The sequence below is a fragment of the Channa argus genome, chromosome 11 (genome assembly GCF_033026475.1).
Source record: "Channa argus isolate prfri chromosome 11, Channa argus male v1.0, whole genome shotgun sequence".
In the NCBI taxonomy this organism is placed as follows: Eukaryota; Metazoa; Chordata; class Actinopteri; order Anabantiformes; family Channidae; genus Channa; species Channa argus.
The window spans coordinates 27,005,564-27,443,824 of NC_090207.1; the positions used below are offsets into that span (position 1 = coordinate 27,005,564).

The window sequence follows — 438,261 nt, forward strand, 5'->3', positions numbered from 1 at the left end:
ATAAGACGAAAAGACAAAAAAAACTGTGTGGTGTGATGTGTAGTTTATTGTATATTCCATATCTTAAGCATGGTTTTTTGCAAAGGAGCCAATTTACTGAGAATTTAATTCAATTCAATTCAATTCAACTTTATTTATATAGCGCCAATTCACAACAAAGTCATCTCAGGGCACTTTACAGAATAAAGTCAAGATTATAAAGATGAAAAAAGAGAACCCAACAATTCAAGCCATAGGCAACAGTGGAGAGGAAAAACTCCCTTTTACCTTTTACTGTGATTTGATGTAAAATGCAGCCAATTACTTCCAGTAAAATAGGCTCCTGGGACAAAAAGATTTGGGACCTGGGACATTTTTGGGACAATAAAGAAAATTACCTCACACTGCATGCATTTTGTTGTAGAAAGTTAAATGAAGCATGCAAATATAAATATATGGTATAAGAAGTGTTTCAGACCTCACTGTGTGAATAAGAAAATAAACTTGCTTCTTCTCACTGAGTCTGAGCGAAGGAAGAGCTCAGCCTAGTGTCCCTGTCTGCAGCAGAGAGGGAGCTCAACTGGAGTCAGCTGGAGTCATCTTACAAAGTTCCTTTTTATTAAAGCTTATAGTTAGAGCTGCTCAGTCACTGTGAACCAGCTCTTAGTTATTGCGCTATAGACTGCTGGTGACCCCCCCAAGTCCAATGAGCTCCTCCCCTCCCCTCTCTCTTCTGTCCATGGATTTATGTATGTGTATTATATATGTTATGAGTGTATGACATTAACTTTGTTTCTTCTATCTCACATAGTTGTCTTTCTCCCTCTTTGTCTCCCTCTTTCTGTACCTTTTTACAGGTGTCACCAGCATTGGAACTCTATGTTTCCAGTGTGCAGCTACCGGTCCTACCAACCCACCCAATGTTTCATTGTTGCTTTTTGTTGCTCTTTTCTTTTCTCTCTCCACTTTCCCCTCACCCAAACCGGTCAAGGCAGATGGCTGCCCACCCTGAGCCTTGGTTCTGCTAGAGCTTTCTTCCTTTAAAGGGAGTTTTTCCCCTCCACTGTTGCCTAGGGCTTGCTCAAGGTTGATTTGTTGGGTTTTCTCTATATAGTATCTTTATAGCGATGTTGTTTGGCTTAGAGACAGTGGCACTGAAGAAAAGACAGGAGGCAGAGCTGGAGGTAGCAGAGCTTAAGATGTTGAGGTTCTCTTTGGGAGTGATGAGGATGGACAGGACCAGGAATGAGGACATCAGAGGGACAACTCATGTTAGATGTTTTGGAGATAAAGTCAGAGAGGCCAGATTGAGGTGGTTTGGACATGTTCAGAGAAGAAATTGTGAATATATCGGTAGAAGGATGCTGAGGTTGGAGGTGCCAGGCAGGAGGTCTAGAGGAAGACCAAAGAGGACATTTATGGATGTAGTGAGAGAGGACATGAAGTTAGTTGGTGTAAGAGAAGAGGATGCAGAGGACAGGGTTAGATGGAGGCACATGATTTGCTGTGGCGACCCCTGAAAAGGAACAGCTGAAAGGAAAAGAAGAAGATAGTCTTCTTTTTATGTAGTAAAGTTTATTATGTAGTAAAGCGCCTTGAGATGACTTTGTTGTAAATTGGTGCTGTATAATTAAAGTTGAATTGAATTAAATTGGAAGTTACTTTTATTGGAGCACAGCTGCTCCAAGTGTTATTCTATACAACTTGTACAAGATTTAAAAAGAGAAAAGCTTCTCTACTCTACTTCTTTTCCTTTTTTAATGTTGCATTTGGCCCTACTTACTAGGGAACAACATCTAAAACGATAATTCACCCAGAACACTGGAAAAACAAAGATTAAACTTTTCATATCACCGACCATATTTGAGCGTAAATCTTTGTCCGCTTGGTTTAACTGGTTTCCCTTAATCTAGTATTAATCATGTTTTTTTTAATCTTTCACATTTTCTAAACTCTATCAGTGGCCTAAATCCAAGCGTATCAGTATCAAGTTTCAGCCATACATCTCTGTACAGCATCTGTTCATTCTGCTTTTTTCCCATGCTTAACCATTGAATTTTCAAACATAATTTACAAAACCAGCTCAGGGTGCATAATAGCAGTCAAACTAACAGTTTGTCCTGACATACTTTTGCTGTGTCTGATGTGCTTCTATTGCCTCAAAGGGCATCTTTGATGAAAATATTCCAATTCTATGACAAAATCCTCAACCAATGACAGTCAGTTTCCAAAGTGACATTTTACATCAGCATCGTAAGAGCTAATCCTCAATAAAGTAATCTAACCTCACTTTATGATATGGATACATCTGTCCTAGCACCATCTGTTTCCTATTTGTAATATTGATCTGGCTGTTGGAGGCTGAGTGCTGGATGCTGCAGCGCCCTGACAGCTACTGAGGCCTTGATTTCAATCGAAGAGAAAATTCAACATGTATCGAGGCTGCCTGCAACGTCCTGTCTGAATCATGCATTGAAATACAATGAAATTACGATGTTACAGTCCTATAACCTGGATGTTAAATAGATCGAGCATAGAGTTGAGTTATATTGAATATTGACTTTATTGGTTCAGATTCTTACAGCGCAAATCTGCACTCTGCCAACCAAATTCTGTACAGTTAAAGTCCACTCCATCTGTTATGATGCCACAGCAATGATGGAATTATACTTAAACCTGCTAAAGACCTTTTTTTACTGGCTATACTAAAACATTCATACATCCATTTACTATGTTATTTACTATGTTACTATGTTAAGACCTGGACAGGTCTTTAGTGTGTGGGAAGAAACCGGAGTAATTGGAGAACATCTACACAAGCATGGGGAGAACATGGAAACTTCACACAGAAAGACCAGCCAGCAGGTGGATTCAAACCCAAACCCTAGCTGTGAGGCAGCAGCGCTAACCACTCCTCCACTGTGCAGCCTGACTATACCAAAACAGTCCAACTCATTCTAAACATGTCTACAGTCATGATAGCAGCATTGTAAACCTGCTGAGGCACAGCAGAAAAGTTAGCACATTGTGTAAAATGTATATAAAAGAAAATGCAATGAATGGGTGGAGTAAGGTTAATCAGTGAGTGAAACACTGTGTTCAATGCCTTATGCTTGGTCTTCTGTTACTATGCAGGTTGCACATGTGGCCTACATTGTTCCTTCGTTGTCTCTCCCTACTGAGACCTTTTTTCTTATTTTCTTATGTTTTTTCATTGTTCTGTTTCTCCTCCTCTGTCAAAAATAACCAAGATATACCCAGGACTGATCTGCACAGCTAAACTCAATCATAACCTTTAACCTCCACTACGTGTTTATCTCATGAACCCTGTAAAAAGTTGGCTGATAGGGACAACAAGGGTCTCTTCATTATTCACCCATCCATCCAAACTCAATCAAGCCCTCACATATTCCTGAGAGCTGATAACAACTCCTCCTACACCCAGTCTATCCCCCCAGCCCCATCCACTACCTTGAAGCACTTCAAAGATCATGGTTACCGCTAGAGAGGGTTGATCCCTGGCACTGACTAGTACTAACTATAACACTGAGCAGAGCTCTGACTGTTAACAGGTACAAGACACTCTCCAGGGATGTCAGCCTATCTCAGTGACAGTGATAAGATAGAAAATAAGCAAAAGTAGAAAGGGTATGGCAAATTAAGGTAATGTAAAACATTTAGTCAGGCTAAATGATATTTCCCCCTTGAATCGGTAGTAAGAAAGGTTATTATAATAAACATTCAGTTGTCTTAAAAGCTAAAAAAACGGCAGAAACCACTGACCCTGTGGTCTGTGGACGACTGCTTTACAAACTGAGCTACAGCCGTCCCCTCTAGCCCCCCTCACAGCCCTTCATATATTGATTATTATAAACGTACAGTAAATAAGAAGCTAGAAACCTAATCAAGAAGAAAACATTGATGACACAATCTGATGGAAAATCAACTATGATTAAATGATTGCATTTTAATCTTTGAATTTTATATATTTTAAATTTTGTTCAAACTTTCTCTAATATACATGTTTTGTTTTGAAGTCTTTGCTTGGAGGTTGGAGGCTTGAAACTCTGTCAATGTACTTCTCTCTTGCAAGATAATAAAACCCTAAAATAAATCCTGGATGTTGAAGCTTCTTTACTGATTAAACTTGAGGTGTATAAGACCAGATATTGTCATTTTGTCCGTGACACACAACATCCTCTGTGTTTGGCATCTGGGGACGGCAGTGCTGAAAAGGTCCATAGAGGAGAGGGGGTGTTTCTTTTTTAAAACTGCTCTTGTTCATGCTTAATTTTATTAAACCTAAAGGACATACATTTGTGCACTGCTTTTTATTTTAGAACACTGCTGAGCAAATTAAACGCTGTCATTGTCATTATCACTTGTACTCAGCTTTATGTTTGTGTTTTTGACTCTTGATTTAATTTAATCCTTAAATATTCAGGCTGCTAGGTCTCTTGCTATGCTCCTTAATACCCATCGCTCCCTCCCAATCAACGGTACAACAGTGCAGTCAGATGCTCAGCTTGTTACCATGGTAATCTTTAACAATGCCACCCCCAGCCAACCCTGCCGCTTGTCCGCCACCATTTAAACAAGCTTCAGACACTTCAGACACACATAGACAAAAAAAATGAAGGTTGCAAGAGAAATGGGCCAACAGTATTTCATAATTGGGTGGGGTCGAACCCCCTCACCCCCAACCCCCCACGACCGGTGCTGCTCCAGATGCAGATTGATCACACATGGAAGAATCATAGGAAATCAAGCTACTTAGATTCAAAATTAGATCATCAGCTGTTGTAGCATGACTGAAGGAGTGAACAAGTCAAATAACATACATATAAAAACCCAGCAACCATCAGGATTCACTACACTTCCCATCACTGATTTCAAGTTAACAATACTCACTTATACTGTGCAGCAGTCATTTTTTCCTACAGTGCTTCTTAGAAAGGAAGGGGAAAATATGTATTTGATTGTGCATTTACGATTGGGCATGTTTTTTAACTATTAGTAAATATATACAAATCTATAAATTTTAACACATTTCAGATCTCCACTGAACTAAGATTCTCTGACAATGGATCAATTAAGCAAGAATCTGTTAAATAAGGGGTCATCAAAGTATAATTTTTTTTCTGCAGTATGGACCTGTAGTGGGTCCAAACATTTGCAGAGCACAAAAAGTTGTTTGTACAAATACACTTCACATACAAGCAAACAAATGTGTCTGAAGAAGTAAATCGCTGGTTTCTCTTTTAAAAACTCTCTAAAAGTCAATACTTTGAACCTCAACATTCATGTTTATAAGGGTAACTGTACTAGTAAACTGCTGAATTTGACTTACTCAGTTTCAGCATCATCATGATGATGAGCGCTGTCCTCTGGACCAAACTCTGTGGTCAAGCAGTCGGTTTCCAGTCACAACAAGGCTGTCAGTTCAAACGTACTCCATCCAACACAGTGCAGCGCTCCACCTATGGCTGCTCCAAGTTAGCTGCTGAGAGTGAGCGCAGCACCTCCATGCTGGACCACTAGGACTCTGCTGGTGTGTGTTTGTTTGTGTGTGTGTGTTTTGTACAGTGTATTAGTCTTTGTGGGGACAAAGTTGGGCTGGAATAAAGCAGAGTAATCATCCCAGCAGAGAGTGAGGGGAGGAAAATCCGGGGTGGAGTGCTGGATTTGACTGTCTTTCTGGGTCCCTGTTCTTTATTTCTGTTTTATATTTTAGAGAATTCTCATCAAACACACACCCTGGAAAGTTAGGTTAGAATTAGGAGATTGTGGGATGGTTTGAAAGACAACATTGACTGAAGTAAAAACATTCACTAAGAGTATACAATGACTCTACTCTTCTACTTCATCTCTTTGCTCACAGACTACAGGGGTCCTGTCTCTACAAGGTCTTTTCCATTCACTTCACTCTCCTCTGGAATACCCTCCCTTCTAATGTCAGACAGTCTCACTCTGTAGAGGAGTTTCTACCTGCTACCAATTCCTGGCCAGTGGGTGGGATACAGTGTCAATTAAATAACTAATTTATTAAACACATTATGGACAGTATAGTCCATGTAGTCCTTCTGATGAAAAAAAGAATATTGTATATCTGTTGCTTCTTGTTTCACGATTTTTCTCTCTCTGCTTTCCACTCACCCCAACCAGCTGAGCCTGTTTCTGTTAGTGTCTTTTCTTGGCACTATATAAACAAAACCAAACTGAACTGAACTACATCACCAAATACCACTTTGGCATCTGTAATATTTATTGCAACCAGTACATTTGCTAATTTTCCACACGTCTTGCTCATAATAACTAAGGAAGTAGGTAGAAGATGTCTTATAACCTGAAAACTATGATAGCATGACGTTCATTGGAACGATGATGCTCTGCTGACTATACTGACTCTTAAATTGCTGATTTTTGAGAGTTGACTTGAAACTGTGTAGTTTGAAAATCTTTCTACTCTTCTTTTTTAAGAAAGAAACTTCACACAAACTAATGTTGATAATGTTGATAAGGATGTGCAGCAGGTGTTCATTAGCCTGAACTACTCCCACGAACAAACCTCACTGAGAAATTTAAGACAAGACTAGGAAATGTTCTAGATCACACGTAGAATGTGGATTTCTAAGTACCATGTTCTTTGCTTTATCTTATAATCAGTTGATGATGGGATAAAATAAAAATATCACCCTTTTCTTCATGTCTATATAATTGAATCTGTGTTCTAAAATTATGCTTATATACCACCAGATGGTTCCCTGTAGTACCTTGTAAGAAATGTATATGTTCACTAACTGAAATCTTGCAGAAGGTCGTGACCTGCAACTGTGGTGCAGGAGGGTAGAGCGGCCGTCCACCAATCCACCAGTTGCTGGTTCAATCCCCGCCTCCTCCAGTCACATGGTGAAGTGTCTTTGAGCAAAACACTGAATCACTACTTAGTTGCATCTGGTGAGTAGGCCAGCAGCATAGCAGCTCCTCCATCGGTGTGTGATTGTGAGTCTGACTAGTGAGTCTGAGAAGCAGTGTAAAGTGCTTTGAGTAGCAATAGGTGGAAAATTTCTATATAAGTGCAGATCATTTACCATCTTGTGTCAGTTATATAGTTCATAGACCTACCATGCATCTTAAATATGTTGCATAAAAATGTTGAAAATTGCAAAACATATCATCATAGTTTTCATTCAATACAGTTATTGTTAATGAAAAGCTCTAGCAAGCCCTAGGCAACAGTGGAGAGGAAACACTCCCTTTATGGAAGAAATCTCCAGCAGAACCAGGCTGAGGGTGGGCAGCCATCTGCCTTGACCGGTTGGGTTGAGTGGAAATTGAAGAGAGATAAGAAAAAGAGATACAAAAGCAACAACAAAACATCAGGCAGGTTGGCAGGACCAGAAGCTCCACACTGGAAAACACACAGCTCCAAAGCAGGGGACACCTATAGAAAGGAACAGAAAGAGGGAGACAGAAAAGGAGATAGACAGCTACGGGAGAAAACACACAGAATTAATGCCATACAGTGGTGACAATTGTGGGGTGAGAGGAGAGGAGAGAGGGACAAGAGGAGGGGGGTCCCCCAGCAGTCTAAGCCTATAGCAGCATAACTATAACTAAGTATAAGCTCTATCAAAGATGAAGGTTTTAAGCCTAGAATTAAAAGTAGAGAGGTTGTCTGCTTATCAAATCTGAACTGGGAGCTGGTTTCACAGGAGAGGAGCTTGATAGCTAAAGGCTCTGCCTCCCATTCTACCTTCTGGAAATTCTGAACAGTTTGATACGTACTATCTTAAAACAATGTCTGGTGAACTCTGTCATAAAAGCAGCACCCCCACCCCAAACCAGCTCACTCCCTCCTGCATTTGAAGGAATTTTTTTGTTTTGTTAGAGCTGCAGTGATTCAGAAGGTACAGCATTCAACTGTAGTGGATATGAAGTTTCATTCTAAAAGTCATACTCAATAAAAACTAATGTAATCATCTGAAGAAATTACCTTAATTAACATAATTATCTAGAGGTGGCATAAGGTGACACTGGGTGTAAATGTTTTCATAATTTAAACATAGGATGGCCAAGTAAACCTTTGCGTATTCTTTCAAGAGCAGTTGGACAACTTCATCCAGAGAACAGACAAACCATTAGAGGAGACTATCAATTATCTATATAAATGCTGTCCAGATTAGTATGATTATTATTCACACAGGAGTTAGTATGACGCCCGATTAAGCAAATCGGAGGTCACTAAAATTAATGTTGAATTGGTGTGTAACTTTGCCAAAACAATGTCTCTGGAACCCTGCCAAATCTGACCAGTACAGCTGCATGTCGTCATTTAACCGCTGGCTGTCTAGGTGGTGTCCAGCAAATAATGTGGGCTACATAGACAATTGGAAACAATTTGGGGGAAAACCTAGGCGGATAAGGAGAGATGGCATCCATCCTACTTTAGATGGTGCAGGTGTTTCATCAAGAAATATGGCTGGTTTTATAAGACAACCAAAAATATGACAATCCAGAGTCAGAGTCATCCTAGGATGCAGAGATCCAGTCCTACATGCCTCTCTTCAGTGTCCTTGCAACCGTCACCCCCCCACAACTCCCACATACCTATAGAGACTGTGTCTGTTCCCCGACCAACTAAATTACATAAACTAAAAACGATAACAAGAGAAGATAATCATGATAACTTAATAAAAGTTAAGACTACTCCTCTAACAGAACAAAACCCCAAAACTATTAAATGTGGATTCTTAAATATCAGATCTCTCTCTTCTAAATCTCTGTTAGTAAATGACTTGATAAATGATCATCAATTCAATTTTGTCTCACTGAAACTTGGTTGCAGCAGGAAGAATATGTCAGTTTAAATGAGTCAACCCCTCCAAGTCATATTAATTGTCATGTTCCTAGAAGCACAGGCTGAGGTAAAGGAGTAGCAGCAACAACGGGTTAACAATGACCGCCAACAGGGCTGTTGACCTACAGGGTACCGGTGGAAATTGGACTACTGTTGGTCGAAGACGAAGAAGAAGAGGAAGAAGGTGTGTTCGTAGGCAGAGAGAGAAGAGGAAAGCTAAGAATGTAGGACTGACAGTGGGGACTTTGAATGTTGGTACTATGACAGGGAAGGCTAGAGAGTTGATCGACATGATGCAGAGAAGGAAGGTGGACATACTGTGTGTCCAGGAGACCAGGTAGCAAGGCTAGAAGCTTAGGAGCAGGGTTCAAGTTGTTCTACCATGGGTCAGATAGGAAATGTTCTAGAGGTGATTAGAGTATCAGACAGGTTGATGAGTCTGAAGCTGGAAATTGAAGGGGTGATGTTCAATGTTGTGAGTGGTTATGCCCCACAGGTAGAATGTGAGTTAGAAGACAAGGAGAAATTCTGGAGTGAGTTAGATGAAGTGATGCAGAGCATCCCCAGAGGTGAGAGAGTGATCATTGGTGCAGATTTCAATGGGCATGTAGTTGAAGGGAACAGAGGTGATGACACTGTGATGGGCAGGTTTGGTCTTCAGGACAGGAACGCAGAAGGACAGATGGTCGTAGACTTTGCAAAGAGGATGGAAATGGCTGTAGTGAACACTTTCTTCCAAAAGAGGCAGGAACATAGGGTGACGTATAAGAGCGGAGGTAGAAGCACTCAGGTGGACGACATCTTGTGTAGATGTTGTAATCTGAAAGAGATCAGTGACTGTAAAGTATTGGTAGGGGAGAGTGTAGCCAGACAACACAGGATGGTGGTTAGTAAAATGATGCTGGTGGTGAGGAAGATGAAGAGGACTAAGGCAGAGCAGAGGACGAAGTGGTGGAAGTTGAAAAAAGGAAGAATGTCGCGTAGTTTTCAGGAAGGAGCTGAGACAGACTCTGGGTGGTTTGGAGGTGCTTCTAGATGACTGGACCCCTACAGCTAATTTGATCAGGGAGACAGGTAGGAGGGTAATGCAACCGCAAGGGGGCACAAGCCAGTGTCTTCTTGTGCCAGTCCCAAGTCTGGATAAATGCAGAGGGTTGTGGCAGGAAGGGCATCCGACGTAAAACACATGCCAAATCAAACATGCGAATCGTGACAAAGGCTTCCATACCGGATCGGTCGGGGCCCGGGTTAACAACGACCGCCACCGGTGCTGTTGACCTACAGGGTACCGGTGGAAATTGGACTACTGTTGGTCGAAGACGAAGAAGAAGAGGAGGAAGGTGTGTTCGTAGGCAGAGAGAGAAGAGGAAAGCTAAGAATGTAGGACTGACAGTAGGGACTTTGAATGTTGGTACTATGACAGGGAAGGCTAGAGAGTTGATTGACATGATGCAGAGAAGGAAGGTGGACATACTGTGTGTCCAGGAGACCAGGTGGAAAGGTAGCAAGGCTAGAAGCTTAGGAGCAGGGTTCAAGTTGTTTTACCATGGGTCAGATAGGAAGAGAAATGGAGTAGGAGTTATATTGAAAGAGGATTTTGTGAGGAATGTTCTAGAGGTGAAAAGAGTATCAGACAGGTTGATGAGCCTGAAGCTGGAAGTTGAAGGGGTGATGTTCAATGTTGTGAGTGGTTATGCCCCACAGGTAGGATGTGAGTTAGAAGAGAAGGAGAAATTCTGGAGTGAGTTAGATGAAGTGATGCAGAGCATCCCCAGAGGTGAGAGAGTTGTCATTGGTGCAGATTTCAATGGGCATGTAGGTGAAGGGAACAGAGGTGATGAGACTGTTATGGGCAGGTTTGGTGTTCAGGACAGGAACGCAGAAGGACAGATGGTGGTTGACTTTGCAAAGAGGATGGAAATGGCTGTAGTGAACACTTTCTTTCAGAAGAGGCAGGAACATAGGGTGACGTACAAGAGCGGAGGGAGAAGCACTCAGGTAGACTACATCTTATGTAGACGTTGTAATCTGAAAGAGATCAGTGACTGTAAAGCATTGGTAGGGGAGAGTGTAGCCAGACAACACAGGATGGTGGTGTGTAAAATGATGCTGGTGGTGAGGAAGATAAGGAGGACTAAGGCAGAGCAGAGGACGAAGTGGTGGAAGTTGAAAAAGGAAGAATGTCGTTTAGTTTTCAGGGAGGAGCTGAGACAGACTCTGGGTGGTTTGGAGGTGCTTCCAGATGACTGGACTACTACAGCTAATTTGATCAGGGAGACAGGTAGGAGGGTACTCGGTGTGTCATCTGGAAAGAGGAAAGCGGACAAGGAGACTTGGTGGTGGAACGAGGCAGTTCAGGAGTGTATACAGAGAAAGAGGTTAGCTAAGAAGAAGTGGGACACTGAGAGGACTGAAGAGAGTAGACAGGAGTACAGGGAGATACAGCGTAAGGTGAAGATAGAGGTGGCAAAGGCCAAACAAAGAGCATATCAGGACTTGTATGTTAGGTTGGACACTAAAGAGGGAGAGGTGGATTTGTACAGGTTGGCCAGACAAAGAGATAGAGATGGAAAGGATGTGCAGCAGGTTAGGGTGATTAAAGATAAGGATGGAAATGTATTGACAGGTGCCAGTAGTGTGATGGGAAGATGGAAGGAGTACTTTGAAGAGTTGATGAACGAGGAAAATGAAAGGGAACGAAGAGTAGAAGAGGTGACTGGTGTGGAGCAGGAAGTAGCAAAGATTAGTAAGAGTGAAGTGAGGAGGGCGTTGAAGAGAATGAAGAGTGGAAAGGCAGTTGGTCCTGATGACAAACCTGTGGAGGTATGGAAGTGTCTAGGAGAGGTGGCAGTAGAGTTTTTGACTAGTTTGTTTAACAAGATCTTGGAGAGTGAGAGGATGCCAGAGGACTGGAGGAAAAGTGTACTGGTACCAATTTTTAAGAACAAGGGAGATGTGCAGAGCTGTGGCAACTACAGAGGAATAAAGCTGATGAGTCACACAATGAAGTTGTGGGAAAGAGTAGTGGAAGCTCGGCTAAGGGCAGAGGTGAACATTTGTGAGCAGCAATATGGTTTCATGCCTAGAAAGAGTACAACAGATGCAGTATTTGCTTTGAGGACGCTGATGGAGAAGTACAGAGAGGGTCATAGGGAGTTGCATTGTGTCTTCGTAGATTTAGAAAAAGCGTGTGACAGGGTGCCGAGAGAGGAGCTGTGGTAATGTATGAGGACGTCTGGAGCGGCAGAGAAGTATGTTAGAGTGGTGCAGGACATGTATGAGAGCTGTAAGACAGTGGTGAGGTGCTGTAGGTGTGACAGAGGAGTTCAAGGTGGAGGTGGGTCTGCATCAAGGATCAGCTCTGAGCCCCTTCTTGTTTGCTCTGCTGATGGACAGTGACAGATGAGGTTAGACAAGAATCTCCATGGACTATGATGTTTGCAGATGATATTGTGATTTGTGGTGAGAGCAGAGAGCAGGTGGAGGAAAATCTAGAGAGGTGGAGGTCTGCTCTGGAAAACAGAGGAATGTTAGTCACAGCAAGACTATGTGTGTGAATGAGAGGGACCCGAGTGGAACGGTGAGGTTACAGGGAGCAGAGGTGAAGAAGGTGCAGGACTTTAAGTACTTAGGGTCAATGGTTCAGAGCAACGGAGAGTGTGGAAAAGAGGTGAAGAGGCGAGTGCAGGCAGGTTGGAACGAGTGGAGAAAAGTGTCAGGTGTTGTATGCCGTATGTTGTTCGGCTTAGAGACAGTGGCACTGAAGAAAAGACAGGAGGCAGAGCTGGAGGTAGCAGAGCTTTAGATGTTGAGGTTCTCTTTGGGAGTGACGAGGATGGACAGGAACAGTACATCAGAGGGACAGCTCATGTTAGATGTTTTGGAGATAAAGTCAGAGAGGCCAGATTGAGGTGGTTTGGACATGTTCAGAGGAGAAACTGTATATATCGGTAGAAGGATGCTGAGGTTGGAGCTGCCAGGCAGGAGGTCTAGAGGACGACCAAAGAGGACATTTATGGATGTAGTGAGGGAGGACATGAATTTAGTTGGTGTGAGTGAAGAGGATGCAGAGGATAGAGTTAGATGGAGGCACATGATTCGCTGTGGCGACCCCTGAAAGGGAGCAGCCCAAAGGAAAAGAAGAAGAAGACTCTTAGCCTTTCACACCCAAACTGGAAAACTCAAAAACCACTATTATTTGTTATCATGTACCGTCCTCCAGTCCCTTTACAAATAAAGTCATTATAGTGGGTGACTTTAACATTCATGTTTATGCTGACAGTAACTAACTCAACCCTGCGTTTAATTCATTATTAGATTCAATTGTTTTTTCCCAAAATGTAAATAAACCCACTCACTGTTTTAGTCACAGCTTAGACCTTGTCCTTACGTATGTATTTGAAGAGGATAATTTAACTATATTTCCTCACATCGCTTCTTTTGTCTGACCATTTTCTAATAACATTTGAATTTACATTAACGGATGCAGCAGTTAGGGAAAATTCCCACTATAGCAGATGCTTAAGTGAAAAAGCTGTAAACAAATTTAAAGAAATAATTCTTTCATCATTTGCTTCATCATATGTTAATACAATGGAAAGTAGCCACCTTAATGTTACTCCTGCACAAGTTGATTATCTTGTTGACAATTCTGCAGCCTCACTACGTTCAATAGTCGATAGTGTTGCCCCTCTGAAAAAGAAGGCAGTAAACCTGAAGAGGTGATCTCCATGGTATAGTTTGCAAACTCACAACTTCACTTAAGCACCTGCTAACTGCTGTATAGTCCGTTATTGTAAATTCAAATGTTATTAGAAAATGGTCAGACAGAAGAGAGTTTGAGGAAATATTGTTAAATTATCTGCTTCAATTCCATACCTAATGGTCTAATGTGTGACTAAAACAGTGAGTAGGTTTTTTCACATTTTGGGAAAAACTAATTGAATCTAATAATGAATTAAACGCAGGGTTGAGTTAGTTACTGTCAGCATCTACATGAATGTTAAAGTCACCCACCGACTTTATCTGTACTAAGCAATAAATCAGATAGAAAATCAGAAGATTCATCAAAAACTCTGAATAAAGAACTGAAGGACGGTACACGATAACAAATAATAGTGGTTTTTGAGTTTTCCAGTTTGGGTGTGAAAGGTTAAGTGTAAGGCTCTCAAATGAGTTATAACTATGTTTAGGTCTAAGGTTTATTGGTAAACTAGAGTTGAATATTCCTGCTACTCCTCCACCTCGGCCTGTGCTTCTAGGAACATGATAATTAATATGACTTGGGGGGGTTGACTCATTTAAACTGACATATTCTTCCTGCTGCAACCAAGTTTCAGTGAGACAGAATAAACCGAATTGATGATCGAACTGATGATGAAATAGAGGTGCTAAAGTCAGTAAACCAGTTTTGAAATGCAGAAAGGTTAGCATTAGTGTATTTATATCTGTGCCTATCAGATACAAATACTATGAAAATATAATGGATATGTATAGTTGTGTATTGAATGACGTGATTACTGTTACTCTATGCAGCAATCTATCTGATCATCAGAGTCATAAAATCACATGTTTTAATATTTTTAATTCGGTGAGGTCTGAGTGACAGTTTTCTTGGAAGACCAATGTCGATGTTTTGGTAAACAACTTGATGTTGAAATATATGTAAATGTAATATGTATATATATTACATATTACATATAATATTACGTATTCATATAATATAAATATGTAAATATGAAGTTTTTTGATTACAGCATTTTCGATGTAAGGTTAATTGGGCTGTGCGACATGTTTTCAAAGACTCGGTGATGAGTTAATGATCATAAAAGCTGCAATAATCAGGTTGACTAAACACAGATCTAGTCACTGGACATGACAATATGAGTTAAAACCCCGTGAGCTGCACAACAGCTGACGATTTTAAAAACCTGTAAAGTTCCCGTTCTGTGAGGATGCTCAGTCATCCAGGTCATGGTTATCCCAAAGTGCTGTTCAGTGGAAGCTGGACTTCTGCTTGTAGGTCTCCAAGACGTTTCCCCTCTTCTCTGAAAGGTTTGTTCAAGCACAAGTGTAGTTGCCACTGAACAGCACTTTTAGGAGTAAAGTTAGCTCACACTGTTTGTTCGCTGTTAGCTACACTAGCTGTAGCTGTTTACCTGCCTGCATTGGCTAACGTTATCCGCTGTAGCTAACAGTTAGCTCTGCTGTCAGGAACAGAAACACTGTTTGGCTGAGCAGGAGCATCAAGTTGCAAAAAAAAACACATGTAAATAACATTTGAAAAACCTTTGTAAACACCTACTGGGACATTGGACCAACAGATAAATTGTCTTGTTTCTTGTTGTGGTCTTGTTAGATAGTAAATTATAATTAAAGTTCATTTACGTTATATATAGAGAGCTATATGTATCTCCTCTATATAAAATGCCACACTCGGCCCTTTCTCTTTGGAGCGGTATTATTCCTTCCTTCGAGCTCTGGTCCTCTACCAGAGGGCCTGGGAACTTGAGCCGTATCTTGGCTGTTCCTAGAACTGCACACTTCTGGACAGAAATTTTACATGTTATTCCTGGAATATGCACCAGTATAAACAGTGGTGGCAGAATTACTCGGATCCATTGCCTAATTATATAAGGTAGAAGTGTTACTAGACCAGGCCCTGGATGGCTGAAACTGCCACTGTTAGTCCCTTTCAGCACTACAGAAAGCATCAGTGCTCCATGATTTAAAAATATACAGATGAGTGAATACACCGTTGTAAAGGTAAGGTATCCCTCTATAACTTTAAGACATCTTGCCCTGTTTTCTGATCAGATTTCTAATTTCATTTCATGGCTGCTTGTTTAACATTTATTGTCAGACTTTTTGATATTCTTTGAATTTATAACCGTACCTGAAATGTTCAACAATAGCAATAAAAATAATGTACGATATTCAGTAGGATAAAACAATAATAACCACAAGAAATATTTTATATGGAAATGTTTTCCTATAATCTGCCTCAGAGTATGGGATTGAAGAAGTAATGCTGCCATCTAATGGCTGAAATGTGCAACAGCTTTCACAGTAAACTGCAATTGTGCAGTATTTTCTCAAATTGCAAATAAAGTATTTTTTTCTATTTAGTTCTGTTTATCATTAAAATGTGTTTATTCATACGTGCAAGCTCTGATCTGATTCATAAATAAAGGTTTTCAAAGACCTGGGGATATGTTCCTCAGGTTTTTGGTTAATGTTTTCCACCTAAATTCTTCAAAATTCTATCAAATCTATCGTAAAATTCCAGTAATGGTGTAAACTTTTGCTTTGCTTCTATCAACACTTCTTAGAACGCAGATTTTCTTTCTTTCCTCCTCAAATAAATTACATTCTATTAATATGTGTTGAGCAGATTCGTGCCGATTACAGTTCATACCCAACCTATTTGATGCCTAGTCTTACATGACCAACATGCTTTTGGATTTGATAAAGCTGTCTACCTGTGTCATGAATGACTTTATGCATATGATGTCTTATGAAGTATTTAGTCTTACTTATTGAAAATTGCAAGGGTTTTCAGTGATTGCTTGGCCAGTATATCAATTTCCTAATTGCTCCTTTCATGAGCAAAATAAATAAAAAACAATATTTTTTCTCATTGAAATGCTTATTTCCACAGTCAGAGGAAATTTATCTTAATTTATTTAAGTCAGTGCCACAGATTTATGTGAAAGACATTTATGAACTTTCACATAAATCTAAGAACAGCACTAATTTAAACCTGCTAATCTCTATCTAAATTTTTCCAGATCCATGTTTACTTCAATACTTCCCCAATGGTAACGGAAAGTATTTCAGAAAGAAACTGTAAATATAAAGATGTTATTAACAGACAGCAGGCTTCATCTGTTCAACATCCCTAATTTTGATAACTGTATCCATCCTGTCTCCTATGAAGAATCAGCAGTCTTTGGACTGTGGGGGGAAACCTGAGCACCTGGAGAACACCCACATACACACGGGGAGAACATGTAAACTCCACACAGAAATGCAGCAGCCAGCAGGTAGATTCAATCTAGGGACCTAGTAGCTGTATAGTGGATGCACTAGCCATTCTTCCACTTTGCTGTCACCTGCTAATATAGTTCTCCTATAAACTAATAATAGTTTATATAGTCATATAAAGAAATATTATATCAATACTTTTTTCAAATCCCTATTTTGTCTTCATGCATAATGTAACCACAATAGTGGGAGAGCACAAAACTTCCAATGATAATAAAGGCTGAATATAAATGGTGGATTTTAGTGTAGATTATGTTTTCCCACAATGGAAACAAAATGAGCCTCAACCCCTCTGACCTGCACCAACAGCCACAACTGGTTGCATTTCTGCAGTGAAATGGGAACCACTAAAATGCAAGAGACTCTTGTAACTTCAGGATTGGTGAAACATCTGTATTGTAATGTATTTTAAATACTCCCATTGATTTCTATTCCTATAAAAGTGGTGACAATTGTGGGGTGAGCGGAGGGGAGAGAGGGACAAAAGTAGAAAAGGAGTTCAGTGCAGTGGGGGGTGGGTCCCCAGCAGTCTAAGCCTATGGCAGCATAACTATAACTAAATATATGCTTTATCAAAGAGGAAGGTTTTAAGCCTAGACTTAAAAGTAGAGAGGGTGTCTGCTTCCTGAATCTGAACTGGGAGCTGGTTCCACAGGAGAGAAGCTTGATAGCTAATGGCTCTACCTCCCATTCTACTTTTGGAAATTCTGGGAACCACAAGTAGGCCTGCATTCTGAGAGCGAAGTGGTCAACTAGGATGATATGGTGCTATGAAGTCTTCTATATATGATGGAGCCTGACCATTCAGAGCTTTATATGTAAGAAGCAGTGTTTTAAATTCTATTCTACATTTAATGGGAAGCCAATGGAGAGAAGCTAGTGAAGGTGAAATATGATCTCTCTTGCTAGTTCCAGTCAGCACTCTTGCTGCAGCATTTTGGATTAATTGCAGACTCTTTAGGGAGTTACTGGGGCATCCTGAAAGTAGGGAATTACAGTAGTCCAACCTAGAGGTAACAAATGCATGGACCAGTTTTTCGGCATCACTTTGAGACAGGATGCTCCTAATTTTGTCAATGTTCCGTAGGTGGAAGAAGGCTGTTCTAGAGATTTGTTTCATATATGAGGTAAAGGACAAATCCTCATTTAAATAGCTCCAAGGTTCCTTGCAGTAGTACTGGAGGCCAGACTTATGCCATCTAGAGTAATGATGGGGTTGGACATCATATTTCTTAGATTTTTTGGTCGAAATACTATGACCTCAGTTTTGTCTGAGTTTAGGAGTAAAAGATTGTGGGACATCCAGGCCTTTATGTCTTGTAGGCTTGAAGCTTTATTAACTGATTGTTTTCATCTGGTTCCATAGATAAATATAGCTGGGTATCATCAGCATAGCAATGGAAATTTATGGACTGTTTTCTAATAATGTTGTCACAGAGCCTTGTTAAACTCCTAACCTTCAGGTACATGGAGGATTCATCATTAACTTGAACAAATTGAAGTCTATCAGACAGATAAGATTTAAACCAACCTGGTGCAGTTCCTATATTTTTGAATGAGTTACAGTATGAGCTACTGGACATGTTAAAGGTGTCAACTGCACATAAACACTTAAAATCATCCTATTAAAGTCAAGTGTTACATCTATATCAACATACTCTTATAGAGTAGTTTGTTGTTACACTGTATGCAGCCTCTTTGGATTGCTGCATTTTTTTCATAAAAAAGAATGAAATTAGGCTCTGTATGTCCCACAAATGTGTACAATGTATTTTTATTATTAAGCTTATAATGTAATCTTATAAAGTTTTAGCTCTGCAGAATTATTTTACACTGTAGACCGTGTTTCCCTGTGAAGGGCAGATTCACAGACTGGAGTCACGGACATGAGATGCTGTTCCTGTTCTCTTTTTTTATTGTTTTAGTTTTTTTATTGTTTTTATTTTATTAGACATATGTATTGTTTTAAGTATTGTTTTGTTAGTGTTAGTGTGTAAAAGTTCGCTTGTTTGATGTCAACCAGAAGCTAATAGTTAGCTCCAATGCTGAGCTGGAAAACTAAAACATGGAGCATCAGATGCTGAAACACGTATTTTCTATTACTCCACTGCCAACCTTTATGCTATGAGCTAGAACTTGTCCTTACACATTTACAATTAAGTTTCTTTTGTAAATATACAATAATGCTTTTAAACTTCTCTCTGAATTTCCTATATTAAAATATCGCTCTTCTTCTATCTGAAAAATGCCTCCAGGTGACATCACTTGGATGAACCTTCAGTTCAGATTATTCCATCTCGTTGCTCACACGGTGGAGGTTGTGATCTGGGTCAAACTGCTTTTCCAGAGCTCCACCAGATGATATTATCTGAACTAATCATGTGCCTCCATCTAACCCTATCATCTGCATCCTCTTCTCTCACACCAAGTAACTTCATGTCCTCTCTCACTACATCCATAACTCTGTTTGGTCTTCCTAAATTCACACTCTCTCTGGACATGTCCAAACCACCTCAATCTGGCCTCTCAAACTTTATCTCCTTAACATCTAACATGAGCTGTCCCTCTGATGTCCTCATTCCTGATCCTGTCCATCCTCGTCACTCCCAAAGAGAACCTCAACATCTTAAGCTCTGCTACCTCCAGCTCTGCCTCCTGTCTTTTGTTCAGTTCCACTGACTCTAAGCTGAACAACATCACTGGTCTCACCACCGTCTTGAACACCTTTCCTTTCATTCTCGCTGATACTCTTTTATCACACAACACACCTGACACTTTTCTCCACCCGTTCCAACCTGCCTGCACTCGCCTCTTCACCTCTTTTCCACACTCTCCATTGCTCTGAACTGTTGACCCTAAGTACTTAAAGTCTTGCACCTTCTTCACCTCTGCTCCCTGTAACCTCACTGTTCCACTCGGGTCCCTCTCATTCAAACACGTCTTGCTGTGACTATCATTCCTCTTTTTTCCAGAGCAGACCTCCACCTCTCTAGATTTTCCTCCACTTGCTCCCTGCTCTCACCACAAATCACGATATCATCTGCAAATGTCATAGTCCATGGAGATTCCTGTCTAACCTCATCTGTCAGCCTGACCATCACCAGAGCAAACAAGAAGGGGCTCAGAACCGATCCTTGATGCAGACCCACCTGCACCTTAAACTCCTCTGTCACATCTACAGCACACCTGGGCGACTGTGCCGCAGGAAGGTAGAGTGGTTGTCCACCAATCTCACAGTTGTTGATTCAATCCCCAGCTCCTCCGGTCATATGTTGAAGTGTTCTTGAGCAAGACACCGAACCCCAAATAAGTTGCTCCTGGTGAGCTCCCCCACTGGTGTATGAGTGTGTGTGTGTGATATTGAGTGTGAATGGGTGAATAAGAAGCAGAGTAAAGTGCTTTGAGTGCCAATAGGTAGAAAAGCGCTATATAAGTGCAGACCATTTACCTCACCATGGTCTTACAGCTCTCATACATGTCCTGCACCACTCTAACATACTTCTCTGCCACTCCAGACGTCCTCATACAATACCACAGCTCCTCTCTCGGCACCCTGTCACACGCTTTTTCTAAATCTACGAAGACACAATGCAACTCCCTATGACCCTCTCTGTACTTCTCCATCAGCAACCTCAAAGCAAAAACTGCATCAGTTCTACTCTTTCTAGGCATGAAACCATATTGCTGCTCACAAATGCTCACCTCAGCCCTTAGCCGAGCTTCCACTACTCTTTCCCACAACTTCAAGGTAGGCCTCAGTAGTATAAGACCGACACCAAAGCGCGTGCACGTGCGTGTGCATGAGTGTGCATGTATCGTGCGTATAGTGCATGAGTGTGCATGTACATTGCGTGTAGTGCATGAGTGTGCATGATGCCTATTGACCGTTAGTTACCCCATAACCCGTCCTCCTCCTCCTCCTCCTCCCTAATCACATGAGTATGCATGTACATAGCGTGTAGTGCATGAGTGTAAATAATGCCTATTGACCGTTAGTTACCCCTCCTCCTCCTCCTCCTCCTCCTCCTTCCTAATCAGATGAGTGTGCATGTACCATCACTAGGGTTATTCGCGTGATGGTTCATAGTAAAATGACATCTGTCAGTTACAATAAAAGCTTTGGGTCCTCCAATCAACTGTTTTCAACGTTACGTGTTAAAGTGAACACCTCTTTTAAAACTTGTATATAGTTTAAGAAGTAGCCTCGTTATTATCGACCTAGCGATTGTTGCCGCTAACGCTGTTGAAGCTGTTGCTGCTACTGAATTAAAAAAAAAAAAAAACAAAGAAAAATCGCCAACGGTGACCATCCCGTGCTATTGCCGCTAAGATTTTTCTCCACACAAGATCAAAAAATGGCATACATTACGGGTAAGTTTTTTTGTTTTTGTTTTTTAATAAACCATATACAATATAGTACTTATACATATATATTTAAAACTGGAAGCTGAAGAGATACGGGCCGACCCGCCTATCACAGAAGCCCCATCACATGAATTCAGGAATGTTTTAGTTCATAGACAGGAGTGTGAAAACGGTGTGTGTATATCTTAAATAAATAATATTATTTATCAGATTATTAATACAGTGTCATTAGTAGGATATATGGTAATGTGATATTTGTTGTTGTTTTTTTGTTTTTAAATAGAAAACCTCCAACATGGCGATAGGCTACCCAGTGCTAAAAGGAGAAGAAACGATGGAGACGATCCGCTAGCACATGCTGTACCGCTGATTCCTTCAGAAATCTTCCAAAGAAACGATGGAGACGATCCTCTAGCACAGAAAGACACGGTCTACACGTATTATGAAGCTGTTAGAAAACGTCTTTTTCTCACTACTAATCCGAGCACTGCGCAGCATGGGCTGCCTACCCTCAGTTGTCTGGCTATGCCCCGAATCATCAGACACGTCGACTACTACTGAAAATTAAATGGTAATTATTGACATGTTTATACTTTAATGTATGTAATGTGTGTGTGTGTGTGTGTGTGTGTGTATGTGTGTCTATTGACCAAAATGTTATATATATATTTTTTATAGAGAGGTTGTATTATGAAGAGGAGACAGCCCGAAGTGGTTTTATGGATGACGCTGTGGTACCCACAACCCCTACGCGAACAGATCCTTCACCTGTGTATAATTTATATACTGACGACCAACCGGATGATCAACAGGAGGTCTATTTAGCATTCAGACGTGGGTGCGTGGAAGAAGAAGAACTCCCCCCAAACATTACCGAATCATCCGAGAGGCCTACGATCCCTGGCGTCGTTGAATGAATGAATGAATGAATGAATGAATGAATGAATGAATAAATAAATAAATAAATAAATAAATAAATAAATAAATAAATAAATAAATAAGAAATATTATTGTGTGTGTGTTATAGTATAGGATATAAAAACAAATGTATTAATCTTTTAGTTATAATGTTGATGATGTGAAGAAATTGTTCTCTAAGTGACAGTTGTTAAAGTATGAACGATAAATGCAATTGTTTGTGTCATCGTTGAAATAAAAGAGATGTTAAAAGAATTATTGGTTCATTTATGTTTTCTGAAGCGATCATGGAAAGCACTCTGGATAAAATATATTATGATCCATCCCACCCCGGAGGTTTAGGCAGTATACAGAAATTGTATAATGCAGCGAGAGCAACTAAGACGGGGATTCAGTCTTGCCACTCCTCATCTGAAGAAAGCAGCAACGGGGATTGTGGGTGATGTGGTGTCTAATATTGCAAGAAGTACGCAGAAGCACTAGCGGTGTATTGTAAAAGACCAATAAAAAGACCTCCTGTGGGATATAAGCGTGGCGTCACAGAGCCCAAAACCAGTAGAAAATTGTGTAAAACAGTAAGGATTGCTAAGAAGAAACCTTGTCGCAAAAGAGGCAGGACCACACACAGAGCAGACCTGACAAGCTCCGATATCTTCTGAAATAAACAATGGCTCTGATTCACAGACAGTCGCAAGAGTGTGTAAAGAGCGAACTAGACCTTTTCACCATACCCTACACACAGACCAGTATTGAGAAAGCCACATATGTTGAAATACCGCCAGTCTCCGATCACTCCCCACGGGCCTCTGGAATTTTACATTTCATCAAGTGGAGAAGACTATCTAGACCTAAATAATACATACCTGTACACCCGCGTCAAAATCACTATCCCTGACGGGTAAAATATTGCAAATGCTGCAAATGTGGGATTTGTGAATTATCCGGGAGCATCACTTTTTTCACAAGTGGACATCACGTTAGGGGATCATTTGATTACTCAGGCATCAAATACATATCCATACAGAGCCATTCTGGAACTGCTTACAAACTATGGAAGAGACACTCTACACACACAATTCAGCACGGCTCTGTTTTGCATGGAACTGCCCTGTTGAAGGAGGCCTTTAGCAAGAACGCATATAACACTTTTAAACATTTCTTAATATAGTTTTAAATATATATGTATAAGTACTATATTGTATATGGTTTATTAAAAAACAAAAACAAAAAAACTTACCCGTAATGTATGCCATTTTTTGATCTTGTGTGGAGAAAAATATTAGCGGCAATAGCACGGGATGGTCACCGATGGCGATTTTTCTTTGTTTTTTGTTTTTTTTTAATTCAGTAGCAGCAACAGCTTCAACAGCGTTAGCGGCAACAATCGATAGGTCGATAATAACGAGGTTACTTCTTAAACTATATACAAGTTTTAAAAGAGGTGTTCCCTTTAACACGTGACGTTGAAAACAGTTGATTTTATTGTAACTGACAGATGTCATTTTACTATGAACCATCACGCGAACAACCCTAGTGGTGGTACATGCACACTCATGTAATTAGGGAGGAGAAGGAGGAGGGGTAACTAACGGTCAATAGGCATCATTTACACTCATGCACTACATGCTATGTACATGCATACTCATGTGATTAGGGAGGAGGAGGAGGAGGAGGAGGAGGGGTTATGGGGTAACTAACGGTCAATAGGCATCACGCACACTCATGCACTATACGCACGATACATGCACACTCATGGACACGCACGTGCACGCGCTTTGGTGTCGGTCTTATACTACTGGCCTCATCAGCTTTATTCATCTGTAGTTGCCACAGCTCTGCACATCTCCCTTGTTCTTAAAAATGGGCACCAGTACACTTCTCCATTCCTCGGGTACCTTCTCACTCTCCAAGATCTTGTTAAACAAACTAGTCAGAAACTCTACTTGCACCTCTCCTAGACACATCCATACCTCCACAGGTTTGTCATCAGGACCAACTGCCTTTCCACTCTTCATTATCTTATAGAATATTCTTATATTAAGAACACAGTAACAGATATGGTAGAGATGAATAGTTTATTTAAATTATGTGGTGCTGAATGCAATGTGCAATATGTGTAAAAGAAATCCATGCAGACATAATTAAAATGAAATGTAAGTGATTGTGAATAGAAAACAAGAAACATGATCAACAACAAAACACTGGGTAGGTTGGTAGGACCAGTGGCTGCACTCTGGAAACACACAGTTCTAAATCCGGGGACACCTGCAAAAGGGACAGAGAGAGAGAGACAGAGAGGGAGAAAGGCAAGTATGAGAGAAAGAACACACAAAGTTAATTTAATACTGTAGTAAATGGGGGAGATTAGAGGAGGGGAGGTTATCTGAGTTATTCATGGCGGTCCCCCAGCAGTCAGCTCCAAATCACTGAGCCATCTGTAGTTCAAAACATGGCATTAAAACTGTGCAAACATTGTCTGGTTTAGGGTTATACCCAAAGACATCCGAATTGCATTATGTTAAGGAACTGAACAAACATGGTTTGCTGCTGATAAAATGTTGTGCTTTTACTTAATTCAGTTATCATCAAATAAGATATGTCACATGACTTATAACAAAACAATAAAAAGTTGCTTTAGACTGGACTTTTTGTTGTTGTTGTTCTTTCAGCTTATCCTGTAGATTCAGGGTCCACATGTTGATCTGGCAGAGTTTTTCTGCCAAATTCCCTTCCTGACACAACCCTCCCTAATTTCTACCAGGCTTGGGACCAGCACTGCACGGCTTGGGGGTGGGGATGGGCTGTTGGGGGTTCAGTGTCTTGTCCAGGGACACTTTAACATGTGGTTGAGAAGAGTGGGGTGGGAACCTCCAACCCTATGGTCGGTTGGTGGCCACTATAAGCCTGGTTTTAGCAATCAATTCAGGCATTTAACTCATAACGGCAATGTGATGACACTTCTTTCTCTTTTACATTTCTTGTATCTCTGCGAGTCTTGTATGCCACATTTGTAATTATATATCTCTTATTTCTCTCTTTTATGTTTTCCTTGTAATCAATGTTCACTGCAGCCCTATAATGACTATACAACAATCTAAGTAATGTCTGTCTCTTTAAGTATACAGTCACTCATTTTGCAGCTTTAACTTGCTCCTTCAAAGGAAAACAACACAGTTAGTTATAAATACTCCGTACTTCCTTTCTGGTTTCTACTCTATACTGCATGTTTCTCTTGCAATACACACAATAGACTCACCATTTCAGTGGAATCTAAACAGACTGAAAATCACAATACCACTAAGTGTTTATTATGTGGACATCTGAATTATTTTTAGACTTGGAGCACATACCTTGTGCAAGTAAGTACTGAGAATAAACCTGTATTTTTAAAACATTGTGAGGTTGTAAAGCTAGGTTATACACACAGAAGAATTTAGTGGTGTATGCAGGGTCACTTTTTACCTTTAAATGTATAAATATTGCTGATTAAACATTATACCTGTCAAAAGCATTGACATCAACATCAAATTGGAATCATCCTCTCTCAATAGTGGTGGCCTATAGGGCACAGCTTATCAGTGGTGTACAAGGCAGTTTTTGTCATCATGAAACTGCATCATGAAACAACTTGAAGCCTGTCTCGGAGTTTAAAGGTGCTTTCAGTTTATTGTTCCAGAGTATTACTTCCATGTTCATAATGAAATGATAGAGTAGAACCTTTCATTCTCAACCGATCATTCTCTACGGCGTATAATTATACAGGACATGAACCTTAAAGTAGTCACTTGTGAAAACAAGTTCCTTCTTTGTGTCTCATACTAAGCTGTACACATACACTTAATGGCCACTTTTTTAAGTACACCTGTACCTGCTCTGCCATGAATTCTACTTTTACGATGCTATAATTTCTCAGTTTTTAAGTTAAAACAGTCAGAAAGGTAATAATTCTACTCTCTATTTATTATTGAGTTAAGTGGAGTTGTAAAAGAGGGCATTATACAGTAAGAAGAGGTGGCTGTAATGTTTTGGCCACCCAATTAAAAATAAATGATCTAACCAAAACACTAGCAGTCTTGCAAAAATAAGAAAAGAAGCATCTGAGGGACAGAACTGCTGTATTGGATTGCCTTGGATTGTACAGGTGTACCTAATAAAACTGTGTTCAATACACTGTAACTTTTAAAGATGCTGATTTAATATAGTTTAGATGAACTGTTGAACATTCATGTGAGTCTCAGCATTGAACTGCATTTTTGCACACAACAGAGACTGTGGGTTTTTGCCCAGGTTTGTTCTATTGATGAGGTGAAATTTGATGAGTATTTCTAAAAGGGAGACAGGGGTACCAAGTAGAAATAAAATACCATCCTGTACATATTAGGACTAAAAGATTCTACTAAACTATTTGTTTAATATAGTTATGGGTTAGTAGTTTTAACTTCACCGCTCTCCCCTGATGCCATTTCTCCCCCATTCGCACTGTCAAGTCATTAATCTGATCTTTACTATATGATAGACGTCTGCAGTTCCTTGGAAATTGTCCTTGGATCTTTTGTGGTTTCCTGAGTGAGTCATTGACGTCTTCTTGGCTTGTCCTTGTTTTTGTAGGTCTCACAGTTCTGGAAAGGTTAACCATTGTTCCAAGGCCGAGTTTCAAGTGTCTATTATTGTTAATCCAGAGCCTTAAAGACAGTTTTGTTAAGGCAATTGGTCTGCATGCTTTTTTATTTAATATTAACTAATTCGAATTTACAATGAATCACATTCACACATGAAATTTGATTTAAAAAAGCATTTATTGAAAAGAGATTTTACACATATTAGAACGTCAAAAATGAAATAAGACCAGTGTAAAAAAAACATTCTTTTTCAGTAAGACTTGCAAATCCTCACACATGAACACACGTAGATAAGCTTTAAACACTTTAGTAGAAGCTTCTATGGACGTATGAATCAAAAGACAGGGCTCCAGTTACAAACAAAGGTACAGGTACTAACAAAACACTGAATTTCACAAAAGCTCTTAGGTTAAGAGTTAAACCTCTTTCCTGAAGGGGAAATGCTGGCATTTTGATAAAGCAAACTACGATTAGGCGTAATGTAATCTTTTTTTCTGAAATACTCATGACATAAATAAATTATGTGAATGCCCACTGAAGTCATCCTATTTTCTTTATGCAATTTGGAATTTGCAGATATTGACAGATAACATGTACATGTTAGCACCCTGATTCAAGCTAAGTTTATTTGAGCTAGAAGTGACTAATAAAGGCATTGAATAAACAATGAGACACAAGAAAATGCAAACAGGAGCTACATAGTTAAGCCATGTACAGACACCCCAACCTCCCACCATCTTACAGTGATTGTCTGCCGCTGCTGGTAATTTAATAAGACCTAAATTAGACCTAAATTCAACAAACAAATGAAAATTACTTAAAAAGCACATTGATCTCTTCATGTTTGTCTATGTTAACCACAAATTCAGCAAATCTCATAATCCCGTAATCGGGATAATATACTTAGCAGTCATTATAGTGAAATCAGGTGCAGCACATCACAGCACTGTGTGCTACAAAGTTGCACCATAACATTTTTACAGGAAATGAATGGGTTTCTGTCTCCTCCTACATAAAAAGAAGAGGAAGGAGAGGCTGGGCTCGTATATAAATACTGCCTTCGAGTGAAGGGAAGGAACTGTCTATTTGCAGAACATTACTCCAGATCTCAGTGGCAAAACACTCAGGTGAGTAATACCAAATATTTCATTATTTGTGGTAGCAGCTGCAATAGGCCCCAGACTGAAGTTACTCTGTACATCATCATTATCTCATTGTAAATGAGCACCAGGCTTGTTTTGTGTAATTATACGTTGGATATTTGTTCTTATTTTTCCATTTGCCAGAGTGTATTTTTTAAGCTCTGTTTTTAATTCATTTCAGCATTAAAACCACAGACACAATGACAAGTAAGTGCATTGTTTGAATTTTTGCCCACACAGCATGAATCATCTTATCAACAGTGTTTGAACATACCAGCCTCACTCATTACATGTTTTCTGCTAAGCACTGAAAGCTCATCAATCGATAATGTCCTTTTATTTATAGCTGAAAGCTTTCAGCAGGAGTTCCTGAAAACCCACAACGCCTACAGAGCGAAGCACAGTGCACCAGCACTGAAGCTCAATGCTGAGCTCAATGCTTCAGCTCAGAGTTGGGCCAATCACCTGCTGGCAACTGGAACCCTGCAACACAGTGACACAAAGGATGGGGAGAACATCTTCACTATGTTCAGTTCAGCCTCTCTGAACCTGACAGGTGCCTTACATAGCTAACCTTCCTCTAACCCAACCTCTAACCCAGATCCTCACAAGGAAGATAATCAGATGATCATCTTCCTTATGAGGAAGATGATCATCTTTCCAAACCACCTGAGTAAAATGACCTGTAGGGGGAAACACAGCATCAAGTTAGGTTAAAGTCTGGAGCCAACTTGATCATCTGATCGTCTTCCTCATAAGGAAGATGTGAGAATATGAGAATAAGATGTTTGTTTGGTATGCTGAAGTAACATTTATTCTTTTATTTGAAGCTGATTCATTTTTATCTGATAATAAAATGGGACCATCACCTTCAACAAAAAACTGGTTTTAGTAGTATGTTACGGTGGCCAATACCAGACATGGACATTTCTGATACAGGTATACAATGTAACACTATGACTGTCAATTTGGGATTTTTATTTTTACATTAGTGGAATTATTTAGCATTGCAGTTTACCAGTTAGATAAACCCACTCTGAATCCAGTCAATCCAGTCAGTCAAAAACTGATTTGACATCTTAAATGTTCCTATTGTCATTATCTGATGTGTCTAAAGTTTTTGTCTTTTACTTTCAGGGAAAGAAGCTGTGGATAAATGGTATGCAGAGATCAAAGACTACAACTGGAGCAACCCTGGGTTTAGGAACAATACTGGTAAAAAAAAAAAAAAAAAACACAAGCGAACTGCACTGAATTTTATCACATAAACAGATTTTGTGGATCATTAAGAACAATAAACCATATAAAACAGCTTGATATGGACCTTCGACCTCCGTGAAAGGTTTTATACAACAGTTCATTAGTTATTTGTCTTTGAGATGAAAAGCTGGCTGTGAAATTAAAGTTCAGGAATTCAGCTTTTATTTAATGCTATTTACGCCTCCATAAAATTTAAACACCATAAAATTTAAAATTCTGCTCCAGTACTGGAGCAGATAGTTTTAAAGTAAGTAATATTTATCTTAAGTAACTCAATATGTGGTTAAACATCACTTAAATGTTAGTTCCTTCTTTTGATAGGCTTTCCCAGCCTTTATCTGCATCCTGCATCAGTTTTTTTATTTTAATTATTTTGTTTGGTGTTGGGGTGGGGTGGGGGGTGGTGGGGGGGGGGGGGGGGGGGGGGGTCTATCTATGAAATAAATGCTGACATTCTGACCCAAGGTCTTCAGTGTACACTGAAAAAAAACCTTTTGGACGGATCTGTACATATGCACATACAATACAATTTACACTTATACATTTTACACAACATTATAAGATCAAGTTGGGTCCAGACTTTAACCTAACTTGATGCTGTGTTTCCTCCTACAGGTCATTTCACTCAGGTGGTTTGGAAGGACACCACTGAAGTGGGAGTGGGCATGGCCAGTGATGGAAAAAAAGCCTTTGTGGTTGGGCAGTACCGAAAACCTGGAAACATGGCAATGCCGGGATACTTCGAGAAAAATGTCCTGCCACTAGGTAAATTAGCACAATTTTGAATATTTGTCTGAACTTTAAATTTAGAACATGTATTCATAAGGCTACAAGTTTGTAGCTTCATACAGGAATAACTGTGAAGTCATGTCAGGCTGTGGTTTAGGTCTAGACCAGTAGTGGGAAAACAAACAGTGCATTTACTTAAGTACAATTTAAAGTCACTTTAATTTCCTGCACTTTATTCTACTACCATATTGCCTTTTCTTTATCTCATTTCATATATACTATACATTTAATATTTATATTATACACCTAACTTCCTGTGGCACCATCCAGTGGCTGCTGGGGTTTTCTCGTGCATCTATTTAATACCACAGCAGTAGAAATACTCACTGGTCACTACACAATCAAAAGGATGTTACCTTTGAGTCAGCTGGTACATTGTTTCCATATTCTTATCTGGTGCAGTCTAAAGAAGTTTCCTGTAACAACAATATGCTTCTTCTGCTTTGGCTTTATCACTTTACTTTTGCTTTTCAGTGTAAAGGCTGTGCTTCTGGTGGATAGAATACGGAAAAACCGCAGCGAGGAGACTGGAGTGAGTCCAGGGAAAACCCGCGCACTGGATGATCTCTGTAATACCAAACAGATTTTTTTACCCAACTATACCCATATCCATTGACAATTATCAGCTGAAACAGCTTATCTTATAAAATTGTCTTAATTCTAAATGCTTTTCTTTGCATTATGATCCAAAATAAAGTAAGCAAAGTTAGTTAAACAATGTGGGATTGGCCCTTTACATATTATGTTACTATAGAAATGTTTTGTCACAAAATGATTAAAAAATGATTCAGTAAATATAATTTAGCCTCATTATGGAGGTTTTTACGCACATTTTACATTATAGGAGTAGACTTAGTCCATAGAGTCAGTGTATATCAATGGAAGATTTACTTTTCACTAATAGCACTGCTTGCCCCTCCTTTATCAGTACTAATGTGGTGCCCCTTAAACATCCTAAACCCTGAAAACTTTAGTGGAGTTGCTCTGTTGCCACAGGTCAGACTGTGGTTGAGCAGTTTCCAGGAGATGAAGTGTGTAACTGTTTATGTAATTAAGGCATTTCTGAAAAAGGGAGATAGCTTCTCACTAAAACTATGCTGAATAATCCATCCATCACCTTAACTTATCCCTATCCAGCGATCACTTATTCACATGTGAGGAAGCAAACGCTAACCACTGTGGCGAAATATGCTAAATAACATTTATATTATACACCTGACTTCATCATAACTGAATGGGAATATTTTATATAAGCTTTTTTTAAATTCAGAACTCTTAGCTAAACATGCATAACTGCACAACCGCATTCACAAACTTCAGCCATTAAATGAATTCTTCACTCAAAACTATGTAATGTTAAATCCAACCCCAAGTTTACCTACTTAACTATTTAACTACTACTAATTAAGCAAAACTACTTAAGCATAATTTTTAAAACCTGGGCAAAACACAGTACACAATTCAAACAACCATGAACAAAGGCAGAATACCTGATGTCCTGATGCAAAATTAATGATTTCATTTGAAGGTATACAGTGATTTATAAAGCCCTGAATTTACCACAACAACGTTCATATATGGTTCATAGGATCTAACTCGGTTACACTTGGCTGTGTAACCGGTTGTGTGTGTGTGGTTGCGTGTGTGTGACTCAATCTAAACACTTTTAGCATGTGTACTTTTCTGATGATATACTCTAAAGAGTCTGGGTTAGATTTTATTTTCAGAAACAGAAGAAAATGCATGAATATCATGACCAACATATTTATGTTATTTTATTAATTATTGTACAGAAATGTCCATAAAACCAATGTAACACAAATGAAAGAAGCTTTTATACAAATCCACTCACAACTATACACAAAAGAAGTATTAGAATTCCTCGACTTCATTGAATCTGAAAACCGGCTCACTTCAGCACGTGGGCTGGCTGAGCAGGGCATTAAACTGCAAAAAGAAAACACAATTATTCACCCTTAGCATCCTAGTCTGACATAGAACAGAGATTCTCATCAGACTTACACACAATATTGGCCAAGCTCTTTCATGACTTACAGTATGTACCTCCTGTCCTGTGTCTTCTTCCTCGACTTTTATGTCTTTGTAGATCCATTCATGTCCTCTGAATTATAGGGTTCTTTGGGGCACTGCACTTTGCACTTTGGGGCAGCATAGTGGTGAAGGGGTTAGCACTTACATCTAATTGCACTTAAGTTACACGACTGAGTTTACTGGTTTAAATCTTAGCTGGATCTCTCTGTGCTTAAATTCCACGGTGTCCGGTTATTGATACTAAAGGGAAACCATGGAGAAAGCCAACTGGTCTAATTTTTGGCTTGGTGTTGAGTTTCTGTTCATAGACAATGTGACTGTGGACTGATAAATATTTAAGTCTTTAAAATTACTCTATTACCTTATCCAGCTACATGCAATTCAACAACTCTTGAGTATAGGTCTTTTGAGATCTCATTTTGTGAGGCATGGCTCACTTCAGCTGATGCTGATTGTGAATGGACACTGAAACTGTTGAGTCTTTTTAAGTAGGAAAGTAGCTCTAAACCACACCTCTATTTTCATTTCATTAGACTACAGATTGGAGAACACCTAGCTCCATTTAGGTTTAGTGACATAAGAAGCCTAGTTTTGTCATTACTTTTCTCAAAAGCACTTTGTATGTTAAATTGATGTGTTCAATAAAAACATAAAGTGATTATAACTGTTAGAGAAATCGAAATATTGTGTTTGTTGTGACTTTGGTAAAGATCAAATCAAATTTCATGACTAATAAATCAGAAAACCAGGAAATTACAAGCAGTCCCATTACTTTTTCTTGCAACTATATCTTTGGCTGCACCATGTGCTCATTAAGATAGGCCTGCATTCAATATTATAAACAAAGCCATCACAGCTGAAATACGAATAATACACACGTCCCTGGGTGAAAACACAAGGAGTCAAAATTGACTGGCAATTTATCCTCAGCTCCACCAGACCACATGTCCACAAAGTGTTTTTGGGAAAAATGCTGAATCCATAGATGTTTCTATTGTATAAATCACTTTTCAAAATGGTGGCTAAAACTTTAGAACCACCTCTTCTTATAATGCACTCCAGTATAATAATAATAAACACATAAATACACACAGTAAAATCATCATCTTTCTGACAGTTTCAACCTTAAAACGTAGAATGCATGGCCGAGCCATTGTATTGGATAGCATTAAATTGCACAGGTGTACTTGATGTTTTAGCTGATTGGTGTATATAAGTTATGACCAGTTTTGCAGTGCAGCTAATATTGTATACATTAAGTTAGTCTAAATGCGTCTTAAATTTGTGGGTACCAGAAAATTCTTCACCTTTCCACACTATCACTATCATCATATTACAAACATTAAGTAAAATGCCTTTCTGATTGACCTTAGAATCAAGAATCATGCATATTTTTCAGCAGTAGTTTAACAGTAGAACATTTTTAGTTACAACTAAAATTGTCAAAAGAAATTCTCTTCATTTCCTGCTTGAGCTTCTGTAACAGTTAGTACAATATCACCCCATGTGAAATTCTAAATGGTCACTAGGTGGCAGCATAGCACAACAAATCATGTTTCTTGCTCCGCAAGATTTTGAAACAGGACCTGCAAAAACACCATAGACTGTAGACTTGTATCTTATTCTGTCAAATCCGAAAGCATTCACTTACAAATCAACATATGTATGCATTAGCTATAGTTTAGTGTATAACTTGTGACGGAATTTCTAAATAACCACTTTATTAAAAGAATAAGTGCACCTGTGTGTGGGCAACCTAATATTATTGAACAATAAATTCCCTACAAGGATCGAAACCAAGTCATCACTGAGAACATTGTTGTGAATCCAGACACTGAGGAAACCTGCTTGTTTCATGCTTCCACTGTGGTTTATTCTTCCACAATTCAGTTATCTGTAGCTGAATAAAGAACTCAAAGGAATGAATGAAGTATATTCACAATATGCTGGTTTCATTGCTCTGGGTTGTGGTATTGTGTTTTGTCTCAGCACCTGCTCAGGATGTTTTATGTGTATGCATTCTTTCTGGCATTGTTATTACAGTAAAAATATTTTTCTTTGATTTTATCTATACACAGCGAAGTTGTATTCTTCAATGCTATTGACAGAAGTGATAATTTCTACCGTACATGTTACATTTTTCACAACTTGGGCTACGAAGTGCAAATGGGACATACAGAATAATGACAAAGATAAGTAGGTGCATGTTTCATATAAAGATGAGGAAAAACTGACGTCCAGAGGGAGAGTGATCTATGAGCCAATACCAGAACAACAAAAGCTCAGTCAACATTTATACCAAGAACAAAGCCGGGGTTTGAAATAAGAGCAACCTTTACGGCAATGCCCTCGAATGATATCATATATTATTTGTGTTTACTAAATAAAGGCTATGGCAATTCATTTTATACAAATGCACTGTACTGTACTGTTTTTTACGTCAAAGTAAAAACGAACACTCACATGGGGCAACTGTGGTGCAGGAAGGTAGATTGGTTGTCCACCACTCCCTCAGTTGTTGGTTCGATCCCTGGCTCTTCCGGTCACATGTTTAAGAACTTAGACCAACTAAGTTGCTCCTGGTGAGTGTAGCTCTGCATAACAGCTCACCTGTCTGTGTGTGATTGTGAGTGTGAATGGGTGAATAAGAAGCAGTGTAGAGTGCTATGAGTGCCGATAGGTAGAAAAGTGCTATGTAAGTGCAGATCATTTAGCATGATAAATACAGGAGAATATAACCCTAAAGTCTAATTAATTAATTAAAACAGCTGTGCTGTTTAAATGAATGGCAGATACTATGTTTACTGTGATAGTGGGGAAATTCTAATTTTTGCAGGTATTTGGTCATAAACAACAGAACTCCAGAACTAGACAAATGGTGACCTGATAATGGTGCTGACAAGTCAAGGGATCACCAAAATCATTTTACCGTCTGAAACACATTGCATGGAAAACAGTTAAGCCCCTGCTCACCAAAAAATAAACATGCCAACCTGCTGGTTGAACTGTGGGTGAGAGTATTATTCATAATGTGGCATCCACCAGTTCTGTGGTAGGTGGTTTGATCACCAGCCCATGTGATTGTTTATTGGTCAGCATGAGTGAACCTCCTGACACCCACTGCATTGCAGAGACTCTTTCCTTTCTCAGAATGGCCTGTCTCTAATTAAAACTACATTTCCCATAAACCCTGGTGGTTTCTAGGTCCCTGCCTTTTGCATGAATCACAGTGGAAGTGAACTTCCTGTCAGCCTCTATCCACCAAAAGCTCTGTGTGTTGGTGCTGCCTCTTATCAATAACACCTTCCAGACAAAACGTTTTACTCATGTAATGTTCCACAGACTTACGGCTTCATAGATGAGTCAATCCGAACTGCTTTTTGATGATTTATTGGCATCAGACAAAAACTGTTCATTTTTCCATCTTAATGTCCTTTAACTGAGTTTCTTTCAATTATTGACAGGGAATCCACTAATCGACTTTGTCTTTTCTTATCCTAATATACAGTCAAAACCAGTTTCGTGCCAACTCAACACCTTTTGCCGTTCTCCATTCTTTTTCCTTTCTTACAAGTCTCCTATTCTTCACTGCACATGTGCCGCCGCCCAGGCCCACATGATCAATTTACTATAAATAGATGGAACAATTACGATTTACTATAGTGAAATTATATAACACAAAATAACAATAACTGTTAGCTGTTTTGGCTCTTACACTGTGCATCCAGGTGGCCAGTTTTTTTGATGGTAACCTTTTGATGATGAAAACAATATGATTTGTAGATGTAAAGATCATTGTATGAAAAAAAAAATGAATACATTCACTTAGTACTACAGCTCACAGAATCCTGAAGCTACACACAGTAGAACTAGACCCTCCGCTGGTGCAACCAGCTGGGCCTGCACCAACGCCCTAACGTTATGACACGGCCTGGTATCATCTTTTAGTAATATGATCTCATGTGTTGGCAAGGTGGGTGTTTGCAACGTGGACTTTCCCTGGACCACGCTCACTATTATGCTCTGTATACTGTAGACTGTGGCTGCACATAGCCTTATGGTGACTGTGTCAAAAAGATACCTGATATGTAGCAAATATTGGGGACAAACTCCATGGAGCATGTATGTTTATATGCTAATATATCTGTATGATTAAGAAGGACATATTAACATGTTTTTCTATACTTCAAAAGTGTATTTATGTGGCTGAAGTGGCATTTGTTGTATCATATATACCAGTTAGGTCCACTGCAGGAATGCACTTGAATTTAACAAATTGTAAAATTTACAAATTGTTTGTTTATTATTGTTTTTTATTACCTTCGTCAAGACAGGGTTTTTCAGTAGTGGTTTAATTACAGCTACCTTATGAGCCTGTGGTACATAGCCTGTTTCTAGACAGGTTGTTGGTTTAGATGAGCTAGTAATTGAAGTTAGCTCAGCAAGATCTGTTGGTAAAAAGCAGTCTAAGAGGGACTGGGGTCTTATGGATGATTCTAGCAATGTTGTACTTGAAGATTTATCTGTAATATTTGGGAGGAGGATCTGGTGAATTCTTAGCTACAATTTTATTCATAAAGAAAGTCATGATGTCATTGCTGCTCAGAGTTAAGAGAAAACTAGGCTCAACAGAACTATGGCTCTTAGTCAGCCTGGTTACAGTGTTGAACAGAAACATGGGGTTGTTCTCTTTTTCTTCTATTAATGATGAATAATATGTTGTTTTGGCATCACAGAGTTTTTTTGTACATTTTTAAACTGTTTTTCCAGGCTAAATGAGATTTTTCTAATTTTCTGGAAGGTTACTTCCTTTCTAACCTTCATGTTGTCTGTTTTAAGTTGCAAGTTTGAACTATACCATGGAGATCGCTTCTTCTGGTTTACTGCCTTCTTTTTCAGAGGGGCTACACTATCAAGTATTGATAAGTATACGTAGTGAGGCTGCAGAAATGTCAACAAGATAATCGACTCGTGCAGGAGTAACATTAAAGTGGCTACTTTCCATTGTATGGACATATGGTGAAGCAAATGATGAAAGAATCATTTCTTAAAATTTGTTTACAGGTTTTTCAATTAAGCATCTGCTATAGTGGAATTTTTTCCGAACTGCTGTATAGTCAGTTATTGTAAATGCAAATGTCATTAGAAAATGGTCAGACAGAAGAGAGTTGTGAGGAAATATTGTTAAATTATCAGTTTCAGGTCTAAGGTGTGACTAAAACAGTGACTGGGTTTATTTTGGGAAAAACAAATAGACTCTAATAATGAATTAAACGCAGTGTTGAGGCAGTTACTGTCAGCATCTACATGAATGTTAAATTCACCTACTATAATGACTTTATCTGTACTGAGCACTAAATCAAAAACTATGAATAAAGAACTGGAGGACGGTACACGATAACAAATAATAGTGGTTTTTGAGTTTTCCAGTAAGGCTCTCAAATGAGTTATAACTATGTTTAGGTCTAGGAATTATTGATAAGCTACAATGGAAGATTGCTGCAACTCCTCCACCTCGGCCTGTGCTTCTAGGAACATCATAATTAATATGACTTGGGGGGGTTGACTCATTTAAACCGACATATTCTTCCTGCTGCAACCAAGTTTCAGTGAGACCGAATTAATCGAATTGATGATCATTTATTAAGTCATTTACTAACAGAGATTTAAAAGAGAGAGATCTGATATTTAAGAATCCACATTTAATAGTTTTGGGGTTTTGTTCTGTAAGAGGAGTAGACTAAACTTTTAATAGGTTATTATGATTAACTCCTCTTGTTGTCGTTTTGGGTTTATGTAATTTAGTTGGTCGGGGAACAGACACAGTCTCTATAGGTATGTGGGAGTTGTGGGGGGGTGACGGTTGTAAGGACACTGCAGAGAGACATGTAGGACTGGATCTCTGCATCCTAGGTTGAACTCTGGAATGCCTACGTTTTCCCCAAAACCGTTTCCAATTATCTATGTAGCCCACATTTGCTGGACAACCACCTAGACAGCCAGCGGTTGAATGACGACATGCGGCTGTACATGTCGTCACTGGTCAGATTTGGCAGGGGTCCAGAGAAAATTATGGAGTCCAACAGTTTTTTGGCAAAGTTACACATCTATTCAACATTCATTTTAGTGACTTCTGATTTGCATAACCGGTGTAATTAACTTCCATATGAATAATAATCTGACTTACGTCGCCTCAAAGCAACATGGTTTGAACCTTGTGACTGATTGTGGCCTTTCTGTATGAAGTTTACATGTTCTCCCTGTTCCTGTCTGGTTACTTCAGGTACTCCCACTGTCATGTTGTGGCCCTTTAGTTTCACTTCCTGTCCCAAATTCTATTTTGTAGCTATTTTCTCACTTCCTCTTTTAAGTTTAGTCCTATAGCTTTACCACTCATTACTCTGTTCCTCTGGCTATCTATACCCAGCCATTGTCACACTTCCCTGCCAGATCATCTTTTTGCATAATTTCAGTGAGCCTTCCAGGAATTCTTTATGTGTCATTTTGCCTGTTAATCTGCCAAACCTGCGAGCTTACTTGTCTACTTATTGCCTGCCTGCTAAGCTCCTAACCTGCTTATGGGTCTGCCTATTGCCTACCTGTTAAGCTCCAGACTCCACCCTGATTCCTTCCCCCATGTACTCTGTGTCGTCCCTAATTACTTATTCTTTCTGAAATGTGTAAATTGGATCTTGCAATGTTTGATTACTGCTAGTGGATCTTGTATTAGGAAAGCCTTGGATCTTGGAATTCTGTGTTGGACCTTGGATTGTGGACATTTACTTCGGCACTGTGATAACCTGAATGTTTACTAATTGTTACCTACCTGTTCTCCTGCAATAAAGGGAACACTTGTATCCTGAGCTCCTCTAAATGGACCTATGCAGGACGCACCTGCAGCCTGCCATTCATCCCTATTACACCATTATCCTTCTCCTCCCCACTCGCCTGGTCATCCCTCATTTAACCTCCCTCCTGGTTTCCTCTACATGTCTGGCTCCCAATTCACTCACCTGTCCCTCCAACTACACTCAGTATTCTTCATCGCCTGCTGTCTCGCCTACAAGTAAGCTCCTTTTTAGATCATCTGTATCTATTATACTCCCCTGTCTCTTGTTCTCAGAGCTTGGTCTGCTTTCCTCGACCGCTGAGAATACTGCGATCCCGAAACCAGACTCACCAGCCTTCAGATCACCATTCATCTATTCAGTTCTTTTTCACTAATAAACAATCTTAATCTTCCTCTTGTGTTCTGTGCTTCTGGGTCCTAATACTAAAACCAACGACACAAATACATTGAATCAGAAAACTGTTTATTGCTAGGCACAGTTAAGAACACTTACAGTACTAGGAATTTGTCTTGGTATCAGGTGCATACACATAATCTAAAATATAAGGTTAAAATGCAATGGTGTGACACACCACACATTTGAAGAGATAGCATAAAATACAATAAGAATGAGAAGCTATGTAAAGTATGTGAGCAATAGGAGAAAAAAAGAGAGTGACTCTCACCCTTGAAAAAGTGAGAGTGACTGTCTATGAGTTGGGGGGAATTATCTGGGGGGGGATTTGGGCGCTGTGCGAGGATCAGTGAAGAAACTGTTCTTATGACGTGAGGTGCTGGTCTTGATGGACCAGAGCCTCTTGCCATAGGGGAGGGGCTGAAACAGTTTGTGTCTGGGAGGAGAGGGGTCTGCTACAATCAGTTTTCAAGTTTAGCTCCTCTAAATTGAGAGCATGTGTGACTGTGAGTATGAATGGACTTATGATCTGTCTAAAATGTACCCACCTCTCACCCTGTGTCAGACAGTATAGTCTGCAATCTCATATTTATTCCAAAAATAAGGGATAATTATATGTTCTGGATTTTGCCCATTTTTAAGATGTAGTAGCTTTTATTTAATGTAATATTTTAAAAACTATATTTAAATGTATAACTGAAGTACATTTAAAAATCTTACATCAATCATCTTTAACTAGAATTCATGAAAATTGCTTGTATGAACATAAAAAGGCAGAAGCCTCATTTAAGATTTAAGTCGACTGTCACGCAGATAGTTTAGGACATCGAATAGCACTGTAATCCTTCTACGGACTGGTCAATCAAAAAAGATCACACCAAGAACAAAGTGTGGAATCATCCGGCAGGAGAAAAGGAACCCCAGGGAACTAAAGGCCCCTCTTGCAGTGGCCAATATCAGTGTTCATCATCAGAACATTGAACAACAATGGTGTTCATAACAGCGCGGCAAGGAGGAAGCCACTACTTTTCAAAGAGAACATTCCTGCCTGTCTACAGTTATGTCAAGTCTATGTAAATAACCAGAAGCTGTTAAATGAATTTTCTGTAGACAGAAGAGACAAGTAGAACTATTTAGTTTGAATGAAAAGTATTATGTTACCTCTTTGTTTAAACTGAGTCATGTGCTACTTGCAACAAAGTGATATTTGGAGTCCTCTTAAGGGGGTCTGCGACTGGCAGTGTCATTGCAAACTTTGCACATAGTCAGTGCTGTACATAGTTTAACTTTTGTCAGCCCTCAGGGGCCCCCTACTGAGCTGGGGCCCCAATCAGCTGTCTGCCTTCTGGGTGACTGTGGTGCAGGAAGGTAGAGCGGTTGTCCACCAATCTCGCAGTTTTTGGTTTGATCCTCGGCTCCTCCGGTCACATGTCGAAGTGTCCTTGAGCAAGACACTGAACCCCAACTTAGTTGCTCCCAGTGAGTGTTGGCCAGCTGCATAGCAGCTCCCCCATCGGTGTGTGAATGTGTGTTATTGTGAGTGTGCATGAGTGAATAAGAAGCAGTGTAAAGCGCTTTGGGTGTCAGCAGGCGAGGCAGGCAGCTGCTTGGGGGCACAGCCCAGTAGGGGTCCCCAGAGGGTTGACAAAAGTTAAACTATGTTCAGCACTGACAGTGTGAAAAGTTTGCAATGACACCAAGTCACAGACCCTCCTAAGAGGGCCCCAAATATCACTCTGTTGCAAGTAGCAAATGATTCAGTGTAAACAAACAGGTCTAATGAAACAACAAAAGAGAAGAGGAGTTATAATTCGAAAGTGAAAAAAAGGAACAGGAACAAAAAGAAAGAGAGTGGTTAATAGAGCAGTGGTGATAATAATGATTAAATATATTAAATATATTAAATATATTAAATGCTGCTAGCGTATCTGTAAGTGTAGTGAAGGGACAGTTGGATAACAGAACTTCCGCTGGTATCACATACTTTCTTTTGTTTTCTTTGATATTTAACATGAGTTAACTTAGCTAACTAAGTTAGCAGAGCAGCCTAACGTGTCCAGCTTTGCTGGAGCCACCAGAAGTCAAATTGTTAGCTTAGCTGCAGGCTGCAAATAATCAGTTAACTTGGACAATACTTTTTCTGTGGTAAACTGATGACATTTGAATCCAACTGTCAAGCTATGAATGGTAAGTTATGGAATTTAGATGCAAAACAATGTGGTCTATAAATCACTCATGTACTGTAAGTTGCTGTGCTATGTGCAGTGTGGTGTGGCTTATATTTTATTGTATTTTCCATATTTTAAGCATAAGGGTTTTATGCTGCATACATTTTTGCCTAGGGCCCCAACAGACTACGATCACCTCTGATTGCCTGAGCATTTACTGTGATTTGATTTAAAACATCCTGCATTAAATGCAGCCAATTACTTCACTTATTTCTGATTGGAAATTATTAGCCATCACCCCTCCCTGTCGCCCTTCACTCAAACTTTTATTGCCACTGGACAGAGCAGATAGAAAGGTACGCTAAGTGGCTAAGTCTGGGTCTTGTCTCGGTCTCGATACACTAAGGTGTTGCTCATGACTTGGTCTCGGTTAAGGTGGTATTGACTACAAAACTGAAGGAAGGACATGACATGTTTTGGAAGCGTTCATAAGCCAATATGGACTATGGAAAAGCTCCATTGTAAATGGTCTGCACTTATCTACCTATTGGCACTCAAAGCACTTTAAACTGCTTCTTATTCACCCATTCACACTCACAATCATACACCGATGGGGGAGCTGCTATGCAGCTGGCCAACACTCACTGGGAGCAACTAAGTTGGTGTTCAAGATCTTGCTAAAGGCCACTTTGACATGTGACTGGAGGAGGTGGGGATTAAACCAACAACTGTGAGATTGGTGGACAATCGCGCCACCTTCCTGCGACACAGTCGCCCCAAATTGTATTTGAAATACCTCATAGTATCATATTGTGTGATTCTTTGATAAACCATTTTGATCTCAGAATGCAGACCTTGTGGTTCCCAGAGTTTCCAAAATTACAGTGGGAGCTAGAGTCTTTAGCTATCTAGCACCTCTCCAGTGGAACCAACTTCTAATCCAGAAATGGCGGGTTAGACATCATCTCTACTTTTAAAACTATGCTTACAACCTTCCTTTCTGATAAAGCTTATAATTAAAGCTGCTCAGTCACTCTGAACCAGCTCTTAGTTATGCTGCTATAGACTTCAGGTGACCCCCCGGTGTCCACCAGTGTATGACATTAACTTTGTGTCTTCTATCTCACGTAGTTGTTTTTCTCCCTCTCTGTCTCCATCTGCTGAAGGTTTCTTCCGTTAATGGTTTACCCTGTTGTCTAGGGCTTGCTCAAGGTAGATTTGTTGGGTTTTCTCTATATAGTATCTTTATAGTCTTGACTTTATGATATAGCAAAGTGCCTTGAGATGACTTTGTTGTAAATTGGTGCTGTATAATTAAAGTTGAATTAAATTTAATTGGAAGTTACTTTTTTTGTTGCGCAGCTGCTGTTTTAAAATTTTTTACAATATGTAAAAAGAAATATTGAACATTTGGCCCTACTTACTAGGGAACAGCATCTAGTTTTAATAGATCTATTTTAAATCAAAAATCAAGAGATTTATTGTTGCATGCATAGCAATACAGCAAAGCAGTGAAACCAGGTTGTTAAAGTTTTGTCTTGAGAAACAAAGGAACTAAAATTGTAATTCAACCAGAACACTGGAAAAACAAGATTAAACTTTTCATATCACACACCCTATTTGAATGTAAGTCTTTGTCTCTATGATTTAACTAGGTTCCCTTTATCTAGTTTTAATCATGTTTTGGGCTCATGTTTATGAAGAAACTAAGAAACTTCTAAAGGCTTCATATAATGAAAATGCTGTGAAATTTGGGGTCAGGTAAACTGTGCATTTCTCTGACATACAATGTTTTGTGTGATGAAACAGATGTGATCTCAAGGGTTTTTGCTTTGTAGGGCAGTATTGGTTGTGATACAGTATTTCATGTAAATGCTGTCTATCAGTGGCCTAAATCTAAGAGTATCATTATCGAATTTCAGCCATACATCTCTGTACAATATCTGTTCATTCTGCTTTTTTCCCATGCTTAACCATTGTATTTTCAAACATGTTTTACAAAACCAGCTCTGGGTGCATAATAGCAGTCAAACAAACAGTTTGTCCTGACTGTGGCTGGGATGTCTTTCTATTGCCTCAAAGGGCTGTGGGTTGTAGGGGAATGTGAGACTAGCTGAAATCTGCTGCAGAGAGAAGTGTGTAACTTGATATTAGAATGAATCAGTAGTTCTCTCATACTGTAGGCTACATGAGCCCAGCTGTTCCTCTCTAACACCTGTCCCCACAAGAGAGGAACCAGACATAAACCAGAGGAACATTCCCTAAGCAAAATAGTACATTTCCAGTTCATAAGCCACACCATTAATACTACCCGATGGTGTTACTGTTGTGGTACTGTTTTGGCGGACAGCATAGGAAAATGCTGCCATGACCAACAGCTGTCAGGACACTGGGTACATACGAGCTTGATGTGTCTGAAGCTGTGTAGGAACAGACATGTGCTGACCCCTGTCCACCAACACAAAAACACCTCCAGGTGGTATTGACGTTGTGGCTGACCGGTGTAATACCAATCATTGCGCCAAGTTGGAGGCATTTTGAACTACCGCTTTTGTACATATCACACCACTTTGTGGTCATATAGTGCGTATTGGTTTATTCTCATATCATCCTTTTCTAAATAAACTTCTGTTTCATTTCATTTCATTGTAATGTATTTCATTGTACAGGTATTAACTGATGGTGGGCTGATTTTTTTTTTTTAAATAATACAAAACTCGGCTAATTTTATATTTGCTTTACTAACCTAAATGACTCATTCTTCATTTAATGCTGTTTTTATAAGTTAATACAAAATGTTCTGGCATGTTAGTTAATCACAATCCTACTTTGCTGTAGTTAAATTCCTGAAACACTGACATATATTGCATGTATATGTTTTGTCTGGAGATTTAAATTCAAAAGATTGTACATTAAATGAAAATTTGGCAGGTAAATGGGATGTTAATCAGGAATAAGCGAATACGATTTCATCTGCAATATTATTTGTAGTTTAACACTTTCTAAAAACATTTTTTACATATATTCATCTATAATTAAAATATTCCAATTCTATGACAAAACCAATGACTGTCAGTTTCCAAAGTGGACATTTTATGATCAGATCACATCAACATCATAAGAGCTAATCCTATTAAAGTATTATAACCTCTCTCTGTGATGTGGATACATCTACTCTGGCACCATCTGTTTCCTTTTTGTAATATTGATCTGGCTGTTGGAGGCTGAATGCTGCAGTGCCCTGAGAGCTGCTGAGTCATGGAAAGCATAACTGGCTTAACACACGGCTTCACCGAAAGACACTGTGTATTACTGTCCTTTGGGAAGTACTTAAACATAAGGTATTGTACACATAAAAGCCATCAAACACCAAAATCTCCTCCCACTGCGTAAGGTTCCAGATGAACTGCTAAAGCTGTAGACAAAAAGAACTCAATGCCACACTTCAACCTCTTAAAGAAAGAGGTATTGAATAATTGATCAGTTGTACAGTAGCACAAAGGCAGAGACTGCAGAGAAAGAGATCTGATTTAGTTCAAAGAGAAATTTCACTTTGTCCTGAGGCTGCCTGCAACATCCTGTCTGAATCATGCATTCAAATACTGTGGGAAGTACAATGAGGTTACGGTGATAACAGCCCTATAACCTAGATTTTAAATATATTAAGAATTGAGTTGAGTTATATTGAATATTCAGTTTCTTGGTTCAAATTCTCACAGTACAACTCTGCCAACCAATTTCTGTACAATTTAAGTCACCAATAATTCCATTTTAATTCATTTAATGTCATTTTTGTGAGGGAGCTGCTATGCAGCTGGTCAACACTCAATGGGACCAACTAAGTTGGGGTTCAGTGTCTTGCTCAAGGACACTTCGACATGTGAGTGGAGGAGCCAGGGATTGAACCAACAACTCGGGGATTAGTGGAAGACCACTCTACCTTCCTGCACCACAGTTGCTCCTGGGAAATCATTTTTTTATATTTTTATATACTGTATTTGCCCTTTTTAAATTTTGAAACATCTAGTGGAACATCTCACAATTAATGAGATTAGGTGATTAGGTACAAGAAGAGCATCACAGAGAAGCTTAGTCAATTCAGAAGTATGGATGGAGTAAGGTTCATCAGCGTATGAAAGACTGTGTTCACTGCCTCATGCTTGGTCCTGTGTTAAATCTATGCAGAGGCTAGACAAGTTGCCTACATTGTTGTGAGTCTTTACTTGTACACTACAAGTAAATGGTGACTGAAACTGACAGGGTTGGGTCTAATAGATGCTAAGCAATAGATACTTTTACTGAAATCACTGCAAGGCAGAAACAAGACAAGCTGTAGAAGAAGATGATATGTAGGCCCACCAAACCGATGAGGCAGAAGGACTGGTTGGTCACATTCATTGAGAGCCCGATCTTTATTCTCATTAATTACATATTACACAGTGTTCCAACTTTTCTGGAAATGTGGTGTGTCCATGTCTGTATCCATGACATCCATTTCCTCATCGCTCTAGTCCACTAACATCCAGGTGGATGCTCTGTGGACACAAATTAGAGTTCACAGCCTGCACGCAGTTCTAGTGCAACAACTGCCGCTTGTTCCATATGTCAAAAGTATCTAATGTTTAGTTCAAGGACCTTAATACTGTTTCACACTATTTAACACTGTTGGAATCACAAAGTAGAAATTATGAAAAAGCCTTACACTCCAACTTGTCACATGTTGCAGGATTGTCATGACACATGAAAACAAAGTGCATGATACAGCTAAACACTGTTGGTTAATTTTCCCAAATGTCTCCATGTCACTTTTCATGATTCTGCCCAACAACATTAGCAAGCATAGCTTACTACAACAAGGATATAATACTGCAGTACATTCTAGCTGGTCATATTACTGACTTACTGTGACATAGCTCTGTTATGAGCAAACAGAGGAGGCCTTTGAGAGATAGATTAATGATCACAGCTTTATGACTGTACCCTAGAGTGCTGATGTGATAAGCATAGCTGTAGTGCTGCTGTAAAAAACCCCAGGCCAAGTGAATATTATTTTTGAAATGTATTTCAAAAATATTATTCTTATTACTACTCACACACATTCAGAAAACCTTCACTAGCCTGCACTAGAAATAATCTACAGAAGGGAAGCTAAATTATAGAAATCCTTGTACATAAGCAAAGACGTCTGCAATGCAGTGGGAAAGCCCAATTGTCATGGTGGCAACCACCTGCAAAAGAGGTTTTCCCCCTCTTCAGTCCGTAGAGACATGGTTGTGGCAACTGTGCCATGCAGCAACACAGAATCACAGCCACATTCTTGCCTAGCATTCAGATTAACTATTAATAAGATCATCTGCCTCCATTCCATGACTCTGCATCACAGCAGCCATGTACATACTTAGGCCTGCTCTCCATTGGCACTGTGTGCTTTAGCCCCCATGTTTTAAACCTATACATTCAGGCTGAATTATTTATATTGACATAGAATTGAGAGGTTCTGTTTGAAAAAAAAAAGCAAAGTGTAACCAACGCCTACATACAGAATAAAGGAGAGTACAACACTGACATCACATGTTGGGTGTAGAGAGTTTCCCTATTGCTTAGGTTAAATGTAATTCATTCTCTGCCTTTCTGAATATACACTATAAGTCTTTACTGCAGCAGCACAAAAAAAATAATTGTGTGTATTTTTAGATTAGAATAGACTGTCACACACACACACACACACCCACATAGTGAAATTCTGGTGCCACAGCAACAAACATCTAGAATGTAGTACACGAATACAGAACTGCTCACTAGATGATACTAATAATACAATTATTTATACATAATCCAACAGAAATATTTAGGCAGTGTTTGTAAACATCATGTTATTGTGATTCTGTCCATCCATCCCATGAATACATCTTTTAATTCAGAACAAGCTGCAGTTTATGTTATTAGAAAATGATCTGCAGATGGGCACTAATCTGTGAAATTGGGTTTTGCTGTGATTAACTGTCAAGACAAAGTGTAGATTTCAAGGCATACAAGCCGCATGACTGAGAGTCCGTATAGTATATTACTGAGTCATGGCCAGTCATGTTGCGACAGTTTCCGTTAGCGAAAACTGGACCTTGTATTGTTACTCAGCCACGTGGGCTCTTGCTAACTAGCAGTCAACTAGGATTGCAACCATATAACGTGTCATATCAATATATTGATTTGGGTCGTCGAAATGAAACGAAAAACTGTCTTTAACGAAAACCAAAATGCGGCAGTGACATGCAAAATAAAATCAGCCATCGCCTTTCTTTTCCGCCATGAAGAAGGGAAGTAGGCCAGCGTCTACGCAGTATACTTATTTATTCATTTCAGATTAACTTGATTGACATAAGATTAGACCAATAGTAATTAGGCGTGTAGACATTTGATTGGTTTAAATGTGTGTCTTTAAGCGACCCTTACGTATATCAGCCAATGACGATTCGATTTGAGTAGGAAAGGGCGGGTCCGACTATGGTATAAAATAGAAAGTTGGTTCGCTGTACACGCACATACGGAAAGCTCAGTCATTCCCTGAAAGGTCTCGGCCACCTCCGGAAAGTACAAAAATGAGGGAAATCGTGCATCTTCAAGCCGGTCAGTGCGGAAACCAGATTGGAGCCAAGGTTTGTAAAGCTATGTCTGTCGTTTAAGTATTGAATTCAGTTATTTTATTCAGAAAAACCGTGTGTTGTGCTGTTGGAGCCGGTGCTTTGTCCTCACAGCTAACGTTCTGCGGCGCTGAAACCACACCCTTTGGAATATTGATGTGTTCTACTTAATTAAAATTAGTCACAACCTGATTCTGATTAATTTCTCGATGTCCTTTTAGGGACGTTTATTACAAGTATATACTACAAAAACATTAAAACAAATTTGTCATATTGTAAGATTTACCCGCCAAACTCAGTTTTCTATAACAATATTATAATCGAATAATTCAGAGCTTAATGTGATGTAACTCAACGTTAGACCGACGAAATATGTTAAGCTCTTTCAATAAATCCGTCGAAATGCTGGCGTTAACGCTGCCTTATTGCAGTGGGAAAAGGGAAGAGAAAAAATTCGATGGGTGTTAACGCTATGTTAGTCCTTTCAGCTTACTTGAAAAATGCAATGTTATATACGGAGATTAAACGGTCTTCCGTTTTTCTTGCAGTAAAAAAAAAAACAAAACAAAAGAATGTAGACTTTGACAAAGCAGAACATAGTTCCCGGCTTATCGAGGCCTACTTGGCAGAGCGCTTTGCGCTGCGCCGGTATTCTGTGTGCAGTAGGCGGTCTTTTCGGTTGGTGACGTAGTAATGAATTTTCAAATTCATAACCCGGGGTTGCAGCCAATAGGGGGTCCGACCGCGCGCGCGCTGATGGCAGCATGGCGGGAAAATTAAATTTGAAAATGCAGTAATTTCCTCTTTTGTATTGAATAAAATAAATCAACGTAAAATGGAGCAGACTTGGATGATTGGGGCCACGATGGTCTTGTTTTCTTTACATCAAGAAGGATTTACATGCTTTTTGTTTTGGGTTTTTTGTTTTTTTACAGTTCTGGGAGGTGATCAGTGACGAACATGGTATTGATCCAACTGGCACATATCATGGTGACAGTGACCTGCAGCTGGACAGGATCAATGTCTACTACAATGAAGCTTCAGGTAAGTTGCAAGCACCCCTAACTTTAATTAATTTGAATAGCCAAAAATGGTCAAACGTACAAAATTTTTATACTACTTCTGGTTTTTAGGTGGAAAATACGTGCCCCGTGCTGTTCTGGTTGACTTGGAGCCAGGCACTATGGATTCTGTGAGGTCTGGACCTTTTGGCCAGGTCTTCAGACCAGACAATTTTGTTTTTGGTAAGCTTGCTTTGTGTGAATTATACAGAACTAATCCTCTACAGTTATATGCACAGATTTCCGTGAGGCTAAATCTTGAATCTGTTTTATCTACAGGCCAGAGTGGTGCTGGTAACAATTGGGCTAAGGGTCACTACACAGAGGGTGCAGAGCTGGTGGACTCTGTCCTGGATGTGGTGAGGAAGGAGGCAGAGAGCTGTGATTGCCTGCAAGGCTTCCAGCTCACTCACTCTCTCGGTGGCGGTACTGGCTCTGGAATGGGCACCCTGCTCATTAGCAAGATCCGCGAAGAGTACCCTGACCGAATCATGAACACCTTCAGTGTCGTGCCCTCCCCTAAAGTATCAGACACAGTTGTTGAGCCCTATAATGCTACACTGTCAGTCCATCAGCTTGTAGAAAACACAGATGAGACCTACTGCATTGATAATGAAGCCCTGTATGACATCTGTTTCCGCACTCTCAAACTCACAACTCCCTCATATGGTGACCTCAACCATTTGGTTTCTGCTACCATGAGTGGTGTCACAACATGCCTCAGGTTCCCAGGACAGCTAAACGCTGACCTGCGCAAGTTGGCTGTAAACATGGTGCCATTCCCTCGTCTGCATTTCTTTATGCCAGGCTTTGCTCCCCTCACAAGCAGAGGAAGCCAGCAGTACAGGTCCCTCACAGTGCCAGAGCTCACACAGCAGATGTTCGATGCCAAGAACATGATGGCTGCCTGTGATCCACGACATGGCCGCTACCTGACAGTGGCTGCCATTTTCCGTGGTCGCATGTCCATGAAGGAGGTGGATGAGCAGATGCTCAATGTGCAAAATAAGAACAGCAGCTACTTCGTTGAATGGATCCCCAACAATGTCAAGACTGCTGTCTGTGACATTCCTCCCCGTGGCCTCAAGATGGCTGCCACCTTCATCGGCAACAGCACGGCCATTCAGGAGCTGTTCAAGCGCATCTCAGAGCAGTTTACAGCTATGTTCAGGCGCAAAGCTTTCCTGCACTGGTACACTGGTGAGGGTATGGATGAGATGGAGTTCACAGAGGCAGAGAGCAACATGAATGACCTGGTTTCTGAGTACCAGCAGTACCAGGATGCCACTGCTGAGGAGGAGGGAGAGTTTGAGGAGGAGGGTGAGGAGGAGCTGGCCTAATGTTAAAGAGAATTTACAAAGCTCTGCTATCATTTGCAGAAGAGTGTAACGTTCCAAGTCTTTTCCACTTTCAGTGTTCTGTCTGCTGTTCATGTAATAAATTCTAATGCATATTCCAAGTTTGACTACCTGTCTTAATGTCTTGGTATCCTTATATAATTTGTATGTGAGCAATCATAATTGCACAACACTAACCTGAAGTTACATTTTTGTTTTAACAAAGGCAACACTCAATGTAATTTCACTTATGCACCAATATTAACTTGGATGGATGATCTTTAAGCCCTTGATTTATAAACCTTATTTAACTACATAGTCCAATGTTAGGGTAAACAGCTGGAGGATCACATGCATTTAAACCTGGGGTTCAGAAGGGGGGATACACAGTTCTACAGATATGCTCAGTGCTTTGCATACTCAAGTGAAGTTTTGGGTTGTGGTCACTAGGTGGCATTGTTGGCTAAGCCATTAGTTTTCATTAGTAGTAGGTGAGAATGCTTGCGAGCAGTGTCCAGCAGCACAGCACATTCACCTGGCTTGAAGTCCTGCTTCTTTCCAAAGTGTGTAACAAACTGCCAGAAACTAGGAAATCAAAGGCTACAGGTCACTTTACTGCAGCAAGAGCCCTCTAAGAGGAGATGTCCAAAAACCGCAGTTGTGTCAGTATCTAATTCAGCCGTAGGTATGTATATATTGTTTTACAATTTCGTCCATATTTGTCCGGTGTAGAAACGAGATGCATTTTAAAAAGCACAACCAGTGTTTTAATTGCATCTTGTTTAAAAAGTGACTAATTCAGATACTTTATGAATTTGTCAATGGAATTGATATGTTCCAAAGATGGATAAGTGAACTAACCAAAATTTTAATTGCAGTGGATGGGGGTAAGTAATTAAATAATTGAAATTATACACAGGAATAATACTAGTCTTAATGCAGTATTTGGATATAAAACTGTTCAAATGTAATTTTCTAACTCCTATCACTATTTAAATGTTTAAGCTACAATGTTAAGAATTACAGTGAATTACAATAAATTACCATGTACACAACAAACCAGGGTTAAGATAAACTGGTCAAACTGACAAATACATGTGTGCTCGATATTGCACTTTGTTAACTTGCTAGGATTATGTTTAGAAATGATGTTAATTAATACAGATCATCAAGTTTTAGGGTGAGCTCAAAAAGTACTGTCGCATTTCACAAATATCTGTCTGACAACAGAGACTTTAAATACGGTGTTAATTGCGTTAAGCACAACCTGCTTCTTTTTTGGTTTTTTTGCTCATATTAACTTGTGAACACTTACCCATCGTCCCTTGTTTTGGATCTCAGGGCAGATGACCCTCTCTACATAGGTCCCCACACACTCCTTCAGCTGGGGCAGGACCATCACCGTGCCCCTCTCATTGCAATGCAGAGCCATCTGGCTGGCCAGCACATACACTGACAACACAGCGCTCCAGGCCAGCTCCCTGTGCTGCCCCCCAGGAAAAGGGGAAGTGCTCATCTAGGATGCTCATAAGCTTGGGGCAGGCTGTTTCCTCTGTTACATCCTGAAAGATGTGAGGCCATCGCCTGAAGAAGATGGGGAAACGGCTAAGGAGCTCATCTCCAGCATTGCACAGGGCTGCAGACCAGGCTGTAGGAGCAGGTTCAATGGGCCTTTCTCGCCCGCCTGTGGTTACATAGTCTATATATTCATAGGCCATCAGAAACGCTTCTCTCACCAGTGGGTCAGGACTGTTCAGGCCCAGTCTGGTGTCTGGCACCTCCAACTGACACATGGTCACCTCTAACAGCCACTTCACTAATCACCAAGCTGTATCCTCTTTAGGCTACAGATGACAGCTTCACTGTCAGCAGCAAAGACATTGTCTATTCAGTCTGTCATGCTGGTGTGGTCCAATGTAAAAAAATCACATTAGTCAAGAGAAGAGGGGAATAAACATGCATGCTGCAGTGTCATGGCTGATAAAGAAGATATTTATAACTCACCTTCTCTTCAACAAGTTAAACACACACACCACTGCTAAAGAACCAGCCAGCAGGTGAAAGGGTTTTGGGGTACAGAGAAGATCATGTGTTGCAGTCAGACTGGGTCACCCAGTCCCCTGACTAGCTAAATATAGAGCCCTTGTTGGAAACTGACACTGATCTCCAACCTCACATGTACAATCCTAGCAGTCCTGACTCCTTCCAACACAAGCAATGGGGATAAATAAAGAGCCCATACGACTATTAAAATTTCTGGTTTGAGCTCATTCATCAAACAATCGATCTCCACTGTTTATTTAGAAACTCTTAAAACACATTATTGAATCCTACTGAGTGATAGATTTGCTCTCATTAGAAAAAGAGCTCCAAAGACACCCTGTGTGGCCTCTGCCCTGTTTATTTTGATTCTTTAACTTCTCACACTACACAAAGCTCAAGAGTTTCTGTAACATTGATATGACATGTACTTTTATGATGCAACATGCATACCTAAAGGAATTTATACTCAAAGTATGATGAGGTTTTTTTTCGCAACCTTCACAATAGATTTGAATATTGTTTTGACAATTCAGCATTGTCAATATTATAAGTAAAATCTATACATGTCTATTTCACAGATTAATAGCTTTATTTTCCACTTTATTTCCCTATATTCTTAAAATGAAGTTTAAGATACTGGACCAAAACCAAATAGTTATGTGACATAACAGATTACATCTGATTTTAATTTCATTTGTGGTCCTGAAAAACAGTACTTGATATTCAGTGTGTAAATATTTAATTGCTAAAAAATAGTTCCAATTATGACTGTTCTGTGGATTAGTCACAGTAATGCAACAATGATTTTAAAGACATGTTGCCACCGCATTTTTAAGCATCATTTCTTATCATTTCAAGACTTTAATTGTATTAGTCTGCAGACATGACTCTAGAAACAGTTAGTTCCAAAAAACATAAATACAACAAAAAACTGCAAGCTCGCATATCACTACAGTCACACTTGTGTTTTACCACACGGGAGCAGTAATGTCCTAACAGAGACGCACTACCGCTTATATACCGTTTTATGTGTGTGGCAGGCTCACATGGAATTTGAAAGCTCTCTCTTAGATTTGAACTCATAACCACTTGTTTACAGGGAACTTCAAAATAAAAGCTGTTTGAGTCATATAAACAGACCAATTAACTCTCAGCACATGTTCCTCAGTAATCTTATTTCTCTATCAACTAAAAATATATGTAAATGCCAGCACGAAGAGCCATTCTAATTATATTTAAGTAAATACATTAAATTGTGGTTAGTGCCTTTGAGATCTTTCATGGCTAAATCAATATCATCCTTTCAGTTTCTCCCCCTTCTTTGCAATGGCTTTATAGTTCACATGGGGATCAATCAACTACTATGTGTATGGCATTTATGTACATTGTTAATAAACTAATTTACAGCAGAGCAAAGACATGATCAAGTGGTGCCATTAGCAGCTGTGTGTTCTCTGGCCATCTGGTGCAGCATACATTGTGAATGTGCATGGGAGGGAAGATAAGCCTAACCATCCAGAAACAGTCCTAACCCACTCTCTTCACACACATAGACACTACTTCAGATCAGGGTGACGGTGTGAAATGGCTACCTAATTGTTTTTCATTACTGAGCCAGGGAATAGGGGAAGTGACATGGTTGATAGAGGCTGCTATCAGACCTTTCATATGTTCATGTGGCAACATCTGCGAGCAGGGGAGACTTCCTGTCTCCTGTAGAGAGGATTTTCATGTGTAGGCTGTATGGTTGCATGGTTAACAAAGGTGCAAGCGTAACAGGAAGAATGTTGTAATTCACTGTTTCTACTTGACTCCAGGAGCATTTCTCTCACAGAACCATGAGCCTGTGACTACATGCTGATCTGATCGGATGGCAATACATGGTGACATTCAGTACTCTAATATGTAATATATAATCTTTAGTCACTTTAGCATGGGGACATGCTAGAATTTACTTATGAGTAATAAAAGCAAAGAGCTGTAGCAGGTGGGAGGTATATTTAGTTTTGCAGGTATTTGTTCAGAAACCAAAACATGTGCATGTGAGCATGTCTTCATATAGTGGTGTGGAAATGTTTAGGTCAGTGTCATGATTGTTGAGGACATTATCTCAGCCTTGACAACTTCAAAGAGCCGTTCAGGGTTCGGAGCTTCCCTTTAGAGTTCAGGGTAGAGTAGGGTAGAGTCAAGTTAGAGTTAGGTTAAGGGCTGGGGAAAGATGTTAAGATTAGGGTAAAGTTGCTAATATATAACCAAACGTTTGCATTCGGACCGTTAATTGTACACATCCTCTCAATAAAAGATGCACATACGAAAGGTGCAGTTCAGCACAAAATCTAAAAATCTCAGCTGTGAATCACTGGCGTGAGTTTCAAAGAGACACTTACTGAGCTTGTCTGCAATATACTGCCTCACATTATACTGATGGAAGTAGTTGAACAAGACTGGTTCAATTAAATTCAACTTTATTTATTTAGCGCCAATTCACAACAAAGTAATCTCAAGGCAATTTACTAAATAAAGTCAAGACTATAAAGATGTATAGAAAAACCCAGCAATTCCCCCCTTGAGCAATCACTAGGCAAAAGTGGAGACAAAAAACTCCCTTTAACGAAAGAAACCTCCAGCAGAACCAGGCTCAAGGTGGGCGACCACCTGCCTTGATCGGTTGGGGTCAGTGGCAAGAATGGAAAGAAAATAGCAACAAAAAGCTAAACGTCAGGCGGATTGGTGAGACCGGTAGCTGCACACTGGAAAACACACAGCTCCAAAGCCAAGGACACATGCAGAAAGCAGCATAACTATAACTAACCATAAGCTTTATCAACGAAAAAGGCTTTAAACTTAGAGTTAAAGTACAGAGGGTGTCTATTTCCCTTGAGGCCAAAGTGGTGGAGCCATTGACAACATGGTTAAAAACCAATCACAGGCCAAGATCATTAGTCAGATCAGATCAGATTAGTTTGCGGGTGACCTTAGAGCAAATAGTGGTTGTTGTGCCCCTATTACGGCATTTTCTCCACACAACAACTCAACAACAGCTTTTTGGAAATGTTATTGAAGTAACTTAGAAAATGTATCACTAATACTGATAATCATGTAAAATATTATATAAGACTCTAAGTTCAAGTTTCTCAATTGTGATTTGCTTTGTTTTTGTCTTATAACTTTTATATTTTGATATTTTAAATTCTAAATAAATACTCAGGAACAAATAATACATGTCATTATTAGCTATAGACCTATATGCTGAAGTAATACTAGCTTGTCCAGTATTTACATATAATAATTAATCAAAGCACAAAGTACTACACTGAATGACCTGGAGACTTTGTGGTACTGATTCGCCTGACATGCGTCCTAAGTATATTTGCTTGCTTTGTTTTGTTTTCAGCCTCTAATTGTCTAATCTTAAACGATATTTTATTCCTTTTTCTTTGGGTTAATTTAAATTTACCAGAGGGAAAAGAAAATAATTAGAATCTATTGTCAGAAGTAATTCAAAAGCATAGCTTTGACCTCAGATCAGGGAAAGGGTTTCTCCCAACAAAGAATAGTCTGATAAAGGCCAGACAGGTCTGTACAGGGGGATACTATCACCATAGTTCACATCCCCTGCTCCTAATGAACGCAGATTTTCATTCCTGTCATTTTGCAGAGGTGTTGTCAGTACATATCTGCTCGGGGACACCACACAACTCACACATAAAGTATCTAGAATAGAAAAGTAGCTAGAATTTAATCCAATGAATGACTAACATCCTGAGATGAGGCATCATTGCCACAGAGCAGAAACAGTACTTTCTTGTTCTGCTGAATTGAACAAAGTTGTGTGCTTGAGTAGATAGGTGGGTGGGTGTTTGTGCGTGTGCATGTGAGTGTGTTTGTGTGATAGAGAGAAAGACTGTGTATATCTGTGTTTTCCTGTTATCTTTAAGCAGCATAAGAATATCTCTCAGTCTCAGGAAGTGGCTTATCAACATCTACACAGAAGTTGAAATGCACTTTGAAGTTCCTACCCACTGCAAAAAAAGAAGGCTCCAATAAAAACTGCAAGGTGACAGAGAAAGGTTGAACAAGGCTGACAGATGAAAACCGACCTCCTCCTGCTCCTCTCCACCAACCTGCAGTCAAACAATCGCAATCTCCACGCCTCTTTGTTCAGGACTCCCATCAGCCTCGCAGTGGGAGGTGTGGTCAGAAAAAGGAGGAAATTGCTTTGAATTTGTGGGTAATTGAAAACACCAATATCCCTCTGGGTCTCCATCTCTACCTGCTTTAAAAATCTTCACACCCCACCTTCTATACCAATATACTCCTAATGGCACCCCTTCCCCATCCTGTCCTCCGTCTCCCACTGGACTGAATGATGCAAACGATTGCGGGCCCATTTGCTGTCTGGAGGTGAGGTGACCCACTTGTGTGGTTTGCTCACTGTCTGTTGCCCCACCTTCTCCCAATTGCAGATATTGATGCCCCACCATTGTTTCGCCCCTGCCCAGGGGGTGGAGTGGTTTGTGGAAAAATTGGGGGACCCCTCAGGTGTTTGATGGCTTTTATCGATCGCACCAGTCTCCAGCTCCCATTTACCCTCTGCTACACCATACAAGCTTTTTAGAAAGCCGCTGTATCTGCAGAGGCAGCTATTGTTAAGTGGTATTATTCTGTTCTACCAATACATAAGCACACGTTTTTTCTCGTGTCTGTCTGATCAATGAAGACAGAACAAAATGTGGTGTTTGTGGATCTCAAACTAAAGCTCTTCTATTTTTTAAATCTGGCTCATTAATTGCAGCATCTGTTAAGAAAGATGGAGGTTGGCTTTCTTCATTTTGGTTGTGTGCAGTGTAATCTTGAAATTGATGTTGCAAGTGCATGTGTTGTAATTATGTTTGAAAAGTCAGCTAGAAAATGTAATTTCTTTACATATATATTTTTTTTGATTTGTACAGATTTTGAGTTTTGATATACAGTAAATCAGAGCTAAAACATAATACTTGTATAGGTGTAAAGAACATGTTAATTCCAGTTATCACAAAGATGGTTGCTGTTAAATGTTAAAAAGGGACTGTTTACTAAAACTGATTGTCATTTAAATCAGCAGGACTCACAAGCTGCTCAGTACCAGGCAACTGCGTTATATCTCACTGGTATCAGGCAAGTTGTTGCATAAATTGGCAACAACCAAACATGGGTTGGAAAGAAGCTCTCTTCCAAGATTATATGTTCAGAGTTTAGAATTGTTACAAATGAGATTTTAAAGAGTAATTAACAAATGTACAAACTTAACTATCTTTTCTGTTATGCGGGATAAATGACTTGGTTAAACTATCGTAATGTCATCAAACATAATTTTTGTAAGACAGTTGATCAAAACAAGACACCTGTACCAAAAAGTTATTTTTAAGGCTAATTTCATTTTAGGGCCCAGCAATTTCCAGGCTGACCAATTATGATCATGCACTGTACACTTTCATTCTTCATTCATCCACCTCCAGCTGCTGACAGAACATTACATCTACAAATTGTCAAAGTACACACAGCTGAAATACAATAACCATTACACCTCTCACACAGTAAACTAAAAATAACTAATAACAAGGTCAAGTTATTAACTTTTTGGAGGTTTCACCCACATCTCAGGTTTTTCATGACCAAACTGAAATGGCTTAGAAATCATCAAACCTAAAATGTCACTAAGGTCTAGAATCAACTCCATGGCTGAATCTCATTTATTAATTAAATAAAACCCAAAGCCTGATGGGTAGAGTGCATCTGTATTGAGAAAATGTTTTGCAGCCATTCTGTGTGGAGTTCGGATGTTGTCCCCGTGCCTGCATAGGTTTCCTCTGGGTTCTTCTGTTTCTTCCAACAGTCCCAAGACATTCATGTTAAGTTAATTAGTGTCTCTAAATTGCCTGTAGTTGTGAATGTGGTTCTGTGAATGATTGTCTGTCTGTGTACGTCTCTGTGTTGGTCCTAAGACAGACTGGCAACCTATCCAGGGTGGACCCCGCCTCTGACCCACTGACAGCTGGGATAGGCTCCAACCCCATGAGGTCCTGTACAGGATGTAACAAGTAGTTACATTTAGATTTACATTTAGTCATTTAGCGGACACTGAGGTACAAGGCAAGCAAAAATCTAAGTCATGGAGAAAACATCAAAGCAAATTCTTATCACAAGAAGTGTTTCCATTTCATAAGATGCAATTGCAAGAAAGAGCAGAAAGGATTTTTTTAAAAATAGATTTCTTTATAGGAAGATGTGGAAGAGTTCTGTTTTCACCAGTACCCAGCAGAATACTGGGAGTGAGGTTGCTGAGCGTGCAGAGTTTGGTAGCTCGTTCCACCATCGTGGGATCACTGAGCTGAAGAGTTTTGCTTGGTGTCTTTTGTGCTGTGAAGGGAACACCAGACATCGTTCATTGGCAAAGTTCAGTGGAAGTGAGGGATTGTAGACCTGAATAAGGGAGTAGAGGTAAGCAGGAGCTGTTGGGTTGACCACCCTGTAGGCAAAACACAGAGCTTTGAACCTAAAGTAAGCAGCTACAGGAAGTGGTATGACATTAACTGATTTAAAAGGAGGCGTGCTGCCGCATTTTGGATCATCTGCAAGGGGTTGAATGTGCAAACCAGTAACCCTATTAACAGGGCATTGCAGTAATTAAGACAAGATATGACCTGTGCCTGCACAATAATGGTGCTTTTCTACCTATTGGTACTCAAAGCACTTTACACCATACTACCAATAGTGCAGACCATTTACCATTTACTTCTCATTCACCCATTCGCACTTACAGTTACAGACACACACTCACACACCGACTCACTTACTTACTAAGGATCAATGTCTTGCTCAAGGACACTTCAACATGTGACCAGAGGAGCCAGAGATCAAACCAACAAAAGTAGGATTGGTGAAGGACTGCTCTACCTTCCTATGCCACAGTCATCTTGACAATGAGTTGGGTTGTATATTCTTTGAGGGTCTGATCTTTCTGATGTCATAGAGGATAAATTTGCATGCCCTAGAAACTGAGAAGATGTGGTCTGTAAAGCTCAGTTGGTCATCGATGATGACCCCCAGATTTCTAGCTGACTGAGTGGGAACAATTACTGCACATCCAATGTTGATGCTGATGTTATGTTGTGTCAAAGGTCTGTCTTGGAAGGTTCTGAAGTTCTGGAGAGGTTGAGCTGAAGATGACTTTCTCTCTTCCAAGCAGAGATGTCAGAGAGACAGGCAGAAATGTGTGATGAGACAGTGAGAGCCAGGAACAGGACAGGAAGAGCTGTGTGTGTCAGCAAAGCAGTGGTAAGAAAAGCCATGATAGAACCCAAAGATGTAGTATTGATGGAAAAAGGAAAGGGACCAATAACGGAGTAAAGCAGCGGACTGGTTGTGAGGCTATGAGTTACAAACATGCCATGGCCAGAATACCTTGAAGGTTCATCCCAGTAAGTAAGACTGAAGCCAGGCCAGAGCTGATCCAGAGATGCATAAGTCAGAGAGTCCGGACAAGAACATCTGATGGTTCACAGTGTCAAAGGCTGCGGATAGATCGATTAGGATTAAGACAGAAGATTGGGCTGCGGCTTTTGCAACCCGCAGAGATTCCACGACCGTCAGCAGTTCGGTTTCTGTGGATGGACCATTCTTAAAGATAGGTTGGTCGACATACAGAAAGATGGAAAGTCTGAGAGTTGATTGAAAACTGCTCGGTTCATGGTCTTGGCCATAAATGGAAGAAGAGAGAAGGGTCTGTAATTCTCCACAAGGGAGGGGTCAAGATAAAGCTTCTTAAGCAGTGGGGTAATCTGGGCCTGCTTGAATGAGGTTGGGAAAGTGCCTGTTGTGAGAGATGTGTTGTATAATGGCTGGCATTAGTGTGGATGTAACTGCTTGGAAGGGATCGGATGTTAGAGAGCAGGAGGGTGGATACGTCGTCCCCAGTCATAGTTGAAAATGAGGAGAGCCATGCAGTGTTGGAAGAAGTTAGCAGTTACAAATAATGTATGGATGAAGAAAACGTTGCCCAGCAGTTGGAATTATGATTTGATGCTTCTCGCTCTGTTCCTCGCAGGAAGTCAGTCTTTCCAACTTTCCGAAACACAAATTAGTGTGAGCAGCAATAGCCACAGAGCTGAAGACACAAAAGCGTGCCAGTTACAGAAACTCAAACTTCAAAAATGCAAGGAAAGAGACGTCGAAGTACCAGACACATTGATTGATCTTTGGGATGCGCAGAGTAAGAACTGCAGTAATGAGCGCTTAGCACCAAACATGGAGACAAAGGAAAATAACAAGGAACTTGCAGATTACCACTTTAACAGCCTATTGAGATGTAGAACAATCAGCGGCAGTGTGATCCAATTGGAGCGTACAGAAATAGAGCTTTAGAGGCGGTAGTGTTCATTGTTGTGAAGGAGAGGCGAGGTGAGAATTGACTCTCTGGTGCAGAGAGCAGGCTCTCCATGCCAATAACCACCTCTTCATCGGCACCCCTTTGACACCAGCATTCACCCACTGGAATTTATATCACTTTCAAAAATGTGCTGCCTGCTCTCCAAATATTTAATTTTCAACTTTAGGTGTACCTCTTGTTTATATAACAAAAGACTCCTCTCAATTAGAGCACCTGGGGGTGGGAGAAAGCAAGAGTACATATCTGTACACCCATACCCCCTCCTCTCTCTCTCTCCCTCCCTTATCTTTCTCTTCTCTTCCTCTCAAACATGCTCATTTATGAACAGTCTCACACACACACACATATGCACACACACACACAGACACACGATCATTGGCTCAGCTCTGTTTATCACACACACTTTACTTTCTCTCCTTCTGCATAGCTGTTTTGGAGATAATGAGATTAAAAATCTATTTTTGTTAGTCACTTACCTGCAAGTGATGCATTAGTGGAAACATTCCACAACACTTCGGCTATTACCAAAATGAATGGGAATGAAATAGCTTTTCCCATTTTCCCACTTTCACACCTGACACACAGGTTTTATTTTTTAGGAGAGTTATCTCTTTCTTCTGGCCTTATTTTATATGTACATTGCTCCAGCATGAGTCTTGACCTCAGTGTTCTAAGGTTTATGTGTGTCACTCATCATCCAGATAACAGGAAGCACTACAAGACACTACAATGCTGAAATGTTCATGTCAGTACAATTGTAGACATGATGAGGGTGGACAGTGGTATACACCCATTCAGTGTTTATGGCAGATATATTTACTAATGTTACTGACCCAAACCTGAGCACTTTTGCTGGACTAAAAATCTTGAATAAAGTCTTTACACTGGAATAAAAGACAACAACAGTATATTGTAATAAAAAGTGCACTTGTTGGTTGGTGCCATGCATTTCACAAAATGAAACCTAAGAACAAGAGCAAAACATAACAGTACAATACAGAGAAATAATTTTACCTCCAGATTCACATTGTCCAAATACACTTTGCCAAAGCAGAGAAAGAATCTTTCCCGATGCAGTGCGATGGATGAGATAAAATACGATAAAATACAATGTGACACAATGTGATGTGATGCAGTGCAATGTGATACAATTGTCAGTTCACACTGATGACATATAACACAAAAAGCAACACTTCACACAATTATAGAGGGATACGTCAATGGAGCAAGCCAAGAATGCAGTTCATAGCCAAGCAGTGCACTGCAGCCAAAAATAGTGTAGCTAGGACATTTTATAAAATATCATATACTGGGGAGATAAAAGACAAAGTCACCTTTATCTTTAAGTAATCTTTAGGCCTATAAGGTAGCTGTACTTAAACCGCTACTTAAAAAACCCTGTCTTGACCCAGGTGTTTTAGCCAATTACAGACCAATATCCATTCTCCCTTTTATTTCTAAAATAATTGAAACAGTAGTTGCAAAACAATTATGTGATCACCTTCACAGGAATAATTTGTATGAAGACTTTCAGTCAGGATTTAGAGTTCATCATAGTACAGAAACAGCACTGGTAAAAGTCACCAACGATCTTCTCATCTCTATACTTGTTCTGTTAGATCTTAGTGCTGCATTTGATACCATTGATCATAACATTTTATTACAGAGACTGGAACATGAAATTGGAATTACAGGAACTGCACTAGGTTGGTTTAAATCTTATCTGTCTGATAGATTTCAATTTGTTCATGTTAATGATGAATCCTCCATGCACACAAAGGTTAGCTATGGAGTTCCACAAGGCTCTGTGTTAGGACCAATACTTTTTACTTTATATATGTCTCCTTTAGGCAACATTATTAGAAAACACTCCATAAATTTCCACTGTTATGCTGATGATACCCAGCTATATTTATCTATGGAACCAGATGAAAAAAATCAGTTAATCGGGCTTCAAGCATGTCTACAAGACATAAAGGCCTGGATGTCCCATAATTGTTTACTTCTAAACTCAGACAAAACTGAAGTCATAGTATTTGGGCCCAAAAGTCTCAGAGATATGATGTCCAACCATATTGTTACACTAGATGGCATAAGTCTGGCCTCCAGTACTACTGCAAGGAACCTTGGAGTTATTTTTGATCAGGATCTATCCTTTAACTCACATATAAAACAAATCTCTAGAACAGCCTTCTTCCACCTACAGAACATTGCCAAAATTAGGAGCATCCTGTCTCAAAGTGATGCCGAAAAACTGGTCCATGCATTTGTTACCTCTAGGTTGGACTACTGTAATTCCCTACTTTCAGGGTGTCCCACTAACTCCCTAAAGAGGCTGCAATTAATCAAAAATGCTGCAGCAAGAGTGCTGACTGGAACTAGCAAGAGAGATCTGCTTTTACCTTCACTAGCTTCTCTCCATTGGCTTCCCATAAAATCTAGAATACAATTTAAAACCCTGCTCTTTACATAAAAAGCTCTAAACAGTCAGGCTCCATGATATATAGAAGACTTCATAGCATCATATCATCCCAGTAGACCTCTTTGATCTAAGAATGCAGGCCTACTCTACTTTTAAGTCTAGGCTTAAAACCTTCCTCTTTAATAAAGCATAGAGTTAGTTATAGTTATGCTGCTATATGCACTGAGCTCCTTTCCTCCTCTTGACCCCCTTTCCTGTCCTCTCACCCAATCGTCACCACTTTATGACATTAACTCTGTGTGTTTTCTCCTGTAGTTGTCCTTCTCCTTCTCTATCTCCCTCTCTCTGTCCCTTTCTGCAGGTGTCCCCAGCCTTGGAGATGTGTGTTTAATATATAAATAAAGTTCAATTCAATTCCATTCAACTTTATTTATATAGTGCCAATTCACAACAAAGGCATCTCAAGGCACTTTACAGAATAAAATCAAGATTACAGTATAAAGATGTATAGAGAGAAACCCACAGTTCCCCCTTGAGTAAGCCATTGGCAACAGTGGAGAGGAAAAACTACCTTTAAGGGAAGAAACCTCCAGCAGAACCAGGCTCAGGGTGGGCGGCCATCTGCCTTGACTGGTTGGGGTGAGTGAAAAGTAAAAAGAGAAAAGAAAGAGAGCAACAAAAGTACCAACAAAACATCGGGCAAGTTGGTAGGACCAGTAGCTGTACACTGGAAAACACACAGACAGGGACAGAGAGCGGGAGACAGAGAAGGACAAAGACAACTACAGGAGAAAACAAACAGAGTTAATGTCATACAGTAGTGACAATTGTTGGGTGAGAGGAGAGGAGCTTGATAGTTAAAGGCTCTGCCTCCCATTCTACCTTTGGAAATTCTAAGAACCACAAGTAGGCCTGCATTCTGAGATTGAAGTGGTCTACAGGGATGAATTGGTGCTATGAGGTCTACTATACATGATGGATTCAGAGCTTTATATGTAAGAAGCAGGAACGCCACCTTTCTAACTTTCGTGTTGCCTGTCTTAAGTTGCGTGTTTACGAACTATACCATGGAGATCGCCTCTTCTGGTTTACTGCCTTCTTTTTCAGAGGGGCAACACTATCGACTATTGAACGTAGTGAGGCTGCAGAATTATCAACAAGATAATCAACTTGTGCAGGAGTAACATTAAGGTGGCTACTTTCCATTGTATTAACAAATGATGAAGCAAATGATGAAAGAATCATTTCTTTAAATTTGTTTACAGCTTTTTCACTCAAGCATCTGCTATAGTGGAATTTTTCCCTAACTGCTGTATAGTCCGTTATTGTAAATTCAAGTGTTCTAAAATGGTCAGACAGAAGAGAGTTGTGAGGAATTATTTTTAAATTATCAGCTTCAATTCCATATGTAAGGACAAGGTCTAAGGTGTGACTAAAACAGTGAGTGGGTTTATTTACATTTTGGGAATTAATTAAACAAAGTGCTGAGGTAGTTACTGTCAGCATCTACATGAATATTAAAGTCACCCACTATAATGACTTTATCTGTAGTTGAATTGAATTGAATTGAATTGAATAGAGCGGTCGTCCACCAATCCCCACGGCTCCTCCAGTCACATGTTTAAGTGTCCTTGAGCAAGACACTGAACCCCAACTTAGTTGCTCCCTGTGAGTGTTGACCAGCTTCATAGCAGCTCCCCCATTGGTATGTGTGAGTGTGAATGGGTGAATAAGAAGCAGTGTAAAGCACTTTGAGTACCAATAGGTAGAAAGGTGCTATATAAGTGCAGACCATTTACCATTTACCATTTACTTGCATTTGTTTTAGTGTGTTGTTGGATAATCAACCTCACAACTCCAAATACTGTGAGGCAGAATGGTGTAATATAGGCTCTTTCAGCCCACTACCAAGTCAATCTGGCTTAACAGGCCTTAGATCTCAATAGAATTCAAATACATTTTTTAAGTGCTGATAATGTCATGATATTGGAAACCCCTTTATACTGTAAGTGTCCTGTGTTGACCATTCAGTCAGTTTACATATCAGAGAGCTTTCAGTCAGACTTTAAAGCTGCTTCAAATCGTGTCCTGAGCATTACAGTGCCAGCAGGTTCACCTGTTTGATGATCCAGCTGCAGCCTCTTCACATTATGACAGGTTGTGATAGTCTGTTCTGCTTTGAGGTAATGTATTAGTATGAGCATTGGGCAGCAAGCTGTGCAAACAGTGCAGGCAGGATGTGCTGGGATTGATCTGAGGGTAAAGGTGGGGAAGTGGTGCCAACAGGTCTGGACCCCACAGAGTGGAACCAGTCAAATTTGTCATTATTTGAGTTTAAACTATGCAAAGGTTAATTGAGTTTGTGACTTTGGGAGAGTTACTTTATTGTTGTGATGTTAGATGGTAAAGTGAGAATTTGTTGGTGGAAAGATAATTATACTCTTTTTAAACTCAGGGCTATTTTTGTTTAGCATCTGCAAAATGTTTTCTGTCAATCTAATTCTGCATGCTAATATGTCCACTTGTTAAATCAAGTCCCTTCCACATGTCCAAGTGTGCAGCATACACAGTACCATTATCAAAAAAGTTTGGACAGGGGCAACACAAGACAGCTTCATCTTTGACATGAATGTTGTACAGAACTTCTCTGATGAAGGCCTGAAGCCAATGGGTTGTTTATAATGTAACAGTTAATAAAAGGCTTAATAATAATAAGCTGCACCTACACCTTTTTATGTGCAGGAGTAAAGAGATGCAGTTTAGGTTTCATGTTCTGAGCTTAGCTTAGGTGGTCTCTGGTGTTGGTCTGTGGGCTGAGGAGGCAAGCTAGGGGAGCTTATCTGAGAGAGAGCTGTTATCCTGCTGCCTCACTGAACAGCAAATGAAACCAGATGGGCTCATTTATGGCCAATTAGCAGTATGCTGTGAATGGAGCACTACTGACTCACCTAATATTGTTGTTAATACAGATTTTATCGAAGCTTAAGAGAAACCTGATGATGGCTAAGTTGAGGTTTTGATGCTTGTCTGACCCCAGATTTGTGAGGAAATCAGAGATCTGGTTCTGAGAATTGGAACCAAAGTGGAACAGGATGAACGAGTCTGGGACTAATATCTTTGCTGTTCTGAATGACCGAATCACAGTACAGACTAGTAGAGGGATTGAAAACTATACACACCAGTAGCAGATGTGAAAACTCAGCACTTCCAGATTTACACTAAAGAGAAAACAAAAAAAGCAACAGTAGCAGGGCTGGATCTGACTGGCCTCGATGCTCCGACTGCGGAGAGCAGAGTTGCTTAAAATGAAGAGTCCAACGCAGGAATGTTGCTATTGCCGTCAACCCCCCACCCCCTTCCCCTCTCACTCTCCTCTAATCATTCCCTCCATCACTTACTTGGCCTTTGCTTGACTCCGTCTGTGATGGTCCACTTCACTTAGATCATAAACAATGCCCCCAGCGCCTTCCACACCTTCATATTTCTGTCTGCCTGCAAGCTCCAGCCTCTCACTGCTTGCCTACCTCCGAGTCATATAACACCTTTTAACAGCAATTAGTTAAGGGACTGCAACACAGCAAGCTATTTCCCTAATTCATCCCAATCTCTAGGAAAAGACGAAAGGTAAGGTAAAGCTGTGCTGGATGGAACATGCTGAGATAATGACAGACCCATCAGACACATCCAAACAAAGCCACAAGAAGAAGCCTTTTTGTGGTCTTTATGTGTGAAACTGTTGTCAAAAGACTACATGAAACTGAACAACAAGGAATAAGAGCTTCTGCTGTACATAGTTATTGTTATTAGTACATAGTGAAGGGTAAATGCTGTTCATATTGATGCTACCATATGAAAAACTGTTGCTCTTTGGTAAGATTGTGCAACCAAATGTTGGACTGTACCTCTGAGCTGTGGCATTTTCTAAGTAAAGAGGGAGTCGTCAGTTCGCCACAACGGCATATGCCAGGGGGGTATTAACCACCAATGACAACTCAGTGTTGTTTGAAAGCCTCTCAATAAAAACTCCTACCTCTAATTTACCCTGCAATGCTTATCAACGCTGCCAATCCCAAGTAGAGCGGAAAGGCAGGGCAATTTTCCCATTACAGCGGGAGCAGAAAATGGAGGAGAGATGAGGAGACTAGGGAGCCCAGTGTCTCCAGAGAGCAGTGCAGATGGCTTCATCTCCAAGTTCAAAAACACAGACAGGAGGGATGGGGGTGAGGGACACACTGCAAACACACACTCACACAGGCACTTGTAACAATACACATGTTCATGCACACCAGCAGAGATGCGATTCATGCACTCTGACAACATGCAATCAATTAGCTTTTAACCCCTTTCTGCAGCCAGTTCTTTCAAGGCCAAGGTGGCAAAGAGCACGGCCATAGATGATTCACTTCAATGAGTGCTGAGATCATAGCTGTTTAAAGCTTACTGACCCCCTGCTACCGTGGTTAGATAAGGCTGCTCCAGCTCTGTCTGTCCTGAGCTTTGATCTCCCACAACCAGAAATGAGGCTCTGCAGACATTAATGTGTTTGGATTTCTTCTTCCAATATGTAGATTAACAAAAAACTGCAATGAAGAGCTGCATTTCCTTTTGAGTCCGAGGTTGTAAGAGCACAAGAATGCAGTGCTGAAAATTATATGATTATAACAACAAATGGATTCCTGATAACATCACATGCACCAGGATTCAACCTGAGCTTTACTCGCCATCCCAGCAGTGATGAGATTAACCTGCTTCCTCCAAGGAATGTTTATTCAGACATATGTACTGTGTATACAGTTCACAGCAGGAGCCCAGGTTAAAAAATGATACGAGTGTTTTTGTGTGTGTCTGTTTGGAGAAGAGGCTGCCTCTACTAAATCCTTCCTTTATTATCAATGCAGACATCTTAAAGTGTCTGCTGTCTGGCTCCACTAGGCTTATCAGTTCCTCATTGGCTTACGCAATTATAGAAAACACACACACAAAAGTGTGTATCCACACATACACCTAAAGCCATGCTTGTGTGCACACATACACAAAGATGCAAAGAGGCATTTAGCAGCCCACTTAAATCCAAAATAGATCAACTTAACCTCAAGGCATCAGAGTGGTTGCACAGACCAATACAGTACAAGGTTTACAGGCCAAACAGAGAGTGATGCTTATTTTATTACAAAAATCCATCAGAGCTTTTACCCACCAGCCAAGAAATGGTGCTCTGTTTCAGTTCCCCTCTATTTCTGAGGTCGCAACCAGCAGACTAAGCAAACAGAGCAAAAGATGGGGGGGGGAGATTGGTGGAGGGCTGTTGGCCTGATCTCTTATCTAACAACACCTTTGCTAACCCCTACTGTGAATGGAAAAGTTCAGTTCAACAGCAGATACAGTCAAAGTCACACTGACTTGACAAACCTCAAACTGTCAGGGCTGAGTTCTTTTGACAGAAAAGATGTGCACCTTAAAACATCTAGGAGTTTAGTGAACCAGTATGAGACCACATTGTCTATCAGACTTCCCTCTGTCTGTCCATCTGTTTGCCCCCACCCCCACAACCCCTCAACTACCACCACACAGACACGCATCCATGGCCTTCTATTGTAGTAGCTGTGCAGGTGTATGGGTGCTGATAAGGAGAATAGGTGCCCCACAGTTCAATGAGGTGAGACTGCATCGTACAAGCTGTGCCCTCAGCCCTGCGTTGGCATTTCCAGCAGGGGGGAGGTTCTACCAAGAAGGGCAGAAGTGACATTGCCATGGGGACTTGAACTCCCAGCCTGCATCCCAACATCTCGCACAGTGTTGTGTGGCAGCTGGGCCCTGCTTAAATCACGAAATCCACAGTTCAACACTCAGGGCAAGACTAAACACCCCACCCCCACCCTCTTCTGAATCAGCGCTATACACCTCTCACCCTGCTTTGCAATGATATCTCTGTCTGAAATGTCAACCCTTACACATACACACACACACACACACACCTATAAACTGCACACTGACATTTAAGCTGCACCTCTTTTGATCAGCATACTCCTCTGCTTGCACTTGGTTCTTCAGTGTTGTATAGATCACTGAGTGGTTTTGGGATGTAGGAGTGAAAGTTATCCTTGCATCAAATGTGTAATCCAAAGAATGTGGTTGTACGTATCAACAAAAGAACTTCTGAAAGTGCTGAATTTATGTTATAAAGAACAAAATTCTTGTACTACTTGAGCCTTTATCAGTGTTTGGGGATATTTGATGGAGTTCTATCTAAGGTATGTGTTGATTGTAGATAGAGTAAAATTAATAATAATTAATTAATTAATTTCAAAGACACACATTTGCTCTCAGCAACAAAGAGATGTATGTCAGTCCGTTGATAAAGTTTCAAGTTAAGTAAAAAAAAAAAGTTACCGCTTTCACACAGAAGAACTGGAAGAAAATGGTTTGTGGACACATTCATATGGTGGATTTGTTATTCCAGTAGAGTGCTTTCTGAGAGTTCTTTCAAAGAGCAAAGGCCTCTCTTTGAAATCAAGCTACGTAAAATTTGTTATAAATGGTTCATTCTTTGACACATCTCAGAGTCAACTGAAGATCTTTGCCACAACAAATAATTAGCTGTACTCTCTGTAAAAAACCTTCCTGGGATGAATTCATTACGGTGTATTTCCTTCAGTGTAAATTCACCCGAACAGTTGCTTGTTAGACATTTTCAGTGAATAGTGATGCTTCTGTTGGAAGACCTCTTTAAGCATCATTAAGATCCACACATGTTACTTTTCATCAGTTTCTTAAGTTTTTCCTCTACACAACAAATTACACCAGAGGCAGCACGGTGGTGGAGTGGGTGCTGCTGCCTCACAGCTAGTAGGGGTCTAATTCGAATCCCCAGCTGGCTGCGGACTTTCTGTGTGGAGTTTGCATGTTTGCCCCATGTTTGTGTGGGTTTCCTCTGGGTCAACAGTCCAAAGACATGCATGTTAGGTTAATTAGTGACAATAAATTGCCTGTAGGTGTAAATGTGAGTGTGAATGGCTGTCGGTCTGTATATGTCTCTATGTGTCAGCCCTAACATAGAATTGTTACTTCTTACCCAGTAACTGCTGAGATAGACTCCAGCCCCCCTTAGAACCTAAACATGATAAGTGGTTGAAGATGATGAATGAATGGATGCTTACACCAGTACACAAAAAGCGTAAACAGCCTCTTTAATGATGAAACTGTTACTGTATGTTGTCTAGATTAAGCCTGTATATGTTCGCATCAATATATCACTGCTCAACATTGTTCACTAATTGCACTTTCATTTTCAGCCCATACATACAGACTGATTCATTAACATAATGAAACACACATTTCTAGACCTAAGTGTAAACTTACGAAATGGTCCCCAGTTAACAAAATAATGTTTAGTTTTGAAACTCACTATGATTTTAAAGGCTGGGGTAATTCTTATTGTCTGAGGGCATATATGAAAATTATTGCATCAACATAACAAGAACATATAAATGGAATATCCCCAATTCCATAAAACGTTAGATTTTGTGTGAAATGCAAAAATTATGAGAATTACTTACAAATAACTTAAAATCTATCTTAGATTGTATAAAGTTCAAAGACATTTCACTAATTATGCTCCACTAATCTTGGAGCATAATTTGCTTGAGCAATAAAACTAACTTCAATTCATTTTAATGTGATTATGAAACTGTGGTCATAGTATTTGGGCTTAAAAATCTTTAAATGCACATAACATTCTGTTTAGGTTTCCATATATTACAGTGAAAGGGCACTTCTCAGGGTTTTGAATTACTTGGCTATACACGCTGATTCAGGGAAATGCTCACTATTGATACTGTTAGATACCAGTGCAGCCTTTGACCATGTTGACAATGAAATCACAAGCCCAGGTGGATGGGTACCTCTACTACACCTCTGCAGTGGTTTTCCTCCTACCTCTCTGATAGGAGTTTCTCTGTTGCTATTGAAAGTTGGGTGGTGTGCAACAAGGTTCTGTTCTAGGTCCCAGTGTCTTGTAAAGGCTTCTCCCTGGCTACATAATAATACGTTTATAATAAGACATATGTTATGACTGCTATTCAGATGACATCAACTGGCAAAACCATTTATTTCATATGAATGTATTAAAGCAATAAAAATTTGCATGGCTGTTTTTTTTTTTTTGTTTGTTTGTTTTTTTGTCCTTTTGGCTTATCCCGTGAGTTCAGGTTTGCCACAGCAGATCATTTGTCTGCATGTTGATTTGGCACAGTTTTTACACTGGATGCCCTTCCAAAGGCAACCCTTCCCAATTTCTACCGGGCTTGGGACCAGCACTGCCTGGCTGGGGATGGGCTGATGATTAATATAATGATAAACTTATTGATTATTGCTTGTTCTCAGTGCCTCTGCCAGTGTTATCCTTAAGGTGCAGGGAAGCCTTGTTCTTTAGCTATGTCTATAAGCTCCTCGGTCATAAACCTTGTTGTAATTTGTGACCAGTCACTCACTCTGGACCAACAGGTAAATTGTTTAATCTGTTCCTGCTTTTTTCAATTAAGAAACATCACTAAACTCAGACCTATGGTCTCGTGCTGAGATTGAGATGATTATTCATGTTTATTATCTCATCCCATCTAGATTATTAGAATTCCCTATTTTCTTGTTTTAGCAAACATCTCTGGATTGTTTACACATGGTCCAGGTTCCTGGTCCGGGTCTTCAAAGAGGGAACATGTAACACCCATCCTGATCTGTTAAAACTGGATCCCCATCAAATTTAGGATCCAATTTAAGATTCATGACATTGCTTTCAGAGTCCCACATGGTCAGGCATCATGTCATCAGCAGGTCCTTAAGGTCATCTGATCAGGATCTGGTGGCTGTTCCTCACTCCAGACTCAAAACTAAAGGAGACTGAGCTTTTGAACTTGTGCCTCTTAAACTCTGGAATTGTCTCCCCTGTAAACTTTCTGGACAAGACCTGCCTTTGAGTAGTAACTACTAACCCCTTATCCTATTGCTTTTATGTATGTTCTTTATCATTTGGTGTTTTATCTCTTTAATTTGATTTTGTTTTTATTGTGAAGCACCTATGAACAAAAGATGATGTCACTGCTGAGTCTGCTAATACTGGTTCTGCACACTTCATGCTGGGTCCAAGCCCGACATGGCAGTATGAACCTCACTTGCTCCCTCAGCTTAGAGGCCTCAATTAGGGAACAAGGCTGGGATGTTGTGAGTTAACTTTAATGAGCAATAATGTGTGATAATAATAGTGGCTTGAAAGCCTGGGCTTCTACTAGAAAGCAGCAAGGGTTGGAAAAGTCACATGGTGGGGAATTCTAGACAAAACAACCAATGACATTAGAAAAAAAGACATGTTTAGAAAATGCTTCTGTCTGTAACAGTATATGTCCTTGTTCCAGATGGAGGCCAGTTACAAACAAAAACAACTGTCTCATTATATTACCAGTGCTCAAGTGGTCGAAACATTTAAAAGGGTGCAGGGTACATTTTCTCTTTATTGTTTTAGTTGTAGTAAGCTAATAAAAAACACGTCCTTGTAAAAAGAACGTATGAGATTGGTTTTTTCTAGGAAAGGATCTATTTCAGTATTTCAGAAAGCAGGAATAGTAGCTTACCTGTCAACAATGTTTTGATTCTGAATTAGTAAAATGAAATATATTATGGTAAATGTTCTGCACTTATATAGCGCTTTTCTACCCATTGGCACTCAAACCGCTTTACACTGCTTCTTATTCACCCATTCACACTCACAATCACACACACATTCATACACCGATGGGGGAGCTGCTATGCAGCTGGCCAACACTCACCGGGAGCAACTAAGTTGGGGTTCAGTTTCTTGCTCAAGGACACTTTGACATGTGACCGGAGGAGCCGGGGATTGAACCAACAACTGTGAGATTGATGGACAACCGCTATTGCTATTTAAAAGTAGTTGTTTCATGCTATTCTGGAAGTTTCCTCCCTAAATAAGTAATTCTGCTTGCTGCAATAGCCCCGCCTGATATAGTTTCTGTCAGGTGATGGACACTAAAACAGAAACTCCCTCCATTTTTACATGAATGCATTTTATTTGTTTATGTTTATCATCTGATCATGTAGGCATTTTTTGCTATAAACCCAATTCAGTGTTTTTTTTTCATGAAAAGCATGAATAAGTTTTTCTTTTATATTTTGGTTACTGTAACAAAGCCAAATTTAAGACAGAAATTGGTCAAATTCAAGACACCCTTTTAGTAGCTTCTCCACCACTGTTTGTAGGTGTTTTATAAGCATGTTATCAGCATATGTCTTGGAGTGTTTGTCGCAGTACGTCACTTTGGTTCAGTAATATCAGCAACTAGATGGATTTTGTGGAATATGTTGATGATCCCTTCAGTCATCAGATGTTTTTTTAAGATCTTGTTTTGTGTGTTTTTTGTGTCCTAATTAGCAAATGTTGATAGACTAACACTAGTTAGTTGATAGACTAGGATAGTGAAATGTTTTTTATCTGCTTTACATCAGCGTGAGAACATGTCAGATAAAGTTCTATGACGGTGTAAGAATCACTCTCCCCTATGTTTAAATTTGAACAGCGAGGCTGCCCATGTCATGACTCCAGCTCTGTCTTAACACTGACTTGAAACCAATATGAACCTTCTAACTCCCAGAAAGAGAGGATTAAGTGAATTTACCTCCAGGCTTAAAGAGGTTGCTCTTCCACAAAGTAAGATGGCTAATACATATACATGTATGTAGATCTAAGCAGCTTGTGTGTGTTTCCTGAGCCCAGCTGCTTTTGTTGTTGATGAGAAGTTCAGCCTCTTGCATCAGTGAAAACTCTACACAAATGAACAGACGCTGCCTTTTCTCTGACTTCTGCAGTTCACTTACATAGACTTCCTCCTAGATAAAAATAGTCCGACATAAGGGGAATGATATATGATCTCAGTCTTTCATCTAAATTGGACAAATGAGGCCCACACGTCAGAACTGTGAAAGACCACCCTCCCATCGCCACAATAGGACTGAATGAATGGACCAACATGTGGGAGGAGGTGTGTGTGGGGAGGAACACAAACATGTTCAGTGTGTATTTTCATGTGTGAGGTTGGATTTATTTTGTAAAAATGTATTTATCTGTAAAAATCTGTTTGTATGAATTCCTCAGTGCATTAATGTGCATGAATATAATGTCTCCATACCCAGATCTCTAAATTCAGAATATGTGTGTTTTTGTCTTTGTGCACAGCTCTTTGCGTGTGAGAGCAGGAAACTGAGAGGCGGCATTGTTGCAGCTGCTCCTCATTAAAGGGCGCTAATGAACGCACGTGTGTTCCACCTGGTTTGGTGGTGTGGGGGGTTGATGAGGGCCTGGCCCTTCCTAGCTCTCATATCGTAAAAACAGTCTCAAGACAAACGGGGCGCTTGATCCCTAGACACTCATCTGACAACAGTTTGGCGGTTCCTCCTCTAATGATGAAGCTGATGCTCGGCGGGGGGACTGCCAGGAAAGGCTGTGAATTCACCTGAAAATTAAGGGATTTCTATTGCAAAGTAAACCAGGGAGATGATTGTGGAAATTACACTGTCAGGTTTCAATTAGAGTTTGAGCATTTGAACACAGATACTATGTGGATGAATGATTCAGTGTACATTGATTTCCACTTAAGTTATGTCTGTAATATCCCGTACAAAGCTGAGCAAGCATTTGTCCGTCCTTGGACACCAAGAATAAATTATATTATTTCTTCAACGGTTTTGTTCACGCACATTACAAAATAAATGTATCACTCACAGTACTTATAATGAGCATATGACCGCTCTTTAAAATCTCTGCTTTCACCAAAAAACGAAGGACAGGTGTGGGTTTTAGTTCGTTCCCACACTATAACAGATTGTTTGAAATTCCTAAATCTTTATTATCCCAAAGGAACATTTGTTAATTTTTTTTACATGACACGAATTTACAACAAAGTCATCTCAAGACACTTTACATAATAAATTGAACAATATTATAATACTATATAAAGAAAACCCAATAATTCCTCCTTGAGCAAGCTCTAGACAACAATGGAGAGGAAAAACTCACTTTAACGGAAGAAACCTCCAGCAGAACCAGGTTCAGGGTGGGCGGCCATCTGCCTTGACTGGTTGGGGTAAGTGGAAAGTGGACAGAGAAAAGAAAAGAGTAACAAAAAGCAACAACAAAACATTGGACAAGTTTATAGGACCAGTAGCTGCACATTAGTTTACTTTGTTAAAGCTGGTTTAAAGAAACATTATTAGTCATGAAATGCAGCTCTTCCACAGCTGTTGACTGAGTTTTATGCAATGCCAGCAATATTAAGGGAGATGCTGAATTTCTGGAATATGTAACTACACCCCATTACTTTTACTGTTACCAATATGAGGAGAAGTTGATAATGTAAATGAAAACATATCCCAAATTGTTTGCATACATCATATCTAGGTCTGCTAAAATAATTTGATTTTGCAGGACAATATTCAGTAAAACATTAATAAAGTTTTTTATGGTTGTGTTTGTACAGTTTGTGGAATAATAGTAGGTAATATGTCTGGCACTACATTTAATAATGCAACTTGCTTTCCATTACTAAACTTAATAAGTAACACAGGACAAAAAATTCACCCACTGATAACATACCTTCCAAAAGCATTCACAGTTTAGTTGCATAACAATGTATAAGTAATAGATTTAGTAGAAGCTTTTGTTGATTTTTAGTACTTGATGTGAAAGGGTTAGGTTTACCACAGTAAAGCAGTTTTCTGTTTTTTCCTCCAGTGTGAAACTTTTTATATAAACACGTTGCTACGCAGGAATGTGAATGCGAATATAATCTGATTTGATTATGTACATGCTGTACATTGCTGTTTCTCCCCTAATTTATGTCAGCAGCTGCTAATAAAACAGTACCATACTCCTTCACCCTTAATCCCCCCTCTCTTTTGATAAAACCACTAAAGTGGAATGGCTGCCTCAATTTTGCTACCTCACGTGGTGTCATAAAGGAGGGTCAACAAATTGGCTTAATAATCCTGCCTAATCCTGCCTTGACTGGGTAGTGTGAGGAGGGTCACAGTTACAAATATATATATGTATAAAATTCCCCACTTGCCCCTTCTTTTGGGATGGTCTTATTGAGGGACTCACACAGTATCTTAGCTGTTTCCTATATCCATATATCTCTCTATATAGAGAGAGAGAGATAGATAGATGTTTATTTATATAAATTGGGTGAAGTTAATTTTTACTTAATTGAAGGTACAATATCAATTTGGTTAATGGTAAATGTTCTGCACTTATGTAGCGCTTTTCTACCTATCGGCACTCAAAGTGCTTTACACTGCTTCTTATTTACCCATTCACACTCACAATCACACACACATTCATACACCGATGGGGGAGCTGCTATGCAGCTGGCCAACACTCACCGGGAGCAACTTAGTTGGGGTTCAGTGTCTTGCTCAAGGACACTTCGACATGTGACCGGACGAGCCGGGGATTGAACCAACGACTGTGACATTGGTGGACAGTCTCCTGCGCCACAGTCGCCCCGAAGTTAGGGAGACACGTTGAAAAGAAATTAGTAGTGACTGTAAGTGATAAAATAGGTAGTAAATAATAGTTTAATTTAGTTTCATTTATTGATTGAAGCTGTTGTTGGACTGCTGCACAGAGATGATGGAGCAACTATGGTAGTTTCAGTGTCATGTCCAAAGACACGCCAACATGTGGCCAGCAGGAACTGGGAACCAACCACTGACTCTGGGGTTCTTAGGCAATCACATACCAACTAATCCACTGACACCCTCTCTCTTTGTTGCCCCATCTGTCCACCGTTACATCTTTGCTGTGATGTTTGAACTAATAATACATGTTATCAGGCTTTTTGTTTTCTTTTGGTAAAAGGTGCTGATCCAAACCTGTCTGTCTGCTAGGCTCAGTTGATTGTCAGTGGATGCTTTGCAACTCATTGCATGTTTTCTAGATTTAATCTGGTTCTACAAAAGCTAAGTATGGGTCCAGTGTGCTGTCAGTCTGATACATCAATCTGCTTCCTGACCCCCTCATGCTGAAGAAAACTTAGTGACATATAAATGAGAATTTCAGTCCTGGATGTAATTTGTTCCCTTTTACCTTGATTGGTCTTGGCTATAAATAAAGGTCAGGCTTCTTTATTGCATCAAGTTTTCTCATTTAAATTAGTGTACTTCTTTCAGAGATCATGTAAATATAAAAAATGTTTACTATAGCTACAAACAGTAAAGGATTACAGTGAACTGTGTTCTAATTAACAGTTTCAAATAATTCCACTTGTTTTCCACCACATTATATTGAGCAATAACTTTTTATAAAAGTTCCAAAGTGCTACACAAGTAAAAGCAATAAAACAAAATGAAAAACTGATAGAACTACAATGACAAAATGAGTTACTGATAAAGAACAGTAATAAAATGAACACATAATAAAATGACAATCAGAAATATGATGACAATCAATCAAACTCAAGACCACAGCAGAGAAAAGTTTGTAGGAGTTACTGGAGTCATTTGCAGAAAGTGGCTGATGATGGTTGGCAGCTTTTTATAAAGAACTGGTCTTCTGCTGAGGAGGCCCACCCTGTTTTAAGCACTTGTTCCCATGGTAAACCAAGTTTCTTAAAACTGGCATGGCATCATAATAAAAACTAAAACATTTTTTCTTGAGATAAATTAGAGTCCTGTCAGAACAGTTCAATGTCATTGCTGTTAGATTACAGAAGAGGACAAAGCCAAACTACCATCCCCATGCTTTGGTGAGGCATTTGTCCTATCAGCAGAACATTTCTAAAACTGATGTTCCAGTCATTTTGCCTTATGATGTTGCTCTGTAGCTGTCTGTGAGTCTCTAAAGTGAGGGGGGGATATTTGATTATTGGACTTATTGCTGATCATTTTTGAATGCATTAGATGTCTTTTATCAGATTAACTACATATGGTACCTAAATCATTTCGCTTCAGCTAGAGTCTTGACCATCCATCCATTATCTAAAATGCTTATCCTATTAGGGCACTGCATTGAGCACAGGTCTGTGGTAACTTTGTAATGATACATGCCACTGAACGTGGCGACTATGGTGCAGGAAGGTTGAGCGGTCGTCCACCAATCCCCCAGTTCTTGGTTCAGTCCCTGGCTCCTCTGGTAACATGTCAAAGTGTCCTTGAGCAAGACACTGACCCCCCAACTTAGTTGCTCCTGGAGAGCATCGTCGTGAGCAGTGTAGCACTATGTAAGTGCAGACAATTTACATTTTGATGTGATAATGTCATGATTAATGAGTACTGTTAAATAATATTGCAGATCTTAAGTTTAACAATTCAATAGATGGAGATTAGTGGATGGTTAAAAAATGCAATCACGTTTCCAAAGTATCCTAAACTGATAAGCTGTCGTGTGTTATTTCAAAGGAATGGGTTAAAACATTATTAGTGCCTAGTTACACTAATAAACTATTAGGGTAACATGAAAATTTACTATGGCAGTAAAACTGATGCCAACAATTAATCAATATATGTATTGCTCCCTGCAATGCTTTTTCTTTGCAATCACTGAGATTCAACCACATGATTGCTATACTGGTAGTCTGTGCAAAATAAATATGTTCTATTAGGAAGCACATGCTTTATATAAGTATTTGCGTATGCAACATGGCACATTGCATAGCCTCAATGTTAACATCTTCGAGGGTCATCATGGCTTCTGTTAATATTTGGCAAATGCAGCTTGTCCTTACAATAGCACCAAAATTACCGACCTGAGTTAGCAACACTGGATTACAACTTTGTTTGGTTAGGGTTACACACAAAGACATTGAGGTTTGATTTAGGCACTATGTAAGCATGGTTAGGGTTAGTAAAAAAGTTGTGGTTTGCCTTTAGAATCACTACTTCTATATTGTCACATGATGAGCGTCATGTGACAGCAATAGCAGTAGTTTCCTCCTGGACTTTAAGTGCCCTGCTCTGTTAATCCAACATATTCTCATCTCATGTCATTGTTTTCTTACATCCTTCGGCATAATGACACCACAGCCACCCCATAGGGTTATATTTTTGTACGTCCAGGAGTGCTACTATTTGATGCAATGGGAACAATGGCATCTGATATTGACGATACAAGTACACTTTGACTTTAGAATTGGACCTTCCAGGATCACCACTATTTGATGCCATGGGAACAATGGCATCTGATATTGACAACATAGGTACACTTTGGCATTAGAATTGAACGTGCCATCATTTGATGCCATGGGAAGGTATTTATGTACACACAAAAACTGCATTAGGGTTAGGGAAAACGACTTCAGTTAAGAGGCAACATGGATTAGGGCTTGGCACAACCACTTAAGGTCTCACACTAGAGTCCAATCCTAGTTACCAGTGGAAAAGTCCTGTTTCTTGTCTCTTTTGTCATTTTTGTACAAAAAAACTCTATGGATAAGTCACCTTTAAACTATTTGCTCAGCAACAAACAGTGGACACACACAGAAATGAGCTTTACCAGCTGAATGTTTTCTGAGGAAAGAAGGAGAGTGAATATAAATCCCACATCTATACTATCAGATGGTTAAAAATGCCCCTTGAGGCAAGTGCTAATGTGGTTGTGTAAAAAGTAAGAAGCAACTTTATATTTTGCAAATACAATTTACTGTGCTTGCATCGAAAACAACAATGAACGCAGCTTCACAACAGCAGCATGTGTCTTATTGTTTACATACTGTAGTTCCTAGAATACTTTGTGTATGCCTGGTGAATGCAGAAGGTTACCTCCAAATAATCATACCTGGACATTTGCAAAATATGAACAGAAGCCATGATGACACTCAAAGATGTTAACATTGAAGCTATGCAAAGCTGCCATGTTGCATACGCAAATACTTATATAAAGCATGTGTATGTGCTTCCTAATAGAACATATTTATTTTGCACAGACTACCAGTACAGCAATCATGTGGTTGAATCTCAGTGATTGCAAAGAAAAAGCATTTCTTGTCAACTGAATGCATCATTCAAACCCAGTTGGGCCCAAAGCAGTGCAGGGGGCAATACATATATTGATTTTGTCACATTTGTCTGTCTCTGTGCATCTCTCTATCTCAGAACATAACCTTCCTCAACCATGTCCAACAGTGACAACCATGGGTAATGACAGTGGAATGCTCACTCATTCCTCATTTACTCAGAGCTGGGAGTGTAACAGCTCGCTCAGAACTCTTAAATGCTTGTTAATTTAATATGCAAATAAGTCTCTTGTCAATCTGAATGCATTTTAATGAAAAAGCTCTTGCTCATAGGGCGGGGGCTCCTGCAGGTTGACTGTGTCTTTGTGTCAAGAGGAGAACGTAAAAGGCCAGGGGCAGCACAGAAGCATAGAAGAGGTGTGATGGACGGCCACTGTACTGTAGTATGTTGTCTTACGGACAGAGAATGGAAGCCCAGATAGCACGTAACTACATTTTGCATGACTGCCCTCTGAATATATGCCACATATGATGGTGATGCTTCTGTCATCTCTACTGTTTCCACATATGATCTGCATCAGCCAGTGTTCCCAGCAGGCAGAGCTTCAAAACAGAATCTGGGGTTATAAAAGAGAAAACACATCAGGCTACACAAGCATGATAAAGTGAAACACACACACAAAGTCATCTATCCACATCTCTCTGTTAATGACAGACTTTAGCACAACCTTTGCCTACATATGGGTGGCACAATGTGCTGAGAGTAAGGTGAGCGTGTGATTCAGAAGGTGGGGGGTGGATTACAGGCGGTGTTAAGTCAAGCAGGAACCCTCAATGTTGCTAATTTATTTACAGATTTAATTAGATGGATAGAGCCCTCACAGATATAAGAAAGAGAGGAGAGATGTTGCCAGCGTTACAGCACTTTAATTATGGTAGCAGGCTCCTGATCCCTGCGCTCTGCTGTCTGGGGAGCCAGTTAATTAAAATCCTCATTATTTTACTTTTAATTAGTTCCCCCCTCTTTTGTTTCCTTTCACCATATGGCCATGTTCCGTGGTCAAATTAACGTAATTGAGCTAATTAAGCCGATCACTTTAATTATTCAAAGAGTTCCGATTGGCCAGGAGAACTTTTCTCCCTCTCCCCTCCCTGACATTCCTATATGAGGCTCAGAGTTGTAAAGTCACTCTCTTTGTCATTGTGTTGCTCTACTCCCATGCTGAAAGCAGTGAGTTATGGCTGCAACATGCCTCATTTCCTACACGTTTCAGCAGTGTCTCATGTTTCAGTCCCACAGTGCAGGCTCCACAGCATAGCACTGGAGACCTGAGTGAGTTCAAAGAGGATTCCAAAATCACTGGAAGGTTTAACACAATATGGTTTTGAGAAATTAGGTGTGTGTTGGTAGCTGTAGTAGCTACTCCTCAACAATCATCTGATGCCCAGGGATTGGAAGCTTCCATAAATAGCTCTGGCAGCAGCTTCCACAAGAATTATCAGAACAGTTTAATGCCACAGACTTCAAGAGTACTACCACTTCATTTACCTTCTCAGATTTTGAAACGTGTGGCATCCAGATGGTGGTTTTACAGCAAATGTACTTACGTTGAACTCAGTGCCTAAGGGTGGACAAGACCTGTCGATCAGCATTCATCTGTGCACACTCTACCTCACCTTTTATTCTCAGCACTTTCTATTTCACTAATGTAGTATCATTTGTATTCATAATCATGTTCAACACTAGGTTTTAAAGTAGCGATTCATTGCATTTTCATATACAATTAAAACATATATTTTATATACCTTTTTGAAGAAGGATGTAAAAAATGTCCAGTTCAAGAAAGCTTTGCCACTGCTTTCCTAACCACCCAGTATGCATTAGTATGCAAATTCTTTATTCAGGGTTTGTGGTTTGTTTGGAATTTAGAGCATGAGTTAAAGCAGGCATCCTAGCTAAACAGACTGAAATTCAAACTTCATAAACGTAATACAAGACAAATTTAGTCCATAGAGATGATGATGATGATGGTCACAAAGCCCTGCATATAGCCCAACTCAACAGGTGAAAACTTCAGTGTCCGAGTGTACTCAATTTATCCAATTGTCAAAGAAACATATTGTCTCACTTACTGGAATTAGTATTTATGCATGCTGATGGTTTTTATTTGGACTGACTGGCTTTATTTTGACACTCAATCCTAATACATTACTTATTTTAAATTTTACATTATGAAATCTCCAAAAGCAATGAGAGCTAACATCCCACTTATTCACTATTCTACAGACATTTACAGACCTCGTTTTCACTTGAACAATGTTCAAAAATAGGAACTTTGTAAAAAAAATATTATGACCACTATGAGTGATTGTGCTGTCATAAACTGCCACAAACTGAGAACATCACATGCTTCTCGCGTCCAATGTACCTTTCATGAGAAAACCTCTATTGTATTCTTTATATACCACAACAATATGAATAAAAGGTACGAATTTTTCTCACCACTGTGATGAGGCAAGGCAGCAAATCTCCATTTTGTGGTTGACTGTACTCTAAAACAGTTTCATATGATAATATCGATGCCCATTTAATGTTGTTTCACGTCTGTGGGAATATTGAAATGTAGAATAACCAAGAGAAGCTGAAAGGTCATTTTCTGCAACTTAAACAATTAAGCTTAACAATAACACTGATATGAGAACATTCCTAACAACAGAAGTCTAGAAGTCAACCCTTATCATCAGCATCTACCCAGACTTCAGTTCACATTTGGCAACACAGAGCAGACTGGACTGTCAGGGATGTGTTGGCTAATACCAGAATATTGTCCGGGTCCAGTCCTGCTGTGGCCTCCACACACATAGAGTTCTTGTCATTAGAAAGAGCATCTGGCTGGCAGAAGTGAAAAGGCTAAAGGAAGGCAGCCATCTTGGATCTATATCACAGGAGTGTCTAGGCAAGAAGGAGGCATCACCAGTCCTTTTCTCCTCATCATGAGCATGTAAAAATATCCTGGCATCATCATGTGTCTTCACACAGTGTGAGGTGGAGGAGCTCAGGCAATTACACTCATCTGCATGTGTTAATATGATTAATTATCAGGAATAAACACTTTCCTATGACACAGGCTACATGGTGAGGCACACACCTGCAGAAGCTCTGATAAAAGACAACGCCTCATGGCAAAGAGCCTTTTCATGAGACCTGCTAATTGGCATCTGAAAATGTTCCGGCTAATTAGGAAAAGGCAGATGAGGCTTGATTAGTTCGAATGCAAAGTGTAACTTGTGGTGCAGTGGGACTCGGGAATGTGCCGAGGTTTTATTTCTTCACCATCACGATAGAAAGATAATTGTAATTGTGATCATTTGCATACGTTAATGAATTTGCGTGACGCTTCTTGATCAGACGTGGAATAAATAATTGATGCAGTATCAGCACCTACCATGACAAGTGGGACATTTTGAAATAGCATTAAGCGCATTAAGGAGCAAGTTTGATGGCTGCCATGCTCCCAGGCAAGGTGTGAAAGTAGAGCAGATGCTATCTTCTGCTTCCTGCACACTGCATACTCCACCGCAGCTATCATATTAAGATTAACTCTCAACCACCAATGGTATGCAGAGACTTTTTACATAGCTTTTAAAAGTTAGAGTGAATTAGATTCAGCCTAGGAAAATAATTTTTCAGAAGCCATGCAGATTGGCAGAGAACAAAGAGCTGTGATGGGAAACAAACCAGGCTGTGTGGGAGCTTTAATTGGAACATGGTAAACAGTAAATACATCAGATTGTTTCAAATGCCCTGGATGTAGAGGAGGCCACTCCCCTTTAATTAGCGTGCTTTCAGATTAGACTTCATTAGAGAGAGGCAGAAAGGCAGCCACTGAGCCAGTCAGCCACGGGATATGCCCCAAGTTCAGCCTCTTAGGAGCTTGAGCAGTACAGATACAGGGCTCATGTTTAATTGCTTCTGTAAATGGTCAGAGCTCAGGCATCCTAATTCCATTCCTCGGGGTAATCAGGCATGTTTTCACCATAAAGGGCTAAAGAGAGTAAGTGAGCCAGTCAAGTCCACCATACTAGGTACCAGGCAATTCGGTGCCACTCCAATGACACTAAGGGGCTTCAAAATGACCTTCAAAGTGACATGTTACAGGAAAATCATTTTAATAGGGTTTTTGTTTTTAACGCTATTGTTCAGTGTGACGAAAAACTGTAATCTGATAAAGAAACTCCACAAAGAAAAACAAAAACAAACCCCTTCACCAGATCATTTCAACTGCTTTTGGTGCGAGGCATTATTGGAGAGATCAGTATTCACAGCTAACAGCAACATTCTGTTCTTCGAGTGCTTAAAAAAAGTTTCCGTTGGGGGTTTGAAAATCCCTTCTGACAAGCAGTTTTTAAAAGGCTGACCATTTTCAGACACACTGGACACGCACCATTTTTACATTAAACTCTCAGTGCGTAGTATTTCTGATTAGCATACACAGGAGAGACATTGAGAGTTCATTAAAAACATGGATGCTCAGGGGAAATAATGCCACATGGCATAAGCAAAGCTTTGACAGTCATTTTTACAGCAGTCCATCAAGCGTTCATTCAGGCAGCTTTTGTTCCCTTTTCCAGTGAGCGCTGGCTTTCGTCACTGTTTTCATCCTGCTTTTTTCTGAGTCCTAAAAAGCCTTTAGCCAGTGCAGTCCACACATCCTGTTAGTCTTTGCATGACGCACAGACCACCTTAACATTGAACACAACATAAATTGGAGTTTGTATGCAGTATACAGAGTCTCTGATATGGCAACAGACAGGAAATCTTTGTGGGAAAGTACGTCCTCTCTAGGGGAAGAGAGACAGGGCAGTGATGAGAATCCACAACAACAGCGACAGAAGCAGGAGAGGAAGAGTGCACCGACGAGAAGCGAGGCTCGGGAGAAATGAAGAGGGTAATACCCAGCACTGATGCTACTCAGCATACCTATAGACCAGCAAAAAAATAAATAAAAAGGAAATAAAGAGTTAGGGTCATTGCCATCAACATCCATATGGTCTATTGAAAGTGAATATAAAGCCACAAATCAATTTGTTTTTCTTTCATTTTTAAATACAATACTTTCTCATTCTCCCTTTGAGTCTTTTCTACCTATTGTTGCCAGAATTATTATATTTATTTTTTTATTATTATTTTTCTACTTCTACACTGACGCATTGCAGTATAAACACTGATTATATTGTAATAAAAGGAAAATATAAACTTCCGATTCTCTGGGTTCACATTTGATCATCTGACGCAATTTTGTTGTACACCTTGTATGTATGATGACAAAGCATGTAACCTTTAACTTACTATAGCTTTACTTTACCTTTATTCACTTACTGCATCGTTATCTTCATATTAATAACATGACATGCTGTAGCGGCCATTTTCCCAGTGGACAATCAACTGAGCTTATTATTTATTATACATTACATAAATATCATTAAATGCTGTAAAGAGAGTTTACACTCTATGGTGTCACATTAGCAAGCCCTTTATTTACCTTCTGGTCTGTCAGCACAGAGCTGCTCTGAAGTGGCAGGTGGCTGCTGAGCAAGGCAGCACCAGGCCGGTCCTGCTCACAGAAGATGGTACCGTTGATATAATGGAAGCGATCACCAGGCATCAATCTGTTTCTACAGGTGGCACAGCTGAAACACTGCAGGAGCAAAAGATGAAAAAATGGGTTGAAATGGATGAAAATCCAGTTTTGATATTCGCTTAAATTAGCGTTTGCATGTGTGTGTGTGTGTGTGTATATATATATATATATATATATGAGATCTTAAAGCACTTAATTAACTACAGTCAGACCAACATGACAGTACAGACACGTCTTACAGAAGACGCTGCACAGACATGTCTCTCAGTCACCAAATCCCAGATGTTTGTCAAACAAGCAGCGGGAGACAAATTGCACCGATGTAAGAGCTTGGGATTTACCTTTAGGTGGTAAACATTTCCCTGTGCCCTCATCACCATTTCACTGGCTGGGATCGACTGGCCACAGGCACTGCACGCCCCGCTGTGTCCAAACAGTCTGCAAACACAAAAACACAGATTGCTCAGCCTGTACAGCCTTCACATCTAAAACATGCAGCTCACCCTTCTTCCTTTCTCTCACCTGATGTAGTCACTCCGACACAGAATCATGCCTCCTTTGCTGTAGCAGGTGGTGCCAATGTCTCCCAACTGGGCTTGGCAGCAAGAGCATTTGAGGCAGCGAGTGTGCCAGTAGCGCTCCATGGAAAAGAGCAGGAAGCGGTCAGCGATCTTTCCTCCGCATCCTGCACATGACCTGGAGGTCGGGGGTCCACCTGATGTTTGGCTGTTCACCATGCTGATTTGGGTTCTCACAGGATCCTAGACATCCGGGAAACAAAGTTCTGAGCTAAACGGCATAAATGTGTTGATTGCCATTAGACTGGCGGACATATTTATCTTAAAAGATTAATTTCTGTGTAATATATATTTACTTCTTAATACACTAGTAGATTGAAATAGTTTAACGTAGTTTGCAATAAATGAAAGTTTCTAATACAGTTGATATAAGTGTGGCTCTAAATGCAAGGAACCCCTTTTGGGATTTACGGCCACACATACAGCAGCCTTTTCCACTTGCTCTGACCAACACTGGGCTTCAGTGTGACTGCAACACATTTCAAAAATGGTCACTTACAGACACCAGTAACAGGGTCGGTTTTTCTAACTATTAACTGACTGATCTAACTGAAATATTTCCACTGATTCAACTTAAAATGCATGGAACAGTTCTATATAATAAGTAAATGTGTTGATTTGACTGGTATACTGGGGCAAATTGATTTACATGCATTATAATGCTGGTATTTTGATGGGGGGGGAGGGGGGAGTCACCAAATGGGACTTTTGGAAGAGTGCCAGAAATGACATCAAATGCAGCCGAATACTAAGAGCGTTGTTAAAGTATGTTCTTGCAGTGCATTGAAATGTTCTAACTTTACACGGCATCGCCATTACCATAGCTGTTGTTAACAAGCACGAGACGCTAGCTAAGAGGAAAGCTTCAGAAAGGCGCGTGAAGAGAAAAAAAAAAACAAAAAAAAAAAAAAAAGAGGAAAAAGGAAGAGATTTCTTACCTTGTCGAGACAAATGTTTCCTTCTCCGTTGAAGTTGAAACCCGATAAGATAATTTGAAGAACCTCGACACGCTTAAGAGTTTTAGCTTAGACTTGACATGTTGTCTCCAGAAAAACGGCAAAGAAACGGAAGATTAACGCCGGGACGGCACAGAACGGTAACAGTTGAGCAAACTCTCCACCGACATCCAGCTCCAACTAACTACATGGAGCCGTGAGGGGGAGACATGACACAGCTTCTCTTCCTCTCCTCTCTGTTACAGCTGTGTGACTATCAACAAGCCTTGATTTGTTCCTAATCCTTCTGACAGCGACACTATTCATCAAATTGCGCAAGGAGCTATTTAACTAACCGAGAGGAGACGCAGCCGACATGAAGCGCGCAGCAGCCAATAGGAAAACAGGAGGCGTGTCCACGGTCAAAATGATTTATGAGTTTAGAGTGGCTTATTAATATGCACATTCACGTTTCCTAAGCTCCCATAGCTGATTGTTTTTCTGCGATATTGACATGAGAAACATATTTAAACTCAATTCCAGCTTAGGTATTTTTCATAGTTTGGATCGATTTGGATTATGACTCATCTTTGACAGAGCCACAAAAAGCACTGATCAAGGAAAAGGACCCGCTCAAAGCGTTTCTTTGTCAAATATGAGCACAGGGAGGAACTGCACAGACGTTCCTTCTTCTTCAGTGTGCTCACTCAATCAAATTAGCACACTGAATTAGTCCTAGGTGAAAAGCCAATATCGCAAAAGTGACTTTAAAAGGTCATGAAATGTAGACATTTGCCGCGCAGTTCCTGTCCCAAGCCTGGTAAAAATTGGGGAGGGTTGCGTCAGGAAGGGGATCCGGCGTAAAAACTGTGCCAAATCAACATGCGGACAAATGATCCGCTGTGGCGACCCTGAAGTCACACGATAAGCCGAAAGAACAAAAAATAAATAAAATGTAGTAATTTACACTTTACAGATTCTGGGCGTATTGTAAATAAATATGCAGTATGTAACATATACACCACATACTGGCTCATAGAAACTGCACTGACAACAGTGATTGTTTTTTTTTCAATACCATTGTTTCTACCACGTGGAATCATTTTGGCCGTCATCACATGTTCTGAGGAGTGTGATGGAGGAATGAAGGTCTTTCCTTCCATTCATTCCATTTTTCTTCAGTTAACTGCATTGTTTTACACTTTACTTGTTATAACATAACATAACTATGGTTATTACATGGACAAATAAATATACATAAAAAACACACTTCTTTACACTCATTAAAGATGCAATGGGCAGAACAAGATGTGGATACATTTGATCTTTTTGATCCTCTCCACCCACACAAGAAGGTCAAAGTAGTACAGAAATGGATAAGTTGCGGATTCATTGTTGGTCAAGGACCCTTAAACACCTGGGGCAGATCAAGTCTCCGTAGGCTTTTACTGAGTAGACTCCAGTAATCTACCACCTGCTGTACTTTCAGCTGAGTTCCAGTAGAGGACAGCATCCTAACATTCTGTGAGGAAACACTGGCAGATTCGTTCAATATACAAATAAAACCCAAATTTGATGGTGATATTCCACCTACACTCAATGTGTTTTTTGTCCTGCTATAAAACTGTGGTCATGTAGTGTAAAATCAGTCCAATCAGCTACAGTGTCTAAAATAATTTTTTACTCTACTGTTTGTGACCTTTATGGACATTTAGGTTGGAGGACATGCTTGGCCAAAAATATTATCACAATAGATTTTTACAGGCTTTTCAATATCAGTAATCTTTAATGTCATAGATGGTTATTGTGACATTTATTAAACCTTAAGGATGCGTTTTCAGTTACTACTAAATAGAAATTTCCCTAATGTTGACTATTACTGTTCATTAATTATGTATCAAACACATAAAACAACAATAAAGTGACATAAAAGAAAAGCTGTACTCTTTTTAATCTGAAATACTATAGTTTATCCAAATACTAGGGGTCCTGGTTCAAAACGGTGTTTACACACATAACTGATATGAAGAAAAAAGTAACTTGAAATGTTTGTTCTGAAACCAACGTGATGTGATCCTATAAAAACCTGTTACTCTACTGGATCTGGAAAATTCCTTATCGGTTCATTGTTGTATTATTGCTTTTTGAAAATACTTTTTTTTCAGCCTGACCCACTACTACATCCTTTTCCACTGATGTCTAAACCAGACAGCTTTCCCAATCCACATGTGAAAATTACGTCATGCTCCCTGAACCACTTTTTAACAAATTGAGCCCAGTGAATCCTGACATTGTCGTCTTGAAATATGTCTTTGCCACCAGCGAAGAAAAAACATCAGCTGATGGAAAAACCTGATCATTTAGAATGTTGCCCCATTAGGATTTAAGAACGTGTTGCTAGCTGGGACATATTAATCACTGCAGTAATTACCCAGTGCAAGGCTCTTACCTATTGGCTTAGGTTACACCTACAAGCCTTTCCAACTCTCCATCAGCATATTTGCTTGACCTTGAAAAAGGTGAATGCACAGAAAACTTTATAGGATGATAGAATCCTTGGCTATGTGCTGTGGATTTGCTGGTTGGGGTCTTCACAGACATGTGTTAACCAGTTTTTTAGCCCGAACAATTGTGGACACACAAGTCAAGAGAGCAACCATCATGCTTGTCATCTAAAATGTCTTTTAAATGTCCTTAGAATGGCAGACACAGAGAGTTAGTCATTTACACTCACATCCACACTCACATCCACAAGTTAAGGGTCTGCAGTTACACAGAAGAACATCCAAACTTTATACAGAAAGACTCCAGCCAACCAACAGGTTACAACCTAGAGACTTCTTCCTGTGAGACAACAGTGTTAACCAAATGCAGTGTTAACCAAAAGTACTGCTATTTTGGCAGAGGCAAGTTTCTAGCTCTTATTGTGCACAGGTGAAACACAGGGCTCTGTGATTGACCTGTTCTCTTCTTGATCTAACACGTCCCTCAGTTCCATCATCTTCTCATACAACTTTGGTGTCATTGCTACACTGATAGCATCCAGCTCTTTCTGTCCCTTTTACCAGATGACTCTATTGTCTCATCACACAGATTTCTGTCTGACATCTGTTTGGGTAGAAGAGAGACGTCCTTGACTCCATTACTTCAAAAAAGAAATTCTATTCTTACCAGCCATACCTTCCATACAACACAGCATTACCAACTACTTAGGTGACTGTCCCCACAACCTGCTAAGTTTTACTGACCATTTAACGGAATTTGCCCTCTACATCAGAAAGAATCTACTTTTCTACCCAACTCCTCATGGAAGTCTCAGCTGCTGACAGGGCTACTAGCATGTGCAATGAAAGTTCATCTAAAATGCAGCAACACATTTTAATCAGCCAAAAAAGACATGTCACACCACTGTTCATGTTTCTATATTGGCTTCCAGTGGCTGCCCACATCAGGTTCAAAGCTCTAACATTTGGGTCATTTTGGGTACATGCATCTGCCATATAACTGAATGTAAAGCTAAGTTTGGCCTGTTAGATCCAGAGGTTTTAATCAGAAATAGAAATCAGAATAGAATAATCACAAATGTGCAAGAAAGAATCTGTAGACTTTGTGTTAATATCAAAAGAGACAGCGGTAGTGTTTCGGTGTCCCTCTGTTATATCTGTGGCGACACCATCCTGTTAATAGAATTAACCCTATTCTGAGGGTTCACTGCTCTCCAGTGGTCATTTTGAGTAACTGCATCACCACTTTCAATATCATTTGTGTTGACAAGTTGTTTAAAATTATTTCTGTCTGGAGGCCAGTGTAACCTCTCAGTTTAACTCTGTGTCAATGCAGACATGTTGGCAAACACATTCTGTAGTTCCACAAGGCTCTGTGTTAGGACCAATACTTGTTAATTTATATATATCTCCTTTAGGCAACATTAGTAGAAAACACTCCATAAATGTCCATTGCTATGCTAATGATAGCCAGCTATATTTATCTATGCAACCAGATGGAAAAGTCAGTTAATCAATCTTCAAGCCTACAAGGCATAAAGGCCTGGATGTACCACAATCTTTTACATCTAAAATCAGACAAAACTGAAGTCATAGTATTTGGGCCCAAAAATCTCAGAAATATGATGTCCAACTATATCATTACTATAGATGGCATAAGTCTGGTCTCCAGTACTACTGCAAGGAACCTTGGAGTTGGACCAGGATTTGTCCTTTACCTCACATATAAAACAAATCTCTGGAACAGCCTCCTTCCACCTACGGAACATTGCCAAAATTAGGAGCATCCTGTCTCAAAGTGATGCCGAAAAACTATTCCGTGCATTTGTTACTTCTAGGTTGGACTACTGTAATTCCCTACTTTCAGGATGCCCCAGTAACTCCCTACAGAGCCTTAATGCATGATACTGCAGCAAGAGTGCTGACTGGAACTGGCAAGAGAGATGATATTTCATCGTATATCTTTCCTCCATTGGCTTCCCATAAAATCTAGAAATCCTGCTTCTTACATATAAAGCTCTGAATGGTCAGGCTCCATCATATATAGAAGACGTCATAGCACCATATCAAGGTCATCTCCAGTGGAACCAGCTCCCAGTTCAGATTAGGAAGGCAGACCCCTCTCTATTTTTAAATCTAGGCTTAAAACCTACCTCTTTGATAAAGCTTATAGTTAGTTATAGTTATGCTGCTATAGGCTTAGACTGCTGGGGGACCAACCCCCCGGATGCTCTGAGCTCTTTTCCTCCTCTTGTCCCTCTGTCCTCTCCTCTCACCCCACAATTGTGACATTAACTCTGTATTTTTTCTCCCGTAGTTGTCTTTCTCCTTCTCTGTCTCCCTTTCTCTGTCCCTTTTTGCAGGTGTCCCCGGCTTTGAAGCCACGTGTTTTGCAGTGTGCAGCTACTGGTCCTACAAACCTGCCCGATGTTTTGTTCATGCTTTTTTTGCTCTTTTGTTTTCTCTCTTCACTTTCCACTCACCACAACCAATCAGGGCAGATGGCTGCCCACCCTGAGCCTGGTTCTGCTGGAGGTTTAAACCATTAAAGGGAATTTTTCCTCTCCACTGTTGCCTAGGGTTTGCTCTAGGGGGAATTATTGGTTTCTCTCTATACATCTTTATAGTCTTGACTTTATTCTGTAAAGTGCCTTGAGATGAGTTTTTTGTGAAATGGCACTATATAAATAAAGCTGAATTGGAAAGACTGAGGCACTGGGTGGTTATATCGGGCACAGCGTTAAACTGGTTTGCTTCATATTTGTTTAATAGGAAATCTTGTGTCTCCATTGAGAATTATATGTCATCCCCCTCCCCCTCTGAGTATGGTGTTCCCCAACGATCGATACTTGGCCCAATTATTTTCTCAATCTACATGCTTCCACTGGGTGATGTTATACGTAGACATAATATTTCATTTAACTTTTATGCTAATGACACTCAGCTGTATCTCCCTATTAATCCTATGGACCATAGTAGGCTGAGTTCTCTACAAGATTGTATGTCCGATATTAGAAACTGGATGTCCTTAAATTTTCTTCAATTAAATTCAAATAAATCAGAAATACTAGTACTAGTACTTTGATTTTTATATTTATCCTGATTTTATTTCATCTTTATTTTCCTTTTTAATCTACAGCACTTTGTACTTTGTTTGATGTTTGAAGTGCTTTATAAATAAAGTTATTTATTATTATTATTATTATTATTATTATTATTATTATTATTATTATTATTATTATTGTTGTTGTTGTTGTTGTTGTTGTTATTATGTTAGCGGCACTAGTGTTGGTATTAGTGGTGTTGAAATTATAGCGTTTACTTGACTGTGAAGCCTCGGTCTTCAGGATCTTTATGGGGAATGTTGACTTTACTACCACAGAAATATGTCGGGTGTGACTGGGTCAGTAGACGATGACTCAGATTCCAACCAAGCAACAACAACTCAAACGCAGAAACCACTTGAACACATCCTTTCTCAGAGTTCAGGAAGGAATGGTGGTGGGTAGTTCCTCTGCTGTGCTCTACGTGGCAGCCTGGGCCTGTTGATATCTGACATATTTCCTTTTTCTCTGTCAAGGTACTGTTGAAAGTCACAGCTCACTGTGAGGCTGCACAACACCTGTAACTTCCAGTCTGGATTCTCAGCCATTACAAACACCTGTGGAGCATCACAGCATCACAGGTCCCATTCATGAAATACCCTCAATGTGATATGGAGATTCTTCCAGCTGAAGCTCAGTTTTCTTTCTGCTGGGGTGCTGTCCCCTGCAGTGGCCTGTACAACATAACAATAACCCGGGACACTAGAAAACTTTTTTGGCTCATGTGGAAGGTGAGCAGTTCTCTGTAAATTGACTGGGCTTCATCCATCTACCTGTACTGTGGCAGATATGACCCCTGCTGTATACACAGTTAGGGTTCCATAAAACTGTAAAACAGCCTGACATTGTTTTTTTTTCTCCTAACATTCCTGCCTGTCATTTAAAAAAAAAAATCATTCACCAACACAAAGATATCTAACATATCCATTTACAGACGTATCTTTACTCGTCAAACATTAGCAGTGATAATGTTGAATGAACAACGTCAGTGTGGCACTTGGTAGCTGTCTGTCCTGGTTGCCATTTGTCATGATCCAAAATGTCTTGTTGATAAACAGAGCCAGGCTAACTATCTCCCTATTTCCAGTCTTTACGTTGGCATGGGACAAGAACGTAAATCAACATATATTAAATAAGCATATACATTTTAAAATGCAGATTTTTTTTACTTTATGAAACATCTGTTGAAATCAAAACATGTGCCACTTCTCTACAGTTCATCACTGCTTTTTTAGTAATGTGTATGTATATTTATGTATATCTCAGCCACTTCTTGTAAACACCCCCAGCTGTATACTGTTAGACAGTTGCTTGTGTACTTAGCACAGCCAACCAAGATGTGTTGAAAGTGATAGAAATGACTCAAACATAGTTTGGCATACACCATAATGAGAAACCACTCTTTGCATGCTTTCTATTAACTGTCAGCCTCTGATTCTCATCCTGTCAAAAATTTCACCTAAATTACAGGAATGCGCACTCAAACGTTGTCATGGGGCTTTAGTGTACAACAACCTTGTCAGAGGGGTAATTTCCCTTAATTTATACTAACTAAACACCCCAAGCAGACAAACATTGTCATCGAGGATAATGCTAAAGGGCCTCAGTCAAATAGGAACCATTAGCGCCACCAGTGATGACAGCAAATGCAAAGAAAGTGTCCATGGTAAAATCATATACTGTGTATGCTTTTTAGTTCCAGCATGTCGGTTGGGTGGAAAAAGCATTTAGCTTTTTCTGAAGGAGGCTGCAGAGAGGGACACCAATATTTGACCAAGCTGAATTACAATAGATAGCCTCAGTAAGAAGATTTCTTCCAGCCTGTGTCCACACTCATGATGAAAAATCTAAACACTGGTAAAATGTAGATGATGGTTCTGAGAAACATTTTAGCAGCAACTAAATGTGAAAAATGTTTTCCTAACACATGGGAATTTCACAATTGCCAGACAACACACAGAAGAAAACAGTATTAGAGAATAGTATGGCTATGGACAAACCAAGTGTTGTGGGTAGTAGAAATTTTTATAAAGCCCAATTGAGGGTTATGAAGCATTAACCAACTGAACATTTGTAGAGATGACATATGGTGGCAAACAAAATGACAACAAAATAGCTTCCATATTGTCACCTTATTCTATCATTCTATCTATTATTATTAACAATGACAGATTCAATGCATCTGAGTTTTTATTTGGTTTATTTCTTTTTAGTGTAATACCTGATCATCAAGAGAGTATTTTTTTAATGTATTTAAATAATGCCTGAAATATGTTTAGACAGCAACAATCTGTGCAGCCCCCAGCTCAATAGCTCAGAGTAATGTTTTTGACGATAATCAGATTAACTGTAGTTATTGGTGGTGCCCTGAAGAAGAAAAAACTAGTCGTGGTGGCACATAAATATGGATCTTTGAAGATGGCTCAAAATGTAATGGGCACAATAACATAAAATATACTTTAAGCGTTCACACTCTCCAACAATGAGTTATTTCAACCTATGATGTGTCAAGAGATATCTTCTCAGGTAAGTACCCACCAAGTAGTTTCTGGATTTCCTCAACTATAATCCCACAAGCTATGTTTTGTCTAGCTGTTAAGCAGAGACTGGAGAGAGGGTAAAGATAAGGGCCACAGTCAGACTGGGTCAGTCATGGGCTCATGGCCTCCTCTAACAGAAACGCAGAGGCCATAATGAGGAATTTAGTAGACCACTGTAATGTTTGTACTCCAGTGCCAGTCCATGCATTGTCTAAGGCCATGTGTCGGTATAAATGCACAGCTCTTTCTGACAATGTGAAAAAAAACGTTCTGTAGCTAGAGTAACACACTGATGGTGGGGGTGTAAGGGTTCTATTGTTTTAACAATGACCTCAAAAAGGTGTGAAGGTGATGATCACCACTGTGTACACAGCCTAAATTGTATTACTGACTGAGCCGCAATTTCAACATTTTCTACAAAACCCTGAGTAGCTCAGCAGGACAAGAATTAGCACTGTCACAGCTGTAATGCTGCATCTCCGTTGTTGGTACTTATAGCTGAACATGGACTTTTAGCACCATAGGATCCACCCTGAAGTACCGTATCTTCACAGCTATAGGACAGATTACGGTAAAGGTCTGTACAGATGTTAGTGGACCCCAGGGGATGAAATCAACTGACTTTGGTGCAAACCAGAAGTTGACATTTTGGTTAGAGTTGAATGTTTGGTTATCTGAAAAGCTGAGGCTTGGGAGTGCTGGGAAGCTGGAAAAGCTGACAGCTTTGCTGAGCATACGTCTTACTTGGGACAGCCCCTTTATACCTCCCAGGACAGGGAAGGTGAGTCCCTACAAAGTGAGTTCAGGAGACTGAACAAAGTGAGTTCAGGAGACTGAACTCACTTTGTAGGGACTCGTGAAAAGTTAGTATTTTTTCATTAAACTCACTAAAAAGTTATTAATTCATATTTTGGCTTGTTCAGCTGGGTGCAGTGCATGGTTATTGGAACATTTGAACTATGACACTTCTTGATACACTTTATTCAAAGATTAAACAAAAAATAAGACAAAAGGTTGTAAAAAAGATTTAGGTAAAGGGTAAAAGGGTTTCACAGGCAAGCACAACCAATAAACGCAAATACTTTGTCTTAAATATATAGCATTTCAAAATAAACACACACACACACACACACACACACACACACACACACATACACATGGCGCCTTTATCCAAAACGATTTACAAGTGAGAAAAACATACCAGGGGCAAGTTGGGATTCAGTGTCTTGCCCTAGGACACTTCTGGCCAGGAGAAACCAGGAGTCAAACCCCTGATCCTGTGGTTCATAAAGATCTGCTTTACTAACTGAGCCACGGCCACTCATACACATATAGAATAAAATAAAATCACACCCCGAAGAATGAGGCGATCACAACAGTCACCACTCCACAGTTAAGAGTGAAGTCTATGTACATGTGTTATTATACTTTCATCTATATACTGTAATAACATAATGAATCATCTTTAAAACAGACCAATACAGTTTCCTCTGCACACACACACACACACACACACACACAAATCATTCAGAATTCAGACACACTGTGCAACAAAGTGCAGGCCATGTGAATATGCCTTATGTCATCTTCATTAAAACTGCGTGTTAATAAGTCTATCTATTATTTCTTAAAATATTTCTCTTTATCTGGTCCAAAAAAACTTTTTTTTCCTGATTGACAGATCGTCATATGTCCTTTATGTAAAAGATACATAGTTACAAATAAATTAAAATACATTTCAGTAAAACTTTCTGCCAGTTATCTAACATAGTTACACACATTACAACGTGTGCTGTCTTAAGTGCTCTTATTCTACTAGTGAAGTAACACACCTCTGATGTGGGCAAACTGATGTCAGCATGACAAGAAGCTTAAAGTGCAAGCACATGTTTCGCCTGTTTAGGCAGGGAGTTGTAGGAGCACAGAGGCTCCCACCCAGGTAACAGACCAGAGATAGTGACTTTAGGGAAAGGAAGTGCTGAGTCATTGCCTGTTTTGCCACATGAAGGCTGATCATGATGAGTCAGCCTCAGTGACTGAAGGTATGGGTATCGTTATGGAGACTGACTGAAGGACTGGAGGGCATGGTGTATTTATGACAACTTGTATGACAGCTGCAGCGCTTGATCCACATGATGTTTTTATAGAAGCCCTCTCCATCAGGGCAATGGAAGTGGAGCTGTATCGTGCAGGTGGTGGAGGGGGTGCAGCAGCGGCCGTCAGTGCACGTCCCACAGGTGCGAGGACGATACCGTTGTGCTGTTGAGCATCCAGCAAAGGTGATTCTGACTGGTTCCTGGGGTTGCACAGTTCGCTGACACTTTTTCCCCTTCTGGATGTCAGAGAGTGATTTGATTAAAATGACATGAAGGCCAATAAAATATTCACAAAGTACCATTCAGTGGGTATTGATTTATTTATTCATATTTCACAGGAACGCTGACTAAAGTAATTACCTTACCCACTGAGATGAGCTTGTTATATCATTTCTGCTTATGTTCTACTAATGTTTTTTTTTATTTATCTCTGAAAGCCCTTACTCTTGAAATGGTCGTGTTTCTCTTACCTTAGCTACAATAGGCCCGAGCTCACATTCCCGAACCTGGCAGAGTCTGGTTTCTTTGACTAGCTGACAGGCTGCGTTGTTATTGGTAACTCGACTTGAAATGCCCATACCACATGTGGTGGAACACTTGGCCCACTCCGTGGTTTGTGGGAAACAGCTGGATTCAAGTGACAACTCAGACATGGGGAGAGACACCATCTCTGTGTAAGAAACAAAGAAACATGTTGCAACGCCCCTAATTAGGAATTAATTTGTTATTTACATATTGCTAAATACTGCCAGGACCTAGATAGCAGTCAGTTGGTTGTTTGGCTTTTAACACCTTCAAGAGTCCTGGGTCCTAAATACAAATCTGGGAAAAATTTTCATGCAATCAAATATGATAGTTTATTAAGACTTGAACAACCCTATGACTTTAGAATAAGGTAATGCTAAATCAGAATTTCTTTTGTATGGTTTTTGTATTATATTTACAGAGCACATTCTGTGGGTTTGAACCCTTTAATTACAATAAGAAAAAAAATAGTTTGTTTGTTAAATAATCCCATGATCTTTGCAATAGCATTGCTTAAGGCATAGTTTGTCCTTCTCTGTCCCCCCCTCTCTGTCCCTTTCTGCAGGTGTCCCCGGCTTTGAAGCTGTGTGTCTTCCAGCGTGCAGCTACTCGTCCTACCAACCTGCCCGATGTTTTGTTGTTGCTTTTTGTTGCTCTGTTCATTTCTCTTTTCACTTTCCACTCACCCCAACCGGTCAAGGCAGATGGCCGTCCACCCTGAGCCTGGTTCTGCTGGGGGATTCTTCCGTTAAAGGGAGTTTTTCCTCTCCACTGTTGCCTATAGCTTGCTCCAGGGGGAATTGTTGGGTTCTCTCTATACATGTTTATAATCTTGACTTTATTCTGTAAAGTGCCCAGAGATGGCTTTGTTGTGAAATGGCGCTATATAAAGTTGAATTGAAAATTGAATTGAAAACATTTTTCAAATAAGAAAGCAAAAGAAAGAGAGCTCATAAATTTAATCTGACATGTATGAAGTAATGACCTGGATCAGTGGGGATAAATATTGTTAAATTATACTTAACAATCCTTTTTTAAAAATGCTCCTTCAGATGATATTTAGTATTGGTGGTTGGTATCAGAAAAAGCATGCCTGTAATACACTGCCATGTTTACCTCTGATTGTGGCTCCTCTGGTGAGAGCTGGCTGCCATGGCTGCTGCTGAGCCTGCAGCAAGGCACTGATTTGGTTGGGAAGGGGCTGGTTGTCTAGCGGGGAAGTGAGCTCATCTGGCTCCTCACTGATGTAGTTGTCATCATCACACACCCATTCCTCACAGCAGCCACCCTTAGGACGGGCCAACCGTGGCCGCAAGCAGTGCCAGTTTGGCAGAGGCACTTGGAGAGGACACAGAGGCATGCAGCCCACTACCCCATCCATACAGGTGCACTGATGCAGGCAGTTGGGCTGAAAGTTCTCACTGTGCTGGTACACCTGCCCACTGAACTCACAGGGCAAACCCTGGGCCTCAGCTGTCAACATTCACACACAAAACAGGAAACAGAACTATGAAGAGAGACCAGGAACTTTGTGGCAGGACATGGGACAGTAAACTGCATTTGTAGATGTGATAGACTGCAACAGAGACACAAGCATGATGTTTTTTAGCTCCTGCTGTCACTCTCCAAAACCAGTGGATTCTACACTCCCTGTAAGGCTACACCCTAGCATCTTTTTATTACCCTCACATCTTGTAAAGCACCTACATCTTAAAGACTTCACACCTCCAACCCTGTTTACCTAATTTTCTCTCCTCTAGACATCCCAGAAACCTTATATAAATTTTCCACAGACTGGGCAATACAAACTGACTGTAAAGTCATTCAAGTGCTCCCTAAAAATGCACACTTTTCTTTAAACTGCTCATTGGTTTTATGATTTATAATAGCACTATTTCCTCCATGCAGGATTTAGATTTCAAAATATCCATTGCAACTAATGCTTTTTGTAACCAACAATTGATTCAGAGATATGCTTTTGCTCAGCCTTGTTGTTTTTCTCACCTCTACACAGTCCTTTCTCTGGGTCTCCTCCAGTCCCCAGATGGCAGCGTAACCCTTTAATGTGATCGCAAGGTTCAGTAGCACTACAGTCTTCATTAAACTGCTTAGCACAAACTTTACAGCAGCCACAGTAGTCGGTCACCCAACTGACGCCTGGCAGGCACATAGGGGGTAAGGAAGCACAGGAGCACTCACCCGGGCACTCACCATCTGCCGTCTGAATAAAGATCAAATGTCAGGTCAGGATGTTTTACAGTGGTTGGTGTGAATAAGATAACAGTTCAGCCATAATTAGGTATAATGACTAAACATTATCAAACTCCAAAAACAGAAATGTATTAAAAGGCAAGTGGCCAGAGGTCACAGCAACTCACCATGACTGTGGCCCTGCTGAGCGCAAAGAGGGTAACAATGATGTGCTGCAATGTAACCGTCCTATGCATCCTGGTTGCAGCAGAAAAAGCAAAAAAGCAGAAAAAAATTCTAAATGTTTAAAAATCAGTGTAATATGTATATGTAAGAAGCTGTTGTAATCAGCTGTCCAGAGTCTGAAGAGCAGAGTTTTTTAGGATAAAAGCGTATCCACAGTTCAGAATCCGTGCACTGAGAGGTACAACCGTCTGTTCTTGTTTGCTCTCTTGTATCAAGGTGTAGGCACAGGTCAGGACAGCTCAGCTCTGTGTCACAGAAGTTTCCCTGTCCGGGGCCTGTACTTATAGACACACAAGCCTCCGCCCCGCTGTGATATCATCAACTTTCCTCTCAAGATGCCTGAAGAGTGTCCAAGGGGAGGGGTGATGGGTTTGTTGGTGTGAAATACTGACAGACAAATCACAGTGAATCACATGTGGAAATGTGAGTGCGGAAAGAAATGTCAAGGTGTCAAAATATACGCAGTATAGGTGTTACAGTAACTAGTTTCTTCAGGCCGCCTAATGATTAAAACACGACGCACTTAAAGCTTTCTCTCTCAGGAAACTGGGGGTCTTAGACATATCACGTCTACTTGATGAATTCAAACAAGAAAGCAATGGTTAGACAGATGTAATGAACACCAGAGTGGGGGATCCCTTTCCATCATGGCAGCATCTTTAACAGAGGAAGTGATGATGTCCAGAAAATCCCACATCAACACCAAAACATCCACCAGCTCTGGCTCTGCCCTCTGCTGTGTACTGTAGGACACTATGCTCAGGACATCCTGTGTTCTCTCCATTTCTTTCCTAATGGGCTGCATTCCAGGAAATACAGGCCTCTTCTCAGGGTCCCATGTTTGGTAGGAAGAACTCTACATTCTTATTTTCATCACAGGGGCATGTAAAAAGTGTTTTGTTGGAGAGCAGGAAAGTCCTGATATTACATGTTGGCTCATGCCGTCACAAAAGTTGGAAAAAATAATTTGCTGAACTTGATGAGGCCCCTGAAGTTCCCCCTAGAAACTACCCTTACCCTTATTTTCTATTAATTACTGCATATGTTTTGCCATACTACAATCAATACAGTTAAAATACAGTTTTCTAAGTGAAGTACTTCATTTTGTGTTTTAAGTAAAATGCACAGTACATAATCTGCTTGGTACTTTTTCTTAAGTAAAAAACTTCACGCAATGTTCTTCTACCACCTGTCTACACACTGTCACATGTTGCTGCATAGGGGCTGTGTAGCTGCAGGCTGCTCAAAGGGGCCACACTGACCCTGGTCCTGCACGACCTGATTAAGACTGATTATTTAATTAAATTCAATTAAAATGTATTTATATAGCTGGATTTCACAACAAAGTCATCTCGAGGCACTTTGCAGAATAAATTCAAGACTATAAAGATGTATAGAGAAAACCCAACAATTCCCCCTTGAGCAATCCCTAGGCAACAGTGCAGAGGAAAAACTCCCTTTAACATAAGAAACCTCCAGCACAACAAGGCTTGGGGTGGGCGGCTATCTGCCCTGAGCAGTTGGAGTGATTGCATCGAGGGGGCAGTCGAAGCCTATAGCAGCATAACTATAACTAACTATATGCTTTATTAAAGAGGAAGGTTTTAAGCCTAGACTTAAAAGTAGACAGGGTGTGTCTGCATCCCGAATCTGAACTGGGAGCTGGTTCCACAGGAGAGGAGCTTGATAGCTAAAGGCTCTGCCTCCCATTCTACCTTTGGAAATTCTGGGAACCACAAGTAGGCCTGCATTCTGAGAACGAAGTGGTCTACTAGGATTATATGGAACTATGAGGTCTTTTATATATGATGGGTCCAGACCGTTCAGAGCTTTATATGTAAGAAGCAGGGTTTTTAATTCTATTCTAGATTTACGCAGTTGGTCGCGGAATTGGTCGTCGATGATGACCCCTAGATTTCTGGCAGGAAGGTAGAGCGGTTGGCCACCAAACTCAGAGTTGTTCGGCTTCTCCAGACACATGTCAAAGTGTCTTTGACAGCAAGACACTGAACCCCAACTTAGTTGCTCCTGGTGAGTGTTGGCCAGCTGCATAGCAGCTCCCCCATCGGTGTATGAGTGTGTGTGTGGTTGTGAGTGTGAATGGGTGAATAAGAAGCAGTGTAAAGCGCTTTGAGTGCCAATAGGTAGAAAAGCGCTATATAAGTGCAAACCATTTACCATCTCGGCTACTCAGACCACATCTCGGTTATGCTAATTCCACCATACAGACCGCTCGTCAGACGCTCAAAACCGGTTCTGAAACAGGTGAAAACCTGGCCAGCAGGAGCTACTTCTGCTATTCAACACTGTTTTGAGTGCACTGACTGGGACATGTTTAAGGAGGCCGCAACCAACGGCGATTCCATCAACTTGGAGGAACACACGTCAACAGTAACCAGCTACATCAGCAAGTGCGTTGATGACGTGACCATCTCCAAGACCATCACTACACGCTCCAACAGGAAGCCGTGGATAAATGCTAACCTGTCTGCGCTGCTAAAACAAAGAGCAGGCCTTCTGAACAGGGGACAAGACGGCCTTAAGAATAGCAAGGGCCAAACTGTCCCGCGCCATTAGAGATGCAAAGCGCGCACACACAAAGAAAATCCACGACCACTTCGAAGACAGCGGAGACACCCGGTGCATGTGGCAGGGCATCCAGGCGATCACGAACTACAAGACAACTTCACCTGCTTGTGACCGCGACGCCTCCCTCCCAGATGCGCTGAATCACTTCTACGGCCGGTTTGAGGCACAGAACAACGTGAAGGCGAGGAAGTCCACTCCTCCTCCCAGTGACCAGGTGCTCTGTCTAACCACAGCTGAAGTGAGGAAAACACTATGCAGAGTTAACCCACGGAAGTCTGCTGGATCAGACAACATTCCTGGCAGAGTGCTCAAGGAGTGCGCAGAACAGCTAGCTGATGTCTTCACAGACATCTTCAACATCTCCCTGAGCAGCAACGTTGTTCCTACGTGCCTCAAGGCAACGACCATCGTGCCCGTGCCTAAGAAGTCTACTGTCTCCTGCCTCAATGACTATCGTCCCGTCGCGCTCACACCCATTGTGATAAAGTGCTTCGAGAGGCTCGTCATGAGGCACATTAAGACCCAACTCCCAACCTCCCTGGACCCCATGCAGTTTGCGAATTGTCCAAATCGTTCCACGGACGATGCCATCTCCACGACCCTCCATCTGGCCCTCACCCACCTGGACAATAAGGACTCATACGTACGAATGCTGTTCATTGACTTCAGCTCAGCATTCAACACAATCATCCCTCAGCACCTGATCGAGAAATTGAGCATACTGGGCCTGAACACCTCCCTCTGCAACTGGATTCTGGACTTCCTGACTGGGAGACCCCAGTCAGTCCGGATCGGGAACAACATCTCCAGCACCACCACACTGAGCACTGGAGCCCTTCAGGGCTGTGTGCTCAGCCCTCTGCTGTTCACTCTGCTGACGCACGACTGTGTAGCAATGCAAGGCTCAAACCACATAGTCAAGTTTGCCGATGACACGACCGTGGTGGGTCCAATCAGCAAGAACGACGAGTCAGCTTACAGAGAGGAGGTGCAACGATTAACAGCCTGGTGTGGAGCAAACAACCTGTCTCTGAACGTTGACAAAACTAAAGAGATGGTTGTGGACTTCAGGAGAGCACAGGGCGACCATTCTCCATTGATCATCGATGGATCCTCAGTGGAGATAGTCAAGAGCACCAAATTCCTTGGTGTTCATCTGGCGGACAACCTCACCTGGTCAGTCAACACCAGCTCCATTACCAAGAAGTCCCAGCAGTGTCTCTACTTCCTGAGAAGGCTGAGGAAAGCCCATCTCCCTCCCCCCATCCTCACCATGTTCTACAGGGGACCATTGAGAGCATCCTGAGCAGCTGCATCACTGCCTGGTTTGGGAACTGCACCGTCGCGGATCGCAAGACCCTACAGAGGATAGTGAGGACAGCTGAGATGATCACTGGAGTCTCTCTGCCCTCTATTATGTACATTTACACAACACGATGCATCCACAAAGCCAACAGCATTGTGGACGACCCCACACACCCATCACACACACTCTTCACACTCCTGCCATCAGGAAAGAGGTTCCGAAGCATTCGGGCCACCACATCCAGAATATGCAACAGTTTTTTCCCGCAAGCCATCAGGCTCCTAAACACAGAACTTAAATAGAACTTACACACACTACAAACCGAACTCAGCACATTCTCATCACTCACTACTCATCTCATTCCACCACCACTTATTTATTATTTATTTACTTTTATCATTCTACATTTACCGCACTACACTGTTTACCTGCTGTTTTTTGCACATTCCAATGCAATTGCACTGTTTACATGCTGGATATTTAAATGCGCTATACCGTTTACATGCTGCTCTTTTTTTACACCCCTAGCACACTTGACTGTACTGTACTGTACTGTAAAATAGTATACAGTAGGTTTACTGGTCGGCACTGTCTTGGGTTTTGTGTCCTGTCCTGTGTTACTTGTGTTGTCTGTCTACACTGTCTGTCTGTACTGTTTTTCGTCTGCACTGTTTGCACTTGGTTGCACTCGATGCACTTTACTATAGCTTGTGTTGTTTGTAGCACCTTGGTTCTTGGAAGAACGCTATCTCGTTTCTACTGTGTACTGTGTACCACTGTGTATAGTAGAAATGACAATAAAAGCCACTTGACTTGACTTGACTTCATACAAATTATTCCTTGCAACTACCTTTTCAAGCATTTTAGAAATAAAGGGGAGATTGGACATTGGTCTGTAATTTGCTAGGCCACACAGGATTTTTTAAGTATTGGTTTAATTACAGCTAACGTATAGGCCTGTGGTGCAAAGCCTATTTCTAAAGATAAATTAATGATATCTAATATAAACATATCGGTAAAGCTTCCTTGAGCAGTCTAGTTGGAAAAGGGTCTAGCAGACAGGTTGTTAGTTTAGATGAGGTAATAGTTGTTCCTGTTGTACATGAAGCTCTATCTGTAATATTTGGGTGGAGAATCTGGTGAATTCTTTCTCTAATAGCTACAATTTTATTCATAAAGAAAGTCATGAAGTCATTGTAGCTCAGAGTTAAGGGAAAACTAGGCTCAACAGAACTATGGCTCTTAGTCAGCCTGGCTACAGTGTTGAAAAGAAAGCGGGGGTTGTTCTTGTTTTCTTCTATTAATGATGAATAATATGCTGTTCCGGCATCACAGAGGTGTTTTTTGTACATTTTTAACAGTTTTTACAGGCTAAATGAGATTTTTCAAAATTTCGGGAATTTGTGAAATTTCTTCCTAACTGCTGTATAGTCCATTATTGTAAATTCAAATGTTATTAGAAAATGGACAGATAGAAGAGAATTGTGAGGAAATATTGTTAAATTATCCGTTTCAATGCCACCTAAAAGTTTACAACACTGGTTTCCAATCCAAAAAAATAATTGGCCTTTTGCCCAGCAAGCCTGCTGAGTAATTCCTCCATGGGTTTAGGTTAGATGTGTTGGAGCATTCCATTTGTACTCAGAAGTCAAATTTTCCAAGCTCCTGATCAGACTTCTACCTTATGGGGTAAATGTAATGCACCATTTGATAGACCACTCTAGAAGCTTTAATTCATTTACTCTAAACCCTTTAGTAGTGGACTTACATGCAACTTGGATCATTGTGGATTTCAATCTTGTTGAAGTTGACTTTGAGCTTCAAACCACAGAGCGATGAGCAGACATTCTCTCAGAAATTCCTGGTAGAGAATTCATGCTTCTTTTATTTCTGACATTTTGGCCAGGGCTGGAAAAAATCAAAGCATCACCACCACCACTGTGCTTGTCCACAGGTGTAATGTTTAGATTTAATATTAGTGGAATGCTCTCTTTGGTTTCTGCCTAATGTAACAGGACACCTGTGATCCAAACAGTTTGACTCATTTTTCCATTAAACAGGTCCCAAAAGCTTTGAGGGTGATTTGGTGAAATTGAGGCAAAGCTTTTTGAGCATTGTCTTTACAAAAGCAGTCATAATCCCTGTCCACAAATAAAGTAAAACAGCCTTCAGATTTTGTTTTTTGGTTTTGTATGACTTCTTGAGGGTAAGTTGTTGCTTTGCGGTTGGTTCGGTGGGTTGGTAACTACTGTATTTGTTCTTGCTGAGGTGGCAGTCTCAGCCTCTAATTGCACTATGTTCATTTCCAGTGATGTGCTGCATGTTGAGACCTTCTAACCAACTTCTGATTGCTGAAAATGTTATTTTTAAGAGATGTACAGAATAAATATCGCCTGAGTTTTCGAGTGCAACTGATCTATTTTTCACTTAAGTTTGGTAAATTTGTGGCATGATGTGTTTAATAATGTGTTTGTTTTATTCGTTTATAAGACATTCACATCACTAAGCCCAATGCTATGCTGTGATTGCTGCAGCATTTCTCGATCTGGAAGGGACAAGCATCAATAAGCACAACATCAACTCCTATTTGTATCAACAAACATCAACTATGGTAATGAGACTGACAAAAAACCCTATTTTTATCACAAGTAGAACCAGCTAAGAAATTTAATGTCATACTCTTTCAGAAGAATTCCCAACCCTTCATAATGAAAGGGCCTTTAAAGACAACAGAGACCTCGGCCCGCTTACAGCCCTCTCTAAAAACTTCAGCAAACGTTCAGTGCAGATCTGTGAAAGTTGAGCCCACTACACTCAGCTCTCTTCCTACGAGCAGGTTTTGTAGCTCCAGATGGAAGCAGCAATGTTCCTGTGTGAAGATAGACGACGACCTTAAACTAAATCGCACAGACCTATTCACGCAGCCACACAGGTTGCAGACACAGTCGGCTGCACTGTAAAACCCCTGGGAAGCTGGAGTGGTGGGGTCAACAGGTGAGATAGGGCATGAGAGGGAGACATGGTGAGAGCACCTTGTTGGGGAGCAGTCTGGATTCTTGGCATTCCTGGCCCACAAAGGCAGGATGTGTGCACTGGCTATGCTGTGTCAGACACTGATGGAGGAGTGGGAGAAGCAAGAGCGAGGCTGGAGGGGTTGCCAGTTTGGCAGCCTCCTGCTTGGCCATGTGACAACCATTGTTTGTCAGCCAGACAAACATTTCCAAAACACTTTGAGGTCAGGAGTCGTGCGTAATTCATCGCACTCTTGCCAGCACTAGTTTTCTCAGCCACCAGTCTGAAGAGTCCATCCTCCAGAGTGATAGTAAAAACTAATTTATTACAAACATTTAACAATGTGACAGCGAGCCCTTGCATCTTTAAATTCCTTTAGTCTATGCTATGACTGTGGGCTCTTAGAGACTTTCAGTGAAGTTTCCTTCAAATGTGGTTACAAAAGGCAAATCCTGAACAGCTCTGAATCCAACTTTCATAGCAATCCAAAGGATAAATGGGAAGTGTGTGCAGCATGCAGGAAGAGTCGCTGTGATGCCTGAGTCAGCCACTGAGGACTAAGACGACACAACAGGAAGCTGGACAGTACCCGCACCAGTGAGTTTATATTGGGCTCAAATAAAAGCTTATGAATAGCAAAACAGGAGTTTGGCCAAACAAAAAGGAGCCAATAGTGGGCTTACTGGTTTATAGGAGAAAAAGACCTTACAGAGCCCTGTTTAGTTTGGTTTGGCCAACATTAACAAATAAACACAGTGAGATTTGAAGTCATGTGTCTACATATTCAGCCACTTCAAACAAGATTAAGTTTTTGTTGTTCACTAGGAATTAATCATGTCATTACCTTTGGGTAAGATGAGAACAAATTACTTGATGACTAATATTTTCTGATTATGATGCCAAGTGGATGGTGTTTAAATATTTTCCTGATTTCCTGACACTTCACTATTCTATTACTGCTAATTAGAATTGAGCATATACATCTGTCCTGGATGGCTTTGTTATTCAGTAGCCACAATAAATGGAATGTATCTGCCTCACGTTAACTCTCTGATTGAACAAATATTAAAAAACATTTTGGCGAGTGGATCACTTTATAAAGCAGACACAGTGGGCTGCTAGTCAAAGAGCTGCAATTCTTTTTACTGCCTCTGGCCGTTGCGTGGACATCTACTTTCTCCAGGTGCAGCATGAATTCAAATCACGCTGGATCATAAAAGATGTTAATTTCATTTCGTATTAAAACCATATTTATTTGCTTGACTGCACAGTGGACAGGCACCACTGCACAGTGGACAGGCACCACTTCCTGCCCAAGTCCTGAGCAGGAAGTGGAAACGAGGTCCAGATCCTGTTTCCATCGTAACCAATGACACATGTGCAGCCAGAGGACAAAAAACAGTGTAAGTGCTATTGGATTTGCTAAATGTATTCACACTCTCAAAAAGAAACCTTATACATTTGTAACACCACTAATGTAAAAAATAACAAAATCATTATTACATGTGTATCTGTGTATGTTTTCCAGTGTCAAGTACAAAGAGCACTGCAGCATCTACAGGCTTCAGTACAAAGTACTTTTATCAGTATACAGTAAATGCAAGAAAAACAACACACTTGCACATCTGCTTGTATCAAATATCTAATGAGTTAAATTTGTGTTCTTCTGGTCCCCTGCAGTTATCACTCATCCCACTGTTACCTTGAATAGGCTCAATCTTCCCTCCACTTTACAGAATAAAGTCAGGACTAATAAGATGTATAGAGAGAACCCAACAATTCCCCTTTGACCAAGCCCTAGGCAAAAGTGGAGAGGAAAGACTCCCTTTAACAGAAGAAACCTCAAACAGAAACAGGTTCAGGGTGGGCAGCCATCTGCCTTGACCGGTTGGGGTTAGTGGAAAGTGGAGAGAGAAAAGAGCAACAAAAGCAACAACAAAACATTGGGCAGGTTTGTAGGACCAGTAGCTGCACACTGGAAAACACACAGCTCCAAAGCTGGGGACACCTGCAGAAAGGGACAGAGAGAGGGAGACAGATATAGAGAAAGACAGTTACTTCTCTAGGGTTTTCACTGCAATATCATGACCAAGTAAAAACCTTGAACGTCAGAAAGGCCGACTGTTAAAATGTAATAGTTTTATAGATTTCAGGGAGTCTGTTATTGAAATAATAAAAATTAGCATTAAATATGCACAACAGATTATGATAGTAAATAACTTCCTAAACATCCTCATATATGTATTCTGAACAAAAGGTATTGCCATTGTCTTGGACTTATGTTTTATATATATACAACAATCCTGATAACAATCCTTTCATAATAAATATTAATATGTTCACCGTATTATCAGTGGAATGTTAAGGCTTGCAAAGGATGAACACAGTTTATTTGAATAATACAAATGCGTAAATGTGTAAATAAAAATTAAAGGTTTTTGTGTAAGAACTGTCTGCCACAAAAGTTAGTAAACCCCCCATTGACGAGAGATATTTTGTATTTTCTACTTCCTATGTCAGATCTTCCTGGACCAATGATTCCAGTCTCGTAATACTCTGTGGAGAGATGTTCCTGACAATCATTCTTTTTAGCTATTCTTTGCTTTGGTGTTGCAGGTTTTTGCACTACCTGCAGTTTTAATATCTCCAAAGTTGTTTAAGCTAGGTTCAAGACAGGCCACATATTTGTTTATGGGTTACATGTCACATGTTCCTTAAAACTGTTTTCTTGTGTTTTTGGAGTCATTGTGAAAATGTCTCTGATTCCAGGTGTTTTGATACAGGAAGTCTTCATTCAAATATGTTTTTGGGTTGTAACCCATAAACATATGGCAGCCATATCTGAATGCAAGTTTTACGCAGTTGCAGTTGCACTGTGGGAGAACTTCCAGTGTCCTTCACACTGTCTGAGAAGTCAATATAAAAACCAATATCCACAAATAATTCTTGTGCCATTCAGAGTCACTTAAGGCTGCGTAAATATAGTAAATTGTGTGTGGCATAATATTTAAAGAATCACGGTTCATGGTAAATGATGGTAAATGGTCTGCATTTATATAGCACTTTTCTACCTTATTGCTACCCAAAGAGCTTTACACTGCTTGTCATTCACTCACAGTCATACACACTCATACACTGATGGTGCAGCTCCTATGCAGCTGGCCTGCACTCACCAGGGGCACCTAAGATGGGGTACAGTGTCTTGCTTAAGGACACTTCAACATGGGATTGATGGACAACTGCTTTATCTCCTGTGTTAAAGTGATCTTTCAGCTACCTGCTCAGGATGTCTCCTGGGCGCCTGCCAGTCTACAGACATGCCCAACTGGTGGCTCTTATTTGGCTTTAGGACATCTGAAGTACCTTGCTACTTTGTAGTTCAAGATGTATACAGTTTGTTGAGGTTCAACTGTCAGTTTAGTCAAGTTTAATCAAGTACTCTGCACATCGATGTGACACAGTTAATGTGAGTTAATAACATTTGGAATGAATATGCAGGAGTGAAAATAATTTGCATAAAATGTACATTTAGAGGCTGTTGGACCTGCTTGACATGTCATCTTATCATCAAAAGCACAAATTTTCTTTTTGTTTTTAGGTTTTCTTTAGCATTATGAGAAAGTTTCACAAAGACACTGGGATAAATAAAAGTTAATGAAAAAGTGGGCTAATCTTGCACATCGTGGATGCAGGTGTAGCTGTCTTGCAGCCACATACAAAGGGGAGACATGACTTGAGCTGGCAGCTGCCCACGCACAGGGCAGGGGGAAGCTATGGCCTGCACATTCCTCCACAGCGTCTAATAGGAGTGATGACAGCAGGGAGCACAGAGCAGCAATAACCAGCCACAGTGCTAGCAATACTGGCAATAACCTGTCCATTGTGTGTCTGGCATGAGCAGGTGTGTTGCAGGTACTGACAGACAATCCTTCACAGTGAAGCTGAGGTATGCAACAATAACTTTTACTGCTGCTGAAGTGACTGGGCAGCTTGTCTGTGTGCATTATATTCTCCTTCTAATTTCTGGGTTTAGAATTAACATGGTTATTAATTAAGGTGCTTAAAAATATGTCATTTATAAATGTAAATGTGTCAAAGCCAAACAATAAAAATTATAAACAAATATTAAAAAAACAATATAAAATGGCTTAGACAATATTAAAAGCCAACGTTATTCTAAATTGCCACTCATACAGCGCTTTTATCCAACAATGTTTATTTCCATTTAAACAAATTTATGGCAGCAATGGCTGCCATACAAAGTGCTCACCTAACCCACCAGTAGAAACTTGGGCTTCAGTCTCTTGCCCAAGGACACTTACTTGGCTGGGACTGGGGATTGAACCACTGACACTGTGCTCTGTGGACCACTGCCTTACCAATGGAGCTAAAGTCAGCCACCCTGTGTTGGAAATCATTGCATGGGCCCCAAGGAAACCTTCAAAAACCAACACAGTTTGTTGACATAAATGTAAGTTAAAACTCCACTATGCAAACAAACAAGACCTAGAAGTGACATGTTATTACTGCACAATTCAAAAGCCAGCAGCTGTGATGGTTTAATGGACATAGCACGTGTACCTTACACATATGTGAAGGTATGAACAATGCTGAACTTTATATCAACATTTTGCATATTTTAGCAGCATGATGTCAAACAACATTTAGCAAAGAAAAACAATGAAAATGGCCCCAAATGTTTGAGCAGTTCAAATTCTATAACAAGCAATAATGGGGAGCATGTTTGCTTTTGGAATTAAAGCAAAGGGTCTCCTCATTTAAGTTCAGTTACTTCTTCTTCTGCAAAACAGTGGTAAATGTGCCTCTACTTCTATGATAGCTTTGTAGGGTAAAATTTTGCATTCATCTCTTTGTATTGCACAGTGGATAACCTCAGAGCCCAGATTACTTTCTCTTTGCTGATTCCACGTTCACATGTGAATGAATAATGTATGATGACTAATTAGCCATGACACTGGATGGTTTAGTTGGCAGTTCCTCCAATTCACACGTCAAAGTCTTGCTGCGCAAGACACAGAACCCCAAGTTTCCCCTCGAGTCTTTTCCTCACTCACTCAGGTCACTTTGGATAAAAGCAGTTGCCAAATGACAAATGTAAAGGTTTCCCCGATGGCACCTTCCAGGTATACTGTAAACTGTATCAATGTACAGTATACAGTGAGTTTATTTTTAAAAACTGTCACCTAAAAGATTTTGACTTTTTGGAATCAAAAGGTGGGCGATGGATGGATTAAAATTACAAAGAAAAAGAGACTCCTGGCAGTAAAAGACTCCTGCCATGAAAACACAGAGTACAATTGAAGAAATACTATGATGTCAAGAAAGCCTTCACCATACTGGACATGCTGTCTTTCCTCTCAGTGAATCTGGGGATGTCTAACTCCACTCTGCACATTCAGCGCACTAGAATAAACAAAATGGTCTTTCAAAGGGCTTTTGGCGTGGGAGCTGGCATTGCAGCCGACAGACAGAGGGTGCCCTGTTAGTAGGCAGGGAGAAGGTGGAACCACCACAGGGCGCTGCCTGTGATTCAAGAGGCGACACATCACAGTAAGGCTGTAAACAGACATTTTTTCAGGGGCTACCATATCAGAACTGGGAGACACACACACTGGACTGTGCGTGAGGACACTTGAAAACAAATATAGAGACGTTCAATCCAGAAATGACAACAGAGAAGGAATTGGAATATAAATTTAGGTAGTTTGTGCTGCTTTTCAGCTGAAATGTGCTTGGGACCATGTAAAATCATTTTTAAGTAAAATAAATTGAGCAAGAAGATGCTGAAATCCTGACTTCTGCAGCATAAAAATGCCACATGTCCTGTATGTTAGTATAAAGTTTCTCTCTATAGTGCGATACACAATATTTATTGCAGTATAGCAATATGATCTGATGAACCTGATTCATCCATTCATGCTAAGAAAAAACATTTGTTCTTTCATCAAAGAATCAACCGGTTTGCAAACTTCATCTCCAAAGAACATTAATAATGGGGGTCTATGCAGTCAGACCTAAGCTGCTGTCTGTAAATGAGTCCTGGTCCCCAACCATGGTTCTGACGTTTGTTCAACTAACAATAACACTTATATTCAGCACTTTCTTTTTTCTGTTTAAAATGTCAAATCACTCAAAACATTGTCCGTTGAATGATTATGGTCACAGAGTCATGGCTGTGACTCTGATCTGTGTTGCCCTGGTGATTTTCTGGTCTCTCTCTCTCTCTCTGCAGCTCTACATAATCAGTCTCAACTAACTTCACCTGTTGCCTCCTCTTTATATGCCTCGCTAACCTTTGCCCCTTTGCCAGAACGTCTTCCTGTCTCCTGTTAGTCTATAACTTTTTTTTTTTTTCCTCTCATCCTCCTGATCTTCAGATTTTACCGGTGATCTGTTGTCTCCTTTTGTCTGGCCTCTGGATCCAAGTTTTCCACAGAACCTTCTGCTTCATCTCTCTAGATTTACAAGTAGTAAGTGACTTTGCACTGAGCGCAGCTCCGTTCTGTTTTTTTGTAATTGAACTGTGTTACTGAATTGGATTTGCGCAAGATTGAGGACTGTGGTGTTTTCCTGTTTTCTTTCTTGGGACACTGAATTGCAATTTCCCTGTTTTGTTACTTTGTAATTAGGTTGCTACTTCTTCCCTAATATTTCAGCCACTCTCAGTTCTCCTTTTTTGCCCTCATCTCCTGACCTGAACTGGCTCTCCCTCTGATCCACTGCAAGAGTGTCTCCACTTCTTCACTCCACCATAGGATCTCTGCCACTTTATATTGTCTCCTGTAAGACTGATAAAAACCTTCGGCTTCGAGCAGAACTGTGTATGATGACAAGATAAAGGGGAAACGAAAGGATTCTTAAGGGGAGCGTCTGTGCACAGACATTTTCAGATCTCTCTAGAGATGTTAAATCGGGTACAAGTCTAGGCTTTGGTTTGGCCACTCAAGGATATTCACAGAGTTGTCCCGTAGTCACTCCACTTATGTTTCCTCCAGAAATGACACTTTGCAGCCAAATACTAAAATATTTGTTTCATCAGACCAGAGAATTTAGTTTCTCATGGTCTGAGAGTCGCTCTTTCAGAGTGTCCATTGGGTTCTTGGTCACCTCCCAGACTTAGACCCTTCTCTCTCTCCATTGCCCAGTTTGGCCAGCCTGCCTGCTCTAGGAAGAGTCCTGGTAGTTTCAAATGTCTTCCATTTACAGATGAAGGCCACTGTGCTCATTCGTACCTTCAATGCAGAACTGTTAGATGGCCCCCCCTCCTCCGCGAGCGTTGCTCGCGTGACATAGTTGTATGACACCTAGCAGTCACGCCGATGCATTTAGCCGATGCATCTATGAGATGATAGAGGCATCCAAAAGAACAACGTGCTATGCATGTATGGCTGAAGATGAACAAAGTGGTCGCCAAACATGCCACGATGATTCTACCAACCGTAAATATGACAGGGCTCGCGGGGAAATCTACAGGCGTGTCTTCACAGACCCGGTGTTAGGACATGTTTATTTTGAAGTAATTGATGAGTATATGAATAAAATGACTATGCTTCAAGGGGTAGCAGATGCTGTTCTCTCTAAAATTATTATAAATTATGATTTGTATGAGTATGTAGCGGTAGAAGCCAGGGCTAATAGAAGATCCACACACGATCGAATCATCTGAGAGGCATATGATCTCTGCCGTCGATAAAAAACACAGCAATGCATGATGGCCGTATTTGTTGAAATAAAAAAATAGATATTAGGGTGTGTGTGTTTTTTTTTTAATAGTAATGGATACAATGAGTGAGACAGACTAGGTAAAAATGCTATGTAATTTATTTTATTTTTTGTTATGTTGTTTGTTAAAGCGAACAAGGAAAGATTCCTCAAACTCTGATGACATATTCTGGTAAAGAATTCTATAATAAAACCGGAGAATGTTAGGCTTTTAATATTTGGCATTTTTCAACTAAAAATGTGACCAAAGCATGTGTTGCAGAATGATTTAATAGAACTTTACGCTCCAGAATGTGGCACTATTTCTCTTCTGTGAATTCACAGCGATATATAGAAATCATAGGGGATCTTGTGGGTTCCTATAATTCTCACCACAGATCGATAAAGATGGCTTTCATAAATGTTAATAAGCGTAATCTGTGGTCTTTAAAACTCTTGACAAAACAAAGCCCAGGAGTATTGTCAGTTTCAATTACAATCTTGGAGACACTGTAAGGATATCGAAACTACGCAGTGTTTTTAGGAAAGGATATGAACAGACATTCAGCGTTGAATATTTCACTATATCCAAGTGTGTAGCGTGAGAGCAACCAGTGTACACAGTGAAATATTCCAGGGGACATTTTATGAACAAGTTACAGTGGGTGATAAAGATAAGGTTTTCAAAATTGAAAAAATTTTGGATAGAAAAAAGTAGGACTTGAAAATTATGTTTTGGTAAAGTGGTTAGGATGGCCTGAAAATTTTAACTCTTTAATACCTGAAAAGAATATAATTGATATGCATTGAAGTGCTTAACAGCAGGACCCGCTAGTTTACCCAAGCATTACATAGTGCAGCTGTGAGGAGCAGATCTTGTTTAACCATTATGGATAAAAATGTATTTTACATCACGCTCCCAAGCAACTCATTATCACATATATACCCAAACAATAAAATATGGAATTACAGAACAAAACTCACTACACCCATAGTTCTTAAGGAACCCCATGAGGTGGAGCTTATCGAGGTGCAGTTTGCTAGAGTCTGGAACACTTTTTCACACACGGATGCAGTTATAAATATTTATAACACCAAAACAAGAGAGGTGTACAACATTACACTGTCTGTGGAATTTTACGAGACCGTCACTAAAATAGTGAAAGAATTTAACGCCTGCGTTATTGAGAATCCGTCTACAGCGAGGGTGTCCACGCAGTATAACAATATTACAAATCATGTCTACTTCATGGGGAAAAACGGTCTAACGTTCATATTCAAAGGAAAACTAGCACAGATATTGGGATTCAAACTGGGAGTCGCTTTTATCATCGCCACAGATAAGAAAAAGATGAATATAGCTCCCTTCCCTGCAGACATCCACAGTGGTGAATATAATATATTTATTTACAGCGACATTGCGTATTATCAGCTAGTGGGGGACAGCCATGTCCCACTCCTAAGGACAACTCCACAGTTTCTTAAGAATGGCTATGCCTTTACTCAGACGGGGATCAGTGGTGTCTAATACTGGGAGAAGCACGCAGAAGCAGGAGGGAAACGGACTAGCTGTAATCGTTAAACTCCACAAAAAAAAAAAAACAATAAAAAGACCTCCTGTGGGATATAGGCTTGATGTCACAGAGCCCAAACCAGTAGAAAATTGTGTAAAACAGTGAGGATTGCTAAGAAGAAACCTGGCAGGTCCCCGTGTGGAGCAGGCCTGACAAGCAATAAACAATGGCTCTGATTCACAGCCAGTCATAAGGGTGTGTAAAGAACGAACTAGTACTGAGAAAGCCACATATGTTGAAATTCCACCACTCTCAGCGATCACTTCCCGTGGACCTCTGGAATTCTACATTTCGTCAAGTGGAGAAGATTATCTAGACCTAAATAATCCATACCTGTACACCCGTGTCAAAATCACTAACCCTGACGGGTCAAATATTGCAAACGCTGCAAATGTGGGATTTGTGAATTATCCGGGAGCATCACTTTTTTCACAGGTTGATATAACACTGGGGGACAGGCTTATAACACAATGCTCCAACACATATCCATACAGAGGCAACTGCTTAGAAACTATGGAAGAGAAACACACGCAGTAAAGCTCTGTTTTGCATGGATACAGCTAATAACATGGACGATTCGTCAACAGATTGTGACAATGAAGGCTTTGAACCAAGGGCTGTTTACACCCAAGAGATTGATTACACCCAAATCCCTACATTTTTCATAAAAGTATTTGTTGACAACGAGGCTTTCACGGGGAGTTATGCTCACAATCCTTTTAATTTCCAACATTATGATGTTGAATTTATGAGTCTTTATGCCGACAGGATGCCATACCCAGCCAAACCTTTTTAGCCGTTGTTTAATAGGGACCAGTGCGTTCGCGAATACTACCACCTGATACAGACAACGGAGAGACACTTAAAAGACCGTTCGCTGGCAATATCACGTCAGGCTTTTGCTAGAGGATACACAATCTTTTGTTTTAACGTGGATTCAGACGAGGGATGCGCCGGTCCCGTGTCTCTGGTTAAAAGCGGAAACGTCAGACTAGAACCTCGCTTTAGACAGCCAATGCCTCGCACAGTTACCATTTTGGCGTGTTCCGTGTACGACTCGATTCTGGAAGTGTCAAAGCAGTGTACAAAGCAGGTGCAGGATAGTGATTCAGTGGCTTGTGGTCAACACACCGTGTTTTTTCTGTATCATACGCAGCAAGGGGTGTCTTATGAGGACTTTATCGACAAATATGGCTCAAATCTGAATTGTAATGATGTTATGATTTATACATTTCTCAACAAAATTCGACCTGGTATTTGTCAGAAATATCACTTTACCTGTGTTAAATGTGCAAAACCACACCTGTGAATGATTGTTTTATAATTGTCATAGTATGTATCTATATTCAGGCTTGTTTACTGCTACGTTAGTTTATTAATAACGTTGTATTTCTTGATGATAATAAAGTATACAAAACAAAACAAAAATTTAAAGTGTAAATAAAGACTCTTTATTCAACAAGGTGTTATAACACAAGTCACACAGTTTTAAAATGCATTTATTAGATAAAATAAGTAATATCAAAAGCTGTATATAAACATTATTAGATGCGAGATAACAAATCACATTAGAAATAGGTTACAATAAACAAAATGTGAAAAAAAAAATAAATAAAATGACCCATTGTAATGCAACATACAAATAAATAAATAATATCTAATAAATAAAAAATTAATCCATACATTTGACTTACTTTTACGCCCTGGGGTATGACTTAATTAGACCAAACCCTGAGGTTGTGTAATGCTTTTTAGCAGATCCTATATGTGCGACCCCTTCAAAACCTCCCCCTGACTAGTCCATGAGACACAGTTTTTAGCCACGGTGTGTAAATGTGCTGTGCATGGCTTTCTTGTTTGCCACTAATCTAATACCGGCTTTGTTCCTCTTGGGTATTGTTTGTCTGACAGTGGTATTTTCCCCCGTAACACTTTCACGGCAATTTCACACAGAGCTTTTATAAAGTCAGTCCCTGCATTGTTCACTATGGCTAATCAGACCCTAGGAGGTGCTTTATATAAAGCCTCCATGTCAGGATCTCTCTGCACTTCCTGTCCGTGCACTATATTCTTAGGTGGATTGGCTGCTCGTGCGGTAAGCGTATCGCGTCACTTCCTGTTTCTGCACACTCTTGGGTTTCTACCGAAGGATTGTTTACTGATTATTTGTAGCTGTTATTTTTACTTAAATAAGTGGTTTCTTCGCACAAGAATTAATACTTAGTCGTAACATACGCTTGTATTACACAAGCACCTGCTTTTGCAAAACATAACCAGCTAAAGTTTACAAATTCCACATTTATCTTATATTAGCTTCGTTAGCTTAGCGGTTATCCATTAGCAATGGCTTCTCTGTCTCCCTCTGTTTCTCCTTCTCTCACTTGCTCGGTGTGTCTCATGTTCAGTTTTTCCTCTGCCTCCTTTAGTGATAATGGTTTATGTAATAAGTGTAAGGTTTTTGCAGCTTTGGAGGCGAGGCTCACGGAATTGGAAGCACGGCTCCGCACCATGGAAAACAACTCAGCTAGTCAGGCCCCGGTAGCTGGTGCGGGCCGACCTAGCGTAGCCCCTGCTAGCTGTCCCCCGGCAGTTCCCGAGCAGCCGGGAAGCCAGTCCGGCTGGGTGACGGTTCGTAAGAGATCTAATGCTAAACAGACGCCCGAGGTTCACCACCAGTCAGTTCACGTTTCTAACCGATTTTCCCCACTCAGCGACACACCCGCTGAGAAACCAACTCTGGTAATTGGCAGCTCCATAGTCAGAAACGTGAAGTTAGAGACTCCAGCGGCCGTAGTCAAATGTCTTCCTGGGGCCAGAGCGGGCGACGTTGAATCATATTTGAAACTCCTGGCTAAGGATAAACGTAAATACAGTAATATTATTATTCACGTGGGAGTTAATGACGCCCGATTACGCAAATCGGAGGTCACTAAAATGAATGTTGAATCGGTGTGTAACTTTGCCAAAACAATGTCGGACTCCGTAATTTTCGCTGGCCCCCTGCCAAATCTGACCAGTGACGACATGTACACCCGCATGTCGTCATTCAACCGCTGGCTGTCTAGGTGGTGTCCAGCAAACGATGTGGGCAACATAGACAATTAGAAACGTTTTTGGGGAAAACCTAGGCTGATTAGGAGAGATGGCATCCATCCTACTTTAGATGGTGCAGCTTTCTTATCCAGAAATATGGCTGGTTTTATTAAACAACCAAAAGTATGACAATCCAGAGTTGAGCCTAGGATGCAGAGATCCAGTCCTACACGCCTCTCTGCAGTGTCCTTACAACCGTCACCCCCCCACAACTCCAACATACCTATAGAGACTGTGTCTGTTCCCCGACCTAAATTACATAAAGTAAATATGACAACAAGAGGAGTTAATCATAATAACCTAATAAAAGTTAAGACTACTCCTCTTACAGAACAAAACCCCAAAACTATTAAATGTGGATTATTAAATATCAGATCTCTCTCTTCTAAATCTCTGTTAGTAAATGACTTAATAAGTGATCATCAATTCGATTTATTCTGTCTCACTGAAACTTGGTTGCAGCAGGAAGAATATGTCAGTTTAAATGAGTCAACCCCCCCAAGTCATATTAATTATCATGTTCCTAGAAGCACAGGCCGAGGTGGAGGAGTAGCAGCAATCTTCCATTGTAGCTTATCAATAATTCCTAGACCTAAACATAGTTATAACTCATTTGAGAGTCTTACTCTTAGCCTTTCACACCCAAACTGGAAAACTCAAAAACCACTATTATTTGTTATCATGTACCGTCCTCCAGTCCCTTATTCAGAGTTTTTGATTGAATTTTCTGATTTTCTAGCTGATTTAGTGCTTAGTACAGATAAAGTCATTATAGTGGGTGACTTTAACATCCATGTAGATGCTGACAGTAACTGCCTGAGCACTGCGTTTAATTCATTATTAGATTCAATTGGTTTTTCCCAAAATGTAAATAAACCCACTCACTGTTTTAGTCACACGTTAGACCTCGTCCTTACATATGGAATTGAAACGGATAATTTAACAATATTTCCTCACAACTCTCTTCTGTCTGACCATTTTTTAATAACATTTGAATTTACAATAACGGACTATATAGCAGTTAGGGAAAAATTCCACTATAGCAGATGCTTAAGTGAAAAAGCTGTCAACAAATTTAAAGAAATTATTTCTTCATCATTTGCTTCACCATATGTTAATACAATGGGAAGTAGTCTCCTTAATGTTACTCCTGCACAAGTAGATTATCTTGTTGACAATTCTGCAGCCTCACTACGTACAATACTCGATAGTGTTGCCCCTCTAAAAAAGAAGGCAGTAAATCAGCAGAGGCGATCTCCATGGTATAGTTCACAAACACGCAACTTAAAACAGGAAACACGAAAGTTAGAAAGGAAGTGGCGTTCCAGAAAGTTAGAAGAATCTCATTTAGCCTGGAAAAATTGTTTAAAAACGTACAAAAAAGCTCTCAGTGATGCCAGAACAGCATATTATTCATCATTAATAGAAGACAACAAGAACGACCCCCGGTTTCTGTTCAGCGCTGTAGCCAGGCTGACTAAGAGCCATAGTTCTGTTGAGCCTACTATTCCCTTAACTTTGAGCAGCAATGACTTCATGAGCTTCTTTATGAATAAAATTGTAGCTATTAGAGAACGAATTCACCAGATCCTCCCCCCAAAAATTACAGATAGATCTTCATGTTCAACAGTGCTAGAGTCATCGATAAGGCCCCACTCCCTGTTAGACTGCTTTTTACCCATAGATCTCTCTGAGCTAACTTCAATTATTACCTCATCTAAACCAACAACCTGTCTGCTAGACCCTATTCCAACTAAGCTGCTCAAGGAAGCTTTACCCTTAATAGATACATTCATATTAGATATCATAAATCTATCTTTAGAAACAGGCTATGTACCCCAGGCCTATAAGGTAGCTGTAATTAAACCATTACTTAAAAAACCCTGTCTTGACCCAGGTGTTTTAGCCAATTACAGACCAATATCTAATCTCCCCTTTATTTCTAAAATAATTGAAAAAGTAGTCGCAAAACAATTATGTGATCACCTTTATAGGAATAATTTGTATGAAGACTTTCAGTCAGGATTTAGAGTTCATCATAGTACAGAAACAGCACTGGTAAAAGTCACCAACGATCTTCTCATGGCCTCAGATACTGGACTCATCTCTATACTTGTTCTGTTAGATCTTAGTGCTGCATTTGATACCATTGATCATAACATTTTATTACAGAGACTGGAACATGAAATTGGAATTACAGGAACTGCACTAGGTTGGTTTAAATCTTATCTATCTGATAGATTTCAATTTGTTCATGTTAATGATGAATACTCCATGCACACAAGGGTTAGCTATGGAGTTCCACAAGGCTCTGTGTTAGGACCAATACTTTTTACTTTATATATGTCTCCTTTAGGCAACATTATTAGAAAACACTCCATAAATTTCCACTGTTATGCTGATGATACCCAGCTATATTTATCTATGGAACCAGATGAAAATAATCAGTTAATAAAGCTTCAAGCCTACAAGACATCAAGGCCTGGATGTCCCACAATTTTTTACTTTTAAACTCAGACAAAACTGAAGTCATAGTATTTGGGCCCAAAAATCTCAGAGATATGATGTCCAACCATATTGTCACACTAGATGGCATAAGTCTGGCCTCCAGTACTACTGCAAGGAACCTTGGAGTTATTTTTGATCAGGATCTATCCTTTAACTCACATATAAAACAAATCTCTAGAACAGCCTTCTTCCACCTACGGAACATTGCCAAAATTAGGAGCATCCTGTCTCAAAGTGATGCCGAAAAACTGGTCCATGCATTTGTTACCTCTAGGTTGGACTACTGTAATTCCCTACTTTCAAGATGCCCCAGTTACTCCCTAAAGAGCCTGCAATTAATCCAAAATGCTGCAGCAAGAGTGCTGACTGGAACTAGCAAGAGAGATCATATTTCACCTTCACTAGCTTCTCTCCATTGGCTTCCCATTAAATGTAGAATAGAATTTAAAACCCTGCTTCTTACATATAAAGCTCTGAATGGTCAGGCTCCATCATATTTAGAAGACCTCATAGCACCATATCATCCCAGTAGACCACTTCGCTCTCAGAATGCAGGCCTACTTGTGGTTCCCAGAATTTCCAAAAGTAGAATGGGAGGTAGAGCCTTTAGCTATCAAGCTCCTCTCCTGTGGAACCAGCTCCCAGTTCAGATTCGGGAAGCAGACACCCTCTCTACTTTTAAGTCTAGGCTTAAAACCTTCCTTTTTAATAAAGCATATAGTTAGTTATAGTTATGCTGCCATAGGCTTAGACTGCTGGGGGACCCACCCCCCAATGCACTGAGCTCCTTTCCTCCTCTTGACCATCTCTCCTCTCATCCAGCAATTGTCACCACTGTATGTCCTTAACTCTGTGTGTTCTCTCCCGTAGTTGTCTTTGTCCTCCTCTGTCCCCCTCTCTCTGTCCCTTTCTGCAGGTGTCCCCCGGCTTTGAAGCTGTGTGTCTTCCAACGTGAAGCTACTGATCCTACCAATCTGCCAGATGTTTTGTTGTTGCTTTTGTTGCTCTGTTCTTTTCTCTCTCCCCTTTCCACTCACCACAACCGGTCGAGGCAGATGGCCGTCCACCCTGAGCCTGGTTCTGCTGGAGGTTTCTTCCTTTAAAGGGAGTTTTTCCTCTCCACTGTTGCCTAGGGCTTGCTCCAGGGGGAATTGTTGGGTTCTCTTTATATATTTTTATAATCTTGACTTTATTCTGTAAAGTGCCCTGAGATGACTTTGTTGTGAATTGGCGCTATATAAATAAAGTTGAATTGAATTGAATTTTATTTTGTGGCCCTTCTCCCTACTTCCTTGGTTGCCTTGGTTCTTTTCCCCAGCTTTGCCCTCGTTGTCCCTCATTGTTTGCACCTGTTCCACCCTCTATTTAAGTTCAGTCTTCCTTTCACCCCCCTGCCAGATCCTCGTCATTGTTAACATGGTCACTGCCATCGTGGTTCCTGCCTTCAGTGTCGTCGTTGTTATCGCTGTAATTGTCATCGTTATTACTCTCACCAACCCCACATCTGTATGTATGTTTCATGGACTCTTGCTTTCGGGACTCTTGTTGCTTGGACATTTTCTCTGCCTGTTGCTCCCAGGTTTTGTGTTTTAGTTTTGCCTTTGTATTCTTTATTTGCTAACGCTTTTGTTCAGTTTGTTTATGTCTGCCTCCCCTGAGTTCCCGTGTTAGTTTTTTTGTGCTCCCCCCTTCTCTTACCTTAGTCTGCGTGTTCATTTATTCCGTAGAGTGTGTGTGTTTGTCTTGATTTCCCAAACCTGTTTAGTTTCCTGTACCCTTAGCCTGTCCTCGTGGGTATCGTTAGTTAAACTGGTAGGTTTCTTATATATCTGTCAAATAAAGCCCCTTTCCATTCATCCCTCGCACTGTCTCCTCTCTTGGGTCCATCCCTAACAAAAACCGTGACACTCCAAAAGAATTAGATTTCTACGCATGCGCGCAGACATTATCAGGTTCTCCGGTTTTTAGACACGTATACGACTTGACGGTCAGAAAGCAAGTCTTTTCTAAGTCATAGATGATCAGGTGTCTTAGCTTTAAAGTGTATGAACAGATACCCGTACGCAGGACTTGTAGCATCATTAAAAGCATCCAGGAAAAATCTGCTATTACCAGGGAACATCTGTCTAGCCTATAATGTGATTTGGTATTTGTCACACAGGTTTTTAAATAACACTAAATAGTTTGTGTTTAAACTGATGGTCCTACTTGATTTGCCCATAATAAAAAGATTCTGAACCAGGTGAGACTGAACAGCTAAGACTTCTATGATGAACATATTTAGTGAAAACATTTTGTAGTTCTACATTGTTGCTGGCATCCTTCATCGCAGCACATCCCATAAAGAGCCTGTCAGTCCGTTAACAAAACGAATTTCTCTTATTTTTAACAACTGGTCATTAAGAGGTTGCCAGCACGAATATATGTACACAATATTATTATATATATCCTCTGAAATGAGGTGTGAAGCATTTTCAATAACACTCTTGATAAAAAAAAGTCTTTTGAAGACAGTTTGAAGGGCCGCTTACGACCATGCTTAACGGCTGTTCCAACATAGGGTCGAATGTTTCTAGCTGATCAGTAGCCATAAGGGGGGGTTGAATAATAAAGCATCACTCTCCGCTTAGTGTAAACCACCTGCACGTGCCTGGAAAGTGTAGAATTTTTTAGAGTAAATGCCTTTTTATTCCAAACAATTGTTTCAGATTCAGTGGTCAGGTGATCACCATCTGAAACCCCATTGGTCACATATGATTTAACAAAACTTTGCAGTGACTGGTTTGTGACGATAGAGGCATTTTTGGCATTTAGAATGACTCCTTTGCATTTCACCTGCGTCTTCCCACATTTGGTGACATATGTGTAACACTTAGGACCCCCGAAATAAACTCTGTGATAAAGTCTTCCTCAGGCAGTCTACACACATCACCATCATCATTATCATTAATCTAATCGGTTAGGTCACCCAGGTAAGGACCAAGTGGTGGGATAGAGTTACCGTCTTTAGATGTAAAAACTACGCTGTCAGTGTCACAATACAACACACGCTCCTGCAATTTGTCGATAAGGTCATATTACATGAGCTCGCGTGTGCCGTTGTCATAGCTCCTATGAAGACATTGACAACATCACAATTGGACATATCAGTAAGGAACAGTTAAGGAGCAATTTATTACAGCTTCAAACAGCTTTGTTCACTTTGATATTCATCGGGTCAAGTCTTATGCCCTCTTTTTCAATATAGTAATCAATGTATTTTTGTCTCACAGCATCATCATTCACATGCCCTGGGTAGCCCGAGGCCTCTTGTTTACACTTCAGAAAAGTCTTGAAATATTCCCTGAACATCTGTCTGTCTGCCGAGGAAAGTACCAAACCTCATCAATGCTTATCACTATGAAGCCTTTTTCAACAGCCTTTTGAAGCTCAAATGACACCCACACATGACAACTGTCTCTCACTGTCTCCGTGATAATGATGATGATTCAAGGCATCTGCAGACGTCCTACAAAGAGCAAACATCAGCTTCTCGTGGGCTCTGTAGCGAAGGACCAGGTGGTACAAGCCACGTGGTGGGAGAACAGTGCATTTCACAAATCCGAAATAATTATCATGGAATCAAAATCCCTTAAGATAACCTGAGGGTGTCCTAGAGGATATGGCTTTCGGGCCTGCACAGTCAGGTAAAGACTTATAAAGTCGTAATACCTGATTTTTTTCACCCTCTTCAGCTTTGTGATAAAGCTTCATGGCATTCATACCATACAGTACCATTAATTCTTGCACTGTTTATTCTTTTTAAGCCGCTCGCACTCACATTCCCACATCACAACAACATGCACCCCGCGCCGTCTCCTCAAGACCATAAAATTCTCATTAAATTGATGGTTGCTGAGCATGCTATCTGGGATCTTACTGAGAGGGTTCAACTCTGCCTGATTTGTGTATTTTGTGCACCCGTGAAACCGAGAACCTGCAAACTCATTACGGGTGTTGGAGCGGGGCTCATAACCATCTACGTAACACCCAAACTGTTGTTCACCATGGTTTACAGACCTCTGACCTCTAGTTTTTCACATGCAACACATACTCTAACCACTGTATGGAGACACTCAAATATGTTTTATGCTGATTTGTGTAGGCACCATATGTCAGAGCCATGGTGTCTTTGGGGAGACAGTGTGTCTTGAACACCACCATGTATCTGGTTGCCAGCCCAGTGAAGTTAAATGGATCCATTTCTGTACACTTGATACAAGTGTCATGATAGATCAGACATGCCTGACTCAACACTTCCACATCGTTCACAGCATAAAGTCTCATAAAGACTGACAGAACCGTATCACTCCATGAAGCTTTTGTTTTCACTCTCATTCATCCTATCATAACCATATGAGCCCACATACTGTTTGTTTTCCCTGGTGTTAAATTTATGAGGGAAATTACCTTTTGCTAGTTTATGACCCTAAACCCTAGTGATTCAGGTGTTTTGGATAAACGCATTGGCAGAAAACTGAAACTGTCGATCCACTGCTGTTTTTAAGCAACATGCAAAACATCGGCCAGCAAATCTTGATAAACTGCTCTGATTGCTATCAAACCCCGAATCAGTGTATCTTTTTTGCAATTGCCAATCTTTCTTTGAAAAGGCACTGTAAAAAGCACAAGTTGTTTTCAACGGTAGGATCTCTAGGTGTGAAGAGAAAACATGTTTTCTTCCTAATTATATCATCATATGGGATGTTTCTGAACTTTACACGCCCAGCACCGCTTTTATTAGGAGCTACATTAACAACGAATTCCAACTCATCGTCAGTCAGGGTAGTGTCATTACTCTGCATCACCTGGGCAATATGTTTCAGAAACAAGTCTGCATTATACTGATCGCTGGCACGTAAAACAGTTTGAACATCATTCGCCAGTGAAGGTCCTGTCAACACCACATTTAGACAATCTGCTGGTGAATTTTACACACTTTTCATCACATCTGTTAACATGTTTCCAATCCTATTTGGTACATCCTGCAAGTCCACACGCTGACACAACCCGACAGAATTAAAGGTTGGTATCTCTCTAATGTTTATCTGATTACCTGTCTGCTTGTTAGGACGCCTGAAGCCATTGTCCCCCCCCAGACCCTCCTGACTGGGGGTTTGCTCTCTCTCATACTGCTCGTACTCTATCATCTGACTGTCTGACACATCGACACTAGCATAACACATCGGCCAGAGCAGTCAGAGCAGAGCATCTTCAAACTCTGGTTTACACGGAACCCCCCCCACACACACTAGATTCCCTGTGTGTCTGAAGACATGCCTCGTGAGTATCAATAGGTGTCAATACATCGAGTATCTATCCAGCAGGTACTCACAGACAGGTGTCCAGTTTTGGAGATAGATGTTGTTGAAGAGGTCCGGTCCTAGATCCTCGAAGTACGGGGTCAGAAAACAACGGTACAGCATCGCTTGTCTTCTCCCTCGTTTCTACTCCTTTTAGCACTGGGGAGTACTCCGCTATGTTGAAGGTTTTATGTTTAAAAAAACAAGCCAGTGTCTTCTTGTGCCAGTCCCAAGTCTGGATAAATGCAGAGGGTTCTGGCAGGAAGGGCATCCGATGTAAAACACATGCCAAATTAAACATGCAAATTGTGACAATAACTTCCATACCGGATCGGTCGGGGCCGGGTTAAATACGACCGCCACCGGTGCTGTTGACCTACAGGGTACTAGTGGAAATTGGACTACTGTTGGTCAAAGATGAAGAATAAGAGGAGGAAGGTGTGTTCGTAGGCAGAGAGAGAAGAGGAAAGCTAAGAATGTAGGACTGACAGTGGGGACTTTGAATGTTGGTACTATGACAGGGAAGGCTAGAGAGTTGATCGACATGATGCAGAGAAGGAAGGTGGACATACTGTGTGTCCAGGAGACCAGGTAGCAAGGCTAGAAGCTTAGGAGCAGGGTTCAAGTTGTTCTACCATGGGTCAGATAGGAACAGAAATGGAGCAGGAGTTATCCTGAATAAGGAGTTTGTGAGGAATGTTCTAGAGGTGAAAAGAGTATCAGACAGGTTGATGACTCTGAAGCTGGAAGTTGAAGGGGTGATGTTCAATGTTGTTAGTGGTTATGCCCCACAGGTAGGATGTGAGTTAGAAGAGAAGGAGAAATTCTGGAGTGAGTTAGATGAAGTGATGCAGAGCATCCCCAGAGGTGAGAGAGTGGTGATTGGTGCAGATTTCAATGGGCATGTAGGTGAAGGGAACAGAGGTGATGAAAATGTGATGGGCAGATTTGGTCTTCAGGACAGGAACGCAGAAGGTCAGATGGTGGTTGACTTTGCAATGAGGATGGAAATGGCTGTAGTGAACACTTTCTTTAAGAATAGGCAGGAACATAGGGTAACGTACAAGAGCGGAGGGAGAAGCACTCAGGTGGACAACATCTTGTGTAGATGTGTAATCTGAAAGAGACAAGTGACTGTAAAGTATTGGTACGGGAGAGTGTAGCCAAACAACACAGGATGGTGATGTGTAAAATAATGCTGGTGGTGAGGAAGATGAAGAGGACTAAGGCAGAGCAGAGGACGAAGTGGTGGAAGTTGAAAAAGGAAGAATGTTGTGTAGTTTTCAGGGAGGAGCTGAGACAGACTCTGGGTGGTTTGGAGGTGCTTCCAGATGACTGGACCACTACAGCTAATTTGATCAGGGAGACAGGTAGGAGGGTACTCGGTGTGTCATCTGGAAGGAAAAAAGTGGACAAGGAGACTTGGTGCTGGAACGAGGAAGTTCAGGAGTGTATACAGAGAAAGAGGTTAGCTAAGAAGAAGTGGGACACTGAGAGGACTGAAGAAAGTAGACAGGAGTACAGGGAGATACAGCGTAAGGTGAAAGTAGAGGTGGCAAAGGGCAAACAAAGAGCATATGAGGACTTGTATGTTAGGTTGGACACTAAAGACGGAGAGGTGGATTTGTACAGGTTGGCCAGAAAAAGAGATAGAGATGGGAAGGATGTGCAGCAGGTTAGTGTGATTAAAGATAAGGATGGAAATGTATTGACAGGTGCCAGTAGTGTGATGGGAAGATGGAAGGAGAACTTTTAAGAGTTGATGAACGAGGAAAATGAAAGAGAATGATGAGTAGAAGAGGTGACTGGTGTGGAGCAGGAAGTAGCAAAGATTAGTAAGAGTGAAGTGAGGAGGACGTTGAAGGGGATGAAGAGTGGAAAGGCAGTTGTTCCTGATGACAAACCTGTGGAGGTATGAAAGTGTCTAGAAGAGGTGGCAGTAGAGTTTCTGACTAGTTTGTTTAACAAGATCTTGGAGAGTGAGAGGATGCTGAGGACTGGAGGAAAAGTGTACTGGTACCAATTTTGTAAGAACAAGGGAGATGTACAGAGCTGTGACAACTACAGAGGAATAAAGCTGATGAGCCAAACAATGAAGTTGTGGGAAAGAGTAGTGGAAGCTCGGCTAAGGGCAGAGGTGAACATTTGTGATCAGCAATATGGTTTCATGCCTAGAAAGAGTCCAACAGATGCAGTATTTGCTTTGAGGATGCTGATGGAGAAGTACAGAGAAGGTCATAGGGAGTTGCATTGTGTCTTCGTAGATTTAGAGAAAGTATATGACAGGGTGCAGAGAGAGGAGCTGTGGTAATGTATGAGGACGTCTGGAGCAGCAGAGAAGTTAGAGTAAATGGTAAATGGTAAATGGTCTGCACTTATATAGCGCTTTTTCTACCTATTGGCACTCAAAGCGCTTTACACTGCTTCTTATTTACCCATTCACACTCACAATCACACACATTCATACACCGATGGGGGAGCTGCTATGCAGCTGGCCAACACTCACCGGGAGCAACTAAGTTGGGGTTCAGTGTCTTGCTCAAGGACACTTCGACATGTGACTGGAGGAGCCGGGGATTGAACCAACAACTGTGAGATTGGTGGACAACCGCTCTACCTTCCTGCGCCACAGTCGCAGAGTGGTGCAGGACATGTATGAGAGCTGCAAGACCGTGGTGAGGTGCTGTAGGTGTGACAGAGGAGTTCAAGGTGGAGGTGGGTCTGCATCAAGGATCGGTTCTGAGCCTTCTTGTTTGCTTTGGTGATGGACAGGCTGCCAGATGAGGTTAGACAGGAATCTCCATGGACTATGATGTTTGCAGATGACATTGATGACAGCAGGTGGAGGAAAATCTAGAGAGGTGGAGGTCTGCTCTGGAAAACAGAGGAATGAAGCTTAGACGCAGCAAGACAGAATACATGTGTGTGAATGAGAGGGACCCAGGTGGAACGGTGAGGTTACAGGGAGCAGAGGTGAAGAAGGTGCAGGACTTTCAGTACTTAGGGTCAACGGTTCAGAGCAACGGTGAGTGTGGAAAAGAGGTGAAGAGGCGAGTGCAGGCAGGTTGGAACGGGTGGAGAAAAGTGTCAGGTGTGTTGTGTGATAAAAGAGTATCAGCGAGAATGAAAGGAAAGATGTTCAAGACGGTGGTGAGACCAGCGATGTTGTTCGACTTAGAGACAGTGGCACTGAAGAAAAGACAGGAGGCAGAGCTGGAGGTAGCAGAGCTTAAGATGTTGAGGTTCTCTTTGGGAGTGACGAGGATGGACAGGATCAGGAATGAGGACATCAGAGGGACGGCTCATGTTAGATGTGTTGGAGATAAAGTTCAGAGAGGCCAGATTGAGGTGGTTTGGACATGTTCAGAGAAGACATTGTGAATATATCGGTAGAAGGATTCTGGGGTTGGAGCTGCCAGGCAGGAGGTCTAGAGGAAGACCAAAGAGGAGATTTATGGATGTAGTGAAAGAGGACATGAAGTTAGTTGGTGTGAGAGAAGAGGATGCAGAGGACAGAGTTAGATGGAGGCACATGATTCGCTGTGGCGACTCCTGAACAGCCGAAAGGAAAAGAAGACACACTATAACTGAAAAATGGTGCTCTATATTTGATGTAATTCCACAATCAATCGTCTTACACAAAACAAGAAAAAATTTAAAATGAATTGAATTGTGTTGTTAGGTCCATAGCTAAATAAAAATGGTAATCTACTATTCAGTCTCAGTCAGTAAAGAGCTAAATGTTCTGCACTTATATAGTATCTACCTATTGGCACTCAAAGCACTTTCCACTGCTTCTTATTCACCCATTTGCACTCACAATCACAAACACACTCATACATGCTGCTATGCAGCTGACTAACGTTCACCAGGAGCAACTAAGTTGGGGTTCAGTGGCTCAAGGACACATGTGACCACAGGAGCTGGGGATTGAACCAACAACTGTGAGAATGATGGACACCCACTCTACCTTCCTGCGCCACAGTCAACCCAAGCTGAGAAAGTAATCTGTGAAAACCATACCTCCTTCCAACTGTCCTCTCCCCTCACCCAGCAATTGAGGAAGAAATGAATATACTAAAAAAGAAGCTGGACATAAGCTTAGCCTACCACGAAACAGAGGCTGACAAGACAAAAAGTTGTCCTTTAACCAAAGAAGAGACTTTAAAGATGAGGACTCACTTAGTAGTAACACATTACTTTATGTTCAGGACTGTCTCTTAGAGCACACATCTCATGATACCCATGGAAAAGTGTTTTCAGTACCTTTTGGCGATCATGCGATTAGGGTTCTTTTAAAGCTAACTACATTCATATTTAGATTTATTTATTTGGCAGATACTTTTATGCAAAGTGACTAACAAGTGAGGTACAAGGGCACAAAAATCTAAGTCAAGGTGTGCGTAAGAAGTTGGATTAGATTTCTGTCTTCAACAGTTTTTTGAATATTGTGAGTGAGGTTGCAAGTTTGGAAGGTTGTTCCACCATCGTTGGATCACTGAGCGAAAGAGTTTTGGTCTAATAAATAAATTGACTTACAATGTAAATACGTTAATCTATCTTCACCTTGGTGAGGTTGACACATGGCTGACGTGTTGCTTGGCAACAGTGTAACTTTAGTAGAGTCTAGGGCAACCCCTGGTGGCCACTGACAGTCATCAGCGAGACTGAAAAATATAGACACTCGCAGGCCACTTTATTAGGTTCACCAACTAACTTGCACCTTAAGGCAAGTATCTAAACAGCGAATCACAAAGCAGAAAATAAATGTATTTAAGCATGTAGACAGGCACAGAGTATTTCAGAAACTGCTGATGTCCATGGATTTTAACAAAAAACAATCTCTATTATTCACAGAGAATGGCCTGAAAAAGAGGAAATATCCAGTAAGCAGCAGTTTTCTAGATGAAAATGCCTTGTTGCTGCAAAAGTTTAGAGGACAAAGACCCGACAGGTTCGATAAAAAGGTGTAACTCAAATAACCACTCGTTACATGAGGTTTGCATGAGAGCACCTTCAAAAGCCCAACACATCAAACAGTATAGCCAAAGAACACACCAGGTGTCGGATCTGCCAGGTAAGGGGGCTCAAATAAATGACAAAATAGAAGACTGGGAAACTGTTACCTGGTCTGATGAGTCTCAGTTTCTGTTGTGATAGTTGGGTAAGAATGTGATATAAACAACATGAAAGCATTGATAGATCCTGGATTTTATTATATCTGCATGCAAACGTATATGGCCAGAAGGAATCCATAAAGTCTGGCCAACCATACAGCTGCAGCAGCTCCTTACAGCATTTACATGAACTAATCTATTTTTAAAAATTGTGAATAATTCAATTCCTGTATTCTGTCCAACATTGGAATAAAGCACAACACCCACACAATAATAAAAATGTAATAAATGTAAGTTTCTAAAATATATATTTAAAAGGCCAAATCATAGCCTGGTGGTGCTGACTTTAGAAACATATTTTCAGTGTATAGTTACTTTTTGTAGTTATAGTAGCTGGTTTATTATTCTTCAAATTATATAAATATAATAAGGTCCAGTTAGCTTTGCACAGACACAGCTTGTAGAAACGTCCTATTTACTTTTATACTTTAGTTACTTTTCAGAGCCTGTGCTTGAGTAAAGAAACTGAATAACTTCCAACTCATCGTCAGTCAACCAGTTTTTTTTTTTTTTTTTACAACAATATCTGTACTTCTACTTGTAGTAAGAGTGTGTGTACATTTGGCACTTCTGAGAGAACGATATCCACATGCTTACTGGTTTCAAAATCCCTGAGATGTAGCACTATGATCTGCACAATTATTAGCCTTAAATGTTAAAATCGATTTGAGTAGGTTTTCTTCAAGGACCCATCTATACTGTATTTGACTGCACTTATCCTTGTTATGGACAGAACTTCAACAGTGCTGTTAGTAGCTTCTGTCTAACCACTCTATCAAAAAGTTCTGATTTATGTAGTCATACAGAGATGTTCAGGTTCTACTGTCTCTGCAGAGAATTTCATTTATTTGGACAAAGAAGAGTCCTGGTGGTTTTAAACTTTAATTTCCTAATTACCAGTGTGTTCCTACATTCTGAGCTTTCGAAATTATTTTTGTGGCATTTCACTACAAAATGGTATTGTGGAGGTCTATAATTATATTACCTTATATTATTAAATTATGTTCAGTAAGTTCAGTTTTCCATAGGTAGACAGACCTGAACATCTTCTGAAGCCACTGTAATAAAACTAAATGCTGACCTTGAAAAAAAATTAACTACTGCAGACAAAAACTGACTTGACACGCATTTGTTTTTTTGTTTATTTTCTGGAATGAATTTCAGGTTAGCAAAATTGTGTAAAAGGTCTATTGTCAAAGCAGCAATCTAACAATTAAAACCCATCTAGAGGTATAGTTTGAAACATATGACAACAGGGTTACAGCTGATTAAACAAATCTGATACAGTCATGTAAAGATTTGTTATTAAACCACATCATCAACAGAAATCATGTCATTAATTAACCATCTGTTTTTATTCACCAATGAACTGAGGGTTTTCTGTCTCAACACAAATCAGAGCCTGAGATTGTAGCTGTGAGTGGAGGCAGCTGTCAGTCAGCAGGACAAAACATAACTAAAGAGCCAGGCTTGGCTGACTGCTCCATCCAACAGGGCAATCAGCAGTGGTTTCACTGTTCCACAGAGCAGAGGCAGCTGGTAAAGCACTTCACTTGTGTTTTTAGAGTTGGAAACTAGGGACACAGACTTATTATTCTGGTTCTATCTCAGTTCAGCCAGTCCAGGTCATCATCATCCTCATCATCACCAAACAGAGGGGTAGGTGGTGGACGCCCCTTCAAGCTCTGGGCATAAAAGGAGAGAAAAACATGAATTAAGTCCAACAATTCTTTATTATGAATATAACCTTTAACAAACAGCACAATCTACCAATAAAACATGTCTGACTTAAAGGACATCACTGATTTTGAACTTGCTTCTTTTGGTTCTAGTTTGGGTAGTACATCTACATAAACGCCAAAAGACTTTATTACTCTGCTTCCTAGAGCAGACCTTCACCTCTTTAGATTTTCCTCCACCTGCTTCCTGCTCTGGCTATAGATAACAATGTCATCTGCAACTATCATAATCCCTGGAGATTCCTGTCTAACCTCATTTGCCAGCCTGTCCATCACCAAAGCAAACAAGAAGGGGCTCAGAACCGATCCTTGATGCAGACCCACCTCCACCTTGAACTCCTCTGTCACACCTACAGCACCTCACCACGGTCTTACAGCTCTCATACATGTCCTGCACCACTCTAACATACTTCTCTGCCGCTCCAGACGTCCTCATACAATACCACAGCTCCTCTCTCTGCACCCTGTCATACACTTTCTCTACATCTACGAAGACACAATGCAACTCCCTATGACCTTCTCTGTACTTCTCCATCAGCATCCTCAAAGCAAATACTGCATCTGTTGGACTCTTTCTAGGCATGAAACCATATTGCTGCTCACAAATGCTCACCTCTGCCCTTAGCCGAGCTTCCACTACTCTTTCCTACAACTTCATTGTTTGGCTCATCAGCTTTATTCCTCTGTAGTTGCCACAGCTCTGCACATCTCCCTTGTTCTTAAAAACAGCACCAGTACACTTCTCTTTCAGTCCTCAGCATCCTCTCACTCTCCAAGATCTTGTTAAACAAACTAGTCAGAAACTCTACTGCCACCTCTCCTAGACACTTCCATACCTCCACAGGTATGTCATCAGGACCAACTGCCTTTCCACTATTTCCTGCTCCAAACCAATCACCTTCTCTATTTTTGTCCAACCTAACATACAAGTCCTCATATGCTCTTTGTTTGGCCTTTCTCACCTCTACCTTACGCTGTATCTCCCTGTACTCCTGTCTACTCTCTTCAGTCCTCTCGGTGTCCCACTTCTTCTTAGCTAACCTCTTTCTCTGTATACACTCCTGAACTTCCTCGTTCCACCACCAAGTCTCCTTGTCCACTTTTTTCCTTCCAGATGACACACCGAGTACCCTCCCACCTGTCTCCCTGATCAAATTAACTGTAGTGGTCCAGTCATCTTGAAGCACCTCCAGAACCTTTGTCATCTCCTCCCTGAAAACTACACAACATTCTTCCTTTTTCAACTTACCCCACTTTGTACTTTGCTCTGCCTTTGTCTTCATCTTCCTCACCACCAGCATCATTTTACTAACCACCATCCTGTGTTGTCTGGCTACACTCTCCCCTACCAATACTTTGCAGTCACTGACATCTTTTAGATTACAACAACAACAACACAAGATGTCGTCCACCTGAGCTCTTCTACCTCCGCTCTTATAAGTCACCCTATGTTCCTGCCTCTTCTGGAAGAAAGTGTTCACTACAGCCATTTCCATCCTCTTTGCAAAGTCTACCACCATCTGTCCTCCTTGTTCCAGTCCTGAAGATCAAACCTGCCCATCACATTCTCATCACTTCTGTTCCCTTCACCATTATGTCCATTAAAATCTGTACCAATCCCCACTCTCTCACTCCAGAATTTCTCCTTCTCTTCTAAATCACATCCTACCTGTGCATCCTACCTCAACATCACACCTTGAATTTCGAGCTTCAGATTTATCAACCTGTCTGATACTCTTTTGACTTCTAGAACATTCCTCGTGAACCTTGCTCCTCAGCTTTGAGCCTTGCTACCATTGGACCTGGTCTCCTAGACACACAGTATATTCACATTCCTTCTCTGCATCATGTCATCCAACTCTCTAGCCTTCCCTGTCATAGTCCCAACATTTAAAGTCCCTACTGTTAGTCCTACACTGTTGGCTTTCCTCTTCTCTCTCTGCCTACGAACACACCTTCTTCCTCTCCTTCGACCAACAGTAGCTCAATTTCCACCAGCACCCTGCAGGTCAACAGGACCGGTGGCGGTCGTATTTAACCGGGGCCCTGACTGATCAGGTATGGAAGTCAGATTCGGTGTGGAATGTGTTTTACATTGGATGCCCTTCCTGACACAACCCTCTGAATTTATCCAGACTTGGGACTGGCACAAAAAGACACTGATTTGTGCTCATTGTGGTTGCATATTAAAAAATAAAAAAAATAAAACGTCCCTCTGACTTCCCTATATAAAAATATTTCTCTACTTCTAGCTGAAAACACCTTCAGGTGACATCTTTTGGAGGCCCTTCATTTGAGATTATGTCATCTCATCATTCTTACTATGGAGATGTAATCATGGTCAATCTGCTTTTCCAGAGCTCCTCCAGATGACATCATCTGAACACCTAATGATGAAAAACTCATTAGTTTTTCCAGCTAGAAGCAAATAAATATTTTAATACAGGGAAGCCAGAGGGAAGTTTAAAACCATTACTGTACATTTACAATCTAAACCAAAACCATAGAAAGCAAGTTGAAAATTGGTGAAGTTGCTCTTTAACACTCAGACAAAACACAAGTGGCAGGGAGGAGTCGGACAGCTACTGAATAAAATCCGAAAGCTGAGCTCCACAGATAATTCCTTACCATCTCGTCCTCCTCTTCTTCCTCACTGGGTGCTGCAGGAGGTTTGCAAGGAGTTGTGATCTGGAAAAATGTCTCCTCTCCATTTTCCTCACCAATTCCCCCAGTCAGGCTGAGAGAATAGCAGCAAAAAGAAAGAAGGGTTGGGAGGGTGGTTGTGTACAAACAGTAAAAGAAAGAGAGAGAAGTGAGAGAAAATTAACATGGGGATGAATCAAGGAAGTTAGTTTGCAGGAACTTATGGACCAATATTTTCCAACTATAGTCAGAATAAATCTAGAAATGTGGTTAATAAACAATGAAATAGGTTTGAGCAGTAATAACAGTACATTATATTACTAATCATGTTCTACAACACAGCAAATGTTTGAAGGTTTGTACATTTCTCTCCTTAGTTGTCACCAGCAGTTGAGTTCAACTCATCATGCTTATTACACAATGTATGACCACTGCTGCAAATGTGCACCATTTGTACACCATAAAATAATTTCTTTCTTGGTTTCAAATGCAAGTTAAACGCTGCACAATAAAAGCTACACAATAAAAAGAATTGAAGGGCTTGGGACCGTTGCTAAGTTGCATTTTATGTCTTAGGTGAGTTTCAGACTTTTATAAGATTTTGTACTGTGCATAAATTTGCAATTTTAATTTGAAACAAATTTTGGACAATTAATTTTTTTTGCAAATGATTCAATAATCTGTTCATAGTGGAACAACCTTTTAGTCTTTCAGTATCATCTCCTTTAGGTCAGTTTCCATTTTTCATTTAGAAATGTGTTACATTATCATTACTGCTCTTCAAGGAGCAATTCACCTACATATGATGTGCATTTAACTAAACTGCTCCACTGATATACTGCTATATTGATGTGAGAGGAAACAGAATTAATCACATTGTTTTGTTTTCCCAGTTGACCATCAAATGCTTTATATCAGTTTTGTTGCCAGTGTTTTTATGCTGCTGTATGTTGAGAGACACACCTTCACTGACATTTCAAAGAGTTCTTAAAAAGTCTGGGTCTTTAATTTGTTTGACATCTGGTTTAATTAGTAAATGTTTGGCAGGAATGTTGAAACAAGAGATCAGTTTATCAGTTTATGTGAGGTTAGGATTCATATGAAACTTCTATCTAACACCAAGAACAATCTTAATTGTCTACTAAATATTAGTTGTTTCATGCCATCACTCACCTTGTATCTTCTCCTGAGCAGTTCTGAAGTGCACTCGGGGGTGGAGGTGGGTTGGCTGGAGGTCCAAAGGCTTTCTGAGCACCTGCCTTCATTTCTCCTTCATGCTCGCCATCGTCCACACTTTGTTTGTCTGTCTCTCTGCTCTCTGCAGCATTCGGTTCCAACACTGTTTCCTGTCCATCCTCAGGTAAAGAAGTCTCATCAAGACTGGGGTCTGAATCTGCAGACCTGTTCGTGACTTTTTGTTCTGCAGAGGTTTCAGGAACAGAGACTTCTCCCTCCTCCTGCTGCACGTCACACTCTGCTGTCTCCTGTGGTTTCAGTCCAGTTGGTGACACTGGATGAAGATCAGTGGCTTGGCTCAGTGTCTTTGACTCAGCCTGATTCTCTGCTTCCATTTCTTCATTTATCTGGGTCTCACTGACAGGGGGAAAAGCTGGTTCAGCCACAATTTCTACCTCTACCCTTTCTCTCTCTTTGAGTTCTTTTTCTCCATTTTGATGCACATTCTGATCAAGTTTCTCCTCACTTGGTTTCACATCATCACTTTCATATTCCTCATCTTCAGTTTCTTTTTCTTCTTCCTCCTCCTCCTCCTCCTCCTCTTCTTCTTTCTTAGTCAGTCTAGGTACAGATCTATCTGTGCCACTGAGCACCTGCAGAGTTACTTTCTGAGGAAAAAATATTATGAAACATAAGCATGTTGTTTGTGTTTCTGCATAGGCAATTATGTATATAAACTACTTACCTTAATGGTAGTGACAATTACGGCCAACACAGCCTGGCCACTGTAGGACTCACTGAAGTCAAACTCCCCTCGCAGAGAATGAAACACTCCATTCATAATGCGCTTCACCTATACATACACACACAAAGTCGTGCTGAAAGTTGCTGAAAAGTTAATTCTCATGCATGCAGTGGCCTTAAATACTTAACAGACGGACAAACAGGCTTGGCCTAAAAAAAAAAACTGCTGCTAATTAGAACTTTAGATTAACATCTTTAAGGAAATAGGATATTCTAAGGAAAATCAGATCTAAATAGGAATGAGCATAAGCAGAATTCTGGAGGGATGAGTGTAAAATTACTATACAGTTAAGAAAGAAGTCATATTTATTAATAAAGTACATTAAAAACAATGGAAGCTGATAAGTATTTCAAAGGAAAAATCAACAGACATACATGGACAAGTATACCTGAGAATTAAAACACTCTCCACAAAGAAGAAAACATGGAAAATATTAGCTCATTTTGAATTTGATGGCAGCAACACATCTCAAAAAAGTTAGAAGAGGGGCAACAAAAGGCTGGTAAAGTAGTTACCACAAATCAAAAACAAATGGAGGAGCATTTGACAACTAATTAGGTTAATTGGAAACAGGTCAGTAACATGACTGGATATAAAAGCAGCATTTCACAGAGGCTGAGCCTCTTCAAAATAAAGATGGGTAGAGGTTCACCAATCTGTGACAAAATGCATCAAGCAATTTCAGAAAAATGTTCCTCAACTAAAAAAATATATCATCAAAAAAGTTAGAGAATCAGGAGGAATCTTTGTGTGCAAGGGACAATGACAAAGGCCAAAACTGATCTTTGTGATCTTTGGGGCCTCAGGCAGCACTGCATTAAAAATAGGCATGATTCTCTACTGTACATCAAAGCATGGCCTCAGGTCCAGAACTTTCACCAAGAGAAAACATTTGGTGCATTATAAAATGAAAAATCCGTCAACAAAGGCCCAGGACTGTTGAGCAACTAAAATCCTGCATCACACAAGAATGGGCCAACATTCCTCTCCTAAAAGTCTAGAAAGTAGACTCTGGACTCCTCACTTCCCAGACAGTTGTCAAAAAAGAAAAAGAGGGGATGCTACACAATGGTAAACTTCACCCTGTTTTTTTTTTTGAGACATGTTGCTGCCATCAAATTTAAAATGTGCTTATATTTTCCATGAAATATTAAAATGTCTCAGTTTCAACATTTGATGTGATACTGTATGTTCTATTGTGAATAAAATATTGGTTGATAAGCTTTGCAAATCATTGCATTGTGTTTTTATTTACGTTTTAGACGTCATCCCAACTTCTGTTGAATTTTGGCTGTATAATAATTGCGGTGACAACCACGAGAGTCACCTAGTTAGCATGGAGACTGGAAACTCTGTGTTAGATTTAGCCCAGTTGAACAGGCTACCAGGCAGCCCTAAGTTACTAGTTTGGCATTTTTGACAATCTGAGCTGCATGGCCAAGGTCATTTACATAAAGCCCACATGTTCATTCAATGATTCAAGTGAAAATCTTAAAGCTGTCTCATGAATGATGGATTTACACATGCTCATGTACTGTAAGATTACTCACTTCCACTTCGGTGTCTCCTAAACTATGCTGCTGAGCCAGTTTCTTCTCCAGTTCAGCCACTTTTCTTTCCAGGTTCTCTCTTACAGCTACTTCCTGCTGCTTTTGTATCAAACTCTGTTCTTCTGAATCTCCCGACTGCTTCAGAAGCGCAAACTGTGGAGAATAAAAGAGGCCAAAAAAGAAAAAAAGTCACAAGTCATATATTTACACTTTGATCACACTACATAACCAACTTTGTTTGATTGTAATTATGGCAACTTTTAGTTTTTTATTTTTTTATTTTATCTAACTGAAGTCTTTTTCTGATCAAATATAGCTCATGACCATATGGGGAAAAAGTAGAACCAAGTAGAAATCTCAAAAAATTTCTTCCATTCTATCTGCAATGTATCTGTGAGCCTCATCATGACTGGCTCGACTACCTTCGCCTGTAGCTGGTTTACTTTGTCCTGCAGAGTATCTCTCTGCTCTGTGACTTCAGCCAACTCTCTGCTGTGCTGCTCTTTAGCAGAGGCCAACATCTGCTCACACTTCCCTTTCCACACATCCTCCAGCTCTGCCCGCAGCTGAAACAAATGCAAAAATAAACAGAAAACATATCATTAGTGGACCTATGTAAAATAATCTTAACAATGTAGCCTATTGAAATATACACTTCTTTTAAAGAATTTCTCTCGCCATTTCACTGGTTGCAACCTGCTCAGATGCAGCATTGTTGCTGCTGCTCCTGGATTTGCAAAGTAGATCTCGGAGATTGTCAAGCTCCTGCTGGCTGCTCTTACGAACCTCCTCCACCTCCTTATCCCATTGTTGACGCTCAGCCTGCCACTTCTTTTTTCTCTCCAAAAGTGTCTTAAAGGGGAGGGGGGATACAATTGTCAACATTTACAACACAACTACACATTTCAAAAAAAATCTTCCTGACAGAAACATTAAGTATACTTACTCGTTCAAGACCTTCTTTATCAGTCTTTAAGTCCTGCAGCTCCTCCTCTATGTTGTTCACTTTCAGCTCCATCTCTTTGCGCCTTTGCTTCTCTGAGCGGTACTGAGCCTGAGTCTTCTCTGCCACGTCCTTCAGCTCTGAAACACACAATGCATTATTATGTACCACCACACCATTTATAAAATTAATAATGTAATCAATATTGATTATTGATAATTAACAAGCATTAATTATGGTTGGACTATATTATTTATGCTAATAAAAGGTTATAATATAATTACTACATTTATATAAAAATATACTTATAAATCATTTTAACTAGGGTCCTGTTTGTTTTTTTCATGTGAATTCTTTAATGTGTGATATTAAATGATGATGATGAATTAAAGTATGTATATGGCAATTGACACACATATTTTTAAGGATCTACTTTGTCCAGATCTTTGCAAAAAATATAATTGTTTCCCTTCATGTTTTTAATATAAAAGGAAAGAATGACGGAGAATGTGACTGAACATTATGTTAGCCTCTAAAGTTTAGATATATCACTCTTTTGTGATTCTCTGTATATGTCATAAACTAAATACAAATTTCAACATCATTTCAATACTAAGTGCTTTTCCAAAAGCTAGCTCTGCAGTTAAAATAAAATGAGACCGCTGTAAATGAAAATGGAAAATATAACTAATATTGTGCCATAATATTTTTGCCCTTATCTGCTGTCGATCCAGAAGGCCATAGTATGCTCCTTAACTGTTCTGTGCTACATATACATTTCTAGAGTCTGTAATGTTTATCTTCTTAACACTTTTTATTGTATTTAGGAGCGACTGTGGAGCAGGAAGGTAGAGCGGTCCTGCATCAACCTTGCAGTTGTTGGTTTGATCTCCGGCTCCTCCGGTCACATGTCGAAGTGTCCTTGAGCAAGACACTAAAACCCAACTTGCTCACGATGAGCGTTGGCCAGCTGCATAGCAGCTCCCCCATCAGTGTATGAGTGTGTGTGTGATTGTGAGTGTGAATGGGTGAATAAGCAGCAGTATAAAGTGCTTTGAGTGCCAATAGGTAGAAAAGCGGTATAAAAGTGAAGACCATTTACCATCTTTTGCAGTTTTTGGAGCTACAGTATTATTCAGTCCACTTGTGTTTGTGCAACAGTGGTACAAAGTTTTCTCATCAACCTTTCAGTACTAACAGACACCACACCATGTTCATGTTCATTAGTGGAGCTTAAATAAAACTGGTCATTTTAATCAGTAAACACAGTGTCAGCACTGATAAAATATGAGAAGCTTCTGTTAACCATTTGCTGACAGTCCGCTCCTTTATTCAGGCCCTTGTAGCCAAAACCTGCTTGATAGGAGGGCAAGTTGGGAGGGATGGTGTATTCCATCTCCTATATTCCACTATTGTGTTTCTTTCCCTCTTCGATTTCCGGGGGACATAGACTCTTTGAAGGGGACTTACCCTGGGGTTAAACCAGAAACAAAAAAAGTTTCTGGAGTTTCTTTGATTTTAACTTGAGCTACAATAAATATTTTGCTCCAGGGCCCTGATCTTTACACAATGATTGGTAAGACATTTTTTGACATGTCCAATTTTAAGACAGAATTAAACATTTTGTAAAATTTACACAAACACAAACCTTCCACCTGTGTCTCTAGGACAGTGATGCGTTGGCATTGGTTCTCACTGTCCTGCAGCACTGAGTTCAATTTACTCTGCAGCTCTATGGCCTTTTGCTGGTGAGATGAAGCTTCGAGCTGCAGCTGAGACAGCCGGGCCGTGGACGAAGCAAGATCATCTGTCAGACGTACCTGATGGAGACGCAGGAGGACATATAGGAAAGGATGAAAAAAAAAGAGCTGGTGGCTGTCTACAGTAAAGTGATGCCACAATCACACAGTGATAGCCTGGATGAGTGGCTGTCCATGCAGCGTGACCCTGCTGTAGAAAAAGATTAATCGATGGCTGATGGGAAAGGAAATAGAAAGGAAAAGAAAAGTTAGTTAAAATCGTGTATGATATAAATAAAAATGCTTACAATGACAGTGGATCGATCTAGATCAAATGGTAGTTTGAAAGCAGTAAACATGACAAGCTAGATCAGGTAGAAGAAGAAGCCAAGAAGCACATCTAAAGTGATCTGGAACGTATTCCAGTCGGACAAGAGTCCTGTGACCATTTAGGGCCTCAGTGACTTATGTTGTACTCCCTCTAAACAGACACCACTACATAGGTATTTTAGGTACGAAGATCTTTTTCCCCCCTTAGTTTCAGTATTCAGTGAAAAATTTGCTGCACCCATTGATGACTGCCCTTTCATTTCTTTGCTCAAAAATGAGCATTTACACAATTTTACACTATATTCTTTTCTAAATACTGTTTGACCCAAGTCTGGTAGTAGTATTCAGAAAAAGCAGGCTCACCTGGCCAGAGCCCAGGTCCTGAGGAAGTGCATACTGAGAAGAGAGAGAAGGAAATGCTAGATTTTCCTCAATGCAATAAACCAGAGAGAGAGCAGTTGGTAAAGAGTGAAGCACTCAGAATAAGTATCAGATTTTAGGAGTATCAGGAAACACATAGTGCATAATCATATAAATAGCATTCAAATCTACACTGACAGAGGTAAACATGAAGTCTATTGAAGTGAAAATCTCAATCTGAAATTCTGGTTGCATGGAGCAGAAGTGTGCAGGTACACTACTCTTTACTTACTAATCACATTTTAACTTGTCTCTAATACGGACCCAGTTTTTTCAGTACCAGTTGTTGTTGCAATGTGCCTTTACTAATGTTCACTGTTGTGTCAAACCTGTGGATCTCTAAAACTTCATTAGGCTGAAGCAAACCTGAATCCTTCACCTTATGTGAAAACCTTAATGGTGATATTTGTACCACCATTAACATTGTTTAAAATGTATTATTGATTTAGGTTAAAAAAAAAAACATCACTATTACTTGTCTGCTTTTCTTGTTTTAGACTTATAAGTCATATGTAAACTTTTTTAAATTAAACTATTGTAAAGGTAAACTTGAGTTTGTTTAAATAGAAAATAAACATCTTAAGGTTGAACCATAATCTGCAAACACACTTTTAGCTTTTACTACAGGCTGAGCAATAATCATGTCCATATCATTTCCCATAAATGTATTACTTTTCTTTATTACTTTTCTTTCGAATGTGTTTGTTTCAGATCATCCACATTTTACAGTGTATTAAAAGAATCAGTGCTCCCCAGAGGACAGATTTTTCTGTACTACTTCTACTAACATCTGACTAATAATCCAATAGGGCAGATCTCTGTGTGACACCAAAATTAGCCTTCAATCTTGGTTCCACCAATATATAATTTGGCCTTAACTTTGGACCAGATGCTAAAATAATGTCAAAAATAATGGCATGCTTGTTACAACATGAATGCACATTCAATCCTACTTAATTGAGAGTTACACTCACTTTGTCCTGCTCAGCCTGCAGTAGTCTGGCCTGGCTGTGTTCACTGGATGACTTGAGGGAGTCGTTCCTCTGTTCCAGCAGCAGATTACTCTGCTCCATGTACCTGGACAACCATAGTGCAGACACATAACATCCACCTCAAAGTTATTTATACTGAAACCTTTCTTTATATTGCCATTATGCAAAACTAGTCAGTTTGTACTGTATGTGGGCAGTGTCAAGTCCAAATTAAAACATGACAGTGTGAAGTGTGACAATGACATAGGACATGCTTTCTGCCTCAGAATGTTGCTTTAAAAGTTTGTGAATCCTTTTTTCCTGTATCTCTGCATAAATATGACCTATGACATATGAGACCTAATATGATCAGATTTTCACATAATTCCTGAAGTCATCAAAAAAAGTATACTCTTTCATTTATTTTGTAGGGAAATTATTAAATATTACATATTTGCCTGTGAACCTTTAGGATAATCATTTCATATGAAGGGGAAGTTAGTGTTTCAGTTACTAGGATGACAACCAGGTGTGGTTGCCTTATTTAAAAAGAAAAATGGGTCTTCAAAAGCTTGTAGAAGTGTCATAGCTGGAACAAGAGAGATTTCCAAAAAGTTAAAAGAAGAGTTAATAATGCTCACTAGGTTGTTACGCGTTACAAAAGAATTTCTAAGCAGTTTGGACTCAACCAGTCGACTGTCAGCCAAGATCTCACCACAACCAAGGTATGTAATGATCCAGGGAGCTACAAAGAACCCCAGGGTAACATCTATGAAACTAGAGGCCCACCTTTCCAATTGCTAATATCAGAGTTAATGAGTCCACCATTAGGACAACACAGAGCAAAAATCTTTTGCTTGAGTTACAAGAGGCCATTGTTCTCTTAAAAAGACACAGCTGCCCGTCTACGGTTTGTTCAACACCATGTAGATATATCAGAACGCTGGTGGAAGAATGTCCTGTAGACCGATGAGACCAAAGTAGGTGAATAAACTAGCATTCAAGAATAAAACCATAACCTATATGGAAATATGGTGGTGGCAGTATCAGGATTTGGGCCACTTTTACTGCCTCTCGACCTGCATGACTTGCCATCATTGACAGAGCAATGAATTCTGAGTTTTTACAATTAAATTCTACAGCAAAATGTCAAGTTATCGATCCATGGAAGTACTGACCCAACTTCAGACCCTTATCCTACAGAAATGCCTTGGAAGGACATGAAGCAGACAAAATTTGATTATACTTGTGGTGATAGCTGTCCCACCAGCAGCAGGGGATGGGGAGCGAGGAAAGGTGATTGTATGCTATTTGTTTGCATTTACATATTGACTGCTTATTGACTTTGACACACCTTATCATCCAACAGCTACATGCTTCAAATAGGCGGCTGACTCAGAGCTACAATTTGTTCTTTTACATTTCTTTACATGATATGAACATTTAAACTGGGAGATGCTGTACAGAGAACAGATCTTACTCAATATTGAGAGTTATTGGACTACAGAGTAGGTAAGTGGGTAATTTTCATCTCTCTCTTTGTTTGTGTCACATTAAATGCAATTTAATAATAAAAAATGACAGAAAAGTCATTTAAAGTAATTTAAAATAGAACAAGTAGCATTGAGTAAACTGTATTAATTCAAACCCTAAAAAGTATTCATTTCTATTTTAGAAATTATTTCTAGAGCAGCAACAAGAATACTAAATAAAACAACTTAACACTGTTGCAAACAATTATAAACCATAAACCAATCATAGACCTCTGGTTAACTGATAGATGTTGTTCTCCTCGACAGATTTTTAAAAATGTATTTTTATTTTTTTTTTAAAAAGTGTTTTTACAGAAACATTCTAAACATTTGCCACCGTACCTTCTAAAATATAACAGCATAGCATATAACATATAATGTTCAATAGTAGCATATAACGTTCAATCCAAACCAAAGCCTTTTTTATGTGCAAAAATAAGCAAGTTTAATTGTTTCTGTTCTCACTAATTTCACATTTATAGTGCAGCAGGATACAGCTACATCACATATTTATATCAAATATATATATATATATTGATATATATATCAAAGGAGAGTGTCTGAGGTGGTCTCACAGACAGAATAAAAGATCCCCATTTTATCTTTTTAATAATTTTAAACGAAACACAAACATAGCTTTAAATATAAAAACTCTGCATCATCACAGATAAGGGATCATGGAAGACATGATGGCCGGCTATCTGCCGTTTTAGGACTCACCTCTGGTTCTGGTTAATGAGCTCCCCGATCTTACGGTTTTGCTCCTCGATGCGAGAGCTCTTCTCAAAGATTTCCTTTTTCAAACATTCATTTTCCTTAAAATAAAACAGGAGTTTTTACAATTCTGTTTAAGTTACAATAAAACAAGTCCCAGCAAAGTCAAAAATGCCATTAGATAAATTAATATCTCTGTTATACAAGAGCTAGTAAAAAGCACATGTGGGAGAGTCTTCAAAAACATTATTTGTGTGTGTACCTGGACAATTCTTTGTACGTTATGCACAATCATAGAAGTTTCCACTGACATACTAGACACACCCATGCAGAGGCTTCCCTGTCTTTGGAGGTTATCTACCTGTTAAAAGGCAGGTAGAACAAGAATCAGGTGTATCCCATTTCTATTAAAAGGTGCCTAATAACCAAACCATATCCTTGAACACAGAATATATACCTTTGAGGCCAGCTGATCCACTTTATCTGCTACCTTTCCGACAGCTAATCGGATCTCTGTGTTGTGTTGTCGGGCCTCGGTCATCATGAAAGAGGTCACGTCATTTGAACCTGGAAAATATCACAGATACATACTGCAGACATGTAAAATTATTACTTAGGCTGCTGCTGTTACTGCATCATGAAAAGATTAAATAGAAACTTGTAAGCTGTATTAGTGTTGGTGCCAGGAGCTCATGATACAAATTACTACCAACTCTATATAATTCCGCTCTGGCTCATTGTAACTTAACTCAACTCAACTGAACTGATCACTCTTACCCATGTATGGGACAGTTTGTGCAGGAAAGACCTGGCCAACAGGCTGCAGCTGAGATGGAGCCACAGAGGTCTGTGTGTAGGAGTAAGGCTATAAAATAACATAACACACTGTTATAAAGAGAAATCAAAATTTTCTTAGTTCTTTGATAATAATTTGTAAATAATTTGGGCGCAGTATTACCTGAAAAGGATGGCTGTTGCCTGGCATCCCTGGCTGTGGGCCAATAGTGGAAAGAACAGGAATTAAGGCCGAAGGTGCAGCTGTATGAGGATGTACTGCAGGAAAAATAATAGCATTTAACATTTAGGGAATTAACTATGTAATACATAGCAAACATTATCATAGGAAACCATATCCCTGCTAGGCTGCAAGAAGAATGCATGTATAAAGAGGTTTGAGAAAGGTCACCATTTGCTGAAGCTGGAGCAGTAGTGGAAAACAACACTGGAGATGGATCTGCAGGAAGATCCTTCAATCTGCTGCCACTGGTGTCCTAGATATCAACACATAGTGAATAGTAACACATATACTGAAATTTAGCCATGTAATTAAGGGTCAAGCTCCAAAAATACAGGATCTTACATATACTATGATGCAGCTAATCATAATAAAAAACTTCACTAGAATTTTCTTGCCATCTCCTGTTAAAAATACAACAACCCCAAAAAGCAACCCCAAGCACATACTATTTAACAGGTGTCACTTAAGTTATCTTGTGAGACTGAACTCCTCTACAGATACAAAAGACATTAAATAACTGTCTATCTTTGATACATTTTTTTTATTAACTATCACACAAAATCTACATTTTTGCCTCCATTTCTAATATATTATCTGCATACTGGAGATAGTATGGAAATTTGCCAGAAGCTCCTGGTAGCAGTTTGGCAGTTGTAGCGCTGTTGTATGTTAATTTTAAGTAGTAAAAAAGTTTTTAATGCTGGTTAAAAAAAAAAAAAAAAGATCCCTTTCTCAAGATTCCTACCTCAAGCTCAGAGTCACTGGATTCAAGCTGGCTGGCCACTCCTGTTAGAAAGGGCAACATGGGCTGGCCCATTTTTGCCATGCGAGAAATAAGCTTGGCTTTTGTGGCATCGGGATTCTGAAGTTTGAAATTAGAAAGACAACCAAGGTGAAACCAAAAACTATTCGTAACAAAACGCTTCTTTAAAGAAAAAAAAAAAGAAAAAGGAGAGTAGGTGCTTACTGCCAGTTGTTCACTGAGAGAGTTTGACTTTGAACGAAGAGGAGGGTCCCTAAAAAAGAATCAAAGAAAATGAGCCAAATCAGCCCAGGTAATAAATAATGGTAAATGGCCTGCACTTATATAGCGCTTTTTTACCATAGTGATACCCAAAGCAATTTACACTGCTTCTCATTCACCCTCACGTCGATGGACGAGCTGCTATGCAGCTGACCAAAGCTCACAGGGAGCAACTAAGTTGGGGTTCAGTGTCTTGCTCAAGGACACTTAGACACGTGACTGGAAGAGCCAGGGATTGAACCAACAAACCTTTGATGGTGGACAACTGCTCTATCTCCTGCGCCACAGTAATGCTGTTAACTATTTTTTGAGCTTTAAAACTCACCCTGGTCTGCCTGGGCCTGAGGCAGATGTCTGCACTGCAGGCTCTGTGACCAGATTCTCCACAATGGGGGCTGGGGAAGGAGCAGGAGAGGAACCTGCAGAGTCCCTGGAAGTGGCACTGGCCCGATCAGAACCACTGTCTTTTAAGAACTTCACCTAAAGTGTGAACCAAGCAGAAAAAGCTTTGATTTATACCTCACTAATCACAAGAGATTTAAGAGTAATGAACTCATGTCTAAAGTTGAACACAGAGAATAGAATCATGATATGTTAGAAAGGTAAATGAGAGAAACGAGAGCCAGAGACAGAAGTAAAACTATGTTACCCGTCGTAGCTCAGCTTCAAATATAAGAGTGCTGTTAGCCGGGATGCAGTTGGGGACACCCTTTGATCCATAAGCTAGGCTGGGTGGAATGACAATGAGGCGACTGCCAGCTTTCTTCATCCCCAGCATACCTTTCTCCCAGCCCTAAACATACACAGAAGTACAGGAGGAGGCAATGACATTATAATACCGTGATGCAATCCCTGTTTAAGATGGTCATAGGGTAGTTAGTTAGTTCATTAAAAAAAACCTAGTGTTAACCTTATCGTTAGAAAATAAAACACAGAGACACAGAAATGTTAAGTTATTTTATTTTTGTCCATCAATTTTAAGTTTCTGTCATTGGTCTTGAGGATTTTCTTTATGGTAATTACTGATTGAATAATCAAGCTTTTATAAAGAGAACTTACATGTGACATCAGAACCAAGAGAGAAGCATTTACTGACATAAGGTGAACATGATTATGGTAATTATGATAAAATATGTATAGTAATTAATAAAAAAACAATAGTCAAACATCCCTGTTGGTAAGGTTTGTGCCGAATTCAACCACTTTATGTTCTGACAGGTGGTTAACCCATAATGAAACATCAGCATTTATTACTTATACTTAAAAAAATAAAATCTAAAAATCCTGTAAGCATCCAGTAAGAAGGTGTCTCAATTTTCTGAGTGATTGTGAACAGTAGTTGCACTGTTGACAAGTTCTAATCTTATGTGGTGAAATTAAAATAGTCTGCAGCTAATTAGCTGAGCAGCACCGATAACCCTGAGATTGATACAGTTAAACGTCAGCTAGCTTTGTGATGCAAAATCAAACCTGAACTACAAAAGGCAATTTCCAAAGGAAATTACGTGGGAGAGCAGTTTAAGCTGCAGAGGGGGGAGGCGTTTGTACGTTAAGAGCCATAAACGCTGAAGAGAGAGAAATACGAACGAAGGAGAAAGAAAGAAGATGACAATAAAAGAAAAAAAGAAAAAACAGAAGGAAAAGTTTAATTCAGAGAAGGAAAAAAAAGTAGAAAGTAACAACGGAGGAAGTAAATAGGTAAAATGTTGCTATTAAAAGTGTAAAGAAAAAAGGACGAAGAGAATAATTACAAATGAAAGGAATATTTTAATGATGAAAAACTGAAGAAAAGTTGAAAAGGGCTTTTAATTTGAAAGTGTGTTTCCTGTCTGGTGTCTGGTTGTGTGTGTTTGTGTGTGTTTCCACTGTCGGGAGACTTTACCACAAACTCATTTTGTCATTTAAATGCTAAAAATAGTAAAAAGTATGATGAAAGGCTTTTATTCTGAAATTGTGTGTCTCCACTGTGTATGTTGAGGTTGAAAAACTCAGGTAAAGTGTGTGGACACAGCTCTGAAGCTGAATCTGATGCAGCTGTGTCCGTTACCATGACAATGACTGCTGCCTGCCTGCTGCAGAAGACAGACTAAAAGTGCTGAGACTTTGCCTCGCAAAATGTTCAAAATATGAAAAAGTATTAATTCTATCTGGAAAAATTCCAAAACTGTGAGCGGTTTGATTTTGAAAGTTTGTTTCTTGTCTGTGGTTATGTGTGTGTAGGGAGACTACACCAAAAAGTCATTTTAGCATTTAAATGCTAAAAAGTGGATAAACTATGATGAAAGGCTTTTATTTTGAAATGATGTTTCCTGTCTGTCAGAGGTGTTAGACAGTTTTCTATCTGATGTATGGTTAACACAATATCACAACATCATCTGAATTAAATGTATATTATAATTAAAAGCTGATATGCCAAAGTTACTGGTAAATTCAGTGCCTTCTTGAAGAATGTACTACCACTGTTTAGATAAATGACCTTCGGCACTTTCCTGTTTCCATATGTCACTGTTTTGTTTATATATATATATATATATATATATATATATTATATTTCATACCATGAATTAATGGTCTTGAGTAAACATGTGATGTCACTTGTGACAAAATAACAATGGAGCACTTAAATTTGTAAATAAAAAAAAATTATATGATTGAGTTTTAATGGGACCTGAAGTATTTTCTGAGATGCTTTTATTAATCAGCATGTTTCAACTCACTTTGATCACTTTTTCAGCTCCAAGTTTCAGTCGTAGTAACTTTTCTTTGTTCTGGTTGGAGTCAAACATCTGAAATGACATTTACAATTTACAGACCATGTGTAGAATAGTCACAGGAAAAAAGACTGAACCAGTTAAATACAGTCAGAAGTGTGACCTGTCCAGTGGTGTGGTTCTGCAGGAGCCAGCCGGTGTACACCACCTCCAGAGAGTCTCCATTCTCTACTCCAGGGCCCTCACCAAGAGTCAGATCCTGGGTCACCACAACATCTAGGGAGGCTGTGCTATTAGCTTTCGCCAAACACACCTGATACATGTAAAATAATACAAGTCATCAACAAGCATTTTTGTGGAAACCTGAATCAAGCCTACGAGGGACAGTCACACTGATAAAGAGGTTTTCAAAATAAATCCTGATGCTTGTGTAGCCAACTGTATAATCACTCACTCTGTAAGCAAAACAATAATCATAGTTTTAGTTGTACATCTCTTCCTGTTACACTTACCTCTTTGCAGAAGTTTGATGAATTTTTCTCTGATTCAAACATGAGAGACCAGTTCTGCCTCTGGTCATCATAAAAAGTACAGTAGTTGTTTGGCTGTACCTGCAGGAGAGAGAGATAGCATTTCAAATCACAGAGTTCATAGTGCATCAGATGGCCACAACTTAGCTCTGAAGGCAACATTTTACATTTTAAACTTTTTTACAATCTAACAAACAGAACTTTTCACTGACAACAAAGAACACATTACAGTATGAACACAGCTGATTCTAGTGAATATGCCTTTTGTTTACTGCCAGCTGGAGTTATACAGAATGAGAAGCAACATTGTAAAGTGCTTTGGATAAAAGCGCTATATAAGCAGCCATTTACCATTTACCATGTTTGTAAGTATGTATTCAACATCCTTTATGTCTCTACTCACCGTGAAAACAAAGCCTACATGAATCTTGGCAGCAGTCACTTGTTTTTGTTGGCTCAAGTACAGAAGCAGCTTGTACTGCAAAAAAGAAAAAGTGCCTTATTCATAAAAATCAAAAGTCAAACCAGTAATCTGAAACAAGTGACCAATTTGCAAAGCTCCAACCTCTTTTGTTGTATGATTGCCCAGTACAGCCGCTCCCAGCTTTCCTTGCTTCACATACTGTCCATTGATGCTGCACATGACACAACAATAGCAGAGAACCGTTTTTATTTGAAAAAAACTTTAAAGAAAACCTGCGTAATGATGACTTTAAAGAACTAACAAGTTCCCTCACTATCTGAAAGCTTGGACTGCTGTAGCGAATAACACTGTGGGAGCACCAGGTGGTGGACCATGTTTCTGGGTGGCTGCTGAGGCTAAACACACAAAAGACATATTCAGGTCAGTCTCCATATCATGACCAAATCTATTTGTTTTAATCTCCGTCATGATGGACGTACCTGGGTTGGAGCTTTTCCTGGGTTGTTTGGGAGCCGTGTACTGGAAGGACTCGTTTCCATGACTGGTTTCTTGGTCTAGACCAAAAAGGGAGGCCAACTTAGCCCTGCAAGAAAAACAAAATGTAAGGATCAGCTACATTTAAGTATGTCTCTCCTGAAATGAATGATCTATTGTATAAATCACCGGACATAGTTCCATTCTATGATTCTACTCACAGAATCAAGAAAACCTTAAAAAGAAAAAAAGCACACTAATTTTTATTTAGTGGAATTTTTAAAAATAACTATTTATTTTAACTCTTATAATTACTTTATCATTATGTGCATTCTGCAACACTATAGGTACTTGTTAGTGTTCTTTTAGGGTTTTTTTTTTTTTTTGTTGAATTGTTTTTGTATCAGTGCGGTGACCGATACAAAAAAAAAAAAAAAAAAAAAAATCACATTGGACAATAACTGAAACTGCTACACTTCTTGTACGTTTTCACCTTTTATTTCTTTACAGCATTGAATAAAAAAAGTGATTGCATAAACATCCATCCCCTTTAAAGTTACTCCCCTAAATTAATCAATCACTCTTCTTTCTAACGTTAAACAATATGGATATCACCTAAATGGATTGAGTGTGTTTCAAAGGACTGCAGTATATATACAGCTGTATATGGAAGGTCTAATTACTAGTTAATTAGCATCCTGGCAAGAATTTACACCATGAAGACAAAAGAACACATTTTGTGAATAGCTTATTAAATATAGGGGTAAAATGAACACAGCAAAATTCAGGAGGAATCCTAGAGAAAAACATGATGCAATTTGAAAGGAAGCTATGACTTAGGATAAGATTTGTTTTCCAGCCACATCTACGCAGAAATGGTATCAAGACAACAAGGTTTAAGTTCCAGTGATCACTAGTAGACTAACATGATGGCACGTCACTAGTTATGTAGCAATGATTGGCTGAAGCTGTTTAGGCTTTTGTAACGCAATGCTGGTTTTGTTTTATTTCTCCACTAATTCCAGTTCTGGAACATCCTTCCATTAACAATGCAACAATATGATTCTCACTGTGCTATTCATTTAACCTTGTAACTAAGCTAAGCTATGAACAGTCCTACTATGCCACATACACTACCATCTTAGATGAGCGTGGAGTGGGGGAAGACAAAGCAAGCAAACAAACTTCTGACTGAAAGAACACAATACTGATTAATGTAATCAGTAGTAGGTAGGCAGAAACTGTACGAAACAAGTAGAGCAGGGGTCTACAAAAATTTAATTAACAATGTAAAAGAACTGGTCATCACAATTGTTCAAATTAATGTATTTGAATTGCTTTCTCAATTTGTCTTAAAGACTTAAACGGAAAGATTTAGAGATGGCAAAAACTCTATGTCAACTGAGAAACTAAGATTTACACAACATTCCAAAACTGACTAATAAGCAAAAATTTCAGTGTGGAAACAACTAGACCAATAGTACATCATGACATACAATTCAGCTACATTTTCACAGCTATTCTCTTGGTCACAGGCACAAATAATATTATTTTAAAAGACAGAATCAAAGCTGCAAGACTCCACTAACATTTCTGAAATGTTTCTATGCTTTCGAAACAAATAAAGCCATAGAAAACTAACCCCTGAAACTCCTTCCAATGGTAGCCACCGGTATCTTCCAGGAAAGACATATTGAAAGCTTTGAGGCTGTCATTTGCCAGGGTGAGGATCAGGGATGAAGAGAAGCATTCCCTCTGCATGTACAAGTCTAAATCCTTCAAATGTATATCCCAACTATTTTGTGCTGGGCTACCAGTAATGTCTCATCCCTCGGTGCGATCACACCACTGATGGAGATTCAACAGAATAGCAGAAGAAGAAACTAAAAAGCTCCAACCTAGTGCTGTGGCACAAGCCTTAGAAACTTAGTTCTCTAACAAGCAGCATGTGAGAGGAATTAGGCCATGACTGGGCTGAAAGGGGGAGCTCTATGGTGACTGATTCCACATAATCTAAAGGCCAGATATTAATGGTAAGTAACTCTTAAAATGGCAAATCGTCTGCACCTATTTAGCACTTTTCTACCTATTGGTTCTCAAAGCACTTTACAATGCTTCTTATTCACCCATTCACACTCACGATCACACACATACGCAGACACACACACACACACACACCGATTGGGGAGCTGCTACGCAGCTGGCCAACACTTACCTGGAGCAACTAACAACCAACGAACCAACAACTGCAGGATTAGTGGACGACCGTTCTACCTCCTGTGCCACTGTCACCTGAGTCACAGTCTAGATTCTTATAAAATCTGATCTGTCAAAATGCTTCATTGTATTTTCTGACCATATTCTAGCACATGGAGCCTTTTATGCATATTCTGATATCAGGGATTTGGGTTGTTATCAAAGGAGTTCACAAGTATTTCCATACCATGCCCCCCAAATAGCACTGGCTTCTGGCTGTGCAAAAACCCTACTGACAATAGGACGGCAAGTGTAGAAAAAACAACTTGTTATATAGCAGGTGCTGGTGAAGCAACCAACCAGGTCAACACTGACATGTGATGAATTATGTTTGGTATAACATATAATCAGAAAGATGGGTGCAAAATTACAATTTCAAAATATTAAAAATGATATCTACTTTTCTTAGTGCCTCCTGGAGGCCCCCACAGTGCTGTCAGAGCTGGCAAATTATATTCAAACCTCACTGTCTATACTGCAGGAGCCTGTTAGCTAAGTGGCTAAAAATATAAATGTGAAGTTTTATTTTATAGAGATACTTGATATACTAGAGAGTGAGCAAAGCTTCATTCATGAAAAAAAAAAGACTTGACAAATGACCAAACCAGCGCCGTTAAGACGATAGTTGTTACAGTCCACAAGTAACGTTAACGACTTTCTGTAACGAGCTAATGAACACGCTTGGATGAAACACTAATAGACAAACCAAAAGTGTTAAAAAATACACTGAAAGCGGTAAAAAGAGAACAACTTAACATAGGTTCTCCGAATCAACGAGGTAACGAGGTGTTTCCCAAAAACAAAGTCCAAATAATTTGCCAGATTTGAAATGGAGCTAACCTTGGCTACATTTAGTTACCTAGTTGAGATAATCTAGTTAGCTCGCAGGCTAAGAGCTTTGGTTTGCTGCACAAAAGCAAACTCACCCTCCTGTCGGAGACAGGAAATCTCCATCTTCATCGTCTCCGCCAAACATATTTAAGAGTCTGAAGCCTCTTCTTTTTAAATTAAAGAAATGCACAAATGACTAATCTTCCATGAGTAGTTTGTTGGACTGTGACTTCCCCTTCCTGATGTGGTGAAATCAGCTGACTTGCCACATGATGCAAATTCTACTGGTGCCAGCCACCACTGGGGGGCAACAAAGACTATTATCTGATCAGACTTTGAAGCTCCTTTCCCAATTCCAGAATTAGTCCGGAGGAAGAAGGCAGGACAAGGTCCTCGTGAGTTGACAGTATAGCTCAGTTATAAAGTTTCAACACTGATACAATATAATGCCTTTCATCCAACTCTGACCTTTGACCTTTCGTAATATTATAATATGTTATTTAAATATTGCCATACTCACTTACAAATGACATGCACAGAAATTCATTCAATTCATTTTCAATTTTTTTAAAATATTAATATATATTTGATTAAATCTGAAGTAGGCAGCTTGGTAGTAAAGTTGTAAGCACTGCTGCCTCACAGCTAAAAGATCCCTGGTTCAAATCCACCTGCCGGCTGCAGCCTTTCTGTGTGGAGTTTGCGTGTTGTCATAATGCTTGTGTGGGTCTCCTCCAGGTACTCCAGTTTCCTTCCTCAGTCCCAAGATATGCATGTTAGGTTAATTAGTGACTTTAAACTGCCCGTAGGTGTGAATGGTTGTCTGCCTGTTTTGGCCCCTGAGATACACTACCTGTCCAGTGTGGACCCCTCCTCTTACCCAGTGCCAGCTGGGATAGTCTCCAGCCCCTTGCAACCCTGTGGTTCACAGATAATGGATTGAAATGCTAATTTGTTTGCTTTTCTGTTTTAAATTTACTTTTACATTCAAATGCCATTTTGTGCCTGATGTTTCATTTGTGTACTTGTGTACTGTATGTTACCACATAGGTAGTAAAGAAATAATATAGAAGAATGGGAATAAAATAATAGATTACAAACCTGCTGAGTATATAAGGAATTAATAAAATAGGCATTCTCAATGTAGAATATTAATACAAATAAAAAGTCAATAAGATTTAATGCTGATGAAAATCCTTTGTTAACATGACTCATTAAGAAAACGCAGAGGGGCCCTTTAAAACTCATAATCAAGTCACAAATGGGAAGATATGAGATGGAACAGAATTGGTTGTGGTGTGCTCCCAACAACCTGTTATCAAATGTTTTCCTGTCATTGTGGTAAAAATAGATTCACATGATCACAGACACACTTCCTGCAATCACTGGTAATTCAATCTAAGACTCGGGCTCTCTATCTTTGCCAAGTTTATTAAAACAGCTACAACGTTTGGCTGAATTCCAAATAGTGTTTTGATCTGTCAAAACACTCTATTAGTCCTGGAAACACAAAGATCAAATGCAATCTATGTGATTTGTGGCATGAGGATTGGTGTTTGAATGAAGTCTACAGTTGCTGTACAGTTTGTTAATATGCTTTGAACTTGTTAAGTTAATCATTTGGTGGGTTATAGCCTCAAGTTAATCCTGAGCAAAAATCTACTATTTTGTTCTAATATTGTCTCATCCTTGATTCTGAAAAACGGCTTGGCTTCATGGCTTCATGGCTTCATTCTAATTTGTTATCTGCTCTTATTTAGTACAGCATAGTACAGTACAATGTAACACATCTACCACTTAACAGGATCTACTATTGGACATTGAAACTGTTAGATATTATCCATGATGTTTACATTTTTTGTGTGACCCATGCAACAACAACAGAAAATAATAGAGGCTGATTGAATAAAGATACGTCTGTATACTATATGATACAAAAGAGATCTGAATCTACTGTGGTTTTATTGTAGATTTGAAACAACAAACTCATTCCCACTTCCTATGCATGTGAATCCATAAAAAAAAAAACTTCATGAACTCTCATGAAATGTAAAGACTTTTCTGATAGTACTTTGCTTTGATGTTTTTAGATTTTTGCTTGCCTTGTACCTAACTTGTAAGTCGCTTTGGATAAAAGCTAAAGTAAAGCTAAGTAAATGTAAATGTAAGTGTGTTAGTATGAATCGGTTTAATGTTAATGCAAAAATTCAAATTCTTGGAGCTCTAGTTTTCCATTTTTTTTTTATCTCAAAAGTATACAATATTTACCCCAAATCACAAAATCACACAATCATCTGATTTAAAAGGTGGTAATAACAATAAATAACAAAAACATTTTAAGCACTTTAGTAATAAAGTTTAACTTTAGTCATTATTTCTCTTCATCCCCCTCCATCATCCCATACACAGGATAATTAAATATAAGCCATCTGCTTTGCTCTCTTTAAATATATACATATGATCATATTTGACATTTTAACCACATTTTACCTCTCAAAAATATACAAAAATAAAATTGTATCTGGTTCACTCTATATCACAGCTGGCATCAGTCCATTTCTTTGGCTGGGTGATTTACGTGATTTCCTGTTACGCTTTGCTCTATGTGTGGCTGGAAATCGGATGAACTCAAAGTGTTTGCTTTGGTCCATGTTGGGGAAAGGAGGCGGGCTGTTGTGTAGCCTCTTGATGAAATGGACCTCTCTCTGGTTCTCTCTCGTCCTTGAAGCTTTGATGGGCCTTCCTTTCCTGGTGAAAGCCACATACCAGCCTTCATACTTGGCATTCTGGAAGGCTGTGTAATTGTTCTCTAGTACTATCTCTGTGAAGATACAATCCCTGCTCCCGCCGTTGGGCTGCAGGAGGAGACAGAAAGTGTGCTTGTTTTAAATGTGGACATACACAGACTGCATTACATACAGCATGTAGTGTGATTTGTTCATATACACTACAACCAAAATTATCCTTGGATTTCAGGGTCGAACTGTTTGACTGTCGTGGATTTTTTTTTACACTACAAGTGACAAAATAGGGAAATCGGTTTAGTTAACTTTAGACACAGCCAGGCTCAGGATTTCCACCTGTCTCCCGACTGGCTATTCTAAGCTTATATTTACTGTAAAGAACTTATTAGTATTACTTATACTTAGTATTGATCTTCCCATCTAACTTTTGGCAAGTAAATATATAAGGCTAAGTTTCAATAACAAAATGATTAATTTCTTCAGTAAATTCTGTTTTTCCATGTAAACCAAGAGCTAATTGCAACCTGTAAATCTGTACTATAGTTCTTTAATGGTATGGAATCATCAGGTTTTGTTTTAAATATAGAGTGTGGGAGCTACCCAGCAGTTTTGAGTTCAGAACTTCATCCTGTGTCATGTTAATTTGGCAGTGTGAGTCTTTCTTGTAGTGAAGTCTTTTTTTTACTCCCTCTTAACAGCTGTTACAGCAGCCACACCTTCAGCTCATCTAAACCGTGGTGAGAAATGGATTTATGGCTTATTATGTCAGTGAGATATGTGGACCCATGTTTTCCATTTCCATGAAGGAAGTGGCAAATTGACTTATGACTGAATGCACAGGCACTGTATTATGGGATGTTACTTTCCTCTCATCATTGTTAGTTGCAGCCGAAAAATCTTAGTATCACTCAGACCTCTGATGGTTCCTTTTTTCCAGTACATCATGTCATGGGGTCACTGACATGTTATTAGACTGACAACAGGCTAAAGTTTTAGTGTAGCTGCAGTGTGTATTTTAGTGGACGTGAGGCCAGAAACACACTGATCATTTACATTTTATAGATTTAGTGCTTTGTTCCTACAAGTTTCTTTTTTTATATTATATATATTATATTTATTATACTTTTCTACGTTCATTATATTATAGTTCATTATGTTCATCTATTGGCCATAGTAGAAGCATGAGTGACTGTGACTATGACATTGTACAAAGACAGAGAAAGTCTCCACAGGGTGGAGGAAAGGATAGATGGATGGACATCACAATAGAAGACTCTCCCAAATCCTTGTATCGATTTTAACACCCTTTTTAATAACATGGTGACTTGACAGCTTTTGAGTCAACATGCTGCGTGCAAAGATATTTCATATTATTTTCCCTGAATTTCCAATAATTATTTGATACCTACTTTAAACTGCTTATTATTACCATAACAATATAATTTGGTTTTAACTTAATGTTGTTACAGGACTAAATGATAACTGTTTCTACACTTTTGATAAGTGAAGTCCATATAAGCAAACATGTCCAGAAATATACTGTACCTTTCCAACAAGTTTTCCCTTCCGGTTCATGCAGAGATAGCAGCCACTTTCAGCACCTCTTATCCTCACTCGACTGCCAAATGTATCTGTCTCAACAAACAGGCGAGCTGACAGAAAATGAGAGAATTGTTATATTGTTATATTGTTATGAGATTGGTCTTGTTTTTTTTTACTATTCATAATTGAATAGGTGAAGTGTCTCTTTTGCAATACTTCTGATGAGCTGAAGCTACAGACACTGCTGACAATAAGACGCTAAAGACAAGATAAGCTTTTTCAAATTACCTTATAAAAACAAATGATTACAACAAATGATGACAAATGTTTTCACTGAACATTAAAGAGCTGCATAGTCAGCCGAATATGCATCATTTTTACCTGCAGTTAACTTTGGCCATTGGCATTACAATAGCATTGTGTATTAGGGTATAGAGATAAAGGTCTTGTCCTAATCAGCTGTTAATTCGCCAGACGATGTCATCATAGATGCAGCAGGGAGGCTCGATTAACATATAAGCCTAAATACACCTCACAGAGGGAGGGACAAGCAGGATGGAGGTGAAACTGCTGTTGTGCCTGAAGTCATCAGTCCCCAACAAGAATAGTGTCAGGGACTAAACATTTTTCATTCCAAATTTTTCATTATACTCTGAATCTCTAAATGTTTTGTGTAATTTATTCCTAAACGGAGCAGAGCACTGTCTAAGATAATTTCCCAATACGTGAAAGGACACGAATGTGAGCAAATTATCTGTTTACCAAGAGCTAGTAAAACGCAAATATCCATCTAAAAAGTAGCTCTATGCTGAGCCTCTCCTGCTATAGCATTAAACATAACTACTCAGCAACTTGCTTCATTATAAAAGCTCATCATATAACATCGACTGCTTTAGAAAAAGTTAAGACTGTATTTTCAAATCCGCATTACAGGAGAAATAAATTCTGATTTTGTTGGATAACCAACCAAAAAGGTTTCGTACTCCGACTATAATCCAGTTAAAACTAAAAAAAAAACAACCGTTTTTTATATTTTTCACTGCGTAGAATTAAACCCTTCAGCCATAGAGATTGTTTATTCTCTAGCTATGTTACAGCAGGGTGACATATTACGCTTTAGTTCCATAACCAGATGCTTACCGTACATATTACCATCCTCAGCTGTGGCGGTCACCCTTTTGCCCTGGATCTGGACGTGTTTCCCGCTGGTGCGGCTGTAGAGCTGGTAGATCCGAACCTGTTTGCGGCTGAGCTGGTCCGTTACTGCGCCCTGCGTCCTCACATACTGGTTAAAATTAGGAGACGGGTGATTCTCCCCCTTTTTTAAAGGGAAAAATAAAATACGTAATTTTTTTCTTTCTAATCTGGGATAAATTAAAGTATAGCCCATTCTCTGAGTAAAACTAATACTACTCCAGATATGAATGTATGAAATAAATACGATATTCAGAAAGTGAGTGCTTTGATGCAATTTCATTATTCCCACTTTTAAAGAACTTTGTTTTAAATAGGCCTATTAAAAAACAAAAACAAAAAACAATAAATGCGCTTACCTGGGCATGGAACCACAGCACGAAAAAATGAAATGATCTGCAGAGGCAACAAGACATACTTGTTATTAAAACAAGACTGCTTAAAATCGAGAAGTCATGTAGATGCACCATATAGTGAGTGTACACCTCTGTACGTCTCCTTACATATAGATACAGCGCTGGTTCATTCCATACATCCTTCTCTTTATTTCACGAGCAAAAACAAGGGCTTCTGGAGGCAGATAAATCCAGAAAGGCTCCGGTAAATAAATCCAACTGAGATCCCACAGTGTTGCATATGCAGTCCTAACTTGTCCATTCACATAGGCAAAGTGTGTGCTTCAACGTCCCAACATTGATCAAAAACCTGACATAGCAGCCAGAGGGATGAAGAGCTCCTCACAAGCTCCGCGAAGCGCATCAGAAGCAGATACATCCATTATTAAACCCCAATGAAAAGTGAGAAAAGTGTAGCTCTGCATAGATTCTTTCCAGTTTTGAAAAGCCCTCTGTCTCACTGTCTTCAAGCTGCTCACTGGTTAAATGTTGAAAGGCAAAGTCCCTCCCTGAAAGCTTCCTATAGTGGGTGGGCACAACAACGGGACACTAACGATGATTATTAAACACACATATGTAGATAAAAATAAAAAATAACTTAAATTCTTTGATAAAGCTGAAAAAAGTTTAATTTCACATTTAAATTATAAAGTTCAATAGAAAAAAAAAAGTAAATAAAGGAGTCTGATGGTTGTAGTAAAAATGTCCTTAAGGACCAGCTCTCTGATTGCCTTTAATGCAGATTATTACAGTTGGATTATAGTTAGAGGCAGCAACCTAATGACATTTTATGGGTGTGTTGATTAGGTGTTAAGGAAAACATTGCCTCCTAACCCTCACCACTCCCTTTTATCTTATGTCACACTCTCAGCTCATACAAAAAGAATCTCAAAGCAAATCATGTGGACAAAAGGCCTGTTTTACTTTACGTGATGAGCAGGAAACCATATTTCCTCTTCCTCCTCAGAACCATTCACATACAGAGGAAATGATATGAGTTAGAATTGCATGTACTGTCTGTAGTTTGTAGCTTCTGATTTCAGATGAGGCTGATTTTGTGACCACTAACAACAGTGTAACATGAAGCTTCAAGTGCCTTTACATCTTGCCCTTCTTTCATTCTCTTGACCCCACCACACAATCTGTGCAGGCAGTTAGGCCTCTATGACTGGAAGCGCCAGCAGCTATTGACTACACTTAGTGGTCACTTGTCATTTTTAACTGTAAAATACCATCCAGCCATTAATCTGTCAGTCACTACTCCTCCAGTCAGTGTTTTTTCAGAAAGGTAAATACTGCATTTAGTGATGTGACTGATGTGTAGTGAGAGGGCCGGGTCAGGATTTGACAGCTGGGTGCCTGCTCCAGGAAATGTGTGTGTGTTTATGTGGGTGAAAGAGAGGGTTCATATTATAATGCAGACTAGTGGGGGCCTGGTGGATCAGTGGTAGAGCATTGTGTAGTGATATACAAGGCCACAGGATGGAATCCCACCCTGCCAGGTGTGGCCCCGCCCAACCCCCATGGGCCACCTTGGTGCCAGTCCCAATATAAGCTTTGCTTTGTTTTTTTTTTTTTGAGTAAAAACTCGTGCCAAATCAGCTTGTGGAACACGCTCCAATGTGGCAACCGCTGAAGGGACGAGCCGAAAGCTACCGATCGTGTGATAATGCAGTCTTGTCACCATCTGGAAATCTAAGTTTATGTGTACAAAAGATGTGAGGAGCATGTTCATACTATATGTGAAGCATTATAACCAGTTAAGTATGATTATGAATAAACTGACAACAGTGATACAGTAAACTGGCCAACTTAATAATTGATTGTTCAATGATAGTTCAATTAGTGTCTTAGTTAATAGTAGTAATAACTAAGGATAAAAAAATCCATCCATGAACTATCTGTAACCACTTATCCTGTATAGGCTTGCAGATGCCTATCCCAGCTGTCAAAGGGTGAGTGGCAGGGTCCACCATGGATAGGTCACCAGTCTATGTCAAGGCAGAGAGACACACAACCATTCAACCATGTACAATTCAAAGTCACCAATTAACCTAACATGCATGTCTTTGGACTGTGGTAGGAAACTAGAGTACTCAGAGGAAACCCACATAAGCACACGGAGGAAATGCAAACTACACACGGTCCACAGTTGGCAACACAACCTTCTAGCTGTGATGCAGCAGCCCCGACCACTCCACCAAAGGTGGGATAAAACTGCAAAGGTGGTTATATTTATGTTACTTTCAAAAGCCTTGTACTAATAATAAAAATTATAAATAGGGAGAAGAGATACAGTAGATAAGTGTGTGTGTGTGTGAGAGTAAACTGACACTAAATTGGCAGGTGCAATACAAATGATCGGATCAGTCGGCAGAATCCTGTCCTAGAAGAACCCAGTTAAATGACCAGACCTCCAGACAGCTTAAAGAGTTCATTTTCACAAAAAAAAAGAAAAAAAAGGGAAGTGCAAGGGGTGTGGGTGATCATCAGGTGGTGAGGTGATGGTCAACCGGGATCTGAAAAGAGAAGACAGAAGAGGTCGGTTAGAAGCAGGTCGGTGCAATGCAGATTAGGAATATAAGAAGGTAGATGATAAATATACTGCACAATATACTGCTGTAGGCACCAGGTGATGGGAGGTGGAAGGAGAAGGCAGTAGTTGGCATCCGCCGCTTGGTCCGGTAAAGAGGGGAGGGGGAGAGCTGCTGAGTCAGGAGCGGGAACAGAGGGAGAACAAACAATGCAGTCCAATAATTCGAGATCCAGTTCACAATGCAATAGCGAAAAACAGAGTACAAATCGAGAGAACCAGAGACAGAGAAACACAGAGTGGAGATATCCAAGGGATAGAGAAGAAGAGAAGTAATAGAACAATACAAGGTTTAATGCACAAAGTCAAACACCAATTATGACAGTACCTTCGCACTAGCTTCTGTCTTCACAGATCTGTGACTCTGCTGTTAACACGTAAAGAAGAGAAGAGAAGAAAAAATGCCACAGCTCAATAGAAGCACCAGCAGAATCTATTTACAAGTTACACTAAAACACATCTCTTTTTATTTAAGATGTGAATGTTGGCTGCATGATCATTCATATTTATGACATGTCAGACACAAAATGCTAACACAACATAGCTGACAGAGCTCCCTGTCTAAAATCTGTGTCCGGTACTAATGCTACACATACTCCCATCTAGACAAGTGCAGTTTGGAGATGCAGGCAAGATGGACAGAGCCCAGCTGTGGAGATGGCTGAGGAGAACAGGGTTTCAGCACAGACCAGGAGTCCTGTGTTTCAGCCAAAGCCAACAGGAGAAAAATTAGGGGGTCACTAAGGTTTGTTTGCTGAGGGATTTCTCTCAGTGCTCCCATTTCTCCCACACACCAAATGGTGAACATTGGTCATCTATTCTTTTGCATCCATTTCCATCAATTAGCTTATTGACAGTTGCATCAGGCTAAATAAGGTTGCCTAGATGTCCTCCAGCTCTTCCAGAGGGATCCCAACAACTTACCCTGTGAGATGAAATATATAACCTCAGCTGGTAATATTCCCAGGGAGCTACTTCAAGCTGCATGCGCCTGGAAAAACTCCACATCTGCACATCCATTTGATGTTTTCACAACGCAAGATAGGAAAATAACTCACGTCAGCCACTTTCATTCATTCCATCCAAAGACAAGGAGCATACTGTAGTTCTCCTTCTCCCCTTATGATAGAATCACTGCACACCAAATGAATTCACCTGTTTCTCTCAGGTTACATCTAACTCTCTCCTATGAAAACCCAGAGATAATTCCTTCATTTGGTACAGCAAGTTACTTTTTTGTCCTTTGATCACTTCTTCAAGTTGCTGGAATGTATTTGCTCAAAATCCTCTTTGTTTTGTTAGTAACAAGACCTCAGAATCAGTGTTTAAAGTACTTTCCAGAATTCCATTACATGTAGTATACAGTACACTTCAGTTTGTTATATGCTTTATTGGGTTGCATATTTTACCGGGCTTTTTAAATGGCTCCTTCAGGTCGTAAATTTCCTAGATGTCTTTCATCTTATCCAGAAGGACCCCAATAACTTCACCCTGTGAATTCTCGGGGCTAACTTCTAACTTACTCGGTTGCATTTTTATTTTATCAGTCAGCTTGACAAGCAAAGTCAAGCTGAATAAAAAATAATAAAAAATATCACAATTTTTGCCATATTACTCTGCACTCAGCCCACAAAGTCAAAACATGTGTTTAGATTTTTTTGTTTGTTTATTTCCACTTCCCCATTGACTTGTGTGTTTTGCTTCAGGTTACTGTCACCACTTTCTGCAGGTATAGATAGTTTTTTCCTCTCACTCATACACAAAACATATCTGCTTGGCCCTTGGCTCTAATCTTTGCTGCATTTTCAAGTGTCTTTTATATTGGCCCAGTTAAGGGCAACAGTCAGCCCTCCGTGTTCTCTGATGTTAGGTTGGTGTGTTTCTGCCTTTAGTGATCTGTCTCTATTTATCCTTCCCTTAGTTCTTAACAGTCATATAATTCCATTTTTCATAGTACATGTTTGCAACATTTCAAAAGAATTAAAGACATTTCCCATACAGCCAGGGTCTTTCTTGGGGCCATTGTAACTCCAGTGGCAAGTGAATGTAGAACTGGTGGTCTCCAAACAGCTCTGACCACATCGTAAAAATAAAGAGCAACTGGTCACTCTTTCTGACCCTGCAAAAATAGAGGCAAGGGTTCAGAAAGTGGGTGGTCTTCTTTATGAATCATCAAACGTAGAGAAAAGAAAAAAGAAAAAAAAAAGGGCTGTAGGATTCACTTGGACAAGCAGCCTGCACCTCATCAGCAGCAGAGCTCTTCTTGTTCTTCACACCACCCAAGCCCACAATCAGGTCAGTCTTTACTGCTTTCAGTTTACTGATTCAGCAGCCAAGGAATGTTAGGCTAAAAATATGAACATAAAAGTCATCTGTTCATTTACTTTGAGCATTTTTTAGATGAGCACTTTAGTTTTACAGAGGTGAAAATGTACAACTCTATGCTTATTACTAAGGCTGCTGACCCTAAGGTATTCCCCTGCCATTTGCAAGCTGACCATTTGAGCTTGCCAAATTTGACACAGCTGACACAGGCAATAAATTTGTACTAGTTTCCCCACCCCCTTTATCCATAATGAGTGTTGCCCTGCAAACCCTTTGAACACAGCCACACACAAACACTATTGTGCACACATACCAGGCACCCTAATGTGATCAGCACCCAATACATTTGTATTATATAAGGACAAACGCAGTCAATTTGCAAAACTGTAAATCTGCAGTAAGTGTTATAATTTGTAAAGATTATTGATATTTCAATACCTATGCCAGTATCTGGTATCAGGTCCAGGTGAAAGCTGGAACAAAGTCTGTGGTTTGGTGGTGTTTTAAGATATAAGAGACAATGACAAAAGTAAATCCAAGCTTTGCTCTGCTAAATCTTAAGATCTATTTGCTAACAGTCATTCTCATTTTTTTCAAGATTATTTTAAATTAAAAAATATTTACCACTGACATTGTACAATAACTAGAACTTCACTTTTAGTTCACTTTGATTTTATTTTCTCTATAGAACCCACAGTCATTGCTATCTACAACTCTCCATCCAGGATTTCACCTCAAATTGCTTTTACTGTTTTTTTTTCTTTGTGTACTTTTCAGCAAAAGTTACTCAATTTCACAAAAAGAAGATGCTGCATATTTGTTTTAGAAGAACACACGTGCATTTTTATTGTTTACATATCTTCCAGTTGTCAGGCATGTGATCCTTTGATACAGTCAAAGAATAAGAATCAGTGACAGTATTTAAGTTCAGTCTTTGAAGGTCTTCATAAGCAGCACAACAGCTGAACTTGTATCAGTACTCAGTGTCAGCAAGTACTCAAATGTAAATACTTGTACTCAGTCTGGGAAAAAATGGTATCTGGTCATCCCTAGTACAGATGCCTAAAATGCATTGCAAGTCAGACTGATATGTGTAAATAACTTGAGGATATGTGGGAGCTAATAGGTGACAGACAACATTGTAGGGGGGATCAGACTCTGCAAATCCCTCTGAGTGCCTGAGCTCTGGGGTTTCCGACAGGTGAAACCCAATTTGCTAATCCATGATTAACATTCACCAGTTGCAGACAGGCTCTGAGAGCTTCATCTACAGGCCAGGAAGCTGAAACATGTCAGACTTCAAAACTAATAAAGTGACTCACACAACTGCCCTTCTCAGAGCAGCAGACACTGACATAGAGGAAGGGTTAGGTGAAGTTGGGAGTAATGAAAATAGTGAAGCACTCTGTACTTACTTGGGGACTACAGAGTCAGACAGGGCCCTGCATCTGCGTTATTTTTAATGAGCAAAATGTCAATGAGCAATGAACATGCTGTAGGCTCATATCTGACAGGGTTAAATGCAAGGTCAGGACAAAGCGAGATCCCTTTGTGAAAACAGAGGCTGTTGTAAAGAGCATTGATTTCTTCTCCTGATTTCTTCTCTTTCCATGCATATATACCATGATATACTATCAACAAAAAGGCAAAATGCAATTTATCGAAATGAAATGGAACCACCCTATGAGCTTACACTCTACAACTACATTCTGAGGTCAACTTATTCTTACACTTGGTGTCACCATCTTGCTGCATTATCCAGTTGTAGTTAAGTTTTAACTCACAGACTAATAAGCTAACATTATCCTTGTGGAGTCTCTGATAGAGAGTGCAATTCATTACAAATGAACAAAAGTTGCTGTGGCCCTGATGCAGAAGAGCGTATCGACACCAGTTTTGGTCGTTTTTGGTTGCAGTAACTAAGGTGTTGAATGCTGTTACTAAATGGTAAATGGTCTGCATTTACTTGAAGCGCTTTACACTGCTTCTCATTCACACAACAATGCGGAAGCTTCTTTGTAGCTGGCCAAAACTCTGGGAGCAACTAAGTTGGGGTTCAGTGTCTTGCTCAAGATCTTCGACATCTGACCAGAGAAGCTGGGGATCGAACCAACAACTGTGGGATTGGTGGATGACCACTGTACCCTATCTGGGCCACAGTCCCCCTGTCTACAGCTTTAAAGAAAAAACATTAGACTGGATTGGTCAGAGAGAAATGTCACTACAACCGTATCCATAGTCCTTTTTTTACTTAACAGACAGAGAATTTAAAGCCCTAAAAAACTGTAATCATTGTCATTGTAGCAAGTTTGAATTAAAACCATAGCAGCAAATGGTTGTTATACAAGTTTGTTAATAACCTTATCACATACATAATATGTCATATTTGAACTGATTTTTCTAAGGTGATTTTAAGAGTTGGCGGCTGTAGCTCAGTTGGTAAAGGCAGTCGTCCGTGGACCACAGGGTCAGTGGCTTGATCCCTGCTCCTGGCTACATGTTGAAGTGTCCTTGGGCAAAACACTGAACCCCAAGTTGCTCCCCGTGGGTCAGTTGAGCACCTTGCATGGCAGCCACTGCAATTGGTGTGTGTGTGTGTGTGTGTGTGAATGGGAATCAACTTTGTAAAGCTCTTTGGATAAAAGCACTATGTAAGCGACTATTTACCATTTAAGAGTTTTGAAGGTTTATGTACCAATGATAGCTGTGCATGTAATTTTCCTAAAAAAAATAAATGCAATTAAATAAAATAAAAAAATAATACCAAAGTAACAGTAAAACAGTAAAAGGTCACATCATTCCATAATATTTATAACATATTAGCAAGCTTCAACATTCACACAAAAGCCTAAATGTAATCTTGGGATGTGGGGCAATAGAAAAAGCATGCAAACAATTTGACCTTTGAACACTATGATTGGGAAACTGGTCATTTATTAGAAATTAGTTATGGATAGAAAAACGTGACCTCCTGCTCCCAGAGGACACATCAGGCGATTATATTTGACTGGTTTGGGATTTCAAGGACTCATTGATAGCCATTTTGGAGATTTATTCTGTCATCAGTTGACGGCGTGACTATAGACAAACGTCACACATGTCACTGGGCCCTGCAGTCAAAACATGTCTCAGACCCCAAACAATTCGTGAAAGAAGTTTGTTTGAAATCTTTGCAAATTTATTACAAATAAAAAAATGAAACAATCTGCATTTACACTCAAAACTGGTCTCTGGTGTATCCTGTTTCCACTGATCATCATTGAGACGTTTCTGCGCCTGTCCACCTGTGGGAAATTCATTTGATTGGACAGGATTTGGAAAAGTATACACCTTTCTATATAAGGTCCTACATCTAAAAGTGCATGTCCAACCACAAACCAAGCCATGATGTCCAAGGAATTGTCTGTAGACCTCTGAGACATGGTTGTATTGAGGCAGAGATCTGTGGAAGGGTACAGAACATTTTCTGCAGCATTGAAGGTTCCAATGAGCACAGTGGCCTTTAGAATGGGACACGAGAAGAGAAGAGAGACAGAGAAGGACCTTAGTCAGGGAGATGACCGAAACGGAACGGCCAGACGGAAACCACTCCTCAGTAAAAGACACATGACAGCCCGCCTGAAGGACTTTCAGACCAAAACAAACAAAATTCTCTGTTCTGATGAAAAAAAGATTGAACTCTTTGGTCTAAATGCCAATTGTCATGTCTGGAGGAAACCAGGCTCTGCTCACCACCTGGCCAATTCCATCCGTAATACAGTAATGCATGGTGGTAGACCATGTCGAGATGTTTTTCAGTGGCAGGAATTTGAAGACTAGTCAGGATTGAAGGAAAGGTGAATGCAGCAATGTACAGAGACATCCTTGATGAAAACCTGTTCCAGAGCGCTCTGGACCTCAGACTGGGGTGAGTGTTCATCAACAGGACAATGACCCTAAGCACACACCCAAGATAACACAGTAATGGCTACAGGACAACTCTGTGAAAGTCCTTGAGCTGCGCAGCCAGAGCCCAGACTTGAACCCCAAGAGATCTGATAATGGCTGTGCACCAACGCTCCCAATCCAACCTGGTGGAGCTTGAGATGTGCTGCAAAGAGGAATGGGAAAAGCCCCCCCCCAAAAAAGCGTGCCAAGCTTGTAGCATCGAACTCAAAAAGACGTGAAGCTGTAATTGGTGCTAAAGGTGCTTCAACAAAGTATTAAGCAAAGGCGGTGATTACTTATGTACATGTATTTTTTTATTTTTTATTTTTTCATTTTTAATAAATGAAAAAGATTTCAAACAAAGTTTCAAAGTTTGTTTGTAAAAGATTTCAAAAATAGTTTTTTAATGTTGTCATTATGGGGTATGTTTGTAGAACAATCAATTTAATCAATTTTGAAATAAGGCTGTAACATAGCAAAATGTGGAAAAAGCGCTGGGAATACTTTCTGGATGTACTGTAATTTTAAATTTTTTACATTTTCTGTTAACAAAATGAATGTGTTGCAATTCAATGTAATTGGAATTTGGGAAAAAAGTAAATACTGAACATATCAATAAGAAGTTCCTAGACAATTAATTTTACATGGAAATATTCAAACTTATAGAACAATACAGTGTTATTAAACTGTTTAACGACTGGCTTTAGATTCTCATAGAACCAGTGTTAATTTGGGCAATTTGATTTAGTTTTAGTTTTAGTCTTGTGACAAAAATGTAAATTAGTTTTAGTCAACATAGTCTAAAAACATTTAAATTTAGTGTTAAGTCAAATTTTTGTCCTTAGCTTTTAATATTTGGCAATCTCTATTCAATCTTAATATATTTTAATATATAAGTTTTGAGGCAACACCTGTTGTGTTCTCATCTACATAAAGAGATGCCTATTTGTTCACATGGACCCCATCTCTATTCTGTAATGATTCGGAAGCTAGTTTACTTTAATTTAATTTACTTATTTTACTGAGGAGCTACAGTTTGATTCCACATGTTACAGGTTGGTAAATAAGACTACAATGCTAAAAAATCCTAATGGATGTTTCTTCATGTCCATTTGTCCAGCCTTCACATATCTTCAAAGTTTTTGTTTTCATTGGGTACTTTTTATTAAATTTTAGCCTCATCTTCATCATAAAAAGTTGGTTGTGAATATTTTCATAGTTTGCGTTAATGAAATTAACACTGCATAGCACTTATTTAAGGCTGGAAAAAGATCGAGGTCTGACTTAATAAAGAGTCATTTTAAACAAATCTACAGACTTTCAGTAATTGTATTCAAAGTGCTTTTCTTCTCTAAACCCAAGCATGTGCAGGACTGTTTCTAAAACACGGATTACCTACAATCTGTACACTCCCTAAATGCCTCCTGCTGACAGTATTTTTCTGGAAGACACAAGCACAGTCCAACCGGTTTTATTTCTCAATGTAAAATGCATTCACAAAGAGAAATGATTGAAAATATTCACAAAGAAATCAAGCAGCTATTGCGAACATTGATTGTGTCAAACTCCAACACAGACAAGATAGACAGTGGAGCTCAGTGGGACCCGTTTGTACTCAAGTGCTTGTTTCAACTTTGGACAGACATTTTCTCAGATTCAGGTCAAGTTTAGTCACGTAGGATAAGATAAATGTTTAAAACTAAGCAGACTACATAAATCCATGTAGAATGATGAGCCTATAATGACTTTCTTTGTTCTAGACAAGTGCTTCTACATTAAAAAAACAGCACAAACTCAACTGTGTGAGACTTGGGTCAGGCTTGACCAGGTTTTACCATACCCTTGGTGCACGACAGGTTGGGACAGAAAAATGCGACCCAATCCATCCACCAAGACAGAGAACAGAAGAGAGTTCCCATTATCAAAACATAGTGGAGACTCATGTTATAACATAACTGTAAGTCTAGAATCATTTATCTGCCACTGTGGTCAATAATATTCTCAGATGTAGGCTACTCACCATTTGGAAAATCTACCTGCTTTTAATGTATAGCAGGGATGAAAATCTAAATGCATAGCATGCAAACACAGGGTTTGACACAGCTAGGCCTATTATACAGTATAACAATCAGCAACGTCTACCTTCCATTCAATTCAATTCAATTCAATAAAGTCAAGACCATAAAGATGAAAACCCAAAAATTCCTCCTTGAGCAACAATGGAGGGGAACAACTCCTTTTAACGGAAGAGACCTCCTGCAAAACTAGGCTCAGAGTGGGCAGCCATCTGCCTTGACAAGTTGGGGTGACTGGAAAGTGGAGAAAGAAAAGAAAAGACCAACAAAACACAACAAAACACAAAACACAAAACACAAAACTCCAAAGCTGAGGACACCTGCAGAAAGGGACAGAGAGAGGAAGAAAGAGAATTAGACCGACAACTACGGGAAAAAGAACACACACAGATACTGAAATGCATTGGTGACAAATGTGAGGTAAGAGGAGAGGAGAAAAGGATGAGAGGAGGAAAGGAGCTCAGTGCTTCGGGGGTTGCTCCCCCAGCAGTCTAACCCATGACTGTAAATTACTATAAGCTTTATCAAAGAGGACGGTTTCCAAATGCTTCCCAAATATGAACTCGGAGCTGGTTCCACAGGAGAGGAGCTTGATAGCTAAAGGCTCTGCCTCCCATTCTACCTTTGTAAATTCTGGGAACCAAAGTAGGCCTGCATTCTGAGATCGAAGTGGCCTACTGGTATGATATGGTACTATGAGGTCTTCTATATATGATGGAGCCTGACTGTTTAGAGCTTTATATGTAAGAAGCAGGGTTTTAAATTCTATTCTAAATTTAATGGGAAGCCAATGAAAAGAAGCTATTGAAGGTGATATATGATCTCTCTTGCTAATTCCAGTCAGCACTCTTGCTGCAGCATTTTGGATTAATTGCAGGCTCTTTAGGGAGTTACTGGGGCATCCTGAAAGTAGGGAATTACAGTAGTCCAACCTAGAAATAACAAATGCATAGACTACCTTTTTGGCATCACAGGATGCTACTAATTTTGTTGCTTGTTTTATATGGGAGGTAAAGGACAAATCCTGGTCAAAATACCTCAAAAATAACAAAGGTTCTTTGCAGTAGTACTGGAGTAAGGTTATCTAGAGTAACAATTGTAACAAATTGTGGGACATCCAAGTCTTGTACGTGTGGTAGAAGCTTGATTAACAGATTTTTCTCATCTGGTTCCAAAGATAGATATAGCTAGGTGTCATCAGCATAGCAACGAAAACTTATGGAGTGTTTTTTTAATAATGTTTCCTAAAGGAGACAAATATAAAATAAAAAGTATTGGTCCTAACACAGAGGCTTCTGGAACTCCATAACTAACTATTGTGTACGTAGAGGATTTATCATTAGTAATAAATTGTTGCGAGACTAGCCCATTATCTGAAGCCAAGAGTTGGTGACTTTTACCAGTGCTGTTTCTGTACTATGATGAACTCTAAATCCTGACTGAAAGCCTTAGAATAAATTATTCCTCTACAGGTGGTCACATAATTGCTTTGCAACTACTTTTTCAAGAAGATTGGATATTGCTCTGTAATTGGCTAATACACCTGGGTCAAGACAGCATTTTTTAATTAGTGATTGGCTTACAGCTACTTAGCCAGGCATGTTGTAGATGGCCTGTTTCTAAAGATAGACACTTCATTTAGTAAATGAACATTAGCTAGTTACAGCTGATTGAACTTGCAGACAAAAATTTGCAACAGTTTTCATAGGTACCGGTTTTAGCGTATAACAAGCGTAATAGAGGAAATCTACTCAAAAAAGTCTGGAAAAAAAAGAAAAATAAATATCTATACCTACTTATCCTGTTAAAGGTTGAGGGACAGGCTGCCAAGTTTAGCTCTGTAAATTTATCTTTAAGGAAATTGGAGTGCCCTGAGCCTAGACTTAAAAGTGGAGAGGGTGTCTGTTTCCCAAATCTGAACTGGGAACTGGTTCCACAGGAGGGGAGTTTGATAGCCAAAGGCTCTACCTCCCATTCTAGCTTTAGAGGTTCTGGGAACCACAAGAAGGCCTGCATTCTTAGATCAAAGTGGTTTACTGGGATGACATACCACTATGAGTTTTTTAGATATGATGGAGCTTGACAGTTTAGAGCTTTATATGTATTTTATGGGAAAGCAATGGAGAGACATTAGTGAAGCTGAAATATGATCTCTCTTGCTAGTTCCAGTCAGCAGTCTTGTTGCAGCATTTTTGAATTATTATTTTTGAATAGACTTATTAGGAACTCAGTGGGATATCCCGAAAGGAAGGAATTACAGTAGTCCAACCTAGAAGTAAGAAATGCATGGACTACCTTTTTGGCATCACTTTGAAAAAGGATGCTACTAATTTGTTCCATAGGTAAAAAAAGGCTTTTCTAGAGATTTGTTTTATATCTGAGTTAAAAGACAAATCCTGGTCAAAAATAACTCCATGGTTCCTTGCAGTAGTACTGGAGGCCAGAGTTAGGATATCTAGAGTAACAATATGATTGGACAGCATATTTGTGAGATTTTTAGCCCCCAATTCTATGACAAGTCTAGCTCTGTGAATTTATATTTAATGAAACTGGAGTCCGCTAAGGAAAACCCGGGAGAACATGCAAGCTCCACACAGAAAGGACACGGTCAGCTAGGGACACAAACCTGCAACCTTCTAGCTGTGAGGCTGCAGTGCTAGCCATTCTCAAATAACCATAAGACTAAACCTATGGTAACTATAGTTATTTCTGGAAATTATAAGAACATAACCTTTTATGTCATTCATTCTTATCAGCGTCCCCTCATTCTTGGCAACATGTGAATAAAAAGACACAACATACATATCAGTTGGAATAGTGGCAAGATACCTGGATGGGGTACTAATTGTCTACTGTATCCTTTTGTCTCAGCTCATCAACCTCACTTACCACCCAGGAGGCAGAGGAGCATTTCCTGTTTTCTCTGCGACCCAGCAGAATGCATGGACCTGATGGAAGTCTTCAATTAAATATCCACCATCTTCCTCCATATCGTCCATTGCCCAATGTAGTAGTGTGCTTTCTTGAAATCCTTGAAAAGTGTCAAGTTGATTTCAGGGCAACTCTTCAATTTAAAGTGTGTCTCTCACCAGACTTAACATGGGTGGAGGACCAGTAATGCTCCATTCCCTCTACAGTAACTGAGTCATAGAAGTGGATTTGAAATACCAGGCATGCTATTGTGCACGTGTGTGAGTGTGTGTTTGTGAGTGTGTCGCTGTCGCCAGCCACATAACTGTAGGGCACCACTTGTCTTGCCATTGGTCTGAGGTCTGTTGTATGGTGGGGTGGGCTAAGGAGACTGACAGAAAATAGTAAATGGAAAATTCCTGTGTGAAGTGCAGTCGTTGTTGATCAGGTGTGAACTGCAGACCAAAGATCAAGAGAGCATGAAAGGTCGGAGGGAGCGGACAGCTGCTGCAGCCCACATGTAACCATTCCACCATAGCATACCACCTGGGACTGGAGGCTGCGCTTGCCTGTGGGGAAAGATGCAAGTTAGCTACTAAATAATAACTTATTTCATACTTAAAGTTAAGTGGTACTGTCATAACATTTATGTCAACTTGATCAATTCAGTGTAAAGCAATTAGAAAGTATTAGATCCATGGAATAATGTTAGCTAAATTTTGACTTTAGGTTTAGAATATTAAATTAGTTAGTAAATGCTAAATGGTCTGCACTTATATTGTGCTTTTCTACCGACTGGTACTCAAAGCGATTTACACTGCTTCTCATTCACCTATTCACACTCAGCTGCTATGCAGCTGACCAACACTCCGTGGGAGCAAATAAGTTGGGATTCAATGTCTTGCTTAAGGACGCTTCGACACGTTACTGGACGAACCAGCAATTGGGGGATTGGTGGACAACCGCTCTACCTCCTGCACTGCAGACCCTGCCTCGCACCTCGAAGGTCCCTGCTTTGAATCCACCTGCCAGTTGCGGCCTTTCAGTGGTTGCAGTTCACCTAGTGCTTGCATAGGTATTCTCTGGGTACTCCTGTTTCCTCCCACAGTCCAAACATATGTGTGTTAGATTAATTGGTGAATCCAAATTAATTCGTCACTTGGGCGACTGTGGCACAGGAAGGTAGAACGGTTGTCCACCAATCTCACAGTTGTTGGTTCAATACCCACCTCCTCCAATCACATGTCGAAGTGTCCTTGAGCAAGACACTGAACCCCAACTTAGTTGCTCCCAGTGAGTGTTGGCCAGCTGCATAGCAGCTCCCCCATTGGTGTATGAGTGTGTGTGTGATTGTTAGTGTGAATGGGTGAATAAGAAGCAGTGTAAAGTGTTTTGAGTGCCAATAGGTAGAAAAGCGCTATATAAGTGCAGAACATTTACCATTTACCAAAACAAAATAGGTGTGAATTTGAGTGTGAATCATTGTATGTCTGTGTCTGTCTCTCTATGTTTGCCCTGAGATAGACTGGATACTTGTCCATGGTGGATCCCGCCTCTTGCCCAATAACTGCAGCTTCCCGCAACCTTAAATGGGATAATGGGTTAGAGCGTATGCATGGATATATGGTTTTTTGATGAAGAAGGTAGTTATAGAAGGCACAGTAATAATTGCAGTGGTAAAAAGGAGAAAATATAGCTATTTGGCCAACTCAGCGTCAATGAATTCAGTATCACCTCCTTAATCAATAAAAAACAAGAAAATAAACAAAAAGACACAGGAATTTTCCACAGGAGACCAGTGGTTGACTCCAGCGTGAGATGTTGTGAGCTGTAATGATGATTTTTGTAATGATGATTGTAACACAATGTGGCACATGAGGTTACTTTTCTTTAACTTTAGCAATTTGTTGTGTGTATATAAAGCTATCGTCATCATCAGGTGATGCTTCTGGATCGTCCAATACCAACCTAAAAATTGTACTTGTAGCATCAACAACAGACACCGTTGCTCTCAGGGTGTCAAATAGTGGTGCTCCTGCCATTAATGCCAGTAATGCCAAAGGGTAACTGTGGCATCATTATGATATGCCAAACAATGTACAACGCTGCACTATTCAAAGCCTTAGGAAGCATCAATATCTGACACTGTGGGATGAGAACGTGTTGGAATGATTAAGCAGAGCTCTCACATCTCCTGCTTAGGCCAACCTTTTAATAAGCAGGACCTCACAATATGTCCTGGTTTTCAACAGAACTGTCATAACAAGGGAACAACACTGCGTATGGGCACATTAAACATAAAGAAAGGGCATTGTGTCAGGGGTTTAGAAATTAGGTGACATTATTCTGTGTAAAGATCTCTTCTTCTATTCATTCAGCCAGCAGAAATATACATAGGGACATATTTCTTGAGCAAGTATTTCATAAGCAATTTAGTATGAGATGAAGGTAATACAGTTGTTTCTGAGAGATTGAATCAAGTCTTGTGGATATGCTGTCCACAGAACCAGAGTTACCCTGGGCCAATAATGTTTGGATGTGAGTAGAGATTGGCGGGGTCAATGGCAGCCCTTCTGGAGGTCACAGCCAGGTAAGAGGACAGCACTTTGTTCAGAGCTACTCCCAAAGCCATCAGTCACATGTTCCAACAACATAATGACATAAATAAACAAGGCTTGATGTTACTTCAGCCAATGGGAGGAAAAAACACCATCACTTTGTGGTAGATGTTTGATTGTATTGGACAATACAGCAGTGAACACACGAACCACTGGTGTTTTTACAGGGTAAAAAAACTGTAAAAGCCAGTCCATTAAAGGTCCTTTTTGCTGAAATACTGCAAAGCCAACCAGAAATTTCCCGCTAAACTAATTGGAATCAGTGATATACCTGTGGAGGGGTTGGAGTCAGGTGGTCATGGAAGGAGCAGTGTAATAGGAAACTTTCAGAGACAGCACTTAAACACTTAAAAGACTCATAAGTGCGTCTCTTGTTTCTGTTCACCTGCAAAGCTCCGGCATCAAGCCCTGAGCAAGTTGATACAAGACCCATCACTGTGGTTGCAAGCGCAGAAGTTGTTGGTTAGTGTCTGAGCTCCCCTCAAAGAGTATTTTCTGGCAAAGGCAATTCCAAAGTATAGCCTTTTTCACATATAAACCCCAGAGAATATCTGGAGAATCCGGTCAGAACATTCTCAGAAATTGCTCTTTCAAACTTGCAGTGCACATCGGAAGATGTGTCACTGTGAGATGCAACGCACTGTACTGTGAAACACACAGTGTTTTGTTTACCGCACGTCGAAGAATTTGTTTCACAATTTCAGTGTCTGCCCTTACTGACAGAAGATCACAACTTTTGTCTGCAGTTAGTCCTTGTTGTTCGCAGACATTGTTTGGAGTTGTGATGGCACACATGTAGCACACAGCAGGAGATTGTCAAAGTCAGACCCGTTCTTACATGGGAAGAAATTCCACTTGATTTAAATGAGAGGTGCTGTCCGGTGAAAGCATGCAAAATAAATGACATGAAATAAAAATGTGAACACTGTGTTTTAATAATAACACGATGAAGCAGAGCTAGTCACAGTGAATCCTTCATACAATTCACTGCTCAATTCACACACAGGATCACTACATCTATATCGGACAATAGCCAGACTTTGTACTAGGGGGTTCCCAGGATCAAGTCCAAGTGATTTCCAGGCCAGCTGACTTGGACATTTGTGTTTAAAATGCAGCTCCTCCGGACAAGTTCAGAGCTGCAGTACATGTAAGAAAGTAGCTCATCGTGCTGGTCTGTGCTGGTCTATGCCACTGTGTGCGGCGTAAATGCACCACCCTGTTAAAATAATTCAATGCATGGACTTTAAAATCTTACAGATTTCTTAACTGTTATGCAAATGGTAAAGCTGGTTTCCCAAATTGAGGAAGAGGATTAGGGAAACCTGATTTCCCCAGGTAGATGTCTCCTGGAGAATGCTGATTTCTCTGCCATGTATACACATAATTAGGTTTCTAATCAGCTTTCTCCAACAGCACAATATGCATAACAAAAGGCACCAGATGGGAACAAGCAGCTGAGTAAAAGGAGAGATCATTAACAGAATGATGCTGTCTTGTTTTTAAACAAAGCCAATGACAGAAAATGCCTCATAAAGGTCTAAATAAGTAACTTTCCCATGCAGATTTTTTTTCATCGAGACAATTCGCTCTGTGGATCAGCTGTGTGTCTTTTCTGTCTTTTCTGTCTCTCTCCCCCTGTGTTGTCACTCTGCAGCAGCATGAATGCAGCCAGAAAATTGGAAATACAATATAGAAAGCAGCATTTTCTCAAACTAGACAGGTAAAATCTGTGAGCCATGCTCCAAAGTAGGTCAGAGATGGAGGAGTAACCAAGTTATTCATCAGCTATATAAACTGATTTCTAGTAACGTGGTTATTTAAGTGCATGAAAACACAGTAATTGAAAACACAATAATAACAATAATAATAATCGAATCCAAATAATCCAAATCCAAGTAATAAACCAAATTCATTGGTTTATTACCAATGCTGTGATGGTGTATATGCTGCACACACCCAAACATATATAAATGTATATGTTTGGGTGTGTGTGTGTGTATATATATATGTGTGTGTGTGTATATATATATATATATATATATATATATATATATATATATATATATATATATATATATATATATATATATATATACACACACACACACACACACATATATATATATATATATATATATATATATATATATATATATACACACACACACACATATATATATATATATATATATATATATATATATATATATATATAGTAGAGTATAGGGTGATGTCCATGAGATATAGTTTATTGTGAAGTAAGCAGGACTGTGATCTGGGTTAATTACTTTGTGGTGTTTTTTGGTTTAAAAACAAAAGGCAAAAGTCCTGATAAATTTGCATTTGATTCTTTCATGAATCCAAAAAGGGTGCTACTGGTCCATAGCCACAGTGTTAACTGGACAAGCTGCCAGTGTTGCCTCCGGTTCCAGTTTAATCGCTTGTCCTATAGTGGTTAATGCTCCCTCAATTCATGCATCCTAGTACCCTTCACATTGATAAGAAATCCAGCTTTAGGCTTAAACACAACAGCATTAAAGCTCTAAGAAGGTTGGCTCTCACTTCTTGAGTTGCTGGTGGTCAAGTGGCCTATATCTGATAGTGCTCTGATAACAGCATTTGATCTTCTTTGTGTGGAAAGCAAACACTGGTGGGGGTCAGATATGTTTTCAGTAATGCCATTAGCCCATTCATTTGGTTCTCAAGTGTATGAACTAATGGGGTGATGGAACTGGAGCTTCAAACAGGCATTACAACTCTATTATTTAGCAAATTATTGCTTCGTAATTACACTATCATTGACCTCATCACCTACTGAGTGGATAGAAGGGGGAGGTTTCCTACCATCTGCATAGAGGAAATAGATAGTTTAAATATGACAGGTTTTGTGATTAAGATTGCACCTTTGCAGAAACATGTCTGACATAATTATATTCAGCAAGAATAAGATTTAAATTGTGAAGTAGGACAAGACTAAAAAATAACAAAGCCATATCTAACTATTGCAAAATAAGTATGAGGATCACCAAAAAAGGAAGTGCTCCATCTTTGTGATTTTTTTTGGTTTCTTTCCATATTAAGACAAATTCCCAATTACTACACCAGTGACCTTTAAGCTAAACCCATTTGACAAAGCATCTAAAAAACTACAGCTACCATGAAACTACTAGCACAGCAGTGTGGGTACTTGGATGAGCATAATGTGGTTTTATCCTACAGCCATAGAATTACTGTGCACACATTAGCTGCACCAGCACTGTTGTGATGTATGTTTATGGATGCAATGCTGGTGAGCAGAGTCACCAGAAACTTTGACACAGTTTCTGTTGAATGACATCATACTCACCTTAGTTTCAGCTTTATCACGGCCAGAAGTAGACAAATCTATTTCTTAAAAGGTTTCGTGGACAACAACTTGAACCTACAACTGTGGGATTGGTGGACGATCACTATGCCTCCTTCGCCACAGTCGCCATAGTGCTAATCTACTGTACCTTCCTCTGATTGCTTTTGAAAAATCTAAATGTAGACACAATCTTAGACACATTACTAAAGTTTAAACTCTCTCCAGCAGCAGACATTTCTCCAGGTAAAGATGTGGCATTTGATCATTAGCATCATTCATTTATTAGTGTTTTAATTACAATCACAATAGGTCCTCAAAAGTAATGCCAATGATAAGAAAACTAATTGGAGGTTGTGGGTTGTTGGAGAAGACGGGAATGCTCAGACACTGACAGAAAGAAAATCAACTAACTTGGATTTCAAGTAACTGTTTGTATTTCATCAGAGTCTACAACCATGGTATTAGCATTTTAATGCTAAAATGCTGACGATTATGTTTGAATGATTACCATGACTCATCTTAATGTAGTGTATCATCATTTGGTTAATGATAAAGATAAGTTGGACGTGTTGAGAATGTTTCCAGGTACCCCGGAATATCCCCAAACCCAGTTTCTTATTTAACCACAGGGATTTTAAAAATGTTTATTCACTGAAATTTTCTGATCTAAATGGGATTCGGGTGGAAGCCTGATCCCACCAGGGCTCTCAGGTTCAGACAGGAGGCATCAGCAGACTGAAGGAACACTCAACAGTGAAGCAAAGATAAAGCATGAGATTTGACAGCGGATATGGTTACATGTCACTTCTGATAGATCTCGGCATTCCTGAGAAAATGTCTGCCTATACCTCACTTCAGCACTCCAGCCCCCTCTCCCTCTTTCAGTCTCAGGTTGACAGGCTGAGCAGCAGACACAGGGGTCCACAGCAGGGTGTGTGTGTGTGTGTGTGTGTGTTTATGCGTGGGGGCAGTGAGAGACAAGCATCACCCCTCTCCCCATAACTCCCAGTATAGCTCTAGTCACACTCCAATTAAAACAGAAGCAGCTCCTTGCTCTCATGGCTGGCTGGGAGCAGACAGCAGCTCAGTCACAGATAAAAAGAATCGAACAGACACTTCTGACAGTGTTTATTTTTTACACCCAAGAAGAAGATGTATGAGGATAATGTCACTGTTTGGGGTGGTTGAGAGGGAGTTGTTTCAAAATACAGCAGTATTAAGTTTTAAAATTTGTTATAGTTTTGCTGTCTTATCTTGAATTAATGAAAGATTTTGCCCAGTTAATTGTATAATAGCAGTAAAAAGGCAATAAATAAATCATTATCATGATGTGTTTCATAAACACAACAATTATGATGTTAGCAGAAGCTTGTTCACAGTAGGGAATCCCTGGGAAATAACTGACATATATCAAACACCTATATACTGAAATACACCAAGTATAAATATGAGAGACAGTTCACCAAAAGTGTGGTTTATCTTGTAGAGCAGCATGGGCTTATGGCTGAATGGCATCACAGTGGGGGTTTTGATTATTTTAATGTTTATGCCCTGCCCTGTCTTACAATTTCACACATATAAAACGGGCAACGCTGCACTTATTGTTCATTCTCCAATAAACTTCTGATGAAACATGTCCATAGTTAAAAAACTTTTCAAGGAAAAAGAGAGACAGAACCATCTTTCACACAGATAACAGCACAAAAGCTAAAACTACAACCTTCACTACAGTGTCCGCACAGCGTGTCGTCCTGCTGAACATAAAAAGGTGGTCGTATCAGACACTGTATAAGTCAATAACTCAGAACTTCTTGTATTGGCCAATCAAACACTTGCTTTGCATTCCAGTAGAACCCATTGTAGCAGGTGTTAACAGAAAACAGATAACAACAAAGCATGTTGAAGTTTTGTTTCATGGAACCGCTCATGTAGTAACTCAAGGAAGGGATTTACATAGCTACAATAAACACCTTATGATAAAATGCTGGCTTAATAAACTAAATCAATTACTCACGCTCCATGCCATAGTCCTTTCCACAAAATTACAATAAATAGAAAGCTCCAAAACTTACTAAACAAGCAAAAATAACAGAAATGATCTCATTGGTCAGAGAGGGGAACCTTGCTCAAAAAGATGATGTACACAATGTACTGCTACTAGTGCCGTTCTGTGAGTCTGGGCATCGGAGCTTTTGGCAGAAACTCTACACCTTAAGATATTTCATAAGTATATTTCTACTAACTTTAAGTTGGTGTATCTTGTAAGAAAACATTATATATGGGAATATAACCAAAAACAGCATCAATCAATAATAATGCACAATCCATTGACTATATAAGTGTCCTCTAGACACTTGGGGGGAGGTCTAACTCTGCAGTTTCTCTTGTTGGTTACTGGTTTGGTTTTGTTGCAGAGAAATCCTCTGTTTTGATCTGGTCTCTCAACAGCAGCCAGCAGTTGTTTTCCTAGAAAAGGCTTTCATATATATATATATATATATATATATATATATATATATATATATATATATATATAGAGAGAGAGAGAGAGAGAGAGAGAGAGATAGCTATATATATATATATATATATATATATATATATATATATATATATATATATATATATATATATATATATATGTGTGTGTGTGTGTGTGTGTTTGTGTGTGTGTGTGTGTGTGTGTGTATATACAATCACTACCTGTCCAGCACCAAACAAACAACTAGATATTAGCAGTTGGTGGAGGCAGACAACAGAAATAAATGATAAATTTTGGTCAGAATTGTTGCTATTTGACAAAAAAACTACACCAATTAATAGCCGGCCATATCAGTACACGGCACCATTCTAGCCGCAGACCAGAAGACCGCAGAACAAAAACAAACTGAATGTTGCCACTCCATCGTATCTTTACAAAAGTCATGCATTTCATGTCTTGACAGTTTGTTAACCCCCACCCCCAAAAAAATGCAAGACAGCGGTGAAATCCCCACTCCTACACACACACCTATTTTAGAACATTCCGGAAGCCACCGATGAATGACATCCTGTGAGGCACAGTATCCGTCAGCCCAACCCACCCACTGCAAAGTCTGACGGCCTTAATACACTAGTGCACCTGAACTGTGAAAGGAAGGTGAAAATTAAGTCTACTTTGGAGCATTAAAAAAAAGCCTGTGGCTTATCTCCCGGCTGGAATGATGCCCTCCCCTATCTGACACACAAGGAGGCAGGGAAACTGCCTCAATGGGAAACAACATGGCCCTTTACAAAAGCCTGTTATAACAATTAGTACTGAGTGCCAGGGTTTGATTTGACCATCTAATTGCTGCTTCAGGGATGAGAGAGTGTGTGAGGTAGCTGGGAAGGCTGGTTAGCTGTGAGGTGCCCTGGGGGAGAGCCGCTGTTACACAATAGCAGCGTTCTTTTCACATTCAGCTTCTACAAAATGGGTGCACTCAAAAGACTTTATCCCACAGTCAGACCTGGCAAGAAAAGTCATTTACATTGAAAAGTTGGGTGCAACATCATTTCAGGTGTCCCCTATTTACATGCTACACTTCGCCCACCCTTAAAAAAATACACTGTTATATTATTATTTTCTGGAGATGAACAAAGGGATAACCTGATTGTTATCAGTTTCTCACAATGGTTTGGCCTTTCCACAGAGGCCAAATTGACCAGGATACCATTCCTGAATGCAGTTATCTTCTAGTGATGAGTGGCTGACACAAATAACTGTAGGCCATGCATGTAAAGGGATGGCACTGTGCTACAGGATTACAGGAGCCTCATCCACGGTGGTTTGAGCTGAGTTTCATACTTTCACCTCCTAATGCGACTGGGATTTCACTCCTCTGCCCCGCCACCCCCCTGCCGCCCAGTCTGTTTCCAGGAGTCCGTCCTCACATACCAAATCCCCCATGCTCTTAAATATCACCTGCTTTCTGCTCCTTTAATCACCGCAGTAAGCATTCCTTCATGCAGTTTACAGCACAGGTAAAAGGGAAAAAAGCTCTCAAAACAAAGCTGAAGCATTCTATGCAAGTTGTAACTGCAACCATGTCTTAGACAAGAAGAGTACTTGAAATACATGTATAGGTGGTTCATCAGAATCCAGTAATAACTTTACAGTATAAAATGTCTGTCAAATGCTTCTTTTTGTAACTAAAATAATTAAACGTAGTTAATGAAAATTTCAGTTATTTCTTTCTAATTAGTACATTTTGAAGTATTCTGGTTTTTAATAATTTAAGTTTTTAATATAACAATTGTGAAACTGTTGGCAGAGCCGGAAGATGGGGTGCTCATGCTAGTGCTAAATTAGGTTATTGTTATTAAGAATGGAGACCAAACTCTGTAGATTTGACATAAAATGCCTTCATGTGCCCCAGCTACTGTTCTTTCATACATACCTACATTTGGGGGCTTAGTTTTATAGTTTTATCAAAACATATTGCACTAAGAGTGTGTTTATATGGACTTAAGTAACGGGTTATAGTCTTTCTCAGGAAAGCTAATTTCTTAACTGTCTTGTAAATGGGAAAGAAATTGGAGTAGGGGATTAGTGAAACCTGGTTTCCTCAGGTAGATTTCAGTTGGACAATGCCGATTTTTGTTCCATGTATACTTAACCAGGTTTCTAAACATCGTTCTCCAATTGAAGTCTAAATAAGTCACTTTCCCAGATTGACTTTGATTGATTTTTTAAGATTCAGACAGCTCCTGTTCATTAACTGTGTGTCTTTGTTTTATTACAATCTGTACCTCTGTGCTGTCACTCAGCTGTAACACACACAAAAAATAAAAGTCAGAAAGCAGCAATTTTCTCTTAGCTGGCAGGTCAATTTCAACCAGGAACTTTATCAAAGTTGTGGCAATTCACAACAAAAATGAAACCTAGGCTGATTAGGAGAGATGGCGTCCATCCTACTTTAGATGGTGCAGTTCTCTTATCCAGAAATATACCTGCTTTCATTAGACATCCACAAATCTAACAATCCATAGTTGAGCCTAGGATGCAGAGATCCAGTCCTACACACCTCTCTGCAGTGTCCTTACAGCCTTAACCCGCACAACTCCCAAATACTTAGAGTGACTGTGTCTGTTCACCGATAGAGGACAATAAGAACAGCCCCTGGTTTCTGTTCAGCACTGTAGCCAGGCTGGCTAATTGCCATAGTTATGTTGAGCCTAGTATTCCCTTAACTCTAAACAGCAATGACTTCATTACTTTCTTTACAAATAAAATTGTAGCTATTAGAGATATAATTCACCAGATCCTCCCCTTAAATATTACAGATAGATCTTCATGTACGACAGTGCTAGAATCATCAGTAAGGCTTTTTACCCATAGATCTCACTGAGCTAACTTTAACTATTACATCATCTAAACTAAAAACCTGTCTGCTAAACCCTATTCCAACTAGACTGTCCAAGGAAGCTTTACCTTTGATAGACGCATTAGATATATATTTCATAGGATTTTGAATTCGTCATAGTAAAGAAACAGCATTAGTAAAAGTCACCAACGATCTTCTCTTGGCTTTAGATAATGTTCTTGTCTCTGTATTTGTTGTTTTAGATCTTAGTGCTGCATTCGATACCACTGATCATAAAAGTTTAATACAGAAACTAGAACATGACATTGGGATTAAAGGAACTGCGCTAGGTTGGTGTAAATATTATCTATGAGATAGATTACAGTTTTTTCATGTTAATCTTCCCTGCACAGCCTCTGTAATAGGACCAATATTTTTTACTTTATACATGTCTACTTAAGGAAACATTATTAGAAAACGCTCCAAAAATGTCCATTGCTATGCTGATGATATCCAGCTATATCTATCTATTGAACCAGAAAAAAAAATACAATTAATCAAACTTCAAGCATGCCTTCAAGACATAAAGGCCTGAATGTCCCACAGTTTCCTACATCTAAACTCATAATACTATGACTCAACTGCAGTCATAGTATTTAGGCCTAAAATATTCTGTCCAACAATATTGTTACTCTAGATGGGATACAATGTCCCCCATGTATTACACTGAGTTATGTTTGACCAGGACATATAAAACAAATCTCTAGAACAGCATTCCTCTATCTACGGAAGTTTGCCAACAAAGTAATACAGAAAAGTAAGTAATACAGAAAAACCAGTCCATGCATTTGTTAGCTCTAGGTTGGACTACTGTGATTCCCTCTTTTCAGGATGCCCCAGTAACTCCCTAAATAGGTTACATGCTGCATAAATGCTGCAGCAGGCGTGCTGACTAGAATTAGCAAGAGAGTTCTGGCCATTGGCTGCCCATCTCAGTAGACCACTTTGATCTCAGAATGCAGGCCTACTTCTGGTTCCCAGATTTTCCAAAGTTAGAATGGGAGGCAGAGCCTTTCATCATCAAGCTCTTCTCTTGTGGAACCTGCTCCCTGTTCAGTTTCTGGAAGCAGACACCCTCTATACTTTTAGGTCTAGGCTAAAACCTTCCTCTATGATAAAGCTTATACTTAGTTATAGTCATGCTGCTATAGGCTTAGACTGCTAGGCTTAGATGCACCCTCTCCTCTCACCCCACATTTATTTGTCCCCACTGTATGACACTAACTTTGTGTCTTCCCTCACCTGTAGTTTCCCTTCTCCTCTTCTATCTCCCTCTCTCTGTCCCTTTCTGAAGGTGTCACCTGCTTTGGAACTATGTGTGTTTCAGTGCACAGCTACTGGTCAGACTAACCTGCTGAATATTTTGTTGCTTTTTGTTGCTCTTTTCTTTTTGCTCTCCACTTTCCACTGAGCCCAACTGGTAAATGAAGATGGCTGCCCACCCTGAGCCTGATTCTTCTGTAGGTTAAAGGGAGTTTTCGGCACTGTTGCCTAAGGCTTTCTCAAGAGGGATTTGTTGGGTTTTCTATATCTGTATAGTCTTGACTTTTTATGTAAAGTGTTGTGAATTGGTGCCATATAAAGTTGAACTGAACTGAATTTAAATGAATTGAAAATGTGAGGTAAAGTACATATCCTACATATTCCTCACAGTGGTACTGGAGGCCCAAGCTATGCCATATAGACTAACTATATTGTTAGACAGCATATTTCTAAGATTTTTAGATAAACACAATGACTTCAATTTAGTCTGAATTTAGAATTCAAACCTTTAAGGCATGTTTGAAGTTTGACTAATTGATTTGTTTTACCTGGTTTCATAGATAGATATATAACTGGGTGTTGTCAGAGTAACAATGGGAATTTGTCATAACAATATCTAAAGGATGTTTAGAGTCAAAAGTATCAGTACTAGCATAGATTTCTGAGGAATATTGTATTAGACTATTAAGTATATGGAAGATTTATCACTAATATAACCAATAAATGCAGCACTAACATCTATTAAGACATTTAGAAGTTAGTTGTCGGTTGCAACCTCCACAGGTTGACAGAGTGGTACACATCTGTCTTTGACTCAATCATTCTATTGTGTTTTGGCATCTAAAAACCTTTTAAACTTATTTAAATAATCACAACTTTATTGTATCACCTGTTCATGAATTTGTCCTAACCCAACCTACTTTCACACTGGAAAAAGTCTGATAACAGCCTTAATGTAGTATGAAAGCTAATAGATTTATTCCTCTCCTGTTGAATAAAAATCAAACATGTTCTATTTATATGTATAAAACAAACAATGACCTAATTGTCTCCAAACAACTTAAATGATCATGTTAGCCAACTTGTGATCCAGGTTTTAGCGGTTAGCTTGGAGTTTTTAAGTGGGGACAGGAAATTTGATCATTGTTCATGCTCATATTTTGTGTCCTATGGCTTATCCCAGCATCACATCTGTGTGAGCTGGCTTTGAAACTGAAGCAAAACATGGAAAGAAATCACTTGATTATGACATCACATCTTCAGAATGCATTCTCCCCAGCTGTGCAGTGCCGGTCCAAGCCCGGTAGATATTGGGGAGGGTTGCGTCAGGAAGGGCATCCGGCGTAAAAACTGTGCCAAATCAACATGCGGACAATGATCTGCTGTGGCGACCCTGAACTCACGGGATAAAAGCCGAAAGGACAAAAAAAAATAAAAAATAAAAAAATCTTCAGAACGCATTCGACACTCCAGCCCAACTGTATACACAGTCTCACAGTCCCACATCCCATCAGAAATGTTTCCATTTTTATCCTAAGAATGTACATGGGTATTAGTTGGCTGTAATTACATTAATGTGATTTGTTTCTTTATGGAATAATCTCCTCAAGGCTTAAACTCCTTTCCAGCAGATCATATATAATTCAAGGTGTGCTACATTCACATTCTTGAGAAACCCTAAATTTCTCCCTCACCTCAGTCGACAGAGAAGGCCACTTCAAAGCAGGGGCTGAGTCACATGGGCAATAGAAGCCTGGGACCAACAAATGCACCAGTTGTAAAACTTAACAAGGTGTGAATGCCCTCCGTGTGCCCTGGCTCTCCAGTATGCAGAAACAGCCTGTAGAAGTTCTTGGGGCCTATGGTACACTGCAAAAATGCGGATTGTGATGAAAAAAGAAATTAGAAGGTGCGTTCAGCCAAGTGAGACAAAGAAGTCAGAGAGAGATTGTCCAATGTACATTTCCACATTCGCAATTTGCATCCATTAAGACAAGCTTTGGTCTACCTGCTGAAGCTTAGCTAAATACATGTGTGTGTGTTTTTCAGCACATTGATATAAACATATGAGAGATTAGCATGTGTTTCTAAAAAAAGGTTTAACAAGATATCAATACTGTAAAGTTGCATTTTTATGTTATGTTGTTTTGATTCTATTACATTTTATATCTCATAACAAATAATAATGTAACAGTCAAGTAAGAGAACTGACACACTAAATATTACTTATCCAGAATGTGTCTCTTTGTTTGCGTTAACCACCCACACAAGCCATGGGTCATACCAGGCTAACTGAGGCTGTACCAGCAAACCACTGTGTCCATAGCTCGAAAAATTCTGTATTTTACAATAGGAAGTGTGCTTTCTTTTTTCTTTCACTGTTTTTTTTTTTTTTACAGTGTATAAACTCTTGGGGGAGGAACGAGTGTTTGCAGAGGAAACATCAGGTGGCTGGTTGGACCACTGGGGCTGGACACTTCTGATTTATATGTGCATTTCAGAATTATGTTGTCGACCTCTTCACCTTACTGCCATTTGTGTTGCTCCCCCCCCCCCCCAAGTTCTGTTCAGACAATCACCCACCACCACCCCAACCCCCTAAATGCCACCAACCACAGAATACCCCCCACTACAAGCTGCAGTGTCATCTACAGTTCGGTACACACACATAGACACTCTGTCAAAGAGAAAGGGTGGTTGCAGAGAACATCAAGCTTAGATTCACCTGGATTTAGACCATAACTCAATTTTAAAGTTTTTCCTTTAATAAGTAATTTTGTATAACATGGAACTGTGTTGTTTTGTGTATTACAACATTGTTTATTTTTTTAAAAATGAACACGCAAACAAGCTTGGTAAATACAAACATTGTCAAAGTCTACTAAATGTTTACATATTACATTACTCCACATTTACATGTGTGTTTATTGTATGTGGGCTAATAATTAAAGCCTACAGTATTAGGATGTCTAGCGTTTCCTTCTTACTGTGTTTATTAAATGATGTGTATTAAACAAAAATCCTGTAAAAGTCAGTCCTGTCAATTTGTCTCTGTGAAAGGGTCAAAAAAAAGCTTCTAGCACACTTCTTCTAAATGGTAAGACATGTCATTTGTTCTTCCTTATCTGTTGTCGACATGTTAAATGAAGGACAGGTTTTTTACTTTGTTATATGTACTTGGAGGAAAATGTGTTTGTCATAGAAAACTAACTAAATTCTGTTGGTGTTAGTCAAAAACAGTTGACAATGTGTTGTGATGAACTGCCTTTCAGGTATGAGAGTATACCTCCCTCTACTGGATGTAAAGCCTTAAAGCCACAAAGGAATCACTTATAAACATTCACCAATAATGAAGGTTTTTTTTTGTTCTTGAGCTTTTGACAAGTAGCAGTATACCTGCAAAGGTTTAAATAATTTCAATAAAAATGAAAACATTGTCAGTATCCTTTCTTTTATTATAACTAATTTGTTAAGTAGTTCCAAGTTAAAGATGATTTCCAAATCAAGAAGCCCCAGTTTAGGCTTAAAAACAGAAACCCCTTTGTCCACTACCTTTACTTAGTATTTACAGGGGTGTACTTACGGTGAAATAAGTGATTTAATTTAACATGCTATCCTGGGAAAATAAAATCATCATATAATACACTGTAAATAGCTTTTTAAACTCCAAAGATCCTACTCTATCTAGACTTCCTTTTCCATGTCCAATTTACTTAACAAGTGAAAAACTTTTCCAAATTCAAACAAGTTTTGAACTTTGGTCAATACACCTTAAACTTTGTTCTTGAACTTTTGACAAGTAGCAGTATACCTGCAAAGGTTTAAATATTTTCAATAAAAATGAAAACATTGTCAGTATCCTTTCATCAACTCCAAAGCAGTTAAGCAGTTCAGACACTGCAGAAGCTGTTTTTAAATTCACGTCTGTATTTTTATGAAATTCATTCACTTTGATATTTTAGAATTTATATTTGAACATGACTGTAGCATTGCCCCACAAATCCTTGCTTCTTTGATCCATGACAATAATTGGAGTGTCTAAGAAGAGACATACACTGTCATCAGTACATGCTGCAGTAAGATCATTGTTTTGTCTTTAGACAGATGCTCATCTGTATGCAAAGTGCAACCCTATTGTTTGTATGCGTTTCTGTTGTACCTGTACAATAGATGTAAAGTGTCCACAGGGGGCAGTATAACATTTAGCAAATCACAGTTCACTGAACTAAAGAAGAATAAAGTAAAGAGTAAAGAATTTACTCTTTCCAAGAATTGTGACTTTGTTATGTTTGTAATGTGAGTTAGAGGGCAGCTGCCAAGGCTAAAATTTTGCACACATTGTTTTCTATGAAAGTTTCTTCAGGGTGCATAGTCCCCAGAAATACCCTCTGAGTCTTTCTTGCATTTTTGGGCTCACAGAGCACTTTTTATAGTTGCTCCTTTTGGAATGATTCTCATTAGTAAAAAAAAAAAAACTTTGGGGGACTTTTGGGGGATTAATGAAGAAGTTGCAGTACAGCAGTTTGAGAAAAATGCTAATTCCTCTGAGGATGGTCTGTCACTGTGGGTCAGGAGTCAGTTGTTGGGTAGATTCCCATCTACTCCTGTTACATGTTTAAGTGTCCTCCCTGGGAGTGTAAGGCCAGCTCCCCAATGGTGTGTGTGTGATTGTAATTTTGAATGGGTGAATGAGAAGCAAAGTGCTTCGTGCACTGATAAGGTAGAAAAGTGCTAAATCGCTGCAGTGCAAACTATTTGCATAAGACTTTCTACTAGTCTTTTAAGTTACTTTGTATTAAAGTCAGCATAAGTCATTGTGCATACATATCATTTTAAGTAGTTAGGTCAAAGTTAATTAAAAACATAATTAATAAATTATTACAATTATTAAAAACAGACCAGATAGACACACCACTGCAATGGGTTACATGCACATGTGTAGCTGGCTCACTTCACACCACTGTATAATCACCATTCAGAGCACTGACTAACATGTCAGCCAGTGCAGCACTGTGTCTGGCTGGTGTTTAATTGGATCTGGACAGAAAATGAGGTGTCCAGCACAGACAAATTAGTCTGCAGACAAACACAAGCAAGTTTTGCTGTTCTTCTTTAACACAGTGCATGTGACCACAGAAAGATGAGCTGTGGTACCATCAACCACAGCTGAAGTCCGTTTCCTGGTGATGGTAGGTAAAAGCACTATAGACTTAGAGGAACTGACTTGTCTCACTTCGTGGTTATTCTTGCGAATTAACAACAACAATTATCAGAAACTCTCAAACTTACCGTAACTGGCAGCTGGTTGGTTTCCGACATGTTTGTGCTCATGCTGCGCAGCATCTGGAGGAGGATCATGTAGAGGAGTTGACCAGGAATTTGTATTCCGACTAGATGTACACCAAAACTAGTTGTACTATTCTTAATTAGTTGAATTCTTAGAAGAAAGTTCTTTGTCTGCTGCTCTTGTGGATAAGCCCGGTAACACTGTGTGTATGGGTATGTGTGTGCGCGTGTCAGTGTTGGAAAAAAGCGCGTGCAGCCGAGAGAGGAAGCTCGTTATCTTACCATGAAAGTGATGGGCGTATGTCAAAGGCCCAGACCGAACCCACAGCCACTGGTTATTAATGCTCGCTGCTCATTGTCTTTTCATACAGTCCACCTAAGACTGGCGCCCTTCAGAGCCGACAGAGAGTAACTATCCAGTATGGGTCGTTGCGCCAAGATCATCCCTGCAGTCTTGGTGCTAATACTCGTAGTAATCGGGATCTTGCTGCTGGTGGTTCCAGCTAGAGACTTGGAGATGCCTCCACAACACATGGTATCAGAAGAAAAAATCTATTATTATTGTTGTTATTATTTAGTAGTAAATTGAGTAGTAATAGTGTTTTTTATATTTTACTAATACTTGTCTCATACTTTCATTACCAAGAAGTCTTTGTGGTATTGTGTATACGGTTTTTGTGGTATGGTTTGAGCTGATCCTACTGTATTACAATAATTAGTGGAGGGGTCATAATAGGGAGTATTTTTTCTTTTCTCGGCAGATGGTGGAGCAGGAGGAAGGGGATTCTATTTTACTTACTTTACTAAGTAATCAATTGCAGGGGCGACTGTAGCACAGTTGGTAGTGGTTCAATATATGTCGAGGTGTCTGTGGGCAAGGCACTGAACACCTAACAGCCCATTCCAATCCCCATCTGTGCAGTGCAAGTCCAAGCCCGGTGGAAATTGGGGATCCGGCGTAAAAACTGATCCGCTGTGGCGACCCTGTTCTTACGGGATAAGCCAAAAGGAATTTAAAAAATTTCAAACAATGTAAGCTATTTTAAACAATATAGAATTAGATGCTGTTTATAACATTTGTGCAAGTCCACATTTGGCTAAAAAAGGTGTAAAATATGGCAATGATTTAAAATGTCAAAGATTAGTTTTACTACGATTTTAACCACTTTGTGTACTAACAGCTGCTACATATGTACATGAAAATACATCTAAACATCAATACATCAAAAACTTTAAAATTATATTATATTTGTATTACGAATCTGCTAAAAGTAATTTGGAACTAAAGGTGTCTGATGAATGTAGTGGTGTAAAAGTAAAACTAACATTCAATTGAAAAACTTAATTGGTGCACAAATATCTGTGCATCAATCTGTCCTTGGCTGAACGTTTGCTAAAAGCTCAAAATGAAACTTGTGGCTCTGCCTGATGATGCCTGATGATGCCTGAAGAGTTGTTGACCTAGTAATTACAGGGTGATTAACAGGAGGAAGTGATGCAAAGAAAAGACAGAAAAACGAGATAGAATGAAACAAAGAACAATGAGTATAAATGATAAAGGTAAAAGGATGGGTTCTAGATTTTATATGGAGAATCATTGTGAGAACATAATCCATGTCATCTTTCTTTGGTTTCTCACAAAAACCCTTTGAAAATGGAACATTCATCTTATACTACATTATACTGCCTCTGCCCTTTCCCTATGGATTAAACCTTGAATAGAGTCTGGTGTTTTGAACTTGTCATTGCAAAAGAGCACACAAAGCGAGACAAAGTCAACATTTCTGAATGAATTAAATAGTCACCACAGTGCATAATAACATAGCCCTTGTTGTTATAGCAAATCACTGAATCTGTACTTGCTTGTTTAAAAATACAGAAAAGAGGTGCAGTTGTACTATAAAAGGAAATAATGAACGTGTACAGCAGATGCAGCATTGCATCAAAAAAGTGTGAAAGCACAAAAGCTATATGCTGCTGCCACATCCTGTTATTACCGCAGCAATCGGAACAAGTGTACTTACAAGTGTCAAATACAGCCACATACTTAGAGCTGGGGTCAGATATATGACATGTGCACAAAGAATAAATTTTCACCCCAGTTTGTTTTTCAGGTGTAGTGAGTAAACATATCTTATTGCAAATGTCATATATCAAACATTGTACATCAGAAAAACAATCTAGTGCCAGCTAAACTGAGGTATTAGATGTGTGCTGTATGTTGTGGGGTCATGTGTCTAATGTGTAATGCTTTGTTTTAGTATGGAATCATTCTGGATGCGGGCTCATCCCACACCTCAGTATACATCTACAAATGGCCAGCTGACAAGCAAAATGGCACTGGTATTGTTACCCAGCACAGTGAGTGTCAAGCTAAAGGTGAGCAGGACATGGTTGGGAAACAACACACTCCATTGCCGTCATAAAATAAAATGTGACTGCTATAAGTTTTAAAGGCAGATACTGACAGAGATCCAGACAGTCATGTCACACACCAGAGAAAAGCTACAGTAACTGTGGTTAGCAGCTTGCATGGAGATTCTGCACAAGAGGCATTGTTTAGGACGAACATGGCTTTTGAATCAATTATTCAACATTATTTTACAACTTAATGTTAACCAAAACATCATCATATCATCCAATCATCATAAATAACTCTCCACTCAAATTTTTGAGATTTTTCGTCATGACTGCAACAAAATCTCAGGTTTGAGTTGGTCTGTAAAACTCACATGTAATATAGAAAAATAACCAAATACAAAATATATCACTGATCTGCCTTATACATACATACAGATCTATCCACAGCCGATAAAGAGCAGAGTTGCACATGTACCTATTATCCAATATAAATTATAATTGTTCTTTTTGTTATTTTATATGCATTTCCCATGGTTCATGACCTGCTTGTTTGTGTTATCGTGTTCTTAGTAGAGAGGTTACTATGTAACAGAGGTCAGTGGTAAAGCTGGCTATTTGAAGAGTGTGGTGTTTTTTGCAATTTGCCTGAAATGATCTTTTTGACCCCAGTTTGTCAAGGACACTCACTTTAACTTCCATGTCATTCCATAAAAATATAGCATTAAATGCTCTGTGTTGTGCAATTGATGTGCCCACTTCCTCACCACACCATTACTGCCATCCTAGTCAGTGTCGGTTCCTCTTTTTGCTTTGGTTTGTTGCTAGAGTTCCCTTAGAAACACCAACCAGAGCTTGTATCTCTGAAAAGCACTCATCCTTTTAGATATGGAAGTCCAGTTTTCGAGAAGTGCATGCTGAGTTCCTGTAAGCAGAAGTACTTTCTCTGTCTGTCAAGGTGGAGGAATATCTAGTTATGCAGGAGCCCATGGTGCTGCGGCAGAAAGTCTGAAGGACTGTCTGGACCAAGCTGTGAAGGTTATCCCAAAATCCAGACACCGCCAAACTCCACTTCATCTGGGAGCTACTGCAGGCATGAGGCTCCTGAAGTGAGTGAAACTCACAGGCTCTAATATTAGAGGCACCTCTTCATTACACTTCTCATAATGAAATTATTTAATACTGCCTCATTCCTCATCCATCTCTCACTATTTAACAGAAAAGTCAATGCCACAGAGTCAGATCGGGTACTGAAGGAAGTGGAAAACAAACTGCGGTCTTACCCTTTTATGTTTAAAGAGGCAGCCATCCTGAGTGGTCAGCAGGAGGGGGCCTATGGCTGGGTTACAGTCAACTACTTACTTGAAAACTTTGTAAAGGTGGGCATTGACTTTGCCTTCATTTAATCACACGAAGTTAGCCTAAAGTACATTAACACATTACAAACTTCCCTGACTTTGGTGTGTTGACTATATGAAAACGGTCTGAAAGATACTGAAACAGACTAAAATTCAATACGCGCACAAATTGAATTAACAGTTATTTTGAACAGGTGTGGTATCTAGAGCACAGATGCATGTCAGTGTTGGGAACTGTTTGTGGTCAGAGGTTTATTCTGATAACCACACATCAACCCATCCCACATATGAAGATGACACCATTGTCAGAGTCTCACAGGAAACAGTAGATTCAACTGTTGACTACACTCCGTGATGTTTGGATATGTACCTTTATCCAGCATGTTACAAACTTCTTGATTCCTGTCAATTATTCTTCATTCTATAAACAACTTAGACATAAATTGCCACCTACACGTTAAAGTGTGGGATAACTGAGCTCTAAATATTTGAAAGTCTGAGGTAGGAGTTCAGATTCCATGTGAATGAGATCTACATTTGCATTCCTGATAAAATTATCACCACACATTTTAGGGTAAAATATTAAGTAGTCAAATGTAAATGCAATGCTCATGTAAGATTTTCGCAATCAATATATGGCAGTGGTGAATACTTGCAAATGATGTCACAATCCTTCAAGTATGTGTTACTTAATACAGTGAAAAAAAATAAGTGACACATAAGTGAGTTACAAATTAAGTTTAAGTAGAAGACAGTGAAAGTAAAAGAAGATCGAAGAGTAAATATTGGACTTTGTACAGAAAAAGTTGCAAAAGAGTTTTGTTTTCAACTTTTGAAAGAAAATTCAAATGATCATCGTCATCTTTAGGATTCACTCTCTGTAAACAAGCCTACTCTGATCACTGTGAACTAGACATACTAACATACTATCTTTGATAAACAGGGTCTTTGAGTTTTTCTGGCTGAATGTTTCTCCTTTGACAAAACTCTTTTCTGTGTTTGAATATTCATTGCTCTAAATAATTTTTAATTCTCATGTCTTGATGTGTCCTTTTTCACACTCAGTATGGTTTTGTCGGGCGTTGGCTGAATCCAGGAAGACAGACAATTGGAGCTTTGGATTTAGGTGGAGCTTCCACTCAGATTACTTTTGAGACCTTGGAGAAGGTGGAGAATGACAAAAATTCAATGAACCTGACGCTTTACGGACGAACCTACAGGCTTTACACACAGAGCTTCCTGTGTTATGGCCAAGACCAGTTCTTGAAAAAACTGCTGGCTCATCTTATCACGGTAATGGTAAAAAAAACTAAAGTAAAGACATTTTATTTTATAATTTATCCGTTTGTTGAGGTTCACAATTTCCGAAGTCTTAACTAAAACATTACTCAAAGATCCAAATGAACATTACAAAAGGATTTGCTTGTTGTAATCATTCCTCCCACTCAACTTAAAGATTGCTTTCTAATGCATTTCACTGTGGTTACAGTTATAGTTGCACTCAAAATTAATCATGCCCAACTGAAAATAAAGTGTTTTGGGTGCTTTTACTGAACAAATCAAACAACAACAATTAAAATAACTCAATACAACTAATGTCACAAGTGGTTTCTCAAAAGTCAACATAAAATGTAACTTTTATTAACTACTTCAGTCTCAAAATGTGGGCTGACAGCTGATGTACAATAATTGTTATGAATATTTGTTTCAATGGATTTTTGCATTGCCGTCTTTGAGAGCAATCTTCAAAGAGTTTTATCTCTGATATCTTTAGATATCAATATCTCAAAAAACTACACATGGTAACACATGATGAAACTTTGTGGACAGCTGCCGCATGATGAAATGCTTCACATATTACAGTATTGCCTCTATTGCTCTGCTGGATGTACTGCAAATGATTTTTAATGTTTTGTTCAAGTGCTGTTGCTTCTGCAATGTTCAGAGCTACAGATTTGGCGATGGTTGCAGTAACTGCAGCGGCTGGCTTTCAGCAACCACACACATTTTCTCTAGGAAATGCCCATTCTAGTTTTAAATAATATTTGTGTACATGTAAAAAATGTGCAAATGTATTCACCCAAAAAACATCCGTTTTGTCTAATGTCTGATTATTTGAGAAAACTTAGTTTTTTGCTAAAAGTGCTGGAAAGCCTCACAATGGGCTGTGTTTTTACATGTGATTTTTGGACGGCCACTCCATAAATTCCTGAATTTCTTCTTTAACCAAGTCTTGGTGGACTTTGAGGTAAGCTTAGAATCATTGTCCTGTTACAAGGTCCAATGAAGCCCAAGCTTCAGTTTCCTCACAGACAACCTAGGTCATGATACTTAAATGAATCCATCTTGCCTTCCACACGCTTCCAATATCAGAGGAAGCAAAGATGGTCCAGAGCATCACTGAGCCACCACCATACTTCACTGTAGACAGAGTGTTCTTTTCAGCATTTGCTTCATTCTTCTTTCTTCAGACAAATCACTAATCCATAGCCCTGGAAACTTCCAGTTTAGTTTTATCACTCCACAGAAAAGGATCTCAAAACTACTGTGGCTTATTTATATAAGTAGTTTTGTATGTGTTGGAGTTCTGACATGGAAACAAAACCTTCAGTGTAGTATGCGTGTTACTGTTCAAACTGAAATCTCAGTGCCTGTGGCCACCCAGTCTTGATACAGGCAGTCACTTGAGGGTTTTTCTCCACCTGCATCCTCACAAATCTTGGTGCACCTCTTGATAGCTTTGTTTTTCTGCCACATTTAGGTAGTGTAGCCACTGTTCTATTAACTTTGCACTTGTGTTTTTGTATCTTTTTCCTTGTTTTTGAAAGGCAATTATCTCTTTTACCTTTTTTGATAATTGTTTTGACTTTTTCATATTTCTAACATGTTATCAAACACGACACTTAGCAAACAATGATCCAGTTCAGATGATGATGTTTTAGTTGATTTGTTTCATCAAATGTGTTTGAGACAATACCTAATTTACCAATGTTAGTTCTTTTTGAATTGTGAGATTACAATACTCTTTAAAAGATGAATATTGTGTTTGTAAGAACAACTTGTAACATTAGTTGTGTTGAGCTATTTAATTCTATTTATTGTTGAGCTCTTCTTGTTTCTTTTGTTCACTGGATAGAGCAGTTTGTAAATTTTCAATGGGGGGGTTAAATAATCATGTATAACTCAATAGCTCCGTATGAAAAGGAAGTTTGATAAGAAGATGACAAATCTGCTGCAGTGTCCACCTGCCCTTTTTTAAAGTTTTTAACAGAGTTATACAGATTCTTATTATTTTTGACCACCTGAGAGGCCAAAGGTCAGGATTAGCTTACTAACAGCTTATCTCACAGAATTTGCTGCAGTAGACTTTCCCCCTATGTACCCAGGGTGTATTTCCTTAACTCTTATAGTTTTCGCCTTTTTCAGACTCAAGGTATAAAGACCCACATTTACCACCCCTGCTATCCAAAGCATTTCAACACATCTATCAAACTGGGGAAGGATGTTTTTGATTCTCCATGTACGAAGGACAACAGACCACTCCAGTTTTCCCGTGAGATGTCAGTAACATTGGTGGGCACAGGTGATTACCAGGGCTGTTTGGACAATGTAAAGAAGATATTCTTCTTCAACAACTGCTCTTACTCTAAGTGCTCCTTTAATGGAGTCTTCCAGCCCACTGTAAAAGGAAGCTTCATGGTGAGTAAGAATTTAAGACACAGCTTTTTAGCAATTTACATGGTTGTATTTAGGGTAAATGCTACAAAAAAAAAAAAAAAAAAATGTTATGCTCATAGTGCTATAATCTTTTTTTTAAGTTTTATTGAGAAATGCCAGTATGTCTTCTATTCAATTCAATTTTAATTCAACTTTATTTACAGAGCACCAATTCACAACAAAGTAAACTCAAGGCACTTAATATAATAAAGTCAAGCCTATATAGACAAAACCCAACAATTTCCCATGAATGCATGACTATAACTAACTATAATCTTTAACAAAGAGGAAGGTTTTAAGCCTTTCAAAGTAGAGAGGGTGTTTGCTTTCCGAATCTGAACTGGGAGCAGGTTCCACAGGAGAGGAGCTTGATAGCTAAAAGCCTCCCATTCTACCTTTGGAAAATCGGGCAACCACAAATACGCCTGCAATCTGAGATCAAAGTGGTCCACTGGGATGATATGGTACTATGAGTTCTTTTAGAGATGATGGAACTTGAGCATTTAGAGCTTTATATGTAAGAAGCAGGGTTTCAAATTCTATTCTAGATTTTATGGGAAGCCAATGGAGAGAAGCTAGTGAAGGTGAAATATGATCTCTCTTGCTAATTCCAGTCAACACTCTTGCTGCAGCATTTTGGATTAATTGCACTCTTTTGTGGTCGTTGTATTAGTAGTGATGAATATTTTTAGACCAATACTTGCACTTTATGGTGAGTGTTGAGGTTGGTTATATCTACCACCTCTGCACACAGTGTATCATATTTTGCCGTGATTGTGTATTTAGAGTGTTTTTCTCTAAGTTGTTCAGGCACATCAACATCAGTGTCTTAACCAGATGCATTTAATTACCTCATATAATGCAATGAGCAATGAGTGAGACTAGCAGAGTTATTTCAATATTTGTCGTTCTTTTTAAAGTTTACCCAGTGATTAATATCAGGATGTTTTTAAATTTAATATAGAGTGTGTTTAATTCAAGGGAACTTTTTAATCTATGTACTCACATTTTTACTAATTTCTTAGTTTATTACTTGTAGTTGACTTGAGAATTTTAGTTTACTACAGCTACAGTTACGTTTACTACAGTTTAGATAGAAACATTGTCCTTTTTAACCCTCTACATTTATTTGGAAGAAAATCTGTAGGTAACAAAGATCTTAGACCCTTATTTGCATCTGTGAGAATTTGTTAAACAAATCTGAACTAGATTAAACGTTTAACGTCAAATTCAATACTGTCGAAAATACGTAGTTTCCTTAGTAGAGTACTTGTTTTTCTTTAATAAAATCTTGAGTATGTAGAGTACGTTTTATTTTTACTTAGGTGTTGCATGGGTGTCAATATACAAAAATATTGTTGCATGTCATGGCTACAGTTTGCTCTTGTGTTTGTGCTCTCTTTTGGAAAAATATAGCTCAAAGTCATTTTGAAATAAAGAGTTGGCCAATTGAGTGTCGTGTATTGTGAAAAATGCAATTGGCAAATGTGTCACACTGTAATAACTCAGTGTCCCCTCCTCTCTTCAGGCATTTTCTGCCTTCTACTTCTTTCACAGGTACGTCAAAACACTCGCCAACATGCCCATCACATCCCCCAGTCAAATGGAGGTGGCAATCCAACTCACCTGCAACATGACGATCTCTGAGGTACTCTCGAGAACACCTCTCTGAGCCCAAGCCTCCATTAGCTATAACCACTATTTTAGTTTGTCATGGAGTCTCTGAGCCTAGCCCCAATGAATAAGGATTCTTAAATACAGTATGTTAATGTTTAAATTTACTGAAGAGGCTAGCAGGACCTCACCTTGATCCAAAAACATGTGTATTATCTACTATTGAATTGGCAAACATAATTAGAAGTATCCGTCAATGTCAATATAAAAACTGTAAGCCGCTATATTTACATTCGCAGATGACTAAGAAGACAAACCAGCCAGAGAAGTACATAAAGAATGTCTGTGCCGTTTCTAATTTCATCAAGGTCCTTCTAACAGAGGGCTATCATTTCGACAATTTCTCCTTTCCTTCCATCTCATTTGAGAAAACGGTGAGGAAATAAGTTGAACATTTTTGTTCATCAATGTGTAGGATTTTGATTGGTGTAAAAAAGAATGACGACCTCCATGTACTAGACTGTCTGCTTAACTGAAATCAGGTTTGTGTGTGATGGGTTGTGCTTTGGCCTCTCTCTGCTTTTACAGGCAGGAGGAGCATCTGTAGGCTGGGCTTTGGGATACATACTAATTCTGAGTAATATGGTACCAGCAGAAAGCCCTGGAGTGATAAAATCTCTGCCGTATGGGCCCTGGTTTGGCATCCTGTTCCTCTTTCTCATCCTCCTTGTCATTGCACTGGGATATCTACTGATGGTCTACAGAAGCACAACTAATGAAGGCGTGGTGTAAGAGCAACAGCCATTCAGTCCGGCTCATATTTCTCTTTGTGAAACTTTGAGCAAAAAAAAAGTTATGAGAACAGTTTCAGTTTCTTGATGTCATGTGTTGTGTGCTTGCCTAGCTATGTAAGTGTGAAATGTGCACAGGCCTTTCTGCATGTTTGCGAAGATTCGTGTGTCACTGTGTTCAAAATAAATCTGAACAATAAACACATTTTTTTGTAGGTATTCTTGTGGAATTCTGTTTAATTGATACATAAATAATTACCGTTGATAAACAGAAATTCCACATCAGGAATTTAACCAGAAGAGCAAACTGTGTTAATATTAACCTCTAAAATAAGCCAGCAAATCGTCCTGATTATATGTACGCAGTATGGAACCTTTTAGTAGAACATACATTTTAATAGAACTACAAGTACTATATAGAAAACAATTTAAGGGATTATCTACAGTATCTTTATGGGTACTGCTTCCTCACAGCTAGAAGATTTTGGGTTTGTGTCCTAGACTGACTGTGGCCTTTCTGTGTGGAGTTTGCATGTTCTCCACCTGCTTGCATGGATTCTCCCCTGTGACATCTATGATAGGCTCCAGACCACCACCTACTTTTCAAATTGAGAGAAACATAACACGTTTTTTTCTTGTCATTTAATTTATCTCGTGTGTTTAGGGTCGCTAGTTTTTATGCCAGATGCCCTTCCTGACGCAGCCATCCCCAATTTTTACTGGCCTTGACTGGCACTGCACAGCTGTGGATGGGAATGGGCTGTTAGGGGTTCAGTGACAGCCGAGACCGGTGATACTACTGTCTACTGATACACTGTCAGGAAAATGAAAATAAAGAAGTTATTTAATCGTAAACCTCGGGAAAATACATTTCAGTGTCTTAGATGAAAAAGAAGAAGACGAAGGCGGAACCTTTTTGCAACTGGTGTTTCCGACGGACTATTTACAAAGATGAAACACAGCAGGTTTGCTTTGGCAGCGGAAATAGTATTGTGTTGATGTGCTGACGATCAAGCGATTATCTTTGTGTCTACGATCTCACATGTTAGTACATTATTTGTACGTAATAGTCCAGGTTGATGATTAAAACCATAGCACAATGTTTGCGGGGCTGCCTGAGCTGGGAATATCCAACGGCGAGGATCTTAAAGAAACTCTCACCAACTGCACAGAGCCTCTGAAAGCCATTGACCAGTTTCAGGTAACGCTGCGTTTACGTTACATAATGGTTTTTTTTGCTAATGTTAAGCAGCATCACCTAAGCTGCTAAATTTGTTCTTAAAGTGTTAAATTCCATCTGCAGTCCGTGGTCGTTACAGTGGCCCAAATGATGTAAACGACATAACGTTAACATTACTGTAATGTTGCCATACCTTAGTTAACTTAGCTGTATTTTCTGACTCTTGCAAAGATAAGTGTTAAATAAAAATATGGATTTGACGTTAAACAAATTTCGCATAGTATAAATTATCTTTAATTGTGCAGCGGTTCTAGCAGATTCGATGATTCACCTCCGCAAGTCAGGAAGTCTCTTTGTGGATGTAACGTTAGTTTATTGCTACAGCTTCTCGGGCACACGGAGAATATGATGCTAGTAGCTTTGCAGCTGTCAGTGATGCTTAGTTTGATTAGAGATGGTGAGAATTTTCAAAATGTACATCTGTACATCCACACCAAAATGCAGTTCCAGCTATTTTCCTAAATCAGAACAACAATAAAGTTAGCTTCCGATTGAATAGATAATAAATTGTTAAATGGTAAATGTAAAATAAAATCAGTCTGTGTTGTTCTGTGTACTCTCCAGAAATGAATAGATTTTTTTACTAATTTCTTAGTTTATTAGGTCAAAGTAAGTTTAATAGAAGTCCTACAATAAATCCTCATGGCATGATACAAATGTGGACAAATATTTTATTAACTCGTGTTAGTAAAAGACAACACAAAAGCTTCGAATGCGTTAGCATCCAAGATGAACATATAGGTAAATCAGCAGATATAAAAATGTAAAAAAAAATAAAAAAATAAACTCAAGCCCAACTTAGTTGCTCCTTGTGAGTGTTGACCAACTGCATAGCAGCTCCCCCATCAATGTGTGAGTACAGATGGGGGATTACCATTAGGGAGTTTGAGAAAAGCGCTATACACTTTAAGTACAGACCATTTATCATTTGTGCCCAACTAGATGTGTTTTGTGTTATGATTTAAAAACAGGAAAGTGGTTTTAAAAATAGAAATCAATTTTAATATATATTAGTATGCTCAAATAAAATATTCAATGTTTATCAAATGTTCATTCAAGTTGAGGGTATTTGTCATCATTAAAATTTATTTGATGTAATGAACAGCGTCCGCGAAAAGGAAATATCAGTCTCCCTTATCAGCATTGGCATTAGCCATTGACAAAGCTATATAGTTTGACCACTCTGTAGTCTCTATAGTTCCTCTTTTGTCTTTAGAATGTTTGAGTTTGGAAGTTTTATCATGCCAAGAAATAAATAAATTAAATTCTAGAATCAGGACATTCTGTCGCCATCACTGTACATAAACAGTGGAACATTTTTGCTGCTGTCTTAACACGAGTGTTTTATGTGTGTTACATTACTATAGATAGAAAATGGCATCCTGCTGCCAACTCTCCAGTCAGCTCTACCTTTCCTCGACCTCCACGGAACACCTCGGCTTGAGTTCCACCAGTCTGTCTTTCATGAGCTTCGAGAAAAGCTGATGGAGCGAGTCGCCATCATTGCAGAGGGCAAGGATGAGGACAGGTGTGTCACCAGTTGTTTTTTGATTTAGAGTAATATTTCCTGAAGCAACTGACTTGGATGCTATTGTGCTTTTTTCAAAATCTGTTTACAGATATGGTAAGCTTGAAGAGCTGCTGGAGAAGAGCTTTCCACTTGTCAAAATGCCATCCATTCAACCAGTCGTAATGCAGGTGCTGAAACATCTGCCCAAGGCAAGTGGTGCCTCTTTTTTCCTGTAACAATAGGAATTAGAAGATAACAATTAAACTAAATAGTCCTGGGGCCACAGTGTTTATTTAGTGTTGCATGTTAGCATGTGCATCAGTCATTTATCTCAATAGGGCAACAAGGTTGAGCTGATCTTACCTAGTGGCTCTCAATCAATAAATCAAACTTTATTTATATAGCACTTTTCTTACAAGTTGACTTAATTCAAACTGCTTTACAGATGACTGAATAAATAAAAATCAATAAAACATGACAGTGTATTCAAAAAATAGGAATATAATCAGTGAAACATGATAGAGACCAATAAAACAAATTAAAAAAAAAAAACAGACAGACAATGGAAAAATAACAAATGAGAGAAAATAAGACGATAGGTAATATAAAAATCAAAAAACGCAGTAATCAAATGGTCAAAAGCCAGGTGAAAAGGAGAGATCCTCAGGCAGACTGTTTCAGCAACTGGGAGCGTAAAGGTTAAAACCTGCCTCGTCAAAGGTTTTTGTCCTGGACATCAACTAAAAGTTCACAGGTGGGTTTGTACACTAAAAGCATGTCAGACAAGTCTGCTGGTGCAAGACCATGTAGTGCTTTAAAAATAAGCATTTTTATAATTATACCGAAGCTGTTAACTAACCAGTCTGGGGACTTCAAAATAAGTAATGTGTTCTCTCCTTCTGGTCCTCTCAGAACTTTGGCAGCAGGGCTAAACAGGGCTAGACAGACATTGTCTAGCCTTGGTGATCAGTGTCCTTAATAAAGTTTAAATTTGAGACTGACATGCTGTAAATTTTTACACGCTCCTAACAGCTAGGCCCTGCTTTTACACACTAAATAAGAACATGTAACATGAACATCTGTTTTTAAATACACAATTTTTACCTTATACTTCTTTGACAGGCCTCCAAATGGTACATGGTGGAGAAACAGCAATCTTTTACTCTAGCTTACCAACAAACCCTAGACCTAATCATTGTTATAACTAATTTGAGAGCCTTACTCTTAGCCTTTCGCACCAAACTGGAAAATTCAAAAAACACTATTATTTATCGAGTTTTTGATTGAATTTTTTGATTTTCTATCTGATTTATTGCTTAGTACAGATAAAGTCATCATAGTGGGTGACTTTAACATTCATGTAGATGCTGACAGTAACTGCCTAACACTGCGTTTAATTCATTATTAGATTCAATTGTTTTTTTCACCAAAATGTAATTACCCACTCACTGTTTTAGTCACACGTTACACCTTGTCTTTACATATGGCATTGAAACGGATAATTTAACAATATTTCCTCACAACTCTCTTTTGTCCGACCATTTTCTAATAACATTTGAATTTACAATAACAGACTAATAAAATAGTTAGGAAAAAAAATCCACTATAGCAGGTGCTTCAGTGAAAAGCTATAAACAAATTTAAAGAAACAATACTTACATCATTTGCTTCACCATATGTCAATACAATGGAAAGTAGCCACCTTAATGTTACTCCTGCACAAATTGATTAACTTGTTGACAATTGTGCAGCCTCACTATGTACAATAATTGATAGTGTTGCCCCTCTGAAAAGAAGGCAGCAAACTATAAGAGGCGAACTCCATGGTATAGTTTGCAAAATTTAAAACACGAAAGTTAGAAAGGAAGTGGCGTTCCAGAAATTTAGAAGAGTCTCATTTAGCCTGGAAAAACAGTTTAAACATGTACAAAAAAGCTCTCCGTGATGCCAGAACAACATATTATTCATCATTAATAGAAGAAAACAAGAACAACCCCCGGTTTCTGTTCAGCACTGTAGCCAGGCTGACTAAGAGCCATAGTTCTGTTGAGCCTACTATTCCCTTAACTTTGAGCAGCAATGACTTAAAATAAAAATTCCACTCTCCCTAGCCAGTCAAGGCAGATGGCTGGCCACCCTGAGCCTAGTTCTGCTGGAGGTTTCTTTTGTTAAAGGGAGTTTTCCCTCTTCACTGCTGCTTAGGGCTTTCTCAAGGGGGAATTGTTGGGATCTCTCTATACATCTTCATAGTCTTGTCTTTTTTCTGTAAAGTGCCTTGAGATGACTTTATTGTGAATTGGCGCTATACAAATAAAGTTGAATTGAAAAATTGAATTGCTCATCAGGTGCCGGAAAAAAAACTAAAGTTCATCATGGCTGACAAGGAGCTCTACAAGGTATGTGCTGTGGAAGTGAAGAGACAGATCTGGCAGGACAATCAGGCTCTATTTGGAGATGAAGTCTCGCCCCTCCTGAAGCAGTACATCGTGGAAAAGGAAGCAGCTTTGTTCAGTAGTGACGTCTCCATTCTGCACAATTTCTTCAGCCCCTCGCCCAAAACACGACGACAAGGGGAGGTAAGTGCCAGTCATCAGAAACCCCAACAGCTCCAGTTCACAGTGTTGCCGTTGTTAACCGTTAGCTGAACCCTGCAGGTAGTCCTAAAACTGACCCAGATGATTGGGAAGAATGTGAAGCTCTATGACATGGTGCTGCAGTTCTTACGAACACTCTTCCTGCGAACGCGAAATGTCCACTACTGCACGCTGAGAGCAGAGCTGCTCATGTCGCTTCATGACTTGGACATAAGTGAAATTTGCTCTGTGGATCCCTGCCACAAGGTGAAAGCACAAACTGTGATGGCCGATCACTCTGATAAGGCCATCTTTTATTTTATCACATTTTTCACTTCTGTGTTTCTACCGGTCACTGTGACAGTTCACATGGTGTTTAGACGCCTGCATCCGTGAGAAGTTTGTGGACGGAAAGCGAGCCAGAGAGCTACAAGGGTTCCTTGATGGAGTGAAGAAAGGACAAGAGCAAGTCCTTGGGTAACATGAGCAGATAGTTTAAGTGTACAAACAGAGCTGATCATCTCTAAGCAATAAGTTCATGAATCTCTCTGCATTCCAGGGACCTGTCCATGATCCTGTGTGACCCATTTGCATGTAACACCCTGGTCCTAAGTATTATGAGGAACCTGCAAGAGCTGCTAAGTCAGGACGCATTACCAAGGGTGAGCAGACTTATATCGTTCACAAGAATTATCTTATTAATGTATCATATACATTTTGTTGCCCTCAGCTCTACCTTAATCTCTGGATGGTAGTTGGAGTCGACATTTTCTCCCTTCTTCTTGTAATTGGACTGTAACACTGCACTGTGCCTGGATCTGTAAAAACCTTTAGGTTTGCAAAACTAGAGTTCCAGAGTAAAATAGAAATGTAAAATTATGCATAATCTGGCTCCATCAGCTGCTAGAAATAAAACAGTCTTTCTGTAAAATGTTTGTATCACGTAAACAAATAAAATCCAATGGATAAAGAAAAAGAGTCAGTAACAGTTAACGCATCAGGATTGGATTGGCTTATCATTAAATCAGTACTTATCCATGGTTGCATTAAGTACAACCTTAACCACCTATCTAGTTACACTACTCTAGATTTTTTGTCTCCGCTGTTTGTATAGTATTTGTATTGGCTTTTCTGAAAATAAAATCAAGCTCATTCTAGTGTTGTCAGTAGTGTGTTACTAGATGTTTCAAATGACACCAACTTCAACACAATCTCAGATCATGTATGTTGTTTGTATAGTGTTGTATACTGTTTGTATAGTGTTGAGTGTTCTAATAATAAAATCAAGATAATAAAATTACAAAATAAAATAATTTCAAGTCTGTGTGATTGAACAGGACAGTCCAGACTTGATGCTGCTGCTGAGGATGCTGTCACTGGGTCAAGGAGCATGGGACATGATTGACAGCCAGGTCTTCAAGGAGCCCCGTTTGGTACGAACAGCATTCCACCTCACGCGTATGAGCATCAGGTCATGGAGTCACTGCTAAAAATAATCTATCTGACTTCAGATTTGAGAAATTTTTTTAGCCTACTCAGGTTAGAAACCAGTTAAAGATTATGTCAATTTTCACTTGTCTTCTTCTGCCTCCACCCTTTAGGATTTGGAAGTAGTAACCCGCTTCCTGCCTGCTGTGATGTCAGTGGTTGTTGATGATCACACATTTATTGTAGAACAGAAACTTCCCAATGAGGAGAAGAGCTCGCTAACATACCCCTCCACCCCGCCCAGCGCCTTCAAAAGGTAAAGCATTTAGAGAAATGGGCTTTCACTAGTGCCAACATCTCAGAGTTTCCTTTGTGAGGCCCTGTGTCAGGAGGTTGGATGAAAGGTTTGGTCATCGCATTGTCAACTGGAAAAACTTCAGTAAGATGGTACAGTAATGGAAAAATTTACATGTGATTTGTTATTTTGTATATTTACTCTTGGTAGCTGTTGTTACACTTGTATCCAGTATCATGTACGGTACAGTATGTATTGAGTAGCAGAGAATATCAACTGAGACAACAACTCATTCAATCTTCCATGCTCACTTTTGAAATCTAGGTTAATACACAAGTCAAAAGTATAAATTAAAGCCTGTAAAGATTTCACTAAGATTTTTGGTTTTATTTGTTTGGCCCTACAGTACTTAAAAAATAAAAATGAATACATATTTTTTTTATTTTTTTTATTCTTTCAAGGAAAAATACAAATTAAATGTGTGGATTTATGAATTTTTAAAATTTTATATCTTTTATATGTGTTGTAAATGTGAGTGTTGATCTGACAAAACACACATCTTACAATTTAGAAGACACTAGCTATGGGCATTTTCATATTATTTTTACATTTCATACTTAAAACAATTAATGGCCTTGTCCAGAAAAATACCAGCAGATTAACCCTTAAAGCTCAAAAATGTATCTGCTCCTTTTAAAATTGAGTAAAGTTGCTTCAAAAAAGTACAGTCACCAATGCATTGGATTTTATTAAAATGTATTTGTTTATTTATCCAAATGTTTATTCATGACTTCATTCACTTATTTATTTATTCTTCATTCAGTTAGGTGTGGTGGGCCACTTCACTAAAATGTAAACGATAGAAACACTGCATAGAAAGTATATTTCTCTGTTTGTATAACAGACTTCACATCTTTAACTTGCTGATATTCATCCATCCACCCATTTATTCTGCTTATTTAGAGTTGGGTAGCGGGGGCAGCAGGTTTAGTAAGGCTTTCCAGAGTCCTTCTCACCAGTAATGAGGTTCAGCCTTCTAACCATCCCTCCATCCATCCCTTATCCTCTTCAGGGTCACAGGGGGCTGGAGTCTATCCCAGCTGTCAGGGGGCGAGAGGCATGGTACACTCTGGACAGGTCGTTGGTCTGTCTATCTAGGACCAACACAGAGAGACATACACAGACAGTTTTCATACCTAACCACTGTGCTGCCAACACATTTAACCAATCAGTGAATTTTAATTCTTTTTCCCTGATTAGTAAGTTTAGTTTTGCAGCTTCTTATTTATTGTAGTTTCATAACAACTTATACTTTAAGGTCTTTGGAGCATAGTGGATACAGCAGAGGAGGGAGGGAGGAGACTGGATTGATTTTTTGGCTCACGCTAGTGCTAGTTTAAGATGTACTTTTAGTTTAGCTACAAAATGTTAATGGTAAATTATTTGTACTTTTTTACCATATTGCTACCAAAAGCACTTTACTCTGCTTCTCATTAATCCATTTGCACGCACACACACTCGCACACTGATAGGGGAGCTGCTTTGCAACTGGACTACACACTGCAGGAGCAACTAAATTGGGGTCTCACTCAGGGACACTTCTACATGTCATAGGATGAGCCAGGAATCAAACTAGCAATGCCAGGACTGGTGCACAACTGCTCTACCTCCTGATCCACAGTCGTTCTCTCAATTGTAAGTTATTGTAACTGCTATTGTCAACATCCCCTCCACCCTTCCCAGATACCTGCAGGAGAACAGAGTGGCATGTGAAATGGGTCTCTACTACGTGCTCCACATCGCCAAACTGAGGAACAAGAATGCTTTACAGAGATTACTACCTGCCCTGGGTAAGTGTCACTCTTCCTTCAAATCTGGTGCTAAATACAACAGTTGTTAAGAAATGTGAAACAATATTATTTTTATTAGTTCCAAGGGCCCAGGTCAAATACGTCATAAAAAAGTGACATTTTTAGTATTCAATTCAATTCAATTCAATTCAACTTTATTTATATAGCGCCAATTCACAACAAAGTCATCTCAGGGCACTTTACAGAATAAAGTCAAGATTATAAAGATATATAAAGAGAACCCAACAATTCCCCCTGGAGCAAGCCATAGGCAACAGTGGAGAGGAAAAACTCCTTTTAACGGAAGAAACCTCCAGCAGAACCAGGCTCAGGGTAGAGGGCCATCTGCCTCGACCGGTTGGGGTGAGTGGAAAGGGGAGAGAGAAAAGAACAGAGCAACAAAAGCAACAACAAAACATCGGGCAGATTGGTAGGATCAGTAGCTTCACACTGGAAGACACACAGCTTCAAAGCCGGGGGACACCTGCAGAAAGGGACAGAGAGAGGGGGACAGAGGAGGACAAAGACAACTACGGGAGAGAACACACAGAGTTAATGACATACAGTGGTGACAATTGCTGGATGAGAGGAGAGGAGAGATGGTCAAGAGGAGGAAAGGAGCTCAGTGCATTGGGGGGTGGGTCCCCCAGCAGTCTAAGCCTATGGCAGCATAACTATAACTAACTATATGCTTTATTAAAAAGGAAGGTTTTAAGCCTAGACTTAAAAGTAGAGAGGGTGTCTGCTTCCCGAATCTGAACTGGGAGCTGGTTCCACAAGAGAGGAGCTTGATAGCTAAAGGCTCTACCTCCCATTCTACTTTTGGAAATTCTGGGAACCACAAGTAGGCCTGCATTCTGAGAGCGAAGTGGTCTACTGGGATGATATGGTGCTATGAGGTCTTCTAAATATGATGGAGCCTGACCATTCAGAGCTTTATATGTAAGAAGCAGGGTTTTAAATTCTATTCTAAATTTAATGGGAAGCCAATGGAGAGAAGCTAGTGAAGGTGAAATATGATCTCTCTTGCTAGTTCCAGTCAGCACTCTTGCTGCAGCATTTTGGATTAATTGCAGGCTCTTTAGGGAGTAACTGGGGCATCCTGAAAGTAGGGAATTACAGTAGTCCAACCTAGAGGTAACAAATGCATGGACCAGTTTTTCGGCATCACTTTGAGACAGGATGCTTCTAATTTTGGCAATGTTCCGTAGGTGGCAGAAGGCTGTTCTAGAGATTTGTTTTATATGTGAGTTAAAGGATAGATCCTGATCAAAAATAACTCCAAGGTTCCTTGCAGTAGTACTGGAGGCCAGACTTATGCCATCTAGTGTGACAATATGGTTGGACATCATATCTCTGAGATTTTTGGGCCCAAATACTATGACTTCAGTTTTGTCTGAGTTTAAAAGTAAAAAATTGTGGGACATCCAGGCCTTTATGTCTTGTAGGCATGCTTGAAGCTTTATTAACTGATTATTTTCATCTGGTTCCATAGATAAATATAGCTGGGTATCATCAGCATAACAGTGGAAATTTATGGAGTGTTTTCTAATAATGTTGCCTAAAGGAGACATATATAAAGTAAAAAGTATTGGTCCTAACACAGAGCCTTGTTGAACTCCATAGCTAACCTTTGTGTGCATGGAGTATTCATCATTAACATGAACAAATTGAAATCTATCAGATAGATAAGATTTAAACCAACCTAGTGCAGTTCCTGTAATTCCAATTTCATGTTCCAGTCTCTGTAATAAAATGTTATGATCAGTGGTATCAAATGCAGCACTAAGATCTAACAGAACAAGTATAGAGATGAGTCCAGTATCTGAGGCCATGAGAAGATCGTTGGTGACTTTTACCAGTGCTGTTTCTGTACTATGATGAACTCTAAATCCTGACTGAAAGTCTTCATACAAATTATTCCTATGAAGATGATCACATAATTGTTTTGCGACTAATTTTTCAATTATTTTAGAAATAAAGGGGAGATTAGATATTGGTCTGTAATTGGCTAAATCACCTGGGTCAAGACAGGGTTTTTTAAGTAATGGTTTAATTACAGCTACCTTATAGGCCTGGGGTACATAGCCTGTTTCTAAAGATAGATTTATGATATCTAACATGAATGTATCTATTAAGGGTAAAGCTTCCTTGAGCAGCTTAGTTGGAATAGGGTCTAGCAGACAGGTTGTTGGTTTAGATGAGGTAATAATTGAAGTTAGCTCAGAGAGATCTATGGGTAAAAAGCAGTCTAACAGGGAGTGGGGCCTTATCCATGATTCTAGCACTGCTGTACATGAAGATCTATCTGTAATTTTTGGGGGGAGGATCTGGTGAATTCGTTCTCTAATAGCTACAATTTTATTCATAAAGAAGCTCATGAAGTCATTGCTGCTCAAAGTTAAGGGAAAACTAGGCTCAACAGAACTATGGCTCTTAGTCAGCCTGGCTACAGCGCTGAACAGAAACCGGGGGTTGTTCTTGTTTTCTTCTATTAATGATTAATAATATGCTGTTCTGGCATCACAGAGAGCTTTTTTGTGCATTTTTAAACTGTTTTTCCAGGCTAAATGAGATTCTTCTAACTTTCTGAAACGCCACTTCCTTTCTAACTTTCGTGTTGCTTGTTTTAAGTTGTGTGTTTGCAAACTATACCATGGAGATCGCCTCTTAGGGTTTACTGCCTTCTTTTTCAGAGGGGCAACACTATCGACTATTGAACGTAGTGAGGCTGCAGAATTGTCAACAAGATAATCTACTTGTGCAGGAGTAACATTAAGGAGACTACTTTCCATTGTATTAACATATGGTGAAGCAAATGATGAAGAAATAATTTCTTTAAATTTGTTGACAGCTTTTTCACTTAAGCATCTGCTATAGTGGAATTTTTCCCTAACTGCTATATAGTCGGTTATTGTAAATTCAAATGTTATTAAAAAATGGTCAGACAGAAGAGAGTTGTGAGGAAATGTGGTTAAATTATCCGCTTCAATTCCATATGTAAGGACGAGGTCTAACGTGTGACTAAAACAGTGAGTGGGTTTATTTACATTTTGGGAAAAACCAATTGAATCTAATAATGAATTAAACGCAGTGCTCAGGCAGTTACTGTCAGCATCTACATGGATGTTAAAGTCACCCACTATAATGACTTTATCTGTACTAAGCACTAAAAAAGATAGAAAATCAGAAAATTCAATCAAAAACTCTGAATAAGGGACTGGAGGACGGTTCACGATAACAAATAATAGTGGTTTTTGAGTTTTCCAGTTTGGGTGTGAAAGGCTAAGAGTAAGGCTCTCAAATGAGTTATAACTATGTTTAGGTCTATGGTTTATTGATAAGCTAGAATGGAAGATTGCTGCAACTCCTCCACCTCGGCCTGTGCTTCTAGGAACATGATAATTAATATGACTTGGGGGGGTTGACTCATTTAAACTGACATATTCTTCCTGATGCAACCAAGTTTCAGTGAGACAGAATAAATCGAATTGATGATCACTTATTAAGTCATTTACTAACAGAGATTTAGAAGAGAGAGATCTGATATTTAATAATCCGCATTTAATAGTTTTGGGGTTTTGTTCTGTAAGAGGAGTAGACTAAACTTTTATTAGGTTATTATGATTAACTCCTCTTGTTGTCATATTTACTTTATGTAATTTAGGTCGGGGAACAGACACAGTCTCTATAGGTATGTGGGAGTTGTGGGGGGGTGACGGTTGTAAGGACACTGCAGAGAGGCGTGTAGGACTGGATCTCTGCATCCTCGGCTCAACTCTGGATTGTCATACTTTTGGTTGTTTAATAAAACCAGCCATATTTCTGGATAAGAAAGCTGCACCATCTAAAGTAGGATGGATGACATCTCTTCTAATCAGCCTACGTTTTCCCCAAAAACGTTTCCAATTGTCTATGTAGCCCACATTGTTTGCTGGACACCACCTAGACAGCCAGCGGTTGAATGACGACATGCGGGTGTACATGTCGTCACTGGTCAGATTTGGCAGATTTCTAAAAAAGTTTTAAAAAATTAAATAGAAAGCATATTAGGATTCAGTGAAGTAGAGTCAGTGTTGTTGCTGCACGTGATTGTGACGTAAATACAACTTTTAGTCGACTTCATTTGCATTTACATTTAGTCATTTAGCAGACGCTTAAAATCAATGCGACTTACAAGTGATCAAAGCAAAGTCCTATCAGAAAAGTGTTTACATTATATGAGATGCAAGTACAAGAAAGCACAAAAAGGACATTTTTTGTTGTTTTTTTTAATGGTAGAATAGATTTAAGTACATAGTAAGGAGCGTAAGAGTTCTGTTTTAAGCAGTTTTTGGAATATAGGGAGTGAGTTTGCTGAGCGTGCAGAGTTTGGTAGCTCGTTCCATCATCGTGGGATCATTGCGCTGAAGACTTTTCTTTGGTGTCTTCTGTGCGGTGCTGGGACTACCAGATGTCGTTCGTTGGCAGAGTGACAGGAAGGATTGTAGACCTGAATGAGGGAGTTGAGGTAAGCAGGAGCTGTTACCACCCTGAGGGCGACAGACAGAGTTTTGCACCTGATGCGAGAAGCTACGGGAAGCCGGTGTCGAGATATGAAGAGTGGTGTGACACTAGTCATTTTTGGCTGATTTAAAAATGAGGCGTGCTGCCGTATTTTGGAAGGTTTGCAAGGGTTTGATTGTGGATACCGGTAACCCCACATAACAAAGCCAAATAAAAGACGAGATAAGACCAACTCCTGTACAATGAGTTGGGTTTTATATTCCGTGAGGTAGGGTCTGATCTTTCTGATGTTTTAGAGGGCAAATCTGCATGTCCTAGAGACTGAGGAGATGTGGTCCTTAAAGCTTAGTTGATCCTCGATGATGACCCCCAGAGTTCTGGCCGACTTAGTGGGGACAATCGCTATAGATCCAATGTTGATTCTGATGTTGTGTTGAATCGAAGGTCTGGGTGGGAGGACAAAGACTTCGGTCTTGGAGGTCCCTATTATTAGGATGCCCCAGTAACTCCCTAAAAAACATCTAATTGATCCAAAATGCTGTAGCAAGAGTGCTGACTAGAATTAGCAAGAGAGATCGTATTTCAACATCAGTAGCTTCTCTATATTGCCTTCCCATAAAATCTAGAATAGAATTTAAAGCACTGCTTCTTACATAAACCTAATAATAAAATGGCCAGCATGTCCTAAATACCTCATGGTAGGTAATACAGAAAATACAGATCTCCGAATGCAGTAGTTCTTTTGGTTCCCAGAATTTCCAAAAGTCAAATGGGAGGTAGAGCCTTTAGCTATCAGGCTCCTCTCCTGTGGAACCAGCTCCTAGTGTAGATTTGGGATTCAGACACCCTCTGTACTTTAAATTAGGCCCTCGTTTTTGATAAACCTGAAAGTTAGAGGCGCTTGGTGACTCTAAACCAGCTCTCAGTTATTCTGCTTTAATATCTGCTTAATCTGCTTGGGACCCCCCCCCCCCGCCATGATGCACTGAGATCCTCCCCTCTCTCTTCTCTTAATGCATTTATATTTCACCAGTGCATGACAAGAACTTTGTATCTTTTTTTCCTGTAGTTGTATGTCTGTCCGTCGTCCTCTTTTTCTCCCGCTCTCTGTAGCTTTCTGCAGGTTTCCGCTTCCCAGCTTTGGAACTGTATGTTTCCAGTGTGCAGCTTCTGTCCTACAAACTTACTAAATGTGTTTTTTTTTTTAACTGCTATTTGTTGTTCTTTTCTCTCTTTACTTTCCACTCACCCCAGCCAGTCAACGCAGATGGCCGCCCAACCTGAGCTGGGTTCTCCTGGAGGTTTTTTCTGTTAAAGGCCTTAGTTGTGACACTAATAAAAAATACTTAAATTAGTATAAAAACATAATAGAATAAAGGTTAGTTCTCTGCTCTTCTCCCCACAGTGGAGACCTACAATGACATGGCCTTTGGCGATATCTTCCTGCACCTGCTGACTGGACACCTCACCCTGCTCTCTGATGAGTTTGGTTCAGAAGACTTTTGCTCTGTTGTCTTTGATGGCTTCCTCCTTACTTCTTTTGCCAGGTGGGTTGATTCCTGCAGCTTCAATAGTGAGTGTGGCTTCTATAGTGAGTGTGAGTTATAACATAGCTATTTCCAGGGAAGTGAACTCACTATCTGAATATTTTGCAGTAAAGAGAATGTCCACAGACACACGCTCCGCATGTTGCTGCATCTCCACAACAAAGTGCTGCCGTCATACATGGAATCCTTGGTGAAAACTCTTGAACCTCCAAAACAGGTTGGCTTTATTTCTCCACTTAGCCTTGTGCTTCAATAAGCAGTTGCAGTGACTGAAAGAATTAAGACAAGGTCTCTCTATTATGTAGTTTCACAGTGACATTTAGGGAGATGACATATATTTAGGGAGATGACATATCACAACCTTTTGACATGTCAAAAAGTTGTGCATTTTACATTTAAACATCTAAATCAATGGTATATCCTACTGGATAGTCCTAATATGTATTTAGGCTTTTTAGGATTTGTTAACTTCCCATTGGGATGAATAAAGTATATATCTATCTAACTAATCATCCCTGGCCTTGTTGAAAACTGCAGCTCCATTCACTTTCTGAATTTGTAAAACTTCAGAAAGTGACTTAGCCAGTCCAGTCTGGCTCCAATTATTGTTAAAATATTAAATTTTGAAATTAATTCTTACCAAATGTTGCTTGTTCAACAGCCCCTATAATTTACCAGCAGCTAATATGCCATTCAGAACAACAAGGGAGGAGGCTGTGTATGGATCATTATCAGAAATCTTTCTTTGGTGCGTTTCTGTCATAAAACATGATATTGCCTCATGAATTGTCCTTGTAATTTTTAAACCCCTCAAAATTAGCAAAATTAGCTCTTTAAAGTCAATTGGGTTCCATAAGTGCATTTAATTGCAACATGCTGAGAAGAAGTAATACTTGTGTTATAGGCATTACCACACAGCCTCTTCAGTTGAAAAGTATTTATCATTTAGGTATGAACTTAAGGTTTACATTTTAAAACAGAACACATAGTCCAAGTGCTACTTTTCTCTAGCATTTGAAGTGTTTTGTATATTGTTTGTGCTAATACCGTGTGACGCTGTGCCTGATTACCACAGTGCAGTGAACCAGTAAAGGATCTGTACACTCAGTTGATGGAGAAGCTGGAGGCACAGAAGAAGAGCCCTCCACCACCCGACGAAACTCCATCCTTGGACCTGGGGCTGCACCCGGTGACTGTCCCCACCTCAGCCTCCACACCCACCTCTCCTCTATGAGACACAGCACAAATGAAGATGAAAACAGGCTCATAGTAAAAATGACCACTGCATAGTGGACATTTTTATAATATTGTTTGTATACATTTTTTTAAAATTGAGGTCTAGTTCATTTAGATGTTTGTCTCTGGGGGGGTCTTCCAACTTTTACAGTGTGATAGTGTTTCTCAAAGGTTGCCAATGATTTTGATTGATGATTTTTTGAAATGTGTCCTCTTGCATTATTGCCCAAATATACATTATTTTCATATATAATATGACTATCAGTGTGTTACAGTACATTTGAAGCATGTCAGTAGTGCATAAATAAAGCCATAAATAAATAGTTAACAGTACAAAGTGGTGTTACAGTTTGTTCCAGACAAAATAAAAAGATGCAGTACCACACTGCAGCTCCTCTCAATTCCTTCACTAGATGAGAAGAACTGAGCTAAAACAGAAGTGCGGTGTCTTTAGGCCTCACTGGGTAACTCCCTTGGCAGTGTGAAAGAGAAACAAGGTGTTTTACTGGTCTCAATGCAAGGAACACAACAAGTCTGGTAAGATCTCTGGGCATTTTCTTTCCTTAAACAATTTTCCTATTTTCTGGATGTTATTTTGCACACGTTTCTAAAGTATATGTACAGGACATATGTCTATGTTTGCATGCCTAATACTTTGACTTTGATAATACTTAAAAGTATATAATATTTGTTAAATATTGTAAGTAAAGAATGGTGTAGAAACATTCAGTACATGTTTAGTACATTACTATAATTGAACATGACAGGTTTTTTTTCCCTGAGCGTAATGTCTATATAATTTCCATATAATGAATAGACAGTGTATAGATGAGATACCAGTCCTCCATCCCCTATTGGCTATTCCGGTCACAAGTCCAAGTGTCCTTGAGCAAGACACTGAACCCCAACTTAGTTGCGCCTGGTGTGCGTTGGCCAGCTGCATAGCAGCTCCCCCATCGGCGTATGTGTGTGTGTATGATTGTGAGTATGAATGGGTGAATAAGAAGCAGTGTAAAGCGCGTTGATGGGTAGAAAAGTGCTATAAAAGTGCAGACCATTTATCATTAATTTCTCAGTTCCTTAACACTGTTAGAAGTGAAAGTGTTGGTGCAGGAAGTTTTCCTGCAAAGTGGGACCAAACACTGAATGATCAGGGGTGTACTGAAAGACTAATCCAGAGCAACAATAGGTACAACAACACATTGGGCAGGTTAGTAGGACAAGTTGCTGCACACTGGAAAACACAGGGGACACCTGCAGAAAGGGACAGAGAGAGGGAGAAAGACAACTACGGGAGAAAGAACACACAAAGTTAATGTCATACAGTGGTGATGTATAAATGTGGGGTGAGATAAGAGAGTGACGAGAGGAGGAAAGGAGCTCAAACACATTCAAATGCACAATCCATTCAAATAAAACAAGTAACCTACCCTTTAATTTCAATTTAATTCAACTTTATTTATATAGTGCCAATTCACAACAAAGTCATCTCAAGACATTTTACATAATAAAGTCAAGACTATACAAGTATGTAGAGGAAACCCACCAAATCGCTCTTCAGGAAGAACTCCCTTTACAAAAGAAACCTCCAGCAGAACCAGGGTCAGGCTGGGTGGCCATCCGCCTTGATCGGTTGGGGTGAGTGGAGAGAGAAAAGAGCAAGGACAAAACATTGGGTAGGTTGGTAGGACCAGTAGCTGCACGCTGGAAAACACACAACTCCAAAGCATTGGGACACTTGCAGAAATGGACAGAGAGGGAGAAGCACATATACATGAGAGAGAAGTCACAAAGTTAACTAGAAAAGGCAATTTCCAAGGAAATTACGTGGGAGAGCTGTTAAGTCGCCCAGTAGAGGCCGACCGCTCAGAAGCTGCTGAGAGCAGAGGCGTTTGTACGTTCAAAGCCGCAAACGCTGAAGAGAGATAATACAAACAAAAAGAGAAAGAAGAAGATGACAAGAAAAGGAAAAAATCCAAAATCCCAGGAAAAGTTGAATTCAGAAAAGAAAAAAAGTAGAAAGTAACAATGGAGGAAGTAAATAAGTAAAAAGTTGATATTTAAAGTGTAAAGAAACAGAAAAAGAAGCAAAGTAAAAAGTTCCTATTGAAAGTGTAAAGAAAAAAGTAAGAAGTGAAAAAGCAACAACTTGATTAACAAAAGTGGAAAGAAGTAGTAATAAACAAAGGAAAAGGTAAATATTCCCAAAGTTAAAAGAAACAAAAAAAGAAGCAAAGTAAAAAAGTTGCTATTAAAGTGTAAAGAAAAAAGCTAGAAGTAACTACTTAGAAATGAAGGAACCATTTTAATGCTGAAAAACTGTTGAAAAAAAAAAAGTTGAAAAGAGCTTTTAATTTGACAGTGTGTTTCCTGTCTGTGTCTGTGTGGTAGTTTGTGTGTCCACTGTAGGGAGACTTCAAAACAAACTTATTTTAGCATTTAAATGCTAAATAATTAAAATAAGAATGATAAAAGGCTTTTATTTTGAAAGTGTGTTTCCTGTATGTGAGGGTGTGTGTGTAGGGAAACTTCACCACAAAGTCATTTTAGCATTTAAATGCTAAAAAGTGGATAAAATATTCTGAAAGGCTTTTATTTTGAAAGGGTATTTCCTGTCTGTGAGGGTGTGTGTCTGTGTGTGTCTCCACTGTGTATGTTGAGGGAGAAAAACTCAGGTAAAGTGTGTGGACACAGCTCTGAGGCTGATTACATGACGTCATGCAGCTGTGTCCGTTACCATGACAATGACTGCTGCCCGCTGCCTGCCTGCTGAGTCATGTGAGCCAAATGCAAAGGCAGGCTGGGAAAGTACTGAGACTATGCCTCGCAAAATGCTCAAAATATGAAAAAGTATTAGTCCTATCGAAACAATTCAAAAACTGTGAGTGACAAAAGGCTTCAATGAACACACTGATGTACTTTATTTGAAGATACTCCATAAAATGAAGGCGTGGTGGCGATTTTAAAACAGCCCCCGTTTGTGATTTGATTAGAATTTAAGAACCTCTGTTATAATGGGCTCCAATGGGAGTTTCAGCCGGCACTCTCTCTGCTTCTGGACACTTGGAGAAAGAACCATCAGTCCTGTCACTATGAGAGTTACATTTACTGAAAGAAGACAAAAATACCTACATTCTGATGTATAGTTTGTTTATGTAAGATTAAAGTTGACTGAAGGAAAGAAGGAAAAGAAGGAAAAAAGTTGCTACAAGTGGAAGCTGAAAAGTTAGAGTGCGTGTGATGTCACCCACTCTAGCTGCTCCAACATTCCGCAATACACACTAATGGAAAAGTTGAAAAAGCTCCAAAAGTTGCCTAAAACTAAAACTGCGATTATTCAAAAAGTATAAAAGATAGAAAGAAGCTGATCCACCCAGAAAAAGTTGAAAGGGACTAGACCCGTATAAACTTTAAATGAAGTTTCTACTCCAAAGTATGACGACACAAGAGGCAGATGAAAAGTGGCAAGTTGAAGGGAAATTTTAAGTGCCTTCCATTCATTTTCTATGGGAAAAAAAGTTCATAAAAAGTGAAATATAATAAAAAGTATAAAAGTTATTAATGAGAAAAGTAATACGACCCCTGTCCTAAAAGGGACCTACGTTTAGGAAGTGGAACGAAGTTTCTACGACAAACCGTCTAGGACTAGATAGCGACCGAAAAACGAGCTATAATAATAATAATAATAATAATAATAACTAGAATGGGCATTTCCTGCAGAAAATGCGTGTGATTGCTGAAAGCCAGCCGCTGCACCTGCTGCAGCCATCGCCGAATCTGCAGCTTTGAAAGTTGTAGAAGCGACAGGCAACACTGTAGCATGTGTAGTTTTTTAAAATATTGAACAACTAGTGAGTTGCAGTACCGCGAACGACCGCCAGGTGGCGCACGTGGTAGTACTAAAGGCCCTGTACAATATAGAAGTGAAATCAGAAAGAAAAAAAAAATTTTTTTGAGTTAAAAAACGAGTTAAATAACTGACCACACGGTGGCGCTAGAGAGCCCACACTGTAACATGTGAAGCATTTCATCATGGGGCAGCTTTCCTGAAAGTTTCATAACAATATCACGTGTAGTTTCCGAGATACAGCCATGTGAAGATTGCTCTCATAGACGGCAACAAACAAATCATACAAATATTCATACTAATTATTGTACATCAGCTGTCAGCCCACAGAGTAATACATCAACTCTCCTATCTGTACTTAACATATTACAGTTGGAACCATGTTTCTAGCTGTAAGCGTGTAGGACTAGTTGCATGTCAAAACAACTAACATAAACATGCTGATATCTGACCACACGGTGGCGCTATAGAGCCCACGCTGTAACATGTGAAGCACTTCATCATGGGACAGTAGTAATCAAGGTTTCATAACAATATCACGTGTAGTTTCCGAGATACAGCCGTGTGAAGATTGCTCTCATAGACGGCAATGCAAAAAAAAAATCATACAAATATTCACAACAATTATTGTACATCAGCTGTCAGCCCACAGAGTAATGCGTCAACTCTCCTAACTGTACTTAACATATTACAGTTGGAACCATGTTTCTAGCTGTAAGCGTGTAGGACTAGTAGCATGTCAAAAAACGCACATAAACAGGCTGATATCTGACCACACGGTGGCGCTATAGAGCCCACGCTGTAACATGTGAAGCACTTCATCATGAGACAGCATCCCACAAAGCTGCATCATGCTACCATGTGTAGTTTTTGAGATATTGCAGTTTAAAGATCACTCCCATAGACTTTCCATTCAAAAAAAATATCATATTAATATCCATAATAATTACAGTACATTAGCTGACAGCACATAGGGTAGTGAGCACACCTCTCCCAACCATGCTTAACATATTACAGTTGGAACCATGTTTGCAGCTTTTAGCATTCAGGACTTACAGCACGCCGAAAAACGGGCGGAAGAATACGGAATAATAATAACTAGAATGGGCATTTCCTACAGAAAATGCGTGTGATTGCTGAAAGCCAGCCGCCGCACCTGCTGCAGCCATCGCCGAATCTGCAGCTCTGAACGTTGTAGAAGCGACAGGCAACACTGTAGCATGTGTAGTTTTTTAAAATATTGAACAACTAGTGAAAGCACATGAAACAATGAAGAAGTTTTCAATTGCTATTCACCAACTCTCCAGCAGATGGCAGCCTGTCCAAAGGAATCACCTGTTGCCATCTTGCCCTCTCAACACTCATGAAGTTCTGAGGATAAAATACAAAAAAAAAAAACACCTACAATAGCGCCCCCCAGTGGATAAACGTTTAACACGCGTGTTCAGGGCAGTGTCCTGCACATATTTGTAAAGTTTCATTCAAGTCAGTCATTGCATTAGCTTAAAAAAAAAAGATCAAAACAGTTGCAGTACCGCGAACGGCCGCCAGTGGTAGTACTAAAGGCCCTGTACAATATAGAAGTGAAATCAGAAAGAAAAAAAAAATGTTTTTGAATTAAAAAACGAGTTAAATAACTGACCACACGGTGGCGCTAGAGAGCCCACGCTGTAACATGTGAAGCATTTCATCATGGGGCAGCATGGGGCAAAGTTTCATAACAATATCACGTGTAGTTTCCGAGATACAGCCATGTGAAGATTGCTCTCATAGACGGCAAAAAACTAATCATACAAATATTCATAATAATTATTGTACATCAGCTGTCAGCCCACAGAGTAATACATCAACTCTCCTAACTGTACTTAACATGTTACAGTTGGAACCATGTTTCTAGCTGTAAGCGTGTAGGACTAGTAGCATGTCAAAACAACTAACATAAACATGCTGATAACTGACCACACGGTGGCGCTAGAGAGCCCACGCTGTAACATGTGAAGCACTTTATCATGGGACAGTAGTAAACAAGGTTTCATAACAATATCACGTGTAGTTTAGGAGATATAGCTATGTGAAGATTGCTCCCATAGACGGCAATGCAAAGTAAAAATCATACAAATATTCATAACAATTATTGTACATCAGCTGTCAGCCCACAGAGTAATACATCATCTCTCCTAACTGTACTTAACATATTACAGTTGGAACCATGTTTCTAGCTGTAAGCGTGTAGGAGTAGTAGCGTGTCAAAAAACGCACAAAAACATGCTGATAGCTGACCACACGGTGGCGCTATGGAGCTCACGCTGTAACATGTGAAGCACTTCATCATGGGACAGCATCCCACAAAGCTGCATCATGCTACCATGTGTAGTTTTTGAGATATTGCAGTTTAAACATCACTCCCATAGACTTTCCATTCAAAAAAAAATTCATATTAATATTCATAATAATTACAGTACATTAGCTATCAGCACACAGGGTAATAGCACACCTCTCCCAACCATGCTGAACATATTACAGTTGGAACCATGTTTACAGCTTTTAGCACTTAGGACTTTTAGCATGCCGAAAAACGGACGGAAGAATCCGGAATAATAATAATAATAATAAAATTAAATACTGGAAACAACAATAGTGTGATTGCTTTCAGCAATCACACTAATGATATGTAGTAGTGGCATATACATATATAGAGAGAGAAGAGCTCATTTTACAGTAATACAACAGTCTAAACTTATATCCTCTTAACTGAGAGCTAGTTCAGGTTGACTGAGCATCTTTAAGCTTTATCAAAAAGGAAGGTTTTAAACCTAGTCTTAAAAGTAGACAGGGCGTCTGCCTCCCGAATCAAAACTAGGAGCTGGTTCCACAGTAGAGGAGCCTGATATCTAAAGTCTCCGCCTCTTATTCAACTTTTGGAAACTCGGGGAACCACAAGTACGTCTGCATTTAGAGACCCAGTGGTTTAATCGGACAATATAGTACTATGAGGTCTTTTAAATATGATGGAGCTTGACCATTAAGACCAAGGTATGTAAGAAGCAGGGTTTTATGGGAAGCCAGTGGAGAGAAGCTAACGAAGGAGAAATGCTGTAGCTAATTCCAGTCTCTTGCTGCAGCATTTTGAATTAATTGAAGGCTTTTTAGGGAGTTATTAGGACACCCTAAAAGTAGAGAAGTACAGCAAAGAAGGTGGTCTGATGGACTGTTCCAGCACGATGGACAGGTTGACTTTTTAAAATGGGAATTGGATAGAGGCAGCTCAAATATTTAAGTGATAATATTCATCAAACATAAAATGTTTCGACGTTCACTAGAATTGGACATAAGTCATAAAACAGAAGTAAAACAAAAAGGCAGTGTTTAGTTACTGATGAAAACAGCACAAAAAAATAATACATCTATACAATGAGTCAATAATACTGAACAGTGTATGACTGCAATTATAATACAAAATGGCTTGTTATAAAAGCTTTAACTCACGACAAATTCTCTTTTACCACTTACAGCTAATAGTCATGACGTAGTTACTGACACACTATCACACGAGACACTGCTGCAGCCACACGTGTGTAAACTTTATGGATGACATTTTTACTCCCCAAAGACATAAGATGTGCTAACTGTGTACTTTGTAATAATTACCTACTAAGTTTAATGGAGATCACCTGTGTGTTGTGAATGTGTTGAAAGGATTTTATTATAAATACACTTGTATCTAGGGGGTCCAGTTATGGGTAAATCAGAATCTTGTCTAATTTACACCTGGAACCCAACTTTTTTTTTTTTTTTAAATCCTTTCAGCAAAATTCAGTTGGGTTCTTAATTTTAAAAAATGCCCTAATACTTACGTGTGTTCTTCACAGGACATTTAATATTAGCATATTTTCACAAACATAATCAGACATATACTCACAGTTGGATTAAATGAAATTTAAAGATGAAAACTGTTTAAGTAGATTAACAGCTTTGAACAACAGGTTTTTATCTCTTAAGAAAATGGTTCTAACATCAGCTAGCTCCATTGTTTTTTTTTTAAATTGGATATTACATATAAAAATATTTTTGTGATCTGGATCATATAATATTTAATTATAAATAGACACCATTTTAAATTAACCGGTTACTGTACCTGAGTAGAGATGCTGCCATGCAGGTCAAGAAGGCTCAAAGATTGGTTTGATTAAATAAATAATGTGATTAAATAAAGTAAATATAATTTTAATTGTTAATCAGATATCCATGTAGTCTCACCACAACAGATTTAAAATGTCAGAAAACCTCACTTTGGGGAACTGTTGTGATGTAGTGTGCAATCTCTGTGTTTATGGGCTAGATTTCTCAGTTCCTTAACCATACCAACAACAGTTGTTTTTTTAAAGGTTAAGATGATCTTTTGTGTGTGTGAAAGTTTTATTTATTTTATGGATATTGTATTGGAAGGGTCTTTGTTGTTCATCACACTGCACAACTGGAAGTGAGCTGTCTGTTCTTTTCCCACAGCTGTAAGAAACAAGACCATCTTTAAGAAGATGCAGCCTCTGGTGGTTTCCTCACAGACTGGGAACAGCAGCAATGACACTGGGTCTTGCCTGGGGGAGAACCAGCATGTGTGCATCACTGTTTTGCTGTGCCTGGTCTTCTTGTTGGGCTTCCTTCTCAACACCTTTAGTCTCTATGTCTTCTGCTGCCGGTTACCCTGCTGGACATCTGGAACCACACTACAGTTCCACCTGGCTCTCAGCGATGCCATCGCAACTCCAGTCACTCCCATGATGGCAGTGTACTTTGCAATGGGCAATGACTGGCCCTTTGGTCGGTTCCTTTGCCAAGTTAAGATCACCCTGCTCAGTTCACATTTCTATGGAAGCACCATATTTCTCACTCTCATCAGCATCCATCGGTACACAGCCGTTGTACACTTCAACAGAAGCTCCTGCATGAAACGGAAGGATTTTGTCAGGAAGCTATGTGCAGGAGTTTGGTGTCTGCTACTGATACAGTCTCTGATCTATGCGTTTACACTTCCTCCTAGTAAAGAGGGTAGAAACAGCCAATGCCTCTCCATTCATCAGAAGAACCTGACAAATGCTTACTTTGTCATTAACTTCATTCTGTTCATCTTTGGCTTTTTACTTCCTTTTTTTGTGTCTGCTGTCTGCTATGGCCGCCTTGCAAACACCTTAACTCGTCTCAACATAAGTACAGCTAAAGGTCTGAGGGTCAAGCTGAGGTCTCAGAGGATGATCGGCTTGTGTCTGATGATATTCGCGCTGTGTTTCCTCCCTCTCAATGTGATTCGCACTTTGGGAGTAGTATTAAAGAAGTACTACCCTCAACAATGCCAGGTTCTTCTGCAGATCGAGACCGCGTATTATGCATCCTGGATTTTAGCAGGAGTCAACAGCTGCCTGGATCCACTGTTGTATTGTTTTGGTTCACAAAATTTTCGAGATGCATTCCAGTCTCTCAGGATTGGACATGGAGACAATTCAAACAGAAGCGATTCGGAAATGACGGCCAATCAGTAACATGTCATCATGCATGATAGTTGAGGGCACAGTTTAAGAAAAAGAATAAGTTTAGATCAGTTAGCTGAATTTAGGAACAGGGAACTCTCCTTTAAAGCTAAATTCTTCTTGTTGGCAGTGCAGGTCTAGTAAACAATATGTCTGTTATGCACTGACACACAAAATGTTGAGGTCCAGCATTTGTATTTCATCTTGTCCCTTGCTTCTTAATCTTTCACTGGCTATTGCCTATGCGTCTTCCAGAACATGACAGGTGTAAATGCCCATTAGTGGTACAATTCAAGAAAATCAGAGACATATTAAAACAAAATAGATTATGCAAAAAACATGTCTGTGTTGTTGCATAATACTAAACTGAACGAGACTGAAAACCCAGTACTTTCCATTAGAACCTTTCAACTTGGGCTTGTGTTACAGAATTCTAAGTCCTCATCATTGCTTAAAAACTTTAGGCTTTGCTGAACTTCTTAAAATGTTAATTACATATAATAAACTTTGAGAATTCTAATTGTCTCTGTTTCTTTTTGCGAGGATGTATCGCCTTTTTGGATATACACTTACTGGCCACTTCATTTGCACACCTGCACAATATGATACAGTCCAAATGCAGCAGCTCTAGCATGAATAAATGAATGATGAATTCTACTTTGACAAGGTTATAATTTCTCAGGTTTTAAGTTGAAACTTTTTAAGCAGAAAGGTCCTAGTGGTTGGTGGAGTCATACTGGGGTGCATTATATTAAGAGCTAGTTCTAATGCCCCCTCATTTATTTTAAATAGGGTGGGGCACTGTGAAATTACCACGACACTGGAAAGAACAATAGTATGTAAATGTAATATTTTGTCTTATCATGTATACAGTTACAATACACTTGTAAATTTGTGATGTGTCACAAATCCTGCAGGTCTGTCGCATGACATCTCAGGAATAATAGTTTGGTTATAGAGTAAAAATATAAAAAAAATTTGTGCGCCATGTTGTGAGACTCTTTTGCTTTTCTGTTGATGAGTGTGTGTTTTGAACTTCTGTCATGATTCTGAAAAACAACAGTGCTGCTTTAGCTTTGCACAGTCCCCATCAAATATAAAAGAGTTAAACTACTTTGTAACCGCCCGAGCAGAGTGAGCGCATATCTCGTAAGGTGGCGAACACATCCCATAAAGTTAACACGGCGTGACGTAACTTCCTTCTACATGAGTTTTTATTTTGGAGAGGCATGTGATGTCACGTGACGAGGCGGGGATAGCTTCATAATATGCGTACTGTCGCGTCCAGGTGATCTTTAGTGTCACTGCTTGTTTTGGGAAGATGGGGAAGCTTCAGCAGTTTAAAATTACATTTGACAAAGACAAGGAGATGTATAGTCCGGGCGAATCCATCTCAGGGACCGTGACGGTCCACGTGAACGTGCCGCTGCCGTGTAAAGGTAAGAGTCAATAAATTCTGAGCTCGTTCCAACAACTTCTGCTCACCTGGTGGGAACGTAGCTTTCGTCAAACAAGGAAGTGAAGTTCTTGGTGTAAATGAGGCCTTCCACTGTGATTTTGTTAAAGAAGCAGTTTTTCTTTTTTAAGATCCACTTTAATGTCGGTATGATTGTGTGTCGGTAACTTTAATGGGATAAAAATCTGCCTTTCTTGGCAGTACCACTGCTTTTTAATGAAAAACACCCGATGGAAAACAAATTTTTCCTTCTGTTATCAAGTGTCCAACCCTCTTCTCCAGCAACATTTGACCAGTCTAAATGATTTTAATATGAAATCAAATATAAATATAAAATATAAAAGTATTTTATTTTGCTGCATGAATGTCTTTGGAGTGGGTAGCACTGCCACCTCATAGCTCTGCTTCGAGTCAATGCTGGCTACATGTTTTCTGTGTGGGGTTCTCCCTGTCTTTGCGTCTGTCATTCAGTTTCCTCCTACAGTCCCAACAGATGGCTGTTAAGTTCATTTGTGACTGGTAAAATTGCCAGTGTGAATGGTTGTCTGTCTGTCTATGTCTCTGTCTTGGCCCTGAGTTAGACTGTAGACATGTCCAGGATGTAGAGTCCACCTGGAAAAACATGACCTAACTTTTTCAATAGGGGTTTAAGCTTTGCTATTGGCATGCACTCTGTAATTCTATTCAAATATACTTTTATGCCATGTAACATATGAATCTACTGTAATGGTGTGAGGAAGGACTCTAGGGGTCTGATAGGTTGTGGTTTTATTTCATATAGGCTTCACCCTCTAAGAGCTGTCGCAATTTGGTTCATCCACAAACCCAATAGCAAAAGGTCTTAGAGGACGAAACCCTATACTCATAGAATTTGGGATACTAATACGTAACCAATGTTCTGCAGTGTGCTGCTCATTGTGAGTAAGAACTTCCAGCTTCTCTACTGGAGCAATGAATAGTAGAAATAGTTGAAATTTTATTCTCAATGTCTAATTGTATTCAGTAAAATTTTCACCACCACTGAATGTCTGTTTTGAGATGTACCTAGAACTGAATATGCAGCAGTGAAATAATTTACTGTCAGTTTCTCTAGTTAAATTCCAAATCTGAGATTTACTCAGCTAAACTCATCTTTGTTGAATCACATGGTGGACAGAAGGAGACCTGAAACACCAGAAGTCTGTTCATGTGGGCTTGATTGTTTTCTCAGTCACCAGAATTGAATTTCGTTATATGGTCAGTAACCAGATTTTGAACTGAACGTGAGATGCCAATAAGAGGTGTGTTAGTGTTCAATCGACTTGCTCTTTTGTTATTAAATCATGGTAAATGAAATATCTTTGAGTTTTTGGCTGCTGGAGCCTATATGCCCATTGCTCTCTCTCTCTCTGTCTCTCTCTCTCTGTCTCTCTCTCTCTGTCTCTCTCTCTCTGTCTCTCTCTCTCTCTCTCTGTCTCTCTCTCTCTGTCTCTCTCTCTCTGTCTCTCTCTCTCTGTCTCTCTCTCTCTGTCTCTCTCTCTCTCTGTCTCTCTCTCTCTCTGTCTCTCTCTGTGTCTCTGTCTCTCTCTCTCTCTGTCTCTCTCTGTGTCTCTGTCTCTCTCTCTCTCTCTGTCTCTGTCTCTCTCTCTCTCTCTCTGTGTGTGTCCATCAACATGCTGAGAGCAGCTTTTGTGAGTTTCTATTTAAATGGTTCTGGGGCCTCCAGTCTGTGTACATTCCTCTTCAGGTAGAGCTGGTTAGACTGTCAGCTTGTCATTGCTCTCTGATACGCCCAGGAAGCAAAGTCTCACTGTGCAACAGTTTGAATCACTGTTGGATTATGCAGTAGGTTGGTAGCTGACATGAAAGACACATTGTTGGGCAAATATTAACATTATTAATCATCAAAAGTGTTCCATGTGTCACAGTTCAACTTGGATAGACTAAGTATAATGACGATAACCAAGAACAGTTGCACAGATTGAGAAAACAAAACTAAATGTGAAAAATGAAGTTATGCAGTTGTAAATGGAAACAGTTTAATAAAAGTAAACAAGTTTAGAAGTTGGTCTCTTAGTGATGGAAAGTAACTAAGTACATTTACTTAAGGATTGATTTCTATTTTACATGGGTATTTATTTTTTTAAACTATCTATTTTATAACTATAGTTACTTCTCAGATTTAGTTGTATAAAACAAAATACAGTATAATTATTTACCATTATTTTACCCATTGATGTTGTGAAATTTAGCAGCTTCCCAGCAGTATGTAAGGTAAATTGCAGTATTTAATAACTGCAACATTAACAACATGGACACATAATAAATATTAATAGGGGTAAATTTCTACTGTTCACTTAAAAAATATATTTATTTATGTATTTTATTTAGGACAGTTTGTTTGTTTGTTGTTTTTTTTATGGGAAGCTTTATTAAAAAATTAAAGAACACCAAACAGAAGAGAGTGTTGACACAATTTTTCTATGACACAATTACCAACTTTATGCTCCAATGGATAACTAAAATGTTCCCACACACTGTTGGTGTCTGACATGAATATCAATGTTCCATCCTCTGTTATTATGATAAAATATAATCGACTTCAGCATCATGGATTTGTTACACCCCTAGGCCAATATTATTTTTTTCATTTTTTACATGACACAATGGCATCAAATAGCTACATTTCTTCCTTATTTAATTGTAATTACTGCTGTGTCTTATGACGTTCATTTGCTTATAACCATAGACAGTTGAACAAAGTTTTTTTTATTATGTAGGTGGGTGAAGGTTCTCAGTTATCCAGGATTGGAAATCCAAAGATTGAATCATGTCAGCTGGACTTCTCTCTTTCTTCAGCATAGCTTCTGCAGCATTAGAAGTGGCTAGGGAACCAATTAGCGTACCAGGGAATGTAGGCTTATTAAACATAAGTCATATTCCTAAGATAATTGATGGGAAATTCATAGGCCCACACCTTTTTTAGAGAAAAATCGAAAACCAATACAAAGGTATAGAGGTATTAAAATGCTGAGCTATTAAAGCCATTTAATCTTCTAAAGTCTGACTGCTGTATGGTGTATTGAGTCAGGCTCACAATGCTGTCCTTTGTTCCTGCTATCAGGACAAAAACATTGACTTAAGCATTAGCATATGGCTGGAACAGGTTTGAAGCTCAGCGACTGGATCCTTCATTCTGCCGTGCTGTATTTTGCACTTTTGCACTTTTTCCTCCCATATTGTCCCACATGTGACCTGGTGGTGATTTGGCCACAACCGTTCCAAAACCACGTAACGGTTGATCACTTAAATTAAAAAATTATTGCATCCTTGTTTTTAATTAGCTTACTTTCATATTCTGTAGTAAGGGTAGTGAAAGGTTTGCTCAGAACAAGCTTACCTGGGTAAACCTCGACATTTGGATGCTACATTCTTTAGTCACAACTACTAGATTTGATAGTGCAAGTGGACATCACTTGCATTAACTGAACTTTTGTGAAACACCAGTGATGCCCTCGAGAGGAATTACATAATAACGGTCTAAGTGATGTTTTGTGCTGCAGTGGCCCCTGTGTCTAAAACTTGCATTTTCTGTTTATTTTCATCTACAGCCATCAAAGTAAACTGCAATGGTTTCTGTGGCATCACCAGTAAGCTAAACGACACAGCCTGGACATCGGAGGAACAGTACTTCAACAGCACAATCTCTGTTGCAGACAAAGGTAAACAGTAAGACTATTCAAATACTAACTTCAACCAAATGCAACAGGATTAATCTGTAATGCAGCTGGTATCAAATAGGTGCAGATTACCTCAACAGGATTGTTCAGGTGTCCAATCACATTAGACAGCTTATCTGGCCTGGACAAGTCTCGTGTCAGGAAATGACTTGGAAATAAGTAGCAACATTCTTAAATATGTGTATATTTTTATAAAGGTGAAACGTTTACATTGTGGAAATGAAAGTGGGTTAGTGTAAATAATTGAAGGCCAGAGACTGTAATATTTAATGTTCCTCTTTCTACTTTGAGTAAAGCGTGCAGCCCTGAGGCATATCTGCCAGTTGGGTAAAAGTGGGGTGATTGTTACGGTTTCCGCTGATGAATGTTATCTTTGCTTTCTATGTCACTCACAGGAACCCTGAAAGAGGGACAACACACTTTTCCCTTCAAGTTTCTCATACCAGGTAGGTGTGTGTGTGAGAGAGAGAGAGATGTCCCTGCCTGACAGATATGACGCGTGTCCTTGCATGTGGATAATTACCCTAATTCAGCTCTGGCTCAGCAGCATGGACAACTCAACTTTTTTATGAGTAATATAAGTTTTATGTGAGGCATGTTCTGATTTTATGCAAATGCAGATTTTTTTCATTATGACTATTAGATTCACATTTAAATCAGAAGAATTTAAAGCAGCTCAAAGCTAAATGTAAATATTACCAATGGACCCAATGACTATTTGTAATCTAAAATGTTTCCACTACATTGTGGGTTAATAAAGTGGTTTAGATCATCTGTGTAAACTATAGGCTTTTTTAAAACATGCTGACTGCTTGTGCTTGTGTTTAGTAACATCAGCATGTCCCCAGATCTGTGCAGATACTTCAGTGTTTATGGCACTGTCAGACCAGGGGTGTTGAGATCAGTATCATAATGCAATTACCCATAAAAATAATAAACCACACATTTAATGTTTTTTTTTTTTAAAGTAATCTCACTGAAATCAGTTTTTTTAAAAGAGATGTAAAACCTTGTCATATAATCCCCGCCAGCAAGTTAATCATAAAACATCACAAAGTGAAACTTTCAATCCTGTCAGAGATTAAGCAGTTCCTCTTTATTTAAAAGGTGCATAGTACCTAAAAGTGTATCCACATATCTATAAATATATTTATATTGGATCATGTGTTAGCAACTATGTTTATATGAATAAAGTGATTTGAGGCAGTTCTGGGCTTGTAACATTCATACTTTAGAAAAATATCGATCAAGCGATAATTGGTCCTTTGTTTTGTTTTGTTTTATTAAGTTGACGATGTATACAATCTACATTTTCAGAAAAAAATATTTATTTTATTCAGGAATTTATTTGTTTTTCTTAAGTTGTTCAACTATTTGCCCACATGCTTTTTCCCAGAGTGATGCACTTCATCTCATCCTTACTTGTGATAAACGGCTTCTCTAGGATGCTTCCCTTTTAAAAAAAACAAACAAACAAACAAAAAACAATGACCACAATTTATTTTGACTTATGAAATAAGTGATTTAAGATATATTCAGTTGGGAATTTTTAGACACAATGTTGTTTGTAAGTAGTAACAGCTGCTGTGTGTTGATGGCAGCTCATGGTAACAAGATTACAGACTGGATCTTTATATTATATTTATATATTTTAGAGTTAGAACAGAAATAAAGAAATAATTGTGAAGAAAGGCATAAGAATGAAAGAAGAGTCTTCCTCCTATGCTTCAATATTTCCATTTGCTACCACCACTACCTGTCATCTGGTGTCCAATGTTGGTGTTTTAACATACATAAAGAAATGAAGAAAAACCCTGGTCACTTTAAGGTCTTTAATGTAAATAAAACATTTTTTTTAGTTTTGTTATACTATCACATCACTGCCTGCTTGTTTGTTTGGCCTTTGTTCAACTACTTCACTGCTGTAGTCTATTTTTCCCGGTAAAGCTTGTCTGCTGTGTGATGAGAAGTGCCACAGAAACTCTTGACCAACCCAACCGGTCTTTTGTTGTTGAAAATCTGTCATTTGAAACGTGTGCATGCCTTCACCCGTAGAGGTTTCTTGTTTTCATGTTTATAGCAAAAGTCAGGAAAGTAACTGCTCACTTGGAGAAGTTATAGAATAAATCTGGATAAAGTGAGCATGATCAATGGTTATATACACAGGCCAGAAAAGGTTTAGAGACCCCTACAAACTTTCTTCTGAATTTTTTGGGTTTTGTTTAATGTTTATAAATGGATTTCAATACACACAAAAATGAAACATAATTTTGAAGCATATTTGAGCACAGAATAATAATAAAATCAAATTTCTTGAACTTCACTTTCAGCACTAACTGACTGGCACTGATGTGTCATTCTACTAATTGGATTTTCCAGAAATTCAAGTAGGGATGTTCTTAAATTGATCATGTATGAACCTTCATGATGTTAAAACATCTTAAAATAAGTTCTAGTAAACCAATAATATAAATTTATATTTGGCTCTCCCTCCACAAGTGACCAGTCATTTTCAGTATAAATTAAAACTAAAAATGACCAAAGAAAAACAGCTCTCCTTTAGAAATAAATTAGTCTATACTTGTCCTAAGAACAGAAGGTTATTCTCGACAAGGAAATAGCCCAGAAATTAAAGATTTCCTTAAAAGGTGTACAATATATTCCCTAGAGATGTGCTGCAACTGGATCCCATCAGGACAGAAGCCAGATTGGGTGCACATCTGGCTAAGAAGACAAGTACTTACAAGTATCCTCTTTGAGAAACACACCTCTTACTGCTCCTGAATTGGCTGCATCTTTGAATAAAACAAGAGGAAAAACCAGTGTGCACAGACACTGAGTAGTAGACTTGGATTAGCTGGCCTCATGGGCAGAGTTGCCAAGAAAAACCCTACTGAGGTTGGCAAATCATGAGGAAATGTGGCAATGGCCCAAGCTGCACAGTAGACTACAGATGTCTAAAACAAAGTCTTGTGGAATTAAACTTTTGAGGTGTTTGGATCCAAACGAGAGAACATACTTCAGATCCAGAGTTAATGGACAAAAATGATGAAGCCTGCTTAACACCATCAGTGAAACACAGAGGTGGAAACATGATGTTGTGAGGATGCTTTGACTATAAAAGAGTGAGCGATGAGCATCATGTGAAAGGCATCCTCAATCAGTTGTCATTAAGGTGTTTCCAAGCTTGTGTGTGAGAGAGAGAGACAGACACACACACACACACACGCTAATATGTATTTGACTTTTTTCCCACAGCCTCTGCTCCGACATCTTTTGAAGGCAACTATGGCAGAATCATCTACAGAGTGAGGGCTTTTATTGACACCCCACGATTTGCCAAAGACTACAACACAGAAAAAGCTTTCTACCTGCTAAGGCTTCTCAACCTGAATGAAGTGCCAGACATATGGGTGAGGGGTGTGAGTGTGTGTGTAGGAGAGACATTAGCTCTAAGGTTGAATGTGATTGTAACCCACATAAAACCTGAAGATAATGATACAGTGAGTAAAACTGACACATTACAATAAAAGCTATTAACTTGTTACAGTACTTCGGAACCATTATGCTAAGCACCTCATTACACTTGTTAATAATGACTGTTAGCATATAGATATATTTTAATACCCACATGAGACATGTTGGTTTTCGTCAGTGTCAGCCCTGGTAAGTACATGTCACTGTCCTTCTATATGTAGGGACCCTGTTCATCTGCAGTGACTCAGCAGTTCAACTACATGCTAGTGAAAACAGGCACAGTTGTCCTGAAGGCCCAGACCAACATGAAGGGCTACACAGCAGGCCAGGTTATCCAGATAACGGCCAGCATCCACAACCAATCTGGAAAAACCACAGGCAACATGGCAGCAAGCCTGATGCAGGTAAATACATTTTACACCCCAAACAATCTGACGAAACACATTGTTTCTGCTAGTTTTTTTGTATAGATGGATAGATGGTGACAATGATGTAACAATGTAAACAAATGTAAACAAATGACAGATTCTGGCCATTTAATTTTTGTTGTATAAATAAATAAATAAATAAATAAATAAAATAAAATAAAATAAAATAAAATAAAATAAAATAAAAACCAGTGTAAAAAGACAACTGAAATGATTGATTAATTTATTGTAAGAACCAGCTGTAGCAAAAAGTCAGTACACCCTTCATTGGTCATATTCTGTTCTTAAATTTGGTATTTCCACCTTTTTATAGTAATATGCAGTCACTTGGGCAGACCTACACCAAAACATGCTGGATGTCATCTGATCCAAATGGATTTACTTTGGTTTCATCTGACTTAATGCTTTCTTTTATAATTTTCTTTGGCAAACCTGAATCCAAACTGAACTGAGAGAACTTCTACAAACCTAATTGAGCATGTTTGGAATTCACTATATGACCAATCATGTCCATGTGTATTTTCAGAGGGTGACCTATGAGACAAAAAGGCCTACCCACGATCTGAGGACGATAGCGGAGGTGGAGGGAGGTGTGGTGAAGGCTGGCAAGCAGGTGGAGTGGAAGGATCAGATCATTGTTCCCCCTCTTCCTCAGTCCTGTCTCGCTGGCTGTGATCTTATAAAGATTGAATATTATATTAAAGTAAGATACGCCCGTCGTTACACTGTCAACATTTTCTTGTAAACTGATCATGCATGTGGTGCTTCTGATTTAAGTCATCATTCATAGACGACCTAAGCTTAATGTGAGCATTTGGTTTAAAAAGTTGGTTTAAGTCACTTTTTAACAGAATGTTATCACATAAATGTAAAACCTGCAACAACACAAGAGCAAAGAATTGTAGCTCTCAGCAACAGTTAATTGTCAAATAAGCCGTTGTTACAACCTTGCTCATAAGGCCACGACAGAGCGGGAGACACCATGAATTGTTCGAAGTAACTAATGAATGAAACAAAGATGCATAAGTTAAAACCACCAAGAGCATGTGACCACATAAACTTTGTAAACCCATCCTGATGCACCCCTTACTTGGACATTACAGTAACACACATTTATACAGGATGTAGTGGTGGTATTGGTGAAAGAAATGAAAGGGGGGGAAAAAAGCTTTGCTAAACATCTTGGAGATGCATATACTGTATAGATGGGTGTGGACAATGAGGAGTCTCATCTGTCCACTTGTGTTCAGATCACCTACATGCATTTTAAAAACCAAGTGTAGACGGGTGCAATCCATAGGTACATCCACTAATGAACACCAAAACATGAGATTTGTCAAAGCAGCACCCAGTAGCTGACAGCAGAGGGAGCCACACTATAAGAAAACTTTCTGTCATTGCTAGAAAAGCATAGCTTTCACAGACAGAGTTGTTCTAGATTCCATTCCTACCTTGAATGAATAGGCCTAATATTTAGATCATTGATCCAGGATGAAGTGATTATCTACATTAAACCTTTAGAAGAACTGTTTATCTGAAGGGTACTCTACTTGAAGCATCAATTACAAAAGTTGGATGTGGGTTAACATTTAGTATTACATCTCGAAGGAAAGGATTAACATTCTTCTTTCCCCTGTTTCATCAGGTCAGTCTAAAGGTGCCAGACGTCATGTTGACATTACCCATCCATATTGGAAATGTCTTGCTAGATGAAAAACTGCACCCGTCCAAAGCAGCAGCTCCTCCTCCCTCTGCTACAGCTGAAGGCCCAGAAGTCTCTGCCTCTGCCCCTGATATGGGCACCTCTGCCACAAACCCCACACTGCCTCCTCAAACAGCCCGTCCCATCCCTCGCCCCAGGTTCTCATCCCATAATTCCCCCAGTGCTCCTCCAGCTGACTACCATGAAGGAGCAGAGGGTGGGAGCCTGACGAGTAACGGCTTCTCCCACAAGCGCCAGTCTCAACTTGTCTCACCCAACGCTTTCAGCTATGCTCCTGGCCTTTTTTTCTCTCAAAACCAGCAAAACAAAGAGCCTGCTACAGCGGCCACAGCACCCCACATCCCACAACCAGACTACGGCATCGCAGCCTATCCACAAGGTCAGCTTTCACACATTTCTTTTTTGCCAACTAGGCACCTGCAGTGAGTATTAAAGGCTTTCAGCTTGTTCCTTTTAGGTCCTCTCAGCGGAATTTGTTCTGCATATTTATTTGGTATGTGTTTTTAAGCCATACCAAGATACCGGCTGCATCCCAGCCCGATGCTCTGCATCCAGGTTCAAATCCAAATTACAATAAACCTCTGGAAAAAAAGATCTATTATTTCTATAAGATTCTAATACATTTTAAGTAAAGTGATGGGTAATAATAAATACAAAGACACATTTAACAGATAACTCAGCTTCCCAGGCATTGGCTCACAAATTATCTGAGCGACCTAGTTATAAAAATCTTAATATACAGTCTAATTTAACCTAATACACAAGTAGACTTGTAGATGCTGCTGTAATGATACTTATGATGTTTCTGTTCACACTTAGTCAGGTAAGAGTTACATTCCGGATCTGTACATGCAGTGGACAAAACAAACATTGTTAAGTATACTGCACTCATCTACACATTAGTACACAACAACTTTACCCAACACTTATAAAAATTGGTAAGAGGTTACAGTAAATAGTAGGGTTCCCGTATGGCACTAAACCCTCCCAGAAAATAATAAACTTGCCCTACAATCCAATTCACTATTTATCTCGGTGTGGTTATTAGAACCATACTAAGTAATCCAGGCTGGTACAGCTTTGAGAAATTGCCTAAAATGAATGCTGTTGGGTTTAGCCTGAATAATCATCAGAACTCTTGTCTACAGTAGAATGTAATGTAGAGAGTGTTTGTATATTAACTAGCTGGTCTTATGGTTTCTGTTGGTTACAGATGCCCCTCCTTCCTATGATGAGAGCTGCAACACATGAAGTTGAGCCAAGAACCAGGAATCTTCGAGCAAGATGTCGATAAATGCAGAGAAAATGATTGACACAGACGGCTGATGTTGTAACCTGTTTTTTTTTCTCTTCCACGTTATTTTACATCTTAACTATCAGATTTTGTCATAAGTTCCTTTTTTTTTGTAAATGAGAAGAGCAGCATTTTGAATTCAAAAATGGATTGACTGGGTTGTACTCTCACTAATCTAATGTGGTAAACCAGCCACAGGCAATCTAGGCTATTTTTAAAGTGACTATTTTTAAAAAGATTGTTTTTATGTTTGTCTTTAGCACTTTAAATTAAAGAAAAGACAAGGGGGGTAATAGAATTGTATTTGCCATTTGTTTTACAGGAACAGGAGATGTTTTGATTTGATGGCATCTGTGATGTCAAGTCTGAAGTTCATGTATAAAAATCAAGTGAAACAAGCCTGAAATCCTATCTAGTCTAATCCTTTTTATTTTACACATTGATGTAAATTTTACACTTATTGGAAACCGGTGGGATGATCTTTATCTATTGAATATTTAAGACTATCAAACAGGAGTTTTCTATTGACAAACACAATCCAGATTATGCTTTTGCAAGTTGTCTCCATACACTACATCTTTGTAAGGACATGATGATTCGGTGTAGCCTATTACAATTTTTCATGTTTGGCTTCCTTCTATGAAAGTTGTAGTAAAATTCTTTTTAGGTTCTTCTGTGTTTATGGCACACCTTCCTTCTGTCTGATTTAATAAGTGAGGAATAACGAAACATCACTGTGATTTGAGGTTTTATTTAACTTTCCTGATTTAGTTCACATCTGTTTCAGTTACAGTTTTTAATATTTTAATAATGGTTAAAGTTGCAAATCTACAGTAAGAAAACACTTTATTTATTGTTGTCAGTGTTTTCTAACTGCTTTCTGGATTCCAATAAATCTTTGAAAACTGCTTTTGTCAAACAGTTTCATATTTTGGTAGTGGGAGGTTGTTTCTGTTGCAGCAGAAGGCTTTTTAAAGGAGTGCAGGTTTAACAGTTTCCTAATTAATGTTCAGAACATTCTTGCATGTTAATACTTTTTGCAATAATAGTTGCCAAGAACATCTTTTCATGGAATAGTTTATTACTGTTGTGTCATACCTTTTTAAAATTCCCAACCCCAACGAGCTTACTAGCTATTGCTATATATAAATGATCAGATCTTTTACCCTACAAAATTTACAACCATAATGAAACAACATGTCTGGTCATCTTTTCCAGGCTTTGGTCAATTGTGAAAGTTAGCACCCCCTTATTTTGAAATGGCAAAAAGAGAAAAATTTTTTTTTTTAATCAACATAATATAGTGCACTTGTAATTAGGTATTTCAGATGTTTCTTCATCAGATGGTACATTTTTAACTTATTGGGGGGGTGGAAACTTTTGCACAAATTTATTTTCATTATTTTACCATAACCAGTTTTGTTACTTCTGATGGAAAAAAAAAAAAAAAATTACATTTGTACTGGCCAAATGTGTTATAACATACAGGTACAATTTAAGAGCATGTAAACTTAACTCTAAACTAAGTACAATAATGGTATATTACTATTAGAAACGTAAACTGAACCCTACAGGGTATACAGTGTACTTCCATAGGTCAGTAAATGTACTTTAAGATACAAATATACAACTACCGAAGGCAACAATGCTGATCAAAGACGTGCACAAAAAATAGCAAATATGTTGAATCAAAAACACAAAAATCTACAGTACACACAATTTAGACACATAGCTACCACCACCTGGTGGTAGTAATGTTGTTGTTGATGGGGGGAAAACTTCAAAATTTAAATATGTTATGTAATTAAAACTTATATCATCCACGTACAAAATGAGTTGATGGTGATTGTTTCTTAGGCAGGTGTATAATTTATCGTTGCACATATTTGATACATATTGTTTTTTTTTATCACCTGGAAAAGTGCCTGGAATTGGCGTTTCTTATTGCTGGTGTGTTAAAAATACTCTAAGGTAATATTTGTATTTTTATATAATTTACAAATGTAAAAATATTTTAAAATTTTAGGTTTTATTCCTGGTGGAATTCATGAGGCATAATATAAATTCACGTTTCAGCAAAACCTGGAATATTAAATTAAGATCTTAAAAACATATTTTTTAAAGTTACGCGTTTCTGTTTATTATATTGCTAGTAATCTTAGCATATCTATATTTATCTGTTTAGTTAAAGCAAATCATTTTTTAATCATTATCTGATGGCAAGAGGATTCCCTGTGACCTACTTCCGTTTTGTTTTTAATCTCAATACTTAAAGTGCGAAAATACTCTGGACAGTCTTCGTAGATTAAGCTACTGTAAAAAGTGAAGTGGGGCAGCACAGCAGCTACAACCAGCAGCTCACAAACAAGAAGTATTTCTGGGTCCATCAGGATGTAAAAGCAGCGCACAAAGCCGGTCACGTGCTGTGCGGGTGGGGGCGGAAGTAGATACTCTTGTCTTTCTTTCCCCATCTTCGCTCATATAGGACTACGCCGTCTGGAGCTGGCAAAAAGACACTCTGCAGCTTCAACTTTTCCTAACTTTAAGTTCGGGTGAAGGTTAGAACTTATTTACTTCCTGTTTGTCTTGTAGCAGCTACCGCTCGTTCAGATTAATAAGCTTTGCTTTGCTTTTCTGTCTTTACTTCTCTTTGTATAACGTGAGAACTTTGTAGCGCTATTCATTGTATTGCATTGAACGCTATAATTTGCATAGTGCTACACTTTCTATAGTAATGTCAGTCTCCTTATGGTTATTTACTTCGTTTAAGTGTTTGTATTATGTTTTATAAAGTGGACTAAAACTTGTTTCAACTCAGGTGTTACTGAGGCCAGTCTGGTGGGCTTTAACCCTTCAAATGGATGACAGTGGAGGTAGTGATGGGCCTGGGCCAGACAAAACGCACTCCAGTCCCTCTTCCTGGACAACCATAGTTGCTAAGGGACAAGCACAGAGTGGTCAAACACTCAAAGTTAAAATAACTCCCTTCCACAGCTCACCTATAGTCTGTAGTGATTTATCTGTTCACCGCGAACGACTAGGAGCAGCGTTTGGGAAAGTTCAGGTGTCTCCTGGCAGCCTGTTTCTAGACACACCTGGATGTCTGACAGCTTCACCTGTCAGAGAAAGACTCGCTGCTGCTGCTGCTGCTGCTCGTCCTGCTGCTGCTGCTGTTGCCACTGCTGCAAGTATTGCTCAGGGCTCAGTGGAACGAACTTTAAGTTCAGGCACTGTCCCAGCTATGAAGGGAGAAAATTCACAGGAAGGTCTTCCTGTTGGCAAGGTAAACAGATACTGATGATCATCTAAATTAGTTATTCAGCGTTTTTTGGTTTAATGCTTAAGATCTTTTAAAAAACCTTACATGCAAGTTCATTTTCTTAAGTTGTTGATCAGTGTTATGTGTCCTAGTACAACCATGGCTCAGTGGAACACATAACATAAAAGATACCACAATGCTGATGAAATTCTGAGATCTTTTATATTGTCAATGACTTAACAGTATTTTAGAAGTTGTTGGAGGATGTGCGGTGTTGCCTCTGGGTTGTTTGGGACTGTCTTGGAGATGATGTTAGAAAAAATATTTGGATCTTTCATATATTTTAAAAAAACTGTCTCTCATATACAGACAAATGACACAAATTTCTGGCATTAAGCCATGGCTCAGCTTCGATTTTAGGTTTTGTTGCTTTGTATGGGTCAATTGAGTCAAGGATTTTAGAGACAGTAGGGATAGTATTTGCATATACACCCCCCTCCAAAAGTTTTGGAACAGATAAAAAGTATTTTATCTGTAGGCTGTAAAAATTGGGTTTGACGTCAAAAGATAAATATTAGAAAAGAGATCGACATTTCAGCTTTAATTTCAGCTTTACGTATGGATCTGATACACAACTTAATAGGTAGCAAATTTTGTTTGAACCTACCCATTTTTCATGTAAGCAAAAGTATTGGAACACTGCTGTCTCCTCTTTTGCAGCTATTATTCATTATATTTTAATATTTGTTAAAGTTGAATTCTTCAAATCTACAGTAAGAAAACACTTTATTTATTGTTGTCAGTGTTTTCTAACTGCTTTCTGGATTCCAATAAATCTTTGAAAACTGCTTTTGTCAAACAGTTTCATATTTTGGTAGTGGGAGGTTGTTTCTGTTGCAGCAGAAGGCTTTTTAAAGGAGTGCAGGTTTAACAGTTTCCTAATTAATGTTCAGAACATTTTTGCATGTTAATACTTTTTGCAACAATAGTTGCCAAGAACATCTTTTCATGGAATAGTTTATTACTGTTGTGTCATACCTTTTCAAATTCCCAACCCCAACGAGCTTACTAGCTATTGCTATATATAAATGATCAGATCTTTTACCCTACAAAATCTACAACCATAATGAAACAACATGTCTGTCTTAAAATGCAGGCTCTTTATGGTTTATGTCTGAAGATGAAACTTGGCCAGTCTCAAACCTTCCACTTCTTGCCCCTGATGAATTCCTTTGTTGTTTTGGAAGTGTCTTTTGTGTCATTATCTTGCCACATGATGAATGATGCAGTTTGTTTGCATCTTTCTCCCTCCAAACGTTAGCCTTTGCATCACTTTGGTAAAGGTTATTCTTTGTCTTATCGGTCCATAAAACTTTGTCTCAGACTTTTAAAGGCTCATCTCTTTGACTTTTTGAAAATATTCGAGCTTGACCTTCCTATCATTCTTGCTAATGAGTGGTTTGCATCTTCTGGTGTAGCCTCTGTACTTTTGTTCATGAAGTCTTATGCGAACATTGGATTGTTATACTTTCACTCCTGCCCCCTGGAGGTTTTTGCTGATGTAACTAACAGTGGTTTTAGGGTCTTTCTTTACAGCTCACAATGTTTCTTTTGTCAAGTGCTGTTGTTTTCTTTGGTCCACCCATTTCACATCTGTTTCTTACTACATTAGTCGTTTCTTTCGTTGTGACATTCCAAATGGTTGTAGTGGCTATAGCCAGTGTTTTTGTAATGGCTCTGATGATTTTTACTTTCTCACAGCTTCACAATTGCTTGTATTTCACCATTAGACAACTCTCTGGTTTTCATGGTGGTTACACTTCTTTATTATAAATGCAGTCTGAACAGGCAAAACCCAAATCTGAAGCTAAGTGTAGACATTCAGTACTATTCATTGTTTGAATTATCAGTGTCATAGGACACATCTGGGCAACAAAACACACCTGTCGGTCACATGTTCTAGTACTTTTGGTCACATAAAAAATATCTTCTAAGTTGTGAATCAGATCCAGATGTAAATACCTGGAAATAAAAGATGAAATGTTGATCTCTTGTCAGAATCTTTGTTTCTACGATCCCAGAGTCCTTTCAGTGTTTGACAAATTCCAAACAGGCTAAGGGTCTGGTTGAAATGTTCATCCTTCTGCCAGGTTGTCCCATCTCTGCAGTGCACATTTGAAGTGTTAAGGTGATTAGTGGTCTCCTGGTCTCTTGGTCAAGGTCCCTATTGTCTTGTTACCCAGTTTGACCTATTTGATTAAATATTTGTAAATGGATCAAAAACACACAAAAAATGCAATAAATTTTAAGCATATTCTTGTCAAACTTAATTTAAAAAAAAGCGTCCCTTTGTAGCTATAACTGCCTGACAAATCTGAGGCATTCTGCTGTGCTGGTTGGGCAGTGTTCCTGAACTCTTTAGTCCAGCTGCTCTTGCACTAGCTCAATGAGGGTTAGATCTGGCGATCAAGCTGGCCAAGCCATCACAGTATATTACAACAGATACTTTCTTCTCCGGGTAATTCTTACACAACCCAATAGAATTATAGGGTTCAATGTCTAAAAAAATGAGACTTCCCTTAGCAGTTGTTACACAGAGGAAATGGTATGTATTGTTAACATGGAGCGGTGTCTATGCTGTTTTAGGGTGACTTTCTAAAGTCTACTTTGCATCTTGGCCCATCTTCCGATTTGCCAACCTTTAGTATTTTTTTATTTTTATTTTTTTAACCAATGGTCTGTTTCTCAAGGAGGAAAATCATTACCACTTTTCTTTTTGGGCAGAATTGAATAGATCTGGTTACAGCATGTCTCTAGAGACTGCAGTGTATATGCAGTCTTTAATTTCTTGGCTATATTTTGTAGGGCTGAACGATATTGGGGAAATACATTTTTCTTTCTGCAATAGGTTTATGTTTGCAGTTGAAACACACATGACCTATGCTCTGCATGGTCTTTGAAGGCCTCACTAAAGAAGTAGAATGAGGGAGAGCTGGTGGCTGCCTAGAGAGTGCAGGGACACACATTGAGTAAAAAAGTATTTGCTGCTCATGTTCACTCTCTTTAGTTGGAAATGGATTCGTTCACTTGACAGTAAACTGAAAAAGTTTAACGAAAAGCGTTTTTTGGAGGGCATTTATGCAATAACACTTGTTATGCAACTGATTTCAGCACCAGTCATATGAGCAGATGAGAGCTGTGACTGCTCTCAAGTAATTTTGGAGGGGGTAGTTTAATACATTTGTAAACTCATCCTGAAAGTATTGTTGACAAATGAACTGTTTTCGGATGTCGTTTTTTCATAAATACCTGATATCTTTTAGAGAAGAACCTTCCTTACTAAGTATAGGCAGATTATTGAAAGCTGTTTTTTGTTTCCACTGAAAATGACAGATAAATCTCCCTATGGAGGAAGATTCAAATAATAATTTAAATAAATAATTTGGTTAAGTGAACATAAACTTATTTTAAGAGGTTTTATCCACTTGGGAGCGAACCCATGGCCAGTTAAGGAGCATCCATACTTTTTTGGAATTTTTCAATTTCTGGAATAACAGATGCAAAGCCTTCAGGTTACACACACACTGATTAAGTAGCAAATGAAAATTGTTTTGTAAAGGTAATGTTTGAAATTTTAGGTGGTTTACCTGCTGATTAAATTGTTGCAGCTGAATGTTAAACATATTTTCTGTGTTTCTATATTTTTTTAATTTACATTTGATTTGCCATTGTACTTCACCACAAAATGTTGTGTTGGAGTTTTGCAGCTTAATTTAATGAAAACACAGAGGACACTATCAGAGAGAACACAAAGAATTTGAAAAGGAGAGAACAAGATCATAAAAAAACATGGTATTTTAGAGAACGGTTCTTAGCAGCATCATTACTTCCACTTCCCCCAGATCATTTGTGGGTTGTGGGTTGAGTTTCAAAAATACTGCATAGCAGATGCTGGGATGTTTCACTGACATTTTTATTCTCTATCATTAAAGAAAAACATTGATTGATTCACAGGACAATTATTTTTCATTTTCACTGGACGAATTTTATATTTATGACAGTGATTGTTGGCTCCACATATTCACATTACCTTTCAAATACATATGCTGTACATCTACTACTAATATGAATTTCATTTTTATTTCATTTCATGTCTCATGGATTAAATAATAAAATATTTTGTCTTCTCTTTGCCTTCCTAGCCTGTAAGTAAGAGGGCAGCAAAGTCACGATTGACGCAATCACTGAAGTCTGGACCAGCCTCTAATATGGACCTTTGTCACAGCCAGAAAGGCAAAGGTAAAGAGAGGAGAGCTGTCTCCACCTGCCTCAAACCTCAGTCGGTTTAGCTGATCCAGTCTTTTGAAGGCATTATTATTTTGAATCAAACTTTAAATGATCCCAGTTAGGACACAGGATGCAGCACAGACAACAACATATATATTTAATAGCAAACGGTTGTTGTGTATGGCTACAGAATGGAGGTATAGTTGTTGAAGTGCTTTTAATGTGAGTTGTTTACGAGATAAAGGTGTAAGAAATGATATAAATCTGTAATGATTGAGGCCTCACATTATTAGAATTATCACTGGATTCAATGTCTGTAAAAATAGGTTTCTCCCATAATTCTGCATATCCTGCAATTTATATCTGCATATTGTGTTAATTTAGTCTTTGGCCCATACACCTTGTTTTTGCATTCAACATATAAGGCTGAGACAGAATATGTTTAATTACAGAATATTGTATTTTATTTTATTACAGAATATTTACAATTTATTTCTTTTATCTTTTTAATAGTAATTGTTTTAATAAGTTAATTGATAAGTAATTTTTACACTTTATTTTTGTTGGCAATTTTTTATTTTTAGATAGGAGTGGGTTGAATTGGGGCCTGGTGGCTCAAGGGGTAGAGCATGGGGTTGGGATGCAGGAGGCTGCAGTAACAATCCCACCCCAACAGGTATGGTCCTGCCCAGCCACCAACCTTGGTACCAGTCCTGAGCCTGGAAAAAATAGGAGGATGCATCAGGAAGAGTATCTGGCGTAAAAATGCATGCCAAGTCAACATGCAGAACACTTTGCGCTGTGGTGACCCCAAAAGGAACAAGCCAAAAGCCCCTGATCTACATAGGAGCAGGTTGAGAGCAGATAGGAAACATGAGGGGAGAGATGGGGTATGACATCCAAGTCCCCAGCTGGCCTCAAACCTGGGAGTTATATGCCATGCATCTATTTAGCCTATAATGCTCTCCATAATATGTTTTTAATGTGTTACTAAAAATAATCATTTCTGAAGTACAGAACTGACTAGACATGTCCTCAGGAGCCATTATTTCTTGTTGATCAATTCTGGCCTCTGTTTTCCCAGTTGTGAAGAGAAGGAAGAGGAAAATGGGAATGTACAACCTGGTCCCCAAAAAGAAGGCCAAGGTGCTTAAACAGCAGGGGAAGGCAGGTGTATTTACTAATTAATGTATGCTAGACATTCATGTTCCCTTTTGTACAGTGCTCATTTTACTGATTGTAGCCTTTATCGAACAATAGGAAACTTAGAAAGTTAGTGGAGGATTATCATCAGCCTTGAGTCGGAATTCAGTAACAGTACTTCTGTTCGTAGCAGCTGTACATACTGTACATAACTGTTTCTACAAGCTGAGGTGATCCTTAGTATATAAAATGTCTGCTTTCAGGAATGGAAAAATAATATGACAAAACAGGAAAATTAGTAATACACGTCTACATTCCTAGTTTATTTTGTAAATGACACTTTGTAAATCTTGGAAAATTAGGATGATAATAACGCAAATTTTATTTGAGGGTGGAATTCTAATACATACTAATGTCAGTCCTTTTCCCAATCAGAAAGTTGAGCCAGGAGCCAGTTCGGGGAAGAGCCATACTGCAACAGGTGAGACAACAGTGGTTGTACCAGAGATTTCGAAGGCTAAAGAAAAGACTGTCAGGTGTGTGACACAACTGGAAACAGCACCAGGAGACAACTACCATGCTGAATACACAGAGCTTGCTTTAGACTGTCTGGACTTGAAAGCTCAGCAAGAGCTCTTGCCACCCCCCAAGTCAGGTAATTACAACATCTCTCCCAATAAGGTTTAGCATCACAACAATCCAACATCTAAAATGTATTATGCCACCTTTCTACAGAATGAATTGTTTGTTGACACAGGCGTCTGTGTGTGATGTGTGATAAAATCATAAGATTCTTGTATCTAGGTGTAGCAGCAGATGCAGAGGTGACAGAAAGTGACCTAGCTGAGGAGTTACCCCTGTGCTGCTGTCGTATGGAGACTCCTCATAGTGGACGCAGTTTGTCCACACTAGATCAGACCTGCATGGCTATGGAGAGCGAGGACGGAGTGGTAAACATAATCTGAATAACTTAAAACACAGTGTATCACTTTGATAAATGTGTCTCATTAGAAATCTAATTTGAAATATCAGAGAGCTGTTCAATGAGGAAAGAATGTGAATGAAATTAGTGCAGTTTCAAGTAAGGAAAGGCAATAATATACAGTAAAACAAATCCTCCCAAATAGAAAATTGGTGATATTGGAGCAGATTTTTTCACATTGTGTTTTTTTTAAAGCCTGTTTGATTTCCTCTGCACAGCTGATTCGTTGTCCAAGGCGAGTGATGAAGCAGGAAATGATGCGACCTTCCAACACGGTCCATCTACTGGTTCTGTGTGAGGACCACCGCGCTGGCATGGTCAAGCACCAATGCTGCCCTGGCTGTGGGCTCTTCTGCAGGGCGGTGAGGCGAAATAAAGCATACTGAAAGTGTAGAAACCTCTATATTGTACTTTTTTTAGATTATAAATATTGTCAGTAGAATGTATCAGCTTTTTTATGGATATTCAAAGTAGAGTTCATTAATAATTATTGAAAGTACAAGCACCAGGCCCCAGCTTCCAGTTCTGCTGGTAATTATTACAATGGGTAGAGGACCCAGCTTAGACACACTAACATGCCAGTATTCCATCAGGCTGACACCAGCTGTTGGATGCAGTGTGGAGGAATGTGGCCTGGCTGCTAGATAAATTGTTAAGTATGAGTTTATAGTGTTGAATCCACCACCTTTATGAATAATCGTGTAGTTTTATTTTTGGACAGTTTTGGTAAAGTTAATTGTATTGATGAGAATGTTGTGGTAATCCAGGGTAATTTTACCCCTTTGTTTTCACTGACTAATCACACAAAGAAAGTGATCTTTCCCAAAGCACCACCATTTATTCAGAATGAAATGCTGGCACAATATTTGTTAAGGCAGTTGATATCACCCATAAAGCTCTTTCCCTTTGGCTATAAATCTCCTTAGCTGAAACATGTAATATCTAATAATGGTATTTGTTCATTTAAATAAATAAGTTCCTGCAGGATACTAAAGGACAGAGGGTCAAGGTGGAGGATCATTTTCTCCAGCTTTTACTGGATTCTGCCCAAATTTGTTTTTTAAAATATTGATCAAGAGGACTTTAGAATAAGGAAAAACAGCTCTTAAAGTGAAAAACCAACATGGTACTGATGAATAGTAGTACATAGTACATTCTAAATAGCAGCTCTTTATTTCTTAATGGAGCCAGGGACAGTGTAAAGCAAGATTCTCTGTTTAGTTGAGCTGAACAATCTGAAGGTAATTTTTGTTCAGGAAACCCATAGCACCAAGTGCTGCATGAGTGGAGTAGTTGCGGCAGTTTAGAGGTGTTGTTTGGATTAAACCTCTGGGAAAACAACACAGTTGTTGAAGAAATTATGGCAGGGCAATTTTTTAAAGTAAGGGCTGTCTTTATAGCTCTTTATTAACATTTATGCTCCAGCTGTAGGTGTAAAATGTGTGTTTTTTTTGTTTTTTTTTTAATCTTCTAAAGAGAGAGTGTGCAGTACACATTTGGAAAAATTGTTGGTACTCTGCCGTTAAGAGTACCAACCAACGTGACAAAATAATTTTGAAAATTAACTAATGAAAACCATTGCATTTAAATTGTGGTTCACCAGATGCATTTTAAAAAACAAACTAATGATACTGACCTGGACAAAAATGATGGTACCCCTAGAAACAAAAATGTAAAATAATTTGACCATAGGGACATGTATGTTGTGTATTAGCCTCACATGTGTCTTCAAACTTGTAATCAGTCAGTCTGCCTATTTATAGGGTGACAAGTTGTCACTGTACTGTTTGATATCATGGTGTGTACCACACTGAACACAGACCACAGAAAGCTAAGGAGAGAGTTGTCTGTAGAGATTAGAAAAAAATTATAGAATTATTAACCCAAGTTAAAGGTAAAGGTTATAATATAATCTCCAAGCAGCTTGATGTTTCTGTGACCACAGTTGCACATATTATTCAGAAGTTTAAGGTCCACAGGTCTGTAGTCAACCTCCCTGGATGTGACCGCAAGAGAAAAATTTATGACAAATTGAAGACACGGATAATACAAATGGTAATTGTCAAGTCACATGAGCTCTATGTTCACAGACTCAAAAATTAAACATAAAAAGGCAAGAACACTGTAACTTCTGTTTAACAAGATTGAGGCTTGGTTATGTTCTGGAGCTGCTTTGCTGTATCTGGCACAGGGTGTCTTGAATCTGTGCAATGTACAATGAAATCTCATGATAATAAAGACATTCTGGAGCAAAATGCACATTTACATTTAGCTTTTAGCCAAAGTGACTTACAAGTGAAGTACAAGGCAAGCAAAAATCTAAGTCAAGGAGAAAACAAAGCAAAGTCCTATCAGAAGAAGTGTTTACATTTCATGAGATGCAAGTGTGAGAAAGAGCAGAAAGGAAGTTGTTTTTATTTTATTTGTTTTTTTTATAAAATTGGGTGCACAGTGTAAGGAAGCTTAGTCTCAGTCGCAGCTTATGGCTCCTCCAACAGGATAATGTCTAAAACACACAGCTAAAAACAAATGGCTAAGAACAAAACATTGGAATATTCTCAAGTGCCCTTCTATGAGCTCTGCTCTAAATCCTATTTAACATCTGCGGAATGAGCTAAAACATGCAGTCATTGTTGTTATTTTAATTGTTAAGCACTTTGGTCAGTTATTACTATTTGTGCTTCATAAAGTGCTTTATAAATAAAGTTAGCTTGGGTGTCTTAGCTGTCTAAAGAGACAGTTGAGACAGCTGGACGAGTTTGCTCAAGAGAAATGGGCCAAAATAGGTGCAGATGGACAAGTCTCCTTAAGAGTTACAGAAATTGCTTTAAAAAAGGTTGTGCAACAAAATATTAAGTTAAGCGCACCATTATGGTTTCATTAGTTTGGTATTTTAAAATGCTTCCGTTAAACTACTTCAAAATTCAAAAGCAATGTCGGATTTTCAGTAGATAATTTCAGTAAATAGTTTGTTTTTTTTATTAATTTTGTCGGTTTAAAGTTATTTCAGTGACCATTGACATTTTTTCTTTCTAACTGAAGGGTACCAGTAATTTAGTCCACATGTGTAGATGCTGGTCTGAGTTCAGTAGACTAGCCAAAGACTTTTATTCTGGTTGAACACCAGTAGAAATAACAGACTTCAACTGGCTTTAGTTTCAGCATATGCTTCATAGTCAAGATCCAGGTTCTGTATACTTTACTCCAAACTCTTACACACTGCACCTTTAAACAGTTATAGTAATAGTTATCTGGCTATAGAGAATTAAGCTTAAGGGCAAAAGGAATAAAATACTCTGGTACAAGTTTAAAATTAGCTAAAAGGTTAAAGATGAATAATCTGGTACAAATAAGGCATAAATGGTTGAAAAGCCTGCCCTCTAGATGGTTGGAATGCACTAAAATACTGATGTCCAATACAAAATGCAACATTACAGTTACACTATCTACCAGTATATAATGTATAGTGTTCAGGTTTAAAATCAATTGAAATGAACACATTTACAATACAGTGCATCCGCAAAGTATTTAACAGACAGGCGTATGCTTTTCCAAATAATGTCAAATCTACTGAAAAGGTGGACTCAAATAAAGTAGTAGAAATATCTCAAGGATTATCAGTGGAAATAGGATGCACCAGAGCTGAATTTTGAGTGTCATGGCAAAGGCAGTGAATACTTCCTTTTTTATCTTTACAAAATTGGCAAAGATTTCAAACAAAATTCTTTCACGTTGTCATTATGGGTTATTGTTTGTAGAATTTTGAGGAAAATAATACATTTTATTCGATTTGGGAATAAGGCTGTAACAAAACAAAATGTGGAAAAAGTTAAGTCCTGTGAATACTTTCGGGGTGCACTGTATGAGAATAGTGTCCATGGAGGGTTATTTGAGTTTGTCTCAGTGTGGGAGACACCGCTCTGAGTGTCTTGTATTAAAAGAGGATGCCTCTTGGAATGACAATTTTAAACATTGTGTCCCGCAGGGCACCTTCATGGAGTGCAGGCCATATGGTAGCATGTCCCATCGCTTTCACGGTGACTGTGCCTCCATCTTGAAGGATCGCAGGTTTTGCCCCCACTGTGGAGAAGAGGCCAGCCGGGCAAAGGAGGTCACGGTGTTAAAAGCCAAGCCGTTGCCCTCTGTACCCAGGTCCAACCCCGAGTTGTCAATTCCAGTTGTGCCCACTGTGGCCAGACTGCCATCGATACCAAACACACCTGCTGTTCAACAGGCACTCAGAGCTAAGAAGACTATCGAGCCCCAGAGGAGCAGGGATGAGAGCACAAGCAGGTAGTGACACTGATCATCGTCATTTTTTTTTCTTATTCATTGAAGATAAAAATACAGTTACACTTCCTTTCTCGAAATCACTGAACTATTAAATAGACAACTATAGAATACTACTATAGGATAGTTACAGTTTATGGCATTTCAGGACAAGTAGTAATCTTACTGCTTGCTCTCTTTCTTCAGGGTGAAGGGCAAGAGTTTGTGTGCTGCCGACAGACTACCTAAAGAGTCACTAGAAAGCATTCTGATGGCACTGGATGATGAAAAGTAAGATTGACTATACAATCTGTTGTTCTTGTGTTCATGCATAAATGAATCATCGTCTCTTTTCAGCCTAAAACCAAAGAAGGTGAAGTACCCCACCAGCCAGTTGTACATTTCTGCAAAACAAGGAGAGCTCCAGAAAGTCATTCATCTCTTAGGTACCTCACATTGTTTGGCATAAAGATGCTTTAGCTTCAAAAACAATACTTGATGCTTTTTAAAAACCTGTATTATCACAATTAAACTCTTTACTTTACAGTTGAAGGGAAGGACCCTAACTTTTTAATGGAGGGCCAAAATAAATGTACCCCTCTTCATGCAGCAGCTGCTGAGGGTCACCATGAGATCTGTCATATGCTGGTTCAGGTAAGGATCCTGGTCACTACAGGTCGGACCTCAGGACCTGTATTTCTCGGTTCTTTCTGAAGAAAGGATCAGCTGTCACTGACACATTAGCCCTGTGACTAGCTGCCCTGAAATTCCAGCACACAAAAATCAATCTTCAGTCTTAGATGACTCACTATCCCTTCTTTCCCTACTTGCACTTTCAGACCTGAGTGCAAATTAATTAATTTAGATTCACCAATCTTTAGCAAAATATGGATAGTTATGGCAGGGCCAGACTCTGAAACTGCTACAAAACCATCCATATTCTCTTTTACATATAAACTTACACATGTAACATACATGGTCAGAAACATTCTTACGGGAGAAAAAGTTGGTTTTCCTGTGAGGGGTCAGAGTTTACAGGAGACACAAAATGATAGAAAATTTGTGTTGCAGGAAATAGGTTTTTTTAAACAGCACATCCAAGTAGTGTATCTAAAAAAAAAAGGTGGAGGTGTGTCACTCTGATGTTTGCATTTTCATGTACACCCCCTCCGGAGAAAGTCAGGAGAATTTCAGGATTCCAATGAATTTGTGAAAGAGGTTTATGATAAAGACTCATTTGAGCAGCAAGTTCAATTCAATTAAACTTTATTTATATAGCGCCAATTTACAAAAAAGCCATCTCAAGGCACTTTGCAAAATAAAGTCAAGACTATAAAGACGTATAGAGAAAAACCAACGATACCTCCTTGAGCAAGCCCAAGGCAGCCAGCAGTGGAGAGGAAAAATTCCCTTTAATGGTAGAAACCTCCAGCAGAACCAGGCTCAGGATGGGCGGCCATCTGTCTTGACCAGCTGGGGTGAGTGGATAGTGGAGAGAGTAGAGAAAAGAGCAACTAAAAGCAACAAAACATTGGGTAGGTTGGTAGGACCAGCAGCTGTGCACTGGAAAACACACAGCTCCAAAGCTGAGGACACCTGCAGAAAGGGACAGAAAGAGGGAGATAAGAGAGTGAGAGAGAAAGACAACTCTGAAAGAAAGAAGACACAAAGTTAATGACATACAGTGGTGACAAACAAATATGGGGTGAGAGGGGAGGAGAGTGGGAAAAGAGGAGAAAAGGAGCTAGTGCATCGGGGGTGGGTCCTCCAGCAGACTAAGACTAAAGTAACATGACTATAACTATAAGCTTTAACAAAGAGCAAGGTTTTAAGCCTAGACTTAAAAGTAGAGAGGGTGTCTGTTTCCCTAGTCTGAACTGGGAGCTGGTTCCACAGGAGAGGAGCATGATACCTAAACGCTCTTTAAAAATTCTGGGAACCACAAGTAGGCCTAAATTCTGAGATGATATGGTACTATGAGGTCTTTTAGATATGATGGAGCTTGACAGTTTAGAGCTTTACATGTAAGAAGCAGGGTTTTAAATTCTATGCTAGATTTTATGGGAAGCCAATGGAGGGAAGTTAGTGAAGGCGAAATATGATCTCTCTTGCTAATTCCAGTCTGCAGTCTTGCTTCAATTCAATTCAATTCAATTCAATTCAATTCACCTTTATTTATATAGCACCAATTCACAACAGTCATCTCAAGGCACTTTACAGAATAAAGTCAAGATTATAAAGATGTATTAAGAGAACCCAACAATTTCCCTTTTAGCAAGCCGTAGATTAGAAACCGTATTCATTTTGGTCATTTTGGTCTGCTACATTAATGAATCAAGCTGCTTTCACTATAAAAGAAAAACATTTGTCATTTTCTAACAGAATGATACAGTATTTACCACAATCCTTATACAGACAGTAAAGCCAACAATGATTGCTTTTAGTCATGTTTGGTGTCTGCCAGTCTGCATCCTAGATTAATTAGTTTTTCTGTCCCATAGACATGTTACTTGCTGTTTATTTCAAAATGCATGGTCTAGACATATAAAATCCCCTAGATGTTCTGAATTATCATAATGGGGAAACTTAGCTGTAATATTATTAAATTTTCTGCACATATTTGTGTTACCACCTTTGGAATTTGTGCTTCTTTAAACTCCTTTCTTTAAAGGTACTGCACTACCTCCACACACTGTGATGCAGTGTAATTATGTCTGTGCACACAGGCTGGAGCCAACCTGGACATGTTTGATGAGGAGCAAAGAACACCATTGCTGGCAGCCTGTGAAAACAACCATTTGGACACATTAAAGTACCTTCTCCGAGCTGGAGCAGCTATTGGCCACAAGGTAGGTCAGCACACAGTCCTATCAACGTGTCCTATTAGCCTGATCTGTCCTCAGTTTAGTTCACTCATTACTTCATCCAGTCTAACTCTGTCAATTGTCACTTCTGAGGCTTTACTGTTTATGCCAGCTAACGTGGAAAAGACGTTATCGCCTACATTTGCCAGTTGAGAGGCATTTTCTTTCACCTGGGCTAATGCAGTAGTTGGTAACACTTTGTTGTTTTTGTTTTTTTCTTTTTATAGGTCTTGAATGACATTTTTCTCTTCTTCTGCCTCTCTTGTTGATGAATTATCTACATTGTTGATTGTCAAATAAAAACACCAAAATATTCCACAATGAAATGCCAGTATACTATAATAAGACAAAGAGTTGTTCCCATATGCACACTTCTGAATTATATAAAAAAGGAAAACTGTCATGGTAGAAGGACAGAGATTAACAATTCCTAATATAAGAATATGATTGCTCTGGTGGACTCTTAAATAATTAACTGTTATAAAAAGTAACAAGTATTTATTATTCTTTTATCTATCAGCTTAAGCAAGAATCTAGAGGATGGAGGATTATAGAGGATTATTTGACACTTTTAAACTATTAGTTATATATTTTCTGTCTGTTCCACTGTCCTGTTTGATCAGTTCAAACAAGACCGTGATAGTTCAGAAGCTATTGAAACATCCTTTCTTTTGGACATTTGTTCAATGTCAATCATGTTGTCATCTCAGGATATCATGGGTTTCACCTGTCTCCATCTGGCAGCTAAACTGGGGCATTATGATATAGCCAATCATCTCCTCTCCAAGGCATCCAAATACATTAACTGTCAGGTAAAAACACTGAACAATTGCTGCTAAAAGCTAGTGCTGTGTCAATGACCATCATTTTTGTATGAATGTTTCCATGAGTTTCACAGCTTGTGTCTGTGCAGGACAATGGTGGATGGACTCCCATCACCTGGGCCATTGAGTATAAACACAAGGAGCTGGTCCACTTGCTGCTGGCCAAAGGGGCTGATGTTAACATCAGGGACAAGGTCAGTAACACAGTCTTTACAACTGTGACACATCTTATCACACACAATAATACTTCTTAAGGTCATGTCTGTTTTTGGTTGTAAAATATGATTACCACTAATCCAAATGAAATTAATGTTCAGTGGAGAACCAGGTGGGTGCTTTGTCACCTTGACTAAGGGAAGAAGTAATGCCTAACATAGACATTGAGAATATTACTTCTTTTCATAACTGAACCACTGTGCTGTATGTACAGAATACAATGGTGAAAGCAGTAAAGGAACCTCCTTCAATTGTCTGCTTTTACATTGGCTTAAGAAAGTATTCAAAAACACCTTTGGGCTGTTGCAGCATCCTTCTACATTTACATTTAGTCATTTAGCAGACACTTTTATCCAAAGCGACTTACAAGTGAGGTACAAGGCAAGCAAGAATCTAAGTCAAGGAGAAAACATCAAAGCAAAGTCCCATCAGAAAAGTGTTCACATTTCACGAGATGCAAGTGCGAGAAAGAGCAGAAAGGATGTTTTTTTTTTAATAGATTTAACTCCGTAAGAAGATGCGGAAGAGTTCTGTTTTCAGCAGTTTTTTGTGCATCGATAGTAAGTAATAATCAGCCAGCAAGTTTGCATGACGGCGTAGAAGTTATCCAAGCAGCTTCTTCAGTCTGAATAAAAGTGGCTAGGGAACCCATTTATAGCCTCCAGACTTTGACCAGTGTGAGATGGATACAGTTCAATCTTTGTATGTGCAGGAGAGACAAGTAGGGGAAATGAGTGTGTAGGGAAGTGAGAGGTCAGCGGGTGGCAAAGTTTAGTTATGTAACAGCTTTAGGAAAGAAGCTGTTCCTGAGTCAACTATACTATACTACAACTATACTATACTATACTACAACTATACTATACTATACTATACTATACTATATAAATATACTATACATGATAATCTTTGCAGTTTATCGCACAGAAATATCAGAGAGATTAGACTATATTGTCATACATCTGGTCTGGCAAATTTACCAGTGCAGTGCAGGGTTCTTTGTGAAAATCACTTTCCAGTATCATCCTCTGTGTATCATATTACTTAATATTTTCTCTCACTTATCCCCCTGACTAACTCGTCCCCTAGACTTTCGTCCTGTCTAAATCACTGACAACATTGTTTAGCAAAATGTTTTTAGCAGTAAACTTCAGGTCACTTCATTGACATTTACAGCCTGCTGAAGGGAGTTTTAAATGTGTAAGATTTGAATATTACACTTGGATTCTCTCTCCATTCTTCAGGATGTTCAGCACACACCCAAGGGAAACCCTTTCTCAACCAGAATGATTCATGGACATATAAAAGTTAGTCAGTTATTGGCAAATATGTGCCAATCTGAGATGCTCTTGGAAACATACATTGCCTGGCCACTTACCACCTGGATGTAATTAAGCAAACGGGTAAAAGCCTTCTACTGGATAATTAGTGAAATGATTAATCAGTCTCTCAGCTGGCAAAACTTAATGGATGGATTGGCCACCGCATTGAGTATCTTTGGGATGTGCTGTGGAAGATTTTATATAGTGGCTGACTCTCTAATTATGAATACAGGATCCTGGTGAATAATTATTTTTAACTCTGGATGGAAATAAATAGTGTTACATTGCATAAGCTAATGGAAACCAGGCCATGGAAAATGCATGCTGTTTATTAAACCTAAAGCTGGTCTAATGAAATATTAGTTTTTGTGATATTTTTTTTTTTGGCCAGGTAGTGTATTTGAGTTTGAGGAGTGTGCCAAGGAAGTACAAGCGTAGCAAAAGTATTTGTTTGCATGTAAAAGTGAATATGTTATTTGTAGTTAAACACACACAAACTGTATTCAATAATAACCTAATTACATGATCTGTAACTGCTGTTACTGCATGTGGGGGTGGGTGTGGTTGGGTGTCATGGTTATGTGGATTCACATATGTGTGCATCTTCTGTGTGTTTATTTTTTCCATAAATTTTATGATTTCTGATTTCACATGGAATTTTTACAGATTCAATAAACTACTGTAGGTCTTTTGTACAAAAAAATAAAGAATAAAGCTTATAAATGCTGTTTAAATCAGAGTCAAAATCAAATGAGTTTGTCAATTTGAACTTAAACCAGTTGTTGGTTCAATCCCCAGCTCCTCCGGTCACATGTCGAAGTGTCCTGGAGCAAGACACTTAGTTGCTCCCGGTGAGTGATGGCCAGCTAGCAGCTCCCCCATCGGTGTATGAATGTGTGTGAGTGTGAATGGGTGAATAAGACGCGGTGTAAAGTGCTTTGAGTGCCAATAGGTAGAAAAGCGCTATATAAGTGCAGAACATTACCATTTACCTTAACATTTCAATATATGATTATGTTTGTCAGAATCACCTTTATTGGCTAAGGTGCAATTACATTGTCTGGCTTCTCTCATTATAGTTAAAACATATAAATTATATACCAAAATACTGCTAAGTATCAAGTATAAAGTATCAAGTTGGTACCTCTCTTCTGTAGGAATTTGCCTGTTCTCGTTCTGAACCCTATAGCATTACTGTACCCCTGCCTCCATCAGAACATGATATCATTGCTGACCTCTGATCTGCATCTTGTTCAGGAAGAGAATGTCTGCCTGCACTGGGCTGCTCTGTCGGGCTGTGATGATGTTGCCCAGGCTCTGCTGGAGGCTCAATGTGATCTTAACGCTGTCAATGTTCATGGTGACTCACCACTTCACATTGGAGCCAGAGAGAACCATCTGGATTGTGTGATGTGAGTCTTGGTTAGTCCATTAATAATAGGATCATCAATGGGTAAAAGTAAAGTACAATATACGCAGCACATTACTGTCCATATTGCTCAACATGTTCAGGAATTATGCATAGTTACACTGTTACCAAACTTTATCCATATAACTATGACTATAGTCATTTACTGATAGACTATGTACAGAAGTACCTGCAGGATAAGAGTTTTAGCTTCAAATAATTGTGGACCCTTTAATATTAAGTTAATTGTGTTATTCAGTTAATTAACAATTAACTGTTAATTGATTTATTGTGTCAGCTGTGCCATCTTTGTTCTATTTTACATTATTTGCGTATCAAGAAACTTTATCTAAACTGCTTCTAGTCAGACTTTAAATTTAAACATATTCCATCAACAGGTTGTTTCTGTCTCGTGGAGCTGACATCACTCAGAGAAACAGGGAAGGGGAGACTGCCCTGGACTGCTGTGTCTACGGCTCCAAGGTGTGGATGGCCCTCAATACCAACAAGAAGCTCACTGAGGCCAGGAGAGGCAGAGACTGTCAGGGAGAACGAATGCTCACCAGGTGGACATCAACACTACTCTGTGTGTGTGTTAGCTGGATTACATAAACATATTGTTTAGTTTTAATATTACATATATAGTATCATTGTTTGTACCACATAATGTGTCCTCCCAACAGTTTTTTTTGTGATTTTCTTTTGTAATTTTCCTGTTTGTATTAGGACACTGTCTTGCATATAAAATACTATAGAGCAGAAAAACATAGAGTAGAACAATCTAAAAAAATTAACCAAAGCATATCAAAGAGTATTTTATACTGTATGTTTATAATGTACTGCATTATTAAGTGTAGATTTATGCAAGATGTGTTTAATTTTAGTAATTCTTTGAAGAAGTCAGAAAATCATTGCTCTACATAAAAATATTGGACCATTCGGAGGTGCTCTTGGCAACATATCTGACTATATTGGGGACTATTCCAAGAAGGAGTAACAAAAGTATGTTTTGTTGCATATCAAAGTGAATAGTTTAAGTTATTTATAGTAAAACAATGCAGCGTTAAGTATTTTTAAGTTTATGCACAAATCAAACCTCTGTACAAAAATATTTCATCTGGATTTCACAAGTTATTACCCAAAAGGTGTACTTCTGTGTATCTCACCAGTCAGTGACAATACCAGTCTCAGGCTTCAGTACATTTAGCACATGGCCAGGGGAAATATCTGCACAAGAATTAGTACAAATTCAAATTTATGGTGACTTGCAAGATGGTGTCACTGTCTCTAGTATGCTTCATTATTCTAAGGAGAGACTCGGGAAACCATTGTACAAGAAATGTTTAAACCCTAATATCATTTAGGACTTTTTAACTGGCCAGATGGTGGAGCTGTTGAGGTAGTATTTCAAAAATTAAATTACATGAAAATGGGTTATCATTTCCCACATGGTGGTGTTCTTTGCGACGTAATTAGGCTCCAGGCTTTGGATATTGTGTTGGCCATAGCTGAATTTTCACATCTAGTTTTTGAGCTATTCAAGCTCATTATTACTCTACTGTAAAATTCAAATTCATAACCAAAAGAACCTTTTCAGATACTTAACATCAAGCTGGATACAAGCAATAATCTATTCATTATGCAGAGTAAAGGTTATAAGTACTGAAACCCTAATAGTAGAGGCATGCCATGACCCAAAGGATAATATTGAGCTTATGTTAAAATACTTTTACATAGCTATTAAGACACTACGTACTGTATATACAATGATTCTTTTATCTGAACTCTTAAGAAGTTATAATTTGTTCCTTTATGCAGATATACACAGTGTATGCCATTCTCTTTTCAACAATGATGTTTGAGTACATTTTTACAACATAGTGTTCCTTCTCCCAGGGACATCTCTCGAGGGTACGAGTCACTTCCTATCACCTGTGTGAATGGTGTGGATGGCGAGTCCAGCCCTGACAACTTTAAATACATCCCAGACAACTGTGTCACCTCCCCACTGAACATAGACAAGGACATCACTCACTTACAGGTGAGATATCAGCTGTGTGAAAACTATTACAACATTTTGAAGAAGATTGAAACTTAAATATATCTGTGTATTTAAAGAATAAGTCTGGTGATTGTATTTTATATATCTAGCATTGCTATAGACAGTACATCCCCAGACCCACAAGTGTACCCAAATAGGAAATACAGTAATGTGTTTGTTTGCAAAGCCTTATAAATCTGAAATGTTTGTCCCATAGAGCTTGTGCCATAGAGCCTTAAAAATGATTACAAATAGCCAGATTGTTGCACAGGCTGTAGGGATAGGGTTTAAAAGCAGTTTTCGAACACTAATGTCTTTGAATAAGGTAAAGTATTTTGTTTAAAAAGTATAACTTTTGTTTTTTTTTATCAGTACAGCAACAAAACCAACATGTTTGGTGGAATAACAGATAGGACAGATAGGCTAAATTAAAAGGAATTGTCCAGCTGCACCATCTGCTTTATAAATGTCCTTCCTGCTCCCTTTCCACTAGCAACTGCAAGGCCTGCTTTTATAAATACTAATATAACACCTTTTGTTCATCACAGGTCCTTTCTAAATATTGCTTGTAGTAACAGCTGAATATAGTTTTAAAAACTAATAAACTTCAAACGTCAATTTTTCTCACAGATGAGAACGCGAGTATATGGGTTTGGCATTAGCATTATCCTCTGTATCTACAATGAGTGAACATAGAGGAGAAGCTCAAGGCTGCTGTTTTATATTTCCGTAGTTGCACAACCTGCTTTGACAAGCTTTTTTCTTTTTGTTTTATTAGCAAAGGTAACCAAGACCCAACACAACACAACAAATTTTATAATACTTATATAATTATAATTACTGGGAAAGGCCATTTGACAAAGATGTGTTTTAAGACGAGACTTAAAAGATAACACTGAGTCAGACAGCCTTATTTCCTCAGGTAGGTCATTCCACAGTTTTGGAGCCATGATGGAAAATGCTTTCTACCTTGGTTTCTAACGGGGAAGTTGGAAGATACAACAATCCACTGTCTGATGATCTTACATATGGAGCTATAAGATCCGAAATGTAGGATGGAGGAAAACTATGCAGTGCTTTATAAGTAATCAATAAAATCTTAAAATATATCCTAAAATAAATAGGAAGCCAACTTAGAGACGCAAGACAAGGAGTAAAGTGGTTGAACTTCCCGGGTTCTAGTCAGGAGCCTAGCTGCTGAGTTCTGAACAATTTGTAGGCGTTTCAAGTCCTTTTGACGAAGTGAGTAAAATAGGCTGTTGCAATAATCCAGACATATGGATAAAAACATGAATAATAGTCTCAGCATCATTAAAGGTTAACATAGATCTGATCTTTGCAATATTTCTAAGATGATAAAAGCAGGACTGAACTAGTTTAGTGACGTGATGCTCAAAACTCAAGTTGTAGTCACATAAAACAAGATTTCTAGCAAGTGGCTTAACAAATTATAATGAAGGCCCTAAGGATGGCAGTATATTGATGGGAATATTTTGTGGAGTTTTCTGATTTATTTGAATTTAATTGAAGAACATTTAAGGACATCAAGTTTCTAATATCGGACATACAATCTTGTAGAGAAAGTAGTTATAGGGAGATACAGTGTCATCAGCATAGCAGTCAATTTAAATATTATGTCTGCGTATAAAATCACCCAGTGGGAGCACGTAGAGTGAGAAAAGAATTGTTTGTTTCATTGTTGGGGATCACCATACTCGGAGGAGGAGAGGGATGACATATAATTGTCAATGCAAACACAAGATTTCCTATTTGAAAAATATGAAGCAAACCAGTTTAACACTGTGCCCGATATACCCACCCAGTGCCTCATTCTATCTAACAGAATATTATGAGCAACTGTGTCAAATGCAGCCCTTAAGTCCACCAACATTTGAACAGAGCATAAGCCAGAGTTAGCATTAATTAGAAAGTCATTTATGCAAGTAGAATAGCTATTTCTGTGCTGTAGTTTTTGCAAAAACCTTATTGGAACTTTTCAAAAATGTTATTTGTTTCCAAAAATGTCAGCAACTGCTGCAAGACCAATTTTTCTAGAATTTTAGAGACAAGTGGCAATTTGGAAATGGGGCGGTAGCTGTCCAGGATAGAAAAATTAGACCAGGTGTACAGGCTGTAAGAAGGCATCTTTGAAATAATTAGGGACACAACCAGTGCTCAGTGATTTGTTCAATATGATAAGCAAGTGGTACGCAGTCTAAGACTTCCAGTAAAAACTTTGTTGCATCAATGTCAAGTGGACGGCTTTCATATGCGATATGGTGTCAAGTAGCTTAGATAGTATAATGGGAGAGAAGTGGTTCAGGGAGTTCCGATAAGAACAGACCACATCCAGAAATAAAGGATTTTGAGTGATACCACCTGTAATTAACCATTTCATTAGTGCAGGTGGATTCAAGGAATGCAACGTGTGCAGAATTAAAAGGGTACAAAACTTATTAGCACAATGCTCATCAAAAACATGTGAACGCTTGGGACGTGGACAGTCCCGAATAATCTGTAATTTACAGCTAAAAACAATAGGCACAACTCTGGCCTCCTGTACTACTGCAAGGAACCTTGGAGTTATTTTTGACCAGGATTTGTCCTTTACCTCACATATAATTACCAAGAGAGATCATATGTCACCTTTACTAGCTTCTCTCCATTGGCTTTCCATAAAATCTAGAATAAAATGTAAAATCGTGCGCAGCTAGTGGTCCTACCATCCTGCCCAAAGTTTTGTTGCTTTTAGTTGCTATCCACTCACCCCAACCGGTCAAGGCAGATGGCCGTCCACCCTGAGCCTGGTTCTGCTGAAGGTTTTTTCCATTAAAGGGAGTTTTTCCTCTCCACTGTTGCCTAGGACTTAAAGGGGAATTGTTGGGGTTTTCTCTATACATCTTTATAGACTTTAATTTGTAAAGTGCCTTCAAAATTACTTTATTGTGAATTGGCGCTATATAAATAAGCTTGAATTGAATTGAACTTGTTGCCCAATGAGTCTATCATAAACCTCACACATGCACTGGAATCCTTAAATTCTCCTGACTTTGTCCGGAGTGGGGTGAACGTGAAAATGCAAACGTCAGAGTGAGACACCTCCATCATTATCGAAATTATTCTTTATAATGTTTATATTTATATTATGGTTAATGTGTGTACACGGAGTACGCTGCTCTGTCCCGAACTGTCGACTGAGACAGCACGGTTTTCTTTTTATTTATTTATTTATTTAGATTCACTGCTTGGATGTGCTGTTTTTTAAAAAACAATTTCCTGCAGCACAAACTTTCTATGAATTTGTGTTTTTTTTTTTTTTATTGAATTGTTGCTATATAAATAATGTTAAATTGAACTGACACCAGGAATGTTACTCTAATATGAACTAAAAATGTATTAATAATTCCTGACTTGTAAGAACTCATAGATTGTGTTCTGCAGTGCTGCAGCTGTACAGACGACTGCTCGTCCAGTTCCTGCATGTGTGGCCAGCTCAGTCTGCGATGTTGGTATGACAGTGTAAGTACACGCGCACACACACACACACACCTGTTTGCCACTTGTTTGGTCCTTAAAATTGTCAACAGCAACTTAAATCACCTGTTTGTGACATAATTCTATGATTTAAATTCATGACAGGACAAATTAAATATATCCCACGCTGTGAGAACTTTTCTAGTAAGATCACCAGCTGATCTTGCATCAGTTTCAGAATGTCCCTGTTGAAATCTGCTTATCATGTCAATAGTTCAGTAAATCAAGATTAAATCTGGAATGGGGACCTCCAGCAGACTATTTGAAGCAAGCAGCTTTTGGGAAATATGATGTCAAAGTCAGTAGGCTGTAAATATTACCAAAACTTAATAAACTCTCACTAAAAAGCAAATTCATTGTAGTCTTGCACGAGATATCAGGCATCATGTGCACCAGGTATATCCATGTAATCGCCCTCAGACCCTGCAACCACCCCATCCTTTTGGCCACTCTCAACATAGAATGTGTGCTAATATCCCTGATAGCTGAAATGTGTCTCATGGTGTGTGTACAGGAGGGGAGATTACCACTGGACTTCTGTCAGCGGGAGCCCCCAGTGCTGTTTGAGTGTAACCATGCCTGCTCCTGCTGGAGGACTTGCAGGAACCGAGTAGTTCAGAATGGACTGAGGTGATACAATCCACTTTGTTTGGCTCTCTGTGACTGTACTATTCCTCCCTTATTACACAATTTTCTCTAAATACCAGGGCGATGTTTTTTTTGATAAAGTTTTTCTGAGGGGAAGATGTTTTTAAATAAAGCAAACATGACCCAAGCCAGCAAATACTACTCAAACATGGCTGTGCTGCAGGTGAGTGGATAAGAAAATGGACGCTGCTCTCTGATGGATGAAAATTAGTGCAAGAACATAAAGTGTAATAAAACACCAAACCAAAAATTATTTTAAGTCCTGTTGGAAGTGCAGAAAACTAAATATAAAAAACCTAAAAAAAAAGGTGTCTACAGCTCTTTATTTGCCTGCATGAACATCCAGTGTCACATCTTGTTTAAAAATTAAACCAAAACACCAGATACTAGTTTGGTTGCCAACGCAGTGAGTGTCTCTTAATACACCACAGTTACTAACATTTGAACATCCAAGAATACAACAAAGAACACAGGGCATTGGCCTGACAAAGTCCCATTTACATTTGTGACTAAATAAAATCCTGACCTCATTAGGGATCAGTTATATGCATCAAGGGGTGGTTCCCCCAGCAGTCTAAGCCTATAGCAGCATAACTATAATTAAGTATAAGCTTTATTAAAAAGGAAGGTTTTGAGTCTAGACTTAAAAGTAGAGAGGGTGTCTGCTTCCCGAATCTGAACTGGTAGCTGGTTCCACAGGAGAGGAGCTTGATAGCTAAAGGCTCTACCTCCCATTCTTCTTCTTTTCCTTTCAGCTGCTCCCTTTCAGGGGTCGCCACAGCGAATCATGTGCCTCCATCTAACTCTATCCTCTGCATCCTCTTCACTCACACCAACTAACTTCATGTCCTCCCTCACTACATCCATAAATCTCCTCTTTGGTCTTCCTCTAGACCTCCTGCCTGGCAGCTCCAACCTCAGCATCCTTCTACCGATATATTCACAGTTTCTCCTCTGAACATGTTCAAACCACCTCAATCTGGCCTCTCTGACTTTATCTCCAAAACATCTAACATGAGCTGTCCCTCTGATGTACTCATTCCTGATCCTGTCCATCCTCGTCACTCCCAAAGAGAACCTCAACATCTTAAGCTCTGCTACCTCCAGCTCTGCCTCCTGTCTTTTCTTCAGTGCAACAGTCTCTAAGCCGAACAACATTGCTGGTCTCACCACCGTCTTGAACACCTTTCCTTTCATTCTCGCTGATACTCTTTTATCACACAACACACCTGACACTTTTCTCCACCCGTTCCAACCTGCCTGCACTCGCCTCTTCACACCGTTGCTCTGAACCGTTGACCCTAAGTACTTAAAGTCCTGCACCTTCTTCACCTCTGCTCCCTGTAACCTCACCATTCCACCTGGGTCCCTCTCATTGACACACATGTATTCTGTCTTGCTGCGGCTTAGCTTCATTCCTCTGTTTTCCAGAGCAGACCTCCACCTCTCTAGATTTTCCTCCACCTGCTCCCTGCTCTCACTACAAATAACAATGTCATCTGCAAACATCATAGTCCATGGAGATTCCTGTCTAACCTCATTTGTCAGCCTGTCCATCACCAGAGCAAACAAGAAGGGGCTCAGAGCTGATCCTTGATGCAGATCCACCTCCACCTTGAACTCCTCTGTCACACCTACAGCACCTCACCACAGTCTTGCAGCTCTCATACATGTCCTGCACCACCAACATACTTATCTGCTGCTCCAGACGTCCTCATACAATACCACAGCTCCTCTCTCGGCACCCTGTCATACGCTTTTTCTAAATCTACGAAGACACAATGCAACTCCCTATGACCCTCTCTGTACTTCTCCATCAGCGTCCTCAAAGCAAATACTGCATCTGTTGTACTCTTTCTAGGCATGAAACCATATTGCTGCTCACAAATGTTCACCTCTGCCCTTAGCCGAGCTTCCACTACTCTTTCCCACAACTTCATTGTGTGACTCATCAGCTTTATTCCTCTGTAGTTGCCACAGCTCTGCACATCTCCCTTGTTCTTAAAAATTGGTACCAGTACACTTTTCCTCCAGTCCTCTGGCATCCTCTCACTCTCCAAGATCTTGTTAAACAAACTAGTCAAAAACTCTACTGCCACCTCTCCTAGACACTTCCATACCTCCACAGGTATGTCATCAGGACCAACTGCCTTTCCGCTCTTCATCCTCTTCAATGTCCTCCTCACTTCACTCTTACTAATCTTTGCTACTTCCTGCTCCACACCAGTCACCTCTTCTACTCTTCGTTCCCTTTCATTTTCCTCGTTCATCAACTCTTCAAAGTACTCCTTCCATCTTCCCATCACACTCCTGGCACCTGTCAATACATTTCCATCCTTATCTTTAATCACCCTAACCTGCTGCACATCCTTTCCATCTCTATCTCTTTGTCTGGCCAACCTGTACAAATCCACCTCTCCCTCTTTAGTGTCCAACCTAACATACAAGTCCTCATATGCTCTTTGTTTGGCCTTTGCCACCTCTATCTTCACCTTACGCTGTATCTCCCTGTACTCCTGTCTACTCTCTTCAGTCCTCTCAGTGTCCCACTTCTTCTTAGCTAACCTCTTTCTCTGTATACACTCCTGAACTTCCTCGTTCCACCCTCAAGTCTCCTTGTCCGCTTTCCTCTTTCCAGATGACACACCGAGTACCCTCCTACCTGTCTCCCTGATCAAATTAGCTGTAGTAGTCCAGTCATCTGGAAGCACCTCCAAACCACCCAGAGTCTGTCTCAGCTCCTCCCTGAAAACTAAACGACATTCTTCCTTTTTCAACTTCCACCACTTCGTCCTCTGCTCTGCCTTAGTCCTCCTTATCTTCCTCACCACCAGCATCATTTTGCACACCACCATCCTGTGTTGTCTGGCTACACTCTCCCCTACCAATGCTTTACAGTCACTGATCTCTTTCAGATTACAACGTCTACATAAGATGTAGTCTACCTGAGTGCTTCTCCCTCCGCTCTTGTACGTCACCCTATGTTCCTGCCTCTTCTGAAAGAAAGTGTTTACTACAGCCATTTCCATCCTCTTTGCAAAGTCAACCACCATCTGACCTTCTGCGTTCCTTTCCTGAACACCAAACCTGCCCATCACATTTTCATCACCTCTGTTCCCTTCACCTACATGCCCATTGAAATCTGCACCGATGACAACTCTCTCACCTCTGGGGATGCTCTGCATCATTTCATCTAACTCACTCCAGAATTTCTCCTTCTCTTCTAACTCACATCCTACCTGTGGGGCATAACCACTCACAACATTGAACATCACCCCTTCAACTTCCAGCTTCAGACTCATCAACCTGTCTGATACTCTTTTCACCTCTAGAACATTCCTCACAAAATCCTCTTTCAATATAACTCCTACTCCATTTCTCTTCCTATCTGACCCATGGTAAAACAACTTGAACCCTGCTCCTAAGCTTCTAGCCTTGCTACCTTTCCACCTGGTCTCCTGGACACACAATATGTCCACCTTCCTTCTCTGCATCATGTCAATCAACTCTCTAGCCTTCCCTGTCATAGTACCAACATTCAAAGTCCCTACTGTCAGTCCTACATTCTTAGCTTTCCTCTTCTCTCTCTGCCTACGAACACACCTTCCTCCTCTTCTTCTTCGTCTTCGACCAACAGTAGTCCAATTTCCACCGGTACCCTGTAGGTCAACAGCACCGGTGGCGGTCGTTGTTAACCCGGGCCCCGACCGATCCGGTATGGAAGTCTTTGTCACGATTCGCATGTTTGATTTGGCATGTGTTTTACGTCGGATGCCCTTCCTGCCACAACCCTCTGCATTTATCCAGACTTGGGACTGGCACAAGAAGACACTGGCTTGTGCCCCCTTGCGGTTGCATTGCTCTACCTCCCATTCTACCTTTGGAAATTCTGGGAACCAAAAGTAGGCCTGCATTCTGAGATTGAAGTGGTCTACTGGGATGATATGGTACTATGAAGTCTACTATACATGATGGATTCAGAGCTGTATGTTAGAAGCAGGGTTTTAAATTCTATTCTAGATTTAATGGGAAGCCAATGGAGAGAAGCTAGTGAAGGTGAAATATGATCTCTCTTGCTAATTCCAGTCAGCACTCTTGCTGCAGCATTTTGGATTAATTGCAGGCTCTTTAGGGAGTTACTGGGGCATCCTGAAAGTAGGGAATTACAGTAGTCGAACCTAGTGGTACGAGTGCATGGACCAGTTTTTCGGCATCACTTTGAGACAGGATGCTCCTAATTGTGGCAATGATCCGTAGGTGGAAGAAGGCTGTTCTAAAAAAGCAACAGCAATATTATTTGAGAGTATAAAACAGACTCACAGTACACTTTCAACCTGGGCCATGCTACTGCTTCAGCACAGGAACATCCACTATACTTTAGGGTTAGGGGATTGACAGTGTCCATACACAGGAAAAGGCAAATTTTCTTGAAAAAAATCTGAGTCACTTTTGTTTTCTGTTTTGTCTGAAACCTTCTTCTAATATGTCAGCTATTAAATAAGAAAACTGCCCTGTTGTTGATTTGTTTTAGAGTCCGACTGCAGCTGTTCAGGACACAGAAGATGGGCTGGGGAGTGAGGGCCATGCAGGATATCCCTCAAGGAACATTCATTTGCGAGTAAGGATACATTCTTACAGTATAAGAGAAAATTAACTTATTGAAAGATCTACAGCATTAAATGCCGAACAGAACCTCTTAGCTCCCCAAAATGATTCCACAGGTATGTTGGAGAGATCATCACTGATGCAGAAGCCGACAAAAGGGAGAACGACTTCTTCCTCTTTACCCTTGACAATAAGGTGATTGTTTAAAGTTGTACAAGGCAGTTGTGCATGTTGGTGGTGAGACAGGGCACAGACACAAACACACACACATTTAGTGACTTGACCATTTTGGCTTCTATTTATAACCTTATTAGAATCTGGCATTTCACTGGAAGTTAACTGTAGTTAAGAAGAAGATTAGAGATCTTCTTCTTCTTCTTCGTCTTCTTGTTGTTGTTGTTGTTGTTGTTGTTGTTGTTGTTATGAATTTATTATGTACAGTTGGATGCTTTTTCAACATAATGTATATTGAGATGGTACAATTTTTTATTAGAAATAAATGAAAGTTATTTTGTATTAATTTATCGAGGGAATAGCAATTTTTTCAACGTTTTAACAACTATTCTAATAATTTTCATTACTGTAATATAACTTTCATTTTTATAAACTTTATAAACCAATTGTTACTTCTAAAGCTAAAGGAACGTAGTACTTGCTGGATCTGCATACACTGAAAATTTACTTTAATTTCTGATTAAAACGTACTATGATGATGTAAAACATTCTTTTTGTTTTACTCGTTTTGCCTTTTCAGAATAAGGATGCAAACTTTTCCACCCGAATGTATTTTTTCACAGCCACATTTTATAGAATTACTGTAGAAGTATAAAACTCTAAATTGCTAATATTGTAACTTTTTATAGATTTACATAACTAAGGCAACTAGTTTTAAAAGATGTATATGACACTGAAATTATGTAAATATTAAATTCAGGTTGATTAATCATGTGACCAAACATGAGTAAGCTACTTGTGTCTTAAAAATCAAGGGAAGTCCTACACAGGATGGCATCTGAATAAGTCATTGCACTTTGGCTTATTCTCTTTAAATCAGGTCATTTTTCTAATTTTTTTTTTATTCAAAATGTCCAATGGATTACAGCACTACACACATTACCTTCACAGGTAAGGCTTCACAATATTTAAAAAAAAACTAACTTTGCAATATTGTTTCACTATATGAATTGAATAGTGTAATTTCGAAACAACTGATGGTTCTAGAATGATTAGGACGATTGAAATGTTGAAACACAAATGACCTATACTCTGCACAGTCCTTGAAGGCCTCACTAAGGAAGTAGGATGAGGAGACATACATAAAGTAAACAAAGTATTTCCCGCTTATATTCACTATGTGTTAACAACACTCAGGTTCAGTCTTTAGTTCCAAATAGATCCTTTCTGAGCGGACTATTCAAACATGATGTAAAATATGTGAAAACCTGCGGTACTGTCATTGAGGTTAAGAAAAACTGAGCTTTTTCCTGTCCCCTCATGATCGTTTATATTTTATTTTATTTCGTTTATTTGAATATTTTCCTTTATTCACCATATCTCAAAATACCTTTGTTTTAATCATATATCAAGCCTTATCGGTTTCAGTTAGAATACCAATTTAATTTACTTATCATTATTGAATATTTCTTAATTTACATTTTTTTTTTATACAGTGGCAAGCAAATGATCTTCACCAAAGTCACAAATATCAATAAACATAATATTTCGTTGATAAAGTTGATAAAACACAGTTATGATTTTTAAATATACAAAGTGTTGCTGGACTAACAAACTGAATTAACACACTGATTACCTTGTTAGTGTTTTTATAAGTCAAAGTAGCTCTTAACAACAGCTCCATTCTCATTTTATTGATTAAATTCCAGGTTTGCTAACATCAAACTCCAATTGATGTTTAGTGCTGCCATTACTTTTTCTGCCATCACTTTATTTGCTTATTAGTTTTGCTTAGTAAATTGATAAAAGATGTTGACTGTATTTTCTCTGTTATAAATAATGTGTTTGATTGTTGTGGTTTTGGTGAAGATCACATCACATTTTAAGAGTAATTTATGCAGAAAACTAGGAAATTGTAAATAGTTCTCCAGATTTTATTTGTTTTATGCCACTCTATGTTATAAGTATAGTGAACAGTAAACTTATGGAGACCATGTAGCTGACTGTTTTTGAACATTACCTTGTCACAGGTAGGAGATGTACACTGTATTGATGCGAGACTCTTTGGCAACATTGGTCGCTTCATCAACCATCTGTGTGAGCCCAACTTGCTGGCTGTGAGGGTGTTTACCATGCACCAGGATCTACGCTTCCCCAGGATTGCTTTCTTCTCCAGTAGACCTATCAAAGCTGGAGACCAGATAGGGTGAGTGGTGGGGAAAAATAACCTCAGCTTGATCTTCTGTCTTCCTGTTCAGTCGATAACTTTAAAATGAAAAAAGAAAAACATATAATCACTGGGTCCTCTTTCTCAACAGGTTTGACTATGGCGATCATTACTGGAGGGTGAAGAGCAAGTACTTCAGCTGCCAGTGTGGTTCTTTAAAGTGTCGTTACTCAGCTACTAGATAAAACCTCACTGGTGACCATTGATCAGTCTTTTCTGCTTGGACACATCAGTGCCCTCTTTGTCAGAAACAACAAATTCAGAACCAAATGCCATGTAAGAATGATTCGTTGATACCTGAACACCAATGGGACTTTCTAGTATTCACTCATATTCTCAGTTTTAAAGCTGCAATTGAAAATAACCATTGTTTAAATCTGTCATCCCCGCAAACAGGATGTAACTTTTTTATACAGTTAACTATTCTATAAGAAGCACAGTGTATTATGCCAGCGGCCATACATACTGTATGAGATTTTAGTTTAACAAGCCAAAACCTTTTAAACCTTTAATACTACAGAGTCTTATATGTGTGAGCAATTGAAGTGAGTTAATCCTTTTGAGAGTCTAATTTTTTCTCTGAATGTGCTTTCTACTCTAATTATCAATTAAAAATGTTTATAGCATCTCTTTGTCTCAATTTGTTTTTGGGTAAAGTTCACTAGTCAAGAAAAAGTAGTTTCCTTGTTTGCTTACTATAGGACATGCAGGTAAAGTTGCCGGTTGTTACCTCTTCTCTGTTTTCTTCCACAGTTTGTGCACAAGGTCAATGTCATGTTGAAACAGGAAAGAGATGCTGAAGAACTGGCAGGATTACTTATTTATATTGGATATATAATATGCCTAAATCAGGAATAACTGACCCAAACCAATAATTATGTGCCCACACACTGGCCATAAAACATAATAAAATTAAATCTTTTCAATCTAAAAACATATATTCTTCTTAAAAACAATTGTTATTTTTTCTTGACAAAATCTATTCAAGACCAAGCCCTACAATTTAAATCTTGAAACTATCTTAAAATGTGTGCATGTTCACATCATTTAGAAGCATATTTTTATATATATATATATATATATATATATATATATATATATATATAAAGGTTCAAATTGAACACATTTCCCACTACATTTTCTTTAATAGATGTTCATTTGTTCCAACTAGCTGTAGTGTTTTTATCCTGGCCACATACTCAATATACGAGATAATATTACAGTTGCAGTTTAGTGTTTTGTCAGTATTCAATATGTTTGATGGAGAAAATGTATTATTTGTATTTTGTTCGTTAAAATGCTCTTATTTTGATAGACAAGTTAGGAAGTATTCCGCCCTGTCTGTCTACCTCTCCTCCCTGTTGCCATGGGAACAGGGCCGGTCCAGGTGGGGCAACTGACTGGCGTCTTGTCGGTCACGTGTGGGTCTGACGCTGAGGAGCGGTGGAGAAAGTCTTCGTGCGCAATAACGAAACTAGCTGCTCAGTCGTGATTTCTCATCGATTACCGATTAAAGTCACAGCGGCGTGTGTCTCACCGAGCTCGGGCTGCAAGGCGGTTCGAAGAAGAGTCACTCAGTTACTCGCAATGGAAATCTGTCTCAAGGGGACAGAGAATATAATTGCTGTCGTTTACTGATGAAAAATCTATTGAGTGCTGACAGGGACGGTTCGTGGGTTTTACGGTGTCGTAGCCTTTGTGTTTGTGTTAAACAGTTTTTCGCAGTGATTTTGGGGAAAGGCGCAGCCTGTAGCATGGGCTACAGGAGCTGGGACAGTGAGCCGAACGGGGACTACTTCATGAAAAACAATGCATCATGGAACGTGGTATTGTAAAGTTTGAGAGAGACAGCATGGACATCAGCAGAGAAGAGGAGAACAGAGACTGACGTTGATGAGAGCAGCCTCTCGGTTCTTGCCTCGCTGTGAATGTTTGACTCTTTTGCTAGTGGACGGTATGCGCACCTAAAGAACCTGCAGGACGGGACGACAGTGTGTGTTGTGATGCTTCTTCTCCATTTCTTTTCTGGCTTCAGTTTTGGTTTCTCCAGCTCGATCTGCGCTCTCTCACAATGGCTCGCTTTGAAGACGAACTGCCCAGCCGCTATGGAGGCAGCTGTCCTGCGGGCCCCGCCAGAGGGGCGAGCCGGCAGCCGGGGCCTCCGGGGGGCCAAAGGGTGTACAAGCAGACGATGGCCCAGAGAGCTAGAACTATGGCAATTTACAACCCCATTCCAGTCAAACAGAACTGCCTCACTGTCAACCGCTCTCTGTTCATCTTCAGTGAGGATAATATCATACGGAAATATGCCAAAAAGATTACGGAGTGGCCATATCCTTACTGTCCACTCATCTTCATACATTCATACATACATACTCTCACCACGCCGAGCTCCGCCGAAAAATATGTCAATTTAAGGTTCTGCGCTTACCACCAGGATATACACGATTCTGTGATAGAATATCTAAATAAAACGAAACGATCCACCCTTTAATTCAGCATGAAAAGATTAGTTTCTATCATTTAAACTTTATACTTCCTGTGATAGTTTTCTCGTTGTAAGCACAGTTTCCAGTATAGAGGGAAGGGCGGCCACCTGTGTCACACTGGGAGCTCCTCACTCGATTTTCTCTAAAAAATAAAATCCCAGGTCTTGAAACCACCTGCTCGGTTTTATCTCCGATAAAGACGTAAAACATTTCCTTCCATGTGTGTCAGCTACAGCTGTGTAAAAGCATGGTAACCTTAAAGAGACACATTTCCGAGGTGTTTGGCGAAAAACACAAATTCAGGCACTTACTACCACAGTGTGCACCCTGTGGCTGGGGTCATACCGTGTTGCTTAGTGGTTTTACTTGTGTTTCACTAAAGTTCTTACCTTTGTTTTAAGTAAAGGCTTGTGATAAAAGGATTCTTGTCAAGTGCATCTAAACTTCTTAGACTCTTCTTTAAATAAATAATGTGTTAGAGATCTGAATCCAGGGAGGATTCTGCTGTTACTGTTATGGCCAGATGGCTTAAAATCGTTGGACAAAGCAGGTCTTGTTCACCTAATGCTGAATTCATTCAGGTTTAAAGTTACATGGGAGGCCATTGTCTCACTGGCAGCTCACTGTTAAGGCTGGAGTCTGCAGATGGAGCTGTCCAGAGTGCTGAAGACCCAGCAAACAGCAGCCCGGCCTCACCATCAAGGCGGTGGCAGGCTGCATGGGTGTGACACTAAACAAACAAGCTGTGGCGATAAAACAACGCAGGATGCAGGTCTCCAATTAGCTGCTGGTGCATTTTGAATTGTTTTAGTTTGCAGTAAAAGATGATATGAGCTTTGAAGCCACCTGTGGAGTTTTGTGTGTTGACTGACATATTTTCTCAATGGAGCAGATAAAGATTTAAACATACCCGGAATTTTAATAAGGGTTGTAGGTCTTGCAGGCGCATTAAGTTGTGTAACAGCTTACAGAGGTTGGTCAGTTATCCTGAGGCTGAGCAAACATTTATAATTCTTTGATGTTGCAGTACATAAAGAGCACTTTATCTTGATGCATATCGTGGCAAAGCTGAACAATAATCTGTTGTGGCTTTGAGCAGCTAGAGCCCCAGTGGCTGACGTCCGTTGGCCTTCATATTCATCTGAGGAGGTTCCCCTCAGGGAATATTGGAGTGTAGTGCTAATGACACACCAGTATTGCACTGCAGCGAGGAGAGGTTCTCAGTGTTCTGTACAAATCTGCGTAGAATTTCTTGAAGCCAGCAGAAACTCTCTTGCAGCATTGTGCAAGTGTTGCATAATTGTCCCCCCAGATGTTTGGCTGCTGAAAAGTGATTAGGGTATTTTTATATGAAAGAATCATTGAGTGATGCATATGAATACAATTCCAAGTAGCTAAACTAGTTTGTGGACATTGGAGTTAAAGGGACACTATATCATATATAGATCAAGTTTACCTTTTATATGTAGAACTACAGGGCCCGTGAATACAGGTTTAGTACTACTTTTGTGGGTAAGAAGGAAGCATTGCATGGTCTGAATAAATTACCCTGTTAACTGAAAAAGAATGACAGGAAGTCTGCATTATAAATTAGGGCTGTGGGTTTCAGAAAAGCTAGGTTTGATGAGGCCGGATGAGGGCTGATGGGGTGGATGTTCTATTGGAAGCATTATGGGAAGTCAGTCCCTACAGGAATTTGTCATGTGGTGATAGCAACAATTAACTGAACCCAAAATTCTGCGCCAAAATTGCAATGGGCATCAGAGGTATTCTAGAAAAGCTGTCACGAAATCAGGCATTTTAATCTTTTCTAACATTGTTTTACCACCATCCAGCATGTTTTCATTTTTAGTAGTAAGCTGCTGACCCTGTGAGTTTTGTGCAATGCGCATTAAGGGAGATCAGTTTAGTTCATCAACGGTACCCAGGAAACAAGCTTTGTAAGTAAGCAGTATGTAATATGGGTTTGACATGTAGGTTATATCTTGTTGCTGCCCTTTTAACTAGTTTTCCTTAATACTTTTACTCCATTTGAGTACATGATCCTGGCCACCATTATAGCAAACTGCATTGTGCTGGCTTTGGAGCAACATCTACCAGCCCTGGACAAAACACCGATGTCAGAGCGTTTGGTAAGTTGCCACATTGCTGCTTTCTGTTCTACTCTACCTTATGTCTCATAGAATAGACACAACAACTGGGATCACTGTGACACTTTGCTCTCTTATTTTTGTGAGCACATTAACAAAACATGCAGAGATGTTGTAATGTATTTGTAAGTGAAATACTTCCATTTGGCTCCATTTGCAAAGCAGCTCAAACAAACACGGTTGTTTTCAGCTGTAGACTGACTGCTGCAGTTTAATCATCTGCTCTGCATAATCCAATATTCTCTCCTTTTTCATTTTACATGTTGATGGAATGAAACATTTTGGTGCCAAAATTCTTTGAGTGAAATATTAATAATATATTTTGAGCTGAAGATGTACAGTAATAAGGATGCTGTGTGTGTGAATCAGCATCTTTAATAGAAAGTATGATTCCATTTCATCAGACAGGGTCTGCCCACAGTTCTATAGATTCAGCAGAACTCTGCAGAGCTGCCTTTTATTTGCATTGTGTAACAATACCTTACATTACCTCTGCTGTCCACACACTCACCTTCCCCATCCGTCTTATTAAATCTTTCCATTATAAAACTGAGTGCTGTGAGTCTTTCTATCCAATCAAAGAGCTGCTGGTGGCTGTTTTAAGAATAAAACACCCCTCCCTGAGGCGAGGAGCCTCCCAGCTGCCTGCTTTCATTGATCCACTCTGAGATGGGTTTAAACCCTTTCTGAGAGACATACCCCAGAGTTAATGATGTTATGAAGTGATCAGATGTGTCATCAGGAATGTCCACTGCATTATAAAATCACTTTTACATCTTGTCTGTCTTTACCCAGCTATTATCCAGCCCCATTAAAGATTCTTGAAAAAAATATGTCTTGACCCTTGTGAGGGAGCTGTGGTTAGGTGTATGAGAACTGCAAATAATTATTATTTTTATTATTGACTAAACCACAAACAATTTTATCTATTCGTACATATGGCTTTTCAAACACTTCTTTACTTCAGCAGGACTTAATCCATATCCATGTCTGGTAAAACAGTAAATCTGTTTATGTTTTGTCTTAAAAGGAATTAATAATAATAATAATTATTCTTGTAGTAATTGTACACATGTACAGACGAATGCCCTGATGGTGTAGAGAAATCATACAGATACAGATCACTCATTTTATGAATCTTTTTCTTCTTCTATTGTTTCTTTTTTTAACAGGATGACACAGAGCCCTACTTTATTGGAATATTTTGTTTTGAAGCTGGCATTAAGATCATCGCTCTGGGCTTTGCCTTTCACAAAGGCTCCTACCTGCGTAATGGCTGGAATGTAATGGACTTTGTGGTGGTCCTAACAGGGTGAGTAGCACTGGCCTAATGGCTCATACAGCTGCTAAGTGACAGAGCTGATGGGCAGCAGCGATTACTGATGGGTGGGGAGAGCTCTGCTTTGTGTGTATGTGTGTGTGTGTTTTGGGTTTGTTATGATCAGTAGAGCAGAGCCATTCCAGATGGTAGGGTGTTTTCTTCCTGTCTGAACATAGTATTTATAAGGTGGAATTGTCTGCATTAGGGATTCAGATAACCAGAAGGAAATCAGTGCCCCCACAGTGCGTACATTAGTGCAACACCGGATGCCAGGGAAATAGATTTTAGTGGTGCAGAAATAGAAATAATGAAAACCTAAGAAATTTACAAGCTTTGCCTTCTTGGTGCCTTCTTGGTTACAATATTTTAGAGCTTTCAGTACTGCTGAGCATTCTGTTATTACTGACACACACACATGTAGTACAACTTATATATAATATGTTAATTATAATTAATGTATAATATTATATTATACAATAACTCTTATATGTCATTTCTAACCACTACAACAACAACAACAAAATCTCATCATTCCGAAACACCGCACTGTCAAAAGTCAATCTGAACTTTGTAGTCAAATGTAGTCCTACAATCTTACCAGATGAGTTTTCATACAATCTGGTCATTTTCATACAATCCCATTTAGGTTGGTTTTCTGGTTTGAATTTATCTTTTATTAGCTTGTCTAAAAGAGCTTTCTAGGAGTCTAATATTTATACACTAACAGGTTTGGTATTCATGCTCATAATGTTGTAGCTTTAACTTTGACAGTTTTTAACTGTTTTACAGATTTTTGAACTATTATATTTATTTAATTATTATTAGCTTTTCACCAATATTACATAACCCAACATTACATTTACATATTAAACATTACTATTACAATCATTCTTAGCTCCGTCTAAGCTATTTATCAGTGTCTTTAGGTTTCTGTTTCAGCTTTTAAATTAACTTTCTCAATAGTTTATTTACACTTTTTAGTCTAGTAGCCCAATCTAAATTGTTATATATATTTGTCTTATCAAAGTAGAAATTCTGATTAGTCATGTTACATTAACTGTAAATGGAATATAAAAATACCACAGCCTTCCCTACAACACTTTGCACAGGAATATTAGAACTAAACACCTCATATACTATAGCCTTCTTGAACTTTCACTAACCATTCATGGCATTGAAACTACATCAGTTAGTTTAACTTTAATCCTCTCAGCAAGCGATTGTACTCTTTCTATTGCTCACGTCCTACATGATATCGACTTTCCTTATTTGCTAATGCTATCAAAATCCTTCATTAGCTTAAAAGAATGTTGCTGGTTTAGTGGCAAGCTCTTATTTTTCTCTGTCGTCACTGATTGTAATAGGGTAAACAGAGAGGATCCCTTTGGTATTAGCTGAGAAAACTAGTATGGGAATAGCACTGTTGATGCTGGGGGATGGAGAGGCAGAGAGCAGAATTAGCTTGAGTGTTGGGCAATGGTGAAGCACAGTGGGGGTAGTGACAGAGGATGCTGTTATACTGCAGCAAGTCCCTAGCTACTTGCTGGATCCAACAGGGGATGGCCCAGCCTCTTTTACATAATCACACATAGATTTTTTTGGTCTGTCTACTGGGGCTTGTGTCAGGAACCCCACTGCAATAAACAAAGTCTGCATTTATTACCAGATTCTCATCTATGACCTCATCCCTCCCAGTAGAGGTGGAGGTACATTATCATGAGAACAGCCTTTGCGTCTGTTCCCTGAGAAGAAGAGGAAGCTTTTAGTGGAAAATATAATAAATCACCGGATTCACTGGAATGGGTCTGGTTTAGATGGAAAGATGCAAAGATCTGTGTGTGTACGTGTGTGTGTTACATGGTAAGGTCTACAATTTAGTTATACACTCACCTGTAGGAACATGCGTGTTCTTAGCATCTGGTCCCCACAAGTCCAGAACTGAATTTTAGAGTAACGATGGGGTAAGGGTTAGGGTTAGTTCAGCAGAACTCTGCAGAGCTGCCTTTTATTTGCATTGTGTAACAATACCTTACATTACCTCTGCTGTCCATCCACTCACCTTCCCCATCTGTCTTATTAAATCTTTCCATTATAAAACTGAATCAGTTATGATTAAGGTTGGGGGAAGACTCTAAAAACGAATGCAAGTCAGTGGAAAAGTGGAAAGTCTCCACAGGGAAATATAAACAAGTTTGTGTGTGTGTATGTCCGCGCGTGCATACTTGTGTGAATGTGGGAGTGGTCCAAGCAGATCTGATTGAATTGTAGCTGAGCAGACCGATAACTATATTGGAAGAATTGAATAGTGAGTATAGGCCATTACAACAGTGTTCTGGATATCATCATGTGCCACTGTAGAGTGCACGAACTCCACATTCAAACACCTTAAACATGCATGTACACACATGCACACATAACAGCGTAACACATCTCCATCATGATATTCATTTCAGGGAGAATGTGCTGAGTACAGACCCATTGGTATAAGCATTAGCTCACTAATTATTAAGACTGAGCCCGTTTGGATATGGCCTGCCTGTGCTTGTGTTCTGTACATAGCCATGTACAGTACTATATGTTACGTCTTAACTCAATGTGGTACATTTTATAGATTGGCTGGCCTATTAACCTACGGAATTGGTGGTACTCCTCAGCAGTGAGCATTAAATTAAGGCAAAAATATTTTTTATACAAGATACATAGTGGAAGTTTTTAATGTAATTGTACACAATGTAATCATTTAATCAAAGACAACATCTTGAGTCATGTGTATTTACTTCAATGCCCATGTATTCTGTTTTTAAAACAAAACTTTAAAATAACACATGTTAACACAAAGATTCCATTAGAAATCAAGATGGGAGGTTGCCAGGAATTTTAATATCCTTAACCCTACTGATTTATTCATTTTTTTACAAATGGAATGTTTTAAGATTCATTATCTGAATACTTTGATGCATTTTGGTTTAAGCACGAAACTTGTATTGTCTTTATTTTTTGTAATATTTCTACAAGGAAATTTGTTTTGTTTACGTGACAGATTTGTATAATTTCTGTTTATATTAGAAACTTTGACCTGTTTTATGTTATGGGATAATACACAAGATGCAGGACTATGAATAAGAGACAGATCTCTCTTTGATTTGACATGTAAGCTTCCTCTAAAGTGTTTCAGAGTTGCTCTGGATTGTGCTGTATAGATCACCTGTGTGATACTGAGTTACTTATACTTTGGGTATAAGCCCAAAATGTTTGTGCTTTGTACAAAATACATATTCCACAGCAGTGATGCCTTTATTCTTCACTCATTACAAGTATTACAGATTAACATTTTCACGTTACACGTGTAAATTAACTGTGAGCCGTTCATTTTTTAAGTTTATAACCCTGCATAAAATTAAACTATAGCTGTTATTTCAGAAATCCTGCCTCCAGTCTTTTCTACTTGTCAAATGGCTTACAACTCTAGAACTATTACAAAAAGCAGCTGAATTTTCATATGTATGGTGTCATTATTCTCTTTACAACATGATGAGAATATGAGTAATATTGATAGCGGTGGTTTCTGATTATTATTTTGACTAAGTAGTAGTACACTCACGAAAAAACTTCATTAAATAAAAAAGTTTATAAAACCTTACTTAAATAGTTTCAAAATTGAAAACACTTTATGAAATGTTTATGTAGTTATAGTGTATACAGAAAATATTCCCAGCGCTTAACTTTTTTCACATTTTCTTAAAATGGATTAGATTCATTACTCTTCTCAAATTTTTTCAAAAATAAAAAATGAAAAAAAAGCACATGTACCACTGCCTTTATTTATACTTTTTTGATGAACCTTTAGCAGCAATTACAGCCAAAAGTCTTTTTGAGTATGATTCTACAAGCTTGGCTCACCAATTTTTGGGCAGTTTCTCCCATTCTTACTTACAGTACATCTCACACTAAATCAGGTTTGAGTGGGAGTGTTGGAGCATAGAGCATTCAGATTTCTCCAGAAATGTTTAGTTGGGTTCAAGACAGAGTTGTGATGTAACCACTCCTTTGTTATCGTACTTGTGTGCTTACGGTGACTGTTCTGTTGAAAGATAATCCGTCACCTCAGTCTGAGATCCAGAGTGGTCTGGAACAGGTTTTCATCGAGAATGTCTCTGTACATGGATGGTATTGGCCAGGTGGTTTCCTGGTTTCCTCCAGACATGGCACTGGGCATTCAGATCAAAGAGTTTAATATTTGTTTTATCAGACCAGAGATGTTCAGGTGGGCTATCATGTGCCTTTTACTGAGGGGTGATTTTCATCTGGCTACTCTACCATAGAGACCAGATTGGTGGAGTGCTGCAGAGATGGTTGTTTCGCGGTTTCTCTGGCCAGCCCGCTCTAGGAAGAGTCCCGGTGGTTCCATACTTCTTCCATTAACGCATGCTGTGCTCATTGGGACCTTCAATGCTGCAGAGACAATCCTGTCTTGGAGGTCTACAGACAATTCCTTGGACTTCATGGCTTAGTTTGTGCTCTGACATGCACTGTTAACTGTGGGACCTTATGTAAACAGGTGTATGATTTTCCAAATCATGTCCAATCAACTGAACTACACCATGTTCATAATTAAACTTTAAATTTATAATTTGATTTAACCCAGTTAGGTACTGCCTTTGGGGTTTGGAGGATATACAACTGTGCACATAATAGCTCACAAGTCGCAGGGCTTGTCAGGTCAAAAACCAAGCTATGAAATATATGATTTTGTAGACATCTGCATATGCAGAGATATACAAAAAACACTCCACCAAGCACTCCTCAGATTGGTCAGCTTTTGGGATGACCATTACTTAAAACAACTGTTGAAACAACATGAGTGGCTTAGGGGCGGATCCTGTCTTGTAAAGTTAAGGGGGTGATGGATGCTCATGAGAAGAGGAAGAAGGAGAATGAGGAAAGGGACTTTTATTAGACAAATTAGATGAACTAGATGGGGGAAGGAGAGCAGTGAGGCTGCACTGGAGAGAAGCCTGAATTAATGGTTGTAATTAGAGCAAAAGAAATAATGCTGTCTTTATCTTCACTCGGACGTCATTATGTAATATATAATTAAAATTGCAGCTCTTGTGATTTTTGAACAGACTTTAGGAAAATAGGAAACAAAGAGCAAATGTTAATGTTAAAATTAGATAATAGTATTAACAAGTGGTGATTAATCGGACTGCTTGTTGAGAAAAATGTCTGCAAACACATGTGCAGCTTACACTCTTGCATATGTAACTGAAAATTAGATGCATTTCAACCAGATGCATTTCATTGGCACACAAAGTGAAGAGTGACTGAAGTTAACGCATCTAAAAATACAGCTGTGGTGTTGCTGCAGTCTGTCCTCTGTGTCTGCTCTCTGTGACCACAGGTGGAGCTCAGCCGCTCCTCACGTTACAGAGTACTTTTCTGTAAAGGTAGTATGGAAGTAAAAAGAGTAGAGGGAGACCAGGTGAGGTGAGATTTCACTAGTTTATGACCGTATTTTGCTAATAAATATTGTAATAGCAATAAAAATAAATAAGCTAATAAAAAAAGTTCATCAACAAACATGTTGAACAAGTAAAACTTAAAATTATAATTTTAATTTATACTTATAATTTTAGTGTTGCTTGTGGTCTCTCATCCACCAGCATGTTAATCACAGTGAGCTTGTTGGCCGATTGTTAATTACTGTAAAACTATTGTACTCCAACTATTTAGCTGACTTTGTTAAAAATCTTGAAGTTCAGATAATTGTGGTGGACTTTTTGATAGCAGCCCACACTCCCAAACCTGTCCCTTCGTATTCCAGGAGAACAGAGGATTAGTGAGTGATAGTGATCCTCTGTATTCAGCTATAATAATTCAGCTTCAATATACAATGCTGATAATTTGTTTTTGTATCAGATAAAACACAATTTATTAAAAACAAATATATGACAAATATATATTTATATATTATATATATACATTATTATAATTTTTATATACTTTGTCTTATATATTTGTATATATATGTGTGTATGTATATATATGTGTAAACAGAATTAGTTTTACAGATAAACGTGTTGTTGTGTACAAATGAAATTGAGCCAATTTGTCTTATATTTGTTTTTAATAAATTGTGTTTTATCTGATACAAAAAGAAATTATCAGCATCCTTGGTCAGACCAACAGCATCCTTGGTCTCAAAAGATTTGGTATTTGCCATTGAAAAACCCATTTTAATCAATCACTGGTGAGAAACAATGGCACCTATAAAGCGGTGGCATATATTAGTCAGCTAGTGCTTATTTAAGCTGATGTGTTGGAAGCAGGAAAAATGGGTGACCATAAAAATCTGAGCAACATTTACAAGAGTTCAAACTGTGATGGGTACATGGTTGGGTGAGATCAACTTTAAAGCAGCAGGTCTTGTAGGTTGTTCCCAGATCAGTTGTTCTGATCTCAGAAAATCTAAAGCACAAACTAGTAAAAATTTTAATGCTGACTGTAATTGACAGGTATGGCCCAATCTCTACAAAGTTCCAATAAGATGTAGCAAATTGCTAAGAAGATCATATATCTGCCTCTCTGTGTTCCCACCCAGATCAATAGTGTATTGAGCTGAATGCAGAGGGAATAGATTCACTTCAACATTCCTCTTCATAGCTGGCTGGATAAAAGCAGTAGTTGAATTTCTGCAGTGGGTTATTCCTACAGTATGGCCTACCCTCCTCACTGCTACACACACAGCACAGGAGAGCACTACTTGGCTGAATTGTAATACTTACAGTTATGAGAAGTTATACAAATTTCAATAAGTATCACAACGGGAATAAGCCAAATCTGTTTAGATGTAGTTTTAAAAAAATACATTACAAATGGCCTTGAGTTTGACTGGCTCTCCATCAAATCTTGTCAAAATAAATCCAATCCATTGCTTGAGTTAGGGGCTGTTGTGACTGTGTAGCCCCAACATTATCATAATTTCTTGAAGGATGATTTGCAGCATGCCACATAAACATTTGAATTATTTTATACCTAAACCTACTGTAAAAATCCCTCACCTGGAGAAGTGCTTTTTTTTGTCTCATGTTTGTCTTCCTATTCCGCTTGCTGTTTTTCAGGTGACCTATAGACAAATGATTCAGTTGAATTTTGTTATATGCCATTTTAAAGAGCATAAACGATGCATTTACTTATAAAAAGTTCAGAAAAAAACTTTATCATTCCATCTTTGGTAATACTTTATTGCACATTGGGCATTTTACCCTTATGTGCTTATGTCTTCCCAGCTTTGTTACTCTTTCCTGATTCATTCTACTTTTCTTCAAAGGTCAAAATTTTGCTAGATTGCAATCACCACATCTTTTAGAGAGGCTGAGCCTCTCAAATGTAAAGATGGGCAGAGGTTCATCAATCTGTGACAAAGTGTGTCTAAAAATTGTGGACCAATTTCAGAAAAGTGTTCCTCATTGTAAAATTGTCATCATCTACAATATATAATATAATCAAAAGATTCAGAGAATCAACAGGTATGTGCACAAGGCACAAGGCCAATAGTCAAAACTGGATGCGTTGTGATCTTCAGGCCCTCAAGCCAACTAAGTAATTTTTTTCTGTTAAGGCAGTAGGGAGCTTTTTTGTACATTTTTAAAGTGTTTTTCCAGGCTAAAAAGTGCTCATTCTTCTAAATTAGTGGAAACCACTTCCTTTCTAACTTTCATGTTGCCTGCTTTAAGTTGCAAGTTGCCTTAAATTTGTTTACAGCATTTTCACTTAAGCACCTGCTTTAATGGAATCTTTTTCTCACTGCTGTATAGTCCATTATTGTGAATTCATATGTTATTAGAAAATGGTCAGACAAAAGAGAATTATGAGGAAATACTGTTAAATTATGGGTTTCAATGCCGTATGTAAGGACAAGGTCTAGGGTCGGACTAAAACAGTGAGTGGTTTATTTACATTTTGGAAAAAACTAATTGAATCTAATAATGTGTTCAGGCAGTTACCGTCAGCATCTACAGTACAGTGAATCACATCATCTCTTTTAACAATAAAACAAGAAAAAATTTCAACAAACACTTATTGCTTGTATTTCTGTTTACCACTTTATTTACCGCAGTAAAAATGAGGTAAACAACCCATTATGTTGAACACTATGTATGGACACAATATCTTGTTATTTAAATTTAGAAGAACATGCCTAAAAGAAATCTAGTGCAATAGCACTGGTGGTTCCATTATAGCCTACATACTACAATTAACGCAAAAAGCTGTAAATTGTTAACCCATTAATCTGAATTTTTCATATGTTTTCACACATGCACATTTTAGAGAATTTAGTGTGAAGCTGTTAAACTGTTCTGCATTACATTAATATTTGTTGATATTATTTTGTTAACAATTTTATAGTAATGCTAGCATCACAATTACCTCTTTGTATAATAGAGTACATCTCAAAAAAAAAACTTAACATTGTAACAGGTACATTGTTTTTGTTTGAGATAAGGGAGGATGTATTACAACACTTTTTTATTCTGCAGCATTGGTTTTAGCTGAATATAACTGATATACACACACTCACATCACAAATCTTTGCACAGTGACACAATGTTTATTATTATCCACCACAGTGGAATTAAAATTAAACTATCACGATGTAAAAGTGTAAGCTTTAGTTGTCATATGTTGTCTGAACTTTCTAGGTATCACAGCCATGTTTATAAACAGAAGGTATTTGACCAAAATGGATCCCAAAGGACACAACACCATCAGTCAGTAAGGGGGTCGGCTTGTACAGACACTGTCCACATCCAAACATTCCATATATGAATCATATTGGAACACCTAGCCCTCTCCAGGTTGTGTAGCTCAAGGATGTGAAGCAGTGGTACAAATGTGTAATGGTCTCTTAGATACTCATGTACAAGTACAATAAACATAAACAAGACATAATGTGAACACTGATTGAAAAGCAAAAAAGACTAAATAAAGATATAAATATTATAAATATAATTTATAAATAATGGGCAAATATGGCTGTGCATTCTCTAAACTAAACTCTGGCATAAATTTTCATTGCATGTGAAGCTAGAACTAAACCATCGGAACCAACAGAAGTCTCTGTTGTGCTTTGGATAGCAATGCTGTTATCCGCCCTCTACTTCCGCCATATCTTTTGATATGTTTTTCCTTTCCTTCCCCAATTTCAACTCACCCCAACCTATCAATGTAGCTGCCCGCCCACCCTGAGCCTGGTTCTGCTGGAAGTTTCTTCTGTTAAAGGGAGTTTTTCCTCTCCACTGTTGCCTAGGGCTACATACTACGTATAGTCTGGACTTTATTCTGTAATGTACCTTCAGATGATTTTGTGGTGAACTGGGAATATATAAGTAAATTGAATTGAATTGAATCTACAGATTAATAAAATTTGACATCCAGTAAATAAGATGGTGTGGGGTGCCATTATGGTATGTTTTAATTGTGGTCCAAAGGGAAATTTGTTTTTGTCGTTGATTCTTTAGCCATGCTGCAAATGTATTAAGAGCTGGACTAAACTACAGATTCCTATGACTGCAGCAGGAGGAAAGGAGAATTACTCTGCAATTCGGCTGCAGGTGGTGAAAGCCCTTTCTAGAAGAATTGCTTGAAAAGTCCCCCTTAAAGTCCTACTGGTTGTGTGAAATCAGTATAAGTCCTTCTACAACGTCTCATACAGCAGCCTCCACCATTGGATGTTCAATAAATGTACTGTATGTGCATTCATGTATATAAGAACTCCATTAAGCTGGCACTGTAGGTTTGCCTAGCTAAGACTAAAGGAGTCCAAATTGTCCTGCATTAAGTCTTCTTCATGAGGTTTAACGGTCTACCTTCACCAGTCAGTATAACAACATAATTCGATCGCTTTAGTTTTAGCTTGGTCTGACTGCTACCTCACAAACTGCCAACTGAGTGTACCTCTTAATACATATTTGAACATCATTTTAAACTGTGCTATGATAACGTTTCATAAAACATCAGATTTTTTAAAGGTGAAAACAAAAAGCTTTTATTATTAGCACAAACATTACACACAAATAAAAACAGTCCTTGTGTAGAGGATAAGGCAGCATTAGTTTTTAATCAGTGTTGGCAGTTGAAATGGTAAAATTAATTTGGTGTATTTTTAGGGCAACAATGCACAACAATGTTGTACACAAACTTACCAAACACAAGTCTTCAGATACTCCGATGTTTAACGTTACTGCAGCTGCTCTTCTTTAGCAACAGGTGAAGCTGCTCCACAGCCAGTTCTCTCTCCAGGAGCAGTTTATTGAACACACGTTGTTACTCCCTCCCAGATGTGTCCTTGTTTGGTTTAATGTAGTGAACTCATGCTTAATGTCTGTGTCTGGCCTAAAGTCTGTGTTGCAGAGTAGCAATTACAAGCAGGGTAACATTACTTTCTTTTGACTGTGTCGATCGGTAGTCATCGTCTGATTGGCCGGTTATCGTTGCTTTCATTGGTTAGGCTTGTTGAACTTATGGTAAGAGTTAGCCAATCAGATGCAGAGTAGGGGCGGGTAATACCAGGGGAAGCCGGGGTTCCGCCTTGACGAGAGGACTGATAGATTGCATTGCCATTTGAGTTTTGACACCAACAGAGTGTGGTGACATGTAATGCAAATAGAGAGGCTTGAGAGAGTTTGAGAGTTTGACAGCACATTTGAATAAAGACACCAGAAAACTATGGCAATATGACATGCATGCACAAAGTTATGAGCCCCATACCCATAGTAATAATGTTATGTGTGATCGGTGTATGTGACAGAGAAATATCTGTATATACTTGGTGGTTGTTGTTTTTACCTTCTCTGTTTTATGTAGATTTTATCTGTTTTCAGGGGCTGCTAATTGCTATAGATGTGTCATCTAAGAAACCAAAGTGTCATGGTTTTTGTGCAAAACAGTAAAGTACTTTGATTCATTATTACAATTGGGTCTCCTCTCTTCCTTTAGTTTACAGTACAGGTTTGCAGATCACCAGTGTTGGATAAACTACACAGATGCTTGTGGTGCACATTCTGTGCACTGTAACAGATTGTGTGTAAATATTGTTAAATGTTACATGAATTACTTGGTAGTTTACTACTACTTTTTAGTTTTCTATTCATCATGGGCTGCGGTCATGTTTTACTTTGCCTGGTTTTTGTGTCAGATCAGCTGGAGCACCTCCTCATTTCTCATCTCAACATGTACTTCAGTATATCTTCTACTCCAGTACATTGTCGGTATTTATTTAGTAATTGTCGGTATTTATTCAGTAAAGTATAAATACAATACTACTGGTCTAGTACGTTGTGGTGGGGACTATGATGTGCGCATGCATCAGGGAGCCGTAACTCTGAGTGTAAGCTGAGCGCCACCTACAGATCATATACTGCCATCGCTTGTCATTTGACAAAAGACGAGCAATCGCCATTAAGAGACGAACTCACGTGGCAGAGACCCACACTTGCAATGGCTACAGCTTTATATGCCGTATACACAGGATCGGTTTCATAGTTGTGTTGCCACTGTAAAAATAAATCAAATTACATTAAAAATAATAATAAGTATAGCTAAAACTGCAAAGTTACCAAAATACAGTAGAGGTTTCTATTCAGCAAGCATAAACCCTTCACTCAAGGCAAAGAAAACAGAGAGGCAGAACCAGAGGCTGTGTCAGGATAGACTAGAATTAAAAAACTGGATGAACAAAGTACCAAAAAGTCCTGGGAGCAACCAGAGACAAGGTGTTTAATCTAGTAAGATGAGGACTCTTGAAAAAAAAAAAAGGAAAGAGGTCAAAAGACAGAGGAAGCAGGAATAGCAAGAGGTCTTAGGCAGTGTGAGAACAACTGACAAAATGGCAAAAGATTAGTGAAAACTTGGAGCTGAAACCTTGGCTGAGTTGATTCAGCATTAGGCATGTGGAACAGGTGAGATGGTAGACTAGCTGAACAGGTGTGCGTGTGTGTTTTGGTGTCTCTGTAGGTGTGTTGGTAGAAAATTGGAAGGAGAGTGAGATTCTGTTTACATTAGCTGGACATGTTCTAAAATGCTCAAACCAAACTAAATCCACAATAGGTTTTTGTTGCATTTAAAAATATAAATTAATGAACACAGTTCTACAGCATGCAGAAATATGAAAGTAAACTTTCCCTGACTGTGCTTTTATGGTTTTCACATATCTCCATCATGGGCTTAACTTTTTTAATTTAATGGATAGATACACCTTAAGATATGTGGACATTAACTAGTTTCAAGCTGGGTGGCTCTGCGAGCACTAACTTGTGAGTGAGTAGCCAGTCAGGTGCTTTACCTGCAGTGAACTGCTTAGTGATATAGTTCTCAGAATCCAGACTGTGGCTTCTTTGGTCTGGGCTAATGCACACAGGCCTACATAAATTTCTTGGAGAAGCCAGACCATGGTGTTTGTGCATTGAGCTCCTCTCTAATCAGCCAGTCTCTGAAGAGAAAGACTTGAACAAATAAATGAATAATTGATTAGGTTTCACTGTGGATGAAGTAGCCCAGTTACAGAATGCAATTTATCCTCTCTGATAAGCTTCATATTTTACATTTTACTGTGCTTTTAGTTAGTTTTGGACATTATGTACTGAATAGTATTCAGCCTTACCTTAAATGTTTTTATGGACAGACAATTTAGCTGTGCTCCCTGCTGCAATACATCAGTGTTTGCAGATTTTTATTTTTATTTTTACTGTATCTAGATCTAGACTTCAACATGCTCACATTCTAAGCCAAGACATTTGCCTCTTTCAATGTGTCCTGAAAGATCTCAGAAAACATTTAGCTAAGGTCGCATTGTGAAAAACATTGCAGTCTGTTTAATTCATGATATCATCGGGACATTACACAGCTGGTTAAAAGAGTTGATGCTTAAAACATTAGATGTTTGGGAGTAGTGGCATTAGGGAGCATCTACAGAAAAATGTATGCTGTACAGTAAATGACGTTCACATACACTACTCACAAAAAGTTATAAAGGGATATTCAACCTTAGGGCAAAATTTTAGATTGTACCTAAAATGCACTATAACCTTTACAGGTCAACTTTATTTGACTTTCTTTAAAGTTTTGAATGCACATGTCCAACTGTTCATGTTTCAGTACTTATTGCATGCTGTTCTCTAACAAGCTGATTAACCACACAATTCATGGATCAATTAACCACCAAATGTTTTGCTTGAATGACAGTTTGTATTTAAACAGTTTTTAAACTTTTTATCATGCTGTTCACATTTTTACATCATAAGAACAACACGACACCTAACAATTGACAAAATATTGAGACATTACCATTTTTTGTTGTGGTATACCCACCACTGTTAGCTTTTGTTTTAATAAATTATTTGAGATAAAGAAATTATCATTGCATGGTTCTATTTAAATGTCCTACTTTGGGGATATAATATCACTCTAGCATGAATTTTTTAAATTTTTATAAATTTCACCGGATATTCGAATATACCTTACTTTTTGTGAGTAGTGTATATAACATGACTTGTTTCTTTAATTTAATGGACGGCAGGCAGTACTGGTCCATATTGGTCACATGGTCAAGATGGCTGCTGAGAGCAGAGGTAGTTTGTTTCTCAACAACTGCTCCTCTGTTTCACTCTTTGCACCTTTGCAACTTTTTTCCTAATATTAGGTGGATTGATTTATATTTTTCAACAACTGTATTTTGGTGTGAAAGAAAACAGCCTTCAACTGAATATTTCAGGAATTCCAGCTTAGCCTAATTTTTGTTGCTTCTTCAGATTCAAATGATGTATCTGCTTAAGTGATACAGCTCATTTTATAGGGAAGGGTACAAACAACAAAACCACAGCTAAAGAGTAAAATGAAGCTGCAGTTACAGAAACAAAAGACTCTATTTTCATGCCTCCTTTATTTATGATTTATCCGTGTTCCACTTGCACACTGTCTGATTTTGCCTGTAATAATATTTCCCACAATTTACCTGACTATCTAACCACAACAGAATTGTTATGGACATGGACACCTAGGTCTCATTTTACATCCTTGATATGGACCTATAGTTAAATTAAGGACATAGATTAAAGTGATGCCTTTAGGGCTGTGTTGTTCGTTTGCCAATAAAAATATAATTCGACTGGACCTCCTGGTTTTGAGGATTTGTCACACTATATCAGCAAAACAAGGAGAAATCCTCCATTCCGGTTTACTTCTATTATATTAACTTTTAGATTGATTAATGTCAGCATTCTTTATAATGACTAACAAATATGTGAGGGGGGAGGAAACTGTCATTAAGCATAACTGGCTTAAGCCTGTTTTAGTTGGTCAAACCAAGAAAAATGATGATGTGGGGAACATGTCTAAATCAGGCCATCAACCTCCAAGCTGTTGTGTGCTCCTATACAGATCGATGTGTATGAGACAATCGATGATTTGGGTGGTACCTCAAGCCCCCACTCCATTGTCATCACCAACTCCTCCTCAGGGAGCTGATTGATGCCTTTCAGGGAGGGTTGCGACTCAGCAGGCAGCTTAGGCACTGCAGTCTCCACTCAGCTACTCGCCATGTATCTCTGCATGCTATCTTGCTTACCCTTTCATCTGCAGGGGGATTAACCTTTTTGTATTCAAAACGATAACATGAACTTTTATGCATCTACTATGTTGTGGCTGAGTGCTGCACCTGAACTGAAAATCTTGAAAACTCTCTCCCCAGAATCGGGTTAATGTCTTTCGTTATATACATTGCAGACAGTGATGACTGCAGTTTATTGAATGGTAAATGGCTTTTCTACCTATTGGCACTCAAAGCGGTTTACACTGCTTCTCATTCACCCATTCACACTCACAATCACACACACATACTGATACACCGATGGGGGAGCTGCTATGCTGCTGGCCAACACTCACCGGGATCAACTAAGTTGGGGTTCACTGGGGTTCACCTTCCTGCGCCACAGTCGCCACTACTTACTACTGTAAAGCTGAAGTTTCTTTGGTTGGCCATAAGTTTTTCTAGATTCTCTGAATGTTTAATATCACATGCGGTATGTTATGCCATTTCTGTTGAGAAGCATTATACTTACATTTATAAACTGTTTGCTCATGTGGTCTTTCAGAGAATGATGAACTTCAACCCATCCTAATTTCTGAAAGACGGTGCTTCGCTGGGATCCCCTAATTATTTCCAATCATGATACTGACCCTTTTGGTAAATAAGATAATAAGGACTGAGACAGTGTTCAAGTGCTTTCTTTCCTTAGTATTACACAAGATTTCCAGTCTTTTTTTGCTATGTCTTGTTTACATTTACAGCATCCCAACTGCAGTGTTTTCCATCACTTATAATCTTTGAATATTTTGCAGTAGTCCTGTGTGGAGGAGGTAAAATCTTGAATTATCCTTTCTAGGTCTGCAAATAAAAGGAATTAACTGATGTTCTAAAGCCCTTGATTCTAGCAATGAAGCCCTTATGATCTCAAGCATTTTGCTTCAGTAAGGGCACAATATGGCATAACCCTACAAATCAGTACTGGAACTCAATGTCATCATGCTAAGAAAAGAAACAAGTCACACTGAAATTAAATTTCAGTAATAATAAGTGAATCAATGCCCCAAAATTATTATTATTAATAGCTCATATGTGATTTGCAAATAACTACTGACAAGGTTTTGACACATGGTAGAAAGCATCTGCATTGTTAAAAGTCTTGTCTTAGCGATTTGCAAATAGCATACTATCAGTTCTCCACAGTGGGCAGCTGAAGTTATGGCTACTGAATAAAACTTTCTGCAAACCACAGGAAGTTGTGGGCTGCTCAAACTAGCTGAGGTTGTTGCTCAGCCAGAGTGTTTGCTTGTCCTCCAATTTTAGTATTAAGTTAAGCCTGTCCCTGGGCGAGACATTGAATCCCCAACAGCCCATCCCCAACCGTGCAGTGCCAGTCCCAAGCCTGGTAGAAATTGGAGAGGGTTGCGTCAGGAAGAGCATCCAGTTTAAAAAAACTGTGTCAAATCAACATGCGGACTTATGGGATAAGCTGAAAGGACAAAAAAATTTTAGTTAAGGTTATAGTTAAGTTAACCTATAAGGGAATCTCACTGAGATCAACATCTTTAAATAAAGGACTTTTAGGCAGGGTCTCCAATGTCTACGTCTTCACTAGCAAGAGTTTGGAACACAAGAGTCACACTAACTCAGACATCACCTGGGTCAAGGTCTGCATAGGTGCTGATGAGTAGTAAAACAAAATCGAGACATTCATTGAAAAGTGCTGAGATATGTCGAAAGCCAACATCTAGACGTGTTGTAATATCAGCAAAAAGCACCTGCCATCAACTTGAGATAGATAAGAAGCGAGCAACTACAGGAAGCCAGTGTAGAGATCTGAAGAGTGGTGTGACATGAGTTGTTAAATTAGGCGTCTGCTGCATTTTGGATCATCTGCAAGGGTTTGATTGTGGATACCGGTAACCCCATTAAGGGAGCATTGCAGTAAACAAGACGAGATATGACCAGCACCTGTACTATGAGTTGGCTTGTATATTCCGTGAGGTAGGGTCTGATCTTTCTGATTTTGTAAAGGGTAAATCTCTATTAAAAACAGACTAAATCAGCAGACTCAAGAGAAATGACAGAAACTCAGCTACCTCTGAAACCAACAAACACATTTCAAACAGCACTTACTTGTTCAGCATAGCTCCTCTCCTAGTTTGGTGCTTGTCCTTATAACACACCTGCCCACTTATAGCACACTTGAAGTGGTTAACTAATAAATGGAACCCACCCTAATTAAACTGACAGTGCTCATCCTGAAGGACCCCAAACGGGAACAGCCCCATCCAACTACAGCCGAAAAACCTCCCTCTGCACAACATGGAAGCTCCTGTCTGACATCATAGTGGCTAAGATGAGCATGCACATGGCTCAATACCTGAGTGGGGCTCAGAAAGGAATTGGTAGCAACACCAGAAGAGTAAAGCACGAGCTACTGGTAGATAAAGAAGTCACTTGATACTGCAAGACAAGACATACCAACATGTGCACGACCTGGATTGACTCCAAGAAGCTACATTATCTCTCAGCCTCAATTTTCAGGTAGAATTCTTAAACACTATTGTGCTTCACCTGCCCAAATAGAAATAACAAAACCTGCTTTTCTGTGATGCCTGCAAAGCATCTGGAAACTGTCTACAGTATGAGAATAACTGTTACTCTAGTAAAGAGGAGGATGGGGAGGGGTCGATTTGGACAGAATCAGCTGAAATACTCAGTTATGGTGACTTAGCTCAAATGTATTGAGATCTGGAGATCTCAGGATCTGTTGAATGAAAACCTTAGTCCCCCCCACCACTTCAACACAAGTTAAACATTTTAAACATTTACAATTATTTCGGTCCCGCTACATTTATATGTGCCTGGACATGAAAATGTGGAAAGATTAGCAAAAAATGTTATGTAAAAAGTGGCAACATTTTTGTGAAGAAACGATGATGATTGATTAAAATTTAATCAAGAGTAATCTTGGCATGTTAAGAAGTAGGGGATCAAGCAGAAAGGAACGAGTAGTGATAAGTAGACAGATAGTAGATATTAGAGTTGGAATCCTTAAGTAACCTTAACAGCATGCTGATAATAATCAGGAATCATCACACATGCCAAGAAAATCAGAGATTAGGTTTATCATATAGGACGTATGGAGAACAGAGGAGAGAGGTGAGCACATAGTTGCAGAAGGAAGGGCCAGTAGTAGCCAGAAGTATAATGAAATCTGGTGACAGCGTATATAATAGGAAAGCAATTACTGGTTTAATGAGAGCAAGTAGATCAGTATTTAATTTTAAAACCTGATTTTCAAATTTTAGTCGATTTGATTTTCTGAGATTATCCAAAAAACCAACCAAGAAAAAAGGTAAAAGTTAACCAGAGTTACACTGTCTTAAAATATAGTACAGTGTAGTATAGTAGAGCTAAATAGTTGTCAGAAAAATAAATAAAGTAAAGTACAGATACCTGAAATTTCAACTTAGTAAATTTACAAAGTACTTGAAGTGGTGTATTATAAAACATGTAAAGTAACCTAACCTTGATTAGAAATTGTCTCCAGTATCTTAATAGGATCCTCATTTAGTTCCCCATGCATTTTACAATGTTCATGTAGTTCCTGGTCAGGAGGCGGTTTCTGTATTCTGTGGGTCTTGTGTATTTTTGTTGTATTAAGGCTTTTAAAGGTTTGTGATTCTGATTTAAAACTCTAGATCGATACCAAGGTTTTATGACAGTGCAAAAGTAAATTTATCTCATCCATCTCCTTTTTTGGATAGATATTTGTGGTATATATATACGGTATGTGTCTTAGTTTCCCAATGATTTCTTTTTTCCACCTTCTTCTCTTATCATCCTCTCCTGAAGAATATTGTCCATGTGAATAGAAATAAATGTACAGTGAGAGGAAAACAATAGATGTACAGTTAATCTAATGTGTCATTGGGTCTTAACCCTAAAACCGTTCTTTGGTGGTCAATCATGGTCCTCAGGGACCGCTGCTCTGCATGTCCAACTGTCCCTGCCCTACCCACTGCTGATTACCTGGATCAGGTGTGTTTGATCAGTTGGAAGCTTGAAGATACCAATTCTCCTCCCCGCCATCTTGACTGAACACACCTGCAGGGTAGGGATAGTTGGAAAACAAGCAGAGCAAAGGCCAGCAGTGAGAACCATTTCTCCAATAAACTCAGTCCATTTCTCCCTGTTGTTCTAGGATATTTTCTTGGCCTCAAGCCAAATCCCAATATGTGCTGTTATGAATATTCCAGTAGATATAAAATTTCTGGGTCAGTCAAAATGAGTGTTCTGCTCTGCTAGTGTCTCTAAAATCATAACATGATATAATGCTAGATTGATCACAGGTTTTAGTCGAGGAGGGTTCTTTTCTCTCTGTTTAATCATTTAAAGAAAGAAGAAATTATAGTATATTTTATGTAGACTGAGATGTCCTATAAATCAATTTAAGCTTCTGCTTCTGCATAGAGACAGATGTTGATTTTTGGAAAACCTTGTCACACACAGATAGCTGACAGTCAGTAAAAGCTTGGTCCAGATCTGTTTCCCAGACTTTTCCTAAGGGTTTAAAAGTTGAATACAAACATATACATACATAGATATTCATGTTTACAGCTCTGTGATCTGGGCTCTCAGAGCACTTGACCAAAGAAGGTGGTTTCCAATATCACACAGTTGCCAACTTATTTTTCTGTTTCATTTTGGAATTTAAATAATAAAAATAAAACCTGTTTCAGGTATTCCAAACTCGTTTTTGAGCTCCTCATAAGATTAAAATAATTTCAAGAGAGTACAGAAATTCAGGATGTCCTTTTCTGCCCAAGTAGGGTGTAGTGAGAAATTGGGTTCATAAACACTGCGGTTGGGACGTTTTCTAATATCTTCCCATTATAAAAGAATTTTAATCAGCAAAACAATTTCAATTATAGGTTGAATTTCACTGAAATGAATAATTAATTAATAATTAAATGAAGGATTGTTAGAATTAGTGGAGCATATGCAAAAACCTCTAATCCACAGAGAATCCACATAATTTAGCAACCATTTCAGCATTGGTTTAATCTGAGAGGCCCAATGTTAGACCTGCATATTGACTATAGATCCATCCCAGAGTTCTTTTGGCTTTAGAACAGAGGTGAGTTTTTATCCTTTTCCCCCCCAAATGAACATACTAAACCTAGCATTCAACCAGAGAAGGAGGCAGCCTTTCTGGATCTTGTTTTATATTCAGCTGGTTCTTTGCCTGGTATTAACTTGGATCGTTTGTGAATGCAGAGTTTTCAGAGGCATTTCTGAATATGCAATGGTTTCCATTATAGAACTGATTTATTTTATTTCTGTCTTATTTTATTCCATTTTGCCAAGCAGTCTTTCATAGAGTGAACTTGGAACAATAATTAATACTGAAGGATTCTGCTTGTCTGGGATGCTGTTTTCATACCCAGTCATGATACTGACTTCTCAGTTAACCCTTCTAGTTTTAAGATGTTCCACCAGCCAGCTGTTTTTAATAATTACATAACTTTTTCGTCGTTTAATGTTCTTGTGACATGTTCACCAACTTAAAAATAAGCAAAAATAATTTAAAATCAGACATTTCTTTGGTTAAGTGTTTGATATGTTGTCTATATTCTAGTTACAATAAATCATAAATCTGTTTCACATTATTCACAAATTATTGCATTCTCCATTTTATTCATGAAGACTCATTTGAGTCTTTGTGCTGTGATATCATAAACATGAAACTGTCATGTCAAACAGCCTGCAGAGAGCTGGGAAGCCCAGCTCTTTGTTTTGTCTGTACCAGACCACATTTTGTGATCTGTGTAAAGGTTTGGGGAAATTTGAAGGGCTAGGATGCTCTGGCAGGGTGTTACTAGTCCACATTGGGTTTAAAGTCTTGCAGTCAATATAACAATATTTGATTTTTTTAAATTTATGATCTCATAATTTGCGCCTAAAATGAATATGACTAATATTATTGTGATACTAGTTATGTGTTACTATAATAATACTTGTTTCTAGTATCGAGTAGGGTAAAAATCAACAATACTACAGATACTCTCTGCAAAAAGAACTTGTTAGACTGCAGTCTAATTCAGTCTGAATGTGCCCTGCCTGCCTCTCTGAATACAGGGACAGCTAGCGTGTGTTTATCTGCCCATGAAATGTTTTCTTACACAGCCATGATTACAGATGGGTAAACCCCCTGTGGAATGCAAATAATGGAGTAGTTCATGTTAAATAAATTGTTGGGCAAACTGGCAAATGTAACTGAAAAAGAATTGCATATTAAGCACTTGTATGCCAGGTGAATAATTCTGTGTGCATTCATTATTCGGCAGCAAAAACCTATTTGCAGTATAAAGCTTCAGTATCCCACATCAAAGGTTTTAGTTCTGATTTAAGAGCAAAAGCCTTTGCAACATGAGTGAACACAGATATAACACATATCTAACAAAACATTAGAAAAATAACAATATAATAAATATATTAGTATAGAAATCATGTTTTGGTTCTATGTCATACATACAATCTGTCATTTGATTATCTATATTGGTCAGTAAATTTCCTTATTTTCATTTTATACAAAATGAGTGAATTGTTCTAAACCATCCTGACAGTGGTAAGTGATGACTGGTCAGAAACTCCCCTGGGGGAGTTGCTGTTACGCCATTTGCTTTCATTTAACCTCCTGTTTTATATAGAAAAGTGTCATGTAACCCTTTTCAGTAACTCTAGAATAAAAACATTTTACAATCTAGAGACAATTTTAGGAGAGGGTAAGCTGCATAGAAAGGTGAACATATAAAAAGAACTATTAGGAGTGGTTAATGCTAACATGTTACTGATTTCCTAAAACCTTCCAGCTGGCTGGATTGTTTGCCTGCCAGTTGATGATCCCTGCAAATTGTCCCTACAAACTGGTTACTTCATGCAGCCACTGGGATAGATTGATGTGACTTGGCAGATTGTTTATTATGACATGAGTGTGTTGTATTGGTGGAATTAATACCATGGAAAGTTACATTATTATAATGCATGTATAATGTGAATTATATCGAATTCAACAAGACAACAACTAACCAAAGGAATAGTTACTTTAGTTTGCATCAACAGAAATCAAAGAGGAGCAGAGCAGAAAGCCTGCTAATATGTGATGAGAGATACTTTAAATAAAACAGGCGAGGTTTAAATAAAGTATATATCTTATATAACTCTTGCAGAAGACCTAGTTCTCTCTGCAGATGAGTAAAATAAAAAGCCTTTCCTAACTTTTGAGAAGACAGTTGGCAGAAGGCAGTTGCTTACGGACCACAGGGTGAGTGGTTCGATCCCCGGCCCTGGCTATATGTCGAAGTGTCCCTGGGCAAGACCCTGAACCCCTAACAGCCCATTCCCCCTCCCCAGCGATGCAGTGCCGGTCCAAGCCCGGTAGAAATTGGGGAGGGTTGCGTCAGGAAGGGCATCCGGCGTAAAAACTGTGCCAAATCAACATGCGGACAATGATCCGCTGTGGCGACCCCGAACTCACGGGATAAGCCGAAAGGAGAGTAGTAGTTCAATAAAAATGATAAACAGAATAGTAATTTTATATATATATATTTTTTCATTTCAAATAAATAACTGTATAAATAAATAACTGTAGGCTTTATCAAAGAGGAAAGTTTCAAGTCTAATCTTAAACATAGAGAGGGTGTCTGCTTCCCAAATCTGAACTGGGAGTGATTTCTCACTAAACACAAACTATCAACTCAACTGGACACTTGGGAAAATTAACTTAAAGACAACAAGACGCCAAACAGATCAAATGTCGACAACAGGAGTGAAATATACTAAACCAAAAAAACACTAGCGAAACAGCTCATGAATAAAATAGGACACGGATGAGAAACATAAACTACTAAACCAGAATGAACACACAGGAAAACACTAAGGAAACTAACAAACAGAAACACACCAAACCTCAGACCAAAAGTTGCAAGAAACTATAAAGGAAGATCTTGCAGGGAACTGTGGGAAAAGCTGGACCTAAATAGTGAGGGGAACAGGTGCAAACAATGAGGGATAATGAATGTAATGAATGTGTATTGAATGTCAATAGCACTGCTGAAGGGCAAAAAATTGCACATTAAAAAACTATGCTTCCTTTCCATTTAAACAGGGTTTTCCTGGTAATTCAAATCAGGCCAAAGCAGTAATAGTATTTTTATAGCAGTGGATCATATTCAGCTGTTGGATCACATATTTTAACAACTTTGGCGACTGTGGCTCAGAAGGTAGAGCAGTTGTCCACCAATCCCAGGGTTGCGGATTCGATCCGTAGCTCCTCTGGTTGCATGTAATTGTCCTTGAGCAAGACAATGAACAACAACTTAGTTGCTCCTGGTGAGTGTTGCCCAGCTGCATGGCAGCTACCCCATCAGTGTGTGTGTGTGTGTGTGTGTGTGTGTGTGTGTGTGTGTGTGTGTGTGTGTGTGACTGTTAATGTGAATGGGTGAAAGAGATGCAGTGTAAGGTGCTTTGGCTACCAATAAGGTAGAAAAGCAGAAACTCATAGCTGCTGTTGTTCACTACTAGTCCAAAGTATGTGCTGCAGCACTCACATGTGATCATCCTTTATCAGATCTACTGAGAAATGTTTCACTAAAAATTATATTTTACAAATGTATAGAAGATGTAGTTTATAAAAGTTAATAATGACTAACAAACTGTTAACAAGGCAGCACGAAGACTGTCAGCTAATGGAGAGGCATTCAGGGACAGTACAGAAAGTAGGACAGTCATGTCTCAGAAGTGCTCAGAGCCTTAATCTGCTTAAATAAGGGACAGCCTTATTTTGGTCTCTGAAATATGTTTGGATCTGCATTGTTACGATAGTCATTCGAATCTCCAATGATTATGTTTATCACAAATGCAATCACATTAGCACTTTAGTTGCATAGGAACAAGTTTTAGTGTCGGGGGCTTTGGACCTTCTCTGTCTCTGCTGAAACAAAAGGATGTAAATAATACTGGTCTGGCAAAACTTAATATGGAGAATTTCCATATTAGGCTGGTTAAGTTTGTTGTTTGTGTATTTTGTTACTCATATGTACAGTGTGCATGTGTGTGATCTGGCTAGTCATGTGTAGCTGTAAACACTGCAGTGTGGTGGTGCAGATGGTTCCCTGTGGACTAGACACAGGAAGAATAGAAGAGATTTGTTTGTGCATATCCGCCCCTCTCCCTTTCTTCTTTAATTACTTATTACTTCCATTTCCCCTTTCTATATCTTCCTTCTCACCATTTTCTTGACTCCTTAGTTTTCAGTGTCTCCTTACTTTTTATCCTGATCACTTGTATGTTCCTTTGATCCTCTATCACCTCTCTCATCTCTCTGTTCCCTTTCTCTGCTCTGCCTTACCTTATGTTAGGTCCATCCTGTTTTTCCTCTGTCTTTGTCATTTTTACCTCTGTCTTCAACCTACTTTCATTATTTATGTTGCCTACATTTTTCCATCTCATCTTTTCAACTCCTTTATTTTACCTTAAGCTGCTTTGTTTCTTTGTCATCTTCTGAACTCTCCTTTTTCTATCTTGTTTCAAGGTTCCTATTCTGTCTACCATTTTTCCATTACTACTCTTAGCTTGAGTTGCTTAACTACTTAATTGTACTGAATATCCATTTAAGGTTAACCTTATCTTCATGTTTAATGTAAACGTAACTATTGTAGCTACCTAAGTAGAACAGTTGATCAGTTCAATTCTATTGCCAATTCACAGCAAAGTCAAGTCATCTCAAGGCACTTTACATAATAAAGCCAAGACTATAGATGTGTAGAGAAACTCATATATATATATATATATATATATATATATATATATATATATATATATCTGTAGGCTTTATCAAAGAGGAAGGTTTCAAGTTTAAACGTAGAGAGGGTGTCTGCTTCCCAAATCTGAACTGGGAGCTGGTTCCACAGGAGAGGAACTTGATAGCTAAGGCTCTGCTTCCCATTCCACTTTTGGAAATTCTGGGAACTAAAAGTACGCCTGAATTCTGAGATCGAAGTGGTCTATTGGGATGATAAGGTACCATGAGGTCAAGTATGATGGATCTTGACGATTAACAGCTTGACCATTAAGAAGAAGGGTTTTGAATTCTATTCTAGATTTTATGGGAAGCCAATGAAGGTGAAATCTGATCTCTGTTGTTAATTCCTGTCAGCACTCTTGCTGCTGCAGTTATGTTGTGTTGGGCTTGGTTTGATGTGTTGTCAGTGAGTGTGGTTAAGAATTGTGCTAACTTAGACACTGACCGATGAAAAACAGTGGTCCCTGGCTAATGTGTGAATGTGAATGAAAAGGCAGGAGCCTTCTTTGGGCTATGTTTTTAAAGGGCCAAAGGGATAGCTTTGAAACCTGTGTTTCTGTCTCTTCACTGCTTTCTACTACACGGTTTTATCAAGAACGAAATACACAGATAAAATTAAAAAAAAAAATACACTTTCATAACAGTTAAAATTACAATGATTACACAAGCAATAATTAGAAGAAAAAATCCATAAATTCAACTCTAAATGCAAAATAATATTTAAAAAATGTGGTATTTTATATAAAGAGTCTTGCTTGATCTACATAATAATAAGATGCAACATGTTAACTAAGGAAGAGGGAAAATGTCTATCACATTATTTAATGAATTTTTTTTACTAAAAATGTGATCAGGTTCTATCCTAACATAAAGTCATAGGTGAGCAAAGAACTTAAGGTGCTACTCAAAGAGGAAATACATCTTTTCAGACGAAAGTTCTTCAGAGCCCAATTCTCTGCAGAAAGAAACCAACATGAAATCAACAAGGCTAGGTTGCAGTAGAGCCCCAAGATTGAACATAAACTCAGCACTCAGTTTGGGGTCTTCCTGGTATAGTATCATGAGTTCTCTGATTTGATTTAGAACTGGCCCAAGAGCTCAATAAATTTGATTCCAGATTGGATGTACATGTACAACAAAAGGTTGTGCAGACTCCTAGCTCAAAGCTAGACTCAAAGCTTTTCCTGGTCCTGATGACATTAGCAACCAAACACTCAGAAATTGTGCTAAACAACTTGGTTACATTGTTTTTAATTTTTATGTTTATCTGTCCATTATTCAGCAGAGGGTCCCAAAATCTGAAACATTATCAGTCCTTGTTGCAAAACATTCACATCCCAAGTCATTGAAGGATTGTGGCATTAAGCTCACTGGTTATGAAATTATTTGAAACATTAATTTGACAGCACCCGTTTTGAATGACACAATAACCCTCAGTTTAATCTACAAGCAACAAGAAGGAAGTAGAACTTAACCCTGTGTATCAGTCTTTTTGTCTCACAGTTGTGAGACAAAAAGACTACAGTACCAAACACAACTTCTCATTTCCTAAACACTTCTGCATTCACCCAGAGCATTGTCTCTCTCTCGAGGTTAATTTAAGTATTTAGTTAGTATTTACTGGTTTAAGAAATATTGGTTGTGCCTTATGATGATATACTGTACTGCAAAATAAAACATAACAATCAGGTTTCCAGCAATTATTATTCATATTATTTCACTAGACTGAGTCTGGATATCCTAATTTTGGATACAGCTCCTGCATTAGACCCTATGTCTGCTTCTCTGCACATTATTGTTTTTAAAACTTTGTTCCCAGTTTGTAACAAACTCTCTATAACCAGCTTTTCATCACTATGACATGAGGACTTGACAAACCTCCTCCACAGACACAAAACATACAATACTTTTTTTCACATCCTGAATAGTACTCATTATGTTACTAGTGGTAATAGATAATAAAATCTTACAATTTAATATTATACATTTTGTGCTTTGGTACTCTAATTGTGAACAGCACTGGTAAAATGTCACTCAACCTCATCAATTGTGACACCGTTTACATTTATATTTAGTAAATGCTAGACGGTTTTATCCAAAGCAAAGTACAAGTGAGATATAAGAAAATGAAACAACAGATCTCTGTGGCACACCAGTGGAGAGACAAAGAGAGCTTTAAATTGGCCCCTGCCAATCAACCTTGATCCCTATACATAGGACCTGAGCCAGAATGCCCAGAGGCAATTGTTTAAATATTTTTTGTTTGTCATGAATATTTTGATATTAATGTTTTTTTTTTTTTTTTCTGTAATGCTGATTTCATGCTGCTCTTCTGTATGCAGGATCCTGGCCACCGTGGGGGCAGATTTTGATCTAAGAACACTGAGAGCAGTGAGAGTATTGCGTCCGCTCAAACTGGTGTCTGGCATTCCAAGTGAGTGAAGTTCACACTTATGGACATTTTTATTACAATTACTGCAAATAATAATACTAATAATATTAATGTATCTGGCATAGAGGTACTGGTTGATCGCATATGTAGTTTGTCAAGAAATTCTTCCAGCAAACAACTGCCCTAAAAACATTAATCATAGTAATGTTAATAATGATTTTTGTTGTTGTTGTTGTTTATCTATGCTAAGCACATGCTGATTCTGGCTTTATCAGCAAAACACTTGCACTCATCTTTCAGGATGAGTGAGTTTTCCTCCTCTTGTCTTCATAAAACCATGTTTCTTGTCTACCTCAGGTCTTCAGGTGGTTTTAAAGTCAATTATGAAAGCTATGGTACCTCTGCTGCAGATTGGCCTGCTGCTCTTCTTCGCCATCCTCATGTTTGCCATCATCGGCCTTGACTTCTACATGGGCAAGTTCCATCGCACCTGCTTTGAGATAGACACAGGTAAACAAGAGGAGCAACTGAGGTTTACCAAACTCTTTGTTTTATTCTGGGCATAAGTTCATAGTGTTATCTGTGGTGTGGCTGAGACTGCCGAGCTGATCAAAGCATTTTAAACCTGATCCATTTCTGTTTCTTCGTTCATTTTTCTCCCGTCGTAAAACACCATAGACACTAACTGAATTAATACTGATACTATCCATGGAATTTTTGACAAGGCTTTAACTCTCTTTCCTGACAGATGTAGCAAAACATTATTGAACATGTTTTTTATTTTTAAGGTTGTCCCATATGTTAGGTTGGAGTATACATTTTTTTCAGTACATGACACTATATGTAATTTTAAAAAAGGGATAACAGTCATGTCAGTTTTATTATTGTAAGCTAAAATGACTAGTTTGCCCCCGAAAGCTTTGAAACACACTGCAGACATTGGGAGGAGCAACATAGAGGGGATCTTTCTGTCTGTACAAAGGAGACATAAATAATGCCAATGTAATAAAATGAAGAAATAGTATAACTGCATAAGGTAAAGTAAAAGCATATAGCCAATAGCTGATTGAGTAGTTAAAAAGGTATCCAGATACCGTCACTTTTAGCACTTTGTTGTTTTCTAGGTTCAGTTTTCATTATTATCAGAGTACATGTAACATGAAGAGCTTTAAAGAAGACAGGAGACTTGAATACCAACCGCAGGAAAACCCTTCTAAAAATTTTAGTCATTTAGGCTTGAAATGACTTCATAGCATAAAATTATAGGATTTAAAATGTAAATATCAGTTAAAATTAGTTTATTTCAAGGTTGAAGAACCAGCATCTGTTCAGTCACTGTGGTTTTAAAAACAGAAATTATATAAAATTTATGCTGCTTAAACTTTGCCCTTCATTTCATTGTTGTTGAACCCATATATTATGCATTAACCCTAGAGGTACTTTCGCATAATACATCTCAAAGCCTTCTGTAAAAATTCCATCTTGCTTGTGTATTTGTGTATGTGATTCTGTATGAATGTTCATGTTTATGGCTGCAGGCGAGCAGGCAACAGAATTCCCCTGTGGACTGGAGGCTCCAGCAAGGACCTGCGCCAATGGCACCACCTGTCGAGAGTACTGGATTGGACCCAATTTTGGCATCACAAACTTTGACAACATCCTCTTTGCTGTTCTCACTGTTTTCCAATGCATCACTATGGAGGGATGGGTGGACATCCTCTACAATGTGAGTCTAAGAAAAACATTTGAGTCTACGTGTTGTTTCTAAGGCACCATGGCTGTTATTGTCCTTTGAATGAGCTACCACGATTATGAGCAAATGCCAATTGTTCATCTGTTTCTGTTGCAAAGCAATGATCCAATAGAACAAGCCCTTCTTTGTGTTTTCTTTCTTGTCCCTACCTTAGATTAAACAGTGTGCAAGACTCATGTGTGTCTTGCAATTTGGTTCGCTTGGATTTTTCCATATGTGACAAAACGATGGGGAAGACTGACAAAGTTTTCAGTTAGGACTAGTTTGAAGGCCTGTTTTAGGGTTAAGATTTGGTTTAGGGGTTAGGGTTAGTTGGGTTTAGGTTATGTATGGAGACATCAAAAGGTATATAATCACTATGTGAATTACTTGCACAGGCAACAGGGTGTGTCAGGGTATCTGATCACCACAACTCTTGTAATATTTAATTCAATTCAGATTTATTTATATAGCGTCAATTAACAACAAAGTTATCTCAAAGCACTTTACAGAATAAAGTCCAGACTTTAAGATGTATAGTGAGAACCCAACATTTCACCCTTTAGCAAGCCCTAGGCAACAGTGGAGAGGAAAAACTCTCTTTAACGGAAGAAACCTCCAGCAGAACCAGGCTCAAGGTGGGCAGCCATCTGCCTTGACCGGTTGGGTTGAGTGGAAAGCGAAGAGAGAAAAGAAAAAAGCCACAAAAGCAACAATTTAGGATTAATTGCAGGCTTTTTAGGGAGTTACTGAGGCATACCGAAATGATTACATTAGTCCAACCTAAAGGTAACAAATGAATGGAATTGTTTTTCGCCATTGCTTTGAGACAGGATGCTCCCAATTTTGGCAATGTTCCATAGATAGTGCATTGGCAGTGATATAATTTCCAGCAGTCTAAGCTTATAGCAGCATAACTATAACTAAGTATAAGCTTTATCAAAGAGGAAGGTTTTAAGCCTAGACTTAAAAGTAGAGAGGTTGTCTGCTTCCCGAATCTGAACTGGGAGCATGTTCCCCAGGAGAGGAGCTTGATAACTAAAGGCTCTGCTTCCCATTCTGCCTTTGGAAATTCTGGGAACCACAAGTAGGCCTGCATTCTGAGATTGAAGTGGTCTACTAGGATGATATGGTAATAATAAATAATAATAATTTATTTATAAAGCACTTTACATTTGTTAAAAAATCTCAAAGTGCTACACAAGCAGATTAAAACCAAGAATAAAACATAAGCTAGGGCTAACCCTAACTGACTTAGCTAATCAGCTAGCATGGGTGCTAGCAGGCAATTGCAAGAGCAAACTTGTCCAAAATGGCAGGCAGACGGGAGAACACCAGTGCCGCATCCCCTAGGGCCACCTACCTCTAGCAACAGAGATAGCTGAGCTTTATTTTGAACACAGCAACATTGGCCGGTCACCGTGATCACTACTCCTATACACAGCACTTTCCCTCACGGTGCCGGCCAACACACACATTATGTATAACAAAACCAGAACGTCTGAACACACCTAATAACACTAATCCTAAGACAAATCATGCACATTAAACACTTTAAACACATAGAACTATTGACATGGCTTTTACCCCTAATCCCCCGGGCTCACTGTGCCAGCCCCCAAACTAACCCACTAGCCAGGCCGTTAAAATATAAAACATAAAATAACAAAGCATTATAAAGAAAAAGTGATGATCACTTTTAAAATGTTTTTCTGAACAGAAAAATCTTAACTGTTTTTTTAAACAGTCCACAGTCTGTGGTGCCCTCAGGTTCTCAGGCAGAGCGTTCCAGAACCGTGGAGCAACTGCTGATAAAGCTCGGTCCCCCATTGTCTGGAGTTTGGAGGGGGTTGAGGCGATAAGTGTTAGTGGAACGAAAGTGTCTTGTTGTAGATTGCAATGTGAGGAGTTCCTTAAGATACTGTTGGGCATTTCCATGGATGCACTGGTCGGTAAGTAGAAAGACTTTGTAATCAATGCGAAGGTAGATGGGGAGCCAGTGAAGTGTCCGGAGAACAGGAGTGATGTTTTTGTTTTTCCGCACCCTCATAAGGATCATGGCGGCGCTGTTTTGAACATATTTGAGCTTTTGAAGGCTGCTGCCAGAGATTCCAATGAGAAGTGCATTGCAGTAGTCCAGCCTGGAGGAGACAAAGGCGTGGACCAGCCTTTCAGCGTCACAGAGGGAGTGGGAGGGGCGGAGTTGGACTATGTTTCTGAGATGAAAAAATGCAATTTTACAGAGGTGTTGGACATGTGTTTCGAATGACAGGTGGGGGTGAAACATGACCCCCAGGTTGTAAACAGAGTTGAAGAGGGTAATGGTGTGACCAGAAAATGAGATACAATTATTGAGTGAGGAATGAAGCTGATGGGTGGGACCAACTAGAAGGGCTTCGGTTTTGGTGCTGTTGAGCTGAATGAAGTTCTCTGTCATCCACTCCTTAATGTCCTCCAGGCAACAGGTGAGAGTTGACGACATGTGTTGGTGGGGTCGGGCTCAGTCTCACGTAGAGCTGAGTATCATCAGCATAGCAGTGGAAGGAGATTCCATGCTTGCCAATGACATGGCCCAGTGGGAGCATATAGATCTTGAAAAGGGTCAGCCCAAGAACCAACCCCTGTGGCACCCCACAGGTGACCGAGTGTGACTGATATTATGCATCCCCTAGGGCCACATACTCAGAACAATGAGAAGAGATGGGAAGCCATGAGCTCTGCAACAAGTTTTTCATTTCAATCTAAACGAAAAACCTCAAGACACTGTTCCAGTCATCTGAAGTCCACTGTTGTTTATTTTCATCCTGGCCCACTAAAAGTTCTTTTTCAACTGCTCAACCTTTGTAGGGTTTTTTTTTCTTGGCAACGTTGTCCATGAGGCAATTTGACCTGGGTCTCCTATGTGAAGTGTCCGTGCACATAATGACTTTATCTGTAAAAAACTCTAACACAATAACAAATAGAAGTGGTTTTTGAGTTTTCCATGTTGGGTGTGAAAGGCTAAGAGTAATGCTCTCAAATGAGTGATAGATAGGTTTAGGTTTTATTGGAAAACTTGAGTGGAAGATTGCACCTAATCTTCCACCTTGGCCTGTGCCTCTAGGAATATGATAATTAATATGACTTGAGGGGGTTGATTGATTGGCTGTGGCTGTAAGGACACTGCAGAGAGGCGTGTAGGACTGGATCTCTGCATCCTAGGCTCAACTCTGGGTTGTCTTACATACTGGTTTTCTAATGAAACCAGCAACATTTCTTGATAAGAAAGCTGCACCATCTAAAGTAGGATGGATGCCATGCCCAGGTTTACCCCCAAAATGTTTCCAATTATCTATGTAGCCCACATGGGTTTGCTGGACAACGCCTAGACAGCCAGTGGTTGAATGACAACAAGCTGCTGTACATGCTGTCACTGGTCAGGGTTCCAGAGAAAACTACTGAGTCGGGCATTGTTTTGGCAAAGTTATACACCGATTCAACGTTAATTTTAGTGACCTCCAATTTGCATCAATTTGCATCCTGTGTGAATAATAATCTTACTGTATCTATGTTTATCTTTAGCCAGGAGTTTCAAATATTATTGAATGTCTCCTGCTTTCGCCCCAGATATAGATAGGAATCAGAGGAAAATCTAAACACGAAACACACTAGGCTAGTAAAAGGAGAGACAGAGGAAGACAGAGAAGCCATCGCTAACTGCTAAGCTAGCGACGGTAGGATAGGTAAATTTGGAATTAGTTAACGTTAGCTGGTTATGTTTTAGAAGAGCAGGTGCTTGTGTAATACAAGCATATGTTACGGCTCAGGTACTAGTCCTTGTGCAGAGAAATCACTTATTTAAGTAAAGCAGGAGCTACAATTAGTCAGTGAACAGTCCTTCAACAAAAACCCAACACAATGTGAAGAAACAGGAAGTGACAGAATACGCTTACCGCAGGAGGATGGGCTACTGTAATTGCTCTAAATCCACTAGCCCAATTTCTGAATTCTGTTCCAACTATTTAGTCTGATTTGTTATGTAATTTAGAAACAGAGAAAATAAGAGAGAAAGTTCTGTTAGAGTCTTAAGCAGCCTTCACACCGAACCAGCACACCTCCCTCTATGAACTGTACCTCCTTAGCATTAAACCACATGTGGGAGAGAAGAAAAAAGGTATAGCAAGTGGTAGTGACTGTTTTCTATATTAATTTTAAACCTAAACCAGTGATTAATATCCAGATTATTTTATTTGGAGTTATTCAGTGTGTGTGAGATTGTAAGTGTGAATGGGTGAATGAGAAGACCAATGAGTACCGATAGGTAGAAAAGTGTTATAAAAGAGACCATTTACCATTATCAAATGGTCGCGCAGTTGTCAGTTTCAAGTAAGAACCATCAGGGCCACGAGTTTTAGTTGTACTATTTTCATTCTTCATCGTTTTCTTTCGGCTGTTCCCTTTCAGGAGTCGCCACAGTGAATCATGTGCCTCCATCGAATCCTATCTTCTGCATCCTCTTCTCTCACACCAACTGACTTCATGTCCTCTCTCACTACATCCACAAATCTCCTCTTTGGTCTTCCTCTAGACCTCCTGGCTGGCAGCTCCAACCTCAGCATCCTTCTACTGATATATTCACAGTTTCTCCTCTGAACATGTCCAAACCACCTCAGTTTGGCCTCGACTTGCTCCCTGCCTTCGCTACAATTCACAATGTCATCTGCAAACATCATACTCCACGGAGATCCTTGTTTAACCTCATCAGTCAGCCTGTCGATCACCAGAGCAAACAATAAGGGGCTCAGAGCTGCTCCCAAATGCTCATCTCTGCCCTTAGCCAAGCTTCCACTACTCTTTCCCACAACTTAATTGTGTGGCTCATCAGTTTATTCCTCTGTATTTGCCACAGCTCTGCACATTTCCCTTGTTTTTAAAAATGGGCACCAGTACACTTCTCCTCCAGTCCTCAGCATCCTCTCACTCTCCAAGATCTTGTTAAACAAACTATTCAGAAACTCTACAGCCACCTTTCCTAGTCACTTCCATACCTCCACAGATATGTCATCAGGACTTACTACCTTTCCACTCTTCATCCTATTCAACGTCCTCCTCACTTCACTGGCTAATCTTTGCTACTTCCTGCTCTACACCAGTCACCTTTTCGTTCCTATTCATTTAATGTATCTCATTCATCAACTACTTTTTCATCATTTTCTTTAATCACCCTAACCTGCTGCATATCCTTGCCTCGCAAACTTATACAAATCTACTTCTCCCTCTTTAGTGTCCACTTTAGCATACAAGTCCTCATATGCTCTTTGTTTGGCCTTTGCCACCTCTACCTTCACTTTATGTGGCATCTCCCTGTACTCCTGTCTACTCTCTTCAGTCTTCTCAGTTTACCAGTGCTTCACTGATCTCTTTCAGATTACAATGTCGACACAAGATAAAGTCATCCCCGACATAACTCAGATGGAAAAAGATAATCCCATGATTAGGTGAGCCTGCTTGGGATTGTGGTCATTAGCTGTGCCGATTGAAAATTAAGTCCAAAACAAACAGACAAACAGAGAAAATCGAAAAACATCAGACAAACACAAGCCTTTTAAGGATTCGCTTTCTTGTCAGAGCTATTTCTATTATCTTTTTTTTGTCTGTGTGTTCAACTTAAGTGCACACAGATTGAATTGAATGCACATTTCTAAAGAAGTATTATTTTAGTGCAGTGAAATTAAATGTAATTAAGTCGAAGATTAAAGTCATTCGAAAATAACATATTTAGTATGTACATAGTACAAATAAAATGTATTTAGTACCTTAAAAAACATACAAACACACAACTTAATATACTTATTAAGTATATTCTTTTTTCATTTCTTTTTCACCTGGGGCTGATTTGGTTTTGAGCCAGACTATACAAAAATAATTTAAACCAAATATACTTTATTTGGACAGTTTAATTATTTATTTGTTTATGTATTCAAATGTTATGTGTATCTTCAACAATATATTCTGTTACATAAATGTGTGTTTTCATTAATGTGATGTATGTGTAAAGTAACAGGTATCTCTGAAACTACAAATTGTTCAATCAATTTCATTCATCTGTATGGTCAAGAGCTGCTATGAACTTTACTCACTAAAGTATACAGCTATATTGTTTTTGTCTGAAATGTAAGCATATGTAAAAAGTGTTATTTTTTTCTGTTTGTGATATTTTTATATTGATTTATAGTTTTTATTGGAACGTTTTTTGTATATTTTTAATACTTATAATCCATAATATAAATCTGTAATAACTATTGGCATATGTGGTGAATTTATTACAGAGCTTTAAGAATCTACTGGTAATACACTACTTATGAACTAATGTCTTACTATCATACTATCATAGGTTAGATCCATTTAAAACAATACTAAGTGCATATATACATTGCAATTAGCATTAAGTTGAGCTTAAGTATTGTTAAAAGAATACTTTGCATACTTAAAGTTGTTACAAAATAATACATTTATTATGTGCTTAGTGCAAACACAAAATGTGCTGAGCGCATTTAAAGAGCTTATACTGCATTTAAAGAGATTATACTTTTTTTATCTAGACTGACATGGATTGCACTATTTTAAGTGACTCAATCACTGCAGCAAATCTGATAGTTTGCTCTCATACCCTTGTTTCGCTTAGTTAAGATGTGGTGTTCAGAAAAGATGGAAAATACACTGGCCTCTTTTGCAGTCCTATATAGTTGTTTTTTTTTCTTGGAATTGAATTTGCCACCAAAAATGATGTAGCCCTGGTAGATAGAGGTGTTGGTTCTGTATTACTGACCTACTTTTAATGCATTTTCATCATGCAGGCCAAGGTTATGGGTTTAGGTCAAGTAAATTGGTGGATTCTGTCATTGAATTGTCAGTTCAATTGAGGAGTGACAGCTGTCTCATTTCCTCCAACTATGGGACCCAGCCATGTCCTCTTCAACAGAGTGGCCATCTGCGATGGTTAGAAAGGCCCTTGTCTGTACCTGCTGAAGCTGTGACTGTATGATAAGGATGTAGGGCAAAAGTCAGACTTTCCCAAAGGCCTCTCCACATAAACACTGGTTTCTGACAGGCATTGTTGCATTCATGTCTGTAGCAGGTAGATAACTATGCCATAGAGGAAGCATGCAGAAAAAGAAAGAAACAAGTGAGTCCTAAGAATTAAACAAAGATGAATTTCATAATTTTTTTTTCTTTTCACACTGAGTTTACAGCAGGAGCTGTTTTGTTGGTTACTTTTGGTTGATTTTGCCTTTAACTCCTGACAGCAGTAACCTTCTATGAACTTTTATATAAATCACCTTACTTAAGCTATCACTTCACAGTCTGCATGGACAGAAGGAATGATTGCAGTGATCAGTAATTATTTCAAAGCACATTTGGGAATGTGAGTATTGAATTATGATAGACTTGAAGAAACCTATCCTTTTAATGCAGGTATAAACACATTGTAGTTAGAATACCAATGGATCCAAAACTGAAGGTGTCTGGCAGCACTGGGAGCAGATCTATGCCACATGGAAAAGTAATTTACTAAACCCTCTCCACGTGTTCTTATTACCAAGGGGTACCACTTGTACCTTCACCTTCCACATCTTTTCGAACTCCTCTTTAAGTTCTTGGTATTTCTCGAGCTTTTCGTGTTCCTTCTTTTTGATGTTGCCATCAATTGGGATTGCTACATCTACCACTACAGCCTTGTTCTTAATGTTTACATGCCACCACCTCCACATAGATGACATCACGCTGTATGCCAGGAGTGAACGAGACATCTGAGACTTACTGATTCTTACCACCTGTTTATATACCAGTACACTGGAATGTTATTCTGACTGTATAAGTGTGGTCGGATGGTAACAAGGAGAGGAAAAGAAATCAGAACTGAGGGGATTATACTACCAGAAAGCAAGATAGCAGATGTTGAGGATAGCTACAAGTACACAGCTACATGTCTACATGAAGAACCCAACACTACAATGTTGGGTTGGTTGGCCATTACAAGTTTGTCAGTCTTTATTTGGAAGTCCCACATGAACTTAGCTCTGTCATTCTCAACTACCTTTGGAGGTGTGCCCCATTTTGACTTTGGGACTTCCAGCCCGTACTGGTTACGGTACACTATGCCAGCCACTTGGTTATAGTGTTACATGTATTTCCTTCCTGTTCTTCCCATTCAGCTGACTTTTCAGGACATGACCTACTGTTTGTAGGTAAATGGTACTAGCTGCTTTCCTTGTGGCCTCTTCATGGTTACCTGGCAGTCTCCAAGGCCTCTGGTATGGGCAGTTTGTTGTGCTTCTTAAGTAGATTGTACTTCTTTATCATGCTTATGTGCAATTCCAATAGTTGGCTAAGATCTCTCTTTGTTGCCTTGATCTTAGCCTCCAAGCTTTGCTTCCATGGAGGTTTCTGCACCTAATGTATTTACTGTATGTTGATCTTTTAGGCAAGCATTTCAAGGATCACTGTTGCTGTATTGTATATCAGCTTGTTTGTAGTGCTGCGTTCACATCCTCTAGTAGACTTTCAGAATGCACTTCACAAATTCTTGGTAACAAGCCAGGGAGGTTCCAGGTGTACATCTTAGCCATGATCTTCAATCTCAGGTCAAATGCTCTTGTATTAAGCTCGTGGGATGTTATTGTAACTTGGAACCCAATTTACGATTGTGGGGGTGATGATGATATCTCCCCCTGACCTGTCGTCCTGACTCCCCTTGCCGTAGCATTTCTGTTGTATCTCGTCAATGTCTAGTTGTGATAGCAGGTATTTCTTTGGGATATAAGACCACTGAGATACTAGTTGTTTTGGTGTATCTATAGGTATCCATAGGTCCCACATCCTCTGCATGTAACCCTCTCACTAGGGTTACTTGTATAGTAGCATTCCAATAACTCACATTTCCCATCTCTTGTCCATGAGTGTCTTGTTCTTGTTCCAGTAGCCCACTTCTCATTGGGTTTCCCGGGTTCCCCAGCACCTGCAGCTGACCTTGTTAGTATCCAAGTATCCAAGCAAGTGTGACTCTTGTTTTTCCAACTCTCATTAGCAACAAGTTAGGCAGGTAGCATTAAGGGTCTTGCCTAAGGGCCCAATATCTACTGTGGGTATGTAATATGTGTGCCACCTACTTTTTTCAGTTTCCTCTATTCGGTATACGAGAAAGCACTGTTGGCATCACCAGCCTTGTCTAGTTTAGAGTCTTGTTGTAGTGAGTTTTGGTCTAATGCATTAGTCCTTCCCCCAACACAGTATCCACTCATCCATAATCAGCAGGCAAACTGTCAAATGCTCAAATCAATCAAATAGAGCTCTGGGGAGCACAATGTTTACAATGTAGAAGACAGGAAAAACAAGATACATTCCAGAGCATTTAATACCACTAATGTTACACTAATACTTAAGCCACTCTCTCTCCCTGTCTTTTTAACCTGTTTACACATAAGTTGAAGGAAGACCAGTTCCTTAGTGTAATTCTTTAAGAGTCATATACAAAGATATAGTGTTTATCAATAGTGTTAGTTCAAGTCTAAATATAATGTCAGTTTTGTGTTTACATGAGTCAATACCTATTTATTAATTCATGATCTGTCTCTGGGACAGTATTGGTGTACTATTGTGTTGAATTGATGGCTGTTCTCAGGATAACATGTTTAGGGACAAGCAAGACTCCTAATGGTTTCACCGCTGCTGTGTGTGGTCTCTCGATTGTGTTCTTTTAGCCAAGGTCTTAGTCAGGCTTACCCTGACACCAGCTTATTCCCTGATACACCCAGCGTTCTGCAGCTACTAAACTCACAGATTATTTCTCATACCTAATTCACTAGCATATTGTAGTGGCAGTGACAGCATTGCAAGTCACATGGAACACTTGTGAGGCCTTTCAAATTTTCTCTATTTCTGCATGAATATGATAATGTGATCCGATTTTCTAAAGTGATAATAGTAGTTAGCCTTATAAGGTGAGTAGTAACCATCCACAGTTTCGATAACTACTAACTGTTGGAATTTACAATAGAACCAGTACCCATTTCTTCCCTACTATGAAAACAGGCCTTAGACATTGAGGTGACCATCTCATGAACAATCCATCAGATAATTAAATAAAATCTATGTTTCGAAATGTTCTATGTTTCCATGCGTTCTTTAATAACATTTACAGACATCAGTTGCAGCCTGCCAGTCAAATGTATGGTCAAGATTGTGGCTATAGGTGTGGACGACAAGGCTGTGAAGGTAGATTAATAATTAATATATAATAAAGTATTCAATTAAATTCTTAACTGTTATATTAACGGGAAAAGTGGTTTCTAAAGTTTGGCTGGGAAGGTGCAGAAGAGTTATAAGTTTTGCTTTCAGCTGTTTTTTAAATATTGGGAGTGAGGTTGCTGAGCGTGCAGAATTTGGAAGCTTGGTCCACCATTGTTTTGCTTGGTGTCTTGTGCTTTGCTGGGACCACCAGATGTTGTTTCATGGCAGAGGTCAATGGATGGGAGGTATTGTAGACCTGAGTGAGGGAGTTCAGGTAAGCAGGAGCTTTTGAGTTGAATACTCTGTAGGCAAGTGACAGAGCTTTGAACTTGATGGGGGCAGGTATGGGAAGCCAGTGCAGAGATCTGAAGAGTTATGTGATGGTTAATTGAAAATAAGGTGTGCTCATTAATTTTCTGATTATTTAATTTGCATTTCCAAACAAGTGAGCTTCTTTGTGGATTCAGCTTACAGCTGCATGAAGTAAGCTGACAACAACCTGAAGATGACAGCTTATGAATATTTCCTATGTTAGTCTGAAAATAAATGCTACAGCTCTTAAACAATCAAACACTGTTTCTAACTTTTGTTTTGCAGAATCCAATTTTAGTGATAGAGATTGACCCCAATGGATAACCTGAAATTCTTTTGTGATACAAGGTTTGTATCATGGTTTGTTAGAAAGTATTGTGTAGGGCGTAGGTTTATGTCCATTATGTCGGCTTTAGTGTTGCCCGTTGGCTGTGCTGTGGTTTCAATTTTAAAGTTTTAAAGTGCTGACTGGTCCGGCTCTGTGAGCCTGAGCTTAGCTCCACTCATCTGATTGCATTATTAATAGAAAAGGTAAAAAAATTGTAATGTAGTTTCATAGGGAACAGAGATGGATAATGAAGCTATGAGGAGCCGAGACTCTATAGGTCTCTGTGATTTCACTGGAATTCACGTGAGCTGTCTTCATTAGTCATGACGAAGGCTTTAGGTTGTTTAAAGAACTCCAGGTTGGGACAGCAGCCAGAGAGGTGGGTTTTTTTTTTTTCATACATAAAAATACTGCACATTTCACTTGCTTTCACAAGCAAATTTGTTAACAATTCAAATGAGAAGTTTTGGAATGATGTTTTATTTATCTAGCATTACTTGTAGTGAATCTAAAAAATGGCTGTTCTGAGTGTGGCATTTGAGGAAATGTCACGGGGCCATTAAAATCAAACTGACCAGTTTAAGGCAATCTGTGAATAAGAATATGTTATACCTTATTTGTACATATGGTGCCATAGGTTCATAGAATTATTTAGACTAAGAAAAGCATTAATATTTGTGCCCTAACATCTGTCATAATCTGTCTTTTTTAGACTAAATAAGTCTTCATGAATGTACAATTTTAAGACACAAAGACAGTTGCCATGTCTTCGTTCAAAGAAAAACAAGGAGTGTTTATTAGAAAGGCAAAATGAAGATTGGCATGTTAGTAATGTTGCTTATTTTCTGCTGTCATGTGTCAGCTCTTTGGAGACCCAGCCATTAACTTATTAATTATTTAATATGATGTTAAAAACACAACACCACACCCCACTTTGAACACTTTATAGTACTATGGCAGAGCACATGCATAAGTGTTTCAGGGGTAGTTACCATTGCAGGAAGATGAATTTGTTTAGCTGTTAAGTTCAAGTACTAACAATATTTTGCTTCAACAATTACTTCGTCAGATTAAAGTGGGCCAAAGTAGGATGAGTTTTGGCCTAGGGTGATATTAGAAAAAAAATTACGTTCCAATATTTTAAAGGAAAATGGATCTTGAGGGCAGAGGAGATTTCCTTCAGATGATCAAAATGCAAGACTGTAATGCCATTGTAAGCACTGAGAAATAGTCTCGGTTATGGCCAAAATAAGGAAGACTCCTGTCTATGTACTTATGTAATACATGCGCACCAGGCGTACATGACACACTGCAGTGCTGCAACACGTACACAAACACACACACACACACTGCTTAAGTTTCATGGTATTTACATAATTTTATTGTTTTCGAGTAATTCCTTTATAAACAATATGTATTGAACATAACGACAGTATGCAACAATACTGCAACAACAGTGTTATAGTTTTTTCTCTGTGTTTATGTGTCTAGGCCAACGATGCTTCGGGGAACACATGGAACTGGCTCTACTTCATCCCCCTTATCATCATCGGTTCCTTCTTCATGCTCAACCTGGTCCTTGGCGTGCTGTCAGGGTGAGTACAAACTGTGACAATCAGAGCAATGCTTTTCAACACATGTTCTTCACAATTAGACATTAGTCTCTCTTTGATTTGTGTGAGAGAGAGACTTACACTAAAATCTTTGAGGTGATAAAAGGCAGATTTCCTGAAACACCCTGTGCAAGCCTTACACTACAATACTGGGTCAAACATGACACTGAGGTTTATGGCTTGTAAGCTTGGGTAACTCTATAGAGAGTTTAATTTTGTGTCTCTTTGATACAATAACTAAAATCTCAGTTTTATCTTGGTCAAAGTTTTGTGACATCCAGGTATTATTGTCAAAAATACATGTTATTAGGGTATCATTTGGCCCATTGTAACTGTAAACTGATACCAGCTGTCACTGGAGAAGCAGTGGGGTGCAACCTGGATTGATCACCTGTATATCACAGGGCTGACATGGTAAGAGACACCTTTAGGCAGTATGTGGATACATATACTGTATTAAATCATATTCTGTGTATTAAGACTGGGTTGTTTTTCTTTTTGCTTAAGCACTTGTGCACAGTTACAATGTCAATCAATGTGTATTTTGATTGTTAATGGTTGGGCTTAAACTTGATAAGGGTCATTGTTGGTACGTCATTACAAAAGTTAAGTGATAACACACCTTAACTATGCCAGCTTATGTTATACAACATTATGTAAGTAAATGTTATGTAAGTCTTCTTCTTCTTCTTCTTTTCCTTTGGGCTGCTCCCTTTCAGGGGTCGCCACAGCGAATCATGTGCCTCCATCTAACTCTGTCCTCTGCATCCTCTTCTCTCACACCAACTAACTTCATGTCCTCCCTCACTACATCCATAAATCTCCTCTTTGCTCTTCCTCTAGACCTCCTGCCTGGCAGCTCCAACCTCAGCATCCTTCTACCGATATATTCACTGTCTCTCCTCTGAACATGTCCAAACCACCTCAATCTGGCCTCTCTGACTTTATCTCTTAAACATCTAACATGAGCTGTCCCTCTGATGTCCTCATTCCTGATACTGTCCATCCTCGTCACTCCCAAAGAGAACCTCAACATCTTAAGCTCTGCTACCTCCAGCTCTGCCTCCTGTCTTTTCTTCAGTGCCACTGTCTCTAAGCCGAACAACATCTCTGGTCTCACCACCGTCTTGAACACGTTTCCTTTCATTCTCGCTGATACTCTTTTATCACACAAAACACCTGACACTTTTCTCCACCCGTTCCAACCTGCTTGCACTCGCCTCTTCACCTCTTTTCCACACTCTCCGTTGCTCTGAACCGTTGACCCTAATTACTTAAAGTCCTGCACCTTCTGCACCTCTGCTCCCTGTAACCTCACTGTTCCACCTGTCTTACTGCGGCTAAGCTTCATTCCTCTGTTTTCCAGAGCAGACCTCCACGTCTCTAGATTTTCCTCCACCTGCTCCCTGCTCTCACTACAAAATACAATGTCATCTGCAAACATCATAGTCCAGGGAGATTCTTGTCTAACCTCATCTGTCAGCCTGTCCATCACCAGAGCAAACAAGAAGGGGCTCAGAGCTGATCCTTGATGCAGACCCACCTCCACCTTGAACTCCTCTGTCCCACCTACAGCTCACCTCACCACGGTCTTACAGCTCTCATACATGTCCTGCACCACTCTAACATACTTCTCTGCCACTCCAGACGTCCTCATACATTACCACAGCTCCTCTCTCTGCACCCTGTCATATCCTTTCTCTAAATCTACGAAGACACAATGCAACTCCCTATGACCCTCTCTGTACTTCTCCATCAACAACCTCAAAGCAAATAATGCATCTGTTATACTCTTTCTAGGCATGATACCATATTGCTGCTCACAAATGCTCACCTCTGCCCTTAGCTGAGCTTCCACTACTCTTTCCTACAACTTCATTGTTTGGCTCATCAGCTTTATTCCTCTGTAGTTGCCACAGCTCTGCACATCTCCCTTGTTCTTAAAAATGGGCACCAGTACACTTCTCCTCCAGTCCTCAGCATCCTCTCACTCTCCAAGATCTTGTTAAACAAACTAGTCAGAAACTCTACTGCCACCTCTCCTAGACACTTCCATACCTCCACAGGTATGTCATCAGGACCAACTGCCTTTCCACTCTTCATCTTCTTCAATGTCCTCCTCACTTCACTCTTACTAATCTTTGCTACTTTCTGCTCCACACCAGTCACCTCTTCTACTCTTCGTTCCCTTTCATTTTTCTCATTCATCAACTCTTCAAAGTACTTCTTCCATCTTCCCATCACATTCCTGGCACCTGTCAATACATTTCCATCCTTATCTTTAATCACACTAACCTGCTGCACATCCTTTCCATCTCTATCTCTTTGTCTGGCCAACCTGTACAAATCCACCTCTCCCTCCTTAGTGTCCAACCTAACATACAAGTCCTCATATGCTCTTTGTTTGGCCTTTGTCACCTCTACCTTCACCTTACGCTGTATCTCCCTGTACTCCTGTCTACTCTCTTCAGTCCTCTCAGTGTCCCACTTCTTCTTAGCTAACCCCTTTCTCTGTATACACTCCTGAACTTCCTCGTTCCACCAACAAGTCTCCTTGTCCACTTTCCTCTTTCCAGATGACACATCGAGTACCCTCCTACCTGTCTCCCTGATCAAATGAGCTGTAGTGGTCCAGTCATCTGTAAGCACCTCCAAACCACCCAGAGTCTGTCTCAGCTCCTTCCTGAAAACTATACAACATTCTTCCTTTTTCAACTTCCACCACTTCATCCTCTGCTCTGCCTTTTTCGTCTTCATTTTCCTGACCACCAGCGTCATTTTACACACCACCATCCTGTGTTGTCTGGCTACACTCTCCCCTACCAATACTTTACAGTCACTGATCTCTTTCAGATTACAATGTCTGCACAAGATGTCGTCCACCTGAGTGCTTCTACCTCCGCTCTTGTACATCACCCTATGTTCCTGCCTCTTCTGGAAGAAAGTGTTTACTACAGCTGTTTTCATCCTTTTTGCAAAGTCTACCACCATCTGTCCTTTTGCGTTCCTGTCCTGAAGACCAAACCTACCCATCACATTCTCATCACCTCTGTTCCACCTCTGTAGAACATTCTTCACAAACTCCTCTTTCAGCATAACTCCTACTCCATTTCTCTTCCTATCTGTCCCATGGTAGAACAACTTGAACCCTGCTCCTAAGCTTCTAGCCTTGCTACCTTTCCTCCTGGTCTCCTGCACATACAGTATGTCCACCATCCTTCTCTGCATCATGTCAATCAATTCTCTAACCTTCCCTGTCATAGTCCCAACATTCCAAGTCCCTACTCTCAGTCCTACATTCTTACCTTTCCTCTTCTCTATCTGTCTACGAACACACCTTCTTCCTTTTCTTCTTCCTCTTCGACCAACAGTAGTCCAATTTCCACCGGTACCCTGTAGGTCAACAGCACCGGTGGTGGTCGTTGTTAACCCGGGCCCCGACTGATCCGGTATGGAAGTCATTGTCACGATTTGGCATGTGTTTTACGTCGGATGCCCTTTCTGACACAACCGTCTACATTTATCCAGACTTGGGACTGGCACAAGAAAACACTGCCTTGTGCCCCCTTGCGGTTGCATTAAGTAAATGTTATGTAAGTAATGTGCGTATATGCTTATGGTAAATTATTTTACAATGACAAGAAGTGTCTTATGAAAAGTTTCGATTAGTTTCCTTTATTTAATTTCCTTTATTTAACCGGGTCAAATCTTATTACCTCAGATCACATTTCAAAGCACAATTGGGGAATCCCAATATCCCAATAAAACCCCCTCCAGACTGGGGGAAGACCTTATATACAAAAGTCAGCCAATGAGTACAGCAAGTTATGGCTATTTAACCAAGGAATACAGTGTAAATAAACTGTGTCTCTGGATTTCATATGAGGCTCTCATAAACACAATATCACTGATATGTTAAATATATAACATGAGTATATAAGTGTGTTTAGGCTGTGAGAATAATTGTATGTGTATTTTTATTGTCAGTCGTGTGGCTGCATACAATTATGGTGACAAGTGTCTCATACCAACTAAGTATGGGTATCCACTTGTTTTTGGTTGTTGTTTGTTTTGTTTTTTGTTTTTCTTTTTAATTGGTCCAATATTTCATCCACTCTTCTATTGCTATAGGATACTTGTTTGCTGATTAAAATGTCAAATAGCAGCTCACACATCAGTGTGTGCAGGTGGGGGAGAGATGTGCCTGTGAACAAAGTGGAAGCCACAAATGCTTATTTTAAAAACTGCTTCCCATCTCCCGTTTTTGAACTTTTATAGTAAACTAGCCTAAAATGTGTTTTTGCTCTGTCTTTCAGATATGTTTTTCAATGTAAAATGTTTAAATAAATGCCAACAGAAGTGGAGTTTAATAACTACAGTGTAGAAAATGTAGTCTCAGCTCAGCATCAATGTGTTTGTTTCATCTTGATGCCATTTCTATGCATATAATTTTCCTTATATTCTTTCTTGGTTAACTTTTTTCACAGTGGCAAATTAGAAAACTGAGTCATTGAGTTAACTTGTGGTCCATTATTTCGTCCTAGTATTTCCTCTGCATTTATCTTCTTTACTTATTTATCTGTATTTACTGCTTTATCTATATATCTTCTCATGTTATGCATATTTTATCTCACATACTGTGCCTGTTCTCTGACAGTACAAATATGTAGTGGACCAGGGGCCTTTTGATGCCCCCTCTGTAGGGATCTTGTCTTATCTGTTTCCTGCTCTCTCCACAGAAGTTGTCAGTTGGCCTTACAAATACTTTGGAAATGAAAGGTCAGGTGCTTTCTGGCAGAGATGTGTGGGGGGCATGTTATTGTTTAAAGGCCACAATCTGAGATTTCAATCAGAGAGGAGCCAACATGGAAACATGCAGAGTTGAGACACTGTAAACCCCAGTCAGACCCATCAGTTTGTACAGGTGGGGGAGAGATGTGGCTAAGATTAAAGTGAAAGCCACAACTGGTAATTCTAAAAACTTCTGTATCCAGTGGTGGAACGTAACAAAGTACAAGCACTGAGATGCTAAAATGCTGGGAAAAACCAACTAGCCAACAAATGCAATACACATACGTACTAATGAAAGAAAGATATGTATTAACAAATTAAAATAAGATTTAGTGGTGTTGTGCACTGCAATGCAGTGTGGGAAACACACTGATCACTGATAGGAGAGAGCAGACTAGACATTTGTCATTTTCCCTTCTACCCCTCTTTCTCACTGTCATTTTGTATTAGTCTCTATCTCTGGCCACCTCTTTTTTCTTCATATTCAACTTCCTCATTTTTGCCTCATCTCTAATTTATCTTATTTTCCACTTACCTTATTTAAACAGCTTTATTGTTATAACATTTAATACAGTTGTCAGCTTTAAGAAAAGCTTTTGTATAGTTATAGATACAATACAAATGTTTACTGATATATGCTGAAAGACAAATTTGTATACTTTAACAAAAAATAACCATCCATTTTTTCTGAAAAAAATTGACCAAAGCATTAGAATTTTTGATTCAACAGAATATTCAAAAATGCAAGCAATAAAAATGGCCAGTGTTGGTAACTTTTAATCTATTGTTTTGTTGCACAACCTTTAATAGTAATCAGTGCAAGCAAGGGAGACTTTCAGCACCTGCCAACATGTAGAGTTTTTTCCATTTCAGTCTCACATTTCAAGGATTCCTTCTCCAGACTGCGTAATTTAACTCTTTCCAGAGATGTTTAACAAGATTCACAACAGGGCTCATTTCAGGCAACTACAGATTTTTTAGTACTTAGCAATTCTTTGTTCTTAAGTATTATAGGCCATGGTCTCATCGTAGGACACATGAGGACACATGTGGTTGACGCACATTAATTTACACATTAATTTACACTAATAATTTAATAATTTAATCTTAAACAAAAAATGCAGCTTTTATTTTCATTTTAAAATGTCCACAGTATTACCATACATTTTAAATATATTTGCATTAATTATTAATTATTATTATTTTTAAATGTAAAACAAAAACAGTTATACCCACATTAATTACTGTATGGTCACGGCATTGCTCCTATCATTTTGAGCAATGCAAGGCCAACAGTGGCAACTGCTGCTGGAGTTTGAACTAATGTTATACTGCATGTATGGGAACTTGGCTGCTAGTCCTACAGTTACTTTTTCATGACATAATATGACATAATATTATTGGTATTGAAAAAAACTTTTGTGTCCCCAGGTTTGAACACATGTCGGACACTTCATCCATAAAACCTAGTTGCTGTGGTCTGTTACGATAGTGTCGGTGAAGTGGAATAGATACATGTAGTGATCAATTCATCTGTTTATCATTTGCATCGTAAGGATTTTTTTCATCGTAAGGAAGTAATTATTGAGATTGGTTTATTGTGCAGCCATAATAGTTGTTTAAAAGCATGAGACCACTCTCCTTATGTGAGTTCTCCTCTTCCGCAGTATGACTTCCTTTTAGAAGCCAGCTTACTGTCAACCTGCCATTAGTGGAGTGCTGGTGGGCGTTGACTTGTCAGATGCAATAAACATTTCTGTATATGTTTTTTTTTGTTGTTGTTGTTGTTGTTTCTACAGAGAGTTTGCAAAAGAGAGAGAACGAGTGGAGAAGAGGCAAGAATTTTTGAAGCTACGCAGACAACAGCAAATAGAAAGAGAGTTAACTGGGTATCTGGAGTGGATCTGCAAAGCAGGTCTGAAACAAAAGCACACGTGATTTTTCTGTCCCACAGTTACAAATGCCCTTTACCTCACTAATCATTATAATTTAATTGAAATAAAAAACACTTATTATAGATGATGACACAAATATGACATATATTTAAGTGTGGTGTTTGTTTTGCAGAGGAGGTGATGCTGGCTGAGGAAGACAAGAATGCTGAGGATAAATCTCTGGATGGAGCGTGGTACAAAAAAAAACACAACTCTGGTGAGGACTGTCATCTTCAAAAAGCTGTAATCTAAACAAAAAAAATCCTTTTCTTTTTCCAAAGTGTGGTCAGGTATATCATTTTTGATTTTCTTTAAATGTGTCTAGAGCTTGACTGGTGTCCACCTGTTTCGAAAATAGTTTCAAAAGCCACAAACCTGTATATATTATGTTCCACAATTCACACTGCATGTCAGGACATAAACTAAGACATGAAGTCTTACGTACTCTCTGAAGATTCTAGTGTGATGACACAGATGTAAACTTCATTGGTAGAATTCCAAGCATTGGGGGTGAGAAGACTGGTGAGAGTTAGGAGAAGGATGATTGGCATTATGTTATTGTGTTTAGCTTGATGAACACACATCACATTTCTATTTTAAAATACATTTATGACATAGAAAATGTTAGGGACTGAAAGAAAGTGAATACCTTTTTACATCACTGTAAGCCAGAACTAAACTGAAATACAGACAGTATTTATTTCTTTTAGCTGATATTAGATGATCTAATTAGAAACATTTGTTTCCCTCTTCATCCCAATAATTTAAAAAGACTTTGTTTAGAGCAACAACTGGAAATTGCATTTTGCTAATAGAATATGAATACATCCTGTGTGTTGGTGAAACGTAAGGGTAACACTATACAATAACGCCACATTAAAAAACATCAATTAATGCAGTATTTAACACTACCTAACAACTACATAATTGGTAATCATTGCATCTACTATTCATTTACTAATGGTGTGCATGTTTAAAAAAGGTACAAACTCGTAAATCATACATCCCATCCCCAGCCACATAGTGCGGGTCCCAAGCCTGGTAGAAACTGGCGAGAGTTGTGTGAGGAAGGGCATCCGGTGTAAAAACTGTGCCGAATTAACATGTGGGCAAAATAATCCGCTGTGGCGACCCTGAACTAACAGGATAAGTTGAAAGGACCAAAAATAAGTGTGGAACAGTGTGATACAATAACAAGCAAAATCCTTATGGTTTTTTGTTAACATTTATTAAGGGGTTACATTGGTTGAGTTTAGTGTTTTGTTAGGAGAAACCAGTTTTAAAAAATGTTTCTTTCATGATAATGATTCATAATGGACAAGTTAATGAACAAACTTATGACTTATTTTTGGCAAAAGCTAAGATCATTGATCATAAGATATCTTTATGTAGGCTTCCTTAAATGTTCTTTTATTTACAGGTGTACCTATAAATTTTTTGCATGTTATTCTGTATGAACATTATAAATATGATAAACCTTTATCAATTCTCTTTATGACCATTGTTGCAAACATGATTTCCTTTTAAGTAAGGAAGGGCATCCGGTGTAAAAAAAACCCCCAAAACTGCCAAATCAACATGCGGACAAAAAAATGTCCGCATGGATAGAGTTCACTGCTCTTTCACAATTTAAAGTAAGTGAATGGGCATGTTGACATTTCTATCAGGTGACTACCTGGCATCTATCTTTTCTCTCTTTTTTCTTAGTTTTTTTTTTTTTACTGTCACAGTTTTTTTTTTAAAACACAGTATATGTTTTCATGTTGTTCCTCCTTTATGTGATGAGCCCTCACTGAAATCAAGCATAGTTTCTTCTGTGATAACGCCTCTGGCTTGTATGTTCTTCAGTTGTGTTACATGTGTGAAACAACTGCGGGCAATGGACTTAATTCTCCATACAATGTCCGGAGTTCATACCTGAAAGGGGCTTTGGTAGTCATTGGTTGCATTAATTGTTTTTATTTTCAGTACAAAAAAAAATATCTTTGTCTACTTGGACAAAACACATGCACACCTGCAGCAATGGAAATGTAATTAATTTGAAACTTATATTGTACAGGAAGGTGCAGGAAGGTAGAGCAGTTGTCCACCAATCTCACAGTTGTTGGTTCAATCCCCACCTCCTCCAGTCACATGTCGAAGCATCCATGAGCAAGACACTGAACCCCAACTTAGTTGCTCCCAGTGAGTGTTGGCTAGCTGCATAGCAGCTCCCCCATCAGTGTGTGTGTGTGTGAGTGTGAATGGGTGAATAAGAAGCAGCAAAGAGCGCTTTGAGTGCCAATAGTTAGAAAAGCACTATATATGGGCTGAACATTTACAGCCATTTTATGCTGTATGAAAAGTTTGTATAGTTCACTAAATCTGGACAGAACACATGCTGATTAACAAGCTACAGCTTCTGATTTCAGAAGTCTGATGGCGAAGTGCAGTTATGCACAATCATTCAGCGTTTTTTTTCCTTTAATATATCGTGTGACCACATATGCCTCTTAATTGTTTAAAGTTTTCCATGTTTCAAAGCAAATAAAATTAACCAAAATAGCCACTATCACAAACATTTTTATGTAGCTCCTGAATAAGTATGCATCCATATTCTACAGTTACATAGTAGTAGCATGCAGTGTATGCAGACTGTAAGATACGGGGTCATAGGTATGCGTTTGTTCCAAGTAATTACACTGTAAGTACAATATATCATCATATCATCATTAGCAACCAACAGACACTGACACCTTTATGTCTAGTGGGTGACTGTGGTGCAGGAGGTAGAGCAGTCGTCCACCAATCTTACAGTTGTTGATTCAATCCCCGGCTCCTCCTGTCAGATGTAAAAGAGTCCTTGAGCAAGACACTGAACCCCAACTTAGTTGCTTCTGTTGAGTGTTGCCCAGCTGCAATGCAGCTCCCCCATCAGTGTGTGAGTGTGCGTGTGACTGTGAGTGCAAATGGTGGAATGAGAAGCAGTATAAAGCGCTTTGAGTACCAATAGGTAGAAAAGGGCTATATAAGTGCAGACCATTTACCATAGAGTAATAGTTAATATTATTTCATAAATAAAGGTGAATAGACATTGAAATGTCCTACATTATTTGTTTAATATGCAATGCGCTGCAAACAGTCCAACTGGTCTGACCAAGGTGTTGATAGATTATCATAAACATAACCTGTATATCAAGCAAACATGTTTGTCATGTAGCTAAATGAAGACAAACATTTTCCAATGACTTGCTGCCACTGCCTAAAAGGTAACACTAATGCTAATTTAGTTAGCTCTTCCCCCATTCAGAGAGCGAGAGAGAGAAAGACCAACAGCGAGACAAACAGAGTGAGAGAGAGAGCAGCAGTGGTTAAGCGAGTCCAACTCGGACAGAGAAGGCTGTCGGTGAGATCAAAGCATGGAATCTGAAAAATCAAATGTTATTTTCTGATTGTTCCACTGCACTCATGTAGCGCTTATGTTTTGAAATACAAAAAACATAATCATACTTTTGCATATGCTTATGTATCTACTACAGAGGCTGAGAAATAGAAGTCATAGTGAATGTTGCAAGTTTGTATTTTTTTTTTGTTTTTGTTTTTTTAAATACCCAGCATTTAGGAGGCTGTTTTTATTTAGAATGCATCGAAGGTCCTTATCGATTAAGTAATGCTTCATCACTTTATTGGTGATGCCTCAACTTTACAATAAGGGCCATAAAGAGCATTACAATAAGGTTAATTACTATTAAATAATGTAAAGTGTTACTTTATCCATGTTTCCAACTTTACAATACGGATGAAAAAGTGCATCAATAAATTAATAATATGTTTAAGTAATGCTGCTATATCACTAATGTATTTAAGTGTTACTTAAAAAATATGTGTTTGCAACAACAGTCATAGAGTACTAAAATGTTCATAAAATATGACAAGCACATAAAGCATAGATGAGTCAGCATAGAGATAAAAGAACAAGGAAATCTTCAACATAAAGGTGTTGGAGTTTTTTTTATAATTTGGAGGAGGAATTCTACCAAATGTCACAGTTTTATTATGTAGCTCAGTGGGGGTCTGAGAGTATGAGTCAAATTCTCTAAACCCAAGGCCATATGTTTGGCCTTCTTTCTCCTCTTTTCACTGTACTTTTGGTTGGCCTAACCATACTTTAAATACAACTGATCCAGTTTTTACAAAGGCTTTTAGAAGACTTCCAAGAAGCCCCAGTGTAGCCCAATTGGGGCCTGTTAGAAAAACAGTTCTAATACATAGGTGACTTTCCTGCAATGCACTGTTATGTACATAATGTGTTCATCTGTACTGTACATTGGTTGTTATACAGTATACCGTGTAAACAATGGCTCAAGCTGAAAGTCAATGAATAAGACAGGTCAGAGTGGGGGGTTGGGTTATCAGAATTACACCGTGACCAGAATAAAAGAGGAACTGTCAGAGATAAATCAGATGATCTTAAAAATGTAAGTTGTGTGTTTTTGTATTTTATTTGCAGTGCTGAAAAGAACAAAGAAGAGTAAGAATGATCTAATTAATGCAGAGGAAGGTGATGACCACTTCACTGACATCTCATCTGTTGGTGAGGATGATACCTCAGATACAATATCTACTAAATAAGTGGAAATTTTAGTGCTGTCTAATTTTCAAACTGTGTTTGGACTGCACCACACATACTTTATCTTCATATTGAAAGCACCTTTATGTTTTGTTGCATAATCCTTATTAGTCTTATTCTTATGAGTCTTTTGTTGACTTCAGTAGTTCAGCACCAAAAAGTGGAAAAGTGGCCATAAGGATATCTAACGTAAATATTTTTTCTTATTGTAATCACTGTATGCACTCATTTTCCAAATATACTTTTTTAGATGTTCCTGCTTTACTTGTTGTGAATATTTTAATTAAACAGTATTATCACTAAAGCACTAAATTGTCTTTAGCTTTCATCAGTTTACCATATTGCAGCTTCTTTACTGGAAGATTCAACTGGAGAAAGATTTCTACTTCCTTGTTTTGTTTGAACGTTTCATAAAATTATTCAGTAATTCAAAATTAACACAACGATTAATAAAAAAGATCAGATTCCTTTGCATTACAATTTTGCCACTGTTACTTGTCTAGTTGTCTTGTACATCACAGCTTTCAGACACGATCTCACACTCACCTAAAAAGGTACAATGTAACTTCTTTTCGTGATAGAATGCCTTTATTCTTTGTTGTTCCTTTTATAAAAGGCAAACAGGATGGAGATGGTATAACATTTCTACTGCAATGCCCAGCTACCTGAAATATGAAAAGAAATGCTAATAATAAATTGCTGAAATGTAGGCTTGGTACTGTAAAAGTTCAAAGCAATTGTTATTTATAAAGTGCCAACTAACAATAAAATCCTCTTAGGGCATTTTACATAATAACGTCAGACAGTAGAGATTTATAGAGCGAACCCAACAACTTCCCCTTGAGCAAGCACATAGGACAATGATGGAGAAGAACTTTCTGTTAAACTCCCTTTAATGGAGGGAAACCTCAGACAAAGCTAGGCTCAGCATAGGTGGCCATCTGCCTTGGCCAGTTGGGGTAAGTGAAGAGTGGAGAGAGAAAAGAAAAGAACAAAAACAAGAAGAAAAAACAGAACACTAGGTAGATCAGTAGGGCCAATAACTGCACACTGGAAATACACAGCTCTGAAACCTGGGATACCTTCAGAAAGGCACAGAAAGGGATAAACGCACTACGGGTGTGCAGTTTTTGTGTTGAGTTTGTAGGTTCTCCCTGTGATTGCAAAGGTTTCCTCTGGGTACTCCAGTTTCCTCCTACAGTCCAAAGACATCTTTGTTAAGTTAATTGGCTCTAAATGGCCACAGGTGTGAATGTGAGTGTGAATGGTCGTCTGTCTGTGTATGTCTCTAGATAGACTGATGACCTGTCCACCTCACGCCCAGTGACAAGAGGCATATGCTCCAGCCCACCACCCTGGGTGCCTTGCCAAGATAGTTTTCTATTGGTACACCGTTGCGCATCATTTTGTTTTCATACACATTCTGCTTTTTTGCAAAAGTTACCTGGCTTTTAATTTTTACTCTGATATGTTCGGAAGAGATCGATCAGTTAAGTTTTGAGAAGATATATTCTTTATCTATTGAGAATAAATCACATTGTCACAATAATTTCATGAGAAAAAGGCAAAAAGTATTTTATTCCAACATCATTCTAGAATTTATGGGTTGCTAATGAAGGACTAGAAGAGACTGGTTTTAACTGAGAGACGTGGAACACGGGATGCACTCTCATACTTCTGGGGAGTTTGAGCTGTACAGCGGACGGGTTGATTATTCTTACAACAGGGAAGGGGCCAATATACCTGGGGGCTAATTTACGAGATTCGATATGCAGAGGAATATTTTGAGTGGACAGATAGACAGTCTGACCTGGTGTATAGGTGGGGGCCGGGGTTCTCCGACGGTCGGCGAGGCGCTTGTTCCTTATTGTCGTCCGGAGGAGGGCTGCCCGGGCCTCTTTCCATAGCCGACGGCAACGGCGGATGTGTGCGTTGACCGACGGAACTGCGATCTCCGTCTCCTGATTTGGGAACATTGGCGGTTGGTACCCTAAAGAGCACATAAAGGGCGAGAGACCTGTGGCAGAGGAAGTGAGAGAGTTATGAGCATATTCAATCCATGGAATGAATGAACTCCAGGTGGCGGGGTTAGATGAGGTGATGCATCTGAGGGCGGTTTCCAGACTCTGGTTTGCACGCTCGGTCTGGCCATTGGATTGGGGGTGGAACCCGGAAGACAAACTGACGGTTGCCCCCAGAGCCTTACAGAAGGCCTTCCAAACCTAGGAGACAAACTGTGGGCCACGGTCCGAAACAATATCGCGAGGGATTCCATGGAGACGGAGAACATGCTGGGTGAGAAGCTCAGCTGTTTCAGTGGCTGTAGGTAATTTTGGCAGGGGGACAAAGTGGACAGCTTTGGAGAAACGGTCAAGGATGGTGAGGATAGTGGTATTTCCATGAGATGGTGGAAGTCCTGTGACGAAGTCCAGGGCAATGTGTGACCATGGGCGACTGGGTATAGGAAGGGGTTGAAGGAGGCCATCTGGTGGTTTCTTGGGAGTTTTTCCCCGGGCACAGGTGGCGCAGGCCGCCACAAACTCCCGGGTGTCCTTAATCAGAGACGTCCACCAGAAGTGTCTCCGGAGGAGGTGTATGGAACGGTCTGCCCCAGGGTGACAGGAGAACTTGGAGTAGTGGGCCCACTGGAGGACCTGGGAACGAACCCGAGAAGGAACGAAAAGGAGACCAGGAGGTCCGGTGCCGGGATCGGGCTCCTGCTGCTGGGCCGTGCGCACAGTTCGTTCGATTTCCCAGGTGAGGGCCCCCAGTACACATGACGGGTGGAGAATGGGTTCGGGATCATGGGGGGATGTCTCAGGGGCGTGGATGCGGGACAAAGCGTCGGGTTTGATGTTCTTAGACCCGGGGCGGTAGGTGAGGGAAAAATTGAAGCGGTCAAAGAAAAGGGACCATCGGGCTTGGCGGGAATTGAGTCGCTTGGCGGTCCGTAGATGAGCGAGGTTCTTATGGTCAGTCCAGATGATAAATGGTTGTGGCACCCCCTCTAGCCAATGGCGCCACTCCTCCAGTGCCAGCTTAATTGCCAGGAGCTCACGATCACCCACAGAATAGTTCCTCTCGGCAGGGGACAACTGGCGTGAGAAGAAGGCGCAGGGCCGCAGCTTCTGGTCGCCCTCACTGCGCTGGGAAAGGACGGCACCCACGCCAACCTCTGAGGCATCCACCTCAACTACAAACAGTTGCGAGAGGTGTCGGGCTGAGACAGGATGGGAGGAGAGGTGAACTGCTCCTTAAGTTGGGTGAACGCTCCCTCGGCTTTCTCTGTCCAGCAGAATGGGGCAATGGGAGATGTTAGTTTTGTCAGGGGGGCGGCAATTGTACTGTAGTTCTTGATGAATCTGCGATAGAAATTGGCAAAGCCTAGAAAGCGTTGGAACTGCTTCCTGGTCCCAGGTCTGGGCCATTCCGTGACTGCGCGTGTCTTCTCGGGGTCAGGCTTCACCTCTCCCTCACCAATAAGGAATCCTAGGAACGACACAGTGGGAACATGAAATTCACACTTCTCCGCCTTAACAAAGAGTCTGTTCTCCAGTAGCCTCTGTAATACCAGTCTAACATGTTGTTGGTGATCGTGAAGATTGCGTGAAAAAATTAATATGTCGTCCAGGTAAACAAAAACAAACCGGTTGATGAAGTCACGGAGCACACTGTTGATCAGAGACTGAAAAACCGCTGGAGCATTAGTTAAACCAAAAGGCATTACCAAATACTCGAACTGGCCCAGTGGTGTGTTGAACGCTGTCTTCCACTCATCCCCCTCGCGGATTCGGACCAGATGGTAGGCGTTACGGAGATCCAGCTTGGTGAAGATTGTTGCACTCAAAAGCAGAGTTAAGCAGGGGGAGAGGGTATCTGTTCTTAACCGTAATGTTGTTTAACCCCCGGTAATCTATACATGGGCGGAGAGTCTTATCCTTCTTACTGACAAAGAAAAAACCTGCAGCGACAGGGGAGGAAGATGGATGGATGAGACCGGCTTGTAGGGACTCCCTGATGTATTTCTCCATGGCCTCCCTTTCGGGGCGAGAGAGGTTGTACAGGCGACCGGTGGGTAACGGTGCCCCAGGCTGGAGATCTATAGCACAAATGGGCGGTGGGGAGGGAGTGACAGGGCTTGCTCTTTGTTGAAGACTGGGGCGAGGTCATGATAGGCTGGGGGAATGAGGGACATATCCGGTGTGGGGGAAGTGTCCACGGGAGGAGAGTGGCGACCAGGGAATGGTGCTGAAAGGAGACAAGAGTTGTGGCAAGGGATTCCCCAGCCAATTATTTTATTGGAGAACCAATCAATGTGGGGATTATGTTTCCTTAGCCAGGAGTAGCCCAGAACCAGGGGATTGTCAGGCGAATGCATAAGGAAAAAGGACATGTCTTCTTGATGGTTGCCAGAAACTAACAGGTGTAGAGGGGCTGTTTTGTGTGAAATCTCCGTGACCACTGATCCATCAAGGGTTCTGACCTTCAAAGTCTGATCCAGGGGAATAAGGGGAAGAGACCACTGTTTGGCTAGGGAGGCATCTAGTAGACTATGCTCTGCCCCAGAGTCTACCAGTGCCAATAGGGGGAGGGAGACTGACTGGTAAGAGAGGGTTGTGGACACTGTTAGGCGGGTTTGGGGGTTGTCGGGGAAAACGGCTCCGCTCATCAGGGCCCCCAGTCTCCCTGACGAGCTCCCCCTTTTGGCCGTGAGGGACACTGTGCAATGAAATGTGTGGTGGAACCACAGTAAATGCACTCACCAGCCTGAAGCCGGCGTTGTCGCTCCGTGGGGGAAAGACGTGCACGAGCCAGTTCCATGGGTTCCGCAGGGAGCTCAGAAGAGGCTGAAGCACTGGATACCGGAGAAACGAGACTCTTAAGGGGGGGAGTGCGCAGGCCCTGGGGAACAGATGCTGGTATCTGTCCTCTCTCTCTCCGCCCTTCACGGATGCGGTTGTCCAGACGGATGGCAAGCTCAATAAGCTCGTCCAGAGAGTCGGGACGATCCCGGTGTGTCAGCTCGTCCTTCACCGGGTCGGACAGTCCGTGGCGAAAAACAGTCCGCAGAGCGGCGTCGTCCCATTGGGCCTCCGTAGCGAGCACCCGGAACTCCACCGAGAAATCCGCCACACTACGAAAGCCCTGGCGGAGAGAGAGAAGCCTGTCGGCTGCGTTCTTCGAACGCGCCGGGTGATCAAAAATTTTTCTTAATTCCTCGACAAATGTGTGGAAAGGAATCAGAAACGAGCTACCCAGCTTTGCCTCCACCCACTCGAGAGCTCGTCCTCGGAGCAGCCCGACAACATAGGCGACGTTCGCGGCATCTGAGGCGTAGGTTTGGGGCTGCTGGGCAAAGACCAGACGAGACTGGAGGAGGAAGCCCCGACACTTATCCAGGTCGCCGGAGAAGGGCTCGGGGGGAGGCACTTATGACTCGCGGACCGCGGGAGCGGTAGGCGGCTGCGGCGGTGGAGCAGGCTCGGCGGAAGAGGCCGACATGGAGCACTGAACCCTAAGTGTGTCCGTCACCTGTGAGAGCTGCTGGGAATTCCGGTCCAAGGCCTCCTCGATCCGCCGCATCCGGTGGTCATGCTGGGCCAGGAGAGCCCCCTGGCTGGAGACCGCGTGCTGCAGCTGGCTCGCGTCTGCTGGGTCCATTTAGTGGCCAAATCGTTCTGTCACACTCTGATGTGTATTTAATGTTTTGCGGACCCAGAAAGAGAGACGGAACCAGGCGATTAGGAGGGCGTGAATGTTTATTTAGGGGAAGGTACAGTGGATTGGGTCGGGGGAAAAGGGGAGCGCTGCCGGGAGGCGATGTCCGGAGAACGGAGAGGCTGGTCCGAGGAGCTCGATGCCTTGTGCGGGGGGGAGCGATTGGACGGCGAGTCACAGGTGGAGGATGAATGGTGACCGCGGGAGAAGGAGCCGTGGAGACGGGGAGTCGAGGGGGTCGCTGAACACAGCAGGGCGGCCGGAGGATCTGAGGGCAGGGAGACAAAGATCAGGTTAGCTGTCACAGACTAACGGATTTTACCAGGAGCCTAATGTACACGAGTACCAAGGAGGTTACTGCGACGATTTGGCAACTTGTGGCGTGGAGGAGACCGGTATATGAACTGCTGTCATCAGGATGAGTGATTGCTTGCAGGTGTGGCCGCCGCTGCAGTCCAGGTGCTCTGGGAGAACGAAAACAATCAGGGAGAGAGAGAGAGAGAGAGAGAGCAGGAGGGAAGGGGAGGATAGAAGGGCGGATGCTGTGACAGTAGCTTGTTTAATCATGATGGAACCAATGAGCTGAAAAGCGTTGCTTAGTGTATTTTGCCAGTTGGCAGAGGGACAAATACCACTCTGAGGGACTCCTATTTCTTATGTTAATGGGGCAACTGTGGCACAGTAGGTGGAGCAGTCATCATTCCCACAGTTGTTGAGTCGATCCCCGACTTCTCTGTTCACATATCAAAGTGTCCTTGAGCAGGACACTGAACCCCAAATTAGTTGCTCCCGGTGAGTGTTGGCCAGCTGCACAGCAGCTCCCCTATCGGTGTGTGATTATGTGTGTGATTGTGAGTGCAAATGGGTAAATGAGAAGCTGTGTAAAGCTGATGCGGACAATCACTGGAAGCCAGTGTAGAGAAATGAACAGTGATTTGACGTTTGTCCAGCGACATTTCAGGTCCTTTGGAGAGGTTTATTTACACTAGAATTACACTAGTCAGGTATAACTTGAATTACACTAGTCAAGACATGGAATGATAAGAACCCGCATGAGAAGTTGAGTAGCATATATATTCGTAGAGTCTGATCTTTCTGATGTTCTAGTGGGGTTTTATAGTAAGGTGTTATTCTGATGGCATAACATATTGAAGGTAAAATTAAGCATATTTCTGGCTAGTGTGGTCCTAAAGTGATACAGTACAGTATGACTCAGATGTCTGGGTAGAAATACAACAGGAAATAATTAACTCACTAATGTGCTAGTAATTCAATTATAATTTAACCAATTTCCCTTCTCTTTTGTTTCCAGCTGCACTTCACAGCTGGGCCTAATTTAAGTTACAAAAGGTTTAGTACAGGCAAAATGAGACTAGGGAGCAGGGAGATGCACATCTAGGTTTCATGGTTACATTAAGTTTTAAGTTCAGCAGAATAAGAAATTGCTCTTGTTAAAAATTAATAAGTTAAATATATTTAGTCCATTTGTTCCTGTAGCTCTTGTGCAACTCACCAACCTTGACAGTAGCAAGGAAACTGATGTTCCAGGTTAAAAAGTAGTCCATATTATAGGTAGTTATACTCAAACTCAGAAATAATTTAGTAAGTCCATCAAAGTTTGGAATGGTAACTTTATTGCCATTTGGTATGCTTGTTTTAACTGCCCCCCCAGGGTCACCATTTGCCCGTGCCAGTGTGAAGAGCAAGAATGACAGTACATCTTACTTCAAGAGAAAAGAGAAGAGAATTCGCTTCACCATCCGCCGTCTGGTGAAATCCCAGAGCTTCTACTGGACTGTGTTGTGTCTGGTTGGCCTCAACACATTGTGTGTAGCCATTGTACACTATGATCAGCCTGAGTGGCTCACCTATGCACTATGTAGGTACCAGCATACATAGTGAATTTTATTATTTAAACCAAGATGCCAACATTTCTTTCCTTTGCATTTTACAAGTATAATAAATTTTTCTAGTTCTGGCTTATTTTGTAATAAATAAAAAAATTGCAACATGGCACCACTTTTTAAAATTCAACAATTCATCAAACAATACTCATACATGCAGTGCTGATACAGGTTAGGATGTGTAGAGTTAGCTTTAAAGTATAAAGCAGAGGAAATTAAGTTAAAAAATGACCAAGGACTCAGAACTAACTACTCACATTGTGATCTTTCATTTGAAATGTAACTCTTGTGTGTCCTCTTAATTCATGCTTTGTTCCATGACAGTGGTTCCTGTTGTGTTTACAGACTATACAAAACAGTGTTAATAAAGAAAAAAGTCAAGACTATAAAGATGTATAGAGAGAACCCAACAATTCCCCCTTGAGCAAAGCCCTAGGCAACAGTGGAGAGGAAAAACTCCCTCTAACGGAAGAAACCTCCAGCAGAACCAGGCTGGTTTCCTTCCTCTTTCCTCAGAGGTCCTAATGTATACACTGACTGGATAAAGTGTCTTTCTTCTGCCACTTCTAATATTTTTTTCTTTTCATGTAAGCTATAATGTAAAATTAATTTGCTTGTTTAAATTTTGCAAGTGTGCAGTTTGATCCTGTCATTTATCCTGCCATTATATTATCATAATATGGCCTGTAATCTAATTCATCAGGGTCTGTGCAGGTTACAAGTTAAAATAGATAGCAGGCATGATAAGTGCAAATTCTTGATTACAAACTCTCATTAATTCCCTCCTTAGTATAGTAAGAAACCTCCAGTGAGCTTGCAGTCACAACAATCCCATGTGCTGACAAGGTGCCTTTGAAACTGATAAATGCTTTACTAAAAATACATATCACGGGACCATTATACTTTTTACAAACACATTACTAGCAAACATACATCATCATGCACCATAATGTAAGGGTGCAGTACTTTCCCAAAACAATAGAGTTGTTCTGTGTCATTCTTGCTGTGGGCACATCAGAACAGACTGTGCACTAGTTCTATTGAATTGTGGAAATGGTGACCATTTTTACTTTGGTATTGATGTGAATGTTTTTTTTTTTTATTCTCCTTGGACAGACCTAGCTGAGTTTGTTTTCCTGGGCCTTTTTCTGGCAGAGATGTCCATGAAAATATATGGTCTCGGACCCCAGAATTACTTCCATTCCTCATTCAATTGTTTTGATTTTGGGGTGAGTCCTCCTGTTCCACTGGTTATTCAGTCAATCCCTAGTATTAGAGTGAAAATGTGTATTTGGATTTGATTTTGGTCTCTTTATAAAGAAAACTAAGTATTCAGAAATAAAAGCTGCAATGTGTTTGCAGGTAATTATTGGCAGTATCTTTGAGGTGATCTGGGCAGCCATCAAACCTGGGGCCTCATTTGGCATCAGTGTGCTGAGAGCGCTGAGACTGCTCAGGATTTTCAAAGTCACCAAGTGAGTCATCAGAACTGTCACTGTTCTGTAAACAGTGTTGGGCCACATACTTAATTCATATGGTTCTGTGCATAGGTACTGGAACTCCTTAAGGAACTTGGTGGTATCCCTGCTCAACTCCATGAAGTCTATCATCAGCCTGCTGTTCCTTCTGTTCCTCTTCATCGTTGTCTTTGCTCTTCTAGGCATGCAGCTTTTTGGTGGCCAGTAAGTAATGCTACTGCTATCAGGAACTTTTTAAGAATGATTTGTAAAGCCAAATAAGCGCAGAACAAGCAAAGGAATAGGAAGGCAATAAGTTTATTGTGCCTAATGAGGAGTGGAGGAACTGGTGGACAGACAGGACAGCGGTAGGTGTGTGACTGCAGTGACCAATGGGGGCAGGTGCTGAAGTATCTGAGGAGGAGAGAGATAGTGAGCAACGGCAAAAATTCAGTATAAACTACAATGAGAGTGGGATTCTAAATGTAGGTGGGTGGTGAGTAATGTCCCTCAAGTGGAGTCAGCCCACAGGTAAGGGAAGGAGGAGAAAGAAGTGGAGAAACTAAAGGCAGCTGAGAAACCCGGGAAAAAAAGTACAACAAATATACAAAGTAGCAACTAAACATGTAGACAGGTAGCCAGGGCTTATGAAGGGGAGGTGACAGGTGTAGAGAATATGGGCTGATTAGGCGACACAATGGGGAGGAAGAGACATAGAGAGCAGAGCAGAGGGGAGAGATGGTGATGCTTACCAGGACAACACAGAGCGGAGTCACGGCTATGACAACTGCTCGTATTGAAGATATTAAAAAAAACATCTTAATCGGGGGTTGTAGAGACTAAAATGTCTCAGACAAATTAACTAAAAGTATTAGTTTGTCATTTACTGTAGAAAGATGGACATAAATAATCTCCCAGCTACTATCGACATCTTTTTGGAGAAATTAGGGCACATACAGATGTTAACCACTGTGTCCTGAACAAATGCATTGTCCCTCTTCAATTTTTCTAGATGCCCAGAAAAAGAGACCCAGGGGGAAAAAAAAGCTCACATGGTTTTTAAGAAGGCATAGAATAAATTATGCTGCCATTCTACCCTATCCTCTAACTGAATGACTCACATTTTGGTGACTTGTCCTTAGATGGACAAACCAACATAAGTACAACATATCCCTCTGACATGAACAGTCATTAGGAGAGCAGCTTTAAGGCCAATCAGATGAGGAACTCATAATAGGTGTACAATACGTTGTGCTGGAATTGTGTTTAGCCTAATGGAGATTATATTAAACTACTCCATCCTCCAATACCTGGAGGAATTAATTTAAGTGTGTAGTAGCTTTAAAGCTTGATTATATTTAAAAACTGTTTATATTCTCTCCGAAGGTTTAATTTTGAAGATGAGACACCGACAACCAACTTTGACACATTCCCAGCAGCGATTCTCACAGTTTTCCAGGTAATGGTCAACTCTATCTATTTTGTCCTCTTCTGTTTTTACTGCTGAACTGGACTCAGAAACAAGCCTGTCTCCACCCTGCAGATCCTTACCGGGGAAGACTGGAACGCAGTCATGTACCACGGGATAGAGTCTCAGGGGGGCGTACATGGAGGAATGTTTTCCTCCATTTATTTTATAGTACTGACTCTCTTTGGAAACTGTATCCTGCCTAACTGATGAATTTATCTATGATCTGAAGAAAGGCTGTTATTGTAAATGTTCATTGTGTGTTATTCAATCTTTTGCTCTTTTCCTGAGACCAAAACTCCCCAGACACTCTCCTCAATGTGTTTTTGGCCATTGCCGTCGATAACCTTGCAAATGCCCAGGAACTCACCAAGGTACAGTATTCTATCATAATGGCAGATATTCTGGCTTTATAGTGATCTACAGAGGTTTTAGCATACTTATATGATTTACTTTGCAAGATGAGGCTGCTGTAGTATGACTGATGTAACGTTACAACAGGTCAATGTAATGAACTGTCATCTATTTATATTGGCTTTTTAATGCCCAACCAACAACAGCATAAAAAATACCATTTTGTTATTACTATAAATGTTATTGTTTTATTAACTTTATACATATATTGATATAAAAATGTAAAAAACTAAGCAAAACTGTGGGCATGTGGGGCCGCCCCTAGAGAAGCATGTTGGTGAGAACTAACTGTATAATGCAAATTAGATGTTTTGGCAAATCAAATCGTTCCAAATCAAACAAGAACAAATGAAATAGCTCAACACAACTAATGATACTGGTGGTTTCTCCAAGGTCAACCTAAAATGCAACTTTTAATAACTACTGCACTCTCAACGTTTTCCAACCTCTTCCTGACAAGTATCTTTTTATGACCTGCTGCAAATGTGATGCATCCACAGACTCCAGACTTCTGGCAGGTTCCTGAAGAATCTTGGCCCCTTCCTTTTTTCCAATGGCCAACAGTTCACTAATATTATTTGGTTTATGTGCCTAATTGCCTTCATCAAATTTCACCAGATTTTTCAAGTTAGAGAACAGTGTGACCAGAAATATAGCAATAATATTTCAAAATAAATCAAATCATACATTAACAATAGGGCCATATAGTATATAATTTGAACATTGCTGTTGTGATGTGCCCATGCGGAATATTTACATTCCACCATCCCAAAGTGATTTCAGAAACTCAGCTAAAGGTCTCAGCCACCCAGTCTGTCTCGCTCGATCCTGTTCATGCCTCACCCTCATCTGACCCAGTTCTAGATCCAACCTAATGATATCGGGAAGAAAACAGGTGAAATTAATTTGGATGATGACCAGAGAGTAACTGGCAGATAAGAGGGAAGTCTACAGGAAGGGGGGAGGCAGAAATGAGGAGTGCCAAAGAGGAAGTGGGGAAGCGGAGAACAAGACAGTAACTGGTAGCCAGACTGTAGCCATAATCATTTTGCAGTGTTTTTCCAGAGCCTACTCAATCGCTGTGTTCCAGTCACAGCCATTACTTGTTTCCAGTATCACACAATTATAGAACCTTAATTCAAAAAAGTCAAATCATAAATGGTCTGCACTTATATAACGCATTTCTACCTATTGGCACTCAAAGCTTATTATTACTGCTTATTATTCACCCATTCACACTCACAATCACACACACACACTCTGCTATGGAGCTGGCCAACACTCACCAGGAGCAACTAAATTGGGGTTCAGTGTCTTGCTCAAGGACACTTCGACATGTGACCAGAGGAGCCGGGGATTGAACCAACAACTGTGAGATTGGTGGACAACCGCTCTACCTTCCTGCACCACAGTCGCCCCTGGTCTGCATTTATTTAGCACTTTTCTACTTATTGTTATTCAAAGCACTTTACATTGCTTGTCATTCACCTATTCATACTCAGAAACACACACACACACACACACACACACACACACACACAGGGGAGCTGCTATGTAGCTGGGCAACACTCACCAGGAGCAACTAAGTTGTGGTTCAGTGTCTTGCTCAAGACTAAACAGGTAGACAGGTAGCCAGGGCTTATGAAGGGGAGGTGAAAGGTGTAGAGAATACAGGGGAGGAAGAGACAGAGAGAGCAGAGTCATGGCTGTGACAACTGCTCGTTTTGAAGATATTAAAAACAACATCTTAATCGGGGGTTGTAGAGACTAAAATGTCTCAGACAAATTAACTAAAGTATTAGTTTGTCATTTACTGTAGAAAGATGGATGTATCAATCCATGGCTTTTGGCTTGTCCCTTTAGTGGTCTCTACAGCAGAATATTCTGCACATTGATTTGGAATGAGTTTGTACACCGGATGCCTTTCCTGCTGCAAGCCTCCTATTTTGGGCTCCGGACCGGTACCAAGCTTAGCCTTGGTAGAATTTGAACTGCAGCCTTCTGCATGCCAACCTAATGCTTGTACCACTGAGCCACCAGGACTCCTGTTGCCATCATGTATACTGCAGGCTTTTCTCCACCTGTCTTCTTAGAAATCTGGTTGCAGAACTTAATGTTTCTCTTACTGAAAGTGTCCAGGTATTGTAGCCACTGTTCTGTTAAATTTGAACTTGTGAACTATGCTTTCAATTGTGTCTCTAGGAACATTCAGTGCTTCACTATATTTTTGTATTCTTTTATTTGTTTGTGGGAGGCAATGAGCTCTTAACCGTTTTTAACAATTTTTTTGACGGTTTAGGTGTTGATGTGTTCTCAAGCACACCTGCCACGCCTAATGAAGCTCTTGGATAGTTGCATTTGGTGTTTGAGACTGCAGTGGTCATTAAAAGTTGTGTTTTGTGTTGAATTTGGAGGAGCCACATAAAACATTTAGTTGTGTTGATCAATTGAAATTGTTCCTTTTTGATTTGCTCATTGCAAACTGCTGAAACTTTTAATATTTTGCTAATACACCAAATTTTCAATAATGGTTAAATCATTTTGTGTTTTTCGCATATATGAACTTGCCAGGATGAAGAGGAACAAGAGGAGGCCATCAATAAAAAACTTGCCCTTCAGAAGGCCAAGGAGGTAAAGGAAGTCAGCCCTATGTCGGCCGCTAACATTTCCATCACAGCGTAAGTCAACCTCTTCTAATGTTTCTGAAATTTCTGTTCTTTAATCTTATCTCTAAACATACCACAGAAAACAGACACATGAACTCTAAATCTGAAGAAATATTGTCACTTTTGCTAAAGAGCACATCACCTGCTTATCATGCATTGCTTTTTGAGTGAAGCACAGATATATACCCTTACTCAAAACATAAAATACATATGAACAGAATAATTCAACAGCAACCTGTAATAATAGACACAGTATAAGCATTTTTAACATTTAGATTCCACTTATGTCTTGTTTTTCAGACTTTACACAGAGCTAAACAATATCGTTTATTGATCTCTACTGACATGCAGCCACAAGGGGCATTGAATAGCAAAAACAAAAAAACAGCATGTAAATTAAAATCTAACAAAATGCTATTCATAACCAGCAAAGTTAATTAAAGCTATGAAACTTAAGTTAGTAGTCAAATGTTGTTTTTGTGCTATTTCCAACCAAATATAGCTTTTAAATGTTTTTGCAAATCATTGGATTCTTTATTTTTTACATTTAATACAGTGTCCCAACCCTTTTTTCATAAGGGGCTGTTGAGTCGCAAGGCAACATATTAGGCTTTATATTAAACCTTATACTGTTTAATATACTTATATAATTATATATAATTTAATAAATATAATATAATATATAATTTGAACTTTCTCCCTTTAGTTCTAGTTTGAGTAGTACATGTACATGAATGCCATTAAACTTCCCTCTGATTTCCCTACATTGAATTATCTCTACTTCTAGCCGACAAAACGACTCCAGATAAAATACTTGGATGAACACTTAGTTCACATTTTGTCATCTTGTTGCACATACTATGGAGTATGCTTTTCCAGAGCTCCTCTAGATGACATCATCTAAACTTTAAATGATTAAACTTTAAACAGGAGCTTTTTGGATAGAAGCAGGGAAATATTTTAATAGAGGGAAGCATGTACAGTACATTTACACCTAAACTAAGGCCATAGAAAACAAGTTAAAAATTGGAAGTATTTTTTAGAGCAAATGACTTCTACCTAAGTGTTTCAGTGGGGGAAAAAATATGAATTTGTGAGGTGCTCAGCAGTACATTTTAATTTATAAGCATTATCAGGATGCTTAAAAAAAACATCTTAACACAAAGATTCATTTTACTCTTTAGTTTGTTAATACCAAAAAACAGCAAGCAGGAAAGTGAAAATGTATATATTTGCTAAATATGTACACGAGGAACTGCTATTCATTCACATTCTAACACATTTGCCATAGCGATTTAAATTGTAAATGGTCTGGACCCTTGGTGCATTTCTGCCTATTGGCACAATAATTTCGCATTAACAATCACAAACACTCATACACCGATGGGGGAGCTGCTATCCAGCTGGCCAACGCTCACCAGGAGCAACTAAGTTAGCGTTCAGTGTCTTGCTCAACGACACGTCAACATGTAACCGGAGGAGCTGAAGATTGAACCAACAACTGCAAGACTGGTGGACAACTGCTCTACCTTCCTGTGCCACAGTGGCCCAATTTAAGCCAATAGTACCACAGATAACATCTTGGTCAATCCCCTCCATTTATTGGATCACTTCTTTATTCTGCTCACTGTCTTCAACCCTAGACTTTCGCAGTCTTGTAGACCTTCTTGTCCCTCAGCTTCTAATCCATGGTTCACCGACTGGATCCGGGAGCAATGCACTGTGATCAGGAGTGCTGAGAGGAAGTGGTACAAATCCAAGACTCCCTCTGCTCTTGCTGATTATCAGGGTCCGCTTTTGTCTTTTTCTTACAGTGTCACCGGGGTAAAGACTGTATACTACCAGGACAAGCTCAGCAACATCTCAGACACCAGGAAGCTGTTCTCCACTTTCAAATCAATCATCTACCCACCTCCACCTCCGCCATCTACCTCTCTCACTGCTGATGTCTTTGCTCGCTTTTTTACTAATAAGGTGGCAGCCATCAGCTCACAGTTCTCTCCTCCAGAGGATGACATCCTGCTAACTTCTTCTAACGCTCCATCGCTCTCCTCATTTTCAACTCTGACTGAGGACAACGTATCAACCCTCCTTCTCTCTAACCATCTGACCACCAGCTCTCTGGTTTCGATCCCTTCCACTCTCCTTCAAGTAGTTGCACCCACCCTAATAATCAACATATCTCTCAACAAAGGCATTGTTCCTACCTCATTCAAGCAGGCGCAGGTTACCTCACTGCTTAAAAAGTCCTCTTACGACTTCTCCCTTGTGGGCAATTACAGGCCTTTATCTCTTCTTCAATTACTTCTGGCCAAGACAATGGAATGAGCAGTCTTCAATCAACTGCTCCTCCTTGATTTTAACAAGTCTGGTTCAAGAGTGGTCACCCCATAGAAAGGGCATTCCTGATGGTCGTGGAATTTCTGCGGGCTGCAAAAGCCGCAGGTCAGTCTTTGGTCTTAATACTACTCAACCTATCTGCAGCCTTTCACACTGTGAACCATCAGATGTTCTTGTCCACACTCTGACTTGGGCATCTCTGGATCAGCTCTAGTTTGTCTACTGTCTTAATTTAGGGACAAACCTTCAAGGTATTCTAGCAGGGGCATGTTTCTAACTCTCATAGCCTCTCTACAGGTGTGCCGCAGTGCTCAGTTCTCGGTCCACTTCTTTTTTCTGTCTATACTTCATCACTGCGTTCTATCATCAGCTCACATGGCTTTTTCTATCACAGATTACAGCAATGCCCTATTAATGGGGTTACTAGTATGCACAATCAAACCCTTGCAGATGACCCAAAACTGGGCAGCATGCCTCATTTGTAATCAGCCAAAAAGGACTCGTGTTACATCATTCTTCAGATCTCTACACTGGCTTCTGGTAGCTGCCCAGATCAGGTTCAAAGCTGCCTCTTGCCTACAGGTTGGTCAACTCAACAGCTCCTGCTTACCTCAACCTCATTCAGATCTACAAACTGTGCTCTGCCAGTGAACAATGTCTGGTGGTCCCAGCAGCGCAGAAGACACAAAGCAAAACTCTTCAGCTCAGTGATCCCACGATTGTGGAACAAGCTACCTAAGCTACCAACTTCACCACCAATATTCATAAAACTGATGAAAACAGAACTCTTCCACACCTTCCTATGCACTTGAATCTATCTAGAAAAAAACTGTCTTTCTGCTCTTTCTTGTACTTGCATCTTATGAAACATAAACACTTTGCTTTGATGTTTTCTCCTTAACTTCGGTTTTTGCTTCCCTTGTGCCTCACTTGTAAATTGCTTTGGATAAAAGCATCTGCTAAATGACTTAATGTAAATGTAAACGTGGCATGATTGCCCATAGCACTATAATAAACTTGGTGACACCACATGAACTGAGATTTATTGGCTTCTGCAATAAAGATTCAACATTGTTGTGGTTTTTGCGTTAATCTTCATATTCGACATTGTTCGACATTCGACATTTGACATCTTTTTTTCCCTTCTCTACCTATGACAGTTGTCCAGACTATCTCTACTACACACATTTGTAAAATTCAGTTTGACATGATTATGTTGGGGCTTATATTTTCAGTCCACATTTTAACAGGAAAAACTGAACAAAACACATTTTTATTTAGTATGTTAATTTAGTATGTCAGTATGTTAATGAAAGTACCCCTGGTGGTACATTTGTGAGACATTTTCTTTTCTGGTTTATTATCAGTCTTGTGTTTCTGACCTTGTATGTCCATTTCTTTAAAATGTAATAGAAGATAAAAGGACACAGAGAAGACAGAGAAATGTTGATCAGTCTGGCCATTTCTCTGACTTCATCCAATGTGATGTTCCCCCTCCCCAATTTCTTTTTTTGTGCATGGACAGTTTTCTAACACGCAGTCGAAGTAACGCACACTGTAGCAGCCCATCCATCTGCAGCTTTAACTCACTGTGAGTTATCACCTATTTGTTACAAATTTAATCCTTTTTATTATCCCACCCATTTATTATCCCATCTCTCACCCCTCATCTTCTGCTGTTAAACTCTGTCTCATTCTGGTGTCATAATTTTATCACTCTTTTGTGGGACGTATCCAATAGAACATGGCAGCTCTTCTGTGCTCATGCCTTGCGACAGAGCAGTGTGTGTGTCTCAGTAATTCCATTCCCTCTTCAGTGTTTTTTATTTCCAAAGCATCTGTGAGTCTTCATCGTATCTGACTGTATCTGACTTCGTGATCAACATCCTTAGACTTATTTTCAGTTGCTGCAACTTTCATTCTGTAGATTGCAGAATGAAATTGTTCATACAGTTTTTATTCTGTATTTGTAGATGTTATGCAATTCCCAAGTTAGTCATAAATATGTGTTGTATGTTGTTACTGCCGTGAGTGTTCAGTAGAAACACAGACAGATGCTAAATTAAGTTGAACACAGCAATTGTTAAGTAACTGTTTCTCTTATTTGTTGAGTAATTTGCAAAACCAGATGATGCAGATTTTTTTTAAGTTTGACAGTACAACCAAAATGCAACACAAAACAAGTTTTGTAGGATTTGTAATCAAAGACTTACATTTCTGGATTCACTGGATTATAGTCAGATCCAATGTCTTGAATGAAAGAAGCTCTACATTTAATAACAGCAAGAATTAGTTTGGGATGATAGCAGAAGAGTCTCATTGTCAACAAAGATTTGGGTTATGGATAGAGAACATGATTTGGGTCAAATGTACTATAGTGTTGTGCCTTAAGTTGCTGTGGACTTTTTTCATACCAAACCAAATAGTTTTCTTTAAAACTGTTGTAGGACATTTGTAGATTTGTTGTTTAGTACTTTTATTTTATCTCCTGATCCCATTTCCCTGCTCCTTCAACAAAAACAGTTTGTTAGCATTTTTGTATAATTTTCTGTCTTTAGATGCCTTTTTTCCTTATCAGTTTTTGAAGATTTGTTGTGCCCCTCTGTATTTTTGTCTGTAACTTGTTTGCCTTTTAATTTTATTCTTTCCCTCTGTTTGTTTCAATGTTGCTCCTTTTACATGTCTGTAGGAGTTATGTCTGCACTCCAGCCCATCACTTCCTGAGGTAAACTCAACTGCCTGCTAGGAAGGTGGTTATTGATGATTAAATCTGTACATCTGTTAAAACATACATAATCAGTTCCCATTATTTATATTCTTTAAGGGTTGCCCTGCATTCCTTCATTCATACCATGTTCCAGGCTTTTCTGTTAATTTAGTGAGTCCAGTTACATCTCGTCTATTCATGTCTTCAGAGTGCAGTGTAGGTGCTTGCTCTTAAGGTTTGTCAAATGTAGGTGAGCATAAAGAAAGAAGAAGGTAAGCATGAAAAATACTACTGCAGGATGACTAAATCTGAGGATCAAGGTTATTTATTTATAAGTGCAGTCATCCACGGACCACAGGGTCAGTGGTTCGATCCCTGGTCCCGGTTATATGTCGAAGTGTCTCTGGGCAAGACACTAAACCCCTAACAGCCCATTCCCATCCCCAGCTTTGCAGTGCCGGTAGAAATTGGGGAGGGTTGCGTCAGGAAGGGCATCCGGCATAAAAAAAACTGCCAAATTAACATGCAGACAATGATTCACTGTGGCAACCCTGAACTCACGGAATAAGTCAAAAGGACAAAAAATAAAAATAAAAATTGCATAATGCCATGTTAAATCAAGTTATTGTAACATGTAATTTCCTACTGTCAGGTTAAACGATCACATTCTCAAAACTGCATGCATTCAGCCACGTTGAAGGCTTGTGTTAAGCATATCAAGAGAAACATGTAGCATGCTACAGCATGGTAATGTGGCCATGCTTGGCTTTTGTTCAGGTGTGTATGTATGTATATATATATATATATATATGTATATATATATATATATATATATATATATATAAATAGACCCAGTGATTGGCAGTGCTAAAAGCCGCATTGCACTTAATGGTACTTTATGTCATTCAGCAAGTAGGGATTCTGTGTTCCATCATGAGAAGTAAAATAAAATGAGCCATACTGCTGGTTTGAGCCAAAGAAGTATAAAGTACATACAAAATCAATATGTCACTTCAAAAGGAAACCATACAGTACCTATTGGTGTATCCTTTGAAAATGCTTATTTAGCACTGTCTCGCAAAAATGCAGAAAAGACATGCGTTTAGGTCGACGTCTAGGTCCCCATTTCTAAATCTGTGGGACATACAATACAGGTTTAAAGCACAGACATCTAGATATGACTTCATGTACTTCTACATCTAATACAGGTAAAGCCAGGGCTTCTTTTTAGGACCTTTTTGGAGGTCTACATGTATGGTAAATTTATTATTAATTCTATTTCACATTCACAAAAGGTGAACTCTAAATTAGATGTCTTACGAATATCAAATTTAGACATCCATTACACATCCACACAAGGCTCCACCTCAATATCTAAATTTGATATCTTTTAAATGTCAAATTTAAACATTCATTACAAATCCACACAAGGTTCCACCTCAATATCTAAATTTGATATCTTTTAAATGTCAAATTTAAACATTCATTACAAATCCACACAAGGTTCCAAATGAAACCTCAATGTCTTTTTAAGATGCTGTGTGATTGTTGAATTGAAAAGTCTAATAGGTTCTAAAGTCATCATCTAGTCTTCTGAGAGAGAATATTTCTATTTTGAAACCTGAAAATTTGTTTCGGTGGCCAATAATAATCCCAAATAGATTCTAAACAAATTCTGTCTATGACGTGTTATGAATGTATAGAGGCATCCAACATAAGTTAAATATTTGATTGTGTAATTGAGAATGAGAAAGGTTAGTACCCCCCTCTTTTAATACTGTTTTGTGAGAGAGTGTGTATGTGTGGTTTTTTTTGTGTTTAAAAACTTAACAAAAGTCATCTGATCATACCAAGTCTTGATATTAGAAATATACAACCTCAGACAAACAAGAACATACAACATTTTTTGTACCACGAGGTATTTCTGCTGAATTACTGTTTGCTTTTTACCAGAAAAGTCCACTTAGGTCTCATCGGTCCATAGGACATTGTTCCACAAGTCTTGGGTTTGTTCAGATGCAGTTTTGCGAACTTCAGTTATGTTTTCATTTTCCTTTTAGACAGAAGAGGCTTTGCCCTGGCAGACCTCCCAAATAAAATTTACTTGTTCAGTCTTTTTCTAAATGTGCTGTTGTGGACTTTAACATCAACATGCTCAATGAGTTCTGTAAGGTCTGAGATGGAGCTCTTGGGTTTCTGTATTTCTCTGAGCATTAGAGTCTGACCTTCGGTTGAATGTGCTGGGTCGTCCGCTCCTGGATATGCTTTCCACTTGTGAATAATCTTTCTAACTGAAGCAAACTGAACTCCAGATTGTTTGGAAATAATGTATTAACCCTTTCCAGATTGACAACAATTGCTTCTCTAAGACCATTGTTTATGTCTTCTCTCTTGCTAATATACAAATGAATGCTCCACACCAGGAAACTGCCATAACTTCTTAGTTTATAAAGATCTGCAGAAATTGTGATGATCAGTTAATCAAGGTCTGATGATTAGCAGTCACTGCAATTTATACTCTTTAATCCTTTAAGAGGAGCTTAAGAGGGGGTACTTAGTATAGCCCATATGTCTTTGTTGTTGTTGGTTTTGTTATTTTTACTCAATTATTGTTATGTTGTTGGTCGTCTGAGGTTTTACTTGCCTAATACTAAGACGGAACCGGTTTTGGTATACAATGTCTCTTCAGTGTCTAAATTCAATGTTCAGTAGATGTTGCAAAAAGTTTCATTTTGGACCTTGAGTCAGTTTATGCAAGATGATGATCGTGATTCATTCGATGGCTACTCAGGAGAACCCTTTTGAATGTCTTCATGGTTCATGGCATGTGTCCTTGCCTACTGGGTCACATTGTCAGTTGTTATAATAATTGTTATGGTTTTTCTTCTGCCCTTATAGTAGGGAGCAGCACAAGTCAGTGAAGACGATGTCTGTGTGGGAGCAGAGAGCTAACCAACTGAGGAGGCAAAACCAGGCAAGCTGTGAGGCACTGTACAGTGAGCTAGAACCTGAGGAGCGTCTCCGCCTGTCAGCACTCCGTGTTCGACCTGACATGAAGACACACCATGACCGGCCACTGCTTGTTGAGCCCTGTGATGGACCTTTACTGGGTGGCCACCAGCATCATCATCAAAAGCCATACATGCCAGAGGAGGTTGAGAAGGTGACTGGACCTTCGTTTATGCCTCACCAGCCCCGTCGCCACCACCGCCACAAAGACAAGGATAGGGCAAAAATGAAAGAGGACGCAAATGATAATGGTGGCAGTGCTAAAGAAGGGAGACACCATGTTCATCACAGCCACCCTAAAGACCACCACAGCAACAAGGGCAAGGAAGGTAAGAGTGAGAAGTCCCACATCCGTGAGGGAGGCAGAAAGCATTACCATCAGAGCTCAGTGGATGACAGCAGAGGTGGAGGAGTAACAAATGAGAGAGAGCATCGACATCACCATTCACACCGGCAGTCCAGAGGAGGCAGTGGGACAGTGAAAAGTGGAGGGAGTAGAGAGCGAAGATCTAGGCACAAAGATGGTCGTTCTTCTAACAGGGATGGGGATAGGAATTCCAGAGGAGAAAGTGCTGCCAATGGAGAGAGAAGAAAACATCAGACTCATGGATCTAGGGGCCAATCTACAGTTGAAGGGGAGGAGTCCAATGAGAAAGAGATGACCCAAAGTCACAGGTAAAAATCTAATCCATTGCAGGGTCCACAAAACTCTCTTGTCTGAATTGAAACTTTGCCAGAGTCTAAGCTCAAGCTAACAATGGTCAAATGCAGATTCAGTATTTTAGACAGATTTATATTTGTTGTTCATTTATAACCTGTAGTCAGAATGCATCTTCTGTTGGTGGTTGGGGGTGGGTGGGTGATTTGCACTTAAATCCAGTTATGAAAACAGTGATGCTAATAGGCTGGGTCAGCATTTCTAAGGAAGCTCTGTATTTATGTTAAATCAGTGTTTTGACCTATCATTGTGTCCTGTAGTATAGTCACTTTTATTAGTATTCACACCTCTTTACTTTTACATACCTGTACTGCAAAATCAATTTAAACTTAAAGAAAACTTACATTTTTGATCATCAATCATCACACAATGACCCATAAACGGCATGAACCACTTTCTTGCACATAAATTGAATTCAAAAACAGACATTTTTTTACTGTTCAAAAGTATTAACAGTGTGTTGTGACTCCAAATTGTGTTCAGGTGCATCCTTTTTTAGAAATATGTCTAGATTTTCAATGAACTTTACCTTCTGTGATTAATGTAATTGATTGGACATAAAGGTACACAATTATTATTATAGGTTTCCACAGCTTGCATTACTAGATCATAAACCAAGCCATGAAATCCAATAATCTACAAATCATCAATACAAACATGAACATTCCATGACATCTCATTCCAGCCAACAATGTTTGTATGCATTTCTATTGAATTGCATGATCTCAGGACAAGCACCGGACAACTTAGCAGTTGTATAATATCAATATCAATCACAGGCCCCAGAATTACAATAAATTGAAATTGCACTGTGGCAACCTACCTTGATAAAAAATGCATTCCATTGCTGTAGTTTTTTAGATTAACTATGGTAGAAATCACACATTCACATTGTTTTATTTTGGCAATAGTGGCAACTATTTGGCACACTATTCTGTGTGGATAAATGCATATTTGTATGTCTGTGTCTCTCTGTGTTAGGCCTAAAAGACTGGAGACCTGTCTAGGGTGTACTCTGCCTCTCGCAGAATAATAGCTAGGACAGGCTCCAGCCCCCCATGCCCTTAACACAATAAACGGTAAAGATAATGCATGGACTCTTTATATCTAAAATGCTATCTTTCTTGTAGGGACAAGTTTGCTGACTCAGAAGGGGAATCCCTAGCCATCTCCCCCCAGCTGGGTATTGGGGAGGGCATCTGGCCCCCTGAACGACCAGAAGACTCAGGCAACCAGAGTAACATCATGCAAACTGGCCAAACCTCCATCCAAATCCCACCTCTGACTGTCACGTCCCCACCTGGAGAAACCACCCACATACAAAGTCAGTGCTAAAAACAAATGTATATTTATATAAAATATACACTCACTCACGTCATTATGTATACTCTAATACAATCCAATACAGCAGCTCTGCCGTGAATTCTTCTTTTGCAAAGTTATAATTTCTCAGTGTATAAGTTACAAAAGTCAAAGTGGTGATAATTCTTATTATAATTTACAACTCCAATTCCAAAGAAGTTGGGAATGATGTGAAAACATAAATAAAAATAGAATCTAATGATTTGCATTTTACTATCGTCCCAACTCCTTTGGAATTGGGGTTGTATTACTAAGGTCACAAACGTTGGTGGAGTCTTACTGGAGTTAAAGTAGTTTGAAGTTTATGTGTTAATGGCAGCCTCTGTGTATGCAGTCTTTTTTTTTGCTAATGGTTCATACACAGTTAGCTCAGCATTAAAATCTACTGTCATATAAGCTGCAGTTATAATGGTGGAAGTGAATTCTCTCGGCAGATCAATAGGGATGGAGAAGAAAAAAAGGATCAGTAAGTGGCTGATTCCTATAGTCATTGTAAACGTTACCCAGTGATTAATATAAGGACTATTTTTATTTGATGTAAATAAAGGGATTATGGTGTAGAAATTAATTAAAGAATTTAAACTCAGTTATCAGTTCATTAGCTTCACCAAGTCAGTACCATCAGTACAATGTGACCACTCCTATGCCTTAAATGTTATATCAATTTCTGAGTAGATAAATTAATTTGTGATTAATCATGTACGATTGACAGCCTTAATAGGAAAAAAAAAAAAAAAAAAAGTGCTTAAAGTGCTCAAGTATCCCAAAGTAACAGCATCTTGGGTTGACTAGCCAGCCCTCATGCACTCCACAGAATAATTTAAACCCTCCAGCCTGGACCAATAGCGATATGCAATCTATGTTTGCGCTGAAACTAAAATCAGAATATGTTTTGGTACCTCATTCACATGGCTTAAATTGTCTTCTATTGTAAAGCCCATTGTTTGCAATACTCTTAAATCATATGGGAAGAATTTATTAAATTCAATAAATAAAATACAAAAATAATAGCAATAGCGAGTAGTAATGAAAGAATAAAAATGGTAAATTAAAAAATAGGTAGACTGAGGTAGAATTCTGGCATGTCTGACATGGTTGGTTAAACTGAATTATCTGTCTTCCCAGTGAACAGCATTGACTGTGAGACAATCCCCATGAACGAGAAGAACCTGGACGATCAATCTCAAAGTGGACCTAAACCCATCTTGCCATACAGTTCCATGTTCATCTTTGGACAGACCAATCCGTGAGTCACCACAACCTGTCTCATCTAACTCATTCTGCAACAGAAACTCCAGCATTGTTAATAATTAGGTTAGACTTTATTTGTTAGGGCAGTTCACAAAAATACATTGTATTTACACAGATCACGAATCACACAGACAGACATGGCCTCAAAAAAGTTACAACTGCTGTTGGAAATAAAATGATTTAAAGCTTTAATGTCTCCAGTGGAGCATGGAATGACTAACTTTAAGCTCTTAACTTAAACTGTGATGCAGTCAAGGTATAGTACTGGAAATCAGTCCAAAGCAGGTATGTATAAGGAATTAGAGCCAGCCTCTCCTATGATCTTATGGCATAGTTATGAACTCTGAACTCAACTAGGATAGGAATGCTATTCTTTGAAACTATGACTTTCATTGGTCTCCTCATAAACATAAGATGTTTTGAAAAAAATACAAATATTTAGCTATATATTGGCATTATACTGTTTTATATGTTTTCAGTGGCAAAATAACCTCTGTTTCAAAATAAGAACAAATTCAGCAAGATGTTCTCCATGAGCTGTTTTGGTTAGTCTTCGCAAATCTTAAAGCATTCATAATACCTGGATACCTGGATGGTATCAACTGGACCTCGAATTAGAATATGCCTACGACCTGGGAGATCAGTAATACATTCATTCTGAAATGCACACATTTTGAACATGATGTACAGATGAATATATGTTATTAGATGTTAAGTCTACAGCAGAAACTATAAACATTTATTTATAAGTCAGTGTGTGCAATTTAGACCATTAGTGCAATGGACATTAGTAATAATGCAAAAGAGAATAAACAACAGTTGAGAATGCAGTGTATAAAGGGTCAGCGATATAGAAGTGTACCTTTACCTTCAGCTTTTAGCAGTGCTTGGCCCTTTTGATGCCCCTCCTCAGGTTTGCTTTGGATGTCCTGTAGCCCTTTGCATCACCTTCAGCAGGAGCTGCACCTCCTTGTTCCTCCATGGCTTCTGGTTAGGTTACATAGTGATCTGTTTCTGTGTTGTGAAACAATAGCGGTGTTGATACAGTCCAGTACAGAGGAGGTCAATGTTCACATGAGAGCCACAGGTAGCCTGAGAGGCTATATAATATCATCACAAAATTCAGAGAATCAAGAGGAATCTCTGTGCGCAAGGGACAAGACTGAAGTTCAAAACTGGATGTGCATGATTTTTGGGGCCTCAGGTGGCAATGCATTAAAAGCAGGCTTGTGCCATGTGTAACCACGACTCTGATAAAATCATTAAACTTACAGTCCTATCTTGTCAACCAACTCTCTAGCCTCTCACTCTCCAAGATGTTGTTAAACAAACTAGTCAGAAACTCTACTTGCACCTCTCCTAGACAGTTCCATGCCTCCACAGGTATGTCATCAGGACCAACTGCCTTTCCACTCTTCATCCTCTTTAATGTCTTCCCATCACATTCCTGGCACCTGTCTATACGTTTCCATCCTTATCTTTAATCACACTAACCTGCTGCACATCCTTCCCATCTCTATCTCTTTGTCTGGTCAACCTGTACAAATCCACCTCTCCCTCTTTAGTGTCCAACCTAACATACAAGTCCTCATATGCTCTTTGTTTGCCCTTTGCCACCTCTACCTTCACCTTATGTTGTATCTCCCTGTACTCCTGTCTACTCTCTTCAGTCCTCTCAGTGTCCCACTTCTTCTTAGCTAACCTCTTTCTCTGTATACACTCCTGAACTTCCTCATTCCACCACCAAGTCTCCTTGTCCACTTTCCTCTTTCCAGATGACACACTGAGTACCCTCCTACCTGTCTCCCTGATCAAATTAGCTGTAGTGGTCCAGTCATCTGGAAGCATCTCCTGACCACCCAGAACATGTCTCAGATCCTCCCTTAAAACTACACAAAATTCTTCCTTTTTCAACTTCCACCACTTCGTCCTCTGCTCTGCTTTTGTCCTCTTCATCTTCCTCACCACCAGAGTCATTTTACACACGACCATCCTGTGTTGTCTGGCTACACGCTCCCCTACCAATACTTTACAGTCACTGATCTTTTTCAGATTACAGCATCTACAAGATGTAGTCCACCTGAGTGCTTCTACCTCGGCTCTTATACGTCACCCTATGTTCCTGCCTCTTCTGGTAGAAAGTGTTCACTACAGCCATTTCCATCCTCTTTGCAAAGTCTACCACCATCTGTCCTTCTGTGTTCCTGTCCTGAAGACCAAACCTGCCTATCACATTCTCATTACGTCTGTTCCCTACCTACAATCAACACTCTCTAACCTCTGGGAATGCACTGAATCACTTCATCTAACTCACTCCAAAATGTCTCCTTCTCTTCTAAGTGACATCCTACATGTGGGGAATAACCACTAACATCATTGAAAAGCACGCCTTTAATTTCCAGCTTCAGACTCAACTTGTCTGATACACTTTTCTCTTTTCTAGAACATTCCTCACAAACTCCTCTTTCAGGATAACCCCTACTCCATTTCTCTTCTATCTGACCCATGGTAGAACAACTTGAACCCTGCTCCTAAGCTTTTAGCTTGGCTACCTCTCCACATGGTCTCCTGGACACACAGTATATCCACCTTCCTTCTCTGTATCATGTCAACCAACTCTCTAGCCTTCCCTGTCATGGTCCCAACATTCAAAGTCCCTACTGTCAGTCCTACACTGTTAGCTTTCCTGTTCTCTCCCTGCCTACAAACAGGCCTTCCTCCTCTCCTTGTTCGACCAACAGTAGTCCAATTTCCATTGTTAGCCTGTAGGTCAACAGTACCGGTGGCGGTCGTGGTTAACCTGGGCCCCGACCGATCCAGTATGGGAGTCATTTTTGGTGTGAAAGTCATGTGACGTGGCAAAAACTGTAAAGCAAGTTAAGGAGGCAAAAGGCAGCTCACAGTCTTGGTTATAGTGAGTTTAATCAGCAAGACAGAGAAACATGCTGACCAGAACTACACTCTAGAGCGGGCCAAATCAGATTTGACACAGATGTGTAGGTTGTTCAGCCTTTTAACAGCTCGGTTTACACAAAGAAAATAGGGATGAGTAAATGCAAAGCAACCTTCATACAAAGTGGTCAGTAGTCTAATTACCAAGTTCTTGTTACTTTGTCGTTTTGTCTTCTATGCCTTTTAAGTCCTTGAGACTGATCATCTGTGCTGGGTTCTGTGGGTTCCCTGCTAGAAAGCAAATGATGTAGGAAGTTTTATGGCTGATATCTAGCTAACACACTTCTTTGTGGGGCCAGAGACAGGATGTCTTGCTGGAGAGCAAAAGGTGAGGAAGCACTGGTTTAAACAAGTTTGATACTGGGTCTCCCAGAAGTGTGAAAACGGGGAAACAGTGTTACCCAGACTTTGAAATATCTCTGTCAGATCATGATTCGCATTTTTAATGTGGCATGTGTTTTATGTCGGATGCCCTTCCTGACACAACCCCGCATTTATCCAGACTTGGGACTGGCACATGAAGACACTGGCTTGTGTCTCCTTGCGGTTGCATTACCCTGTGATCCAACCTACAACCACCAAATTTGTTTCAATGCAAAATGTCAACATGGCTTTTCATCTGACAGATATTTGGATTTTGAAAATGGACATAACTCTCTATCTAGATATCCCGGACCAGATGCCCTGTAACAGTAGCCCCGGTACACCATAGTCCTGTCGTACCTCCTACAAAACACCTGAGGGACACAGTAGTAGATCTTCTCCTGGTCCACATACTGTAACACATAGTAACAATAATATGGTCTATTACTGATATCACTGATCACTGATAAGTAATATCTGAGATCTGATTGATCTATGAGAGCCTCCTTGGCTGAAGCTTTCCTTGAGAGGCTGAGCAGTGTGATACTCTCACTATTGAAATACACTGTTCACTCTTCCTTTTAAAATATGTAAACCCCCACCCTATCTAATTCACAATGCCTTTGACACTGAAGAAGACAGCCTGACGGAGTTTAAAATCTAATGTTTACCAGGATGAATCCACACCTCGTCACTTGTTGTTAAGGAGCTTCTTAATTACCTCAGAGACCCCTGCCCAAGAAATCACCAAGTCTTTTAAAATACGGGAGTTTCGGCTCAGGGTTCAGTTGGGTACCTCAAAGTGCTGCTTCTAAGCCCTGCCTTCCTTTTCTTAACCATTAGATGCTTTGCCAGATGTTACTTGGGGGTAACTAAAAACTGTCCATTCCCTCCCTGGACTTCTGGGTCATCCATCTGCACCTACTCAAGCTGCAACCTTCGTAGCCTGCTAGTACCCACCCAATGCTTTATAAGATCTCTTAACTATGCCCAATAGGTCTGCCCTTTTAGCCTGGCATCATCCAGCTGGTTCTCCGTTAGCCGTCATAACAGGCACCAATGGCCTGTTGACTGCAACTCAGAATAGCTATTCTGACAAATCCCTGTAGCCCTGGGATGCAAAAGAAATTATTCTGAAACTGGAAATTATTTTAAAATGTCCCCAGTCTGGGGGTAGTACTCTGTGATTCAGTTTCAGGAACCTTATGGGCGGACTTAAATGTCACTGATTGGTCAGATACTACCCAGCATTTTTTAGCTGTGATATTTCACACTTGGGCCTGAGCAAGAGAGTTGTTTGTGTTTCCTCAATAATGCATTAACCGATCTATAATAGATAGTGAGTGTCAGGAGTGGAGTGACTTGGGACAGTTGAAGTTTCTTTACAAGTTGCAGTGCATTGGATGGACTTTTACCCCAGTGGAGACTGGTAAATTTAGTCTTTGGGAAACCAGGCACCATGAGTTAAGGCCCAGCCATCAGACCCTCACCAGCAATCTCCCCTCCCATGTTCAGCTCCAGGACCTGGGTGCTGTGACAATTTTGAAAGATCAGATTCATCAGGGCCATTTACATAGCTTTTTTTCTGGTCTCTTCCATGGGACCTCTTTATCTTGGGAAACTCTAAAAGGGGCCATTGCCTCAGGCTGTTTAACTCCCAAGGTCTCTAGCATCTCACAATAAAATGTTTATTTGTTCCTGGTCATACATTATGTCTGTATTTCTGTGCACTCTCACAATGGAAACTTCAACTGTGAACTGCATTTCCCATATGTACAAATAATGTACTGTATGATTAATTTGTCAGTATAAGCTTTAGGTTTGTCTTTGTTAGAAATGTTCAGTCATTACAATTTAGTGACTAAGTCTCATTTTAAATCTCTAATTCACTCTCTTTCTCCTTTCCTGCATGTTTCTCCTCAGTGTGAGACGGTTATGTCACTATATTGTGACTCTGCGATATTTTGAGATGTCCATCCTAGTTGTCATTGCTATGAGCAGTATTGCTTTGGCAGCAGAGGACCCTGTCTGGACAAATGCCCCTCGCAACAATGTGAGACTTACATGGGTCTTAATTTTACATTTTCATACATTATATCACTACGTTCATGCATACAAACAGAAAGTGTTTCTTTTTTATATTATTATCTTTTAAACTGATGTTAGGCACATTGGTAAAATTAACCTGTGAAATTATGAAAAGTTTCTTCAACTAGTAGATTACTGACTCTGGAATGTTTGCACTAAATTTGTAGTAGACTACTAATTCAGTCTTTTTTTTTTTTTGCAGGTCCTCAAATATCTGGACTATGCCTTTACTGGTGTTTTCACTTTTGAAATGGTGATCAAGGTATGAATGGTCATTATATAAATGCACAATTAAAACTATCATGTCATGATCTTGGTTTGTTTTACTGCTGTTTTCTCCATTGTGTATAAACTATATTATGATGAGCAGAATTTGGTTGCGGACTACAGTTATTTTCTACCTTAGCAGAAAGAATTTAACTGATTAATCTGGGGAGGTCAGTGAGGCAGTAAGTGCAGGTCAACTCAATGCGATCATTGTAGTACAATCAGAATATCAAGCTGCACTACTGTCACTTTTTTAGTTATTATTAGTTAGTTTCATATAATTGAATGGATTTTACTTTCTGTCACTGATTAAGTGGTGATTAAACATAGTTTTAGCTAGTTAATTTCAAAATAATTTAAGTAATTTGTCTTTTACTCTTGCCACATTTAACAGGTGTCACAAAAACACAGTGCTTTGCATTTCACATTAAAACCAGCAGTTGGTATTACTATTGTTGCTGATTGCTGTACGGTGCGGTCCAAGTCTGTGATAGTTTTGTGTAAACCTAGAGATAATCAGACCAGTTTCTTTTTTTTAAAACCCAAATGTCTACAGCAAAAACAAATACATAATACATACAAATAAAATTGCCTCCTCATTCCAATACTTTTCGAGGAAACTGTATGTAAAAATTGACAGGGAAATAACTGATGTCTTTAATTTAGATGGTTGACCTGGGTCTTCTGCTCCATACTGGATCCTACTTCAGAGACTTATGGAACATTCTGGACTTCATAGTGGTCAGTGGGGCACTGGTGGCCTTTGCATTTTCGTAAGTTTGACTATTCCTACCTTTTTTGTCACAAAATAAGATGTCTCAGATTTGTATGGTAATAATCCTGATAATTACATCTGATGGATACATCTGGTATCTTAACTCCAGATTTCTTCCAAATGTTCATTAGAAGAAAAAGGAAAAGTTTGTTTACAGAAAACCATAAACACCAAGGTCACCTAATCCAGGAGCTCTTCTCCTCACCTCCATCTCCTCAACAGTAATTATGTATTATAAGCATCTAATAGTGAACACTCTTTTTATTGGATTTGTTGATGGACTCATCACAATTTTGATATCTGATTATGTATTATGCAAATGTCATTGTATGGATCCACTAGAATAACCCCTCTAAGAAGGTTATGCTGGTGTTTTTAGAGATAGAATTATAAAACATAACTGTCAACATGGTGTTTTTAAGTGACAGTCTTTTGAAACAGTTGCTGTTGCCATTTTAAAGTGTTGTCGGGTGTTGCAAAGTGAGTTAATTGACATAATCCTCCCCCTGTTTCTGTGCTGGAATCCTTTTGAAGGAGCTTCATAGGGTAATGCCTCCTTTACCTCTCTAATTTTGCTTGTCTTGGTCATCAGATGTGTATGTATTTGAGAGAGAAGAAATACATACCTTACATACTCATGGCTTGCGAAAACATTTTCCTCACAATCTTACTTCTTGAAATGTATTCAGTTTTTCTTCAAAGGAATCATAACAGGAGTTTTGCTACTTTATACTCTTTGATTTTTAATATTTTAAAAACGTTTTTATGTATATAAAGGTAAATATACATAAAAACACAACATTAAAAATACATTTTCAGGCTTCGTTTATTGATTAATTAAGAGTAAATATCTTACTTTGAGTGAGCACTCTCACTATCATCTGTGTCTCTCTAAAATTTTATTGTTGCCTCAATTTTCACAGAACGATTTGATATTCACCAGTATATAAATGAAAATGGAAATTTCCAGAAATTGGTTCTAAAGGATCTAAACAAATGCAGTGTGATCCTTGTGTATGTAAACATAATTTTCCAAATCCCTTATCATGGAATTGGCATGCAAATATGCAAATGCTGTATAAGTCCATATAAATTTGAGTGTGTGTATGTGTAAAAACTATATCTCTATCTATCTATCTATCTATCTATCTATCTATCTATAGATAGATAGATAGATAGATAGATATCTATAGATAGATAGATAGATAGATAGATAGATAGATATGAAGTGAAATTGCTTGTGAGGATGGATGTTTTTTGCAGCATGCACTCCTATATCTGGACCACATTGTCATCTCATTGACTAGCTAGGTCCCACCTGTACTTGATCATCATGCGCTTGGCTAAAAGTTCTTTCTCCATAGTCCCTTCCATACTGCAGGGGCATGTTCATTAGTGTCTTCACAGAGTTTGTAATGAGAGATATTTTCAATAGTTCTTTCCATCTCCCCATTCCTGCTTGGACTGGAACGATACCATCTAGCTATAAGTTTAATATCTGCTGTGTGACTGTACTGTCACATCATGTCCACATGCAGTTTGCTGAATAGTACTTAATATTTACTGTATATTTGACTGAAGCATACTGCAGAAGTGGATACATGTATATGGTTTGATACTTAATCTGTGCTAATCAGAATTTGTGAATATTTTTTCATGGGTTAAATTTGTATACAGAACTTTTTAGACACAATCTGTGTAAATGCACATAATTTTATAAATAAGACATTATGTAAATATGTTACTACCTAACTATGATCAGCAGTAGTCTTATGCTGCTTACAATGTTAACTAACTGCATAATTATGCAATAATAAGATTAGCCCCCATTTAGAACTCCAGTTAACGCATGTTATAAGACAATAAGTCTATGCAGATATATGCCCATTCATTAACCAAGCTGGTGAACTAGAGCTAGGAAAATGGAAAAAATTGCTTTACAAGAATTCCTCCACACACAAAGAATATCTAGATCTTTATTGATTAAATAATCGTACATGAACAAATCTTTGTGTGAAAGCTTCTTCTTCCTATACTTTCATACACTTAGTATTTTTACAGTTTAATTTCATAACATGTCAAGATAACCCCAAGCGGGCACTGTCCCTCTACTAGCAGTACCTTCTCAGCAGAGAAAAGAAAAAAAGGATTAGTAAGTGATTTCTGCTTGATTTCTGTTATCACTCTAAACTATGTGCATTTGTGTAGGTACAAATTAATTAGGCCTAATTAAAATTCACTTAGTTGTCAGTTTACTCGCTTCACTTAATTCTAACCATCTATACCATGAGTCCACTCCTATTTTCAAGAGTATTAAATAAGATCACTAATAGATCCACTCATCAAGCAGACACATCAACACGGGTTGTGTCAAGTCACTGTTTGGTAATAATGTCCCTACAAAAACAACTTGTTATAACGTTATTTTTGAGGTCACCATGGCAAAGACAGATTTGGAATCCCACTTTTAAAATTCATGGTCGTTGCGCTTGCACACATCACTATTAGCAGAACCACAAGCAGTAAGCTGCCTTGTAAGAGGATAGTGCCTACATTCAGCTCGAAATATTCCCATTACATTGATTTCATTGTGAGGAAACTAAACTAAAACTGGATTTTAATCATTAATGGCAGGGTGCAACAAACAAAATAGAATTAACAAAAATTGTCGCTGCATATGTGACGATGAAGTTGTTCATTTTTGACTTTTGGTTTGTCTTTCAGAACCTAACCCTTCAGAAAAGTATTGCAATGCAAAAAGGTACTTTTTATACATAAAGTAATAATATTAATTTTAAACAAAGTAAGGCTATTGAGTAAAATATATTACATTGAGCAACAAGCTCTACACTATCCAACAACACCAGCTCCACATCTGCCTTGTATCCTTTTAACTTTTTTACCACTTGCTAATGAGTAAAAGCTTATCCAATATTTACCTTCTTTCTACTCTCCCAATTTCTCATCTTCACCTCCTCAGATGTCTAATGGAGTTTTAATTTTTTCTTTTATTTCAACTAGTTATAAGCGATAGTCTAACATCACAAATGTTGGAAAAATAAAAAAGCCTGCTATTATTGTCTGACTCTCACTGTAACCAATTACCTATTCTAAATGCAAGCCTAAAGTCACATATTTGTAATGAAATAATGATTCAATTGTTAATGAGTGAAGATGATCTTGTGTGTGCTGGAATTTTTAGTATTTGTTTTTCTGCAACTTTCCTGATCCAACTTCACACCCTGGCAGATAATTGACCATTCAGCTGTACATAGGTTTCACATTATTTATTAACCCATTGTTCCTTCAAATTTTGAGCAATAAGAGTAGCAGCATTAAGCAGCAAGGCAATCCCAAATATTTATTGAAGGTTTGACTTACTGTTATCTTTGAATTGCAACTAAAGAAAAAAATATTATTTCATAATAATGAGCTCTGAGTTCTATTTGATTTTTAAATGGTGTATTTTTCTGCAATTGCTTGTTTTTTACTTCATAAAGTCTGATGTATTTAATGTTAACGATTTGCAGATGCCCTGTTATTCTGTCTTGTTCTTTTTCTTAAAGTTCCTCTTCCCTGATTCTAAAGGGGTAAATCAAAGTTAAATTATTTGCAAAGGCTCTTTGGCTTCAGATCACTTCCATTATAGCAGTTACAGTCTTGATTGACAGCTGTCATTCGCTTACCATGCATGTCTCCAGATCTCATTATGCATGCCATCTATTTGACCTGCCTGTGGCAATGATAACAAACCATAGCATCTCATCAAAGATGAATCTCTGAATCTGTCAACTCAGCTACTGGATCCTCTCAAATGTTGTGATCAGTTTGTGGCTTTTATGGGCATTTCATGTTTGATGCTACAAACTTTAGTGCCTTTTATTCATTTTCAGATAAGTTGATATAATCATTGATATTTCTATTTGTTGATTAGTTACAGAATGTCAGAAGAGGTCTGTCTTGTTTTCACTTTCTCTTTTTTTTTTAAGTTTTAGTTGAGACTGAGAAGTTGTAGCAGCACACAGTTGCAGAATAAGTGCTGAGCTAATTATCTGTATGGATTAGTCTTGAACAATGATTTGTGCATTACTTTAAAGAAAGACTACAACCGAAACTAACAGGCAGATTTAGCATCCAAACAAAATTTTCCTTATATGGGCCATGGGTAAATCCATGTTAGTTTCTTCTTCACTGGGATTTGTTGTCTGCTACTAACCAAAATACTGTAAATGTTTTCATTAATAGAAACTTTTGTGTTGTCATTTTATGCAAACATGCATTATTTGTTTGTGTGTAAGCATCCATAAATGTGCTATACCTTCTTTTAACACTGTTTTCCCGCAAGTAGAACGCAACAAGGTGTGACCAGGTGGGGAACCGCTCTATGCCACCCTGACACCCACCCTGACCCATTACCCAATACCCATGCTTTAATGAACCCCCTTCCCTCTAAATCTCACCCTCTTTAACTGCAGAAAACATTTTTCTTATGTCTAGACTTATTTCATGTATAAAATATCAAAGTTACTGTCTATTAAATCACGTCTTTAACTCAAAAGGAAACTTTGTCTGACAGCTTTCAACTGAAACCTGCCTCTCCCTGTCAAAACTACTGATGGTTTTATTCATTTAATTTTAAAATCCTTTATTGCTCTTTTGGGTGTAAGTAAAACTTTGGACTTTCTAGTTAGATTTCTAATGTATGAAAAATAAGACTTTTCTGAATTATTTGAAAACCAAAAGGCTGGATTTAAATAGTATAAAAAAATATTTTATTGGATCTTGTAATAGTTATTTTAATTGACACAAGACACAAGACAATGGAGCAACATCCCATATATATGCATATTTCCAAGGATAACACAAGTATTTTCTTTTCTGTTGGCCAATCTAATATATTCCTTGTAACAGCCACCGTCGGCACGCTCAAACTGATGGACACAAAACTTTGTAATAATAGCATGATATGTATGATGTTCCAGCATTCCCAGTATATTTAAAGTCGGTGTTTATCTTTATTTTGGAGCAAACAGTCCATACAGGGGTGTTAGAACTAAGTGTTTGAGGATGATTTTTACAAAACAGGTTATAAAGCCAGATTTCTATGTCCAAATTAATTTTGTGTCCGGTATTGAAAATGTAATGTACAGTATTAGCCCATGTTTCTTTGGTCATCAGTACTCATTTTGCTTCTGTCACACTTAATGATTGTGCAAAGTAAGAAATTAAAGGAAGATAATTTGGTTGTTGGAGGGTAAGAACTTCAAATAAAAATACCTATTATCACATTTATCAGTATCAGAGGGTGTCTTTCCTTACGCCCTTCAAAAAATAAAATTCACCTTCCTTTTCTTAAAATAATCCTTTTTTTCTCAACACAATAATAACATTTTAAAATATAGCTTTTTTCTAAAAAAAAATAATAATAATATTACAAGTTTTACAAGTAGTACAAGTTTTAAGTTTCTTTGACACTGCCAAGGATAGTTACTGCTGGTTTCATGTAAATTCGGATCAACCACTGCCAATATTTAATTTAGGCTGCAACACAGCACGACGAATTACATGTGCATTTGACTGTCCCAAAAATATAATTACATTTGTTTAAAAGTTCTGCATTTAAAACTTTAAGTACAAGTGCAGGATTATTAGCATCAAAATATACTTAAAGAAGTTATGCAAAATGTCCAGTTTCAGAATGACCAATATAATGTTAATGATGATGTTATTCCAAAATAAGTTGCATATTATCAAGAGGAGTTAGCCCAGCTGCCCTCTTGATCATTTGAACGTTCACACCCCACAGAGCACCTGACAGATTTTTGTCAGTATTGTTGTTCAGTTCTTTCTTTCCTATTTCTTCATTATACAGTATTTGGGTGTTGAGGGGAATTCTTTGAAAGCTATCAGAATACCTTACAATATGTGGTCCTTCCTTTAGCCCTTATTGTAAATGTGTGAGTGCTTGGTCCTATGTCACTCTAATTGCATGCTAGACTAATGTGCATCAGAGCATGGAAGTTGTTGCATGTGGTTGTGAATAGAGTAAATTAAACTTATAAAACCAGAAAGACAGAAACTATGTCATCATATAACATTAACTTCTTCTCCAGCAATATCATAGATTACAGTTTTACCCATTACTGTTTTGCTGAAGTAGAATGAACTATGAATCACATTTTCATTGCTCCTTCCATATCTGATGTTTTTTAATTGGTTAGTGCCTCCTGGCACCAGTTTTGGCTAAGAGACTAAATGGAGTAATATCCAAATAACTGGAGCAAACGCTCCATTGTCTTTTTAAAAAAAATGTTAGATGGTTTAAGGAGTTCCTCAGTGTTCTTACCAAAACCTGATAATATCTTCCATCAAGATCAGCAGTTCCCTCCAGTTATAGACCACTAGATTAGGGCAGTTCCAGGTCAGTCTAAAGTAGTTGGGATGAAAGTCAACACTTCCAAGTATTGATCCATTGTTCTTTGATAGAAATGGTGGAGTAAGTTTGATGGGCATATTAGTTCAGTTTCTGGCATGATTTGGATATTGTACCAGTGAACCTCTTAATTAGCTGAATTAGTCAATTCGCATTTCAGTCTTGTCTGTGGTTGATGTATTTGGGGATGAACCTATTCAATGAGTTCATTAATTCAAGCATCTAGAATGACTTTTCCGTATAAAGTGACTATGCTAGGTCTAATTTGATAAGGATGCCTCCTGGGAGACTGCATTTGGATGTTTTCTTACCATTTTCAAGCAATAGCTAACTCCTAGATCATATTCGCTTCAAAAAGTATTTATAACCTTTTGTAGGTACAATATGTGTTTTAAAATTAGATAAAAAAGTCAAAAAATGCACACAATAATCCATAATTACAAACTGTAAACCTCCATCCAACCATCCAATATTGTTTGGGATTGTTCCAAGTTGGGGTTGGGATTGTCCTTAAATTGAAGTCTGTTCTTATATTTTGTCAACAGCAGTTGAATTTTAAAAGATGAATTGAAAGTGAAACTGAAATCCTAAAAATCTTCGAACAAATTATTTGTGTAAAGGCCACAGAATTGCTTTGGAATTACATTTTCAACGGTTTTAGAAATAATGCGGATATGGATATTAGTCTATAATTGGCTAAAAATCCTGGGTCACAATTGTTTTAAGCAGCAGCTTGATTACACCTACATTATTGACCTTTGGTACATAGCCTTTTTCTAAAGAAAGATTGACTGAAGGCAGCCCAGGAACGTCTATGGGTAAAAAGCAATTAACAGGAATTGGGGTCATATTGATGATTCTAAAACTGTTGTACATGAAGATCTAACTGTAATACGTGTGTTGAAGTATGGTGAATTCTTTCTTTATTAGTTACAGTTTTATTTGTAAAAGAAAGTAATGAAGTCACTGCTGCTAATAGCTGAGGGAAAATTAGGCTCATTATGCTGCTATAGGCTTAGCAGTCTAAGCCTATAGCAGCTATAACTAAGTATAAGCTTTATCAAAGAGGAAGGTTTTAAGCCTAGACTTAAAAGTAGAGAGGGTGTCTGCTTCCTGAATCTGAACTGGGAGCTGGTTCGGCAGGAAAGAAACTTGATAGCTAAAGGCTCTGCTTCCCATTCTACCTTTGGAAAATCTGGGAACCACAAGTAGGCCTGCATTCTGAAATCGAAGTGGTCTACTGGGATGATATGGTGCTATGAGGTCTTCTATATATGATGGAGCCTGACCATTCAGAGCTTTATATGTAAGAAGCAGGGTTTTAAATTCTATTCTAGATTTAATGGGAAGCCAATGGAGAGAAGCTAGTGAAGGTGAAATATGATCTCTCTTGCTAGTTCCAGTCAGCACTCTTGCTGCAGCATTTTTGCATTAATTGAAGGCTCTTTAGGGAGTTACTGGGGCATCCTGAAAGTAGGGAACTACAGTAGTCCAACCTAGAAGTAACAAATGCATGGAGTAGTTTTTCGGCATCACTTTGTGACAGAATGCTGCTAATTTTGGCAATGTTCCGTAGGTGGAAGAAGGCTGTTCTAGTGATTTGTTTTATATGTGAGATAAAGGACAAATCCTGGTCAAAAATAACTCCAAGGTTCCTTGTAGTAGTACCGGAGGCCAGACTTATGCCATCTAGAGTAACAATATTGTTAGACATCATATTACTGGGATTATTTGGCCCATATACTTTAGAAGTAAAAATTGTGGGACATCCAGGCCTTTATGTCTTGTAGGCTTGAAGCTTGATTAACTGATTTTTTTTCATCTGGTTCCATAGATAGATATAGCTGGGTATCATCAGCATACCAATGGAAATTTAAGGAGTGTTTTCTAATAATGTTGCCTAAAAAGACATATATAAAGTACAAAGTATTGGTATTTGGTATTGGTATTTATTGGTAAATAATGTTTCAATGCTGTATGTAAGGACAAGGTCTAGGGTGACTGAAAGAGTGAATGGGTTTATTTACATTTTTAGAAAAAATTATTGAATCTAATAATGAATTAAATGCAATGTTGAGGCTGTTACTGTCAGCATCTATGAATGTTAAAGTCATCCACTATAATGACTTTATTGGTACTAAGCATTAAATCAGATAGAAAACCTGAAAATTCAATCAAAAACTAATGTTTATTAGTAAGTTTGAGTGGAAGCTTGTAGCTATTCCCCCATCTTGGCCTATATTTATAGGAATATGATAATTAATATGACTTGAAGAGGTTGACTCATTGAGCCTGACATATTCTTCCTGCTGCAGTAGAATTTCTATAAAACCTGTTTCCCATATAAGCTCTAGTCAATATTAGAAGAACTCTGCCTTGGACATTGTCCAGTGTGGCCTTTCAGACATGTAACACACAGTGGGAGATAGTCCACTAGATTTCTATGTGCAATCAGCGCGCACAACATGATATAAAATGTAAAACTCAGGAAACAGTGTTTTGTTTACAGCACATCACAGCCTTGCAACTAATAAAAAAGGTTCTATCACTTGACAACAGTGGCAGTTGGGTGATTGAAGCATCTTCAACACGCCCACTAGCTTGCTTTTATTCCTCCAGACAATTTGGGACTGAGCAGTGTGCTGCATGCACACGGTCATGCACAAAATACGGACATTGCATTAGGGGGCTCGAAGGATATAGTCCGAATGATGTCACCAGTGTTTCACTCGGACAGTTTTGTTTACACATAAATACAAATTCAGAATAATGTCAGAATGGCAAAGAATGTCAGAAAGGTGCTTAAGACAAAATAAATCAAATTGATGATCACTTATCAAGTCATTTACTAGCAAAGATTTAGACGAGAGAGATTTAATATTTAATAATCCACATTTAATTGTTTTGGGGGTTTGTCCTGTAAGAGGAGTAGTCTTTTGGTTTATGTAATTTAGTTGGTTGGGCAACAAACAGTCTCAGATTAAAGCACAGGTGGTTGGAATCACACCAGTTCACAAAGTCTATGATGAGTGACTTGTAGTCCAGCTCATTCCCGTCAGACACACAGCCAATAATGGCTGAGGCATGAGAGAACTTCTGGAGATGACAACAGTCTGAAGTATAAAGGGTGAAGTGAAACGATGAAAGCACCATTCTGGGCCCCCAGTGCTGCAGTCTAATGTACTGTGGCCCATTGGTGGGGCAGCCAGTTGTCCATCCACTCCTGCCAACTCCAGCCACCCAGGCTCTGACAATCTCCAGGTGAGTCAGCAGGTAGATGACAGCTTGTTTTACCCTGATGTCTGGCCTGTAAGCAAACAGCATCACTGTCCTTGCCACAGGCTAAAGGTGACTGAGAATGAGCCTCTCCGTGGTTTTTATCAGGTGAGAGGTCAAGCCAACAGGGGTGTAGTGGTTTGGCTGCTTGGCGTATACAGTCTAAGGATTCGTTACCACACAGGAGGTCTTCCACAGGAAAGGGTCCTTTTCCAGTCTGAGGTTCAGGTTGAAAACGTACATGAGCAGTTCACAGAGCCAAGCAACAAGGTCCCTGAGCAGTCTGGGGCTTATCCTCTCTGGTCCTACAGCTTTCTTGTTTTTCAGCCACCTCAATTCTCTCCTCACCTGGTCGGATTTTAGCAGCCTCTCTTGTTCCTCCATATCTTTCCATCTTCTCTGCTTAGAGAAGTGAAGTGCCATCTTGATAACAGTATATCGTATTGTTTAACTTCACTGTGCCACTGTTACATTTTCAATATCTCAAGGCACACTAACTGCTTATTTGCAATCACAATCACACACACGATGGGGCGGCTGCTATGAGCAAATAAGTTAGGGTTTAGTGTCTTGCTCAAGGCCACGTCAACATGTGACCAGAGAGCCAGGGAGTGAACCAACAACTGTGGGATTGGTGGATGACTGCTCTACTTTCCTGCACCACAGTTGCTTCTACTTGTCTATTTGCAAACAGTACTCCGCCACCGGTGATACACTGGACTAGTGTTGGGAAATTTGTATTAGTGTTTTTTTATATTCTAATGCTTTTATTGTATATTTGGATATTTTTTTATGTAGGTTTGTGCCTTATTATACTATTGTACTACAAAATCCCTTTCAGTGAACATGTACACTTAGTAACACTGAAGAAGTTTGTGATGCTTGGTTCAGTAATCAGTGTTACTCATGGGCACGTAGTCAAACACCAGTCTGGGCTTAACAGGTAGGTAATCACATGGAGTGAAAAACACATGCATATCAAAAATGGGCATGGCATGGAAAATATTCTCTTCGTGATGGCATGGTTACAAGGGTCCGTGATGAACCTTGATTTCCTACTGGCAATTAGCAATACTCATAATCCTTAGCTTAATAGTCAGCAACAGAGAGGATCAATGGGAAGCTGTTACTCACTAAACCAGAGCGGCAGACAGAGTCAGGTCAATAAACGTGGTCAAAAAAAGTACTTGTCTTCAGGGGAAGATGTGCCCTTGGTCCTTCCATTGCTGCTTCTGTCCTGATTGGATCATATATTATTGAGAATGAGATATAACCTAGACTTGTCTTAAGAAAGGATTCTTAGGTTTGTAAGGAAAAGGTTTATTGTTTAGCCATTTCTATTCTAATTTACAGTAAAGATGATTCATATTATTGGTTTACTAGACATTAAGATGAGTCATAGGTGTCTTCTTGGCCTCCTTCACTAAGCGCCACTCAGTTTTTAAGGGCAGCATACTGTAAGCACCTATACACTTTTTCCCATTTTTATTCTATTTCTTAATGATATTTTAACTATACTACAAGAGATATTTAATGTTCTTGTAACCACCACCTGACTTAGCTTTTCAATAATCTTTTAGGGAGTTGATTGAATAGTGTAGATTTTGTCCAGTATACTGATTCACTTATTTTGTGACTTTGGTAACCAATTGTCTTCACAATTGTCTTCATGACAGTGATGATTTAAGAGTTACTTGGTCTAAATGTTGAATCTATGCTGTTACTTATTTTATGTTTTAAATTTTTAATTATTAAAGATTAATATTCTTAGAGATCTGTTGCCACTTTGACGTGTAAGTCTTTTTAGGAATTTTTGTGTTAAAAACAAAAAATGAAAGCTTAAAAAAATGTAAGCTTTTTTACCCCTTGTACTTTGTCATTGCAGTACATTGTTTAGTTATAGTAACTTTCAGCTAATCATATGTTTTTGTGTTATTAAAACAGTCAAGAAACTTGTATGATAATACAAATACTGGAGAAAAAAATACAAATCTAACTATAATATCTATATTTATATAAAAACTGATCTTATAATTGTTTCTTAAAACATGATAATTTTTTAACTAAATATGGCTTTACCAACTTGTGTTTTTATCAACTTGTTAGCCATATTATGTAGCAAATTAGTTTCAAGTATTTATCACCAAGATTTTAATCAAAAAGATGATGACTCATAGCATCTTGTTGATTAAAGGTTCCTGATGCACAATCTTAAGTCTGTCCATATTTGCATGGAAATAATAAAAGTGTGTTGTAATTGAGTCCTTTTTTGACAAAAGAAGAAACTATGCCTTTCTGTAAATCCATTTTTGCATGTTTTCAATAGAGACTTCATACTGACTTGTTGTTGTTCAGGATTACATGATACACATGTGAATGGTCAGAAGATGCATGCCTCTGTGTGAGGTAATCTATTTTGTGGGATGTCTGTCGACTACTGAAATAACATCACGTGAATATGTCCTACATAACTTAATGTCCTTGAAATGTATTGTAACTTATTGTTTAGTATAATATGCATTTGTTTTTGAAAGAATCAAATTTTTTACTACATATTGTTTTTAAAGAAATTACTAAATTTTGTAAATTTAGTGACTAATCTCTGTTCTATGTTTTGTTGTGTGAGTGTTATGCTCTATTTACCGTAATTTTTTTTTTTGCGTCATTTTAAATAGTTTTTTGTGATTAACAGTGATGAAACATTTGGCAGGTAATTATTAAGTAATTATGTCTTTGCTGGGTAGTGGTGTAGTAAATTACTAAAATGTCACTACGTAATAGTTCTAAAGTGGTTTTGGTCTATTTTATATTTATTGGAAACAACATCCTGACTCCAGCTCTGCATTACACGCAGAGGTGACACTAATGTCAATCTTCTCATCTTATTTTAAAAGAAAGTGAACAAGTATATATTTCCAAAATATTATACTTTTTTTCACTACTTTTGCATTTAGTGCATTTTTTAAAATCATGATATCAAGGTTAACGTCATTGTTACAAGGCCAAGGGTAATTAGCAGGGAAGCCAACGCCCAGGTTCATTGGACTGTTCTAATCCTGTTAAAGGACTGTGGTTGAAGTTTGACTCATAACCACAAAGGCTGGTGAATGAGAATACATTTTTTTAACCTCAACAAGGCTCTTAGATCTCTGCCCAGTCTAATAGTAATAGTAATAACCTGTAGATTAGGAGCATCATGCATGTACCATGATACCTTACATAACAGTGTTTCCAACAGACTTCCTATTTTTCTCTTTGATGTTTTGTTAATACCTAGAAATGCCACATGCCTTATCCACCCAGCTGAATAAAAATCACCTAATTAATATCCTGACGCATTTCAAAAGTAGTTACAAGTCTGACAAAATTTTAAAGATTGTGTTGTTGCTGGTGTGTACTTATTTATTATTAGTAAAGATAAACAATTGGATTACTTCATGTTATTTGTAGAGAATTATCTGCGTGTTTCAACAGTGTTTGACTTCCACAGGGGGACCAAAGGCAAAGACATCAGCACCATCAAGTCGCTAAGGGTTCTCCGTGTACTCAGACCTCTCAAGACCATTAAACGTCTGCCAAAACTTAAGGTTTGTCTCCAATGCATTTATATGTTTATTTATTTGAGATTTATTTCCTTATCCATTTTTGCATCTATCCCAATCATCCTAATTTTAATTTTATTAATTTATTATTTAATTTTAATGAATTATTATTATTATTATTGTTATTATTATTATTATCTTAAATATTCTTAAATTCTTATTTTTAAGAACTTTAAATAAATATTTATATTTAGTAATTTGGCAGATGCTTTTATCTAAAAAATAAAGCAACTTACAAGTGAGGTACAAGGCAAGCAAAAATCTAGATGAAGGAGAAATCTTTGAACCAAAGAGGAAGTGTTTCTGATTCATGAGATGGAAGTGCAAGAAAGAGTAGAACGTTTTTTGTTTGTTTGTTTGTTTGTTTGTTTTTAAGATTTAAGCACATAGGAAGGTATGGAGTTCTGTTTTCAGCAGTTGTATAGTGCTGGGACTATCAGACATCATTCGTTGGCAGAGCACAGGGGTCGGGAGGGGTTGAAGACCTGAGTGAGGGAGTTGAGGTAAGCAGGAGCTGTTGAGTTGACCAATCTGTAAGCAAGAGACAGATGTTTGATCCTGATACAGGTACAGGCTATTGCAGAGATCTGAAGAGTGAGTAACACAAGTCCTTTTTGGCTGATAAAAAATCTAGCATGCTGCCGAATTGTGGATCATCTACAAGGATTTGACTGTGCATGCCAATAACCCCAACAACATGGCATTGCAGTAATCGAGACAAGTTAATACTTTCACTTGCACAATGAGTTGGGTTGTATATTCCGAGAGGTAGGGTCTGATCTTTCTGATGTTCTAGAACGCAAATCTGCATGCCTTAGAGACTGAGGAGATGTGGTACGTGAAGCTCAGTTGGCTCAGTTAGCTATAAAAGTTTTCACCTTTGTGCTGAGCTTCTTCATTGCCATTAACAGGTTGTTTCCCATCCTTGCTGCAATAAGAGCTCCAAATAACTCAAGTCGAGGCAGTGTGAGTTTACTAATGGTTGCTAGTCTTGACTTGGACAAGACCAATCTGGTCTTTTAACATCTGGTGTCTGTCCTTGGATTTATGCTACCACTCCATAAGCTCTTACACTAGTATCCCAGAACATGTATATAGATAGATTGGGGTCTTTTCTTCTGTTTTTTTGTTTGTTTGTTGGTTTGTTTTGTTTTGTTGTTGTTGACCCTTCAAATCTATTCTGGCCAATTTTTAGAATAGAGTTCTGGTGCACCTCGTCTCCATGGTAACTCTTCTTCGTACCGTAACTTTGTTTTACCTGTCTTACCTGTTAGTTTTTGTTTTGTTGGGCCTCAATGTCTCTAATTTGCTTGGAGACTTTGTTACCCAGAATGCATGCAGCTGGTCTGAAACCTTGATAACTTCCTTGATGAACTTCATGCATGAAACTTTTATGCATGAAAATTGTTTCTCTAACGCAAAACTCCTCTGACTTCCACTATTCAGGAGGCGACGTACCTTGCCTATTCACTTGGTTCTGTTCACTGTTCACTCACTGTTTGTCTCTTGCGTTCCCTTAGAGTGTTCAGTTTGTTCACCTTTATCACACAATGGTGTTATCTCCAATAAAAAATGCACAAAATCCCCTTCATTCTTCAGATTTTGGCAATATGGCATTGCCCAAGACGTACAAAACATCTGCCCATCTTTCTTAGTTTTTTGTTTTGTAGACGCAGTGTTTTATTAGTGGACTGATTAATGGCCAGGGCCGTCACAGAACAAATAGCCTTGTGGAGTGCTCGGACAGCCTGTGTAAAGTGCCGATGCTGAGGGCAGGCTGGGTTTCTTTAACCTTGCTCCAATGCTTACATTTGGCTTTAAACGCAGTTGATGTGTAGACTGAGAGTCTAAGTTTGTTTGGCCCCCACCTTTGGTTAAGTTTTAAGTTAAGTTGGTCTCTGCTTTCAACTTCCTTCCACAGGGAGTTAATGACCTCAGGAACCTTCATCTCTTAAACTTGTTTTCCGTGTGTAAGCAAGAGCAAGATCATCTGGTATCATTTGAGGTAATATAGGGCACAGCAACCCTCCATAAGTGTCTGAAACCATTCCCAAGGATCTAAGCTTATGATCTGTACCTGTCTTATGGTGACAATGTCTGAGGATTTTCTTACTGGGGTCAGGTTCACCAGTTTGTTTCATGTGAGGACTCACAACTGAGTCCTTTCTCTGAAAGCTGTCTTTGAGCAGTAATTTTTAGTTATTTTATTTCTTGCTACAGCACTTGCTGCTGGGGCCACATAGTATCATTTGAGATACATTTTCAGTTTTATTTAATTCTCTGTTCTCATGAATGGATCTCGAATAAGTCCCAGAATTTCTGCCATTTCAATGTTTCGATATCATATTTTCAATCTCAATCTCAAGTTCTATGAGATTTCTTTGCTAAACCGACAGTATGGACAGCGGGTCTCGTAAGTGGTTTCTACTGATACAGTCCTTATACACTTACTCTTCAATTGCCCGGTTGTAACTTCAATGCGGACGCTCTTACAACTCCACACTTCTGTTTCAGTCTCTGCAAATGCTCCATCATTTTTGTTCTGGCTCTACTTTAGCTGTTGAGCTAGTTGCAGCTATTCTCAGATCTAAGCTTCCTGGGTTTTGTCACCAACAAATGTGGATAACTGTAACTGCTACAAAAACGTCTGGAGTCAGGCATTTGCAAACTTAAACCCTACTGAACGATCACAGTATTACGTTAGATATGCATGGAATACAAGTTTGTTATTCTTTCCTGCTAGGAAACTTACAATTTTTACTCTCTTTTACATCTCCTTTATTCAACTCTAGTTTCTACATTAGCCAATATGACCACCTTGTGTTTCAAGTAATTTCACTTAAATTTTAATACCCAGCACAGAAATGAAATGTTCCAGTGTTTATAATATTTAAACTATTCTAAACTGCATAATCATTTATAATGAATTAATGCACAAATTAACTAAAGATACAACAAGTCAAGTTGCCATGACTTAAATTCCATTTAACCAGATTTTACAGTAGATTTTAAATCAGATTAGAAAAAGACAGTAAAAGTAAAGTACCTGCCCTTTTTTTTGTTTTATTATTTTAAATAACCTTTAAATCCCTTAATTGGATATACTTTTTGATTTTTTTTTTTTTTTGCTTTCCTCTCTGCTACATCTTATCTTTGTTACTGTGCACCCTGTGTTTGAATTTTTAATAATCCTTTGCAAGTATATTGTAATCGTTAGCTAGCCAGAAAAACCTGTGAATGTTTCCAAATAGATTAACTGTCCCACATATGTCCACAATGATACAGAAACAAGTTCATGTGAGGAGTAAATTTTTTAAGAGCACCATGACCAACGTAATTCAGAAATCATTTTCTACTTAATTCCGAAATTTATTTTGTGTATATGCTTGTTTGTTTCCTCAGGCAGTGTTCGACTGTGTGGTGAACTCTTTGAAGAATGTGCTGAACATCCTCATCGTTTATATCCTCTTCATGTTCATCTTTGCAGTCATTGCAGTTCAGCTCTTCAAAGGAAAATTCTTCTACTGCACAGATGAATCCAAGGGCCTGGAGAAGGACTGCAAGTTGGTCAAAAATTCCCAACTTCCTTATTTTGTATTTGGGAAACTATAGAATTATAGACTGTCAAATTTTAATGTGGTTAATACCTTGTAACACCACTCAGTTTTATGTACAGTATGCTTTTATCACTTTCAGAGGACAGTTCCTAGACTATGATAAAGATGAGGTTGCTGCCATGCCCAGAGAGTGGAAAAAATACGAGTTCCATTACGACAATGTGCTGTGGGCCTTCCTGACCTTATTCACTGTATCCACTGGGGAGGGCTGGCCAACGTAAGTGTAGAATGACATAGTCATAGTTAAACTATTCCCATCTGTGATGCATTTGGAACCTGAAAAGATGATTCATTTAAGGTTCAAATTAAGAAGTAAATCCCCTATCCTTTTAAGACATTTAGATGTATGTAATCAACAAATTCAATACAATTAAAATATATAGTTTTCTTAGTGAAATACTTGTACTTTTGTACTTTAAAAAGATTTTAGAGCAAATAATTAGTATTTACATTTGAGTAAAGATTTTGAAGTGGTATTTCTATTTGTTATAAAGTATTTACGAGAGCTTAGATGTAAATGGTCTGCACTTATATAGTGCTCTTACCTTGTTGGTACCCAAAGCGCTTTACAATGTTTTTCATTCACCCATTCAAACTCATAATCACACATCAATGGGGGAGCTTCTACGTAGCTGGCCTATACTTACCGGGAGCAACTACCCAGGAATTGAACAGATAACCTGGGAGTTGGTGGATGACTGCTCTCCCTCCTGAGCCACAGTCACCAAATGTAGAGTATTAGGTTTCTGTATTATTATAATCTCTCATTATATGCTCATACACAGAAAATCATATACACCTATTTTTTGCAATTTTGGCCGACACCAGTATTTAAACACTGGTACTGAAAAAAGCCCTAAGCAAAAGGATTATTATTATTATTAAACATTCTCAAACAGCTTTTCAGGAGTTATATATTTTTTTGTTTGTTGGGGGGTTATAACATTACAGAGCGGAATATGATACTGTGTCTCATTCCCTAATTGTTGTGTTGTGCTGTACTCTTTTTGCAGTGTCTTGAAGCACTCTGTGGATGCCACATTTGAAGATCAAGGTCCTAGTCCAGGCTACAGGATAGAAATGTCCATCTTCTATGTGGTCTACTTTGTGGTTTTCCCTTTCTTCTTTGTCAACATCTTTGTTGCTCTGATCATCATCACCTTCCAGGAACAAGGAGACAAGGCCTTGTCTGAGTGTAGCTTGGAGAAGAATGAGGTAAAGAGTAGTGATGACAGAAAAACTTTAGGCTGTACCTTGTTTGGACAGGAAGTCTCTTCTGCACTAAACTGCCATCTTTATCTCTGTTGACTTTCTTATTTAGTTATTTGGATACCCTTAAAATATGACTACCCTAGTATAATCTCTGTTTGTTCTAAAACCTTTTCCTTCTCCACACTTAACACCGGGGAAGTGCTCTATCACTTCTAAAGTGGTAGAGGGTCCATATAGTGTGCTCCAGAAATTTTACTTTTGACTCATCAAACGAATCAAAACCAAAGCAAATAACGTATGTTAAATTGTCCAAGTATAGGCTCATATTTGGGTATACAAACATGTTATAAACAAAACAAACAATTTGTTTTACACATATAGGGAATCACGCTGGAGGTTTACTAATAAGTGATAATTCTGTATTTACAGCTTCAAATTCTGTTTTATAATGAGATTACTGAATTACAAATTGGAGACAAAGAGCCCATTAAAATGAGTTTGAAAATAGTAATAATAACACAGCTGATTTAGAAATAAACAGTGACGTGAGAAAAGAGGGCATGCATGTCAAGTCAAGTCAAGTCAAGTCAAGTGGCTTTTATTGTCATTTCTACTATACACTGTGGTACACAGTACACAGTAGAAGTGTAGTAGCGTGTGTAGTAGATTGTGTGTAGACTCATACAGGGCAGTTCATATCAGTTTAAACTTAAGTCAGTTGGGCAGACTGAAAAAACAAGGAAACATTATTCCATAGTGATAATGTCTCTTTCATGCTGCCACTCTGCTGCTATTTGCAGCCTTTTTGCACTTTGATGGCTGATCTAACAGTTCTACACACAGTTGCGTAGTTTCCATGCTAAATAGAATAATTTAGCACATACACAATCACACTTTCAATCAACATAAAATATATAATACCCTGATAGTAGGTAGTAGATAATAGTAGTTTGTTGCTCTTTTAACTCACCAACTATGAGAACTTATCTTAGTCTGCAAATCAAAGTAAATTACATTAGATTTACCAACACAATACACACAATGTGCAGCAGTGTGAAGAATTACCAAATTGATGAACTGAATGGTTATAGCTATGGTAGGAGAGAAAAAATAAAGCTGAATGGTTGTTTATGGTTTAGTAAGAATTACACTTATTTTACTCATAGACCTCCAACCATTTTTAGTTACGAAAAACACATTTGGATGAGCTTAATGTAAAATTTGTTTGTGAGTTGTCATAATTTGTTTAAAATGTTTTATTAACAAAACTGGCAGTAGCAAACCTATAACTATGAAACAGAACAGTGTCAAAGCCACCATAATTAGGGATCTGTGAATACATTTTTAAATTCATTGTAGTGGTGTAGAGAGCCAAAATGGTAAAAATTGTGTAAATACATACACATGCAAATGTAAAAAATAAATAAATAAATTAATAATAATTCAGTTTATGTATAAAGCACTTTACATTTGTTAACAAATCTCAAAGTTGATGGAAAAGCCTAAATAAATGAGTACATAAGTATAACAAATGCCGATGTTTACAGTACATACATTCAAGAGAACTTAGGAAATATAAAAATAATGATAAAACAATATGAATATGAATGATATGATATGCTGTTCTCACTGCAGTCATCAAAAACCCAAGCCAACACAACACCTATTGCAACCTTTTAGAGAGTTTAATTGATGCTTTCAGACACAATAAAATTAACTTAACTTTGCTTAAGATAATTCTTTTTTGCAAATGACTTCATCCTCCAGTAGTTGTACACAGCTAAAGTACCCAATGTTTTGTGAACTCCATGTATTCCAGTTCAATATGTGCTCCTTTTTGGCTTCTAGAACATAATGTTACTTACTACTTTATTATCAATTGTCCACAGTTAATAAAAACTGAACCTTTTTTAAAACTTTTTAAATAATGATCACAGTGAAGGAGAGGTGTTTTTTCTGTCTTACAGAGGGCTTGTATTGACTTTGCCATAAATGCCAAACCACTGACACGCTACATGCCTGAGAACACACAATCCTTTCAGTACAGAATGTGGAAGTTTGTAGTATCAGCTCCATTCGAGTACTCCATCATGATCATGATTGCTCTCAACACGGTGGTACTCATGATGAAGGTAAGAACTTTCTTAATAAATACAATATAGATTTAATGCATTTTTTTTCAGCTATTTTATGATTTAATTCATTAGTTCGGGTAGTTTGACATTTTGAGAATTTTTTTTAACCATTTCACTAAAAGTCAGATATTGTTTAATCTGTACAACAGTCCAATTGTTTCACATTTTCAAAACAATTGGGATGGTTTGTAAATTGTTTAAAAAAAGGGAATACAACTTGTATGAATTCCACAAATTCATCCCTGCAGACTTGCAAACTGATAACGTAAGATGGTCCCTCTCCATTTTTAAGCTGGAGAATTTCACAACTTTAATTTCCCTGTTTTGCATTTTTTCTCAGTTTATGAAATCCTAATCTTTATTATTATTATTATTATTTCTACTTTTTCTTCTGATTGCCATGTTCTCATGTTATTTGGCACTTAAATACTTTCTAAAGAATGGAAAGACCATTCAAATTTTCAGCAAATCACAACACATTTAGCTATCTTTTATTCTGCTTTTTAATATCTTTCACAGATTTTGAATAACAAAGTTTCTGTTCTAGGTACTTTTTGGAAAATGTTCTACTTCTCCATTAGTGTGTATTGCAGAATGGTGACTAGTGACTGTGACTTACGGTTCTTTCAGTATATAGGCAGAAGCGGAGAGAGTGCTGTCCGAAAGTCCCATGGGACCCGATTATAATGGAGGTCCATAAATTTACCTCAAATCACAAATGGGGGCTGTTTTAAAATTGCAGCCCTGCTTTCATTTTATTGAGTATCATCAAATAAAGTCTATCACCATATCAGTGAAGCCCTCTGGCGCTCACAGTTTTTACATTTTTTTTAACAGGACTAATAATTTTTCACATTTTGCGAGGCAAAGTCTGATCAGTTTATAACCTTTATAATGATGAGATGTAAATGGTTCTGCATACTTCAAAGATTCAACATTAACATGATGTTTTGAAATCGTCAGTTTAAAAATTCTTTAGAGTTAAACTTTGTACGGAGCGATTACTTTTCTACAGTTTCCAGGATTTTTATGCTACTATTTTATGCTCTTTTTTTAAATTGTTTTTTCACATTTTTATAGTAAACCTTTTAGCTATTTTTGAATAGTTCAGCTTCGATTCAGTTTTCAGCAAAAACAAACATTTCAATTCGAAAGTTGTTTTTCTTTGGTTATGATTATTACGCAACTTTAAGTTAAAGTAAACAGCTGCTTGCTCTAGATTCATACATAACTGTCAGATATGAGAGGTACTGATGTTGATTATTTCATGTAACTCAAGAAAGCAAAAGACTACAAAATGTCAAACTGTTCCTGCAAGCCACCGTATAAAAATTTAAAATAAAATCAGCATCAGTGTAATTTTAAACCCCAATTACTCCCATCCTTTAGTTCCATGGAGCTCCAGAGTTCTATGAAGCAATGCTGAAGAACCTCAACATAGTCTTCACCACTCTGTTCTCACTGGAATGTATCCTCAAGATCATTGCTTTTGGGCCTCTGGTGAGTACAATTTATGTAGAAACTCTAAATGTCCTGAGTAATGTAAACAACTAATGGTTTTCAACAATTGTTTTTCAGAACTACCTAAAGGATGCCTGGAATGTGTTTGATTTTGTGACAGTCCTGGGGAGCATCACTGACATCTTGGTGACTGAAATCAATGTAAGAGCACCCTTCCAAACCTTTCTGAGTTCACACAACACTTCTGTCATGGTAATCAGCTAGGACAGTCTGTAGACCATGTTTTATGCAAACAAGCTAACTAGCTACATCAGTAACAATCTTGGCAGTGGTCCAGGGAACCTAACAGCTTTAGATGAAAAAAGCATGGTAGAATTGTGAGCAAGTATTTTGTTTATTTGTTGACCTTTCTGCTGTTCTTATTTCCTCATTCTCTACTCTTTCTCTCTTAAATTCTTTTTATATCTTTCTGTATGGTTTCTCTCTTTTACATTCTCATCTTGTTGATTGTTCTCAACGACGTTGCCATATTCTGGTCCAACACATCACTAGACAACAGTAAGTGACTTTCTGTTGCCTTTCTATGCTCTTAGCTCGCATAATGGCTTCCTTAAAAGTGCTTTTTTTTTGGCAACTGGTCTTGGTTGTAGTCCTTGAAGATGTTTCACCTCTCATCCAAAAGGCCTCATTATATCTGACCAACTCAGAGAAGCAGGCATATGAACTGATGTGTAGGATCGTTGACACTTGATGATTGTCTGGGGGTTATTGTCCCACCCTTCTTTAATGTGTGTTACTTGTGTTAGAGCAGTGGAACCTATTTAAGGTCCTCAAGGACCCCAGCCCTGTTTGTTTTCCATTTATTGCCCTACCCACAATTTTTTACCTGGATATATCTGCAGGTGGGTTTGGTCAGTCAGTAGTCAGTAGTGCAGGGATAGTTGGAAAATGGGGCTGTGGCTATTGAGGACTGCATTTGGACTGTGAATGACTGAAGTGATGAAAGAACTGCATTGTAAGTAATTGAAAAGTGATGCCATAGGCCACTTTTGTTGAGCAAGGGTCATTTGAGCTTGAGGCAATTTGATAATAACGGGTGAAGCCTTTTGGATGAGACATTAAACATCTTCAAGAACTAAAATAAAGTCCAGTTGCCACTGACTAACCTGTTTGGAATAACAATGACAAGGAGAACCTTTTGATATATACAATTTTGTCCAGCATTGTGTTCGGAAGAGTAAAAAAAAACAATAGTGATACTTTAATCCTTTTCAAATATGTACCTTGCTTTATACAGAGAATGTGACCATAATCCTTCATTGTGCATGTATGAAGCTCCCACGTCATTTTTGTGTAAATCACAATGACAAATGAAAGTAAAAAACAATCACAATAAAAAAAACATTATGTAACACATTCAGCATTACCCAGAACTCTGTCTTCTCGACTCGGTTACCACCAAAAATTTGCCATCATAAACCTAAATCCAAAAAATATATAGAAACACACATATACTGGGATATTTTCATATAATCTTTATGATTGAATTATAACAGTTTGGTCACCTTTTTTTATATGAAGTCTTTTATTTGTTTGCATTGATCTTATTGTCACATACTAAAGGTACAATAAGCATAAGGCCATAGCATCAGACTGTTTGTACTGACACACACGCACTTATCGGCCACATTGTTAGGTACACCTGTTTAACTGCTCATTGTTCCAATATCTAATCAGCTAATCACATATCAACAACTGAGTGCATTTAAGCATGTAGACATGTTCATACTGAGCATCAGATTGGAGAAGAAATGTAATTTAAGTGACTTTAATTGTGGGAAGGTTGTTGGTGTCGCATGGACTGGTCTGAGTATTTCAGAAACTGTTGATCTTCTGGGAATTACACACACAACCATCACTATAGTTCAAAGAATGGTCTGAAAAAAAAAATCCAGTAACTGGCAGTTCTCGGGGTAAAAATCCCTTGTTTATGCCAGATGTGATAAGATACTGGCTAGGAAGATTCAAACTTATAGAAAGGCAACAGCAACTCAGATAACCACTTGTTACAAATGAGGTTTGCAGAAGAGTGACATTTGAATGGATGGGTCAGAATTTGACATAAGAAAACATGGATCTGTCCAGCCTTGTATCGAGCTGGTGCTGTAATGTGTGGGTGATATTTCCTAGACACATGCTGTGGCCCTTAGTAATAATTGAGCATTGTTTAAATGCCTGGTGAGTGTTGGCCAGGTTTATAGCATTTCCCCCATCGGTGTGTGAATGTGAATGGGTGAATAAGAAAGAGTGTAAAGCACTTTGAGTGACAATAGGTAGAAAAATGCAGACATTTACCATTTATGTGCAGCCAGTGAATCTGCAGCAACTTCATGATGCTACAGTATCATGCCATTATTGACCAAAATCTCTAGGGAATTGTTTCCAGCAGTTTGTTAAACAAAACAAAAAAAGATTGGGCAGTCCTGAAGGCAAAAGGCAAAACTCACCCTTTTGCAGATTTGATACTGAATGCTCTTTCAGGATAATTTGTGATTTACAGTCATAATTTAAGTAATATAAGTGTGGGTTTATTTCTGGGTCATAAGGGTATTTTGGTTGGCAAGTGTTTAATATCCCAATTGTCTTACAGGACAGGCTGCTGAACCTGAGCTTCCTGAGGCTGTTCAGAGCTGCACGGCTTATTAAACTCCTAAGGCAGGGTTACACCATCCGTATCCTGCTTTGGACCTTCGTCCAGTCCTTTAAGGTGCTCACACAAATGGTCACATTTTCACGAACCCATCAACTCGATTCTGGTTCAAATAATGAAGAATGAATATTAATAATTCAGTGTGTTTTGGTTTCCTGTTGTTCCCTTTAGGCCCTACCTTATGTTTGCCTGCTGATTGCTATGCTGTTCTTTATTTATGCCATCATCGGGATGCAGGTGTGTGATGCTATTCTGCTGTGGATACAGAAACCATGTTATTTATACAGCAGTTGGGTTTACCAATAAAATGCTCAGGCATGAAAGTAAACATTGTACATTTTTAAAACAGCACAGATTCATTTCTCACATTTTGTCTCTGCTGTAGGTGTTCGGTAACATTGAGCTAAATGAGGACACAGCTATTAATCACCACAATAACTTCCGCACTTTCTTCCAAGCTCTCATGCTTCTGTTCAGGTATTCAGACTCTTTCACTTTTTGCACAGCTAATTTCCAGGTTATCAGTCCAAACAAAATATACCCTTTCCCTGGTTTATATAAATACTAGTCTTTTGATTTCATAAAGCCAATTTGCAGCAGTTTGTCATTAGTGAGTATGAGCAATGTAAAGGTAGCTGTAGTTTCATATCACATCAAACAATCATTGTAAAGCAAGCTTTCTTTTTGACCTAAACTTAAAAGGCGGTGGCAGGAAATGGTAACAAGCTGTAGTCAATAGCAGAACTTTCTCAAAAGTTAAGAACAACTGTTCTGTCACACAGATACAGTAAATGCTTGAAAGTTAAATCATTCGCTTTGAATTTCTGTAAACACCTGGATGTCAGCTATGATGATGACCGTAATACACAATTGAGAAATAGCATATCTTTAAACAAAATTTTTGGCCAAAGAGGCAATAAAGTAACTTCACTCAGGTATAATGAAATTATCAACCAGGCTTAATATTTCTTTAATCAGAGCCTCTGACTTTTTTTGTGGTTATCAGGAGTGCAACTGGTGAGGCCTGGCATGAGATCATGTTGTCATGTTTAAGTCACCGAGTTTGTGACCAGCGATCAGGATTCCATGGGAAAGATTGTGGGAGTGATTTTGCCTACTTCTACTTTGTGTCCTTTATCTTCCTCTGCTCCTTCCTGGTCAGTACTGAAACACATCTTTATGGTAACAACTTTAACTGCTGACCTGAGACTTTCAGGTCACAGGGAAGACATATATATTCACAACACACTCTAAGTAGCAAAGCTATAGTGCAGCACTGCAACATTTACTGTCACTGATGCAGACAGGATCCTAATGTAAAGCTTTCATTTTACTGTTTGATAATGATCACATCACGCAGGAGCATGTTAGCTCTAAATAGTCTTAATAGCTTTTTTATCTAGCTGGCCAACTTAGGCAGCTTGCAAAGCGAGCTGATTTGCTAAAACACGATCACTAGTTTTTTCAGTTTATTTTAGTTCTGTATTTTGAGAAGGCTGCTATCACTGCTGTTTATTAAAAAAATCTCTGTGTTCCAGATGCTGAACCTGTTTGTGGCTGTCATAATGGATAACTTTGAGTACCTAACCCGAGATTCCTCCATCCTTGGGCCTCATCATCTCGATGAGTTCATCCGTGTTTGGGCAGAGTATGACCCAGCTGCATGGTATGTTCAAGCTTCCTCTCTAGTGTTTACAGAAATCCATAAAAGGGAACCCAACCTAACCTTATTCCTTTCTTCCCCATTAGAGACTAAGGTGACTGAGTGAAGCCTTATAAAACAGGCCGCATTCCTATACATTGTTGTATGCAGTCAGCCCACTGATGACCAGTTTTTTATTACAAGCTGTCCTGAACATCTGTTTATGTATGTGCTTGTTCTTTTTCACAGTGGCCGGATTTCCTATAAGGATATGTACAATTTGTTACGTGTTATCTCACCCCCCCTTGGCTTAGGAAAGAACTGCCCTAATAGGGTAGCATACAAGGTTTGCAAATACCTGACATTTCCGTCACTAGGGTGCTTTGTGTATCTCTATGCCAGAAACAACTTTTAACTGAATGGCTGTGCACCAATGAAATCGCCTTTACACTAGCACCCACCCATCCAAACTGACTGGCTTTGGTTGATGATGGCGGAGTGGAAACAAAGCTTTCAAAGCCATTGCATTATGCAGCATGCTGCCTGCCATGCCTACTTTCTCCTGTCTATAAAGTCTTGATGACAGACACATTTTACTTCCATTTTCCATTAGAGAAGTCCTAATAGCAAAGAAATATTTACAAAAATTTACAAAGATTTTTAATTTTATATTTTTTTAAGTGTGTCTGCTACAGGGAGAGCCAAGCTATGAGTAAAAGACCCAAACAAGAGCTCAGGCTGGCATTGAAACCTTTGTCTCTGTGCAACCTGGTTGGAATACCAGTGGGATGTCTGTAAGCATGCTGAGGCAGACATCCCTGTTACAACGCTGTCATTTCTCTTCCCTCTCATCAGCATAATGTGTGTTAGGTCAACCCATTTTCTCTCTTCTCCTCCCCTCTCCCATCAAATGCGTTCCTTACCATATCATGTTTCCTCTCAGGGATCTTAAGCACCACAGTGATGCATCCTGTGCCCTGAAACAGTGGCCAAGGATGGCATCCACCTTACATCCCACTCTAGGAAATCTATTAACAACAGATTTCTGTTTTTCTTTTCCATTATTCTCTTGTTTGTTTATTTGTTCCCCTTGATCCTCTACTCTTTCTCTAACTCCCCATCCCTCTCTGTCTGCATTTTGTTTATTTTTGATTTCCTTCCATGTGAAGTGGCCGTATCAAGTACCTCGATATGTATCAGATGCTGCTCCACATGTCCCCACCCTTAGGTTTGGGAAAGAAATGTCCACCAAGAATCGCCTACAAGGTAGACCCTCCTCTTGTTCTACCTTCCTCCCTGTGCTCGACAGCCTTTCTTCCATTGGCGTGAACTCAAGCCAATGTCTGTGCCCTGCAGTGTTTCTTGCCTTTTTTTTACTAGCACACATATTTTTGGTAAAAGCCCCAACTTCATTTTTACTGTGTATACTGTTTCTCTGAGCATAGCTAATGACAGTTGGTTGAAAATGTTTTCTTTGTCTTATTTTAAAATGGCAGATTTTCATATTAACATAATATATTTATTGCACATTTAGCTGGTACAAATGTTCCTTCATCAGAAATGTATTATTTTTTTAAATTAAATTATTTAGGGGGATGCAAGGGGTTACATTAATATAATATATAAAAAGTTTTTGATACACTGTTACCAGTTTTTTTTTCCCGGATGAAAGAACATTTGCACTAGCTGAATTTGCATTTAATATTATGTTTATGAAAAAAAAAACACGTGTTACTCATTTTGCCACTTCAAAATAAGGGGATGCTTTTGCACCCAACTGTATGTGGGTTACAACCTATAACTAATGATAACAACATAGAGCTGAAATAAGAAGACATTGTTAATAAGACTAATTAGTTATGTTAATGAATATATATTGTTCAAGGAGGTAATTTGCTTCCTAATGTCACAATTTCCTCTGAATGGTACCCCCTACTTGGGATGTTTTTTTTGTGGAGCAGTCTGTGTGTGTGTGTGTGTGTGTGTGTGTGTGTGTGTGTGTGTGTGTGTGTGTGTGAGTGCATGTGTGCATTTGTGTGAAAGCAGGTCTTGGCGTGTATATGTAACAGCTTTTCCATGGGGAAAACCTTCTGTGTACGTTTCACTTCTGTGTGCTTGCCCCTTTCATTCTTTCTTTCATATCATGTCATCTCAGTCTACCCACTGTTGGAAGTATGTGTTTTGTGTGTGTGTGGGTGTGTGTGTGTTTGTGGGTGTGTGCATGTGTGTGCTTGTGCGTGTATTTGTCTGTGTAAGTATATAAGTGCTGCAACTATGTCAACTATGTTTCTTGATATGTCCACCAACTCTCCAAATTTGCATGTTGGCATCTACTAACAAGCAAATTCTATATAATTATAGCAGATGTGAATGCAGACATTATGTTATTTTCATATAACAAATCCAGATACAGGTTAGATGTTGATGCCAGGTGTAAACAATGCCATGCAATCCAAAGTTAATGTGGGCACAAATGTTTTTAAATATGATCCAGCTAATGTTTTTATTCTTTAAGATCTTGTTCACCCTGAATTCTCATGCAGCTTATGTCTTTAGAAATGCCTAGCAGCCTGTGGTTTGTTTGTGTGGGTCAGTGAGTGTCCAAATTAGCATGATTTTACTTGTGTGTATGTGTGCGTGTTTGCCACTCAGCTCTCCATTCCCATCTCATTCTGACTCTGGTCTTTCTTACTTTACGCACTGCCAATGGTCGCACATGTAGGTGAATGCTTTTTTGTGTTCAGGGGAGCTCAACTCTTTCAGCAGCAACCCCACAGAATTATGTATGCATTTAGTGGTGCCATTAGTCCTGTTTAAACTCTTGAATTCTTCCTGCTAAGGCTTTCCAAGCTTGGTGAAATGGATATTTGTATTGCTAGCTGCCACTATTCACATAGAGCATACTCAACTCCCTCAACTCCAAGTTGATGACTGTTAGGGTGGGAACTACAGAGTCGAGCTCCTGCGACTGCCGGGCACCTTCATGGTTATGCGTTACATGCCTTCTCTCACCTTCTTCCTGGTCTTGCGCCAGTGCACTTTGACTTGCAGCGTAGTACATACTGTAGCCAATAGCAGTGAATGTGAATGTCTACTTTGTCACCTCTCTTCGTACTTGTAGAGAAGGCTTTTTGTGTGCTGAACTGAGTCATCGTTGTAAAGTGGCAAACCTTACCAAACAAAAAAATCTTTGCTGAGCAACTTTAAGTTACTGTATAGTAAAAGAATGAATCCATGGAGAACATTTATTCTTAGCAGCACACAGACTGATTTCTCTAGGTGGATTGTATATTTTGATCGTTGCTGTTACTCTGTCAGGTTTATCATCTATCACTTATCTCTTCTCCTTAGCGCCTCGTCAAAATGAACATGCCCATTGCTGATGACAACACTGTCCACTTCACCTCCACCCTGATGGCTCTTATTCGCACAGCCCTGGAGATCAAACTCTCCTCAGGTCAGAGAAATACAATATTCATGAATACAGTGGAAAATGAAAATGCATAAAACAGACACATTAATTCGTTTGTAGAAAAAACATATATACCCATCCTAACATACATGCAAAATAACCATGAGAACACCCTAATAATAAAGAAAACAGTGAACAAACAGTATAAACATGTAATGGTAAATAATGAATAAATGAAAGCAAAGCTAAAACATATTGAGAGGAATTTGGGAATGAAACAGGGAAAATCTAGCACTGACCACCTGAGAGCGACTGATAAGAATGTGGTTATAGCTTTGACGAAGGAATTTATACTTGTGTTTCCAGTATGTGAATGGTGCATCTCAGTGTTGAAGAGATGATGGAGAGAGAGAGAAAGGCTTTTTGCTGCATAGTCAGGCTGTCAGTGCTGATAGTGAGAGTGGACTGCTGTTCAGGTCAGACAGTGGTTAGGAGATTAATGAGCCATGATACCAGTCAATCTGTGAACTCCCTTTGAAATCAGCCAATAATCTGTCAAGTTGGTTGCAGGTGCAATTTCTTTGGCTCAACAAGTCATCAATAAGGAAAATTCTGAGCGAATATAGATAGCTGGTCACTCTTTTCCAGACGTGTGAAGATAAAATTTTAAAGTCTCATTTTGAGTTCTCAAACTCTCAGATACAAAGTCAGATACAGTCAACAGGGTATAACATGAGAGAGAGAACACAGCCCTGTGGTGAGCCAGTTGATACTGTGGTCAGATATAGGAAATGTCTGTTTCCTCTCAATCTCTGAGTCAAGTAAAATCTAACAGAATGAAAACTACACTGTTCGTTAAGTGTCTTTACATCGGGTGGAGCCGTATGGTGTTAAATCCACAAACAACTGTTTAACATTATTCCCGCTTCCTTTTTGGTGCTTATAGATCAAACTGTGGAGGGTTATAATGATATCCTGGACCTACCTATCGGTTCTATATTCAAATTACAGTGGGTTCAAAAGCGGTTATATTTTTAACTTTATTCATTGTGATGATGTCAATGTCAATGATTAAAATTAATGCTACAGGTCTATAATCATTTATTGACTTGGGATAGGAATGTTTTGCATCAGAAACCACAGTCGAATGTTTAGATTGTTTTGGGGCCCTCTGCTGGCTGAAAGACAGAACTATCAAAAGATCAGAAAACCTTTTCATTCTACATTTCAAATTACTGTATTGTGTATTGACCATGTTTACATAGATATGGGTTAATGACCAATCACACTATGTGATAGTTGCATGACAAGGACATGATATGCAGTAAAATTTTATGTGACGTTAGTATGTAAATATGATTAGCCTGACTATGACCCAAAGAGTTTAAATGTGTGCCTAAGAGATCAGCTACACTTGATGTCAACTGAATTGAGGATTCTTCTGATGACTGTTTGACGCATAATCATACCCAGTACAGTCACACAGATTGGGTAGGAGAAGGAGGTTATAAAATCCAATTTGTTTTTTTACTTCTTACTATCCTGGGTAAAGTCATAACTGCTTCAAAGATAATCCTGATCAACTAAACATTCCTCAACTAATAACATGGTAAGAAAAATGATAATTTTTTACCTGTTGTGCACTCCTTTTTTTATGTTGTGTGTAAAAATTGAAAACATTACATTATGTATTGTGCTGTTGACAGCAGTTTATAGTATACGTTTTTAATAAAGAAGGTTAAAAGTCTGTCTCATTCTGTATGTATTTCTAGGTATGGTAGCCCAGCGATTATGTGATGCCGAATTAAAAAAAGAGTTATCCACTGTTTGGCCCAGCCTCTCTCAAAAGACCATGGACCTACTGGTGACACCACATAAATGTAAGCATTTCAGTAACTATCTTGCTTCGAACTTTCCAATCAAGCTGCTTTAAGAGTTAATTAGCTCTGTCTGTTATTTATCATGAAGAATTATACATAAATTATATCTATGGACATTTTGTATTAATTGTACTAAACTACTTATCAGCTTCCTTACAAATTATTTATTTTACAGGCTTATTCCAAAATAGATTAAAATCCTTATTTTTCTCAATATTCTACAAACAATACCCCATAATGACAAAGTGAAATTATTATTTTTTTTAAATAAAAATCACATGTACATAAGTATTTATGAAACTCAAAATTGAGCCTTGGTGTATCCTGTTTCCCAATGGTTGTCCTTTAGCTGTTTCTACAACTTTATTGGAGTCCACCAGTGGGAAATACAGTTGATAGGACATGAGTTGGAAAAGCAAAGTATACCTGTCTATATAAGATCCCACAGTTAACAGTGCATGTCAGAGCACAAACCAAGCTATGATAATAAGTCCAAATAATTATAATAGTCCAAATAATTGTTTGTACATATCAGAGATAGGATTGTATCTAGGCACAGATCTAAGGAAGGGTAAGGAAAAATTTCTGCAGCATTGAAGGTCCCAAAGCACAGTGGCCTCCATCATTCATAAATGGAAGAAGTTTGGAACAACCGGGAGTCTTCCTAGAGCAGGCCGTTCAGCAAAACTTTGTGATCAGGAGAGAAGGGTCTTTATCAGGAAGGTAACCAAGAACCTGATTGTCATCCTGAAGAGCTCCAGCGTTTCGCTGTGGATAGGAGAACCTGCCAGAAGAACAACCATATCTGCAGCACTCTACCAATTAGGCCTGTATGGTAGAGTGGTCAGACAGAAACCAGTCCTCCGGAAAAGGTACATGACAGCGCACCTGAAGGACTCTCAGACAATTAGTAACAAAATTCTCTGGTCTGATGAAAAAAAGATTGACCTCTTTGGCCTGAATGCCAAGCATCACGTTTGGAGAAAACCAGACAATGGTCACCACCTGGCCAATACCATCCCTCGAGTAAAGCATGGTGGTGGCAGCATCATGCCGTGGGGATGTTTTTTAGCGGCACAAACTGGGAGACTAGTCAGGATCGAGGGAAAGATGAATGCAGTAAAGTACAGAGACGTCCTTTATGAAAGCACACAACCAAGATAACAAAGGAGTGGCTACGGGAAAACTCCCTAAATGTCCTTGAGTGTCCAAGCCAGAGCCCAGACTTGAGCCCGATTGAACCTATCTGGAGCTATCTGAAATTGGCTGTGCACCGAAACCCCCCATTCAACCTGATAGAGCTTGAGAGGTACTGCAAAGAAAAATGGGAGAAAATGCCCAAAAAAATCAATTCCATCATTTTGGAATAAGGCTGGAACATAACAAAATGTGGAAAAAGTTAAGTGAATACTTACTGTGAATACTACACTGCATGCACTGTACAAGGAGTAGAGAATGATGTAATCATTCACCAAATCAACTTTCCTGGGTTCCAGTCAAAGCTCACTTTGATTAAAAAAAAAATCTGTTTTTAAAATTCTAAAACCAAATCACAAGCTTACAAGGCTCAACATATATGTACTGTGGGTTTGTGACTGATTTACTATTACACAGCTACTGTATCATACTGTGAGACTCAATCAATGCAGGAGAACTCTTTAAAACTTTTTTACTAGACTAAGTCTAAGACGCCTGAGATTATATGTTGTTGATTTTATGTCACATACAGTGCCCCCAGTCAGTGTTGACCAAATGTGATATTACTTAAGGATATTTAACAGACTTCACAGACTTCACGTGTACTTACACATTCTTATTCATACACAGATGTGTTTATACACACTCTCCAGGTCGCCACCTTTTGGTAAGAAGTGTTCATAGCCTAACTACACAAAGTCATTCAGATATTCAGATTCAAGATTTAGATTCAAGATTTGTCCATTTTGTCTATTTAGTCTCCCTCATTTTTATAGAAAGGGGATGAGTTGAACAGTTTGCTGGCTACTGGGAGAAATGATCTCCTGTGGTGTTCTGTGAAGCACTTGACTGTGATCAGTCTCTGGCTGAAACTGCTCCTCTGTGCAGCCAGTACATAGTGGTGTGGGTGGTAGCGATTGTTAGGACAATATTCTCCTCTCAGCCACAACATGCAGAGGGTCTTTCTCCCCCAGAACAGAACCAGCCCAGGCCAAGAACCTTAGTCTCCTTAGAAAATACAGCCTGCTCTGTGCTACTACTGCTGGGGGTGTCAACGAACATGTTCTTTAATTTCTCCCCCAGCAGGATAGGCTGGATTGTGTTAAAAGCACTGGAGAAGTCATAATCCTTACAGACCCCCCAGGCTTGTCCAGGTGGGTTTAGATGCAGTACAGCAGGTAGATGAGAGCATCCTCCACCCAAAGCTGAGGCTGACAAGCAAACTGGAGGGGGTCCAGAGATGGTTTCACCAGAGGCCAGAGGAAGCCCAGGACCACTCTCTCCAACACGTTCATGATTTGAAAGATTAGAGCCAAAGGTCCGTAGTTGCTGGGGACACTGGGTCAGGCAACCTTCGGTGCTGGCACCAGGCATGACGTTTCCATCCCACAGGCACCCTCTCCAGCTCAGGCTCAGGTTGAAGATGTGTTGAAGGATACCACATAGCTGTGGGGCACATGATTTCAGTACCCTTGGACTGACTCCATCAGGACCTGCAGCCTTTGTGGGGTGGCGCCTGCATAGCTCTCTCTTCACCTGCTCTGCTGACATGGTCATTGCTGCAGAAACAGGAGTGGTGTTCGAGTCATGCTGAAGCGAGACATTGCCACCTGTGGTAAAGCTCCTTGGGGGGTGGATATCAGGTGCATCAAATCTATTGTTAAAATCATTAGCTCTATCCACACTCCCCTCTGTCCTCTGGTTGCTGGTCTTATATCCAGTGATGCTTTTCATGCCACTCCAAACTGCTCTGGTATCTGTTGAAGCCTCTGTTCAAGCTTCCTCCTGTAATCCTCCTTCTGCTCTTTGATCTTTACTGACAGCTGTCTCCGGACCTCCCACACTGCTTCCCTGTCACCTGACCTGAATGCTCCCTTCTTCTCATTTAGGAATGTTTGTTGTTTAGGGAAGCAGCGGACAGTTTTTGTTGATATACAGATGTCAGCACAGAAGTTGATGTAATCTGTAATGCAGCCTGTCAATCCATCAAGGTCCTCACATGTGTCTCACAGAATGTTTTCGAATCCGTGGCCTCAAAACATCCCTACAGGGCATTTGTGGCCTCCTCAGACCATCTTTTTCCTGTTAAAAAAAGATAAAAACTCCCTCCAACCGCATGATCAATAAATGTAAGCTCTCAAACTGGATACTTTATTATAATAAAATATTAGAAGAATAAATTAAAAGAAAAAGCGAGCAACTGCAACAGGGTGCGGCTCTGCCTGCGTCTTAACAAATACTGTATGTTCATTAAATCACTAACTGCATCCTTTTTTTCTTCCAACAACAATTATTAGCAAAACAATAAAAATAACACGGTTCAATAAGGAAGAACCAATGAGTCATTAGAATTTCCTTTACTTCCCTTTTTTCTTGTACTGTTCTCCTACTCTATCATTTCTTTATTTTCTTCCCCTCCTCAGCCAATGAACTGACAGTAGGGAAGGTTTATGCAGCCCTGATGATCTTTGACTACTATAAGCAGAATCGAGCAAGGAGGTTGCAGCTCCAGAATGTAACAGGCTCCCAGGTATAACATTCACACCACACATGCTTGCACACGGACACACACAGAGACATGCACTAATGCGGGAGAATAAACATGTTTGCATGTGCCCACAATATGCTTGCACATACTGATAAACACATTAACTGTTTGCTTGCATGCCTAGACACATGCAAATGAGATGCTCGTATCCAGTAGCGGTAGTAATCACTGGTGGATTGCAAAATCAGTTGACCACATTGTCAAGCTAACATTTTCACTGTAAATATGCAGTGTAATGATAGCTTACAGGCTAAAGTAGTTTGTCCCAAAGGCACACTTAACAACCAGCCAAATTGAGAATTATGTTTGGGTGTCTGGTAATGGTTATTTGCAACCTTGCACATGTTTTGCACAAGTGCATGTTTGTTTCTGCACAGACACACAAATATACACGGATGTTTACACATCAGCATGATTGCAAAAAATGAATATTCTGGCCCTTGTCACCACATCTGGGATGTTTTGAACCCCTGTTGTCAGACCTGGGTCTGACAATATTCTGCCTGCTGCCTCTGAATGTCTTCAGCATGTTGCCATCCATCTCTCCTCCACAGTGCAAGGTCGGGGCTCTGTTTAAGCCATTGCTGCCTCTGACTCACACGCAGGAGAAAGACCTGCCTATGATGTTAAACAGTGTGGAGCCTCCCAGTATGCTTCAGCCTCAGCCTAAATCGCACACCAAGCCACAGCCACAGACCAGGCCTAGCTCCAATTCTCTCAACAATGGAGGCACACTGTAAGTTCACTACTTTAGAAAACGGTGTTTAGAAACACCTACACACTTTTGTATCTATTTTGTATTTTCTCGTATTTGTCGTTGGTTTTATTAGATCAAATAGATGTAAATAAATCTATCCATCCATCCCTTATCCTGTTGAGGGTCAGAGGGGGCTGCAGTCTATCCTGTCATTGGACAAGAGTTTACCCTCGACAAGTCTCCAGTCTATCTCAGGGCCAACTCAGAGAGACATAAACCTGCCCAATGTTTTGTTGCTTTTTGTTGCTCTTGTCTTTTCTCTTTCCATTTTCCACTTACCCCAACTGGTCAAGGCAGATGGCCACCCACCCTGAGCCTGTTTTTGCTGGAATTTAACGTTTTAGATTACAGCCTGTGACTTAAGTAAGTACACAACTTTGGGGAATAATGGGGTAACAACATAAGAATAAGAAAAATATCTACAGTGTAAGTATTTTGTAGTTATGGGGTACTTATTGAATATTACATGATAGGTTTGAATTCTTATGGTGTAACTACAGGGTAACTACAGAAAAGAAGCGAGTAAGAAGCTCCACTTTCAGTTACAGCCCTTATTTATTCTATCCCACTCCCACTTTACTCACCTATCGGACCTATCATGTAATATTTAGTTATTTATCAATAAGTTCTTTAGAATGCTAAAGTTCAACTGACTGCGACTGTGGCGCAGGAAGGTAGAGCAGTTGTCCACCAATCTCGCAGTTGTTGGTTCAGTCACCTGCGGTCACATGTCGAAGTGTCCTTGAGCAAGACACCGAACCCCAACTTAGTTGCTTCTGGTGAGTGTTGGCCAGCTGCATAGCAGCTCCCCCATCGGTGTATGAATGTGTGTGTGATTGTGAGTGTGAATGGGTGAATAAGAAGCAGTGTAAAGCGCTTTGAGTGCCAATGGGTAGAAAAGCACTATATAAGTGCAGACCATTTACCATTTAAATTGCTTTGAGGCAATTAAAATAAAAGCATAATTGCCAATCATTTTGTCAAAAAATAATAATAATCACCTAATATTTAATAAGAACCCTTCAACTAAAAATACTTGCACAGTAGTTATTTTTATTTTTATCTTGTTACCCCATTATTACCCGTTATAGTCTGTTTACTGTTATCAAAAACACCAAATATGTATCCATAAGTACTGTGGAGGTACACCGTTGTTACTAATAAGTACACAGTAAGTTCACTGCACTTACCCTGTAAGTTACGGGCTGTAATCTAAAGTGTTACCGGTAGTTTTTCCTCTCCACTGTTGCCTAGGGCTTGGTCAAGGGGAATTTGGTGGGTTTTCTCTATATATCTTTATAGTCTTGACGTATTATGTAAAGTGCCTTAGGATGACTTTGTTGTTAATTGGTGCTATATAAATAGTTGAATTGAAAATACACAAACAGGAAGGAAGGAATGAAACAATAGATAGATAAATAAATTATAGTGAAAGAAGTAACTATTTTTTATGGATTCCTGGATAACTGGCAGTTATTCTGGTCAGTACTATAAGACTGGCGTGTTTGTGCATGTGGCACACAAACAGCCCTACCAGGTAGGGGTGTGCCCGTGTCCGTTTTGACTGTTTGATGGACTAACCCCTGTGTATAGGGTCCTGTTGTTTGTGTTTTTGATAGCACTGGCTAGACCAACAGATGCATTCACAGTCTGTACACTTCACTGTAGCATCCACATTGTGACACTCAGTAAAACACACTACATATATGTCTACAATTTTGGAATAGGGATGTCTCATAGATTCAAGATTCAGAGTGTTTATTGTCAATGCACAGACAGAAAGCATGTTTTCCTGCAAAATGAAATTCTTACTTTGCTGTCCACAAAAAATGTCATACAGTAAAGTAAAATAAAAATAGAAAAAAAAGAAATCAAATAAAAAATAAGAGCAAAATAATAAGAGCAATAAAGGCAATAAAGGTGAGGCAGTGCAGTTTTGAATAAATGAAATAAAAAATGAGGTAGTGCAGTTCTGAATAAGGCAATAAAAAGTGAGGGAGTGCAGTTCTGAAATAATGAATGTGCAAAAGCAGAAATGTAAATCGTTGTAAACAGTTACGTCCATGTAAACAGTTACATCCATGTAAACAGTTACATCCATGTAAACAGTTACATCCATGTAAACAGTTACATCCATGTAAACAGTTACGTCCATGTAAACAGTTATGTCCATGATTGCAGACTCCTATCAGCTGTTTAAGAGTCTGATGGCAGAGGGGAAGAAAGAGTTCTTCAGTCGTGAAGTCCTGCATTTCACACTTCTGTACCTCCGTCCTGAGTCCTGAGTGTGAACTGTCTGTACAGGGGGTGGGAGGGGTCTTTGAGGATGGAAGCAGCTCTCCTGTGGACTCTGGGGTGGTAGATGTTCTTCAGAGAGGGTAGTGGAGTTCTGGTGATCTTCTCCACAGTCTTCACCACTCTCTGCTGGAGTTTGTCGTCCATGACAGTGGTGCTGCTGTTCCACACAGTAATGCAGTTGGTCAGGACGTTCTCGATCATGCAGCTGTAGAAGTTGCTGAGGATCTTAGGCGACATGCGAAACTTACTCAGCCTCCTCAGAAAATACAGCCGCTGTTGGGCCTTCTTGACCAGCTGCGTGACGTGAGGTGTCCAAGTGAGGTCCTCACTGATGTGGACACCCAGGTATTTAAAGTTGCTCACCCTCTCCACTTCAAGCTCCCGGATGAACAGTGGCTGGTGCGTTCTTCTCTCCTTTCTCATGTCCACTATCATCTCCTTTGTCTTGTCCCTGTTGAGCATGAGGTTGTTGTCTCCACACCGACACCAGACTGGCCACCTCCCTCCTGTAGGCTGCTTCGTCACCGCCATCGATGCGTCCTATCACTGCAGTGTAGTTCGCAAACTTCAGGATGATGTTGTCCTTGTGGGAGGCGACTCAGTCATAGGTGAACAGGGTGTAGAGGATGGGGCTGAGTCCACAACCCTGTGGAGTGCCAATGTTTGTGATGATACCGGCTGAAGTCCACCAATCCTGACAGACTGAGGCCTGTCAGTCAGGAAGTCTAGGAGCCAGTCACAGAGGGTGGCGTGCATAAAAGTTGGGACACGTGTGTTCAAAACATCAATAACTGAGTATTAATTTTATATATGAATAACTGATACATGCTTAATTGATGAATATATATGATTATATAAGTGTGGATATCAGTGTGTAAAATATGATGTCAGAGTCCATGGTCCAATGACCAGCTCCTTCATCTGCAGTCTCACTCTTCCACGACTAGATCAGATACGTTTTCCACCTTCTTCTTCTACAATGCGAATTCACCCCGGCACAGGAAACAAGTCAGGACTCATTTTAATCTTCTCTCTATCTCCATTCTTCCTCACTTTCTGTCTCATCATTACCATCTGCAATGTCTGCATCTTTACTCCTCGAACCACCATAGATTTCACAACCAGAATACAATAGCACAAAATAAATCACATTAACACCAGACAATCAAAACTGTGATCACTAGCCTAACCAGACCATGTCTCCAACCACTAACAGTGTTGTCCAACCAATTTATCCAGCTCACATCTGCATCGGGAGTTGTATGCCCAGGCATGTAACTACAACAATATACAAAGCACACACTTTTCTGCTAGATCCAGTCAAGAGCTTGACAATTTTGGTGTGGCACAGCACTACTTGCACTCACCTGCTCTCCCAAGGACCCTAGAGCTTCATCAGTGTAATTAATGAACTGTTGCTGATTATAGAAGGTGTAGTTTATCCACTAAGTGTTTTTATTAGCTGTTATCCAAGGTAAAATAGACTCATCACCTTATGTCTTGCTTTAAACTCATCTGGAATTTCCCTAGTTTTACCAATTTAATCCAAATACACACTTGGGTCAGGCGTATACATTCTCTTACTCGTGATACTACCATACTTAGCCTGCTCTACAGATGTAAATGAAATGAAATCAACTCCTGCACCACCTGTTACCTTTGTTACAACGCCATCAGCCCAGCCAACCACTGTCCTGTCTATCCACTCTAGCATACTACTATTGTCAAATGCTCCATTTCCTTAACGAAAACCCTCCCTTCTCTGTCTCTCCTCCTCAACTACTGGCTCACTGACAGTCTCCTTTTTATCAACATTGGCTTAGAAGATCCGGTCGGAGTCACTGTTAATAACTTCAATGCCCAACGTCTTACAGTTGCCGGATGCAAGACGACAAGTTCTCTAAACAACATCAGATTCAGATTCTCAACTATGCCCCTTGCCAACCAATAGTCCCAGACTTGTTGTCCGAATAGAGGCTCAAATCATACCCTGACAATCCGCACAGTATGTGGATTGACTTGTTCTTCAGTAGGAATCCCCCAAATAGTGGGAAGCCTAATATTAGCCCACGCACAACCTCAGCCTGAAGTGGAGAAAGATATCTTAGGAAAAGAACCATCTTCTCAGCGAAAGGTTGTTATCTTCAGTACGCACAAACTTTACTTTCTTTGACTCTACAAGCATTAGACCTAAATGTTTTAGCTTATAGTCACCACCAATGTGACATGTGGAATGCTATTTTTAACTCTTGATTCAAATACAGATTACTCTCTACCACCATTGCAGCTTTCTGTTTTCCCAGCACAATAGACTATATCTGGACATTCTCTGTTTGTTGTTTAAGCCATAGATCAGGATGTGCTTTTGATTCACTTTTGAAATATTCAAGAGTGCAATGCAGCATCTGGAAAATATGCTTTAATAAAGTCCATCCACATTTTTGGTGTTTAGAAAATTATCATCCAGCTCTCCAAGCCAATACACCATTGCCTCATCTTTTCTCATAGTCAACTGGCTTGCAGTGTTAACAACCACCGCAGCTGTTGTACATCGATTGTCACGTTCCAGTTTGAACTTGGTATCTTGAACAAGTAATTTCACAGGAGTTTGGTCTGATATCAATAGTGGAAGTTTAACAGTTTTTTCTGGAATTGCAAGGGAATAGGGTGTGAAATGTGAATAAGTTGTTTTATCCCTGAGAATCCGATGATCTGCACAAATTTCCAGATCTTGGGAGGTGATTAGCATTAGAATAACTTGCACAGGTGTGCGCTGCACCTGAGTCTGCCACCATTTTACTGTCTTACAAGCCACCACTGGCACCATTGGATCTTCATCAGGGCTTGAAAATGTCACTTGTGTCTGTTGGTATTGTCAACTGACGCCCTCCCAGATTCCCCAGTTGATTCTCAGGGCCTTCCTATTAACTGGCACGGGGCCCCTTTAACCGGGACATTCCCTGTCTGTCCTGGAAGAATCTACCTCGAAACCCCCCTGGACACTTGTGTTTCATATGTTCATATTTCCCACAATTAAAGCACTTGCAGTTTCCCCCACATCCTCTTCCAACTCGACGTGTGGAATATTCTCCTGATCTCATCATAGGTGGGCCTCCTTCCCAGCCTCCGGACTGCACATATATCACCTGGGGAGCGGCAACGGCCAGTGCTGCAGACGGGGGGGGGTCTGACTGATTCAACAGACTCACAATAGCCTGTATTTTCTTTTTTCTCTGTCAACTGTTGCTGCATTAATTTTCTCACTGTTCCTCATCAGCCTGCTTTAGACAGAGCACATTGGCACACATCTTGTTCACAGCATGCACCACATGATCTATGAACTGATCAAAGGGCATGTTATACATTCCCATAGCATCACTCAGCTTGGTCTGTGCTGCAAATGGCAGGCCACAAACAATCCTTTTTCCTAGAGCCTGGTGATGAAAGATACCTTCCTCAGGCTTTGCACCAGCCTGTCTCACCCATTCCTTCTGAATGAGATGAACATAAGCTTGTGGTATCTCATCATCCTTAATGGGGACTGCAACAATGAGGTCCGGCTGAATTCTTGTTGGGAACCGCAGCCTCAGTGCAGCCCATAATGTGTGTTCAAATTTCCTGTTTCCCTCCAATCTTTCCCAGAATCTTTCCCTTAATGTCCCCCATCGCCAGGATTTTTGCAGTGGTTTCTTCCTCAAATGCATGTATCCACTCACCAGCACCATCTTGGAGACATGGAAACCTCTGCACCAGCCTCTCCAAGTCCATAGGGGGTCACAGCACATATTGTAGATTTTCCCTTTTCACCAGCAGTGAATATTCTGATGGTTTGTCATCACTGTTGAGGCGACTGGCCTCAAAATGGCATTAAGTGTAATTACTCCGTCCATCTTTCCACGCTCTTCAACTATTTCACTACCAAGATCAAACACAGCCTGATCTGCTGCAACTGCAACAGTGGGTGTTTCAATGTGGAATGAGGGATTTTTGGCTTCACCTCCCCCTCCTGTATGTGTTCTAACCCAATTGGTAGGGGAGTTGAAACCGGAGGGAGTCCTGAATTTTCTACTTGTACAATGGTTTGCTCTGTGCTCTCAAATCCACACCCTTTTTTTCTCTTCAGCCTCCAGGTCATCAATCTCACTGCATTTTTGCTAACATTTATTCTGTGTCTCAGCATCTTGCAATATTTATCACACCCTGATCCTGGATTCCCCTTATACATCTAGGATTTCCCTCTTTAGTTCAAATAAATTTCAGGTAAATTTCCTACATTTACCTGACTCTTACCTGACTACGACTTTTAGCGGACTACATTACATGATAACCTATGAATTTCAACTCTGGCATGGCATTTGGGCAGCATAAGGGTGAGGTTGCTCTTTCTCCCAAGCTATTGTGAAAAACACCTTTCTCCTTTTGCTCTATCTGTTTCTTAATATATTAAATTGTCTTCTCATTTCATCAAACCAGGGAATACATCAAACAAACAGCGAGGAGGCAGAAAGCTTCCCAATCAAAAACCAACCACAGTAAAAGAAAGACCACCACTGCAATAGATTTTAACAATTTATTTCCAATATCCAACACCTCCATCTGTAACAATTTTTTTCTCTACCAGATTATGAGGACACAATATAACTACGATAAACACCTATTATATTTTCCTCGGTTCCACACACACACATTACACCCCTCTCCCTGACTAACTGTTAATCACTCCGCGGTATCCATATCCAAAAGCTCATCTGGCAATATAATGGTAAATCTACTCTGGTTAACCAACCACTCCGTAGTGTGGATGTCCAAAGTTAGTTTTTTATTGTGATTTTCAGCACGCACATATATTGTATTTTCCATGCCAACAAATGCCTCACTATTACAGACATCTATCACAGTACTCACAAGCGTCAGAACCGGCTACAGCATCAGTCTGAACAGACTTATCTGCCACCGTAGGTTTACACAGAGTCAGTACACACACATCAGTTACCTTGTTTGTCTGAACACACTTCCCATGCCTATGTAGCCCAGCTATTAACAATATTCTGAACAACAGGTGTCAATATCTGGGCAATCTCTTTCAGTAAGTACTAGTCGGATGCTGTTCTTTCTGCAGGATCCCGAAGGAAAACAATGTTGCGACGTCTGCTAAAGCGTACTCTTTTTGAGGCTCTAATAGGATAAATGACAAATTAAATTTATACAATGATGCTATTTGTTTTAGAGAACATGAATAGACATTTTTAATACATCAATATTGAAAACATCTACACATACCCGGATCAAGTCTCCCCCATTTAGCACCGCGGGCTGAACCAGAGTCGGCTTGCTGATTGCTTACTATCACTTCTGTTTAAAAATGAAAAATAATTAGACTACTAAATATCTGTCTCATCACACATGCTTTGTCAATACGTTCTTAAGGACCTGTTAAAATAATGACATTTAATTAAAACCTGTACTCACCGCTTTCAGTGTCTAGTTTATACAGTAAAACAGAACAGTATGTGTCCAATAAATCGTGGACAGTTGCTACAATACTTCTGTCTATAACCTCTTGAGCAACCTTGTAGTCCATTCTTTCTGTCACCCCTAATAGCTGAACCTAAATCTCTAAAAGCACAACATAAACAAAAAGAGAGGAACATGTTGCCTCGAACATACCAAGGCCCCTAATTGTGCTGCAATATTAGAAACAAGTACGAACTTAATATTTGAAACAATTACTAAACTACTTATGCACAAAAAACACAAAAACAAATCATGCAATAACCTATAAACATCATGACCAATCTTCTATGGTGTTCTCTCTTCTTTCTTCTGGTGTTAGAGGTTACCAGCACTTATGACACCGTAAGGGATCAGTCTTTACCACTGTCTCATTCTGATTCTTGGCGAACACAGACCTTGGTTAAGGGTCTATAAAATTTGTTGGTCTTCAACTTGATACGAACCTGACGGACTAGACCATGTTGGTCCTTTATTGTGTGGATGATTTTGCCAATCACCCATGAGTTTCAAGGCAATAATTCATCAACAATCAAAACAAATTCCCAAGGAACAAAATTGCCTTTTGTGTTCATTTTTTCCGCCTTTGGAGCTCAGGCAGATATTCCTTAGCCCAACGTTTCCAAAAGAGATCTGCCATATACTGGACTCGCCTCCATCATCTTTCTGCAAAATAGCTGGTTGGATATTTATGAGAAAAAGGTAATTTGGTGTCAATGCCTCCAAGTCATTTGGATCATTGGAAGGTGTAGTTATTGGCCGACTGTTTATGATGGCTTACATTTCCCAGAGTGATGTCAGACATGTAAATATGATACCACGTCTTTTTGCAGTTGTTCTTCCTGGATTAATACCAAAAGGACCAAAGCAATCAACTCCTGTTCTGGTAAATAGTGGTTCATCAGGTAAGCCTGTATTAACTGGGAGATCTGCCGTTTGTTGCCATCCAGTTGCTCCATGTAATCTACGACAGATTCTACACTTAGTTAGAATCTTTCTGATTGCTGAGATTGCATTAGGAATCTAGTACCTTTGATGTAAAGTAAACAAAACATGGTTGCGACCACCATGACCTATCCTTTTGTGGATGTCCTGCAATATGAGCTGTGATACTCGATGATTCATAGACAGAATGGGAGGGTGTTTGGATTCCTCTCGGAAAGACTCGGACTATTTATCTGATTGTGATGCTGCTGATCCTAGTGTCAGCAACTAGGTAATGAAGATTATATTACAACTTATACTGTATCTGATTCATAAGAATCTAATCAGCAGAATAGTGGTGATAGTGACTGTAAGCCACAACTCCACTCATAAGAACTAAATAGAATAATGAACAGGCCCTCGGGGTAAAGGCCTGGGGTTTCCAAGGTACCAGTGAGTCTCTGAAGAAACAAACTAAATGAAAAGGGACACTAAAAAAGTAGCAAAATATAAAAGACTATTTTAATTAAATTTAACTTTATCTATATCCCACAATTTCACAAAATATACAGATATGTAGAAACCCAAAAAATTCCTCTTATGCAGCAATAGGCATCAGTGGAGAGGACAAATTCCCTTTAATGGAAGAAATCTCTAGCAAAACCAGACTCAGGGTGTGCAGCATTCTGCCTTGACCAGGTGGGGTGAATGGAAAGTGGAGAGAGAAAAGAAAAGAGCAACAAGAGGCAACAACAAAACACTGAGCAGGTTGGTAGGACTAATAGATGGACAATACAGTATAGCTGGGAAACAAGCAATGCAGTGTTACTGGAGGATCTACTCTGGTACGGATTAGTTATCCCAAAGGTCTGGCAATGAGCAGATGGCAATTGTTTGATTCTTGGGGGATACTTGAATAAATACAATAAAAATTTCAATTCAACTTTGTTGTAATTTGGTGCTATATACATAAAGTCATCTCAAAGTGACAAGGTTTTAAGCCTAGTCTTAGATCAAAGTGGTCTAATCTGATGACACAGTACTGTAGGGTCTTTTAAAAATGATGGAACTTGACCTTTAAGAGCTTTGTATGTAAGGAGAAGGATTTTGAATTCTATTCTAGATTTTATAGGAAGCCAATGGAGAGAAGCCAATGAAGGAGAAATATGATCTCTTTTGCCAATTCCAGTCAGTACTCTTGCTGCAGCATTTTGAATTATTTGAAGGCTTTTTAGAGATTTATTAGGACACCACCACCCCCCCCCCCTAAATAATTAGGACACCCCAAAAGTAGGGAATTACAGATGTAACAAATGCATGGACTAGTTTTTCTGCATCACTTTGAGACAGGATGCTCCTAATTTTGGCAATGTTCCGTAGGCGGAAGAAGGCTGTTCTAGAGATTTGTTTTATATGTGAGGTAAAGGACAACTCCTGGTCAAGGGTAACTTCAAGGTTCCTCACAGCGGCACTGGAGGCCAAAGATATGCTATCTAAAGTAATTATATTGTTAGAGAGCATATTTCTTATATTTGTAGGCCCTAATAGAATAATTTCAGTTTTGTCTGAATTTAGAAGTAGGAAGTTATAGGACATCCAGGCCTTTATATCTTTTAGGCATGCTGAAGTTTGATTAATTGGTTAGTATCTTCTGGTTTCACAGATAATCACAACAGGGTATCATCTGCATAGCAATGCAAGTTTATGGAATGTTTCCTAATAATTTTTTCTAGAGTGACATATACAGATTGAAAAGTATTGGGACCTACACAGAGCCCTTTGGAACTCCAAAACTAACTTATGCGCATATAGAAGATTCATCAATAGTATGAACAAATTGAATCAGTCTGACAGATAAGATTTAAACCAATCCAGTGCGGCTCATTTAACCCTAAATCCATGTTCCAGTCTTTGTAATAAAATGTTGTGGTCAATAGTGTCAAATGCGGCACTAATGTCTAGTAGGACAAGTACAGACACAAGTCCATTATCTGAAACCAAGAGAAGGTCATTTGTGACTTTCACTAGTGCAGTTTCTGTACTATGATGTACTCTGAATCCTGACTGGAAATCTTCAGACAGGTTATTCCTGTACAGGTGGTCACATAATTGCTTTGCAACTACTTTTTCAAGGATTTTTGAGATAAGTCTATAATTGGCTAGATCACCTGGATCAAGGTTAGGTAGAGGTCTGATTACCGCAATTGTATAGGCCTTTGGTACATAGCCTGTTTCTAAAGATAGATTAATCAAATCTAATATGAACGTATCTATTAACGGTAAAACCTCTTTAAGCAACTTGGTTGGGACAGGGTCTAAGAGACATGTTGTTAATTTTGAAGAAGCAATAGCTTAAGTTAGCTGAGCGAGGTCTATGGTTAAAAAGCAGTCTAAGAGGTATAGGGGCCTTATTGATGATTCTAGAGCTTTTGCACATGAAGATCAATCTGTAATATTTGTGGGGAGGATCTGGTGAATTTGTTCCCTAATGGCTACAATTTCATTTGGAAAGAAAGTCATGAAGTCCTTGCTGCTCAGAGTTAAGGGAATACTAGGCTCAACAGAACAATGGCTCTTCGTCAGCCTAGCTGAAGTACTGAAGAGAAACCGGGGGTTGTTCTTATTGTCCTCTATTAGTGTTTAATAATATGCTGTTCTGGCATCCCAAAGAGCTTTTTTATACATTATTCAACTGTTTTCCAGACAAAATGGAATTCTTCAAGATTAGTGGAATGCCACTTCCATTCTAACTTTCGTGATGCCATACAAATAAAAAAAAAATAATATCATTTTCTGAATAGATGTGATAAAGCAATAACAACGAATACATTAAAATTTTACACTAACTGTGTAATGAAACTTAACTCTGCAAAATCAAATTTGGGATTGTTAGTTGAGACTACTTCTAATGTTCAAAGCCTTTGGTTTAACTTAATGAGTTATACAGTTGCTGTTAATTATATAAAAAAACACATGGATGAGGAGAGGGTGGGAAGAGGTAACTAATGAAAAACATCACAGTGCTGATCCTCGAGGACTGTGAGGTGGTCGAGCGTTCATTTGGCACTAGTACAGTAATGCAGTTTAGCTCTCAAATTGAAAGGAGTTCTCAGGTGTGGCATCAACATGTAGTAAAAACAGGGATTAAAGTGAGCAAGAAACTAGCAGGCCTAATGCAGTTTATTTTTCAAAGCTACAGTAATTGCAAAAGATTGTTTTAAAGCATGTGTGTTTTTCCAGGCAGAAAAGGAAAAGAAAGGAACCGAACCTGCATGCTCTTTTCAGACAGCTACATATTCTGCAGAGCTAAAGATCACACATGGTTGCTTGCTCACCAGATCTAATTTATACCCCAAACTCACAGAGTGCCAGGTATAATGTATGGTAAATATGTAAGAAATTTTGTACAATTGTTACATAAACCGTTATGATTTCTCTACAGCACATCAGCATTACATGTCTTGAAAGTCAGTCTCAGAGGTCTAAGGAAGAAATCAAGCTTTACTTAGTTTGGTCTGTCCTAGTCCTTGCCTGATTGGGTGAAAACACGTAAAATTTGTTTGCTGATCGATGCCATTTTGTGTGGCGTCCTGGCTATTTCTTTGCAGAATTTTGTGTCATCCTGCCAGGTTTTACGGGTCAGAACATGAGGTTTACCGATATCTTTGGCTTGCCATATAAAACGGTCAAAACCCACATGCTCACACGCGCGTCAATATCCAACTCTTATACTATTCTGGTCACTCCGAACCTTGGGGGCAAAAAGATGTACTACTTATAGAGGAGACGCATGCATAGCCAACATATCACGCAGGTGACTTCGTTGTGGTTAGATGTTGTCATCCTTGTAGTGCATGGCGACATTGTTTACTGTCAATGGCATTGATCCAGGAGGTCACAGAACCATAACTACCTTTGTAACTTCTTTTACATTGACAACCATAAATGATTGAACAAAAGGGTCACTATGGGAAATTCTATTTTAATTCAACTGTATTTATATAGCGCCAATTAACAGCAAAGTCATCCCAAGAAAACCTTCAAACGTGTGAGTTAAAGGAGATAACCTAGTCAAAAATAACTCCAAGGTTTCTCACAGCACTATTAGAGGCCAGTGGTTAGACCGCATATTTCTGAGATTTGTAGAAAAAAAAATACTATAACATTGGGTATAGTGTCCGTTCAGAATAAATCCCTGTCCTGTTTTCTTGCACCAACATTTAGCAGTTCTGTTAAGAGAGTTGTATGACCTGTTTAGTGTGTGTCATAGGGGCCAACATGGACTGTACTTTTAACTGTCTGGGAAAGAATAAAAAAAAAGAAATCTTTTTCAATTGCTGATAGGTGATGTCATGATAACCCTTTTTTGTTGAGCGATGGTTATTTCAGCAACTGCAAGGACTTCCCATCAGTCACGCAGAAATAAGGATTTTCACATGAGAGTACCCTCAATTAATTTGCCATTGACTAGATATGCAATAACTTGGATGAATGCTCAATCTGCTCAAACATGGACAGATTACTCAAATAACAATTCTGAATATGTTTGTTTGCACTGATTGTTTGTTTGTCTGACTTAATAGAAATTATACGTACAGAAAATGGGCTTAAATATTTATACATTAGGTGTTCAACTTTAGGTGTACAGTATTTTGTTGGATTATGCAGTAATTTAAGTTTTTACTGAAACCACTGAAGTTTACTTAAACACAGTATGGCAACAGGCCAAATACACAGAAATGCACATTTTGGCACCAAGTAGTTACAAATAAAATGGTATGATATGACAATGTTATCAAATTAAAATCCATTAAGGGGTCTGCAGAGTTAAAATATAAAGCTTTTAACCTAGATTTACACTGTATTATCATTATGCTGAGATGTGGTTGCTATAACTCTCAGGCCAGTTCATGATCACAGCATCAAGGCTTCGTCCTCCTGCGTGATGGAAAACACAAAGGAAGTGCATCGGGCCAAGACTAAACGAATAATGTCCAAGGGCACATCAGAGGATACACCGGATACTGCTGTCATTCAGGTATTCTAGACACAAATATGTGAAATACATCATGTTTATTTGTAGTTTTTAAAAATTATTTTTTGTTTGAGGTTTATCAACTGTTAGGTTTCTGTTAATAAAAGTCAAAAACTCCTGCCCAGATTAAGCCTTTTGGTGGCCGTACAGACTTTTGATTTAAACTTTTTTATGCAGCCTTTATTTTTTTTTTTGTTCTTTCAAACTCACTTATTAAATAAAAACTGCCTTTATTTAAAAAACAGATGTCCCGATCCAGTTATTATATATCTGAATACAGAGAGTATAAACTAGAGAGTATGGAGTTGCGTGTTGCAGAGCAGTCAAGTGCCCATGCTAAACCCTGTCCACCACAACATTGAAATCAATAATGTTGTTGATTGCTGTATATATTACTCTACAGTTAGCTTATTTTAAAACCATGGGTTATTTGTGCAGCTGAGACTGCATTTGTCATTTCTACTCTGAGTCACTTTGTTAAATAGGGTCTTTATCCTGGAACCTGCCCATCTTGCCACAAGCGCTTAGTAGCATCTTCTTGTATGAATGATCTTCAAATGACCAAACAACCAAAAACAACCAGCTAAAAAGTGTACACAGTACAGTCCAAGTCATAGCTGGCTTTTTTTTTTTTTAATATTGAGGTCCCACCAGGGCTCTGTCAATCTCCATAGGACAGTGGAAGTCAGCTTTTTTAACAAAGGAAATATGATGGTTACAGACATTCCATTTCTTCTTCCCAAAGTTCCAATGTCTCCTACATATTGGTAAACAATAGCTCAGAAATGTAATATTTCTGTGTAGGCTTTAGATGAAAACATAGGCTGATCAGGCCCTTGTTTTGGTCTTTTGAAATATGCCCAGATTGGGGCCTATACTGATGCTAATATTGTATTGGAGCATCTCTGTTTGAAAATGTATGGTATGTATTAGTGTGTGAATATTACAATAGCATTTGATTCTGTTTCTTGAAGTAAGTTCAAACAGTTGTTATCATGCAGTGAAAAACAGAGGATTTATACTATTAACATATAACATCTGCTGAAGGACAATGATGCTTGCTTTCTAAAGGGCTTATGTTTATGTGTATATGTCCAGGACTCAGTGGAGATGAGGAAGATGGAGACCAAAGTGGGCAGTACAAATCCAGTGCCTGGCTGTCTGGAGAACCAGGGAAGGGCCGCATCCATGCCTCGACTCAATGCTGAGCTGCAGGTAACATCTCACCTGCACCATACCTTTCTTAATTCTAACCAAATCTTGACTTACTTTCAGTGTGATGTGTGTTAATGTGAGGTACTGTGAAATAGCAGCAGTAGGGGATACTGTTTTACTAATCTTGAGTAACCTCATTGTGTGCCCATGTACGGGGTGCAGGGTCTGCAATCACCCTCATCATTATGGAGGGTGCATGTGCACTGTAATGTAGTATTCATCTTCCCTAAGTGGCTTAAAATTTATGCACATAAAGCTGTAGCTGCTGCCAATACATCTTTACCTTTCTACTTTCCTCAAAAACTGATTAATCCTTCAAGCCACTACAGGCAGACGTTATAATAAGGAATACTTTTAGTATCCTCAGGCCGATCAAAGGGGTGTTAGGCCTTAATCATGCAATCAATTACCTGACACTGCAGTGCAAGGATGCTGCTGGGCTTACCTGCTATACTTTGCTGTTCACTGGTGAATGCACAACTTTCTAAAATCGGTCACTATGTGAATCCACATTTTGTGAATGCACACTTTTTTAAGATCTTCACATTGTCCTAATCAAATGCAGTTGTTCCTTTGTATTCCGTCTGACTAAAATTAACACCACTGAGACTTCTGATTTCAGCATGCAATCATACCACTGTGTTGGGAACTAATTTTATTAACATGAAACATGTTAATAAAGCTCAGCATTCTTAGTGATTGATAGAAAAAGTTTGTTGTGCCCGTATTAACAAAATGTTTCTTTTTCCTTTTCTAGCATTCTAGGAAACTATCACAAAGAACATTTCCGAGAAGCCTCGAATCTTCTATTCAGAGTCTGATGAAGTTTTAATGAATCCTAAATCCTAAGAAATATAATATCCTAAGAAATATAATAACCTCCTCATTCATCAAAGATTTTGATGTTGATTGATTGATTGATTCAGGAAACAGACACCCTCTCTACTTTTAAGTCTAGGCTTAAAACGTTAAAGAACTTAAAGTACCATATCATCCCAGTAGTCCAATTCGATCACAATATGCAGGCACACTTGTGGTTCCCAGAATTTCCAAAAATAGAACGGGAGGCAGAGCCTTTAGGTATCAAGCTCCTCTCCTGTGGAACCAGCTCCCAGTTCAGATTCAAGAACCAGACACCCTGTCTATTTTTAAGACCTTTTAAGACCTTCCTCTTTGACAAAGCTTACAGTTAGTTATAGTCATGCTGGATTCTCCCGTTAAAGTGAGTTTTTCCTCTCAATTGTTGCCTAGGGCCGGGTATTGCTGAAATGAGGTTTTCTCTATGAATCTTTATAATCTTGACTTTATATTCTGTAAAGTGCCTTGAGATGACTTTCTTGTGAATTGTCGCTATATAAATATAAATAAAAATATAAATAAAGTGGAATTGAATTGAATTTCTCCCCTTTTGGAACTATAGGCAGGAAATCCCCTGTCCACCACAACATTAAAATTACTGTGTTGTTTTAATTTTGTGGCTAATAGGTGTACATTGTTTGTTCACAGTCAAGTCTCAGAAAGGAGAAAACATGAGATCATGGTTTTTCAAATTTAATTTGCAAGATATTCACATTAGTCTCTCTGCAAATAACAAGCATGGCAGGCAAGAAAAGAAACAAACTATATTTTGGTCTGAGAGATTTTCAGTGGCAGGGGCAATTACAGACTCTGGATTGTGGATGGTGGGCCCAGAAAAAACATCATCACAGTTTAGTGCTGGGCTCAACTTGGAACTTTGGTACAACATGCAAAGGTAACAAAATACATTTTCTGACATAGTTAATTAAAAGCAGTGTGAATGTATGTGTTCCTAAATTATTATAACTATAAGCTTTATCAAAAAGGAAGGTTTTAAGCCTAGTCTTAAAAATAGACAGGGTGTCTGCTTCTCGAATCTGAACTGGAGCTGGTTCCACAGGAGAAGAGCTTGATACCTAGAGGATCTGCCTCCTATTCTATTTTTGGAAATTCTGGGAACCAGCCTGCATTCTGAGATCGAACTGGTCTATTGGGATGATATGGTACTTTAAGATATGATGGAGCTTTAAGGTTTCTTCCTTTATATGTAAGGAGGGTTTCAACTCTATTCTAGACTTTATGGGAAGCCAATAGAGAGAAGCTAGTGGAGGCGAAATATGAACTTGCTTGCAAAATCCAGTCAGTACTCTTGCTACAGCATTTTGGATTAATTGCAGGCTTTTTAGGGAGTTACTGGGGATGTACATAAGATGTAGATTACCCCTACATTTGTAAGCAAGAATTTTCAAGTGTTACACCAACACAAATGCTGTAATTAAAAAGGAAAGGGCAAGATGGAATTCAGTTAAGACTTTTTCAAATCATAAACTGTAGCTGCTGTTGATCCAGCTTAAAATTCCCTATGTCTTTCTTTCCTGCTCTTTCTTTGTATTCTCTTTCCTGCAAAACAGCGGAGCCAATCGCGCCACTCTCCAGGGATCCATCTAGCTGTATGTACATGCACAACTATCTACAGTATCTACTGTTTTGTGGTTTGATGAACTTATAAATTCACATAGCAAATACCATAAAATCTAACTGAAATCTATTGTCATTGTAATGTAAAATAATCAAATAGATAATTAAATAGTGGCAATATCTGAGAAGACATTCAGATGTATTAAATTCCACAGATAATAAAAAATGCATATATATGTATAGAAACCTCCAAAGACTCCTAAGACAGCATGCTAGAATCCTATTATAAAAACAGTATCTTAACAGGGGTCAATTAATTTTCATTTTCCAACTGACAGCTAGCCCTTTATATCTATAGAAATAAAAATGTGGTTAGGTCATACCTGCAAGTCCAGGCTGGGCACGTGTCTTTATTACAAAGGCCCTAAAACACCCTTTCATTCCCTTTGCTGTTCCATATAGCATAGTAGTAACTTTTTTTTAAAACCAAACTTTTTTTTCTGGTCTAATCCTTTTTCTTTTGTCAGTCCATACAGAATAAAAAGGTAGTGAATATAGTCCAGTTGTAAGAATCAATTGTAGTCACAGTAAAAAATGGAACAAGGGGAGGTAGAGTGGCCGTCCACCAATCTGGTCACATGTCAAAGTTTCCTTGAGTAAGAAGCTGAACACCAACTTAGGTCCTCCCAGTGCTCCTGGTTCATTGGTGTGTGATTGTGAGTGCGAATGGGTGAATAAGGAGCAATGTAAAGTACTTTAAGTCCCAATAGGTAGAAAAGCACTACAAAAGTGCAGACCATTTATCTATATGAAAAATACAAGTTCTTGTGTCTTAGACATTATTGTCATTGACCTTTACTATCTTTCTCCCGCTTCCCCAGTCTTTTCCTGATGCCAGCCCTATGAAACGCTCAGTCTCCACTGTAGCACCACAGTGTACCCAGGAGGTCAACTTGAGGGATTGCACCGTGGAAAAAGTCAGCCAGGACCGGCCACACCATCATCACCACCACCACCGCTGTCACCACCGCAGAGACAGAGATAGAGACAGAGAAAAGAGGCAGAGGTCTCTGGATACACCTGTGGTTGGACAATCCTCTAGCTCTGGTTAGTCAGCAGTTATATACAAACACATGCACAGGCATGGTCTAAAGGTCCAATACTAAGATCTGATGTCCGTGTATCTGTACAATCTGTGGATAATCAGGTGTAGGCCAAAAATTTGTGTATGCACGGACTGTGTGCGGTGTCCAAACCGTGAGTCTATTATTAATAACTAGTAAGCATTATGAGTTATCAATATTACTATTGCTAAAAGGCCTCACACAAGAGTAATACAGTAGCAAACATGCACATTATTAGTAATTTATATATACTTAACTTCTTAACTCAAAAATGACCAAAGTTTAGTATGATTAACAAAAATCATAAAATAAACTGAGTATGCATTAAGTCAAGTGGTATAAAACCAAATATTATGTGTACATTTCAAAAATCTAAACTTTGACAAAGGTCATATTATTCAGCATCTGGCACGTGTATATAATAAAATATTATTATTTATTATTGTTCCACTATACATACTATACATACAACAAATTATTATCTTTGCTAATTTTTTATTCGATTTTAACCAGACTTAGATCGAGCATCAAGAAATCACTTATGGAAATCTATTATTCAGGTTTCAAGAAACTGAAAAGGTGTGTAGATATAGATATATGTCTGCATCTCCTGGGTTTAGCCTGAGTTAAATTTTGATAAGGAATCACAATGGGGCCCTCATGTAGAGAAGTTGACCATTTAAACTTATAACGTCAGGGGTTCTGTGCATTTACACGTCACAGGAGTCTTTGTCCATTTAGAGAAAGTTGACTTAAGCTTTCTGAGAGATGGTCTAGGACAGCAAGCTGGTCAGGGGTAGTTGTGACTCAGTACCATGGACCACAGGTTCAGTGGTTCACCCTGGTCCTAGCTACGTGTGAAACTGTCCTTGGACAGACACTGAATCTCTAGTTGCTCCTGGTGGGTTAGGTGAGCCACTGCCATCTGCCATGTCCTGTGGCGCAGGAAGATAGAGCAGTTGTCCACCAATCTCACAGTTGTTGGTTCGATCCCCGGCTCCTTTGGTCATATGTCGAAGTGTCCTTGAGCAAGACACTGAACCCCAACTTAGTTGCTCCCGGTGAGTGTTGGCCAGCTCCCCCATCGGTGTATGAATGTGTGTGTGATTGTGAGTGTGAATGGGTGAATAAGAAGCAGTGTAAAGCGCTTTGAGTGCCAATAGGTAGAAAAGTGCTATATAAGTGCAGAACATTACCATTACCATCTATATGTGTGTGAATTGGTGAATGAGAAGCAAGAATGTAAAGCGCTTTGGAAAAAAGCACTATATTTTAGGACAGGAGGGTGTCCACTCTCCTCTGGGAGATAGGTTAAAGGTCGTTTTGTTAACTTGGGCAGGAATCTCTCTCTGCAGGGAGTGTGTGTGCTACATTTTCTGTGAAACATTTTTTACAACATCCCTGACACTATACTCAAGCAAACCCAATTTTATTTCTTTTACTTTTATGTTGTACAGTCAAACACAATAAACAAATGAGCACTTCCTCTTCTTGTTGCCATCAGAGATCCACACTGAATTCCTTGTGTGGAATGTGTCAAATTACCAAATTGCAGTATGAATAGATAGGCATGCCTGTCCCTTTTCCATGTCTGTCTTTGAACAATTAATTGTGGAAAGTATGATTACCCCTTAAAGAGCGCAGTATACAAACCCACCCTGTATTCTGATCCTCCATGTGTTGGATATTTTAACCAAACTCTCTTAATATGTAAGAGTATGTTTTGATATGCAAATTGTGATGAGTTTGGACCTTTCTGACCCTAAGATACACTGGAGAGCTGTCAATGGTGGACCCCGCCTCTCACCCAGTGACAGCTGGGATAGGCTCCAGCCCTCTTGACGCTCAAAACAAAAAAGATAAAGATAATGGATTGTTGGATGGAATAGAAAGTCACCTTGAAGTACTAAGTATCCATTCATCCATTCATTATTTTGTGCTATTCGGATTTGGTCAAGGTGGCAGCAGGTTAGTTTTCAATTAAACTTCCTATATATATAGTGGAAAAACAAAACAAAAATCATCTTGAGAAATTTTTCACAGGAAGATAAAGACTTCCTGTAAAAAAAAAAAGGATTATAGAGAGAACCCAACAAATCCCCCTTGAGGAAGTATTAGACAACAGCAGAGACGACAACTCCCTTAACACAAACAGGCTCAGGGTATAGAAAGAGCATAGAGAAAAAACAACAACAAGAACCAACAAAAAAGAATATATTCAGGAAGGTTGCCCTGGAAATTGTACCATTGTAGCTTTGAAGATTGGCCAGAGATCTTTGAAAAGTTAATATGGTAGCAACTTTGGCAAAGGAGGTAGAGCAGTCGTCCATCAATCCCACGGTTGTTGGTTCGATTCCCTGGGTCAAACCGTCACATGTTGAAGTGTCCTTGAGCAAGACGCTGAATCCTGGCGGAAGTGTCTCCGTCGCCGTGGTAAACGCAGTGGTTGGCTGGTGAAACTGAAGGGAAGCCTGGGTTGCTCCTCTTCTTTCTCCCGTTTACCTTCGTTGTGCTGAACCTGTTGAAGGGAGTGATGAGGGATTCCAGCCCTGCCGCCCCTGCTCTCATCGGCACCGCCAGCATGTGGCAGATTGAGAAACCTGAGTAAGCATCCTCCCGATCCGCTAAACCACAGGCCCAAGCTCAGGCCAGGTTTGCCCTGGTTAACACTAGATCTCTGACACACACAGTGTTAAAGGGATTTCTTCTTATCTTTTTCATTTTCCAACTTTAAGGTTTTATTTGAAGTGGGTCGCTCTGACCTCGTACTGTGTGCTGTCATGTACCGTCCTCACAAATTTAACAAGCAGTTTGTGAATGACTTAGGCCGCTTGGGTCTGTATGAGAAACCAACAGTTTCTAATTTAAAGTGGACTGTGAGTTTAAATTGAATCGCCACATTAGCGCAGTTGTTAAGACTACTTTTTTCCACCTTACGCAGCTGGCAAACCTTTTCTTGCACGGCAGATATTTGAAAAAGTAATTCATGCCTTTATCACATATCATCTGGATTACTGTAATGAAATTTACTATGGAGGTTGCTAGTCTTTCTTTGCATGTCTCCAATTGATTCAGAACGTCTGCTCGCCTTCTGGCACTCCTCCTATCTCTCTATTGGCTGCCTGTGCATCTTAGAGTTTTATAAGTTTTTAAATCTTTAAATGTTCTTCATTAGAAGTAGTCTCAAAATGATATTTCGATTTACATAAACGTAAGTAAATTAACCTAAAATATAAAAAATTCTTGAATATTTTTCTCCCTGTCCTTTTCCTTAGACCAATAGTTTGTAGTCACTTCCTGTTCCATGTGCCTTCACCTTCACTCCGCTAGTAATCAGTTTCACCTCCTTTCACTCTTCTATTTATATACATCCTCAGTTTCCTTACCAAGCTGCTAGACTGTCCGCCCTTACGTGCTTTGTTTTATGGTTGTAGATATATACATTTAACATATTGTGCTACTTTGAAGATTACAGGTCTACTATAATCATTTATCACATTTAATTGTATTCCTTACTGATTTTTTCCTATGTTATGACCACAGTTGTAATGTAATTCTTTTTATTTATTTATTTTTTTGTATGTTGTGCATTGCTACCTGTGGATGACATGACAGGAGCAGATTAGGTGCAGCTTTTCCCATCACCGGGTTTAAAATTCAGTTTACTCTTCTCTCCTGGGACTCTTCCTTGCTGCCAGACCACCAGACACCATCATTAAATGTTTGCAAATGATGTTCTACTGATAGCCCTAACATGAACATGAACCCCTTTTTGTAAGGGTGGGTTTTTTTGTTTAAGATCTATTTTCTCCTGTTTATCTAGATCTTGGAAGCATTAAAGACAGAACTCAGCGTGATGAAACATCTCAATTTAATACATGTCAGCAAGGAGAAGAACACATGGATGTTGGTGTCTTCTCACTTGTATCTCTCAAACCCCTTCTATTTATACTCAAACCTAAGACAAAAAACCCTCACAAAACATGAATAAAGAAACCAAGTGCACACAGTTGACAGTTATCATTCTCGTCCCTTTTTAGGTTATCTGTCAATGTCAGTTGTGAAGCAATAAAATTATTTTATTGCACCTTCTTGTAGATCTTGTGACCCCAGGACACATTATATACTACATTGTTTTGGTCCTTAGAATACAAAAGGCCTAAGGTGATCTTAAGCATTTCTCTAAACATGACACACCCTGTAACTTCTTGTCATTTCTGTGACCTCTTCAATAAACCGATCTTGGTTGCCTGTTTGATAATTATCTAACTATATGACTACATTTACTCTATTCCCCCACATTAAGCATAGAGCAACCTGGCTAGTTATATTTTGTGTGTTATTTTCCTGGACCAACCCTGATGTCATTTGTATTCCCAACATTACAGCAATAAGCAATAAATCTTGAGGGCTGAAGCTCATTTGCTCTGGTGGTTTTGTGGGTGCTGGAAAGGGGGAGACTCCCCCCTATTTGTGTTGCGTTATGGTTTCCCCTAGATAAGAGCATAATACCTATCATAGGTTTCACACTTAGACTATTTCATAAGCCAGAAAAGTGTTCTTAAGTATAGTTTAAGTAAAGTTACTTTTTCCCACTCTAAGATGGTAAACATGTATGTGTGTACATGCTAAACATGAGTATGGCAGTTTTAGCACTGGGCATGTGTTAACATGTTGATATTATTTAGCTTAGACCACTGTAGTAGTTAAAAACTACTACAATCCATAGTGTTTTTGGAAATTGATTATCCAGTTCCTTCTGCAAAAACACAAAGTGACATTTCCCAGTTCACTAAATACTCTTTAGAGGAATAAAATATTTTCTTCTTCCACAGGTGTACCAGGAGAGCCAGCATCTGACCTAGCTACTTGCAGAGAGCAAGCCCATGACCGTGGACGCTCCCATGAGAGGAAACACCACCATTCTTCCGTGGACAAGCAGCGCTACTACTCCTGTGACCGTTACTGCAGCCGGGAACACTGCCACAGTAAATCTGCCACTGCCAGCTGTGCCGCCTCCCCCAGCGAGGGGCAGGAAACCATCACAAAGCAGGTGGGATGGCAGAGTAAATGTATTGCAGGACTACATGAATCTTTAGACCAGATAAAGAATGTCTAAACAGTTTGAGTTCTATTTTTGTCTACCAGAATGTCATTCTTATTAAAATACAAAATTCAATTTAAGTAAAGATAATCTGAATTCCATTTCTGCTGCACCTAACAAAATTGTGTAACTGTCTTCCACCTCATCAAAATGAAACTTTGTAATTAGTGGAGGTTAAGGCCTTTAGTTTCATGGTTGTAGTTGTAGCTAATAATAATGAGGTGATATCCTTAACTTCCTCACAGTTTAAAAACAGGTTAGAGAGAGTTTTTAGTTTCACAACAGCTGATCAGAGCCTATTCCGAACTCATCGAACTCCGGGCATGTTTTCTGCAACTGATATAAGACATTTTCAAAACTATCTCGTTTATTCTTGTTTAATCTAACTCTCTTTATTTATTCTCTCTTGGTGTGGTTCATTTGCAAAGGACTGAACAAAGCACTTCCACATGGGTCTGAACCAAAACCAGGTTTCTTTACTCGTTCTGGCTTTGGTGTGGTCCCAAACAAACTATGGAGGGGTTCATTTGTGGTCAACCAATGTCAATCTGAGCAAAAACAGGGCACGGAGGTTTGCTCCCTGCTCTTTGTGACCACATGTTGAAGTATCCCTGGGCAACAAACTAAACGGCCAACAGCCCATCTTCAGCCACACAATGCTGATCCCAAGTCCGGTAGAAATTGGGGAGGGTTGCGTCAGCAAGGGCATTCGGGGTAAAAAAAAACTGTGCCAAATCAAGATGCGGACAAATGATCCACTGTGGCGACCCTGAACTCACAGGATAAACTGAAAAGACAAAAAAACTGCAATCCCAAAGGATTAGTCCCAAAGCAGGTTACTCAACACTCAGTCAGTGCATAGTGAAAACAGCTTTTACTATTACAGTAGCATAAGTGTAAATGAACAAGAATACTTTCTGAGGCAACTGTAGATCATCTCTTGCCCAATCCGCCACAACATTACAAACAAAATTGAAGGTTAAATGTTTTTTGTGATCAAGGCATAGGTACCCTGACCAGATTATATCTAAACAGCATGATGTGACTGTGTGTGTCCTGACACCTGTCAGTCATGGCCAGCATTCCATTTTCCCATTCTGATCCCTGTCCACCACAAACCACCGGATGCATGCATTTGAGGAATTGTGATGAGTTTTATCATCTTCTTGGAAGGCTTTTTCTTTTTCTTATAACTAAACATTTAAATTAATTCAGAATTTGGATTTGTGATGTCAGGTCAAATTAGTAAACAGAAAGAGAGAAGCTTGTGGCTTGTATGATAGATTTGGACCACTTGTAAATTTTGTTCGTACCTAAGATAAAATAAGTGAGAAAATGCATACTAATTCTCCAGTTACACAATGATATCAAGTAGTGAACTGTAGAGATGGGTACTCAATCACATAACTTGGATTTGGAAAACGCTATTCTTATGACATCATTCCACTATTAAAGAGACTGTGACTTGCTCTCAAGATAACGCAGAAGAGATCTATTAGCTCAATATCTGTGACAGATGATCTAAATGACCAAACTTAAACACATTCATTACTGCATAAGGTTGACCACACCGAAGGATACAGCACAACACTGGAAATCAATTCTACTTTTCTACCATGATTGTAGAGGCCTCTTCCAGTAACTGTTGGTGTATAAATGTTTGAATTGCATGATGAGTTTGTTCTAAGTGTGTGTGTGTGTGTGTGTGTGTATATATATATATATATATATATATATATATATATATAGTTCAAATTGTTTTTAACTTTTAACATTAAAATGACTGATAAAGCAGTACAGATGCAGAGGTACAGAGGTAGGAAAAAGTTTAGGGAAAAAAGGGAAAATAAAAAGGAAAACTAAATGCTTAGTTCTAAGTATTGCTATGATTCCTCTGGATGTTCTTACTACTACTTTCTTCTCTGTCTGCCTTTAGTGCAGCCTCTCATGGCCTTTCGCTTCTTTCTCCACTTTCTCTTATCATTTTTATTCATTGTGTCTATCTCATAAATTTTTCCATTAACATCTCATTAGTGCTTGTTACTGTCATTCTGTTTTGTATGTCTGTGTTCTGTGTGTCATTTGTTCTCTATGAATTCATATCACCTTTCTTTTCCTCAATCCGATGACCCTGTACCTGTTTCTTTCCCCTTTCCTTTTTCCTGTTACATATTTTGCTCATCCTTCTATTGTTTCAAATTGCTTGTCCCAATTTCCATCTAGGGTAGTGGTTGGGTCAAAGGCAGCCCAGTGGCACAGAGCTCCACTTCTAGTACACCAAGCCGTGGACGTCGGCAGCTCCCCCAGACCCCCCTCACCCCGCGACCAGGGGTGGCCTATAAGACAGCCAATTCCTCCCCTGTGCAATTTGTGTCCAGCCAGGCCTCTATGAGTCCCGGACGACTGAGTCGTGGTCTGTCGGAGCACAACACCCTCTGGCACAGTGGCTTCCACCACTTTCCCTGCCCTGTCACTCGTATCAGCTCTGAACCTTTCCTGGGCCAGAGCCATGTCGAGGCCTTAGGCTGTCCATATGGCAGCCTTCGGGACCAGCTGGATGTCTTCCAGGAAGCGGCATCACTGACTCCTAGCCCCTGTGCCAGACGCTCATCTCAGATTGCAATGCCTCCCGTGATGGGAGCCCTGGTTCCCACTCCACATCAGAACCTTGTGTTGCCGAATGGGTACCACTTCAGTTTTGGGGGAAACACAGGCCCAGGTTCTGGTGTTAGGGCACCCAGGTACTACCAGGAGGCAGAGGAGGATGAATGGTGCTAACATGGCTTTAAACCAACTGTTTTAATGCATTTTTGAGGAATTGTGATGAGTTTTATCATCTTCTTGGAAGGCTTCAGTGGAGATTGTCACTGTGTATGTTTAATGCTGTATTTTTATTCTACGTTTGACAACTAAGTTTAGGGAGAACATCTAAACAGGTTTAGTGGGTAATATCTGAATGTGAACAAAATGTCTCACTTCATCAAAGGGCAGATGGCACTATGAAATTAAAGTAGAGAATAAAATACATTTTTTTGCCAATATCAGATCTCTTACAGGAGCTGTCCTTGATGTGCTTTGACTTCAGACACCACCATATCGACCCTCAAACAGCATTACATTACTCATTATGAAGATAAAGAATATTTCCTAAATTTGGATGATGTAGACAAACATCAGACCCACTTTGTGACATTTGTAAGTTCAGTCTGTCTTTCAGGGAGATCATTCAGCTATAATGATAAATATGTTGTAGTTTCCCTTTACTACAAATTGTTTCTGGACATGTTGCTTATGCTTTGGCTGCCTTTTGTTATGTTATGTCGTTATAATGTTATTTATTTTTGTTTATTTATTTTTGCAAACACCCATTTCAAAAATATTCTTTTTTGCCATTTAGGAGCAGAACAACAGGCTGTACAGATAAACTATTGACAGCTTTTAAACTGTTAATACTAACATGTTACCAAATGGTTTTCTAAATACACTTTCAGCAGACACCCAACAACATTTGCATTTATTTGGAATCATGTTTCTGAGGATCAGAATGTATGTCCAGTAAAATTTTCATTTGGTCCCTATCAGATCCTGAGAAATAATAATAGTTTTTTTTATCTGCTAAATGTTCTGGTATGTTCACCAGCTAATCACTTACGTTGACTATGTGATGTTTTGTTCTGGAAAAGTAGTGTATTCTAGTAGATGGATACTGTAGATAGATCGATGGATCAATATGTTCTTGCAGTAGCCTTTACAAGAACACACACAACATTAGACATGCATACACGAGATAATGACATTAGAATTACATTACTTGATCTTGAGCAAGCACTATGGTGGACAAATACAAAAAAAGTGCAGCTTTAAAGTATTCTAAATATTTGGAAGTTATTTAACTTACCCATGCCAGTTCAGTTTACCAGGTAATTACTTTTTTAAAAGTCATCATTGCTTGCTGAACTTGGATCACCACAGAGAACCAAATAGCATTTTGTAGCACAATACTGCTTCTTTTATGCACTACATACAAAATGTCTAAGAGACACCTTCAAAAACAACTTTTCTTAATGACATACAGTAGATACAGCTAAAAACAGTGCCACAGTCAACATGAGACATTTCACCTTCTTTCACGTTTTTATAAAAGCACAACGTACTGTAACAGTCCCATTAACTCTTATTTATTAAATATAACAATACATGAAGATTTGAAGTGCATTTGAGAGTCATTATGGCAGTTCCAACACAAAATGATGGCACTGTAAGCCATGGAAAAAGGACAAAAGGCAAGTCCATATTTAAGTTAAACTATACTATAAATGTTTGAAAACTCAAAGACATTGTGTCACCATATAAACAGCTGTGGTGTTCTTCAATTTAGAACTCCACAATTTCATAATGATGCCTAATCCTTTGTGACATTCCTTTTATGTCAAACAAATGAATTGATGTCACATGAACACTGATGATTGTGTTGTCTGTTAAATGGTTCTTGTGAACTTCAAGGAGAGAAACAATACATGAAAGTGAAAAGTACCTGACTAACTTATTTGTTTTTTATTAAATATTCACTGTAGATTTTCTCTTTTCATTCTGTGTACATTTTTGTATGATGACAAAAGCATAAGTGTGTATTATGTGACTTGCTTACGGTTTGCCATCATTTCAGGTCTAATGTTTCTTATAGACCTCTCTGTAATATTTTAAAGCAAAGTGCCTATCTTTTTAGATATACAATAGAAAAAGCAATGCAATGTAAACTCTTTTCTAATGCATCCACACTTGAGTAGATGTTAGGTTCCTTCTGTATGTAGTTGTGCAGGAAAACATGTTGTACAGAAACATGTCTTATCCCCTTAACTGCAAACAAAGAAACAGTACATACTCTTATTTAACAAGAATGAAAAAAGACCTTAGACATTAGAGTGTATTATTTATCTCATTTTTGATAAAACAGTAATCACCTATGGCTAGTGTACCAAGAATACCACTGTGGGAGCATTATGTCACATTTATGCATAAATATAGTATATCAGTCAAGTTACATCAATTAAACCAGTAACACATTTTGCATGTTTAAACAGTAAGCCGAGTCAGCTACCTGCTATGGCCACCTTGTACAAGCTCCCATCTCTTTTGGATTGCAGACTGTGTGTTGCTCAGCTGAAGTTGAACGGATGGGGAGTGGTTCGGCCTGGTGGACAGTATGATTCTGACTCAAGCTAGGGTTTTAGAGTCAAGCCCTGTGTGTGAGTGTGTGTACGCTATGTGGATTAAAACTAACACTGGTTACCGTTAGCTTTTGTTTTTAGCTTTTCTGGGTCTAGTTTTCTTTGTTTTTTTGTTTGTTTTTCATTGATGTTGTAATGTCATGCCAAGATATTTCCGTCAGCTTCCTGATGCATGGATTGATAGCAGGAAAATGTTACAGTGATCTATCTACTTCTGAATAAATGTCAGGCTTCTGTGTTAGACTTGAAATTTTTTTTTTTTTGTAGAACCAACAGTTGGCAATGTTTTTTAAGGTTTAAACAGGAAGGGAACTGGTTTAAAAAACAAACCACAATACACAAATGTAAACAACTGCATACAACAACAACACATATTAAGGCTAAATACATTTTGCATATGAATAGTAATATACAACATGAAAAAAGTATACTGAAAGATGTCCTTATATATGTTATTACATATATATATATATATATATATTATCTGTCTAGGTACTGATGGGAGCTGGGCAGCTTGTTAATGCTACTTATTGATTAATTGATATTATGTAAGAAATTGGGACACAGCTAAAATTTGCACATCTTTGAATAAAAAGTCATTAGTACCTTTTTCTTGGGTTGTTAAAATAAATTTTGGTAAATTTAAGAAATCCCTTTACAACTTAAGTACCTTAGAAGTAGGAACTGAATAAATTATGTAAAATGCTGAGAAAAGAAATTATCTTAAAGTTAAAAACAAATCTTAAAATTACAATTTACAATATTTGTCAGTCAGAGTTCAGAGAAAAAAAAACAGTTTTAGGCTTCAACAGACAGAGCTGAATATGTAGGCATATGGCTTGTCAAGCGATTAAAAAAAGTCTGATTGATTATATATTCTGTGATTAATAAATCCAAATTAATTAAATATATCTTATTTCAGTGTGAACACATTTAGAAACATTTAAATAAGTGAATTAATGAATAATTGAAATACTGTATACTTTAAAGATCTCTTCAGAATTAGACCTTTTCTATACACACCCCAACTCTCATCCAGTCACAGCTGGGATAGACTCCAGTCCTTTATGACCCTTAACAGGATAAGTGGTAAATGATAATGGAAGTATGGATATATACACCAAGCAGGCATAACATTATGATCACCTACACAATTTTATGCATGTTATGATCATAGTGTTATGCCTGATTGGTGTATATACAGTGCTGTGCAAAAGTCTTAGGCCACCATTAGATTTGCTGTTTCAGCACGCTATGATGATCATCTATATTCATTACATATTAGAATACAAGTAGTAAATATAGAAAATACAAACACAATATAAAAAACACTTGAAGCAAATGCAGCTTCTATGGGCTAAAGTCAAGAGTATTTTGGGTGACCTTTTCTGGCTTTTAGCATGTCTTGAACTCTCTTGGGCCCAAAATAGCAGATTAAGATCACTACACTACACTGGAAGTTTCTTCTTTGAGAAACTGGAAGTATTTGAGCACACTGGTTCAGCATGTTGCAGCTTCATCTGAATGTCCAGTTGATCCTTCCACTGTCTGTAGAATCAGGAATGGTCTTTGCGAAGGGTTTGCAGCCAAGAAATTACTTTCTCTGAGGGGAAACAAGGCAAAAAGTCTAATGTATGCAAAGATCACAAAGCTCACAAAGATAGAAGCGAAGATCAGTGGAAAAGAGTTGTATAGAGTGATGAATCACTGTCAATTTGGGGGTCCAATAATTGACAGTATTAGAAAAGAAGAGCCTTTACCAAAACATGATGGAGGGTCTGTTATAGTTTAGTATAGCGTTTCTGCCAGTGGTGTTGGTGATATTGTCCAAATTGTTGGGATCATGGATGATTTTTATCTGCATTACAATGATCTTAAGCACACTGCTAAGTAGTTATTTGAGAAAAAACAGCTGATACAGTTGGGTGCAAAAGCTTGCATCCCTTTATTTTGAAATGGCAAAAAGAGTAAAACTAAGAAATTCTTTGCATTAAATTTTTACAGACTTTCCAACGCAATAAATATTGTTTGAATTAAAAACAAAACTATGTCTATCCTTTAGGATTTGCTGTAGCCTGGTGTAATTTTCCAGAAGGCTACTTAAAACTTCAAGACAGTCTCCTGAAAATAAATTTTTGAGACCTAGAAACCACTAGGGATTATTACTGCAACCTTGCTAAAACAGCAATACTGATGGCCTAACACTGCACACTTCGGCTATCCCATGAGTTCAGGGTTGCCACAGCGGATCCTTGTCCGCATGTTGATTGGCATTGCCGGATGCCCTTTCTGGCCAACACAGTGCCGAATATATATTAAATCTGTATTTGTTACTGTATATGCAATTTGCTTGATACATGAATGGCATCAACATGACATTGTGTTTTTTGATTGCTCTGCTTTTACATCACAGCATCTGCGACATGATGGAATTAAGGTTAACCTTTACATTCGCCGATTGGCTCGGAGGTGTTTTGAGAAAGACTATATCAGCTGCAGTTAGAAGGGAAACTATAGGGGCCTTATATAATACACAACAGGGGCCGTGCAAGATAAAGCCAAGAGAGTCAGGCTATGCAACAAGACAAACCCATTTCTCCATAAATTCTGTAGCTTTACGAGCTGCACTTCTCAGATTTAGGCTTCAGCATGGTTGTGACCAAATGTTTTATAGAAAATGCTTGAGAAAACTTGCAAAAAAAAAAAGATAAAATGCATAAAGGCACAAACTGTAAACAAGAAACAGAATATTTAGGATAACAGAATAACTTTATATGTATATTTGCATGATTAACCTTTACCCACTGGTCAAATGAAAATCCTATGGCTTGAAACTGGAGGTCTTTCCTGTTAGGTCTCAGTAAAAGGTTTTCATAAATGCGCCTTGATTACTGTCAAACTGGTTCTTTTTGTCAAAGACATGAAATACTTTCATGAAGATAATGTAAATTCATTATAGTTTAGATACATTATGGCAGAAAAATCCTGAAAATACCTAGACCTACTTGTAGCATCAAGCATACCTGTACCCAAGTCTTAACCAGTCGGCAACTAAACAAAAGAAGTGATTCAGTCTCTTTGTTTGAGCATAAATGTAGCAGTGTAAATGTATGTTTTTCTTCGGAAAATACAAATGTTTGCATGTAACAATGTATGTGCATGTAGAGAACGTTTAGATAGTATGTGTTAATTTGTTGTTGATTTTAAAAAATTTCATATAAACAGTGCGGGTTATAAGAAGACACATTTCTATTAAAAACAGTATTGAACATTGTTGATGGTTCCGCTCCACACCACTGAGCTGAAAGATTCTTTTATTTCGGTGCTGGGATTCAATAAAATGTTTGTCTTATTTTAATTAGTTTTTTTGGTTAGACTTTGAATTTTGCAGTTGTTTCTACATTATACATTTTGTATGAAGCAAATTTTGTTGAAATAAAAAAAAAAATTACATTTAATTGTCTTTAATCAACTGATTTGAGTTTTGTGATACAGCTTTGGACCTATAATAGCCTGAACTTTACCATTCCAATAAACTACTTTTGTTAAACACAGATTACTTCTACACATTACCAGAAAAATTGTGATGCTGGGTAAGATGTAAATTAAAATGAGATAATGATGTATAACATATCAAATCTTGAAACTGGGAAATTTTAATTTTCAGGTTTTTGTAAAATATTATCTCATTTTATAATCACAATAACATTTAAGTTGTATAATATGGTATGTACTATATGTGATTTATGGGATATAAGGTACTGTAAAATGTGGTTATATAGTACAGTAGAATTTAGAAGAATGTACAAAATTTGACTATTTGCCAGAGGCACTGTCTCAATGTTATCCATGTAGAGGAGGTGGCTGATTGTCTCTACGTCCATAACCACTTTTGGTGATAATCTAACGGAGGAGGTCTTGGTATATGCCACACTTGATGTTGACATGTGCAACTGGCTTTAAGTTGGCCTCTAGGGCTGTTTTCCATTTCCCCATAGAATTCTCAATGAAGGCTCTTAGAGTCCTGTTGAACTTGTACCGTTCCAAGCTTTCTAGGATTCATGTGTGAGGGATTCAGTCATAGGCTTTTGTTTGATCAATCTGGGCAGTGTACAGGTTGGTATGTCTGGTCTTGCAGTCTTAAGTGACTGCTTTATCTACCAGTAGCTGTTGCTTTGCTACTCTGAAGTTATTACCTATTTCTTTCTGGGCTCTGCTCATGTATTGATCCATGTGCCTGCTCATCTCAGCCGCTATAATGTTTGACTGTAGTGGTTCGAGATTACATATAAGAGTTAATGTATAATATAATATGTCAATCTATAAGAACAAATATAATATATAAATTGTATTACATATACGAATATAGGAGTACTTGTAAGTTGTCTGCTTGTAGGTTGTTAATCAGAGACAGGGAATGTGTGTGTGTGTGTGTGTGTGTGTGTGTGTGTGTGTGTGTGTGTGTGTGTGTGTGTGTGTGTCAACAATATCAGAGGGGGTCAGTATGACCTGGCTTATGTCCCAAAGTTGAACAGTTCTCAGAACAGTTATTGGGAAACAAATGGGATGATGTCTTTGGCAAAGAATATCATATGATGTCTATGTGAGAAAGGGAGATAAAATCCCTGAAAACTGTTGCTAAAGAGAAGAAAATATGTGGGAGTAGAAGTTAGAATAACTGGGGCGAGAGTGGCACAGGAAGATAACGCGTTCATCCATCAATCCTGCAGTTGTTGGTTCGATCCTGACTCTTCCGGTCGAAATGGCTTTGAACAAGACACTGAACCCCAACTTAGTTGCTCCCGGTGAGTGTTGGCCAGCTGCCTAGCAGCTCCCCCATCTGTGTGTTATTGTGTGTGTGAATGGGCAAATAAGAAGCAGTGTAAAGCGCTGTGAGTGCCAATAGATAGAAAAGTGCCATATAAGTACAGAGCATTTACCATAATAATAGCTATATATAATAGCTTTTCGCTTCTGCTTTTTGCCTTTTTCCTTTCTGACTGATGCTTCTTTTAACTGAGTGAGTCATCTTCTCTGATACAAATTGGTATATGGTAGAATATGTACCATTGTGCCATACATTTATTTTCTTAATATATGGACTTGCTGTGGTCTGAGTTTATCCATGACAAAATTGCTTCACAAACAGGATGATGAGCCAAATTAGAAAAGTCTTCCTGCTTCTCCCTCCCTACTAGATTTATTTCAACAAGTGGCCACAAGGTAAAAGTATGCATTTTGCAAAAGCTGGGATGCCCTCTGTGCTGGCAGGTGAACAGAGTTAAGACCATCAAAACCTGATTGACTGTCAGTCAAGAACCTATTTTACTAACCTAGCAGTAGGTGGAATTTTTATTAAGACAGGATGTGAGATTACTTAGCCTACTTGCTGATACATTTTGATTTTGATGCAGCGTATTGGATTCTAGATTTCATAAATGGGCAGATGAAAAAATGAGCAGAGCTAAATTACGGGCTATAAATAAATCTGCATTGGATTAAATGTACGAGAAGGCTGCAAGGGCAAAGGTCTGTACTGAATGGGTCCTACAGACTAGGATTCGAGGCTCTCACTAAACTGAACATAGGAGTGAAAACTCAAAAATGTTTTGAAGGTTGAGAAAATAGAGCACAAGTGAGTTCTGTAGGCAGACAGACTTGCACAGCACTAGTTAAGGTTAATTCAATTCAATTCAATTCAATTCAATTCAATTCAATTCAATTCAATTCAATTCAATTCAGTTCAATTCAACTTTATTTATCTAGCACCAATTCACAACAAAGTCATCTCAAGGCACTTTACAGAATAAAGTCAAGACTATAAAGATGTATAGAGAGAACCCAACAACTCCCCCTTCAGCCTATCCCTAGGCAACAGTGAAGAGGAGAAACTCCCTTTAACGGAAGAAACCTCCAGCAGAACCAGGCTCAGGGTGGGCAGCCATCTGCCTTGACCGGTTGAGGTGAGTGGAAAGTGAAGAGAAAAAAGAAAAAGAGCAATAAAAGCAACAACAAAACATCGGGCAGGTTGGTAGGACAAGTAGCTGCACACAGGAAAACACACAGCTTCAAAGCCCGGGGACACCTGCAAAGAAGGACAGCGAGAGGGAGACGGAGAAAGACACCTACGGGAGAAAACACACAGAGTTAATGTCATACAGTAGTTTTGAATTTTGAAGTGAGAGGAGAGGAGAGAGTGACAGGAGGAGGGGGGTCCCCCAGCAGTCGAAGGCTATAGCAGCATGACTATAACCAAGTATAAGCTCTATCAAAGAGGCAGGTTTTGAGCTTAGACTTAAAAGTAGAGAGGGTGTCTGCTTCCTGAATCAGAACTGGGAGCTTGATAGTTAAAGGCTCTTGGAACCACAAGTAGGCCTGCATTCTGAGATCGAAGTGGTCTATTGGGATGATATGGTGCTATGAGTTCTTCTATATATGATGGAGCCTGACCATTCAGAGCTTTATATGTAAGAAGCAGCGTTTTAAATTCTATTCTAAATTTAATGGGAAGCCAATGGAGAGAAGCTAGTGAAGGTGAAATATGATCTCTCTTGCTAGTTCCAGTCAGCACTCTTGCTTCAGCATTTTGGATTAATTGCAGGCTCTTTAGGGAGTTGCTGGGGCATCCTGAAAGTAGGGAATTACAGTAGTCCAACCTAGAAGTTTGGTTAGGCACCAAAACTGACAAACAACTGATTAATAGAGGTTAGTAGAGTTTTACTACTGCAGGATAATGGTGTGAAAGCGATAGTGCCCAGATCTGATTACTCTGAAGACTATGGCTTCTCTTTTTAGGAAATTGACTTGACACATCTGAGAAAAATCCCACTGAGAGCGCTTTGTATGTGTAAAAGATATAGAGGCATGTGACTGAAGAGCTAATAATCACTCTAACAGCTTAGACTTAGACTAAGGCACACTGTAAGCTTACCATATCTGGCCTGAAAGGCTGAGGCTGGGAGCACGGGCTGAGGGCAAAGGAAATATACAAATCATACTGTATACATACAAATCTTGCAGATGGCAGAAAAGTAGCAAAATTCCACCCGTAAAAAAACAGCCAATTGCGAGGCTTTCCAGCACATTTACTTAAGTTTACCTAAGTGTTTTCTCAGATAATTAGACATTAGACTAGACATTTACATTGAGTTTTTTGAGTGAATATATATTTGCTCATTATTTTACATACACACAAATGTTATTTACAGTTACAGATTTGTGTAAAGACACACAAGTCTGAGTACGCACACACAAATCCAAGTACAGACACAAAAGTGTGAGCACGCACACCCAAATCCCTGTACATACACACAGATTGAAACATACAAGTCTAAATATGCATGCACGAATCCCTGTACACATACAAATAATTTTGCTACTAGTATACTTCTATACACAAACACCCTGCCTGAGGGAGAAAAGAAAAAGAGTTTCTTCCCCTGCAGGATAGAACCACAGAGAGCATTTCTCATACACCTAAAATGAGAACATCAAGCATATAAGCCCGCTGTTAGAGTGATTATTAACTCTTCAGTCACATATCATTTACACATATACAAAGCGCTTTCAGTGGCTTTTTTTCAGATGTCTCTGTTTCAAGTCCATTTCCTAAAAAGAGAAGCCATAGTCTTCAGAGTAATCAGATCTGGGCACTATCGCTTTCACAGCATTATCCTGCAGTAGTAAAACTCTACTAACCTCTATTGGTCAGTTATTTGTCAGTTTTGGTGCCTAACCACAACTGCTGCCGTGCAAGTCTGTCTCCCTACAGAACTCACTTGTTTTCTCAACCTACAAAAACATTTTAGAGTTTTCAAAGACAGCCAATTGGGAGGCTTTCCAGCACATTTACTTAAGTTTACC

General features: G+C 39.1%; 12 protein-coding genes and 1 long non-coding RNA gene across 20 annotated transcripts; 9 read left to right on the forward strand and 4 right to left on the reverse strand.

The window, feature by feature from the left end:
* Positions 1–27,796: 27,796 nt before the first annotated feature.
* Positions 27,797–34,363, forward strand: LOC137135873 (Golgi-associated plant pathogenesis-related protein 1-like). The gene is made up of 6 exons (XM_067520581.1): positions 27,797–27,914; positions 28,111–28,136; positions 28,276–28,485; positions 29,067–29,144; positions 29,805–29,954; positions 30,453–34,363. The coding sequence occupies exons 2-6, from the start codon at positions 28,130–28,132 to the stop codon at positions 30,455–30,457; spliced, it is 450 nt and encodes a 149-aa protein (XP_067376682.1). The 5' UTR covers positions 27,797–27,914; positions 28,111–28,129; the 3' UTR covers positions 30,458–34,363.
* Positions 34,364–47,936: 13,573 nt separating this feature from the next.
* Positions 47,937–50,600, forward strand: LOC137136381 (tubulin beta-1 chain). Its single transcript, XM_067521684.1, has 4 exons — positions 47,937–48,095; positions 49,016–49,124; positions 49,214–49,324; positions 49,421–50,600. The coding sequence occupies exons 1-4, from the start codon at positions 48,039–48,041 to the stop codon at positions 50,479–50,481; spliced, it is 1,338 nt and encodes a 445-aa protein (XP_067377785.1). The 5' UTR covers positions 47,937–48,038; the 3' UTR covers positions 50,482–50,600.
* Positions 50,601–84,125: 33,525 nt separating this feature from the next.
* Positions 84,126–87,901, reverse strand: si:dkey-90l8.3 (LIM domain transcription factor LMO4.1). The gene is made up of 5 exons (XM_067521949.1): positions 87,545–87,901; positions 86,551–86,789; positions 86,370–86,466; positions 85,930–86,085; positions 84,126–85,367 (listed from the first exon to the last, which is right to left on the reverse strand). The coding sequence occupies exons 2-5, from the start codon at positions 86,763–86,765 to the stop codon at positions 85,359–85,361; spliced, it is 477 nt and encodes a 158-aa protein (XP_067378050.1). The 5' UTR covers positions 86,766–86,789; positions 87,545–87,901; the 3' UTR covers positions 84,126–85,358.
* Positions 87,902–96,655: 8,754 nt separating this feature from the next.
* On the reverse strand, positions 96,656–100,985 carry ccn1l2 (cellular communication network factor 1, like 2). Its single transcript, XM_067522386.1, has 5 exons — positions 100,689–100,985; positions 100,315–100,531; positions 99,427–99,783; positions 98,256–98,455; positions 96,656–98,021 (listed from the first exon to the last, which is right to left on the reverse strand). The coding sequence occupies exons 1-5, from the start codon at positions 100,755–100,757 to the stop codon at positions 97,719–97,721; spliced, it is 1,146 nt and encodes a 381-aa protein (XP_067378487.1). The 5' UTR covers positions 100,758–100,985; the 3' UTR covers positions 96,656–97,718.
* Positions 100,986–134,183: 33,198 nt separating this feature from the next.
* fkbp15b (FKBP prolyl isomerase family member 15b) lies at positions 134,184–157,160 on the reverse strand. Of its 5 annotated transcripts, XR_010915515.1 has the most exons (30): positions 156,995–157,160; positions 153,818–153,921; positions 153,652–153,733; positions 153,480–153,549; positions 153,318–153,392; positions 152,897–152,995; positions 152,548–152,697; positions 152,391–152,459; positions 150,323–150,466; positions 149,999–150,153; positions 149,617–149,665; positions 149,395–149,511; positions 148,818–148,902; positions 148,590–148,684; positions 148,409–148,496; positions 148,089–148,198; positions 147,894–147,992; positions 147,638–147,732; positions 145,389–145,491; positions 144,358–144,390; positions 143,574–143,745; positions 141,929–142,065; positions 141,661–141,834; positions 141,405–141,548; positions 140,983–141,135; positions 139,373–139,480; positions 138,625–139,295; positions 137,437–137,545; positions 137,131–137,195; positions 134,184–134,754 (listed from the first exon to the last, which is right to left on the reverse strand). XR_010915515.1 is itself a non-coding variant. In XM_067520571.1 (29 exons), exons 1-29 carry the CDS (start codon positions 157,042–157,044, stop codon positions 134,677–134,679), a joined length of 3,600 nt encoding a protein of 1,199 aa, XP_067376672.1. In that variant the 5' UTR covers positions 157,045–157,160; the 3' UTR covers positions 134,184–134,676. The 5 variants fall into 5 exon arrangements, 4 of the variants coding, with proteins under 4 accessions (XP_067376672.1, XP_067376671.1, XP_067376674.1 ...); XM_067520571.1 differs by lacking the exon at positions 137,131–137,195 and having other exon boundaries at positions 141,679–141,834; XM_067520570.1 differs by lacking the exon at positions 137,131–137,195.
* Positions 157,161–158,882: 1,722 nt separating this feature from the next.
* fgf17 (fibroblast growth factor 17) lies at positions 158,883–194,623 on the reverse strand. 3 transcript variants are annotated; one of them, XM_067520577.1, is made up of 7 exons: positions 194,505–194,623; positions 165,385–177,173; positions 162,883–165,293; positions 162,739–162,775; positions 162,326–162,470; positions 161,189–161,295; positions 158,883–159,754 (listed from the first exon to the last, which is right to left on the reverse strand). In XM_067520577.1, the coding sequence occupies exons 3-7, from the start codon at positions 162,912–162,914 to the stop codon at positions 159,431–159,433; spliced, it is 645 nt and encodes a 214-aa protein (XP_067376678.1). In that variant the 5' UTR covers positions 162,915–165,293; positions 165,385–177,173; positions 194,505–194,623; the 3' UTR covers positions 158,883–159,430. The 3 variants fall into 3 exon arrangements, with proteins under 3 accessions (XP_067376678.1, XP_067376677.1, XP_067376676.1); XM_067520576.1 differs by lacking the exon at positions 194,505–194,623 and having other exon boundaries at positions 158,893–159,754; positions 162,326–162,503; positions 165,404–167,931; XM_067520575.1 differs by lacking the exon at positions 194,505–194,623 and having other exon boundaries at positions 158,893–159,754; positions 162,326–162,503; positions 165,385–167,931.
* LOC137135874 (uncharacterized) lies at positions 177,549–192,041 on the forward strand. Its single transcript, XR_010915516.1, has 2 exons — positions 177,549–179,194; positions 191,615–192,041. It is a non-coding gene; the product is annotated as an uncharacterized lncRNA (long non-coding RNA).
* A 168-nt stretch (positions 194,624–194,791) lies between the features above and the next one.
* Positions 194,792–204,383, forward strand: LOC137135869 (ectonucleoside triphosphate diphosphohydrolase 2-like). Its single transcript, XM_067520574.1, has 9 exons — positions 194,792–195,036; positions 196,763–196,880; positions 197,818–197,968; positions 198,079–198,238; positions 199,283–199,510; positions 201,644–201,916; positions 203,463–203,582; positions 203,848–203,982; positions 204,137–204,383. Exons 1-9 carry the CDS (start codon positions 194,923–194,925, stop codon positions 204,338–204,340), a joined length of 1,503 nt encoding a protein of 500 aa, XP_067376675.1. The 5' UTR covers positions 194,792–194,922; the 3' UTR covers positions 204,341–204,383.
* A 909-nt stretch (positions 204,384–205,292) lies between these two features.
* Positions 205,293–220,684, forward strand: nelfb (negative elongation factor complex member B). The gene is made up of 13 exons (XM_067521691.1): positions 205,293–205,540; positions 206,947–207,107; positions 207,199–207,298; positions 209,435–209,665; positions 209,744–209,929; positions 210,027–210,139; positions 210,222–210,324; positions 211,000–211,095; positions 211,264–211,406; positions 213,129–213,235; positions 219,147–219,288; positions 219,397–219,505; positions 220,364–220,684. Exons 1-13 carry the CDS (start codon positions 205,439–205,441, stop codon positions 220,520–220,522), a joined length of 1,752 nt encoding a protein of 583 aa, XP_067377792.1. The 5' UTR covers positions 205,293–205,438; the 3' UTR covers positions 220,523–220,684.
* Positions 220,685–220,829: 145 nt separating this feature from the next.
* On the forward strand, positions 220,830–230,772 carry LOC137136386 (P2Y purinoceptor 2). The gene is made up of 2 exons (XM_067521692.1): positions 220,830–221,061; positions 228,878–230,772. The coding sequence occupies exon 2, from the start codon at positions 228,907–228,909 to the stop codon at positions 229,903–229,905; it is 999 nt and encodes a 332-aa protein (XP_067377793.1). The 5' UTR covers positions 220,830–221,061; positions 228,878–228,906; the 3' UTR covers positions 229,906–230,772.
* Positions 230,773–231,143: 371 nt separating this feature from the next.
* arrdc1a (arrestin domain containing 1a) lies at positions 231,144–242,898 on the forward strand. The gene is made up of 8 exons (XM_067522034.1): positions 231,144–231,332; positions 234,940–235,050; positions 235,464–235,514; positions 238,327–238,481; positions 238,767–238,949; positions 239,500–239,676; positions 240,619–241,075; positions 241,910–242,898. The coding sequence occupies exons 1-8, from the start codon at positions 231,215–231,217 to the stop codon at positions 241,945–241,947; spliced, it is 1,290 nt and encodes a 429-aa protein (XP_067378135.1). The 5' UTR covers positions 231,144–231,214; the 3' UTR covers positions 241,948–242,898.
* A 1,500-nt stretch (positions 242,899–244,398) lies between these two features.
* Positions 244,399–276,418, forward strand: ehmt1a (euchromatic histone-lysine N-methyltransferase 1a). 2 transcript variants are annotated; one of them, XM_067521591.1, is made up of 23 exons: positions 244,399–244,548; positions 244,809–245,273; positions 249,452–249,548; positions 250,621–250,707; positions 251,119–251,334; positions 251,484–251,629; positions 251,880–252,023; positions 255,647–255,954; positions 256,138–256,221; positions 256,288–256,376; positions 256,478–256,584; positions 258,657–258,779; positions 259,505–259,606; positions 259,708–259,812; positions 262,411–262,565; positions 262,960–263,127; positions 264,458–264,602; positions 268,044–268,121; positions 268,651–268,766; positions 273,316–273,402; positions 273,506–273,584; positions 275,594–275,769; positions 275,882–276,418. In XM_067521591.1, the coding sequence occupies exons 2-23, from the start codon at positions 244,848–244,850 to the stop codon at positions 275,973–275,975; spliced, it is 3,132 nt and encodes a 1,043-aa protein (XP_067377692.1). In that variant the 5' UTR covers positions 244,399–244,548; positions 244,809–244,847; the 3' UTR covers positions 275,976–276,418. The 2 variants fall into 2 exon arrangements, with proteins under 2 accessions (XP_067377692.1, XP_067377693.1); XM_067521592.1 differs by lacking the exon at positions 244,809–245,273 and having other exon boundaries at positions 244,421–244,548.
* Positions 276,419–277,182: 764 nt separating this feature from the next.
* On the forward strand, positions 277,183–433,341 carry cacna1ba (calcium channel, voltage-dependent, N type, alpha 1B subunit, a). The gene is made up of 52 exons (XM_067520853.1): positions 277,183–278,121; positions 280,306–280,411; positions 281,602–281,741; positions 308,545–308,636; positions 308,952–309,104; positions 310,133–310,320; positions 322,727–322,830; positions 329,439–329,554; positions 329,707–329,790; positions 334,063–334,146; positions 341,573–341,779; positions 342,921–343,033; positions 343,167–343,279; positions 343,355–343,486; positions 344,648–344,720; positions 344,805–344,922; positions 345,036–345,103; positions 347,715–347,821; positions 351,675–351,740; positions 352,839–352,874; positions 355,755–356,540; positions 357,714–357,907; positions 359,071–359,191; positions 364,435–364,564; positions 364,802–364,861; positions 365,533–365,639; positions 366,176–366,187; positions 369,990–370,010; positions 378,841–378,937; positions 382,355–382,515; positions 382,649–382,786; positions 383,583–383,784; positions 385,749–385,913; positions 387,306–387,416; positions 387,495–387,578; positions 387,930–387,935; positions 390,028–390,144; positions 390,259–390,324; positions 390,473–390,564; positions 391,094–391,244; positions 391,626–391,753; positions 391,979–392,075; positions 395,081–395,186; positions 396,914–397,021; positions 400,642–400,748; positions 401,321–401,502; positions 415,159–415,294; positions 416,390–416,506; positions 418,936–418,974; positions 419,824–420,049; positions 424,902–425,119; positions 427,394–433,341. The coding sequence occupies exons 1-52, from the start codon at positions 277,862–277,864 to the stop codon at positions 427,946–427,948; spliced, it is 7,200 nt and encodes a 2,399-aa protein (XP_067376954.1). The 5' UTR covers positions 277,183–277,861; the 3' UTR covers positions 427,949–433,341.
* Positions 433,342–438,261: the final 4,920 nt, after the last annotated feature.

Excerpts from the sequence above, each read along its gene's own strand:
- fgf17 (XM_067520576.1), bottom strand. The coding sequence starts at position 162,914 with ATGTATGGAATGAACCAGCGCTGTATCTATAT. Across the intron at positions 161,296-162,325 it reads TGAGGATGGTAATATGTACG|CTCGCCTGTTTGTTGAGACA; the intron begins GTAAGCATCTGG and ends ATTTTCTGTCAG. Across the intron at positions 159,755-161,188 it reads AGGGAAAACTTGTTGGAAAG|CCCAACGGCGGGAGCAGGGA; the intron begins GTACAGTATATT and ends CTCCTCCTGCAG.
- ccn1l2 (XM_067522386.1), bottom strand. The coding sequence starts at position 100,757 with ATGCATAGGACGGTTACATTGCAGCACATCATTGTTACCCTCTTTGCG. Across the intron at positions 99,784-100,314 it reads AGAGAAAGGACTGTGTAGAG|CTGAGGCCCAGGGTTTGCCC; the intron begins GTGAGAAAAACA and ends GAATGTTGACAG. Across the intron at positions 98,022-98,255 it reads TCGGGCCTATTGTAGCTAAG|AAGGGGAAAAAGTGTCAGCG; the intron begins GTAAGAGAAACA and ends TCTGACATCCAG.
- LOC137136381 (XM_067521684.1), top strand. The coding sequence starts at position 48,039 with ATGAGGGAAATCGTGCATCTTCAAGCCGGTCAGTGCGGAAACCAGATT. Across the intron at positions 49,125-49,213 it reads CTACTACAATGAAGCTTCAG|GTGGAAAATACGTGCCCCGT; the intron begins GTAAGTTGCAAG and ends TCTGGTTTTTAG. Across the intron at positions 49,325-49,420 it reads ACCAGACAATTTTGTTTTTG|GCCAGAGTGGTGCTGGTAAC; the intron begins GTAAGCTTGCTT and ends TTTTATCTACAG.
- fkbp15b (XM_067520570.1), bottom strand. The coding sequence starts at position 157,044 with ATGTTTGGCGGAGACGATGAAGATGGAGATTTCCTGTCTCCGACAGGA. Across the intron at positions 150,154-150,322 it reads TTGAAGCTGAGCTACGACGG|GTGAAGTTCTTAAAAGACAG; the intron begins GTAACATAGTTT and ends TTCACACTTTAG. Across the intron at positions 148,903-149,394 it reads CCAGTGACTCTGAGCTTGAG|GACACCAGTGGCAGCAGATT; the intron begins GTAGGAATCTTG and ends GTTGATATCTAG.
- nelfb (XM_067521691.1), top strand. The coding sequence starts at position 205,439 with ATGTTTGCGGGGCTGCCTGAGCTGGGAATATCCAACGGCGAGGATCTT. Across the intron at positions 209,666-209,743 it reads AAACACGACGACAAGGGGAG|GTAGTCCTAAAACTGACCCA; the intron begins GTAAGTGCCAGT and ends TGAACCCTGCAG. Across the intron at positions 211,096-211,263 it reads TCTTCAAGGAGCCCCGTTTG|GATTTGGAAGTAGTAACCCG; the intron begins GTACGAACAGCA and ends TCCACCCTTTAG.
- LOC137135873 (XM_067520581.1), top strand. Across the intron at positions 28,486-29,066 it reads AGCCTCTCTGAACCTGACAG|GGAAAGAAGCTGTGGATAAA; the intron begins GTGCCTTACATA and ends TTTTACTTTCAG. Across the intron at positions 29,145-29,804 it reads TGGGTTTAGGAACAATACTG|GTCATTTCACTCAGGTGGTT; the intron begins GTAAAAAAAAAA and ends TTCCTCCTACAG.
- si:dkey-90l8.3 (XM_067521949.1), bottom strand. The coding sequence starts at position 86,765 with ATGGTGAACAGCCAAACATCAGGTGGACCCCCGACCTCCAGGTCATGT. Across the intron at positions 86,467-86,550 it reads TGTCGGAGTGACTACATCAG|ACTGTTTGGACACAGCGGGG; the intron begins GTGAGAGAAAGG and ends TTGTGTTTGCAG. Across the intron at positions 86,086-86,369 it reads GAAATGTTTACCACCTAAAG|TGTTTCAGCTGTGCCACCTG; the intron begins GTAAATCCCAAG and ends TTGCTCCTGCAG.
- cacna1ba (XM_067520853.1), top strand. The coding sequence starts at position 277,862 with ATGGCTCGCTTTGAAGACGAACTGCCCAGCCGCTATGGAGGCAGCTGT. Across the intron at positions 329,555-329,706 it reads GGAGTGGATCTGCAAAGCAG|AGGAGGTGATGCTGGCTGAG; the intron begins GTCTGAAACAAA and ends TTTGTTTTGCAG. Across the intron at positions 416,507-418,935 it reads GACTCAATGCTGAGCTGCAG|CGGAGCCAATCGCGCCACTC; the intron begins GTAACATCTCAC and ends CCTGCAAAACAG.
- LOC137135869 (XM_067520574.1), top strand. The coding sequence starts at position 194,923 with ATGGGTCGTTGCGCCAAGATCATCCCTGCAGTCTTGGTGCTAATACTC. Across the intron at positions 201,917-203,462 it reads CTGTAAAAGGAAGCTTCATG|GCATTTTCTGCCTTCTACTT; the intron begins GTGAGTAAGAAT and ends TCCTCTCTTCAG. Across the intron at positions 203,583-203,847 it reads GCAACATGACGATCTCTGAG|ATGACTAAGAAGACAAACCA; the intron begins GTACTCTCGAGA and ends TTACATTCGCAG.
- arrdc1a (XM_067522034.1), top strand. The coding sequence starts at position 231,215 with ATGGGGAAGCTTCAGCAGTTTAAAATTACATTTGACAAAGACAAGGAG. Across the intron at positions 235,515-238,326 it reads CTTCAAGTTTCTCATACCAG|CCTCTGCTCCGACATCTTTT; the intron begins GTAGGTGTGTGT and ends TTTTTCCCACAG. Across the intron at positions 241,076-241,909 it reads CATCGCAGCCTATCCACAAG|ATGCCCCTCCTTCCTATGAT; the intron begins GTCAGCTTTCAC and ends TGTTGGTTACAG.
- ehmt1a (XM_067521591.1), top strand. The coding sequence starts at position 244,848 with ATGGATGACAGTGGAGGTAGTGATGGGCCTGGGCCAGACAAAACGCAC. Across the intron at positions 252,024-255,646 it reads GTGGGCTCTTCTGCAGGGCG|GGCACCTTCATGGAGTGCAG; the intron begins GTGAGGCGAAAT and ends TGTGTCCCGCAG. Across the intron at positions 262,566-262,959 it reads AACCATCTGGATTGTGTGAT|GTTGTTTCTGTCTCGTGGAG; the intron begins GTGAGTCTTGGT and ends TTCCATCAACAG.
- LOC137136386 (XM_067521692.1), top strand. The coding sequence starts at position 228,907 with ATGCAGCCTCTGGTGGTTTCCTCACAGACTGGGAACAGCAGCAATGAC.